Source organism: Lontra canadensis, unplaced genomic scaffold, assembly GCF_010015895.1.
Source record: "Lontra canadensis isolate GAN:19392208 unplaced genomic scaffold, GSC_riverotter_1.0 scaffold2, whole genome shotgun sequence".
Taxonomy (NCBI): Eukaryota; Metazoa; Chordata; class Mammalia; order Carnivora; family Mustelidae; genus Lontra; species Lontra canadensis.
The window spans coordinates 45,632,454-46,209,169 of NW_022630996.1; the positions used below are offsets into that span (position 1 = coordinate 45,632,454).

The 576,716-nt window shown below is 40.5% G+C and overlaps 3 protein-coding genes across 6 annotated transcripts; 1 reads left to right on the forward strand and 2 right to left on the reverse strand.

Moving 5' to 3' along the window:
• Positions 1-3,097: 3,097 nt before the first annotated feature.
• CDCA7L (cell division cycle associated 7 like) lies at positions 3,098-47,857 on the forward strand. 2 transcript variants are annotated; one of them, XM_032873544.1, is made up of 10 exons: positions 3,098-3,255; positions 33,459-33,599; positions 39,099-39,236; positions 42,039-42,413; positions 43,815-43,886; positions 44,004-44,198; positions 45,056-45,181; positions 45,999-46,148; positions 46,981-47,117; positions 47,586-47,857. In XM_032873544.1, the coding sequence occupies exons 1-10, from the start codon at positions 3,232-3,234 to the stop codon at positions 47,614-47,616; spliced, it is 1,389 nt and encodes a 462-aa protein (XP_032729435.1). In that variant the 5' UTR covers positions 3,098-3,231; the 3' UTR covers positions 47,617-47,857. The 2 variants fall into 2 exon arrangements, with proteins under 2 accessions (XP_032729435.1, XP_032729430.1); XM_032873539.1 differs by lacking the exon at positions 3,098-3,255 and having other exon boundaries at positions 44,004-44,174.
• A 244-nt stretch (positions 47,858-48,101) lies between these two features.
• Positions 48,102-365,504, reverse strand: DNAH11 (dynein axonemal heavy chain 11). The gene is made up of 82 exons (XM_032873525.1): positions 364,994-365,504; positions 363,416-363,559; positions 355,430-355,626; positions 354,600-354,798; positions 353,543-353,642; positions 342,995-343,206; positions 334,870-335,103; positions 333,584-333,751; positions 315,037-315,153; positions 309,374-309,511; positions 308,928-309,052; positions 308,178-308,373; positions 305,738-305,842; positions 304,985-305,377; positions 298,952-299,284; positions 298,473-298,727; positions 298,223-298,392; positions 297,752-297,974; positions 293,752-293,868; positions 293,541-293,627; positions 289,969-290,127; positions 288,979-289,062; positions 287,903-288,061; positions 286,268-286,390; positions 285,336-285,458; positions 283,848-284,072; positions 282,733-282,824; positions 281,074-281,200; positions 263,177-263,326; positions 259,695-259,928; positions 242,031-242,162; positions 240,102-240,262; positions 236,162-236,318; positions 235,899-236,044; positions 232,488-232,604; positions 227,641-227,779; positions 223,500-223,592; positions 222,078-222,272; positions 221,077-221,154; positions 219,010-219,142; positions 215,719-215,846; positions 214,500-214,648; positions 206,123-206,273; positions 202,502-202,633; positions 197,634-197,807; positions 193,270-193,474; positions 190,425-190,590; positions 189,681-189,783; positions 188,073-188,312; positions 186,193-186,354; positions 185,735-185,928; positions 182,371-182,533; positions 181,026-181,149; positions 180,439-180,581; positions 161,385-161,546; positions 152,958-153,191; positions 148,880-149,026; positions 143,487-143,600; positions 141,804-141,947; positions 140,993-141,175; positions 138,934-139,035; positions 132,762-132,896; positions 127,704-127,874; positions 116,445-116,680; positions 115,161-115,283; positions 99,405-99,609; positions 90,550-90,714; positions 88,693-88,833; positions 85,078-85,248; positions 81,746-81,868; positions 80,339-80,532; positions 79,006-79,154; positions 78,021-78,148; positions 75,196-75,423; positions 70,178-70,369; positions 67,163-67,282; positions 57,124-57,366; positions 54,114-54,296; positions 53,911-54,026; positions 49,830-49,942; positions 49,331-49,471; positions 48,102-48,682 (listed from the first exon to the last, which is right to left on the reverse strand). Exons 1-82 carry the CDS (start codon positions 365,330-365,332, stop codon positions 48,435-48,437), a joined length of 13,524 nt encoding a protein of 4,507 aa, XP_032729416.1. The 5' UTR covers positions 365,333-365,504; the 3' UTR covers positions 48,102-48,434.
• A 23,645-nt stretch (positions 365,505-389,149) lies between these two features.
• Positions 389,150-473,007, reverse strand: SP4 (Sp4 transcription factor). 3 transcript variants are annotated; one of them, XM_032873569.1, is made up of 6 exons: positions 472,843-473,007; positions 472,300-472,422; positions 470,239-471,793; positions 425,157-425,385; positions 416,720-416,919; positions 389,150-392,329 (listed from the first exon to the last, which is right to left on the reverse strand). In XM_032873569.1, the coding sequence occupies exons 2-6, from the start codon at positions 472,369-472,371 to the stop codon at positions 392,082-392,084; spliced, it is 2,304 nt and encodes a 767-aa protein (XP_032729460.1). In that variant the 5' UTR covers positions 472,372-472,422; positions 472,843-473,007; the 3' UTR covers positions 389,150-392,081. The 3 variants fall into 3 exon arrangements, with proteins under 3 accessions (XP_032729460.1, XP_032729449.1, XP_032729440.1); XM_032873558.1 differs by having other exon boundaries at positions 470,239-471,784; positions 472,300-472,427; XM_032873549.1 differs by having other exon boundaries at positions 472,300-472,427; positions 472,843-473,006.
• Positions 473,008-576,716: the final 103,709 nt, after the last annotated feature.

Here is a 576,716-nt window from a genome sequence, read left to right on the forward strand (position 1 = left end):
CTGTCATTTCATTTATTCACGATCAAATGTAATGCTAAGTGGTATTCAGATATTAATTCATATTGCTTCCAGCCCTCTGCCAAAGGTGAATTCTTTGCTGGGCGTTTAGAATTCCAACCTGACACATTTCTCTGTTATAAAGTGTGCACTGAGGATTTGCCCACAGCTGAGCTCCATGGGGAGGGCAAAGCCACTACTTCAGAGCAGAGGAGAAATATTTGGACTCCTTTTATGGAGGAAAAAGTTGTGGGCCAGGAATGATAAACGATCATCACAACTATTTCATGTCATTTGAGGCATGTGCAGTAGCATTTAATCCCAAATTTCTTATCTTGTTGAAGGTATTACGGACCCCGTTTTAAATCTCAGACACATTTAAAAAGCAACCATAGATTTCTAAACAGAGATTCTTTAAGAAATTTTGCAACACTTGCCATCTCCTTTTCCTCTGTTGCAATATGTGTACTACTGCTCCTGAGAAGGGACACTCATTCTTGCAGTGCCATGCTGAAACCCAACGCTCACAACCATGCTCCCATCAGTAACCATGAGTAGGATGTACAGTAGACCCTTGAACAACATGGGTTTGAACTGCAGGTCTACTTACATGTGGATTTTTCTAGATAAATCGAGTACAGCACTGTAAATGTATTTTCTCTTTGTATGATTTCTTCTTTTTTTAAAAAAATATTTTATTTATTTATTTGACAAAGACACTGAGAGAAGGAACACAAGCAGGGGGAGTCAGAGAGAGAGAAGCAGGCTCCCGGCTGAACAGGGAATCCATGTGGGGCTCCATCCCAGGACTCTGGGATCGTGACCTGAGCAGAAGGCAGATGCTTAACGACTGAGCCACCCAGGTGCCCCTCTTCGTATGATTTTCTTTTCTCTCGCTTACTTTATTGTAAGAATGTGTGTAAACAAATAACAAATATGTGTTAACAGTAGGCTATTAGCAGTTAAGTGTTGGGGGAGTCAAAAGTTCTATAGGGTTTTTGACTGTGCTGGGGCTTGGCCCCCCTCACCCCTAGGTTGTTCAAGGGTCAAATAGCATGGAGCCAAAATCTGACAACAAAAAACAGCACTATAGAATCAATTACTAAGTACTATTCAAGTGCATGGGCTTTTCAGGACAAAGGAAGAAAGTTTCCATGTTGCCATTTGAAGACTTAGGACTAGTTATAGCAAATTTCTAAAGCAAGAAGGCGCAGCTACATACAGGTTTCCAAATAGGAACTAGGTTACTTCAAAATCTGCAAATTTGCACACTCTGACCTATTTCAAATTTATACTCCCTTTTGCAAAAGGGATTTGATGCATCCTACACTGGAAGGAAGTTAAGTGAAAACAACATCAGTGGTTCATGGGAAAGCAAATACACCGAAAAAGAAAAAAATTCCAGTGGAACACATTTCACTCTTGAGTTTCCCAGCAGCCAAAAGGAAAAGATAAATTTTGGATTTGGAGGCATAAGGAGTGTTTTCCAGTTTGGCAGTCTGCAGTTGTCATTTACTAGCAGGGGGACAGGGATCTTTCTCGTAATGCATCATCTTAGATTCCGTCTCCACATTTAAAAAATGTGGGTAGTAAGAATCTGGAAGAATGTTAGGAAGATCCAAAAAGATACTATATATATGAAGGAAAACTCTAAAGCATAATCAGAATGAAAGTGGCTATAATGAAGTTTAAATTACCCAATAAAGAGAAAACTTTAAAAAAATCATATTATGTTTTATTGATCTTTCTTCCCCCACAGTCTGGAACATGGAGAGGACATAACACATGTATCTGCTGAACCAATGAAAGTAGGAAGGAGGGCAGTGTCCAGATGTTCTCTCCTCAAGCTTGAGCAAATGTTTGGCCAACTTCATTCACTGCTTCAACAAAGAAAAGATGAATATCAGATCCCAAGCAGCCAGGAAGGGCTGCAGAAGGTCTCGTGCGTACAGTGGTCCACTCTGAATTCGTGACCACAGTGCTAAAAGGCTTTCGATATTGCTCCGCAAACCTGCTCTGGTTCCAGGACAACTTCCCTACAAGCCTTCCCCAATACCTTCTTCAAGCCTGCTCTGGTTCCAGGACAACTTCCCTACAAGCCTTCCCCAATACCTTCTTCAAGCCTTCCACACTCTCCACCCACTTCTTCACTCTGCTTACCTGAACCTTTAAGAAGTCTTCCCTGACCTGTGCCAAATTAAGTCTCCCTGTTTTAAGCCACCATAGTACCATTTACCTTTGCCCTCATGGCATCGATCATGGCTCCGAATTTACTTTTATTTGCATCATTATAATTGAGCTTACTATCACATTAATGGTATTTGAATCGTTAAATTATGAATGAAATTCGTTGCTACATTATTATTACACTTACTTGTATCATGATTGCACTTATATATCATCTTGCTGGTGGCTGGCTCCCTGACTGTAAGCTCCCAAGAGAGCAGGGACCTGTTTTTTTCTTTTTTGTTCCATCTCGTGTTTCCAGGTCTAACACAGTGCTTGACATATAGTAGTTGTTCAGCCAGTATTTGTTAATCAGTATTTCTAATCTCTGGAACGTTCGAGGGGATTTGAAGCTTCCCAACCCCAGGGCCTCGGTAAGGAAACCCGGGTTGCTTATGGTGCAAAGTGAACACTGTAGCAATATTTGGGGAGGCGGCGGAACCCCGCCCCTTTACAACAAGTAAACAAAATGAGCTCCGAAGTAGCTCTAAAATACTCTCCCGGAGCGGAGACACGGATTGCAGCAGAGGCATGTGCTTCAGGGCAGGAGCTGGAACAAACCCTGCAAATATCTGGCGCGCGTAGCCGGGCGTGCCAGCTGGAGGCTGCGCCGGGACTGCCCCCTCATTTCTCCCGCGCGAAACCCGGCCGGACGGCTCCACTCCCTCCCTCCGCTGCAGGGGGGAGCCCGGCGCCCCCGCACTGGCAGCGCCACGGGCCGCGCCCATCGGCAGCCCCCTCTCACGCCGCGGGCGAAGCCAAGTGTCCCGGTGGCGAAGTTTGGTCCGAGACCCGAGCCCGGCAGCCGGGCGCAGAGGCGCCGAGGAGCGGCGCGGCGCTCTCCCCCCCTGTCCCGGGCGCCGAGTGCGCCCCTCCCCCCGGCCCGCCGCAGCTCTGGGCGCAGCGCGCGGGCTGCGCGGCCGCGGGTGTTCTGCGTGCACCGGACCCGTGGCGAGCCAGGCTCCCAGAGCCGCGTACTACGAAGAGGCCGGAGCCCGGGTAGGAAGAATGGAGTTGGCGTCTCGCTCCCAGGTGAGGGTCCCGGCGCCCGCCCCAGTCCGGACGCCGCCCGGCCGGCCTGCCTTTTGCGTCCGGCCCTCCTCCCTGCTTGGGGCTGGAAACGTGGCCCTTGGCTACCGCGTTGCGGACCTGGCCAGCCTCGCCCCGGGAACGCCGGAGCGGGCGCGCCCTGCAGGTGTGCGCGGTGGGTCAGCGCGGTGGGGGCCGGGATTGGAAGAGTCTGGGTGTTTCCCGCGCGGCGGTGGCCTCCGTCCCCGTGGGAGCCCGGGGGTCGCAGGCCGGGCCGGTGGAGCCGCGAGCCCCTGGAGTGGACGCGTTTCGAGGGGAGCGCAGGCGGGAAGCGGCAGGGGCGTAGCGCCTGCGTTTGTAGCGCTGGGGGATCTGGCGTGGAGGGGTGGACGGTGTGCGGGGAGCTTTTCTGGTGAGCTCCCCCCACTTTCTCCGGGAATTGGCACAGAGATGAGGAAGTTTCAGAAAAGTGTAATTTTTCTTAAAAAATAGCTGGGAGTCCAGTTCAACTTGGATGAGGGAGTGTAATTTACAAGGAATTGCTCTTGTATTTGTTCTAGAACTTTTCTAAGTGTTTGCAAGGAATTTGTAAGCACTTGGAAGGGGAAATGGCAACGTCATGAGGCCAAGTTAAAAAACAAAAAGCCCCGAGATCGCAAGCCATAAACACAGCGGGACCCCAATTACGCTTTATGGTCCACACTGGGTTTTAAAAATCTCATTCACAAACACTTGAGAGTACCCCTCCTCCAAATGTTTCCGGGGGTGGTGGGAATGTGAACGTGACTTCAGTGTTCTATTCTACTTCTTAAAAGAGATTTTCCTTACTTTCTAGTAACGAATATACCTAGTATTTTCAGAGGTAAGCAATACCGACTTTTTTTTTTTTTTTTCAAATGTACTAAATATAAAACTTTTAGAAAGGGAAGGAAATAGCTTGTGGAAGCCCGAGAGAAGTTTGTGACGGTTGGATTTTTTTCTTGCTTTTGTGAGTGCCATTAACTCACCGCTTCCACTTTACCTTGGACTAGTAGTGTTTTCCTCCTTCTCCACCTGGGTGCTGGGAGAAAGGCGGGGCTGCGGGCGTATCCTTGGGAAATGGAAGCAACCCAGCAAGTCAGTCGTGCCTGAGCCCAGACCACTATCACCTGCCTGGGTCCTGGCGCCAATTAAAGACAAAACTACTAATGGTTGGTCGTTTTGGCCATGTAGTGATGTCCCAAAGGCTTCCTGAAAGTAGACATTTGAGAAAAAATTGTTGTGGATGTTGATGAGAAAGAGTACTGTTTTTGAATTTCCCCAATGAGGGGGAGGTATTAAAAGGAAGGAAAAGAAACAAGAGTAAGAACTGAGTCAGCTTTGTGTTTTATTTTCCACTGACCTTTACCGTATAATTAATATTCTCTAGGAATTAACCCTTTCTGCAAGGAGCTTGGAGCCCCCTATGGATTTCATCAGACAATGTATCTGGATGACATAGGACTCAGGAAACCTGTTCTGCTCCAACTGTACTCCCACCATTTAAATATACAGTCTATGTTTAGTTTCAAAATGTCCCCAGAATGTATGGTCGGGAGTGAACCTTTTACCATCAAATAATAAGGCTAATTTTTGGTACTTCTAAAACGTTAAATAAACTATTTACCATGTGGGGGTAATCCACAAATTATATCTGACCCATTATACACCAATTAGGGCAAATTACTATATGTAAGAGGATCAGGTTTGTTTTTTTCCCACCCTTTTCCAAAGACCTAATTTGCAGCACAAATTGAGATGCATGACGATTTTTCCAGTGGAAATGTTCCTGTTCATTATAATTCAAATGTGAGCAGATTATAGTCTCTCTAAATTAGCAGAGAGGTTCTTGGGGTAGGCAGGTGACTGCCAATAGGAACACTAACGAACATTTCAGGCACAGCAAGATGTTAAATTTGTGCGGTCCTACCCTGTCCCCCAGCCTTATGAATAAAGCAGTGTGATGAACCGCCTGGGGTGAACTTAGTGCACAGTGCCTTTTACTCTCACACATACAATCAATAGAATTTCCATCCCTTGGAAAGGACAGAGTGGGAAGGGCTTCCAGCAAAGCAGCCTATGTTATGAGAAGACCGTGATTTAAACCGAAGTCCTTTCTAGCTTCTGCTTTTTTGCAGCCTCAACCATGTGTCGGATTTGCTGTCCACTGATTCAGACCACAGCTTCTATGGGTGTAGTCCTTGTTGGGCTGACCACTATGTCTTTGTGTGTTTCTGTCGAATGACCAGAATGATATTCCCGTGAAGGGGAGGGTATGGTCCCTTTCTGAGAGCAGTTGGCAGTGCAGCTAAGAATTTCTGGAGGATGAGACTGCCTCCACCTCCCAGCAGAGGAACCAGCAAGTCCTGGCTGTCTGTTGTCCTGTGACTCTCTTCTTGCTCTAGGGTGCAGGCTGGACTCTCAGAAGGAATGAAGCAGATGGTCTCAGGAACGGGTCTGGTGCACGCTGCTGGCGTGGTAAAGAGGAATTTCTCTGGTGCTGACCTCATAGCTACAAAGAGTCCTCTTGATTCTCTGTCTTAAAGTTTGTGCCCACAGAAAGGTGCTCACAGAAGGGGATGGTTTGTCACTTCTTGGAAGGACAGCACAGTGATTTGCCATGCACTGAATTCTCAGTAATGAAAAATTTCAGAGATCACATCAATTCTGATCTGGTCGGGCACATGGGACAGAAATCCACGAGAAAATGATGTGACTTAAAACAGTTTATGTATATTACAGTAAATTAATGAAAAAGATCAATAAAGCCATTGAAATCGAACAGGCATATTCATTTTAACTGTCCTTGAGAGTTCTGCTTTACCCGTCAGCACTTTGAGCTACAGTTTGCAAATTTTACCTCCAAGACACGATTTTGTTTCATAGAAGATAGCTTTATCCACCAAAGTAGGATTGATAGAGTAAGACAGCATTAGTAGGACTGTTTTCTTTTCTTTTGGGAAAGCAGTGGTTTCTGAATATTTTATTTTTTGGGTTTTTAATTTGAGTTCCAGTGCAGTCAACACACAGTGTTTGTTAGTTTCAGGTGTGCAATACAGTGAGCCAACAATTGTGTACACTACCCAGGGCTCATCATGAGAGCTGCGCTCTGAACCACGGTTACCTCTTTGACCCGTTCCTCACCCAGCTCCCCTTCGATGGATGAACAAACCATCAGTTTGTTCTCTCTCTGAATGTTTGTAAGTAGGATCACGCAGAGGCATATTTGGTAACTAAAGCTGAAGATAACGTGCAGAAGACTTTGTCTCCCACCGTGGTAAATGCTGCCATTGGTATGCAGTGCAGAAGCACCGTGTGGAGTCTCACAGTTAAAGGCGCCAGAGTTAGTTCACAGAGCTGATGGCTTCCTGCCTGTTCTTAATCATCAGCTCATGACAGAGGGCTCCCTGCTTTGAGCACTTACTGTGTGCTGGGTACTAAGGTCGGTCTGGAACGCCTTGCCTCTTCTGCCTTTGCCAGAACTCAGCTGGCCCCTGCCGTGCTTTGGGGACCTACAAGGCCCTAGGTTTTGGGAATGGGAGAAGACCTGAAGAGCCATACTGTCCCCCGTTCCCCCCCATCCTCTGTCTATGGAAACTCATTTCCTTTTATCAGATTTAGTCCTCACTGTAGTTCCAAAATGGCTTGTATTATCTATATTTTAAAAGATAAGGTGAACTAGAGCCATTTGCTCTGGGCAGCCCAGCCAGGAAGGGCCTGAGCCAGGATTCTGTCCTCAAGAGCCAATGCCTGACTTGGCCAGTAGACTCACGGGATCTTGGCAAGTCACTACTTTATCTGAAATCCTTGCTTAAGTAAGGACATGCTAAGTATAATATATTATTTAAATATAAGAGGCTGTCAGCACATTGGGGTTTTCTCCTAACACCTTTGCTCCTCCCTTTAACTGGAAGAGCTGGGGCATTAATAGCAGCTGGTCTGGTTCTTTTTTAGAGACTGGACAGGTGAGGCTTTGGACAGGATTCCTTGATACTGACTGTAACAGTCGGCATTGGAATATGAATCAGATCCAGAAGGCTTTTTACATAGGAACAATATTTAGATGAATTTTGTATTGTACAAGTAATATCGGGTTCGCAGAAGCTGAAATAAAAACGAAGTTGGAACTACTGTTCTACCTCCCCAACTCCCTGGGTGTCATTTTCTAGATCTTTCCCATCCAGTGTTTGCCTGTGTTTAGTCACCATTTTTGCCTAATTTTACGGTATGATGGCACTTTGAATTCTGCTGTCTTTAGCCCTGCCAGTGCTATTTCTGAGTAGTTCGGAGGTCTTCACGGTTTTCATTTTTAATGACTGTGGCCTTTCACCGTGGTGTGTATTTTATGTACTTCTCTGTTGAAATTTTTTTTCTTTATTAGAAGGAACTTTTCAATAAATGTCTTGAGCTGGTACATGCCTTGTGCCCTGTGTTGGAGTCCACGCTGTTTTTATTTTTTTTTCTTATTTTTTTTAAGATTTTATTTATTTGAGTGAGAGAGCGCATGAGAGGGGGAAGGTCAGAGGGAGAAGCAGACTCCCTGTGGAGCTGGGAGCCAGATGCGGGACTCGATCCCAGGACCCTGGGATCATGACCTGAGCTGAAGGCAGCAGCTTAACCCACTGAGCCACCCAGGCGTCCCCACGCTGTTTTTAATTATGATTTCTTTTTTTTTTTTTTAATATTTTATTTATTTGACAGAGAGCTAGAGAGAGCACAAGTAAGCAGAGCGGCAGGGAGAGGGGGAGAGAGAGAAGCAGGCTCTCCGCTGAGCAGGGAGCCCAATGCAGGGCTTGATCCCAGGACCCTGGAATCATGACCTGAGCCGAAGGCAGCCACTTAACCAACTGAGCCACCCGGGTGCCCCAATTATTATTTCTTTATTGAGTCCTTACTGTTTCCCAAAAGGAGTGTGCCTGCTTTGCAGTGGATGGGAGTCTCTGACACAATGTTTTTTCCCCTTTATAGTGCTGTGCTAGCTAAGAGAAAGCAGTGTTTACTCAGGTTAGAACCAGGGCTCATGATAACTAGACTGAAACATTGTTTTCTTCCTGAACATGGAGCACCTAGCATGTGTTTTTAGTTTGGGGAAATGTGTGTTCTTTACCACCTGGGGTACGGTGAAGTTGGGCGCATACTGGCAGTGCCTTTGGATTGGGCTGGCCTGGAATTTTGCAAGTTGGTCACGTGGATGTGGGGGTTGGGGGGAGATACCCTGCTCTGCGCTCCTCCCCTGTGTGGCACTGAATCACTTTGCCTTCTTTTGTATTGCTTATTTCAACTATAAATCATTTCCTAGATGTCTAAAAGTAAGTGTTCATCGACAGTTGAATGTCTAGAGGTAAAACCATAGGCTCCTAATGAGTTTCTGAGAGCTGAGAAGAATGTATTTCTGGATCTGGGTGCTGGTTGTCATGGTTTGGTGCAGTTCGTAAAACTTGACCAGGCTGTGCGCGGAAGCGATAGGCGCTTTCTGTTGCACTTAAAATGTTTAAAAAAATAGTGTGTACAATTCCTATGAGTGAGTCCTAAAGTCTTTGCTTTCAGACTGCCCAACCTACACAGGCACATGGGTGACAACTTCCCAGGCGTCTTGTGCCCATCCAGTTTTTCAGGTATCCTCCGCACCAGGTGTAGTCCAGGGATCCCTTCCCACAGACCCCCTCTGCTGTTCCCTCAAGCCCTCCAGAGCAGCAGCACAGCTGTTGGGAAGCCCCCCCCCCCCCCCCCCCCCGGCTTAAACCTCTGCTGTGGGAGGGTAGTATATACCTGGAGAGTCCCTTGTGCTTGTGACTGAGCTCTGGCATCTGGGTCTTTTGGCACAGAGCCTGGAGTGGCCCCCCTCGGCTGCCTGCTGGCATACCTCACTCTCTGTTAGAAGGGCCCAAGGGTTTACCCCAAGGTAGTGTGTGGTGACCCTAAATCACATGACAGGCCAAATGATAATTATCCTGAGGGTGCAGGGCCTGGCATATTAACAGGTATTAAATATTTGTTGAATTGTTTAAAAAAAAAAAAGAAAGATGGCTTTTCTGGCTGTCACTGTGTAGTGAGAGGAAGTAGGAGTTATGACGGCCTACAGCATCCTTCTGTGGGGCTTATCAGATTCTGCTGTTGGACTGATGGCAGAGGCCAGTTCCAGCCTGCCCCAGAGGCCCAGAGGGGCAGCAGCCCCACCGTCTGTGCAGGGGATTTTTTTCATCCATCTGCAGTTTTATCTTCAAAAGTGAGGCACATTTGCACTTATTTTGCATTCTATTCCACAATACATTTTTATTTATTTTAACACAAAAAGGATTTTTATAAAATTACCCTCCTGGGAGGAAAATTCCCCTCCCCTGTCCCACCCGTGGTCTTGAAAACCTTGGGGCTGTCACCGAGCTCCTCATTTTGAGAAGTGTGGAACTGCTTGCTGAGTGTAACATTCAGAGAGCATACCTGTAATAAATCCTGAAATAGAAAAGATACCTCCCTGCCTCCTCCTCCACCCCATAATATCTTTGTATGGAAAGCTCCACGACTCTGAGTGTAGTTAAATGGAAAAAAAAAAAAAACCACCACAACAAAATATTTTAGCTGGCATATTTTTTTTTAATATGGCGCTTTTATTTTGTTCACTATTAACACTGGTTTAAAATGGGAAGTTAAGAAAAATAAAAGTACATTTAAAATGACTGGTTATTCTTAATTTTTTTTTTTTTCCTGACACTTGGTTCCAGGCATTTTTTTTTATTGGGGGAGTTTTTTTTTTAATTAAAATAACTGAAGACAGTGGGGCCGCATCTAGCCATCCCCTCACTCACACGGGCCTCCTACATCAGGCTGTCCCCACTGACATCAGACAAACCAAGCCCTCCTCATTCTGTCTGACCACACTGCTGGCTTCAGCATGTCACTGAGAGCACCTGGTCTCTGTGACCTTCATTGCACGAAGTGTATCGTCTTCCCTGGCTGCAGTGGGGACCCGAGAAAGGTCGCACTAGGGGAGCGGGACGTCCACTGTGGCACAATGCCCGGAGCTCAGTGCTGTCAGCAGCCTGTGCGGTCCTCATTTCAGGGACTGTTCGGGACTGTTGGTCCCCGCCGCCTGCCCCAGCAGGGCTGTTCTGTGTCCAGAGAATCCCTGTCTCAAGGCTCTCGGGGCCGGCTGCGGGATGAAGATCCCTCCCCCACACTCCTGTCCCTGTGAGGGTCTGTTCGGCACTTGCTGGGAGCGAGCACAGGGACACATGTCTCCTCTGAAAGACAGGCACCCCCTGCCTGCCTGTTCTCTATGACCTTTTAAAAAAAAAAATTTTTTTTTTTTAAAGATTTTATTTATTTGACAGAGCAGGCATGCTTGCTCAGGCAGGGGGAATGGCGGAGGAAGAGGCAGAAGCAAGCAGGGAGCCCAACAGGACACAGGGCTCTATCCCAGGAGCCTGAGATGATGATGACCTGAGCTGAAGGAAGGCAGATGCTGACCCACTTCTCCCACCCAGATGCCCCTGTTCTCCACTTTGTGGCTTTCACCCGCCTGTCTGCTGCAAGCCCTCCTTCACGCTGACCCCGCCCTGCGGCTACGGACACGGGGCTACCTGGAGGCTGCGAGCAGGCTCTGGGACCAGTACCCCTCCCTGCGGGGTTAGTTGTCCTCCTGCATTTACTGCCCTGATGATCCTGTGTCCCACCCCGCACTGACAGTTTGTAACAATTGTTCCCTCCTCCAGCCCCTGGCTCATCCCTCCTGGGACTCCTTAGCCTAGTGCCGGGGTCGCACCCTCTTAGGAACCACAAGAAGCGGTCACGTGCTCTTTTGTAACTTTCAGTCATGGACAGGGACAGAGCGTCCTCGCAGAATGCTCTTAAGTCACAGGCGGGAAGCTGTCAGGGCTCAGAACAAGTGATCTCTGGTTCTTTTCCTTCAGGGTACATGGGAGGAATGCAATTTCCTAGTCCTCGTAATAAGCAAGACTGTTGGATCTGCTTTGGCCAGTGAAATGTAAGAAGTGGTGTGTGTCACTTCTAGGTGGAATTTTTATTTTTATTTTAGAAGAAAGCCTTTTTTTTTTTTTTTTTTTTTTAAAGAAAGGGAGAGAGAGACTGGTTGGCGGAGAGGGAGAAAGAGAGAGAATCTCAAGCAGCCTCCATGCCCAGTGCAGAGCCCAGCACAGGACTCCCATCTCACGACCCTGAGATCGTGACCTGAGCCGAAATCAAGAGTCGGACGCTTCCCTGACTGAGCCCGCCAGGCACCTTCCTAGGTGGAATTTTTAATTGCCACTAGGTCATTTGCTGTGTGTCCTTCCCTCTTCTGCTGCTTCTGCCAGCGTTCCAGGTATTGGTCTCTGTGGCGGCCCGGTCCTGTGTGAGGACAGTGGGGAGGACAGTGGGGAGGAGTGTGGAATGTTTCACCTGGCTGGCCCCGGATGAAAGGTCACAAACGAGAGAAACCTCGTTTTGTTTCAGCCCTTTAAGACTTGGAATTGCTTGTTCCTGCTTTATAACCGGACATGTCCTAACCCACTAAATGTTCTCACATTTCAGTTGTTGGATTCACTCTGGCGTTCTTGTCAGTGAGCTGGGGTTGCGGTGGGTTGTCGTGGTTGTGAAAGGGTTCAGAGTTAGGGATGGTAAGTGCCTTGTGGCGAGCAGGAGAGTCCCACCGGAAGCAGTAGTCATTCTTGTCCAGAATGCCAATAGCACCTTGTTGAAAAACATGGAGAGCAATCAGTTTGATAATCAGTCTGTTAGGGACCAGTGAAATCTTGACACTGGCTTCATATTTCCTGTCTGCTGACCTTTCTGGAAAAGGAAATCACCCAGCGTATCCCAAGTGGTTTGGCTCACTTCCCTCCTAGAACCTCTGCCAAAACTCCAGTTTCTTCTGTGACTCACCTGGATAGCTCTTCTAAGCCCTCTGCACATACCTGTCTGTAAGGTTCTCCTCATTTACATGATCTCTTTTAAAAATAGCACTGATCGTTTGTTTTGCCTTTTCTTTTATTGTGGTAAAATATGCATAGCATAAAATCTACTGGCATTAGGTGTAATCACATTGTTGTGTGGCCATCACCTCTGACCATCTCCAGAACTTCTTCACGATCCTGAACGGAAACTCTGTACCCATTTGTCACTGTTTCCCCCTTCCCACTCTCCCTGTCATCCCACCACCAGTGGTAATCACCACCATTCTCCTTTCCTGTTACCACACAGAAGTGGAATCATAGACTATTTATCCTGTTGGGTCTTATTTCACTCAGCTAATGTTTTCAAGGTTCATCCATGTTTATCTAGATCAGAATTTCCTTCCTTTCTAAGGCTGAATAATGATGCATTGCATGTATATACCGCATTTTCTTTATCCATTCGTCCATCCATGCCATTTGGGCTGTTTCCACCTTTTGGATATGGTGAGCAATGCTACTGTGAACATTGGTATAAAATAACTATTTGAATCTTGGATTATAGTGTTTTTGGCCATATACCTAAAGTGGAATTCTGAATTATGTGGTAATTCTGTGTGTGTGTTTTTGAGTAGCTACCATATTGTTTTGCCATAGCAGTTGCCTTGTTTCACCTCCCCACCAACACTGCCCAGAGCCTCCAGTTTCTCCACATATTCAACACCACGTTTTTGTGGTGGTGGTGGTGGTGGTGGTGGTTTTTTTTTTTTTAAATAATAGTTCCCCCCCCCTCCGTGGTTGTGGAGTGGTATCTCATTGTGGTTTTGACTTGCATTTTCCTCATGTTTAGCGTTGAACATCTTTCCACACAATTACTGGCCATCCTTTTATTCTTGGAGAAATGTCTTTAAGTCTTTTGCTCTTTTAAATTGGGTTTTGCTGTTGGTGTTGAGCTCTAAGAGTTCTCTATTCTGGATATTAAATCCTTATCAGAGGTATGATATGCAGATATTTTGTCAATCTCTTGATCATGTGATTTGATGTCTTAACTGGTCCTGATTTTGCTGAAGTCCAATTTGTCTGTCTTTTTCTATTGTTGCCTGCACCTTTGATACCCTATAAAAGAAATCATTACCAAGTCTAATGTCATGAACTTTTTCCTTTATGTTTTCTTCTAAGAGTTAGTAGTTTTAGCTTCTAGTCGTAGGTCTTGGTTACATTTTGGGGGTTTTTTGGTAGGTGTTTGTGTTAAGGATCCAGCTTCATTCTTTTCAGTGTGGATATCCAGTTTTCCCAGCATCATTTCTTGAAAAGGCCGTCCTTTCCCCCCTTGAATAGTCTTGGCATTTGGTCAAAAATCATTTGACCCACATGTGTGTGAAGGTTGGTCTTCAAGCTCGTCATTCTGTTGCACTAGTCTGTATGTCTTTTATTTTTTTTTTAAAGATTTTATTTATTTAAGAGCAAGAATGAAGGAGAGAGGGAGAGCATGGGGGAGAGGGAGAAGGAGAAGCAAGCTCCCCGCTGAGCAGGGAGCCCAACATGGGGCTCCATCCCAGGACCCTGAGATCATGATGTGAGCCAAGGGCAGATGCTGAACTGAGCCACCCAAGTGCCCCTATGTGGCTGTCCTTGTACTAGGACATCTCTGGATTACTGTAGCTTTGTAATAAGCATTGAAATTAGTAAGTGTGAGCCTTCCATCATGGTTCTTTTTATTTATTTATTTGCTTGTTTATTTATCTTTGAAAGATTTTATTTTTAAATAATCTCTACAACCAACATGGGGCTTGAACTCACAACCCCTGGGGTCAAGGGTTGCGTGCTCCACTGACAGAGCTTGCTGGGTGCCCCTGGTTCTTCTTTTTACAGATATTTGTTTGTTTGTTTATTTATTTATTTTTGGGGGGCTTATTCTGAGTCCCTTTAGATTCCACACAAGTTTTAAGAAGGGCCTTTCTCTTTCTGCAAAAAAAATGTTGCTGGGATTTTGATAGAATTGCACTGGATCCGTAGATAGCTTGGGGGGTAGTATTGTCGTGTTCACGATACCGGTGTTCTGATCCATGAATGTGTGGTGTTTTTTCATCTCTTTCTGTCGTCTTGAATTTTTTTTTTTTAAAGATTTTATTTATTTATTTGACAGAAATCACAAGTAGGCGGAGAGGCAGGCAGAGAGAGGAGGAAACAGGCTCCCCGCTGAGCAGAGAGCCCCATGCAGGGCTTAATCCCAGGACCCTGGGATCATGACCTGAGCTGAAGGCAGAGGCTTTAACCCACTGAGCCACTCTGGCGCCCTTCTTGAATTTCTCTCAGTGATGTTTTGTAGTTTTCAGTGTAGTTTTTCTGCTTATTGCCTCAGTTAATTTCTAAGTGTTTTATTCTTTTTGATGCTATGGTAAATGGAATTGTTTTCTTAATTAGCAGATTGTTCGTTGTTAGCGTGTAGAAATGCAACTGATTTTTCTGTGTTGATTTTGTACCTTGCAACATTATTGACTTGGCTAATTACTGCTCACAGGTTCTGTGGAATCTTTAGGCTTTTCTATATATATGAACATGTCACTTGCAAACATAATTTTACTGCTTCCTTTCCAATTTGGATGCTTTATTTCTTGTGTAGTAGTTCTGGCTAGATCCTCAAATACTGTGTTGAATAGAAGTAGTGAAAGTGGGATCCATGTATTGTTGCTGATCTTAAGCGAAAGCTTTTAATCTTTCACTGTGGAGTATGGGGTTGCCTGTTTTTCATATGTGACCTTTATTATGTTGAAGTTTCCTTCCATTCTTTGTTGATTGTTTTTTGGTTTGGTTTGGTTTGGTTTGATCGTGAAAAGGTGTTGAAGTTTGTCACATGCTTTTTCTGCATCTGTGGAGAAGATCACGTGTTTTGTTTTCTATGTTGAACCATCTTCCGTACCAAAAATAAATCTCACTCAGACATCTTGTGTAATCCTTTTACTATGCTACTGAATTTGGCTTGCTAGCATTTTGTTGAGGATTTTTTTCGTTGACAATTAAAAGGGATATTGCTCTGTGCTTTCCTTGTCTTTGTGTTCAGCAACATGGGGGCCTACTGGCCACATGGGATGAGGTAAATAAAGTGCTCTCTTCATTTGTTGGAAGAGTTTGAGAAGGGTTGATGTTAATTCTTCTTTAAAAGTCAAATAGAATTCACTAGTGAAGCCATCTGGGTGTCCTTAGTTAGACGTCTATTCAGGTTTTCTATTCACGAGTCAGTATTGGAAGGTTATGTGTTTCTAGGAGTCTCTCCATTTCATCTAGCTAACCCTAATTTGTTGGCATTCAAATGCTCATAGCACTCTTTGATTGATTATCCTTTTTATTTCTGTAAATTTGGTAGTGATGAGTCCTCTTTATTTCAGTAGTTTGTACCTCTTTTTCATAGTTGGTCTAGCTAAAAGTTGGTCAATATTGATATTTTGAGGGAACCAACTTTTGGTTTTGTTGATATTTCTCTGTTAGTTTTGTGTTCTCTATTTATATCTACTATGATCTTTATAATTTCCGCCTTCTGTTATCTTTGGGTTTAGTTTGCTATACTTTTCCTATTTCCTTTTATGGTGTTAAAATTAGCTTGTTGGTTCGAGATCTTTTTTAAAGTAAGTGTTTATAGCTTTAAATGTCCCTTTTAGCATTGCTTTCCTCTGCATAGTGTAAGTTTTGGTACATTCTGTTTTCATTTTCACTTGTTTGGAAGTATTTTCTAATTTCTGTTGCTCCTTTGGAGCAACCCCTTGGTTATTTGACAGTGGTGTTTCATTTTCACATATTTTTGAATTTGCTAGTCTTCTTCTGTTACTGATTTCTAGTTCCATTTCATTCTGATCAGAAAAGATAGTTTGTATGATTTTAACTGTTTAAAAATTTTTTTAGAAGATTTATTTATTGGGGTGCCTGGGTGGCTCAGCGGGTTAAAGCTTCTGCCGTCAGCCCCGGTCATGATCCCAGGGTCCTGGGATTGAGCCCCACGTCGGGATCTCTGCTCAGCGGGGAGCCTGCGTCCCCCCGCCCCCGCCCCGCCACCTGCCTCTCTGCCTACTTGTGATCTCTGTCAAATAAATAAATAAATAAAATCTTAAAAAAAAAAAGATTTATTTATTTATTTGACAGAGATCACAAGTAGGCAGAGAGAGAGAGGAAGGGAAGCAGGCTCCCTGCTGAGCTGAGAGCCCCATGTGGGGCTCAATCCAGGACCCTGGGATCATGACCTGAGCCCAAGGCAGAGGTTTTAACCCACTGAGCCACCCATGCGCCCCTTAACTGTTTTAAATTTATTCTGACTTATTTTGTGGCCTACATAAGGTCTGTCCTGGGGAGTTTTTCATGCAACCTTAAGGAAAATGTATCCTACTGTGTTGGTTGAAGTGTTCTATATATGTCTGTTAGTTTGAATTGGTTTATAGTATTGTTCAGTTCCTGTTTCCTTGTTGATCTTCTGTCTTATTCTTTCCATTATTGAAAGTGGGATATTGAAGTCTTCAACTATTATTGTAGAACTATTTCTTTCATTTCTGTCAGCACTTGGTTCATATGTTTTGGAGCTCTGAAGTTTTGTGCATGCATATTTTTAATTGTTATGGCTTCTTGGTGAATTGACCCTTTTATCCATATGCAGTGTCCTTATAATTTTTTTTTTTACATAATGTCTGCTCTGATATCACTATAGTCATTACATCTCTCTTTGGATTACTGTTTACATTTGCATATCTTTTCTGTCCTTTCACTTTTCAGCCTCACTGTCTTTTTTAGGTATGAAGTGAGTTTTCTGTAGACAGGATATAGTTGGGTCTTTTTTTTTTTTTTTTTTTTTTTTTCTGCCAATCTGTGTCTTTTAATTGCAGAGTCTAATCCATTTGCATTTAAAGTGGTTACTGGTAGGGAAGGACTTTTGACATTTTTGTTTAGTTTTATTTTCTGTATTCTTAGCATTTTTGATCCTTATTTCCTCCATTACTGCCTACCTTGGTGTTGTTGATTAACGGCATGTTTTGATACCCTCATATTCTTTTCTGTGGAATCTATAGATTTTTTTTCCTCTGTGGTTAGCATGGGGATTACATAGAATACTTTGCAATTGAAATAATCTGATTTGAATGATACCGGTTTGTCAGTGTCATACAAAAACTCTACTGGTATACAGCTCCTCCCCTCTTGTTATCAATATCAGCAATTCTATCTTTATGCATCTTGTAGTGCAAAATGTGGAATTATAGGTGCATTTTTTAATTGGAGAAAACAAAAATGTATTTATATTACTACCAGTATTTGTATTTTACTTCAAAACTTTATATTTCATATGGCTTTGAGTTACTCTCTAGTGACCTTTCATTTCCTCTTGAAGAACTCCCTGTAGAATTTCTTGTTCGGCAGATCTGGTGCTAATGAACTCTCAGCTTTTTATCTGGTAATGTCTAAGGACAGTTTTGCCAGATAAGAGTTCTCGGTTGACCGTTTTTTCTTTAGTGCTTTAAATATATCATTCCATTGCTTTCTGGCCTCCAAGGTTTCTTCTGAGCAATCAGCTGATAATCCTTTAGCATTCTTATGTGTGATGAGTTGCTTTTTGGGGGGCTGCTTTCAGTATTCTCTTTTTCTTTGTCTTTCATGGGTTTGATTTAAATAGGTCTCAGTGTAGCTCTCTTGGGTTTATACTACTTGGGGTTTATTGAGCTTCAAGTCGTCCATCAAACTTGGGAAGTTTTTGGTCGTTACTTTGTCAAATAGCCTCTCTGATTCTTTATTCTGCCTCCTCAGTTTGATTTTGAACTTGTCTCATGATATTTTCAATTTGGCTGTTGTATTTTTTCACTTCTAGAATTCTTTTTCTCTTGTTCCTTTTTATAATTTCTCCTTGTTTACATCATTTTGCTTATACAGTCTACCCTGAATAACACAGATTGGAACTGCGTGGGTCCAGTATACATGCATTATTTTTTATAGTCTAGTACTATACATGTAGTGTCTTTACGATTTTCTTAATATTTTCCTTTCTCTAGCTCACTTTGTTGTAAGAATACAACGTATAAAACTTACAATATATCAAACTGTTAATGGACTGTTTGTGTTATTGGTAAGGCTTCTAGTCAACAGTAGGCTAATTAGTTAAGTTTTGGGGAGTCAAAAGTTACATGTGGGTTTTCAGTTATATGGAAGGGTGGTCAGTGCCCCCAACCCATGGTGTTAAGGATTAACTGTGTATCCTTTTCCCAATTTACTTTAGTTTTCTTGTGTTTTCCTTTTGTTCTCTGAGCATATTGAAGGCAGTTGGCCTCTGTCTAGTAAGTCCACAGTCTGTGCCACCTCACGTACGTTCTCTGTCAGTTTGTTTTGTTCCTTTGAGTGGGCCAGTTTTTTCTATTTTTTTGTATGTCTTTGATCTTCTGTGGAAGAGTGGGTGTTGGAGGAAATAGCCACCTCTTCTAGTCTTCACAGACTGGCTCTGTGCCAGGGAAGTCATTCATTGATTAGCTGGGCATGCCCTGAGCCTGGAAGCTTAAAGTCTTGTCAGATCTTTGCTGAGCATGTGTCTGGCCTGGCCTGGCCTGGCCTGGTGTGAGGTTGCCCAGTTCCCTGATGGGACACAGCTGCTTTGGAATGCCTTGGTTTCCCACAGAGTGTTACCCAAGCTTCTCCTTGGGGCTTTGGGTGGTCTCCTGTATTTCTCCATGCATAAACTCTTCATCTCACTGTTTGCAGGTCTGTAGTCACCTGCAGCTTTCATGAGCAATGGCTGGAGCTTTTCCTGGCAGGAAACTGAGTTAGGTGAGAGAGGGACCAGTCCCTTCAGGCAGTCCCCGATTGGGTACAATGTTGTGGTGAGTGTTGTAAGGAGCTGCATTCTGCCTACGATTTGCAGTGTTTGGTAAGTTACTTGCCTACTTTTACATAATTATAGGCCAATTTGAATAGTAGGATAGCAAGTCTTTTAATTGTTATAATGAGTTTAGGTGTTTTTTTTTAATTTAGGTGAAATTCACATAACATAAAATTAAACCTTGTATTTATTATTTATTTATTTTTAAAGATTTTATCTATTCATTTGACAGAGATCACAAGTAGGCAGAGAGGCAGGCAGAGGAAGAGGGGGAGAAGCAGGCTCCCCACTGAGCAGAGAGCCCGATGAGGGATTCAGTCCCAGGACTCTGGGATCATGACCTGAGCCGAAGGCAGTGGCCTAACCCACTGAGCCACCCAGGCGCCCCTTATTTATTTTTTAAAAAGATTATTTATTTGGCAGAGAATGAGAGAGTGAGAGAGAGTACAAGCAGGGGAAGTGGCAGAGGGAGAAGCAGGCTCCCCATTGGCAGGGAGCCCGATGTGGAGCTCGAGCCCAGGACCCCAGGATCATGACCTGAGCCAAAAGCAGGTGCTCAACCGACTGAGCCACCCAGGCTCCCCAAATTAATCATTTTAAAGTGAACAATTCATGGGACTTTTGGGTCTGGCTCTGCTTGCTTATTAGTATAATATTTTGCAGGTTGAGCTACATCATAGCATGGATCAGTACTTCATCCTTTTAATAGCTGAATAACAGCCCGCTGTATATTGTATATACTACAATTTCTTATCCACTTATTTGTGATGTACCTTTTGGCTGTTATAAGTAGTCCTGCTGTTAACATGCATGTACATGTATCTGAAACACCTGTTTTTGCAGTTCTTTTAGTTATATACCTAAGAATGAAAGTGCTGGGTCAGATAGGAATTCTGTGTTTGACTTGTTGAAGAATCATCAAAATGTTTCCAACCGTGGCTGAACCATTACATTCCCACTACCTATGTATGAGTGTTCTGGCTTCTCTACATTTTCTCCAACATTTCTTCCCTATGATTTTTGGACTCTAGAGGATGTGAAGTGGTATTTTGTATTTTTGGTTTGCACTTCCCTAATGACTGATGATGTTGAACATTTTTTCTTGTATTGCTGTTCATTTGTATATATAGTTTTTGGTGGGGGGAGAAACATGTGTCAAGTTCTTCATGCATTTTTTGATTGGATGGTGTCTGTTGTTGCATCACAGGTGATCTTCATATATTCGGAGTGCTGAGTCCTTATCACTTAGGTGTCCTGCAGCTCTTTTCTCCCATTCTATAGGTTGCCTTTCACTTTTTTTTTTTTTTATAAACATATAATACATTTTTATCCCCAGGGGTACAGGTCTGTGAGTCGCCAGGTTTACACACTTCACAGCACGCACCATAGCACATACCCTCCCCAATGTCCATAACCCCACCCCACTTCTCCCAACCCCCCTCCCCCCAGCATCCCTCAGTTTGTTTTGTGAGATTAAGAGTCACTTATGGTTTGTCTCCCTCCCAATCCCATCTTGTTTCATTTATTCTTCTCCTACCCCCTTAATCCCCCATGTTGCATCTCTACTTCCTCATATGCCTTTCACTTTCTTGATAATGTCCTTTGATGAAGAGATGTTTTCAGTTTTGATGAGGTCCAGTTTAATCAGTTTTTTGTTGCTCATGCTTCTTGGCCAAAAAGTTTAAGCTTTTTGATTGAGTTTAAACACAAATGCTAATTAGTGGGTAGTTATTTTATTGAAAAATAGTATTTCCCTGAATGTCATTTGTAGGAGTATGAACAAGCTGCGTGCCCTTGAGTAAGTAGGCTCAGGTTTGCTCCCTTTTGAGAGGAGGTGCTCCAGCTGATGGAGGAGATCTTGTCATACTCTGGTCCTCCTGGACCCTGGATCCTCTTGGCTATAAATAAAAGCTCATATGTTCCATCACTCTGAGTTGAACTGTATTTTCTGGAGGTTTTCAAATCTCACTGCATATACTTCTAAAAAAGTAACTCCCCTGCTTTAGATGTACATGACCACATTGGTGTTTTGAGTCTTCAGGCCCACTTGTTTGCTCCCCCGTTCTGTATCAGGGTGCTTGTCACATGCCGCCATTGCTGATCGCTTCTGTAATGGACAGCCCAGCTGCTAGCCGAGAAGCAACCTTGTCTTAACTTATCTGGCTTTCATTACTTAGGCAGACTGAAGACTTAAAATATGTTTTAAGCCTTTTCTGTGTTCCCTTTTTAGTGACTTTTCTTTGTTTTACCTATTTTATCTGTGTGACTTGGAATACTTCATTTTGCAAGAGCTTTTCAGTACCAATAATTTGCCTATTTGTGGCAGATCTTTTTTCCCAAGGTTTTTTGTTGTTGTTGTTGTTTTTTCCCTAAATTTGTCTTCTTTTAAGGTGTTTAGAACTGGTAAGCGGTCCGTGATACTACTGTTTTCCATTCTGATCTCCTTTATGTTGGTGCTTAAAGTCTTCCTCATGCCGGGACCAGCTGTATATTCACATCAATTATAATCTCTCCTGTGGTTTGTTTACCTTTGAACTCTTTCATCTTCTGATTCTCTTCTGATTCATAGATAGTATCAGGTGAGAAGAAAAATGGACTCTTGAATTCACCTCAAATAGGCAGTTTTGCCGGCATCCTTTATTGACTTACCGACATCTCTTTCCCATTGATTTGTGGTGTTTGTCCTATCAGATTTTCATGATATGTGCTAGGATCCATTTCTAGGCAATCTGTATGTTCCACCGTTTCTATATCATTTTCTTCTTTTTGACTAAGGCTTAATTTACATATGGTAGAAGTCATCCTTTTTAGTGTTCAGTCCTATGAGCTTTTTGTGTAATCACTATCACAGTTGATTTTATCACTGCTCCAAAATTCCCTCTGACCTCTCGTGTCAGGCAACCATTGACATGTGTTCTGTCTCTCTAGTTTTGCCTTTTCCAACCGCGTCCCGAAAGTGGAATCAGACAACATGTAGCCTTTTTTCACTAGGCCTCATGCATTTGCGATGTATCCATGTAAGTGTGTCTTGTCAGTAATTTAGTCTTTTTTATTGCCGGCAGGAGTCAGTGCTGTGGAAGAACCATGTTTTGTTTATGCATTCCCTAGCTGATTTGGAGCGTTTCTGGGTTTGGGAATAAAATTGCTAATGACAGTGTTTTTTGGTGAACCTAAGTTTTCATTTCATCCTGGATCATGTGGTAAGAGTATGTTTAACCTGATGAGAAGCTCCCAAATTGTTTTCTAGTGCGGTCCTACCATTTTGCGTTTCCACCAGCCGTTTAGGAGAGTGTCAGTTGCTCCAGATCCTTGCTGGCAGTACTCAGTACTGTCCCGTGTTCTTAAGCCGTTCTGGTAGGTAGATAATTGCGTATCATTGTAGTTTAAATTTGCATTTCCCTAAGGGCTGTGGATGTCAGAGCTCTGTTCATGTGCATGAGGTCTTTGGCAAATTGTCTGCCTGCGTCTTTTGCCCATGTTTAAACTGTGTTCTTCTCTTAAGGAGTTTTGAGGTTCTTTATATATTTTGGGTATAGGTTCTTTATCAGGTGTCTGGTTTGTGGGTGTTTTCTCCCAGTCTGTTGTTTTTTCTTGTCATTCTATTTGAAGTGTTTTTTGAAGGGCAGAATTTTTAAATTTTGATTGTCTAATTTATAAATTTTTAAAATCTGTATTCTGCTTCTGGTGGTGTGAACCTAAGGTCACAAAGATTTTCTCCTAGAAGTTTTCGAGTTTTAGGTTTTCTATTTAGGTCTGCTCTCTTCTGAGTTAGTTTTTGTAAATGGTGTAAGGTATGGGTGTGTCCTGTGGATCTACCAGTTTAACCGTAAGAGATTTAAAGAAATTTAAAGAAAGGACAGTGTTTGTGATAGAAAATGATTCAAAACAGCGGTGTTTGTGGAGGGTTGAAGGAATGCTTTCCTGTGTGTAAAAGGTTCTTTTGCAGATGCAAGATAGTACACCCTGCAAATTCCACTTTCCTTGCTATCAAAATTGCTTTCAAAACACAAAGGAAAATGCAGTAGTGTGCACAGATTGCTTTTGGGCAGTTCCTTAGGGCTACAAATGGAACTTGTTTCCAGGTGAAACATACACAGTGTTGCTGGAATAAGAAACCTTTCCTGAAGCTTTATCAAAATCAGCTCTGGAATCAATTGGCCTTTAAGAAGAATCTGTCGCTTTCCTTCAGAAACTAGTAGCTGATAAATATGTGCCTTCCAGCTGGGAGGTGGTATTTCTCAGTCTAGGAAGAATACATTTGTAGATCATTGATATACAGAAAAGCCTTAATTAAAAAAATATACTTAATTTTAAAAATACAAAGTTTTAGATTAACGATACGCTCATTTGTTTTCAAGAGTGCATACTTGATTGAAAAGCAGCTGGCGGTTTGAGGCTTTTTATGGCTTATTAGTTTTTTTTTTTAATTGAATTTCAATTAGGGTTAGGCTGAGGTCGTTAAAGTGATACAGAGAGCTCCAGAGCCTGGCTTAGTGTTCCTCAAGAAATGCTAGAAGGGCACCGACTAACTACAAAGCAAGCAGCAGTTGGGCAGGATTGATTTTTATTAGTGGAGCTTAGTTGGGAGAGAACAGAGCTGGATTTTAAACCAAGTAAGGTTATGCAGACAGCTCTGTCGCCCAGACTTGCAGTTAATTTCTGGGCTTCGGAGCCCAGGTTCCTGGGTTCAGGGTGCGGTGCTGCCAGGCGTGAAGGCTGAAGCCTGGACTTGGGGCGGGGGGTGATGTTTCTGAACCTGCCTTAGGGTGAAGCGTTGGGTTCTTAAACCACATGCCCCTCAGGTAGAAGTGGATGGAGGTCTAGACGCGCTCTTGGAGTTTGAGAAAAGATTGCATGCCCCTCAGGTAGAAGTAGATGGAGGTCTAGACGTGCTCTTGGAGTTTGAGAAAAGATTGCATTCATTTAAGGAGGGAAGATTTTCTTTGCTAGTGTGTACAAATGCAACAGACTTCTGTGCATTGACTTCTTAGCCTGCCACTTTGCTGAATTCCTGTGTGTGTTCTAACAATTTTGGAGTGGAGTCTTTTGGGTTTTCCACAAAGAGTATCATATCATCTGTGAAGAGTGAAAGTTTGACTTCTTTTTTGCCAGTTTGGATGCCTTTTATTTCTTTTCGTTGTGTGATTGCTGAGGCTAGGACTTGTAGAACTGTGTTGAACAGCAGTGGTGAGAGTGGACAGCCCTGCCATGTTCCTGACCTTAGGGGAAGAGCTCTCAGTTTTTCCCCCTGTTGAGAATGATATTTTGTATATGGCCGTTATGATGTTGAGGTATGTTCCCTCTATCCCTACACTGTGGAGCGTTTTTATCAAGAAAGGATGCTGTATTTTGTCAAATGCATTTTTGGGATCTATTAAGAGGATCATATGGTTCTTGTGCTTTCTTTTATTAATGTGCTGAATCACATTGATTGATTTGTGGATGTTGAACCACCTTGGCAGCCCAGGAGTAAATCCCACTTGTTTATAGCAGCAGGGTCCACAGTAGCCAAAATATGTTAAGAGTCCAGATGTTCATTGACAGGTGGATGGATAAGGAAGAGGGGATGTGTGTGTGTGTGTGTATACACACACACACACACACACACACTACATTGGAATATTATTCAACATATATATGTATTCACATATTATATTCTCTTTCTCTCTGTACAGACACACACACACACACACACACACAAACAGTGGACTGTTACTCAACCATCAAAAAGAATGAAATCTTATTGTTGGCATTGCTGTGGTGGAACTAGAGGGTATTTTGCTAAGCATGGAGTAAGTCAGAGAAAACAAATACCCTATGATTTCAATCATATGTGGAATTTAAGAAACAGAACAGATGAACATAGGGGAAGGGAAGAAAAAATAAGACAAAAACAGAGAGGGAGGCAAACCATAAGAGATGCTTAACTATAGGGCACAAATCAAGGGCTGCTGGGGGTGGGGCATGGGGTATTTGGGCATTAAGGAGGGCCCTGATGTCATGAGCACTGAGTGAGATATATAACTGATGAATCACTGAATTCTACCCCTAAAACTTAATAATACACCGTATAACTTGAATTTAAATAAAAATTTTTTAAAAAAGGAAGGTTTTCTCTGCGCTTTTAGATTGTCTTCCAAAGTTGGTCTTTTATTGCTGAGTTTAAAAAAAATGTGGTAAGGTACACATAACATGAAATTTATTCTTTTAATAATTTTTAAGTAGCGTTAAACACATTTAAATTGTTGTTGGGCAAGTAATCTCCAGAAGGTTTTCATTTTGTAAAACTGAAACCCTGTACCCATGAAACAACCGCTCCCCTCCCCCACCCTGGCAGCCTCCCCTTTACTTCCTGTATTTGTGACTTGGACTGGTCTCATGAGGTTTCTCCTGTGAGTGGAATCAAAATATTTGTCTTTTTGTGACTGGCTTACTTTACTAGCATAACGCCCTCAAGTTTCATTCATGTTATAGCGTGTGACGGGATTTCCTTCCTTCTCATTTTGAGTTAGTTAACACTGCTCATCAATTAATCAGATGTTGATTAAGCACCTCTAAGTACATAAGACTCTTCTTGGTGCTTGAGGGCCTAGTATGGGCGGGGAAGATTCCAGAGAGCTGAGAGTCTGCTCTGAGAGTTAAGTGTCCATTTAGGAGGTTCAGATAAGCCCTTGAAGAGCTGGCATCAATCAGGAAAAAGGTCACACCATGCCGGACAGGAGCAGAAAGTGGGCCTACACCCCTATTCTGGGTGAGTGTATGTTCTGCAGACGAGTGTCAGCGTCTCACCGGGGAGCTTGCTACAGCTGTAGAACCTCAGGCTCTCCCCCACGACAGACTGTTTCACACCGGTTCTTTTGTTTATCTCTTTGTTTTAATCTTGTGGCGGTGTAATTGACCTCTGACATATTAGTTGCAGGATTCGATATTTTTAGAATTTGTTTCCTGAGACTGAATAATACTTCATCATACGTGTCTATGAATTTTGTCCGTCCGTTCTTCCATGGATGGACACTTGGGTTGCTTCCCCTTTGTGGCTGTTGAATATAGTGCTTCTGTGAACAACAGAAGGGCCATTTTTTAATTAATGAATTGATTTTTCTGTTCCAGTCTGTGGAAGGGAAACTTGATTGAGGTGCCAGGGCCGTGGGGCAAAGGCAGAGCCTGGGGCATGGCCTTATGTGACCTTCTTGGGGCGCAGTTGTTGGGGTTGTGCACTTCCTGCAGCTGCTGGCTGTGCAGGGGTGCAGGTGAGCAGGTTACTTGGCGGCGGACCTTCACCACCCTGCAAGCACAGTGCCAAGTGTGTGTGTGGGGGGTCTCTCTCTGGACATTGTGGACACCTTCCAGCTGTTCGCCTACAGAAATCAGACGCTGCTGGTCAGGCAGAAGGCCCTCCTTGACCTTGGTCTTGGCTTTGACATTCTCCCTGGTGTCCCTGGGCTCAGCCTCAAGGTGAGGGTCTTGTCCATCAGGGTCTCCACCAGGTTCTGCCTCTGTTTGTCCGTGGGGTCTACAGCATCGCCAAACTGCTCAGCCGCCTTGTTATAGAGAAATACAGGGTGGCCGCGCTCCTTTTAATGTGAAGTTTTTCTTTTTACTTAGTTTTCTTAGCACTCCACTGTCTACTGCTGTTCGTACCAGACACTAGCAGATCGACTGTTGGTCATATTTGAAATCTGGCATTTAAAACGTCCTCTGGGTTCTGTGTGGCCTCAGGACTGCTGCTGTGCACTGTCGCTGGATGAGTGTGAGGTCCAGCGGGGGGTGAAGCCGACGTTCTACGACTAGAAGATGTCCCAGCAAGAGGTCTGGCTTCTCGGGGGAGGAGGGGGCTGAAGGGGGGAGCCCACAGGACCCCCATTTCTGCATAGTCATGATCTACTGTCCTGGAGAGTGGCTGCCACTTTTGGACCTGTGTCTTGAGCTCACCAGTGCGCCCCGGCTCATGGTGGCTTACCCTGAGCTGCTGCCTTTCTGTCTTCCTGTTTAGCCCTCAGAACTGCTGACCTTCCATCTCTGCTCCCAAGATGAGCTCTGAGGTCGTGTTTAGGGCCTGCAGGTGATCTGTGGTCCTTTTCGAAGGAGGAGCTTTTTGGGACTGCTTTGTTCATGGATGTTCTGATATGGGCCATCCCTCCTGTACAGGGATGGTATAACGTGCCCCTCTTCCCGCCGCACACCTTCCCTAGGAAACGGATGACAAGGGCAGATGCATGTCGATACCTTCAGCCTGGGTTATTGAGAACCTGCTTTAGACCAGGCCCCGTGTTAGATGCTGGGGACTCCATCCTTGTTCCTGTGTCCTTGGAGGAGATTTGGCTCCTGGTCCCCCCTTGACTCTTGGTGAGTGGACAAGGATAGAGTGGACAGATGTAGCAAGTGTATGTGAAAGAATAAATGTGCGTACTTGAAAAAATTATGACTCATTAAACAGTCTTTGCACTTTCAGAAGGGAGTTGCCCAGTGGATCCCCAGTGATCTGCACAGGGAAATGCCATACTCCTGGGGCCTAATGTATTGTCAATGTTCTGAACTGCTCATGCATTAGGAGGGTGCCCCCATGAATCTTTTAGCAGATGCGTTGTGTAGAAATCTTGATTTGTCAGCTCTGTTGAACAGTGTCTTGCATTGAAGGCCCTTGAATATCTTATGGAGATTTTTCTGAATCTTGGGGCTTGTGTCTGAAACTCTTCTCTTAATGCCTTGTGAAGGAAGTTAGACAGCAAGAAACAGAGCCCTGTGTGCCCCGAGAATGCATACTGGTTTTTGTTTTTTTCCAGAGTGTGTTCCTTCCTTTTGTTCCTCATTGGTAATCACAGCTGACTCCCCTGCCCCCCCGCCCCCGGCTTTGGTACCTGTGGCGCAGACTCTGGAGCAGACGCAGAAGTCCTGGATGACTTGTGGGAGGGTACGGGGGTGAGGACAGGCCTGCTGCAGCTGTACCCATGCTGATGTATTTGCCACTGGACACAGTTTCTTCATGGTGCCAATCTCTCCGTCCTTCTAGGTGCTTCATTAAAAGATGACAGGGTGTGCTCATCCTCCTTTAACCTTTTTAGGTTGAAGCAAGCTTCTGGGCCAGTGGAGCTTTCTGATTCATAGAATGGTGGTAAGTCGAGAAGAAGATGACAGAAACCAATCTGGGCCCGTGTCTCTCGCTGCCACTGCAGGGACGGGACTCCAGCGCTGTCACGTACACTGGAACACACCCTTAGACAAGGACTATCTATGTTTCTCTTGTTACCAGTACTATTTTGGTGTGTTGGTTTCATGATGAAACAACTAGAAAGTATCTTTGAAAAGATAAGGGATGTGAAATACTGTAAATTGACTTCCTTATGAAAAGTTTAAACCATTTAAGGCTTCATTAGGAGCCTCTCAGCATAAATGGGGCAGGGTTTTGTTTTGTTTTGTTTGTTTGTTTTTCCTTACTGTTACTGGAACTCTACTTCTGTGTCTGACCCTTTGTCCCACGACAAAGGTGACTTCATTAGATGGTGGGAAAGCATGTGTGTTAATCCTCTGACACCATTGTAATTTGGCATATTCAACTTCTGGATTTGTGTTCTCTGTATACCAGATGTGAAACTTCCTTCAATTAAGCCATTGACCCCCTCATCATTTTTTGAACAAGAAGATTAAAATCACGACAAAAATAAGATTAGAGAATAGTGATTTCTTCAGTGAACCTAACTGTAAAATTAATTCAGTGCACAGAAAAAAATTCAAGGACTTGAAGTAACTTCCGAATGTACCGCTCTGTGTGCTAGTGCAACACGGCGTGGTCTAGGGACCCCCGAGGTTCCACGAGGACAGAATTATTGTTGTAATAATTCTAGGTGGCAGTTTCACATAAAAATGTCTTACTGCAGTCGAGGCATCTGGGAGGCTCAGTCAGCTCCGCGTCCAACTCTTCATCTTGGCTCAGGTCATGCATGATCTCAGGGTCGTGAGACTGAGCCTGCTTACAGCCTGCTTACAGTTCTCTCTCTCCCTCTTCCCCTGCCCCTCGTCTTCCTCTCTCTTAAAAAAAAATGTCTCGTAGCAGTAAAAATTATTATATTAAAATCTCAGCCCTTGAGGGCACCTCTTTAATATTCACATGATGAAATGGGAAGTATAGATAGAGTCCCTTTACATCCCCGAGAAAGTGATTGTCAGGTTATCTCAGGGCAAAGATTTAGGAAATAATGGGACTATATCCCAAGGATAGAAAGAACTACGAAAGAATCCCCTCCCACCCCCACTGAGTCCTCTTTAATTCCTTTTGTGGAAGTGATTTCTGTCAACAGTTGGGCACAGACATCTTTTGTCCCTTTATGTGCGTGAATGTACAAGGAAAAATGTGCATTCATGGGTTTTGGTGCTTTCTGCCACTGTTTGTTTTTTAATTAACATATATTATTTGCCCCAGGGGTACAGGTCTGTGAATCATCAGGGTCACACAATTCACAGCACTCACCATAGCACATACCCTACCCAGTGTCCATAACTCAGCCACCCTATCCCAACCCCCCACACCCCAGCAACCCTGTTTGTTTCGTGAGAGTAAGAGTCTCTTACCAACACCTAGGTTCTTTCCATAGTTTGGCTGCTGTGGGCATGGCTTCTATAAACATTGGGGTGCACGTGCCCCTTCAGATCACTACGTTTGTATCTTTAGGGTTAATACCTCGTAGTGCAATTGCTGGGTTGTAGGGTAGCTCTATTTTCAACTTTTTGAGGAACCTCCATGCTGTTTTCCAGAGTGGCTGCACCAGCTTGCATTCCCACCAACAGTGTAGGAGGGTTCCCCTTTCTCCGCATCCTCGCCAACATCTGTCGTTTCCTGATGGGTTAATTTTAGTCATTCTGACTGGTGTGAGGTGGTATTTCATTGTGGTTTTGATTTGTTTTTCCCCTGATGCTGAGTGATGTGGAGCCCTTTTTCACGTGTCTCTTGGCCACTTGCATGTCTTCTTTGCTGAAATGTCTGTTGGTGTCTTCTGCCCATTTCTTGATTGGATTATTTGTTCTTTGGGTGTTGAATTTGATAAGAACTATGAAAGAGGGGCGCCTGGGTGGCTCAGTGGGTTAAAGCCTCTGCCTTCAGCTCAGGTCATGATCTCAGGGTCCTGGGATAGAGCCCCGCATTGGGCTCTCTGCTCAGCAGGGAGCCTGCTTCCTCCTCTCTCTCTCTCTCTCTCTCTCTCTCTCTGCCTGCTTCTCTGCCTACTTTTGATCTCTCTGTCAAATAAATAAATAAAATCTTAAAAAAAAATAAAGAACTATGAAAGAATCTTAAACTTGATTGTCATTGATGGTTATTGGTAGTGGTGTTGATGGTAAAGTTTGAAACTGTTTTGTGTGTCTTATAGGTAAAGCAAATGGGTAAGTGGGGTAAGTGTATGCAAAATACTGAGAGTTGGAGCTTTCATTGTGAGAAAAGGGAAATAATCTGGGATTGAGGGAGGTGAGGAAGAATCCTGATTTTGGATTTGAATTCAAGGTGTTATTGTGAATGTGTGATTTAAGACATTTAAAATATCATTACCCTGTCCAGTCAGAACTTAGAAGCAATGATACTTAACTAGCAAGGAGTGTACCAAGTCCTCACCTCTGATTTCTCAATGCCCGTGCATTTTGGGAAAATGGCTGATCCAGGGTCTGGGGCAGGGGAAGTTTAAGGCTAGCTTGGTACACTTGTGCCAGAAAGCAAAGAGTTATGCAAAGACAATTAGGATTATGTCAAAAGGACATAGCAGTTGGCTTGAAGGAGCTACCATTGGCCAAATTTAGGATAATTTAAGCATCAGAAAGAATGGTGACAGTAATTAATTATATAGCACATTGAATTAAAAAAAAATACCATGAATCTATATGGGAGCAAGAGAAGCAGAGAGAGGGAGGGGGATAGCAAGAGAGAGTGTGTATTGTATTATAGAAGAATGCCAGCTAATACATGAAGAACGAATAGAATGTGAAAATGACCATTTTGGAACCTCTCATGTGTAGTAATTGATTCAGGTAAGAGCTGTCAATGGATGCTGAAACCACTGAGTGAATTGTTATCAGGGGGAAGGATAGTCATAGAATGTCAAACATCACCCTACTTACTTCATGCTAAATACAGAGAGGAAAAGGTATTTTTGCTAAGGAGAAATAGGACACATCCCACCTTAACATGTTGATCAGAGAGCATCACCACTAAAAACCAGAGAGAGCCAGACATTATGTGCTTTTTTTCTTTTCTTTTTTTTAAGATTTGTTTATTTACTTGACAGAGATCACAAGTAGGCAGAGGGAGGGAGGGAAGCAGGCTCCCCGCTGAGCAGAGAGCCTGATGGCTGGGCTTAATCTCAGGGCCCTGAGATCATGACTTAAGCCGCAGGCAGAGGCTTAACCCACTGAGCCACCCCAGGCACCCCATTATGTGCTCTCTAAGTGAAGAATGTGGTACTACCTATGAAGTAGTCCTCACTTTGTCAGAAAGAAGAACTTGAATCTGACTGAGCCTGTAACTTCAACTACCAAATCATAGGAAATCTGTGGGGACATAGGAGTTTATTAAATACCATCTTGCAGCTGCAACAAACAGACACAAACCCCAAACACAAACTTCCAGACTTTTGCAAACTCCACAGAAGACCCAGTTTCTTCAAAAATAAGTTGCCAAAGGGAAAAAAAAAGGGACACATGAGAAAAGACTTAATAGAGCTATTGACCGGTGTACGGAGCTTATTCAGATCATGATACAAATGAGTTAAAAAATATAAGTTAACAGAACTGTGAACACAGACTCTGTATTTGCTGGTGATACAGGGTGAAATGATACTGTATCTTCATTTGCTTCAAAATAATTTGGAAGGAGGGCAGTTGGGTAGGGCTACAGATGGGGGAAGATTAGCCATGGGCACAGAACTGCTTCGGGGTCCACGTGTGTGTTCATTGTACTGTCCTGCCTACGTAGGGTTTGGTTTGAAAATTACATAATTACATTAACACTAATTAATAGGAGATCATCTAATATTTTGTGTCTCTTTATGCATTGCATTGAGAACTGCATGTCAATTGTATAGAATTGTTGCCAGAAATAGTTTACTTAAATGTATCTGGAATCAATCAGATAAGCTCAGAATGTATGATATTTGATAAGGCTGTTGTCTTGGGCTATTCAAATGATGTCAGTGTCATGAAAAGCAACAAAAAATACTGTCATAAAAAATACAATGCATGATCTTGACATCTTGGGGACAGTTGCAGACATTTAAATATAAACTTGTAGTAAATGATATTATTGAATTAATGTTAATTCTTTTAGGTAAGATTATAGTTTTGTGGCTCTATAGGGGAATGTTTTTATTCTCAGGAGAAGGGTGCTAAAGTATTTTAGGGTGAATTAGTATGATGTCTGCACTTTACTTTAAATATACACAGGTTGTGCCTGGATGGCTCAGTTGGTTAAGCGGCTGCCTTCAGCTCAGGTCGTAATCTCAGGGTTCTGGGATTGAGCCCCACGTGGGGCTCCCTGCTCCATGGGGAGTTGGCTTCTCCCTCTCCCGTTTGCCCTTTCCCCTTGCTTGTGTGCATTCATTCTCTCAAATAAATAAAACATTTAAAAAAAATAGATATACGTGGATTAAGTTGGCTCATACTAACTGGCTGTTTCTCTAGGTCACAAACTGAAATACTAGCAAATGCCTATGGTTCCACTTAATGTTTGTTGAAAGAAAACAAACGTGGTGACATGGGGACTCCTGTGAAGAACATAGAGATGTGTGTACCATTCCTTCACCTTACTCTGGGTTCGAACTTTTTCAAAATAAAGAGTTGGGAACAAGTGGGTAGTCAGCATATGAAAATGAACTCTGAACAGATACACAGTTGTTAGATGATGTGTGCTGACAACATTCTTGGAATATTTGCCTATAATAGCGTTTATATTCTCTTGGAATTCTGAAACTACTGATTGAGAATATAGACAAGGAGCAAAAAGGTACTTATTTCGCTGTATGGATTTCCATGTCTGAATCAGCAGATGATGAAGAGCAGAAAAATGAAAGAGCTGCAGGTGGAAATGAAAAAAACCTTAGTAATATCTTATGTTGACATAGATAACAATTTAAAGACATCCACTGTAGGGGAAAAATAGATTGTTGGTTTCTCAAAACCCAATGATTGTTTATTTTTTGTGAAGAGATGACACATGGCTTGTGTTAGGTCTGGCCTTGACATTCTCTCTGGGTCTGGCCTTGACATTGTCTGTAAGATGGGATACGTCTCTGGGGTTTGAAAACACTCTTGTCCTTCCCTACCCCACCTTCTTTTGTTGCCATGAGGAATCCACTGAAACGCATTCTGCTCCGGGGTTACTGGGCAGATCGATAGAGCTAGAAGATGCTAATCCCTCCTGCTCTCTAGAAAATTTAAGTGATGATAACAGCCCCTGGTTTCATCCTTCTTCTTTTTTGAATCCGAAACAGGTCCCTAAAGAAGTGGCTGACATCTTTAACGCCCCCAGTGATGATGAAGAGTTTGTTGGTTTCCGAGATGATGTTCCCATGGAAACCCTCTCATCAGAGGAGAGCTGTGATAGTTTTGACTCACTGGAGTCAGGGAAACAGGTACGGATGGTTCCTTTCATGGAAGGCCTGGTCCGAGGGAAGCCTGGATCTTGGTTCTGATACTCTTTTATTTGAATTTGGTCTGAGATTGGTGATCGTGGTTAACTGTCGAGCATTTGTTTTATAAGTGTTTTGCCTTCATGTTTCAAGAGCCAGGGAGAGTACCTAGATCATTTTACTGTTCAAGCCCTTTCTGTGTATGACATACATATATATATTTTAAAGGGGCCTCACATGATCAGATGCATTTTCTTTGCAACCTCAGGGTTGCAGCCTGTGTGGAGCCTGCACTCAAAGAGTTCCGGGCTGGCCGGCAGGAGAGGCTGGGCCCGCACACCACCAGTCCATACCGCAGTCCGGAGCGGGACCTCGCAGTTACCCTGAGCCAGTCCCTAGGCTCCTGGAGCGTGATTCTCTCAGCACCTCACGCTTGGAATTGCCAGGGAGGGCGTTACTCTGGCGTTACTCTTCCTTGGATTACTTGGCTCTCTGGCAAACACAAGAGACATTTCTCTGAGAGTTAGTTTCCTAGAGGGTTTTCTTGTGCCTCAGCGGGAGCATGGCCAGTCAGAATCACCAGCCTTTGGTGGCCTTTTCTTTAATATCATTGTGGCTGTCAAAATTCTTCATTCTCCCTTGACCTCGGCTTCTCTTACAAGGCTGTAAATTAAGCCCACCTGGCTTTGACTGGGCAGGTGCAGGAGGAGAAGCAATTGATTGTATAGGGAGGTGCCTGCTTGCTGGCTGGGCTGCCTGTGCGTGTTCTGGCCTCTGTGGGAGTTGGTCTTGACCGTGTTGAGGGGCCTCCCCCGTCTCTGTCCTCTGCACTTGACGTGCTGTCTCATTTGACCCACTCACCACCTGCTGCTTCTCTGCTTGGTCTCTTCCCCTTTCTTACGTGTTTCATACTTCATCCTCTCTTTTCTCTCCCATCCCCATTTGTGGATGTGGTTCAAGATTTTGTCTTCAGACCTTTTCTCTTAGTGATCTAGGGACTGGCCTGCTTTCAGCCATTATCTGCATGTTCTTGATGGCTTGACTTCCCTCTCAGGCCCCACACATACGGATATAGTCTGACTGCCAGTCGGACCAGTCTTGATCAGGGGAGATCTCAAACTCACCGTTTTCCTTCCTTGGTTGTCCGTTTGTCTTCCTCATTTTTATCTCCATCTTTGGTATTCGTGACCCCTCCCCTTCCTCTCCCATCTGCCAACTCCCTTGCAGGCACCTGTGACCCTTCTGCCATGTTGCTCGTCTCCGTCCCTTCCCCTCCCTCCCTTCCTCTGTTCCCCTGGTCCTCCTAACCCTTACCTCAGTGTCGAAACTGAGCTCTGGTCATGCTCCTTGCCTTATTGAGAAGCTGTTTGAGCATGGTGAGGCAGTGAGGGAGAGTGGCGCCCTGGGGTCCACCATGAGGGCCATTCTGAGCAGCGCAGGATGGGCACGAAGACATCATGAAACAACGCAATGTCCCTACCTTGGCTATTGTAAATAATGTAAATAATGCTGCAATAAACACAGGGCTGTTAAAGTAGTGTTTTGGGGTTTTTTTTTTTGGGAGGGGGGTGTATACCCAGTAGTGAAATTACTGGATCATAGGGTAGCTCTATTTTTAATTTTTTGAGGAATCTCCGTACTGTTTTCCATAGTGGCTACACCAACTGACATTCCCGCCAGTGCTGCACGAGTAAATCCTTTTTCTCCACGTCCTCAACACTTACTTCTTGTCTCTTTGATTTTAACCATTCTGACAGGCGTGGGGTGATACCTCAGTGTGGTTTTGATGAGCGTTTTCCTGATGATTACATAGGGGAGCAACCTAAGTGTCTATCAGTGGAAGAATGGATAAGGAAGATGCTGAGTATGTGTACAATAGAATATTATACAGCCATAAAAAGGATGAGGTTTTTGCCATTTGCGGCAACATGGATGGGTTTAGAGGGTATTATGCTATGTGAACTAAGTCACACTGAGGAGGACAAATACCATATAGTTTCACTCTTGTGGAATCTGAAAAATAAAAAGCAGAATAAGACCTATAAATTCAGAGAACAAACTGTTGGTTGCCAGCAGGGAGGGGGGGTAGGGAGATGGGCAAGATGGGAAAGGGGAGTGGGAGGTACAGGCCTCCAGTGACATAGCGAATAAGTCATGGGGCGGAAAAGGCACAAAGGCACAACACAAGGACTCTAGTCAATGATACTGTAACAGAGGTGTATGGTGACATATGGGAGCTACACTAGCGAGCACAGCGTAAGGTACAAAGAAGGTGGAACACTGTGTTGTACACTGGAAACTAATTAACACTCTGGGTCAACTAGATTCAAATATGGAAATTTAAAACAAGCCAAAGCAGCTGCTTTTGCTGCTCTGGGCACTGTTCCTTCTGTGCAGTCAGACCTGCCTTTCCTGCTCCCCCTGCCGGGGTTGGGGGGCTGTGGACGGGGACTCCAGTGTGCCTGAGATGGCCCGTGACCGTGTGCTTTTGTATAGCTTGCCCTGAACGCACGCGCCTCCCGGGGACAGTGGAGGTGTTGTCATCATCCTTGTTTCACAGGGGATGAAACTGAAGCTCAGGGCAGTGAGGTGACGTGTCTAAGCCCCCATGTCTGAGAAGTGTCCAGGTCAGGATGTTGGAGATCTGGAAGCATAACTTGGCAGCCTCATCCCTCTCACTGCTCCCCTTTGCTGCAGGGGACCCGAAGCCGCACAGGGACCCGAAGCCGCACGGGCACCCTCCGCATACATCAGTCCACCTGCCGTAGGCACTGGGCTGTGCTGTTCATTCTGCTTGTGTGTCTCCTCATTTTTCTGGAGTCTGCCCCCGTTCGCATGCAGTTCAAATGCTGCTGCTGCTGCTTGAAGTTTTACTAGATTTTCTTCCTTTTTTTCTTTTCTTTTTTCATTCTTTTCTCTTCTCTTCTTTTTTTCTTTTCTTTACTTTCTGTGCCATATTGCTCGTGTCTCCTTTGTCACACTGATCCTCACCTCTGTCCCACTGCCCCACTAAACCGTTAATCTCCGCGGTGGGAGGCGCCCCATACGTGACCGATGCCTCCCAGCTTTCTTGGTTTGGACAGCTTCCGCATGCTGTCCCTTTCCTCATGTTCCATGCGTTCAGTGCCCATTGGTGAATGAGCCCCCTCGGGGTGGAATTGAGGTGGGAGGCCGGTCTGACGGGCTCAGCTCACCATCATTTTCCAGTCGGTTTCGTCCCGTCCCATGAGCTTCAAAATAAAAAGTGTACGTGCTCTGTCAGCAGCTCTTCTCATCTGTTACTTGCTTTACGTTCTTGATCGTGGGAGATGGATACAGGGGAACCTGGCCAGAGCATACTGCCTACTACTGACTTGAAAGGGTCACAAATTCTGGAGAGCAAAGAGCTGTGTGAGCGTTGTAACCAAGACCGCAGTGAGACCGACCATGGAGTGGATATTTTGCTTTATACACACTCACGTTAAGAACCATTTTTTTTGTTTTTTGTTTGTTTTGTCTTTTAAGTTGGCTCCATGCATAGCGTGGAGCCCAGAGCGGGGCTTGAACTCAAAACCCTGAGATTAAGACCGAGATGAGAGGCAGACGGTTAACTGACTGTGCCACTCAGGTGCCCCCAGAACAGTTTTCACAGCTTGTGGAATGAGGAGGAGAAAAGCAGGGGCCTTGGTTTAGGACTGTGGCTGAGTTCTTTCTGGGTTTGAGCTGGTCACCAGGGATACCAGTTGCTCCCAGGCTGACCGCCCCCTGTGAGGCCAGCTCAGTGAGTGAAGCGAGCCAGAGGACGGAAGGCTGGAGCTTGCTGCTCTGCGATGTGACTTGTTCTCTCTGGGCCCGAGGCAGGGACAGTGGGTCTATGACAGAATGGACACAGAGACCCCATTGCCCTAGAGCCGCCTGCAGAAGCCAGCTCCGGGCTCCGTGAGCCGGATGTTTCCTGCCCTGGCACGTAGCAGGCTCCTGGTGGCTTTCTGTGGCAGCCAGCCGTGTCCTGGTCTTCCTTAAAAATCAGCCTGGCCCCTGTTGCTTCTCCTCCCTGACCCCATACGTGCATGATGCATGTTAAGCAGCCAAGAGAAGCCGCACGGACTTGCACACAGCATGCAGCAGGGTTGACTTTGGTCTTTCATAAACACCATTTGAATTTCACTTTAAAGAAACTTCCCTTTTGTGTTTGTTTGTTGTTGTTTTTTTTTTTCCCCAAGCAGCTGCACCACAGCTATCAACAAAGAAACAAAATAATTTAGCTCCAAGCACACTCATTCCAATTACCCATAATAATTCATAGGAGACATTTAAGCTCAAAAAAATGCTAGATACAGACATTTCTTTCTCCATCCCCCTGTAAATTTTCCCACTCATCTATTAGATCTATTTTTCTCCAGAGATGATGTGAGCTTGAAGTAGTATATAATTAAAGTCAGGGAGAGGCAGTGGGGGAGATACAGATTCTCCATCCAAATGTGGTGCGAGGAGGGGTCATTGCTATATCGGGTGCGGGAGGAAGAGACGTTAGAGGCAACTGGGGACAATGACTCCAGCCTTGGTTGCCAGCTTGGAGGAGGCCGGTCTGGGGGTCTCCTTTCCGCAGTGCAGGTCTGTTGGTTCCCTCCTTTCTGTCAAGAAATCCATTTAGAGAGCCTGGTTCCTTGCCTTTTACTGGTTCAAAAGACAGAAAAAGTCATTTGAAAATGTCTTTCTTTTTTAAGCATCCTAGAGCATCTTTCTTTCTGCTCACTTGCTACCTGTCTGTGGTTGCTGGCCTCCCACCTCCTGCAGGACAGGCTCTCCTGGGGGCTGGGAGGGTTGACGCTCCCATCCTCCCCTGCCCTGGGCAGTCAGGGTGCAGAGGCGGCTTTCTCAGCAGGGGGCATGGAGGGGTGTGAAGGGCTCTGGCCCTTTACTGCACAAAAACTTGCTGTCTCTGGAAGCGAGGCAGGCTGTGCTCACTGACTTGGGGGAGCCGGCTCTGGACAGCTGCTGGGAGGGAGAGTCGGCCTATGGCCGGGAGCCAGGGCTGCTCCCCGTGGCTCCTTCCCATGTGTGTTCGGTTCTGTGTGAGAGCACATCTTCCTGAGGGCCAGCCCCGGCAGGAGGAGCCGAAGTCCATTGCTACTCACCAGCCACAGAAGCAGCTGGCTGAGCCCGTGGCCATGCTGATTCTTCGAAAGGGTGTAGTTGTTTCACATTGTTCAGTTCTGTTTCTCTAATCTATAGAAAGATGTGTGTGTCTACGGGTGTGTGTTCGGTTATTGCAGTAGAATATACATAGCATAAAATTTCCCATTTCACCATTTTTTAAGTGTGGGCGAGTGTCCAGGTTCATACCAGGGAGATGCTCCGTGGCGTCAAGGACATGCACGGGGTTGCACAGCTGTCCCCATGACCCAGAACGTTTTCATCCCCTCGAACAGAAACTCCCCGTTAAACAACTCTTCACTTCCCCTTCGCCCCCTGGTCACCTCTGTTCTTCTTTCTTTATGACATTTGTGTTTTTTAATTTAGCAAGATGTACGTTTCCATTCCAAATACTTCTCGGAAGAGCTAAGAAGAATTTTTATAGAGGACACTGACTCAGAGACGGAAGAATTTGAAGGATTTACGCAGAATGACCTGAATGAAAGTAGTAACCCAGAGGTCATGGTAAGAATTATCAACGCGGGAGAGTGTGGGTTTTCATATTTTCTGTCCTGTTTCTGAATTGTATTTTCTTGTAAGAAGTCACTTCGTAAATGAATGACTTTTTCTTACATGTTTATCTTCTAAGCCGGTTAACAAAATATAGAATTGGCTATTCTAATTCCTGGCCCACCAGTCCCTTATTCTCCTACAGGAAATCCACTTGTCTTTCCCTGGTACCTTAGGGGTTTGGGGGGACATATCTCAGGTGTCCCTTACTGTCCTTCTGAAAGAATTTATTTTAGACTTTTGGGAACATCTTTTATCTGGAAAGAGGACCGTCTATCTAGGAGTAGCAAGTTCCTTAAAGTCATTTCTTGTGTGTCAAGTCATGCTCTTGGGTTTGGAGTTAATTTGGCCAAAATGTAGCTATGGTACAAACTTAGAGTTTTCCCTGTGTATTCTTGGTTTGGATGTGGAAATGCTCTTTCAGTGATAAAAAGGACCTTGTCTGACTGCTGAGGGAGGTCTGCTCTCAGCACTTGACCTTCAGGAGACTTGATGATTTCTTCCTTCACTCCCCATGTTGAGGCCAGTGTACTGCCAAGTTAGTATTGGACTCTCCGGGTACCTTTAAAGAACAACCTTTGGGTTTTTTCCAGGCATCAAAGTGTCTTCTGCTAACTGAAAAATAGCATCCATGTACCCACCCAAATCAGCCCACTGTTTCCTTCTTTGGTATCAAGATAAAGGATGGAGGTTAAACCTCTTCCCATTCAGAAGCTCCTAAGGAACCACGGCTGGCGAGCTGGCATGGAACTTGGGTAGAAGTTTAAATATGCTGTGCCAAGTAGGTTTGTACCAAACCTACTTTGGAGGTCTGGCTGGCCAGCCTCCGGTTTTTTGCCGGCAAGACACTTAACTAAAATCCTTCCAGACCCTAATGGGTATTGTCTACTTTTAGTGACTGACTTGTCTTCTGATTTTTGGCTAAGTGAGGTCAGGTGATTCAGAGAATCTGTGTTCCTAGCACTGGGAAGACTACTCCAAAGGTTTCTTTCCCCCTTTATTCATGGTCTATACATTTGGGGTACGAATTGTGACCTGCTGATTGATAGAACTCATAGCTTAGGGCAGGTCCACCTATAAATTTGGTTTTCCCAGGCAGCGAGCCAACACGTGTTACTGTCTCCCTCCCCCACCTCCCGCCCACCGTAGTGAGGACTGGAGAGACCACATTCTCTGACAGTAGGATGTTATCCCCTGGTGTCTGATGGACCTCCAGCTGTATGTGAAGCCGCCACATACAGGTTGGAGGATGATACAGATAAATCCAATCTGAGAGAGATTTCCTCTGAAGCTCTCCAACACTGTCTTCCTAATATTGGATTTCTCCAGTCCCACCATTTGGATTCTAAAGTTACTGATGTAGAAAGTTCAGGATACCCCCCCAAAAAAAAAAAAATCAGTACACTGTGGTCTTATTTCTCTCCTTGGCATGTTGTGGATTGATACATATCCCAAGATTTGGAAGCTATCTGCACGTTGCCCCCCACTTTCCTTATTTATTTTTTAAGTAGGCTCCAGCCCAGTGTGCTTGAACTTATGACATGGAGATCAAGTCCTGAGCTGAGATCGAGTTGGACACTTAACCGACTGAGCCGCCCAGGTGCCCCAATACATTTTTTAGGTTTTTTTTTTTTTCTTCTTTAAAGTAGGCTCCATGCCCAGTGTGGGGCTTTAAGTCACGACCCTGAGATTATGAGTCACATGCTCTGCCAACTGAGCCAGCCAGGTGCCCGTCCTCTGCCTTATTTTTAACTTGAGTCCAGCTAGAATTTGGGGCGTGGGGGAGTCACCGAGGAGGAAGCTGTCATTTACCTCAGTAAATGGTTTTACCTGGGGCCGTTGTGGTGCTGCTCCCTGTTCTCCTCACAGCGGCCCTGTTGTCCAGAGTCCCTGAGAGAGGGTCTTTGCATGTAAAGGAAAGATGCCCCGGATGGGGCCTTGATCTCCATAGTCAAGCCTGTGTCTGTCATTGTTAAGAGTCCCCTGGCATCTGAGATGTCATCGGTCGCACCTGGGTAACGTTACCCTGCCATTGCCTTCTGTGTTCTCATGTGTAAGACTGAGTTCCATTTTAATGCCAGAAACCCGTATCAAGCAGAATCAGATAATTGGGGGTGAGAGTTTCTTGAGCTGATAGAACAGGCCTCACAACAACCCAAGAGCTGTCTGCCTTGATGTCCCCCTGCGGCTCCATGGATTGCAGAACAGGGAGAGGACGACCCTGGCAGGGAGGACCTGTCATGTCCTGGGGATAAGGCTCCCCCACTGACCCCACTGGCCCATCATCTGCTTGCTCCTCTGTCATTGGCTGAGGTGAGGTCAGCTCTCCTGTCCCCTCTAGAAGCCCTGTTCCTCCCGTTCAGGGCAGAAGAGTATTTGTCTTCCCCGAGCGCTCCATTGTTACCTGACGCTAACGCTTACACCACGCACAGCCTTTTCTTTGGCCAGTTCTCCTAATACTCCGCCGTTGCGCAGTGGAGGAGCCCTCCTTTGTGAGCGCCCCGCTTCCAGCCCATGCTCCAAAGGCGGCAGTCCGCCGGGGGCCGGGGCCGGGCCAGAGGGCAGCAGGAGAATGCCTGCTCTCCACCAGATGCCTCAGCAGAGCACCTCACTGAGAGTTCAGCAGGAGCTCACAATAGGAAGGGGGAGCTTGCTTCTCGTCTTTTCTCTGCAGTAATGACGGAGTGCTTTTAAATGACATGTTCTGGGAGGTCTGTCACAAAACACGGTCTCTGCTCTTCTCTTTGGTTTTGTTAGCTTGTGGAGTCAGATCTGAGTGATGCGGGTAAGACGTCTTCAGTGAGTGAGGAAGAGGAGGAGGACGAAGGAGCAAAGGCTACACCTAGAAGAAGGAGGCCCAGGAGGAGCAGTATCGGTCTTCGAGTAGCCTTTCAGTTCCCCACCAAGAAACTGGCAAAAAAGTCAGACGACAATTCTTCGGAGCCGCCGTTTTCTAGCACACGCTTACAGGACAGTAAAAAAGCCATTCTTGGAAGAAAGAGAAGCTGCAGACAGGGGAAGCAAAGAGAGGATTCGGTCTCGGAGTCCGAGGACGAGTCCAGGGATGAGGGCCAGGAGGGCTCGGATGCTCTGCTGAAGAGGACCATGAACATCAGGGAGAACAAAGCCATGGTAAGGCCCTGCAGTGGGCTGTCCGGGGCTCCGGGGCTCTGGGGCTCTGGGGCTGCCAGGGCTCCAGGCAGCCCTGGCTGCCTTCAGGAAGTGTCCCTGGGTATTGGGTGTCCTTCCTCTCTTCCTGAACCCCCAGCCAGTTGACACTGGATGAGCTGTGGCTTGGAAACAGAAAGCCAGCCTTCGGGACGATTTTCAGCTCCTTGTCCTAGTGCGGTGACCTCTTGCTACTTCCTGTCTATTAGAAAGTTAAGTTTCCACGAGGTGGTGGTATTGGAGAGGGGAGGGCTGAACAGCTGGCAGTCCCCCAGCAGAGAGGAGCCGATGTGGATTGGGTGTGGAGGAGCCCACGTAAGGGCTGTGGTGAGCAACTTGCAGCGAGAAGTCCCTTGATGACCCCCTGGGGCTTCAGGACCTCAGATGAGGGAATGCAGGAGGCCTCAGTATTACACTGAGCAGGTGTGAATCACGTGAACAAGTCTTCCCAGGAATGAATGGTGACGCAAGGGGAAATCGTTGTTTTGTGTGTTTGGTTTTTCTATATTTGGTCACTAACTTGTTGACTTCGTAATTCTGCATATACAGAATTAGAATTCTGCCATTCAGTTACTTTTAGCATTTTGGAATATTTCTAATATTTTCTTTTTAAAAAGCATAATATGATACCATATATACGCAGACTTAGATGTCTAGTAAGAAAATAAAAAGCCTCCTTTTGAGTGTAGCTTATCCTAAGACATATTTGTGATTAGCTAAGGGAAATTTTTAGCACTGTATCTGCATTTTTAAAATAACTATATTCGTGAATTTTTAATGACACCTGTACATTTGTTTAAATCTAAAATTAAAAATCTGAATTGATTGGAATAGAATATTAATGCCTGTTATTCGGTGTTCTTAGGTTCTTATGAAAATGGGATTATTTTCACAAGTTATTTTTCTAATGAAAAATAAATCAATCTAAACAGGTTTTTTTGAGCTCTAAGTAACTGTCCGAACAGTCAAGTTGAACCTCTTGTTTTGAACCTGACAAAACATGACTTAGCTGTGCACGATGATCTGTTCCAGGGGTCACGCTGCTCGTCAGGGGCGCCGTCAGGAGTCCCACCTCCTGCAGCCAGCCACCTCATTCCAGGGGCCCGTTCATCATGTGCTGTGACGACCTTTATATATAAAGAATGGGTATAGATTTTATTCCTATGAATGATGATCCCTGCGTCTTCCCTCTGGAGGTAGAAATCTTTACATACGAGGTCAAAAACACAGCAACTGTTGAGACTGTACTTGAACTACTTGGGTCACGTTTCTCATGTTGACAAAACTGAGGACATGGGGATAGGTGTTAATGAACGAGGCGTGGCAGTACTGATGTGAGGTCCTCTGTTTTGTTCCGACCCTCAGCTCGCTCAGCTACTGGCGGAACTGAACTCTATGCCAGATCTCTTCCCAGTACGAACCCCGAACTCCGCTTCTGTAAGTAGAACTCCTTTGTAATTCCTGATGCCAGCACTGACAGACGGGATCTGTTGCCAGACGGCTTTTATTCAAGGCAGCTCCCCTTGCAGTGGTCTGTGCTCTTCTTGCTTGCAGAAGAAGAGGGCCTCGAGGCGGGCGTTCTCTGAGGGACAGGTCACCCGGCGCACCAACCCGGCCCGGAGCGCACGGCCTCCCGAGAAGTTTGCCCTGGAGAACTTCACCGTCTCAGCAGCCAAATTTGCGGAAGAGTTCTACAGTTTCAGGAGAAGGAAGACGATGAGTGGGGTATTTTCTGAGCACCACAAACAGGTTATTCTTGGTCTAAGCCAGTGCTGTGGTCTTGACCCGGCAGGCGTGCTGCTGCGTGGGCATCTTTATCACGTTCCCAGGCAGCGCTGGTGTTCCCGCGGCCACGCTCAGGGACGAACCCCCCCACTCCGACCTGAGCTGTAGGCTGGAGAGCGCCCTCCACCTCGGCCGAGCAGAGGAGCTGCTCAGGGTTAAGACCCTCAGCGTAATCAGCCAGGGAGGCAACAAAGGCCCATCGAGTCTGCCTTGTGGTTTTGCTGGTGGGAAAGGACAGTAATTCCTCCTCGCCTTTCAGTTTTAGGACAGGGTGTTTTAAGTGCTTTCAGAGTCTGGAGCGAGAAACTAGGTCTTTCCCATTAGCAGGTGTGGCCGTTCACTGTGGTTCACTCCCGTCCTCACAGAGTTTATAGCTGCTGCTGACGATTTCTTGGCCAGGGAAAACCTGGGCTGCTCATTTACTGTTGTATCACCGTGCCGTGAAGGCAGCTGGTCCCATGCCTGTGGCAGGAGCTCTGTAATGAGTGATGCCAGGGGAGTAGAAGGGGGGACATGGTTAACATTATGGTCTAGAGCTTTGTGAGTGAGAAATGATTTTTTTTTTTTTTAAGGTTTTATTTGAGAGAGAGAGAGCATGAGCTGGGGGGGGTGCAGGGTGGCACAGAGAGGGAGAAGCAGACTCCCCACTGAGCAGGGAGCCTCACGTAGGACTTGATCCCAGGTCCCTGAGATGAGGACCTGAGCTGAAGGCAGAGGCTTAACCGCCTGAGCCACTTAGGTGCCCTCATAGTGTGAAATTTTTGTGTTTTTTAACCAGTCAAAACAGCTTATGCCAGGTTCTGCTTTGGTTCGTTTTATAGGGGAAATGCCAGGGGTACAGACGGCGTCACCGAATATCTTCTTTTCGGCCAGTGGAAGATATCACTGAAGAGGACTTAGAAAATGTTGCCATAACTGTTCGAGATAAAATCTATGATAAAGTTCTGGTAAATTATGTATAACAAATAATTCGCATGCTTGTGATTCTAATGGGGAGTCTGAGTCAGTGGTATTTGAAATCTTGCATTGTCTTTAACTCATACCCCCAGGCCTTCTCCCCTCTGACAGGGAGGGTCAGCTGTGACTGGGAAGGGGAAGCCGCTTGGTGTAGGAATTCTCGGAAAAGGTCTCTGGGGGATGCATATGATCCTTGGGAAGGCAGGCATATAGTTTGGAAAAGCACATTTAGAATAGTCACATTTTAAGTACTCTTTAGGGTGTTCATGTTTTAAACATTGGAAAAGCATACTGTGGGGGTTTTTTGTGTGCTTTTTGATTCATATAGCCATGGAACTAGTTTGACAGAGTATCTTCAGTCAGTAGGAAATGGATTAAATATTTTTTTATGAAACAGTGATTCAGAGGGAGGCTTTGTGGTGGTATGCATCGTTTTTTTTTAGATGAGGCAGTGTCCTATTACTTAAGGTCAGTGTCCTATTAATTAAGGTAGTAAGAGGTTTTTACATGTCAGCATTTTAACACCAAGAAATTGTATTCTGAAAAGACCCAGATTCCCGGAAGCAAGGCCGGAGCCCCGTGCTGCTGCCTGGGACTCATGGCCACTGGGCCCCTGTCACCGTCTGTGGGCTCTTCCTCCCCTGCCTCACGGCTTTCTGCTGGTCTGATCATGTCCTTCCTTCCGGGCTTCTAGACAGGGCTGTGGTTTGTGCCAAAGAGGCCGTGCTGCTTCGTGCGCCGACGAGCGTACATGGCCGCATGTGGCCTTTTGGGTACCACCCTCTAAATCCTGTCTTCCTCCCTCAGGGCAACACCTGCCACCAGTGTAGGCAGAAGACCATCGACACCAAGACCGTGTGTCGGAACCAGAGCTGCGGCGGGGTGCGAGGACAGTTCTGCGGGCCGTGCCTGAGGAATCGCTACGGGGAGGATGTGAGATCGGCGCTGCTGGACCCGGTAGGCGTTGTGTTCGCTTGTGATGAACTGTACTGGCAGAGAGAAGCAGGTGGAATGAGGGTGCCTATCGGTGACCTGTAGCTGCAGTGCGCTATGCCCCTGACCCAGCACGCTGGAGGAAATGAAAAGTACAGCTTCCTTCTGGAATGAGCACGTTGACCGCTATGACAGAGGAGATGTCTGCAGGGATCAGAGCCACGCTTTTTTACAGTTCTGATTTCGAAGGTGGACCTATGCACTCTCCTCCAGCAGCGGGGTTAGCTCGGGCAAGGCTGGGGGGCAGGGAGGTCACTGTGGAGAGTGCTTCTGGCATGCTGGGCCCTGGTCTAAGGTTTTTTTCTCTGTTAATGTGGTTGGCTAGTTGGTTTAACCTAGCTAGGTAGGTATATACCCTCCCTGTTCCTCAGGTCCTTCTGTAAAATGAGATAATAGTATGGTTAGGATCCATACACTTGAACCTGGGCAGTCTGGCTCTGGAGCCTCTGCCCTCAGTTTGCCCCTGGCCTATGGATGTGGGGTAAACAGGTACTGTCCCCAGTGGGCAGATGAATCTAAACAACTCCGGTGAAGAAGTGGTTTAGGAAGTAGAAGAGCTCGAATTCACACCTCGGTCTCACTGCTCTTTTGTACTCCTCAGATTCTGCACAATTGTTGGTCAGGTTTCTGCCCATGCGGCACCCTGGGTGGTCAGCCTGTCTGGCCTTGAAACAGGTGGAAGAGGGAGACCCATGGAGTCACCGTGTGCTCTTTCCTAGAAGGCACATGGGACTCTAGGCTGGAGGGGCGGGGGCCGGGCCCGAGCGCAGAGGTCATGGGGACACTGTTCTTTCAGGACTGGGTGTGCCCTCCCTGCCGCGGGATCTGCAACTGCAGCTACTGTCGGAAGCGGGACGGCCGCTGTGCCACGGGGATCCTCATCCACCTGGCCAAGTTCTACGGCTACAATAACGTTAAGGAATACCTGGAGAGGTGAGTGTCCCAGACCACGACCACGGCAGAGATCCCAGCACCGGCAGAGTCTTGAGTGCCATCCATCCCGTGTCTGCTCGGGTGGCGGCAGCTCAGGACTGTTGTTTGCCTTGTTAGGACGTTCCCTCCTTTGCTAGAATTTTCATCTGGGCACTGCCTGTTTCCCCCTCGTTGTGTAAAATGGGGAGCGGCAGAGAGGGTGCAGGCCGAGCAGAGCGCGGTGGGTGGTGTGCTCTGGGGAGGCTGTGCTCACCTTCTGGGGCTGAGGAAACAGCCCCGCAGTCCCGAGCGCTGTTCTGGAGTGAGACCCGGGGCTCCTGTGGCCTGGCTGCAGGGTCTCCTCTCACGGAAGCAGGACGAGGCAGGACCGACCTTGCCTTGAAGATCCGGGCTTGGGCTCCCCACTCTCCGTGAGGGCTTGAGCCTAGGATGCACCTTGTGTATGCCTCCGTCCCCTCTGTCTTTCAGCTTACAGAAGCAGCTGGTGGAAGACAATTAAGAGAAGAGCCAGCCCGCTCACCGTAGAGCACGCCGGCCGGCCCTGCCATGCCACTTGTGCCTAAGATTTCTTACCATTGCGTTTTTATACAGAAATTCTTTGTAGACCTAAATGCTATTTTTTTTTAAGATTGTCTAAAAAGATTTCTCAGGAAGACGGCACAGCAGAGGAAACTCTATACATGTATCTGCAGGCCCCTACATATATTGAATTGTTTAAAAGCACCTGTTTACGATGGAAAAAAAAGTTTAAATGGGGTGGTGTTAAAGTCCAGGTAAGTTCCAGAGAAAACATTGTAAAAGCAGCTCTTGCCTTTGACACTGTTTATCTGTGTGGCCTCGATCTTCACCTCTAGTCCAGGACCACATAGTTAACCCTTCTCTGGGTCATTGGAATTTGTGAAAGAATGTTCCCCTAAATTACAAAGTGCAATTATTCGTAGATCTTGTGAGTACTAGTTTTTTATTTTTATGGAAACTTGAATGAACAGAAAGTAGACTGTCACCTTTGCAACACTGGAGGCCATGGGGCCCTGCTGGCCGGCGGGAACGGCTGCCCCTTCATTCAGGAGTCACCTGCTTGCCAGACTGTAAGAATGTCAGGGCTCATTTTTAATTTAAAAAGATTTTGTTTAATGTCTGCAAGAGCTAAAATTCCCCTTCACTGATGGGGAGACTTTATTAAGGATGGTGTTTAAACAAAATTAAGGCACATGTATGTTACTTCAAAGTTATCTAAGTGGGAGGAGGTTTGGTAGCTCTCAGTAAAGTAAATTAACGTGTATGGACCCCAGTGACCATCCTGGCTGTGGCCCCTTTTCATGCTTCGAGCAGCAGAGCCACACCCGCCAGGACCCACTTGGTGGTCTTATCTTGGCTTTTCAGCCGGAAGGTCCACACATAGTTAGAGCCCCTCATTTTGGTTTTATACACGGGACATTCATACGTGTGTTTGGTTTCCTGTCTGTCCGCGGGGATGGCTTTGGCAAAGATGACGGGCATCACCGATGTGACCTCCTGGAGGCAGGCTTCTGCAATGGTTCCTGACTGTGTGTCCCATCGGGCACCTACGGAGAAGACACAAGAGTTGCAAGAATGTGGCATGTGGGTACCGCTCCTCTCCTGTTGGCGGCAATAAATGTTTGGTTTTGGCACAGTTACTTCTTGTCAGGAGCTTTCTTGCCACTGGGGATGGGGAGTGGTGGTAAGCAGGGCTCCACACCTCAGCTTTCCTTTGAAAAAACTACACTGAAATTCAAAAGGTCTAAAATTTGCATGAAAACAGATTCTATAGGAATCCAGGTACAGTATAGCTAATGAATTTGTCCTCAAAATAATGTGACTCTAATTTAGCACATTCCCTCTTAACCCCCGTTAGAGATTCTAAGGGCTTAAAGAAGTCTTGTAGTAAAAAAGCAGTGAAGTTGGTTTTACTTAAGATTTTGAATTAAATCTGCATCTTCATCTCGTGTTAACACCACAGAGTAAGTTAAGGCCTGCACTGAATTGACAGCCATCAACTCAAATGCCTTAAGATTGGGCTGACCTTGAACACAGAACCTGGTATAAAATTTTGTGAAACTAGGAAATGAGGTAAGCAAGTATTAGAGAAAAGTAACTGCTGAGGAGTAGAGTAAACAAGGGCAAATGCCAAGCCAAATTTAAGAACGGGCCTTCAGGTACTACCCCTACATGGGCTCCTCGGGGTAGCTTACCTTCCAGGACGAGCCCGTGGAGATAGGCACCTTCCCGTGGAGGATGGCCATAATCTTCCTTTGTTTTCTTGGTGACCTCAACAGTCAAGCTCATTTTATCCAGTGGCCACCCATTTTTTCGGGCCATGGTCTGCATGATTGCTGTGGGAGGACAAGGAGGAGGTTGTGTGAAGGTTCACAGGAGCCGCTGGTAAGCCGGCCATGGCCGCCACCCTGCGACACGCTCCCGGCCCTCAGGGGGGCATCGGGCTGCGCTAGACCAGTGCTGGCAAATGCCTGCAGGACACCTGCCCTGCTCTTGTGGAAGAACTTTACTGGGACAGCCATGCGCCATGGTTACCTATCATCTGGTTTGGCGCTGGCGGAAAATGTTTACCAGAGTGAACTACATCCCATTTCACGTGGCCCTTCCACTTGGAGTTTTCCTCCCTCTCTGTGCCCCTTTGCTGGCCCCTGCGTGAGCCCTGGGGAGCAGGGCAAGGGGGCCAGCAGCCCTTACCAGTTAGGAAGGACTCGGGGTTGAAGAAGCCGGAAAGCCACACCACAGCTGGGAGGGCAAGATCGTGGGTCCAGGTTTCGAGTTCCCGGCACCGTGAAAGGAGGTCATTAAACCTGGTAAACACAAGGCAGGGAGACACAAACGTGCTTTTTAGTACGAGTTTTCCAATCAGCTGAGGTAGATTCAAGGGAAGATAGGACAGACACACCACTGATAACCAAAAACATCCTTAGATTTGCAAAACACTGTCCCTATAAAAAGCTTGATTTTGTTTCCTGTTGAAATTTTCTAACTATTACCATTAGGGACAGGAATCGGGAATGTGGAAAATTCATGTCCACCTACTGAGTGACTTTAGGGATGGGTGGTGATCACCATAGGTAGAGTGTGGACAGGATGCGAGAAGGCAGGGGAAGGCTGCTGGGAAGGGCGGGGACAGTACAGCTGTGGCTGGGGTCTTACCACTAACAGTTGTCTCCTGAAGAGGGGAAGACCGGTAATGAAGAGAAACAGCACCTCCCTCCCAGCCTCTACCTGCCTGTGGTTTGAGAAAGTGCTGTTTTTACCCAGGTTCCGAACTCATCAGCACAACAATTACGCAAGGGAGGCTACAGGAAAATGACACTCCGATAAAATCAAACACATCAAGCTTTGAAACGTAGAATTGAGGGCTGCCCGAAAGAAAGGGAAGATGGAGCAGGGGTATGAGATGGAAGACTGTGCCAAGATCAAAGCCAGCAGGCAGTTCCCCAAGGGCGGGACACCTAGGCTAGCTCCCAAGTTTTCTGGGATCTGGTTGGGTTAAGGGTCGCAAAAGCAGCAGGGATGATGTTCAAGGAGAAACCTGGGTCACAGCCAGGAAAATCCCTGCTCTTAGAACATGGCCCTTGTCCTGCCCAATTTAAATTCTTTCAAATAGCTGCTTTACGGAAAACCTACTTGAAGACAGGAAGGTGAAGAACAGGAAGAGATAGGAAAAGAAAAGACTTTTCATCTAACAATGTTGCCACAAGGGGATAGGCATTGTAGCCAATTTCCAGTAGGTTTTTAAACAAAAATGATTGCTTGTTCAAGTAGGATTAAGGTTTGGAAGGTAAGAAAAAGGACATTAAGTAGAAAGAGTTCAGAGTAAGCATTTTAAAATGAAATGGGAAAAAGGTTGAAAACAGTTTTAGGAAATTTGAGTTTTTCTCAATTACAAATTTGACTCTTAAATTGGACATGCCGTGTTTCAGGAAAATTGGGCAATGAATAATCAATACTAAGATACAGCTTAATACAGACTGAAGACGGAATCCTCCCAGGGAAACAGCCTTTTTTTCCCTTCTCTGAGTCCGCTGCAGACACCCCCACAGCAGCATTTGATAAGAGAATACTGTGCTGCCTACAAAGCCACCCAGCAATAATAAGGTTAATTTTTTTTTTTTTAATAACCAGCCAGCCTGTCATTTGAATATAAAGACAACGGAATATATGGCATAAAAAACTTGCACCAAATCTAACAAACAAGAAGGTTGATAACCTAGCAAATAAACATAAGAGGAATCTAGGGGGAAAAAAGACTCTTTGATAGGTTTAAACTCCTAAGAAACTAGAGTAATAGTCACAAAAACAGGAATTTATGGAACCAAGCCTGATACCTCCCCAGCCCCCCATATAAAGAACATGGAATTGCGAAAATTGGTTTTGGACAATGAAATGTTAAAGGGCAGGGGGAAACACAGTAAATTGGAAAAAATAGAGTCCTCCCCCGCCCCCCAAACCCCGGACCAATGAAATCAACCAGGGTACAGCAGAACAAGACAAAAGATTGAAAATACAAGATTTCAGGTAGGTAAATACAATGAAGACAACAGGGGAAGGCAGTACTGGGAGAGAGCTAAGAATTTTTCAGAGTGGAGGCAACAGGCAGACAAACCTACACATTTACAACCACACGGTACTAATGGGGATAGGTTTTAAAAAGTCCACACCTAAGTAAAGGAGTAAAGTTGTATAACATCAAAGATGAAGAGAAAAATGTTAAAAATGTCCCAGAGAAAAGAGTTAGCTGTGAAGTGATGACAGGTACATTTACAGTCTCGTTGGCTATAATAAATGCCAGCAAACAATGGAGTTACCAAATCACAGGGCTGAGAAAAAATCATGGTATCCTAGAATTGTACATGTAGGTAAACTATGGAGCAAGAGTGAAGAAAATTCAGACACACAAAGAGCCCTGTTTACTCCCCACCACATAAGCTGAAAGCCCGGTTGTATATCTTATCCTTTAGCAGGTAAGAGGACCCAGAACAAAAGAGCCCAGAATGAGCTATAAAAAGCAACAATGAACAAAGAAATCAACGTATGTTGTTAAAGTGAAAATAATTGACTAAAAACAAAACAAAAATACTATGGTTTAAAGTAAGGTTGAATTACAGTTGCAGACCAGAAGAGGCTGATGTTCCGAGGGAGGTTAAAAGTGTTTGACTTTACATTGTGTTAGAAAAATCAAGTGTGTAGGTTACAATGTAGTGTCTCTGCTAAAATAACAGGAACTGTACAGGGATAAATATGGAATAAAGAAAACTATTAGGGGGTGCCTGGGTGACTCAGTTGGACATCTGACTCTCGATACCTGCTCTGGTCTTGATCTCAGGGTCCTGAGTTCAAGACCCACGTTGGGCTCCACACTGGGCATGGAGCCTACTTTAATAAAGGAAAAGTCAGGGGAGGGGAGAGGAACCCAGACAAACTGACAGAAGCTGGAAAAAAATTGGAATAAATGAAAAATACAGAAATCAGAAAGCATAAAATAAGATGGAAGTGACTCCAAAAATTACCATTATTATAAAATATAAGTGTAATATAAATATTTTTAATTGGAAATATAAAATCTGATTTTGGACATCCATAGCGTTCACAGAAATCCAGTGAATAGCTCTGTTCACTCTTCCCCACCATGGTTATTTGCTGTCATCTGTGTCCCTTCCACATTGCCCCATCCATTATGTTTGCACATGTCCCACACAGCCAACACCTGGCTGCCTGGATGGCGGTTCCAAGCTGCCGTCATTTGAAAATTTTTCTAAAGATTGTTTTTTTAAGTAATCTCTATGCCCAACATGGGGCTTGAACTCACAATCCAAGAGTTGCATGCTCTATCAACCGAGCCAGCCAGGTGCCCCTCATATGGAATCCTGATGGAACTTTCCAGTTTAAGGCTCAGAGTAGCATTCTGGTTCATGGAAAAATGACGGGAAAGGAAGAAAAAAAATTCTGGTGCCAGAGAATACAGGAATATAGAGAATCTTTGAAACTTCCTATGTTGACGACAAAAGCCAAGGAGCAGTTGGAGAGAGCACTGGCCATCAGGGAACTGAATTTCGGTCCTGGAATCTGGAACAGCTCTGCACTCACAACCATACACCCAAGCAGTCAGCTTTCCTGTATACTCAACTAGAATCTTTTTTGTTGTTGTTGTTTTAAAAGATTTCATTCATTTATATGCCAGAGAGAGAGAGAGCATAAGCAGGGAGAGCAGCAGGCAGAACAGGTGGAGAAGCAAGAAGCCCGATGTGGGACTGGATCCCACGACGCTGGTATCTTGACCTGAGCCAAAGGCAGCCGCTGCACCTACTGAGCCACCCAGGCGCCCCTATACTACAATCTTTTCAAAGTTAGCTAGGAGATGGCATTGGTAATCACTAGCTTTGAAAATAAGCATATGAAATAACAGGAAAACAAACTCAAGTTGCCTCCCATGGCCATTTAAACAATAATGAAGGAATGGTTACCTGCATTTTCCTGATGATAAACTGAGACACTAGGAAGACCAAGGTATTTTGTCCAAGATCAAACAACTCCTAAGGAAGGGGCAGCATGTGACTCTTGCTTTGACCCTAACTTTTCACTGATCTTCGCCTTCAAAGCAACACATGGAAAAGACTCCAGTGAAAGTGGTGGTGCTCTGTTCGCACGACCACAGGCCAGTAAACTCACTAAGTACACTCTTCACAGCTGCTCCGACACAACAGGAAGGGACAACACCGAGCCAGCAGCCAGGCAGATACTGGCCGGGGGCCTGCGAGGGGCAACTCACCACTGCGCCAGGCCGTACGTGGACGGATAAGCCAGTCTGCTCCAAGTGTCTGGGACGGTGTCGTAACTCAGCTGGGACTGCTGGGCTTCCATCTCGGGAGAGAATGGCAGCTCCCCCTGGCACGGAGAAGAGAGGCCACACAGTCAGTGTCCTTGGATGTGGGGAAACTTTTAAACTTACCACTTTTAAACGTGTAAGCTTACCTTGCAACCAAGGTCTAACTGTTGAAGCGACACACGGATTTCCTGCAGGAGAATATTCATCCTTTCACACTCTTGGAAGCAAACAAGAACATAGGGGCTTCTGTTGGAGCTTTTTTGCATTATCTCTGCCATGTTGAACTCTTCTGGAAGTTTCTCCAAAATGTCATCCAAGATATTCCTAACCTTAAATCATTAACACACAAGATTTAGCTCCTCTGTGTTTCATTTTTAGTCACAGGAACCATGCCCTTGACTCTTCAAAGAAGTCCCAGAATATATTCCACCACTTCCAAAGATGCCTGCTAATGCATTTAAGAGAGACCCACTACTCCCTGGATATGGGTGGACATGCACTGTGGACTCAACTACCTCTGCGTCAAGGCAGCCCCTCCCCTTCTGTAGATCCCACTGGAAAGGAGCTACTCTTTGTCTGCAGTTTATTCACTGTCAGCATTTAGGGAATCGAAGAACTGTCATCATCTACATTTCACTTGTATACAAAGACGGAATCAGAGGAAGTAGAATCCCAACATTTAGGCACTATATTTGATAATCTGCTAATTAAAAAAGAAAAATAAAAACATTTGAAAAGTCACATGAACCAAAAATGCCCTTTAGGCTTGAGCTAATTCTGGTGAGTCTATGATGTGGCCCTCCCAGCTGACATGGCCTAAAATTTTAGGAGCAATTTGGATCCACATTTCTAATACCAAGGGAGCCTCTCTGTCTTCTTTAATTACTGCCTTGAAGAAATAAAAGATTTATAAATTAAAGATGTGAAAATGTATGTAGTACTTCAATGTACATATTTTTTCTCATCTTTTACTGAACTGGGGAAAACCAATGAATACCTAAAATGGACAAGATTTACGAGTACTGCCTGTCTTCAGCCTCAGGCAGCTTTCACTCTTTCCTTGCTTTCTTGCACTACTGACTGGTTCTGACAGCCTAATCCCAAATTGCTTTAGCACCCTGGCAGGTTATTTTTCAGGTCCTGAAATCTTATACTCACCTGCAGCATCTGTAGAAAGAATGGAACAGTATAGTAGGCAGGTTAGGTAAAAGAATGGCTTTTGGAATTAGCTAGAGTTTGGTTTCCTTCATTGTCCCTTTCTAGCAGTCTGACAAGTCCCCTAAACTTAATTCCGGAATAGGGATCCTGATACTGCTTGGAGCTATTGAGGATTAAGTGGCTTATTTGTAAAGCACATCCTTTACTGCCTAGCATATAGTAAGCGTCCAAAAGAGTCATTGCCACAATCTGTTTGCATGTTCACTGTGTTGAGGCATCTACAGATCATTTGCTTCACAGTTTCTGGTTTAATGGACGGCTTCTTTGTTGGAAAGATCAAAACCCCAAAACTAAATGAAGACTTCATCCATCTCTCTGCTTCTATTAATAGAAAAAATAGAAAGCTTTTTCCAAATGGATGAACGTTTCCTTTTTTACCTTAAAAAACAAAACGGCACAAAACAACAGGGGCGCCTGGGTGGCTCAGTGGGTTAAAGCCTCTGCCTTCAGCTCCGGTCATGATCCCAGGGTCCTGATATTGAGCCCTGCATCAGGCTCTCTGCTCAGCAGGGAGCCTGCTTCCCCCTCTCCCTCTCCCCCACCACCCCCACTGCCTGCCTGCCTCTCTGCCTGTGATCTCTATCAAATAAATAAACAAAATCTTAAAACAAACAAAGAAGTCTAACAGTCATACAAGGAAAATGTTAGTATATAGAATAAAACACCCCACAACAAATTCTAAAGCCTCTAAATGACAACCAAGGGCCTCAGCAAATGGCCCTATTTCAAGAAATAATATGAAAATTCCTCAGATCTCACTATAATTAAATCTGATGGTTAGTGTGTTCCAACAACCTGAATCCTTGTCAGTCGAATCCTGATTAAATTGTGAGGGAAATGAGGGCTAATTTATCTGCGGGGAAAATAAACTAAATGTAAAACCAAGTAAGACTTGATGTCTGTTTCTCATCCCTGTCATTCTAGGACAATACATACCTTCAAAAGAATAATGCTAAAAGAAAAAAGAAATAATGCCAATCTCCCAAAATAATGTAAAAAAGACACCATAACAAAATGACAGAGCCAAAAACACAGCGTGAAAGGCAAGTCACAGATTTGGAGATGTTTGCAATACAGCCATCTGACAAAGGATGTACAATGAGAATAGAGTCCTTACAAATCTGTATGATAAACACTGACAACTAAGAAATGGGCAAGCAGCTGGAACAGGCACTTCATATAAAATTACATCTAGATGGCCAAGGTCATACGAAAAGATATTCAGCCTTAGTCCTTGACTAGGAATGCAGAGTTAAAACCAGAATGAATTAGTACTGCTAACACAATCCCAAGGACGGAGAGCAAATAAAATGTGCATACTGCTGGCAGGAGTGTAAGTGGTACAAACACTTCTCAAAACTGTTTGGGAATATCTACTGAAGCTACACATTATACCCCACAATCCAGCCATTCCACTTCTGAGGAAAGGGGGTGAGGAATATTGGGGAACACCTCTGGGAGTTGCGTGTACCGGTTGACAAAAGACTCCAAGAATGTTCATGGCTGTGGTAAGTCAAAACAGTGAAAGACTAGAAATAACCCAAACATCCATCTACTATAGAACGAATTAAAGCATGAACTATATACTCATACAATAGAATACTAGACAAAAGTGAGTCACTGGTCCACGCAACAATACGGACAAATCTCATAAATGTAACATGGATTGAGAGGGGCTGCATGTGCATCAGGACGTACTGAAGGAATGCATCCGTTTGACACAGACACAGAGGCAAAGCTCGTCTATGCTGATAGAGGTCAGGTTTGGGCACAGGCAGAGGGATAGACTGAACCCAAGTGTTGGAAATGTTAAGTATTTTCACCTGGGTGGTGATTATATGGGTCTATGGAAAGGGAAAAAGCCATCGAGTGGTCCACTTAGATCAGTACACTCACTGTGCATATGTTACAGCGCAACAGAAAACGGAGACCGCCTACCTTCTCTTCCGCGGACTGCCCCAGCTCCTCACTGATGAGCGCATTCCTGGGCTGCAGCTCCAGCAACGTTCTGAAGAGCGTGTTGGACATCACCGTCAGGAGTTCTAGCTCAGCGTTTGCGTGGAGGCCGTACAGTGCTGGGCTTTCTGGAGGCAGCTTCTCCTCTATGTACTGATGGTAGCCTGAGTAATCTAGGTTAGGTGGGGCTGCAAATCCTGGTGCCAGCATGAACTCCTCTTCAATCTTCAACCACAAAGGGAAAAAGTCCATTATGACAAGTCTAAAAGGAAATCACTCTTAGCATCCTAAGACACTTTGAGAACATGCTGGGTAGCAATGTCCAGCGCAATGCTCGATGGGGAGCAGGCTCTCTAAAATGTTTCATGATGTTTTTGTAACCCATCTTTTTGCCCCGTGGAGGGCACCAGACTGACCTCTGGTGGGGGAGGGGGGTGGGGAGTCTAAGGAACACACGTGAATCCTTGCCCCGAGAAGACGGGAGTCTGCAGTTTGCTTGGGGCAACAGGATCCATGCACACGAAGGGCCGACTGGGTTCTGACCCATCTACTGCGTGATCACCCCATCACGTGCTCCCTGTCAGTGACTGTCCCAAACCTCTGCAAACATTCTGCAGAGAGAAACTGAGACTCAGAGTAATCCGCCCCCCACCGCCCCCCAGGCAAGAGGTCTGATTTACATCTTCATTCTGCACGCACTTTCTATGACTCTCTAGGCTTTGCTTTCCAAATGTACATACTTTTCCACAATACGGCTTCGAATTATTTGATATGTGATGTTATAAACGCATGTTATAAACACAGTTACATGTACATATACTGAAAAACAGGACTGTGCGTATGTAACATTGTACAGGGCAGAATATACAGAGAATCCTATCATTGCTGCCTCCTTCCCTTTGAACTACTCGGGACAGAGCCAGTGTTGCTCATCTCAAGATCCACAGACCCTGGGACCACTGCTGGCACATACTGGTGCTCACTCACTGAATGAGGCACAGGTGCCTAACGAACGGAAGGCTGGCATGATGAGGCATTGATCATGCCCATCTACTTCATTAAGGCTGGGGCAGTGGGTAAGACATTCCATGTAGAGGAAGGTTCTTAACAAAGGCAATGAGGAACAGGACCAAACCTGGACATGTGAACGCGGTTCCTCAAAACATAGCAAAACAATTTATGCACCTGGTTCTCTCACCAACCATAAACTCAGTCAAGTGCTTAGAATTTTCTAGATCCCTCAGCATTATCTCAAATCTTTTCTCAATTGTTTTAGTTCCCAGGGGCCATATCACCCCTGTTTTCATTTTCCCAATCTCTCTTGCTATAAATTCTGTCTCGATATGCTTAAATGGACAGTGGGATACTTTAAAAATCGCTCACCGAATGTAACTCCTTTATGCCTGGATTTTCTAAATCATTTTCTGAAATTGGGGTTCCTCTAATTGTGTATGTTATACCATCTGGTCCCCTCTCTCTCACCCAGAGACAAAGTAGATATTCTCAGATTGTTACTAGATACTACGTACTCACCACCTAGTGTAGCCTAACAAGCCTCTGGAGTGTAAAAGTTTTATCTATCCTAGTTCTTAAGAAACTCCAAGTCTGATGGGGAAAAGGAAGTGATTTTCTACACAACCAAGTCAGCTGTGAGTACTGACAGTTTGTTCCTTCTCAGACCTGCCATCGCTGGTTTCCCAGAGGGCCTGTGTCCTTACTGACGATGCTTACTGGTGGCTGTGAACTCCAAAAGGCGTTTTAAATATTTGAGTTGGCACTTGTTCTGCACTAGGAAGAGTTCCAAGTTAAGCTACTCTTTCATTTTGTGAGAAACAGGAGCAACTTGGACCATCTCCCCGCCAGTATCTGTTAGCATGGTTTATTTCACTCATTTATCTGCACTTTCTAGCACTTCATTTTTAGAAATCAGACTAATCCATTTCTTTTTTCTTTACAGATTTCATGTATTTATTTGAGAGGCAGTGCACACACGCACAAGCAGAGGGAAGGGCAGAGGGAGAGAGAGGGAGAAACAGGCTCCCTGCTGAGCAGAGTGCCCGATGCGGGGTGACCGAAACAAAACTGTGGGGGAGATTTTAACTTGTATTATTAGCCTATGAGATAATTTATTCAAAACAGAGATATGGGCACAAAATACAAATAATGAAGCCAGAATTAAAATACATATATACAAACCAGACTTTGGCCCCTGCAAACAAGGACTTGATCTTCCCTGTAAGGGCTCACTAGACTGTTGAAAGAAATCTTAAAAGCCAGTTAAATTGTCCTTCCATTAAATACAAAGTTAACAACAGAGTTTCAAGCAAAGAAACCAAAAAGTGGAACCACTTAGAAATGTTAAAATGTCATGGGGACTAGAAGGAGCAAGGAGGGCCTGCTCCTATAGTGCTGGTGGGAACGCAAATGGTCTATACTTTCTGTAGAGACAGTTAAGCAGTCTTTTTACAAACAAGGAAAGAGTGCTTTTATATGTTCGTTAATGAGCAAAACACAAGAAAACCACAACGGAAAGGCAAGGGCTTGAGGTTTCTGGTCAGCCAGACATGGTGCAGTTCCCATCCCTGAGTGGGTTGGTGGCTGGAGGCCTTAAAATATGGCAATTTATCTGAGTTTCAGTCTCATCAGTGAAATATCACTCTTACTAGCGACCTAATGATCATGACTGGGAATTTAATTACCATATATGCAAACAGCTAAACATGTAAGTAGGCTTTGATGTTAGTTTGGGTCTTTTCTGTGTCCTGGGAATAGACATGATTATTTCAAGTATATTCTGATTTTCTGGGAGGAAACACAACCTGAGGAATGTTCCATTGTACATTCCTACTATGATGTCCAACAGGCAAAGTTCGAAAAATGAGTCTTTGTTCATGTAGGTGTTTATGTGTTCTCTTTCTCCTTTAAGAAAACTGTATAGGGACGTAGTGAAAAGAAGGGCCATCTGTACCCAAATATTCATAGCAGCAATGGCCACAGTTGCCAATCTGGAGAGAGCCAAGATGCCCTTCAACAGACAAATGGCTAAGGAAGATGTGGTCCATATATACAATGGAGTATTATGCCTCCATCAGAAAGGATGAATACCCAACTTTTGTATCAACATGGATGGGACTGGAGGAGATGATGCTGAGTGAAATAAGTCAAGCAGAGACAGTCAATTATCATATGGTATCATTCACTTGTGGAGGATAAGGAATAACATGGAGGACATTAGGAGAAGGAAAGGAAAAGTGAGTTGGGGGAAATTGGAGGGGGAGACAAACCATGAGAGACTGTGGACTCTGAGAAACAAACTGAGGGTTTTGGAGGGGAGGGGTGAGGGTTGGAGGTTAGGGTGAGCCCGGTGGTAGGTATTAAGGAGGACATGTATTGCATGGAGCACTGGGTGTGGTGCATAAACAATGAATCTTGGAACACTGAGAAAAATTAAATTAAAAAAAAAAAAAAAAGAAAACTGTAAAGGTTTCCGTGTGCTCAAGGAGCTCTGTGAATCCTGATTCTGAATCCCTTCCCAACCAAGGCTTTTATGAAAATCTGCTGCTTGGTGATGAGGCCAGAAGAGTAGAGCTCTCTGCATATGGACCTTTGGGGGAGGTTATTTGAGGAGGTTATCGTTATTCCTCAAAGAGTCAATAATTCTAAAGAGACATTTCTCCAAAGAAGAATTGCCAATAAGCACATGAAAAGATGCTCAGCATTGTTAGTGTCTAGAGGAATGCCAACCAAAACCACAACGAGGTACCCCTTCACACCTACCAGGATGGCGTAAGGTAAAAAAAAAAAAAAAAAAAAGGATAACAAGAGTGTCAGCAGAGATGTGGAGAGTGTAGAACCTGATACGCTGCTGGTGGGGATATAAAATGGGGCATCCACTTTGGAAAAATCATATGGCAGTTCCTTAAAATGTTAAACAGAGTTACCTTATGATCCAACAATTTCATTCCTAGGTATACACCCAAAGGAAATGCAAATGTATGTCCACACAAACGCCTGTTCATAAATGTTCATTAGCAGCATTACTGCTAATAGCCAAAAAACAGAAACAACCCAAATGTCCATCAGCTGATGAATGCATAAAGAAAATGGTGCATACAATGGAATATGATTTGGCCATAAAAAGGAAACAATGACATATACTATAGCATAGATGAACCTTGAAAACATTATATTAAGTGAAAGGTAGCAAATACAGAAGGCTGTGTATCATTCTATTTACGTAAAATATCCAGAACAGGCGAACCTAGAGACAAAAAGTAGAAGAGTAAGTAGTTGCCTGGGGCCGGGGAGTGGGGGAGAGGATGGCGAGTGACTCCTAATGGGTACAGGGTTTTCTGTGGGGGGTGACGAGGTGTCTAAAACAGACTGTGGTGACGGCACAGCTGTGAATATGCCTAAAGCCTTTGGATTGCCCAAGTGGAATTGGTAAACTTCTGTTTGAATTTGACTCAATAAAGTTATTTGAAAAAATTAATGGCATTGTGCTCAAAGAGAATGTGACTCCGCATCATTTCCCCCCCCAAAATAATCAAGGATTTGAAGTCATTTTTACAGAAATCAGTGTCAGGCGCAATTATTAGGCACTGGGAAAGCCAGCATCCTGCCTGACTCTGGAGGACTATGGTCCTTCTTACATTTTGCTTTCTGGCATTTAATAAAAGCCCCACCTCTTCTGCTGCCTCTCCAAGCAGTCTTGCTTAGTTCAGCCCCCAGCTCAGTTGGAGTCTAAACATGTGCATTTGCCCTTCGCCTTTTGAGTAAAAAAAATGCCATGGCCCCAAAGTGCTGTAAGGGATTTTCAGAAATTACTCAAGGTTAAATTCTATCATCATGAGGTCTTCAGAGCTGACAGGTACCGGAGTGATTTTCTAGACAGTACCCTCATTTTGTAAATCAATAAACTGAGGCACAAGCTGGACAGCAAGTTAGTGGCAGAACCAGAACCTAGAGCTCCCGGATTGCCCGGTTTTGTTCACGGGAGCCCCCTGGGCACCCACCGCGCAAAGCACAGACATGAGTCAGTGGATTGGTGCCCCGAGCTCCGGATACTGCACACAGATCAGCATTCCAACCGATGCGGCGTGGGGCAGACAGCCTGCAGTCCATGCAGTCTGACTGCGAGCTCGTATCCTGGTTTAGCTACTTACCAACTGTCTGACCTCTGGGAATCTGGGTTTCTTCTCTGATTACGTGGGATATTAATACCTATTTGGCAGGATGATGGTGCAGCCCGGAAATAACACACATGAGGTGTGGAGTGCTGACCCCGGCACAGAGCAAGTGTTTAATAAATTGTTTCCATTTTATAATCACAGATTAAATCTAGCCAAGTATGCAAGAGATAGCATGAAAACTTACACTTAATAATAAAAGACCTTACAATTATTAAGCATGTTGTTCTAACACTATACCAATGTTTAAACCTAACAACAAACCTATGAAATGGGCCATTCTTGTTCAGTAGACGAAACTGAGGCTCAGGGGAGGGGCCTACAATAAAAGCAAATACAGGGAGAATTGAGTGCGAACCCTAGTATTTTTTTTTAAGATTTTATTTATTTATTTGACAGAGAGAGAGAGAGATCACATGCAGGCAGAGAGGCAGGCAGAGAGAGAGGGAGAAGTAGGCTCCCTGAAGAGCAGAGAGCCCGATGCAGGACTCGATCCCAGGACCCTGAGATCATGACCTGAGCTGAAGGCAGGGGCTTAACCCACCGAGCCACCCAGGTGCCCCCTAGTATTGTTTTTTATCTCAAAGCCCAGCCTCCTACTGGTTACTTTGTATTACCAGAAGAGTTTTTAATATATGACGACCTTCATGTGACCTGACACCTTATTTTCCAAAAGTAATTTTCTGTGTTACTCATTTAGCATTGCCAAGTGCATGCTTTAGGTGAGAGAATAATATTTTTTTAAAATATTTATTTATTTGACAGACAGAGATCACAAGTAGGCAGAGAGGCAGACAGAGAGAGAGAGAGAGAGGAGAGAGCAGGCTCCCTGCCAAGCAGAGAGCCCGATGCGGGACTCGATCCCAGGACCCTGAGATCATGACCTGAGCCGAAGGCAGAGGCTTATTAACCCACTGAGCCACCCAGGCGCCCTAGGTGAGAGAATAATACTAATAAATAATTCCCTACCTCTTGCCAGAGACCTGGGAGGCACACTGCCATCAGGGAACCCTCTCCCAGGGTCGCTGTCACTTATCCAGCAAGAAACCCACCCATCCCCCCTCACAGGACAACACCGTGAAGGCATTCTGGGCGGAGCTTTAAATTCCACACCATTAATGAGTTGCTTTTCTGATTATGGTTCAGTGCAACCAGAGGTACTAATTTCTAAATAAGTTAACCAACATGAGGGTCGCCTGGGTGGCTCTATCGTTAAGCATCTGCCTTTGGCTCAGGTCATGATCCCAGGGTCCTCGGGTCAAGCCCAGCATCGGGCTCCCTGCTCAGCGGGAAGCCTGCTTCTCCCTCTCTTGTGTTCTCTCTCTCCTCACTGTGTCTCTGTCAAATAAATAAATAATATCTTAAAAAACAAAACAAAACAAAACCAAACCAAACCCAACATGAGAAGTGGTGAAAAGGCATCCTGCAGGTGCACAGGTGTTAGATCAAGTTCCTGAAATAAACAGCAAGAGTGAGACACATCTGCAAGGGAACAGAGTAACTGGGATGTTGCAGTGTTTTTCTGACACCAAGTAGCAAGGGTTTGAACTTCCTCTATTGAGCTGAGAAGTGGCACTGTCCGGGGAGGAAGCCAGACAGCAAAGGAAGCATTCTGAGCCTGAAAACATCAGCAGATCTGCACGGGAGGGTGGATACCTACGTTTCTAAAGGGCTCACCCACGCTCCGCTGCTGCCGCTCTGTGTTCACTGTACCGCTGTTTGAACGGTAGTTCAGACTTGGGAAGGTTAATGGACTGTCTAGTTTGGCAACAGTCATTCACTCCCTGTCCTCAGGCCTGAGCCAGAGAGGGAACACCAGCATGAGCTTCTCACTCTGCCCTGTGACCTCCACCACCGCTTGGAGAAATCAACCTCTGTAAAGGTCGCGCGCCTGAAACTGTTTAGCTTTCCCATCTCCATGGTAACCTGCTCCCAGACCTCTTCTGAGGAGGGACTTTTGAATTGTAGTAAATTGACAGTGTCTCTCTGACCTGTGAAATCCTGCTCATTAGAACTAAGGAAAGACTGGGAGACTTACGGCAAAGGAAACAAATAATGATCATGTGGCAGGAAAGGTGGTTGGTTTTGGTTTTTTTGGGTTTTTTTGGGCATTGTCCCCAAATTGTTTAACATTATTAAAAGTAGTAAAAAAACAAAATCTGTCCTCAGTTTTCTATATTAGACAACAGATAATACACATTTTCTATTACATGATTATTTACTTCTCAAAATGGACTCGAGGAAGGTGATCAAAAACTACATAATAGGGGCGCCTGAGTGGCTCAGTGGGTTAAGCCTCTGCCTTCGGCTCAGGTCATGATCTCAGGGTCCTGGGATCGAGTCCCGAGTAGGGCTCTCTGCTCAGCAGGGAGCCTGCTTCCTCCCCTCTCTCTGCCTGCCTCTGCCTATTTGTGATCTCCCTCTCTCTGTCAAATAAATAAAAAAATAAAATCTTTAAAAAAAAAAACAAAAAACCTACATAATACTTTTATGAGGTGAAGTTCTCAGAGAAATTATCAATAGGAGGTGGCTCAAACAATAAAAAAAATATGCACTACTTTGTTATTTTTTATAGTCCTTAGCATTATTTGCTTTTTAAAGCTTATATTTAGGGGCACTTGGGTGGCTCAGTGGGTTAAAGCCTCTGCCTTTGGCTCAGGTCATGATCTCAGGGTCCTGGGATTGAGCCCCACATCAGGCTCTCTGCTCAGTGGGGAGCCCGCTTCCCCCACCCCCTCTCTCCCTACTTGTGATCTCTGTCAAATCAATAAATAAAATCTTTAAAAAAATAAAGCTTATATTTAAATTCCGGTTAGTTAACGTATCATGTAGTATTAGTTTTAAGTGTACAATACAGATTCAACACTTCCATACATCCGCCATGCTCATCCCAAGTGCGCCCCCAATCCCCATCACCTATTTCACCCATCCCCCATCCACCTAAACCATCAGTTTGTTCTCTGTAGTGAAGAGGCTGTTTCTTAGTTTGCTTCTTTTCTTCCTTTGCGCCTTTTGTTAAATTCCACATGCGTGAAATCACGTGGAATCATTTGTCTTTCTCTGACTGACTTCGTTTGGCTTTATACCCTCTAGCTCCATCCATGTCCTTTGCACATGGCAAGATCCCTTCATTTTTATGGCTCACAGCCCACTGTCATATAGACACCACTGCTTCTTTATCCACTGGACGGACACTTGGACTGTTTCCACAATGTGGAAATTGTAGATAATGCTGCTATAAACATCGGGGTGCATGTGTTCCTCTGAATTAGTGTTTCTGTATTTTCTGGGTAGATTCCTAGTAGTGCAATTGCTTGATCATAGGGTAGTTCTTCCCCCGCCGCCCCAACATTTTATTTATTTGAGAGAGAGTACATGAGCAGGGGAGAGGGAGAGAGGGAGAAGGAGAGGGACAAGAAGACTCCCTCCTAAGCAGGGAGCCTGATATGGGGCTCAATCCCAAGACCTCGAGATCACAACTAGAGCTGAAGTCGGGCCACCCAGGTGCCCCCCATGGGGTAGTTCTATTTTTAACTTTTTGGGAAAACTTCCTACTGTTTTCCAGAGTGGCTGTACCAGCTTGCATTCCCACCAACCATACTGGAGGGTTCCCCTTGCTCCCCATCCTCACCAACATCTGTTGTTTCTTCTGTTGCTGATGTTAGCCATTCTGATCGGTGTGAGGTGGTAGCTCATTGTAGTTTTGATTTGTGTCTCCCTGATGAGGAATAATGTTGAGCATCTTTCCATATGTCTGTTGGCCATTGGTAAGGTCTTCTTTGGAAAAATGTCAATTCATGTCTTCTGCCCAATTTTCAGTTGGATTATTTGTTTTTTGAGTGTTGAGTTTTAGAAATTCTTTATTTATTCTGGTAACTACTAACCCTTAATCAGACACGTCACTTGCAAATATCTTCTCCCTTTCTATAGGCTTTTAGTTTTACTGAATGTTTTCTTCCTGTGCAGGAGCTTTTTGTTTTGATAAAGTCTCAATAGTTTATCTTTGCTTTTGTTTCCCTTGCCTCAGGATGCCTATTAGAAAGATGGTGCTCTGGCTGATGTCAAAGAAGTTACACGGCACACCTTTAAACATAGTTGGTATCCTGTTCAAGTGCGAAAAGAGATGGAGGGCTCCCTGTGTTTCCATGAAATAAGCAATGGCCATGACCTCCAAGGGTTACTCCTAAGATTCAGTCAGTTTCTATGTGGGTCCTTCGCCTGGGCGTGGAACATGAGGACACACACAGAAATCAGCGAGGAGGTCTTACTGAAACAGATTTGGATTTCACAGATCTGAGATGGGGCCCCACACTCTGCATTTCTGGGGCATGTGGGTGGCTTATTGGGTTACGCCTTTGACTCTCGGTTTCGGCTCAGGACATGATCTCATGGGTCCAGAGATGGAGCTCCGTATCGGGATTCGTGCTTAGCGGAGAGTCTGCCTAAAGGTTCTCACTCTCTGCCCCTCCCCTGACTCACATGCCTGCATGCTCTCTTTCTCTCAAATAAATAATAAATCTTAAAAAAAAAAAAAAAGACTCTTCATTTCTAACAAACTTCCAAACTCTGTAACAGTGGCAAGTATATACTTGCAAAAGGTCAAGATTCCTCAGTAATATTTAAGAAGCATTTATACAATGAAATTATTTTTAAAAATTCTTAATCGAGGAGCCCCTGGCTGGCTCAGCTGGTGAAGCATGTGATTCTGGATCTTGGAGTTGTGAGTTCAAGCCCCATGCTGGGTGCAGAGATTAAATAAATAAAACTTAAAAAAATTTTAAAATCCTTACTAGGATTTTCTCTTCTGTAAAATGACATATAAAGTGTCTTACCAGAGATGGATTCATGAATTCTTCCAAGTACGCCTGACACAGTTTGCGATCCCAATCATCTGTGATGTGGCCTCCATACATGATCTCACCAAAGAGGTAACGGAGGTCTTCCCATGGGACCTGTGAAGGACAGCACATAGACGTTCATTGCCAGACCCCCAGCATCTGCCTCAGAGAGGCCAATCAGCAGTACACGCCTCTCTCCAAGCACCTCTAATACCATGTTTCCCCAAATCCCCACCAACAGGAGCATTTAAAAGAGGTTCAGAAATTGTCTGGGTTTCTCCACAGAATTTCTTGACAGAATTACATTCGGGGTGTTTAAATACATTCGGTGAAAATTCACGAACACTGAATGCAGATTTTAAAGCAATTATTCCTAGAACATGCCACGCAGGGAAACTTGATAAATTCAAAATCTCATCCAAAAATTAGGAAAAGGTATTAGTTCACAGGGTCTTTGTGGTACGTCACATTTTTAGGATGTGATAGCAGGTTTTTAGGATGTGATAGCAGGTTTTAGGATCCATTTAGGCAAATGAAGAAAACTTTATACAATCTGCATTTGGGGGATGTTTAGGATGCCCTCTCCTTGTAAAAATCCCAGCAAACCAAACCCCCTGCTGCAGACTGATTTGAGGGTTTGGTTCACGGCACGACTGGCCTACTCCATGACTGTTCTAACGGTTCTAATGACTGGACCATGTGGTCTTCAGGAAATACCAGTATCTCCTCTCTATTTGGCTTAGCAGGATTTGAAGCCTCTCTCTGCTACCCTTTAGCTTCCTCAGGGTTTGCAAAACATGCCAGTCTGTGATGAAGCCTTTCCTGCCGGGAACCTTTATACCCTCAGGGGCACTCGATTGCCTCCCAACAGTTCAAGTAAAAACTTAATTATAGGCTTCGTGGGTTGCATGATGTGACAGAACAAGTAAAATTGCTTCAACTATTCCAAAGGTACTGGGTACAAGTTTATTTGAATTTGAATAAATGAACCTCAAAGAGGTCTTTCTTTAAAGCTGCTCTGAGGTGGGTGAGGAATACGGTAGAAGCGAGCAGACTGAAGCAGGCTCCCGGAACCACCCCGGGGGAACCTTCCACGTCACCCTCGTGAAGTGGATGGGCGACAGAGACCTCTCCGTTTCATTTCCCTGAGGGCGGTCCGTTAGTACAGGCTGTACGTTCTACCAGCGGATATGCTCCTCCCTCAAGATTTTCATCAGCTAGGGCTCTATTCTTTTCAATAACTGACACTCTTCCCCCAAATCCTGATCGTTGTTTTGATCATATGCCTTCTTGAAAAGGGCATTTTGTATCACCAAACTCTGTGAACATATCCTTACTCCCAAATCTTGGTCACTGGCTTGGCCAGGTGCAGTGAATGCCTTGGGTGTAGACATCCGAGAGAGGACAGAGCATTCAGAACTGCAAGCTGTGCTGTTCCTGGGATGCCAGTGGGGGCAGCAGCACAACGGGGGTCACTAGGGCCACCGCAGGGCTGCCAGGTCTCGGGATATGAGAGCCAGGGACAAACAGGAGTCTGCTGCTCTCTTTCTCCCCATCATTTCTACCTCAGCTCTGTACAGGAGTCAGCTGAAATGGACAACAGTCCTTGTTTCGGCGTCAGGGGACAGTTATGAAGGACTTGTATAAGAGGATCAAGTGATCTGTTTCACTTTCTCCAAAACTATTGTAATAGTCAATTTTACCTGCAACACTTTACACAAAATGTGTTAAGAGCAACTCAAAATATTATCCATTACGAGGATTAAATATGCTCGAATTTTGTCTATTTAAAAAGTGATAGCTCTGCGGGCACCTGGATGGCTCAGCCAACCGGTTAAGCACCCGCCTTCGGGACTCCGGGATCAAGTCCCGCATCAGGCTCCCTGCTCAGTGGGGAGTGCGCTTCTCCCTCTGCCCCTCATCCTGTTCATGCTCTCTCTAATAAATAAAAATTAAGGAAAAAATTTAGAACATGATAGATATGGAATGCTGATCATCACATACCGTATTAAAGCCATTTATTTTAGATACAACTTGTTCAAAATATGTTCCTTGGGAGAACACACCCACGTTATACACTGAGCGTACCTATTCTGACAGCAGTCACCTCACCTTTGAAGCTTGAGAAGACTTATTTGGTAACAAAAATTGTAACAATGGTTACCAAAAGAACACACAGCAACTCTCTACCCACAGAAATACAGATGAGTCGTTTTAAAGGCCCTTTACAGAAAGTGTGGCCCAGGGCATAACAGCTGGTTGGACAAATGTATCTCAATTTTAACAGATTTAACGGAAGGGAAAAAGTTTCCTTTATGAAGACTAAGCCAGAAAATTCCTACAAATGGTTCTTCCTTTTTGCAATCCAATCACGGGGTTTTTAAGAGTTTACACAAATGTTCTTGATGAAGCATTCCCGTGCCCATCTGTAAAACGCATTTTAGCCATGAAATAAAATCATTCATCTACCTTTAACTTCCAATCAAGGGGAACATTACTGAGAAAGTCACAACAAGGTGGCATCCTTAATACATAATAATGACATATGCAGGAAATGCACCATTATTTATACATGTGACGCGCTGTAAATTGCTTCCATCATAAGAACTAATTGTAGTGATTATTAATGCAGTGTTATGAACTGTCAGAATTGCTGTATGTAATTACATTTGTGCAAATGCTTCATTACCTGCCTAATGAATCTGGCATATATGCACATGTAAACCACTGTTTTTGTTAACATAATGAAGGACATTTTTTTTTTTTTTTTTTTTTTTGGCACTAAGCTGCTGATGTAGAACTGGTTTGACCTATCTTATGAAGTTCGAGCCTCCACTGCTGGAAAACCTTTGATCTGGTGTATTTTCACACTTGGCAGAAGATGCATATACAGTGTCAGCTATTTCAATAATAGCTTCAAAAGAGAAATTATGGCCCATTTGATAGTGGCCAAAGACTGACAGATTCAATACACTCTTTGGAAGAGGTTATCTGACCACTAGCACTTACATGAGGGTTTGCCTCTAAGTAGTTGTAGAGGACGTTGGCGCAAATGGTGAGGTCTCCAGGACTGAAGGGATAGCTGCGGCTCCAGCCCCGGGGGCCAAACCTCAGTCTCCCAGCCACACAAGCGTGGAAGTAGCACAGAGAAAAGAGGACGCTTTTAAACTCCTGCTCCTTGGAGCACGCCTCAAGTGTATCCTGGGAGGAAAGGACAATATTTGATTACCCTTCTGCACCCCTTCCAAGGGCAAGGGATTGCAAGTTCAATGACCTTGTAGATAACTTTGAGGGAGATCTAGGACAAGGGGTACCATGCAATTCTAAGCCCGGCTGTCTATTCTATCAGCGCATAATAGGAGACTGACTATTTGACACTTGCCAGTCTGTTAATTTCAGAGGAATGTTTTCACTTCGCTTCAGTTATTTTACCGAATGCTTCTAAGTTCGCTAGAAAATGACACAATTCATTCTGAGCAGTGATGATATTGCTTGAGATCTGAGCAGTGATGATACTGCTTGAGATCATTTTCCCCTGCAAAATTCTCCTTGAGAAATCTAGCTGACCAAAGGACCCCACCTTTGTATCATAAGCGTAGCAGAATACTAGTTAACCCCCAGCCCTTCATTTCCTCTGGTTTCCCAGTCATACAGTTACCTGGGCATGTGGCCACCCATCAAAAAACCATTTCCATCTTCCCTTGAAGCCAGATATGCCATATGACCAAGTTCTTGCCAAAAGAATGTGAGTAGAAGTGATGTGTACAATTTTCATGTCATTTAGTTAAAAGAAAGTTGCTTGCCCTGGTAGTCACTCTTTTCCTTTCTCTGTGGGCTAGACATGAGGTTGACCAGACAACCAGGGAAGCCGTCAGTGAGTTCCAGGGGAGACACCTACTAGCCTGGGTGTGTGGCTGAGCTCATGAAACACAGCTGCCAGTTATATGTGCAAGAAGTCATCTTGTTGGGAGCACTCTAATTCTGTAGTGTCCCTGAGCTCATATAATCATCCTGACAAATGGTTTCCTTCCAATGAACTTAGGGTAGAATTCATTGCTGGGTGGAGAGAATGGCATATGGAAGACAGGAAAACACACCCTGTAGACTAGATCTGTAACATTTTTTTGAAATCGCAGAGGGAAAATTAAATCCTAGCATATTGTATGGTTATGGCTCCCACAGCCATAAAATTAAAAGGTGAACCACCACCATCCAATCTCTGTCTTAAAGGTGGTAGTACTTTATTCTCAGATTCGGCAGATCTGTGAGGCCAACAAGGACTACTACAACTGATGTTGGGCACTAGAGGATGATAAGGCCAAAGCTGTACTTTCTTCCCTTATTCTTTAAAATGGCCAATTATAGCCAGTCTACATTTAAAATGAATCTGACAACTTGGGCCATCTACAAAGTGCATTTAGCACCTTTCAGGTGGGAGTTCAGATCTGGTCTCCCAGGCAACTTCTAGTAAAAGTCTAAACCAAACCAAGACTAGACTTGTTCCCTTGTTCTAGGAGTAGAAGAAGCTTTTCAGTTTCTTTAGGACTTACTCTAATAAGAATCCAATGTTACTAACAAATGTAGTTCTAGAACTGGCCAGGCCATCCGCAGTGCCACCCCAACCAAATCACTAGGTCATTCTAAAGCACTAGGCCATTTCTAGGTAATTTATAGGGCTTGAAGATACATAATCATTAAATGTAACATTTCTACAAACATGAAATGAAAGACAAATTCATGAAGGAAGAAAATAAAAAAACATATTAATTGGAATTAATCTTGAATATAAAAAATGTATTAGTTTTAAATGTAAGAAGTTTCTAGGAGACAAAATAGAAATATCAAACTTTTACTTAGGAATTATGATCTACCAAGTCACCTACCATCTTCCTGAATAACATAGTCCACAGAAAACCAACATACTACAATAACTAAGTACATTAATTCCATAAATATTTCATATAATAGATTTAGTTTTATCCTCAGCGCTAAAAAAAAAAAAAAAAAAAAGATTACAATGTGGGCACCTTGGTGGCTCAGTTGGTTAAGTGTCTCTTAATTTCAGCTCAGGTCATGATCTCAGGGTTGTGAGATCTAGCCCCACCACTGGGCTCTGTACTGGGTGTGAGAGCCTGCGTAAGCTGGGAACCCATTTAAGATTCTTTCTCCCTCTCTCTCTTTCTGCCCCTCCTCCACCCCACCACCCCTCCTCAAAAAAATTACAACTTAATGCCATTTCATTATGCCCTGATAATATAAATGCCAAATATGAATTCCAAATGAAAAAATATGAATCAAGTTTTTCAAATTAGGAGAAAGTATGAGTCTACCTAACATTCTACATTTCAGGTCAGTTGTATTTTTACAAACCAAAAAATGAGCAATTTACCATCAGAAAATACACAAACAGCTCAGAGACCAGAGGACAGGCATCCACACTCACATAATAGCAGGGGGTATGCACACAGATGCCAGTTTTACGTGTGCGATTACCAGTTATTTGTTTCTGCTGCAGATCTTACAGAAAAAGAAATCTAAGGGCACCTGTGAGGCTCAGTTGGTTAAACGTTCAACTTTTGATTTTGGCTGGGGTCATGATCTCAGGGTCTTGGAATTGGGCCCTGTGCTTGGGCTCCACACTGAGCATAGGGCCAGCTTGAGATCCTCTCTCTCCCTCTGCTCCCCCCTCCCTCCCCTGGGACGTTCTCTCTCTCTCTCTCTCTCTCAAAAAAAAAAAAAAAAAACAACACAAAAAAACTGTATCTTATTTTAAAAATGTGGTTATTATGTTTATATGAAAGGAGCCTAAATAGTTTTCCCTTATGACTCCTTCCTTCCTTCTTCATTTTTAAAAAATTTTTTAAATTTAAATTCAATTAATCAATATATACTGCATTGGCTTCAGAGATACAAGTCTTTTTTTCATCAGTCTTCATCAGTCTTTTTTTTTTTTTTCTCCTATTAACACATAATGCATTATTTGTTTCAGGGGTACAGGTCTGTGAATCATCAGGTTTACACCTTTCACAGCACTCACCATAGCACATACCCTCCCCAGTGTCCATAACCCAGCCACCCTATCCCTGCCCCCACCCCCAGCAACCCTCAGTTTGTTTCCTGAGATTGAGTTTCTTATGGTTTGTCTCCCTCCCAATCCCATCTTGTTTCATTTTTTCCCTCCCTACCCCCAATGACCTCCTGCCCCTTTAAGTACTTAAGAGTCTTTCCAATAGTTGTCATCTTTAGTTAGTCTAAGTGGCTTTCTAGATAAGTCAAAAGAATGAATACTTTCATAAATAAACTGGAACGGGGGGGGGGTGGGATAGGGACTCATGTATAAACTTTGGGGCATCTGTTCATCCCTTCCATGATATGCAACATATTTTTCAATGGGCATTTCCCTGGGGAAAGTGTCCGTGGTTTTATCAGATGATCAGAGAGGTCCTTACCAAACAACAACAACAATAACAACAAAAGAAAAAACACTGATGGACAATTGGGCTGAGGCATATTTGATCATGACATGCTCACTTTCCCCAAATACAGATAATTGTCCTATGGGGGCTGGATAAATCCTATTTAAGTATATTAAATTCCTATTTTGTATTTACTTTGGGAAAGAGGTTGAGAATGTCCTAAGTGGTCAGAAATTATCAACCAAGGAATAAAAAAAAAAACTCATGTCTGCCATGGTTCCCAAAAGAAAAAGTACTGCAACTATATAATACATTCAACAAGGTTTCCTGAGTGCCTCTTTCTACATTCTACAGTGTTTATATAGCCTATAAATTAATTAGACAATTAACTGTATTCTTTGAAACTATAATTTAGATGGCCAATTATTATAATTCCTTCATAATGTTGACTTGAGTATTGGTCCAGAAGATACTAGTGAGAAATGATAATATTTCTAATAGGAGTCTTAATATTTATACCAAACCATGTGCATTTCCTCTTTAGGTTTCATCCTACTTCTCCTAATAAGAATACTGTTTCCCAGGGTACCTGGGTGTCTCAGTTGGTGAAGCATACCACTGTGGATTTCGGCTGGGCTCATGATCTCAGGGACGCGAGGTGGAGCCCTGTGCTGGGATCTGTGCCGGGCATGGAGCCTGCTTAAGATTCTCTCCCTCTCCCCTACCCCAAACCCCTTGCTTGCACTCTCTTTCTCCGAAACAAATAAAATACTGTTTCCCAAGGATGTGTAAAAAATCAGAGGAAATGGCAACTCAGAGAAACAACAACAAAGGAAACTTGTTTGAAACACTTGATTACTATACAGATAGTTGTGATAATTTGTCCAAGGAGAATCATAGGAGCATTTGTGCTTGTGTTAAGGCATTTGTTTTATTTTGGAAGGAAATCAAAGTGTAAATAAAGTGGCAACATGGATATACAGGGAGAAGATGATTTAAGTCTGCTAACATCAAAAGCGGATCTGACACACTGAATTTTATACTGGAATTCTTCCCATGTCTTTACTGTTGCTGCCATCCTCAGTAACAGCAAGCAGAATAATAGTGGCTTCTCTTCCTGTGCGAAGAGATACTGGTCTACCATGTTTGTCTTCAATAAGTGGGTTCTTCAGAAAAGGAATGTAATTTATTCTCCTTAAACACGTGGTTGCAGTATTTTTTTTTTTTAAGATTTTATCATTTGAGAGAGAAAGAGCTCGTGTGCGAGCCTGAGTGAAGGTGAGGGAAGGGGAGAGAGAAAAGCTTAAGCCAGCCCCACGCCCAGTGCAGAGCCTGACATGGGGCTCCATCTCATGACCCTAAGACCATGACCTGAGCTGAAACCAAGAGTAGGATGCTTAACCAACTGAGCGTGTGGCTCTAGTTTTAAGGCAAAACATGATTTTCTAGTCATTGGAACAGGGAACGATGGGGGGATCCTTTCAAGACATTGAACTACACACTGGGATTTCACTTCATCCCTCTGCATGAGACACATGTGTAGCTAATGGCTCGCCCGGTTTTGTGAGAAAACTCTGACTTTGCCATCAGACCAGGCTTCTGCTTTCTTACCTGATCAAAGTTGTAGAGGGCGGCATGCAAATTGGCCAGCATTCCTGTGGGGGGTTCATTAGTAATTTTAATGGAATTCTCCAGCAGTCCTTGAGGGATGATGTGTTCACGAGATGTAGGTGCAGGTTCAGCACTCATGAAAACCCGGTAATCTCTGTGGCTTCCTTGGCTGAATCTTTCAAGGAGTTTCTCCAAGGTGCCTAGCCACCTGGCTACCAAATGGACATTCTGAAAACACAGTATGGCTTATAATTCTGGTGAAACTGAAGTATGTTGCTTAAATGATGGGATCACAACATTTTCCTATATATCAATGGGTAGAAAACCAGAGAACCAGAAAAACTCAGAGAACCAATTTTTCCTGTATTATCACGTTAGGGAACAAAACTAAGCACCAAAACGCGACTGCACAGTGAACACGTGGCAGGTTCCAAATCACCACAGCTTAGCGGTGCAAACCCCGATCTCCTTCCAACACACCTAGCCACTTCCAACACCCACCCATCACCTTGGAGGTGGAGTTTCCGACACTTTTTCGTTACAGTTCAAACTCAGTTATGAAGACTTACCTGGGTAGTTTAATCAAGTATAAAAATTAAAAGCCAGAAATGTACCTCACCCATTTCATTGTTTCTGATACCAACTGCCTCTACTCAGCGTCTACTCATTAGTAGACGAACTCCAAAGGAAGAGATGGGTAAAGGGGTAGCTGAAAAAGAAATCTTTGTTCAGATGCTCTGCAGGTCCCTGACAGGTTAATTTCTTTAAATCCTAGAACTTTCAAAAATCATGAGAGAAACCAATGTCACCACCATCACTTCATGATTTGCAGTTTTATGATTCACAATCCTCCAACCCTCCCACCCATGGAGTACATGGTAGTTGGTCTTGTGAGAACAGCATGAACAGGCTCCCTCCCTCTGGCGATGTCCTTAATGTAGTGACTGCAACATCACACCTAGGAATATGTAGTTATTTCCAGCAAAGAAAAACATTTGATATTATAAAAGCTACAAAAAACCCAAAGAATAAAGGCAAATAGGGATGGAATAGTAATATAGATATCTATCTTTGCAACAGTTCTGTTGTAAGAAGATCTAATGCCAATTTAGTTGTTCACATTCTGAGGCTTTTTCTTCCTTTGGCTAATACTGAACATATATATTGGCAGGTATCATGGCTGACCTGTGTCCCCACAAACTCAAATGTTGGAAGTCCTAACCCTCAGTACATCAGTGCTGAGTGAGTGTATTTGGAATAGGTCTTTAAAAAGGTAATTAAGAGTAAACACGACAATTAGAGTGGGTCTCAATCCAATATGGCTTGTATCCTTATAAGAAGAGGTGATCAGGACACACATACACACAGAGGGGAGACCATGTGAAGACACTGGGAGGAGACAACCATTGACACACCAAGGAGGGAGCCTTTCAGAAGAAACCAAGCCTACTGACAACTTGATCTCAGACTTTTGGCCTCCAGAACTGTAAGAAATTGCATCTCTGCTGATTAAGCCACCCCATCCAGGACACTTTGGATTGACAACCCTAGCAACCTTCTACAGTAAGTAAGGGCTCTGATTTTCCTGCCCTCCATGCTCACTGTTAGATTATGGCCAAAGTACTTCTCACACCTGACTGTGAACCTCACACAAGCAAGCAGAAACAACAACAACAATAAAACCTGTTTTGCAAGCTCAAATATGACTCCTCTATCTTATGGCCTACAAGACCTTCCTTGAGAAGTTCACTTGAAAAAAATACAAGGATACTCTAGGCAGTGACTTTGGAGTCAAGGAACAGAAAAATCTCCAAGTGAGCCATCCCCAGACACAGGCACATTCTCGACTCCAGCCTGGGCGTTCTTGATCTTTGAGGATCTTCTTGAGGGTCTTGGCTTTGACGCTGGCTAGATTCTTATGCCCATTGCCCGGGGCAGCAATGCCTGGGCAACATTTGTAGCAAATCCATGTATCTTTGACCCATTTTGCCCGTGAAAATAGATTTTTAAAATCCAGTATGTCAATTCACAAGCCATCTGGTGTACATCTGAGACAAAGATAGATGCCATCCTGCTACCTGTGCACAGGTTTTCTCTGGTGTGTGGGCTTCTGATAAAATGCTAGTCGAACATCCCTTGAAGGGCTCTATCTGACCACAGGAACTGACCACTGTAGGGTCTGGTTAAGAGCTCATTCGCATAAGCATACTTATCATATGCCTACGTGGATATAATTTAACGTACATTGCAAACAACATAACAAGTTCCCATTATGCTGGTCTCCCCTTTATTCAAAGTCCTGCTTCTCTTTTATATGGCAACGAGGTACTAGAAACCTCCAGAAACTGAGATAGCCACAGGACTGCAGTCAAGTCCCGCCTCAGGCTCCATCTCCCTCCACCTGCTGCCCCCCTGCTCATGCTCTCTGTCAAATAAATAAATGAAATCTTAAAAAAAAAAAAAAGCAAGTTGCAAATGTGAGATATTATGATAATGGCTTTGGCAATCTATATACAAGCCTGTTTATCTTTTAGCGCTCTTAGAATGTTCCAGATATCTCTAAGTCAGGAGAATGAGGGGGTTTCCTCTAATATTTTTAAATTTCAAAGCACGATGGCTTGAAAATCTCTCAAAAGATGATTGCTATCCTTGTCAGCTGAGTCCCTCAATACCTTTGGAGGGGTCACTAGTACTAAGAGAACCCCAAGGACCCTGCAAATTACCGTCTGTCAGGAGGACGGATCATTCCCATGGACCTGGACAACTCTGCAATGTCCATCCCTCGTGATCATTCCCAGTGTTGTCCAAGAAAGTGCCATACTCACCTGGAGGATGACCCAGTGTCCTCCTTTGGAGGCTTTCTCCAGGGCCTTTTCTGCCACCGTCTCCTGACCTTGTCCTAAAGACACATTGTGGAGTTTTCCCGAGTCGATTGTAAACCCCAGTCGTTTGCCTGTGGGAGCGCACAACAGGATAAGAGGAAGAGTGACTCAGGAGAGGTAAGAGGAGTCTGGAACTTTCTGTCTCGTGTCCACCTGTGATTACAGCTGCCACCTTCTAGGTCGCCCGCCTCAAGAATCCAATCCCAACTCCTGTCATTTCAGCAAGCAGCATTTTGAGCTTTCTCAACGGCTGCCTCCTCGGGCGCATTAGTGGAGCCTGTGGAAATCAGTTCCTCTGGTTTTATGGTAATGAAGCTTTTGACATTTTGATAGATGGCAAGTATTGTTATTGAGCTTTATTAACTCTTGCCGGAGTAGCAAAGCATTTCCTTCATAAAAAAGGAGCAACGTGTGGTAGCTATCACATCATTTTTTGAATAAATTGGCTCATTGGGTAAATGCAGGAGCCTCTCACCTTGTGGCCATGCTTGAATCGAGCACAGTCAGGTCACTGCTCTATTAACCTGGTGTTCTCGGTGTGGGCTGTGGGGAATAGTAATCCACGGCACAAAGCGACAGTGCCTTGCACAATCGAATAGGCTTGCTCTAATGACCACTATTTAGTCACAGGGGGCACAAGATTACACTAGAATGGAGAAAATTGCCCTCTGGCCCTTACATAGTCAAAAGGTGGAAAACAGTACAAAAGAAACTTGCATTATGCCAACCAGAAGAATGTTCCATTTGAACAGTTCTTCAGGCCACAGTGTTATTAGCCTTACGTGTTCCATATACTCCATCTCCCACAAATGAAAAAGAAAGAAGGAAAGAGAGAGAGAATGAAAGTAACTGGCTGTGAACCAAGAGGCAGGCCGGGCGTGCGCTGGGTGAGAGGGAGGGCGGGAAGGCAAGGCTCCAGGCGCCTCACCGAGGATCTCGAGGTCTTTAAGGGCGTCCACCCCTGGAGACAGGATGAAGAAGATGGGCGTGTCCGGGCTGCTATCTTCAAATGCTTTAACTAAATCCACTCTGGTCCTCCCCACATACTTGGCACCCAGCTTTTCCTCCACGAAATTCCTAATAGAAAAGGAGAAGGCAAAAGACAGCATCAGTGCTCATGACCTTGAAAAGTGCCACAACTTGGATCAGCTTAAATCACAGGCACAGGAAGGAAGCAAACTACATTCCTTACATGGGATATTTTCGCGGAACAATACGAATCCAGCTAGATTTATGCATCAGTGTCAGTGAAGTCCCTCCCTGCTTCAGAAGCTCTGAAAATCAGAAGCCTATATTCCGTTTTGGGGGCTACTGAGAACCCTCCCCGCACCGAGTCCCACCAGCTGCCTGTGGATGGCTTTGTATCCCCCCCAAATCTCCTGCCAGATCCCCCATTACTTATTAACAGTTCATTAGATTTGCCACAGTGCAATTTTCCAGCCTGCTGGGTTTCTCATGAATATACAAATGCTTTTTGGGGTGTTTCTAATATAGGGAAGCTCAATTAAGCAGGATTATTTTCCCGCAGTATCAGATTTAGCAGAAAGTAAGTACTACTAAGCAGAATTAACTTGTAAAGTAGGGCACGCAGAGGCATCTGCAAAGGGGAAATTAGTTGGCCAGAGCAGAGGAAAAGACTGGAGGTGTGTCATGGCTGTTGAACGAGCAGAAAAGGAAGGAACTTGAGAACTCTTTGGTTGGTGAATTCAAATGAGAACACGACTTGTGTGAATTAGGCAGCATATTACCATTGAGGAGGCGAAAGGGCAAAGAAAAATGACACACGGACCAAGATGCAGACAGGGGTTCCTGCTTTAAATTGCATTGGTTGTAAAGTTATAGGACTATCAGTGTCTCCATGAAAGGAATTCATTTTCGTTTGATGTGTAAAATCTTCAGAGCCCAAATGTTACGGCTAAATAAAGACAGTGGAAATTGCCCTGGGAAAATGCATGCTCCTAGCCTCTGAACTCTGCTGACACCCATCTCCCCAGCTAGAATATTTCCAGTGGTTCCCCGTCTCCCCTCCTGGTGTCAGAAGCAAGGTTTTCAGGAAGGGCAGTCTCAGCCTGATGACAGACCAGCACACTGGTTAGCGTTCAGCGAATTTCAATATCAAAAGTAATGATGAAAGTATCAGATTTTCCAGCAGCATCATGGCTCATCAACAGGGACCACAAATGCCTCCCCCAGAAGCTCCTTGTCCCTAAGACTAAGTCTCTTCTAGGTCACTGTATTTCCAAAAATGCTAACGACCCCACCTGAGAGCGTATGTCATTCTGTCAGGGCGTACTGCTCTCAAAATAATCAGCTTCTGTATCAAACTTTTCTTCTTCCATTCTTGTGGCAACTTCTCTTTCTCTGGGCACTCGGACTCAGCCCATTTCCTCCACTGTTTGGCCGATCCTTCCACATCTCGGTCTATGCCTCGAAATTCTTCCAGGAGGGCTACTGCCTGTCATACAAGGGGAAGACATAAGGGGGGGGGTAAATAGTTTAGAGTCTGAGACAGGGACCAATGAAGTACTGAATCCTCTGTCAACATGTTGGGGTGGGCAGTCTTCTTTTCTTGCCAGATGTGCTCTACACCCTTTCCTCCCCAGCTATGAGGGTTACTGGATTATTGGTGCTAAACTCCCTGGTTCTCTGGCTGGGTTGGGTTTGGCCAAGAGGGGGCACTGGCCAGAGACTGGAGGGCTACAGGAGAGGGTCGCAGGGGTATTTCTTCCGCAGCTGTGGTGACATAGGCTGGCAGTGACTATGTTCATCTACAGAAGGTCACAGCTCCTATAGGTTGGCTCTCTCCCCTTACTTCATTTCTCCACAGTTTCAGTAATTACTCCTTTCTTCCATTTTCCATCCCCATTCCTGGCTGATTCCCTTAGTCTTCTTCCCATAGGATGCAAATACACTCTTTGTTAAATAATTTTTTTTATCACCTCTTTGAATGAGCCATCTGTTTTCTGCTGAGACCCTGACTGATCAACAAATAGACTTGAATTTATAATTCTACATAACCTAGTTAAAAATTCTACTACAAACAAATCTAAACATACTATAAAACTAAGGGATAATGGTTATTTTCAATAGACAGAAATTTTCCTTCTTAGAAAAAGAATGAAGCAAATACCATGTGTATGTTAGCATACAAGCCTCTTTAAGGATTCCAAAGTCTAAGGGAATAAACTTAACAGTAGGATCTTCTGACTGAAAAATGAGGTAAGAATCGACACCTGAGGTTGATGAATAACTTTTTTCTCCACAATATTCTGTTCTGCTTCAACACTTTAAAATGAGAATAAACTACTGTGTTGTTATATAATTAACGCACAAATTCGGAAAAAGTGGAGAAGTATTATAAAAAAAAAAACAAGCCTGATTTAGGTAAATTGACAAAAATGGTTCTTGACTTTTACCAAAGGTCCTGCAGAATATACATATTTATTAACTTTTCCACCCATAAGTAGGTCAAAGTTTCTTTACTTTCAAATAAGAAATTAATCACTGCATACTTTAGTAATAAAAAGACAATTTGCAATTACACAGCGTATTTCTACAAATGAAATGGGATATAATACATCATTTATATTTTTAAAACATTTCTACATTTGGCAGAACTGATACTTGAAATAAGTTTTAGAAAGTGAAAAGCCACCTTCCTCATATACCTTGAGAGCACTCCATGACTGAGTAGTTAGGAAGTCAACAGGACTCAGGTAAGTGTGTTCAACTGTGAACCGAAGCAGGAAATCCAATTCAAGAGGGTCTATCTCTTTCTTTCGCAACAAAATCTTGAGGGTACATGAAATTGAAAAGGGTCATTTAGTTTATATCAAAATCAGGACATAAGAGGTAGTCACCATTTCAAGACAGGACTGAAAAGGTAGAACCAAGTCTACCGACCTTCTTATTGATACCGAGCTGTTCTAAAGCTGAAATAATAAATCTCAGATTATGCTCATGATCTCAAAACCCTGGCTGAAAATCTAGTAACAAATAATTATGAAGACTATTTTTTCCCCAATTTTAACACATGACTATTAGCAAATTATTTGAAATATACATTCATATTTAGTCTTCTGCTCTTAGATCAAACTTGTCTTAAAACTGGTTGCATAAATTGAGAAAGCCTTAGGTGGTAATGGGTCAAATTACTAAACAAAAGGTAGAACCAGTATTATAATTTAGTCCTAAAACAGAAGTTACACCAAATAAACTATGAGATATAAGAAAGATTTTTTTTTTAAGATTTTATTTATTTGACAGAGAGAGAGAGATCACAAGTAGGCAGAGAGGCAGGCAGAGAGAGAGAGGGGAGGAAGCAGGCTCCCTGCGGAGCAGAGAGCCCGACGTGGGGCTTGATCCCAGGACCCTGGGATCATGACCTGAGCTGAAGGCAGAGGCTTTAACCCACTGAGCCACCCAGGCGCCCCAAGAAAGATTTTTTTAAAAGAGAGGTGGGGGAGGGGCAGAGGGAGAGGGAGAGAGAGAATCTCCCAGTTTAAAGCCTGATGAGGAGCTTGGGCTTGATCTAACAACCCTGAGATCATGATCCGAGCTGAAATCAAGAGGCGGATGCCTGAGAGACTGTGGACTCTGAGAAACAAACTGAGGGTGTCAGAAGGGAGGGGGGTAGGGGAATGGGTGAGCCTGGTGGTGGGTATTAAGGAGGGTACATATTACATGGAGCACTGGGTGTGGTGCCTAAACAATGACTCTTGGAACACTGAAAAAATAAAAAAAGAAAAAAGAAAAGAGGTGGACGCTTAACTGACCTAGTCACCCAGGCACCCTGAAAAATTTTTCTTAAATGTGAGATTAAGAAAAATAAGAGATTATTGTTTTATAGATACAACTAAACAAACAGTGTAAACTGAAATAAACTTTAGAAAACTGCATTAAAAACCTGTTAAGTGCGACAGAACTTTTTTGGGGGGTGGAAAAGGAGGATGAAATATTAACTTTCACATAAAAATTATAATACCATATAAAGTTAAACAGGTAAAGTGTTTGAGCTTTATGCTATTTTAAAACTCTTAGGTATTGGGCTCCTGGGTGGCTCAGTTGGTTAAGCGACTGCCTTCAGCTCAGGTTGTGATCCTGGAGTCCCAGGATCGAGTCCCACTTTGGGCTCCCTGCTCTGCAGGGAGTCTGCTTCTCCTGCTGACTTTTTTCCACTCCTGTTCTCTCTCTCTCATTCTCTCTCTCTCTCAAATAAATAAATAAAATCTTTAAAAACAAAACTCTTAGGTATCTTCAAAATGCATTAGGAGTAGTAACACATTAAAAATATTTTATTAAAAAAAGAATACTTTATTGCTTTTTTCATAATTCGATTTATTTCAACAAATAATTGCCCTATGTATATACACACACGAAGTTTTGATTTACAAAAATCGCCAGGATTTGCGATAAGCTCTAATTTATTTCTGGCTTCCAAGGAGGAATTTTTTTTTTTTTTAGACAGAGAGTGTGAGTGGTGGGGGGAGTGGTTGGGGAGGGAGAGCAGAGGGAAGGGGAAAGTGAGAGAGAGAGAGAGAGAGAGAGAGAGAGAGAGAAACTCAAGCAGACTCTCTGCTGAGCACAGAGTCCTGTTTGGGGCTCCATCTCACCACCCTGAGTTGATGACCAGAGCCGAAATCTAGAGTTGGATGCCTAATGAACTGCGTCACCCACGTGGCTCAGGGAAATAGTTTTAAATAGACAATGTGCATACATGTGGGTGCATGTCATTTATTCTCAATCCTGGCTTTTTACCGTTAATGAATAATATGTGTAAGAACAAAAATTTCATTTTGTAGTGCCTTGCTCCTAGGCCTCACTTACATTATGAAGCACCTATACCTATATTCTTAAATAACCCAATGAAATCTACAAGCACGGAAAATATTGAATGTAATAGTCTGTCCCTGCTAATAGCAGGGGCTTATAAAATGCCTTCTTTGGGGGCGCCTGGGTGGCTCAGTGGGTTAAAGCCTCTGTCTTCGGCTCAAGTCATGGTCCCAGGGTCCTGGGATCGAGCCCCACGTCGGGCTGTCTGCTCCGCAGGGAGCCTGCTTCCTCTTCTCTCTCTCTCTGCCTGCCTCTCTGCCTACTTGTGATCTCTGTCTGTCAAATAAATAAATAAAATCTTTAAAAAAAATGCCTTCTTTGGGCAAGGCACTTTGGAGGGCACAGCACAGATGAGGCACTGACCTTCTGTCAAGATGTAGGCTGATAAGAAAATGTTAGACAGCAATAGCACTAATGAAAGGACACATGCTTATTCTACCTAGGCTTCAGTCCTCAATGTTTTCTTCCTATCATGGGCATCTTTATTTAAAAGCAATCTTTGCTGGGGCACCTGGAGGGCTCAGTCGGTTAAGCATCTGTCTCTTGATTTTGACTTGGGGGATGATCTCAGGGCAGTGAGATGGAGCCCTGCGTCAGTCTCCCTGCTCAGTGGGGGTCTGCTTGAGACTCTCTCTCCCTCTGCCCCTCCCCCAGCTTGCTCTCTCTCAAATACATACATCACATCTTCTGCTGAAGTCCATATCAAGAAAAGGAAAAGGAATAAAAGGATAGTAGATCTCACTAAAGGTGGCAGTGTGAAACCTGGAGCTCTTTTACGCATTCACTGGTTTCTAAAGGGACAGAGAGACTCCTAGGACCATCTGGATCTAGACACATAATTCTGATCTCAAGTCATCTCCCTGGTAGTACCTGGCAGGCTCTGCACAGGACCTGAGAAGCGAGGGGGAGGTCTCACTGATCTGTTTTTCAGGGTGACAGCTAATGTGGGTCACTTAAAGTGCGTACTCCTCCCCAAAACCAACACCTCGGAACCTACTCAAAAGCTGGGACATGTCCAAGTTTACCCTGGGAAATTCAAACTTACTTCATGCCACCAAAGGCTTCCAAGAAAGGTGTCATGTCTTCCTTCAGTGGAAGTAAAGCATGTAATAAACAGGTAGGGGACTGTGTGGCTCTGGGGATGCTTTCAAGTGACTGAATTCCTTACCTGAAAAGCCATCTGGGATAGGAAGGTGAGTTTGTCCCTCTCAAACAGCGCCTGGCTGGTATAGAGGAAGACGGCATGCGTGACGTTTTCCATTAGGATCGAGATGCGCCCCTGCACGTCCTCCACCTTGTCAGCCTGTTCGATTGCCCTGAGGAACAGCATGTTGAAAGCCTGGGGAATTCAAAGTGACTGGTAAGACTGATGTCTAGCTACCCCCAGACACACAGTAGAAATGTGGAATCACTTTGTAAGTTTATGTTGAACTGTACACAAAACTGCCAAACTGTTTTCCACAAATGGTTTTACCACTTTGCCTTTTCATCAGCAACATGAAGGAGTTGCAGTCCGGCAACTGTGCTGATACTTGTTACCGCCGGGCTTGTACAAATGCGGCTATTCTTTTTGGTATACAATAATACTTCATTCTGCTTTTCCTTTTTCCTCATATTTTTCTGAGGAATATTGAGCATTTAAATATGTGCTCAGGAGCAGTACCCATAACTTAGCATAATAGGACATGTGTGTTCAAATCTTTCATTGAGTTGTCTTATTGAGTTGTACGAGTTCTTTACATATTTTGGTTTAAGTTCATTATTAGATACATGTATTGGAAGATTTTTATAGTATGTGGCTTGCCTTTTCATTTTCTTAATGTCTTTTGAAGACCATATATTTTTAGTTTGATAAGATTTCACTTATGGGGCGCCTGAGTGGCTCAGTGGGTTAAAACCTCTGCCTTCGGCTTAGGTCATGATCCCAGGGTCCTGGGATCAAGCCCCACATTGAGCTCTCTGCTCAGCGGGGAGCCTGCTTCCCTTCCTTTCTCTCTGCCTGCCTCTCTGCCTGTTTGTGATCTCTGTCAAATAAATAAATAAAATCTTTTAAAAAAAGATTATTTTATTTCTCTTGTATGCTAAGAAATCTTTGTCTAACCTAAAGATTCTCTCCCATTTTTTCCTAGAGATTTTATAGTTTTCCTTAATTATTTTGAGCTAATTTTGTATAAAGTGTGATGTAATGGTTCAAGTTCATTTTATTCTTTGTGGATATCCTGTTTTCTCAGCACCATTTGTTGTAAAACTATCCCTTCTTCACTGACTTGGTATCAGTGCCAAAAATCAACTGATCAAACATCTGTGGGACTATCTCTGGATTCTATGTTATCTACATATTTTTCTTTAGGCCAATTAGTATAGGTTTATAATAAGTCCTGAAATCATGTACTGTAAATTCCCTAAATTTCTTGTTCTTCTTCAAAATTGTTCCGTCATTTTAAATGCTTTGAATTTCTACACAAATTTTAGAATCACCTTGCCGATTTCTATTACAAAAGCCTTTAGAGATTTGACTGAGATATCGAACCTACATATCAATTTGGAAAGAACTGGCATCATAGTAATATTGAATGTTCTAATCCATAAACACAGTATACCTCCTCCATGGTCTATCTCAACAATGTTTTGTAGCTTATAGCACATGGGTCTTGTTTTGTTAAAATTATCCCTAAGAGTTTTGTGATTTTGAAAGCTATTATAAATAGTACTGAGTTATTAATTTTATTTTCCAATTGTTTGTACTTCATATATAAAAACAATTGACTTTGTATATTGATTTTATATTCTGCCATCTTGCTAAAAACTCACTTCTTAGTCCTAGTAGTTTTTTTTGGTAGATTTCTTAAGATTTTCTACATACACGATTAGGTGATTTGTGGGGGAAAAAAAGAGACACATTTTCTTCTTTTTTTTAAATGTCTGTGCCTTTTGTTTTATTATTGCACTGGCAATAACCTTCAGGAAGGTTGTGAATAGAAGTGTTGCAAGAAGACATTGTTCCTGATCTTAGGGGAAAGCATTCAATTTTCCAACATTAAGTATAATATTAGCTATAGATTTTTGTAGATGGCCATTTTCATTTTGAGAAGTTACCATTTATTCTTAGTTGGCTCAGGTTTTCTTTTTCTTTTTTTGACTAGATGTTGAAATTTGTCAGATTCTTTGTCTGCATCCAATGAACTGATCATGTGGCTTTTCTCTTTTGTTTTATTCATATGAAGACTCGTGTTATTTTTTTTAAAATATTTAACCAGCTTGTATTCCTGTCATAAATTCCACTTGGATATAATATACTGTTGTTTTTTTTTAATATGTGGCTGGATCAATTTGCCAGTCTTTCCTTGAGTAGACTGGCAACAGTGTTCATGAAGAGGTCTGCTTTGTGGTTTTTTCCCTTGCGATGTCTTAGTCTGGTTTTCGTATTTGGATAACGCTGGATTGACATTACTGATTTAATTTTATTACTCTTTATACACTGTGGTTGTTCCAAAATCCAACCACTCTGTGCTTCTCAGAACTTCTGTACACTAGCTCCAAACTACTAGGAACCTGCTAGTTACTCCTGACGCTTTTCGTTATTGTCCATACCCAATCCATTTCCAAGGGCTGATTATTTTAGCTTCAAACCACAGGTCAAGTTTTTTTTTAGTCTTTTGTCATCTGTCATCTGCTTCAAACTGTTCAATGGCTACTTTTTGTAGACAAACTATAACCCATAATCCCCCATCTGGCAATGAAGTCTCCCATGATCTCCATTTTCCCACCTCTCTAGACTCCTGTCTTGTCTTCTTTCCCCTCACTCATTAATTACCCTCCAGCCACACAGATTCATTCACTACCTGAATCCCAAACTCTTTCATGCCCTCACACATCCTTGTTTTCTCCAAACACTCCAGAGGTGGCTAAACTCTATATAAATCAACTATGTTAATTCCTCTGAGAGGCATTCCCTGAGCTAAGAGCGAAAGAATCCTTCCCACACTTATTATTCTCTCTCATTGTACTTATCACTTTTACACATACACACACACAAATACACACACACCTATGTATCTCCACTCATACCTTTTTTTTTTTTTAAGTTGGATACTCAGCACAACATCTGGCATGATGATTGATGTCAACAGCAATTTGTTTAAAAACTGAGTGACAGAATGAATAAATAATGCCTAGAGGCACAATGTGGCAAAGTAAAAAGCATGGCCTTTGGGATCACAACCACGAGTTCAAATCCTGCCTTTAGCATTATAATGTGAATTTTTGGGCAACTGCTTTAAAATGTGAAAATGTTAGATTTCTTTCTTTTCTTTTCTTTTTTTTTTAAAAATAGGGATATAATAATATATTGAGATGTTTCAGGTATAAGAATGAAGCAAAGTATGAAAATGCCTGGTATGGAATAGAGTGACTTAATGAATAGTTGTTCTCAATCTTTCTCCTGCTCTACCAAAATAACATGAGAAATCTTTAATAAGACACCTACATTTTCACAGAGTAAAGGAATCACAAGGTAAATTCCCTTATATATAATAAACTCAAGACTCAGTTCAAGAACAAAAACAAATGTATTATGATGCCACATAATTTAATTATCTTAAAGCCTTAATGAAAACCTTAAATAAAAGTTCCTGAGAAAATGAGGTTTTTTTTCCCTCACTAGATCCTCAGGACTCCTTACTGAGTCCTGATATACTGAGATTGCTTAAAAATAAATTCTAAACTTCCAGAAACAAGTTGAATGCACGAAATTAAAAATTTTTCTTAGCCTATTCAGTATTACCTTCAAAGAGAATTGATAGATGGGGTTAATTTTTCTGAGGTCATTAATAACAAAATAAAGAAGAGATGCTCTGGCCGCCACTGGTCTGTAACATTCTCGGGCCTCATTGATTTTTCTTTCATTTTCTTTAGCTTCAGTCACCTATGGTGAGATCAAACAACATAAGTAACTAGTAACTTACTCTTCATGTTCTTTATACCTACCCAACTGATGGAAGGGATGTATCTGAAATGAAAAAGTATTTGCATTAAAATAGATAACATGTGTGGCATCTATGTGCTTAAATTTTTCTAAAATTATTAGATTCATATTTTCAATGACTTTTTTTTCATAAACCGAGTTTTCAGTGAGAATGGACATAATGTTAGCTGTTTTACGGTTACAGAATAAACAAACCTGATTGGTTTTGGTTTTATAGAATTTGTTCTGAGTAATGTCACCTTCCCCTGCCTCCTCTCTCTTTTTCAGGTTTAATAACCCAGCTCTATCACCTCTCAGGGATAGCTCTTAAAAGTCTGCTGGGTCAATTCAATGCCCATAACTTTATTAGTCAACAAGGTATACAAAAGCAGTCAAGGTCAATAATATATCCAATAGCCAGGCTTACTAAAAAGCCTTTATATGAAGACTCTCATGACTGTCTGACTTTGTACCAGATGATCCATATGCTCATATTTTTCCATTTAGTTTATCTTTATGTATTAGCCCCTGGGCATAGTCAGAGAGATAATTAAAACAACAATAACAGCACCATCACCTACAACCAACACACTCATTTTTACTCAAGGCTCAAATATCTTTTTTAAAAAATATCTAGGACTACTTCTGGTCCTACAGCTTTTTAAGATAGTCTTTTTTTTTTTTTTAAACAAAGTTGATCCCTCATACTTGTGTATAAATGGAAATAAAATGTAGAGCGGGGTGGTGGGGGGGATCCCTACATAGCAATATACTAAGAAGATAGGAAGAGACATTTTAAGAGACAATTAGAGGCTAATGTCAAAGCTAAGACCTAATTTACTTAATTGCCCCAATCTTTACCATCTTAGGAGCTACCTAGAATTCACTTACTTAAAAGGAGAGACTAATTTGGGATTCCCTTTCTTAGCTAAAATTAAGACAAACATATAGGATGTGTGGTGACACAGCCTCAACTGGGTAATTAATAGATTACTTAGTAATGAGGATATTCCAGAAAGGAAATGAGGTTCCTCTCCTTCTGAAACAATATAATTTTAAAGTTCGTGGCCAGTTGTATGAGTCCAAAGTGCACATCATGTGCAAGGCAGATTGAGACATAGGCTGGACATTCAGCAGGAAATCTACTCAATGAAAGTTTTTACTGGCATTCAGGAAATGTCATTGTTTCCCAGGGTGAATAATGCATCTGAGTACAGCAGGACACCGTCCCTTGCTCCGTCTCCCACCACTGAAGGCCTGCAAACAAAACATCAGCTCTAAATATTTCCCTGAAAGGCACAACAGACTGGGAAGCCTGTGGTGGGACTGTAGGGTGTCAGTCTGCCAGAGCTGGACGCTGAGCCTTTTCCGATTTTAGACCATATAAGCCAGCAGGCTCCAATTTTCTTCCGATTTGGCCACTCAGGAAAAATAATAGCCTGACAGAGTCTCCTGTGAGTGACTGGATCTATGCTGAATTAGGATAAGCACAAGTCCAACCACCTCCTTCTCCACACAGAGCCCCACACATTTTTAAGGGCGGTTTATTAAGTGAACCGAAATCCACAACAAGTCAGTGCTCTTAGAGAAGTTTTAAGGCTGGATCACATTTTTACGCCAACCACTTGATTCAAAAGGAGCACTGTGACCCTCTGGGGGCCCTTCGCGTCTTCTTACCTTGCTCTCTATCTCTGCGGCGGTTGCTTTCGTCATCTCTAGTCTCTCCACCAGCTCGGTGTCATCCAGAAAGCTCCCCTCTGCTGCAGAAAGGCGCAGAAGGAGGTCGTCCTCCAGGTACTTCAGCTCGATCTTAAAGTCATTTTGGTGCTTTGTCAAAACCAACTAACACAAACCAGGAAAAGGCGTGAGACATGGTGGTTCAATTCAGGTTTGAAAGCGGATCCTTTAATCACCAATTTCACAGAATCATATATAGTAAATTGCACTTACAATTAAAAACATACTAATCCTCTTTAAAAAGTTACTTTAAAGCAAGTCGGAAAATGTGGTAAGAACTGCTTGCACCCCAGGGTCCAGAGAATGCATATTTGTCCTAATCATTTAACATCAGGAACCTACAGGAAGAATCTACTCTATAGGAAGAAACTTCTGGATCTGCTTCCTATCTAAAGAGATGGAAGTCATTTCCAACCTCACAACAGGAAGAAAACGAATCCTCAAGTCTTTTTACATCCATCAAAGAACTGAGGTCACAGGGCCAACGGCTACTCTCAAAATCAGAGAAGTGGGTGAATATAGACCATCACAGCTGCTGGCAAATTCACAACAGTCATTGGCTAATTGTTGAAGGCAGAGCTTGAGGGTTCAAAACCTCAGGGGCGGGGTGGGGGGGGGGCGGTGGTCTTGGGAAGCCCTTTATACTTTTGTGAATTTGCCTCTAGGAGACTTACCAGGTTCTTACAGTGAAGATCAGGGGGAAAAAAGAAAAATCTATTCCTGCTTTGGGCAGTGAAAGGGGGAAAAACAACCATTTTGAAATATGTCCGGAGGAAAGCAACTATTTAAAACATGCAGGAGCTTTCTGTTCTCTTCACAAATGCCTGCCCTCAAGGGAAATTTTATTGTCAGAGCCTTATCTGACCTTAGGCAGGAGGATGATTGGACAACTCTGTTTCTTCTGGATGTCCTTTCTTGCATAGAGAATATAAAAATAAATGATAAACTCGTCTGAAGTTCAAACTCCAGTGACTCAGGCCTATTAGAAAACCCTTGGATTTAATGATGGGATTATAGAATACTTCCCATCCAAAATACCAAAATACTTCCCATCCAAAATCCCATCATATCACATCAAGAGACTCCAGTATGATAACACTGGATTACAACAGAGTGCGAGGTACTGACTCCATTTAAGAAGGAGCTTCTAGAATCGTCCAAGGACACAGCAAGACAATAACAGGGATCTGAGGGGAAAGTGAAGCCTATAACACTGACAGTTCCAGCAAATGTGCCATGCAGCCTAACTCCTAACCACATAAATATAAAACCTAACATTAAAGCTCTACTTACCTCACTTCAAATTATCTAATATATCATATCTAGTTTTTAACAAAAAAGTACAAGGCACACTGAAAGGCAACATAGTCTGAAGAGATAAAGCAAACCCCAGAACAAGAGTCAGAAATGGCAGAGATTTTGAAATTATCAAACTGGGAATTAAAAATAACTAAGCTTAATGTGCTAAGGGGCTCTAATGGGTAAAGTGGAAAACATGCAAGGTTATATGGACACTTCAAGTAGAGAGAGAGAGCCTCTAAGAAAGGAAATGCTAGAAATAAACTCTATGACAGAAAGAAGGATGTCTTTGATGGACTCCTCAGTAGGCTGGAATCATCAGCCAACTCAAAGGAATCATCAGCCAACTCAGAGGTAAGTCAACAGAAACTTTTCAAAGTGAAAAGGAAAGAGAAAAGGAATGGAAAAAAGGGAAAAGAATATTCAGTAAATGTAGGAAAATTACAAAAAGTTTAACACGCACATCATGGGAAATCCTGAAGGAGAAAAAGGAGAAGAAATATTGGAGGTAATAATGGCAAAGAATTTTCCAAAATTAATGACATTCACCAAACCACAGATCCAGGGAGTTCACAGCATACTAAGCAGAGTAAGAAACAAACAAATATATCAGACCATAATCAAACAAAGAAAAAATTTTAGAAAAAGCTACAAGGAAAACAAACAAACCAACCCACCTCACCCACAGAAGAAAGAGAAAAAGAATTTCCCAGAACTTTTGAGAAACCATGCAAGTAAAAAGAGTAAATATTTAAAATACTGAAGAAGCAAACCATCAGTCTAGAAATTCCTATCTTGCCAAATCACTCCTCAAAAATGGAGGAAAAATAAAAACCTTTCAGACACACAAAAACTGAAAGAATCTGTCATGAAGAGACATGTCTTACAAGAAGTGTTAAAATTTTTTTGTCATAGAGAAAAAAATGTTATAGGTCAGAACTCAGAACTCCATAAAGAAAGGAAGAATGTCAGAGAAAGAATAAATGGAGGTAAAAAATTTTTTTCTTATTTTCTTTTAAAGATTTTATTTATTTATTTGAGAGAGAGAGTGAGAGAGAGCATGAGAGGGGAGAAGGTCAGAGGGAGAAGCAGACTCCCTGCGGAGCTGGGAGCTCAATGTGGGACTCAATCCCGGGACTCGGGATCATGACCTGAGTTGAAGGCAGCCGCTTAACCGACTGAGCCACCCAGGCATCCCCTGTAGGAAATTTTAATTAGATTTTTTTTTCTTATTCTGGACAGAACTGTTCAAAATAATACAGACAACAATGTATTTGGTGATTATAACTTATGATAAATGAAATGAATGACAACAATGTTATAAGAGACTGGAGGGAGGAAACGGGAAAGCTTTTAAAAGATAACCTACATGTCCCAGTAGGAAGTATAACAATGTGACTTGAAAGTGGACTTAGGTTACTTGTAAATGTATATACTAAATGCTAAAGACAGGACTATATGCATTTTATTTATTTATTTTTTAAGATTTTATTTATTTATTTGACAGAAAGATCACAAGCAGGCAGAGAAGCAGGCAGAGAGGGAGGGAGGGAAGCAGGGTCCCTGCTGAGCAGTTAGCCCAACGCGGGGCTCAATCCCAGGACCCTGAGATCATGACCTGACCTGAAGGCAGAGGCTCAACCCACTGAGTCACCCAGGTGCCCCAAGAAAGAGCTATATGTTTTTAAAAAGATGTATACCTTACATGTTGAGATAGAACAGGCAATAGAATCCTATAAAATGCTCATTTAAAATCAGAGAAGGCAGAAAGAAAGAAAAGAAAAAAAAAGGATAAGGAAGAGTGCAGTAAATAAAAAAAAAAACAGTGACAAATATGGTAGATTTTAATTCAACTGCATCAATAACAATCACTTTGTGAATTTTCTAAATATATCAATTAAAAGACAGACACTGACACTGTGTATACAAAAAAAACCCAACAAAAACAAAAAAACAAAAGCAAAACAAGACCCAACTGTCCGTTGTCTACAAGAAATCTGCTTTGCTCAAAGGCAAAGGAATGGAGAAAGATATACCATGTAACACTAGACAAAAGAAAGCTGAAACAACTATATTAATTTCAGGTAAAGCAGACACAAAAACAAGGAAAAGTAACAAAAGCTAAAAGGGAAAATACATAATGATAAAGAGGTCAATTCTCTAAGAAAACATAAGAATCCATATTGAGCAGGTCTCTGACAAAAGAGTGTCAAAATATATGAGACAAACTGATAAAACTTCAAGACGCAGACAAAGCCACATGCTGGAGCATTCAAAACTCTAGCTAATATATCTAGTGGGCAGAGATTCAGTAACAGTATAATTGAACCAAATAGGAAAAATCACAGGATGTAATTAACATTTATGGGATACTTTCTCAACAAATAGGAGAGTATGCAATTTTTTCAAGCTCATATAGGTCATTCAAAAGATAAACCAAACTCTGGGCCAGAAAACACATCTGAAAGAGTTTAAAAAACCCCAGAAATACAAAGTAAGCTCTCAATCCACAATGAAATTAAATAAGTAATCAGTAATGGAAAGACAGCTGAAAAAAATCCCAAAATATTTGGAGATTAAACACTATACTTCTATGTAACAGACAGATGAAAAAAAGAAATGTCAAGAGAAATGAAAAATATATTGAAATAAACAAAAATAAAAACAACTTAATGAAATGTGTGAGATGTAGCAAAAGCAGTGCTTGGAGGAAAATTTATAGCATAGAACACATTTATTAGAAATGGAGGAAGATTCTAAAATTAATTACCTAAGCTTTTATCCTAAGAAACTATGGAAAGAAGAGCAATATAAACAAAGAGCAAGGAAATGAAAATAAACAATAACAATTAGAGGAGAAATCAATAAAATATAAAACAGGAAACCAATGGGAAAAAAAATCATCAACCAAACATTGTTTCTATACACAAATCAATAAAATTTATAACCCTGTAGCCTGGCCAATCAAGAAAAAAAAAAAAGGAGAAAGCACAGATTATAATGTTAGTAATTAAGGAAGGACCATCACTATTGATTCTATAGGTTAAAGGACAATAAAAGACTATAATGAACAATGGTATGCCCATAAATTTGATAATTTAGATGCAGTAGGCCAATTTCTTGAAAGACACATCTACCAAAAACTCTTACAATGGAAACCATATAATCTGAATAGGCCTACATCTAATTAAAAAACTGAATTGACAATAATCTTCCAAAATAGAAAGCACCTGGGTCCAGGTGATTTTGCTGATGAGTTTGCCAAGGATGTAAAGAAGTAATGTTATCAATTCTCTACAATTTCTTCCAGAAAATAGAAGCAAAGGGATTACTTCCTTACCAGTTTTAAGAGGGCAGCATTATAGTCTAATATCAAAACCAGATAAAGCCATTACAGAAAAACCCCAAAATGATATAACAATATCTTTCATGAGCATAGATATGAAAATCCTCAACAAAATATGAGCAAACCAAACACGTGTAAAAATAATTATATACCATACTAAGTAGGATTTATTCCAAGTATGCAAGTCCAAGTCAACATCAAAAAGTAACATAATTCATCTCATCAAAAGGCTGAAGAAAAAGTATATGATATAAAATAGATGAAGGGGCGCCTGGGTGGCTCAGTGGGTTAAAGCCTCTGTCTTCAGTTCAGGTCATGATCCCAGGGTCCAGGAATGGAGCCCCGCATTGGGCTCTTTGCTCAGCAGGGAGCCTGTTCCCCCCCCACCTCTGCCTGCCTCTCTGCCTACTTGTGATCTCTGTCTGTTAAATAAATAAATAAATACTTAAAAAAATAATTAAATAAAAGATGAAGAAAAAACGTATGAAAAATCTAACATTCATTTATGATAAAAATTCTCAGCAAACTAGAAATATAGAACTTCAACTTGATAGAGAACATCTAAAAATGAAACATCTAGCTAATACCTCACTTAATGGTGAGAAGCTATTTGCTTTTTTCCCAAAACTGGAAACACGATACAAATATCTCCTTTCACCTCTTCTATTCAACATTGTACTGAAAGTCTTAACAAATGCAGAAAGACAAGAAAAATAAAGAAAAGGTATACAGAATGGGAAGGCTGAATTAAACAATCTATGTTCACATATGACAAGGTTGTCTTTGTAGAAATTCCTAAAGAATCAACAAAAGGACTCCTAACAAATATGAGATTATAACAAAGCTACAAGATACAAGGTTAAGATACGAAAGACAATTGCTTTTCTATACACTAACAATGAACAAATGAAATTTGAAGTTTATAATACAACACATTTACATTACATTAGCACCAAAAAACTGAAGTGCTTAGGTAACAATCAAAGAAAATTATATATGAAGAATATATGAAGAATTCTACCATTTTCTGATAAAAGGAACCAAAGATTTTAAAATGTAGAGAGAATCCATATTCATGATAGGAAAACTCAACATTGTTAAGGTATCGTGTCTTCCTTTCTGTGATTCAACATACTATCAATCAAAATTCCAGCACATTATTTTGCAAATATTGACAATCTGATCTTAGAGTTTACATGGAAAGGCTTAAGATCCAGAAGAGCCAACAGTCAATGTATGGAAGAAGTTGAAAGGCTGACAAAACCCAGCTTAAAGACTTGCTATAAAGCTACCACTCATAAGAAAGTTATAGTTTTCACATTAGACAATAGATCCATAGAAATATGGTCAATTCATCTTGGACAAGTAGCAAAGGCAAGGGAGAAAGGACAGTCTTTTCAACAAATGGTGCGGGACAATGGGGTACCCACATGCAACAGAATGGAGCTGGATCCCTACCTCACACTAAAAACAAAATCTAACTCAAAGTGGATCATAGACCTGAATGTAAGAGCTAAAACTCTAAAACTCCTAGAAGAAAACACAGAAAAAAGCAAATAGCTTCTCACCACTTGTGTGAGGCAATGGTTTCTTAGATACAACATTAAAAGCACAAGCAACAAAGAAAAAAGATGTAAACTGGATTTCATCAACATTGAAAACTTGTGTGCTTCAGAAGACACCATCACGAAAGTGAAGACAATCAGAATGGGAGAAAATATTTATATATTATATGCCCAGTAAGAGTATAATACCCAATGTATATGAAGAGCTCATACAACAATAAAAATAACCCAATTTTTTAAATGGGCAAAGGATTTGAAACAGATGCTCCTCTAAAGAAGACATACAAAAGGCCAATAAATATATGAGAAGATGCTTAACCTCATTAGTCCATAGGGAAAAGAAAGTCCAAACCACAGTGAGATACCACTTCACACCCACTACTACGACTATTATCAAAAAGAGAGACAAAGATAGGACAGGATGTGAAGAAACTGTGTCCTTTCTACATAGCTGGTAGAAATGTAAAATGGTGCAGTTGCTTTGAAAACAGTCTGGCTGTTCCTCAAATATTAAACACAGACTTACTATATGACCCAGAAGTTCTGCTCTGAGGTACATATCGAGGAGAAATGAAAAATATAAGTCCACACAACTTACAGTGAACATTGTGAGAAGCATTGAACATCACAGCCAAGAAGAAGGGAACCACCTGAATGTCCATCAACTGATGAGGGCATAAATAAAATATGGTCTATAGTATCTATAATAGAATATCATTCAGCCATAAAAAAGGAAGAATTGGTAGATGCTATCATATGGATGCACTTGAAAAATATTAGGCTAAGTGAGAGAAGCCAGGTACAAAGGCCAGGTGTTTTAAGATTCCATTTACATGACATGTCCAGAACAGGCAAATCTATAGGGATAGAAAGGAGATTAATGATTGCTAGGAGCTAGGTGAGTGGGGACGCGGGCGGGGGAGTAACAGCCGTAAGCATGGATTTTCTTTCTGAGGTGCTGAAAGTGTAGTAAAATCAATACTTTGTGAATGACCTAAAAACCACCGAATTATACAATTAAAAAGGATATGTGAATGATATCCCAAACTTATAAAAAACAGGGAGAAAGATTACTATGCCTTACTGAACAACAATGAATGACATGTTTTACTGAAGCAGAATAGTATTTTAAATACATTTTATTTTTTTGTATTGCAAAAAGGAAGGATAACATTAGGAGAAACTGAAGTTGGGCTAGTGATGTAGAGGAACTCTGTAGTATCCTGTAACTTTTGTGTAAATAAATCTAAAACTATTCCAGAGTAAGTTAACATTTATTTTAAAAGCTTGTTTCTGATTAAAAAAAAAAAAAGAGGGGGAGAGGCAAAATGTTGCTCATGACTGAAGCTAAATGATGATCACATGGAAACTTAGAACTATTTTCTTTACATTTCTATGTTTGAAAAATTTCGCTGTCAAAAATAAAAGCAAATAAATGAACTGTCAAAGCTTTTGCAAAAAAGAAAAACGTGTACATGAATGACCACGACAAGACGATTTTCTTATACGGTCATATGGTGTTTCAAATATGGACATGTTCCATGTCCAACTTGGCAGTGATACACCAAACAGCCTGTGGTCCTCTAAACCCTGGCCTTGGATCACTCATTACTGGCAGGTTGTGATGTCACCGCATGGGAGCACGCTCATGAGGAGACCCGAGGGAACCGAGCCCACTCACTCTCCGCCTCTATCCCAGGGCTGCCTCTGCTCCAGTTGGTGACTGGTGCAGAAGTAAATCCAATGGAAAGCTGCCTCCAATGGACTCTGAAAATGACTGAGAATCCCTTGCAGAGCCTCCGCTAAAACAGACTGCTGGGCCTGCCCCGGAAGGTCACATTCAGCAGGATCTGGTCTGGGGCCTGAGATTCTTCATTTAAGGTTCCCAGCTGATGCTGATATTCTAGAACACCATCTGAGAAGCACTGATTTATACCTGGAGTGACGAACGATGCCATAAAAGCGCGATGGCCAGTATCTTTGGTTTGGCAGGACATACAATCTCTGCTGCAACGACTCACCTCAGCTACTGACTTCCTTCTACATTTTCAGGCTTCATTTGTTGTTTGGGGGCTTTTTCGTGTTTTTGTTTGTTTGTTTGTTTGTTTTTGTTTTTTAATTCAATGCTCATTTTTATTATTTTTTTCTTAATCACTGTACTTAAAGCCATACATTTTCCTTTAAGTGCTAGTCATCTTCAGCTATGAGCCCCTCAATTTTTCCAGCTTTATTCCATTACTCCTCTTTTTTGTTCTTTTGCCCTGGCTGATTTGGACTATCATCACTGAACCTATCGGGACATGTTCCTGCTTCTCTCCTTCTGTTTCCCATGACTCTTACATCTCCTTGTCACCTGCATCAAACTACAGCAAGCCCATCTCCTACTGGGGGCAGGCTGCTAACTACCTGCTTTAACAGGAGAGCCCTTGAAGTGTTAACTGTTCACATACATCCTCATTTTTCTCAGTTAGAGTGTAAACCCCAGGTGGGCAAGTATCCTATCTTACACTCCCGGGGCTAAGCACTCTAACTTGAGCAAAGCAGATACCAGGTTAAGTATTGATGGATGGTTTTGTAATTTTTACCTTAAGTTTCTCCAGATCTGGCCTTTCCATACTGACCACCTCTGCCAGGAGCTGGGCTTCTAGACCATCTTCTGTGACCGTGAAATTGAGGAGCGTTGTTTGAGCCTGCAATTCCGGCTTATAGTGAGGATTTGCCAGCTTTGTGTGAAGGATAAGGCGAAAGTTCTTGTTAAATTCACATTCTTTGTCTCCAATCCTGATGTATCTAAAGGGGCACAACACAAACATTCAGGAGATTCCCATGAACCATAACTGATATGTAGGGGGCATTCCAATTCCTCTATTCCGATAATGTATCCAGGCTGTACGACCAGGTAATTCAGGATTTTTCAGCTACCATGTCTCCCTAAAAGTACAGAAGAAATAGGAATTATCCACCAAACTTCTATAGGACTGTTTACATGCAAAATGGTGTTAACAGTACTCGTCTCGTAATGTCACTGTAACAAGAAAATGCAGTACTTCATACGAAGGTTGTATAAAAACAAACATTAGCTTCTATTATACTTCTGTGATTAAGCTTCTATTAAACATTTCTATTCTTTTTTTTTTTTAAAGATTTTATTTTTTTGTCAGAGAGAGAGAGACCAAGTACAAGCAGGGGGAGTGGCAGGCAGAGGGAGAAGCAGGCTCCCCGTTGAGCAAGGAGCCTGATGTGGGTCTTGATCCCAGAACCCTGGCTTTGCACCCTGAGCTGAAGGCAGATGCTTAACCGACTGAGCCACCCTAGACATCCCTAAACACTGCTATTCTGAAAGGATGAATATGTGTTTGCATGTATCTGTGTGTGTGTATTAAGTGTATATACCTTAAAATTTATATACATATTAGAAATACACCTACACTTTAAATTACTATTTCAGGATTTTTGGTACCGGCTCAAAAGCAAAGTTTAAGCAGCCTCCTGTATGGAAAGCACATGGGCGGGATCTTGACAACCATACTTCTATCCTACATTCCAGTTACCTTGGTCATAGGGACCAGAAGCGGGCACTTCAAAACACCCCAGAGTGAGCTCTCCTGGGACTTGGGATTGGAACAAAGAGAAGGGAGAATTGGAAATGGAACCTTTAGGCTCATGCTGATGTCACCCTTTCCTTCTGGTAAACCACACAACAGAGAAAGACATTCCTGGTTTCCCCAGGGAAGAGTCAACCAATATTCAGGTTGCAGAGTCATACAAAGGGAGCAGGTTCTGGATTCTACAGGCTTCCAGGTCCCATGTTCCTTGAAACCTGACTGCCTTTTAAACACAGTTGCCATGACACCCTGCAGCCTTGTGACGTTCGGGTTCAGTCTTTGGCTTCAGCTAGATGGAGGTGGTTTCTGGAATTGCAAGCAAAGCTCTGCAAGGACACAGCCTCACCCTCGGGGGAGGGTCTCATTTTTTTCTACCTCAGATACTGAGGTCTAACTTGTAAGGACCTCATCACCCAGGCTCTGGTGTCCTCTGGGTTCTGGAAGGGCGTTGGCCAATGGAAGCACTAGCAAGACATGGCAGTACAGGAGGGGGAGTTTGAGGCAGATCTTCCCTGCCTCGGTGCTGTGGTCTGGGGGAGGCTGTGTCCTGCCATGACCGTATTCCGGGTTTGGGATGGGCCTCTTTCCACAGCTCCACTCACAGGACCAAATAACACCTTCGGGCCTAGAGGTGGTAATGGCTTCCTGATGTTGTAGATCCCTGGTTGCCTGGACTCCTGGTCTCCTTTAAGCTTCCCTCTGAACATTCTTTCTGTCAACAGTCACTCTGTTAATTCTATTAAAATTTCCAGCCTACTTTGTGGTCTTGTTTTTCTGCCAGGAACCTGCTACAAGGATTCTGTAGAAGGGTTTTAAAATTCATTCAACAAACAAATGACAAATACTGAAATTTTTCAGACTCTTCCACCAAAGAGGTCTGAACTGCATAGGAGGAAAATTACATGTAAGAAGCCTACAAGTGAGCCTGAAACAGAGTATCTTCTCAGTCTCCTATTTTATATTAAATACAAAACTTCTGCATTCTTCCATAGTCAGTGTATATAGTATTTTAATTGTAGAGGTATTCTATTGTGACAGAAAGTTATCCAAAGGCCATATTATTTTTATGTAAATACAGTAGTTTTTTAAACTACTACTTAACTCACTGACTTACAGACAAAATGTTATTTCACGAAACTTAGCAATTTTGGAGAACTGGATGAATTCAAAAGAAGGACATTGAAAAACAAGTTCAGCATTCAGGCAACATTCCTTTTTATTAAAATGCCACAATACTTGCAACGACTTTTTTTAAACTTGAGGAGAGATGCCCCAAATTTGTGATGTAGCAATATTTTAGGATGCTGCTGGTGGATATTTCATAATTTTATCTTACTCTGAGGTTAGTCTCTTGGGCCTCTTAGTGAAGAAAGAAAGGCCTTCTGAACCACTGGCCATTTTATCTGACAAGAAAGAATTCTGTAAAATAATGGTAGTGTGTAATGATTATTTTAAAAGTCAGTTTTCTTAAATCACTAAAGGTTTTAGCACAGAATCCCTCTTAATCACTAAAGCTTTAGTCACTATAGCTAAGAATCTCGGAAGACAGATAAGACTCATTACCTCCTCATCCAGCTCTCAAATTTTGTTTGCATTGTAATGATCTTATATTTTCAGCAAAAACTTTTACAGGATTCTAAGCTTGAAAAAGATCTGCCAAACAAACCATTGGAAGCATTCTTTATCAAGCTGAATGGTCAATCCATTCATGTGATCTAGTTTTGGGTTGTTTTTACTGTGTTTCTACGCTTTAATATTTTTTTCCTAGAAGGATGAAGAACAATTTAGGTAGCAACTTTCTTCTAAGCTGATATAGTATTTGTATAATATGCTTCCCTTTAAAAAAAAAATGAAAAATAGGGACCCCTGGGTGGCTCAGTGGGTTAAAGCCTCTGCCTTCGGCTCAGGTCATGATCTCAGGGTCCTGGGATCAAGCCCCGCATCGGGCTCTCTGCTCAGCAGGGATCCTGTTTCCTCCTCTCTCTCTGCCTGCGTCTCTGCCTACTTGTGATCTCTGTCAAATAAATAAATAAAATCTTTAAAAAAAAAATAGGGGCATCTCGGTGGCTCAGTCAGTTAAGCATCTGCCTTCAGCTCAGGTCCTGGGATCGAGCCCCGCATCAGGCTCCCTGCTCAGTGGGGAGTCTACTTTTCCTTGCCCTCTGCCCCTCCCTTTGCTTGTGCTCTCTCTCAAGTAAATAAATAAAGTCTTAAAAAATAAAAAAAAAATGAGTATTCACATCATCGTTAAAGAGAAACACTGAGGGGAAAAAAAAAGAGAGATGAATGAACCACAGGCCAAATGTTATGAATGAACCAGAGAGCAGCTGTTGGTGTATCCAATGAGCACAGTGGCCCTAAGCCCTTGTTTCACAGGTCATGGAAATAATACCATCTGTTTACAGGTTTGCAAATATCTTCCAGCTGATATTATGCTCATTAAAATCATCACATACCTTATTGATAATTTCTTTAGTTCTTTGTTTTTATAGAAAAACATGTTACAACCAAACATTCATTCACTCAAAAGGCAGTGACTGAACACCTACACCACGCCAGGCTGTCGGAGAGTCCTGTAGGCACGGGGCATCTAATAGGCACAGTCTCTGCTCTCACAAACATTATTACTTAACTCCCCCCTAACAGGCATTATGACCATAACATCTTACATACTGATGCAGCCATTCTTCTGTTTAGTCTGTTCAATAAATGAAAACACATTAATTGCCTACAACATGACAGTCCTCTCAAGATCAAAGATATGCCTCTGACATATCTTGATATAACATGACAGTCATATCAAGATCAAAGAGAGGTGAAGAATGTGAAACGACATCTCTCCAAAGAATATATACAAATGGCCAATAAGCATCTGAAAAGATATTTAACACTATGAGTCATCAGGGAAATCCAAATAAAAGGTGCCACTTCACATTCACTAGATGACAACCAAACCAACCCCCAAAGACAGTAGTAACAAGTGCTGACAAGGAGAGAGAGAGAGATCATAACTCCTGTACATTGCTGGTGGGAATAGAAAATGGTAAAACCACTTTAGAAGGCAACTTGAGTTTCTCAAAATCTTATACACACAGCTACCATTTAATCCAAATATTCTGCTCCTGGGTATATACCCCAAAGAAAGATAATCTCGTCACATAAGACCATACTATGTCATGTCTCTGTTGGTTAGCCCAATTCTTTTTGATGAAGACATATTCCATCACACCTTCACTTGAAGCATGATCAAAATTTCTCCCATTGCTTGAGCTTCTCTTTCAAGGGTTTCCAAACTTAATCTCAAAGGTAGCTTTGAGAAAGATCTTTCTTTGCTAGCACTATTCACTGACTGGCTTCTAAAGGAACTTTCAAGAGTGAAGCTTTCATTACTGTGCTTGGGGTTCCCAAACATAAGTGCTACCAAAGCTGATACTCATTTCTATCACCACAGTGATAAAAATTCAAACTTAAAATAAAACCTCTGGTATGTCTTGTGATCTTGTGATTAACTGCTCCATCTTGGTTTGAATTCTTTCCTCCTCAGGGCAGTTTCTTGGATATGCTATCTGTCACCACCTTTCATGACCTCAGATTCAATATTCCCTAATTTGCTTATGAATTTTTACTGGATTTGAGTTCACACCTCATAAACTTTCTGTTTTAATCACTAACCTATATCCCCAGATGAGAAGAAAATGTAAATATTTTATCACTTAAAAATGTGCACTTTAATGAAGAATACCAAATGAACCAACTTCACAGTTTTCCTCATTGTTATCCACTGGGCCAGGTCCATGTGGCGGGCTGAGGAATTGAAGTAAGAAGTTTAATTTTGATGTTTGCATGCGAAGGGTGTGTGTGTGTGTGTACGTACACATATAAGAATTAGAACAAGCCGCACAAGATGACTACCTTATTTCTGGAAGTCCTAGCTGTTCAGGCCTCAGGGAGAAATTTCTCTAGAGAGGGGTTGGAGAACTATTTCCATAAGGGGCCAGAGAATCCATAATTCAGATTTTGTAGGCTGCATACATCTTTCCCAAATATTCTTCTTTGTTGACAAAGAAGGGTTGCATTGAGACCGGTTGTTTGCCTATCTCCACTCCAGAGGACCCCATGGTTACTGGTATGAATGTCATCTCCTTGCAAGTAAACAGCAGCTAATCATACTCCATTTCCTAGTACCACCAAGCTATAATTTTTCCAATCAGCTACTACACCTAACATTGCTCCCCTCCCTGGGCTTTCAAGAAAAAGAAAAAGTGTGAGACTGGCCAATACGAAGCATGAGGTTTGAACAACTTTGCTTCTGGGTATAGGTGGCAAATGTTTTCAACTGGGTAAATACTCAGCAGATACCTGAGTTAGTGTGATGCTCCATGAGAGAGCTCAGAGATGACTCTGTGGCTCCCTATTTCCCTTGCACACCCCCGTTCTACACCTACATGTGACCTGGAGTGTTCACATACCCCAGTTTGAGAATGCGGAATTGGTTGGCTTGAGAGACAGGTCAGATTTTCTCACCGAAGAGACAGAGGAAAATAGAAGGATGTCTACCTATAAAACTGGGTTTTACATTTTGCTTGGAAACATTATTTCATTATTTCATAGGTTCAAATTTCCCAGTGATAGTAAATTATCCTCAGTTGGGGTGTTTATGATCTATGAAAGGCAAAAACTGCATAATGACTCAGTGGGTTTTATCATTGCTGCTAGGTTAATTTTTGGTTAATCTCCTATCTGGGAAAATTAAACACACAGCTAGTGCTCTCTTATGATTTGAAGGATCCAAAAAACAACCGAGTTAACCAGAGGGGTGGAAAAGCAAACAATCACTTTGTTGTTTCTGTGAAAGACACGAGCCCAGAGGTTATGACTTCTAGAATATAGCAACCAGCAAAAGCTCTTGAACTTGAACTCCAATGAGAAGCTACAACAGGTGTGAAGAACAACATAACACTTGCAAGTATGGCTATTATCTTAAAGCAGTCATTCACAACCCATTTTCCAACCCCATGCCCCCCACAAGCAGGACTTGCCCCTGACACTGGATCCCACGGAGAATCATGTGAGCCAGGAATATCTCTGAAGCTGGATGGGGTTGCTCTCATATGTTTTTTTCCCATCTCTCCAAGGGAGTGACCAATTCCTGCCCCTTTTTCTCAGAATGCCTCATGTGGAGGTTAGAGACCAATTATACCTCAGATCAGATATAAAATTATCTTCCCCAGTACAAACAGTATGGTTTTACCAGATAGGACAGAGGGTGAATCAAAAACATTGTTTCACCTGGTAGACTTGTACTTTTAGAGCAGGATTTAGAGCAGGAAGTTCCCCTAGAGACCATTCAACTGATTCCCTTTTATGGACCCAAAGAGTTTATGACTTGCCCAAGGTCACAGAGCTTAGTGGCAGAAATGGGACTAGAACCTGGGTCTCTAGACTCCTAGTATAAAGTTCATTTCACTGCACCCTACTGCAAGTTAATTTGCTCTGTATGATGGGGACAGCTGGTGACCCCAGCCTCCATCGACCTGTCTCACTATCGATCACAAGAGGCTACTGAGAGCTTATGACCGACTCAGTACAATCTGTGGCCACCAGAGAAAAGAAGATAGAGATGAAGCCCAGAGAACAACCCCTGCTGATCTTTGCTTTGACATTCTGTCCTTGCTTATGAAGGAGAATAGCACTGATTGTTGAGGTGTCCAGGTCTAACCAAAGAGCTGAATTTCTGGTAGCTGAATTCATCAAATGAATTAATTTATAAAATTTAAAAATAAATCACTCAACATACAGAAAAATTTTCTATCTTCTGGCTTTAAGGGAAAAAAGTAGTCTTTTAAATATGCCAAATGCTCACTAGTCAGTTGCATAAATTATTGTATAAAAGACTATCATCTACAAAGTAACTATTAATTCAGTTTTTTTCATAGGTCAGGTTTACATAAAAATCAGGTACAATGGGAACTTCAAAATTCTTTCAGAGTTTATATTCAAAATCCAGCCGAAAGGGGCTTTGGGATGAAAAGATTCCTACTTTCTTCAAGTCATAGGTCATTTCTACTCTAGAGGACCGATAATAAATACATGTGAAATGAATTCATGGCTAATAGTCACAGCACATCTGTGACAGACATGGGGAAACATTTCTCCCAGAAATGTGTCTGTGAGATTCTGAAAACCAGAATCTCTGTGAGTTGAGGCACCATTATCTCAACATAATCAAGATGAGACTCTCAAGGTGGAGATCTTATATTCAAGATATCTACCCGGAGATGGAGGAAGTATCTTCTCCTTTTGTTGGAACTGTTCTCAAGATTTAGTGTAGCTGCTGCTGAAAATGCCATCAGTCCTGGATCATAAAAACCGAAATGACTTTCTCTAGTGATTAGATATTCTGAGTACATGAACAAACACCATCATTATTTTTTATTGCCATCTAAAACAAAACTTGGAAAAGCAGCATATTCAATTTAGAAAAAGGACCCGCTGCAGGAGGACTGTTTTAAGAAAGATTTGCAAAACCTTTCTCACGATGCCGTGGAGAGAGAAATTTCCTGCGACACTGTATTAGCACCCTGAAGGGCCTTCCTCTATGATGGGCAATTCAGAGAGCTCACAAGTTCCCTGGACTGGAGGAATTCTCCAGGCCTCTCACCAGGCCCTGCTTGTCAAGGTAGAAAGATGGCGGGTGGGTTTTGAGATAAGAAAATAATATAGTCGTTGCAGAAAAAACACACTTAGGAAAAGAAAAGGAAAAAAACCCAAACTTTTCAATGGACATCTAAAAGCTTTACTACATGTCCTGCTGCTTCAAATTAAATGCTTCTCAATGAGGCTTGGGAGCCCCGATGGCTCCGGCCGGGAGCACGGTGGCGGGCGGCCCTCGCCATGCGGCTGTGTTACTTAGCAACCCCATGAGGGGGGCCGCATGGAGTTGGTCAACCCCTGCTCCTGGGGAAAGGTTTGGGCTGAAAGCTGCACAGCTGGCAAGACGGCCCAGGAAAACGAGGAAAGAAGTGCTGAATAGAAATGAGTTAATTGTCTTGCTGCTTCATATAGTTAATATAACCAACACGTCCTTCTCAGATAAAAGCAAACTTCAATTAAAAAAAAAAAAAAAAGACTGCTGGTGCAGGTACTCCAGGTACTCTCATGCAGAAAGAAATAAGGAAGCTAAAAAAGAAAATCCTAGCTGATTATTTCCCTTCTGGGAAACAGAATATGTACACATTTTACATATATTGTGTTCAATATGATGACATATGTATATGTTTATCTCTATTTTATATTTCAATATAGCCATATTTAAATATTATAATGTATCATGAAAAAGAAATTCTGGTTCTGTTTGCATTTTTTTAAAAGGAAATTTGCTTTTTTCTAAAGATTTTATTTATTTATTTATTTATTTGTCAGGGAGAGAGAGCGCGCGCAGGCAGAGGCGGAGAGAGAAGCAGGCTCTTTTCCGAGTAAGGAGCCCAATGCGGGACTCAATCCCAGGACCCTGGGATCAAGACCTGAGCCAAAGGCAGCAGCTTAACCAACTGAGCCATGCAGGCGTCCCAGAAATTTGCTTTTTTCAAGAAAGTAAAGATTCTTTATCAGTGACCTATTTGGAACTTGCCTTCACATCAAGTCAAACAACTACTACCCAAGATGACTATGAGTGTGTGTGGATTATCTATAGACAGTGAATGTTTTGTTTTGTTTTTAATTATTTTGATTTATTTGAAAGAGAGAGAGAGAGATTGCAAGCATGAGTGAGAGAGGGAGAGCAGACTCCCGGCCAAGCAGGGAGGCAGATGCAGGGCTTGATCCCAGGACCCTGAGATCATGACCAGGCCAAAGGCAGATGCTTAACCCACTGAGCCACCCAGGTACCCCTGAATGTTATTCTTAAAACAACAACAACAACAACAAAAAACAACTTGACCAAATTTAACAGAAAGGTCTTTCCTGTAATTAAACCTTATGTTGCATTTAGAAATTGGGGGGACTAGAATGCTTAATTCTACTATATCAGGGCATGAATTAACTTGAAAATTAAGCAATTCATATCCACAAGTGTTATAATGATAAGACTACATACGTCCTGAGTTTATTTAAAAAGAAGCTCCTAGTTCAAGAGAGCACATTTTGCCACAGTGTGGGATTTAATTCAACATGGTTCTCTATCTTAAGTCCAACCCAAGCCCTCATCTATTTAAACGGATCTAATATCAACTGTTGTACAATCATGTAGCATCAACCCCATGGGTTGATAATTTTACCGAATAATATTACCAAATAAACTGAAACCTTGCTAACTGTAAGCAATTCTCCCAATTAATCTTAGCAGCACTTTTAGGAAACACAGTCATGATAAATATCTGTAAAGTATCTTTCATTATAATAGTTCTATAAAATAAATTTATAATCATATAGTTAATATTTGTTAGTTATAAGTTTCTTTATATGACATGCTACTTAAGGATTCATTAAAAGGACAATTACATGAAAAATATGGGGAAAGTATAAAGTGTTTTTTAAAAAATATTTATATGCTCAGAAGCCATCTGAAATACATCTCACAGTAAGGTTGCTCCAGCTAAGATTAAAGTTAAAAAACGACTTCAGTAATATTTGGGGGGATTTGAAAGATTGAAGAGATACAATTTTATGAAGATGCTTCACAGATCAGCAACTTCCCTAACATGTAAGCCAGTAAATTTGCTTTGCAAAAAGTACACGTTGATAAATCTTCTCCGATATGTTTTCTGTCGATTGATATGATAAGATGTATTTTAGTTAAAATTAGGATTGTCTGGAGTTTGGTGGATTTAATTATTTGTAATTACCCAGCTGTTGTCAGCCTGTGGCCATTTTATGACAGTGGTATCTACTATGTGGGTCAGGTTCAACTGTATATCTTCTCAAACGCAGATTTAATGTGCTATTGATGAAACCATTACTAGAACCAAATTAAAGTCTGGGCTGATGTATTGGTCCACAGGGACCTGTCAGACATGAAAGGAGTAATTAGTATTCATTACTTCATACTCCGCAACATTCCAATTATTAATGAACTTCAACTTTTGGACTCTGCTGTATCTATCACAAGTGTCTTCTCAGACATTCATTATTAGGAAGAATCAACTAATATTGGTTTAAAAAAGGCCCCTAACACAAACAGAACTAAAATAAACAAAAGCACTATTAATATCAGAAAACTCTGTGAAGGATGTGACTTGCAAAAAAATGCAAATGATATCCCACCTGCGTGGGAGGACTGAGAGACAGTGAGGACATGCTGGGTGAACACAGGGGCGCTGCAATCCTTGTGGGTTGTGTCCCCCCACCCCCTTTCCTGGGTTTCAATGCTACCTTGCCTTTACAATGCGAAGGGAAACATCTACAGCCACAAGGTAATGGCATAGAGAGAACAACATAGACATGTAAAGATGGAAGGGAGCAGGAAAAATAATTAAGTAAAATGTTCATTGCTGGACATGAGATTGGGATGTCTGTTGGAAAATTTACAACCACGCAGAAACCTCAAGAAGAAAATCAGCTTTGGTGTTCCTTGTCTATCCAATTCCCACTTTTTGGTTGCACTTTGTCAACCAAGTGCCAGAAGGTGTGACTATTTTAACATATTTTGTTGTTTTTCAGCATTCACACATCTAATCTGCCATAATGTCCAAAATAAGTCTATGTTTTGATTATTTTTACTTTGGTTAACCATCTTTCTAAAGACATAGATGTTTCTTATCCATGGAGAACTTGCAATTTAATACAGATACAGCACTGGAAAAAAAAAAAAAAATCCTAAGAGGGACAGATAAAGGCAGGATGTCACAGTGGCCCAGTACAGAATGGACTGTGAGTGGGAAGCAATGAAAGTGGAAACTTAAAATTCCCATTTAATTAATTAAATAGCAGTTGAACTCTGAATTAAGTGAATTTGGGATTTGTAGAAAGACAAGGTAAGTAAAATAGCATATCATAGGAGGGGGCAATTAATCTGTGTGAATGAAGGGAATAAGAAGTATCAAACAGGTAAAACATTTCAAGGCCTCAGAGAAGAGCTTCATTTCAATTTAATGTAATAGGCAACAGAGAGTTCTTAACGGATTCTTCAACAGACCAGCAATAGACACAATATTAGGGAAAGATCATTTTAACCACTCTCTGGGTTGGAGAGGAATGAGCAGAGTGATAATGTAAAGACATTACTTCATTCAGCATAAAGAAATGAAAGATCTGAACTATACTGTAAGATGTAGATTAAAAAAAAAAAGAAGAAGAAACATGAATTCCAAAACACTGATGAGAAAATAAACAAGGTTTAGGGAAAAAAAAGAGCAGGGAGAGGTACGATGGCCAAGTGGCACTCATAGGAATTCTACTGAAAGAAGGTAGTGCCTATTTATTTGGAAAAACTTAAGAAAAGATGTTTCCACCTATGTATTAAACTTTATATGATCATCGGGCATTCAAGAGGACATTTAGCTTTTCTCATCTGTGAAGTGAGTGTGACCTCTGATCTTCTGACTGCAGAAGATACGCTTAAATAAATCACACCTACAGGGGCTCCTGGGTGGCTCAAGGTTAAGTGTCTGACTCTTGGTTTCAGCTCAGGTCATGATTTCATGGGTCTTGGGACTGAGCCCGTATCAGCCTCCCCGCTCAGTGTGGAGTCGGCTTCAAGATTCTTTCCCTCTGCCCCTCCCCCTGCTCACATACACATGGGCGCGCTCTCAAAAATAAATACATCTTCAAAAAAAAAAAAAAATCACATCTACTAAGCTGGTTTAACTACCTCTCCATGTAGATATTCCCCAAGAGCTCCTTATCAGGCTCCATACTCACATGCCCACTGGCTTCTTAGACTTCCTTTCTGAGAATCTTAAAGTAGGACCCTCATCTTTGAAAGTCTAATAAATGGAATCATTACCTCTTTCCCTACACTTACTCCCATTGCTGTACCACAACTCCCCATAAGTCGCACCATCATTTAACCTGGCAGAAGACTGGAAATCACACTTGAACCTTCTGTTTTTTCCCTAACAACAAAATCCCATTAACAACCACAAACTGATAAAATTAACTCCTTGAGGGATGCCTGGGTGGCTCAGTCGGTTGAGCATCTGACTTCAGCTCAGGTCATGATCCCAGGGTCCTAGGATCAAGGCCTGCACTGGGATCCCTGATCAGTGGGGAGTCCGCTTCTCCTTTTGCCTGCCACTCTCCCTGATTGTGCACTCGCTTACTCTTGCTCTCTTTCTGGCAAGTAAATAAATAGAATCTTAAAAAAGAAAAAAGAAATTAACTCCTTGAGAATTCTTTCATTTGTCCTCTCCTGCTTTTCGAGTATCACTGCCTTATTTAGGGTCATATCATGCCTCAACAGGATGACTGCCATTGTTTGTTAATTAGATCCTGGCCCCATGGGTTCTGGTCCATTTCCCTTCAATCAATAACTTTACAACGCTGGGGTGCATGGGTAGCTGTGTTAAGCCTCTGCCTTCAGCTCAGGTCATGATCCAAGAGTCCTGGAATCGAGCCCCGCAGCAGGTTCCTTGCTCAGTGGGGAGCCTGCTTCTCCCTCTCCCACTCCCCCTGCTTGTTCTCCCTCTCTTGCTGTCAAATAAATAAATAGAATCTTTAAAAAAAAAATACAATGCCAGCAGCATGCCCTTTCAGAAATAAATCTGATTCTATTCCTCCCTGCATGCTTAAGAGTCTTCACTAGCTTCCCCACTGACCTACTCATGATTTTCAAGTGAAAATATGGAGACTCCAGATTTGTTATCCCAGGAAGACAAGGTCCTTTGGATAAGAACCACTGCTCTTGTCAGCTAATGTTACTGATAAGAATGGGCCCTTTTAGTGTGTTTGGGGAAAAGAAAAAAATTATCAACCTATAGAAAAAGGGCCAACTTAGAAGTGATCTGTGGGTACCCAGGACCTCCACACTCTGGAGGTCCTGCCCATCTCTCAGGCTTTCCTTCACCCAGGCCTTGCTGTCCTTTATTCCTTCCGACCCAAGACTCTCCACTGATGTGGATCCCATTTGCAGTCTGCCCCAAGCTGTGAGGCTGTTCTATGTTCTGCTATTTGGTTTTAGTTCTCTCATTCCAAAATTCCCCTCTCCCACTTATCTGTCTGACAAATGCCCACTCATCTTCCTAGACTCATATTAAATGTCAATGTAATCCCATGTCATTTTTTCCACAAAGTCTTTCCAAGTCTCCACTCTGGCAATGATGAACCCCTGCCATGAGTACTTCTATCGTCACACCAACAGCACAGTATTTCTTCTGTTTACAGGTCTGCCTTTCCCCTATGGAAATGGAGCTTCCTTAAAAGCTGGCTCTCTCCCCTATCATACTTTGGATCTGCAGGGCCCAGTACAGCGCCTGGTCAACAGTGCTCAGAGAAGTTTTATTAGTGACTGATACAGTATGTAAGGAGTCCACCAGCACTCAGATTCTCTGGAAAAAGATACTAAAAATATCTGCAAGGAAAGAGGGAAGGGGGAAAAACTGGAGATACAGATAAGAATTTACACTCATGTAAGTCATTGTCCCCACATGTGAGGGTTTAGGAACTAGGATTATTAACGTAATAACTACATGTGGTAAACACCATTTGTTATATATCATTTTAAATTCTCTTGGTCTTTAAAAAAATGCTGGAATGATAAGATCAGTTCCATAAAACCCAATAAAGAGTACATATTCAGGAAATAACATAATTTGGAATAAGGTGTTCTAGACTGTTTGTGATAAAGCCTTGATGCTCTACATAATTTGTTTCTGAAATATAAGACTTCTGGGATTCACAATAATATGAAACTATAGCCATCCTGAAGAAAAACTGTGACTCAAATTTATTAGTCCCTGGAAATTTTAAATTTTTATATATATAATACATCTGTGTATACACATGTATAATATATAATATACATATAAAAATTTCAAATTTACATATAAAATATATTGTATATTTTATTTATATTCATTATATACTACTTATATATTTAAATATGTAATACATAAAATTATATATTTATATTTATTATATTTATATTATGTATTACTTATATATTAAAATACATATATAATATAAAATATAATGAAAATATGAAATTATAATCATTATTTTATGTATTACATATTATATATTTGTTTTATGTATATTTTATGTATATTTATTATATATTACTTATATATTTAAATACATCTATAATATATAAAAATAAAAATATAAAATCATATTATATATTTATAATATATTTAATAATATAATTAGAGAGAGAGAGAGAGAGAATGAGAGGGAGAGAGAGAAAATCGCTAAATTTCTTATACCTAAATTGTGTTATTAAAGATCCAAGTTTAAAAAAAAAAAAAGGTCCAAGTTAAAGCTAGAGAATGTGTATTTCACAAACAAAAAATTTTCGGTCTTTACTAATACAGCCAAAATCTTAATAACGAAGATTTCACTTCAGTGACATTCAAGATTCTACACTATATTTTTAACACATCAGACGCAGCTACAATTATATTTATGTCAGAGTTGCAGCTTGTCAAGTAGCTTATTAAATTTTTCTAAATGCTTGGCTGGGTAAATTTTGGCTTATTAAACAATTATAAGTTGTCAGTCACTGTAAATGGATTTACTTGTATAATAAATACTCGACTAATCCGTTAGGGACTATTTAAAAAACAGAAGTTAGTTATCCTTAAGTAGACCTATTTTCACTTAAAACTGACAGGAATAAACTGGTGATAGAAAGGAGACTGTTAACTTTGAGGCAGAGACTGGGTGTCAAAGAAGGGTGGGGGAGAAATTTTGAAATCATAGCTCTTTGAAGGAAAAAATAAAAACAAATAAGAAGAGAAGGAAGCCCAGCGAATTGTCTAGGGAGTGTCGGTTTCCTGCGTGAAGGGGCACAGAGAGCATATGGAACCACCACTCCCATGAGCCCGCAAAGACTCGGTCAGAGACATGCTGGCTACATGTGACTTTTCACACATTTATAGACCGTGCTATGATGACTCCTTGCAGATGGCTTCCCTGCCTCTGGGACAATGTCCTGGACAGTCAGGTGTCCAGGGGAATGGCAGCTATCCGTAACATCACACAGAGCTCATAGGGCGTGTTCTCAAGTTGTTGGTGGCACCTCTGCCGGTATGCGAATGATTTTAAGGGCCCACTAATGAATTTTTTCAAATTATTTCTTTTCCACATATTGTGAGTGTATTAGAAAAAAGAGAACTAGCACAGTAAACCCCTCATTTTGTGGATGTCATTACTTTGGATGAAGCTGAGTTAAACCAAAAACAGTGAGTGGACTTAGAAGTGTCCTAAAGAAAAACATTAAGTAAATAAGGATACAGAAGACAGGCAGTTTAGGTAAATAAACACACTAAAGGTGTTTTGCAAAGTCTTAAGCTTCTTTGGTATGAACTGATCAAGGAGCAACTACTCACAGATTTGTGACAATGCATTTTTTTGGTTTATAAATCAGGGACTGGATAATTTGAGGCTAAATCTACCAAAGACATAGTCTACAAATCTGGATCGTGTTGAGGTTGCTTCTTAGAATGGAGGTGCCACGGAATAGAAACAGAAACATCACCAACAAGATTCCAATGGACTGTGCGGATTTTGAGGCTAACAGAAGCTGCTGAGTGCATTCATATGTAGTGCAAAATTAGAGGTCAAAAATTCAAGAAAACTTACTTTCCTTTTCTAATGGTGTTTCTACCAAGCAGGGGACCAAGGACTGGATCTAGTGTTTCCTCCAGATTTTCAACTAGGATGACATCTCCAAAGGCCAAAGCAGTTTCAATGGCATTCAAAAACCTGAAAATTCAATCAGAATTGAGATAATAGCATGTAAATAAGCACAGGAAAAATGTCCAAAATTATTTATATTAAATTATATTTGATTTAATGTAGATTTTTAAAAATGAGACAGACTAACTTAGAGAAAACTGTTTCATAAAGTATTCAACTAGATTACATAGAAATTCATGATTAGATTTTGAGATGAATTACACAGTGATATCTTCCAAGTGAAATTCAACAGTATGAATAAGTCCATGTGTAAATTAGTTCTTTCGACAATAACCATGGTTGAGACAAATGTAACTTACCCAAACACCATAAATTTAAATTCATTTAATAGGTCCCTTTTTTGAGAAAAAAAAATCCAAAATATATTAAATACCTTGTGGTTTAGTCAAGCATTGATTTTTTTTTTTTAAACGTTTAAGTTCTGTCTTGGCAAGTGGTAAATTATCACTATATTTCATCCTCCCTCTCCAAACATAGGCTTTCCCCCTCAAAAATAATTTCTTCAAGTTTTCAGATAAGCAAGGAGTACATTTATCTGCACAACGGCAGAAATTCCTTATTTCATTTTCTATGTGAAAAGATGATGAAAGGGTCAAATCAAATACCAGTAAGTCTAAAATTATTCAATATTAACTGAAGACCAACTTCGTCCAAGACAAATTTATCAAACAGTAATGTCATGAGGCACCAATGACAGAAAGTCTCAGAATAGATTCAGTCCTCCAAGGCGATATACAAAACTTGACCAGGAAATTCTCTTCAGGCAGTGTTGGGGTTGTAGGCACGCTAAAATCCTACAACAGGCCAGGTGTGTGTTTGGGAATAGATTTCTCACCCACTGACCATTGCTGTGTTGCCCCATGCCAAATGTCCTCAGGGAAAACGGTCCATCCTGTTCCATTCTTGGCCTTAGGAAACCCACTTATCTTTTCACTCAGGTGCAGGGTTTGTTCTCACCTTCAGCTTAATTTCATCTTCAGGTAAGTGGATGCCACCTAACAGAGAGGCCCTCTCTACAAAGATACTTTATGTGAAGCGTGAGCAAGCAGATAAACAATACTGCCCCATTTCACAGTAGCAGAGAGGGCAGGCAACACCGGACTTGGCAAAAATCAGACCCATTTCATGGCCGTTCAACAGAAAGCCAATCCCGCCGATCTCACGTACCCTTTCTGGCCCAAATGTGTGACCTTCAGGTCCGCTCCGTACTTATTCTTGATCCACTTAATTCCCTGCTGCTGGGGATCGATCATCAGGGGCCAGCGCTCACAGTGTGTCAGGATAGTGGCATTTTCGGTCGACATTCTGTCACTGGGCAGCCCCTCATTATTCCAGGTGGCAATGGTAGCATCGTCTGTCAACATGGCAACTAAGTCCAGGCCTTCGGTTATAGGGATGGAAACCTTGAGAATCAGAGATGAATGCAGTCAACTGCCAGGGTGGGAGAGAAAAGACTCCATGCGACGGACAAGAAAACGAGAGATAAAAGCCAAGACAACACCTGCCAGTTCTCTCTGGGCTCTCGGAAGCCAAATGCAGCTGTTGCCGTGGAACACAATTTGACCCTATAAACACGGTACTGACAGCTCTGAAATCTGTCAAATTCAGTATTCAACATGTGGTTTATTATTGCGTCTGACTTCAAGAGAAAGAAACGTGGCCCTAGGCAGACATCCTTGGCTGTTCCCCCAAGGGGAGGGGGGCTTAGACACCAGAAAGAACCGCAGGAGAACAGAAATGTACTTGCTCCGGGGGTCATCGTCCCACAAGACCAAGGCTCAAACGCAGTATCTTGCTCAGGCAATTCATCCTGTAGCACAGGCCAACATTACCAAGAGATGACTTCTCTTCTGTGGGCAGGTTGACAGGATGAATTCTCTGCCCAGGGACTGAGATGACAGCCTCATGTATCTAGCATGAGGGAGGTTGGGAGGGGAGGGGCAGAGGGCAGAGGAAGAGAAGCAAACTCCCTTCTGAGTGCAGAGTCCTGCAGGGGGCGGTGGGGGGTGGGGGGGGAGGTGTTGATCTCACAACCCTGAGATCATGACCTGAGCTGAAATTACAAGTTAGATGCTCAGAACTGACTGAGCCACCCAGGTGTCCCCAACATCTGTTTAAAGAATAAGGATCATTCTTTACAAAAGTGGACTTTACAAAAAATACACAAGACTATAGAAGGGAATTTATTAAAGAATTTCTTCATTCGGTCATCCACCACCAAATATTTATGGAGCACCTCCTATGTACTAAACCCCATGTGGTGGCTGGGTGAGAGGCTAACATGGAAACATGACTTCATTAGAGAGGGCAGTAAGAGCCCTACCTAGAGTGGGCCAGGGCCCGGGGGCCGGGGGCTGGGGTGTAGCAGCAGCTGGAATCAAGACTTACTGGTTGGCCAGGGATCTGCAGCAAAGAAAATGGCAGCAGGATTCTTACAGTAGAGCTGCGATGCAATTCATGTCACTATCTCTAGAGAAGGTAGCACAATAGTCCTACTAATTCTGACTACAATGTTATCTTAGCAATAAACTCCATCTCCTACCAACAAGCCTTGGGACTGACACACAGTTTTCTCAAAGACACGAGAAAAGAGAAAATCGCTATCTTTTTAGAACAAGCATCCTCCTATTAGCAAGGAGTCTGCAGCTTTAACTTCTTAACTTTGACTTAAGGGAAACAACTTATAACAACTGGAGGCTTTAAATAACTTGAATTTCTGATGCTACAAGGAATAGGAGACAGTACACATTTAGATCTTGTGTCCAAATTCCACAGTTTGAATTGTTTGAGCACCTACTGGGTGCACAGTTGAGTGCAGGGGATCAAAGAGAACCTTCCCTCTCCCTTTTTAAATAATCATTTTCATCTACTAGGGGAAAGAGAGCAGGTAGCTCACACCAAAGAGGATCCTGACTGCTGTGTGAGACTTTGACACTGAAATTTTTAGACACAAATTTCAGGATATTTTCTTGAGAGCACTGTGTGCAAATAGTTGCAGGAGTACATCAAGAAATTTTTTCACTGGAATTTGTTTTAGATATTTAAATCATGGGAATCGTTCTCACAATCAACTTTAACCTAGGCTTAGGCAGGGGAAAATAAACCTCAATTCATAGGGGTAGACAGTGTATTGCTGAGTGAAAGAAGTCAGTCAGAGAAGGATAAATACCATATGATTTCACTCCTACGTGGAATTTAAGAAATAAAACAAACGAACAAAGAAAAAAAAGCAAGCCAAAAAAAAGAAGAAACTCTTCAATACAGAGAACCAACTGATGGTTACTGGAGGGGAAGTGGGGGGATGGGTAAAATTGGTGAGGGGGTTAAAGAGCACAGTCATTGTGATGAGCACTGGGTACGTATAGAACGGTTGAATCACTACCCGGACACCGGAAACTAATCACACTGTACACCAATTACACTGGGATTACAGTAAAACAACTGTGAGGCTGCTGAATTAAAACAATGAAACAAAACACATTTCTTCAAAAAAGACAGTGACAAAACTACTAATATTTATAAGGCTTTAAGTGTTTACAAAAGTTATCACATACGTTCACTCTTTTTAATGTCTCATTTAACTTAGAGGAGTTCTGGCAAGTAGACCTCTTTGGTTGTCTCTTTTTGCTCAGGACACTGAGGCGTAAAGAGGCTAAGAGCACTAATGACTCCTCGTTTTGTTCTATTAACTGCTAGGTCAGACTGATGAGCAGATTGTAAATGCCTCCATAAACATGTCCAGGTCTCTGTCGCGTGTGCCAGAGGATAACAGCTCCGGGTGGAAACAATTCTGGGTAACATTTTTCTTAGACCCACAGGCCATGTATGACTACTACCCCTGTCTTGTTGGGTCACCGCTCTCTGAGCTACTCTTTGGAAGAAAGCAATTTTGAGTAACAGTTTAATTTGGATCCTCCAGGCCACATTTGCCACTGTCCCTGTCCTTTCAGTCCCTGCTATGCTGCTCTTGTTCTTCCCCATCCATCCTCCAGACTCATGCCCCTGACGCTGCACATTCTGACAACCCTTCCCACAGGCCCTTTAGTAGCCTGATCCCATTTGGACCAAATTACCTTGCTCCCACTTCCCACTCATTTTTACCAAAATACCAGCTCTCACCTAAGGCAGTGGTTCTCAACCCCACGCTGCATTTTAGAATGTGCCAGAGCTTTCAAATTCTGCCAACGTGTAGTCTCCCATCACTAATGACTCAACTTTAACCAACATCACTATATTTTAAAAGTTCACACCCACATAATTTCAGCATGAGGCTGGGAGGCAAGAATGGCTTCCCTTAGGTCTTACTTCACTTCAGGGCTTTCTCAAGTAGACTGTTTTCTTAATACTCTCAGACTCAACACATGTGTAGGAAAATAGTTGTCATTCTTCTTACTTCCCTACAGGTCATTTCAAGACCACTGCTCCCATTCTTTAATAAAAAATGCCACCTCTGAGGCTCATGGAGTCCAGTTATACAATCCTCTATGTGTCTCCTCATATTAATTATCAAGGACGTAGCCACTAGTCTTTCTTGCCTTTCTAAGTTTTGCTATCAATCTGTGACAACATCAATTCCCATATAGATGATGAATCTAATCTCTGGCCTTGACATCCTTCAGGCCAAAACTCTGCACTCTCTTTCCCCTCCAGCACTCTGGACGAAAAGGCAGAAGGAGAGGAAAGTAACAGGACCACCGAGGAGGATGACACAATATCCCCATCCCTGGATTCCCCACACGCTCTACCTCCAATGAGCGTGACATGTTTCTGATCAGGCGTTACACTATCTCCTTCCTTAGATGACAACCGCTGTCCCAGACCACCTAATAATCTGAAATCATTTCACTGAAATCTACATGTCTAATCCCCACTTGATTAAACATGACTGTCTATCTCTCACCTTTAAACACAATACTTACTCTAACCAATGGTACTAAGATACTTAGTCTCTTACCTACCATATATTTTTTTATTACAGTAAAATATTTATAACACAAAATTTGCCATTTTAACCATTTTTCTGTGTCCAGTTCAATGGCAGTAAGTACATTCACACTGGTCCTGCGACCATCCCAACCATTCCTCTCCACAAATTTTTCATCTTCCCAAACTGAAACTCCATGCCCATTAACTGGTAACAACTCCAGCCCCCTCTTCCCACAGCTCCAGGTAACTACCATTGTCCTTTCTGTCTCTATGAATCTGACTACTTTAGATACTTCATGTAAGTAGAATCATACAATCCTTGTCCTTTCATGACTGGCTTATTTCACTCAGCATAATGTCTACAAGGTTCATCCATGTTGTAGCATGTGACAGAAGTTCCTTCCTCACACTGAATAATAATCCATTATCTGTATACACCTCCTTTTGTTTATCCACTCATCTACTGAGGGATACAGGGATTGCTTCTACCTTTTGGCTACTGTGAATCACGCTGCTATGAACAAATACACAAGTATTTGAGTCCCTGCTTTAACTTCTTTTGGGCATATACCCATAAGCGGAATTGTTGAATCATGTGGTAATTCTGTATTTAATTTTTTGAAAAACTCTATCATATTTTTAACCACACATTTCTGGCTCCACTCACATCTCCTCCAGCCTAATTAGCACCTTCCATTCCTTAACTGTTCCTCTGCCTGCCCCCATGACCTTCTCTGCCTTCGTTTCCTTCTGGCTTATCTGTCCTGGCTGGATTCAACATCTTTTGTCCTTTCTTTTTCCTCTTACACTTATTGATGATGAAAGCTTTATTACTGTGACTATGCATTTATCTTTTCCAAATTCATCTTTGGTTTCTTTAAGCTGCTTGGCAACAATTAATATCTACCCTCCTGTTGCCCTCAACAGGCATTTTTGATGTTTTCACTCCACCTACACATGTCCTCCTGGTGCCAGCTTGCTCATCTTTGGCCAGGGGGTACTTCATTTCCCTGGCTTCCTGAGAGGAGAGAGATCAGTATGTGTGGATGTGTCAACTTTCTCTCCAGATCTCTACCACTAGCCACTTTTGTCTGCTTCCCTCCCACCTAAGTTCAAAGAGTCTTGCTTCTCCAATCTGAAGGTCATTCTACTCCCTCTATTCTGGAGCCTGTCCCTCCCCACTTTCGGGGCCTCATCCCTCCTCACCCTTTTATCCTTCACAATTCCTTCTCCCTTTCTTCTCCTGAAGCAAGAAAACATGCTCCCGTCTCATTCACACTGAAAAACCAACCCTACCCATACTCTATGTCTCTAACTAGGCACTCTGCTTACCTCCTTCCCATCACAGGCAAATTCCTCCAAGAATAATGTCTTTTCCTTCTACTCCTTCACCTCCCATTTTCTGTGTAACTCGGTGCAATCTGGCTTCTGGCTTGTCAGACCTTCGTGATCACAGAAGACCTTCACGGTCACAGAAGACCTTCACATTTCCATATGTGAGGATACCTTCAGTTCTTAGCTCTCCTCCCACGTGTCTCTGTGGCTCCAGCATTACTGACCATCCCCATGTTTATACTCTTGCCTCCCAGGCACCACGATGGCCAGAGGTGTTCTCCAGTCTCTGCTCCTTCTTCAGCTTTCTCTACTTCCCAGCACTGAGGCAGTTCCCTTTACTCTAAAGCTCCTCTGACGTGATCTCACCCAAGTGCAGTTCCAACAACTCCCTACACATCGATGGCTCTCAAATCTGACTCTCCACCCAATAAGGCTCTTATCTAGCTCCTACTGGTCACTGACACTTGAATGCTTCAGAGATACCATGCAGTCATCTTTCTGTTACCTCCGTCTTTTCTCCCAAACCAATTTTAATCTCTGGCAATGGCACTGCGCCTACTGCCTATCTCGCCACCGTGCCCATCGGCAATCCAGGGCTTTGTTTTACTAGTGCTTCCTCCTTGTCTCGTCTGGCATCACCCCCCCTGCTGGCCATGCCTGCTGTCAGCACTTTGTTCAGCTCACAGTCTTCCAGACGGCCACTGTAACATATGGCCTCAGGAACAAGGGTCTCTTCCCCTTCCAAGTCACTGTTCTTTCTGTGCCCACTGTGAGCTTTCAAATGTGTAATTCTGACCAAAGACCTACTTAAAATCCTTCAATGACTCCTGATGCTTATGATAAAATTCAAATTCTGTTTCTTCGTTTATAACATGGGGGTTATAATATGGCTCCTTACTAATTTGTCTTGTTCAGCTGTACTTTCCCATCTTTAATGACATACCAGTGTATTTACATTATTTGAAGCTTACTTAACATTCTAAGTCTTGGAACTCTTTCTGTTTGCCTTGAAGCTATGAAGGAAAGTGCTAACTGTCATTGTGCCCAAAAGGTTGGTCAGTTGTTCAATCACCATTCACTGAAAACTCCATTACTCCCCCCACTGATATGCAATGTACATGTAAGCATACATTCCTTTATTTTAAAAATACATACTGATCGTCTGGTAGGTCCCCAAAGGATCAAACAAAGAGCTACCATGCAGCCTATTAAACAAACAAACAAACAAACAAAAAACCAACCTCACTCCTGCCTATGTACCAAAGAGAAATAAACATGTCTATGCAAAAAACCTCACACAAATAACCCTCATGTTCACAGCAGTATTCTTCATAATAATCAAAAAACAGAAACAACCCAAATGCCCACTAACTGATGAGTGTGTAAGTAAAATGTGGTACATTCATATAATAGGATATAATTCAGGCTTAACAAGCAATGAATGCCCTGATACAGGCTACATATATCATGGATGAACCTGGAGAACATGCGAAGTAAAAGAAGTTAGGCAACAAATACCACACGTTCTGTGAGTTCATCCTTAGGAAGTGTTCCGAACAGGCAAATCTGTGGAGACCTAAATTAGGCTGGTGACTGTCTAAGCCTGGAGAGGAAGGGGTGACTGGAGCTAACGGCTATGGGGTTTATTCTGAGGGTGACGAAAATGTCTTAGAATGGACTGTGATGACGGTTGTACAACTCTGTGAAGACCCTAATGCTACTGAAGTGTAGACTTAAATGGGTGAACTGTATGGCATGTAACTCACATCTCAATGAAGAGATATGCCGAGCATTTATGATGTTCCGGGTGCCATTTCGGCAGAAAGTAGTTAAAAAAACCATACAAAATCCTTGCTTCTGTGGATCTGACACCACAGCTGAGGGAGAGGAAAGCTATTAACCACATCAAATGAATAAATGAAACAACATATTAGAAAGTGACAAATGTTATGGTGAAAAAAATGGAGTGGGAGGAGGCATGCTGAGGGACAGAGGTGATCATCCTATCCAGGGATCCAAAGATGTTATTTGAACAAAGCCCTGATGGATGGGAAAGAGATACTTGTATGTCCTGAGAGAAGACTTTAAGCAGAGTTGACAGCTGGTGCAAAGGGCCTGCAGTTGTTGGAACCCACCTGTGTATTTAAGAAAGGTGGCCCGCGTGACTGCAGCAGGGCAGTGAGGAAAAGAATAATAGAAAGCGAGATAACGAGAGTAAGGGGCAAAATCCTAGAGGGTTTTATAACACTTTCTAGGATTTCTAGCTTTTGCTGGAAGTGCAGTGGTGGGGTGGGGTCATCAGAGGGATTTTCAAAGAAAATTCACTTTCTCTGACTTGCCCTGGTAACTGATCACACTGGCTGATACACTGAGATCAGATTTGGAGGAGAGCAACACATGCAGCAACAGGAGGAGCAGTTTAGGAGATTAGGAGATTTCTGCAGTTACTCAAGAGAGGGATGGTCGTTTGGCCCAGGATGGGAGCAGAGTAGGTGGGGAAAACTGGTCAGATTCTGGACAGACACTGAAGGCGTAGCCTACAGAATTTCCTAGATGGACTGGATACGAGTGCTACAGGAAGGTGATCATGTGGGGCTCGAGCTGCTGTTCAACCAGTTGGGAGTATTTGGGTAGAAGGGGTTGTCGGGGGAAGGTGGGATTTCAGTTGGGATGCGCTGTACGTGGACATCTTTCAGGCACAGGAGTGAAGATGCCAGGTCTGAGCCACAGATACACTTTTGCGAATTACTGACGTACCAGGGACATTTAAAGCCAGGAACCTGGTGAAAAGCAGCTCAAAGAGTAAAGTCCAGGAATTTCACCGTTAAAGGTGGGGAGAAGAGGAAAATGTAACGAAGCCCAAGAAGGATTGGTCAGTGAGGTAGGAATAAGACGGGGAAAGGGGAGGTCTTGGAATCAAGTAGAGAAGGTACTGATGGAAGGATGGGGGGATCGATTACATCAGGTGCAGCCAAGAGGCAAGTATGATGACAATGGAAAACAAACCACTGGACTTAGCAACGTGGAAGCAAAACTACCCCAGAGGAGGCTTGGTGGAGTGGTAGGGACAAAAGCCTGTCCAGAGTGATTCAGAAAATGGAGGGAGGACTTGGAGACAGTGACTGCAGATGACTCTTCTGAAGTGACTACTGTAAATGAGAATAGAGAAATGGAAGAGTAGCTGGAAGGGCCGGGAGGGGTCAAGAGAAACGTGTTGGGTGTATCTTGTTTGATGGGAGAAATAACTACGTATGTTCACGCCGGTGGCAATGATCTAGTCATGAATTAGCAGGGAGGGAAGAACTGAGGAGAGTGGAAAACTGCTCTGGCATTATTCTTGGGGAAGGGAAAGGAGACGGAAACTAGTAGAAACCCAGAGGATCACTCTTAGATACAAGTGTCAGCTGTTCCTCTTACAGCATCAGGAGCAAAGACATGGTATGAGCATTGGTATCACAGGGGACATATGTTTGTAGGATGTCTCTTGACATCCTAGATCAGTTCTGAACTCGATTCTACTTTTCCAGTTCCCTTGCAGAACCACCTTGTTGTAATTATTGTCGTTTTAGAACATATTTTACTATCTCGAAGGACAAGTGCTTTCTTACTGTTCTATTCCAAAATTACCTTGGTGATTTCAAAAACATATTCTTTCAACAAACTTTGGAACCACTGGGTCAAGTAAAAATATAATTCCCCCCACCTCCGGAGTTTTGACTCAAATGGAATTAAATTTATTTATGAAATTGGGGAGAATCAATCATTTAGAACATGAAGTCTTCATTTCTAGGAAGGATTAAGGATGGCTGACATGTTTTATAAAAGGGTTCCTTCCAAGGTCACCTTACCTATGTCAACGGGTCATTAATAAATGCCATGATTGGTTTGCAGGTTTTAAAAATCACAACCATAGTCACTTGCTGACGGGTTAACTTATGAACCCTCTGAATCCCCAGGATAGCCGAACCAAACTGACAAGACAGAGACACTTAGGGGACAGTTACCTACAGGCACGTGGAACTCCAGAAGCCACCCTAATGTAATGAGAAGAAATAACAACATTGGCTTCTTGAGAGGAGAGGATGAAGAAATACTTTTGGAGGAAAAGTAATTTAAAAAATGCACATTCTTAAGCGATTTTAGCTCCTCTTGGCCCCAGCACAGGTTTTGCACGGATGTGATGATCTTCCCACCTTGCTGTGACTAGATCTAGAAGAAGGCTGGGTTAACTAGCTCGGAAACTGGAACCCTCTTTCCAGACGGACAGACCTTTATTAGGTTTTCTGGGGCACTTTGTGCCAGCTGTCTTAGCGACAGAGAGGACTCTTCCAAAGGAACGTCATTCATATAATTTGGAAGCATCTTCTTCCTTTAGCATAGTTGTGCCCGGAGATAAGTGCAAGAGTGAGCTGGTCACATCTCAGGGCCCGCTTCTCTGTCTGCACGGTGCCTGTGCACTCAGGAGGGTGAGAGAGAGCATGGAGAGGACGGGAAACAGGCGTGAGGCTTCCTGAGGAGGCTTGTGGGGCCACGGGCATCACAGGCCCATGGTTAAAATGAGTATGTGTACAGCATACAGCATCAGAAAACTGCTGTTCTGCTTTGGGGCTAGGTTTAGAATGTTTGAGACATTTTGGGTAAGTCAATCAATTCTCTTGTTTTATTTGTATGACTTCTTCAAAACAAGACTTTATGTAACATTTGGGCTTTTAACTAAGTGCGAAAATACACATGGGTTGACAGGAAACTTCCTAGAAACACACACACTAAATGATGCTCTACCAGCGACTTAAGACCGATTATAAAGTTAAACTTGAGAAGGGACATTTCCAACTTAAACACTGTAAAATGACTGGGAGCTTAAGTTCCAACTGCCAGGACTATGACATGCCCCCAAAGCGAAGAGGAATTGCGACAATAAGAAGACAAGGTGAAGTTGAAGAGTTCGGACAGCTCGAGATGAAGGTGAATTTCCCTACAGCTTTGGAAAGAATGAGAAAATTCTGTGCATGAGGGAGAATGTAGAGAGGACCATGTAAGAGGACAACTGTCACTCTGAATTAGTCACGGGATGATGCAGGCCAAGACACCTGTACAGAGGATCGAAGTCTGGTGAAGACGAAACCAAGAAAAAGGGCACGAGCAGAGTCAGGCAGCTGATACTCTGAAGCCCACAACATGGTCAGGGTTGGACGGTCTCAGCAGGAGGCTCTGTGTTCTTATGTAAAAGCCTGTGTCAGGGCAGAAATACTTAAAGAGAAGCCTTGCACTTTTGGGGAGTAGTAGAGACAAACTCCTTCTAAAAATCTTTGACATTACAGCTGTTTGATACCACAGGTATATTAAATCATTACAAAAGGAATATTCCTCTAAAATTATCAATTACGGAATGCCTTTAATAGTGAACTTTCCCTCCATCATTTCATTTCATCTACGCAAATGCCACTGACATGTCTTTATGTCATGGAAACAACTACTGTGAAAAATGAGGCAGAATTATTATTATTATTACCAATGCAGAATGTTAATATTCAGAGAGATATAAGGATATCTTAAGGGCTTTTGTCAACTGAGCTGACACAGTGTTGCAGAGCGAACAGGGGCGTTGATTCAGGAGGACTAACCTCCTCTTCTACACGACCTTAGTCACTTACACTTCTGTGACTCACTTCCTCTTTTGTACAAGGACAATCATGAACTAGATGATTTCATACCTTCCAAATCTGTGATTTCACTTCACTTGTGGTTTTGGATTTTTAGATTTAGGAGGCGTTATTTTTATACGTGCATACAAAATGCTCACTTTTTATCTGAAGGTAGGTGTGAAAAAAGAGTCTTTAACAAATAACCCATCATGTTAGGAAGAAGAAAGAAAAACTTCCTGTTATTCCATCAGAATAACCCCAATCTGATTTCCGTTATCAGTTTTGTTAAAAGCAGTTTTGCAACTGTATCGCTAGAGTTTATAAAAAGTAATTTACTCTTTTTCATCTCTCTGTTGAAACCATCATTTAAACAAGAAACACTGCGACACACAAGGAATGTCTCTCTCTACCGGAATTTCCCGTCAGTCAGAGGGTCATGATAGAGATACAAAAGAGCCTGGTATGCATACTGATTTGTCTGCTGCTTCCAAATGCTTCCAAGGTAAGGAAGTGAGCTTACCTTGTGCTGGAGAAAGGGAACCCACTTGAAGTCTACCAGTTCCTGGCGATACGGTTTTGTAAAGGGTCCGACATAAGACACAAAGGCTGCCGTCAGGAGAACGTCTCCACAGAGGGTCTTCTCCTGAGCTTCAAATGATTTAACAGACTGACCCCAGCGAATCTTCTCAGACTGAAAGGTAAAATTACTCAGATGTAATTGCAGAGAGAACACCAACTCAACAAATGTTTACCGTGACCACCTTACAGCTCTGTTTTAGTCTACATCCTTCTGCAAAGCCTTGAGAAGGAACAGAACTGGATTTCATGACTATCATCATCTTCCTCATGTCTGAAAGCCATCATTAGGAGGAAGGGGACTCTCATACTCCCTTTTAGTGCAGTTTCCTGTAATATGGCATTAGATCTTTCCCATCTCCTGTCAGATGCTCTCTTTCTTCAAAGCTGACAGTCACTTCCCTATCCCTCTGAGCGTGGAGGACCAAGAGCTTTGGCCAATCCCGAGTGACATTAGAATTTTTGATGGCTGCTTAGCGGCTCTGCCTTCCTTCTGCTTTGCGCCAATGGTACTCCACTGCCCTGAGCAAACATCGTTTTAAACATACTGGCTGTCAGCTGATTAGAGACAAATGAAAAATGACCAACACCACTTGCATTCACTAATTCAAATGCAAAGCTTTAAGAGCCACCTATCCTAGATGCTATTAACTAAAGAATAATGCTGGTAGTTACTAAACTCGGGTTATTTCTCTAATATAATCACTCTCTTCGTGGAAGAGCCTATAGAGCCTATAGAGTCCATGTAAAAAAAAAAACAACATATACATATATATATATATGAATGAAATCAGGAGGGTTTCACCAGTCTTGAAGACAATACACTCAAAGAATGCTGTTGAAGTCCTTTTATCTAGTTGGATGGTCATTTAATCAGATTTCTAAGTTAAATATGAAGCTGCCTTAATATTGGATTTAAATAAAACTGCAGTAAATGTCTATGGATTGACTGTAGGAGAGCTCACTAACTCACCGTTTCAGTGCATACTAAAACGAACATCACATCCTGAGAACATGCAAATTAATAGGTACTGAAAAAAGTAAGCAATCTGATAGTCCAAGCAAAGAAGAACTCTATGGAATTTAGCTCTGATTGTGAAAGAGGAGAGACAGCACCCAGAGAGCAAAAACGATCTATGTCAGAAGAGACTGGAATGCCAGCTCCCGGCAAGCCACCATAATACGCGCAACACGGAGGTTGTTAAATTAGCAAGTGAGAATGGTTATCAAAGTTATTTTAAGATTGTCTCTTTGCTGTGCTTGATAAAGATCGCCCCAAGTTAGCCATACAAACACTAAGGAACTTCAACTCTTTAGCCCTCATTAGAGAATTCATTACTTTCCCTCCTCAGCTACCGAATTAATTTTGAAGAAAAATTTCTCATTTGCCTTTCCTCCATCATTGTTGTCTTTGGATAGTAAATGATAAACAATAAAGTGCACCCACCTCATTCTCCAAAACAGCTTTGAAATTTGAAGATTTACTAAACACAGACTTATTGGCTATTGAAATCGTCAATAATTTCACTATACCACCCACGCAACATAAATCATTACTGACATTGGCTAACAAGGGTTTAAGAGTTGGAACATGTCCTGTAATAAATTTCTAGACAGTTAAAAATCACTATAATTTTATTCTAATGCATTATAGATTGCCTGTAATGTCATCCTGGCTGGGGTGACCCATTTCTAATTTTGAACAGCTGTTCAGCTCAGGAGTTAGTTAATGATTAAATATAAATTGCCTGATTTATTAGTCTGAATGGTTGAGACTATAGCTTCCAGGTCAATGCTATATAGACAAAATCATCAGTCTTGATGTTTTTCAGAAGTTAACTGTCTCCTGTTCTAGTCAGAAAGAATTTATCCTCAAAGGAAAAGGTCTGACATCTTCAATTAATCCTTAAAAGAAGGTGTGTGTGTGTATACAAATATATATGTGATTTGTTTTTTGGCTGATTAACATGATTTCACCTTCTTTCCTCTCCTCGTCTAAATCATCATGCATAAGCCAAGCCTTTGGAAAACACTGCCGTGTGTCAGAGACCATTCTTTCCTTCAGAGAAGTTTTGGACATCTTAAACCTACTACAAGCAAACAGTCTAATCAAATGGCACTTTTTCGTTTTCTTAGGTACCTCACAAATGGCAAACACTTCAAACTACCTAAATCACATTGCTTTCAATGGGAACAGGTGTAAACTCCATTAGGAGCAGTGGAATTTCTCAAGTGATCTAAGAAGAGTAAGTCTTCAGGGGCTACAGAATTTTTTGGTTTCTGAACACAGGAGGCTCCCCAGACTCAGCCACTCACTCATTCAACAAGTATCTATTGGTGCCTATGATGTGCCAAGGATTATTCTCTCTACTTGGGATCAAGCGGGGCAGAAAACAGATGGAGTTCCTGTTCCTGTGGAGCTTATATTCTAGTCAGGGGAAAAAAGACCTCCTCGCAAGAATATGTACTCATATACGTTCATCCGTAAGTGTGTCATGTCATGAGAGATGCTGTGAAGAAAATAAAGCCGACCTAGCATAAAGAGAGCTATGGGGTGTGTGTGTGTGTGTGTGTGTGTGTGTATGCGCGTGCGTGCGTGCATGGACAGAGCAAAACCATGTAATAAGGAGAACTTTCAGCAGCCACTGGACGGAAGTGAGGGAGCTACTAATGTCATTATTTGGAAATGTGTAAGCCATGTGAAGGAAAAAGGCAAAAGTCACAAGTATAGGAGTGACTAAGAGTATGAGGACAAGCAAGAAGACCAGTGAAAGAGAAGCTAGAGGGAAGGTGACAGATGTAGGGACAGAGAAGCATCTGGGAGCTGGATCATGCTGACCAGTGAAAGCCTTTGGACTATAACTTGATTTAGGAAATGAATTATTGGAGACTTCCCTGAATTATTGGAGGGAAGACATGGATGAACTTAATTTTTTTAATTACTCAGCTGTGATAAGGGGCGTGGACTTTGGGGGGCAATTCTCCAGAGCTAAGGAGTGGGTGGCCTGGACCAGTGTGGGGGACAAGGCTGGGATGTGGAATGGACTTCGGAGGTACAGCCCTTATGCTGATGGAATGGGTGTGGGTCGTGAGAAAGAGAACAAAACCTCAAGAGTGAGTCTACAGCTTTGTGCTGTGACTCCTGGAAGAACAGACTTGTAAGTACTGAGATGGAACGCAAAGAGCGGATTTTGCAGGACGGACCCTGAACTGATGTACCATCAACCATGAGCGTCAGAGAGGTGTTGAGTTCAAGTTTGTAGGAAATTTTAATTAGATTTTTTTTGAAGTCGACTTTAAAAGTTAGGTTATCGCCCACCCAACTCGTCCTGATACAAATCCTCCTTCCTTTGTGGATAAGAGAAACCTGAATTTCAAGAGTGGTGATGGGTCCAGCCCCACGAGATGAACTGCGACTGGCTAAGCCAAGGATGATAACCCCATTTCCCATCTTCCTGGGCTTCTCTGAAGCGGATGTGGTTAATCCAGTTCTGGCTAAAGAGGCGTAAATGGCTGTCTGCTGGACAAGTCTCAGGAAAACTTCAGTTTTTCATGGAAAACGAGAAGAAGCCAGCCGCTACAGATTATTTTCTCTCCCCCTTGAATCTGGAGGTATAGCAGCCCTTGGGATGTAGGGACATCTGTAAGGCTGCAGAATGCAAGAGAGCGAAGGACTGCGTGCTAAGCACAGAGAAGCAGAAGGGTAAAAAGAGATTCATTGTATGACCATCAACTCCCCGAATCAACAATGGTAACGGTCTACCCATGCATTTTTTTTTTTTTTTGCAGTATGTGAAAAATAAATTCCCATTTGTTCAAGCCACTATTAATCTTAACTTTTCTATCACTTTCAGTTCAATGCATTTCTAATAGTTTAGTTATATACTCTTAGGTAGCACTCAAATAAAAACAGCAGCTTTATTGAGACTTAATTCACATATTGTGATATTCACCCTGTAAAGTACATCACTGAGTGGTTTTTCATGTATTCACAGACTTGTTCGATAATTCTCACTAATTTGAGCATGTTTCTCTCACACAATGGATGACCTCTATACCTGCTGGCAGTTACTCCAGCCCCCAGCAACAGCTCATCTGCTGTCTCAGTAGCTTTGTCCCTTCTGGACATTTCCTATACATGGAATCATGCAACCTGTGGCATTTTGTCTCTTCTTTCGCCTATTTCCACTTTTTTTATATTTTCAAGATTCATCCATGATGTAATACGTACCAAGACCTCAATCCCTTCTATGGTCAAATAATAATCTATTATATGAAGATACTATACATTGGAGAGTCAATAAAATCTGGACTTCCTGAGGACAAAGGCTGTATGTTCTACCACTTGTGTTCAAACAGGAGAAATTTAATAAGAATTGTTTCAAAAACCTTTATTGAATAGTGGCCCCTGGGTGGCTCAGTTGAGCATCCAACTCTGATTTCAGCTTAGGTCACAATCTCAGGGTTGTGAGATCAAGCTCCACGTCGGGCCCATGCACAGCCTGTTGGTCTTTCACCTTCTCCCTCTGTTCCCCCCGCTATACCCTCTATCTAAAATAATAAAAATCTTTTTAAAAATCTTTATTTAATAGGATAACTATTAACATTAATATGTCAGTCACTTGTCAAAGCATGTCACAGGAGGAAAAAGCCAAACAACAAAGCAGACTCGGTTTTAAAAAACATTTTGATGGTACCACTCGGTTGCAAATGTCTATTAAAAGGATCAGACAACAGTTCGGTCCCACAGCTACCCAACACCTGTCCTCGGTTTCTAACATATCTCAGAAAACCACTGAGTTCCTGGCTCCCCACTAAAAATGCAGAGAACCCATCACTTCTCCCTTTCGGTCAGCTGTAACTACGGTACGACGGCTGATTATTTTCTTTCACTATTGATTCCGGGTCTATTTACTTATTATTGACAGCAAGTAAAGATAAAAAAAAAAAAAGGGTGATCTCAAAATTTTAGCTGGAATTTTGGAAGAAAAGGTCAACTTGCCTCAAGTTCCTTCACAAGTCTATTGGCTAGTTCAATAGTTTTGTGAGTTTGGTTCACCTCTTCTTGACATTGGACTTTCTTGGCAATTGCTTTTTCAAATGAAGCTGTAAGTCTGCTCAGATGTCGATCCAAATCCTGGTAAGAGTGAAAATTAGCTTGTGAGCCACTGTTAGGTAAAATGGAAATAATATAATCATTGTGAAGCATCTACTACCTTCAGGTCAATGAAACCAGCCTCCCTGCCTCCTTGACCTTTGCCCCTGTAAGCATACATATCTTGCCTGCCTTCTGCACTAAGCAGAGTGCACAGAGCCACTGGTGGGGGTTGTCGGGGGGAGTGCGGGGTGGTGGACAAGCCCTCCAGACTCACACACACCCTGGGTGCATGTCTCCTCTCCCTTGTACCGAAGCCTCATCCTCTGGTAACACCTTTATTCATAATAATGGTCACTTTTTGGTTCTCCACCTCCTGACTCTTTTCTTATTTTTCAATGATCCATAACTCAGGCAATAAAGAGGGGTGTTAATGACTGAGCCCCTCCAGACCTCAGCAACCTGGCCCAGCCTGGGCCATGAATCAGATTGTATCTGGAAACAGGCCACTGAAACTCAGAGGTATGTCATTGCCTTTAGCATCAAAAGACCAGGAAAGAGGTGCACATTTTGGATGGTTTCATTTGAAGAGGGACCTTGTTCCACTAGGGACACAAGAAAGCAGGGGACAACCAAGCTGTAGAAAGAGAAAGAAAGGGCAGCAATAGAAGTCACAAGGCTCTGGAGAGACACTAACAGACATTCACAGCAGCCTCCCGTTTCCTGGATCTCCCTGCTCCCGAGACCAGCTCACACTTCTTTCCCTCAGAGTCTGTGACTCATCCTCAGCTCCTTTTTTGGCTTAAGGTTTTCTAAGTAGGTTTCTGTTACTGATAGCCAAAAAACCTTGACTAAGAGTACAGTCCTACGGGGACTCCTTACTACAGCCTCTTGCTATCTGCCAAATTCTAACAATCCCAGAGAATTATAACACGGCTTTTGTGAGTGCCAAAATCTCAGAGATTTTAGTAAGCAAACCTGTCAAACGTACACTATTCATAATGAAGAGATGGCTTATATATGTCAATGGTCCAATTATCGTATCAGTATTTAGTTTAGGCCATTAAAGCAGCCCCTCTGAAAGAAAAAGATGTACGGGTCTGACTTAAGATTAAGGTGCAAAATAAGGTCAGATATATGAGAACAGGTGAACCAGTTAGAAATCAGACTAAAACAGGGGCACCTGGGTGGCTCAGTGGGTTAGGCCTCTGCCTTTGGTCTCAGGGTCCTAGGATCGAGCCCTGCATCAGGCTTTCTGCTCAGCAGGGAGCCTGCTTTCCCCCCCTTTCTCTGCCTGCCTCTCTGCCTACTTGTGATCTGTCAAATAAAAAAAAAAAAAAGAAATTGGACTAAAACAAGTAATATTTAAGTGTCCATTTTAGGTTATTCAAAGTGCTCGTGGTTTTATAAAATACGGGAGCATGTGGGAGCTGTGGCATCCGACACCAGTGCTCACACAGACTCCGCTAGCAGCGAAGGCCCGTCAACACGGACTGCTTGCACGACCTCTCTGCACCTCGGTCTCACCGTCTGCAGAACGGAAGTCATGTTACCCAGCTCATAGGGCTGACCCAAATATACACACAACTATGACATAAAATGGTTATATCCATGCCCGCCTAAAGTTGGGGAGGGGAGCAGGATGTCGAGAGACCACAGTCTCTTACAGTGGTTTCTAGGTCTCTTGTGAGGAAGCTCTGACTGCTTTTGTTCTCTTTCCTAAGACACCTGCATAGCGAATAGGCGTGGGAGACAGAGACAGTGTTCCTCCCTGGGCATAAGACAGAACTGTCTTGCGGGAAGAAGAATGATGATGGGTTTCTTTCCGGGGGAAAGCCTGAGCCAGTTTAGTCACTGTGCTCTTTAGACCGGGACTCCTGTGCCTGCCATGTCTCTCAGCTGTGACCCTAACATGGTGAACGGCATCAGCTCCCACGGGGACTGGGGGCCCAGAGAACCAACGCACGACATCCGTGCTGCTGGCTGCCCTGTCCTTCACGGGGTCCTCCGCTCTCTCACCCCCATGGGTCAGGTCTCCCACCCACCTCCATAAAACTGTGGCAGGCTAACTTGTTAGCTTGCAAGTAGGGTCAAATGTCAGCTCCTTCACAGTTCTTGACAGGCCCTGGCCTCTCAGCTTCCAGAAGTAAATGGAGTGAGCAAAAAAAGGGATGTAGCCTATCAGCTATCCTAAATCAGGGCTTGGCACACTTGAGCGTGTATCAGGACCACCTGGGGGGCTTGATAAACCCAGATCCAGGGGTCCCCCACCACAGTGTCTCATTCAGTCAGTCTGGGGTGGGGTCTGAGAATCCATCCTTCTAAGGAGTTCACAGGGGACCCTGCTGCTGCTGCTGCTGGTGGTTTAGGGAACACACCCGGAGAACCAGGGCCCTGAGAAGAACGACTTCAGATGTTCTTTATGGCTCCCCTTAGCTCCTGGATGTTTGAGGGACGCGCCACTTTTCTTCCACTCCAACTCAGCCAGTTCTTTTCTGCTCAACCTTCCCTAAAAGGTCACCTTTTAGTCTTAAACTAGAGATCGGAGTAAAAGGAACAAAAACATGCAGAACGACTCTGGTTTGAATGAGTTGCCACACAGATGCCAGTATCAGACATGTCCCTCCTGTGCGAGGGAGGAAAGCAACAGGAGATGGCAAATCAGGAGGAGAGGCCAGGAGGGAGGCAAAATCAGAGGCTGCGGGAAACAAAGGCAATGCTAACAGAAACTGTAATTTCACTGGGCTCCCGCATCCGTCTAACCTGTGCCAACAGATAGCAGCTATGCTGAGGTTCTCTGTCCTTGGTGGGAACGGCATTAGTAACTTCTCTTTGGAAATCCATTTGTGGTACAGGGATAGAGGGGACCCATTCTTCATCAAGACATTTCAATTACTACTCTGTCTTCTTTTCTCTGCGTCCGCAAGCTTAGCTCTGAGGCTTACGGAGACGTGAACCTCTGCTCTGCTGTGGGTTTCTGAAAACAACTGACATGAACAATTCATTCAGCGAGTTGCAGGCTGTGCCCAAAGGATTACTAATTCTACAACCCAAGAGAGTCTTACGTGTAGGATCACATGTGGCTGGCACCCTCAGCCCTTTTTCTATGGACATTAAATTGCTTACAATCGGCATGAAGCCATTCACAGCAGACGGCAACTTTTTTTAAAGGCTTTGGTCAAGTTGACAAAGTTTTGACCAATGAAGGTGGTTTTTCTAAAATGAGTACGCTTGCTCTAAGTTTATCAACAGTTTGCCTGTTTTTATCTCAGTAGTCACCGGGTATTTACTGAATAGCACGGACGGCACAGTAACAGGAAATACGTGTGGATGGCATGGAGAGGAGAGGATGGGCGAGTCACGTGGGCAGGGGCGGGGAGTGACAGTCGGAGAGACAGCCGGTCCGGAAGTGTAGGAGGGGCAGCATGCTGGGCAGGGACGAGGTGTGGATGACTGGGAGACGTGCTGAAATGTTCCACACCTTAGGAACACTTTTGGGGCTATTAGCCATCATATCAAAATAGCGACCAGAAAGAAGACATCTTTTAATGATTGAATAGTAAAACTGAGGGCCCAATTTAATCCCTTTCTGTTATTTTCAAAAAGTCAATACCTCCAGCTCTGCTCTGGAAAGATGATCTCCCTTGTCTTTGGAGAACCTGCCCTTATATCTGGGAGGTGCTCTCTGTTAGCAAGTGCACCCCCCACACACTGCACAGACTCCCCCCCCCCTCCAAAGTGACAAATAGTGGCCTCAGACACAAGCAGGTCTAATTTTGGCCTCATTCTGTAAGAAGCTGGGCTTACGTGCTGCCCGGCTACTGAGAGCCCCAGACTCTAGGACTACCATGACCACTGAGTTCACCCATGGCAGGATTCACTCTGCAACGGAAACATCCTCCCCGAGGTCTAGCCTCGGCTCCCACTCCTTATGCTTTACCCTCCCACTGGACCAACAACTCCCTACATCTGTAACCTTCACAGCCACGTTCTCAACTCTACATTCCTGAGCCAGGCCTGCCTCAAACTCCAGCTGTGACAGCTCAACACCTAACACACAGGTTTTCTCCAGGACGAGCGGAAACTAACATGTATGCGGCACTGACTGTGTACTGTACACTGAGCAGTATCTCAGTGCAGCACGAGTCATAGACAGAGTGGGGGTGGGTGACAGGAACCATGCCCAGCTAATTTAAGCTGCAGGGAATTTATGGGAAGGAAATGGAGACTGAGGAGGCTATTAGGGAGGAAAAAGGCACAGAACCACATAATAGGCTCCCGGGAGCTCCTGAGGGTCTTAGGAACAGGAATTCCTCCTAAGTCTCACCTGGACCCTGTCTCTAGAATGCATGACCTCTGTCAGCTGTCTTTATTCTTGTGCTCATGGTTCAAATTCTAAAGACTGAGGTGAAAAATGGCAAAGCTTGGATCGTAGATCCAGCCTTTAGCTGGAAAACGGAAGGACACCTCTGGGAAAAGCCCCACCTGAGTGTATCCAATGAGGAGGGATCATTTCCCCAAGATACTTCAGGCTGTTATCACCCCCAGAAGGGAGACTGGATCCTAGGTCTCCACAGATCACAAACGCCCACCTTGAAAGGCAGCTGTTACAATCACCATGTCACAGAAACAGAACTGAAGCTCCAGGCGTTCCTCAGGTTGCCAGAGTTGGACAGTCTCATCATCTCCGTGCAGGGCACCGTGGGCTCAGTAGCCCTCTTCAGGTCCCTGCCTCTTCTCCACCTGCCATCAGCCAGCCAGCCAGCCACCTCGCTCTCTCCCTCGCCATTGCTTCTGCCTTAGCGGAGACCCTACAGGGACCCACTGTGGGTCTCAGACTTGTCTTCCTGCCTCCAGGCACTTCCCACCCTCCTGCCCTACTCAGTTGTTTAAAAGGTAGTTTGATCACATCACCAGCTTATTAAAGTCTTTCAAAATGAAATGAAACAAGATGGGATTGGGAGGGAGACAAACCATAAGTGACTCTTAATCTCACAAAACAAACTGAGGGTTGATGGGGGGAGGGGGGTTGGGGGGTGGGGTTATGCACATTGGGGAGGGTATGTGCTATGGTGAGTGCTGTGAAGTGTGTAAACCTGGCGATTCACAGACCTGTACCCCTGGGGATAAAAATATATGTTTATAAAAAATAAAAATAAATAAAATTTCAAAATGTCCAATTTCACTTGTCTGGTAACATTTAAATTCTGTAGCAGAGAAGTCTAAGAAGGCCTTTGCTCCCCTGTGCACGTTCATTCCTGGTCACTCCGTGCGATTCCCAACCTTCCCCCGAATGCTCGTCTTCCTTCGGGTTCTGGCCTATTGAGTTTCCTCAAGTACACCAACTCCATTTCCTTCTTTTTCTTTATTCTTTCCCAGGAATACCTTTCTCAGCCTAGTTATCCCCAGGATTCCTAGGAAACTTTTGAAGTCCGTGCCAAGTACAGCTTCCTTATGAAATTTTCTCTAATTTCTCCAGAAACGATCTTCTTTTGGTGCCCCCTCACAGAGACACACAGTCACAAATGTACTTAAAACACTGGGCTGGAATGACCGGGTGCATAGTTGTAGAAGAGTAACAATGACCATATTTATAGCTGATGTTCTCTAAGCACTTACCATGTGCCCAGTTCCACGCTAAATTCTGAATATGAATTGCTCTCATTTAATCCTTATAGTCCTACCTAAAAAGTATATGCCATTATAATGCTGATACACAGATGAGCCAACAGAAGCTCGGAGAGGGGAGCTAAGTCTCGAGGGGTGAAATCGTACATCCTGGAGCTGGGATATCCGCCTAGGCAGTCTGGCTCCAGGGTCCTTGCCTTGAATCACCTTGTGCTACGCTGTTCCTTCTGCTCCCAGGCCAGGAAGGATTTTTAATGGGCAGAAACCATCCACGTTTCTACTTTTTCAGGTCAGGGTCTAGCACGTAGCAGACAAGGAGTATCTGCTGAACGAGTAGGTAAATGAGTGTATGGAGGAAAGCTCAGGCTCCTTTATGCTTGCGTGGACTCAGACGTGACCCTGTCTGGGGGTGGGGTACCATTTCTTCTTCAGTGATGCGTTTTGCACTCACCTCAAGCTTTTTCCTGATAGCCTCGAGTTTTTCAGTAGCTGCAGCCAATTCGAAGTTGGCTTGGGCTAACGCTTGCCGTTTGGGCTCCACGTCACAGTAGACCTGAAAATCCATATGGGGTTTAACTCATGGGGTAGGGAGAGGCAAAGAGGACACATAATCATTCAACCCTACATCTCAGCGAAACTTTATCATTAAAACTCCCATCTCACCTGGCTACTTGGGTTTTATTTCTTAGTCATGGCCCTACTCAATGGCAGAGCCAAAAGTGATACGGCCTTCCTAGTTCTATCTGGTTGTTCATGACTGAGTCATTGCTTCCAGACAGGAGAGTCACACATCCTTGCCTAAAGTGCTATAGACAATAAACAACATTCGGATGGTACCATAAGTATGTCCTAAAATTTGGAGACAATCTTCCTATCATTAGAAATTGCTGTAGGCAGGAACTATAGTTCAAGCGGGGACCAAGTTTTGATTTTAAGGCAGAAAACATGTGTGGAGAAATTCTCTGAATTCAGGAAGGACCGTGGGAGATAGCCTCCCAGTGTTAACCGCACTTCCACTCTCCAAGTCCCTGCCAACTTCAGGGTCTGTTACTTGAACAGGTGGTTTGAGAACGTGGGGTACCCACTTTCTTCCCTGTTAGCAAGAGAGGAAGGAAGTGACATTTTCTTTTCTCTTCTAAAGTAAAACCACACAGAACACAGCCACAGTCTAGCTCCGTGCTCATTTTTCTACCAATGGTGCAAAGAGAGCACAGGGGTCAGACATTTTCTCAGGGAGAGAGGCAATATGTCAACTACCATCTGTCCAAATGCTTGCTCGATAGAGGCTTCTCCTGAAGAGACAGACCAATGGGGTCCTATTCCTGTGAGTCCCCTTCATAGGGCCCCGACATAAAGGCTATATAACCTGGTTTTACAAAAATCATTTTGGGACTGCCGTTGATTACACTTGGTATCTCCTCTGTAATTCTATTTTTGAATATAACATATAACCTTCCAAGAAAAAAAAAATGAGATGGTTCTTCTGAGTCAAGGGCCATGCACTGTTCCCTTTTTACATCCAGCCTTCTGCAAAGTGCTGGCAAGACAAGTGGCAGGTGCTAAGTACCTGATAATTGAAATGATCATTGCTCTCTATGCTGTCTGAAGATACAAACTTTTGGATTAGACCGTAATATGGTCACAAGTGTATCTGTCGTTAAAATACTAAAGCAAAAAAAATTGGGGGGATCTATTTCCTCATCTCATTAAGTCTACAATAGATGGTGTCTATTTCTGCATTGAGCATAGGCACCAAGTTGAAACATGAATTAAGACCTGCGGTTGTGTCGAGTCAATGTAAAATTAGTATCTATTTTATTTTTAAAATTTTTAGGAGCGCCTGGTTGGCTCAGCGGGTTAAAGCCTCTGCTTTCAGCTCAGGTCATGATCCCAGGGTCCTGGGATTGAGCCCCACATCCGGCTCTCTGCTCAGCAGGGAACCTGCTTCCTCCTCTCTCTCTGCCTGCCTCTCTGCCTACTTGTGATCTCTATCCGTTAAATAAATATATAAAATCTTTAAAAAGATTTTTTTTAAAAAGATTTATTTGAGAGAGAGCGAGAGAGCACACAGAGGTAGAGTGAGAGAGAGAAAGAGACTCCCTGCTGAGTGCAGAGCCTGACGTGGGGCTTAATCCCAGGACCCAGAGATCATGACCTGAGCTGAAGGCAGATGCTTAACTGATGAGCCACTCAGGCACCCCACAAAATTAATATTTTAACATTAAGAAATCTACCAGCAAGTTTTTAATCTAATCAAATCAAATTAACTGCTATTTGATCTATAATAGCTGATCACTCTATCCTAAAAGAAAGATAGTTTCAAACATTTCAAATATCTTCCTGTGTAGACCTCTTGTTTAGTCTGATATTTTCAGATCTCACTCTGAGAACTTCATCTTATCCAGGTAATTAAACTTCACACTATTTTCCTTTTTTTTGCCACCATAAAAATTAGTGTCCTGATGGTTTTTGTGAGTAACGGCTGCAGCCCAGCGGAGTAAGACTGATACCTCGTAGAACTTCACGATGTTGATGACCCAAGCACATAGACCAGCTGCTGCAAAGGATTTGGTTCGAATCAGGCTTGGATTGAACTCTGGGTCTTTCAAATACTGCTCTTTTACTACTTTTAGACAGTTCTCTGGAATGTGCTCTTTGTCATAGTTAATTAACGCTTGCAAAAAATCATCAACCTGTAAAGCAAAAAGACTGATTGCAATGAACCTATTTTGGCTGCAGAGAAAATTCCAAGATCAAAAGTTAAAACCAGCTTTTAGGACTCACATCACACAAAGGCAAAATTGGCAAGCTGCATTTATCCTACTGTTTGACTTGTTCAGTCTTTATGGTATGAAGTGAGAATTAGCAATGGACACTTTCAAAATCTCTTCTATCCCAGGGTAAAATATTCAGTCCCCGCACAGGAGGCATTCACATTTTGAAGAAAAGACAGAAAAGAAAAGGAAAAACACCTACCAAAAGCCCCTCCGCCTCACCTTCTTGTGCATTAGTACCATTTTTCCAGCATAAGAAATCCATGTAATTTTCTCCCTCCCACACTTAACCGCTTTCATAATTTTGCAAATAATTAGCAACCTTCCGAGTGCTGCTAGTGTTGACTTAGGTATGCTGTGAGCCCAAGCTAACCTCCAACCTGGCAAACAAAAACTGTAAGTCTAGAGCAGACGTGGTCGATGGTCGATTACACGGACGAATGCAATGATGATCTCCTTCGGTTTGAACATCGTTTGCTGTCAAGTGGAACCATGGGACTAAGAAGAGAAACTGCAGGGATGTTCCTCTTGCCAGTCTATCTGATACCTTTCCCATGAAGACTTTAGCTGCTTTCCAACTCCGGTCTTTAGGCACTCTGCCCCAGGGAGCCAGGAGGACCATCACGGCTGCGGTAACGTTGGTAACAGCATTCGGTGGGTTGGGAAAGGCTTTCAGCTCAGTGAGATTGACCTGAAGAAAAGCAGAGCCACACTGAAGAGTGGGGCAGGGCTGGGGAAGAGCCGTGAAGTTAGCAAGCTGGTCATCAGGGCCTCCTCCCTCTCCTTGTCCCACCAGTCTCGGTTTGGCAGTCTTTGCGGCCCAGTGACGCCATCTTGGGACCCCAGGAGGTTAGGTTCTCACCAGACACTTTTCTGATACTCTGGAAATTGCACTGGTCTTTTTTCGCTTCAAAAAATTCTCCATCTGATACACCATTCCATCTGAAGAGCCTGGCTCGCCCAGACCAGGGAATTTTATACACAAAGTCTTTAATGTGTTTATGGGTTCTATCCTACCTATGTAATATATCTGCATTTTAACCAGGCCGCTCCCAGAAACATCATCCCTTGGTTGAGTCTCTTAGTTTTGTTTTCCTGCACAAAAAACCTCTTTGATTACACTATGTTGACTCTCAACTGAGAATGTGCCCATATAAGCTGAACCTACTCTCTGCACGACTCCCTAAACTCCTCTGGTTAAAATCTTGATTTACCCCATATTGGTATTAATGTTGGTATGAACTACTGGTGTTAAGGCAAATACTTTGAGGTGGGAATTACTATCTACGAGCAGTAGATGTAAGTTCATAAGACAGGATTTACAAAACTAGATACTTCCTGTAACATGTCATGAGCTACCTAATATACTCTTGCTTATAAAACCTACCAAATGTTCAACCCGGTGCTTCTCCCTTTGTCCCTCCCCCTCTGAGCATGCTCTGTTTCTCGCTTTCTCTTTCTCAAATAAAATCTAAAAAAAAAAGGGAAAGAAAAAGAAAAAGGACTTGAATGATTTCTGTGAAGGGCAGCTGCAGTCTGGATCCTTTACTCTTTGAGATTGAATCTTAAGAACCTCAGGCCTGATAATTCCCCAGGGTTCTCCCCAGAGGCCTAGTGGAACCCGAGTACAAAACGAGCTGCAGATTCCTGAAATAACAGTGCCCACAATTCCATTTTTCCTTACAATATCCTTCTGACTACTACACATTATTTTCTCTTAGGGGAATTCGAATGCTCAATTAGGTTTTGCTAACAAGCTGAAGCCAGGAAAAATGATGTGGGCCAAACCTAGGTATCTCCATCTCTAGCGCATTGTTCTTTTCATGAGGATCTCTCATTAATGCCCCCTTCTTATATCCACAGGAAATAAAGAGTACACACTCAGTTCTTAATACACAATGTGAACAACCGGATTTGGTATGAATCCAGCTGCTAACAATAGAGCTGCCTCTCATGAAAGCAGAAATCCCATGGGATTGGAAGTATTCAGAAGGAGACTGCTTGTCGGGGTGCAGAAGGACAGAGTCCTGGATGGGAAAGGAAGCCACACTATTAAGGATGACCTCAAATGCTTGTTCCCACTTTAATATTTTATGGGACTCACGTTCCTTTAAAAAAAAAAAAAGAAAACCTTGGTTGCACAGAATCCACTCTGAGTTCAGTTATTCAGACCCTGAGAACCTTTAAATACTGTGTGGCGGAATCCCATGAGCCAGGTAACGGTCTTTACCCTGTTGAGCGTGTCGAGTGCAGCTGTCGCCGCCACGAGCGCAGGCTCAGCCTTGAGCACGTCAGCCTCACACTCTCTCTGTTTCTGGGACACTTCCGTCTGAATGGTTGTCACCTAAACAGAGAGGAAAAAGCACACAAACCCACAAACACACATTGTCACCTTGGATCTCGCTACTGAACACCACAGGCCAACTCAGAGGCGCTGACTCAGTAATCCTTTCGTCTCTATTTTCAACAGGTGAGGAGTTTGTCCTAAGGACCAGTTTCTCTCAGGCACCGTGTACACACAAAGCTTTGTATATGCGCTGAATACAGTCACACACCCCAACTCAAATGAACTCAAACACTGAAGTGCCCCAAGAAGGGTTCCAACTTTAAGGTGCTAATAATTTCAAGATGGAGCGATTCCTATGCTCTTCCATTTTCTTTTTGGGAGTGTCCTGGACAAGGGGAAATCCAAGTTGGCTCAGTAACATAGGCAGAAAATATTATTGCTAGAAATCTCTATCTGATTTTTGTTTACATTTGCCCGAAAGCCACACTGGCTATTCTTTAGGCAAAGAGGGAAGGATTTTTTGGTTCAACTGACTAGAAGGTACTGTTCTTTCTGTGTGTTCTTTTTTTTTTTTTTTTTAAGATTATTTATTTATTTGACAGAGTTCACAAGAAGGCAGAGAGGCAGGCAGAGAGAGAAGAGGAAGCAGGCTCCCTGCCGGGCAGAGAGCCCAACATGGCGCTTGATCCCAGGATCCTGGGATCATGACCTGAGCCGAAGGCAGAGGCTTTAACCCACTGAGCCACTCAGGCGTCCTTTTCTGTGTGTTCTTAACCACAGATCTAATCTTTGTAAAGACTAAGTACTGGTGTCTATGAGGACCTGGCAAGAAATGAAAGCTAGGAGAGCCCAGTTCTGTCTTTGGCAAGGCAACAACCACACTGACGTGCACCCTACTGGTGAGGGCCCAGCGGCTCCCTTCACTCCAGAGAGGGGACAGCTTCAGCCTCCTGAGGTGAGCACCAATGGTTTGCCCAGAGGGAAGCCATGCTGGTAAACCTGAACCAGGACCAAATGAGAAGCTCTGGAGTTTTTACCCTCCTCTTCCCCGTAAGACATGTATACAAATCAAATGCCCAGGAAGAGTCAATTTTGATCCTTGGCAGAAACTGGAGTTTCAAAGCTGTGGCACCAGGCACCGGGGTCCAGTCTCCAGGGGGCCCGGCTTTCAGGGGCAGTGACCAGGGCAGGTAACATGTGAACAAAAGGGCATTTCCTCAGCTGTGTTTGGAATGAACAGGTTTAACTCTACCATAAATTTAACAGTGCTTACAACAAATTACATTGTCTAGTACGGCTTTATTAGCGGTAATTGCCATTCTTCTGATTAACCATTATTTTGCTGTATACTGTGTACTGTAGCTTTTATGAACATAATTGGTTCAGGGTAGAGATGTGATCTCCTGCCAATCTGTGCACAGCTACCGTTAAGTAAATAAGAAAACTCTGCATGCTTAATGAGAATCACTCCAAACCCCTCAGAACTGCCAAGAATGGACCACAAAAACTGTAAGACCAGGACACTGTTGGTATGCTAGAGGCCACCACCGCAAATAAAAGGAAGCGGAGAGGAGAGTGAGTGAGTTCATACCTCAGGGTTACTTACCTTCCATAAGAATGCATTCAGTCTATAAATGCTATTTGCTACTAGTTATAATAGCATCATTTTAAGTTGTTCTCAAGATCACAGAGTATTAGTACTAGGACAGTATCTCTTTTGAGGGCTGTTTCGATGAGACTGAGTGTTGCTGTTCTCCATCTGACTCCCTTACTGTACATGGAGTATTATTCTTTTGGCCAATCTTTTTAACCAGAGTGATCTTGAACATTAACAAAACCCCACAAATGAAAATGAAAACAAAAAAAAAACAAAAAAAAAACAAACCCTAGGTCGGTCAACTTATTTCTTATTCCCAATCCCCTCTGCACACTTTTGTTCACAGATCCTGTACCACAGTCACCATGGGGACTGCACCCAGGACCAAAGTTAGGACACTCGGAGTTCTACAGAGGACTAACATTTAACTCCTCCTACCTATTCAAATTCTAAGGTACGATCATTTATATATTTCAGGGGCAATGATAGTGGAGTGGGGAAAATGCTGTGTATCTTAGTGACCTGGTAAGTCTCTGTGCAATTTCCTCTGCCCCATAGCTCCTGGGTAGTGAGTGGTCAGCAAGGTTCAACTTGGGGCAGTAGGGAAGAATGACACAGGTCACTTGGAATGTCGTCTTTTCTTGACTGCTGTCTGTTAAAGCAGAGTATTGGAGATACTCCCATTCTTGGTTACTTGATATTTGTCAAAAGCTCCCTGCAAATGGTTCGTGAAATTTAGCGATGCTCACAGACAGAGAATTAAGTACCAATAATGACTTAATTATGAGCTGAAGGATGTTCATCTAAAAACGCAAATAGTAAAGCCCTCACCCCAGCACCTCAGAATATGACTGTATTTAGAGACAGGCCCTTTAAAGTGGTGATTAAGTTAAAATGAGCCTATGAGAATGGGCCCCAGTCCAGTCTAGTGGGTGTCCTTTTAAGAGGAGGCACTCTGGACAGGTAGGAGGGTCACCGTGCTGTGTGCACAGAGGAAAGACCATGTGAAGACAGTGAGAAGGTGGCCATCTACAAGCCAAGAGAGGGGCCTGTCCTTGAGAGGTTTCTCCGAGGGGAGAGGGAGAAACAAACCTGCCTCCTAACCTTGGACTTCCAGCCTCCAGAATTGTGAGAAAATAAACTCCTGCGGTTGAAGCCATGCAGTCTGTGGCATTTTGTTGCGGAAGCCCGAGCAAGCTAACACACTGCTCTTATCTGCCTTCAGACCCTAGGAAATCCCAGACGAGCCTTCAAAATCCAGCCATTCCCACATTTCAAAAAGACAAAACAACAGAAGACCTCTCCAAATCAAGGAGGATGTGCAGCTTTTGAGGAGATTATATTAGCCTTGCAACGTGGAAGGTACTTTAACTCATGAGGCTTACACTCAACTCAACAAAGAAAGCAGCGTGAAAGGGATCCGAGGACCTGTAGAATTTGGAACTGGTAAGTCAAACGAAGCTGCAAGAACTAGTTTTCATAGGCTTCATGGTGCTCATGTTGCTTGGTCCCTGCTGGTCATGTCAGTGGTTTGAATGGCTCTTGACTGTTTCATGAATCCGAAGGAACATAGAGCTGCCGCTCTATAGGGGATGGCAAGAGGCAGTCGCTATCTGCTTCATCGTGTTAAATATGGCAATGTACTTCTTAATAACTGCTCGTGCATTAAGTCTTGAGATCCCAACTTCATTGGGTCACAGTGCTCACATACACCCATTTAATAATTGCATACAATCTGGTACATTGCTGAACATAAGAAAAATGTGAAACCATAGCACATATTCAATATTAATTAGTTCCTTGACTCGATACGCTCAATATACTCCTTCCATGACCAATCAATTTTAAAAATTCATTCCACCATTGCTTCAATTTGATTTTTATCTTACCCCTTATCACTAACCCAAATTATCTTGTCACTTTGTCTCCTGCCAGTCTTTTCCATTATAATGGAAGCTACATGAGGGTGCCTTGTTTGTCATACACACTCAAGGGCCTAGAAGACTGCCAGGCAAAAAAAGCTGCTTAGTATTTGTTATTGATAATTAAATTGGGCATGATGGGTAAAGTGAAAGTATTTTTATTTCTTGGTATAGATTAGATATAAAAATAGTATGTGTTGGGGCAACTGGGTGGCTCAGTTAGTTAAGCATCTGCCATGAGCTCAGGTCATGATTCCGGGGTCTTGGAATCAAGCCCCACATGAGGCTCCCCACTCAGCAGGGAACCTGCTTCTCCTTCTCCCTCTGCTTTCCATTCCCTATGCTTATGCTCTCTCTCTGTCAAATAAATTAAATCTTTAAAAAAACAGTACGTGTCTTTTCATGTTTGAAGAACTTCGTAAAACAACCAGTCAGATGAGTATGCCAAAACATTTGCTAAAACATTTTTTTTCCTTCTTTGCAAGGATGATTTTGCCTTAGAAATTCACATGCAAGATGTGAAAATACCTCTGGAGCATTTTAAGATCTCTAAAAGGTATTTGTAGAGATAGGTTGTAATAGAACAATTACTAGATCATCATATATGTAATGCTTGAAAAATATCCCTTGGGTGGAAATGGCTCATGATAATCATATCATAATGTGATACATAATCGCTTAACATAATACACTTTTAAGGACATCCTCTGCTTATCTGAAACTCAATGGAAACAGTTATTGCCAGAATTAGGAATTATAGGCCCATCAGCCATGTTAAATGTAGCTTATCTTCAACTTAAAAACAAGGTTTAAAAAAAAAACCACCCCAAAAAACAATCGTTCAGCATTCTGACTTTCGGTGTACATTTCAACCCTTTAGTTGTGGAAGCAAGACATCAACATGCTTAATACCTATTTAAAAAAGAGGGAAGAACAACTAAAGAATGAATGGCAACCCTACTGGAAAGCTCAAGTCTTTCTGGCATCATAAAAACAGAAGAATAATGATATAAAACCTACTGATTTAATGGCTCTAAGTGTGGTCATAATTTATATTTTTTCATCAACTAAGCCCCGGCTATAATCTTTTGTCTAAAATGAAAGAATATGTCTCAAACAAACGTATTCAATTTTCAAACAAATAAGACACCTAAAAATGAAATACCTCCCTTTTGTGGCCAAAGTCCTGGTAAAAGAAGAGGACAAAGAAGTTATATTTATTTCAGAATTGCCAGTAACCCAGGCAGAATTGCCAGTAACCCAGGCATAAAGCAGAACCTATATCATCTTAGAAGTCATTGTTTTCAACAGTAAAATGAAATACAAAACACCAGGGCCTCAATCGAATCAAAAAGAACAAATTTGGCTTAGGATTTCATAATAAACTCAAGTTATATTATTAAAATGAAAAAATTTGAAAAACCATCCTGCAAAGTGATGGAATGGGCTTTGTTAACAATTGAGTTGTTCAATTTGCCTAAAAACCGGAAACCTTTAGAAACCTCAGAGGTGACTTCATGACCTTTACTGTATTACAAATAGGCCTGATGTTCAAGATCCACATCCATTATATGCTTGAATGAGCTCAGTATTTATTGTTCTTTCGTATCATTAAAAGAGCTAAAAGGGTGGGAAAATGCATAATGTAAAGAAAGGTCAAGTGGTAATCATGGTGTGAGATGCTGTTACATGTGTAACTATAATAATTCCTCAGATTTTATGCTCCCTGGAGAGGAAGTTGTTCAAAATTGTTCACCTACAAAGGTTTATTTTGTGCTAAATATAGCTCAGCACTCTAATGGTGGCATTAGCCTGACCTTTCGCTCCTCCGCGTCGGCAATGGCCTTTTCCCGGCTCACTTTCTCCGTCTGGAGCCCCATCTTTGTGATCAGAGCTTCGGCATCCTGACTCCTCAGTCGCAGCTCGGCTTCCTGGGAGGCCAGGCGGGCTTTCAGATCTGCCACCTGAAGGCAAAGTCAGCATGTGGGAGCAGTTCCCCTCAGTAACAGCAAACAGCAGACACGGCTTACTTTCTGTGAAAGGAGCGCACGGATCCCTACCAGTCTGCCTCTTTTCCCTCTTTCTTTCCCTCCTCTGACTTAAGTTCTGTGTGCAAAAATACAGACCTATTTCCCTCCCGTATAGGAACACCAAGAATCATGCTTTCCAGGGGTTTTTCTGAAAAAATGTCATTTTTGTCAGCACCAACTAGGCATTTATCCTCTCCACCCAGTCTCTATAGTCAGGAAAGCGCCAACAGCCATCCCCATTGGAGCACATGTCCCCTGAGCACATGTCACTCACACCCCCGGGGTTTTCCGGTCCTGGGAAGCCCAGGCTCAAGGCAGCAGAGGCCACAGGGAGACCTGACGGTAAGACAAGCTGGAGGAGCTCCCAGCTGCTCTCCCCCAGAACGTCACTAAAGGCTCAGACAAGGCGAAGGCATCAGTACGGCCTGGCGGTTAGTTTACTTTCCGTTTATTTAACGTTACTTTGATGGAAATGCCCACAGACAGGTCTCATCTCTTCCCACAAAATAAGATACTGTCCTCTTAACTTCTTCCACCTCATACAACATTCAACTTAGTACCTACTACTGAAAAGCGAACCACGGGCGGCCCATGGGGACAGGGAGGGGTGTGCAAAGCCCAGCGAGCATCCTCAATGGGCATTCCTCCTCTCGGCTCCCCAACTCAACAGCCTCCCTCAGCTCCTGAGGAATTCAGATCTTTCTGAGGCACCAACAAACTAATCTGCTCTAAAGAATGATTTTGCCCTTTCAGTTGGGTGTTCACGAGGTTCAGAAGGTACCACAAGGTTCCTAAGTGGATGGATCGTGTAAAGAAAAGCAGAAGTGCTGGAAAACAAACGTGATGCGGCTCTCAGAGACACACGAGAGCAGCTTTATATACCGTGATAACCAACTCTTTATTCTACTTATTTTCCATAAGTAGGTTGCTATGTTTAAAAACTCATAGAAGCCAAGAATAACCATCATCACTTATGTTGACGCAATGGCTCAAGGCCCGTCAGTGGCTTCCTCTTGGGGAACAATATCTCACTACCACAGCCCAGAACTCTTGTGACCCCCACCTCAACACAGCCCACTTGCCCTCTGCCTAAATGACATGATCACTACTATTACTGTTACCTGTATGATGTACTGCAGGTTAACCTAAGAATGATGTTTTTTAAGCCTCTCTGAGAACTCAGGGTGATCATGTATAGTGACATTTGCTTGTCTGTTCTTTTTATCCATGTGAAACACACCCTATATTAGACTAAAATCAAGAGTCATCCAAGACACTAGGAGGAAATGGTGATTTCAAGCCCTGATTTCAGTTTCTAAGGAAGCTGTTCGGTTTGAAATATCCAATGACTCAAGTTCTGGAAGCGAAGCCTTATCTATGAAGAAATGCCGTGAGGCTATCATCTATGATGACCTAAGCGACATCCGGAGAGGGGAGATGGGGCTCTGACAGGAATTTATGGCTTTACTTCAGTGAATAAACAGGGCTCAGGTTTAGACGCGTATTTCAAATGGCATGGATATTCCCCTCTGGGGAATGACTTAAGGCAGGTCTGTAAAGGACACATGCTCCAGTATGAAGGCATTTTGTTCCCCATATAACCTGATCTCACACCGTAAGTCTTCCCAATTGTCTACATAAGAAACTATGCTTTTTTTCCATGATCAGTATAATTTTTAAAAAAGATTTTATGTATTTATTGACATGCAGAGAGAGACAGCAAGAGAGGGAACACAAGCAGGGGGAGTGGGATGGGGAGAGAAGCAGGCTTCCTGCAAACAGGGAGCCTGATGTAGGGCTCAATCCCAGGACCCTGGGATCATGACCTGAGCCAAAGGCCGTCGCTTAACCAACAGAGCCACCATAATCAGGCGCCTCCATAATCAGTAGAAATTTTTAAAAGTCTTAGGGAGATACTCAATCTTCTAATCACTCTGCTGATGTTAAGAGCATTCTCTGCACAAATACTTAATGAAAAGAAATCACCAGCAGTCCTCCAATTAAAACTTTACATTTCTTCTTAGACTTTCTGCCTTCTAGCCAAGGGGAACTAAGGAGACCCAAGCAGCCCTGGGCCTGCCAGATACCATGGAGAGTCTATTTCTTTCTTTGTTCCTCTCCATCACCTCTTTGTCTCCCCCAGCGGCTGAGACGCCGCCACCATGGGTGTCACTCTGTTTTCATACTCTCAGCTCTGGTGTTCAGGAAGGGAACTTGAAGTGCGGCACAGGCCATTTTCCCCTTGCCAAGGCCTGCCCCACCAGTATGACAGTTCAGTTTAGTCAACGCTATCATTTCCTGGGGCAAAGTCAACAGGTCCATCAGGGGAAATTATTCAAAGGGACATTAATGCTCTGGGACAAGGATCTCCTGCACACAATGTCTTCTAGCTCAGTTGGACTCCTAGGCAAGTCTTCACTAGGAAAAAGAGTCTTGACTTAAGTGAAATGGAAGTGGAAGGATCAGTAGAGAGAAGAAAAAGGAAAGTGATAGATGGCAGAGAGTCAAAGAGTAAGGTAACATGCACACACACAGAGTAAAAATACCCCCTCTTTTTTCTTTTGAAAGAAAAGGGAAAGATCCACAAATACAGATATATTCTTTGGGGGCTTCCCAACAACTATTCTTTGCATCACTTGATTCTAGGAACTGTTCTGGAAACCTCCTTACTCTGGGTCCTCTTCCCCAGTCGTGGTCCCCCTATCCACCATTGAGCATAGGTGAGTGGTTCCCCAAGAGCCATTCCCGGCTTCCGAAATGAAGGGCACAGGATGCAGGAGGTGCTTTGGCCACAGAATGGTGGAAGACGTGGCCAGGCAGGCCTTCCGAGTGAAAGGCACCACCGTGTGCTTATTTCTAGCCTGGGCACAGACAGGCCACGTGACACACCTGGGAAGGAAACCGGCCCAATCTCTTCAAATGGGGAGGACTATGACCAAGTGACAATCTTTTGAAGAAGCCCGCTGGAATTCCTGGCCTGGAAGGGACCACCAGGGAGAATTTTTCCTTCTCCATCCCTAGAGCCCGGATGCCTCAGGGCAAGCCGAGCCAGTCTCCAAAGTCTCCATGTTTTCTTTTTCTCATTTTTTTCTCCCCTGGTCACAGAGGCAGCACGGGGCTATGGACAACAGCTTTAGAATAATACAAATCTGGGTTCAAACTCCAATCTCACAGGTTCCGTGGCCTTTAACTCCCTAAATGTCATCTATAAAAGTGTAGTAGCAACACTAACTTCATAAAAATGTTTATAGTTTCTACAATGAAATGACAGATATAGATACCCACACATGGTTTGTGGATTCTCTTCTGACTTCCTCCCGGAGGTTCAGAGTACTGTCCTTCAAGGTAGCAGGGGCCTTATGATCGAGGACAAAGGCCACACTGGACACTTTGTTCGAAGAGAAATGATGACCGAAGGAGATGAGACACCAAGGTGGGACAAAATGGCTACACTTAGGAACCTCAAGCAGAGCAACCGTGTTGTGTCACCAGACAGGAAATAACTCTCTCACTGGGGGGTTGAGAATCTGAGGCCAAAAGGGATCGTCCTTCCACTGCTGTGTGACAGAATTCCTAACAGTGAGTGCAGGGCACCAAAGCAGGAGGACAGAAGATGGGAGTGAGCTACGCACTGAGTCAGGCCAATGAGTGAAGTGTTCTCTCCAAACCAGCATGAGAGAGGAACTGGCCAATCCCTTTCTGGATTATGAAAGCATGAGGAGTGTTGTTTTGGTGTCACTGAACTGCGCATTTTAGTATGGAGCGTCTTATACAAATGGGTTGAAATGCTGCTTTCCAAGTAACTACCTATTTTTTCACTTTAAGAGCATACATTTTACTCAGTAATAACACATCCTGATCGTACCTGAGAGGCTGTGGTTTTTAGCTTTTGGATGCCATTCATCAAGTGCTCTTTCTTCTGGGATACCTCTTTTCGTTTCTTCTTCAACAGATTCTTAAACAGTGATATTTGTTCTAGAAAACTCTTTGGGGTGGTATAGTTGTGTCTTCTCTCATTCTGGTAATACCTGGTACTCATTTCATTCACGCTGGTGTGAACGTGGGCCATGAAGAGGCTAATAGAATCTCTGTCCAGTGGCTGAAAATATAAACACTGTAATTCATAAGTAATTCTCCCAAATTAAGACAAGAATGCAATTTAAAAAAAGAATAATTAGCAAAATTATGTAGTTGTTTTTTTTTTTTTTTAAAAGCAGAACAAATTACAGGAGGATCTGGGAAGACTTGTTAATCTTTAAGAGATAGCCACAGGATTAGAGAGATAACAATAAAGCATTCAGCTTTGCCAAGTAGGGCAAAGGATTTTTATGCGCTCGACATACCAAACCCAAAAGGCAACATATAACACAAACACAGCTTTCACAACGTGATTTTTATCTATCAAGTGTGTGAAAGAAAAAAATGGAGAAATTGAGATACAGTATTCTAACAAGGATTTTTGGTGTTGCTTTCAAACTAAACTGTAGCAGACAGACAGACAGACACACACACAGCTGAAACTGAAGAATACAGTTTTATAAGAACCCCTATAGAAACAAACAGGATGGTAAGGCATAAGAGAAAAATACCATTTCTATTCTCATTTGGAAAACAAAACAAAACAGAAATCAAACAAAAAAACCCAAGTAACTTCCCTTAGAAGGTTTACTAGAGAACCCCCTACTATACCATTCTTTCTGTTTTGTCCTCTATGACTTCTGAAGTAGTTAACTTTTTAATTTGTGGAGTCACATCTCCCTCATTTTAATGATTATTTATTGCATTCTGTACAAGATGAACCGGGCTCAATTAATCAAGGGAAGCCTAAAAATCAATTAATATGAATTAAATGAGCTACACCAACTCTTAGGAAAGTCACACATAATTTACCAAAGTGGTGTCAATAACACTCAGACGTCTTTGGGAAAATTGCACACAAGCGGCTGGGGATGCAGCGTTTCCGACCTGCACCATTAATATTACAAACAGGGTTCGAGAGGAGACAGGCCAGTTCTTGTTGGTGAAAAGCAACCGCTCCAGAGCAATGTCTAAACACTTAGCTTTCCCACCTCATGAAAAATCTGGGAGAGGGTTTCCAGTACATATATATAGGATCATCCTGTGTCCCAGATATCCACCTCGCCAGTAACTGAAATAATGTTTTTAAAGCCAAAGGTATATACAGAACGATGCAAATCCTGAGTAGTCTTTGTTCTCTAGATCTGAGACGTGTGTATGTTACCTAATAGGGAATTCAGAATGTAAACTTCTAAGAAGTTCTAGAACTCCATAGAAATGAGATCCCCTGCGGGATTTTTTAAAAGACCTTCCCTGTGACATAAACACGGATAGAAATGCATTCCTGTCCTAGCTTGTTTTAATGAACCAAAAGCGAGCACATGTCTTTCTACATATAAATACTTCCCTGGCCAAGAACGACCTTCCTCGAGTGGGGCAGGGGTTGGTTGGGGAGGACCTGGCCTCTACCCAACCATGATCCTTATGAGGAGGCTCCTAGGCTGCCCTGAAAAGCTCTCTCCAACAACAGTTTCATTTGTAAATCTGGGATGGAAGAAGTGGTTTCCGGGAGAGCTGGAAGTGGCCCGAGACAACTTGTCTCAATGGGGCAAAATAACTATTGTTATCGGGCTTAACAAAATGGCACAGCATGGGAGACTTGCAGAGCCAGGGAGCAGCTGGTTGTAATTCACACTGTTTTTCAGAAAACTCTAATCGTTCCAGAACAGACCTCTTTGATGACTGGTCTTCCCTGCATTCTCAATTTGTCACTTTCTCTTATGATAAGGTCAGTAGTGACAGCACTTCCTGACATTAACAGCTGTGGCTTTTAAAAGGGTCATTGTAGAACTACTAATTGCAGTAATTTCATTAGCATAAATTATTTATTCTGCCATTCATTTATCTCCAGTTTTCTTTTTTTGGGGGGGGGGCATTGTGCAGGGAGGATATGGCTGCTGGTGCTGCTGCAGAGAAGGGAAGGCAAGGCTGTATTTTTTGTTTTTAGAGATGCAGGCGGAGACCGTCCCTCCCGCTACATTGGGTCCCCTGAGGAAAACCAGGGGGTCTGATTCTGTCGTCATTCAGCAGCCAATCATGGTGAGAGCAAAAATATAAATAAGCAAAGTGCCAGTATCACACGGTTATAAATCCAAGATTTCTCCACTGAGATGCCCCAGAAAACAATGTTGCAGCCGATGCGTCAATGGATACAAGCGTGATGTGGCTTGTTGAGGTTGATGAATGAGGTTTCATTTTGACTCTCTCGCTGGGCTCCCTGTAAACGCAGAGACAAGTCTGCTATTTGGGGTGATGGTTCTCAAGCAGTGGCAGTTGTCGCCTCAGCAAGCCCCCCCTCCCCCGCTCAGCCACCTGACTCCTAAAGCAAGTGCCCAGTGTGGCCCTGGTGTTGAAAATGACGGACCGCAAAATTCAAACGAAAACCAATACCGGAGGCCGATACCAAATCAAATCAAACACCCTGGGTTCTGCGGGATCCCACACCTGCCTTCGGGCGGCTGGTCTCAAGACTATATTCGTCCGTACTTTTAAATTTGGACTTTCAGGAGTTCTGTATTCCAGGAAAGGGAGGAGGGACCAGAGAGGATGGAGATGAAAGGAAAACTCTTTTTTTTAAGTTTAACTTGGGATCGTGTTGTAACATAGGATGTCCCATACCCCTTCCTTGAAAGTTGTTCTCAGAAATTATTTCTATGTTTGTTTTCTACAGCTCTATCGAAGCCTAAGTGATATACAAAAACCCACACACATTTAATATCTGTTATTTTATAGTAATTCTAAACTGCTGGGTTTAAGAATCCATTATTTGTACTTTTTAGCTCCTTTGGGGGTGCTCAATAATGGAGACTAATTAGATACTGTGGTTGTAAAATTGGTTTATTAAAGAAAATGTAATGATACGTGAAATGAGCAGTGCTGCATTTGAGCACTTCTCCTAAGTTCCTCATAATGCTGATTCCTTCCGAGAAAAAAAAGATTCTGGAGGCCACTGGGGATCCTGGGTTTGAATCCTGGGACGTGGGGTACCTTCCCAGTTCTGTGTAGTTGGGCAAAGGACAGCACTCCCTGCACTTGTGTCCCGCCCTCAGAATCCAAGATTAGATTTTTGGTGCTCCTTTGAGTCTTGTCTCTTTTCTTCTTTTCCTTGTATTCCTTTTTCCAGAACAGTCCAACTACTCTTCACCAGTACCGAACAGGATTTAAGACTGTGGGTTCTGGCATCCAAGGGCTGAGGGGGCCCTTACCTGCTCAGTGATCCCGTGCCATGATATCAGTCCCCCATCCCCTCACCTGGGAAGCCCAGGATCCCTCCTTAGAAGGGTGGTGAGTAGAGTCAATGAGCCCCTCTGCACTGGTGCTGGTCCCAGGAAGATGACTTCCGCTAGACAGGAAGTGCTAAATGCCATGAGTGTTAAATGCAGCAACCAGCAGTTTCCTGAACCACACAACGGTGTCTCCATTTTGTTTTGTTTGTTTGTTTTTTACTTTGCCTGGCGAGTGCATTTTGTTAGGTTGCTTATGTTTTTAAATTTTTGTCTCTAATTGGAGAGGCTACTCTCCAAGGCGAAAGGCAATATCAGATCCAGCCTAAGCCAGCCATCTTCAAGAAGAGTTTCCAGTCACTGAAAAGGTAGCCTCCCTGGTGTCTGACACAACATCCAGAGAAAGGAGCAACTGAGGAAGGCGGGGGCGAAGAGGAGAAAGGCAACCCAGCTACGCCTCCCAGAGCCAGTGGGATAAGGCAGATGTTATAGCTGGTTCTGGCGAGGCCAGAAAAGCCACAGAGCTGTGATTCGGAGGGAGTGATGCCTCCGTTTGCCTGACTTCGACTTTGGGCTTAACACCAAGTCCAGGTTTACAGGCAGCTACAGTAACTGGAACCTCCTTTCAAGGTGAAGGGGATTCCTAAAGCTTACCTAACCGCAAAAACTCTGGAAAGTGGCATTCTACTGCTTTTTGCAATTCTGCTCTTCATCTGATTAATCTACACAGGGAAAGAAATGCATGATGAACGGTGTATTAGTGTGCATGCACAGGAAAGGCGGGCTGAAGAACAGGGGAGGATGTTAACAGCCACGGGGGTCTTTCCTCGTCTGTCGGAATAGAGGCTTAAGCCGATTAGAGGTGTAGGCAGTTTCAGGATAAATTTGATTGGATTTGCTTCTGTCCTGACTTTTAAAATGACTACGGTACTTCTCAGGAGGAGGAGATTTCCCCCAAATGTGCAGAATTTCTAATGCACAAGGCTTTCTACTTTTAAAATTCATATTGAGCAATCCTCATTTGTATTTCAAAGACAAAACAGTGCTCAAAGTCAGTAGGAAAAACACTGCCAACATACCTATCCCTAGCAAAGGGTCGCTTACTACTGTTCGCACTGTCCCCACCATTTCAAAAAACCAGGGAATCACCGAAGGGATCAGTCTTCACGTACAGCCATAAAGTAACCTTCCCCTTTGAGGGGGCATTTTTCCTGATCGGATTGGCAAATGCTAGTAAAATATGCATTCATATTGCCACAAGCTCTGAATTGAAGAAGGGGAGGCATCGGGAAGTTAATGAATTTCACTGAAAAAAGGTGATGCTATTCAACTTACGGAATTATTCAGTTGTGCCGTATCCAAAGGAGAGAGAACTTTAGCTTGTCAGGCAGCCGATATGCTCAGAAAGAACGGGTCCTCCGCCTTGCTTGGCTCCCAGTGCAAATCTCACTCCGCAGTCAGAGTCTCACCTTTCACGTCCCTTCGGTGATTTCTGCTTTCCTCAGCCCCAGCTCTCCCGGGTGTCTGTTACTCACCTTGAGCTAAGAACCAACACCACCACCTATCTTCGAACGCCCGTCTCTCCCACCTTTTCCGGGGATACCCAGGGCGCCTTTCCTTCTCCTCCTCCTCACCCCACATGCCCCCATCTGCACTCCCAAACCTGAGGCGTGAGGAGTGTATGCTGACACCAAGGTGATACTTAAGGGTCGAACGAGTGTGGTCACCTGCCAGCTGTCATTTAGTTCAACACCAGGTAGCAGGAAAGTAGTGCAAAGCTTTCCTCACACACAGGCAGCGCGCACCGCTGGGGGCCAGTTGCGTCCTGCTGGAAGAGCATATGTCCACACATACAACACTGCTTGCCTTTCACGAATCCTTTCCTCGGGGGCTAAAGGGGGTCACCTTGGAAAACTACCTCACCTTCAGCAAATAAGGTCGAGAACTGAGAAGGGCCTAAATGATGCAGCTACCATTCAGTCTTGATGTTGAAAATTCTAACTCAGGAAACGATCGAATTAGTGCCCATTCAAAAAATCGAAAAGCTTTTTCTGACCTCTGCAGACGAGGCACCACACATTTTTAGAAGAAGACAGACACATTGCACTCTGAATGATAATTCCTGCTCCTGAGCAACCCACCGGGAAGGTGGGAAAGTTAAATAAGCACACGGCACTGAGACGAAATCATCTGGCTGAGCTGTTCCCAGGCACCATTCAGCTCAACAGACAGGGGGCTTAAGCACTTTTAAAATTCCTCTTTGACAATCAGCATCCTATAGGAGGCGTCATGACACCGTGAGATAGAGCCTAGCACCTGCCAGGACGGCTCTGGACCTAAAAGGATGCAAGTCCTGCCTCATCCAGCAGATGTCAATGGTCACTGGCAGATCAAAGCTCCCTCGGCTTCACTAGCTGTTCGTCAAGTGGCACCTGACTTGGCAGGACAAAGTCTGCACCAGGGAAGCAAAGGCAAGAAACTTAAAGAAGCACCATGCCAAAGACACTAAGTGAAACCATGCTACTTCCTACCTTTGGGTTCCTCCCCTTTGAGACATTAATATTAAGCTGCGAAGCACACTGGTCTTCAGCAAACCCCTCGTGGGATCAAATGAACTGTTTAAAACATAATTATGAAGGGAACATACTGATTCTGTAATAAATTGGTATTTTGCACCCTTCTCACAACGAGGAGGAGAAGAAAACAAGATCCTATATAATTCCAGTAGCGCAGTGACCCTGGCGAGAGCTTGAGAAATGTGTGGTTTAATAACTGTCACTATTAATTGTCATATTTAATGTGTTTTCAGATTTTGAAGTACAAAGTATTTCTGGCAGACTTTATCTGATGCCAGTGGTAAGCCTCCATTTAAGTGGGGCTCCTTTGGCTCTTCAGGAAAACGCAGTGAAGGGGGAAAGCAGGGGCTCACACAGAAATTAACCACTTCTGGGAGTGTCTATGATTCCACTTACCTACTCATGAGGACAAATTTATATCCCTTTCCCCCAATTTAAGAAGCGTTATGCAGTGCCTCCTAACCAGCGGGAAAATGTGAAAATCACTTAAAAAAAAATCCAGTAATACATTCCTATTTTTCACTCTTTAGCCAGAAAGCTAGTTGCCATTGTTTTAAAGGTCCAGGGAAGTGCATCCAATGTTGAGTATTGAGACGGGCAAAAGAAAAACTTTCTGGATGTGGAAAAAACATCCAGAAACAGAAGCAATCTTTTTTTTTTTTTTTTTTTTTTCATTTTTAAAAAAGATTGTACTTATCTGACAGAAAGAGAGAGCAAGCACAGCAAGGGGAGTGACAGGCTGAGGGAGAGGGAGAAGCAGGCTCCCCACTGAGCAGGTAGATGAGCTGTGGGGCTCAATCCCAGGACCCTGGGATCCCGACCCAGGCTGAAGGCAGATGCTCAGCTTCCTGAGCCACCCAGACGCCCCTTTTTTTTTCATTTCTTTACAGAAATGTTTTAGATGTGTGAAAAAAGGAGACAGGAAGTAGAAGTATTTGAACGTCATAAAGGCTTTATGATATATACAGGTTTAGGTGCCGCATATCAGTTCGGCATCTAAGTAGATTAATGGACATTTCAGAAAAGACAATAAACCTCATTACAATACAGCTATCCATAAAAATAATAAGCAATAACACTAGTTGCCCACAAATAATTAGGTAAGTGTGCAAACATGCCCAGATTTTTTTTTTTTTTTTAAGATTTTATTTGTTTATTTGACAGGGGCACCTGGGTGGCTCAGTGGGTTAAAGGACCCTGGGATCGAGCCCCACAGCGGGCTCTCTGCTCAGCAGGGAGCCTGCTTCCTCCTCTCTCTCTCTGCCTGCCTCTCTGCCTACTTGTGATCTCTGTCTGTCAAATAAATAAAAATCTTTAAAGAATTGCAAGTATATCCCAGGACCCTGGGATCATGACCTGAGCCTAAAGCAAAGGCTTTAACTCACTGAGCCACCCAGGCACCCCCATGCCCAGATTTCAACTATCCAGCCATCAACAGATACAATATTCAACAAAATGTGAAAGGATTCTTTGGAGAAGTGACAGTTATGCTCTTGGGATGAAGGGAGGCCAAAGGGGGTTGTCTCTGCTAACAAGACACTTTCAACGGGAAGCAGTCCTCATTCCTTACATAGCCCTGATTCTATTTTTGGCTCCGAGAATCACTTTCCATGTCTGACCCATGCTAGCTATACCGCTTAGTGCACTCAGAAGACAAACTGCCCTGGGCAATGTCCACAACCACCACCTTTCCAAGCTATCTAGTCATGAAGGCGCGAGATACCAATAAATTTTCATTTCCAGGAAGCCTCAATGATACCTTTATGTTTGCATTCCTTTCCCCTCTGAGTTGGGAAGTGCACTGGAAGTGCTTTTTTAAACCTCAGGCAACCATTTTAAAATGTAATTGGATGTGCAAATTTCATTACAGACAAATGACAAACCTAATTTATAGAACATAAACCCATAAAACAAAGAAGCAGATGCATTATTTGACTTAGTGACTGCTGAATTCATGGGGCTAATTTTTCACCCATCCATACCATAATGAGAAAAAATATCACAATTCATTGCCTTGCTTTGTTAAGATCAAGCCCAGCATGACTATGGGTCGCTGCTTTTTTGTTTGTAGATTTGAAGGATTCGTATTCAGCAAACCCTATTATGATTCAAGGAAGTAATGATCCTGGCTTTCAGATGATTCAGTCTAAGGGACGTTGGTGTGCTGCGTGTGCTGCCTGTGAGCAAAGACATCTCAACCTGGTACAAAAAGGTCAACCTCCACATTCCATAGAATGGAAACCAAAATGATCTTATCTCTAATAAAAGGGATAGGAGATGTATTGTGGAAGTTACTTCTTTCTTGAGGACCTTTGGTCCAAGTAAGTGAGTATGCGTGTGTGTGTGTGTGTGTGCGCGCGCGCGCGCGTGTGTGGGAGACAGAGACAGAGAGATTCAGAGGCTGACTCGGCATACCTCAATTCCCTTGGTTTTCTCAATGAACCTCCTGCTGACTGAGACCAGAGCCTCCTGCGGCCACGCATGAAACCAGTCAATAGCCGTGCAGTTAACTATGGCTGGGAACTTCCGAGCTCTCCCTCTCAGCGTGTGACCAACCGGAGAGAAACACAGAATGATCTGTGGAGACACGGGGGCAGGGCAGAAAGGGGAGGGTGAGGCGTGAGCCAAGAATTACATCGCAGTCCTAGACAATGAAAGCAAGAAGCGTAGCTAAGCATGACATGGAGCTATCCTAAAGCCCTAGAGAGGGGGAAGCGACGATGACCTCCTTGCTAACCAAAGGATAAATCTGCCACAGGTGGCTGCCCCTCTCGAACACTCAGAAACACAGCCGAGTACTTTCCTTCCAGCTGGTCCCTTTCCTTTTAAAAAACATTTTGGATCATCATTAAGAGTGAGAAATGTATTCTTTTCTATTACCCAAGGAACAGAATAGCGATAGACAACAAATATCCAAACCAATATCCAAACCAAATCACCATGATACAGTAATACCAATACTTTCACTTTCTGTCTCCTTCCATTCTGTAATTTATCAGGTCCAGTAAAACTTTGTCGTTTACTTAAAAACAATTTGTATCATCCTGAAGGTTTACTTTGTTTTTATTTAAAATAAATCCACTTGCATTCTTCGCCTTTTCAAGGGAATGAGAGATGCAGTTTATACATGCTTCTGGAGAGAAAATTTTAAGTTTCTGGTTTAAAAGTGAAGTTCAGTGCATTTGATGATTTAAGAGTTAATTTATATCTGATTATGTTTCCATACTCTCTGTCGTGATGCAAGGGTTCTATCTGGCAGGAGTGCCTGAGCTGGGCTGTGGCGGTGTCCACAAGCTGAGTGTGGAGCGATGAAGGGCTGTGGGGGTCTGAGGGTCCTGTCTGGGCATCTCTGAGGGTCACACGGCTCTCAGATGAGACGCCCTATGTGAAGTGGCGCACAAGGAGGTGCTCAGGAAGCACTCCTTTCCTCCTCTCCCTTCTCTCCTAGGTTCCCATGGACTCGACAACACTGGGGGTAATAGTGACACCAGCTGGGCTAAGGTGTGAAAGTGCCAACCATCCTGCTTGCTTTCCTCTTCTTTAGAAATGGCACAGACTTGAGAGAAAACAAAGCTTGGAAGTCTCTCAACCCTTTGAGATGGGGCAAACAATGAAATGATTTTTCAAAAGTCATGGTATTTTTTTCTTAGAACATTTAAAAAATTCACATCCTAAAAATCTCCAGCATATAGAAAGCCATATTATCTTATGTAATATGTGTTTTCACTATGTTTATTTTATATACTATGGCTCTTGAAAAACTTGACAGCTAAATCCTAATATTTAAAATGTTTAACAATACATAAGCTGACCGATCATGTGTTCATTATACGCCAGTCTAGTTACAAACTGCATAATTGCTCTAAGAGTGCATGTACTGGGTTAATGAACTTCAGTTACAACGTAGACTTTTCACTTCCATCACACTTCTTAGGTTTGTCCCACCAGCTTTCCTTTCTCCCTGTACTTGAATATTTCTTTCTGTCCTAGAAGTTTGGTTTCCACACCTAATTTCTCTCTCATTCCTGGCAATTTTAGAAGCTTCATTTATAGATAATTACAGCCAAGGCAAAGGGGGAAAAAAAAGCATCCTTTGAGATCTTAAATATTTCCATCTCTTCTAAACTTACTGCATTTCCCTTCTTGTTACTGGCACACTATCAGGTCTGTGGAAATTGTTAGAAAACAAAGTATTTGAACCATGTGTGTTTAAGCCTCAAGGAAAAATACTTTGAGTTAATATAGTGACATAACTTCATTACTGAAAGATAATAGAGATTCCTCATTGAAAGAATTATTTTTCTTCCCTACAATTTTACAGCTGAAGACATCTTTCCCTGTGTTATTTATTATGGCTTAAATAAGGATCCTCGTAATGTCAGCTACATTTTACGCAGAGGGCGGTTGGCAGGACATCAATGATTCTCAAAGGATTACGAGGCGCCGGTTAGAAAAGCAAATTCTTGGACCCAATCTAGACCTAAGGAATCAGAAACTCTGGAAGGGGCTTGGCAGTCTGTTTTCAACAAGACCTCCAAGTGACTCAGACACCCGCCATTACAACCTTCTAGTTCAAAATTTTCTATGGGAATATTTAAATGAAACACTTACCATTTTCAGTGCTTCTGTAGTGGGTGAAATACCATAGAATTTTAGTCTCTTTCTACACAGAGAGTGAAAATGAAAAACTGAGAGGATTTTAAATAAATTAGATAATCATGGATAACCTAAATTCTATCCTTTAAAACAGGCCTTGGGAACTAATTTACAGGAAATGATCAGTTATTAGTACTTCCTAAGAAGGGAAAGGCCAAAACCACACCAAACTTGAGTTGTGCAAGTACTGACCCAATGCATTACTCAGTAATTTCTAGTTTTGCTAGAAATCTAGCACAGAATTTCTCCTGCCATCCAGCTTCCTTGATAGTAGTCCTATGTGAGATTTTTCTGAGAGCCCATCCTAATGTCTGGAAATTGGTGGTTATTCTGTTCTTTTCTAAAATGGTCTCCACGTTTATTGTGATCATGGGATGGAATGCCAACCCTGCAACCTGTTCACAGATGATGTAAGAACAGGCACATTTCTTAATTATACTGAACTACCCACATCTCCAAAAAAGATCACAGTTACCTCCCTGTGTCACCAGGAAAACATACTGATATATATGAAAGCCCTCCTCACACCTGCTGAAGCATGAATAGAGCTCCATCAACTCCATGCTGTGTTACTTAAAAAAAAAAAAAAAAGTTTCCACAATTACAGGTAAATAAACTTGAGTCGTTACCTCAAGGAACGTTACAATGGGGAAAAATCATCCTGGATAATTTTGCTATTGTATTTCTCTTAATTTCAGGAGATTAAAATAGCAGAGGATTTTTAAGAAATAAAAACAGAGATTTTAAAAAAGGGTGTTTGGTTATCTCTTATTCACTTTTTCAGGTTTACTGTGGTATAATTGACAAAATTCTAAGGTAGTTCAAGTGTACAACGTGATGATTTTATATACCTAGACAGTGTAAAAGAACTCTCCCATCACGTCAATTTACACATCCATCAACCCATATGTTTATTCTCTGTTATCACTGTTGTTGAGGACATTTAAGCTCTACTTTCCTAATACATTTCAATTACACAATACAGTGCTTTCAACTGTAGTCATCACATTACGCGGTAGATCCCTAGATCTTACTCATCTTGTAACTGAAAATTTATGCCCTTTTACCAACTGGTGCTTATTTCCCCTACTCCCGGGGCAATATCCCACATGGAGGGGATGCCATATAGTTTTTCACTTTTCCTGCCTGGCTTATTTCGCTTTGTGTAATGCCTCGAGATTTACCCATGCTGTTCCAAATGACAAGATATCCTTCTTTTTTTTTTTTTTTTAAGATTTTACTTATTTATTTGACAGAGATCACAAGTGGGGGGGTGGGGACCAGGCTCCCCGCTGAGTAGAGAGCTTGATGTGGGGCTTGATCCCAGGACCCTGAGATCATTACCTGAGCCGAAGACAGAGGCTTAACCCACCAAGCCACCCAAGGGCCCCAAGATATCCTTCTTTTTTAAGGTTGAAAATACTCCTTTCTATTTGTGTCCAGGTGTGTGCGTGCACGTGTGCGTATCTCTCATCTTCTTATTCCCCTTGTCCACTGACCGACACTTAGGCTGTTTTGGTGCCTTGGCTACTGTGAATAATGGTGTTGTGAATACAGGAGGGCAGGTACCTCTATGAGATAATGGTTTTGTTTCTTTCAGTTCGCTCACCTGAAGTGGGATTACCGGATCACAGCGTACTGCGATCGTCAGTTTCTGACGGACCCCCCTACTGTTCTCCAGAGTGGCTGTACTAGCTGACATTCCTGCCAACACTGTACCAGGGCTCCCTTTTCTCTACATCCTCACCAGCATTTGTTACTTCTCATTTTTGGTGATAGCCATTCTAAAATGTGTGAGGTGAAAACTACCGAAAGCATCTTTCACAGAGCTAGAACAAACAATCCTAAAGTTGGTACGGAACCACAGGAGACCTTGAATAGCCAAAGCAATCTTTAAAAGGAAAAGCACAAAGCTGGAGGCATCACAGTTCTGGACTTCAAGTTATATTACAAAGCTGTGATGATCAAAACTGTATGTAACTGGTATAAAAATAGACTGAGATCAGGAGAACAGAAGATCCAGAAATGATTCCACAATGATATGGTCAATTATTCTTTGACAAAACAGGGAAGAAGATGCAATAGGAAAAAAGCAGGCTCTTCAACAAATGGTGCTGGGAAAACTGGCCAGCAGCGTGCAAACAAGTGAAACTGGACCACTTTCTCACCCCATACAAAAAGTAAGCTCAAAACGGATTAAAAACCTAAATGTGAGACCTGAAACCGTAAAAATTCTATAAGCAAACACAGGTAGCAACTTCTTTCTAGATATGACTCCTGAGGCAAGGGGAAGAGAAGCAAAAATAAACTACTGGGACTTCATCAAAATAAAAAGCTTCTGTACAGAGAAGGAAACAACCAACAAAACTTTAAAAAAAAAAAAGGAAGGTAAGCTATGAAATGGGAGAATGTATCTTCAAAAGATTTATCCAATAAAGGGTTAGTATCCAAAATATATCAAGAACTGATCAACTCAGCACCCAAAAAACCCAAATAATCCAATTAAAAAATGGGCAGAAAACATGAATGGACATTTCCCAACGATACCCAAATGGCCAACAGACACGTGAAAAGATGCTCAATGTCATCATCAGGGAAATACATATCAAAATTAAAATGAGATAGCACCTGAAGCCTGTCAGAATGGCTACAATCAACTACACAAGAAACAACAGGTGTTGGGGGTGCCTGGGTGACTCAGTTGGTTAAGCCACTGCCTTCGGCTCAGGTTGTGATCTCGGGGTCCTGGGTTAGAGCCCCGCAGGGATCTCAGCTCAGCAGGAAGCCTGCTTCCTCCTCTCTCTGCCTACTTGTGATCTCTCTCTCTGTCAAAAAAAAAAAAAAAAAAAAAAAAAGAAACAACAGGTGTTCACCAGGATGTGGAGAGGGCAATCTTTCACACTGCTGGTGGGAATGAAAACGGGTACAGACACTCTGGAAAGAGTATGGAGATTCCTTAGAAAGTTAAAAATAGAACTACCCTATGACCCAATAATCACACTACTGGTATTTACCCAAAGGATACAAAAAAAAAAGATTTGAAGGGATACATACACCCTCATGTTTACAGCAGCATTATCTACAACATCCAAATAGAAATAGCCCAAGTGTCCATTAGCTACTGAATGGGTAAAGAAAATGTGATATACACACGTGTGCACGCGCACGCACACACACACACACACACACACAAACACACACCCTGGAATATTACTCAGCCATAAAAAAGAATGAAATCTTGCCATTTGCAATGACACAGATGGAGCTAGAGCATATAACGCTAAGTGAAATAAGTCCAACAGAGAAAGACAAATATATGATTTCACTCAAAGGTGGAATTTAAGAAACAAAACAAATGAGTGAAGGAGAAAAAAAATAGAGCAAAGCAAGAAACAGACTCTTAACTAGAGAAGTGATGGTTACCCAAGGGAAGGTAGTGGGGGGATGGGTTAAATAGGTGATGGGGGTTAAGGAGGGCACTTATTATCATGAGCACCAGGTGTTGATGTATGGAAGCACTGAATCATTATACTGTACGCTGGAAACTAATACTACACTACTGTATGTTAACTAGAATTTAAATAAAAAAACTTTAAAAAACAAACAGAAAACAACAAAAGGTTTGAGGTGTTATCTCATTGTGGTTTTGATTTGCATCTCTTGATTATGACTGATGTTGAGTGCCTTTTCACACATGTGTTGGCCATCTGTGTACCTTCTTTGAAATAAGGAGTATTCAGGTTCTTTGCCCACTTTTCAGTTGGGCTATTTGGTTTCTTGCTATTGAGTTTTATGAGGTCCTTGTATACTTTGGATATTAACCTCCTACTGAATGTGTAGTTGGCAAATATCTTCTTCCATTCATTAGGTTGCCTTTTCATTTTGCTGATGGTTTCCTCTGCTGAAGAGAAGCTTTTTAATTCGGGGGAATGGAATGGCTCAGTTGGAAAAGCCTCTGCCTTCAGCTCAGGTAACGATCCCAAGGTCCTGTGATTGAGGTCAACATGGGACTCCACACTCAGTGTGGAGTCTGCTTCCCCTGCTCCCTCTGCTTCTCCCCCTGCTCAAGCTTTCTCTCTCTCAGATAAATAAAATCTTTTTTTTTTTTTTTTTTAAGAAACTTTTTAGTTTGATACAGTTCTACTTGCTTATTTTTGTTGCCTTTGCTTTTGGTGTCAAATCTAAAAAATCACCACCAAGACCTCCTGCGAAGGAGACTGCCCCCTATGTTTTCTTCTAGGAGTTATAGATTGTCTTACATTCAGGTCTTCTTTCCATTTGGGTAGATTTTTGTTATGTTTAAGATAGGGGCCCAGCATGTCGCTGCCCAATTTCCCAACACCATTTACTCAAAAGACTATTCTTTTCTCACTGTATAGTTTTGGCTTCTTTGTCAAATATTAATTAGCCATAGAAGTATGGGCTTATTTCTGGGCTCTCTATTCTGCCCCACTGATACATATGTCTGTTTTTATGCCCATACCATACTGTTTTGATTATCATGGCTTTATAATGTAGCTTGAAATCAGGCAGTATGATGCCTTCAGCTTTGCTCTTTCTCAAGACTGCTTTAGCTAGTTGAGATCTTTTTTTGTTCCACACAAATTTTAGGATTTTCATTTCTATTTCTGCAAATAATACACTGGAATCATGGTAAAGATGCAATGAATCTGTAGATCATTTTGGATAATATTGATACTTTAACAATATTAATTGTTCCAATCCACAAGCATAGAATATTTTTCAGTTTCTGTCTTCAATTTCTTGCTATATCATCTTAGTTTTTAGTGCAGAGATCTTTCATCCCCTTAAATTTGCCCCTGCTTTTTAAATTCCACTGTAAATAACATTGCCTTAAATTTCTCTGATAGTTCATTATTAGTGTACCAAAAAGCAAATTTTTTTGTGTTGATTTAGTATCCTGAACATTGCTGGTTTCATTTATTAGTTCTAACAGTTTTTTTGGTCTTTAGAGTTTTCTATAAATCATGTCATCTACAAGTAGAGACATATTTTTTTCTTTTCTGATTTGGATGCCTTTCATTTCTTTTTCTTACCTAACCATTCTGATTGAGACTTCTAGTACTGTGATGAATAAAAGTGGTGAGAGTAGGTAGGTAACCTTGCCTTGTTCCAGATCTTAGAGGAACTGTCAGTTTTCCACTGTTCACTGTGGTGTTGGCTGTGTGCTTGTCTTATACAGCCTTTATTACATTGAGGTATGTTCTGAGTTTGAGTTTGTTGTCTGAGGTGTATTCTTGGTTTGTTGAGTTTTCATCATAAATGAATGTTCTGTTTTCTCAAATGCTTTTTCTATGTCTATTGAGATGATAAGATTTTTATCCTTCGTTTTGTTAATATGGTGCATCATGTGGATTGGTTTGTCAATGTTGAGCCATCCTCGAATCCCTGGAATAAATCCCACTTCATAATGGGGTAGGGTTGCTTTAATATACTATTAAATTCAGTTTGCCCCTAGTTTGTTGAGGATTTTCTTATCTTTCTATCAAGGATATTGGCCTTGGTAATTTCTTTTCTGGTGACATCCTTGTCTGCTTTGGTAGGAGGGTAATGTTGGCCTTGTAAAATGTTTCTACCTCTTCAATTGTTTGGAAGAATTTGAGGAGGATTAATATTCATTCTAATTTAAGTATTTGATAGACTTCACCAGTGAGAGCCATCTGGTCCCGTATAACCTACTTTTGAAATAACTTCACTCTTGTATGATAGGCATGTAAATTCTCATTTTATATTTTAGGAGGCCACTGGTTAGAATCTAAAGTACCAAGAGAAACCGCAGAGGCCAGGGAGGCTTAACCAGCATTTCCCATTTCTAATGGAAACCCACACATGCAGAGTCAGCTATCTGAGCTCTTAGCTAACCTCTTTCATCAACATAAATGATTGATTTAGTTGGCATCATGAACACTGGATCTGATTTTTTTGTTGATGAAAGGAAGAGTGCTCCAGATATCTGAGGAAAATGGAAATATTATACTTCCACCTCCACCGCTGTATGAACCAAAGAGGAAAAGTCTAGATATCGAAGTATCCTAACAATTACACCCTTGGCTTTTTAGACTTGGATTTTGACCAGTCCTGTGGAAAACAGCTTACAGAAAAATTGTTTTTATGTGATTCCAGTGAGAAAATCAGCTGGATCCTACCATGAGAATATTGCCATCACTGCCCCAAAGGATCCTTCCAGTAAGAGCTATTCAGTTTCCTACAAGAACAGGGCTAAGACTGCAGTAAGCTCACAGAGCTGGTTTTGAACCTTTAAGAACCATTTTAAGTTAGGTGCTACACACAAACTCTGTGTGCCTGAGTTCGGTCTGAGACTTTTTCTCCTTGAGACACTCCTGAGTTGGGATACTAGGGCACAAGAGCTCCCCGACTCTGGAACAGGTGCTATCTACCTGTAAGTACTGAAGACCATAGAAACATACGCCTCCTTCCAAATAGTCCCCGACAACTGCAGATAACTAAATTGGCTTAAGTTAGCTCCTAGCAGTGGACTCAGAGAAAAGTCTGCTAAGAAAATAACGTTAAAGATGCCTCAGACAGCTGTGCTCTCTTCTAAAAGCAAATTCTCACAAGTAAGAAGCAAACCCTGAAATCACCATCTATGTACTTCTACGGCTCTAATATTTGGATGTCAGCATCTTGCTTTCGGAATCCACACCATAGAATTTTCTACCCCTTTCCCCCCCTAACACAGGGATTAGGACTCATTTGCAATAAACCATTTTTCATTGTGCTTTGTAATACATTTCAATTTCTTTTGGGCAAGATTCCATTGTAAGTACATATTTATCTGTATATCACTAACAGGACTCAGTCCATTTCCTCTTGTAATGGAAATTTGAATTGCTACTGTCACTCTGTATTTTTTTCCAGTTGATATATTCCCGGATAGAAGTAACCCTCCCACATGTTTACTTCAGAAGCTTCTGTCCATAACTTAGGTTTGCATTTATCCTCTAAAGTCTAAGTATTTTTCAAGAGTGATAAGATCTGAGTCTTCCAGAGAGAACCCTCTTAGGAAGTTTAGCAGAAAAACTCTTCCCTTGTTTGACTGTTTTAGTATCATTTTATCAGCCTTATAATTTCCCTTATCAACCACCATCCAATAACCTTTTAATTTCAGTTATTTTCATGGACTCCAATAGCACCTTCAACATATACACATTCAATACATTTTTATATTTTATTTTCATGTTAGGTAACACACAAAGACGTAATTCACACAACCTTTTACTTATGTCTATTGATCAGTACCAATTTTTCTAAGAGATAGTATTTTACATTGGTAGTTTTTGTTTGTTTCTTAGAAGGGAGGAAGAGGCAGAAGCAGGGAGAGAATCTTAAGCAGGCTCCATGCCCAGTTGTGGACTCGATCTCATGACTCTGAGACTGTGACCTGAGCCGAAATCAAGAACCGGATGCTCAATCGACTGAGCCACCCAGGCACCCCTACGTCAGGGAGTTTTATTTTTTTTTTTTTTTTTTAAACAAAACTCTTCAATTCATAAAGAAACTGTATGTGGAATCCTAAAAGCGAGCCAGAAGCAAGTCCATTCCTGGGGAGTAAAGACAGTAGGAGTTCTGTTCCCCACGAGGTACTCCCTACTATAGGTTCCTGTCTACAGGGGGAATGTATTCCCTGGTCTCAGCTGCCCTGCTTGATGCCAGTGACTCAAGTGCCCCCATACTACGTTCCAGGCCGGTCTGCAGCTCCGTACACTTGTATAACAGTGTTCTGTTTTAATTTTCTCAAACAGCTATTTGATGCCTAACGATCTACCCAATAGGCCCAGAGCTGAACCACGGGATGCAAAGTTTTTGGCCTGTGATCTGCGCTGCTCTGCTAGCAGTCAGCATTTCTGCTGGCATGAGGGGGTAAGGCCACACACATGTGCATGTGCAAGCACAAGCCCTATACCGTGCTGGAAAACCCCACACCCAAATGGAAGCAGAATGTGAAAAACACGGACCATGCTCCTTGGAATGCAAAGTTTATTCAATTGAAATGGATAAATCCTTTAGTCTTGGATTAAGCCCTTCACTTTTAGTGTTAAAAATTTCTTTTATAATATAAAATATGGGAGATGATATCTATGAGAACAGACATCTTAGAGATTCTTCCCAATCCTTTTTCCACCTCAGTGAAACCTTTCTCGTCCTGTCTTTTGTTATCCCATATACCCCTTCCTTCTCATACAGAGAGGCATGAATGTATACTCAGTTTGTGTGATTTGAAGGTTCAGGCTGGTCTTTCCAACAATGCAGTGGGCAGGGGCTGGCTCCTGCTTACTATCCTATGCCCAGGGACCAGCACACCACAGGTAATCAGCAAATACTTGCTGAGGCCCGGCGGACAGATCAAGGAGTTAACAGACGGCAATGTGAAATATTCTTCAGAGCAAGACGAAATTTTGACATCTGCATCCTAATTTGTTCTGAACCAGCCCTTGGACCTCTTCTCTTCTCACAGGTCACAACTTCCTCATCTAAGCCATGGGTGGTGGTCAAAGATGGCTTTAAACTCCATCTCTGGTCCCACCCTCTTCTCCAGACTCCAATGGCTATGTTCAACTAAATCCTGTTTGTCTCTATTTGAATGCATAATGGGCATCTTAAGTTAACTTTAGGCAGAACTTTTATTTATCCTCATCCACCAAACAAGTATAAGGCACACATCCCCTCAGGTTTCCTATCTCAATAAATGATATGTCCTTTATCCTGTTTATTCAGGCCAAAGTCCCTGAAATCATCCCTGACTCTTTTCTTTGACCCTACTTCCAAAAAACAAAAATGTTTTGCTGTTTTATGAAATTTCAAGAACAGTGAATCTCAGATACAAAATACAAGGTCACGCCTTTCATTTCTGATGTTCTTTTCATTCCTCTTATGTAAATAATATCAAAAAATGCAAGGGGAGGAGCTAGGGTACTATGTTCAGAGAGGTGTGGTCCTGAAGAGCAAAACACTGTTAGCATGGCAAAACCTGACAGGGCCTGGGATGGGGACTGGACAGCTTATCCACGAGAGTGGGTGCTATCTTCCAGCAACTCGATTATCAGGATAGAGGGCAGGAGGGATAGAAGACAGCACTCCTCCATGATAAAGCCATCCTAGGTGGTCATCCACATGAAGGAAAGGAAGCTGGGGGCTTTGCCTGTTAACCCATGAAGATCTAGGACTTTAGATTTGACCACCATGCAAAAGTAAGAGGGTTTTGCAACATCTGATTTTCTACTGGACAGGTTAAGTATTTGAGCTTTTTATACAAGATCATAGACATAGCATGAAAAGTCCTTCTGTGAGTGCTAAGTCTTGTGGTTTATGGTATGTGTTTCTGTGTTAATCTGTTGCCTCGATGGGAGTGTTGCCCAACATCTCCACCCAGACTCTTAGGCTCCCTAGATGAGCTGCAGTGTGAGCCAGGAGCACATCACCTACACTGACTATTGTCAAACCCCACACAGAAATTGCTCTCTGTTCTATCTGAGAAGAAGGAAGAGGGAGAAAGAAGAACAAAAGCCAGAAGAGTAAGGAAAGCTCAACTGGGGCCTGAGGAAAAATATGAAAACAAGAAAAATTTTAAAAAGCATCCAGCAGATTTAAAGGAAGGTAATTCCACTGAGGTATCTAAGAACCTAAAAGAGAAAACTTGCTTCACACTCTCAAATGGCTAGAAGGAATGTTATAAAAACTCCATAATAAGGAAACAGTCCAAGACTTCAAAAAAAAAAAAAAAAAGATAAAACAAGGGGATTTATGAAAGGACATATATGATAAAATACAACAGTTCTTCCTAAAAATATTAAAAATATCTTAGGCCTATATTTAATCCAATATAATGATAGCTTAATGATGGAAAGCTACAGGCATTCCTATAAAAATCAAAAATAAAACAGAGATGTTACTATCATCACTTAAAAGTACTAAATGGTATGCAAAAATTATGGCTATTTTAATACACAGAAAAGAGGTAATTTTTAGAAAGGAGGAGTAAAAATTCAAAGATTATGTAACTACCTACTCAGCAAACTCTAAAGTATAAAATGCAAAACCTACTGGAGCATTCAGTGGACTGGCAGGTAAAACAAAGAGGCATCTATCCATCCCTCTCCCCCTCCATCCAATGGCACTCTTATTGTCCACCATGACCTGTCAGAAAATTTGGCAAGATCAAAAAAATAATGTAAAATATTGAGAAAGAACTTCAGAATTGTGTAAAACTTAGGCAGGGAAGACATTCTGACCAAATGACAAGAGGTGCCACATTCCTGGAGAAGATCATCTGTTATAAAGGTATTTATTCCTCTCATATTCATTAACAAATCATGGGCAATTCTCATAAATTCCTAACAAGATGAGTGGAGCTTCACAAAATGATTCTAAAGTTCAGATGGAGTAAAAAAGGCTAAGGACACTCGTAAAAAGAGAATATTCATAAATTTACACTGTCGAGGAACAAAACTTAAGTTTTAAGTTATTAATAAAGCCGTATGGAAACATTTGATATTGTAGATACATGCATCACCTTCAATTTAGTCTATATATTCTCATAGGATTTAAAAAAAATTGTTTTAATGTGAGAGAGTGGGAGACAGCCCGTGTGCTAGCGTGGGCAGAGGGTTTGGGCTGAAGGAGAGAGAAAATTTCAAGCGGGCTGCACACTCAGCTTGGAGCCCAACATGGGGCTCGATCTCATGACCCTGACAGCATGACCTGACCCCAAATCAAGACATTTAACCTACTGAGCCACCCAGGCTCCCCTCATAGGAATTTTTTTTTAATGTTAAGCTGATTCCATAGTTCATCTAGTAAAGGTAGTAGCTAAATAACTGCGGACAAGGAGGAAGATATTATTCTACTAGTTTCCAGAATATACTACAAAGGTACAATAAGAAAAGCGGTATGGTATTCATGCAGGCTGAGATGAACAAATTTATAAACACTAAGAGTCAAAAAATAGAATACCATATATTTAGACATTTAGTTTGTAATTATGAGACAGGGAGCATTTCAAATCAGTGGTGAAATATTATATAATAAATGGTGTTTGGAGAATCCAGGGGGTGGGGAGAATAGAAAGTCACCTTGTACTACACACTACAATCCAGAGCTAACCATTCAAAGTATTTTAAGTTAATTTAAGTTAATTTAAATAGAATTCAGAATAATATTTTTATAACCATGAAGTATAGAAATGTTTCCTTAAAAAAAGCCTTAAGACATAAAATCCATGTAAGAAAAATTAGATATTGTTTGGTAATATAAATATAAAAAAGAAGTCATTGTAAACAAAGTTAGGATTGTGATGAACTTTGACAAACTCTGGCAACATGTAAAGTAGACAAGAACATTATGGACACAGGAATATTATCTAGATATACAGAGTTCCTATAAATCAACAAAAACTGTAATGAACCAGTAGGAAATTTGGTAAAGGGTATACATGAATAAAGGTGTTCTACAAGTAGGTAACTAGAATAAAGTACATGGGAGTGAAATATTTTACTCCATACACCAAATTCTTGGAATCGTTTTGTTTTTTTGGCCCCCCACCCTCACCCCGGGGGAGGCTTCTAATAAAAAGGCCAAGAGGACTATGAAGAAAACTGTGAGAGATGTGGAAATACACTTCAGTTGGGAATATATACTTTGCATGCATTTATATACATACAGAAAACTGGAAGGAGATATACTAATACGCTTTTTGTAGTTACCTCCAGACAATATAATTAAAGCCTAATTTCTTTTCTTCATATGGTTCTATATTTTTAAATTCTCTACAATGAACACATATATCTTACATCATCAGAAAGCATGCTTTCATTCTCTAAAATTACAAAATCACAGGAGTATGTATGTGTACAACCACACACACACACACGCTCCCTCAATAGACATAGACGTAACAAGACAGATGGGTATCTGTCTCCAGCAATCACAGGCTGCTACATATATTAAGTGTTCCTTTCCCCATGGCATCAGATGGCCAAGAAAGGAAGTCAAGAAAGAAAAGTTCTTGGGTTAACTAAAATCAACAGGAGAGAAGATGGAAGTCTGCGCTCTAGTTGCAAAGTACGTATTACATAGGAAAAGGTGCATGTATACAAACGTGAAGGAGAGAAGGCATTTGGCATTTATTCATTGGTTTATTTCAGGCAATCCAAGGGCTCACATCTGATCATTAATGGGAACTGCTCTGTGGGATTCAGAGGTCACATTTTCATGCCAACAGGTTCTTACTGGCCTTGCATTCCAAATGGGAAGTGGCTTTGGGTGGTGAGCATGGGTAATGGGGTGGCAATTTCACATCATTGAGCTCGACCTGCCAGGTGTGCTCACCAACCCCGTAATGCATTTAGCTTCCCATGTTGCCCAGCTAGGAACATATGCAAGGGAAGGATCCACTCATCAGGAATTTGGAGTCCTTAGTACACACTGCTGAGTATCATAGTATATGAAAAGAACACAGAGCAAGCCAGAATTCTTTGAAAACCCAGAGATGTGAGGGTAATATTTATGTATTGAAGAGAAAGATGTCGCCATTTTCTAGCAAAGAGATGACCCACTTTTATGCCCTGGTGTTTCTCCCTCAGGGTAAGATGCTGACTACCACCCCTTCTCATGATGCAGCAATCTGAATGACAAGGCCAAGAAGGATGGGGAGTGTTTGAGGGAGATGTCCTACTCCTCCTTAGCAGGAAACAAACACAAACAATACAACCCCCCCCAAAACCCTCCTACTCATTTTAGTAGAAAAGAGATTATTCAATCAGTAATCCTGTGACAAGGTGGGGAAAACGATCCATATTGAACTCTAAAATAAAGTCTAGCCTGTATGGACGTAAATACTGAAAAGGGGCCTCAGAAATGAGATGAACTTAAAACTGGTCCCAGCTTTGGGAAGGCTTCCTGGACTGGAGTCAAAGGAAATGGGTGAGGGGAAAGACTGACAGATTTACTCATTTTTTAAAGACTTATTTATTTGAGAGATAGAGAAAGAGAGAGAGAGAGCACACAAGTAGGGGGTGGGGCAGAGGGAGAGAATGTCAAACAGACTCCCTGCTGAGTTCAGAGCTCCATCCTAGGACCCTGAGATCATGACCTGAACAGAAACCAAGAGTCAGACGCTTAACCGACTGAGACACCCAGGCATCCCAAGACTGATGGGCTTCAAACAGTACAAAAATGTAAAATTTCTGTACATCCATCTGTACTGCATGAATATTAGTGAGTTCAGGGAGCAAAACCATATAATTATCTCAACAGATGCTGAAAAGGAATTTAACAGATACTTTCCTTGACAAGATACACCCAATGTAAGACCTAATATCAAAATATCAGAAACATCCTTATTAATGTAAAAATGAAGACAAAATTTCCGTGATCATAATTATTTAATGTTCAGTAGATTTACCAATGCAATGAGGGAGGAAAGTAGATAAATAGAATATTAAAAAAGACAATATATTACCTGCAGGCTATGTGATAGCAACCAACTAACAGAAACTACCAGAGAGGCTGGTTATAAACGTAGTGGGTTTAAAATTAAAAATCAATAGCTCTCCTATATATAAAAAATACACCATCAAAAAACCTTATGAAAGAAACTTTCCTTCTAGAGAAAACTTTATATAATAAAGATTAAGTTCTCCCAAATATAAAATAAGCCATCAGCATAATTTCAATCAAAATTAAAATGGAATGTATTCGGAATTGGAAAAAATGACCCTGATATTTTTCTAGATGTGTAGACATGTGAGAACAAAGAAAAACTAGGCAAGAACAGTGGGATATTTGATATAAAAATGTGTAATAAGACCTTAATAATTTACACAGTACAAGGCTGGGACTGGTAGTACAGAGACTTAACAAGAAAACAGAGGATCTAGAAATAGACCAGGTAGGACGTATAATAAGTTTATTACTCTAAATCAGTACATAAGAAAACATGGTGTTAAGATGAAAAGTCACTGTTTTGGAAAAAAATAACCTGAAACCTCTCTACTCCCTCTATACCATATATGATAATAAATATATTCTAGATGTAGTCAAGTTTTAAATGTAAAGCATAGAGGTACTGGCATGATGGATTCTGTGGCTATCTCAAAATACATTTCTAATTTTATTCATAAAGGTCATGTGATGAGATAAGCAAAGCCACTTCCTCTGACTCCCTGGTAGGCAGAGGTGGCAGGTGATACACATGGCCACTATAAGATCAGCTTAGGGTCTTTGGGGGAAACCTTGGTTTCCTACCAGAGTGCCCCAAAGTTGCCCACCCCCTCCTTCCTGCGAATACAGACCCCACTGCATGCGTGTGGTGCTCACGAGGCAGGCAGCACTGGGAAGAGCACTGGCAGAAGGGGAAGACCTGAAAGCATGGGTCTTTCAATTTTTGATATTTTATCTGCTGCCCAGTTGAGTTCTAAATGCTGCTAGTGACGAGTTTTATCATCCTGGAGAGGAAGACTCTGCTATGAATTCACAAGCCCCTCTAAATCCGTAAAGGAAAACACTGATTCAACTAATAAAAAACTTCAAGTTATCAACAAATTCGAACCATATATACACTTAAAAGATAAATGATGATAGGCAAAATATATGTAGCACATATGTTAAGATGAACTGCTTGGTATACAGTGAACTCTGTTAAACGAAACCACGTGTAAGTCAATGCAAAAGTGGCCCTTTGGAGCTGAGCCTCCCAAGTTCCTCAGTGTCCTGTCTGTAGTCCCACACTCACAAGCCCACTCTGATTCAACAAGAGAGGACTGAGACCCTACCTGTGAGTAAGAAGCATGTTGAAGAACTGTCAGACGCATTTTAAAACCACTACTGGCTACATCTATTGAAACTAGCAATACCCTTCCTAGGAATTTATCCCACAAGAAGCAAGCAAAGGTGTGTATAAAAGACATTTGCAAAGGACTCTTACTTTAGTTTTTTGTTTTTTTTTTCCCCCAAAGTGACAGAGAGTGTGAGATTGAGCAGGTGGGTAGGAGCAGAGGGAGAGAGAGAATCCCAAAGCAGGCTCCACACCCAGCTGGGAGCCTGACACGGGGCTTGACCTCATGACCCTGAGGTCATGACCTGAGCTGAAATCAAGAGTCAATGCTTAACTGACTGAGCCACCCAGGCAGCCTTGCATTATTTCAAACAACAGCTCTCAAAATTTCAGCAGGCCTCAGCATTGCCTGGAGGGCTCACTACAACGTACTTTGTGCATGCCGTGCAGAGTTTCTGATTCCACAGGTCAGGGGTGGGACTGCAGGACCTGCATTTTTAATACATTTTTTTTAAAGATTTTATTTATTTATTTGACAGAGAGCTCACAAGTAGGCAGAGCAGCAGGCAGAGAGAGAGGGAGAAGCAGGCTCCCTGCTGAGCAGAGAGCCCGATGCAGGACTCGATCCCAGGACCCTAAGACCATGACCTGACCTGAAGGCAGAGGCTTAACCCACTGAGCCACCCAGGTGCCCCAAGACCTGCATTTTAAAAACAGTTTCTAGGTGATGCTGATTCTGTTGCGCTGAGGAACAGACCTCGATGCTCAGTGATGTATAACATCTCATGTTCTCTTATTGTACTTGTTTTTGCATTTCATAAAGACAATGTGATCTAAATGTACCACCACGGAATAGGGAGAAAACTCTGGCCTTGTTATGACCTGGCGAAAGTATTCTTAGTAACATTTTGATGGGGATAAAACTCTTTGGGTAACTGAACCATAAATTCTGATCTCACATCGGCCCAGAACTGCTCAGGAAGATTAATGTGGAATTTAAGAGTAAAGCGGTGGAGCAGCTTACCAACACTCCTACCTCCAGGGAGAGGTGTATTCCCGGCTAACACGCTGCCCCACCCATCCTCTTTCCCTGGGGGCTCCAGGCTCTCCTGCGGCCTGGGCTTGACAGACCCAGAATACTAGAAGTAGCAGCGAAGGGGAAACTTGTCTAGTTTACTCCCCATTCTATACCAGGAAGCCGGATTTTGCCTTCAGTTGGCTTCCTGCCAAGAGCTGAGAGGCGCTTCTAGTATTTGGTTACATTATAGCCCTGGGCGCTCCACTGAGGCACCAAGTCATCGGGAGGGAAGGACTTCCAGCCTCCGGCATCTGGGTAATACACCTACATGGCTTGCCTTAAAGTTCTGACATAACTCAGGTCTCTAATTTAAACCTCTTCCGCCACACCCTTCATGATTTTCAGCACCCTGCTCATCCTAATTTACTTTCCAGCCTGATTCACCTCCTTCTCCCTGTGTTCCAGTCATTCAGAGCCATCTTGGGTTTCTCTGAAGGCGTCCTGTCCGGTCCAACCTTCCTCTTACCTAAAGGTTCTTTTACCTCTTACCTCTCCCTGAAGGTTCCTCCCCACCCATTGCTTCTCCGTGGATTCTAGCCCATCCCTGACCTCCTCCAGCAGAGCCCGGTGCAGAGAGGGACGCTGCCTTCCTCTGTAACCTGAGTCCCTACCTCAACGGTCCTGCATGATCACTGCTTGTGAGGCCTTCCCTCCGTGAGCAGCGTCAGCTCCTCTGGGACAGAGACCACGTTCAGCTCAAGCGAGCACTGCTCTGTCTGCTGGCACCCATGTTTTGCAGGTGCCCAGCATCATGGGAAACTTCGGGAAGGTCTACTCCAGATGTGGGCACACGTAAAAATGCAAATGTCCTTTTAAAACGAAAGGCTGCAATTCGGACCCCTAGTGTGGATCTGGAAATAGAACTGTGCCATGATTCCAAGAGCAGGTTTTGAATACTATGCAAGTAAGCAAGGGTTTCTTACTTTGAGTTGTCGCTGCACCCTGGCCAGAAAGAATTTCCAGCAGCTTTCTCCGGAGTCCGCCATGCCTAGACCACGAACTTCATTACGAATCCCAGAAATTATGTTGTCTGCATCTTCATCACTGAACAGATCAGGGATTTCTCCTGCCCCCAAAGGAATGAGGAAAATTACTGAGAGACATTCACAATTCGAATTTTAGATAGGACTTTTCGCTGGTTGGAATGTTTCATCATACAAAGTTCAGTTTAAAAGATAAAGAATTTGGAACCAGAAAGGTTTCTTGGTTTTTTTTTTTTTGCATTTACGAGACACACCCCTCACTGAGGACAAGCTCTCATGGACACGCCCACCAAGCTTGTCCATGTAGAAATAACATTTACTTCACTGAAGGCTCCTCTACGGCACCTCACATCCATAAGCAAACTAAGAAAGCGATACACCTCAAATTAGTTAGGTTTATAGGTTTCTCCCCAAAGACTGCCCCAGCAAACATCTCAAAGACAAATTATCTCTCTTTAAAGTTCACTGCAACTACAGATAATTTGTCATTGGGGAAGATCTTTCAAGGAATGTGTTGGTTTAATCACCTGATGCCAGCAAGTCATTAATCAGCACAAGAAAGCTCTCATCTAGAACCTGGGCATCTGTCAGCAGGAACACAGTGGGCATGTTCTTGGCTCCAGTTCTGATGTACAAATTGGCAAGATCTACCTGTAAGGAAAGGAGGCCATCATTCATGCGCTGTTAAAATGCTGATGCGACGTGGGGAGGATGTGTGTGAGGGCTGGGAAGAGCTCAGTAACTATAATGCAGGAGCTTTCCCTGTTCACACATCCTTCCCTCTCCATGATCCCGCATGGGGGCAAACAGCATGACCTCACCTCCTTTTCTGGCATTTAGTGATGAGCGCCATGTTTGTGGCTTAATGAAGCATAGGGATGACAATGGGCGGCTGATGGACAGCTCCCTCCTAAGAGACTGAAAATGAATTTGGTAACGTCCTTGCCAAGCAACGCAGTAAAAAGAAGACTCTGCTCATTTCCACAACTATTTCATTGAAAACGGTTTTATTATTTAGCTTTGTTTTATAATACTGAAAGCGCGAGATTTGTTTTCTTTTTGGGTTGAAAAGTGGTCTCATTTCACCTACATTTCCCTTGCCACAAACTCTGAATACTATTTTATAAGTACTGTTGTGATGAAAAAGCCAACTTTTAAGAGCCCATGAGTGTTTCCTGAATGGATTCTCATCACGTTTTATTTTCATGATTCATCCAAAGTGGACCTGTAAAGGTGGTATCTTTCTCTCCCCCTCCAATGTAGGGGAGTACTTACAGTGCTGAACAGTAGGTGTGGTCTATACAAAGGAAAAACTACATCTGTTGTAAGCAAGTGTTTAAACTACTTTTTAAAAAAGATTTATTCATTTATTTGAGAGAGAGAGAGAGCACACAGGGAGGTGGGGAAGAGGGAGAGGCAGAGAGAAACCCAAGCCGACTTCACACGAAGAGCGGAGCCCAAGGTGGGGCTCAATCCTACCACCCTGAGATCACAACCTGAGCTGAAACCAAGAATCGGACTCCCAACTCCCTGCACCACCCAGGTGCCCCCTGTTGTAAACAAGTATGCAATAAAACATTTTCCGAGTTGGGTCAATATTTAACATGCTTCTGATAACTCATAGCGGGGAGGTCTCCCGACTTTTTCTTTGCTTACAGGTTTATATACTTACAAACATTTACGAATTTCATGATTACTTGATTTACCATGAAGGAGAAACAGAAATATGTTAACTAAATTCCCAAAAAGTTTTCCCTCTTGGTTGGGGAAGCCTTGGCCCAATCTGGGAGTCTGAGCTGATGTGGGAACACTACCAGCTCCAGCTTTATCCACCAGGCAGGAGGAGGGAAGGGTTGCTCCCATGCTACTCACCCGAAGTTCTTGGATTCCAAAGCCTTCCGTTAGAGTGATCTGGAAGACGTCGAGGCCGCAAATGTAAGCCGCCAGCCGGGACAGGCTCTGCTTGCCACTGCCACCCACGCCAATCAAGAGCGCGTGACCCTCAGGGGTCCGAAGGATTCGGCTGATGCGACACCTGCTCAGAGACAGCACACCCGTGGGAGCAGAAGACTGAAGGGCCCGGGGACTGCATCTAGTTTTTGTTTGTTTGTTTACAAATTTTGGACACGAAATCTGAGTATTTATTTTATATCTTTAGTCCTCGTTCATCTGCTTCCCCATGAAGCAAAGAGGCCCCTCACACCGGATGCCTAAGCAGCTGTCCCTGTGGAAATCACATCTGGGACTCTCACTGCTTCCTACTTTCTGTAGACAAGGCCCTTCTGCAAGGCTTCGAGTGTGACTAGCAAGAGAGACCCGAACTTTACACATGCAGCCTGTGCAGCAAACATCAAAGGGAGAATGTCTTCATGCCAGAAACTTCGGCTGCAGAATTACTTTGGAAAGACTGGATTTTTTTAGGCCAATGAACATCTTACATGTGATTTACTTGATGCAGTTTTAGCACTTGCCTGTAGGATTCTTCCTCCCTTTGCACCAAAGCTTTGTCCTCGAGCCCTCTAGAAAATTTACTGAAACCTTCAGAATCCAGCAAGGCCCACTAATCCCTTGTTCTGTTATTGAAGAGATTCTGAATGACTGAGCTACTGATATTATTGCTACATTTTATAGTTAGGAGTAAGCTGATCTTATCATTTCGGTTGAAGAAACAGGTCATAATTATGTTATAAATAATGAGAAAAGAAAACAACTGAAATATAAGCATACAGATACTCAAACGCAACAAATGAGACACCAGGCTATTAGGTCCAGGTTGCTTTCCTCAAGTGAATGTAAACTTCCAGCCTTGACTGATACACCCAGATGACTCTTCACAAAAGTGCTTTGTGAAAAAGCAAGGTTGGGGTCACTTATACCAGGACCCACACATCTCAGCTGCAAACTGTCAATAACTAGAGGTGGGCCATCATGAGAGGCTGAGCCGGTCCATGAGGGGGACTTCCCATGACCATACAAGGAAACCACCTCAGGAAAGCCATAAAATACTCTGAGGCAAATGAACCCCAAAGTTACCAGGCAGAGTTTTCCTTTGGTTTTAATGGATGCTTTGAGGTTTGGGTCTCACCAGCTTCTCGAAGCAGCAAAGTTCCTTCCTACGAGACTTCAAGGGCACGTTCTGAGAGCACATCTCTAACCCTGAGTCAATCAGCTGAGAGCTCACGATCCCTGATCAAGGCAACGGCCTTCTGCTCGAAAGCCCCTGAGAAGCCCATGAGGAAAGATCAGTGGGAAGACTCTCGCCCTTGGGGCCAACTCTTTCTCCCACCCCATGACTTGCGTTCACAGTGTCCTAACCCAAGCAGGAGCAGGGTCACTAATACTCAATTAGCACCACAGTCATAGATTCTAACTACAAGCTGCATGTGTGCCGTTGGTGGACTGCCGCTGGAAAGGGATCGATGAAGCAATCAATACTTAACATGCTTCCGATAACTCATAGTGGGGAGGCCTCCCAACTTTTTCTTTGCCACTCATGAAAATGGAACTTTCTGCCTTTCTGGTGTGTCTCTTCGAATTTCCTTCTTCCCATACTTCCTCCTTTCTTGACTCATTTTTAACCATGATTTCATTATTTTAATCTTTGCCCAAATACCACTTGTGGGCAAGGCCAGCGCTGCTTTCTGAATATGGCATCCCCCCAAATTCACATATTAAAGTCTTAACCTCTAATACCTCTGAATATAAGGGTATCTGGAAATAGGGTCACTGAGGAAGTACTTGGTGAAGACAAGACAGTATTATTCTGGAGTATGGTGGGCCCCTTATCCACTACAACCCGTGTCCTGATAAACAGGAGAAATGTGGACACAGGCATACACAGTGGGGGCAGGCCATGTGAGGGCAGGAGTTACGCTGCCCCACGCAGGCAGAGAATTCTGGAACAGATTCTTCCCAGCACCTGCAGAGGGGGCATGGCTCTCGGTCATCTCCTTTTCAGACTTCTTGCCTCCACTGTGCGACAATAAATAGCTGTTTTTCTAAACCACCTATACGTGGTAGTATGGTACGGCAACTCCAGCAAACTAATACAGCCAGTGACGAATCATGGTGACGAGGAGAGCGGTGCTGGACACGAGGACGCACCCAACTGCCCACACAGCGGCAGCAACAACGACCAGCTGCTGAGACTCTTCCACAAATGAGGTCATTCCCATGCTAACATCTGTTGAAAAACTTCTCACTGCACTTAGAATAAAATGGAAGCTCCTTCCTCTGGTTACAGGGAAATACCCTGTGTCAGTAAGACCTGTTCTGGCATTTCCATGCTTGTCGAATATTGCTCTCTACTTTTTCTCCATTCTCCAGCCATGATGACCCCCTTTTCTGTTTTTGAACATTCAGCCTTGGGGCCACATGAAATATGCCCCTGCCTAGAATGTTCTTCCTCCAGATCTTTCCAGGCTTAGCTCCTGCTTACCATTTGATATTACCTCAAATGTCACCTCTTCATTGAGATACCCAGACCTTTTATGGGAATACCCATGTTTATTTCTCAGAATCAATCTATTTCTCAGCGAGACACATCACTTTCTGCCATCCTGCTTGCTTAGGTCTTTATAAATGTTCATCGGCATCACTAAAATCTAAGCTCAGCTAGAGTAAGGACTAGACTGTCTTGTTTGCTGTTGTATCATCAGTACATAGAACAATGTCTGACAGCAAGGGAGCTGTGGATGGTTGCAAGATCTGTGCACTGCATAAAGCACCCAGTCTAGGAGGTGAGACTGAGCCCTGTCAGCCAAGCTCTACATCAGGATAGTGGCAGCTGTCTAATTATCTGCCAAGAAAACATGTCCCCTTCCTTTTTAAATTTGTACCAGAGTAGCGAACTGGCTGGCACTCAGTAGGCACTCAATAAACATGCTTCCTCAATGACCAACAGTTTCAGTTCATCCTGTTTCTGTCGGGTAAGAAACTTATGGCTTTGAGGGAGTCACATGCCTTTCTCTTTCTCAATATTCTTACCTATCAGGGCTACAGTGAAATAGAATACATTTATGGCTGTGATGATGTTTCAGAAAATAATGCACTGGCCTCAGACATGGTTAAGATGAGAACGTAACTGAGGGAGACACTTGTGGTTTCATACTGTATGGCAAACAAGAGACAGGCGACGACCAGCTTCGAGTACTGAGTACGATCTGCAGAAGCACGATGACTGTGGAGACCTCGCCATTTTTACTCTGTGAAAAAGCATCATGACTTGTCAACTCACACATGCTGCATGGCGTCTTCAAAGAACACCAGGGGCATGACAGCATTCAGCTCATTGTAGCTGTCTAAGGCCTCCGTGAGCACGGTCTTCAGCACCTCCCAGTCTCTCACTGGCAGGTAGCACGGATCGGAGCTGCTGTGAGCAAAGTGGCAATAGACGAGGGGCTGCTGAAGCAGCACGGGACTGTCTACACCCTGCAGGAGAAGGGAGACAAAGATCGGGTCACGTCAGCCATCCAGAGCGGTTCATCTGAAAGCACAGCGGCCCATCAGAGGAAGAACCTGCAGGTCAGTCTGAGTCACTGGGCCAAACGTTCCCAAGTACAGACCGGGTACATTCTGGAATCCTGCCTGCTCTGGCAGGGTCAGCACGTGCACAGTTCCTTCACATCCTTAGCTGACTCTGCCCCAACACCAGAGTGCCCGGCCAGAGTGACCGCTTACAACCCACACACTTACTTCAAAATATTTACAAGCAGTTTCCAGCATTTTTTTCTGAAACAAATCACAGTCCTTTGGGTCTACCAGTTTGTCTCCATACACGCGAGAAGATTCGTGCAGCCACAGGCGGATTAAATCATTCGGACATTTTAAACACTCAGGGGAAGCAAATAAAATCCCCTACAAGACAAGAATGGGAAGAATTAAAAATTCGGAAACTGATGACATTCCACAATATTCTTTTCCTTTAACACCTTAACTGTCTACTAAATTCAGCAACTTAAGTTAGAAGAAGTACTCTAAGTAGAATTATTATAATAGTAGTATTACTCTCTGATAAGTAACATCTTAAAAATTGACTACAATTAGACCCAGGTTCAGAAAGTAGGTAAGACTGTATCTCACAAGACACCAAGGAAATAAGTAGCTCATCGGAGGACTTGCATCTATCAAGTCTCCCAGCCGATGAAGTTTCCCAAACCGAAGTACAAAGAGCTAACACGAATGTTAGAGGATCAACATTTTTTAATCCTAAAACCCTTTGGTATCTGTCAATCTAACCCTTCCATTGAGCAGATGAAGAATATGAGACCAAAAGTAAACTGCCTGAAATCACATTTTGTGGGTAGATCCAGAACTAGCCCCCAAACCATTCTCACTCCCCACCCCCCGTCAACACTGAGGGTCAGTATCTCAGATTCATAGGGACCCCCTCCTTCCGGATAGAGTCAGCTGGCTCTGGACTCAGAGGAGAGCACAGCAAGGTGCAGGCAAGTAGTTACAAAGTTTCAGCAGCTGCTGGTGTGAGGAATAGCTGCCAGATTGGACATAAGCCAGGAGCAAGCCTCTGATCCCTTGCCACTTATTGCTTTCCTTCCCAAAATCAGCTTCGGTGTGTCTGGGGGGCTCAGTCAGTTAAGCATCAGACTCTTTCAGCTCAGGTCACGATCTCGGGGCCAGGAGATGGAGCCCCATGTTGGCCTCCGTGCTCAGCCCAGCATCTACTTGAGATGGTCTCTCACCCTCTTCCTCTGCCCCTCCTCCTGCCTGCTCTCTCATGCTCTCTGATAAATAAATCATTTTTTTTTTTTTAAATCGGCTTTTAAACAACACTGTAATGAGCAGAGTTGTTCCAGGGGTGCTAGAAACACAGCAATGAGAATGAGTGAGTGGTCCATGTTCTCAGGAACCTGCTGTCTGACACAGTGTTACGGTTTTAAGGCATTTGCAGTGATTTAGAAAAGAGGCTTACAAATATATAAAGAAGCAAAAATCACCAAATCTAAAGAAGTCTCCTGAAATTCTCCACTACCTCTCTCACAAAGAACCTCAGGCCATAAATAGCCCTCCAACTGCTTTCACTGTAGAGGGTAAATCACACCAGTTCACATTTTATTTTTTTAAAATTCTGGTTTCAATTCCCTCTTCGGAATTTCCTTTCTAAACCAAATACAGAAACACCGGTCCTTTTACCAGCTAAGTCCATTAAGAATCAAGGTCAAGTCAAAACAACCTAATGGTGTAAGAAATGGTGACGTTGCTCTTGATGTATGTTTAAAAATGATATTGTATAAATAAGAAAAAATAACAAATGATCCCCCTCCCTTGGCCCAAAAGGAGGCACTCTGATATTTACACAGAACAGGGAGTCAGACTCCTACCCTTGCTTCTGCAGCTAAGTCTCTGCACAACCCGAGAGAACCCACTAGTCCCATCGGTAAAATGGGAATAAACCTGCCATACAGACTTCTCAGAGGAGTTTACGGTGCGACATCCAAGAATACGGGCCACAGTACACAGCATCACCTTGAACTAAGTTCCATAACTGAACAACATTAATATTACCAGAATCATTCCTCCACCCAAGATGCCACCAAGAATCCAGAGCCACCAGGTACCTGAAAGACGTTTGATAGGTCTCTCAGATTAAAGAGGTAGTGGAATTTAACAGCTGTGGGTAAAAAGTTATGCGTCATCATCTGATGGAACCTGATTGTTGCCTGTATCAAAGCGGGCCCACTCCTGAGAACTGATGGGCCAAAGGCTTGCTGCTGAAAATGGAAGTTAAGAATTTGGCTATAGATGGTTTGCAGCGCCTCCAAAGATGGAAAGTTGAATGCAAACACAGTGAAATGTCTCTGAAAAACAAAAAAAATCTAAGAGTTACTTATAATAGGGATTATAACGGTACTATTAGATTGCAAACAAACAAACAAAAAAAGCCTCTCCCCTCTCCCTTTTTTTTTGTAATCCCTTCCCATATTCCATGCTCCCTGCCGTGTCACAGTGGTACCTTCCTCTCTGACTCAGGGCCTGGCTATAGGATTGAGCCAACAGAGTGGGGCAGAACTGACACTGTGCCAGTCACTGTCCGAAGCCTGTGTGTTTCCACTCGCTCCCTTAAGGCCCTACCTTCGCCATGAATTGTGCAAGCCTATTAATGGGTGAGAGACCCACGAAGCTGAGCCACCCTATCCTTACCACTTTAGTCAAAGCCATCACAGCTTCGCTGATGGAGAGTCACCCAGCCGACCCCCAGCTGGTTCCAGATGAGGGAGTAAGCAACACTTACTGTTGTATACTGTTGTTTTATGTATGTTACAGGTGGTGGGGGGGGGTGTTGTTATTAAAAGGTTATATGCACATACAAAACATGCACGTTAATATTTTTATCAGCTTTATTCCTTATTCCAAGATGTGAAAACAAGCGAGGCATCCTTCAACAGGTGAATGGGTCAACAAACTGATACACAAATATGATGGATATTATACATAGTGGTTAAAAAAAAATGACCTATGAAGCAAAGAAAAGATATGGAGAGAGCTTAAATGTCTATTTAAGCCAAGTGAAAGAAGCTAATCTGAAAGGACCTCATCCTGTGGGATTTCAACTATGTGACATTCTGGAAAAGGCTAAACTATGGAGACAATGAAAGGACCAACTGGTGGACAGGGATTCCGGAGGGAGGGAGGGATGATCAGGAGGAGTCCAGGGGAGTTTCGGCACAGTGAAACTATTCAGTCTGCTATTTTCATGGCGATACCTGGCATTCTGCATTTGCCAAAACCCGTAGGATTTACAACACAAAGAATGAACTCTCGCGTAAACTTTGGCCTTTGGTCAATAATAATGGATTGAAATTAGTTCATCAACTGTAATAAAGGCAGGACACTCATGCAAGATGCTCGTAATAGGGTAGAGTGAGGTAGGAGGAGGGGGAGAGGGTATTATGGGAACTCTCTGCAGTCCTTTCAACTAAAACTGCTCAAACAGTCTGTAAACCTGTACCTGCTCTTAAAAAATGGTCTATTGGAAAAGGCAAAAGCGACTGAACATAATTAAAAGAAACAAAAACATAAATAAAATTAAATTGAAAAAAGCTTACGCACTTCACCAAAATTCTGGTAGGAGCCCTAGTCTGTAGGAAAAGCATCAGGAATCACAGTCTACAATGTGTGAGGTTTTCCTTTGGGCCAGTTAGGAGCCGGCAGGACTCCACCCCTACCTGGAGTCGAGGATTGATCGTGGAGCTGCCCACCATCAGATTCATGCAGGCAACATACTGACAGCTGTGGACTTCTCGAAGCATCACCTTCTGTCTGTCATACCTGAAAGACAGCCAACAGGACCGTAAGCCCAAAACCAGAAGATGACAACACAACAAATCCCCCCGTTTATGCAGGACTTCCTCATACATGGTCTCCTTCGATCCTTATAATCACTCTGTGACATTGGGCATGTTAGCCTCAACTCAGAGACACAGACACCAAAGCTGAGGAAACGGAAGTCTTCACAGCTCCTCTGACGCCAGAATCAACACAGGGAGCTCAATCAATCCCTGCATAGGGATTCCCATGGGACCCTGTTTCCGGCGAGGCTGGGGGCTCTCCCTCTACGTAATGGAAGGAATGGACACACGGCAACACCCAGACATTACCTAACAGTGACATCTCGCAGAGTAAGGTCAGGTGTTTAAGTACCTTAGTGCCAGTTAACAAATCTGTGAGTTCAATGCTTCAACTAGACAGTCATGTTTCTAAGACACTTTTCAATCCAATTCATCCCAAGATACAAAGGGAACCTACTGCCTTTACGATGATGAAAAGGTGATCTAAAGTGAAATGCAAAAGTTATCCCAGAAAATGCTCCTCAAAAGAGGAAGAGATTGGGGTAATTTTCTTCTTCAGCACTCACCCATAAAAACAATGATTCAATTTCAGAAGAGAGTAGGACACAGAGAACTGCTTACCAGTGTCCATAATCGATGTGCTGCCGGATCAGAGCGTGGGGCTGCACTGTGCCATAGGGGTCCACTTCCGGCATATTCATATCGTCAATGAAATAAACTAATTTTTTATTTCCTCCTGGACCATAGATACGACCAGCTTTTTTCTCTAGAGGTTTCTCAAGAATTCCTGGAACAAATGCATCATTTTGCCCACCCATCAGATAAAATGTCACTTTCTGTCCTTTGTCCTTTTTTTCCCCTCATTTTTCATCTTCTGTCCATTTCACCCACTCCTAAGTCTTCAAGTATTAACTGCACAGGCTGGTATTGGTGATGACCCTCTGGTCACTGCCTCTGTGTCATGCTTTCCTGCCAACCTCCCTCCTACCAGCAGAGCTCACCTTGCCTCTCCTTTCCCGGATAGTCAACATATGACATAGGACATCACACTGGCCAGCAATCTGAGGACATGTCACTGTTGGTCTGTACACTTTGCTCCCTGAACGCACTCTAACCCATGCCCCGCTCTCTCAGTCCTTCCCTATCCCCTCTACAGGACTGTCTATGCACAAAGAGAGTCCCCAAACCTCTCTCTTCTTGGGTCATCCAATGGCACAAGTGTAACGAAGGCTGTATGTAGACTCTATCCTGTGCACACATTAACTTACATTTCTTCATGTGCCGCAGTGACTTGTATGGACTTGAGAGAAAACCATGGGGGTAGAAAATCCTGAACCGAGTGTGTAAGATACAGTGTCTCATAGCTGCTGACTCTCCAAATAGACTATGAATAGCTTGAGGACAAGGACGTGTTCATGACTATATTCCTGATGACAACCACAACAAGCCATTTATTAAGTGAATCAAAGAACAAATAAGTGTATCATGAATAAGTTAACAAAGCCATCTTCCAAGAAGCGGACTTGGCATTTCCAAGTGTGTACTTCCTGGTAGCCACTGGTGGCTGGACGTTTGGCCCACACGAAACAAGCCTCTTCCCCACCCACAACCCATATCTTCCTTTTTCCCTCCTAAGCTCCTCTGTGGGATTAACAGTGTCTTAGTCAAGAGCCAAGCTTTAGTATCTTCTTTCTCTCCTGCTCCCAGATCTGCCTGACCACAGCCTGTAAATGGTACCTCATGTCTCTCCCCTTTCACCATTCCTTCTACCATTTTAGTCAGAGCAACGTTACATTCAGCTGCTGTACTACGCAGGGGGACTGGTCTCCCCACCTCAGACATCTCCCAAAGGACAGCCTATGTCCTTGCTCTCCATAAATGGCTCACCATTTCCTACCAAATGAAGTACAGTCCCTTCAGCTTGCATCTTGGTTCTTCCTACAGTGACAGGGACCAACCATTCCACATTGCCTGGGACTATCCTGGTTTGTTTTCTGAGAGCGAGTGAGCATGTATGTGTGCTGGGGCAGGGGTGGATGTGCCGGTGGGAAGGGCAGAGGGGAGAGGAGAGAATGTCCAACAGGCTCCACACCCCGTGCAGAGCCCAACTAGGGGCTCAATCTCATGACCATAAGATCATGATCTGAGCCAAAACAAAGAGTTGGACACTTAACCAAGTTACCCAGGTGCCCCAAACTATCCTGATTTTAACAGTAAAAATCTCATGTCCCAGAAATCCCCTTAATCCGTGGCAAAACTAACAGCTGGGCCTTCTAACTACAGTCTAGCTCCAATGCACCACTGCAGCCTTTCCCTGTCTTCTACTCCATCCCTGTGCACTGATTTTTCTTTCCCAAATCCCATCTTTGCCCGCATACTACCCCACTGTGATGATCTGAAACCCAAACCTTCTTTCAAATACACTGGTCTCTTTTCCGTGCTAATAGGCCATGTCTAAACCTTACACCAATGCCTTCACCCTTTCAGCTATTATCAAGATGAACTCATCACACAGTCAAGTACTTTGTTCAGTTATAGGTTTGTAGCCCTCAATCCCATAACTGAACAAAGTACTTGACAAGTGATCCCTCCTTTTGCATCTGTGAATGAAAAACATGCACAGGACACACACCTTGGGAAAAATAGATAAATAATATAGATTTGCTAAAGAATTAAATTAAATTAAAGAATTAAATGAAATATCTTATTCTTACAATTTTCCTAAGATTTAATTAACAGCACATGGACTGGCATTTCATCAACATGGTTTTAAGAAGTTCTCCTAAATCAATCCCTTACTTGAAAAGGTAACCAGGGCACTCTCCCTTGTGGACAGCCTTATGTTGCTAGGGCTCCAGAAAACTGATTAAAGGTGACCAAAGTGTATAGAGGCAAAGTGGTGAACACCGTTGATGCCAATTCTTGCTGTTCTTAAAAGTAATAACCCTTTATCCGATAGGATCTCACTGATACGTGGACTTTGAGAAACAAGACAGAGGATCATAGGGAAAGAGGGGAAAAATATGAAACAAGATGAAACCAGAGAGGAAGACAAACCATAAGAGGCTCTTAATCTTAGGAAACAAACTGAGGGTTGCAGGAGGGGAAGGATGAGATGGGTGGGTGATGGACACTGGGGAGGGTATGTGTTGTGGTGAGCACTGTGTGTTGTGTAAGACTGATGAATCATAGGCCTGTACCCCTGAAACAAGTAACACCCCATAGGTTAATAAAGAAAAAAGAGTAGTAACCCACATAAAGCCATTTGTGATATAAATCTGTGCCAAAATCACAATATTGAAACAAAGTATATTTTAGCCCAATTGGTGGTTAGAAAAAATTCATCTGAGGCCAAAGCAAAACATCTAAAGCCTAAAGAAAAGCAGGCTTCCCTTCCGGCTACATGCCCCAGCCTTGACCATTTCAGATGCCTTGTTTCAAAAATATAAGCAGGAAGAAAACTCACTTTGCAGAGCTGCAGACGTTGTGTAGTAGTTGAAAGGCACACGGGACACGATGTAATCCTCAGAGAGACTTGCCAGTGTGTCGCTTACAAAGGCTGTCTTTCCCACCCCAGCATTTCCTACTAGCATTAGCGGTTGTCCTTTCTCAAGCAGCAACTCTACGAAATATCGGAGACGAGTTGTTTCTGATGTGGGAACCACAACTCTCTGGGGTAGGGTGGAGGGAACAGAATGAGAGAAGTCAGAAAGAGAGGCATTCTGAAATTTTCTATCTTAACCGACACAGTCACTGGAGAATTGAGACCCAAAGAATTCTTAAGTCAAGTTCACACTCAGTAGGGGAGATCTTACCTGATACTCAGTTTTGAATTATCAGAGTTCAGACATCATAGCTTGAGGAGAACAACTGGGTAGTGCCATCAAAATTCAGCAGTATAAGCAACAGATCTATCTTTTCCAACTTAAGTGTTAGCCAAAGCCCCCAATCACAGACCTCGTGTTAGGCGTACAAGGGAATCCAATAAAGGTTTAGGAAACTGTCCACCACTCTCTAGGAGCTGAGAGAATATTCGAGAAGTTAAGTTGCACATAAATCAAAGTTGGGAGCAATGCCTTGGCCAGGTAAGATTAAGTGGCCCAATGATCAGGGCAGAACTTACACTAAAGGAGTTCAGCATGGGGAGAGACCCAGTGGTGGGAAACGGTGATGTTAAGTGAAATATTCCTAAGTCCAAAGTACATGTTGAACACATTATGCATTGTTTTGTTAAAAAAATCTTCATAGCAATCCTTCTGTTTGAAAATTGGTGACTTATTTATACTCTTCATTGTTTCACAACAAATGTGAGGTGGCTTAGGCGAATACAAGAAAATGAAGAATGGAAATAAACACCAGGTTCAGGGAATACAGACTAATACATAACGCCAGGGAGAGAGGTAGCAGGCATAGACATGCAAGAAATAGAATCCCGCACAGTGATTAAAACAGAGTTGACATTTCTCGCATTTTTGGAGGCCAAATTAAAAGGGAGGTAAAAAACCACTTGCAAGATTCAGACTGTTCTTAAAAAACAATGAATACCTAAATTCTACACTATATTCTCCCCTGTTTGGTTAGCATATACTGAATACAATTGAATATTTTATAGATCAGTCAGGATCATTTTCGTGATTATGAATATTTACACTAGAATTCTGTTTTATTTTATTTTTATTTTAAGATTTTTATTTATTTATTTGACAGACAGAGATCACAAGTAGGCAGAGAGGCAGGCAGAGAGAGAGAGGAGGAAGCAGGCTCCCTGCTGAGCGGAGAGCCTGATGTGGGACTGGATCCCAGGACCCTGAGATCATGACCTGAGCCGAAGGCAAAGGCTTTAACCCACTGAGCCACCCAGGCGCCCCTAGAATTCTGTTTTAATTTGGTGGTACTCTTGGGGCCTACTGAAAGGCACAGACTGTTCTATGATACGCCAAACAGAACCAGATGACTGCTTTTCATCAGAGTTACATTTTACATTTTTTTTTCTTCTTTTTGGCTCTTGTCTTCAGGTGCCTCTTAATTTGGCTATTAGATCTGCTCTCTATACATTAATACCAATAATTCACACTTCCTAACAGCTGAGTACGTGACAGGTATGATGTTAAGCATTTCATACACTAGGTCATCTGATACTCATAACTCATCTACGACGGGAGTTGTGTCATGATTTTCATTTCAGAGATGATGAAACTGAAGCTTAGAGAACACCAATAACTTGATGAAGGTCACAGCAAAGTAGTAAGTGGTGGTACTTGGATGAAAGCCCAAGCCTGTCCAGAGCCAGCAAGAAGGCACGTCAGGACATGGGTTGGGCACACGTTACTCCATCCCTTGGCACTCCCATTTTCCATATGTAAAAGGGTTATCCATAGCCTATGCCTTCGAAAGTTGTTTTAAGGGGCGCCTGGGTGGCTCAGTGGGTTAAAGCCTCTGCCTTTGGCTCAGGTCATGATCCCAGTGTCCTGGGATCGAGCCCCGCATCAAGCCCCGCATCAGGCTCTCTGCTCAGCGGGGAGCCTGCTTACTCCTCTCTCTCTGCCTGCCTCTCTACCTACTTGTGATCTCTGTCAAATAAATAAATAAAATCTTTTAAAAAAATTAAAAAAAAGAAAGTTGTTTTAAGGATTAGTTAATATATGTAGAGCAATTAGAAAAAGGTCTGAGATAGACTTCTGTAATATTAGCATTGACTATTACTACTGACTCAGTATGGTTCCTTTCCAATATGTTAAGAAGCGGTTAGTAGACTAACCACACTTGGTACCACTGTGTGTAGAGTAAGACTATAAAGTAGTCCTAATAGGTTCCCCATGGAATAAAAGGCATCGCTGATCAGATGCATCAACCTGGCCATACCAGTTCTTGGTCTTTGGTTAACAAATTCTCAGCTTTCAACCAGCTAGATAATACTGCCAGGTAGGTGAAGTGCAGGTCGGTTGAGCAAAAGCAGATTTCACAATTCTTCAAGCAGTTGGAACAGACATGGTTGGCTGCCTCCTAGCACCCATTTCTCCATCATCCCTTCCTGTCAGAGCTCCCACTTTGTTCAAGTCTCCATGCTTCCTCCACACACACGTGGTCCAGGGGAAGCTCAACCTGGCTCCCACGGTACTGTGATGATTCATCAAGGCCAATCAGGGTAGCCCAGTAGTCTGGCCTGAGACAGGTTAGGGGTAGCATGTGAGCCCTGGAGTATTAGATGCTCAAGGGGTGGTCTGCTTTGGTGCTTCTGAGAAGTTTCCTCACTCTTAATGAAAACTATATGACAACATGGCTTTTCTCTCTGAAGGAAACTCCTAGGGCAACTGGAGCCCACTTCAGACCAGGAAGGATACTAGTCTTAAAAATGATGCCAGTGTTAAGAGAGCAGAGCAGAGAGCTGGAAAGATCCAAATTCTTGGTGATATCACCAAGTCACAGAATTAATCAGTCTTGGGGCCATCCTACATCTGATTTCTTGTTCATGAAGTCTCCTTGGGGTTAGGTTTAATGGGTTGAACTGTGTCTTCCCAAAATCCGCATGATAAAGCCCAAAACCGTAGTGCCTCAGAAAGTGACTGTATTTGAAAACAGGCTCTTTAAAGAGATGATTAAGTTAAAATGAGGCCGTTAGGGTGGGCCCTACCCCTATCTGACTGGTGTCCTTCCTGAGAGGAGGAAATTTGGACAGACTTGGAGACCGTGCTCAGGGAAGCACACACAAAGGTCATGTGAGGACACAGCAAGAAGGCGGCCATCCTCAAACCAGGGAGAGAGCTCTCAGGAGTAACCAAGCCTTCCAACACCTTAATCCTGGATTTCTTGCCTCCAGAAAGAACTGTGGAAATGAATTTCTGGTGTTTAAGCCATCCAGTGTGCAGTATCATGTTAGGGCAGCCCCAGCACACTAAGATAAGCAGAGTAGGCTCCCAGAGTGAAGACTGGTATCCTCATACAAAGGGGAATTTGCACACACAGAGACACATTCGGGGAAAATGCCATGTTAGGATAGGAGCTAGGCTGCCACAAGCCAAGGGACCCCAAGATCATGAGCGAACTCCAGACGGAGGCCTGGAACGGAGTCTCCTGGAGACCCTCAGGAGGAACGATTCTTGCTAACACTTAGTCTTTTATTGTCTAGCCTCCAGCTCCAGGAAGTGAATACACTGGGTCTTGTTTCACACTAGCTGCTTAGTTCATACCATAGAAACCCTGTATATTCTATTCACACAGTGCTACCGGAAGCACTAAGCTCCCAAGTGAATCAGAATGTCACGATTTTAATGAAAAGGAAAAGAGATTGGGGCAGAAAAAGATGACCGAAGAATAAGTCAACATCAGAGAAATGTAAAACAAAGATTTATGAAGAGAAATTAAAAAAAATAAAAGATTCACTTAGATTTGTCAGCTGCCATGAGATTTCAAACCTCTGAGTTGAGGAGCTTAAACACAACTACTTTATGGCTTGGTGGGGGTTAAAGAAGTTCCACATGAAAAGTGCTAATGAATTCATAATATGGTCAGATATAAGAATCATTGGAACTAACAGAATAGGTCTTTGATTTTTAATAAGACACAAAATTCCTTTTGTGTCTTATTAAAACAGTTATAATAGACTTAGGTAGAAATTTTTTTTAAAAGTTTTCATAAACTTAAGAGCCATCTCAGTAGTTGTTCCTAGAACTTCGACTCTTCTCTCCCAGGCAATATGCTATATGCTTGACCATATCAACAAAAATTTCTCATCAGGCAGGACTGATGAGCAGAAGGACTGCTCAAACATGAAACAAAAAGGCTCAAAGCAGCACAGTGTGGCTTGAAAATTTCTAGGTTCCAACCACCGACCTTCAGAGCGACCTCTGGATCCATAGTAAATGTGGGGACCTTCTCAGCCCAAGGCAAGAATTTCTTAGTTCTGTGGTCCAGATAATAATCGAAGATCGTCCCCTGGGATGGAAACTTCACTGCTTTCATCTCTTTATGCCACCACCGACTGAATTCAGCTTGAGAGTCAGAAAGCTAAGAGCAACAAGAGGAATCCTTATGCAGACCTAGAGGTAATTCTGAACACATACGAAACCCCTCCAAATCCCGCTGAACACAGTTATTTGCAGTTATAACACAGTTATAATTACAAACGGGCTAGAGTAACTGACCCAAGAAAAATAAATAACTAGAAGTAACTTATAATGAGTGATAATATCAGAGAGGCAGAAAGCTATAATTGCCATACATCCAAAAGGTACAAATTTTCTGGAACAATTATTAACTTAAAAAGCAAAGTAAGGTTAGGTGAACCTTCAACTACCCCGGGGTTATTTAATTTAACAATGAGCTCTCAGGCAAATTACCATCTAGCTCCAGTGAGACAGTGTTTCTCAAACACTGGTGTTGATTTCTACCAATAGTCACACCAATTCTCGATAAAGTAGGAAAGATAAGAACAAAGGAACACTTTTTAAAAAAACTGGTAACATTATTTGATTTAAATACTGCCCTCTATTTGAGCTTACAGGCTTTTTGGACCTTTTGCTGTTGAAATAGCTTTTCTTTTATAAAATTATGGTATTCCTTATGGTCATTATTTATAAATGTCCTTATTTCGAAAAGTAAACATTGGGTAACCCTATTTCATCCCTTCAAGTCACAGAACAACCTGCCAGAGGGACTTCTTTACTTGCAGGATCCGTGACCACCCTGAGCTTTGGGGAACTCTAAGAACAGTGCGTGGGAGTGGCCACGGCACTCAGCAGTCTCAGACTTTCCAAGACCTTAACTCCCGTTTTTCTCCTGTCACATTCCTAAAACTGCTTTTTCTTTGGTATCCTATGTCTTTGGACTATGGCTCACTTCTTGCACTGGGCTGGTTGCACACATGAGCAGAGACAGAGGGCTGGAGAGCAGGGGTGTGTGCCTAGGGCAGAGAAGGCTGAGGAGTCTTCACAGACAGAGCTTGCCTCCATCTGCCAAACACGCTGAGCCTACGCTCCTGCTCACCACCACTCACGTGTTCATGAGTCCAGGCTCGTGTGAGTTGTTTTCAAGTTGGTGGCATGGCTACTTTATCTCTCTACAAAAGTTCATCTTAAATCAAATCAGTTCCAAAGACAAAACACTTGGCATGATTCCCTGTAGGCAGAAGACCTAGGACATGGACTTGACATCAAAATTTCTAACCACTACATCAGCAAGATCATTTTGGTAACACATCTTTGACTCATTAGTGCACTCAACTACAGTGCATTTGTTCTAGACTGGGGAGGAAAGCCAACAGAGTGTCTGCCATCACAGAACTTATGAGGAGATAGAAGCAGAGACCCGAGGAAGCAGAGGCTAAGCTGATAAACACAGAAATAAACAGGTGCTGTGAAAGCAGAATTTGCTCTAATGGAGAGTAACAGGGGTGAACCTATTGTTATTTCAGTTCTAGTTTGTTAATGTACAGGGCAATACTGGTTTGAGGAGTAGAATTCAGTGTTTCGTCACTTACATAGGATGCCCAGTGCTCATCAGAACGAGTGCCCTCCCAAAACCCACCACCCATCCAGCCCATCCCCCACCCGCCTCCCTCCATGAACCCTCAGGGTGTTCTCTCTAAGAGTCTCCATGGGGGCGCCTGGGTGGCTCAGTGGGTTAAGCCTTTTCTCTGCTTCCTCACCAAAAATGGGTGAACCTATTTTAACTGAATGTTCAGGTGAACTATCTTTGAGAACTGGCACAGATTAGGGAGAAGACAATTCCAAGAAGAAGGAAGAGGTCACCACGGGTGAAGATCCTGTGGTATGAAAGACCTCGGGTTCCAGAAATGGGCACTGAAGCTGGCGGAAGCATGTGGGAGGTCGGGGGTGGCGGGGAGAAGGGGTGACTGAAGAAGCAGGAAAAGACTGGAAGGACCAAAGATCCAGGGGCCTTGTAAATAGTATTAAATTTTTCACTTCATCCTAAAAGCAAATGGAATCCATTAAAGTGTTTTAAACTCTCAAGTGTATCCTATAATTCAATTTACATTTTAAAAAATCGCTCTGGCTGCTGAGAGGATAATGGATTATGGGGGAGGTACAGAAGCAGACCAGTGAGGCTGTTACCTTAGAAGCCAAGTGAGAAGTGATAATAGCAGTTGATGGGAGCTCGGGGAGAGCTGATCAAGACTTATTTTGGAAGCTGCCTGCAATGGCCTGGCTTAAGAACACAGGAGCCGAGCCAGCATGCTGCAGTCCGAGCGTGGCTCAGACATCACCTGGGCGTCCTCAAGCAGGCTATCTAAGTTTTGGCTCTTTTGTAAAAGGGGAGGAGGATAGTTGTACTTATACACAGAGGTTTTATTTTTTTGAAAATTCAGGAAAGTAGCAGACTCAGAGGCATAAGCGCATTCTCGGACATCCAGCAGGCACTCAGATTTGTTCAACTAATAAAAGGCAATCTTAAGAGTATTTCTTCCAGCTTTCCTTCATGTTTACAACTTAATAACCTCTGCTTTGAATGTTTTGTAGTTAGAGCCCTTCTGAAGATGTGAAGGTGGTGGTGATGATGAGGAGGAGGAGAATGAAGGAGATGAAACTCATTTAGGGAGAAGAGTGTCTGGAGGAGTGAGGGGGCCACTGTGGTGGCCCAGGGCCTGGCCTGATGGACTGTTGGGAAGGCAGCCATGTTTGAAAACCGGAAAGACAAGAAGGCAATCAGCTGGGAGGGACGAAGTAGTCAGGAATAGAGAGATTTCTATTGTCCACATCCTACTCACACAATTTTACCTGGTTTATATCCTAGTGAAGGAAAAACCTCGGGGAGAACTCTAGAAAAAACATAAAAAAACATGGGGGGTAGGGTAAGTTGGGGAGAGGGGGAGATTCTGCCCACAGCCTCCATGAAGGAGAAGCTCACACATGCTGTAAATTGTGCCTGAGAAAAACCACACGAAGTCACCCAACGCCAACTCTTGACTCTTACTCAAAGCAACATAGGCAGCTTTGCTTTAGAAAGCCCTTGGATATTACAGAAGGAAATGTGGGATCAACATCAGATCGAGCAGGCCAAGTGAATTCCACGCCTGTTTACAGACATGATTTACGGTGACCTAGTGACAAGAAGCATAACTGGCCCACAGGTTTAAGCAACCATGTATCTGAGGGCCTATAACAAGTCAACCAGTGGAAATATGGGGCCCTTTTGGCTGTGATGCCTTCCAGTCTAAATGGGAATATCTGGCAAAGTCTGGAAGAGGGGTGCCATCTATTTTTAAGGCAAAGATTCAGGGCTACATGTGGGATCAGTTATGACGGTGAGAGATCCTGAGGTACCCTCAAACGGGTGGCCTTTGGAGATATACACGGGCGTGAATCCTGGTGCAGTCATTTCCTATCAGCATAACCTTGGTCAAGTCCCTTTGCCCCTCTGAGCTTTACGCGCACCATGAAGATAGCTTACACAGTTACTGGAAATGTTACATGGCAAAATCTACATACAGGGGAGCATGGTGGAGATGAGATGTGCCATCTTCTAGCACTGAAAGACTCCCACTTTGCACCTGAGTAAGTCTCATGTGTGAATATGCACATATGCACACACTCGAGCAAGCTTGTTAAGTGTTTGTCCAAAAGAAATGAGCAGCCATAGATGAGCTCCTCTAGGAGTGCTGGGCAGGCATGGGAGCCTCACGCTCGGCTGAAGGCAAGACCCATGGAAAGGATCTCGCCTGAGTTGAGCCTGGTTTGCAAATAACTACCCCAGGGATCATGTAAGAGACTGATTAGAGGCAAGAGACAAGACACAGGGAAACTGATTTCAAGGTTCTTATAGGCTGTATACAGAATGTGTCCACCCCCACCCCCCACCCCACATTCCTATTTTGAAGCTCTATCCCCCAATGCGATATTTGGGGATGGGGCCTTGGGAGGTAATTCGGTTTAGATGAGGTCATGAGGCTTGGGCCTTTGTGATGGGATTAGTGTCTTTATAAAAAAGACATTGGAAAGCTTTTTATTGTTTTCTGTCATGTGAGGACACAGCAAAAAAGCAGCTCTCTGTAAGCCAGGAAGAGAGCCCTTGCCAGAACTTGACCATGCTGGCACCCTGACCTTGGACTTGAGCTTCCAGAAACGAAAGTGAACTTCGTTAAGCCATCCAAGGTACGGCATTTCGTTATGGCAGCCTGAGCTAAGACACCGTGACAGCCCAGGACAACCTAAAGATGATACATTCATGAATGAAGGCTGTAGGGACGGGGAGGTGAGGATAGACCTGACAGCTGTTGTGTGACTGAAAGGATCTGCTGACCACTGGATGTAAAAGCAAAGAAGAATGGGGTGTCCTGGGTTTTTAACCCGAGCAACTGGAAGGAATAAGAGTATCCCCGAGGATAAGAAAGGGTGAAGACGAAGAGCCAGTTTGGGGGTGGGGCAGAGGCAGAGCTCTGTCTCTGGCTCAGGGAGCGGGACTGGCCTCTGGAAGAGCACACTGTTGGCGCTGCTCCCCAGGCAGGTGGAATCACCGACCCTTGATCTCCCAAGAAGATGTGGGGCAGCGTTAGCCCAAGTTAGAGCTACCAGCCTGGATGAGCTTGCCTAAACATACTGGCTTATAAGAGAACAGGGCCAACGGCAGAGATTTATGATGATATTAAAAAAACAAAAACCAAACCAACAGGGATCACATTACAACCTGCCCCCCAAGTAAAACTGGTTCTATAAATTATTTCTGTGAACCATCTCAAAACATACCTGATCTTGCAACAGAGTGCCTCCAAACGCCCAGATACAAGCAAAGACAAAGTAGACTTCATAAACCTCTTTTGGGCTGTCCAAAGGTACATTGTCAGGAGTCAACAAGCATTCCAGAAGGGTACAAATTGTCTGAAGAAAAAGAAATAGCTATTCACTCAGGGCAATAGCTCCTTAATAGCAGAGTCAGGTCACAGGACATACTAACCAATCCACTTGCTCCTTAAGAGATTATTTCCCCCAATCTGTGACGTTGAGACAGACAAAAATCACTGCCTTGGTTTTCTAAGTCAATAGTGGAAAATCTCTGCCACTTCTTCTTTTTTTATTTTTTATTTTTTAAAGATTTTATTTATTTGACAGAGATCACAAGTAGGCAGAGAGGCAGAGAGAGAGGGGGAAGCAGGCTCCCCACTGAGCGGAGAGCCCTATGCGGGGCTCGATCCCGGGACCCTGGGATCATGACCTGAGCCGAAGGCAGAGGCTTTAACCCACTGAGCCACCCAGGCACTGCCATCTCTGCCACTTTTAATGAAACCGATCTTCTAAGTAATCAACTATTTTTTTAAAAAGGACTATTTTATCCAATTTGTAATCACTATAACAAACACGGGTACATACAGGCACAAAGTAAAGATAATGGGGAACATATCTAAGCTCTTTTTTATTAACAGGGAATCACAGCACACAGAGTTGTCTAGAGCTCACATTTTCACTCAGTAACAAACTCCAGATACCCTGCCTTCCCAGTAAGTGTTGCCCTAACGTACCAGTGGGAATGGGAAAGGACTCCACTTGACAGAGACGCATTTATTCATTTCCCTCCTGCCGGACATTTAGATAACCCACTTTCCCTTAGTGCTTTGGCAGTGGGTTTTTCCCACCTGTTGTATAAACTTAGAAAGACAGACTGGCAGCCTTCGCCTGTGACTTTTTATTTTTGAACACCGAACTAAATTTAACCTTGGAAGAAACACTATTCAGGAACTTGTCCTTTACTCCCTCCATGTGAGATGGCAACGTGCTGTTGGTCAGAAACACAGCCTGAGTTCAGGACAATTAGGTCGGTGAGGAGGGGAACATGGCTGCTTGCAAAGGCCTTTCCCAAAGGGAACAATAACCCGTCGTGAACATGTTTTCAAGCTACTTCTCTGAAGCACAGGTATAGGGGTCACAAAGCAGCGGCGTCCCAGACTCTCAGAACTCCTGGAACCTTTCCCCTGGCTTCTGGAGGCAGCCTGAGATCTGATCACTATCACACAGACAGCAATGCAAGCCGCTACACAGCAAGTCAGGACTGCATGTGTGTCTTTCTTTCCCAGCACTGGAAGCAGGGGAAAAGCTGTGGTAACACAGGAAAAAGCTCCTGGAAGTAATTTACAAAGGTTTTCAATCTGAAAAGTTGATCGCCCGTTGTATTTTTCAATCTTCTTTCTTGATTTTTATTATGTTATATAGTTCCATATCTGCCAATTAAAAAAAAATCCCCCAAAAGATATAAAAATCACCCATTTGGTATCGAGAAAAATAATGTAAGACTGTGAGGCTTTGCTACTTCTGAGTAGAAGCCTTAGTGCTGTAAGGGACTATTAAAACCAAAACCAAAACAGGGACTGGAAGATTTCAGGGTGTCCTCATCTGCTGATCTGGGGACTTGACTAACTCGTCACTTCTCTGTTTTCTCCCCAGTGCAGTACTTGGAAAACACTTGGAGCTCTGTGTCAGCAATTAGTAACGTCAGACTCTGGTGTATATTATGAAGGAATTAATATGACTAACCAAACTTAAAGCAAATACATGTCGGGCGCCTGGGTGGCTCAGTGGGTTAAGCCTCTGCTTTCGGCTCAGGACATGATCTCAGGGTCCTGGGATCAAGTCCCGCATTGGGCTCTCTGCTCCGCAGGGAGCCTGCTTCCTCCTCTCTCTCTGCCTGCCTCTCTGCCTACTTGTGATCTCTGTCAAATAAGTATTAAAAAAAAAAAGCAAACACATGTCATTTATTGGAAAACAGAGCACATTAATTTCTTAAAGTAGGCATTTGAAGGTGTTCCCCTTTGTACTCATGTTCATCTCAAATTTTGTCCTTGCAAGTAAGTAATCACAGAAAGGAGACTCTATAAACAACTGCTGGAAAGGAGCTGAGGACAGAATGCCATTTCTGAATACTACAAAAGGAGGAAGTGAAAGGGAAAGTCATATTAATTCCTACTGACCTATTTTCACACTACTCTTGAATGAAAAAATTCACACTACAGAGAATCACACAAATACATAAGTCAACTCGAGAAAGAACACAGTCATGCTTTTGCAAGTACTACACCAGAGGAAGTCTAATTAGGCTAACCACATAATTAATTCATTATGAATAAATTCAGACCTGCTTTCAGAAATAAATTATACCTCGGATAATTACTGTTGAAGACTATCGTTTACTTAATTGGTGTGTGAATTATCCAAAAACCTGAACTTTCTCTTCTTATTATGCTTGTGACTCTTTCTAATTTAGCTTCAAACAAATCTGGTAACAGGAACTTAAAGGTAACAAAGTACTCTCACACCAATTTTGTTCCTAGAGAAAAAAAAAAAAAGGATTTCTAATTGTAAATCTTTTGTGAAGTTTTCTACTTGTAAAGGCTGGGCACTGTTTTTCTTCATGCTGAGATTAAGATCACAACCTTCATTTCTGTGTGCTGCGAATTATTTTCACTTGCTTCCATGACAACCTATCATACATATACCCTTCAGTCTTACCAGGGGTCTCAGACCAAGGGTCAGAATAGACCTGTTTCTGGAGTATTACGAACTCCCCATGGAGACTGACCTGACTTCAGGAGTATCTGGGGGAGGGGGTGCCCAGAAAAGAGCATGGGAGGGCCGGGGATGGTCAGCTCAGAAGCTTTCTCCTACCGCCCAGCTTAGATGCTGGATTTACTGTAGTTGAAAACCTACTGAGCCCCTTCTCTGGCCCAGTTACTTAGGAGACAGAAAAATAAATATGCCTATTACTACCTTGTTCTTCTTATTCTATTCCAATATACTTGGAGGAACACAACGATTAAGTAAACACATACTTGGCCCCTGCTCTGTGCGAGGGAACTATGTACATTTCTGGGGACATAAAAATAAATACAAGGGGCTTCTGGCCTCTAGATCACTGTCTCATGAAAACAACCGGTCTACAAGCCCGAGTGATAACAGAAGGTGACAGGGGTGTCACAGAGGTTTGCAGAAAGCCCCCGGGAACAAGGAGCTGGGGAAAGAGAGGTGGAGCAACCTGATGACCCCCGCAATCTTTGCCTCACTTTTTATTTTTCATACTTTGTATTTTTCATTTTTCAGCAGAGCAGCTATAGAATGACTGCTGTATCTTTTTTTTTTTTTAAATTTTCATTCTTTCAAGTAGGCTCCACACCCAACATGGAGCCCAACACAGGGCCTGAACTCATGACCCTGAGACCAAGACCAGAGCTGAGATCAAGAGTCGGACACCCAACCAACTGAGTCACCCAGGCACCCCTCTTTGAGTCTCCTTCCTCAAGTAAACAAAACTTCCTGCTGCCTCCGTCAGGTCACACCACTGCATCAGAACCAGAGCATACGATGGTGAAACCAGAGCCAGACCTGCACCAGGCTGTTCTCCGGAATTGAAGTGATGGTTTTCAAGCTTGTTCTCAGCTTATCCAAGCAGGCAGGAATGTATTTATCAAATAGAATAGTTAAATTGGCCTTTTCTGATTGATGCTGCCTTCTATCTATCCAACTGGCCACATACCTGAAAAAGAACACAGAAAAGCTCTTATTGAACACGAGGCTTGAAAAGCTGAATTTCATCAACTCTGAACTCCCCCCTCGCCACCCCTCCACCCAACACAGCTTGATGCCACCCTTCAAGGACATGTGTAGTGAGTTCATTCTATTTCTCAAACTGCAAATATTTTTAAATGACCCCTTAAAAACTTATTTTAATGGCCATTTTTACCCTAATGAAAAAACTGTAGAAGAAACTCCTACTAGCACTTAGAAGGCAAACATAATGGAGTCTAAGTAGGCCATTACTGAGCCTTTATAAGGAGGTGTAGCATGTCATTTCCTAAGGGACTGAAACTAGTTTCATAGGGTAGGCTTTATTTATGAAAACAGCTTGGGATTTTTCTTGATTAATCTTGGCATCAATTACTTAGTAATGACAAATCAGTTACATATAAAAAGGTGAAAATTCCACAGGGGCTATTTCAGAATCTCTCCTTTTCCACTGGCTTGGAGGGAACGCCAACCTGAGAAGCAGATAATGTGTTTCCGATAAGTCGCTCTGAAATGGTATCTCATGCTTGGGTACATGTGTATTAATCTGGAGCTTACAGAAGGTTATCAATTTTGATATATTAATAACCCTAACATATTAATAAAGTCATACTTATCAATAAAATGAAACATAGCCTAGCAGCTCCACACAGTTGTCTCTGGGGAGACACTCTGTGATGCTAAATGAAAAATAATTGCTCAAAAAGTTCTCATCAAACGGGACACAGCGATAAATACATACAGGCACGAGCGGTGCAGCTACCAGCTACCGCTGTACCTTGCTATAAGCAAATCAGATTTCACATTTCCACTATTGGAAGAAATTAAGGCAAGATAATTATCCTATAAAAGGCTCCCTTTGATTTTTACAAAGCACCACAATAGGGCTCTATTAACTATTCAATCACACTTTCACTACAGTGAGATTTATAGGATATCAACTGTCAAAACTTCTCCAGGACCAAGAGAAATGGTTTTCGGTGAAGTCCAGGTATAGGATGGGAACTTGAGAGAGTATCTCTGGGCGGTGGGTACAGCGGGCACCAGGGAATGATGGCAAACAATGTGAGTTACTGGAATTGAAGGCACGAGGGCCTCACCTACCTCTGAGCTGCTTGTTCAACCACACAGCAGCTGCCAGAAGCAGAATCTTAGCGTCCGGAGCTCACTGGGGCAGGGGGGTGGTGAGGGGTGGTGAGGGGAGAGACCAATCTCTCAAGGCCGACCGCCCGGATCTGTAGCCCAGCCACACCATTTTTTTTTTTTTAATTTTTAAATTTTTTTATAAACATATAATGTATTATTAGCCCCAGGGGTACAGGTCTGTGAATCACCAGGTTTACAGACTTCACAGCTCTCACCATAGCACATACCCTCCCCAATGTCCATAACCCCACCCCCCTCTCCTGACCCCCTCCCCCCAGCCACCCTCAGTTTGTTTTGTGACATTAAGAGTCTCTTATGGTTTGTCTCCCTCCCGATCCCATCTTGTTTCATTTATTCTTTTCGTACCCCGCAAACCCCCCACGTTGCCTCTCCACTTCCTCATAACAGGGAGATCATATGATAGTTGTCTTTCTCCGATTGACTTATTTTGCTAAGCATAATACCCTCTAGTTCTATCCACGTCGTCGCAAATGGCAAGATTTCATTTCTTTTGATGGCTGCATAGTATTCCATTGTATATATACCACAACTTCTTTAAGATTTTATTTATTTATTTGACAGAGAGAGAGATCACAAGTAGGCAGAGAGGCAGGCAGAGAGAGAGAGAGAGGAGGAAGGAGGCTCCCTGCTGAGCAGAGAGCCCAATACAGGGCTTGATCCCAGGACCCTGAGATCGTGACCTGAGCTGAAGGCAGAGGCTTAACCCACTGAGCCACCCAGGTGCCCCCTACCACCTCTTCATTATCCATTCATCTGGTTATGGACATCTAGGTTCTTTCCAAAGTTTGGCTCTCTAGCCACACCATTTTCTAACTGCTGCCTAGGGTGAGTTGCTTCACCTCTCTGTGCTTTAAATTTCTCACAAACCTCCTAGGATTGCTGAGGATGAGATGATTTCTCATGCAGAAAGTGTTTGGATTATTATCTGACCTACAACAACTTCTCAATAAATGCTAGCCAGCACAGAGTTGGTTGAAGCCCGAGAACTGGGGTCAAATCCTGGCTCCGCTGATCTGTGCATCTCCTCAAGGCAGTAGAGTCCTGCAGGGCCCAAGGGCTGGTGGCCAGTGCTCTGCTGGGTACAACAAATTCTGCTTCCACCCCTGGCCTTTGGTGTCAGTGGAGCAGAGGCCTATGCAGGGATGACCAGAGGCTAAAGCCTCCAGAGAGCCAGAGAAAGGGAAAAGGGCTCTGCCCGAGGGGGCAGGTGAGAGCTGCTTCATGGACCCACAGAGGCAGGAGCCCAAGTCTCAGAGAGAACGCCCACCTGGTCCACGAGCAAATGCTGCCCTTGTACAAACTAGCTCCACGGGGCAGGACTTGAGTACAACCAAACCAGGAGATAGGATCCTGCAGCCCCCGCCCTCCAAAAGCCCCCAACAATTTCTGCATCTAGCCTCTCTTGTCATTCACAGGTGACCCGGAAAAACGGCCCAAGTTACAACGTGCTGACTGGCAACGAACGTGGATGGTTTCTGAATCTGTATGTTTGCAAATATATACAAGCTGCCAAGATGCAAGGATGGGATTGCAGGGGTGGAAGACAACAAGCTCGGGGCACATGGGTGGCTCAGTGCATTAAGCTTCTACCTTCGGCTCGGGTCATGGTCCTGGGATCCAGCCGCGCATTGGGCTCCCTGCCCGGCGGGGATCCCACTTCTCCTTCTGACTCTGCCTTCCCCCCGGAGACTTATGCTCTCTCTCAAATAAATAAAACCTTAAAAAAAAAAAAAAAAGACAACAAGCTCATCCAATGCAAGTGAGAGGATGAGAGAGAGAAAATCGAAAGGATTTTATCCATTAAAGTGATAAAGGAATAAGTATGATCTAAAGGTGGGGTTGTCAAAAGTTACCTTCCAGTAATCTCTTGGAATCAGACTAAATTCCGGAGATAGTCCCACATTTTCCTATCATTTTGTAGAAGTTGAGTAATATACCGTTTGATAGATCTCATTTTCAATAATGTTCACTTCAAATAATTTTAAGTTAAGCGACTTAAGTAATTTTAAGTTAAGTGATTTAAATAATTTAATTCTGAATGAATTTAATTCATTGCCTGTTTGCTTTTCCTTTTCTATGCACTTCATTCCTTTTTATGCATTTCATCCCTTTCTAATAGGGAAAAAGTCTTGATTATTTTTTAGAAATTTTCTTCTACTTCCCATTCTTTCTTTGTTTCTCAAGATCTCAAGAGGCACATGTAAACTGTCCAGCATTCATCTAGTAAATTTACTTAAGACTGAGAAGTAGAATAGTATTTGATTTTGACAGCCAGTCCCATGTTCATGTGATTTTAAGGATGTTTATTTGACTTGGTATGTTCTGTGTCTGTTAAGTGTGGATATAAAAATTTTTTTTAGAGTAGCTCAGTGAATTTCAACAAAAATATCTACGAAGCTTACATGATAATGACACTACCTTTAGTTCTTAAACGAATCATGCAGAGACACTATAAACAAAATATTTCATCATCTCTTCTATCCACAATAACTTAGGGTTTCCCACAATATGAATTAAGAAAACGGATTTCCTAATTCTGGTCACTGAAAGAGCCTAAAAGCAATGACCTATCAGTAGCAATGAGCACACCTAGCATCACTGTCTTGGATTCTAAATACCATTCCTTACACGAAAAGTTATTCCTTTTGGCTCTTTGGAGAAATGACTGAATTGGGTGAAGGAAAGAAAGAATGAAAGGGGCCTGAATCATGCTGGTTAGCCTGAAAGTCAAGCGCTACAAGACTGACTGAGGATGAAAAGTGAAAAAGAACAAGTAAGGGGCTACCTGGAAAGGGCTCTTGTTGGCAAATTTGGGACAAAGCCAGCGTTCAATATGATCATGTTGCTAATGAATTATAACCCACTAAACTAAAAGAAAAGAAACCATGAACAGAAAATGATGTCCATTAAGAAAGAAAGGGGGAGTGGGACTGAGAAAGCAAGAGAGAAAAAGAAAGGGAGGAGGGGAGGTGAGGGAGGGGATTAGGAGGAAAGAGGAGGAGGCATTCTTTATAGGAAAATATCACCTCATCTATGTAAATAGAAAGGAATGAATTAGGGAGTCACCACTTGCAACCACCATTGGGTCACTCTTCTAGGCATCTGACTGATTACCCTCAAAACTGTCAATGTCATGAAAGAAAAATGTGGGAGGATATTCTGCATTAAAGGAGAAAATATAGACAAGTAGATGCAATGCATGTTCTTTGTTGTGACAGTGGATTAAAAAAGAAAAGAAAAGAAAAAGAAAAGAAAAGAAAAGAAAAAGCCTACCAAGGAAATTTCTCAGTTAACTGAGAAAATTTGAAAAATTATTGTTTATTAGATACTACTGTATCCAGAACAAATATCTTAGGTATGTTAATTGTACTGGCTTCACACAGGACAATTTCTTAGTTCTTAGGGAAAAGATACTCAAGTACTCAGTGGTGAAGAGGGTTAATGTCTTCAGATAATTTTGCAAAAGTAAGTAAAAGGAGAAAATGTGCCTCTACAGCCATGAGAGAGAGAGAGTGTGCACACTCAGAGAGAAAGTACATGTAGTAAGATGCTAACAAGTGGTACCGCAGGGAAAAAGTGTATAGTGTACTAGTACCATTTTAAATTTTCTATAATTTTCAACACTTTCAAATTAAAAAGTTGGGGGAAACTGAGACCGAAGATACTGGTTTGGAAAACTGGGTTGATAATTTTACCTCAGAAGGTGATTAAGGATTCAATGAGTCAATACATGCAAAGCTATCCCATAATTAAAATTATGACATTAAAGTAAGGTAGCAATGTATCCAATAAATATGGAGTGAAAACATATCCCCTAATCCAAAAAATCCAGTTTTTTTGTAGTTCGTTTAAAGATTCTGGGGGCACCTGGGTGGCTTAGTTTGTTGGGTATCTGCCTTAAGCTTGGGTTGTGATCCTCGGGCTCTGCGATCGAGCCCCACATCCAGCTCCCTGCTCAGCCTGCTTCTCACTCCACTCCCCGCTCATGGTCTCTTCTCACTATCTCTGTTTCTTTCAAATAAATAAATAATTTTTAAAAAAAGATTCTGGTGGTAGGAGGTATAAGTATAAAAATATCCTTTAGAGGGGCACCTGGGTGGCTCAGTGGGTTAAAGCCTCTGCCTTCGGCTCGGGTCATGATCTCGGGGTCCTGGGATCGAGCCCCGCATGGGGCTCTCTGCTCAGCAGGGAGCCTGCTTCTTCCCTCTCTCTCTGCCTGCCTCTCTACCTACTTGTGATCTCTATCAAATAAATAAATAAAATATTAAAAAAATATATCCTTTAGAGAAGATTTCCACTGTTTTGGTTAATGTTTCTGTGGTCACACACATGAAAATTAAAACTTAACCACTGACCTTAGATCAAGCAAAAACCCTCCATAAAAATAAAGTGTAATGGTGAAGACAGAGTTGTATAACTTTCATAAGAATGCAAACTGCTTTTTTCTAATCGAGTTAGACTCTGACTTACTAGATAAAAGTCCTTCTTGAAATAGGGATTTAGATAGCTTTTATTAGCACGAATTTCCATGTGATGTTGCTGAGACCATGGGAATTGTGAGGTTCATGACTGAAGTCAGAGCACACCCAGAGAGGTGAGGGGTGCCTTGAAGGAAACGGGTTGTGGGGATGCCTCTGCTCTCTTTATGGTAGGGGATCAATGGGTACTAGAGATTCTCTGTTAGCCAGCCCCAAACCCATAGAAACATCCTAGAGAACAGTCCAAATCCTAGCTGGGGAAAGGACCTATTAGCTCAACAAGAACTCTCCATTTTAGGCTTTTGAAAATGACGCCCTCCCCAGAGAGATCCAATAAAACGCTGTTAAACACAGAAGCCTGGGCATGGCTCTACTTTGCTGTGGACTCAAGGAATGAGACCTGTAGTGAACAAATCAGGAAACAGAGAAAGCAGCCTAGAGAAGTGCATCAGCCGAGCACTTGGCAGGGAACAGCAGTTATCCTTAAATCAGGGTAACAGGGAAGAATCTAGAAGGATATTGGCAAAGGTGGGTATGGAGTGGGGAACCGAAGGGAGAAAGCTATGCCACAGATATTAACTGAGGAATGGTTAGTGGACCTGTGCCTGCAGGGACAAGGGAATAAAGGACTGTCAAAATGTGGAAGGGACTGATCTTACAGAGACATTTTAGAGGAGACTGACCTACCATTGAAGGACATAGTTATCCTGATGTGACACTGCGGGGAGGGAGCCAGGGAAATCAATAGCCTGACCTCACTCTCCTCTCTCTCCCTCTCATTTCCTGCCAGGGCTCCTCATGGGCCAAACCAACCAGAAGCTAGAGGGCAAGGAGCCCAGTGAAGTGGCTCTGGGGTTAGCCTGGACAGCCTAGACAGCCTCCAGGTCATAGAGTGGGTCACAGAGTGGGGTGGAGGGTCAACAGAAGATTCTGACTCCAATAGCACACCAGGCAAAACCATGTGTCACTTGCGGAGGTCAAACATCATTTCCACAGCTCACAGTGGGAAAGCAAGAGGCGCCAACACATGACCTTCAGGATGAATTCTGGAAAGTGCAAGCATCTGAAGAGTAAGCAGGTGGGCACAGTCAACCTGCTCTGAATCAAAGCATTACCACTATTCATGTATGGCTATTCTACGGGTATGTACAAACATACATGCATTTATATGACATATTAATATACTTATAGAAATGATTTATTTATATCTCAGTGCTCCATATGAACTAGTATTGTTTTTCACTTATTCAACAAACACTGAGTTCTTAACATGTGCAAGGTGTGAATAGGGTAATGTTCCTGTGAAACTGACAAAGGCATACAGGTGCTACTTTCATTATATTAGCCTACTCAATTAGCTTTCAATTTATTTACTAATATTGTATCTTCAAGTGATCACATAAAATTTCAGTTTTTATTTATTTATTTTTTAAAAGATTTTATTTGTTTATTTGACAGAGGTCACAAGTAGGCAGAGAGGAGGGCAGAGGGGGGCGGGGAAGCAGGCTCTCTGCAGAGCAGAGAGCCTGATGCGGGGCTTGATCCCAGGACCCTGAGATCGTGACCCAAGCTGAAGGCAGAGGCTTAACCCACTGAGCCACCCAGGTGTCCCAAAATTTCAGTTTTTAAAACTAAGACTGAAAAAAGAAATACAACAAAATAAAAACAAAACTGAAATAGATCTAAAACATAGGCAAAAGACTGAAATAAGCATTTCTCCAGAGAAAATATGCAAATGGCCAATAAGCACATGAAAAGATGCTTGATATAACTAATTATTAGGGAAATGTAAATCAAAACCAGAGTGACATACCATTTCACACCCATTAGGATGGCTGTCATAAAAAAATAGAGAAAATTACAGGCATTGGTGAGAATGTACAGAAATTAGAATCTTGTACACAGTTGGAGGGAATGCAAAATGGTGCAGCCACTATGGAAAACAGTATGGTGGATCCAGTGAAAATTAAAAATAGAATTACCATATGATCTTGAAAGTCCACTTGTGGCTATATATCCAAAATAACTGGAAGGACTCAAAGATATACCTGTATGCCCATGTCCACAAAAGCATTATTTGCAACCATCAAAAGGTAGAAGGAGCCCAAGTATCTACCAATGGATGAACGGATAAGCAAGATGTGCTGCATACATACAATGGAGCATCATTCAGCCTTAAAAAGGAAGGAAATTCTGGAACATGCTAGAACATGGATGAAGTCTAAAGGCATTATGCTAAGTGAAATAAGGCCACCACAAAAGACAATTACCATATGATTCCAGTTATAAGAGGTATGTAGCAGGATCAGATTCAGAGAGGGAGAAAGGAGAAAGGGACAGAGGGCAGGGCGTATTGGGTGCTTACTGTTTAATGGGTATGGGGCTTCCACTGGGGAGGATGGAGAAAGTTACAGAGACAGTTGGGAGTGATGGTTGTTTCACAACGTGAATGTACTTACTGCCACTGAACTGTTCACTTAAACATGGTTAAAATGTTTTCTGTTATGTATATTTTACCACAATTAAAAAAAAAAAAAAAAAGCAGTACTCACGGGTTCCAGCCCAAATCCTGTGGGTTCACATACAGAATCCCTGCTCTGGAAACAGTAGCTGGGGTTGCAGTCCGCAAGTGGTGAATCTCAAAGAGGAGTCTCATGGAGGGGGTGAGGGCTATGCGCTCATTGCTGGCCAAGGTCAGCACCTGGACAGAGCAGCACTGCGTGAAAGTGGTGCTGCCACTGGGGGGCAAAGGCTATACAGCTAACTCAGAACACCAAGTACTCCCTCTCCCTGGCCACCCGCCTCGGTACAAGTGCCAAAAGTGATGAGCTCGCTCTCCTGAGTTGGAAGAGTGGTGTGAATAAAGATCTCAGTTAATCCCAGACGGGAGTTCACTGACCCCTGAGGAACAAACTCACTAACACGGACTCATTCATGCCAAACACTAAGTGTCTGCAGTAATTACTCCTGAACAGAAGATACTTGTTCTAAGAGCTGATTACATGAAAAGGCCTGAATACCACAAAAAAACAAACTTTCTTTAGAATCTGAAATACCACAATTATCAATTGTGCTAGAGAAACTCATGCAAGTATAAAGATCTCAGACCCACATTTTATGATGAACAGTGTCTTAAAGTGGAAAGCGGTAATTACCGCTAATTTAAGGGGGTTCGTAATTCTGTTCTGTAGCAAGGATGATTGCCTATTTCTTTCTCCTAACCCTAACTATAGACCTTGTGTTGCTTTAAGTGGTGTCTCACGGGCCTGGACTATCAGGTTTTGTCTTTGCTGGGAATGCTGGATTAGCCACAGCAAAAATGCTTAGAAATGCATCTCTACTCATTCTATAGCCATAGGAATTGCTTAATTCTAATAGCTAAATTCCATCAATTTACAGGGGCACAAACTCACCCTTTTATTATCCAAGTACTGCATACATAACCAAAGATAATAATTTGTCTGCTCAGACAAATTAGAGTTCTAATGGTTAGACACCATTAGAAAATGGTGAGGCGTGTATGAACTAAATTCTCAGGTATCCATCCTTCTTTAAAGGTGGTTAAATTTATGCAGACAAGAAAAACGTTATTTCCCTTCAACTCTTTAACAACGAAATTAAGAGCATTATCAGGATAGTGCCACTTATCAAAATAGCAATTACATGAAGAACATTGGCCTAATGATTAAAAACTGGTATTCCAATGAACAAGTGAACAGATCTTCCTGCACTCCGGGTGTGGTATTTGTTTAGCACTAAGGTATTATTCACCTTGTTGTCATCCATGACGGTATTTAGTGACTCAATCCACATGGGATCAATATCTCCATCCAGGATGATCCATTTTGGTCCATCATGCTTAAGATTTGCTTGTTCTCGCAGAATGGATGAGAAGAGACCTACACAGTCAGAATAAATGATCCACAAGAAAAAATGTTCCACACCATTCCCCACCAGGGAACTACAAATCAAAACCACAATGAGATACTACTTTAAGCCAGTTAGAAAGGCTAAAATTAACAAGTCATGGAAAAACAAATGTTGGCGAGGATACGGTGAAAGGGGAATCCTCCTACACTTTTGGTGGGAATGCAAGCTGGTGCAGCCACTCTGGAAAACAGTATGGAGGTTTTTCAAGAAGTCAAAAATAGAGCTACCTACAACCCAGCAATTGCATTACTGGGTACTTACCCCAAAGATACAGATGTAGTGAAACGAAGGGGCACCTGCACCCTAATGTTCAAAGCACCCATGTCCACAGTCACCAAACTGTGGAAGGAGCCGAGATGGCCTTCAACAGATGAGTGGATAAAGAAGATGTGGTCCATATACACAATGGAATATTACTCAGCCATCAGAAAGGATAAATACCGACCATTTGCGTTGACATGGATGGAATAGGAGGGGATTATGCTAAGTGAAATAAGTCAGTTAGAGAAAGACAATTATCATATCGCTTCGCTCCTATTCAGAATATAAGGAATAGTACAGAGGATCATAGGGGAAGGGAGGGAAGACTGAATGGGAAGAAATCAGAGGAGACAAAGCATCAGAGACTCCTCTCTCTGGGAAACAAAGTGAGAGTTGCAGAAGGGGTAGTGGGAGGGGGATGCGATAATAGGGTGATAGGCATTAAGGAGGGCACGTGATGTGATGAGCACTGGGCCTTATACTCAACAAATGCATCGCTAAACACTACATCAAAAACTGATGTACTATACGTTGGCTAATTGAATTTTTAAAAAGCTAATATAGTATGGAGTTACATACTCTTTATTTCTAAAATAAACCATTATTTCTATAGGAAACTCTTTTATTAAGTAAATAAATTTGCTGGGGCGCCTGGGTGGCTCAGTCAGTTAAATGTCTGCCTTCGGCTCAGGTCACCATCCCAGGGTCTGGGATCGAGCCCTGTGTGGGGCTCCCTGCTCAGCAGAGAGCCTACTTCTCCCTCTCCCTCTGCCTGCCACTCTGCCTGATTACGCTCTCTCTCTCAAATAAATAAATAAATAAAGTCTTAAAAAAGGGTAAATAAATTTGCTGTACATTTGCTTCCTCTTTCTGATGGGCAACGTGGGATGCCTTTTGAGCTATGCCTGGACTGCAGACCAATGAACAAGTTTCACTTCCGTGAGGATGTGCCTGACCTTCTCTGAGGCTTTCCCACATGTCAAATAAAGATAGTAGCTTCCTTGAAGAACAGGTGTGGGGATTTATAGGGGCTAACATACATGTATGTTACACCAAACAAAGACATTATCCTTTTCCTTGTACATACATTATCTATTTTAGGCCAAATACTAGTCTATTTTACCTTTCTCTGTTTTCTACAACAATATTCATGGGATAGAATTCTGAAGCGAATTCAGAGGTATTTTACATTTCTTTGAGAAATTTGGTCATTGGCTTAGTAGTTTATAAGATGAGAAGATAAAAACTTTTTTTTTTTAAGATTTATTTATCTTAGAGTCGGGGGAAGGGGCAGAGAGAGAGAGAATCCTTAAGCAGACTCCCCAAAGAGCATGGAGCCGGACATAGGGCTCGATCCCAGGACCCTGAGATCATGACCTGAACTGAAACTAAGAGTTGGATGGTCAACCGACTAAGCCACCCAGGCACCCCGATAAAAATATTTTAAACCCACAGTCCTTTTTGCTGTCCCTGCTTTTTCAGGTATTGCGTACATTACATGATGTATGTAATAATCATTGCTTTTTCAAAACTCAAGTATATAATATTGTAAGAAAAACTGTTTTGATGCACATATGTGGAAGGTTTCGTTTCCTGTGAAGTATTTTGTGCAAAAATAAATGACAGTATGCAAAACCTACTACTACGACTCATTTTTAAAAAAAGAAAAAAAAAGCCAGCCACCTTTCCTAATGATCATGGATCTGAATGGCTTACACAGGTTTTCAGCATAAATTGGTATTAGTCCTTTCATGCCACCATCCTTTAAGAAAAAATGACAGAAAGGCCAAGAACCAGTTTTGATTGTCCCCAAATTATGAAAATAGGCACACACATGGTAAGAAAACCAAGAAGGGTGAGGCGTGTTCCTATAGACAGGATCCTCAGTGAAGCCTTCTCTGAGGTGGCACCAGGACCAGACACTTCCTTACCTTAAGACACTCACATTACCTGTAGCGCTGCCAACAGTGGGACCATCAAGTGCGGGGGGGCCCTGCAATGGGAAGATGCTTGGCATGTTCAGGGAGGAGCAAGGAGGCCAGAGTGCATGGATGATGGTAGGTGAGGAGCAGAACATAGGAAACGAGACCAGAGCTGGGGGATGAGGGCTCTAATCACACAGAACCTGGGATTAAGGTTGGATTCTAAAGGAGATGGAACCCACCGGAAACTGCAAGCAAATTTGTATTTTCAGGAGCGCCCTCTGTTGTTTGGGAAATGAACTGCAAGGAGACAAGAGTGGGGACGACCGCACAAATACAGACAAGAGGCTACAGTCCAGGCTGACGGGAGCGGCAGAGAAGGCAAATGGTACTGGAAGACAACAGATTAAAGGTAAAGCTGATAGGATTTGCTGTGAGGCTGAATGCACAGCATGAAAGGGAGAAAGGACTCAAAGATGGTGTCCAGGTTAGTGCATTTACTGAAACGGGAAGTAAGATTTTAACAAGAAGATCTGTTTGTCTGCAAACACTTAAGGACAAGGACCATGTCCCATTAACTTCTGTCTCTGGTGCCTACAATAGTGTCTGTCTGAAACTCAGTCTGTGTCTTGCATCCCATACTTCACAGATTCTCCTGAGGCATTCAAGTTCACTTCTTGCCTGCTTTACAAGGGAGCCCCGACGTAACTGACATGGGATAAAATACACAGCTGTGTGCAAACTTGCCGAATACAAATTAACCACTTATTCAAATCTGGTTTTAATTTATTGGTTATAAATGCTGCTGTGAGCTGCTCCATTTCCGATAACGCTGACACATAAACAATAAATCTAAGTCATAAATATATGACTGAAATTGGCCTGAACTGAGAAATGGTTTTCTGGGTAAGAAAAATGTTAGCACTTGTAAAGGGGAACTACTACTTGCCATCTTTCCATTCTCGAGTAGCGTGATGTATGAAACCAAAGAGTTCATCTGTTGTCACAGCTTTGGGGTTTAAGTCAGTCCAAGTAGGTTTCTGTTTTGTGTTAACATATGTTCGGTTCAATGTTCTCAAAATCTGAAGGGAAGAAGGAAAAAGCTAAGAAAATTAATACTCCCGTAAGGCAAATGGAAAGCAAATCATTTCTAAAGGATTTTTCTTCTTCATGTGACGTTCCTAGACATCCTGAGTATAATCAGGATGGGGAAAAACAGACATGTGCACATTTTCGTTACCATCTTGAAAAATGTAATCCTTCCATCTCTAAGGATCTCTTCACGGGATTCTTGGAACCATGTAGACTAAAGGAACTCACTCTATCATTTAATATTTTTAACCACATGTGCAAATAAGTCAACGAGTGTTCCCATTCATGTGGGGGAATCCACGCTGCTTGTACGTAGGTGCATGAGAATGGCTTAGAGGATGTTAAGACAGAGACGGCTGGGCCTAATCCCGGAGAGTCTAAGGCAGCAGGTCTAGGATGGGACTGAGGATTTGGATGGCTAATAACATCCCAGGTGATGCCCGTGATGCTAGCGGGGACGTGTTCCAACACCCAGTGACCTAGAGCCGCGGTTCTCAGACGGAGATGGTCTGCACTTGAGGAAGAGGGCGTGCTATTCAACAGAGGCCACGGGAGCCGCTCAAGAGCCTGCGGTGAATGTACGGGGCAGCCTCCACGACCAAGAGTAATCTGAGCCAGCACGGCAACCGTGAGCACAGCTGAGAAACTCTGATCGAGATGCTTGAGAAGAAGGCGGCTTGTGTGAGATTCACCGGGTAGACGCTTTTTCTACGTCTGTTTAAGTAACTGACACCCTAGCTCCGTCATCTCCCCCCAAATATCCTTTTTGCCTTCTCTGAAAAGCCACGGCTTCTATTTTAGAGCTGCATCATCCTAATCAACCCACAGGCCTCCAGAGGACTGATCAACAACCATCAAGTACTTTGGAAGAGGAAGTGGCTACGTAACCCGGCCCTGAGCCCCAGTGTTCTAGTTCTATCAGCTTAAGTAAAGGTTGGCTGGGACACAATCAGTGCAGACTAGATGAAAGAAATTGAATGCTTTAGGAATATTAAGCTTGTATTTTTAGAAACCATTAATCTACTGGAAATTATAGAATTTAATTTTATCCTTCCCTGAACCATGGCCCACATCTGAAACTTCCTCTAACAAAATAATTACAGGTCTATCAGTTATCCACTTCAATATTTCAATTATTACATTTTTCACTAGAAAATTCTGATACCAGGCCTCCCTTTGCAATTGTTTCCACTTTGGGTTCGGATCTAAATCCTGGCAAGTTCTATACACACTCATGCTCTAAAGTCTCATATGCCCAGTCTGATTATTTTTAGTCCTTGGCTACTCAGTATGTTTATACCCAAGCACCCTGAATTAAAATGCAGGCAGTTCTGCATAGACTGTCTGCCAACCAAGAAAATAAGTATGTTGCCAGGATTATCGGTAAGATCAAACAAAATCAAGCAGTGAGGTAAAAATGGAGATAATAATACCCAGAGCATACCATCGCCGTGCACAGTAAAACACACGTGAGGCATCCAGCACAGCACATAATAGGTACCCCCAAAATGTGGGTTTTGCTGTCTCCCTTGCTTTTCAATGTTTCTTTCTGCCCTATAGAGGGCTCTGTTTCTGAGAAAGTACTGAAGGAAAATATTTGGGTTTTTCATACTGATATGGGAAGGAGAATCTAAAATAACTTGGGAGAGAGAAAAAAGTAGTTTTGATGAATATGGAAAGCCCAATCTTCTCTCAGCTTACTCTTCTTATTTCAGCACAAGGTTCTATGTGTTGCACTCTCCCTGCCACTAATATGGAAAAAAAAATAGCATCCATTGATTAAAAAAAGCTGTATTAGAGACTCAGATTCTAACTCAAAATTATGGGGCACTTTGGCAAAGGGAACTCTTAAATAGAAATGAAAATATGCCTGACCAAAACGTGTTCCTTCCAGGGGTGAAAACAAACAGGCAATTTACCATACCTTACTCTTGCCCGTGCCTGCATTTCCAACCACAAAGACCGAGTGCCGCACAGCCAACAGCTCCTCAAGCTGGACGACCTGTGACCAAACAGTCACCAGTTCCTTCAATGAGTTGGTCATTTCAAAACAAAGCAAAAAAACACAACCAAGAACCTCACCCCCCAGCCCTGAAAACAAAAACAAAAACAAAAACAAAACCCTACCCGTTTTCTGGCTTAATTCTTGGCTGACAACTCAAACCAGCTCCCACCGACAAAATGACGTTCCAGTAAAGTTCGAAGAGATGACCCGTGCCAACCACAGTTTCTCCTGAATCTCCCCAAGTACAACATGGGGGGACGGATGGAGAGAAACCATTCCTTGGCAAGTCACTGCTGTAGGCAGGGCGAGGTACACTAGTCCTCGATACATGGCAGGCATGACTTACAAAACCACTGCCTCTTCACAAAGTGTTGAACCAAAACAATACAAGGCTAATGACCTACACCTGAGTAACGACTTAGCTCCTTCGTGATATCTAAAGTAGATACTCTCTAAGTGTATTTTAACATCTGTGTATTCACTACGCCCAAATTGAACACGCGTGGGCACAAGCCCTGAAGTCAGATGTCATAAGTGTCGACATTTCTTTCCCCACTAAAAGCAAATACTAAGGATTTACTTGTAAGTTTCTTGAAGGAGGAGAGAAAAAAGGAGCAAAAGTAATTTCTGGTGCATGTCAACCAGGAACAACAAAGAAATTTTTGTGGCCTGAAGAAAAGTATGTTCACACTTAGAACCATGACTGAATTGTATGCCTACTCACAGAATGGAACTCTAAAATAATTATTCCTATTTACTGGCGTAAAGCCGGTCAATTTAGAATGCTTCAGAGAAAATAATAAGATTGCATAAAGGTCCGCGGAATACGTAAGTTCATGTTTTGCTTAAAGACCACTGAAATGCAGTCGTTCTCAAGGCAAATCCCCAGAGCTGCCATGAGAAGCACACGCTGCTTTTACCTTAAGAACGAAGCTCTCCTCGGGCTGCAGGTGGAGCTCCAAGGTGGCCTGCCTGACCGTCTGTTCCAAGTGTGGCGTCCTCCTCCGGGCCACGTCCAGGGCAGGAAAGAGGTCACCAACCAGGCCAAGAAACACGGGAAGGTCATCTGTCACTATTTTAGGCAAATTGAAGTCCCTCAGTGCTCTCATGAGTACCTAGAAAGAAAACACTTTCTTGAGGAAGCCAATACAGGGTGTACCAGACACGTTATTTTCAAACCTTGTACCCAAAGCACGGGCAATTGATACTGGTCCTCCCTTAGGAGGGCGCCCTATCTACAGGAAGGGTAAATGCTACCAAGCTCCCGTATCAGAACACCAGAAGGCTCTGCTGGTGCCCCAAACCTCGGACTCGAGTCAGGGAGCAGGCTCTGTTCCGGCAACGATCTGGTTTGATCTTGACAAAGAGTCTAAGGCTCTTCCCTCTTTAATCCTCAAACTCCAGGATATAATTAACCAGGCCCATCAGCTCATCTTCTTCAAAGAGAATCTCTGCGAATCTCAGAACGCTAAACCGAACCCTTTTTAGTGTGGGTGTTTGTTCCGTATTGGCTGAAAACCAAAGAGGGCTTTAGATTTTAAAAGCAGTAACTTGAACATCAGCATGACTTTTACAGAAAGAGATAAGCGATCCAACAACACTGATAACATAGCAAAGAAAGGCAAGAAAATCCCTACCTAGCGGTGAATTATGACTGAGAGGAAGAGAAAAGTATTATGGAAGTAGAAATTATGTAAGTGTCCTTTAACACGAAAAGAAACTCACAGGAATAGATTGTTTTCAACTTCTGAAGCCGTACAGAATATATACAGTGCTGCAGAGCCACTGTTCTCACTCTTTAATAAAGGAAAAACGCTTCCAAAAAAATTAGAGAAGGTGGCAGTTATTGTTCTATCCCCCGGCTGGGATCGAATACCGCCCCAGCCGCTGTGACTAACCACCTGAGCGTTTCACCGGTGTCAGGCGACCATTCTTCCCGTTCCATTCCTCACGTTCATCTTACGCCCATGAAAGGGACGCACTTCGCCCCATGAGATTATGTTTTCACTGACTTTTCAGGATTAATTTCCCAAATCAATTAATCAGATTTTCTAAATGTTCCTCAGAGGAAATCAACCAGTGATTGCTGAATTATGTGATTATGATAGCCAAAATATTTTCTGTAGCTGCTACCTCAAAGGCGCCTAGAAAGCCCCCTTTTCCTTCCTGTAGTCATATCCTTAATAACGTAAGAAATGCCCGTTCTCGGGATGTTCTACAGAAACAGAGATTCTGTTTGTTCAAAGTTGCGCTAGGCACAGCGCCCCATCCGGGTATATACTCTCATTTCTGTGAAGCTGTTGAGTCACTCACGCCCCAGAACCAAGTCAGCACTGCGGTACCTGATCTTCGGGTCTATTTTTATCTCCTCGTTTCAGAGAGCCAGCTACAACCAACACAGATTTAATAGCGCGAAGTCCCCAGTCATAATGATCCTAAAAATCAAAACATAGGTTATATTTTCTCAAAAATTTTATGAGGGAGTAAGATTCTCATTCCAGAGGTAGAAGCCAAAAGCTCTAAGAAAAGAGTTCAGATAAATACATGCTTTAAGGGTGTAGAGTAGTGTTTTCCTCTCCTCTTTGCAACTGTGAAAACCATGTCCCTTCAGCTTCCTCCTACCTCTTCCCCCTGGCTCTCTGCCTCTGTCAGCAGATCTCTGCCCCCAGCACTGAGCTTTAGCATGTGCCCCAGGCTCCAGTCGCCTTCCCGGCTCTTCTCCCCAGAAACCTAACTCAGGAGTTGAACTACCTGTGCGTTTTCACCTCCAAACACGGCCCCCTTCTTCAGTTCAGTGGACAGTCCTGTGACTCTGCCCCTCCCAGGCCCAGATCTCTACTTGGCCTAAGTACTCTACCTTTTTTTTTTTTTTTTAAGATTTTATTTATTTATTTGACAGAGATCACAAGTAGGCAGAGAGGCAGGCAGAGGGAGAAGAGGAGAGGGAGAAGCAGGCTCCCTGCTGAGCAGAGAGCCCAATGTGGGGCTCGATCCCAGGACCCTGAGATCGTGACCTGAGCCTAAGGCAAAGGCTCAACCCACTGAGCCACCCAGGCACCCCTACTCTACCTCTTCATCACTTGGACGCTCCAGCACCGATGTTGGTGTTGAACACAGTCCAAGCTATAGTATTTGAAACTTGGTGATAAAATAGTATCTCTCCTTTGAGACTTTTACATAATCCCAATGGAAGATGCCTTTCACAGGCTCAGAGCTCCTGGAGAACACAACCCAGATCTATTCCCTTTTGTCTTCTAGGTCCCAGCATTGGGCACTGCCCAGGGCACGTGCTCAGGAAGGGGACAATGAGTTAAGGGGCTGATCACATATAAAAGGCCTACTGTCTTTTGCCTTTCATCTACAACCCACAGAGTGACACCCTTATCTCAGGTATCTTCCAACAACGCCTGTGGGAAAATCACTGCCCTCTCCAAGTATCATCGTCTATAAAAAGGCACATAAAAGAATCTAACCACTTCATAGGGCTGTTGTAGGAATGAAACGAGTTAATGCTTTGTGGGCAGTGAAACAATATATCCATGTATAAATATGTCCTTCAATCCATTAGTGCATTAGTAAATTCAATTTAGTAGGTCTTGACCATCATTTCTGCTGGTAATAAAACAGAACAGAATAGAATGAAAAATACCAGAATGCACTACAAATAGGAAAGGTAAGGAGTGTTGGGTGAAAATTCTTGTTTCACAGCTATGCATATAACACACATGGCTGCGTTCCTGAGCTCAACAGAATAAGCAGTTTTTACTATGGGTCATGGTAAAAATAATCAGTGGAGAGCCACTGGTACAGAAGGAGACTAGGGCTTGTGGTGAGGAGGGAAGGGGGAAAGCCGGGAGTGTGGAGGCCAGAGGGGTGCTTAGTCAGTGCAGTAAGAACATTAAAGGAGAGGAGGTAGAAGAAATTCCGGACCCAGGTTTAAGAGGATCTGGGGACTCTCCTAAGCATGTGAATGCAACGAGTGCTACAATAATCTTCACCATCTTCATTGCATCACTCCATCGGCCAAAAATGTCCACTGGACACTACAGGAAACAAACGGAGGGCTGCTGGAGGGGCGGGGGGGTCAGGGATGCAGTAACTGGGTGATAGGCATTAAGCGGGGCACGTGATGCAATGAGCACTGGGTGTTACACGCAACTGATGAATCACTGAACTCTACATTGGAAACTAGTAACGTACAGCATGTTGACTAATTTAAATAAAAATTAAGTTGAATTTTAAAAATGTCCACGAGTGGGGCCCCGGGTGGCTCAGGAGTTAAGCATCCAACTCTTGATTTCAGCTCATGGCTTGACCTCAGGGTCATGAGACAAAGCCCCACATCAGGCTCTGCACTCAGTGGGGCGTCTGCCTGAGATTCTCTCTCTCCCCGTCCCTCTGCCCCGTCCCCCTCAACATGGGCATGCTCTCTTAAATAAATAATTTTTTAAAAGACATCCACTGGTTCTTCTTAAATCCATCCCTCCAGCTTAGAAAATTACCAGCGAGTGTTCCTAGTTCGGCCCTTCTGTCCTGGTCTGCCTTCCCTCATCTCATCCATGACACTTGTCCAGTCGGAGAGCACTTCTCGCAACTGTTCTTTTACTCCCAACACCTCCCTCTTCTACCTATGATCAACTTCTCGTGATTTTATTTCACATAAACTGAATCTCCCGAGTCCTCCGAACTCAGGAATCTGAGTGCTTTGCTTCATTTGCTCTTGTTTACCTTCTTCATCATCACTGGCAACAAACATATTACTTGGATATAGGAAATGCTCACTAAATGTTTAAACAGGACCACAGGGAATGGATGTGGTTGCAAACTCTGTGTTGTTTGGGTTCAATGACATCCCATTCTTCTGACTCGTGCCCATTACAAAATTAAAACGAACTCCTTGCAAAAATAAAAAGGAAATTACAAACAGGGAGAAAAATAAAAAATACTTAGTCTTAGTACCCAGAGACAAAAATTAAAAAGCACACACATATGTATATGTATATACATACATATATATGTGTGTGTGTGTGTGTGTGTGTGTGTGTGTGTAAGCATGTATACAATGCACAGAGTCTAAAATAGAAAACACATGTAAATTGTATATCACATCTAATTTGGTATGCTGTTTTCTGCATGCAACACTGTCATAAACATTTTTCTGTATTATTAAATTCACTATGATTTCCCCCACCATGTAAATCTAAAATGACAACGTGAATTTCTCTCTCACATCCCAAATTCCGCCTCAGCAACAGGTAATTTAGAATGAATACCTCTGTCAGTACAGGTAACTATGTGGCTCTAACTGTGGCATTTTAATACTTTCATGCTGGAAGAGCTGCAAAATAATGTCACCAGGAATTAATGAAAGGTCATCAAAAGACTGAAGTCAAAGGTGGCCACGAAGCTGAATTTAAAAATAACAAGGCTGATACTGATGTCATTTCTGTAGCACATCAGCAGCTTCGGTGAAAGATCAAAAAGCTAGGGACCGCACAGGAATAAAGGCACAGAGCAGGGAATACAGTCAGTGGTACTGGCAGAGCCTTGTAGGGTGACAGACGCAGGCACACTTGTGGTGACCATGACATAACGTATAGAGATACCACATCATTGTGCTGCAGACCTAAAATGAATGTAGCATCATTTTCAACTGTACTAAAAAAAAAAAAAAAAAAAAAAAAAGAAAGAAAAGAAAAAAAATCCAAGCTAGTGAGGAGAGTAAAGAGTAAGTTTGACCCACTTCAGAGACTAGAGACTTACAGAGCCAAAGTAAAAACAAAAAACAAAGAAGCCAACCCCACCTGCAAATAAAACATGACCACCAAAACGAGAGACTTTTTCATTTAAAATTTCTTGAGGGGTTCTTCGGAAAATCAGCTTTTACTTCTTTTGACTCTTATGGACAGTCCTGCCATCCTTTACTAGAAAATAATGTTCTCACCAAGAAAAGGACACATCATAAAATTCCATGTATAATTACAGCACTGCTGAAGGTTAAAGAAAATCACAGAGCCCATCGATTAAAAACTGTACGAAGTACCAATAAAACAGTCAACTTAAGGGGTACCTGGGTGGCTCAGCTAGGTAAGCGTCTGCCTGCAGCTCAGGTCACAATCCTGGGTTCCAGCTCGGGTCATGATTCTGGGGTCCTGGGATCGAGCTCATCCCAAATTGGGCTACCTGCTCAGTAGGGAGTCTGCTTCTCCCCACGCCCCTCGCCAACCCCCCTCCACCTCCTGTACTGTCTCTCAAATAAATAAAATATTTAAAAAAAAATGGTCAACTTAAAATGTCTCAAATTTAATTTTAGAAAAAAAATTTAGAACTGTACAATAAAGATTTTCAAAATGTTACAGAAAATAAAAAAAAATTACTCCAAAACATCTAACCGTCCTGTGAGTGATAGATTACCCAGCATCTATATTTCCAAAGCGGTTTTAATGGGACGTAAAAACCAAGCCAAAGGGAAAAACCACTCACCTGCTTGGAGAGGAGCCCCCTGCAGAGCGTGTACAACGTGACGAACTTGTGGGCTAATGAACGAGCGTCTGCAAACCCTTCAGCAACTAACATGATTTCACAGATTAGCTCAATGTCAGGGGCCACCATGGCACAGGGCCTAAAAAGTGAGTAAGAGAGTCAGCTTTCTAATGTTATAAGGTAGTAAGTACAAATTGCTGAAATCAAGTGATTAATTTGTATGCATATTCTCACGGTTCCCAAGCAACTCACAATTACCTCTGTCCGTCACAGTTAACGAGACCCTTCATTTCAACTAAAAAAATGTCCCATTTGTTACTAGATAATGTAGGCAACTATGGAATGTGTGAAAAAAGCAGAAGAATGGGTGTTCCAGGAGTTTAAAGGAAATCTCTAAGTATATCCAGTCCACTCCTACAAGTTGCAGTCCCTGCAGAAAGGGACGTGGTATCCGGTGGTAGAGGCCACCTTTACCCGTGGCCAGTGCTAGGCTTGTCAATGTTTAATGACCAGCTCTCTAAAATAGAACATCTGCTGGTTTCCATGCAATAAATACCTCCAGCATGGCTAACCTCCATCTAGCAACACATCGCTAAACATGGGCTTGGGAAGAGAGGCCCAATAGCACACCACCATGCAGACAAAATAGATAGAAAGGACCTGAGAGCATCAACACTAAACACAGAAATTCAATTAGGCAGTGATGCGTTTTGAGTACTCATCACCTCTGTTTTAAGTACAATCATATGTCCATATAATTTAGTTTCTGTCAGCGGCCGTGCTTAACCACAAACTCCAAAATTTAAGTTACAATGAAAATTTAACCATCGGCTCTTTCAAGGTGGTACAGGCCAGTTCTGGTATGCTGCCTCCTGAGGCCAGCACGGTTAGACATTTTTTTTTTTTTTAAAGATTTTATTTATTTATTTGACACAGAGAGAGAGATCACAACTAGGCAGAGAGGCAGGCGGTGGAGGCGGGAAGCAGGCTCCCTGCTGAGCAGGGAGCCCGCCGCCGTGTGGCTTGATCCCAGGACCCTGAGCCTGTGACCTGAGCCGAAGGCAGAGGCTTAACCCTTTGAGCCACCCAGGTGCCCCATGTTTAGACTTTTAAGATAAAAATTTACTGAAATGTCACATTTAAATCCCCTTTTTGGAGGGGGACTTCCAGAAAGTCTTCCCCAAAGACCATTGCCATTTAAAGCAACATCTGAAAAAATTCCATTCAACTGAAGTGCAAAGGAGGAACCAAGTAAGTAAGCAAGCCTGTGATTTTAGACATCGTGAAGTACACAGCCCAGTAATATTCATCCACCTGCTCTTGTAGATAAAATTACAGTCGGCTTCATGCATATCTAATTTTCACACTGAACATGCCTAAGTTTCTTGGCATCTGCGCCGAGTCCTTCTATTTAAACTAAGCCCACATTTCCTCCACGTTTTGTACTCCATCATACAATAGAAGCCATAAAGATCAACAGGAAATAGGGGACAGAAAAGGTAGTAAGTTGTCTGGCACAGTACGTACATTACTATTGTAACTTGAATTTACTGAGCACTTTCTTCCCGCTGGACAGGTTCTACAGGCTTTTCACGCACTCTCTCCCTTAATTCACACGACTCTAGGAAGTGGCTACTCTTCTCACCTGTATTTTGCCAAGGTGCAGGCCAAGGCTCTGAGCCGGGTGAGCACACGCCCCAGGCCCCATGGCAGGTCAGGGGTGGAATCATGGGGCTCTTAAGGCTCAGGCATACTGCCTGCACTCACAAACGCTACCTGAGTCATCCAACTTGTCCTTCAACCTTTGCGGATGCAAGTACTAGCATCCCAACATCGATGATGCGTCCTTAGTTAGACCAAGTTTAGGAAAATGTCGTCAAACAATTTCAAGCTTAAGCTTAAAGACCCAAGTGAAAACGGGCAGGAGATGAACTGGGAGGCAAATGTAAAAACACTGCATAGAGGTTTAAGTTTCAAATCAAAGTATTCTATAATCATGATATTGCTAGGATATTATTTTCTGAAATCATTTTTCAAGAAAAACAGACATCACAGAGCTGCCATGCTTGACAAAGCGTCTAGGAGGAAAGGAAAACATTCAGTAAAGCACGCTAGAGTAGGTGACTGGGAAAAGAATTCAGTTTAAATACTCCTATTATCTGCCAAAAGAAGTTCTTAATAAATAAAGCACATTTAAAAAGCATAAAAATGAGAAGAAAATACAAATGAAACATGGTTAAACAGATGGATGGACAAGCAAATTTTAAACTCAAAAGAAATCACACTAAAAACTAGAGGTTCTTACATTATAGGTTAGGCAGTATATCCTTTTTAAGGCAGACAGTGAAGAACAATATATACTGTGAACAGCAGAGAGCTCTTTAAAAATGTAACAGACAAGTCTCTAGCTCAACAAGGCAAGGGAAGGAGAGAAGACACAAATGACCCACGACACACATGGACCACAGGACCTCACTACCGATAACAAGGGAATATCATAAATGAATGCCAATGCATTCAATAATCCAGATCACGTGGAGAGATTTCTTAAAAGATGCAAATTATCAAAACTAATTCAAGAAGGAAAAAAAATCTGAATGACTCCATATCTACTAAAGAAATTGAGTTTAGCACTGAAAAAAACTGCCACAAAGGAAAATCTAGGCCCAGATGGCTTTATTTACTAATTCGATCGGGTATTTAAAGGGTAAATAATACCAACCCTACACAAACTGAAGAAAATAGACAAGAAAATGGCCAACTCATTACACAAGTTCAGTGTCACCCTAAAGCCAAAACCAGATAAAGATAATACATAAAGTATACACTACAGACCAATATCCCTCCTGGCATAAATCCTTAACAAAGTAGTAGCATATGGAACCCAGCAACAAATATAAAAATAGCATCTCCTGACCAAGTGGCGTTTATCTCAGGAATATAACATTAAAGAATTGTTTAGCGTTTGAAAAATCAGTCAGTATCATCCAGCACATCAACAGAAAAAAGGAGAAAACACATGAAAACTATAAAACAACACTTCTGGAAGAACACATACTGGAAAAATTTTGCAACATGGGATTAGTCAAACTTTCTTCACTAGCCTATTTTAAAGAGCAAACGGATAAATTGCACTTCATCTAATTTAAAACTGCTACCTTTGATGGACACCATTAAGAAAATTAAGACAAGCCACAAGTTAAGAGAAAAAATACTTGTGACACATGAATTTAAGGAAGCCCACAGACAGCGCTTCAAAGAAGTGAAGTGTGGGAATGGCCGGTACATTACACGAGAAAATGTTCAACATCATTAGCCATCATGGAAATGCAGCAGACGACACCCACAATGACACACCACTACTTATCTATTAGGTTGGCTAAAACCGACAAGACTGCATGTACTAAGTTTTGATGAGAACGTAGAGCAAGTGGAATTCTTATACAATGATGGTGAAACTGTGTGTAACACAGTACAACCACCTTAGAAACCAGATCGGCAGACTCTGATGACGTCAAACACACATTTACCATGAGACTGTCATTCATATTTACCCAAAAGAAAATGTCTGTTCACACAAAGATCATAGATGAATGTTCATAGCAGCTTGATTCCTAAGAGCCCCAAACTGCAAACAACCCAAGCATCCACCAACTGGTGAAAAGATACAGATGGTAGTGTGTCTCCACGACAGAGTGTTAACCACCTACCAAAAGAACTCCTGCAACACTCAACTGGGATGAATTCCCCAACTTTGGTGTTCCAGGAAAGAGGCTAATAACACAAACAAGTCGACACTGGATGGTTCCACTTGACATGAGCTCTAGGAAAGACACCCTCAACCTCAAGGCCCAGAAAACACATCCCATGGTGTGGGGGGATTCACTTCAGAGGGGCACAAGACAACTTCGGCTGTGCCGGAAATATTCCGCACTGTGACTGCGGTGATGTTTTCACAAACTGTAACCGGAGATGCATGTGTCTTCTTACAGAAAAGTATACCTGAGCAACGCTGATTTACAATCGGAGTTAAACATAACTGGTTCAGACACAGCACAGCTTCTCTGACGGGCTGTTAAAAAGTGTGTCTGTTGGTGAAATATTTTTGGAAAGCAGGTCATCAGTAGATATTTTAATCTTTCACCAGGTAGTTCCAGAGGTAGGAATCTGTTCTGGGTAATAATCTGAAAAAAGTAACTCTTCAGGAGAAGAGATGCTTATAGCCTGCTCTTTTATGATCATAAAAAAACCGAAAAGAAAAACACAAACCCTTCATGCCAGAAAACAGGGAACAGTTTAGAAAATTATGGACAAACCATGAAAGAGACTATTTTGAAGCTACATAAAGGAGCATTTCTAAGGAACTTCTGATAAGACGATAAACTACTTATATCAAAATATTAAACCAGAAATAAATAAAAATTGTACCTAACCTCGTATCTTAATTCCATAAAATCTACATTGTAAAGAGACCAGAAAAAAAAATACAACAATCATCATTTCTGGGTGGTAAAGCTATCACCTTTTCTTTATTCTTTCCTATATTTTCTAAATATTCCATAATTGCTAAAAACTTTAATAATATTATGTATAATATAACACAGAGCTGGTATTAAGTGTTCAAATGTACCCTGTAACTTTTAAGTAATGATTTTAAGTTCTGGCTTCATATTTCAAAAGAGTTCATTCATCATGATCAAAGTTCTTGCTATCAGGGAATCCCAAAGATATAATAAGAGGTTCTCCATAGGGATTCTCAAGGAAAAACAAATCATTTAACAGTGCGAACCAGCAACGTTAGGTGGCATGAGTGTTCCAGATGCTAAACCACCCAGCTTAACACTTGCCTGAAAAGAGCTTTGAGATTTTCCGGTAATTCGGTTCGACCAGCATATCCTGGGTTCATAGTAATAAATATTCCAACGGATGGCTTCAGCGTGACGGCTTCCCCGAGAAATACAAATCTACCGTAAGAAGAATGTTGATGGAATTAAACGAGCTCCTTGAATGTGACTACACATTGACAAATGCAGACCGCGGCAAAATGCAAATTATTATTGGGGAGCTGTTGATTCCTGGGGATTTTCTTTGAAACTCCTGTGCACACATATTCCGAAGGTGTTTTGAAGCATGTTTATTAAAAATGCACTCCCTTCCCCACCAAGAGTTACAAATACGGCAAGAACTCTTTTCTATTTGAGCATAACCATATAGGCCGGAATAGAGAAAGGAGGACTTCACTATTTTGACAGTTACTGAAAGGTGATGTCATTTCTGCCTTCAACGTGGGCTGCGACCCCTTGAATGGGATACTGCAAAGACAGAAAATACCCGTGGTGAGAGGTGAGAGCGGCTTCTTTGTTAAGTCTGCTCACCCTCCCCCCTCACTCCCTCCCACCTTTCCTCCCGCTTATTCAGCAAGTCCCTGCTGACTACCAGCCTGTGAGTGTTCAGAAACCAGCTCTATCACTTTAGACACATGCTAATTCCCTGGTGAGAAGGAAAGCGGGGTGTGTGTGTGTGTGTGTGTGTGTGTGTGTGTGTGTTGGATAAGAATATTACCCACCTTGTTAAATTAAATGAGGATTAAAAGTTTATACGGGGCACCTGGGTGGCTCAGTGGGTTAAGCCTCTGCCTTCCGCTCAGATCATAATCTCAGGTCATAATCCCTGGGATTGAGGCCTGTATCAGGCTCTCTGCTCAGCAGGGAGCCTGCTTCCCTCTCTCTCTGCCTGCCTCTCTGCCTCCTTGTGCTCTCTCTCTCTGTTAAATAAATAAATAATTTTATAAAAGAGTTTATACATATAAATGGCTAAGAGGACAACGCCTAGAATATGGTAAATACTCAAGAGATGTTAGCTATGACTATTACTATTCTCATCACTTAAAGGCACTGGGGAAGCAGGGAAAGATTTGTAGGAACATCTGCAAGGGCCCAGTTAGACTGCCGATGGCTCAGGCAATGGAATGGGCAATGGGTGGAGGAGCCAAAGTGAAGGACAAATAGAAGGAAACTTTCAAATGATGGTTAAGGACAAAGTAGAAGATCTTCTCTTAGAGAGAGAGAAAAGGGCTAAAGACAAGGGCTGAAGTGGTCAAGGAGATGGGCTGATGTCATAGCGTAAAGAGTGAAAAGAGATAAGCACAATTTTTAGGACAAAGAGTTAAGGGAAGATGGATTTTATGTAGCCAAGGTAGGAGTGGAGAAACCTTCATTCCCAGCCAATCCGGCCAGGGAAGGCAGACAGGCCTGGCAGAGCTGCTCACAGAGAGGAAACTAGTCCAACAGGGTCCCTGACGGCTCTCCAGTGAGACACAGTAGGAACAGCCACAGTCCAGAGTATGGACCTTGAGGGGGCAGAGCCAGCAAGATGCCCGTGGGCTTCACTGAGGCACGGCCCTACCGATTCAGTCCTTGGATATAAAGAGCATATAATGAAATGCATGAAACCACGAAGAAGCCCGGGCCTCTGCCCATGGGCTAGCATGCAATCAACAGGTACAACTCATACACACAGACACGAACAGACAGCAAACGACTTGTAAGTGGGGTTGGGAGTGTCCAGAAACCCTTGTATGGGTCGGCTACATAAGTCTCCATTAGAAAGGATGGTCTCAAATGACATCTGAGTTACAGTAAATGCTAAGATTTTGACTAAAAACTAAAAATATGCAGGCAGGGGCAGTCAAAGAGGAAAAAATCTACCTTCTCTCACATGGCTTTAGAGTGGGGGCAGGTAAGGGAGCAGACACGTGGTCACAGGAAACTGGTATCCCAGAGCCATGTCGCAGAAGGACTGAGAGTTTTCTACAAAGAGGAAATATCCAGATGTGATCAACAAAACCTGGAAACCTCTGTAACAGAGTCACAGTTTCAAGGGGCTAGCTAAGCCGTCCCTCACTGGGAGACTGAAGTGTTCCTGTGGACAGGACAGCTAGCTCAGCAAAATACCCTAAGAAGTGGGGGGTAAGTGGGTAGGCCAGAAAAATGAGATTGCCTTGTATACAAAAAATGTTACAAGGAAAACCACAATTGAATGCTATAATACTTTTTTCTTTAAGATTAATTTTTTTTTTTTTTTTTTTTTTTTTTTTTACAGAGATGGAGCCAGCGCAGGGAGGAAGAAAGGGGGAGGGAAAGGGACAAACATGCCCTACTGAGCATGGAGCCTGACACAGAGCTCAACCTCAGGACCCTGAGATCATGACCTGAGCCAAACCAAGAGACAGCTGCTTAACCAACAGAGCCACCCAGGCATCCCTATAATACTTATTTCTCAAATTAAGCCATCAGACCCCGAGTGCCAGTCATGTTTTATCTTTTAGAGTATGGCATCCCATTAGAAGTTCTTAGGGTCTGGAGATATTTGGGAAGTTTCTGAAGTAATGGAGGAACCAGCAGAGTGCGTGGGTGGAATGGTCAAGCAGGAACAATGAGCGCAGGTGCTGCTGGAGAGACCAGCATTCTGATTTCAGATCTATTAAATCCAACAGGCCCACATGACATCAGGTGGTCTCGAGATGCCCCTACAGGCACAGTCTTTAGAGGTCTAGGTATCAGAGAAACAAAGTCTGGGCATCTGGCAGCCAGCAGCAAACAGATGCTTCTCAAAGCCATGTGACAGGGTGAAATCATGAAGGGAACGAGACCCGAAGATTGAGGCCCGTGGCATCCACTATTAATAAGGTCGGGAAATACTACCAAGGAAAAATAAGAGCAAACACTGACGCAGTGCTTACTGGGTGTCAGACACTTGTCCAAGTGCTCTGTATTTAGCTATCATCGTCATCCATATGGTAGCCCCTGTTTTCCAATTTTGAAAAGGAGAAGAAATCAGTCTGGGAACATTCCTGAGGGTGGGAGAAAACCAAGAGGAGGGTGGGAGAAAACCAAGAGGACGGTGGTGGCCCGGAACCTATGAGAAGTGTGCCCTGCAGAAGGGAAGGATCAGGTGTGTCCAATGCCACCAGAAGGTCAAGTCCAATCATGACTGAGAACCGGTAAGTGGATTCAGCACTGTTGAGTGTGTTTTTTCCGTTGTTAATGTATACACTTTTGTTGTAGTCAACAATTAAAAAAACACTAAAAAATGGGAGGTTATTCAAACTCATCCTTCAAAATAAGCCAGTCTCTCTTCTTTAATGCATTTCCTGAGATGGGGAGAGGCAGCAAGAAAAGGGCAAGATGAGGCTGACTGTCTTCCTTCATGTTCCCCTTCCTCTCCGTAACAACAGAAGGAAGCCAGGCACTACTCACCTCTTTCTCCTGTTTCTGATGGCATCGTGTATCAGTTTCACCTGGACGGCCACCACGGACAGGACTTCCACAGAAATTCGATTGAACTCATCAAAGCAGCCCCAGGCCCCTGTCTGCACCAATCCCTTATAGATATTTCCTATGGACTAAATCACAGAGCAAGGCATTAAGAATTTCACAGATGAGGGTTCTGAGCTCTTAGTTTCCATCATTCCAAATCCGGGATAATATTGTTAGAATGTAGCATTTTCTAACTCACTCACTTTGTAGTCCATTTGCTCTGAGCAGTTGAATACATAAACCATCATGCCAAGGGCACGTCCAAGATCTTTGGTGGTTTCTGTTTTCCCTGTACCGGCTGGGCCAGCTGGAGCTCCACTCATGGTTAAATGAAGTGACTGAGTTAAAGTGATGTAACACCTTTAAATCATTGACAGCACAAATATTACAGTCTGATGTGAGATTCTTAGAGAACATGAGGGACAATCTAACTTTTTCTTTAAGAAGTCAGGGTCTAGAATGTGGTACTAACACACAATACTGACATACCCATGATTTGTTCATAGCAATAATAAGAGTCAGAATAATGTTTTATACAGAATTTTAGGCTACTTAAAAATAATAAAGCATGTACTGCTTTGTCTCATTTCCTAAGAACTATGCATTGATACAAGTAACACTTGATTCCCAATGCTACTGAATTTCTGATGCGTCCAGGTAAAGACATTATTAATATGGCAGACAACATCCTCAACCATTGTTTATAAAAGAAAAACAGAAATCTTCAATGTTGAATGAATTAAACATTGACTTCATTAAACTGCTATTTAATGAATACATTAAGAGATATGTAAATACATATCCATGCAGAGTATGCAAATATATACATATTTCAATGTATAAAGCAAATACACAAAAGGCAATTTGCTACATTAAAATGTATGTCAGGAATTCATTCTGCATGTGTTGCCACATGCATTTAGATTATGAAAATATACCTATTTTTGCAGGAAAGATTCAGAGGTTCTCAGACTGAGGAGAACTATGCAAAGACATAATTTGATATGTGTAAAAGAAAAAAAAACGAACACATGGCAAGGATCCACTACGAGGTTTCCATCAATTAATTCTGTCTCAGTATGGATAGTGGACCTAATAAGAAGACATTTGCATGGAGGTCTGAAGACTGGGGACCAGGTTCTACTTTGCCAATCATCAGATGTTAATCTTTTTTTTTTTTTTTTTTTTTTAAAGATTTTCATTTACTCATTTGGCAGAGATCACAAGTAGGCAGAGAGGCAGGCCGAGAAAGAGGAGAAAGCAGGCTCCCCGCGGAGCAGACAGCCTGATGCGGGGCTCAATCCCAGGACCCTGAGACCATGACCTGAGCCGAAGGCAGAGGCTTTAACCCACTGAGCCACCCAGGCGCCCCCATCAGATGTTAATTTTAAACAAGTCTTTCGACATCAACATACCTCCGATTTCTCCTCTGTAATATGAGGTATATTGTAGGGCTCTATTAAGAATGCCCAAGGCAAATGCCTGAAGAAAGTCAGAGTACAATGCAAACAGAAGCAGTTCCTTAGGAAAATGTAAAGTGTTTCTAGATTTTACAGCTGGCACACGTTTGATTGCATCTTTCAATGCATATGGAATGGAAAGACCAACCCCTAAAGTAGGAATTATAGTTATTTTTTTTATAGGGTGGACTATCCCCCCATCATCTTTTCTCATGGTTCAACTTTTGGCTGGACATGTGGACACAGACAACCTTTCCCACCACCTTCCAGGCAGGAACTGCTCAGTGGCCAAGCTCCAACCAACATACTATGCATTGAAATGCCATGTACAAATCCCACAGCACCCCCTTCTAGATGCTTTACCCTTGTTCCCTGGCTGACACAAAGGTGGAAGTCACATCTGGCATGCCAGCCACGTGCTAGGCTATACGGCGGAACTGCTTGCCTCTAGACTGTGACACCAGGGACACACCAGCGTCTGTGTAACGGCAGCCATTCTATTTTGGGTCTCTGGGTGACAGCTTAGCCTTCCACTCCTAACCCGTCCCTGCCGGCGCTCCCGCAGGTAACTCTCTCAGTTACACGCTGCTGACCTGTGTCTCTCAACCTGTCCACACAGGGAAGCAGCCCGCCTACCACACAAAGGGAGGGTCAACACCAAATGAGATGTAATGAGCGTGTCTAAAAGGCATTGCTGTGTTAAGGTAAACAACTAGTAAACAACCCAAAAAAGTGAAACGGAAAAGAAATGCATGCAAAGTGAATGTCCCCTGCAGTGCTGCTCACTCCATCTAAAGCAATATTCAGCTTCCTTTCAACTTGCAAATAAAGCACATGGTGATTTGTTTGTTTGTTTGTTTAGATTAAAAAGCCAATAAGCTATTGGTCCCACATACTGGCCCACTTTCAAGTGTCTCCTCCCTTTTCCTCCTACACCCTGGACCTTCCTTCTTCTTGGCTTTACTGATCATGGCGCATCTGCAGCAGACTCTTACTATTTGCAGTCTGGACGATTCTCAAGTGATTTTGTCAAGGTCCAAGTTTTAATTTCTTACACTGAAAAACGTGCATAAATTAACCAATTAAGATAGGGAACATGGAATTTCAGTTAGGGACAAGTTAAAGAGAACTGAATTGGAGAAACAGAATTACAGGGGTGCCTGGGTGGCTCAGTTGGTTAAGCGCCCGACTCTTGGTTTCCACTCAGGTCACGATCCCATGGTCATGGGATGGAGCCTCGCATCTCGTTCTGCCCTCTGCAGGGAATACGCTAAGGATTCTCTTTCTCCCTCTCCCTAACCCTCCCCTTGTGCTCCTGTTCTCGCACACACACATGCTCTCTCTCAAATCTTAAAAAAAAAAAAATAAATAAATATATATATATATATATATATATATATATATATATAATTGCAATTTATTGGTGATGAACTCACGAGATTAATACAAGCAAGAACAATCACAAAGGTAGTGGGAGAATTTCACAGATGCCCCAAGATCATCAATACAAGCCAGGTTTACAACTTATCTAAAGTTACACTTTCTATAGTGTCTATGAAAGTCTACACTTTCACTCCCAGATAAATTGTATGGTATGATGATACCACATAATTGGGAACACTCCTGTGATTTTGAGATGTTCTTTCTTTCAGGAATGCCAACAAATTAATGCACTTCCCTTACACACACACACACCAAGTAATCCAGCAGAGGCTGGAACACTGATAGGGAATTCCTTACTAATGTGACATATCCTTGCTTCTACAGCATTCTGACCATGTGTATATAGAGTCAAGTGGCAATGAACGTCTAATAATGGTAACCCCCGTCCCTTGACATACTTGAATCACACTGGCTCTATATCTACCTCTTGAATTGGCCAAACCCCTCCCTGTTTTAGCAACTCTGCACTTGTCTCTGCCTGTCACTTTCTGCCCCAGGATGTCTGCATAGCTTCCTCGGTATCATTTGGGTCTTAACTTGCACAATCTACAGCAGACTCGCCATCCAAGATACTTTGTAACATATCACCCTGTTTTATTTTTGTCAAAGCATATACTACTAAAATAACTTTGTTAACTTACTTATTATTCCTCTTCATTCCCAGCCACTCACATGCCACAGTCAACTAGAACGTGCTTTGTGTGAGACCAGGAACCCTGCGTGTTTAAGTCTGGAGGAGTACTCAGCACCATGCTTCCTAAGTGTTTGTTAAATCATTTAACGGATCTACATTCCCAGTCTTTTCTTCCTTTCACTGTAGGTATCCCTTCAAAAATGAATCTGCACGTAGGCAATTCCTATGTTTACACTTTTGATAAAGGGACACGGGGGTGGGGGATGGCTACAGACCCTGGTCTGAAGATGTTAGCCATAGACAATCGGAAAGAATGGACGCAGAGATCAAGAGCCCTGTCTTCCACCATATTAATCTACTCGTGATTTCATGATTTGCCTATTGTCATGATTGCATATTGCCTATACTTCTGCTTCTCTCATCTCTAACTGAAGTCAACATCTACTATGTCTCTTCATTAGTCCACTTACACACGGCTTTCACACCTTCCAAGTTCATTCAGCATCTTCTCTTACTCCGTTCTGCTGCATGTCACACAGCTTTACCCACACTCAGGGACTTTTCTGGCTCACTTTCTCCCATCTGACTCCAACTTGTCACACTTACCTGTCAGTTAGAGGAGTGATCACTAGCCGAGGACCATTTCCTAAATATTCATAGAAGTACTGGAACTGGGCATCACAAATATGAACAAAGCAGTGCTTCTGGACGTCCTCCCACTGATGACGAAGTTGAGACAGCCAAGCAAAGGCTTGGGGACTGACCACCTGAAAACATCACATGATTGTTACACACAACACACTGATAATTTTGAGGCAACAAACTTTATTAATCTAATCAATCCTGCTGTTTCACATTTCTAAAACTCTCACAAAAGGGCCATCTCTTCTTTGCTCCTACAAGTTGCAATTACAAAGAGATGGTTCAGTACTTAATCAGAAATACGTGTCATAAAAGTCTCCATTTTAAGAAGGCTTTTCCTGTAAAACAACATCAGTTTATTCAAGTAAGTTTTTTCCCCCTTTTATGAATCAGCCTAGGGGATCTGATCACTTTTCTAACTTTATACTCACATCACTGAAATCAGATGGAAAAACACACTCCGTAGTCAAACACATAACCTGTAATTTCCATGTGTCAGAGATGCAAACTATACTTTCAACAGTCCATTCTAAAACCAGTTTTACTTTCAGGACAGCGATTTCCCACTTCATTTTTCATTCAATCAAATTATAAACAGGGTTTTATTTTTTCTTTGCTATTCTTTATCTTACTCAAGCCTATCCACTCTTTTTCCATTTTGAAAAATTATTCCAGTCTTGTACATTTGTGATCCTATGATTTCTCGGGGACCATTTAAGTTACCAAAGTTATTATCTACTAACATTCTGACAGCTACATAAATGTCAACACCGCACACTTGTGCATATTAAATTATCAGAAGTTAGGCAAAGTCGTAATTTACCTCTTTGAGTACAAAGGACATGTTTTAAATCATAACTTACCCTACTTCAAGTAATCACCACTGATAAAACATGATATGTAAGAAGGTACAAGATCATACATATTCAAACAGTAGTTATCAATGGTTCATTATCAAAATGAGAATACACAGTAAGGGGCATTTTGCAAGGATCAGTTTAGGATTAGCCATTAAACAACATCATTCACTAAAGGTCCAGAATTTGGACATGCTTTTTCCATTTATGGCTTACAGCATAAAGCACTGCTTGCACCTTCTGGAGAGAATGAAAATTTATTTGTTTTTAATAAATTGAAAAAGAACTACCAAAACAACAAGAAGCATCTCAAGACACATACATGCATTCAAATTAAGAAAGGACCGGTCTTGCTTTAGAGCCCCGCCCCCCTGAGATAACAAAAGGGGTGTGGAGAAAATAGCTGATAAGCATGATAACCAGCGTTGTTTAGGAGACAAGCACACTTGTGACATTTCTAAGTTAGGAATGTATTTTAGAAAAAAGCTGAGGAAATTCTCCTTTCCCATTAAATATCGCCAGTATTTAAGAGATACAAAGTTTCGTAAAGAGATAAGAAGGATATTAATGCCCTGAAAAGATTAGAATATGACTTCTCTAAACTCTGTCATTTAGCCTTAAAAAGAAAAGACAAGGATGGCCAGTATTTCTCTTTCTTCAAAACAAAGGCACATAGAGATGGTAAATGACAATCACACAGGTGATAACCCCAGGCCAAAGGACCAAGAGCATGCAGAAAAGCCTGAAGATGGGGAAATGAACATGTTCTCCTATCCTGTGTTAATTATTTGGATGATAAGTATTAGAAGTTTCTGACTTGGAGAAACTTTGTGGGATACCACTTGGGCTAACTCTCATGAAGATAAGCAGCTAACTGAAATCAAAGTCACTCTTAGTAACCATAACTAACTTCACAGGACTAATTAAAAATACACAACATTAAAAAAAAAAAGACTTCCTCAGAAGTACTCTAGATAATAAAAACCACTTTCAGGAAACAACAAAAAAAGACATAGGATTTCTAAGAAGAACTTGCCTTCTGAGAAATAAGTTTGGCCACCACATCTCGGGCATGGACGTCGATGGTACAAATTGTCATGATCTTCTGCCTGTCTCCAGGTAGGAGTTCTCCCAGCAAAAGTGCAATGAGGGTATTCAACTGAGAAATCTAGAAGAAATTGTGTAAAAAGATAAAGATTACAAATATTGAGTCTTACAGACCAACAGTCTTCTTATTTGTGAAGAGCCCTCTAGCTTACAAAACCATTTCAAATATGTATTTCAGCTAGCCCTCGAACAACCTGGGGGTTGGAGAGAAAGGAAGGGATGATATTAAATTAATTACATTTCATTAATTAATTGACAATAAATATTATAGCTTCCACCCACACCCCCTTGAGCTGAGTTTCAGGAAGGCAGGCAAGTGCCCGAGTAATGACAAAGCTGGCGACTACCAGCAAGGTTTGTTGGCTGCAGTGAACAGACTCTCCATCCTCAAGACAATGAGTCCACAACTTTGCTGGCATGGAAGAAAATGATAAATTTTAAAAGGTCAGATTGAGCTAACCTCCATAAAAGTACCTTAGGAACTAAGTATCAAGTCATCTTTTTGTTTGGTTTTTGTTATTTGGTGTTCTTTTTTGTTTTGTTTTTTAGGATTTACTTATTCATTTGAGAGAGAGAGAAAGAGAGAGAGAAACCGAGATAGGCAGAGAGAGGGAGTGAGAGAATCCTTATGCAGACTCTCGCTGGGCTTGGACCCTGATGTGGGGCTGGAGCAGAGCTGAAACCAAGCATTGGATGTTTAACCAACTGAGCCAACCAGGTGCCCCATTATTTAGGGTTTTTTTGTTTTGTTTTGTTTTGTTTTTGTAGAGCAGCCAGGTTAGCAGGAAAATATTTACAATGTATAGTTATAAACTATTGCACTAATTTTTCTTAGTCATATCCCTATTCTTAGGTCCATTGATTTCTTATATCAGTATTTTTCCAAACTACCAGTCTCTTTTCACAGAATGCAAGGGAACTAAATAGAATGACAGGGAATAGAAAATGTTGCATACAGAAGAATATGTATTGTTTTGTGAAGCTTTCGGTCTCAGACTGTTGAGTATGTATACATATATGTATGTGTAAACTAAATCTGATACAAAATATTTCTTACTATTAATAGCCAGAAAGCTTTTAAGATGCTCCCATAGATGGTCATTTTGTTAGCAGGGATATTTATTGAAAGTATGCCTGCTTTATTCAAGGCTTTGTAGCTACCCCATGCCCTCCCCCTCCCACCCCCCACAATTCTGCCATTTCAGGGTAACATGGAGTAAAACAATACTGCCTTTTCTCCTTTTTACTCTGCAAAGGACAGTCCTTTGCAAACTGTCAGCTCCTGAGAGAATTGGTAATGAGTGAATATGACACATTAGCAGAGACTCTCAAAACCTTTGTGGCCTATTGTCAAAACTATGCTCCCCACAGCACTATTATCGCATCCCAGAGAACGGCCAGCACTGCAGACTCCCCTGAGCCTTCGGGGCAGGTGACCCAGAGAAGCTGCTGTAACTCCAGTAAGGAGGCGGAAGGCAGGCAGAAAGATAGTAACCATAACACGCACGGCTCACATTACACTAGAATATGCAAGGTGCCAGTCACTAACCAGGTTGTCTGTGTCTCTCCATTCAATCTGCACGAACCCAATCACTATCCTAACTTTGCAGATGAGGAAACTGAGTCACAAGCGTATTAACAGGAAAGGGGCCATTCAAAGGCAGATGGTCTGCCTTCCGAGCCCGAGCTCTTACTGGTCCCATCACCTTTGAGGTGGAGAAACCCACTGTCCAAGAGGCATTCCATACAGACTTACATGCAATGGAAGGTTAGTTCAGAGGAACAAAAAGCATGGACTTTAGACCTTCAGAATATACAACACCCTTATCTGCTTTTAAAACTTTACGTCCATAAAATTAAGCCACATGATACAGCAACAGAGGTGATCACTGTTTCACATATGCCCCATTCGGTGTTCCTGAGGTTTTAGGTTCCATGAAGGCACATCTGTGTCTATCTAGGACACTACTTCATCCCCAGAGCCTCCTAAGGAGCTAGCTGTCAAACAGCAAGTCCTCAGTGTTTGCTGCATACACTAATGAATGTACATTATGAGCTTATGCACATCCAAGTTTAGCACCAAAGTTCATACACATGTTGGTTAGAAAAGAGGTGTTTTCACATTGGCGTTTTCTCATCTGGGTCAAGATATACAGGCTTTCCAGTCTCAAATCTTTCACCAGTTCTGGCATTTGCTTAACAAGAGTGGGTTATAGCGGCAGTAATAGTATCTTACGCCTTGTAAGAACATTTATAATTCCAAGTGCTTTCGCACGCATTGTCTTGTCTGAGGCTCCTTCACCCTGTGATTTCTCCATTATTGATTCACTTGTCACCGACCTATAGTCAAGAGGAAGAGAATTAAAAATATAACTCATCAACATCATCTGCTCAGCTTCCTATGCTGGGGATCTGATGTTGTGTCACAGGATTCCACATTCCTGGCAATGCTCTCCTGTAGGCAATAAAATTCCATACTCACAACAAGACAGTTATAAAATGTCTATCACTGGGGCAGCAGCATTAGGCATGATCACTGTTTGGTCATACTACCAATGCATACACGTTCGTGGCCTGTGACATATGAAACACAGCTGAGCAGCTTTAAAAAACAAATACCCTCTCATGCAGTTGGCACTCATTCTTACCCTTGATCAAAGCAGTGTTACGTGATGTTCTGAGAGGATCATGGATGTCTGCCTCAAGTCAACAGCCTCGCCCCACCTTGAAACCCAAGGGACTGTTTTCCTTGTACACCTCGCCTTTGGCACAGCATAGATCCTAAGACGGAAAGAAGCCTACCTTCGAATACAATCCAAACTCCTCTTCATGAGCACAAAGCCCTCCAAGACCTCCGATGCCTGCTTCCTACCTCCCATCACTCCACCTGTACTGGCCTTGATGTTCTTCCATCATGGCTATTTCAGGGCCAGAGAAATGGTTTCATCTTCCTGGAGGCATTTCCTCTCTGTTCTTTACATGGCTGGCTTGCCCTCATCATTCATGTCTTAGTTCAAAATTACATCCTCAGATTGGCTTCCTCTAGCCAACCCATTTTGTATTACCCCCACCCAATTATTCTACAGGCTCCTATTTTATTTTCCTCGTGGTACTTCCTAGTAGCCTATCATTCACTTACTTATTTCCTTGTTTACAACTTGCCTCCTCCACCTGACTCTAAGCTCTAAAGGAACAAGGCCCTTACCTGTCTTAGGTATGATCTCATTACACACACATCATAGGAAGGGAGGAAGGAAGGAAGGAAGGGAGGAAGGGTGGGCAGCAACAAACCACACCGCATCAGTATTTTATTCTCTCAGTCATAGGGTAACACAAATGTGATGACTGTTTCCAGAGATTACAGGTCAAGGCAGAATGCAGAATCCTTCTGCTAGAGTAAGAAGAAAGTGCCATGATCACACACAGAAAAAGGGCCTGGCCTCATCGAGGGCTTGGAAAGACATTTTGAGAAAGGGGTATTTATGCTAAGACATACAGGATGAGTATCATTTAGGTCGTAAAAAAACTCAGAGGCTGGCCCCTTACGGAGGTGGGGTGGAAGCCACCCGAGGCGGCCGGTGCACACAGCCAGGAGACAGCCGGGTGACCCTGTCAGGGAGCTGACACAAGTCTTGCCTGGAAGAGGGGCGGGGCCAGGTGGACCACATGCTCGAAGACACTGGAGACCGGAGACCGAAGGGCGCAACCAGGTAGGGCTTGGCCAGCTTACTGAGGACTCTGAACTTCAACAGCAATGAGATGTTGCTGAAGAGTTTTTAAAAGTGTGAGTAATTAGATGTGTTTTTAAAAGATTTCTCTGCCTGTGTGATGATGAATTGGAGGGGAAACCAGACTAGAGAAGAAAGACCTGACAGCAGAATGCTCTCATGGTCCAGGTAAGGAAGAAGGGTGCCTGGGACCAGGTTATTAACAAAGCAGTGGAGGAAACCATGAGAACAGGTATATTTAGGGTAACTGAAGAGATGTGGTGGCTGACTGGACAGCGGGTAAAAGAGCAGTCAAACAGGCTATTAGGTGAGCAACGAGTGAAGGACATTGGGTGTTTCTTTCTGACCGTGGGAACACTGGAGAAGCAGGTTTGAGAAGAGTGATCAGATTTCCCACATTCTAGGTTGGAGGTGCCTGTCAGATGTCCAGTGGAAAAGCCCAGGACACATGTTTCAGGAGAGAGGTCTGAGCTGGAGGTCATCATCGTGAGCATCTTACAAAAGGAAGGAAAGAGCCATAAAAGCAGACGCGATTAGCAGGGATGTCGGTATGGTAAGAGGACAAAGGCACTGAAGTCAGAGCCAGAACAGACGAGGAGGAGGAAGAGGAGCAAGGAAAGGCAAGTGAAGAGCCAAAGACGCTGATGATAAAGAAGATTTCAAACAGACATGACATAAGGGAAGAGAGTATGAAAGGAGGAGGAAGTGTTTCTAACAACACAGAGAGAGACTCAGTCAAGTGGTGGAACTGGGTTGTGGAGAGGAATGAGAAAGAGAAGATAAAAGTCAAGTGTCGATGTTTAGCTCAAACAGTTTCATTATAATAAAAGTTACAGGGTGAGAGCAGGAAATGGGAGATGTGACATCTGCCGGTTGTTTTGTTTGTAAGCAATGAGAAACTTGGGAATGTTTAAATGAGCACAGCGAGGAGCGAAAATGAGACTCGGAAGACACAGGAGAAAAGGCAGCCAGGGAATCCTGAGAGTCCCTTTCAGAAGAGACCTGAGTACAGGTGGAGAAAGGGCTCGCAACAGTCAGAGGCTCTGTTTGTGTTCAAACAATACAGTAGGTAGTGCGAAGGGATGAACACTAGCTTGTCGTGGCTGATCTAGTTCTCTCTGATGGCATCAACAGATAATGAGAGCTGCTATTTAATGAACTCTTACTATCTAATAAGCATTGTGTGTGTGTCCATATGTATGTGCATTCATAAAGAATATATGTATGTAAGTCTAAGTTAATCATCACAATAACCCTACGGGGAAGGTACCACCATGACTCCAATTTTATATAAGAAAATCTGCTCAAGATCACACAGTTCTAAACAGTGGAACCAGGATTTAGGACCTGAATCTAGGATTTTATTGCATATTTTATAAACATAAAACTTTCCCAAGTAGACAACTTATTATCCACTACCAGGTCATTCTGGCCAGGCAAGAACTGACCTGAATGATTCTGGCAACGAATGGAAATAACTAGGTATCCACTACCCATTAATACTCTTGTTTGGATAAAAATGGAAACACTTTCCAAAAAAGTCACATGACTCATGACCACCACTGAGGTTTATATGTTAGAGACGTCTAAGACATGTCTTAAACAAATAATATGTTTATATGTTACAGATGTCTAAGGTCCAAAAAGAGGGCCATTTGCTTGGTGGGATGATGGTGAGCTCACCACGAAGTAAGGTATCAAGCATAGGGCATCACAGATTCAAGGTCAGAGAAAAGGGCTGGTTCTTGATCCACGGTGATGGCTGATTCTCAGTTCTGTCCTGACCCACTTAGGGGTCAGCTACCAGAACCCTCTATCCCTTCCCAACTGGACATGACAAGGAAGTCATGTTCCTTTTGTTTTAGGACAATACCAACAAGGATCTCGAATCCTGAAAACCACCCATGTTTCTGCTTCAGCAGTATCAGGATCAATGGATTTTCTTTTCAGCTGGAACAAAGCAAAGTAGCAAAGAAACCAGGTCCCACCTTCTCTTGACACCATCAGGGCACATGCTATGGCCTTCCTTTCTGCTGTGCATTTCCTACTTCTCCATTAATCATACTCCTAAACCCAGCACAGTACTGAGCAACCAATGTCAGCAACAGTGCACCTAATTACCTCATTCTTGACACTAATGGAAAGGATTCCAAAGTTTCACCATTAAGCATGATTTTCTCTGCAGGTTTCTAGTGGATATTGCTCAAGTTATAACATTTCCTTTAAATGCTTGTATTAGAAAAGAAAAAGGTATAAAATCAGTATGCTGCCACCTTAAGAAACCTGAAAAAGAGGAGGAAATTGGGGGCGCCTGGGTGGCTCAGTCGGTTGAGCCGCTGCCTTCAGCTCAGGTCATGATCCCAGGGTCCTGGGATCGAGCCCCGCATCAGGCTCTCTGCTCAGCAGGGAGCCTGCTTGCTCCTCTCTCTCTCTGCCTGCCTCTCTGCCTACTTGTGATCTCTGTCTGTCAAATAAATAAATAAAATCTTTACAAAAAAAAAAAAAAGAGGAGGAAATTGAAGTAGTCGGAAGTAATCAAGATAAAGCGGAAATCCGTGAAATATCAAACAAGAGACAGAAATCAGCAAAGATCAGTTCTATGAAAATGTAAGTAAAAAGGATAAACACAGAGAAAGCCTGATTTCAAAGAGAGAGAGAGAGAGTGAGAGAGCAAGAACACAAACCACCCACACTAGGTATGAGATCCTCCAGGTGTGCTAAGGATAATGTTAAGGACCAAAGACCAATTCACGTCAATACATTTAAAAACAGATCAAGGCTGAAAGTCAAGGTCCTGTAAAGGTCCAGATGGTCAACATCTGAGGCACTGAGGTCTACAAAGTCCCCACTGAAATGACTCCATGTAGCTATGGCAGTGTTGAAGCAAAAGACATAGGCACTGGGCCAGATGTGGCCAGAGGGCTGTAATGTGCCAGGCCCTGACTTCGATGAAATGGGTAAGTACCTTGAAAAACACACATTTTCATAAGTGATACAAGAAAAAAAAAGAAAAAGAAAAAGCTACAGAACATCATATATACATATAAAAGAAATTGATTTATAATTAACAAAATGATCCAAAAGAAAACTCCAGGCCCAGATGGTATCTCCAGTGATTTCTATCGTAAACGCTTCCACAAAATACATGAGAATACAATACTTTCCAATTCCTTTTAAAGAGCATAATGCTGATGCCCAAACTGGCGGGGATATTATAAGGAAACTACAGATAAAAGTTCCTTGTGAACATATATAGAGAATTCCTGGACAGAATATTTGCAAATGAAACCCAGCAAAAATACATATATACATATATAAATGATAATACATCATTAACCAAGTGGCATTTATTTCAGGAATGCAAAGTTGGCTTAGCATTCAAAAATTCACCACAGTAACAGAATAAAAGAGGCAGACACATGAAAAATCTTAACAGATTTGAGGAAGTTCAATGTCTCCTCAAGATTAAAAACTCAGTATATAGCAATGGAAGGGTTCTCCCTCAAATTCAGAAAGGGCATCTCCAAAAATCTGAAGCAACAATCATACTTAATGGTGAAAATTTAAATTATTCTTCCCTGAGACTAGAAATAAGCGGGCATGTCTGCTCTAACTCCTTCCATTCAACATGGCGCTGGAGGTTCTAGCTGAGTGAGAAATTCAGGAAGAGGGAATAAAGGGCAAAGAAGAATGGGAGACCAGAAGTAAAACTGTCATTATTGACAGAAGGACATGTTCATGGACACAGCAAGCCTTTGAAACTATAAAAACGCTTACTAAAACTATTAAGCAAAGTTTGGCAAAGTCCTAAGACAAATTTGGCAAAGTCCCAAGATTAAAAAATCTATTTTATATGCCAGCCACAAAAATCAGGAAACAAATTTGCAAGCAACAAAATATATTAACTATTTAAAATTATGTCTAACAAGAAATGTGTAAGACCCTGACATTGAAAACAACAGGAAAATATTTTGAGAGAAATTAAACACAACCTATGTCAAGATATACACCATGTTCTTAGATAAGATGCATCATGGTTAAGATATCCACCCTCCCAACATTCTTATTAATATTTGATGTCATCCTAGTTAAAATTAATTAGGCTAAAAAGATTAGGCTTCTAAAAATAAACAGTATGATAACTTATGTAGATATGAACAGAACCTAGAATGGCCCAAACAATTGTGGAAAAAAATTTAAAAATAGAACTAAGTTGGAGGCTATATTTAACCTGATTTCAAAGCTTACTATAAAACTATCATAATTAATACAGTGTGGATTTTGCATGAAAATATATAAAGAGATGAATACAACAGGAGAGTCTGGCAATAGGTCTCTCTCTATATGACTTTGATCAAGGTGCCAAGTTAATACATGGAAAAGCAAAAAAAAAAAAATATGTATGAATAACAGATCTAAATGAAAAACCCAGAATATAAAGCTCCTAGAAGGAAATAGGAGAATCTTTTCATGACATTGAGACAGTAAGAATTTCTTATGCCTGACACAATAATTATCAATCAAAGAAGAAAAATTTGATACACTACACATCAAAATGAAAACATTTCACTCACAAAACATACGATTAATAAAATGAGCAGTCTGTTCATTTCCTTCAAAGGAACTGCTACCAAATAAAGAAATCCTCTAACCAACAATAAAAAGACAAACATCCCAATTAAAAACAAACAAAAAAACTGGGCAAGTTTTTTGAACAGATTCTTCACAATAAAAGATACACGAATGCCAATAAACGTGAAAAGTTACTCAACATCTCTAGACATTAGAGATAAGCCAATTAAAACCACAACGAGCTACTACTATGTCACACCCACTAGAATGTCTGCAATTGTACAGACTGATGACACTCAATACTGGCCAGCATATGAAGCAACTAGAATTGTGTCACCTTGTTAATGGGAATGTAACAATGGAGATCTGTCTGGCAGTTTTTTTAAGTGAGTAAACATATACCTTCCCTATGATTCGGCAATTTCACTTTTAGATATTTTATGCAGGAGAAAGGAAAATCTACGTCTATCAAAAGACTTGGACAAGAAATGTTTCAAGCAGCTTTAGAAACAGTAGCCTCAAATTGGAAACCCCAATATCAGTCAACAGAATGGATACACAAAGTGTGCTATGGTTACACAATGGAATGCTAAGCAACAAAAAAGAATGAACTTCTAACACATGCAATAACACACTTGTTAAGAAATGAGAACAGTATGAGATTTTACTCTCCTTGTATGCTCAAGTCAGCCTGGCTCAGATTAAGGGATCCTGGCAGAAGACACAGAGCCTCTGGGTCACAGATAAAGGACAGGTCGTTAGTCACACCAATAGCACTGAGTAGTATGTACATATCAGCATTTGCACCCATCCCCAATTCCCGACTTTTAAGGGATAACCCCAAAAGAGCTACATAATGCTTGTACATGTAGTGAGGTGTGTTATAGGACAAGAATCTTGAATTTAGGGAACCCAAATCTTTTCTAAAGCAAAACCATGTCTGAACTTAGCCCTGGAAGGAGATTTTTTCTTTATTATACTGGACAGTAAGCCAATCTACCCTTTGCCCTGGAGAGAAACGTGAGAGAGACTATCTTCCAAAGATGTTTATATAATAAACATTATTATATATCATATATATTTTATATATATATAATATATATTATATATCATATATATTTTATATGTATATATATATCATATATATTTCATATATATGATATATAATATTATATAATAAACATGTTTATATAATAAACATTTTTGGAAGATAGTCTAGAACAAAGGCATTAAGTTCCTCTGCTCAAAAAATGTACAAAACTTGAGACCCACAGAAGATGGTCACCCAACAGTGTGAAGTGAAAAATCCTGACCAAAAAAGAGGAAAATTCATGAGATTGGCCAACTCAACTGCCTTGATTACCATTTCAATTATTTTTGTGGTTATGGGTCTATTCAAATTTCTATCTCATTTTGAATCTACCTCAGAAACAATGTTCATGGAAAATCATTCATTTATTTTAAACTTTATTTTAAATTTTTATGCTAAACATTAATTCACACATAGTATTACATGATCTTTTTAAAATCTCTTCTCATAGGAAGTTACAGTTCCTTTTGTGATCTTTTTCCTTCTCTCCCCAAACTCGACTTTCTTTTTCTTTCTCCTCTTAACTACAAAAATTTGTTGTTATGTGGATCCCTGGGTGGCTCAGTCAGTCAAGCATCTGCCTTGGGCTCAGGCCATGATCCCTGGATCCTGGGCTCCCTACTCAGCAGAGAGTCAGCTTCTCCCCCTGCCTCCTCCTCCCCCTGCTTAGGCGCTTTCTCTCTGACGAATAAATAAAATCTTTTAAAAATTTTGCTGTTATGGTCTGTTTAAGGAAACAGTTCTTGGATTTATGGCTCAGACTGGACCCACATGGCATATATGGGCAATAAATCTTCTCTTACATCTGTCACTGTGGAGTTCTTGAGTTACCTCAGGATCTGTTCTGCTGCTTTCTCTAGAACAGGGCAAACCACAGGCCACCAGATCAACTCTGGATCCCTCCTCGTTTTTATAAATAAAGTTTTATTGGAACCTTGCCATGGCTCTTTATTTAAAAATTGCCTATGGCTTCTTCCCTACTGCAACAGCAGAAATGAGCAGATGTGAAAGAAACTATACAGCCCAAAGAAACTAAAGTATTTCTATCCCATCCTTCAAAGAAAAAGTTGCCCAACTAGAAATCTAGGGTCAAGATGTAGTCACAGCAAAAGTCCTCAACAGACATCTCACAGTATTTATGAAGCACTTCTCAGGATTTCATCCTGGGAGCAAACACACCCACTGACAATCTCTTGGAATATACAGAAGGCAGAAGTGGTTCCAACTGATCGTCTCTTCCACACTTACTCCTTAACGCTGCCCTGGACCCCACTTATCTTTTAGTTATTGAATCTGAGTTTGTCATTTCCAATGACAAGTTCCAGCTTCATTGGATCAAACAGGCTTCCTGTTATAATAGTCTCTTGTTTCACCTCAGGTTTTCTCCACTCGCAATAACTAATCTCATCTGCTGTCCACTTCTAGGCATTCCTCAAAGTAACTGGTTTAGTGTATCCAGATACGATACGATTTTTTTTTTTTTTTATGGCTTGCTGGTTATTCAGTAGAATTCTGGCTGCGTGAAAGTAACCAGACGAAACCCAAGATGAAGTCACTCAGGCCTCGTCCTGGGTCAGCAAACCAGAGCTTAATTTCTAGGCTCAGCTTCCCCAGAAAGGCAGGCCTAGGGCAAGCAGCCAGCACCTGCCTGCTCCATACAAGAGACCTGCCGCAGCTCCAAGATATCCCTTTCTCCATTTGAGGAAGGGAAACCTGATTTAACCAATCAGCAGATGCCCAGTATAATTTCCTTGTGCCTGCTCACTTGGACTATAAAAATCCCTTGCTTTATCAGCATTTTGGTGCCTCTGTTAGACTAGATGATGCCTGATTCATGAATCACTCAGTAAAAACCTGCTAAATTGGTAAATTATGAAAATTTTTCTTTTAATAGATGAGAGGGGAGGTAAAGAGTATGTGCTCCACTCATATGGGTTCCTGCTACATTACAAAAAAAGAGGTTATCAGATCATGCTTTTCTAGAGAGGCAAGAAGAATAACTTGTGTGTTCAGTATACACTGGGTAGCTTCAGGCTTCATAGGCTCTCCTACTCATGCAATAAAGTTGGGATAAGGAACACTATCAACATTGGATCCAACTGGTTTTGAAAGAATCTCTCAATGACTAAAAGTGAGGCCAAACACTGGCCCTAAGAAGCAAAATTAGAGTCTCTTTCTTATATGTATTTCTTCATCCTGGGGAGGGGTGATAAATGATTTTATATTGCTTATCTTGAGTTACTGAGAGTGCTCTGGATCATGTCCCAGCACAGTAGCAACTAAGCTTTTCAAGTCCAAAATGTTCCCATCTCTTTTTTGATGATTTTCACACAGATTAAAAGTAAAGGAAGAGTAGAAAATCCTTCTTACCAGATCCCAAGCCTCCAGAACAAAGTACTTTTGCCAAAGATCCCTCAAATCTGAATGACTGAATTTATTAGATTGGTAGTAGGAATATACATCCAAAATGCAGTATCTTTGCCTTTAATCCCAACATTACCTCACATAAAAGGAAACAAAGAATTTAAAATAATTACTTAGGCAGGTAGATCATCAATTATAGCCAACTCTGATCTCAGTTTAAAATGGAGCGATTTTAAAGGACTAACATTTCACTTTAAAAACTGCTCACAGTATTAGGGTGAGTAATTTTAATTAAAAACAAATTCCAGCAGATGGTTATATCCATTTTTGAAGAGAGCAGACTAAAGGGGTTTCAACTTAGATGCACACACTTCTCATGAACCACACTGAGGCTTCAACAGTATTCAAATGTTAGATTCTCTAATATGCATATTAGTATCAGTTACAAAATTGAAACACTGTACTGAAGGCATCTGTTGGGTGGTCTGTCAAACATTTCAATTTGTGCTAAAAGTGTTTCATAATTAAGCAGATAAATGCCTTCTTCATAAACCTTCCTCGTTGTCTGCTTCTCATCCAACATGAAAAGGAAGCATTACATAACTCTTGAACAGAATGGAAAACTTTATTTTAAGGGAGAAAAAAAAAACCCTAAATTCTGTTAATCAGTGGAATATGTGGAAGCTCTTGGGATATGAAGAACTTTAGCTGTAAGAATAAAAACAATCCATTGTTGCCAACAGGGGAGAGAGTAGATACATCTCATATACCGAGAATGGGAAGATAAATTTCCACAATGTTCCACAAGTCTTAAAAAAAGAGGTACACTCGTTGACCTAGGAATCTTACTTCTGAAGTTTAGCCTGAAAAAATAAAGAAAAATATGCACAATCTGTATGTATGTATATACACGGCTGTTTGCTGCAGTACTATTAATGATAGCCAAAAATAAAAAACCAACCTAATCACCAATATTAAGCAGTAGTAATAAACGACATTCTGCAATGTACTAGATTAAGCCAAATGGGCAACTCCTTCATTAAAACACACACAAAGCAAAAATATACCCATGTGCAAAGTCCATAGCAAAAACGAGAGAGGTGGAAGGAGGGGATAGGAGGAGGAGGAGGAGGAGGTGGGAGGGAGTGTGTGATAGTCCCTGATGCCGGCAGTGTACCTCCAAGCCAGAACAGTAGCAAATGTCATGACAACCTAACATAGGATTTGGGGACAGATTCAAACATCTGGAGACTGAGATTCAAACTGCCACACGGAAACACAACATTTTTGTCTCCTGCCTCTCGCACTCCCTGAGCAAGCCCGTGAGTTGGAACTGAGATGCTGATATGTAGCTGAGATTCTCTGAGTCTTACACAGCCTAATACAGAGCTCTAGAAAAATTCTACCCACCTGCTCAGAGAGGCAAGATGAAAGCCCTTGGAGAGGGAAAAAAAAAGTCCCTTCAGAGATAACAAAACCTTAAGCCCATGCCACGTGATCTGGAAATCCTCAACTGAGTTATCAACCACAAAATTAATCCAGCATCCACAAAACCTGTGGAGACCTAGAAGAAGCAAAGAAGAGAAACACACTATAGGCATGCACGCTTTCTCCAGGGCACACAGAATGCCTACAGAGAACACACACCTAGTTCAAATTTAAAAACGAACACACAAAAAAAACAGATTCAGTTTAACAGAAGAACCAGCCTTAAAAGAACTAGCATTAGAACAGTCTAGATGAGATTATTAAAAATGTCTCTTTCAGGGCACCTGGGTGGCTCAGTGGGTTAAGCCTCTGCCTTGGGCTCAGGTCACGATCTCAGGGTCCTGGGATCGAGCTCCGCATCAGGCTCTCTGCTCAGCGGGGAGCCTGCTTCTCCCTCTCTCTCTGCCTGCCTCTCTGCCTACTTGTGATCTCTGTCAAATAAATAAAATCTTTAAAGAAAAAAATATCTCTTTCAAAGAATTGAGATAAAAAATAAAAACCGTAATGAAGAGATGAGTCATCATAAAGAGAGATAGGTAAGTCAACATAAACTGATTTTTCAAGAACCAAAAAGAACTTTGGGAAATTAGAGATACAATAATCAAAACTGATGAAATTAGTATTTATACTGAAATATTTACAGGTAAAGATTACTGGCATCTGCAACTACAACTCATCTGCAATGCATTGTAAATATAAGGTGGACTGAGGGAACTACAGAGGCGGGGATAAAGCACAGATAATGTGATAAAGAAAATAAAACGTTAATCGTAGAATCCTGGTGTTAGGTTTGCACATCATTGTACAATTCGATTTCGTTGTCTGTATTAAAATTTTACGATAAATTATGGGGGGTAATAAATTAATTATGCATCAGATTAGACACCAATGTTATGTCATTTTGGTGACAGCAACAATGACTAACACAAAATCAAGAGTTGGCCACTTAACCAACTGAGTCACCCAGGCATCCCTGGGTCAAGCACTCTAAAATCATGTTTTAAATATATTAACTAATTTAGCCCTAACAATACTATAATACAGGTACTATTAATATTACTGCTTTACAGATTTTAACACCAAAGCACAAAATTATTAAATAAGTTGCCCAAGGCAGCACAGCTAATAAACCAATGGTAGAGTTGACATCTGAACCTATATAATGTGGATCTCGAAACTTCTTTCTTAATCACTATCCTCTATGAAAAACAAGTTAGTGACGTGGAAAACGTATTCAACAAGTCAAGTAAGGGGCACCTGGCTGGCTCAGTCAGTAGAACATGCAAATCTAGATCTTAGGGTTGTGCGTTCGAGCCCCATGTTGGGTGTAGAGATTATTCAATAATAAATAAACTATTCAAAAACTACCTAAATTACAACACCAAAAAATGGAGAGTTTGAAAATATGAGATAGAGGTTGAAAGACAGAGAGCATGAGAAGGTTCAACATATAGCAGATAAAATTCTAAATGAAGAAATTAGAGCAAATGGAAGAAAGCCATCAATTAAAGAAAAAATGGAGGGGAATTTTCCAAAATTGAAGACAGACATGTAACCAAAGATTCAAGAAGTTCTCAGAGTCCTAAGCAGGTTAAATTTTAATAGCAGGAGAAAAAAAATGTACAGGTAGATACATTAGAAGAAAACATCACCACCACAGAAACAAAATATCATAAAAGCAGCCAAAGACCAAAGACCAAATGTTCCTGCAATTAACATGAAGGAAAAATAATATGACCCAAAAGTTTATAGCAACAATGAGGGCCATAAGGTAACAGAATATTTTTTAAAGTTCTGAAAGAAAATTATTCTCAACTTAGAATTTTAGGCCTTAACTGTCAAGAAGGAAGTCAAAAGACAAGGGATAAGAAAATGTCCTCCATAAGTAGGACATTATCGTCACTGCACAAATCACTAAAAGATACACTACAGGAAGAAGGGAATTGGATTTTAAAATAAGAAATGGAGTAAAAAAAAAAAATAAGCAAAGTCATAGCTTAATATGTTGGTACATCGAAGATTTAAATAACCCAATTAATGGTTGATTTAAAAACAATTAAATTAGGGATGCCTGGGTGGCTCAGTCAGTTAAGTGTTTCACTCTTGGTTTCACTCAGGTCCTGATCTCAGGGTGGTGAGATCGAGCCCCAGATTGAGCTCCACGCTCAGCACAGAGTCAGCTTGAGATTCTCTGCCTCCACCCCTCCCCCTGTAGACACTTTCTCTCTAAAAGTAAATACACAAAATCTTAAAAAAAAAAAAAAAAAAAGAACATTAAACAGCAGCATGTAAAATAGGAAGCGGAGATCAGAATAAGAATTTCCACAGTCCTTGTGAGGAAGAGGTAAGATCTAGTAACAGTTGACCAGAACATAAGCACCGTGAAATCAAGAACTTCGCTGCTGGACCTACAGAACCTACAAAAGGGCTGGACGAGCCCTCAGATGATCAGAGCAAACCTAGAGAAGGGAGGAAATAAATTCTGGCATACCCATATTCGATCACTCCATTTGTCAACTTGATATATATTTATAGCAAGAAAAATGGTAGATAACATTGAGTGAAAAAAAGTAACAAAATGTATTAAATATAAAGAAATATTTTTTCTATATATGTTTAGATACATTGACAGATAACAGCACAAGTACACGTTTATGTCAATAGCTACACACTGACATATATTTAGAGACAGACTGATGTGTCTACACATTTACAAAAAAAGAGGAAAAATTTTTGACATCTATATGCCAAAATGTCATCAATGGTCACCTGTGGGAAGAAAAGCTATAGGGCTATGGGTGTTTTCTAAAAATTATTTTCCCTTTTTTCTTTCTCAATCTGTACTTTCTTTTTCTAAATCTTTCATAACACACGTTAATAAAGAAATCATGACACTGAAAATAAAATTGATAGAAGAAATATCCACAACATATAATTTACTGTTTTAAGCAATTAAGTATTTAATTATTACACAAAATGGTATCTTGTAAGCAAAGAGATAATTGATTGAAGCCAGGGAAAAATAAAGTAGGTATACGTAGGCTGAAAAATTTAAGTTTCAGCACTGATTGATAATACCTGAAATTTAAGAAAGGATGTTAAAACTTTTTTTTTAAAGAATCCTTTCTTCAATAGATAATGAAAGTACTTTTAATAAAGGCAGAGATATCAATAAATTAACTAACCAGAAACTTATTTTATAAAACTGTAATATAATTGCAATTTAATTAACTGTTAATGTCCATGAAAAAAAAAATCACCTACTTAGCTTCCTCACCCAAGTGGCGCTGACTAGAATTGTAGAGCTATTGTCCTAGGAGGAAACCAGTCACTTTTGAAAATCCAATCCAGTAACCTAAAGCCTACTCAATATAAACCAACGTCCCCTTTTCCTAAAGACGCGCATCAAGAATCTATTTCTCTCCGAAAGTAAGTAATATAAAGACTTCTTTAGTAACATCAGGAAGTCAGGTGATCTCCACTCAAGATTCAAGTAAAATTAAAAGAAATAATCAAAACACTCTAAAACATCAAATTGCTGAATACGTTAATGATCCAAATATCCTTCACCCTCTGCACCTATTTGATTTTTCGGGGACTGAATTTAAAGTAGTGCTAAGAGGACAGGCAATAGAAAGCAGTGGAGAGCATTCTGAATTCTGCTAGTCCTGCCAGTGCTACTTACAAATTGTACAACATTGGGAAAACTGCTTAATGTCTCTGGATTCACACTTCAGCCACTGAAAACAAAAAAAGTAAACACTAATATTTAAATATCTTTCCAGCCTAATATCCTCTTAATCTAAAAGCCAATAAAAAGGCCGAATTTCTAAACAATTCCACAACCAGGAGCACACCTTAAGACGGGAGGCTCACGGAGCAGTCCCAGAGGAAGCAGGGTGAATAAAATGGAATTCGAAATAGACCATTTTCCAAAACTGCTCATCTGTGATCTGTAATTAACCAAAACCCAAAATACATGAAAACATCTGTCTTTGCCGAAGAGCCCTCCATCTCTCTGAGTCATGCAAATCATGTACATATTTTGTAATAAATACTCCATTAGCCTAGATGGAGAGTCTTACACAGAAGGACAGAAATAGGCACGGTATCTGAGTACATGTGATACATTAGAGACTTGGGAGATGAGTGACGTGATTTTTTTTTTTTAACCCGTGTAGCCAACCAGAAGGATGACACAAAGCTAGAAAAAGAAAAATCAAACCACTGATTGCTGAAATAATTCTAGCATAGTGCCTGGCACACAGACAACACTCCCCAAATGATGGAGGAATGAACGCTTACCTCTTCAAGTGCCCTCAAGCCTCAAAAGCCCGCACCTATAAAATACCTGTTTTTTATGGAAATCCTTGAGGGCCGTTTCATAGCCTTCCTCCAGTCTACTGAAGGCTATTACAACATCCGTCGTCCACCAGATCTGTGAGCCTGTTAGAGCAACTTGTGCCGGGAAATCCAAGATCCACAACTCCCTAGGCTTTTCCTCGTAGGCTGCTATGGCTTCTGTGATGGAATGTCGCACTGTTCCTTGCATGGTCTCTTCAAGTCGCAGGAGCCATGTTTCCACCTTTTGAAGCAAATTAAAATGATTTAGCACAGGCTTAACTATGGGAGAGAGAGAACTCCATCCCTCCACAGGCTTAAAAGCCATGCAGAGAGAGAGGCCTTACATGGATTTCTTTTCCAGATTTATTTATTTATTTTGAGATGGAGAGAGCACACGTGAGCATGAATGGGGGGAGGGGAAGAGGAAGAGACTCTCAAGCTGGATGCAGGGCTCGATCTCACCACCCTGAAATCATGACCTGAGCCAAAATCAAGAGTCAGACGCTTAACCAACTGAGCCACCCAGGGGCCCCGGATTTATTTTAAATCCAGGTAGAAAACTAGAGGAAGTTTAACTCAGAGGATAAGGTGAACAACAGTGGATGAAGCCCATTGAACGTGTCTTCTCCCAGGATAGCGCTCAAGTTACTCCACCTACAGGATGGCTAATAAATTTTTGCAGCCTCAACAGAGGAGATATTCTCAATTACTGATTTTTTACATTCGAAGACAAGAGGGTGCTGGACTAAGATCCCCTGTGGTAATGCACAGTGTTCTGAGAAACCAACCATCACAGCCATCTACTAGATAGAGGCATATGCTAGAATAATATCTACCAATAATGGTAAATTGTTTTAAAAATGTGTTTTTGATAATTTTTAAATATACTGAAAACTCTTCTCTGAAATCTTCCTCGTTCTTAGTCTTAAGACAAAGTGTTTCCAGCAAGTGTCTTAATTATATTCCCTACTGGTTCTCATCTTCACACTTGTCAAAAATTAGACAGCAGGAGAGTATAAGAGATAGGACAACTGCTGACTTGTGGAAGTTAATCTTTTTTTTTTAAATGCAAGTTTATTTTGCCCCCACAAATTTATCTTAACCCATTTTCTAACCTATTCAAATATGCTTTATTGTATTTACCCATATATCTGTTGCCATGGAATGATACTATCTAACAAAAAGAATACGTACAATATTCACAAGTAGTTGACTTCAGCAATAAAAAATGACCATAATAAATCAATTCCAAGGACCATAAAAGATCATGAAGATGTTGAAACTGTTTAGTTGGGGGGTGCCTGGGTGGCTCAGTCATTTGAGTGTCCAACTCTTGGTTTCAGCTCAGGTCATGGTCTCAGGGGTCATGAGATCGAGTCCCTCATCCAGTTCTGCTCTCAGCATGGGCTCTGCTTGAAATTCTTTCCCCCACTTTCCCTCCCCCTCTGCTCCTCACCCCCGCTCACATTCGTTCTCATTCTCTCTCTGTCAAATAAATACATAAAATCTTTTTTTAAAAAAAGCAAAATACTTTTTTCCTCCTCCGTCTGTGAAAATGGCAAAAACATTCATTCCTAGGATCTTTCTCTGGAGGACTGGGAAGGAGTACTGTGTAGTTAATGAGCTGACAGTCTTCCCTACCGGATGAAAAAGGTGGCACTGCCCTAGCAATGGGCTCCATCTTCCCCAAAGCCTTCACCTCTGACTCTGTAACTGGGTTTTGTTTGCATGTCTAAGTTCAAGGTCTATGATCCCATCACTACCTTAGTCCCATCACTACTTTAAGTCACTAAGTCACAACCCTTGGTGTCACCCAGCAACTAGTTCCTTCAGGAAATCATACATCATTTGAGTATTTCCCAAATACTCTGGGATTCCCACCCTCAATATAGACGCCTTCTCTCCAGAACCTTCCAGTCCATCTGGGAAGACCAAACACACACATAGACTCATGGATCATCTCATGTTCAAATGACTGTGCCAACAAGGGCTACTTAGCTCAGAGTGATCTGAGAACTAAGCTCTGATGAGATGTCATTTGATCCCTTCCCGTGCTGGTGTTTCTTCAGCTTCTGCCCAACCCTCTTTAACAATGATTACCACTTCCCATTTTTGCCAACTATCCATTTCTTCAGGGAGCCCACAAGCTCCTCAAAGACAGGGACCATGTCTTACTCATCTCTGGATCCCCAGAAGATTAACCCAGCATCTGGCACATGGTGGGTATTCAATCAACACTCTTCAAACAAAATAGTCTACATTGGGAGAAACCAATCATCAAAGTGCAGGGGGAGAAAAGACCTTAGGGAAAAGCATCTTTTATCAAACAAAGGCAATTAGAGGATCAGCATAGTGTATGCCTGAGTCTCTGGCCGAAACTGCTTACAGAGAACTAATGAGAGCTCTGTGAAAACACTCTGTACCAAGGGTTCCCGCGAGTGACAACCACATCCGTCAAGTGGACTGTCCTCCTTCTGGGCACTATGCCAATCGGCTCACAGCCTGCCGGGCAGGGAGCAGGCAGCAACACACTTTTGTCAAGATAGTTTATGGTGACTTTTTCTAATCACTGTAATAATATCCTAAAGAGCCCAAGAGATCAAAAAATATATTTTAATCAAAGTATTCCGCCATCTGCTTTCCCTTCATTTGGCAGGATTTCTTGGTATAATATTAAAAAGCAGCAGAGAGAAATGAAGAAAACCCCTGTTTAAAAAAAAAAAAAAAAAGAAGAAGCAGCTTGGCTTTGCATTTCTGCAAGGGACATTTTAAGGAACCCCGCCACAACCCAAACAGCTCTGGAACGGAGGCCACTGTCTCAGTGACTCGATGGATTAACTCAAGCTGCACAAGCATCATCATAAAAAGATGCGATTCCTCTACATCATCTGGGAACACCAAGAGCTCTTTCATAAATCATCATGAGCCATTCTCGCCGGTGACCGTTAAGCATATTTTTGAGGTATCTGGCTATGTGAGGAGCAAATATGCTAACCTAACTGTTGGAGCATGTGGTAGTTAGGGAACAGGACATCAGTGTGGGAGACTCCATCCACTTATTTATGAGCAGCCATTATGAATATTCACATCACATTCCTTAACCACATGACTCTTTAAAACATGCGCGTTCCTGCAAGGCACTACTTCACCCCAACTCTCAGTGGTGGAACCAGCAAGCTTTGTGCGAGACCCTGTCACGGGGCTTGCACCTGCTTCTCCTTCCAGGGTCCACTCACTCAACCCATGATGATCCTTCCTAACATGCTCGGCCACTAGCCTTTCTGACGGCCTGTGGGGCGCTGAAGCCATGTGAGCAGGAACCGGGAAGCAGAGAGGTCACACCGGTAGTGGCCAAACAGGAAGCTCTGATCTCCAAACCAACCAGGGCCTGATGTGACAGCAGCTGATTTTTTTCTTGTTCAATTCATCCTTTAAAAATTACCCTGAAAATACTCTCACGGCACAGAAAACCTCATCATCAAATCTTACGTGGCCTGTGCATTCGCACTTGGCTTGGAACGGGACGTATTCCTTTTCTTTGCTGTACATTCCGATCGCTCTGTGGGTGGACACATCGTGACCCTCTTCAAACTGCAGATCTGTAATGCTGTCGAAGAGTTTGGCAAGGTGACGTGTCACCTATGATCATTTGGAAAGATAAGAGCATTTTTTTACTGGAGATCTATTCGGGTAACCTAGTAAGGATGCCACGGGAGTTCATGCAATTTTCTTTATGTAATCAGAGTTGTCTTAAAATGTTTTTCTTCAAAATAGCCATCACTTCTTAAGTTCCAGAGTTTAAAATGACCTTGATGGGGGCACCTGGGTGGCTCAGTCGGTTGGGTAACCGACTCTTCATTTCAGCTCAGGTCACCATCTCAGGGCTCAGAGATGAAGCCTCATGTGGGATTTCATGCTCAGCTCCGAGTCTGCTTGAGATTCTCTCCCTCTGCCCCTTGCTCCCCCCTGGGTCATGCACACACTAAATAAGTAAATATTTAAAAATGGATGAATGAATGAATGGGCCTTGATGGAGAAGTGGCCAGGCACTCTGGCTGGATTATCAGATGTTAGGTGGTCAATGCTTACCATAAAGTTACCTTTTACTTGGAGATTAGACACTTACCAACTTCCCTGTCTGCACCATATACCTGTAGCAATCACCCTGCTGGGAATTTTATGTTTGAGTTTCTAAAGTTCAGATATATTCTTAAGCTATAGAAATCATTTACTACAGGAAAGCTGTGTTCAAATATTTGAAAGGGAAATTTACGTTACATACAACCTTAGTCTCGTGTTGGGTCTTATGTTGGTGCGCGCTTGCCTTGATACTTAAGTGTACTCTATGACATACCTATTACAAAAAGAAAGATTCCCCCATCTTTATTGACAAGGAAACTGAAGCTAAAATGCTAGATGACTTTGTCAGGCTGACAATGCTCAAACTAAGTGGCTTTTAGATGTTAGGTCTCCAAATCCAGGCCCTATCTATGAAGTTCAAATTCTTCTGCCATCATTAACTTTGATACCTTAGATCGTGGTTATCTCCAAAGGAATCCCCAATAACATACTGAACTCTACTATAGGTGCCAGACTATTTGAAAAATAAAACCAAATTAAAAGACACAGATCAGCATTTGTTCAGCCAGAGGCCAATTTGGAGACTAAAGCCTAACTGGAATTCGGAGTACCAGAAGAACCACACTTGTCCATGTAGGCCTATCAGCACACACCAGAACAGGGCTCCCCACCTAGAGGTGCTGTCAGGAGGAAAGGGGAGGAAAGCGTGCATTCTGAAGGCAGACTCACAAGGACAACAGTCGGGAGCCACTTGACCTCTTCTGGGGTACAGTGAGTGGCAGAGAGTACACCTGAGGCAGTATCAAGAATGGGAAGAAGAGGTCCCGCCTTACAAAAGGTACAAATAAACACTGTGAGTGGAAAACACTTGGGTGTTCCTCAAAAAGTTAAACATACAATTAAGACCCAGCAATTCCCCTCCTAGGTATATACTCAAAATATTTTAAAACAGGTACCTGTACACAAGTGTTCACATCCTTGTACACAAGCGTTTACGGCAGTCTTATTCCCAAGAACCAAAAGGTGGAACCAACCCTAATGTCCAATGATGTATATAACTGGACACAATGAGGCACATACAGACAATGGGATGTTGTCCAGACACAAAAATGAAGTACTGATACATGGGACACGGATGAACCTGGGAAACATGATGCTAAATGAAAGACCAAATATTGTATGACTCCATTTAGATGAAATGTCCAGAACAGGGAAATCCCTAGAGACAGAAAGCACATTGGTGGTTGCTGGGGGCTAGAGGGAGGAGGGAATGCCAAGTGACTGCCTGATGGGTGTGGGGTTTTATTTTGGGGTGACGGAAATATTTTGGAACTAGATAGAGATGATGTTTGCACAACACCATGAGTGCACAAAATGCCACTGAATTGTATACTAAATTTTTTTTTTAGCAATTTCATCTCCAATTAACTTATAAATGAATGGCATACAATGATTTTTTTTTCTGTCAACAAATACTGAAATACCTAGATGAGCAATCAAACCTAATCAATAAATGGGCAGAGCACATGAACAGACACCCCTCCAAAGGCGGCAAAAAATGGCCAACAGACACATGAAAAAATGTTCAACATCAGTACCCATCAGGGAAATACAAATCAAAAACCATAGTGAGATACCACCTTACACCAGTCAGAATGGCTAAAATTAACAAGACAGGAAACAACAAGTGTTGGAAAGGATTTAGAGAAAGGGAAACCCTCCTACACTGTTGGTGGGAATGCAAGTTGGTGCAGCCATTTTGGAAAACAGTACGGGGTTCCTCAGGACATTAAAAATAGAGCTACCCTATGGCCCAGCAATCGCAATACCAGGTATTTACCCCAAAGATACAGAAAAGGGAACCTGCACCCCAATGTTCATAGCAGCAATGTCCACAATGGCCAAACTGTGGAAGGAGCCGAGATGCCCTTCAACAGAGGAATGGATAAAGACGATGTGGTCCATACATACAATGAACTTTGTCCCTTACAATGCCTGATTCTAGGTTATGTAAACTGCGCACCTCAACAGAAAAGAAAGGTGCTGAGAGCCAGAAGATGATTGAAAGCTACACAGCATTTACTAGCAGCATATAGATGCCAGCCCCATAATGAGTTTTTCTTGAAATACAGTTTAACCGGACTTCAGAACTATCCCAATAGCAGCTTCTAGGAACAATACCAACCTGCCTCAATTTCCCGCATGACAAGGCCTAAACTAATATTGGTAAGGAACTCCTTAAGGTTGATTTAATCTTTGAAGCTTTGGGCCTCACCATTTGTGCCGTATTTGCAGTTTTAGTATTAAAGAAAATCGCAGCTAGAAATCAGAGTTGAAAATAGATGAGTTTTTGAGACTCTCACTTACTTTGAAGGTAGACAGAGCAAGAGCTGATGACCACAGCTTCGGTGATCATATTCTCCTCCATCCCTGTACATTACCCAGTGGACATTTACACACAGAAAGTATCTCCAATAATCTAACAATTCACGGTCACAGCTGAAGTGGCCAGGAAGTGCACAGATGTTTAATGGCTTCTACTGTATAATGGGCCTAAATAATATTCAGGTGAAAGCTGCAGGATAAATGAGACCTCAACTATTAGACACTCTCAGACATTATTGCTTTGGGGAGAAAACAGTTTCCAAACAACTTCTACTCTCAGAGTCTTTCAGTCAGTGACCAGGAAATGCAAACCCCATGGGCTGTAGTGATGTCACCCCTGGCATGTTTGAAGTTGGGCGTTTTCATATCCAGTCTTCCACCTAAAGCTTCTGAGACAACAGAACTGGGTTTTTTCTTATTTTGTTTCTCTTTGTTTTTTAACGAATGTGGACCCGGGTGTCCTCAAATCTGTTCTATTTCTATGAAGATCTCTGTGTTTCTTAACACTAAAATAAAATTCCTTATTAGTGTGATCTTCAGAATGCCTTTGTATGATTAAAAAGAAAAATGAGTGCCTTAGAGGCCCCTGTTTTTTATCTCACTAAAGAAATAGAAAGGATTTGAACACTTTGGGGTGCCTGGGTGGCTCAGTGGGTTAAAGCCTCTGCCTTCGGCTCAGGTCATGATCTCAGGGTCCTGGGATCGAGTCCCGCAATGGGTTCTCTGCTCGGCGGGGCGCCTGCTTCCCCCTCTCTCTCTCTCTGCCTGCCTCTCTGCCTACTTGTGACCTCTGTCTGTCAAATAAATAAATAAAATCTTAAAAAAAAAAAAAAGAAAGGATTTGAACACTTTAAATCACAAACAAATCAGTAACATCATCATATCTCAGATGGGTTTCTAAAAGTTCAGCAGCAGAAAAAAAAAAAAGGTTATTCTCTCAGTTTACGGTTTATAGCAATTAGGTACATCCACCCATTAGTGAGTAGATACACAGGCAGTCCTTGCTTCACACAGTAGTGTGGGATCATAACAACGACTGCACAATCTGAATAACTGATGGGAAACTTATGATTGTCCTCGGACTTCTAAAAGTCTTTATTAAAACATTAAAATCCCTCTCACTCTTGGTTACAGAAGTACAAGGAAATAAAATAAAAACTACAAATATTTAGGACAGTATAATTTAAAATATTAAAAATATTGATGATTTTTATTTCTTCATAGAAAACTTATCAGGGGTAGTTTGATTAGTGTTTTTCTTCTTATCTTAGAACTTAAGACACAGAGTGAGCATCTTTCCTATGCCTTCAAGAATTGCCACACTCCTTTCAAAATCTGGATCATCTGCCAGCATTTTATCCTTGGAGTTTTCAATGTCATCAAATTTCTTTTAGAGTTTCTTTAATGCGAAGCTCTCTTTGGGGGGGTTGGTATTTCCCTCATTGCCCATGGGACATTTTCTTCCATTTTGGCACAATAACTGTTTTCATTTGTATCAGCAAGTTCATTTTCACCCAAATCCTCTGGCTGCAAATTTAGAATTTTTAAAATGGTACAGAGCCATCATTCCCAGTGAGCATTCTATAACTACATCTAAGTTTGAATCAAATTTAACAATTAGCATGATCAATGTTCATTTCTTCGCTAGGTTTCCAATTTTACCACAAATTCCCTCCTTCAGTTATGTTTATCTGCAAAATGTTACATGGTTCATTGCTGGGGATAAGGAGGTAACACACTACATGCTTTGCTGTCTTTGTGTGAAGAGTAACAGCTGCATGATGGCCAATCGTGGACAGACTTCAAATGGTCTAAACTGTCCACAAGGCATGATGCTCCTTTGTTATTCACCTGGTGATTTTCATGAAGTCTGTCTTTTGCTCTTACTCACATTGAATGTATTACAGTATCTTAACTTTGGACCGTGTTGCTGGGTTTGGTTTTTTTAACTAAGGATTGGCACTTAACCAATCCTTAGTAACTGAATTCCTATACGTGGCAACTGTGGCCAGGAAGAGCTCCCTATTTAACAGCGTTTATTTACCTATGTGTAAATAAAGTAAAAAATATTAACTCATTTACGTAATATTATAACATAACATGCAAACCAATCCAGCCACCAATCACATCAACTGGTCTACCCTATGTTCACTTAGAAAACAAAGGCAAAGGAAAATAAAATCACTAGAGCTTCTTATTATATTCTCAAAGCTTACCACTTGCCTTTTGCCCATATCTAATTTCATATTTGATCCATCTATGAAAGATGCCTCTGCTGATTAACAGAGATAAAAAGAAAAGCCTAGTACACTTCTGGCATGGAGATGACCCCAAGCTGTATTCCTCTGTAGTCATTAACTCATTAATTCATAATGATGGTAACAGCCATGATGATTATGTATGGGTGTAAGTAATGTCCAAAAGGTAGTCCTGTCTATTTTGGATATTATCCTCCAGAATAAGATAAAAATGCATTTGTTACTTCTACATGAGCAAAAATTTAAGCCAATCTGCCAAAATGTTCCTTTTCTTTTTAATAATATTACTCAGTATTGGTGACAGTGCAGGGAAATGAACATTCAACTTTGTTGAAAATCTAGATCTGCAAAAACTTTCTAAACATTGTTTAAATCGATTATGGCATATTCTTATAATGAAACATTTTACAGATTCTAAACATATTGTAGAAGAACATTCCAATTTTGAATAAGTATATATGACACATTAAAAACTATAATCACTCAAAAACAGTATCTAGCAGTATATTATTCCGATCTTTTATCTGTTTATTTCCATATTTTTCACATTTTCAATAATGAAGATGCAATTACTTATATAACCCCAAAAAGACTAAATTAGCTTGTTACAGATTTTATAAATCATTATAGCCAATACTAGGTAACAGGTAATGCTTAATCTATTTTTTTTAAGATTTTATTTATTTATTTGTTAGAGAGAGAGAGAGCGAGCATGAGCACAGGCAGACAGAGTGGTAGGCAGAGGCAGAGGGAGAAGCAGGCTCCCCGCTGAGCAAGGAGCCCGATGTGGGACTCGATCCCAGGACGCTGGGATCATGACCTGAGCCGAAGGCAGCCGCTTAACCAACTGAGCCACCCAGGCGTCCCTGCTTAATCTATTTTTACTAAAAATAAAATATATATACTTTGCAATTTGACTTTCTACTTATAAATATAACTTGGATATATAGACCAGGGCTGATTCTGTTTCTTAACATCTTTAGCATGTACACATAAACTTACATAAATATAGTCATAACACAAATGATATTTGTAATAACCTTTTGAAAATTGAGAGAAGTAAAAAATCATGTGTGTACATCTTAATAAATTTTAATAAAGTGAACATGACTCTTGTAATCACCAAGAATTAAGAAACAGAATATACCTGCACCCAGAAAACCCCTAATATCCCATGGCAGCCACTAGTCCCTCCTCTCAAAAATGGACACTATCTGTACATAATGTAGCTTCATACAATAAGTACTCTTTTGTGTTTGCCTTCTCTAATTCAACATTATGTTCATGAGGCTTATTTATGGTATTAGGTACAGCACTAGTTTGGTTTTTTCCATTGCTAAGTGGTATTCCATTGCAGCAACATAACACAGCATTTTTATCCATTCTACTGTTAAGGGACATTTGGATGTTTGCAGTTGGACCTATGATAAATAATAATGAAGTAGCTAGGAAAATTCTTGCATACTTTTTTTGGTCCACATATGTATACACTTCTTCTGAGCACACAAGGAGAAAAGAAAATGCTGGAAAATTACGTATTCTGACTTTCATACTTATAAGACACAGTTAAATAGATTTCCTGAGAGGTCATTCTCAATTTATGATCTCATTGGCTAGAGTAGAATGTGTCCCTGGGTCCACATTCTTACCATTACTTCATCTTGTCTCTTTAATGTTAGTCTTTTGGTAGGGTTGATCTTGGCATCTCTTTCTAATCCCAAGTCAGGTCAAAGCCTGAGGAACTCCATGGACAAACAGACAAGAGGGAGGAATACGCCAATTCATGATATTCTCACCAGTCCTCCCATCCTCAGTGATGTCAAAACGATGCCACAGCTCTTATCAAAGTGTCTTCAGCCAGAAAAAGCAACAAAACAAAGGAAAACAAAACAAAACAAAATGGAGAGAAGCCAGACAAACCTAGTTCCGTGGCTTAGTATTCGATATTTTGTTTTGTTTCTCAATTTCAAGTAAAATCTTTTTTTTTTTTTTTTTAAGATTTTACTTATTTATTTGACAGACAGAGATCGTAAGTAGGCAGAGAGGAAGGCAGGGAAGCAGGCTCCCTGCTGAGCAGAGAGCCTGATGCGGGGCTTGATCCCAGGATCCTGGGATCATGACCTGAGCCAAAGACAGAGGCTTTAACCCACTGAGCCACCCAGGCGCCCCTCAAGTAAAATCTCTTACATCAGAAATCAGTAGCACGTACAAGTCCTTGAGGCTGGTGAATGCCTATTCAAGTACTTAGGCCCGTAAATGTAAATACCTCACTAATGTGCTTGAATTGGCTTCTGCAGTGTGACTAACTACCCCCAAAGTCCAGGGGATTAAAACAGCAACACTTTCTTTCCTTCTAACTCTGCGTGTGAGCCTTTGGGTTGCCTCACCCGGTGCCCTCTGTGTCTGTGGTCGGCTGGTCATCAGCAGCTTTGCTCACGGAGGGGCTGGTTCCCCAGCTCCTAGCGTGCGACGGCGTGTGCTGTTCCTCGAGCAGGCTGGCCGGGGCTCCCTCGCGATGCGGTAGTCCGAGGTTTCCAAGAAGGGGCAAGAGGGTACGCCCTGGCGGGCGTGAGCTTGTCAAACCTCTTGCTAATGATCCGCTGGGCCAAAACGAGTCCCGTCACAGTCCAGACGGAGATACAAGCTCTAGCCTGGATGAAAAGGCACCATCACACTACTACGAGGGCACAGATGCATGGAGGGCAAGAATTTGGGGCTGTTCTTATTTTTACATTATTATAAGTCCTTTTTGTGTTTCTTTACCTACTTTGTTTCATTTCTTGCCCAGAAACCAAAGAGATAGTACCTACGGTTTTCTCCGCTTGGTATACAAAGAAACTGATGTTCAGAAAAGTAAAGCAGTAACCTAGTCACTCATCTACAGAATCAGGGCTTGAGCGCAGGTAGCATTTCAAAGACTCTGTTCTTTCTTATCCTTCTGCCTTCTGATGGATGGCTGATGTGCCTGTCTTGTCTTGTGCCACACAGTTAACATTTCAATGCTGACAATTTTTTGTGTAGATCCAGGTTTCCATCTGGTACCATCTTCCTTCTGCCTGAAGCACTTCCTTTAACATTTCTCGTATTGCCAGTCTGCTGGTGAGGAAATCTTTCAGCTTTTGAATGTCTGGAAACCTCTTTATTTTGACTTTACTTTTAAAAGATATTTTCCCTGCATAGCGAATTATAGGTGGATTTTTTTTCTTTCCATTTCTTAGAGCTATTGGTTCCCTATTTCCTCATTTACCTTACAAAGCCTTTCATCATGCTTATATTTACTCCTTTGTACATAATGTGACTTTATGGAAGATCTCTGGATCTCTTTATCGCTGGTTATGACCAAAAAGAGTGATCTGATCTAGGTTTCTTTGTAGCTTGTGCTTCGGTTCACTGAGCTGAAATCTACGGATGTCTACTTTTCATCAAATGAGAAATCTTTTGGCTGTTATCCACAAGTATTTTTTCTGGCTCCCTTCCTCCACTTAAGGATATCTGATATACACACATATGGAACTTTCTTATCTTTTCCATATTTCCACTTCATTTTCTGAACGTACAAATAAACCCACAACTTTTAATATTTTGGTCTGTTAATCCTAACATTTGTATCCATTTTGATTGGCATGTTTCCTCTTTATAAGAGTTGAACATCCCCCCCCCTTTCTTTTTTCTGAGAGTTGCACATTCCTCTTCAGATGCTCCGTATCTTTAATGGTATGTCACACATCACAGAGTTACCCTGCTTGGAGCTAAATATATTTTTATTCCTATCTTCTTGAGCTTTGTTCTGGGATACAGTTAAATTACTTGGAAACAATGTGATCCTTTCAGATCTTACTTTTAATATTAGTTTGGCAGAAATGGAATAGTGTGTAACCCAGAGCTAATTCTTCTCCCTGCTGAAGACTCTAAGAATCCCCTCTAGAAGTTTCTGCAGTTCTCTCTCTACAGTTCTCTCCTCTGGTACTCAGCTCTGCCAAACCTTGCTCGCTTCTCCTCCTCAGACTCTCAGTTCTGAGCCCTCAACTCCAGGAGCCCGCCAAATCCTGCTTAGTTCTCCCTCCCTGTACGATGCCTGGAAACTCGCTTGAGGAAACAACGGGGACCAGCACAGAGCTCACCTCTTTTGTCCCAAGTCTCTCATGAACTGCTGTCCTTTGGTGTCCCAGGTCCCGTGTCTAAAAAGGTCCCGCTTCACATATTTTGTCAAAGTGTTGGGTTCTTTCAAGCAGGTGGGTAAACCCAGCCCCTCCTACTCCATCTTGTCCAGAAGCACTCATGTAGATTTCTTTGTGGCTTTAATTTGCATTTCTCTGATGACTTACGGAGTTACACAACTTTTCCTGTTTATTGGCCATTACAAAGACTTCTTTTGTGAACAGCCTCCCTATGTATTCCGCCTACTTTCACACCCAATAATCGATCTGTCCATTCTTCTTTGAATGTAGGAGTTCGCTGTATATTCTGCATATGAGCCTTTTGCTTGTTCGAGGCACTGCCAACATCTTTCCCTACTTTGTGGCTTACACCGTTAGTACCTTAACAGTATCCTTTAATAAGGCAATGTTTTCAACTTAAATACAGTCAAATCCATCAACCTTTCCCCTACACTCAATACTTTCATGTCCAACTTGAGAAATTTTTGCTCAAATATCATTCTTTCTCCTATGTTATGTATTTTATTGTTGTACCTTCCAAATTTCTAACTACATCCACCAGAATTGATTTTTTAGACAGTATGTGGTAGATGCCCCTTGCCCCCCAACCCTGCACATTTATACCCAATTCACCTCAGAACCATTTATTACATTGTTTGATTCTCTGGAGAACATCTTCTTTGGTGGTGCCTGATTCCAGTTCTTTCTTTCTCTTCCTTTTAAGGTCCATGATACTGATCAAAGTTCTGATCAGCTTTTTAGGCTCTTTGTCATATCTTATAAATAGTCAAATGTTGCCAAGGAAACATCAATAGCAAACATCAGGCAAATCTATGGTGTCTTTCTGCTCATATCTTAGGCCCTGAGCTGTAGACTTTTCTTCAATGTTCTTTAAGAACTCTGTGATGCACTTAAGCAGATTTAGTTAACCATTTTACCCAGCTTTTCTAGTGGTTCCCAGAATGCACAGTACTTTGTGAAAAGCTCATCTCTTTCGGCCAGAAGCCCTGCCCCCTGATGTTAAACTGAAGCCAAACGACCTCTGTGAGGACCAGGAGTTCTAGATGCCACAGCAAGGCCGACAACTCCTTGGTGGCAGGATCCAGAATTTATAAGGCTTAATTTTTGGATCTCATAACATTAAGGTGATATTTTGTTTTAATCCCACATTGTAATACCCCTCATTTTGTTGTGTAAGTTATAACTTGGTTGTGGAGAGGATTTCTATAACAGAATGGGAACAAAAATCTTATCAGTGGCAATACACTTGCAAAATGAACCCCAAAAAAGTGGATCTACTGTTACAAAATTTGTGGTTAACCATCTATTAGGTATTTTGTGAGGATAATCAAGGATAATCCCCAGGAGATATATAATTTATGACATATGTAAAGTGAGATGGTCTATTTTCTTGTCACACACGTGAATACCTCAGTCCTTTGAGTATGAGGCTGCCTTTGCAGGAAGGCAGCCATGTCCAACATGACATATTCGCCACCTACGTCATGTGATTCTGCTCTCACGCGGCCACTTCTAGGACAAACGACACTTAAGTGAGCAGCTTCTATGACTCCCTGCTGACTGGAAGGTCGGTGGAGATGAAAGCAAGATGGGTGAAACCACGAGCATCTTCTGTGCTTGTTTCCTTCTGCTGCCTCTTCCTCATTCCATCCTCCAGTCCAGCCCAAACTCAAGGGCAACCCCTTCCTCCACTTTATGTACCTAACAGCCCTTCAGCCTTCTACTTCCTCTAAGAAGCTGCAGTTGTTCACTGATTGTGTTTCAAATAAAACACATTCACTCTTGCATGCTCTCAACTAACCACTTGAATTCTCAGCCTTTTCACCAGTCGTTGAAGGAAGACTAATCTCTGTGAGAAAAGAAATTGTGTCTCCCCACAGTGTGGAGACAACCGAATGCTAGCACCCTACAGAAACACACCGTGCTTGTGGAAACGTGGGGTCTTTCTTACCTATGTACCCCAAAGATCCAGCAGGGCTTTTTGTCACCAAATACGAAGCCCATTCCTGACATGCACTTTTCCAGATGCCTATATTTACAGCCCAGTAAGGCTACCAGTTTAGTGCCATTTGTGCCATCACCACAAATTGGGGGATTTTTTAATAGACAAGTAGGCAGATTTCCTCTCAGGTAGGTTTGGGTTGACATCGCTGAAGGACATTTCTTGATGGAAACTTTTAACATTTCTGAGTATATATGTATTTCTGACCACCTCTTTTCATTTTTTAAAAAACTTCATTTTTAAGTAATTTCTACACCCAACATGGGGCTTGAACTCACAACCCCAAAATATAGAGTCACATGCTCTACAAACTGAGCCAGTCAGGCACCCCCGATCTTCTCATTTTAGAGACTGCCTGGTGACCTCAATTTCTAAACAGTGGATTCCTAGTGGCCACGCTGAAATAAGTCAAGAGACAGGCAAAACTAACTTTAATGTATCTTATTTGACCTAGCATATCTGAAATGCTTCCGACATATAATAAAAAAATATTAGACATTTTACATTTTTTTCTTCATAGTTAATCTTTCAAGTCAGGAGTATATATTTACAGCATATCTCAATTTGGATTCCTCATCAGAGATACTTGATCTGTATTTCAATTTCATAAAATATACTGTGGTACAAGTAGATTTACATGCTCAAGTTGATTCAAACACTTCTGTTTTCCAATAACGAAATCAAATATCAGCATTTACATTTAAATCCATTAAAATTTATTAAAGTTAAAAACTCACTTACTCAGGGGCACCTGGGTGGCTCAGTTGGTTAAGTGTCCAACTCTTGATTTTGACTTAGGTCGTGATCTCAGGGTTGTGAGATCGAGCCCCTGCTTAAGATTTTCTCCCTCCCCTTCTTCTGCCCCTCTACCCCCATGCTCTCACAATGCTCTCTCTCTCCCTAAAAACAAACAAACAAACAAATATTAAAATAAAAAATAAGAATTTCAGTTCCTCGATTCTGCCTTTCAAATGCTCCCTGGTCGCGGTCGGCTCAGGGCTACCCTGCATTATGCGATATAAATGCTGCTCCTCCCATCGCAAGCTTATCTCTCTTTAGCTCAGCTCCATCATGGAGAAGCTGTCACTCATCAGGCCGTGGACAAGGGAGGAAAAAATGTGCAAACTCTTCTACGACAAAAGGATCTTTCAACTTATTAGGAATCAGGGGCTAAACACATCTTGACTACATGAAATTGTCTGCTATGTGAAGGCGCTGCATAACAAAGGACCGTTATTCTGTCTGCCTGTAACCACTACACCAGACACTTGGAAAAAAAAAAAAAAAACACAAAAGGATATTTTTCTAAAGGGCGGAATCAGAGAATGTTAATAATGAATGTGTAACTTCAAACCAGTTGCCCATAACTACGGCACCATTTCAGTGGATCCTGCAAGTGCCCCTCTAGGTGTGTATTTCCATAACCAGCTCCCAGAGATTCTGATTCTGCAGGTAGCAGGGCCCACAGAGGGCCCTTTTAGAGTGGTCAGGCCTCTGGGAGAGCAGGGTGAATTCTGAAGGAGGACATCTTTACAGCTTGATCTTAACCAACTTCCCAGCAGCTAATCCTCACTGAAGGCACAACGGACACACTGATTTCATCCCTCTAGCATTCCAACTCACTAGGGAATTTCTGCTTATGGGACGGAGGTCGTAGTGCTATCAGACCTCCCCGGCTAAGGGGTTCAGGCTCATAGAATTCCATAATGAACTGCAGAAACTCCCACTTTGGCTAACGCTGTCAAATCGAGTGTGGCGGGTGGAGGGGAGGGGTGTTAAAGAATTCAAGTCATTCACAAGATGTCAACATGAGTTATCTCCCCACAAAGGGTTTCTTTCCTGGCCAAACTGCATTGTTACTCCGCAGGCCATGGTGGCCTTGTTATTTTGGTCACACTATGGGGAGCACATTTAGGATTCTAAGGACAAAAGGCAAAGACGGAAAGGCTGTGTCTGGTGGTCCAAAACAGATTCTGATATTGAAAAGCAGGTAAGAGTGTAGCAAGGCCAGGCTCTTCGGTGTAATTGCCAAAACCATCAAGTAACTATTCCTTAGTAAGTGACCAAGAACTCCGAAAGCACCTTCACTCTGCAGAACTGCTTGAGGGAAAGACGCTGACCGTGGCGCTAGCCGTCTCAGACTGCCCTTACCTCCTCCTTGCTTCCCTGCCCACCTTAGTCACTCCCGAGCAGTTAACTGCACCACAGAGTACGTGAAACACCTTTTCTAATAATGCACCTTTACTAACAGTAGGATACCATTTTATGTGAATGTGAATTGTCAGAAGTTTCATTAATGTAACTATAAAAACTCAGTGGGATCACATTTTGAGTACGATTTAAAATACCAATTTCAAAAATAGCAAAAATCTAATCCTTTCAAAATGTTCAACATCACTGGGATCAGGGAAGTAAAGATCAAAACCATGATGAGACACCACCTCACACCAGTCAGAATGGCTACAATGAACAAGTCCGGGAATGACAGATGCTGGCGAGGATGCGGAGGAAGGGGAACCCTCCTACACTGTTGGTGGGAATGCAAGCTGGTGCAGCCACTCTGGAAAACAGCATGGAGGTTCCACAGAAAGTTGAAAATAGAACTACCCTATGACCCAGCAAACACACTACTGGGTATTTACCCTAAAGATACAAATGTAGTGATCCGAAGGGGCACGTGCACCCCAATGTTTATAGCAGCAATGTCCACAACAGCCAAACTATGGAAAGAGCCCAGATGTCCATCAACAGATGAACAGATAAAGAAAATGTGTTGTATATACACAATGGAATAATACTCAGCCATCAAAAAGAATGAAATCTTGCCATTTGCAACAATGTAAATGGAACTAGAGGGTATCATACAAAGTAAAATAAGTCAATCAAGGAAAGACTATTATATAATCTCACTCACATGTAGAATTTAAGCAACAAAACAGATGAACATGGGGGAGGGAAAAATAGAAGAAGATGAAATCACAGAGACAAACTGCAAGAGACTTTTAATCCTAGGAAACAAAGAGGGCTGCTGGGGAGATAGGGTAACGGGGTGATGGACATTAAGGAGGACATGCGATGCAATGAGCACTGGGTGTTATGCAAAACTGGTGAATCAATGAACTCTACTTCTGAAACTAATAATACACTATCTGTGAATTAATTGAATTTAAATTATAAAAGTACTACAGAATTATTTTTTTACCACAGGGTAAAAAAAATAATCGAACGCTTCCAAAAGCTGGCAGGTCAGGACATCTATAAACCATGTTTACATTGTAGCCACATGGCTGGACCGCCCCCCTCCTTTTTTTTTAAGATTCGTTTACTTGGCGGGAGCAGGGCAGGGTACAGTAAAAGGCAGAGAGAGACAGAGTCTCCCAAGCAGACTCCATGCCGAGCGTGCGGCTGGACACAGGGCTCTGATCTAAGTCAAAACCAAGAGCTGGACGCTTAACTCACTGAGCCACCCAGGCGCCGTTCATTGGACCCTTCTGCTGGCAAGCAGGAGCACGGGGTAGACAATGCTGCCAGTGGCACTCATCAGCCTGGCTGTGAGCAGTTCTGGAGACTTCTGGGATCTAAAGATCTCAAATCTTTTTACTGTCTTACACTATCTAGTCATTCACTAACAAGTGGTAGCAGTACTAGGACCGAGCCATGATCCTGAACTGGAGATGTCCAACTTCTGACTACGGAGCTTGGAAGGAAGGGTGAGAGGGCTTCCATGGTGAGTCCCAGTGATGTCAGAGGACACTCTAGTATTAAAGGGACACTGAAAACATACGAAGAATGATCTCAAAGGTATACCTTTGAAGTTTATATACATAAAAAACAACTCATCCTATGACTTAGAAAGGATAGTGGAAAAAAACAAAGTTGGCATGGGGGACGCATGTACCGGCGACCCAACATGTCATCTGGCTAAGGCGCAAAGCACTGCTTGATTCTTTGGAAGTAAAGTGAGAAATACGGTAGTGAGCTGTGCCCCCAGCAGCAGCCTAGGGCTTCCAGTAAAGACAGAGGGGCACCGCGTATGCAAATCTTCTGAGGACAGCAAACGGGTCAGGACAGCTTAGTCCCTCCAGGGCCTGTAAGCCACAGCTCAGCCACTTACCATCTTCTACTGCCATCTGCCCTTTCTATAGCCAGGACCACAGGGTGGAGGGGACAAGAGGTGGCCCTCTCACGCCTGTGAGTTATCAGCCCATGAGGGGATGCTGTGGCTTCTCCTCACTCCTTATGGGGCAGGTGAAGGACTGCTTTGCCCAGCCCCCATCCTTGAGTCATCAAGTGAGGTATAGGAGAATCCCTCATAGAAGCTACAGATGACTGCCAGAAGTCCATCTGTGAGATGTCCCTTGCTGGCCGCCTGCTGAGGTGGAAAAGGAAAGAGAAGATGTAAGCCAATGGCGGATTTCACTGCCCAGAGCAAGAACTGGAAGTGCCAAGACAGAGTTGACTGTGTAGTATACATCCCCTAGGAGGTTCCCCTCTGTCCCCTGAGGCCTGACACCCATTTTCCACAAGAGACCCAACACGTAGATGCTTGCTGTTGAGGGCAGAGAAAAGTCCGTCACTGCTGGTGAAGGAATCAAGAACGAGTACTAAGAAACGCAAATGACTGACAGATGGCAGCTCCACTTCCTCTCCATGATAAATGGGTGGGAAGGGGATATTTAATAAAATGATCGGTATCTCCTTGCCATCTCCAAATTTATTACATGAAATCCTGGCCTCCATACAGAGGTAAGACTGGATCTGTAACTAGACCTTGCTGAGCTGTTCTGTTGCTGCTGCTGTTTTTGTTTTATTTTTTAAATAAGGAAAAGAGACTGGGATGTAGGATACCTACCCCAAGTGTTCTTAAGTGGTTTGCTACTCAGTTCAAGGAGATTCGGCAGGGTACGTTTGCAATTAATAGTCATAGAAAATAAAACTTCATGTCTGTACTCTCTGTAATTAACGCTGTTCAATAGACCAATCATACAAACACTTATTATGTTTAAAGAATGTAATTAAAGGAAAAACAATGTTATTCCAGTTATGGATTTATCCATCCCTTCTAATTTTCATACTGAGAATTCAGAATTATAAGTATTTTGGATTTCCAAGTCTTCAGGAAAATAGACCTGTGATGGAATATGATACCTTCTACCTCACTATCACGCTCGAGGGTCCAGCTGCTGGTCACGCGAATGTTATGACAGCTCTGAGACTAATTCAAGGAAAAAAACACCCCAAACAACCAGTTGTGTGATACATAATGAGAGATGGATATACCAGGTTGTTAGTCAATGAAATCAGAGGGATTTTATTCACAAGGCCATCTGGAAGTTAGCATGGATATAGGAAACCATGACTGAGGGCTGACCCAAGAAATGTTGCCCAAGTTCGATGAACAAGTCTGTCATCAAAAGCATGATTGCACTTGGACAGCAGAGCCATCCCACCAAAGTTAGGTTCCAAGAGATATGATGAATGAGAGAGAAAGAATCAAGATAAATATTGTGTCCAAAGAACAACAGAATTCACAAAACTACTGGGTCCCAAGACTATGCATAAAAACATCTCAAGAAAGAACATGAAGAGAAATCCTCAACAATAAAGCACAGCTTCGGGGGTTACCATCCTCTTCTATACGGTCTGTTCTAGAAGGAAGAGCCCTTGTCAGCTGTCACCCCAGAACTATCTCAGTGGAGGTCAGCAACTGAAGAGACACAAGTCAAAGGCGACACCCTCTCAAAGTTTGCAGGAAGGAGGGCTTTGGGATTGGCACCACGTCTGTTCTGTGATCTGAGCCCTCAGATGACTACAGATGGCAACTGCTTTTGCTTGCTTTAAATACTGTCATGGGTGGTCTGTTGTTCCTGCACAGGTAGGGTTACATGAGAGGGTTAGGTTCACGAGGAGCACGACTGGGTGCCTGTCCACCTCTGGCACCACTGAGGACCAGTCTGACATCATCATTGTGACATCCCTTGTTCCAAGGGAGATATTCTGTGCTAGGAAAGCCACTAACCAGGCAACAGATGCTCCAGCCCTTATCTCGGAATTCTGGGGATTTAGACCCAATGTTTCTTCTACTAACTTCCTGCAGGTCACTAAGCCTTGCACATTTGATATCCTTTCCCTTTACTGAGGATCTAGTTTTGTTTTGGTTTTGGTTTTGGTTTTTAAGTATGTTCCACAACTAGCACGGAGCCCAGTGTGGGATTTGAACTCATGACCCTGAGATCAAAACATGAGCAGATATCAACAGTTGGACGATTAACCGAACGAGCCACCCAGATGCCCCATGGACTTGGTTTCTTTAGCACCAGCTCTGACATCCGTCTGTTGCTGCATTATGAATTTTTATTGCCGATTTTCTAGTTCCCGATGCATGTGACAAGCTATGTAGGTGGCATCTGACAATGACAGAGAAACTGTAGCATTCCTTAGCTGATATAGTAAAATATGAGACTTCAAAAAAATATACATTACCTGCTTAGGCTGAGCTCCCTTTGAGAGAATGTCAAGTAAGTCTGCAGAAGAGATGAAATAGAACCGCGGGAAAGCCACACGCTTGGTCTCCAGGTACTCAGTGAGAGCTTTTTCACAGAGAGAAAGCCTATGGGAATGGAAATGCTTCTTAAGCCTCTCTTTCACATTCAGTTGTTAAAATACCAACAAAACTAAAACCAGCTCCTTTCATCTGTCCACTCACCATAATAAGCTCACTGTCTAACACGTAGCCTCACTCCTCTTTGATCATCATCTTGCTTGTGACTAATCTACAAATATTGTCAAGTAGGAGACAGGTGCACACATACACCACACCATGGGCTGAGGCTAAACAGAGGTTAGACTTAGGTTGATATCACTCCCTTTTTTTTTTTTTTTTTAAGATTTATTTTGAGAGAGAGTGAGCAGGAAAGCATAGGAGGAGGGGCAGAGGAAGAGAGAGAGAATCTCAAGCAGACTCTCAGCAGAGCACAGAGCCTCATGTGGGGCTCGATCTCCCAACCCTGACACCACAAACTGAAGGGAAATCAAGAGCCAGATGCCTAACCAACTGAGCCACCCAGGTGCCCCACTCGTCACTTTTCTTAATAACATTCTTACTCAGCAAGGTCAACTAGGTTCGGCATCACTCCTCTTGAACACTAAGCGCATTATTTAAAATGTCTTTGGTTCAAGGTCTTCCTTTACCCACTGAATGCCTATAAAACACACATGGCTTCAGCCCTCTCTGGTATTCAGAGGCATCCTAGAACTCATTTCTGCTTTATTGTTCTTGGCAGAGATGATCCAGAGGCAGAACCCCCAAGCCCCCAAGATCACTAAGAAATAATTAACTTCTGGGGCTCCTGGCTGGCTCAGTCTGAAGAGTGTGTGAATTTTGATCTCAGGGCCATGAGTTCAAGCCCTGCACTGGGTATAAAGATAACTTAAATAAACTTCTAAAAAAAAAAAGAAAAAAGAAAAAAGAAATAATTAACTTCTATAGAAATACCCTTTAAAACTTACGGGTAACTTTATATCTAGAGAGCCTACAGATTATGAAATAATTTTGCTTATGTAATATTTTTTATCTAGAGCTCTTTTCTACCTTGCAATAAAAAGTGATCAGAATTCTGCATAAACCTCTTCTTTCAGTAGCTGACTGCCTCTTTTTAATCAAAAGCCAGAATATCCTAACCACCATTAGCTGTGTAGACTTCTGTGTTAGAAATTACAAATGGCCCTTAAGGATTTCCTAAGTACTAACAGGCTTTCTAAGGGCAATTTCTAGTATAAACTATATACAAAATAAACGATTCGAAATCACTAAGTGCAAACCAAGTTCTTGGAATAGAGTAGATGCTTAATAAATATTTGTAGGATACTTCAATAAAAAGTAATCAATCAATCATATCAGTTCTCTTGATAATATTCCAGTTTTACTACTATGGTAGTCCTTTCGGCCAAGAGGAATGTATTTGGTTTACATTATATACACACTATCTATTATGTCCAAGGCAACTAGACAGCTCTAAGCAAAACTGTAAAGTGATTTAATACAGGTCTACCTACAATAACACGATGTTAGATACCGTAAGATACTTGAAAGCAATCTCATAAAATTACAACAAATTGATCACTTTATAGTTTTATTCTTACCTGTACTGTAAATCTTTAAGTTTTTCATAGAGATTAGGTCTGCATGTTGCTTCTAGAACATTCTTTATTTTAGCTGTCTTCAACATTAACTCCTGTATGAAAGTATAAGATGGAACCATTGGTATTAGAAATTACTTTTCTCAATTTTTCATCCTTTGGGACATTTAAAAATGAAGAACAAGCTCTAAGAAAGTATGGTTAAAGAGACTTCTAACACTAGGCCTAGTCACTTCTCCTTTTAAGCTTTTAAATGAAGATCCAAAACAAAGTATAATCACACAGTTTTTATCAAAATAAATTCGATGGGAATTCCCACCATTCTGGGTCCAAACGAACAAAAAGAGAAAGGAGAGAGAGAACCCAGAATCTTAAACAGGACATTGACATATGAAAAGGGGATGAATGCTGAACGGTCTATTTTTTCTTCCTTTAAAGTTAAAATAGTATTCCTCTGGGTGTTCTTCTTTAGAAAAGAAAAAAAAAGTTATTCCTCATTTCTATATGAAAAAGTATAGCCATTATTCTTTGCTGAAAGGATTTCAAATCATTCATCATGATCACACATGCATCTCTGGGTGTTTTCTTTGGCCCTTATAAAATCAACAAACAAGTAACAAATAGTTTCATTACTGGCATCCCCTCCACAGTATTTACTTCATGAAGATTAATGTTATTGCACCTTACTGTAGGGCTTAAGGGAAGTATTGGGCCTGCTGCTGCTTTTTGTGTGGCCAGAAACTAAAAATGGTTCTTACATTTTTAATTGGTAGGAAAAAGTTAAAAGCAGCTTAATATTCTCTCACATGAAAATTCTAAGAGATCAAGTTTCAGTATTGATAAAGTTTTATTGGCACATAGCCACACCCATTTGTTTACATAGTGTCTGTTTTCATTCACACTACAATGGCAGCACTGAGTAGTTGTGACAGAAACCATATACAACTGCAAAGCCTAGAACACTTACTAAGCTTTCACAAGAGCGAGCTTCCTGCTCCACCTTCCTAAAATGCAACCATGTTTTTTTTATAAATATGATATCCCAAATCATGGTTCTTTACAAGATTTTCAGATGATTTGGAAAACTGCTAGGATACATAACAGTATCTTCTATGAACCTTAAATTCAGCATCTACTCCATCGAATCTTCTAGCATCTTTCACGAGCTGGATTCGAATATCTTCTGAACAAACAAAGATGCTTTCCAGGTGAGACCAAGTTCGCTGGACTTCCATCCAAGTGAAGATGACCAAGTCTGCTATGTTTAATTTATTTTGCCAGCTTAACACTTGCTCAATAAAATACTCCACATACTTGCTCTGAAGTAGACTCTGCAACTGAACCTAAGAAAAAGACAAAGAACTTGAAGTACTAGGTCAGTTGGTAGACTGCAAGTACCATGAGGGAGGGACCATACCTCTTCTGTTGACTCCTGGATTCCTATGATCTACCGTGCAATACCTGGAACAGGCATTCAGTATTGGCTACAGAGATCAACTGAGGGCATTAAATACTCATATTGACATGTTTAAAAAAAAAAAAAAGATAAATACAAGCAACTGCATTTCCTGCATTTCCTGTGTCTTCTATAAGAAGACCCTGTATCTCTTTACAGGCAGAAAAAAACCCTATGCTCCAGGGTATAGCTTTAAGAATTAAACTTTTTTCCTTTTCCTTCTCTCATTCTCTCCTTGGGGCCCTTGCCTATTAACCATTGCAAGGTTATAAATACCTTTTCCCAGTACTGAAAATATAAAAGCAACTTCTCCGCAGCTTCCTAAGCCCTTGGCTTCCATTTTCCTTCCCTCTCTGTCAACTACCAAGCATGGATGCCAAGCAGTCTGGCGAACACTTCTCTGACGTTGAAATCTCAGAAAGCCACTGAGTAGAAAGGACGCTTTTCATTCTTTTTCACCTCTAACTACTTAGTACATTTGACTCTTCTCCCCCAGAATCGATTTTATTAAGCTATTATCGACATGTTACATGAAGTTTAAAGTGTACCATGTGATACTGAATACATATATATATTGTAAAATGGTAACCACAATAGGTTCCTTAACACTTCATTCCTCATGGAATAACTTTTGGGGATGTGGTAATAAGATCTAGTCTCCTAATAACTTTCCAGTAGACAATACAGTAGTGTTAACTGTAGTCACCACATTATACTTTAGATCCCCAGGACTTACTCATCTTAACCCTGGAAATGCGTGCCCTTTGACCAACATCTCCACATTTCCTCACTCCCCAACCCCTGACAACCACTGCTGTCCCCAGTGCCCCAAACACCTGACTCTGATTGTCATTCTTTACTAACTTACCAGCCCAACTCACAACGTTCTCCTTGAATCTCTTACCCTCCCCAACACAAAACCTCTCTGTCACTTCTTAGATCCCTTGGAGCCCTACCATCTGTCTCCCTGCTCAAGTCCAAGTTCCTTGAGAATAAGTGCTCATACCTTTTGATCCCAAATGGTACCATGCCCAGAGTCTGGGACAAGTAAATACCCGATGAATGAATAAATACTGAGTACTGGAACTTGGAAAAAGCCTAAAATTGCCACTTAAAAGAAAAAAATCTATAATCAAAACAACCATCTTACTTGGTTGTGCTCCAGAGTCTCAAAAAGTTGTTCATCAGATTTTAGTAATGGAATGCCAGTCCGATAGTGAATTTCGTAAGAGAACTCCATGGAAGTCCAGGTCTGACTGATTTCAGTAACAGCCTAGACATAAACAGCATTAAGTTATGTGCACAGAAGTTTAATTTGTGATGAACATCTAGGCTATCAACTGAAATTTTAAAAAAACCTTCTTAAATTCTTAAAAAAAAAAACCATTATCCAATATTATTGGCCTCATTATTTTCAAATAATTCATGGTGATGAGGTTCAGAGAATGAATTCCAATGGACAAAAACAAGCATCACTCTATTATCAAACTTCTGCTGGATCTGAGTTTTACATCCTTCACTGACACAGAATGCCAGAGAAGAAAGGGACTCCAAAACTCATCTAAAGGGTTAACAGAGATCATGTACGCATCAGCCCGCAGGAGCCTGGTTGTGCTGGGAGACGTGATGTGAACTGGGATGAGTCAGTTACCACACTGCACCCCAGTCTCCTCATCTGTAAGACAGGGCCGAGAGTATTACCAACCTCAGAATCAAATGAAATCATATAAAGCACTCAGAGCAGTGCTTGCAACAAACTGACAGGTCGTGTTCTCTGCTATCACCAGCACCCACCACCACCAGCACCCGCTATCACCACCGACTGGGCCCACCCTCCTGTTTAGGAGGATTCAGTTTCCCCGCCAGAGTCTGTCTGTCTGTCTCCCTCTCTCTCTCTCTCTCACACACACACACACACACACACACACACACACACACGAGCGCGCGCGTGCGCGCGCGCGCGCAGCAGAGAAAAAAACGGGCCTCAGGTGTCCATACACCCATGGCACGGGGACTTTGGAGTCTCAGGAGCTACTGCACAGAACTAGTTCAGTGTAACTGGGAAAGGCCCCAAGACACCACCTTTTCTGTCCCCAGCTCCTTCACGGCTTGGTCCACGATGCTTCGGACGGCATCTTCCACTTGGTGTAACCGCAATGCTAACAAATCTGCCAAAGTTGTGGCTTCGTTGATAGAAAATCTGACCTAATTAGGAAGAGAAAAGGGCAGAATTTACATTAAACGTGTAGTAATGGTTCTTGTGCCTGATGGCCAGAAGGCTGAATCACAGCTAAATATATTCAAGTCAGGTGCTGAGCAACCTCTGGTTCTAGAAGGTGGGGACGATTAAAGACATCGTTTTTTACCTCAGAGTTACTGAGGCATCACCCACCAGAAGCTAAGGCTTAGGCCATGTTCATACTCCACTACTTTCTTTTGTCTCATATCCTTCCCTTGTCAGCTCATTTCTTACCTCTTTGCTCACAAAACCCATTTTTAAAGAGAATCACAGTGTTCATTTATTTTAATTTGGTTGAAATCCCAGGAATCAGGGAGTAGCTCATTTGTCTTTTCTTCCTCAAGTACTCTATTCACTGGACATAATTCCCAGTTGCTTCCGTGACTTAACTTAGTTTTCTCACTAATTTAATCTGAGTTTCTTGGCAAAAAATATACCCTTACTCATAGCATCATTATTCATATTACCATGTGACAAAATAATTCACATTTATTTCCTCATCATCTTGTTGACTGTTGCCCCTCACCACCCCCACAACCCCAGTATTTGCTAAGAAGCTCTCTACTCTTCCTAAGTGCTCAAATCCAACCACAACCCTCACCCCTGAGGAGCCGACTCTGCCTTGGTGGTTACAGGAAAGCCCTTTCCTGTCCCACAGCTGCTAATACCCAGTCCCTGCTTCTTGGTCGCTGCAGCCCCTCTGGCTCTCCACAGCCTGTGACTACTCTTGTTTGTGGCCACACTGTGCTCTATACAAGGCTTTCACATCATCTCACTTGATGCTTACGAGATTCCTCTGATGTATGAGGGCACACAGCATCCTCTCACTGTAGTAATAAAAAACAAAACGCAAAGTAGGGAGAGGTTAAGAGTGTTTTTGAGGTCACAGAGTCTGTAAAAGACCAAAGGAGGGTGTCTTGGCTCAGGCTGCTCTAAGAGAATGCCATCCATGGGGTGGTTTAAACAATGAACATTTATTTACTTGCTCACTGTTCAAGAGGCTGGAAGTCCAGCACCAGGGTGCCAGCGTGGATAGGTTCCTGGGGAAGGTTCTCTTGGTTTATCGATATCTGTCTTCTTCCTGTAGCCTCACATGGCTGAGGGTAGAAATTTCCAGTCTTTCCATCTGGTTCTAATGGCACTAATCCCATTCATGAGAGCTCTACCCTCCTGAGCTAATTATCTCCCCAAAGCCCCACCTCCAAATGCCATCATGTTAGAGACTTGGGCTTCAAGCTATGAACTGGGGTGGGGAGTGGGCTGGGATGGGTTGGGGGATGACATTTAGTCCACAGTGGGGGATGAAGGAGGATCTTTGCGTGATCAGTCTGTTGGTTCTATCTTGAGGAGCTTGACCTCCCCCATTTGACTTAAAGTCTTTTCACAAATCCCACATCATCCTAGATGAATAATGTAAACCAAGGAATAATACTTCACAGTCACAAAAATACTCAATTAACAAGACCCGGAAAACTGACCCCAGTGGCCTTCATCAGCTGGTTCCAATGCCTCTCTCTGAGTGCAGGGCTCTGTAACTCCATGACCACTCTCAGGGAGGCCGCCAATTCCTTCACCGTGCTTTCCAGGCCAGCATAAGCATCCCACACACGGACTTTCTTGTCTAATGACCAGATTTCCTAAAGTCAAAAAAAAAAAAAAAAAATCCCCAGAATAATTAGTACATTTCATAATTTGTTTTCCAGGAAAGAATAAATCTACCTTTCCCTAGATTATGAAAGAGTAGAAGAATTTAAGCCCACTGGTTAAAGGCTAAGGCCAGAGAAATAGAAAAGGATCCACTCATCTATCACAAGTCCTCTGCGTACAATGTCACTGGGAGACACTGGTTTCTTACTCATAAGCTCTCACTGGTGTCCCATGAGGAAACCTCATGAGTTGAGGCAAACATGTTCCGAGAAAAAAGCAAAGGTCCCTGCCAGTTTTTAGCTGTCTTTCACTTCTGTGCATTTTGGCTTTATCCGAAGAGGTTCCACCCTCTTTAGAGGGCATGTGACTAGACATCAAAGCACTATATTCAAATCAGCTCTGTTCTGTATATGTTGAATCCCTTTGGGATAGCAGAATAGTCAACAAGAACAAAGATCACAGTATTCCATATATATTCCCAAGCAGCATGCTTCAATTATTGACCCAAATCCCAGAATTGAAAGTTATATTTGAATATAAAATGAGGTTTGCCAAGGAAAGAACTCAAAAGTTTTCATATTCCTAACCTCTTAGCCCCAGTACTTTAAATCTTAACATCCACCATTCTAGATAGCCAGAGGAAGTTCAACATTATAGCTGCTACTCATGAATCCATTTGCCCTAATATGCTTTCATCCACTCATTCACAAAAAGGCAGGCTTGATTAGAAATGCAACTGGCTCAGGGTTTAAAAAAAAAAAAAAAAAAAAAAAGTACCGTCTCCTATCATCCTGTTTGAAGTAAATAAGGACACGCAGCCCAACATACCAGATCCTCGGTTAGGCAGGATGGAAGGAGGTGGGGCTGAGAAAGAGAAATGGTTGTAATCGACAGTTATGGAACTTGCCTTGGCAAACCTTCTGAGTTCTACATCCATCTGTTCCACATTAATCTGTCTCCACTGGGTTTTAGTCCAATTATCAATGCTTCTCTGAAAACGCACAAGCAGATAAAAGTGTCAACAACATTTGGTGAAAGCAAGTCTCCACAGCAAAATATATAAACTGATGATACACAGTGATTCCATCATCCAGTGAAAAGTCAATTATTTAAATATTAACTGCACTTGTCAAAACTTCCCTATCAGCAAAACAAAAAAGTTGTCAGGACATGTCAAACTTAAGGTGAAAACATTATGATATATTAATTTCCAGCAACAGTGACAAATTCCATTTACATACTATCATTATCATTTAATCCTGAGTACTCTGAATTGATAAGTGTATTACCATTAAATACCAGATTTTGAAATTCTTCATGTAACACGAAATCAGCTTTCATAAGACAGTGTTCATCCATTATTGACAAAATGCTCGTTAACTTCTTGACCATATTCTATGTCCCTGAACACATTTCTATATGGCTTTCGACTAACTTCAAAGCAAATTATGTAGAATACGTGTTGCAATATACCTGGTTCCCCTGAACTCACTTTTACACTTAAGTTTGGGACTTAATTAACAACATGCAAATTAACTTCAGTCAGGTCTGTTGCGTACACATGTAGGTAGGAGTGTATACATGAATTTGCACGCACAGGTCACCATATACATGTAGTATATAGTTACGTGTTATTTTCATTTATACCTTACATAATCCCTGAAAAGAATCTGAAGCAGTCAACTCTTTATACAGTTTCATTCAGATCCAAAAAGAAAACAAATGATAATTCGGAGAAGAATCTTCTCATAGGGACAGACAAATTCTATTTGGTGGGGGAGGGGACTACAATGCCCACAGATTTCACAGTATAAAGCCCCCAAAGACTGAGATAGATACTAAAACTTACCTATTTATACAAAAGAACTATTAAAAAAAAAAAAAGGCAGTGTCTTACTGTAACATAAGTAATGACGTCCCAAAGACCCTTGAGCAATTTTATTTCTTTGCGACACTGCTTCATCTGTTTGTACTCAGGAAGAGCCACTTCAAAAAGGTGGGTCGATTCTTGCATCTGTAACATTTCTTCTTCCAATGCCTCAAGCTCTTGATTTGCCTAAGGAGAAAACACACACACACACATACCTCAACACCCATCACGCTCAGTGAACGGCCATAGAGAGAGAAGCCACAGTTCTGTGAACCTCTGGCTAGGTCCACATTTGCAACCTCTACTTTAAAATGAAAATTAAAAGAAGCTGGCAGTGTAATTATTGGTAAACTGTAGGGTTCTGATGAGGAAACTCACGGCTACTCAGAAAGTGAGAGGAGACTAGTCAGCAACCCAATCATGTCAGCAATCATGCCCCCACGCCTACTTCAGCAAAATTTGCTCAGGTAACAGACGTCTGTGACAACCGTCTTCCCGATTCTCATTGTACAGCTGGAGACTCGGCTCTAGAGAGCCAACGGTGAGGCTCTAGAGCTTCCACTGAAAAAGCAACCACTTCTTTAAAAAAGTTTCGGATCTAAAAATATCCTAGAGATCATCAACAGCACAAACTGTACTGAAGAGAATTCATGAAATAAAACCCTGGAGCTAAAGACAACAGATGAGGAGAAGCTTCACTGTATGACGATCTTTCCCACAACTGGTCTACCATCCCAGCGATGGAGGATAGTCTGTTGTGCCAAATGTAAGTGGAGTCTTTTTTTCTTTCTCGATAAGCCAACTCTTAATTTTAGTTTTTATGAACATAGCAGTGTATTCACACGGTCCACGTTAGAGGAGGATGGAGGAGGCTGTGGGGCAGAGGCAGCTCGTTCTCTCTCCAGTTCTTCTGGGTGCCATTTCTCTAACTCTCGATTCTGTGCACAGGCCACTCCTTCTTCATTTATCAACTTAGGTTACCGGCTTTGCCAAAAAAAATAAAAGACTTGACTTCATTTTTCCACTTTATATTTTCTCCCATCCTCCTCTCAATACCCAACTATTACTTTAGTTCTTCTGATTTTTTTTAATTTAAATACTCATACTTAATCCTTTTTGCTTCATCAGTTTTTAACTCTCTTGATTTTCTACTATGCCAAGAGGAGTATCAGCACTTTCATCTTCTTTCATTATAGGAGTTACAGACTTCATTTTTATAAATCACACCTTTATAAATAAGAACCACAATTCTCTAGTTTTACCCATTTTCTGTGAGGAAAATTCCATGCACATCAAAGGGTGTGTGTGCACACCATCCAGTTTAGGACTATGTTATCACTCACTTTTAATGGACTCCTCAGTTTTACTCCCCTCCTTCCCACTATAGAATTAACCACCTAATTTTTATTTAATATTCCTGTTTTTTTTTTTTTTTACAACCTATGCATGCACTGCTAAATGCTAAAATGTTAAAGTTTGTTTCTGAAGTTTATGTGAATAATTTTATACTCTGTATTAAGATATTCCAATTCATCTTTATTTTTGAGGCACATTTATATATATTCGTGAGGCTGTGGGAAATTCATTGATTCCTACTACTGTGTAAGCACTACCCTGCATAAATACTACATTTAATTTGTTACCTTGTATAGATAACGCAGTTACTGTTATCTGCTTCTGATGGTCAGTTAGGCCCCCCAGGTAACCAGTACTCATGCTCCCAAGAATCTCCCTGTCCCTGTGGTGTGAAATGTTCCATCTGCCCCCACAGCAGCGCAGGCTTCTATGCTTGCCGCTGCTTTCCACCCTCCATTCAGCTCCTCCATTTCTTTCCCTGCCCTTTAGGAGCTTCCTCTTCTATTCTGGAGAGCTCAGCAATGCATTTCAGGTTGCACAAACGTGCATGTGTTTTGGCATCTGTTTTAATGAAGGATTCTTCGAATCGTCTAGAGTACCATGCTCCCCAAAGTCAACCGCCCTTCCAGTCAGCATTTTTTCCATTTCTTATACTAACTTATTCCTAAATAAACACACCTAGTTATGTTAATTCAAGTGTGTCCTATGTCTTTGGCTTTGAGGAAACAAAAGTACATAATCTAAGTTTACCACAGACCGACTTATAAAGGAGAGATTCACCATACCATTCCCTTTGATTCTGGAGGGTCAAAGGTTTCTGCCTGGTGGAGTGAGGTGCCTTGAGTACAAGGGTCTACCACAACCTCCCAGAACAAGCAGATACGTGCCTCTGGATGAATCTGCTTCAGTAAGTATTAGACGTAAGATTAGATTAGAGCGTGCCCGCGCGTGCACACACACAGACCACCCCCACACACACAAACAACTTCAAAATAAAGGTAACCCAGTCCTACTATATTCAGAACATCCCTTGACACTTTCTGTAGGTACCAAGATAAATATCTCTTGACTTTTAAATACTTAACTCTATACTGTTACATTACAGCATGAAAAAAGGTAGCATTCAATAAATATCTGTAGTAAATGTTTACATACAGCACATTGGTTACTCAAGTAAAAATGCCTCCCCTTCCATAATCTGCTCGGACCACTTGCAATTTAGACAGAATTTTTAAAAACCCCACAACTCTATTAGCATATTCTAACCCACAATGCATATATTAACCAGTTTTCTACAGCCAAGTGCAGGAGGAGATCTGCTCCAGTACGGTGCTTTCTGAAAGGGCATAAAGCAGATAAAACTAAACTCAACCCAGAACATGGGACAGGGAGGTACAAGCTGTGTCCGCTCGAGTTTTCTACCAGTCTAAGGAGTCAAGCCTCTCTCTGGAGTAAAAACAGGATGGCAGCCTCCGTGAAGATCTCAGAAAGTTTCACCACTCCTGAATCTAAACTTCACGGTCATTGCTCTTTTTGGCTGCTAGGTTAAGAATTCCTAAAGAAACTAAAGTGTTATTTTTCTAATAATCTTTTAATACATTTTTTTCAAGCTTCACGAGAACTACTCACCATTTTGGGTTGTATGCCCATTACGTTCCTTCTTACAGGCAACGATAATAAAGCAGTTCATTAGAAACTAGGGTTGGATGACTCCATAATATTTGTATCCCAAGTTAAGAGTTAAGTTATGGGCTTTCTTCACTATGGTTAAAAGTCGCTAGGAAAGTATCACAGAGCCAACAATAATAGAGGGTAAAATTCCTGATTAAAAAAAAATTTGGACAGCTAGCATTTTAATACTATTCTGCCACCATGTAATCTCCAATGTTACTCAACTACACATGATGATTTATCTGAAAGGAAGAGAAGCTACATCATAGGAATATTATAAAAACCATATTTAACCAATACATCTAAAGTTCTTGGCACATTTACATAGTAAGTGCTTAAAAAATAGTTGTTACTTTCGCTATCATGATCACTTTGATAATGATGGTCATTTTGAGAGACATGATTTAAAATACTACTGGGGTGAACGAATGGTTCATAACCCGGTTTCCAACAGTTAATTCTCAACTGCCTAACTAAGTGCCAAACTAAGGCAAAATATCCCAGTAAGTCAGTATCTAATCTGACTTTCTACAAGGGCTATTGTAGCAAAAAACAACTGAGATCAGCATTACCTTATCAAGCACTGTGTACGGATTTTCTGCATTAAAACTGAGAGGCGCGTAGAGTCTGAATCTCTCTCTGAACTCGGCCTGCTTCCGCTGATGAGGGCAGAAAACACTGAAGGTGAATTACCAACAGCAGCTTCAGTTACCCTTGTAAAAACTCTCTCTAAAACAAAGAGAAAACGAACCTAACACCCCTAAAACTTGGTAGCTTGCTTACATCGAAGGAAGTACACTTTTTCCTTATGAGGGTGACTTCTGCATTTTGGAGAGGCGAGACAGCATGTCTAACAGTCACTGCAATCTTTTTGGTAGTTTCCCATCTTTCAGGTAATTCCTACGGAAACAAAGGTACAGATGGGAAAATACTTCCGTGACTGAATTAAATGAAGTCCACAGGATTTAATTATTCCCACCTCTATACATTAACCCATGACATCTCCACATTCTTCTGGGACAGAAGGACTTTATCCCCAGAAAGATGCAAGTGGCTAAAGGCTCCGGCCAGGCTGACCCACTGGCACCACAGGATTCATCTGTTCCAAGCATAAGCCAGATTTGTCCTCTGGTGTAAGATTTATGGCAGAATACAGGAAGTCTTTTCCAAATACACATCAATTTCCAAACTGTTTTGCTGTTAAGGGAATGAAATTCAGGGGCTCTAGAAAGGACTTCCCAGCTGTCTAACAAGTGGAAATGGGAGCCAGGTTTAGCAATTTAGCAAGTGAAGAAAGATGCTTTGAATCTCGTGGGGCACAGAGGAAAGCGTAAAGTTAATCTCCTGCCTTTTCCTCTAGCTTCCAAAGCTCTGTGTGTACTCTGTCTTGACAAAGAGTTCGAGCATTTAGGTCAGGTTCATTGCAAGTAACCAGGATTTCCGAAGTGAAGAGAGGCCAAGGGAAGGGAAGGTTAATTTCTACTTGATGTAGGACAAAAGCAGCAATAAATAGTTCAGGTAGCAACTCAGCTCTGCACTGCCTGACTACAATGCAAACAAGAAAACAGCAAATTATTTTCTTTGAAGAGCCGTTGTGCGTACATGCTGTTGAAAAGCATTCCTTGTGCCCAGACTAACAAAGCATTGTTTCTCTGGGTGATCTCCTAGGACACTGAAATTGTTCTGTCATACAAAACCACCCATAGTGAGGGGACTCTACTTGTGCAGCTCAAATGCAAAAACAAAGGTTCTAGAGACTATTTTGTGAGCCTCAATAAATATTTGATGAATGATTGAGTAGCTGTCAATTATGAAGAGCGCACTGTGCTACATGTCAACTGTATCTGTGCGGGGGAGGGGTAATGGAAAGATAAGACACGTTCTTCCACTTAAATTGTTTTACAATTTGTCAGAGTCAATGAGAAGCACCCAAGAACTATTCTATGGGACAGAATGCTTGGAAGGCGACGTTCCTGATGGAATTACCCAAACGGACCAGAGACCAAGAGACCTGGGCTTTAAACCTCCTTGTCCTTCATCTCCTTTTTCTACCCTTCTCATCCAAACTCTACACCCTCATCTCTGCACTCTCACTTTGCATTTCCAATTGATCCCAGGAACCTAACCATCACCTGGAGTCCCTTGGGAGTAACGGGTATAAAGGTCACATCCCTGGGTCACGCCCCTTAACCCTGACTGACACCGTAAACCTGCTATTACCGGCTTCTTGTTTAGGGATTCTAAGTAAGCTTCCACTTGATACAAACAGATGTTCCTTGAAAACCAAAAGATCAGACAATCTCTGAAGTTTAAATGATAGGATTCCCCCAAAGAGGTAGCACAGAACTTGTGGCTCAAAGACAAGACTGGGTTCCAGTAGGCAGAAACTAGGGCGAGATCCTTGAGATCCTGCAAGGTAAGATGACCAGTGCAGGCTGGGGGTAAAAGAGTGCTCGGAGGGCAACTAGTTGGTGCTCATAGGCTAGAGGCCGTCAGTGAAGGCTTCCTAACAAGAAGGGACTTGATACGAATCTATACACTAAAGTTTAATCCTGCTTCCAGACTGTATCGTAGAGAGGGAGTGAGGACACAGCCACACAGAGGGGCTTCTTAGCACAGAACCCAACACAGGCAAGTATTAGGGAAATGTAACTGCTAACTGCTAATGATTATGAAGAAGAAACAATAACTATCACAAACTGCTTTAATAAAAATAAAATTGGGGCACTGTTAGCCTCCAACTGAAATGTGCATTGCCTTTGAGTCTTATTTTTTCTCTTGACTAGCCTGAATTACTGACGGAGGCACACACACAGCTAGAAGTGTGGCCCACTTTTGAAATATTAAAAACCCTAACGCTTTCAATAATTCATTAACCTCAAGTAAGGAGCCAAACTCTTATGGTACAAATTCTAGCTGTACTAAAATCCCTGGTATCCATGACCTGTGTTCCGACTGGTTTTTCTATTTTAAGGTCCAAGACCTGGCTCAAAGAATATCCAAAGCTTTCTAAAAACAAATATTTATATTGTTTCCTATACCATTTCATCTCTTGTTATATAGCTATGTATCTACAACTCATCTCTGTGTCTAAGTGGATTTCAGATCTAAGGACAGTTTCATAAAGAGAATTGAGTAATTCTCTTTATGAATTCTTTATAGTCCCCAGAGTCAAAAGACTCCACCTGTAAATACACTGTTGCATTTCATCCTCACAAAAAAAACAAAAACAAAAACAAACAAACAAACAAAAAACGGAGATATAAAAGGCAGCAGCAGCTGTGAAAAGTCTGGCAACTTAGAATCACTCCAAGACCCTGCATTTCACTACTGTGAATACAGAAGAAATTGAAAACTGATACAAAAGTAAGCAAGCAAGCATGCAAGCAAGCAAGAAAGAAAAAGAAACAAGTACCCAAATAAATACTTGCGGACCCATGCTCACAGCAGCATTATTCAAGATCACCGAAAGATGGTAACCACTCAGATGTCCAAATGTCCATCAACCAATGAAAAGCTTAACAAGCTGTGGTCGATGCAAACACAATGAGCCGGTGTTCAGACACGAGATGAATGTGGCATTCACATGCCACAAGACCAATGAACCTCTAATATACCGGGCCAAGTGAAAGAAGCCAGACACAAAATACCCCAGACTGGATAATTCCATTTATGTGCAGTGTCCAGAGTAAGTAAATGCATAGATACAGGGAAAGATTGGCAGCAGCAAGGACCAGTGGCAGGGCAAGAGTGGGGAGGAATGTGGAAGGATGGCTAGTGGGTGCAGAGGTTCTTGTCAGAGCAATGAACATGTTTTGAGATCAGAGGTGGTAGTTACACGATATTATGTCCATACTAAAAGCCACACACTTTCAAAGGATTACTTTCATGGCATGTGAACTGTGAATTTCACCCAACAAAGAAGTGAGAACCTGGAGACCATACCCATTTTAGAAGCGAGGAGTTTGGAGAGAGAGTTTACACAAGAGGAAGCATGCTCGGAGGCAAGCAGATGGCATGGCCTCACACAGTACTTGGGTTCCAGGCTCGAATCACTGAACTAGGATTTAATACAAGTTTTTCTAAGTGAATGTGTCCACTGCTCACACTTGCCAAGTTAAATGTAAGCCCATGCTGGAAGCTGATGGAGAATGGAAATATATGATCTATACATCTTCCACACAGGCGTGTGGAGAGAAGCTTGACTGTGAGATTTTGATTCATGGTTTCAGTTCAAAATAAAAAGACTTCACTTGTCACTGGGCACAGAGCAGCCACCAACTTTCTAGAGCATAGAAACAGGAGGACGACACAGAACTCCTATGTAGAAAACAGTGATTTCTCCGTCACTTGGGCTTTCTTTATTCTTTATTAAAATGTCCATGATATGTTTCTGAAGACTAGGACACTTCTCAATTGAGAAGCAGCTTTCAATGAAAGAGAACAGGGGGGTATGTTTCATGTCTGGGAGGAAGGGTTGGGAAACCCCAAGGAGCATCCCTGAGGCCGTTCGCTAAATACCTCCTAGCAAGAAGGCAACGGGCACAGCAGTTGAGATGGAATATCTTGGCATAAAACACATTTAGGTTCATGCAGGCTGGAATGACTTGTGTGACCTTGAAAAACGTATTATATCTAAGTTTCAGATTCCTAACCTGCAGAATGCCAACAGTTGTCTCCAGTACAGGTTGTTCTAGGATGTTCTCAGAGAGGTCACGTGAAGAACTTGGCCAAAGGAGGTGCCCAATGTATGTTAATTTGGGTACTTAACCATGACACATACCTCCAGCTGAATATAGACTTGCTCAGGCATATTCTGGCCGTAGTTTTCCAAGAGTATGATGGTTTGCTTTAGTGGTTCAAAGAGTTCATCCGTAGTTCTCTGTCGGCTTCTTACTGCCAGAAGATGCCCCATGATATCAACTAAACCATCGTGATCACCCTCACTTAAATCTCTCTGAAGTCCAGCATCTGTCTCCTTTATAAATTCTTGGAGCTCATTCAGACTAGTACGTACATATATAGATACACACAAACATATACGTACATGAACACACACAAACCCAAAGTAAACACATTAAAACCTTCAGAAGACTTCTGATAGTCAACAATGAAAATAAGATTCTTTCTAAACATCACTCTTTATCTCTAAGAAACTGGTAGTTTTAATGTTCTTAAAATTTATGTCTTAGCTTCAGAAAGCAGTCAGGTGTTAAGAGTTGTAATTCCAAATCCCAAAAGCATAGAAGGTTACCTGTCTACGACAAATCTCAAAAGATGCTCCTGAAACATCCAGCTCCATTTCTTAATAATGTTCAGCAAGCTCACTTTGAAAGGCTTCATGTCCACCTTGAACCAACTATCAAACACTCTGAAGTCATCAAACTTGCTCATCTGAACATACAAAGCTTCGTAAATGTCAATCTATAATTAGAAAAAAAAAAAGTCCTTGGACAGTCAGTCAGACAGGAGAAACTACAGGGAACACTGAGGGTTTTCCTTGCCTGTTCTTTGAACTGCTCCAGACTTGGTGGTTGTTCAAGGACTTCTTCAGGTGTGTGAGTGTCCATTTCCTCAGACGACCCCGCCTGGCCATACAGGAGAAAATGCTTCATAAACTCAGCTCGGTCATCAACCCAGAGGTAAGCGTACGTGTCCAGGGTGTTTCTGAAGTCCAAGACTTTGCTGATGACATCTGCCACTCTCTTCATGATCTCCTGCCTGACCTCTACCAGGCCCAACATATTCTCCATGTCATTCTAAATGAAAGGAAAATCAAGCATTCGTTAGAACGCACCTCGCTCTGTCAATCACAAGCAAGGTAACATCACCCAAGGCCCTCCGTCAAAGGGAGAGTACTTGGTGAACTCAGAAACTGTGTTGTTGTTTTTTTTCCACTTCTCCTTTCCATGCAATCCCCATTATCTCCGGTTATGTTTCAATCATTAATATCAAAGGTCACATGCTTTTTTGGGGACAATACCTGATAAGTTGCTATTTCCAGATGTGCAGCCACTCGCTCCATCTGGGCAGACATCCTACAACTGCTGCCCAGCATTTCTTCTACAAGATCGTAGAAGCCATCCCCTGCCTCTCTTTCTAGAGAAGGTTTGAAGAGAATCTCAGGGGGCATTAAGATCATCTGCACTTGAAAAAATGGCACAGCTTTCAGTTGTTTCTCCGTATTCATCAGAAAGAAGTCTAAGTCATGCATGATGGCTTGAAAAAAGCCTTCTACCACCATGTCATCAATGAACTCCACATAAATCTTCCAGGTATCCAGAGAAGGATTGGCTTTGAAGAGCTTCCTATTTTCCTAAAACATAAATAGTAACAGAGGGGTACCAACTATAGTAGGTACAAAAATGAGAGCTTTCCACTGAAATGTTTTGTTAAAGAAGTGACTGCCTTTCTGTACATGAGACAGGAACATTTAAATGCCAGGTCATAGTGCCTGAAGCCGAATAGTAACTATCTCAGCAGGATTTTGTAACACCTAGATCAACTATAACATACATTCAAAAGTCATCCTTTAAAGGAAAAATCATAATGAAAAATGCTGTCTTCAAGTATGTACTAGAGATAGAGGGTTTTTTTTTTTTAACGCATACTCTATGTCCTGGACGTAGGCTCCAGTTCTTGCTCTATGTGAACTCTATGTGGCCCTGGGCTTTGTCTTCCATGGCCTCATGTGTAAAGGAGGTTTCCCAAACTGGTCTTTCAGAGAACACTGTTCTGGAATATCCAAGATCATGTAGTCTGCAAAGTGCTATGTAGTCTAGGCCTTTCTGAGAGATTCACTGTGCTACTACTGAATGTCAACTTAACTTGGTTGAACCAAAACAAGCAACCAAATGACAAACACTTTGTGCAAACCACCTATAAGCAGCCTATAGAATAGTAACTCAGCTTGAGAAAAACCAGCCTCGTGAAGGCAAAGTTCCCTTTGTGCTTCAACAGTATTAAGTTCTTCTACCTTGACATCTCCCAAGAGTATGGGTAATGAACAGGTCGATAGAGCATGACAAGGTCAGACATGAATACTGTTTAGGACTGCTAGAGGCTGAGCATATGGTGTAGCAGGACTAGGGACACAGATTTGAAAAGGTCAGGTGGGCAGCAAGGGTAGATTCCAGAGATACCTTTCCGAGTAGTAAAGGTTACATAGTCCCTCCAGTCCAGGGGGCAGATGCCCAAGGCAGAAACTAGATCACAGAGAAATCTGGACTGGAATGAGAGCTGATGATAAGGTAGATGATACTCTGCCTTTTCTTTGATCATTTGCTACTATGGATGTATGATCCACAATTCAAAAGATATGTGTTACAGGCAAGAACCACAACTACAGAGGTGATAAAATGGGACCTAGACTGGAAAGTTCTTAGAGGGATATCTTGCCCTCAACAAATTTAAGGACCTCTCCTTTCAAGGATGCTGTCTTGCCTATCTAGCTGGAACCATACATATCTGTATATATCTGTAGTATATGTGGCCCACACCCCTGGAGCGTGTTGTGCAGTAGATATCCTAGGCATCTGTACATAGCAGACCTGGATCCTTTGTAGTCACTAGAAAGAAGAAGTATAGATCTTACACCTAGGGAAAAAAAAAATCCTTAAATACCATTCAAATGAAAAGTTTATTCATTTGAAAGTTATAAAAATAAAGACCTAAAACACACCAAGCGTCACACTGGTAGGAAGTTAGCACCCAAGCTAGGACTACAAATAGGACCTTTTGACGCCCCCTCCACCAGGGTAGGGCTCTTCCAAACATATCACAGTATAGTACCTGTGACTGCCTCACTGTTTATACTTATTTTTTTTAAGATTTTATTTATTTGACAGAGAGATCACATGTAGGCAGAGAGGCAGTCAGAGAGAGAGGAGTAAGCAGGCTCCCTGCTGAGCAGAGAGCCCGATGTGGGGTTTCATCCCAGGACCGTGGGGCCATGACCTGAGGCGAAGGCAGAGGCTTTAACCCACTGAGTCACCCAGGCACCCTGCTTATACTTTTTCATCCCAAGATATCCAGGTTATATACTGCAGTGTGCATATATATATATATATATATATATATATATATATATATATAGTGTTTGTTTTACTTTCAACAATTTAATGTAAAGAGGAAAAGGAAAGAAGAGCTTTGGGTCACTTAGGCATGGCTCAGGTCCCTTCCAAACCGAATCTTTCATTGTTCCATTCTTCTCTCTTCATCTTAGACTCTGCCTGCAAACTATCCCTTAGAATATCCCCAGCCACACAGGGTGCAGCCTTAAAAGGCAGAAATGACCTACCCTCTGCAGTATTTCCACAGCTTTCCCCCAAATGACACTCCTCAGAGGTAGTCTGAGAGCCAGGCTCAAAATCATGGACTGATCCGAGGGTCAGGGACAGGGGGAAATCACAAAAATACAACTTCTAGAAACAATCATTCCAACCCTATTTTGAAGTTGACGTCTTTCAAGTTGGAACCTCTCCTCTGTTCTCATACTGAGAACAAGGACTCCAGAGGTGCTTAGTTTCTGGCTTGAGGCAAAAAGAATTGAGTCCATTTATTAGCAGAAAAACTCCAACCTTATTCTCTGAGGGGACCAAATTCTTAGAATAATCTTCAAAGCCTCCTTTTATGAAGCTCCACATCCAGCCTGTTAGGACATTCTGTTTGTTATACTCAACTTAAAATATATCCAGAATCTAACCATTCCTAATCACCTCCATCGTCACGACCCCAGTCCAGACACCAGGGATCTGTCACCTAGGTTACAGCCAGATGCCACGCCTCTGTCACCTAGGTTACGGCCATGGTAACCCTTCCAGGCCCCCGCCTCCCCTGTGCTTGAGTTTCAACACGACAGCTGGACTCTCTTCCAAATCAAAGTTAGATCATGTTTACTCTCTTCTCTTCCAAGTCCTGCAACGAGCTCTCCAAGGAGCCCGGAGTAAAAGCCGAAGTCTGTACAAAGGCCCATGCGGACTTCCCTGAAGTGCTGGGCCACTTGACCCCTCCTCACGGCCCACAAGCATCTGAGCATCTGACTTGAGCTCCTTGTCCCCTGCACCCCCCTACTCCCAGAGCGGGGGCCGCATTCGCCTTCGGGCTTCGCATCAAACACCCAGCACCTTCCTCCCTGATGACCATTTCCTCTGTCTGGAACACTCCTTTCCCACCGGCCCGCTGTGTTGACTCTGTAACTTGGCTCTCATCTTACCTTCTCCTTTAGGCTCATCCCGATCATCCTGTTTAAACCCCCACCCCCCAACCCTGAGCCCAGCGTCTGCTCTCTGCGCTCTGCTCTCTTTTCCTCTTTGTTCTGCAGCACTCAACCAGTTCTTTCACCTGTGCCTCACATGCACCGTTTCTGACATCTCTCTCCTCACTAGGATGGGAGCACCACAGAAGCAAGGGTCCCTATTCTGTCCACTCAAGTATCTCAAGAAGCTAAATCGGTACTGGGCCCATAAGAGGCTCACCTGAAGTATTTCTTGAGGAAGTGAATGATACTGGAACATTAAACTACATAATTGGTTATAGTCTATTTCAGCAGAAAAACCATAAGTCCATTGCTCATTCTCTTACTGAAAGTTAGCCTAGAGAAAAGTGTCTTTACTTTACACATGAGGAAATTCAGGCGTGGTTTCTGGAAGACACAAGACCAAAAACCCTTGTTTTTTACCTCCACCATGGGCAAGCCCCTGACTATGGTGCTTTGTGATGGTGGGGTGGGTGGGTGGGGGTATGGGGGTGGGTAGGGGTTATGGAGGTGTGGGGGGAGGGGGGAGGGGTGTTGGTGCTCTGCCCAAAGGAGAGTGTCATGGTTGAGGACTGCATCAATCTAGAAATAATTCCATATAATAAACATGCTCAGAAAGAAATACAAACTGTGTTCTTTTGTTCCCCATCCTTTTTTCCTTAGGAAGAATGAAAAATGAACTTCCCCACATCACCTTAATTGGAGCTTCCCCCCTGTGAGCACCACATTTCTGTCCTTGGCCCCCCTCCCTCCTGTTACTACAGATGAGCTCTCCAAGTTCCTATCTACAGCCAACTTCCACATGTATTTACAAAATCCCTTTCCTTCCAGGACTTTCCTCCAACAATTATTTCCCCTCTACTAGATCGTTCCGGTCAACATACCATCACTCGGAAAGACCAACCAACATTAAAAATAAAATCCTCCCCCTCCCCGACACGCCCCAGGCACCACGGAGTTTTCAGTTTCTGCCAGCTCGGAACTCCTCAGGAGCTGAGTAGCTTTTGGATCCCATCTCTCCCCTTCTTGTCAGCCACTCCATTCTGGCTTCCATTGTACCAGGTTAGCTCTGTCACAGTCACCAACAGCTTCCATGGTGCAACATCTGACTGCCAACCTTGGCCCTCATTTTCAGGTCCTGGATCAGGATGGGACAAAGTCAAATGCTTCCTCCTCCTTCGAATGTCTTCTTGGGTTGCTTTCCAAGACAGCATCTCTCTGAATTTTCCTTCTGCTTCACTGGCCTCCTTATCAGCATCCTGTGCTGGACCCTCCCATTCTCCCTGGCTTCAGAGAGAACTTCAAGGTCAGTCCTTGGACCTCTACCTATAATTAATCCCTACGTGAATTCATCGAGGTCCGTGGCTTCACATATGACATACATACTCCTGACTCAGAAGTTTAGGTCCCTGGCCTGGATTTCTACCCCAAACTCCAGCCTCAGCTGCAGTGCCAGCCTACCCCAAATATTCCCTTGGGCGTGTATCTCTAACCAACATGGCCTAACCACCCAAAGCCTCTCTTTTTCATACAAAATCTGCCTAGCACAGTTCTCCCCATATCAGTAAAGGCAAACTCCAATTTTCCAGTTGCTCAGACCAAAAAACTGGAACTCATCCTTGACCTTCCTCTCTCTCCTGATTCATCACAGCAAATCCTGTTTGCTCTACAGAATATTTGCCTTCAGAATATATCCAGCATGACGGCATCTATCCCCACCATTCTGACCCAAGCCATTATCACCTAAATTATTAAAACTATGTCCCAAAGGTCTCTGGACCTCCTACCACCTCCTTGCCCACCTCTGATTTACACTCAATAGGGCTGGCCTTTGAGCAGAGTGTGTCTGGCTTCCACTTCACCTCATGGTAAAAAACCAAGTTCACAGAATGTCAATCCCACATATGTGTCCTCAGTCCCTTCCAAGCTTCCTCAACTACAATTCCCCTTGCAAATTCTGTTTCTGGAAGGTAGGCTCTCTAACAGATACCAATGGTACTCTTTCCTCAAACTTCTGTACTTTTTGCTGCCTAGAGCATCCTTCTCCTGATATCCATGTGGTTCATTCTCTTTCCCTTCCAGTACTCTGCAGAACTGCTACCTTAGTATGGAAATGTTTCAAACCATCTCATATAAAATACACCTATACCAATGATTCCTTATCCTACCTGCTGTATTTTCCACTATTTCTCCTATTCAGTGTATGTTATTTTCTCTACCTTTTCCACCTAGAATGTAAGATCTAAGAAATAAGGGACTTTTTGTTTGGTTCTGTTTTCATTTTCTATCTTGTTTCCTTTGTTTTATTTTGTCTACTCTGCAATTGAGAACTTTGGAATAGTGCTTGTTACTGTTTTAAAAACTCAAATATTTGTTAAAAGGAGAGTGATTACTGTGCACCCTCAGGAGAAGGTTGGGAGGGTTGCAGGAGGTGATGCGGACAAGTCAGCTGGTACCTACAAGCATTCCACAAACCCTGCGAGCTATGAACAGCATGCAGGAGAGCACAGAGCTAGGACAAAGACAAGGATCCCATCTCTAGGATCCAATCTCTTCCCTCAGGAATGAAAACAAGAAGGGCTGCAAAAGTTAGAGGCAAGTCATGCAAATTCCTCCATTTTAAAATGCTTAATAAAACCATACACAAAGCTCTCTCAGCATCAATAAAAGAATCCTACATCATTAGCTTGGGTATGCCTGCTCTTTTCTCAACTAATTGAAAAGACCCTCTGTCAATTTCTAAACCTTAAAAGCCATTACCTCCACCAAGTTATGTATCCTGCAGCCATCTTCTTGAATTTGCTTGTATTTTTTAGCAAACAGATGGCCCTTGTCGTCCAAAGTCAAGGCAGCCTCCCTTCTGGGCTCCCTCCTGGGAAGGAGCGTACACTCGGCCCAAGCCTTCATGGTCTGCTGGATCACCTTCACGTTACTCTGCGTGCGCTCCACTCTGCGCGCCAACTCCAACGTGGCTGCCTTCACGCTCTCAATGTAGGCCCAGCAGTCGTGCTGCCAGGTCAGCGATGTCGCGGCGGCCTGCAGCTGCTCCTCCGCGGCCCTCAGCTCACCCTCCACCAGGGGGTATTCCACTTCCAGGAGAGTCTGCTTCAGTGTGTTGTATCCTTGCACAAGAAGTTCAAGATTCCCAACGTACTGAGCGGAAGGAAATTCCAAAACAGAAAGTTCCAAACGCGTTAAAGCTATCTGTCTTAGAGGCACTAAAGCATTATAGGTCTATGTGTTTCTAATTATGAATCAAAATACTTCTGTTCCCAAAATGCCCTCATACCTACAAAGACTCACCTTCATTTTTTAAAAGATTTTATTTATTTATTTGACACAGAGAGAGATCACAAGGAGGCAGAGAGGCAGGCAGGGATGGGGCGGGGGCGGGCAGGCTCCCTGCTGAGCAGAGAGCCCGATGCAGGGCTGGATCCCAGGACCCTGAGACCATGACCTGAGCCGAAGGCAGAGGCTTAGCCCACTGAGCCACCCAGGCGCCCCAACACTCACCTTTAAAATAGTGTTTCTCTTTTTGAAGATGGAGAACGCTGAATCTGGTATGTCGGATTTCTTCAACATCAAAAGGTACCTCACCTCTCTCAAAACGGCCATGAGCTATTAAAAGAAAATCAAGGGTTATTTGTATTTTAAGAATGATATTTTCTTTTAACACATGTTAAACCCAAACACTTAAAATTTCAGTCAATGATTGCAATATTTCCAAATTGTCAAGGTGAAGAGACTGTTGCTTCATACGGCTTTTAAAAGCAGTCATCATACATTCTTAGGATATAGAAGTATGAATAACAATGTAACTTACGGCTATGGCCCACCCTCAGAGAAAGAATTCAGGCAAAAGACAGAGACACGTGCACACCGAGCTGTGAGATGGAAGGTTGTACATGGACCTCAACCCTTTCCCAGGACTGTTTCTTTCTGTCACAATGTTTGTTTTGAAAAGATAAATTTGTTCCAATACAACTAATAGACTAGCCATGTGGGCGTACCATAAATTTTGTCTGTACTGATCAGCACTTTCATTAGCAAGCAACACTAAAAAACTGCACCCAACTCCATTGAAAGGCTTAGAAATAAGCAAAATGCTCACATGCCAGCAGCCACCAAGACTGCAGTTCCCTCAAGTACAACGAGCCACACGCATTCACGTGGAGGGGTAGAGCTTCCTGCCTGGTATCAGATAACCCTGGTTCCAGCACTTGACACTAGCGCACAGTCATCACCTGTCCAACACCCACTTCCATGAGGGAACTTCCGGTCTGTGTCAGGGCAAAGCGTCATATTTACTGCAGTATTTATGTATTATTTAGCCATTTGAATGAAATGTGTAAAATGCTGTTTTTCCTAGGTTCCTATTTTCCTAATATACCGCTGACAGCTTTTAAGTATGAGAGCCCAAATCCCTGTTTTCTCCCTAAGTGCTGTACTTTTTATGGTGAATTCTTTCACAGCACAGTGATTTTTAGGAATGCATGTCATGTTGTAGCAGAAGGGACTATATCTCTAAATCACAGGTTCTGAGGAAAAGACTGCGTAACATGTTTAGAAGGTAAACCAGTTCACCTCCTTAGGCTGTCACACCACTGGTGAGCTGGTACCATACTTTTGGTGCTGTTAGAATTCCTTCAGGAACAATCACAGGAATTAGCCCTGAAACACCTCAGGAATTTAGTTTCCTTAAGTTGGTTCTATGAAATCAGAGGTGGGAGGAAAACGAAGTTCTCTCGGTCGTGTACTCATAAACGTGTGCTAAGGTTTGTAAACATTATTAAATGATGCTATTCTTTGTACTATTTTAGGATAATATATGAGAATTTGGGGGCAGATTATGACAAACAGATCCAGGAGGCTAACTTTCTCACTTCCTACCTAGACATACATTCGAACTGACATGAGAGGGCAATTGCTAAAAAAACAGCATATAATCTTCACTATCTAAAAAAGTAGCCAAATGTTTACTAATTTTTTTGTAATAGCAACTTACAAATAGATATTTTCATATGTTTGCTTTCCTGTAAAGCATATTCTTTTATGTAAATAGAGAAGAAAGTTTATTTTGTGCTTCCTACCAAACTCTCAGAGCCGGAGACAGGTTAAAATATACACATACCTGCATATATATCATTTATCAGGTACATGCACATATAGTACATTATCTATAAATACACACACAGACACATATATAATTGCTATTAAAGTTCCTCCACTTTCATTATTACATAACATGTAATGACACTTTAAAAAATAAACTTAAGAGAATCTATGAAATTCCTCTGTTAGGTGGTTTATCATAGGATAAAAAAGGGATCTTCAATAAAGGTAATTTTCATTCTAGATATATTTAACTGTTCCTATTATTTGGGGGCATTTATATGTTGTTTTATGTTTTTCAGAAAACTGTTTTATAAAAATTACCAATTTAATGAACATGTTACAGTTTATTGCCCCTCTGAAGATTATTCTCATTCCATACATTTTGTGGACTCCCCAAATATCACATGATAAAATTTTAATTAACAAAAACCACTGGTATATATGCTACAAATATAATTCAAGCCAGGAAACTCTTATAAAAGATTAATGATTACATTCAAGTGAGCTAATGTTTATTAAGTATTACCGAGTGCCCAATACTATGCTAGAAACACAGAACACAAAGATAAGATAAAATGAACCCTACTCTCAGCTCATTATCTAGTAAAGGTACAAGTGGTAAATAATTACAAGGCAAAAAAAAAAAAAAAAAAAGAGTAATTGGCATAGCATTTGGGAAACAAATCTTTCAAACAAAGGGCTATTAGAAGTTGTTTTCAGTTATAATCCTCATAGGACTGACATTCTCCCAAAATTAAATATAAATGACTATAAATACAGGAATATACTTGTAATAAAAATAGCATCTTTAAAACAACTTAAAAACATCACACCCTACCTTTGGGTCAAAGTTGACACTGAGAAGCCCATTTATAGCACTAAATTTAATCAAGGGTTGATTCAAATTGAATTCACAGATTTCATCCACATTACTTTTCCATTCATTATAGATACGATTTTCAAATTGGTCTAGCAGAGCAGTCATTTCAATGTACTTCTGATAAACTAGGGCATCATCAGCACTTTCCAAGAATCTGTAGGAATAGAATTTTTCTACTTTCCTACATATTAGATTTCAGCTTATCTACTTTACAAGGAAATATACACTAGAAAGTATAATAAAATGCTCTATAAAAAACAGAAATAGAAACAAGAAAGGCCAAATAATGCTTATGAATGGTCTTTGTCTTAAGGGACAGAGTTATGAAATGAATGGAACTCCAGAGATGGTAACTTTCTGCTACTGATGTTGAGTTACAATTCCTACAGAGACAAATCTGGAAAATAAAAGGAGAGCTAGTTACTGAAGAAAAGGAACCAAAAATTACCAACATACTGTAGGTGCCAAGGAAAAGTGAGAAGAAAACATCTAAGGACCTGTGACAGGGAAACATATGGAAGTTTTAAGAGTTCCAGTGCATGAATTCTAAAACCACGGGGATGAAACCTTCTCAATGAACACAGCCCAGGAAAAGTGTTAAATAGGGCAATGACTCCTCAAACGTTGAAATGAACAGTTCACCGCCCTCTATAATAATTGCCTGTCTCATGAGGATAATTTTGCCATGAAATAGGCCTAATAACTTACAAATACCGGAGAGATGCGAAGTGGGACCAGAATGTCTGAAGTCGTTCGAAGACCTCTTTAGCCCATTTGATGTTGCCTGCGGTAAATGGCATATTCCTGTGAAGAACTACATTTCCATGTTCGATCTGAAAAATCATGTTTTGGTGAAGGGGAAGGAAGGGAACGCTTCATCAGAATGCATTCCAAACCCTTGAAAGCAGTTTTTCAGTTTGGTGGTTTCACAGTACAAAGACTTAAAATGTATGTGTTAAGTAACCTGATTAGTAGAGTTAGGGACCTAACGCAGGTTCTTCAGCTGCATAAGGAAACCAGTTAAATAAAGGCATGAAAGGTTTACTGTCCTTATCTCATCTTCAATCTTCAGGTACCATTCAATAAAGTTCTAGCCAATGGCCATTACCCACAAAAATGATGCTGGGATGTGCTCAGCGTCAACCCCTGCTTACCTGTTTCACGTGTTCATTATACAATTGCTTGCACATATCCAACTCTGCATTCAACATGTGCAGTAGCATGCTGTAATGTGGGCTGAAAATTTCCATGACAACTGGTTTCTCTAGAAAATTCCCAAATATGGTCAAAAGCTGTAAAAATCAAAGTTAAAAGGTTAAGGACCGTGGATTTTTATGTGCCTAGAATTTAAACAAAAATCTAGAACCCTGCAGGAATCCTGAAATAGCTCCAAATCTAAGACATGTTTCCAATAAAACAAATACTAAATGTAATTTCCCTTCCTCAGCAGAAAATGAGAGGAGTCAGAAATTAACTACTATCTGTCAGCAATCCCTGCTCACAGATAACACCACTTCTTCCTGCCCGGTGCCAGGGAAAGTTTGCGAAGATGCTCTGCAGATAGAAAATCAGAAGCATAAACAATGTATTTTGGAACACTGAAAAAAAATAAAATAAAATTCAAGAAAATTTTTAAAAAATATGCAGAACATTAAAAAAAAGAAAAAGAAAATCAGAAGCAAAACGTACATCTTCTTTCTTTGTTCTGCCCTCCTTCACAGGTGCTCTTTCAATGTAGAACATCCACGTCAAGGACCTTCAAGTCACACCATTAATAATTACATCGAATGGGGGTGCCTAGGTGGCTCAGGTCATGATCCCAGCTTCCTGGGATCGAGCCCCGCATCAGGCTTCCTGCTCAGGAGGAAGCCTGCTTCTCCCTCTCCCACCCCACCCCCCACTTGTGTTCCCTCTCTTGCTGTCTCTGTCAAATAAATAAATAAAATCTTTAAAAAAAATTATACCAAATGGATCAGTTACTGGGATCGTCCTGTCCCTGGCAGCCCACATCCCATGCCACACCAACTAGCCACCCCAACACCATGGCCTGGGGCAGTAGCGGTGACCTGTTGCAAGGACAACCACTTCTCGGGCAGACAGCTCCTTTGATAGGAATGTCCTACCTCAAACTAACGTATAGAACTAATCACATTCTCTCCTCCTCAGGAAGAGAACCAGGGCATGGCAGGCTGAACCTAAGATAGCAAGTTAGGAGTGAGCAACAACTATTAGCAAGCAGAGGAAGCCAATGAGTAGGGAGACCGGTGGCGGGGGTGGGGGGTGTGACACACTACCAGCAAGCAGGAAAGTAAAAGTCCTGAAGCTCTCCTCACTCAGTCCATGCCCCACCCCCACACCCAGATCCAAACTCACCTTCACCACCAGCTTCCACAAAGCTCAGCTACCTGTGGAGCCCAACTTTGGATTTTCATTAGCCTCCTGTCTTATTCTCTGCCCTATGTGGCTCCTTCTGTGTGCCAGTGTGAGACAACTTTCTTTGCAAGCACAATGATGTAATTAAAATGCTTGTTTCTCAAATAAATAAAATCTTAAAAAAAATAACAAAAAATGATACCTCCTTCAAAGTAAAATGTAATCAAGATGGCAGAAAACCATATACCAAGCTCTGTGCCTTGTTAGCAACATGGCCAAAAAGAAAGTTTTGTTACTCCTCTTAAGGAAATAATAGGTGTTCCTCAATTGGTTTTCTTTAACAATTTGTTTTCTTTAAATACCAACTGTTGCCAAGGATGCGGAGAGAAAAGGAACCTTCATGCACTATTGGAAGGAATGCAAGCTGACATGGTCACTGTGGAAAATAGTATAGAGGTTCATCACAAAATTAAGAAGAGAACTACTGCATGATCCAGTAATTGCACTCGTGGGTATTTACCCAAAGAATATGAAAACACTAATCTGAAAATATATGCACCGCTATGTTTATTGTAGTACTATTTACAATAGCCAAATACGGAAGGAGCCCATCAAGAGATGAATGGTAATGAAGTGGTGTATGTATATTCAATGGAATATTATTCAGCCCTAAAAAAGAATGCAATCTTGCCATTTTTAGCATGGATGGATCTAGAGTGTATAATGCTGAGAGAAACAAATCATGCAGAGAAAGACAAATACTATATAATTTCATTTATATGTGGAATTTAAGAAATAAAGCAAAGGAAAAATAGAAACAAAAAACCAAACTCTTAATTGTAGAGAACTGAGGACTACCAGAGGAGAGGTGGGTTGGGGGAGCAGTGAAACAGGTGATGGGGGATTAGAGACGTACACTAATACAATGAGTACTGAGTAATGTACACAACTGCTGATTCATTATTGTACCCCTGAAACTAACCTAACACTGTATATTAATTATAATGGAATTTAAGTAAAATAAAGGGGAAAAAACCTGTTTCTTTAAAAACAGCTTCATTATTAACATTCTCTAACTACTTATATCAACTAAGTTCACTAAAAAAAAAAACAGTGAAAAAATTGTACAAAGTAAAATGTAAATCAAACCATATCTCAGAGATCAGTTTAGATATATTTGGCTTCTTACCCCAGTAATATTATAACCAGTAGAGAAACTGCTAAATATTTTAAAACCTGCTTAGTTAGCTGCTCCCTAGCAAAAAGCTTATTAACTTTCTTCTTTCAACCACTCTTTTGTTGACTCTGTGTTTCATGTTAACAGTCAAAAGCAAACACTGACTCACAGATTTAACAAAGAACAGGCCACCAACACCAGGGAAATGTATTTACTTCACAATTTGTTCTTTTCAAACACTTAATGTACTGACCACGACTGAAATACCCGAAGCTTCCCGGCTGCATCTCATCTTGCCTACCTGATGTGCTTAGTGGGACTGAACTCCAAGTAGAAGAGAAAAAAGACACAGAAAAAATATTCTTTGGGGAGGCTGTAAAGCCAGCTAATAGTAGTAAGGATAGCCTTTAACCTTTCAGGTAGTACACGTTGTAATTTTTCAGCATCATAGATACAGAAAAAGCACTCTCTGGGAAGAGAACAAGGGTCAATTGGACCTCTTGCTTCCTTGTCCTCAGGAAACCGAGAGCTATTTTGGGAAGAGTATAGATGTTTTCCTTCATCTCGACCTCCAAAGATTAAAAGTGGACCCCTACCACATGCTTCTTTCCCTAACTGTCCCATTTGAGATCTGTGTGGTCTACCTTTTCTTCTACTCCTCATGGTTTGGGATAACGCCCTTGCCACTATTATACCTATATTTTTTTTTCCATTTTATTTTATTTCTTTTTCAGTGTTACAAAATTCATTGTTCATCACCTATTTATATTTTTTCTGGGTTTGCCTCTTTTGAAGATGTTTTAAATCTATTGCCGCCTGAAACCTTGTGCACTTTACAATTTTATAGCTTTCAGTTTTACCACCTGAAGACTTCTCTGGATGCTTTATCTGAGACACTTCAGTCTACCTTCATGGAGACATACTGTTTAAGTTTTAGAGGAACATCCATTAGTGTCTTGCTTCATTTTGTTTTTTATTGAGTGCCAACACTATGGGCTCTGAACTACAGTTTCATGTTTGAGTAGAACAGCGCTTGGTCCCAGTGCCCTTCCTGGTCATGTCTTGGCCGAGGGCAGGCATGAACCATGGTCTCCAGAGAACGGTCTACAAATATTTATTCCCCAGGACCCAATGGCACATGGTCAGAGCTCATCACCTTGTATCTAGGGTAGAAATAATTTTTCCCCTAACCTGCCATCCTGTGATTTTTTTTTCTTCTACCATGACTTTTGCTGCAGTTTACCCTCGTCTGTGAGTCATTCAGGACTTTGACTACCAGTCCATCACCCCAACCTCAGTTATTAGATGTCTGCTCTAGAAGACACTGAAGAAGGGGATCTAACTAGAACACAAACTGTAAAATGATGTCCCAGCCCTGCAGAGCTCCTGGGCAGGGGCTCGTGCTGCACGTTTCCATAGACAAGATACAGACAGTTACAAAGTTAAAGACAAAATACATGACAAAAAGATAAGGTCGTTTAGAAAAAAGTAAGTGGCATGGACTCGAACAGAATCCCTACCAACAGTTGTGCTACAGGAAGAGAGACTTGAATTAGACACAGTAGGAGCTTCTGTGAAGGGAACAATCTACACGCTTTCCTTCTGTTATTTATGAAGGCATTAAAGCCAAGCAGCTCCAGCAACAGAGAGTGTGATACATTATGGAGCCATTATAAAAATCGTGATTTCTGCTGTGAAACCAAGAAAATGTTTAGGATTCATTCCTAAGTGGAAAATGTTACCAAAGAGGGTCAGCCTGTGATGTCACTCTTGTCAAAGGGATACACGTACACATACGTAGCTAACGAACGTTAATTTCTGAGAGATGGGAATCACAGGCAGCTTAATTTTACAATAATAAGCCAGATATTTTGGCCAACAGCACCTAAAAGTTTCATCTACCAGCTCTTACAAAACAAAGAACTATTTAATCCTTATGAGGTTTTGTTTTTTTTTTTTTTTTTGTAGGGTCCCTGCCCGGTGCTGAACCCAGCATGGGGCTTGAAATCTCAACCCTGAGATCGAGCCCTGACCTGAGATCAAGAATCGGATGTGTCACCCACTGAACCACCCAGACCACGATCGTTGCGAATTCTCCATGTGAAAATGCTCGCCTAAAGCCAGAAAATACTTGCACCTTCACCACCCCCTAACCCACCATGTGAATTTGGAGATCAAAATCAAACAGTATCCTACATCAAGTCTGGGTCCGTTTCCTTGTTTTGCACTGCCATTTTATTTTCTTTCTTTTTCTTTTTTTTTTTTTTTAAAGATTTTATTTATTTATTTGACAGAGATCACAAGTAGGCAGAGAGGCAGGCAGAGAGAGAGGGGGAAGCAGGCTCTCTGCTGAGCAGAGAACCTGATGTGGGGCTTGATCCCAGGACCCTGGGATCATGACCTGAGCCGAAAGCAGAGGCTTTTAACCCACTGAGCCACCCAGGCGCCCCTGCACTGCCATTTCCAATGAGTTGGGCTCATGATCCCCTAGGTGTGTTTCTTCAGAAACAAAAGTCGCCAATCCTCTTTTGGGACATCATTTGGTTCTACACCTTACTTACAGTTCTTTGCTTTGATAAGCAAGTTTCACATGGTGTCCCTCTTCCCCACATCCTAAGCTATCCATGTGGGACGTCTAAGAAGATGCATTCCTTTTATGCAACTCAGAATACAGAAATACCATACTACATTTCTTTAATTCTCTGTCCAACATTTCTTTGTGTCTTAATATCCGAAAGTGGACTATGTTATATAATAATGGAATCATCATTTGGGGGGCATTTTATTTATATACAAAATAATGGTGTGTCTGATCACCAAGGGTGTCTTATGCCTGATGGAAAAGTTTTATACAAATTATTATTTGTTTCAGTTGTAGTAATGAAGTGGGCATGTAAACCCAACACATGTAAACAATGCTATAGAGAAAATCTTGCATTAACAGGTATTTTTCTCTTTTCACCGTGGCTTAATTTTGAATTAGGATTTCACAGGCCATGCCAAACTCACTCTAAAGGTAACGAGAGCTAAACTACTGAATCTGAAAAAATAGCAATAGACAAAAGTCCTAAAATTGACCTTGTCCCTAAGTAAACATCATTCATTAGAGCAGTGTGTAAAATTTAGTTCAGTGAGGTGAATACAAACAGAATGTGACCAGTTAATAGTTTACCTGGGTCAGAAAGGAATGTATCCACTTCTTTCATCTAACAGTTGAAATTATTCATTAGTAAAGTATTTTTTAATGATAGCTTCTTCAGAACTAACCTTAAATGCAGCTTCTAAACCATTGCAGTTAAAGAAAGCTTCACAGAGAATCATCCCAAGCCTTCTGTCAAAATCCACAATTTTGGACTTAAACACAACATAATCACTTTCAAATTCCTGTAAGATTCAAAGTGAAAGAGTTTACAGCAAAGTATCCAACACTGAAAATAGCCATCACAGAGCCACGTGGCTCCTCTCTCCCAGCCCCCTCCTTGTCTCACTCTTCCCCGCACCCCTTCACTCCCTCCCCCATCTCTCCCAATGCATATTTCATCGCAGGATTCTGGGGAAGATCGAGAGCTCTGACTAACCATTCAAAACGGCAACCTTGGAGGAGCACGGAGCCTTGAGCCCTGCGAGTCCATTTCTCCCCAGGTGTTTTCACTGGCTCAGACCCCATCATCAGCACTCTGCCCTCTCCCAATCCATTCTGATTATAAATGATAAAGCAAACCTTTTCCAAACAAAACAAAACAAACAAACAAAAAACACCACACTCTCTTCACAACGTCAGTGTCAGTTTAAATAGGAACATGTTTTGTTTTGTTTTTCATGGAGCAGAAAACCTGGCAAGTGGCGCTCTTTCTTCAGGTGAGAAGTAGCATCACAGGTCTATAAGAAGGCGTCCGCCAGTGAAGCAGATGAGACATCACGCTCTTCCTTTCCCCCATGTGTTAGTTTGCAGCTCTCATCAACACAAAGAACAAAACCATGAGAGAGTAACTACCATCTCCACAGCAGGGCAGGTCACGGTGAAGAAGTCCCAGAAACGCACACACACTTTGGGCTTTCCAGTCAAACGGCCCGGACAGCGCCCGCCACACATTTAGCGGAATGAAGTCCTCTCCTTGGTCAAGTAAGCCTTGTCTGTTAGTAACAGCCATAATGATGACAGCGAACATGCAGTTTTCTGTTCTAAATGCTTTACATTGTTAACTCGATGTGCACAACCACACGGGATGTAGGTCATACGGCTTCCATTTTACAGGTGACAAGGTGAACGCAGAGCAGGTTAGTCACCTGCCCACAGCCACAACATTGCTAACTGACAGAACCGGAATTTAAATGCCCGGCAACCGTTTCAATGTTTTGATGTTGCTACGGAGGACTGCCCCCTTGTGTGGACTCGAACACGCCCTGAGAATGGCGTGTAATGGCAACGTCCCAGGGCACAGTGTCTCACACACCACAATGTTATATTTAGCATCAAGAGGAAGTCTTCAGGTCTTAATGAGAGACAGTCTCTTCATTCAAGCATCAAAAAGTAAACACAACCTCCCAACAAGTCGTAACAAGCCCAACTTATCCCTCCTCTCAGTAAGGCAACAAGAAACTTACAACTGAAGATGCTCAAATATTACTTAAACAGTTAGTGCTTAACACCTCAGCAAGGGGGAAATACAAATCTTTATCCCAACCATCTCTTCCTCTCTCCCAAACGGTTTTACTCATCCAACCCAAATTCAGAACGGCCAAAGGCACCTCTCCCCCATCCTTCCCCACAGAGAAGTCAAGCTCATCTTGCACAAACCTCAATTCGTCATCTACCCTACAAAGTAGTTCTTTTAAGACATGCAAACAAAAATCTCAGCCATCTCCTCTGCTCCCTCCTCTCCTGGTCAAGAGTCATCCATCTCTTACCTCCTCATGAACACACCCACTATGCTTCCTGTCTCCAGGTGTCACTCCATCCAGATCACCAACACCACTCACCTGGATTTCTGCTAACTACTTTCTTTGTCTTTATTATTATCTCTCTGAATAATTCCTCAAAGTACCATTGAAATAAGCTTTCTTTTTTTTTTTTTTAAAGATTTTATTTATTTATTTGACAGATAGAGATCACAAGTAGGGCAGAGAAGCAGGCAGAGAGAGAGGAGGAGGCAGGCTCCCTGCTGAGCAGAGAGCCCGATGCAGGGCTCGATCCCAGGACCCTGGGATCATGACCTGAGCTGAAGGCAGAGGCTTTAACCCACTGAGCCACCCAGGCGCCCCTGAAATAAGCTTTCTAAAATATAAATCTTTTGTCACTCTAATTTTTTTTAATTTTATTTATTTTATTTATTAAGATAGAGAGAAAGAGAATGAGAGATCAGCATGAGAGGGGAGAAAGGGAGAAGCAGGCTCCCCACTGAGCAGGGAGTCCAACATGAGGCTCAATCCCACATGACCTGAGCCAAAGGCAGATGCTTAACCAACAGAGCCACCCAGGCAGTCCGGCACCCTAGTTTTTAATTCTCCAATTCATAATTCCTATTTTTTAAGATGAAGTCTCAAACTCTTAACATACTCTAAAAAATCCTATGTGATCTGGGCCGTATGGACACCCTGAACTATTCCAGTACCTTCCCCCCTTTCCACACTAGGATCTTGTCACACCTGCCTTGTCATATACTCTCTCTCTTGGCAGGATACAATTTCCCACTCATCCCTTTCTACCTACTTTTCACCTGCTTAATTTCTATTTATTTTTTACTTCTATGTATCTTTCAGTTACTTTCTGAATTTCCTTGCACCTCCTTTGGCAAGGGGCCCTTCACAAATACTCTCCCAGCACCTTGTACTTCAGATACCCTGGCACCGAGTGCCCTGTGTAACTGCCTACCTGTATTGTCCCCTGGACTCCCAGCTCTGGGAGTACAACAAACAGGTTTGGTTTCCAGAGTTACAGGACCAGTATTTAATGGGGTTCTTAGGGCACATAGCTGCTTCTCAATAAATACTAATTAAAGCATCAACGATATGCTGGTATTACTCAAAGATCATTATAAACATCTTTTTCTTCTTCATCCTGACAACTCTAAAATTGTCCTTTTTAGTGACGTGGGAAATTACTGAAGAGTCTTAGCTAGAGAAATGCACTGGCTTGAGTTAGCTTCAAAATGGCACTCGTGCTGCTGTGGGAAGAACAGAGCCTGATGGAGCCAAGAAAGGGGCTGAGGAGGCAGTTTCAGGGCAAATGCAGTCATTCGGGTCAGAGAGGAGATCTGGATATATTTTCAGGGTTTATCTGACAGAACCTGATGTTTATCATGAGAAAAAGAACAAGATCATGAATGACTCCAAGGTTGTGCACCATGTAGCCCACTAGGTGTGCCATTTTAGGAGATGGAGAGAAGACAGGGAAGGGGGTTGAGTACAGGCAGAGTTTCAGTTTTGCAAGTTCGAGATGTCTTATCAAATATTTAAGCACAGACGTTGAGTGGGCAGCTGACTATATGCTATGGGTTTGGGATTTAGGAAGACCCTTCACCATTACGTATCGTGTTATAGGCATTCGGTATATGTTCTTTACACAACTTGAGGAGGTTACTCTCTGTTTCTTTTTCCCAAGAGTTCTTACCAGAAATGGGCACTGAATTTAGTAAAATGTTTCTCATGCATCGGTTAACACAATCATGTTTCTCTTCTTTAACCTGTTAATATTCAGGTTTTCAAATATTAAACCAGTCTCACATCCCTAGAATAAACCTCAGTTACATATAAAATGTGCCCTTGTTCCATATTGCTGAATTCTGTTTACTAATACTTTAAGTTCTGTTTACTAATACTTTGAGAATTCTTATGTCTATATTTAGGAAGGAAAATTAGGGAGGGATTTTTTTTTTTTTTTTTTTGCATTAACTTCTCTGGTTTGGGTATTGGGGCAGTAACTACTAGCTTCACAAGACAAATTAGCAAGTGTTCCCTCCTCTGGCATTTCTGGAAGACACTGTGTAGAAATGATGTTAATACTTAAATACTTGGAGAAATTCTCAAGTGAAATAGTCTGGGCCTTGACATTTCCTTTCAGAGAGTATTTTTTTTAAATGATAAGTCCAATTTCCTTAATAGTTATAGTATTGTTCAAATTTTCTACTTCATTTATCACAGAAAAAAAATCACTATGTGTGGTGGTGGGTATTAAAATTGTGATAATCATTTCTCCATATATGCCCATGTCAACTCACTACTGGTACACAACCAAACTAATACAATATTATCTCACAATTTAAAAAGTTATCTATTTCTTATTGAATGAGTTATGATAGTTCTGGTTTTTGAGGAATTGCTCCATTTCTTCTAGGTGTCAAATTACGTGTTTAGAGGTTATTTCTTGTTTTGATATTCCCGTTATTCTTTTAATGTCTGCAGAGGATGTAGTGGTAGCCCATTTTATTCCTGATATGGTAACTTGCCTTCTCACTTTTTTATTTTTCAAAGAATTAACTCTTAGTTTCATTGAATTTTCTCCACGTTTTAAATTTCATAGATTTTGCTCTTTACTTTTTCTTTCTAGTTGCTTTGTGCCATTTTTCCTCTACTTTTCTCTAGGTTCTTAGAGTGGAAACTCAGATTACCAATTTGAGACTTTCCTTTTTTTAATATATGCTTATTTAGTGCTATCAATTTCCCTCTCAGAACTACTTTGGCTGTTCCCACAAATTTTGTATGTTATATTTTCATTTTTTTTAAGTTCTCTACATTTTATTTCCCTTGAAACTACTTTTTTGACTCATGGAAAAGAAAAAAAAATGACAAAAAAGTCAAGTCACTACTTAAAGATGTCATTTCAGTTTCTAAGTAGTTTAAATTTTCCTATTAGATTTCCATTACTGATTTTTTATTCCACTGTCGACAAACAAATATACTCTGTACCATTTCACATCTTTATATTTGTTAAGGTTGTCTATGGCCCAGGATATAACATATCATGGTCTATGTTTCATGAGCATTTGAAAACAATGTGAATTCTGCCATTGTTGCATGGAATGTTCTATAAATGTTGATTAGATCCTCCTGATTGATGGTACTAAACCCTTCCATATCCTTGCTAATTTCCTATCTGCTTATTCTTTCAGTTCCTCAAAGGGAGCAATGAAATCTCCAATTTGAACTGTAAATTTGTCTATTTTTCTTTTTGGTTCTGTCAGTTTTGAATCACATATTTTATTGCTATCTTATTTGGTGCATACCCATTTAGGATTGCTAGATCTCTTTGGTGGACTGACCCTTTTATCATTATATAATGTCTCTCTCTGTTAATTTTTTCTTGCTATGAAATCTACTTTATCTGATATTTATATAGCCATTACAGCTTTCTTTCAATTCACATTTCCATGACATACCTTTTCCTGTCCTTTCACTTTTAATCTACATATATGGTTATATTTGGAGTTTTTGATAAAAAAGCACACAGTAGGGTCTTATATTTTAATCCACTCTGGCAAGCTCTTTGTATTGGCGTATTTTGACCATTTACTTTTAAGGTAATTATTGCTACATTAAGGCTTAATTCTGCCCCCCCCCCCCCTTTTTTTTCTTTTCAGTTGTTTTACTTCATTTCTTGCCTTCTTCTGCAGCTCTCTGGGAATTTTTTTAGACTTACATTTGATGTATCTATAGTGTTTTAAATATCTCTTTGTAATGCTCGAGGTATTACATATCTAGATACATAGATATATTTTTTCATTATATGAACATCAGTTATCTAATGTCTAATGTCATCATCTTTCACCAGTTCAAGTAAAATCTTACCTCCCATAACCAATGGTTCAAGGAAGATATCAAAAAGGAAATGAAAACTATGTTGACACAAGAGTTCTAGGAAGACAGCAGAGTAGAAGGATCCTGAGCTCACCTTTTCCCATGACACACAGAGGCAACAGGTACATATGAGGCAAGTCATTCTGAAAATGACCTGAAGATTAACAGAACAGATCACCCATGGCCATAGGCAAAAAAGGAGCCACACTGAGAAGGGAAGAAGGGGGGCAGAGATGGACTTTAGGAACCAAACCCCTGGTATAGGAACCAACAAGTAAGAAGGATATCACAGGTGTGAAGGTCCTCCCCTAGGAAGGAAGAGCTCAAGCCACACATTAAGCACCCAGGTCTTGGGAACCTGTACCTAAAGACCAGTTACCATAACACAAGGCTCTAACAGGGCTTAACTTCAGGAGAGCCAGGGTATTACAGGAAACTGAGACTTTTCTTAAAGGTCCAGCATGCTATACCACCCTGTCCAAGGCCCAGCACAGAGGAGCAGTTTGTGAGTACTTAAGTGAAGGATATTTACTGAGTTGCTTTAGGATATGTGAAATGACAGGGATCTACAAGGGCTTTTTCAGAGAATGGATGGCAAGTGGGTAACTTTTTCCTTGCCCTCCTGCAGTCTAGCTGGCTGGCTGCTTGCTAGAGCCAGTTCTGACACTCTCACTCTGCACTGCTAGCTTTGTCCACTTCACCCCAGCATTCCCCTGCAGACCCACCTGCCCAGGCATGCATCCCTCCAAAGCAGCTCCTGCCCCTGACACACCTGGCAGGCAGTTCTGGCCAGGACTGGCACCCCCTACAAGAAGCTCCTGGAGTGGGGAGAAGGGGGTGTTGGAGGGGGCAACACACCCACAGCAGCTATAGTCCAGCCTCTCTGCCAGCTGTGCCAGGAGCTAATCCTACCCAGCAGTAAGTCTACAGTAGCTAGAGCCAGGCCTCACAGCCAGCCATGTCTGGGGCCAGCCCTGCCCACCAGCTCACAGGCAGGGCAGGCATGTCATGACATACCATGACAGGCATGGCCAGTCACTGCAGACAGTGGGGCTGGGGGCCAGCAGCAACCACCAGCACAACTGCAGCAGCTGCAGCCCAGCTACAACAGAAGGGTGCATACAGCCCACACAGGGGATATCCCCGGACTACCTGGGACAGGATGCCTTCTAAATAGCACCACTACCTTCAAGACCAGGAAACATAACTGACCTACTAATACATAGAAATGAAGAGACTGAGAAAAAACCAGGAAAAGGAGACAAAGGGATCTTAAAAGCAGAAAGAGGAAACAAATTACAATGTATGAGAGAAATCTATAAAGCTATCAACTAATTTTTCAGCAGAGACTTTGTACCAGAAGAAAGTGGCAAGATATATTCAAGGTGAAAGGCAAAAACCTACAACCAGGAATATTCAATCCAACAAGGTTATCATTCAACACTGAAGGAGAGTGTTTCCCAGAGAAACAAAGGCAGTTTTCATCACCACAAAATCAGCCTTAAAAAATTATTAACAGGACTTATTTAATTAGGAAAGACAAAACCAGAAATAGAAGAAAATTATGAAAAGAAAAAATTTCACCAGTAAAAACAACACTAGTAAAAGTAGTAGATCAATCATTTAAAAAGCTAGCATGAAGATTAAAAGTAAAATCAATTATAGCTACAAAATTTAGTTAAGGGATACAAAGAATAAAAGACAAAAAATAAAACATCATATACATAAAACATTTGGTAGGGAATAAAAATCCAAATTTAACTGACCATGAACTTAATAAAAACTGTTCAATATACAAGATATAAAATATGAATCTCATGGCAACCACAAACCAAATAAGTATGATACACAAAAAACTTACAGAAAGGAACCAAAGCATAACATTAAAGAAAGTCATTAAATAACCAGGGAAGAGAGCAAAAGAATAAAGAAGTACAAAAACAAGCAAAGAACAATTAAAATGGCACAAATTACATACCTATCAATAACTACTCTAAATGTAAATGGTCTAAATACTCCCATCAAAAGACATAGGATGACTGAATGGAAAATAAAATGGGACTAATCTGCTTACAAGAGACTCACTTCAGACCTAAAGACACATAAAACTGCAAGTGAAGGGCTAGAAAGATATTCCATGCAAATGGAAGTAAAAAAAAAAAAAAAAGCTGGGGTAGCAATACTTATAGCAGACAAAACAGCATTTATAGCAATGACTGACTGTTAATAAGAGATAAAGGCATTACATAATGGTAAAGGAAATCAATCCAGCAAGAGGATATAACAATTGTAAATATCTACATACCTAAATATGTTTCATATATAAATAGAAATACATAAAGCCAATATTGACATAAATGGAGAAACTGACAGTAATATATTTGAAGATTTTAACACCCTGCTCACATCAATGGATAGAGCATCCAGACAAAATCAGTGAACAGTGGCTTTAAACAACACAGTAAGCCAGATGGACCTAACAGATATGTACAGAACATTCCATCCAAATACAGCCAAATACACATTCTTTTCAAGTGCACACAGAACATTCTCCAGGATAGATTACATATTAGGCCACAAAACAAGTCTTGATAAATTTAAGAGGACTGAAATCCTATCAAGCATCTTTACTGACCACAACAGTATGAAACTAGAAATTACAAGAAAACTGCAAATTACAAACACATGGAGACTAAAGGTGCTATTCAACAACCAATGGGTCAATAAGTAAATCAAAGAGGAAACAGAAAAAATACCTGAAGACAAATTCAATGGAAACACATGGTTCAAGATCTTTGAGACAATGCAAACAAAAGTAGTTCTAAAAAGGAAATTTATAGTAATACAGGCTTACCTCAAGAAACCAGAGAAATCTCAAACAATCTACCCTTCCACCTAAAGAAAGCAGGAAAAAAAGAACAAAGCCCAAAGTTCGTAGCAGGAAATAAAGAACAGAGAGGAAAGAAACAAAGACTAAAAAAAAAAAAAAAAAAAAAAAGATCAGATCAATGAATCTAAGAGGTAGTTCTTTGAAACAATGAACAAAAATGATAAACCTCTAGCCAGGCTCACCAAGGAAAAAAGAAAACTCAAATAAAATCAGAAGTGAAAGAGGAAAAGTAACCAAAAGCACAGAAATACAAAGGATTAGAAGAGACTACTATGAAAAACAATACACCAACAAAGTGGACAACCTGGAAGAAATGGAAAGATTCCTAGAAACCTGCTATCTGCAAAGACTAAATATGGAAGAAACACAAAATCTGAACAGACCAATTACTAGTAACAAAAATCCATCACTAACTAAAATACCTTAAAAAACCCCAAACAAAAATCCAGGAGCAGGCACCTTCACAGGTGAATTCTACCAAACACTTTTTTTTTTTTTCTACCAAACATTTAAAGGAGAGTTAATACTTATTCTTTTCTTACCATTCCAAAAAAATCTAAGAGGAAGAAATGCTTCCCAATTCTTTCTACGAGGTCAGCACACTGATACCAAAACCAGACAAAGACACTACAAAGAAAGAAAATAACAGACCAGTAACCTTGATGAACATAGATGCAAAAATTAGCAAACCAAATTCAACAACACATTGAAAGAATGACTCACCATGATCAAGGATACATTAACAAAATGAAGGATAAAAATCACTTTATCATCATCTCAATAGATATAGGAAAAGCATCTGACAAAATCCAACATCCATTCATGATAAAACTGTTAACAAAGTAGGTTTAGAGGGAACATAACTCACTCTTTTAGAGGGAACACACCTCACATTACCAAAGGGTATATAGGACAAACCTGCAGATAACATCATTCTCAAAGGTAAAATGCTGAAAGCTTTTCTTCTAAGACTAGGAACAAAACAAATAAGTCCACTCTCACCACTATTATCCAACATAGTACTGGAAGTCCTCACCACAGCAATCAGATATGAAAAAGAAATAAAAGGCATCCAAACTGGTAAGGAAGAAGTGAAACTGTCAGTACTTGCAGATGACATGATACTTATATCGAAAACTCTTAGGATGCCACCAAAAACAAAACAAAACAAAAAACTATTGGAATAAATGAATTCAGTGAAATTCCAGGATACCAAATTAATATTCAGAAATCTGTTACACTTCTATATTATAATAACAAACCAGCAGTAAGAAAAATTAAGAAAACAATCCTTCTTAAAATCTTCCAAAAACTGTAGAAGAGGAAATACTCCTAACTCATTCTGTGAGGCAAACATCTCCCTGATAGCAAAGCCAAACAAAAATACTACAAGAAGATGAAACTCTAGACTGGTATTCCTCATAAGTAATGATGCAAACACACTCACCAAAAAATGAGCAAACAGAATCCATCAGCATATTAAAGGAATTACACACAATGACCAAGTATATTTATTCCTGGAATTCAAGGATGGCAAATGAAAATCAATGTAGTTCACCACATTAATCAAATGTAAGAAAAAAACCCCAATCATCTCAATTGATGCATAAAAAACATGACAAAATTCAACACCCTTTTATGATAAAACCACTCAACAAAGTTAAGAATGGAAGGAAACTTTATCTACATGATAAAGGCCATCTATCAAAAATGCAGAGGTAATATCATACTCAATGTTTAAACCTTAAAATCTTTTCCCTTAAGATCAGCAACAGAATAGGATGCCCACTTTTACCAGTTCTACTCAACATAACAAGTGCTAGCTAGAAATATTAGGTAAGAAAAAAAATTATCAAAGGTGGAAATTGAGAAGTGAAATGATCTCTTAACAGATTAAAGGATTTTATATGCAGAAAACCCTAAAGATTCTGCAACCCTACTCCAAAAAAAAACTTTCAGCAGTAATATATTCATCAAAGTCATAGAATACAAAATCAACATGCAAAAATCAGTTGCATTTCCATACATTACTGACAAACAATAAAGGTGATCCTTACAAGATATTAAAAAAAATTTTTTTTAAGATTTTACTTGAGAGAGAGTGAGCATAAGTAGGGAAGAGAAAAGGCTTCCTGCAAGCAGGAAGCCCGATGTGGGACTTGATCCAGGACCCTGAGATCACGACCTGAACCAAAGGCAGAAATTAAATTGACTGAGCCACCTAGGTGCCCCAAGATATACAAAAATAAACTTAAAGTAGATCAAGACCTAAATGTAAGAGTTAAAAATATGAAACTCTTATAAGAAAATACTGGAGAAAATCTTCACGACATTGGATTTGGCCATCATTTCTTGGATATGGCATCAAAAGTAAAAGACAACAAAAGAAAAAATGGATAAATGTGACTTCAAAGTTAACTTTTTTGCATCAAAAAACACTATCAGGAAAGTGTAAAGACAATGCACAGAATGGGAGAAACTACTTGCAAATCTTATATCTAAGAAGGGATTAATGTCCAAAATATAGGGGAAACTACAACAAAGACTCCAATTTAAAAAAAAAAAAGAGCAAAATACTCGAACAGACCTGTCTTCACAGATATAAAAATGGCCAATAGGTACTTAAAAAAAAAAAAAAAGACCAACATTACTTGTTATTAGGGAAATGCAAATCAAACCACAATGAGTTATCACTTCAGAGGCATTAGGATGGCGAAGAAAAAGAAGAAAAGAAAGAGAAAATCAGTAAGTGTTAGTGAGGACATGGTAGTCTTGGAATCTTTCTGCACTGCTGGTGGAAAAGCAAAAATGTTCGACCACTATGGAAAAAGTTTAGAAATTCCTCAAAAAGTTAAACATAGGGGCACCTAGGTGGCTCAGTTGGTTAAGCTCCTGCCTTTGGCTCAGGTCCTGATTCCAGGGTCCCAGGATTGAGCCGAGCATTGGGATCCCTGCTCACTGGGGAGGTCTGCTCCTCCCTCTACCTCTACTCCTGCCCCTCCCTATCTGTGCTCACACTCCCACTCTCTCAAATAAAATCTTTAGGAAAAAAAAGTTAAATATAAAATTACCACATGATTGAGCATTTTTTTTTTTAACGAATTACTTGAGAGACAGAGAGTGTGTAAGAGTGCATGGGGGAAGTGAAGGGGGAGTGATAGAGGGAGAGGGAGAAAGAGAATCTCACCAGACTCCCCACTAAGCACCCAAGTCAGGGCTCAGGCTAAGGACCTTGAGATCATGACCTGAGCCAAAAGTGAGAGTCGGACACTTAACCAACTGAGCCACCCTGGAGCCCCACAACCAATCATCTCTAATCCTAGATATATACCCCAAAGAAGAGAAAGGACTAACAAATACTTATATATTATTGTGTATAGCACCATTATTCACAAGAGCCAAAAGATAGAAACAACCCAGGTGTTCATCAATAAATGAATCTCAGCATTTACACATATTATCTAGCCTTGAAAAAATGAAACTTCAACGCATGCTGTAACTGGATGAACCTGGAAGACATTATGCTAAGTGAAATAAGCCAAACACAAAAGACATCGTATCAGTCCACTAACATGAGATATATAAAATAAATATGTCCAGAGACAAAAAGCAGTCTAAAGATCACCAGAGACTAAGGGGAGGGGGCAAGGAAGAGTGGTCATTTAATGGGTAGAGTTTTCATGTGAGATGATAAAAAGTTCTAGAAGTGGATAATACTGATGATTGTACAACACTGTGAATATACTTAATGCCATTTAACTGGAGAGTTAAAAATGGACACAAAAGTAAAATGTAAAACATGTCTTACCACAATTTTTAAATAGGCAAAAACAGAAAAAACCTTACCTCCATTTCGATTCCTTCATGCTCTTTTAAAATATAATTGTCTTAAATACTTTCAGCACATACACTTAAAACTAGTGTTCTAATTTTTGCTTTCACTGTCAAACAATTTAGAAAATTCAAGAGGACAAGGATAGTCTCTTATTTTTACACATATTTTTCCTTACCATGTTTTCCCTGGTGTCCCTAGGCTCCCTGTTTTATCATTTCCTGTCAGGAGAACTTCTCTCAGCTGTTCTCTTAGGTTCAGTCTACTCATGACAAATTCTCATAGTTTTTTGTTCTTCTGAGAATTTGATTTGTCCTTAATTCCTGAAGGGTATTTTTCACTGGATAGAGAACTCTGAGTTAATGGATTTTTTCTTTCAGGACTTGAAAAACATTTTGCCATTTCCTTCTGGCCCCCATGATTTCTGATTAGAAATTCCCTGTCATTCAAATCATCTTTCCCCTTAGGCAAGACTTTCCTTGTTGCTTTGAAGATTTTTTTGTCTTCAGTTTTCTAAAGTTTAATTAAGTCTCTTGGCATAGAATTCTCTGGGTTGTTCCTTGGATTTACCTTTGAGTTCTTATTTCCTCTTGAATCTGTAGTTTTCTACCTTGCCAAACTCAGCAAGTTCTCAGCCATTATCTCTTTGAGACCTTCAGCTTCATGGTCTTTCTCCATGTCCAGTGACACAAATGCTAGGTCTGGTACACTCCCACAAGCCCCAGAGGCTCTGCTCTTTCTCTTTGTCTAGCCCTCCCTAGTGTTCAGACTGAGGGGTCTCTATTGCTCTACTTTCCAGTGCATGTTTGGTTTTCTAAGATTTTATTTATTTGACAGAGAGAGAGAGAGATCATAAGTAGACAGAGAGACAGGCAGAGAGAGAGGGAGAAACAGGCTCCCTGCCGAGCAGAGAGCCTGATGCAGGGCTTGATCCCAGGACCCTGAGATCATGACCTGGGCTGAAGGCAGAGGCTTAATCCACTGAGCCACCCAGGCACCCTCCAGTGCGTGAATTCTTTATTCCTCCATTCTGCCACAGAATTCCATATCCCAGTGCTTCATATTTTGTTCTATTTTCAGCTCTAAAATTCATTCATTCTATCATCTATTTGCTGAAACTTTGTATTTCTTTACTGAGGCTGCTTTTTCATTTGTTTCAAGTATGTTCATAATTACTTATTGAAGCATTTTTAGCCTGGCTCTTTAAAATCCGTGAATCCGTGAGAGAATTCTAACATCTCTGTCATTTCCATGTTGCTATCTATTAGTGGTCTTTCTCATTCAGAGGAGACCTTCTTGGCTCTTGGTATAACAAGTCATTTTCAATTGACCCTGGACATTTTTATATTATGAGACACTGGATCTTGAAACTTGTTTTCGCTGATTTTCTCCAATACTGCTCCAGCCTCATCACTGTAGGTAGAGATAGACATCCATGTTCTCCCTTGGCATTGGTTGATACCGAAGTGTGAGGAGCTCTTTACCATAACTGGGTATTCAAGTTCCCCATGTGGTCTCCACAGATGCCAGTGCAGGTGACTTGGTTACCACTTGGCCATGGTCAAAGTCCTGACTCTCCAGCAGGATTCCTCTGACACTACCCCAGTGGGCTAAGTATGTTACTGGATTAGGAAGAAAGTCGAGGATTCTCATGGGGTCTCCACTGACACAACAAAGTGGGAGCTCTTTAGTGTCCAGGCAGGATGACAATCACAGCTCTCTAATTACCCAATCTCTGGCACCATCCCGGTGGGGGGTGGGGGGAGGGTGCTGAGGCACCTGTTACAGACTTCTTTAAGATTTTATTTATTTGCCAGAGAGAGACAGACAGAGAGAAGGAAAGAGAGAGGGGGAGAAAGAGAACAAGCAGGGGGAGGGGCAGGCAAGAAGGGACAGGGAGCCCAATGTGGGACTTGATCCCAGGACCCCAGGATCAGGACCTAAGCCAAAGGAAGATGCTTAACTGACTGAGCCACCTAGGCTTCCCCAGACTGATTTTAAGTCTAGGCTCCCCACTCGGTCTTTGCTGGCATGAATGGGAGTAGGACACAGTTTCTTCTGTAGGGTTTGGCTGAACTAGAGAGATTAGGTCTACAAGTTTTCTTACTATGCTGCTCCCTTCTTAAGAGAGATCAGGCTTTTACTGGGGCAAGTTATGTCTGTGCTCATTGGTGTTTCCAGGTTGCCAGTGTATCCAGTCCCATGTCTAGGTAAATTTCAGGTAACAATTTTATATAAAAATGCTTTAGCCCTACTTACTAAAAGGTATATGGAAAAGTATATCTATTTCATCTTCCCAGAAGAAGTTCCTAAACATCTATTTCATCTTCCCAGAAGCAGAAGTTCCTAAATGTATCTTTAAAGAATGTTATCTACTACTTTAACATTTAAAAATAAATAGTCATAAATACAATGGAATAAGATGCAATTCTTTAAAAAGTAGGCAATGCCTTTGTAGTGATACAAAATGACTGCCAAACTACATTAAGTGACGAAAGCAAGGTGTAAGTGGTGTGCAGAGAAGGCTATCTGTGCAAAAGCAGAATGCAAGAGAACCCACCCATGGACTTGCTAGTGCATGAACCAAGTATTGCTGGAATATTATACAAGAAACTCCTAATGGTAGATGCCTTTGGGGAGAAAAAAGTGGAAAATTAAGGAATAAGACAGCAGGATAAGAAGTAGGAGACTACCTTTTTGCAGGATATGTTTTCAAAAAAGTGTCATGCTTTTAAAGAATAAATTTTATCTAAAAAAATAAGCAGGTAGGACATAGGAAAATCCTGTAGATGGCTAACAAGTTTTTATCACTAAAATTAGAAAATGCTACATACAGTAACAGAAGAACTAATCATTCGGTAGGCTAGAACAGAGCAGAGGACAAACTGTAGGAACTGGAATACAACCTAGTATGGGTTAACTAAAGAACAACTTGGAAAATGTATTTTAGATTCTGGTATAATGACAGACTGGAAGCAAAAGATACTGTATCTTGGGATCAGCTCAGCTTGGGGCACAGGCGCTCAGGTTGATTCCTCCGACCACAGCACCAGCCCCCCTGCCCAGATGAACTTATTCCCTTCATTTCAATGAGGAGACAACAAGGCAAATACTGAAGAGTCAGAGTGGCACAGGGGAGAGTGCTGGCATGGGCTTCAGAGTTTGGGGCTGGAACCGGGTCCCCTCCCAGGGGACCACGGCGGCGGCGTCTCAGGTAATTTGCTTGTTATCCGCCTGGACATCACTCTCAGGATTACAGTGAGAATGAAACAGGAATGTGTGAAGATTCGGCATAACTCCTGGTACCTAGCAATTACTCAGTAAATATTAACGGACTCTGATTAACAGAGACTAAGTGGAGCCAGGACATTCCTTTCACAAATAGCCACTACCCCTGATTAAAGAAAATTCTCCAGATAACTACGCAAGTAACACCTCAAAATGTCAGCAAAGGAAAGCTGCCGGGCCTGAAGTGATCTGGCTAGCTATTAAATACAACTAATAAAGCAAATCTCTTAGCAAGTTATTTTAATACAATACTGTTGTGTCTATATTCATTTAATATCAAACTTGCTAAGTGACTAGAACATAATGATTCCAACCACTAAAAAGAAAATATAATTACGTGGTGTGAGAGAGGTGGTAGTTTTCACTACAATGACAGTATCACAATATATGAATGTCTGAAATTAACAAGTTGTATACCTTAAATCTACACGATGTTAAATGTCAAATCAATTTCAACAATAAATAAATAATCCAAGTCTCTCCCCTTTATTGTCTAAATCTCAAAATTCCATAGGAAGAAGCCCAAGAAATGCCTGAAGTGATCTTTCTATTCAAAAATAATTGAGAAACCTAGAAATATTTTTAAGGATATGCCTGAGAAAATCCCTATGTTCTATAAATGGACCACAGTGGCACACCTCTTTTGCCTGATTATAGGCTTGAGAGTGATTGAAAGAAACAAATACTAGTACATCCAAATGCAAATCAGCAATTATTTCTTTAATTTACTGAAACATATTTGAACCATTATTATACTAAAGTCATGATACAATCAACTACTATTTTAGCGCTCGTGTATATTAACTGGGGACCAGGGAACATGCAAAAGTATATGCAGTGGGAAGAGAAGGGCACGTGGTGGGCATGTGGATATGACTGTATGAATATACTAGGCTGGAAATAATTTCAGAAAATGTCTCCTAAAAATTACCAATTCATCATAAAAATCAATACAAGGAATTCAGCTAAAAAGCCCCAGATAAAGCTTATTAAGCTAAAAATACATAATCATTGCAACATTCTGAGGCAACACTGATAACCAGGGCAAAGCTTGGGGCACCTGGGTGGCTCAGTAGGTTAAGGGTTTGCCTTCAGCTCAGGTCATGATTCCAAGGTCCTGGGATTGAGCCCCGCATCGGGCTCCCTGCTCAGCGGAGAGCCTACTTCTCCCTCTGCCTTCCACTGCCCCTGCTTTTGCACTTTCTCTCTGTCTCTCTGACAAATAAATAAAATCTTCAAAAGAAACCAAAGGCAAAACTCTTCAACATAAGAAAAGCAATTAAATGAACTTTTAGTTAAATAGTATTTTAATTTTAAGGAAGGCCCAAAGTCAAGGAGCGTCTAGGTTCTCTTCTAAAGAGAAACACCCAGAGAGGAGGATGAAGAACTTCGAGGCCAGGTTATTAATGTCTCACCCCAGACACGGACATCAGAAGTGAGCCCTGGGGCACCTGGGGGGTGCAGTCGGCTGGGGGTCTCACTCTTCATTTAGGGCTTGGGGCATGATCTTGCAGTGAGACCAAGGGGCCAGTGTGGGCTCTGTACTCAGCAGGGAGTCTACTTGAGATCTCCCTCTGGCCCTCCCCCTGCTTGTGCATGCACTCTCTCTAAAATAGATAAATCTTAAAAAAAAAAAAAAAAAAAAGGAGTAAGCCTTGCCCATTTTACTCACAAAATAAATGGGACTTCAAAATACTCAATACCAAAATACAAATACTAAGCAAATACGTATGTTAGGAGCAAATGAATATTGTATTCCTCCTTGTTTGCGACTCTGCCAGGCTTTGGGAAGAGAGGGATAAACTCAGGACCTCTGGCATGGCCAAGGTAGTGACATCAGCTGAACCTCACCTCCTTCTCCAACCCCTGCACTCTGAAAACCTGCCAGGTGTTCCCACCATGGGGCAATCCAGACTTAGCTACTCAGGTGCATCCGAGGAGTCCCTGCGCAGTGGGTCTCACACTTCTCTGCCAAGTTGCTCAGGAGAGCTAAGCCAAGGCACTGCAAGAGTTATATTCCCTCCAGATTCCTGGAATGCCCACCACGTGGGAGAGACATCTTACAGGCTCTGGAGATGAGCTCAGGCTCTTACTCACCAGGGTCCTAGGTTCCTCCTACTTTTGCACAAAATAGCAGGACACATAACGGCCACATCCTCTTGCCGTTACTTCCACAAGCGGACTAGAGTTCAAAATGATTAAGTCTGCTGACCTTGTCTTTAATAAGGCTAACTCACTGCACTTGTGCATTACACATAACCCATTATTTGACCAAATATAAGCACAACAGTGAAGAAATTCACATTCTGTATAAAAAAAAAAAAAAGAAGACAAGAGCGAAATCCTTTTTTTCTTTTCTTTTTTTCATACCCAGACTTTACCGCTCTTGGCCGACAACTGAAATGACGCTATTCTTATCCTAGAGCTTCAGGGAGCCTCCCAGGCAACTCCCTGGCCACTAACGGGCTGGGAATGGCAGAAAACAGAAGCACCTACGTCTGAAAGCTTCCCCTTATTTCCTTGAGCCTGAAATTATGAAACTACAAAGAACACTAAAGAAGAACAGCAAAAATATGTGAGAGACAATATACATCTTCATAATATATGTAGTGAATAGGCTAAAACGAAATGTTCAAATAGACCAAAAAATTATCCAGTGATTCAGGAAAAGGACAAAATAAAACACACAAATTACAGAGACATCAGTCATACAGAAATGAGTTAATCTGAAAACTTCCTTTTCAGTACCCATAAGCCAGAAACAAATCTAGACTGAGTCCACTGCTACATTAGAAACAGCTGTCAATGTTCTCCACTTCTAAACGCAAAGGCCTAAGTTCCAGTCCCTGATCTACCACTAAGTAGATGAGAGACTTCGGGCAAGTCATTTAACCTCTTTCATCCTAGAGAGATTCTACCGGGCAGTACCTATTACCACTCTGACCTTCCATCCTTTCTAGCTTTAAAATTATAAGGTTCTATGCAATGAAAATGCGAAGGTATAATATTACCGTATTATTGTAATCAGATGGGTCATAAGTGCTCTGTTTAAAAACTTCACATAGTCCCATAAATTCCTCCATCATCTCGTGGATTTGTCCATTTAAAATCGCTCCTTTGGTACCACCAAATTCAAGTCTTTCCAGTTTTTCAAATTCCAATATGGCGACAAATATATCCTTGGTAAAAACACAGTACAATAAAGATCTTTCCACCACCTTGAACAGGACGGGAGCAGTTTAAAGTTGCAAAGATGAAACACTTTCAAGCATTCAAAAAAAAATCAGCAATTTAATGTACACTTACATGACAGAAAATTATAAATGATTTAAATGAACAAAGTTACTGGTTTTAAAATCATATTCCCATTTTCACATTTCCTGAGAATTTTCCAGCAGTCCAGGCAACACCTACTTTACCAGAGCTAAACATATGATTCTGTACTTTTACATCCTTCTAACCCTACCTCAGATCCCCTCAGATAGATCTAAAATCCTATCTTCAGCCTCCACTTTGCAGTGAATTACCTCCCTTACTGAGAGGGGGCATAAGACTGTTAAGGAAAGACACCCCTAGTTAGGCATTTAGCTCTTAGACTTTGAGAGGCATTCAGGCTGATTAAGGGATGGGAATTTTCAAAACACACAGTTCTAATTTTGGATGAAATACAACAAATTTTATGACAACAAGAAAGTCCAAACTTGAAATAGCTTTACAAAGAGCCGAAAGCACTGCCACTAGATCCCCTGCTTTAAAAAAAAACCCTTAGCCAGTTGGCTCCAACTACGTGTGTGAATGTTTGTACATGCGTGTATTCAATGTTTGTTTTTAAAGTATCTGAAAAACATTGACACACAGCACATATTTCCATGTTCTTTTTTTTATGATGGGCTTTAGTATTTTTATAGTCCATATATTGATATTCTGAAAGATAGTGTGGCATTTAGATAATCAAATGGGTTTTCCAGGGATAGTAGAAATTCTTGATTTACAATGGTCTTCCAAGAGCTTATTAAGTTAGAAGTCAAAGATCACTAATACATAAGAGAGTCTCACATATATTCAGTATACTAAAAGAATAAAAAATGAATTAAAAAAAGAAAAGAAAGAAAGAAATCAAAGTAAAGCTTATAAAAATAACCTTAACAGCATTGGCCTTGTCAGCACTTCATAATAATCCAGAAAGGAGACCTTCCTCTCTCCCACCCAAACAGAATAAACTATCTCCCAAATGATACAGAAAACAAGATTTTTTTAACCCATCCACAATACAAATAAATCACAAGTCAATAAATACCTCTATTTTCATGAAACGGTCCAGAAATTTGTCAAATCTACAAAACACCAGTTGAGACTGGAAATCCCACGGTTTTAGCTCCTTGTTTTCCTTAAAATAGCTTGCCAATTCTTTTCTGTAGTCGAAAAAAGACTTTTTGAAAGTCTTTAAGATGTTAATGGCCACCTGAATCTTTTCCAAAGAGTCTTCAACTTCGCCTTTCAAAAGATCTTCAGGTGAAAGGTAAGCTATTGCCTAGGTTTTAATAAAAGGAAACTCTGATCAAAAATATGTTTTAAAAAAAAAAAGGTTTTTTTAGTGAAAACACCTGTTTCAATGAATTTTTTTTTCAATGAATCTTTTTTTTTTTTTAAGGTTTTGTTTATTTACTCAAGAGAAAGCATGTGGAGAGGCTCAGAGAGAGAGGAGAGGCAGGCTCCCTGCTGAGCAAGGAGCCCAACAAGGGGCTCAATTCCAGGACCCCAGGATCATGACCAGGCAGAAGGCAGACACACTTAACAGACTGAGCTACCCAGGTACCCCTCAATCCTTTTGTTTTGTTTTTGCTTTTTAAGATTTTATTTGAGAGCGTGAGACGCACTGGGGGGAGGTAGAGGGACAGAGGGAGAGGGAAAGGGACAAGAATACTCCACACTGAGCCTGACCTGAGTGGAAACCAAGAGTGAGACACGGAGTGGATTGAGCCACTCAGGCACCCCTCAATGCATGTTTTAAATGAAACATCCTTGAATTGAGCTAGCAATGCTGTGAGACAAAAAATAAATTCTAGAAATTCAGATACTGGGATTTCAATGACATACTTGTATACATTAGAATTATCCACAGGAGACTCTACAATTTCCGAATACACTTTCTAGCAATGACTAAGTTTTTGCTAAGCTTTGCAGGTATGACAACTATATAATGAGAATTTGCATGGGTATTCTCACTATGAATATTCTGCATAATTTTTCCTTCATATAAAGAAATACACAAACCAGAAGGGGAACTCTTGAAGACCATGGGCTTTAAAAAATATGGTCACCTTACCTGGTAGCAGTGGGTCATCTGTAAAGGTGAGAGAGCTCATATCGTTAAGGGTCACACCAGCAATTTTCTTACGGTAGCAAGCATCTCTTCTACTAACATTATGGGACATAAAATCTAGTGGAAATAATGCTATATAAACTAGTTTTAAGTAGAGGAAATGGAAAGGTAAGAGGGTTTTTTAAAAGAAAGACCCATGCAGGGGCATCTGGCTGGCTCTGTCAGTAGAGCACATGACCATTGATCTCAGAGGCAAAAGTTCAAGCCCCATGTTCAGCATGGAGACTTATTTAAAAAAAAAAAAAAAAAAAAGACTCTAGTAGCAGATTCATGTACACTGGTCAATTTCTCATAGGACAGTCACATCTAGGTACCTTCCAGGCCTTCCCTACCCATATTTGTTAGGAATATTCAGAATTTCCCTCTTTAAGGACTTCAAGAAAATATAAATTCTATAGGATCTTTTGTACACTATTTCTTCCCGAAACATCTTCAACTCACATAAAACGTAGGCTTAAATTTTGTTCCTTGAATGTGGTGGTTGCTTAGAAAGTTGTTACCTATCTCAGTGGAGTACATAATGAAAGCCATTGAGTTCACCTACCAGATGGAAGGATTTTTTCCTAAATGTAGACATAGTATTCTTCCCCCACAAATGGTCATAGTTTTACATGTAATATAGACTGTGCCATAATTTGTAAGTAAAAAAACTCATGTTTAGCTTCTAAAACCCCTACAGATTAGAATTCTTTGAGTTTGAGCTGTAGATCACCCATCTGTGCTCTTACTTCCCACTGCAACTGCCTGGAAGAGCGTACATGGCCTGTACGCTGCGAACACTGCACAGAGAACACTGACGAGAACCACCAGTAATCCCTTAGCAATGCATGTTATAAAGGAGTCAACATTTTGGTACAGGCTAGGATTTCCAGAGACCTTTATCTTTATGTACGCTTTATAAAAAATGTGTCCTTTGTCCTTTCAGGAAGCTTAAAAAAAAAAAAAAAATCTGTGGCAATAACTCAATTGCCTTCTCCGTTTCAGGAGCCCCCAGTGACTTAATTACCTGCATCTAACTTCACATCCAGGCAAGCTGTTCTTACTTTCATTCTTACTCCTCCTGATGGACCTTCACACAAATGACACAATCACAGCAATTAATCTCCCAAAGACAAGGGTACGGTACTCATCATACTAAATACCCTAAGAAAATCTAGTCTGTATCATTTCAATGAGCAGCAGGGTGTGTGAGGAACAAACGATCAGCAGGAGGCAGTTATGATCCAGTTAGGGGCTACTAACTGCTTTTGTGATATTAGCTAAATTATCTCAGAGGATCTCAGTTTCCTCATCTCTGAAAGGAGCGAGATGAATTAAGTGAACCTCAAAATTCCTTTTAGCTCTTAAACTCTGAATTCTTTTCTGCTTCCTACAGCAACACTCTGGAGCACACCCGACCATGAGTACTCTATTCTCTCATACTCAAGGGTCTCAGCGCACATCAAAAACCCATGGGATTTAGGATGAACTGGTCCCCACTCAGAGGCCTTATACACTAAAATACTGCTAACCAATTTATCAATAAGCCAATTAATCAATTATTAATTAAGCAATTTATCTGCGAGACTGTGTTAGCTGGATGCCAGTTCTCAGCTGCTTTTTTTAAATGTGCTTTTATGGATTTTTATTTTTGCTCAAACACGACATCTCTTTTCCAAGCTGACCTCTCAGACTTAAAACTTTTCTTCACCTAGGATCTTTTTTGACAAAGGTTTTATTTTTTCTTTATTTGACAGAGAGAGAAAGAGAGAGAGAGAGCAAAAGCAGGGTGGAACATCAGAGGTTAAGAGAGAAGCAGACTCCCAACTGAGCAGGGAGCCTGATGCAGGACTCGATCCCAGGACCCTAGGATCATGACCTGAGCCAAAGGCAGATGCTTAACAGACTGAGCCACCCGGGCACATCTCTTCATCTAGGATCTTTAAGAACAATATCCACAAAAGAGATACTGAGCCATGGAACAGAGTGGTGGGCCTAGAGTGGTAATGAGGTACAACAAATAGGGAATAGAGTCAGGTTACCAGAGAAAAGAAGCAAACCATTAAAAAAAAAAAAAAAAAGACACCATTCTCAAAACTCCAGTATGCCATCAACTGAGGTGGCCAGGTGGCCAATGAAGAGATGATGCCTTTTATAAATCCAGCCTAAATGACTGTTAATGGCCACTGTTAGAAAACAAGGGAAGAGAAACATATTTACTTCTAAAATAAAAAGGATCTGAAATTGGAATGCCTAGAAAGATTGGTCATAGAATGAAAATGAATGGAACCAACCAGGAATAACAGCAAATGGTGGAGACCATGGTTATCTAGACAGCACATGACCTTTCCAAAGGGGTACCCAAAGCTCCTATAACAGACTGTGCCAATGGTCATGATACAGCCAGTGCTGTGAGATCTCTAACTTAGCAGTGGAGGGTGGAACACCGAAATTTAAGTGAGACCTCCTCAATTTAAACAATACTTTTCTAAAATTTTTAAATACCACAGAAATTTAAAATATTACATTGATGTATTAGCCAAATACATATGATAGAATGCCAAATTACCTCTAATGTTTAACACAGCAAGGGTTCAAATGTTTTATAAACACTTAAAGGTCAATAGATTCAAAGTATATACAAAGTATATTCAAAGTATATACAAAGTACATGAAAGCTACATTATGAAATTATAAAAAACACAAAATTGTGCAAGGTACTGGGGCACCTGGGTGGCTCAGTGGGTTAAAGCCTCTGCCTTAGGCTCAGGTCATGATCTCAGGGTCCTGGGATCGAGCCCTGCATCAGGCTCTCTGCTTAGCAGGGAGCCGGCTTCCTCCTCTCTCTCTGCCTGCCTCTCTCCCTACTTGTGATCTCTGTCTGCCAAATAAATAAAATCTTAAAAAATTGTTCAAGGTAAAAATTAAACAAGATGGTACCACCATATACCCAATAAATCGTCCCAATTTTTTAAAAAATTGTAGTTCTCAGGTTGCCTGGGTGGATCAGTTGGTTAAGCGTCTGCCTGCAGCTCAGGTCATGATCTGGGTTCCTGGAATGGAGTCCACATTGGCCTCCCTGCTCAGAGGGGAGTCTGCTTCTCCCTCTGCCCCTCACCCCACTCATGCTCACTCTTTCTTGCTCTCAAATAAATAAAATCTTTAAAAAAAAAAAAAGGTAATGTTCAAAGCTGGTGAATTATAATAAAATGTTTTACATATTGGTAATAGCAATGTAATTGATACAACCTTTTAAAAAAGAATTTGTAAATATCAAAAATTATTCAAGGGTCATGAAAACATTGCACCCTTTGATCATTACCAGGAATTTATATTAAACCGATGACCCAAGTTAAGGAAAAAGGGACTCTCATATAAAATCATTTTCTGCACATTGTGTATAACAGAGGAGACTGGAAGCAGCCTAAATATCCAACAATAAAATAATTTTTCAAGGAGTTAATAAAAAAATAATTATATGTGTGATAAAATGCATAAATACATGTAAGTTTTGAGAATATGAAATATAGGAAGGCTGAATTTTATGGTGATAGATGTGCAGGACTATTTCTATTATTATAAATTGTATGTGATGAAAATATTTTATAATTATCATTAGTATACCACATATTACATTGTAATTAAAAATCAAAACTGTTATTTTAAAATATGGGGCCTAGTGTAATGGCTAAGAAACTGTGCCACTTAAAAACTGGGTGACCTTAGGAAAGCTATTTGTCTTCTCTTGAGTTCAAGGGATTTTTTAAAATTATAAAACGGATTACTAATAGCATCTCTGTCACAGCATTGATAGGGAATTACATTTTTAGTTTCTGTAAAGGCTTAGAAGAGTTCCTCGCAAATAAAAGGCACTATATACTGCTTGTTAACATAAGAAATAAACTAGACAGAAGATCACTGGGGAAGACTTGGGGAGAGCTCAGCTGTTCAGGGGACCCAGGTATGAAAGTTGGCCCATTACTGATTTGTGATTCGTAACATGTTGGGGCACCTTCACTACCAAGTCCACTTGAGAATCAGGGAAATCAGGTCATCAGAACATTTGGACAGGAGCCAGAAATACTAAGCAACAAGGAAAGCTACATTATTTGCTTGGGAGCTTGGCAAACTGGCCATGCCATAGACTAGAGGCCAGGGATCACAGGTCTAAAGCACTTCTTAAAAACCACTTACTGCAACAGATAATCACCTTTGGAGTTGATAAATTAGCAGGGCTTTGTAGTATTAAGTTTTAGTAAATCTCAAAATATGAGGATCCTTTAAAATGGGTATAGCAGAAGTTGTGAGAATACATTGCTGACTTCAATAGGGATCAAGATCTTTAAAATGGAGATGCAAAGCCATTAGGACCTAGCATACTTGCTGACCAACAAAGAAAGAAATAGAACAAAGCCAGAGGAGAGAATATAGCAAGGAACTGACCGGTTGTTGTTGTTATCTCCCATCAATAGCTGCAACTAATTTGAAGGTCAATAGCTTAGAACTAGCTTCGACTGAGCCCCTGTTAAATGTCACACTGGGCACTCAATTTAGGTTACCTCTTGATCCTCAAAACAGCCCATGAACTGGGCATTACCCTCACTTACAGCTATGGAAACTGAGTTGTCAAGAACCAATTTCACTCCGCCTTAAGTATTTCGATAAGAATTGACTTCAGGTTGGTCTGAGGCCAAAGTCCCTCTCCATATTCTCCACCTCTTTAAAACCAGAGAGAAACACACACATGCACATGCACACACTACTAAACTCTATCTCACAAGTTAGGAGACCCATTCTTTAATCTGGATTTCACCCTAAATTCTCAGGGTAATTCAGCAAATAAGGTCATTTTTCAAGTCTCAGGTAATTTGTCTAAAAAAATATCAGAAATTGGATTGAAATACAGTTCCCAAACCACTGCTGTTCATCCTACCACCATGTTCTCTCTACTGCTTGTAACAGCAAGGCTCTGGGGCCTGGGGCAGCAGAGGCTGCAAGCTGTTTGCCTGGTCTACGAGCACACTTCCAGGGTTCCAAATGCTCTCCAACTCACCCAACTGTACAGTAAAGCATTTTTATTTTCCATGTGAGTCACAATGTCAACACCACTGGGAGGCATTAGTCTAGATCCAAGATTTAGGTCAATCACAGTCATCCAACCTCCTCTAAGCAAGTGACCCAGAACTGTCCCAAGTAGCCTATCTCCTCTGCCACAAAGATTGATCTCAGAATGGAATCAGAACCCACTGGACCGGAACTAAGCAAGGAGGACAGTCCCTTTCCAGGGAAGTTACTCTATGAAAAGGGGACATAGCTAGAGTACTAAAAGCCATCTTACTTAACAAGTGATGAGAATAAAGTCCAAAATAAAGCGACCAAAATGGAGGATGACGGCGAGCTTTGAAATTATCATCTGAGACCTCTGAAACAAGCTGTTCCAGAAGCCACTACATTCTTAACTTTCCAGTTCACATGAATTTATACTTTTTTTTTCTCCTTCAGATTGTCCATTGCAGCTGGAGGCAATCCACTTCTCATGGAAAGCAACGTTAACAACTCACAGTCCAAGCCATACAGACACAGATCCTGCTTCTCTGGCATTTGTTTTACAAGAACTCCTTAGTGGTTCAGACATACTTCCTGCTTACGGAGTTTGCTACCTAGAGAATGGTCGGTCTCTCTTTCCAAGCTCATATGCTGAAGCCCTATTCACCAATGTAACTGTCTAGAAATGGGTCTTTCAGGAGATGATTATGGTTACATGGAGTCCTAAGAGCAGGACCCTCATGTCATAGGACTGTGACTTTATAAGAAGAGAAAAAGAGCTCTCCCACCCCCACTCCATGTGAGGACACAGAGAAAAACACAGCGACTGCAAGCCAGGAAAAAAGAAAACTCAACAGAACATGGCCATACTGGCACTTTGATCTGAGTCCCCAACTCCGAAACTGTGAGAAAACTATTTCTGAAAATAAAGCCACCCCGGTCTATGGTATTTCATTACAGCAGCTCAAGCAGACTCAGACACAGCCCCAACTGAGAACCACAGGGTTATGTGCCCTCCAACTATCTTTTAGCTCTCGAATTATACAATATTCTCTGATTTTATGGATGCATGAAGAATTAAAGTTCATAAAGAATATTTAAGGATGCAGTCCAATTTTTTAAAACATTTTCTAAGTGAAGAATAGAGAAACAAATATAAACTGGAGATTTTTAAAGGTCAACTATGAATCAACTTTTTAAAAAAGATTTTATTTATTTATTTAACAGAGAGATAGATCACAAGTAGGCAGAGAGGCAGACAGAGAAAGAGGGGGAAGCAGGCTCCCTGCTGAGCAGAGAGCCTGATGCGGGGCTCGATCCCAGGACCCTGAGATCATGACCTGAGCAGAAGGCAGAGGCCCAACCCAGCTGACCAATCCAGGTGCCCCTGAATCCATTTTTTAATAAATTGCATTACTACTTTTCAGCATTCTTTCTCAGCCAGGTTCTCTTTATTTTCCAAAAGTCTCCCATCATTTAGTGTTCCTGTGGAAACCAAAGAGAAAGCTTCGAAGAAAGGACCATGTCTATCTGCCTTTTCTTATTTAATATTTTGAGAAGGGGGAGTGGGAGAGGGGCTGATGGAGAGGGAGAATCTCAAGCAGGCTCCAGGCCCAGTGCTGGAGCCCGAAATAGGGCTCAATCCCACAACACTGAGATCATGACCAGAGCCAAAATCAGCAGTCAGATGTTTAGCCAACTGAGCCACCAAGGTGCCCAACTATCTGCCTTTTATTAGAAGCTGCCTTCAATCTCTTTGAAGAAAGGTAGAGTATTCAATCCAGTAACAAACTGTCATTTGAATGCACTGGACAGATTTCCAGAGCTTTTCTGCCATTTAGAATAAAAAGTCACCTGGTCTTTGTTACCATAAAGGTCCTTTCTGAAAAAAAAAAAAACAAAGGAAAATGGTATTCTTACTAAAGACTACATTTATTTGCTTGTCATTGGTTTATTAAAACCTACCACATGGCAATGATGGTTCTTCCTTTTTTTTTTTTTTAATACCACATACCTGGTTAATAAAGAGGTTACAAAACTCTTGCAATAGGACTATAATCCGAGCAGGAGTATTATAAAACTTGGAATGACTCCAGATGAGGCAGGTGGTATGAAATAACGGGGCGATGAGCGCACGGATCTGAGGGAATTCTGTCTCCTGGAGACACCGAACATGTCTTCTCAGGGGTCTCAGGTAAAGCTCCACATCTTGGGCTTCCAGGAGCGCTAAGAGGAACGAAAACCACCATCAATAGGCTGTAGTCTCCTTTTTTAAATACACTTTACAAGTTCAAGCAAACAATGCTAAAGAACATGGCTATACTTAAATAGGGACACCACAACTGAGCCACTATGGATTTGGAAGACTTACACACAGTCTGCATGTAGCAGCCATCCAAGCAAGCCCTGGTGTCGTTACCTACAGAGCCCAAGGAAAGCATGACGCAACACTCACTGGGAAAATACACCTTTAAGATCTAAGGATATTTACCCAACTGCACGAAACTACAGAAATAAAACAGGTCTGCAAACTTGTCATCACTTTATGGTTGGGGTTACAGGCTCATCACTGGAATGTTAATTCCTCTTAGGTACTTGGTATCAAGACAATTTCAGTGTCTCATCTCAGTGTCCTATGAGAGTAACTCAGGCAATGACTGTGGAATTTTATATTATTCAAAATGTAACTACTAAAATTGTCCCATACAGGTGATAAAAAAATAATTTGGAACTAGAGAGAGGTGAGAGCTGTAGGACATTGTGAATGTAGTAAGTGTCATTCAACACTACACTCAAAATGGTTATTTTTATGTGAGATGAATTTTATCTCCATCTTAAAAATCATTAAGCAGGATGAATAAGGAATATTTCCCAAAAATGCGATATACATGAAGAAAATAATTAATGCTTAATGTAATCCAAATTTTCTCTTGATTAAAATTAGTAATTTCAGGGATTCCTGGCTGGCTCCATCGGTAAAGCACGCAACTCAATCTCAGGATGACCAGTGCAAACCCCACACTAGCTGCAGAGCTTACTTCAAAAAAACAGACATCTCATGGGGTGCCTGGGTGGCTCAGTGGTTTAAGCCTCTGCTTTCAGCTCAGGTCATGATCTCAGGGTCCTGGGATCGAGCCCCGCATTGGGCTCTCTGCTCAGCGGGGAGCCTGCTTCCCTTCTCTCTCTGCCTGCCACTCTGCTTACTTGTGATCTCTCTCTCTCTGTGTCAAAAAAAAAAAAAAAAAAAAACCAAAAAAAAAAAAAAAACAAAACTTAAAAAACAAAAACAAAAATGGGCATCTCGGTACCTCAGTTGGTTAAGCACCTAATATGATTTCTGCTCAGGTCATGATTTCAGGGTTGTGAGATCGAGCCCCAAGTCAGACTCTGTGCTAGGCAGCAAGCCTGCTGGAGAATCTCTCCCTCCCTCCCTCTGCCCCTCCCCTCCACCCCTCACCCAAACTGCTCACACACACACAGACAAAAAGTCATTTTAATGTACCCTGAATGGATCTCCAACCAACTGGATTTTGCTCCTGAGACTACAAATACCTTTGATTAACTGAAAGGAGGCTTTATTTATGAAGGTAGGGAATTAAGTAGATTCTTATTTTCTGGAGTTATCCCAAAAGATTCCTGTCAGGGGCAAAAAACAAAGCAACACAAACCTGCCAACTTTTTTGAGCTGTCAGGGTCAGGAATGCACCACTCCTATTACTCCACTTATCAATAACCCATTTTTCTGTCCACCTAAACAATAAAGACCTTGGAAGAAAGAGAGCATCCAAGAATTGTTTTCTTCCCCAGTTATACTCATGCTTTCAAATTAGTGTTTTTATCAATGTTAATTTCAAAATTAAATAATCACATCTGATAAGTGCCTTTCAAGTACAATAAGCACATCTGGTGATTTCACAAGGCCTCAAGGACGTCCTTGAGAAGGGGTCTTGCATGTCTAACTGACAATGGCTTCGGGCCACTTGTTCTACTGAAAGAGTTTATGTCTGAATCTCGAAATCCATGTGCTCCTAAGGCCCTGAGTACCCCTGGGATTTGTTCCTGCAGAAACTTTATCCATAGAAAATTTTCCTCTTATACCAAGACAGAAAAAAATTTGAGCACTTTTTGCTCACTGAAGATAAGTCACTGTGTGCCTAGTACTATGTACCCAGTATAATTTATCTTCAATCCAAAGGTTTTGCCCCCCAGGGCTCATTTGGAGATGTCTGGTGACATTTTTGATGTTCACAGCTGCAATGGGGTGGGGGTGGGGGGTGGGAGGGGGTGGAGGCCATGGATGCCACTCAACATCCAGCAATGCACAGGGCAGCTCCCCACAACCAACAATCATCCTGTCCAAAATGTCAATGGTGATAAACCGTGAAAAGAATGAAAAAAAAAAAATGACAAGGTTGAGAAATATTGCTCTAATCCTCAGAACAATTCTGCAAGGAAGGTGTTAATATGCCAGTTTGGCTGATGAAAATCGGAGGCTCAGCAAATTTATTATGTACTAAGTGGAGCTGGGATAGAAATTCTGATCTGACAGATCTTCAAACCCAAATATTCCCCTCATGATCCTCTTCCCAGGAGAGCTTCTGGGGAAAACCCTGAAGAGATAATCTAACTCTGAAATGTATTTTAAGTATTTCCTAACTTACATATGCTATATAGGAAGAAATTAAAGAGCCTCTAGGAGAAGCAAGATGGCGGAGGAGTAGCAGCCTGAAATGACATCAGGTCCCAGGAGTCCAGATAGATAGTTATCAAACCATTCTGAACACCTACAAACTAAACAGGAGATAGAAGAGAAGAGCAGCAATTCTAGGAACAGAAAATCGACCACTTTCTGAAAGGTAGGACGGGTGGAGAAGTGAATCCAAAATGACAGGAATATAGACCGAGGCGGGAGGGGCCATTTTCCAGCAAGTGGTGGAGCAGCAGAGCACAAAATCAGAACTTTTAGAAGTCTTCTCCACTGAGGGACATCACTCCAGAGGCTAAGCAGGGGTGGAGACCTCACGGGGACAGTGCAGTCTCAGGTACCATGGGGTCACAGAAAGACCAGGGTGTCTGAGTGTGGCAGAGCTCCCAGGTATCCAAGAAAGGAAGCCGGCTGCAGAGATGGGACTGAGGGGTGGGCTATCTGCTCAGGTTTACATTAAACAGTGATCCAAGGCACAGTTGGGCCAGTGCTCTTTGAGCAGGGACTCCCTAAGTGGCAGATCTGGAGAGACTCACCTTCCTCCTCCAGAAGGAGTGGCATGGGAGCACATGGCAGGAATCTGCTGGGTTTGGGGACTCCAAGTGGGCCATGCACCAGAGAGAGAAATGCTCAGTCACAGGCCGGGTGAGCATGGAGCACAGCCGGAGACCAGGGAGATGGGAGGTATGAACTGTTTTGCTCTGAGGGCACACTGAAGAGTAGGGCCCTGAGCTCTCAGCTCCTACAGGCTGGAGATTGGGAGGCCACCATCTTCATTCCCATCCTCTAAAGCTGTATGGAAAGCTCCCAAGAGCAAACCTGAGCAGATTACTTAGCCTGGCCCCAGGCAAGGGTGGTGCAATTCCATCTCAGGCAAAGACATTTGATACTCACTGCAAAAGACCCCTCCCCCAAGAGATCAGCAAACACATCCAGCCAATATCAAGCTCACCAATCAAGGACAAGAGCGGAACTCCAGAGCTAGGGGAAAGCAATGCACAGAATTCATGGATTTTAGTCATGATCCTTTAGTCTTGGATAAATTTTTTTTCTAATTTTATTTTTTTCCTTATTCTATTTTTTTAACTTTTCCTCTTTCCTCTTTTAATGTTTTTAAACTAGTTTATCATAACAATAACTTTCTAATAAAATCCTTTTAAACCTTCATTGTTATAGTCATATTTTATCCCTTCATTGGTATTTAACCTTATTTTTTGTATATACTTTTTTCTCTAAAAATTTGGAATACAATTTCTTCTACTAGGTCAAAATATACCCTAAATCTAGCACATGCCTTTGTTCTAGTCTCCAGCCTGAGAACATTTTCTCCTCTTATTTTTTATTTTTCCAACCAACTTATCCTATCAATTCCTTTTTTAGAATTTTTTCTTAATTTTCTTAATTTTCATCTTTACAGTCATATTCCATCCCTTCATCATGTTTACCCTTATTTTTGTATGTATACCCATGTATACCCTTATATATACCCATATTTATTTATTTATTTATTTATTTATTTTTAAACTTTTTTATATCTATTTCCTTTTTTCCCCTATCTTCTCCCCCCGGTTTTGGGTCTCTTCTGATTTGGTTAGCATACATTTTTTGGGTCTTTGCCTCCCTTTCAGTATTTTATTCTCTTGTTCATATATTCTTACCTGGATAAAATGACAAGGCAGAAAAACTCACCACAAAAAAAGAACAAGATGCAGTACTGACGGCTAGGGACCTAATCAATATGGACATTGGTAATATGTCAGAACTAGAGTTCAGAATGATGATTCTCAAGGTGCTAGCTGGGCTTGAGAAATGCATGGAAGATATTAGAGGAACCCTTTCTGGAGAAATAAAATAATTAAAATCTAACCAAGTTGAAATCCAAAAAACCTATTAATGAGGTGCAATAAAAAATGGAGGCTCTTACTGCTAGGATAAATGAGGCAGAGGAGAGAATTAGTGATATAGAAGACCAAATGACAGAGAATAAAGAAACTGACAAAAAGAGAGACAAACAACTACTGGACATCAAGGGGAGAATTCGAGAGGTAAGTGATACCATAAGATGAAACAATATTAGAATAATTGGGCTTCCAGAAGAAGAAGAAATAGAGAGGGGGGCAGAAGGTGTATTGGAGCAAATTATAGTAGAGAATTTCCCTAATACAGCAAAGGGAACAAGCATCAAAATCCAGGAGGTTCAGAGAACCCCCCTCAAAATCAATAAAAATAGGTCCACACCCCATCATCTAATAGTAAAACTTACAAGTCTTAGTGACAAAGAGAAAATCCTGAAGGCAGCCTGGGACAAGAAGTCTGCAACATACAATGGTAAAAATATTAGATTGGCAGCGGACTTATCCACAGAGACCTGACAGGCCAGAAAGAACTGGCGTGATATATTCAGAGCACTAAATGAGGAAAATATGCAGCCAAGAATACTATATCCAGCTAGGCTATCATTGAAAATAGAAGGAGAGATAAAAAGCTTCCAGGACAAACAAAAATTAAAAGAATTTGCAAACACCAAACCAGCCCTAGAGGAACTATGAAAGGGGTCCTCTAAGCAAAGAGAGAGCCTAAAAGTAGTAGACCAGAAAGGAACAGAGACAATATACAGTAGCAATCACCTTACAGGCAATACTATGGCACTAAATTCATATCTTTCAACAATTACCCTGAAAATAAATGGGCTAAATGCCCCAATCAAAAGACACAGGCTATCAGAATGGATAAAAAAATAAGACTCATCAATATATTGTCTATAAGAAACTAATTTAGACCCAAAGACACCTCCAGACACCTCATTTAAAGTGAGGGGGTGCAAAACAATTTACCATGCTAATGGACATCAAAAGAAAGATAGGGTGGCAATCCTTATATCAGATAAATTAGATTTTAAGCCAAAGACTATAATAAGAGATGAGGAAGGACACTATATCCTATTTAATGGGTCTGTCCAACAAAAGTATCTAACAATTTTAAATATCTATGCCCCTAACGTGGGAGCAGCCAACTATATAAACCAATTAATGACAAAATCAAAGAAACACATCAACAATAATACAATATTAGTAGGGGACTTCAACAACCCCCTCACTGAAATGGACAGATCATCCAAGCAAAAGATCAACAAGGAAATAAAGGCCTTAAATGACACACTGGACCAGATGGACATCACAGATATATTCAGAACATTCCATCCCAAAGGAACAGAGTACACATTCTTCTCTAGTGCACATGGAACATTCTCCAGAATAGATCACATCCTTGGTCATAAATCAGGTCTCAACTGGTACCAAAAGACTGCAATCATTCCCTGCATATTTTCAGCCCACAATGCTTTGAAGCTAGAACTCAATCACAAGAGGAAAGTTGGAAAGAGGTCAAATACATGGAGGCTAAAGAGCATCCTACTGAAGAATGAATAGGTTAACCAGGTAATTAAAGAAGAATTGAAAAAACAATCATGGAAACAAATGAAAATGAAAACACAACTGTTCAAAATCTGTGGGACATAACAAAGGCAGTCCTCAAAGGAAAGTATATAGCAGTACAAGCCTTTCTCAAGAAACAAGAAAGGTCTCAAGTACACAACCTAACCCTACGCCTAAAGGAGCTAGAGAAAGAACAGCAAAGAAAGCCTAAACCCAGCAGGAGAAGAGAAATTACAAAGATCAGAACAGAAATCAGTGAAACAGAAACCAAAAGAACAGTAGAATAGATCAATGAAACTGGGAGCTGGTTTGTTGAAAGAATTAGTAAGATTGATAAAACCCCTTTTCTTCAAAAAGAAAACAGAAAGGACCCAAATAAAATCATGAATGAAAGAGGAGAGCACAACCAATGCCAAAGAAATACAAGCAATTATAAGAACATATGAGCAACTATATGCCAGCAAATTTGACAATCGGAAGAAATGGATGTATTCCTAGAGATGTATAAAATACCAAAAGTGAAACAGGAAGAAATAAACAACCTGAACAGAGCCATAACCAGTAAGGAGATTAAAGCAGTCATCAAAAATCTCCCACCAAACAAGAGCCCAGGGCCAGACGGCTTCCCAGAGGAATTCTACCAAACATTTCAAGAAGAATTAGTACCTATTCTCTTGAAACTGTTACAAAAAATAGAAATGGAAGGAAAACTTCCAAACTCATTTTATGAGGCCAGCATCACCTTGATCCCAAAACCAGACAAGGATCCCATCAAAAAAGAACTACAGACCAATATCCTTGATGAACACAGATGCAAAAATTCTCACCAAATACTAGCCAATAGGATTCAACAGTACATTAAAAGGATTATTCACCATGACCAAGTGGGATTTATTCCAGGGCTGCAAAGTTGGTTCAACATCCGCAAATCAATCAATGTGATACAACACATTAATAAAAGAAAGAACAAGAACCATATGATACTCTCCATAGATGCTGAAAAAGCATTTAACAAAGTACAGCATCCCTTCCTGATCAAAACTCTTCAAAGTGTAGGGATAGAGGGCACATACCTCAATATTATCAAAGCCATCTATGAAAAACCCACCGCAAATATCATTCCCAATGGAGAAAAACTGAAAGCTTTTCTGCTAAGGTCAGGAACACGGCAGGGATGTCCATTGTCACCACTGCTATTCAACAGAGTACTAGAAGTCCTAGCCTCAGCAATCAGACAACAAAAGGAAATTAAAGGCATCCTAATCAGCAAAGAAGAAGTCAAACTATCACTCTTCGCAGATGATATGATACTATATGTGGAAAACCCAAAAGACTCCATTCCAAAACTGCTAGAACTTGTACAGGAATTCAGTAAAGTGTCAGGATATAAAATCAATGCACAGAAATCAGTTGCATTTCTCTACACCAACAACAAGACAAAAGAAAGAGAAATTAAGGAGTCAATCCCATTTACAATTGCACCCAAAACTATAAGATACCTAGGAATAAACCTAACCAAAGAGACTAAGAATCTATACACAGAAAACTATAAAGTACTCATGAAAGAAATTGAGGAAGACACAAAGAAATGGAAAAATGTTCCATGCTCCTGGATTGGAAGAATAAATATTGTGAAAATGTCTATGCTACCTAAAGCAATCTACACATTTAATGCAATTCCTATCAAAGTACCATCCATTTTTTTCAAAGAAATGGAACAAATAATCCTAAAATTTACATGGAACCAGAAAAGACTTCGAATAGCCAAAGGAATATTGAAAAAGAAAGCCAAAGTTGGTGGCATCACAATTCCGGACTTCAAGCTCGATTACAAAGCTGTAATCATCAAGACAGCATGGTACTGGCACAAAAACAGACACATAGATCAATGGAACAGAATAGAGAGCCCAGAAATAGACTTTCAACTCTATGGTCAGCTAATCTTCGACAAAGCAAGAAAGAATGTCCAATGGAAAAAAAGACAGCCTCTTCAATAAATGGTGTTGGGAAAATTGGACAGCCACATGCAGAAAAATGAAATTGGACCATTTCCTTACACAACACACGAAAATAGACTCAAAATGGATGAAGGACCTCAATGTGAGAAAGGAATCCATCAACATCCTTGAGGAGAACATAGGCGGCAAACTCTTCGACCTCAGCCGCAGCAACATCATCCTAGGAACATCGCCAAAGGCAAGAGAAGCAAGGGCAAAAATGAACTATTGGGATTTTATCAAGATCAAAAGCTTTTGCACAGCAAAGGAAAGAGTTAACAAAACTAAAAGACAACTGACAGAATGGGAGAAGATATTTACAAACGACATATCAGATAAAAGGCTAGTTTCCAAAATCTATAAAGAACTTAGCAAACTCAACACCCAAAGAACAAATAATCCAATCAAGAAATGGGCAGAAGACATGAACAGACATTTCTGCAAAGAAGACATCCAGATGGCCAACAGACACATGAAAAAGTGCTCCACATCACTCGGCATCAGGGAAATACAAATCAAAACCACAATGAAATAACACCTCACACAAGTCAGAATGGCTAAAATTAACAAGTCAGGAAATGATGGATGCTGGCGAAGATGTGGAGAAAGGGGAACCCTCCTACACTGTTGGTGGGAATGCAAGCTGGTGCAGCCACTCTGGAAAACAGCATGGAGGTTCCTCAAAATGTTGAAAATAGAACTACCCTATGACCCAGCAATTGCACTACTGGGTATTTACCCTAAAGATACAAACGTAGTGATCCGAAGGGGCACGTGCACCTGAATATTTATAGCAGCAATGTCTACAATAGCCAAACTATGGAAAGAACCTAGATGTCCATCAACAGATGAATGGATAAAGAAGATGTGGTATATATACACAATGGAATACTATGCAGTCATCAAAAGAAATGAAATCTTGCCATTTTCAACGACAGGGATGGAACTAGAGGGTATCATGCTTAGCGAAATAAGTCAATCGGAGAAAGACAACTATCATATGATCTCCCTGATATGAGGAAGAGGAGATGCAACATGGGGGGTTAAGGGGGTAGGAGAAGAGTAAATGAAACAAGATCGGATTAGGAGGGAGACAAACCATAAGTGACTGTTAATCTCACAAAACAAACTGAGGGTTGCTGGGGGGAGGGGGGTTGGGGGGGTGGGGTTATGGACACTGGGGAGGGTATGTGCTATGGTCAGTGCTGTGAAGTGTGTAAACCTGGAGATACACAGACCTGTACCCCTGGGGATAAAAATATATTATATGTTTATAAAAAAGAAAAGAAAAGAAAAGAAAAGAAAAAAAAGGAAAGAAAAGAAAAGAAAAGAAAAGAAAGAAATGAAAGTTTGCCATTTGCAACAACATGGATGGAACTAGAGGGTATTATGCTGAGTGAAATAAGTCAATCAGAGAAAGACAATTATCATATGATCTCCCTGATATGAGGAATTTGAGAGGCAGGGTGGGGGCTTTGGGGGGAAGGGAAGGAAAAAATAAAATAAGATAGGAGGGAGACAAACCATAAGACACTCTTAATTCTCACAAAACAAACTGAGGTTTGCTTGGGGGGTGGGGGAGTAGGTATAGGGTGGTTGGGTTATGGACATTGGGGAGGGTATGTGCTATGGTAAGTGCTGTGAAATGTGTAAGCCTGACGATTCACAAACCTGTACCCCTGGGGCAAATAATACATTATATGTTAATAAAAATAATTAATAAATTTAAAAAAATTAAGCAGTCATTTTCTAATGTTAGAAACCAAAAAAGCTATTATCTTCCAATTATCTTCCATTTGCAACATTAAAAACTTCAGTCATGTGTTTTCCTTTTTGCTTAAATATGCCTCAAGAAACATGAAGAGAAATCAAGAAACAAGATGGCTGTCACCCCTGGGTGGAGCTGACACTGGACAGTGAGGGGACAAGGAGACTTGTCATTGAAACTTCCAGTTTTTCACCATGTGCATGCACTTGTTCAAAATTCGGCAAACAGACTGTCCTCTTTGTTTAATCCTCACAGAAATTTCGATGAAGAATTTGAGCTCTTTTGAATTAAGTGCATGGTGGATGCCAAGTATCAGAGACTCTATCAGAGAGTTACTGGACTAAGTGTAGCCCCACAGTGACTAAGAAACCCCCATGTTGGGCTTCCATGCACCCCCTGCAAAGGCCTTGCTCCCACACATTCTGATTAGAACTTCCATCTGGAGCCCATCTGCTAGGTCCCTACAATCTATCCTAAAAGTAGTTTAATATTACTGGAGAAGGAAGTACTGATGAAGATGAATTTATCCTTAGAAGAGCCAAGGGCCATCACACCTCATGCACATGCTAATGGCAAAGGGTAGATGAGGCTGGGTGGGTGGCAGGTGGGGTAAGATAAGGTGGGACACCAACACCAGACCAAAAAACAAGAGTCTTACCATTTTTCACAGCCGTGAAAATGTCCCTCAAAGTTGGAAAATAGCTGCTCTGTTTAATTTTCAGGATCCTAACCATGTTGAGGACAACAGGAGCTTGAAGCTAATAGAAAAAAAAAAAAAAATGAAGCAGAAGCTGGAATAATGTCTAAATAGATCCGTCTGGTAATGAAATACTTAAGTTCGATTCCAATCATGCACGATACACACAGCATTTCATACACAAAGACGTATCTGGTTTCAGGTTGAAATAATTTTTAACAGCATTTTTTACTTAAGCTTGAATTTTATTTTACATTTATAGCTCTTGAGTTTTCAAAAAGTGTGTCAATTTACACTTCATGTGTAAAATGTTAAATTTTCCATATAAAATCTCTTGCTATGTTTCAGAAAAACTGAGAGACATGTGAACATGAAAATGAATGTCTTAGTTTTCCGAACATTAAATTAAGTACTACATCAGGCGAACACCAGAGGAAGCAAAGTTAGCTCTTCCAAAGCTGCATCTCTCCACCAAGCAACACTCCACTCCTTCTTAAATCAATTCAATCGACTAGATTAATTAAATTTTACCATCTTCAACATTTCCCAGGGGGACCACTCTCTATGCCAGTGTTTCCAATTATCAAAAGCTGTCAAAATAGTCTCAAAAAGGCAAAATTACTTTTAATCCCCATTCATTTTTACTTTTTTTCTTTTTTAACAGAGAGAGAAAACACACACACAAGTTGGGGGTAAGGCGCAGAGAGAGAGGAGAGAGGAAATCCCCAGCAGCCTCCATGCCCAACTTCAAGCCTGAGGTGGGGCTCCATCTCACAGCCCTGAGGTCATGACTTGAGCAGAAATCAGGAGTCGGACGACTTAACCAACTAAGCCACCCAAGAGCCCCCATCCCATTCATTTTTAAATAATACAGAACTTCAGAATGAGAACGGACTATTGGTCAAAGACAGTATGTTAAACTGTTAAAGTGATTAGAAATTACTGTTCCAGAAACCAGATTCTACAACGGACTTGGCTAAATTAGTTGACAAGCCATGTGGGGGAACTGTCTACTTACTTGATCATAAATGCATGACAGATTCTCTCTCCTCATCATCCAGAAATCCAGTTCAGTTTGAGGATTCGAGTGAAGACCACTCAGCAAAGGCTGCACTAAATCTTTTTCTACAATCTCTTGGATTTGATGTGACCATTTAATAACCACAGTCTCAATCGCATGGAGTAGCATCCTTTCATTTACGTCTAGCGTGCCAACACTGAAATGATCAACAGAATAATTCAAAAACCAATTACCTCACCCAAAGGAAGAGAGGACTTGGATGGTAAGCAGTACTTTTAACATGAACTAGTTTTCCAAATTTAAGTATTTCAGAATCATATCTTTTATTTTTATAGCTTCAATTTTAATTGTGGCATCAACACTGTATAACAAATGATCATATGCTCACACCATTATTGCCCAAAGAACTTGGCTGATATCTTGTAATTGTTACAGCTTGCTTTTTGGGCTTGTAAGAAGGATACTTCGTGGGTTGTTTTTTTGTTTTGTTTTTTAAGATTTTATTCATCCATTTGAGAGATAGAGAGAGAGTATGAAATGGGAGAAGGTCAGAGGGAGAAGCAGACTCCCCGTGGAGCTGGGAGCCCGATGTAGGACTCGATCTCAGAACTCTAGGATCATGACCTGAGCCGAAGGCAGTCACTTAACCGACTGAGCCACCCAAGCGCCCAAGAAGGATACTTTGTAAGTAATAGGTGCTCTGCACAACTTTAAAAAAATGATATAGTTCTAAAATTATCTTACTAATAGTTTTCTGGGGAAATGATATTAATCAGGTATGTGGGCTCTCCATTTTAACAACCTATGTATATCATATCATTACATACTTGGTCTCAGAGTATTTCCGATCCAGGTCCATTTTCCTTGCTATCGTGGGAATTGGCAGAAGAGTTCTTCTCAGCATTTTGCCCCGAAAAACATGCATTTTACTTTTCATGACTTCTACATGGCGTTCCACGTCTTGTGAAATGAAACAGGACCAGGATTTATGGTTGTTCCTATTAGAAAGAATGGGCACTAAAATCTACAGAAAGAGAAACATTTTTAAAAAGAGGTTAATTTACAGACAACATACTCCTTTCAAAGATTTTCTTATGACACAAAATTGGCCACAAAACCATTCTATTTGTTCAATACCTTCCTAGGATATCAAATTTACAAAGACAGGACACCATCAGTATCCCATTGAGACTTCATCAATTAGATAAAATTTTTCAAAGTGGAAATACAACGAGACCTGTTGGTTCATTAACCCATTCATCAAGCATTCAAGGAGGTTCCCAATAACTCAAACACTGCATAAACCAAGCACAGTCATGTCAGGCAGGCAAACAGCTTTCTTCAGGCAAACCAAGCACATTGGCAGGTACATAAATGAAAAAAAAATCTTTTTGAATCACATCGAGGCAAAAGTGAATAAATCTTCTCAACCCCTGGGGGCACACCAGTGCATACAAGTTTCACAGTCAAAAACATGTTTATGTGGCGCCTGGGTGGCTCAGTGGGTTAAAACCTCTGCCTTCTGCTCAGGTCATGATCTCAGGGTTCTGGGATCAAGTCCCACATCGGCCTCTCTGCTCGGCAGGGAGCCGGCTTCCCCCGCCACCCTGCCTGCCTCTCTGCCTACTTGTGATCTGTCTGTCAAATAAATAAATAAAATCTTTAAAAAAAATGTTAATCATATGGCCCTTTTTTGGAATTCCCTCTACCACTGAAATGGGAGCATCACATATGGGATACCAAGCATGTGAAAGCCTTCAACAATCGTGTTTGTGTTCCCAGTGCCCAGCATATGTTAATAAGAATCTTGTTGAGTGAATGAAGTTTCTAGCCTCTTTCTGCTTTCCCACCCCTTTCTAGTATCGACTAATTTCCAACACTTCATTTTTCTGATAATCCGCCAGGTATACCAGCATTATACCATAAAATTTCCATTAGCTAAAATGCTCAGAATATAATTACTCCCCATTTTCAAAGTCTATTTTGACAATACAATCACTTTTGTTTTCTAACGGTGTTGAAACAAGTCTTTGCAAAGCCCATTATTACGTTTTCCTGCTTAGCGCCTGCTACGTGTCAAGCTAGAAGAGCAGAGTAAGAAACAGTCTCAGTGGGTTAGGTCCTTTGCTCCAAGAACTGCCATGATTTGAGGCATATTCAGGATGCGAAGTGGAGACACAGGATAAACACACTGATCTGTAAAAATCATTCAGGACTCCAGAAGTAGAATGCTTCTGGAAAACTGCCAGTCTGGCCTGCCCAGAATTAGCTTCGGGAAAGGCAGAGCTGTTCATGAAGAGCTTTGGAAATCACACTGAAGGGTTAAAGCTTGTTGGGTGGAACATGCACCAACCTATTGGAAAACTTCTTTCTCGACTAAATCCCAGATTTCAACAACTATTTCTGAACATCAAGCGTGAGGAAAATTCTGGTTATTCGACATAGCTAATTTACTGGGTACAGTTTTAAACTTTCACTCTGCTTATGATTCTATGACAAAGCCAGCTTCTTTTAAAGTATTTCTGTCACACGCTGTAGATAAAACTGAAATTCTGAGCCATGTGCTTTGCAGAGCGATTAGTCAAAGAGCTAGAGCATCACTATAAACCTCGTTTAAAACAAATAGACCTGGGATGTGCTATTTAATTACAGTACGTCTTATTAAACTATATACAGAGTAATTCAATTAGTTGGGGGTTTTATTTTGTTTCCATTGGGAAGGTTTTTTGCCTACTTTTTGGGGTGTAGAGGAAAAATTCCAAGCTTTTCCTGAAAACTAAAATAATTTGATTGTTTATTCAATAGATGTACAATGTGTAACTACAAATTAAAGAACTATGGGGCCTAGTGATGGTTTGCTCTACTTACCTTCTTTGATCTTTTTTTAAGATTTTATTTTATTCATTTGAGAGAGAGAAAACACAAGTGGAGGGAGAAGCAGAGCTAGTGGGATAAGCAGATTCCATGTTGTCTGCAGAGCCCAACCCAGGGCTCAACCCAACAATTCGGAAACCACCACCTGAGCTGAAATCCAGAGTCAAGAACCCAACTGACTGAGCCACCCAGGTGCCTCCCTTCTTTAATCCTTTTTTAACTGGGGATTTTCTTTTCATTTTCATTTCTTTTCAGGTTCTTAAGTCAACAGAGACTGTCACCTGGGCAGTACTTTCAGGAGACAGGGCTTCTCCCAGATTTTTTTTTCCCCTCTTTACTTTTTTTTTTTTTTATTATTAACATATAATGTATTCTTTGCCCCAGGGGTACAGGTCTGTGAATCATCAGGCTTACACATTTCACAGCACTCACCATAGTCTCCCAGACTTCTTAAATTGGAATGCCCAAGGATGGGACCTAGACACTAACCTCAAAAACCAAATCATATTTCCATTTGGGCTTGAAGCCAAATGAGTAATGAGGATAATTCACAATTATTATTTCTTTAAGGATTTGGGTCAATATAATAAAGAGCTACATGACATTTTAAATAGTTTTGCTAAATATAATACAGCTACAAACCACACTGTATGGCAACACATAATAATGTTGAGCAGATTGGGAGTTCAACTTGGGACAGGTTAGATCTGAGACATTACACACTAAGTGGCCACATCCGCAATGAAGGTGGACATCTGAGCTTGGAGTTTAGGAGAGAGCCAGGCTGGAGACAGAAGTCTGGGAGGCCCCGAGAACCTCAGCATCAATTCCCATTACTCTGTGGAGTGGAGTCAAACTCCAAAAACTGCTCACCATTGACTATAAGTGAGAGTATCATTTAAAAGAGGAAAAAACAAATACGAAGGCACAAATGACTTTCCCTACCTACAGTTCAAACACTTGGTCCATTCCTTCCTTATTCTATCCCATTAAAGAAGTCAAACACCAGAAATCTCCCTCAGTACCTTCCAAAGCAATCACTCTATCAGTCTCTCCTTCATTCAACAGAATCACCAGTTCCCTAGTCCTTGCATGTAGTGTGGTTATCGTTAATGTACAAATCAGAAAGAAGTTGGTTAGCTTGGAATGAAAGGCATGAAGGACCACTGACATTCCATTTGACTCCACAACTTCCTAATTAAGGCTGCTCTGATAAAAACCTTCCCAGAATGTGCATTACCACAACCATCTTCCAATCAACACATGAGTTTGGGCTTGGCCATTGCCTTTGCTGGCAACCACCTGAAATACACGGCTGTTTTTGTCTCTTTGTCCGTTTGTTTTTTCTAATCAGCCTCTCCAGCCTTGTTTCTCACCACCTTCTGGCTCTGGTTCCCGCGTCCAGCTACAATAATCCATTCCTTTTTAAAAAATCAACCTTTGGGTGCTTGGGTGGCTCAGTGGGTTAAGCCTCTGCCTTGGGCTCAGGTTATGATCTCAGGGTCCTGGGATCGAGTCCCGAGTCGGGCTTTCTGCTAAGCGGGGAGCCTGCTTCCCTCTCTCTGCCTGCCTCTCTGCCTACTTGTGATCTTTCTGTGTGTGTCAAATAAATAAAATCTTAAAAAAAATAAAAATAAAAAATCATCCTTCATTTCCTCACCTCTGTGCCTTTACACTGTTTCTCCCTCCGCTCAGAATGCCCTTCCTCCTCCACCTAGCTCTCTCCTCCTTGTCCTTCCACACTGTGGGGACCAAGTAATTCACCATACAGCTGTGGTATGTTGAGAGGAAAATTATTAGCAGACATTAACTGATCTGTAACAGGTGGAAACCCAAAGCATCCCAGGTGAAGTGAGATCTATGATCATCCTGTTCCAGAGTCCCCACACCCCTGCCAGCCCTCCGGGTGCGGCAAGCGCCCCTATGCTCCCACAATATGACCACTGTGGCTCCCACGGCAGACCCAGCAGTCCACCTCCCTGAACAGACTGCATACTTCCTGAGGGTGCAAACTACATCACTAGTTGCCACGTCTGTCCTGTCACCAGCACCAAGTAGGTCTTCAGTAAATACAGGTTATTAACTGAGATTAGCATGAAATTCCCCAAGTGTCCTTTTCACACTTCCAGAAAGATTAAAATGGACTATCAGAGATCATACACCAAGTGCTTCTTCTCTAAAGGAATACCTTGATGCCTCAGTGTTTTTGTCTCTTACGGGAACAGCGTGTCAAGTAGCCCTTACCTGACTTTGATTCGCTGAACAAACACTGAGCTCCTACCATGCGTCAGGCAAGGTCTTTAGGTGTCTGGGCCACAACTGGGAGCCAAACAAAGACTCAGGGCAGGGGCTAGGGCAAGTGAGGTTTTCATGGAGCTGAATATCTATTGGATATTATTATCTATTGGATATTATTGGAGCTGAATATCTAAGGGCACCAAAAAACTCAGGAATGGAGATGAGTAATATTTTAAGTTTGTTTTGTTTTTTTAGGCTTTGAGAGAGAGAGCCAGTGAGTGTACACTCTCACACGTGAGTGTAGAGGCGGGGTGGGGGGAGACAGAGCGAGAGGATCTCAAGCCCACTCCCCTTTGACTATGGAGACCAACACTAGGCTCAATCTTATGACCCCTAAGATTATAACTTGAGATAAAACCAAGAGTCAACTCTTAACTGACTGAGCCAAAAGGGTACCCCTTAAGGCATTTTTAAATCAAAATTAATGCAACGAAAGTCATGAGGAACAAATTATCAACATTTTAAAATAAAGACAGCAACCGATACTACTGACTTATTTTTGCCCCAGGCTCCAATATGATCTAGTACGCCACTTTGAACTATCCAGTTTTTACTTGAAGTACCGATTTTTAATTTTTTTAACATACTGCACTAAACACCTTGATTACTGGGTTCTTGTTTTTCCTCCTTGCCCACCTGTAAATTTCACTCATGAACTGAGTGCCTCATTTGCTACCTCTAATCTCCACCCTGCAAAGGTTCCTGCCCTCCGAAGGGTGGCTTTACTGAAAGGAGTATTTGAGCAGAAAGAGGTGAAGGACATGAAGGTGCTCACTGTGTGAATTCTGGGGAAGATAAAGAAACAGCAGGAACGACAAAGTACCTAAGACAATAGCAAAAAAGTCATGGAGAGGTCAGATCACAGATTCTGGACTAGGGTTTTCATTCCATAGTCAGGCTAAGAATGACCTGATGATCCTGATTCAGGAGCTCTGAAGAAGGCCCTGAGATTCTAGAGTGGTTAACAACTTTCTAGCTAATACTGAGAGCTCTGATCCACAGAGAACATGCCAGGGAGCCAAAGGGGACCCAGGGCAGGGTCTGAGCAGAAAAGTAACGTGTTCTGACTCATGCTTCAACAGAATCCCTCCGGCAGCTTTGTTGGGAATAAGTTCTAGACGGGAATCATGCAAAAGGAGAGACCTCCATTATGAGACTATTGAGAGACCAAGGTGAACCAGCCCAGAATCACAGAGGTATTTTGAAGGTAGAACTTACATGATTTCGTGGCTGAATGAATACAAAGAAAGGAGTCAGGGTTGACTCCGAGGTCTTCTGGCTTGAGGAACTGCAAGGATGGAGTTCACATCCACTGTTCTGGAGGTAACCACAAGTAATGCAGGTTGGGGAAGAGGAGTTCAACGTTGGATAGTAGGTTTGGGATGTTTATTATCCAACAAGCATGAATTTCAGGAAAACAAGTGGATCTCCAAGTTTGAAATTTGGGAGAGAGCTCTCAGCTAGAAAGAGAAGTTTGGGAGTACCTTGCCCAGCATAAACCACTGTCAATCAACCAGTTTTGTGAGCTATACTGGATACCAAGCAAAGACAATCCTCACAAAATCCTTTTAAAAACTATTTTAAAGAGAGTGAGCGTGCCCAGGGAGGGGCAGAGGTAGAGAGAGCATCTCAAGCAGACTCCCCGCTGAGCACAGAGCCTGACACAGGGCTCCATCCCTCGACCCTGACACCACAACCCAAGCTGAAATCCGTTGAAATCAAGAGTCAGATGCTCAGCCTACTGAGCCACCAGGGGCCCTCCTTGTAAATGCTTTTAACCTAACATACTGTCATGCCTTACTGCTTTGTTCATACCGAATTTAAATCTTATTCATAAACAAACCCAAGTGACTTCCTAAGTGCGTTCTCACTTTTTTTTCCCCTAATACTCAGATTCTCAAGCATAATTACATCAATCTTCTAAACCACTTAAACTCTGAGGTTCTGAATGCTTTATAACTACAATAAACATACTTGTTGATGGCATATGCTCTTCCATTTAATGTTTTACAGAGCAGAATGTAGACCCTGGTACTGATACAAATCCAGAAAAAGGTAAGAAAGAGGAAATTGAGAGAGCGGTGTATCTTCTGTTGAGAGACACTGATGGTAGTGAAAAATTCCAACGAAGAGCGCAACCTTGCCCTTCCAAGCCCCAGTGGATGGCAATTTGGGTTCAAATGACCAAAATCCATTCACATGTCATGTGAAATTCTTTCATCAGGTTCAGTTCAATAAAAATTTCTTGAGCTCCTGCTACAGACCAAAAGTACCCCAGAAGCTTGGGGGATTAAAAACTCTCTTAGCATCTCCCTGAAATCATCTAAAACCAAGTCAATTCAACAGGAGGAGAGGGAAACTGAGGCAGGAAACCGAGGCAGGATACCAAAGTTGGGAGTGAGACCTTGGATGGTCCCAAGAGAGCAACGACTCGGGAAGCAGAAGAGGCATGCAACAGGGAGACTGGCAAATCCTGAGTAATAAATATGCTAGTAATTATTCCTACCTTAAGCATTGGCCTTGGCAGGTCTGAACTGATCATGGAGCTCTGATATATAATCTAGTGCTTCCCGAAGTTTGGGCACATTAGAATCACCTGGGGATCTTCAATTCCCACCGGGTTCCGACTCCATTCTCATTTATTGGTATTAGGAGTGACAGGGCAAGGGTAGATTAGAAAGTTCCCCAGGTGATTCTAATGTTCAGCAAAGTTTAAGAACCACTACTCTAGTTCTAGAGAACCTGGTCATTTGGTACATCTTTCCTCAAAGCTGGTCTTTGAACAACCACCAAAAGTATAAGGTTAGACAGGAAGAATATCAGTCCCACCCCAGACCTCCTAAAGTAGCCTGCCTTTAATAAAATCCCCCAGGGGGCACCTGGGTGGCTCAGTGGTTTAAGCCTCTGCCTTCAGCTCAGGTCATGGTCTCAGAGTCCTGGGATTGAGCCTCACATCCGCTTGGCGGGGAACCTGCTTCCCCTCTCTCTCTGCCTGCCTCTCTGCCTACTTATGACCTCTCTCTCTCTCTCTCTCTCTGTCAAATAAATAATCTTTAAAAAAAATAATAAAATAAAATCCCCCAGATCCCACATTAAACCCCACTTTAAAAACCTTGAAAAATCTTAAAAAAAAAAAAACCTTTAAAAACCCTACATTAAAACATCCTACCTTAAAAGTTTAAGTAACCTGGGTTTAGAGAGCTCTTCTCTAAGGGGAGAAAAAGAAGAATTTTAAAGCAATCATTTCAAAAACTTTGTTTCCATTACCTTTTCCCCTTTATCTAACCTGACACAGAAACTAAGGGAAATCTGAAAAACTTGTAATACTCATTTACAAAGTGTCAGTTTGTCTCCACTCAATGTGGAATTTAAAACTAGAGCTAATTACAAAAGGCTATTCAATTTAAGCTGCTTTTTACTTCCATTATTTAGAAACGAAAAGGATAATCCTACAAATTACTGTCCGTTGAGTATTAGCACCAGTATCATCTCATTTCAGAAAGAGTCTGTTATCACATTCCATCTATCTCGCTAAAAAGATTACTGGCTTCTACATTTTTTTAATAGCCAGAGTTTTCCTGAATAATTCCAAGCATCATAGAGATAAATTAAAGATTCAGATATTAAAGATAGCCTAGTACCTCATCTAGGAAAGCAGTTACATGTCCAAATGGTGAGGCAGTTAACTCTCCAAATAAAACCGTTTGAGAAAAATCATGTATTCCAATATTTTTGGTAATCTTCTTGGCAATATAAACAAGTTTATGTTTTGCATTTCTTGGAATCTGAAACAAGAGCAAGATGATTAGTTTAAGTTCACAGTACAGTTTCCACGTTAACAAACAGGATTTGCTGTATCTAACTTGTAGCTGGATTGCTAGAAAAAGAAAAAACCTGGCATCTAGCCTATCTTTATACATAAGGTAGTTCTGCTGCTCTTCCCCCTTTCTACAAAATGTATACACTTTTGTTCTTTTATAATGCTAATTTTATGGCATTATTGGTGTGGAAATATCACCTTTAAAGGGCATGCCAATTAGCCAAGATTATTACATCCCATAACATCTCCTAATTAAAAACAAATATAATGAGAATTTAGAAGTTTTCTATCTCAGCAAAGGTTTATTCCTTTTTATAATCTTTTTGCTGTTGTTTGGAAATAAGCCAAACTGAAATGAAGACCAGGCACAGGAAGTTAATATTTACTTCTATTCTCAAAATAAAATGTTTAATGAAGATATTCTATCATTTCCCCAACTATTGAGTTATTTCTTCAGATATTGTCATTTAACTTGGGTAATACTGGAGTTAAGTGTCCTACCTCCTTGTCTGACAAATTTTTAATTATTTATAACTGTGAAAGTAGAACAAAAAATTTCAACACTCAAAATCCTAAGGCAAACTCCTGTTAGTCTCTTTATTCTCTGGGATTCCATTTCCCAACTATTAAAGTGACTTCCTTTACTGATGGTAACAAGAACAAAACAAAAAAAAAAAACAGAACAACAACAAAAAACACTTCTACAACATTCCACTGAGGCACTGTACAACACTGAAGACTGTACATCTTGTTCCAAACTTTTCCCACTTAAAAAAAAAATACACGCTGTGATACCTTAATCTTCAAGCTCTTCAAGTGGAGCAGTAATTTTTTTTTTAATTTTAAAAAGGAAAGAAAAAGAGAAAAGAAAAAGGGGAAAAGTTGTAAGAAAGAAGGGATTGTCCCCCTCCACGGTTGGTAAATACCATGTGAGCGCTGATTGCGCGGCACTCCTTTTTTAAGGGCGAAGTATTTTACTTGAGATGAAACGTGACAAGCAGTCAGACTGAGCTAAGGACAAATCATTCAGGCTCTGCGAAACATTTTTTAAAGACAGGTCCCCAGACCCAAGAGCGACTGAAACGGTAGCTATGCGGAACCAAGAAACCACCTTTCGCCTAAGGCCCAGACAGCTAAAGAAAGCGCAGCTTTTCTCGGTGGGTCGAACAAGCCGACCTTCCAGAAAACTAAACTACAGCGGCTTAATGCTTAACTGCAGAGTGGGTGCACGTGGGGGCGGAGGGAGGGATTTTGCAGAATCCATAGCAAGAGCTCGAAAGAAAGTTTTTTTAAAGCGCCCGAGTGCGTGCTCCACGGGAACCCAAGGAGGCGCGACTGGCCCGTCCCCGCTATGCAGAGCAGCCGGCGAGACCGGGTCCCTCTGCCCGTCGTCCCTTACCTCCTGGGAGACCGCGAGCGGCCCCGCGGCGGCGACGCTGAACACAAGGCCGGCGGGACGCGGGCTCTCCAGAAACTCCCCCAGCACCTGCCGGTGGTCCTCGCTCTCCAAATACTGGCACCACTTCTCCGCCGGGAGCCCCAGCATCAGCTCCAGGCAGCCGCCGAGAAAGCGCACCCGCGAGTCTCGGACGAAACTCAGCGCTCTTCTGGCGGCGGCCGCCTCCTCATCCTCCTCTTCCTCCTCCAGGTCTATCAGGCCCGCCACCTCCAGGTCAGCGCCCGGGGTTAGGCGAAGGGCCGGGCCTTCTGGGAAGCCGCGCGCCTCCCGGGCTGCCATCCCGCGCGTCCGAGAGGATGCGGGACCGGTCGGCTCCCCGCGCTCGCCCCTGCCCAGCCTGGGGTGGGCGAGGACTCCTCTCTCCTCCCACACGCGTCGCGAGAGGCGCCCACCTCCTCGGGAGATTGCAAGCTGCGTGGCCCTCGCCCCCACCTGGGGCTACTTGGCTGGAGGGTGTGACTCGCAGGGCGAGTTCTGCCTGCGGAGGCACTGGCTGGAGAGGAGTTGCGCGTCCCGTTGCCCGGGAGACGGCATCCCCGCCCCAGCCGCTGGGGGCGGAGTCAGCGCCGGGGGTGGGGCCTTCGGGCTCTGGGCTCCGAACTCCGCCGCTGCAAGGGCGGCGGTTCCGAGCCGCTGGGTGGGCCTCCGCTTCTGCCCTCTCACTGCTGGGCCTACAGGATGTTTGGTGTAGCTCCTAGCCAGCGAAAGTAAAAGCCCAGCACTGATTGATCATGGTTTAAGCAATGCCGTCTGGTGCCGACCTCCATACTAAATCCTTCACCTTGATTATTTCATATAATCCTTAAAAAGTCAGGGCTCCGACTGGTCAGTTTGTTCTGTGGGCAAGGAAACTGAGTCACACAGTAGCTGCTTAACGAGGGGGAAAGTGGAACAGAAATTCAGGCCCCGCGCTGCAGGCTTTTATTCACCTTGCTGGAGGTTGTCCCAATATTACCAGGAAAGAGCTAACCCGGCAATCAACTTTCCTAGTTATGGAAATACAAGAGCTAGGTATTCTAAGTCTTGAATCTGATCTTCACCGGCCACTTATTAGAATGTTAATAACGCCCAATAAGAAAATGCATAGCGCGGGCGCCTGGGTGGCTCAGTGGGTTAAAGCCTCTGCCTTCAGCTCAGGTCATGATCCCAGGGTCCTGGGATGGCAGGGAGTCCGCTTCCCCCACCCCCCACCGCCTGCCTCTCTGCCTACTTGTGATCTCTGTCAAATAAATAAATAAAATCTTTAAAAAAAAAAAAAAAAGAAAATGCATAGCGCTCTTTGTACACTGCAAAGCAGTATTTAGAGTTATTACGCAACCCCAGAGTAAAAGGTCTGGGGAGAAAAGTTCCAGATTAAAGAGAGTCCCCACGATATTGCAATGGGATTTCAGTATGGTCTACTAATGACATCTATTGAGACTATTAAGGAAACTCTGATGACTGAAGAAGCCAGAATTTTGAGGACGGTTCCTCAAACTAAACTTTTTTAATGGGTCCCCTTTACTTGTTCACGTCAAAATAAAGACTTCAAACCCCAATTCTGTCATAGTAGCTCTGAAGGAGTGTTGCCCTCAATGATCCATTATAATAAGTGATTGTTAATAAATAGTTGTTTCTAGCAATGTCTGGAGCTTCAATAATTTCTCTTTTGGGGGATTTGAGTCTGATGACAATCTGTAAGCTTTTCTAGTGACATGATCAGATTCTTGAATTAATATAGGCTCCTGGAAAGCCTTTATAACAACTTCAGACAGTCAAGCGCTCTGGGTATGGGCCACAGCAATCCTCCAGTGGCTACGGTGCAAGTCTGGGAATCCCGGGAAACACTTTATGGCTTCTTCATTTCTCCTCTCACCCCTACATTCCAGCTTTGCATCCCTTACCCTAGAGAAATAGAAATTCTGTAAATAAGAGTTGACTTAAAAGTGAAAACCTGGGGTGCCTGGGTGGCTAGGATGTCAAGCCTCTGCCTTCCACTCAGGTCATGATCCCAGAGTCTTGGGATGGAGCCCCGCACAGAGCTCCCTGCTCAGCGGGGAGCCTGTTTTTCCCTCTCCCACTCCCCCTGGTTGTGTTCCCTCTCTCCCTGTCTCTCTCTGTCAAATAAATAAATAAATAATAAAAAAATAGTGAGCACCCACTTTCAGATTCAGGGAAAAAAACAAAACTAGATAATGCTAATATTAAAGTACAATTTTCAAAAAGTTAAATATGTAATACAAAATATAGAATGAAGACATTGCAATATATTCAACTCATTATTAAGGAAAGAAAATGGTGAAGTTGTTCCACAGGGAATAAGAGAAAAAGATTTCTTGTCTGTGGAGGAAGACTGTTAGAATAGATCACTAGGATAGATACAATACTCCTTAATGTCCTTCAGAACACTGTAACATTAACTTTTGTTTGGGAGCTTTTCTTAAAAATAATTTGATTTTAGAAATAATTTAAATTTGTAATGAACAAAAATCTATAAATAAAAATATAACTTCATAGAGTTCAGATCAGTAGTAAATAATGAGTATATGATATCAGGGTCCTGAGAGCAAGCCCCACTGGATTCCACAGAGTCTGCTTAAGATTCTCTCTCTTTCTCCCTCTGTCCCCACCCCTCAATAAACAAATAAATCTTAAGAAAAAATTAATCAAAAGAGGTACATTTTCCTAGATAATTAAGTAATCTCTTGGTTAAATGATGTTCCAATGTGACATGGAAAAGATAGGCTGCTTTTCCTTGACCTTTTTCTCAAGTTTTTAATAATTTTTCTTAATAATAGCATTTATCAAGTACCAACCAATCAAGGGCTATGTACTGTGCTGAATTCATTTATTTGCTCCACAAGTATTTACTGAATGCCTTCTAAGTGCTAAACACTGTTCTAGGTGCTGAGAATACAACAGACTAAGTTCTTGCTCTCATATCACTGGTATAAACTAGAGTAATATTGGCAAGAGGAGAACTATACCAACTGGGCATGCCTTCACTTCTACCAGTACTGAGTATGTGACCTTGACAGCTACATACCTTCTAGGGGTCTCAGTTTCAACATCTAAAGTAGGAATAATAAAATGGCAGATTTTATTATTTTTTCAGTAAGTATTCCCTTCCCCTGCCTTCATGAGTGAGTATACTTTCCTGTTCCTTTCAAGTTGTATTTGGCCATATGACTTTCTTTGGTCAATGGGATGTTAGCCGACATGACACAAAGGCTTGAAATGTGTTTGTATGGTGGGACCTGGCCTTTTATGCCCCTGCCATTGTCATGAGCAGTACATCCTCAGCTAGTTCTCTGGTGCAAGGAACCAACCTGGACCCAACTTGAGCTCAGAGGCATGTCCCACTAAACCTGCTCTAAATCAATCTACCCTTAGTCAACCTACAGATACAGGAACAATAATAAATGATAATTGTTTTATGCCTTATAATTGTGGTAGATTTGTTATGTAGCAATAGCATGGCAATAGTCAATGAGAGGGTTGTCCTGAGAACTAACTCAGTTTAAGTATATAGAAATCACGAACACTTAGGCCAGTACCTGATACACTTGAGCTTTACAAAGAGTTTATCATTGGTTGAGGAGTACAAAACTTGAGAAACTGAACAAGCAAAAGTGAAATATGTTTATTATGTCAGATAATGACAGGTTCTAAGAAGAAAAGCAAAGGAGGATGAAGAGTTGGGAAGGACAATGCTAATCAGTATCAATGCTCAAGAAAGCCTCATTTTGAGTGAAATTTAAGTGAAGAAGTGAGCCATGGATTCTGGGAGAAGACTATTGCTGGTAGACGGAAAAGCAAATAGACCCATAGAGATGATATGTGGTTTTTAGAGAAACAGCAAGACCAGTAAGAAGGAAAATAATAGGAGATGAGGATAAAGAAGAAACATGTTGGGGCACCTGAGTGGCTCAATTAGTTGTGTCTGACTCTTGATTTCAGCTCAGGTCATGATCTCAGGGTTATGAGATTGAGCCCCATGGCATTTCCACATGCTCCACATCGGGCATGGAGCCTGCTTAAGGTTCTCTCTCTTCCTCTGCCCTTCTACCCCACCACTTTTCCCTCTCTAAAAAAAAAAAAAAAATTAAAACAAAATAAAGAAGAAGAAAAAACATATGACCAAATCATGTACAGCAATGGTGATGGCTGTTTTTTTCTTAAACTGAGATGGTGTGGTAGAAACTGCTAACTGTCCCCAACCCTGTCCACTCACCCTTTATTCCTTCAGGTAATAGAACACTTACCGCATTCCAGGATTTAATGGAACTCATGGTCACCCAACTGGAAATTTCATTCCCTAGTTTCTCTTGTGACTAACGGGAAGTGAAAGTTATGAGGTACGACTCATATGTCATGTTCTTAAAAAGAATCTGCAACCCTCCATTTCTTTTGTCTTTCCAGCTTGCTTGCTAGTATATAAACATGGTATGCTGAATCACATTCATTCACACAAATGATACTTAAGCATATGAAAAGATAGTCAGCCTCCCTCGCAAAAGAAAAATACAAATTCAAACCATAGTACAATACTATTTTTTTTAATTACTAGCTTTAAGGTTGACATACTCTTGGTATGAGTAGGGAAACAGGCACTCACATCACTGCTGGGAATTCAAAATGATACAATCCCAGTGAATTAGTCAATTTCTAGAAAAATTACCTATGCATTTGTTCTTTGACTCAGCAGTCTTTCCTCTAGGAATCTATACAGAAGGCTGGGTCATCACAGCACTACATTTTTAAGTAGAAAAGACTAGAAACTCCCTAAATGCCCAGGAATAGTTGAGTGGTTAAATAAAGTACAGAACACCCAAATAATGGAGTAATATGCAGCTACAAAAAGAAGGAGGATACTTCTATAAGCTTCTGTAGAATGGTCCCCAAGACATATTTTCTTTCTTTCTTTCTTTTAAAGATTTATTTGAGAGAGAAAGAACATGAGTGGGAAGGACAAAGGGACAGGGAGAGAGAGAATCTCAAGCAGACTCTCCGCTGAGCATGGAGCCCAACACAGGGCTTGGTCTCACAATCCTGAGATCATAACATGAGCTAAAACCAAGAGTGAGAGGCTTCACCAACTATACTAACCAGGTGCCCCTCCAAGATTCATTTTCAAGTGAAAAATGAAAGGGAAAGAAAAATGTGTATATTTTGCTGCCATTCATCTATGAAGTGGAGATGGTGTAGCCATGCCCTCCCCACAGTATCCATTTATGTGAAAATATAATTATCACAATGGAAGAATAAGCCAAAAACATTAAATATTTACACATGAGAAAGTGTGGGAAAAAAGGAGAGAAGTTTGATTCCTGAAAATATACATCATTTTCTATAGTTGATAGGAACCAAGTAACTATTTTACATAATTAAAAAACAAGTTTAAATTTAAACCTATAAAAGTAAAAAACATAATGAACCAAAAGAACTCACCTGTATATTGAGTTATTGGCATAACCACACAGAGAAGAACTATTTCAAGTGATTTCAAAAAGGTAATTAGTGAATTCCTGAAAAGATAAAATCTAAGAACAAAAGAAGTGCACAAAATAAAATAAAAATGATATAAATAATTTTAAGTTTTTTTCTGTAAGTATTGTTGCTAATAATATTGTGGGTAATATTATTGTAAAAATGACTATGCAGGGGCGCCTGGGTGGCTCAGTGGGTTAAAGCCTCTGCCTTCAGCTCAGGTCATGATCCCAGGGTCCTGGGATCAAGCCCCGCATCGGGCTCTCTGCTCAGCGGGGAGCCTGCTTCCTCCCTTCTCTCTCTCTGCCTGCCTCTCTGCCTACTTGTGATCTGTCAAATAAATAAATAAAATCTTTAAAAAAAAATGACTATGCATTGTGAGTACAAAGCTATCACAGATTTGATTCTTAGGTAAAAAGATTCTAAGACTCTAGAATTTGCACGCAGATTATTTATTAGGAAGCGTGCTCAGGGAAAAAAAAATACCTTTGAAGGACAGGGCAGAAGGCGCAGTTGAACTGTCAGACAGTTGCAAGAGAAGCTTCAGTTGATCCCATGGGGAGCTCTTTTTTTTTTTTTTTTTTTAAGATTTACTTATTTATTTGAAAGAGAGAGAGCAGGGGGTGGGGGATTAGAGAGAGGGAGTGAAGCAAACTCCCTGATGAATGCAGAACACAATGTGCAGCTCATTCCCATGAGTCTAAGATCATGACCTAAGCCAAAACTGAGTTGGACACTTAAACAACTGAGCCACCCAGTCACCCCCTATAGGGAGACTTTTTTTTTTTTTTAAGAGATTTTATTTATTTGTGTGTGTGAGAGAGAGCACATGAGTGGTGGCAGGGAGTGGCAGAGGGAGATGCAGACTCCCCACTGAGCAGGGAGCCCAATGCAGGGCTCGATCCCAGGACCCCGAGATCATGACTTAAGCTGAAGGCAGACACTTAACCAACAGAGCCACACAGGGCCTACCACCTTGGGGGACTCTTAAACTGTGATGGCCCTTTAAATATGTTCCAAATTGAGGCAAGAGAACCACACCATTGTAGCCCCATATTGCACTGGTAGAGGATATATAATCTTGGCCAAGTCATCATCCTCTGGCTGAGGACAATTCCTGGGGAAAGCCTCAGCATGATGCCTCAACAGGAAATATTTCCAGCAGAGGGGGCAATGGGTTCCTTATTCTTGAGGAGAAAGATCTAGGCAGCATGCACTTTAAGCAAATGAATGATTGTGCTAGTGTCCTTGGAAACCAGTGAAAAAGAGAAAGACATAAGATAGATGAGATTAAGTAAAAATCCTTTACACCTGATTTTGAAATTAAAGTTTCAATTATAGTTATGATCTCTTTTGTCTTTAATAAATATTTGCTCGCTGAAGAGTCTGAAACAAGAAGTAACCCTTTGCAATGAGCACCCCTAGTGCTTAGATGTTGGTTTCTAAACACCATTTTCCATTTGTACAAACAGAGAAACTTTGAGAAATGGCTGATTCCAGCTGTGAGGCAGAAAAAGTACAAGTTGGTCTTGGAACATGCAAAAAGCAGAAAAGCTATCAAATACTTATGAGACCATGAAAAAAACATTTAGGAGCCACCTTGAAGAGGCTTCCACCACCTTAAATTTGAGCCCTAATAAAAATAAAAGCTACAATATCTTGAAATACTTCAAGTATATGGCAGTCTATGAATGTGTGATGGAAGTATGTTTCCAGCTTCTGCTTATGATATAGAAATTTGAGAAGAGCTTTGCACCCCCCATTATTACAATAACAAAATATGTTGAGAAATCTGCAAAATCACAATTTCACTTGCATTCATCAGAGATCTGAGACTGCAGATTGCAAAGCAATGAAGGACTCTGAAGACTCTGAAGAGATGGGTCATGAGCCCTTGATTATTTAGAGGTGATACCTCTAGACATTGGTAAGAAAACACTTAGCTGAGGGGCCTGGATGGCTCAGTCAGTTGACCATCCAACTTGTAATTTTGGCTCAGATCATGATCTCATGGGTCATGAGATAGAGCCCCACATTGGGCTCCATGCTCAGCAGGGAGTCTTCTTGAGATTCTCTCCCTCTGCCCCTCCCTCCAGTCACACACATGTGTATGCACTCTCTCTTCTCTAAAATAAATAAATCTTTAAAAAAAGAGAAACCGTTTATTTCACAAATTACTATTAATAATATGTGTGGTCTGTTTAGAGAATATAGAGACAGCTGGGGCCACAAATACAAGGGGAACGTGTACCCACCCACTCATAGGCTTTTTTCCATGGACATAGCAGAATTCTTACTAAAGAAATTTGGTGAGAGCCCCGAGAGAAGTTCCTTTGCAGATCAGGCCTGGGGAAGAGGAGTAATACCCCACCTGAACCCTTCTCTTCTGTCTCTTCTATGGTAGTTTCCACCAGACTCCTCCCCCAAGAGAAAATCATATTATAATATACAAATATATAATTATATATAAATATATAAATCATCATACACTTAAAACTTACCCAGTGTTATACATGAATTACATTTTGATTTTTATAAATGGAATAAATAAGTAAATAAATAAGTGCTCTCTGTGGACCCCACAATTAATTAACTAATTAACTGATCAATTAACACCCCTTCTGTCCAAAAGATGTAGCCTAATTCCCCTCTCCTTGAAGGTAAAACTAGATTTAGTGACTCTTCTATTGAACAGAATGTGGTAGAAAGACCTAAAGGTGACCAAGACACTAAAAAATACTTTCTGGCAAATCAGCTCCACTCTAAACACAAACTAATGTTTTAAGAATTTGAAACTTGGGATGCCCTAAGCATAACCATAGCAACAATAAATCTCAAACTAGGTCAATCACACATACCATAACAGAGATGAAGAAGGCTTGTAAGTCCATCAGAAGACTTAATACATCTGAGCAAAGCATTGGTGAACCTGAATCAGTGAACCTGAAGTGAACCAGGTTAATATAAATTACCCAAAATGAGATACAAAGAGAAAGGAGTATAGAAAGAAGCACTGGGCCCCTGGGTGTCTTAGCCGATTAAGCGCCCAGCTCTTGATTTCGGTGCAGGTCATGATCTCAGGATCCTGCAATCGAACCCCACATTAGGCCTCACACTCAGCTGGAGTCTGCTTAAGGATTTTCTCCCTCTGCCCCTCTTACTCTCATGCATGTGCATGCTGTCTCTATCTCAAATAAATAAATCTTAACTCCCACAAAAACAGGACAGATCATCCAAAAGCTGTGGGCCATTACCAAACAGTCTCAAACATGTGGTTGGAATCTCAGAGAGAATGAGGTCAAATAAATACATTTTAAATCATGGCTGAGACTTATTTTTCAAAACTAATGAATACCACCAACCATAGTGGTAGGAAACTCAGAGAACACCAAGCAGGATAGATACCAAACAAGCAAAATGAAACAAACAATACATATACATATAGACATATTCTATTCAAACTGTTTTAAACAAAAGATAAAAAGAGAAATCTTAGAGGCAACCAGAAGGGGAAAAAACAAAAGTGGTGTAAAGGAAAGAAGAACAACAGATTTATTTTCAGGCCATAAGATAGTGGAGTGACAGCTTTAAAGGACAAGGGAGAAAAAAGAGTTCAATCAGAATTCTATAGCTGGTAACAGTATCTTTCTAAAATGAAGAAGAAATTTAAAAAAACGTTCTCTGATAAAAACCAAGAGAACTCATTGTCAGCAGACGTGCACTACAGGAAGGTGGCAGAACAAGACACACAAAACGTGGCTTTCAGGACCAACTGATAGAGCAACACTGCACATCCTGCGGGACTTCCCTCATGACTTTGAACTTCTACATAAAAGAGAAAGGGCAGTCTTTTTTTTTTTTTTTTTTTTTAACTGTATTTTGGGTCTCTGTTAAAACATTTTAGCCTATATTCTAATTTGTGCAGATGAGAGTCAGGGCTCTTTAAGCAAAAGAGTAACACGATCCAAAGTTATAAAAGGATGATCTTAGGGTGCCTGGGTGACTCAATCAGTTAACCATCTGCCTTGGTCTCAGGTCATGATGCTGGGATTCTGGGATCAAGTCCTGCATCAGGCTCCTTGCTCAATGGGGAGTCTGCTTCTCCCTCTGCCTCTGCCTCCCTCTCTCTCTGTCTCTGATGAATAAATAAAATCTTTAAAAAAATAAAAGGATGATTCTAGCTGTTTGCTGTGACCATGCAATAAGAAATCAAGGATTATAGCAATAATCCAGATGAGGGATATTGTAAAGAATCAAAGATTATAGGGGCACCTGGGTGGCTCATTTGGTTAAGGGACTGCCTTCAGCTCAGGTCACGATCTTGGAGTCCCCTCATCGAGTCCCGCATCAGGCTCCCTGCTCAGCAGGGAGTCTGCTTCTCCCTCGGACCCTCCCCCTTCTCAAGCTTCTCTCTCTCTCTCAAATAAATAAATAAACTCTTTTAAAAAAATCAAGGATTATAGCAATAATCCAGATGAAGGATATTGATGGTGATATTTAGTAGTGGAAGTGGTAAGAAGTTCTGAGAAGTGGTTAGATTTTGAATATTTTTCAAGGTAAAGCCAACAGGATTTGTTGAAAGTTTGGATGTGGAAAATACGAAAAAAATAATTATTAAAAAATTATAAAAAATAATTATGGATTAATAGAATTTTCTTTCTTCCTGATAAGATGAGAGGTGGATTTGAGATGTGCTGAAATAAAGGAGCGTGGAGATAAAAATATTTGAGGAAGGAAACCAAAAGACTGGCTTTGGACATGTTAAATGTGAGATATCTAATAAATGTCCAGCTTGAGATACTGAAATGTCAGTTGGATATACAGTCTAGGTTCAGGGAAGAGGTGAAGCTAGAGAAATAAACTTTAGAATCATCAGCATAGAGGTAATATTTAAAGTTATGAGACTAGAGGAACCTGGGTGGCTCAGTCGGTTTAGTGTCCAACTCTTGGTTACGGCTTATGTCATGATCTCAGGGTCATGGGATTGAGTCCCAGGGTAGGGCTCCAAGCTCAGCAGGGAATCTGCTTCAGATTCTCTTCCTCTGTCCCTCCCCCATTCACTCTCCTGCTCTCTTTCTCTCTAAGATAAATAAATAAATCATTGAAAAAGAAATAAAGTTATGAGACTAGAAGAGCTCACCTGGGGTTATCTGAGGACCAAACCCTGGGACTAAGGAGGAATCAGCAAAGGAGAATCTAATGATGTAGGAGGAAAATCAAGGGGAAGCAGAGTTCTAGGAGCCAAGACAGAAAAGAATATGTTTCCAGAAAAGGAGTGTAGCCAACTGTACAAAATGCTTCTGAGAGGTTGAAGTGAAGATTGAAAATCAGCAGTAGGACTTAGTCACACAAAAGGTCATTAACGACATCGAAAAGAGGCTTGTCAAAGAGTGGTGAAGTCCAAAACCTGGTTGGAATGAGTTTAAAAGAGAATGGAAGAAGAACATTTGGACAGTGGGTATGGAAAACTCCGTTTTAGGAGGAGCAGAGAAATGGAGTAGGAAGTAGGTGTGGGAAGAGTTTTCTTTTTCTAGATATTTTCTTATTTTCTAAATATATCAATGCATTTTTTTTTCTGATGGGAATAGTTTAATAGAAAGGGAAAAGCTGCTGACACTGGAGAGAAAGGGGAGGGATTGCCATCTTTGTGCAGGTAGGAAGAGGAAGGAATCTAGCTTTAAATAGGGGTTTGCCTTAAATAGGAACACAGAGATTTCATCAACAGCAGAAGAAAAGGCAGAAGAAGCTTAATACATATAGGGATGGAAATTTATAGATGGACATTGATTGTGCCTATCTTCTGATGAAGTAGGAGCAAAGATGTCATTAGAGAATGCCAAATAGGGAGGAGAGGGTTCAAGGTTTGAGACCAGTGAATGTGTGAAAGAGTGGCTTGGGAGACTGCAAAAGTGAATAAACTATCGAAGTATAGTAGGTTTGGAGAGCAGCACTAAAGGCCTACTTGAGTTTAACTGGTATGAATTTGGGTGCTGTTCTTCAGCCGTTTTCAGCTACATGATTTTTAAGCTAAATTGGCTGGATTTAATCTTAATCGGTTGTTTTTTGCCAGGATAGTTTGACGAAGGGAGATTGGGCAGGGGAGTTGAGGGTATACAGAAATTAGCCATTACTATTTTACTACAAATGCAATATCACCTTACACCTGTTAAAAAGTTTCTTGTAAAGAAAAAAAAAGGAAGAAGATAACAAGTATTGGGGAGAAGGTGCAGGAAAGAGAATCCTTGGGCACTGCTGGTGGGAATGTAAATTGATGTAGCCACTATTGAAAAAGTATGGAAGTTCCTCAGAAAATTAAAAATAGAACCAGCATATGATCCTGAAATCCTACTTCTGGGTATGTATCTGAAGGAAATGTAAGCACTGTCTCACTATCTTGAAGAGATATCTGCACCCCCATGAGCAGTGAGGCATTATTCACGGTAGCCAAGACATGGAGACAATCTAAATGTCCATCTGTGGATAGAAAAAAATCTGAGATTTATCTGTATATTTATATACCCACGCATATAGGGAAGGAAATCCTGACTTCTGAGACATGAATAGACCTTGAGGGCATTATGCTGAGTGAAAGTCAGTCAGTCAGAGAAAGAAACATACGGTATAATACCACTTGAATGTAGAATCCAAAAAATGCTGAACCCATAGAATCGAAGAGGAGAATAGTGATTACCAGGGCTGGGGGTTGGGAGAAATGATGAGATGTGATCAAAGGGTGTAAATTCCCACTCTTACAGGATGAATGAGTTCTGAAGAGTGGCGGGAGGAGCATGGTTAACAATACTGTATTGTAATCCCGGAAGTGGCTAAGAGAGGAGATCTTACATGTTCTCACCACACCTAAAACAACAAAAAAAGGTAATTATGTGAGATGATGGAGGTGTTAACTAATCTTGTTGTGGTAATCATTTCACAATATATACGTGTATCATATCATGACATTGTACGTCTTAAAACTACTCAATGTTACCTGTCAACAAAGCTGGAAAAAATACTTTACTGTGGTACCTAAGCCGAGTAAGGAGAGAAATGAGGGGTGAAGGGGCAGTAAAAACATAATAGAACCAATGGATTCTGACAGGGAGAAGGGTGGGTAACTTGCCTAGAGTGTGTAAATACTCAGTTTCTCCTCTGGGAAAGTGCGATTTCTGCTAAATACCACCAAGGATGAATTCAAACTTAGCCTTCAGGACCAGCCTCATAAGTAATAGTATATGACTGTTTTCAGTGTCCTAAAAAGCTCTACTGTTTGCAAATGTCCGAAATCCCTTCAACCCATTTGCTCCAGTCACAATTATTCTGTGAGGGTAAGTGATCCAATTTCACAACTTTTTTCAAGTGTAATGAATAGAGTATTTAAAACAGCAGTAGGATACCCAAAAAATGAAGGAGGAAGGAGTGCCTTGAGGAGAAGAGTGGAGGAGAACAACAGTGGAAATGAAAAATAACGATCCCATCACAAGGGACATCGGAAGGATGCTTCACTTCTAACTGCAGCTCACCAAAACCCCAACTGATAGTGGCATCGAAGGAGGACATTTATAACCTCATAGAAGTCTCACTGTAGTGAAGTCATTGGTTCATTAGTTCAGTGACTCTGGGATGAGACTGTTCATCTCTCTTTTCTGTGGTCTCTAGTAGGTCAGTGATTCTTTGTATCACGGCTGCTCGGTGGAAACTGTGCTCTTAAGTGCTGCATGTAGGTGACAATGTCCAAAGGGAAGAAAAGAGAACATCCTCATTTCTCTTTTTTTTTTTTTAAGATCTTATTTATTTGATAGAGATCACAAGTAGGCAGAGAGGCAGGCAGAGAGGCAGGCAGAGAGAGAGGGAAGCAGGCTCCCCGCTGAGCAGAGAGCCCAATGTCAGGTCCCAGGACCCTGAGATCATGACCTGAGCCGAAGGCAGAGGCTTAACCCACTGAGCTACCCAGGCGCCCGGGAATATCCTCATTTCTGAGTGGAGAAAACTTTACTTCCCCTTACATCATATCAGCTAGAATTACATCTCATCATGCCCATGTCTAAACCTTGTACTTGTCAAAGGACATGAGAACTCCTCTGTTAGTTTAGCTCATTAACATCCACCTCCAGCCTCCTCTTAAAGACATGACCACTAGGAGGAGCCTGAGCAAAATCTGGGTTCTGCTGGTGAGGAAAATGGGAAAAGTAAGTGTCCATTTGGTAGTTAGCCAAGAGACATATTGAAGGTGTTTTTTCTTCAGAAGCCACTGATAACCTAAAACATCATCGAAAATACCACCCTACGCTAACACAGTTTCCCATGAATCACAAAGATGTTGTCACCTTATTCTTTCTTTAAGTGTAGCTACACATTTAAGGAAATTTAGAATCCCTTGACTGAGGCCATCTTAAGATTTTGGAAGAGAAGAAAAACAGGGTAAAACTTAGAAAACCATGCAATTTGAGGAAATTTATTATCTGGATTTTCAGAGATATCATGACATTAAAACAAGTTGGTAAAAGACAACTGTAACAGGGAGCTGCTGTCTCAGCCCTAATATGTGTAACATAGCGGTCGAGAAGGGTGGAAATGCCAGTGAAGAGACATATGCAAATCAGACAGGAATGGAAACCCCTAAGGTCAAATCATTCAAAGCAGATCTAAAGCAATAGTTTAGTTCCGTTTTCTTAACCACTGTTGGGTTTGATTTAAAACAACAACAGCAACTTAAGTCAGCTTTCCAGAATATAAGCCTGAATGTAAGAGCTAACGGTGTAAAGACAGTAGAAAACGAAAGGATTTACAGAATGAATAATTTCATAATACTTAGAAAATACTGAGTTGTACTGGAAATGACTGACAAAAGCAAGCGAGGAAACAAACAACCACAAGACTCAGGTGAGGAAATCCTCACCCCGTACTTGGTATAATCTCTTCCTGTTCCAGTGGTCATGTACTCCACTCGACATTACAGTTATTGGTGGAGCTTTCTTATTTTTTTCTTATTGGCAGCTAAGCCCTTTGAGGACAGAAACTATCAGGGATGGGGCCATTTATTAATTTATTTATCCCCTACAGCATCTAGGATAGACCTTCTAGCATTACTATTGTTCAAATATTTGTTGACTTGAAACAGGCCCTTCAAAAAAATGTCAGCAAAGGAAGGACTTCTGTTTTCTAAGAAATTTTAGCCAGAAAAAAGTCAGAGTCTTTGAAGAAGAAAAAAATAAACCTGTAAAAAGAGATTAATTAAATTACAGGTGATCAGAACAAGAAAGCAGCTTCAAGTTAGGAGCACAAGTTCCAGAGGAGGAAGATTTAGAGATTAAATAAATTCATCAAAAGAATATGAAAGGTAGTCAAGTTGTAGGGGGTATAAACATAATTATTTCAGAATATCTTCTAAATCACCTTAAACATTATTATTTCTATTCCTTTCCTTGAGATCCGAAATAAGGAGAAAGCCTTGAGAAAGTGCTCAGCTCAGGGTGCAGGCGGGAATTAAATGAAGATTAGTGATCCCTCCCAGTGTGGAGGCAGCAGACACGTATGTAATTAAGCCTTATGCTCAAGTTTAGCGCTCAACAGTTTACAAAGCCCTCTCATATAAGATATCCTATTTAGTGCAGAGAGATTTAAGGAGGAGAGCAATATGCTTAGGTCAGATAAATCTCCTTTTTCCTTTCATATTTACATTGCTGATGTGCCTACTATAATGTTGCTAAGGTTTTCTTCTGAACCAGTAAGCAATTATTTGCTTTTCTTCCTAAATATACATTTATATTCCTAATGGGGTGGTAGTGAATTGTTCCAGGAGATAGAAATCCTCATAAAACTAGAATATCCCTGAATCTCCAAGAATGGTCATTGTTCTCTTTTTATGCCCAAACTTTGCCAGCACCAAAAAGCCCCTACCACTTTCCCAGCGATTCCTGCCTCCTACAAAAAGAACATCCTCTGTGGCTCTCCAAGGGTTGCTTGGGCTGGGACAGGATAGAGTTCACAAAGCATTTCTTTCAGTTCACACCAGCAGCCCCTTTCTCAGCCACCCAAGCCTCTCATTTCCCATGTAAACAACAGTGCAAATACAGCAATCCCCCCCACCGTGAAGCTCAGTACTTTTCTCCTGAAATGGTCAATAGAACTGCCACTGGCAAGATCAAGGGCTTTGAGAAGAAAGGGGGTGGACGAGAGCAGAAGGGAAATCACAAACATAGTTTAAAGTGTATTTCATCAATTGTGTGGTGCACATGTTTTCACGTCTCTGAAATTGAGGTATGTCTTACATTTGAGGACTGACAAGAACTGTGTCTGTTATCAGTGTCCCCACCACACATCTACAGCAAAGCTTGCAGAGAAATTCCTGGAGAATAAAAGTGAAGCATTCTTTTATAAATGCTGCATCGTTAATGCTGTTAATGTCACAGAAAGTGATATTGATTGAAAATTCATGACTCCTGGTGTCTTAGTTATCTATTGCTGCAAAACAACTCCCCAAATGTAGCAGCCTGAAAAAAGAGACATTTTGTTGGCTCACACAGTTCCTGTTGGTCAAGAATCTGAAAGTCATTTAGCTGGGTGCTGTGGCTCAGAGTCCCTCATGAGGTTGCGGTCACGGTGGCGTTGGGGGCCGTAGTCATCTGAATGCTTGACTGGGCTGGAAGATCCACTTCAAGCTCATGTATGTGGCAGCTGTCCAGAGGTCTCAGTTCCTTACTGTGTGGGCCCCTCCCTAGGGCTGCTTACAACATGGCAGCTGGTTTCCTCTGAAGTGAATAGAATAATCCAAGAGAAGAACTAAGAAGGAAGCCACAGTGACTTTCTGTATCCCAGGCTTGAGTCCCACACCATGACATCCACTTTATTCTGTTCATTGTCAAGCCCACACTCAAGGGAGGGAATTAGGCTTCACTTATTGAAGGAAGGAATATCAAAGAATTTATAGTTTTAAAAAAAACTACTACTCTTGGGCACAAACATGATTGAAAAGTGAGTCACTGCATATGAAGAAACTTCTCTTTAGATTCTTTATTTTTTTTTTAAGATCTTCTTTTTTTAAGTAATTTCTATACCCAACGTGAGGCTCAAACTCAAAACCCCAAGAACAAGAGTCACATGCTCCACAGACAGAGCCAGCCAGGAGCCCCTCACTGGGATTCTTAAAGTATGCACGGGAGTGATATATGAGAAAATATCTGTCTAAATAGTCTATTAGAGCTCTTTCATAAGTGTAAAATAAAACTTCTAAGTAACATTAAAGCATTGTATTGTAGTGTTACTGGAAGAATTTTTTTGTAATATATAAATTAATATATGTAAAATAACCAATTGTGTCTCAGATTCAATAAATATAGTTAACAGGCTTTTAAAAACCAGTGAAAATAAAGTTTAGGAAGCAATCACCTTTGTTGCTGTAACAAGCCCTTTCTCTGACTTGCCTTTTAAATTATTTAAGTCATCATAACCCCTGAAACTGGACTTACACAAATATTCCAGCAAGTTTTTAAATCAGTCTCATCTTTAAGTGAAATGGCTTTTCTACTTGCATTTTTCTTTGATTTTTGTGTGTCTTAGTAAAATGCTTATGTAACTGCCTGAGCTTTTTCTTGAATTCAGCAATTAAAAGGATAACTTTGGGACGGGGTTTTCTATCCATATATTTATAGCTCAGAGTATCACCGCACTGTCCCTCGCTCATATTCAGCAGTATAGCATAATGGTTATTAAGATATTGAGATGATTCCATACCAAGAAGTATATGGGCACTGTGGTTCCTGATCCCTCTCTTACCATCCCATGACCTCCCCAGGACCCAGCAACTGAAGAGTACTGACTGGCACAAGGGGTTGGGTAGGGGTGTGTGGGGATGGAGGGATAGGAGGGACTCTGGGACCTTCCTCCATTACTATGTCTAGTATCTTTTCTGACTGAGGCATGCTGTGCCATGACTGTTATTAATACTTTGACTATCAAACCTGTATCTACGGCAATGAGAACGAATAATTACTTTTATATTTTTGCCTAAGAGGAATGCACTGAACTTGGAACATGGTAACTCTTAGTTTGACATCTAAATATGTCTGAATTTTGATTGGATGTTGTAGATTCCTGAAAACAAAGCCCTGTCCTCAGGATTCATGAGCTGGATGTCCTTTAGGTCGTTATAGCTCAGCTACAAAAAATTAAAGCAGGAGGGTTACTTGATGTTTTTACAGATCATAATTATTTTGGAAGTATTCTGAACAAAGCCAGAGTTAAAAAACATCTTATATTTTTCTAAGTAAGAGACTTAAGTACTTAAATCATAAATCTGACCAGTGTTTCCCTTAGAATGTGAAGCATAAACTGAAGACAAATAATTTCTTTAAATATATGCTTTGGTGATTCTCTGCTCTTTTCTCATATCAGTAATTCCTTCGAGAATTTTTCAAGATCATGGATTTTATTAAATAATGATAATACTTAAAGGAAAATAAATATTTTCTACACATTTTATAAATAAGGTAACATTTCCCCCCAAAATACAGAAAATATATTTTGTATCTGCAAAATGACAAATTTAATAAAAAATCTTTAGGTAGGTTTGCCCTCCCTGCCCTTTTTTTAAATGGATTTTATCCCTAAGTAATCTCTATATTCAATGCAGGGCTTGAACCCACAATGGTAAGATTAAGAGTTGCACACTCCACTGAATGAGTTGGCCAGATGCTCCCTTCTCCTTTTTTTATGTCGAAGTCTACTTTTACAATTTGATGCAAGAATAAAAGTAAAATAAAAGGACTTAGTGGACATACTTACGAAGACTTTTAATACAAACCGGCATCCCAGGTGTTCTGAAAAACAAAACAAACAAGAAAACATATCAAGAACTGAGGCTCTTTCCATAGGTCCCCAAACCCCTTTCTAGTCATAATCTATTCCACAAAAATGAGCATTAAAATAAGGTTAGATATTATCATCAGAATAGGGCTTATTTTTCTCACAATCTTTTTGTCCACATAATTATAGAAAGTGAGAGGAAGCAATTATAATACAAAACCACAGTAACTAGTAAATTTACTTCTGACTTCTGACTGTATTTGGAAAAGGACATGATGCTTCACGAAACACGCACATACACACATTTCATATATACATAACTATATTTGACAAAGAAGCAGCTGACATAGAGAGAGCTTCAAAGATGTCAAACAGTTAAGTTAAAGTTGTAACCATTCACAATATTCCTGAACTGAGCTGGAATCTTTTTTCCAGTTAGCTTATTGTTTGCCTTTAAATTACTTTCCTCAACAGTGTTTCCCAAACTTGTTAGGGTGACCAAATTCTTGGAAGCCATGATACCCTCGCCATAGCACAATAAATTACTGATGTATTTAATTCTAGCATAAAATTTAATTCTAGCATAAACTTCAAGCTAGAAATGATTTTACCAGAAGATATAATCTTTATTATGGCTCCCACATCTCAAAAATAATACTACTATCAATAAAATATTTATTATACCACATTTCAGAGCAAGATAATAAATAACACAATTTGACCAAGCCAACCATCTAGAAATGCATGATTCAAAGATGGATGGGTGATTGAGACAACTGTTTACATTTAATTTCCTCCTCTTCCCTGTAATTTGCTGTTTTTCTGATCTTTGCTTCCAGGGTTTGATTTCTTGGCTGACTCTGACATGAAACCTGTTCATCTTAACTTAGCCTAACATGATCTAAGCCTTGGCTCCTCTCTGCAGACGCAGACTATTTTAATATACTCCCATCTCTGCAACTGCTGGCCAGCAGGTCCCTAGGATTGTGGCAAGAAGATCTTGAGATGCTCTAGAAATCTAGCTGAGGTACAGATCCAAGGAATCAGGGTTAGTGCAGAAAAGAGGAATAGCACCCCTTGTGCCTGAACCTGGCATACAAGAGGTGCTCAATAAAGTATTGGCTGATGGGAAAAAGCATCTCCAAAAGTCAGCTTGAGAATGGAAGGGGCAAGTCAGAATTAAGAAGAGGATCCGAAGTCAAGGTAAGAGAGTAAAAGGACAAGGCAGGGGAAGTGGAGAGCAGGAACTAGCCCAAGGTGCCCTTGAGCCTGGCAGGACACTAAGCCAGTTTGGACAATTTATTTACTTATATCCTATCTTATTCCACAAATAATCTGGACACCTAGGTGAAAGTAGCTTGGAGCTCATAAATGTAAAGCATCCTATTATTCTTTTTCTGAATCGAGTCTGAAAAGTAGTCATCTAGGGTAAGAAAACCTTTGGACACAAAATTGCACATTTTCTTTTTGTGGCTGGAATTTGCAGCTGAAAACACATGAGTACTTTTGCTCTCTAAGTTCGGATTCATTTAATCTATTTAATATATGTAGGGAATGATTTCAAATATAGAACATTTTCCGAACATGTCCAAAAAAAAGGTTATTGAATATATGGGCAGCTGTTTCTGTTTTTCACTAATTGGTCTGCTTCTGTTCACTTGTCTGGTTGTCTGCTATTACTTTGGAGGTAGGCAAATTGTAGTGGGAATTAACATTTTAAAATTAGGGAAAAAATAAGGGTGTCTAACTCTTATTCGGCTTAGGTCACAGTCTCAGGGTCACGGGATGGAGCCTCACGTCAGGCTCTGTGCTCAGCTGGGAGTCTGCGTGTCTCTCTCTCTGCCCCTCCCACCCCCCAGCTCTTTTTATCTCAAATAAATAAATAAATCTTAAAATTACAGGAAAAAAATGACTTGAAACTTCAATTTTGTTTACACTGAGGAAACATGACTATCCTCTAATTTTGAGATACAGCATCCCAAACTAGCTCATAAGCAGGTAGTTTGAGAAAAATATACGATTGAATCCCGATTGAATTCCCACTGAGTTTTTTCCCTCTCTTTCCTTTATGGGATTCTGAGAATTAACTTTTCAATGTATTATTATCCATTTCCAAAGCTTTCAGCATTGGTCCACCTGAGAAATATTCCATGTCCCTTCCCTCACCTTTTGGATTAATTTATAATTAATGATAACTTCTACTGAACACTATGGTCTTAGGAGCTCGGTAGTTATCTTATTTGATCCTTTAACAGATCTGTGAGGTATTATTCCCATTGTGCAAAGGAGGAAGAGGGGGTGTAGAAAGGTTAGTTTGCCCAAGGTGGTGTGGCTATAAAGCGGCCAAACCAGGAACAAAGCCCACGCTCCTCTGGCTCCCAGTTTGTGATCTCTGGGTCACAGGGGCTTTGCTAGGACCAGGGAGATCAACTCACTTGATGGTCAACAGGTCTTCACACTCCGGTGTGTAGGACACTGCTGTACTGTTGTGTCTTATCTCCTGCTGCCTTCTGGCTCCTCTGGATATCATGATTTAGCCACAATCCAATCTTAGGGCTCATCCCTCCTGCTGGAGTCCTCTTCCTCCCATTTCTCAGATGCTCCTGGGCAAGGCTCGCTTCCTCACTCCATTTTGCTCCGACATCACTTCAGGAAGGCTTTCCTGATTACCCTAATTACAACTGCAGCCTTAGCTCTCCTCACCTTTATTCTGCTTGCCCTCCCTCGCCCTTACCACTCTGGAATATGTGTGATCTCTAGGAGGTCAGCGATAGGGCTTCTGGTCTTTCTTGGTCTCTCTCTGCCACCGGCATTAGTGCCTGGCACAAAGTAGGTAATAGGTGTTCGATGAGTGGAGACTCAAAACTCAACCTATTAGCCTTTGCTATTGTTAAGTCCTACAGCAAATTAATGTTCAGAAATAAAAAAGGTAGTTTCATGGAAACTATTGGTACAAATCTTCATATAGTGTTCATTTTAGGCCATGTGTGTACATTTAAGCCTAACTATATTCTCTTATGGTTTTTCCTAAAGGATCTTTAAAAACAAAAGTTGTATTTTGAAGTTTTAACACTTTTTTTCCCTCAAAGATTTTATTATTTATTTGTCAGAGAGTGAGCGAGCATGTGTGCAGAGCAGGGGGAGCAGCAGGCAGAGGGAGAATCAGGCTTGCTGCTAAGCAGGGAGCCGGATGCCAGACTCGATCCCAGGACCTTGGGATCATGACTTGAGCCGAAGGCAGACACATAACAGACTAAGCCACACAGACATTCCTTAAGTTTTAACTTCTTAATCCAATCTAAATGTTATGATATATATCTATATAAATGTATTTTTTATTAAAATATAGGGAACATCGGGGCACCTGGGTGGAGCAGTTGGCTCAGGTCATTCCCTCAAGGTTGTGGGACTAAACCCCAGGTTGGGCTCCATGTTCAGTGTGGAGTCTGCTTAAGTTTTTCTCTCCCTCTGCCCCCACTCTCAAATAAATAATCTTTTAAAATAGATATAGGGAACAAAAAACCCTATGAATTATGTTTACATTGAACAAAAATTTTAAACAGTGCCAGCTATGCAAAGGGAGTATTGTTAATTGCAGGTAATGCAGCTATTGTTTCCCTGAATAAATTTTTTACTATATTTTTTTATAGAATATTTCATATATAAGGTTATGTGAAAATTTTGTTGACGGTTACCCAATTTTCCTGGTTGACTTCGCTAGGCAAGGTACAATATACTTAAGGCTTCAGTATCTGCACTTGATTGTGGGCAGAATCATAAAACGGCTTTTCTGTTTAAAGAGAACAGATTTTTATGCCCGTATGGTCTAATACACGTACTGCTAATTCAAAACCTTATTGTAAATAGTTGACTATATGTGCATGCATACACAAATTGCTTTTCTGGGCCAGAGTATTACAAGCAGCATATACACATATTTTTTAAATATATGAAAACTTGGGAGTATTATTAAAATTCTGAAATCTAGTAACCTGATAAATTGGAATACTTTTTCTTTCAGGAAAAATTATCCAAGCATTATCCAGACTATTACCTTAGACAAAAATAGAGGTTTACAAGATCTATCTTCTCTCCTCTCTTCCCCTCTCCTTTTATGTGTACTTGAGATTACTTGCAGGTATCCAAAAATAATTACTTCATTGCCACCTGCTACTAGGAGAACATGGCCGAAGATGCTAATTAGCAAATCTGAAAAGAATGAAAATACATACCTTAAAAACCCTCCTACACAATTACAAGTTGGTTGTATGTATATTAAACAGATACTGTTGCTTGGGCAATTAAGACAGTTACCACGATTCATGTACTCAGGAATAAACTCCTTTGTGTTTCTTGCACACACCTTAAGTCTCTGCACCCCTTAAGCATCTGAACTTTTAAATAAATACTAAACAAATGATACTATCTTTTCCCTGCCTTGAGGTTATCCTCACCAACAGCCCTGTGAACCATACCATATTATAGTACAGTCTTGTTCTTAGCACTGCTTCCACTTTCCCAGCTTATTATACCAATGGTTTCATGTCCACAATCTAGGAAAGTAAAAAGCATTACTTCGTGGTCTTTTCTTCTGTTCAGTCTTGTTCATAGTTATGTGGTTGATGTTCCTAGAAGGCCCAAGAATCAAACCAGTAATATATTAATAATTAAAAAAAAAAAAACAGTAAAATTTTAACTCTCTCCATTATCACCTCTTTTATGTAGTATTATCCCAGCTTCCAAATGTGAACTTTTCTGGTAATTCTATCATCTTTCATTTTGATACAAATTTTTTGAAAAATTTCTTACTGGTATTGTTTGGCAGAATAGCATACATTTAAGTTGATTCAGTCATTATTATGAGTACATACTACACTACACAAAGTAAACATACCATTACCTCAGGACTTTCCTGTACAAGGCAATCTCCCCATACACTATTTAGCTCTCGATTACTAGAGATGTAAAAAGACTATTTGTGGGGTCTTCTGTGAGTCGGAGTACTTCCCCTGCTACCTAACATCCCCCGCCCCTCGTGGGGCTGTATCATCTAATCTGGCCTGGGCTTGGAAATCTGATAAATGAACTTGTTACAGTAATGTATTCACTATGTTAGCAAGGTTCTTCATGAGATTTGCTGGGCTCTCCCCTGAGGAAAAGACAACAGCTTTTGCTTACAGATTTTTGTGGCATTTATGTGGTACACTCTGCTTCTTAGTGTTTCTGTGAGCCTAAATAATATTTTAATTATCTTTTCATTTTTAGCTCTTCCTACAATTTCCTAACATTTATTGCTTAAAAATATTTAAGTAAAAAATGTCCCTAAATCAAATTTTAATTTCCATAAATGTCTAGAGCAATGGCTACAAATTAACATGAAATCGCATTGGTGTTCTTTGGCAGTATGTTCAGAGAAATGGTGACCAGATCTTAATACCAGGAATTATGAAGAGTTGCCAATACGTTTTCTAGTGAGAAGCATTTACTTCCTAGTGTTCATCGTGATAAGAAGATTGATACTTCAAATAATTTATTGCTGCTTTATAGTATACATAATTAAATGAAGAAACATGTTAAACTCAAGGGAATTTTTAATAGTTACTTGCAATTGTTATTGCAGGCAACAACTTGTACATGATTTTATTTCCAAATCCACAAAAAACAAATTTTATACAAATCAGCACTGTAAAAATGTCAATTACAGCCCCAGAGGCTTTGCTGGCAGAATAATTGTCTAAATTCTAGGATATGGGAAACAGGTTTTTTCTGGATTCATCTTTTTTCCTTTTCTTTTTTTTTTCTTTTTTTTTTTTTTACAAAAAAAATTTACAAGTGAAATGTTACTACAAAACTTTTTATAAGGAATTTTTGTAAAACATTTACATTTTACCATCAACTATTTCTGTTTTAAAATCATTATGTAGATTTAATACCCTATGCTGCACATCAATTTATGTGGGATGACAACTTAGTGACATGCATAAAAAAACACCACAAGGCATTAAAATGAAGACTTAAATACAAATATTGTTGCAATAAAACAGTTATAAAATTGAAAAATAGGACCTAAACATCATGCTTATCTAAGTTTGACAAATTAACTTTTTCTCCTAGATTACACACTTTTATTACTGCTCTCATGAGAGTGTGATAAATAATGACTTAACATCAAGTTCTAATGTAATCAGCAACACATACACAAACCTAACCAAAGAAAGTATACTGTAAGAAAAAACTATTCTAACACTGGAGTTCTACCATGATAAATACATAGCTTTGCACTGATAATTACAATAAAGAAAAGTTTTATAATGGTGGCAAAGGGAATGAACAGTGAAATGCCATTAAATATGACTCTACTGCACATCTGTGCCCTATTACTTATAACAGCTATATCCCACTGAGTCAAATAAAGGACACTGAAATTTACGATTCTTATAAGACAGAAAAGTGGATTCAGAATGGTATGCAGAACAGACTGTCAAAATATTTCTAATTTCAGTGGTGAAATGTGCACCTGCTAACACAAATTAATATATTTTATATGCTATAAAGCTATCCAGATTCAGTTTGTTAAATTTATAATAGGCCTCATTGTTGATTAAAAAATAACTTCTATTTTTGATGAGCATACACAGGTATGCATTAAAACTGGTTCTTGGAATAATGGTGCAGAGAGCTCATACTTGGTATTAACAACAACAGAAAGTGTCACTTTGAGGAAACATGATTCAAACATTAGGAAAGTTTCTTTGCATAAAAAAATTTATAGCACTGATTGTGTAGCATAATGATAGATAAAATATATATTTGATGTTTCAGCTCCTATATAATAAAATTAAAATTAACACTACCAAATGCTCCTCTGTACCAAACAAAACAACAAACTGATTCTGATGTTTTAAAGCCAGATACATCAGTTGTTAAGAGTACATTAAATAAAATATACAAAACAATTTACAAAATCCAACTAAAATTTAAAGACTTTGTTACAAGTCTACAAAAGCTTTAAGAAACTTGAAATTTATAACCACAGTGTAAAAATTTTTTTTCCTTTAATCTCAAAGCTTTTTATACAAACTGAAAGCACAAAAGACCTTCAGTTTTATATAACGCTACAAAGGGCTGGCCTAAAGTGTACATAGTGTAAACAGTGATCATTACAGTATTTCTCCTTCATCAAAAATACAAGAAACATCACAATTTTGGAAGAGAATTCGCATGAGTAGTACTTTTCCTGAAATAATAGAGAATGCACAAGAAAACACGTACCTTTATTCAAACGGTCCCCAAACTAATAATGTTAATAAACCAGGCAGTTAAAAATTTGTTTTCAAATGGTCAATTCCAATTCCATTATGCTTCCACGTAAATACATTTTTAAAGTCAGAGATATCTTACTAATACTTAAGCTGTTGGTATAATCCAAATTTTTTTCACAAGACTTTTGGCCATCTTTCCTATAAAACCCTTGCATAAACAATACATTTTTTTCCTTTAGTCACTTATTAGAACATTATTCTGATTTTTAAAAAATAACTTGCTTCATATTATCACATTGTTATGTATTTGTTAGGCTGTCTTTTTAGGGAGAACTCAGTTATCGGCATAACATAAATACATTTCTATGTTATAAATTAGTAACCAGCCTTCTAATACAGTTCTAGAAATAAATGAGGTTGGCTAAATTTTAGTAGAGAGGAAAACGGAAATTGTAATGTAGTTAAAAGATAATTTTCTGCTGGCCTTAAAAAAAGGTGTGATAATTCCTTCTTTGGCTACCAAGTCAAAGCATAAAGAATTCTGCACATTGTCAACATAACTCATATTTACAGAATATGAAACTACAGAATGATTTATACTCTATGCAAATATTTCCAATATAAACATTTAAAATGAATTTTGTAGTTCAACCTAGGGTTAGGAATATAATCAATCCTAACTTCAAAACCTTACATGTTAAGTTGCCTCATTTTATTTTTCTGAAGCTATTATGAGTTTTGTTTTAACCACCCTCCCACCCCAGTATTTTCCTAAGGTTTCAATCTAAAATTTAACCTAAAGTTTAGCTCTATGTTCTTCTTGTGTCTCCAAATGGAGAAAGTACTTGGACTTCACTGATTGTCTGCATACACACTACTATAATGTAGTGGTAATAAAGATCTGAGCTGCATCTCAGATTACTTTTTTGGAACTTACCTAATTCAACTGTTGAAGAATTTCTAACATTTAGAAAAGACGGCCAAAACTATTTTCAGTTAATTTTCCAAAAACAAGCTAAGGAAATAAAGAATTATCCCTATCATCAGTTAGCTATCTGTTTTCTGTGCTATAGGGAAAAAAAAATACATAAAATTATTACTGACCGAATTTGTAACAAAGTACTTCCAAAGAAAACAAGTCCAATTAAGGTCCAGCCTGCAAACTACTGAGGTCTGTCTTTTTTAAACATGTTAACACATGATTTTAAAAGAGGGGGAAGATTCAGTTTAAGGATTATGTGATCTATTTCCAAGTAACTACAACTTATAGTATGGAGGAAATACTTTTCTATCTGTTTCCAGTACATCAGTTTGCTTTTTCTATTTTTAAAAATTCAACACTTCACATGTTGACCCAGAATCTTGGAATACTTAAAGAAGCCAAGAATGAAAACATGATTTCCTACTCTGTAATCCACTTGACCAGCCCATTTCCAGATTTTCAAAGGTGTGTAAACTTAAGTGCAGCACTAGAGGTCTCTGCTATAAATAACTTTTTAGAATTCTTCCATGTTGGTTGAAACATTGGGAGTTGCTGGGTTTGAATCTTGAGAAATGGCTGCAACTGTGACAATTCTTGGGGAGCCAAGCACCTCTGTAACAGATGAGTCCAGTTCTCCCGAGGTAACAATGGCAAGAGCTGTCCCACCACCTTTCTTATTCTGGTGCGTTTTGACATGTTTGGAGAGATGATCACTCCGCATAAACCTTTTGGAACATTCTGGGCATTCAAATCTCTTTTCACCTAAGCAACAACAAAAAAATAGTAAATGAAGTCATACACATTTTACTTAAATGAAAAATTTTTAAATAATTTCTCTTCAGAGCATACTATACTTTTAACTTTTGACTATTGCAAAATACCTTCTTTCTGTTTTTATTTTAAAATGCCATCAAACAAAGGGCGCTTGGGTGGCACAGTCAGTTAAGCATCCACTCTTGGTATTGGTTCAGGTTTTGAGATCAAGCACCTGATCTGGTTCTGAGCTCAGCGTAGAGTCTGTTTAAGTTTCTCTCTCCCTCTTCCCACCCTGCTCCCTGCTCGCTCTCTCTCTAACAAATAAGTCTTCAAAAAAATAAATAAATAAAATGCTATCAAACAAGCAGTGTGGTACAGGAGAACGAGCATGCGATTGGGAATAAATGACCAGTTAAAGTCCTGATTCTGCTAAGGCCTACAAGTAAAAGCTGGAGCAAGTTAAGTAACCACTCAGTTTCCCCATCTATGAAATAAGAGGATTTCTAATAGACGATCCCCGCTGTAACAATATATAATGTTCAAGGCTTAAGTCCACTTTTCCTTAAAAACTAGTCTTCGTTTTAATTATAATGCCTAGAGGCAAAAACTACCTTAGAACTACTTAAAATAAAATCAGTTAATAATTTAATAGTGTACTGAGTTTCTTTAGAAGGCAAATACTCTATTTCAGATTTAAGAGTTTTGAGGTCTCTCAGAACAAGGCTGTTAGGTTCTTGTATATAAGGTGATCCTTAAATATGCTCTCCTTAAGATTTAAGATAGTTCCACTGGAACTACTTCTCTATTCTGGAATAAAAACTAAATGTTAACTATAAAAAAAATGCATTTCATTTCTGTGTTTAATGGGTCGAGTGCACAAAAATTTGGTTAAGTGGTATACCATCATGTGCACAACAGATCGACTATTAGTTTTAGTCCTTCCCTCTAAAACTTGTTATTTAAGGGAAAGAAATGTTTTCCAAGTCTGACACTAGAATTGCAATCATAAGAAAATTCAGTTTGGCTGACTTCTTTACTTTGCCCTGCTTTCGACTTATCAGTAGAAAATCTGTAGGCTCAACTCTGTCCATATCAGATAACGCACCATCTTCTTTGTTTGCTTTTATTTTTTAAAAAATTACACTGACATTATTTGATTAAACTTCTCTCTTTCAGTCTTGAAAAATTAAATGAAAGGATAAATACATGGTTTAGGCAAAATTCTTTAAAATGTTTGCATTTTCTGAATGCTGATACTTAGACAAGGGCAAAAAACGATTAAATGTTGGTCTAAGGTTAAGACTGATCTTGAAGTCCTCTGACCTTCCAAGTCTCCCATTTTATTTCCAAAGAAAAATTCACAGCTTACAAATTTTAAAGCTAAAAGAAATCTTAAAGATCTTATTTTACATTTTTTATTTTATAAATGAGTAAGCTGAGGCTTCGAAATCAATCTTCTTGGGAATCATACAACTATTAATGTCACAGCAGGATTCAAGGCACTGTACTTTTGGTTTAGGCTTTTTATGCTAATCATCAAAGTGCAATTAGAGACCTCTTTTCTTTTACAACAGCAACAGCCAAGAATAATCAGAAAAAACTCAGATGGCGATGGCTGGAAGACACCAGATCATTTAGTAAGCACTGAATCAACTGGGTGATCAACCTGTACATAGCAGCTGCTTAGTAAGTCTTCATTAGCTGTAATGTTCACGAGCTCAATCATTTTGAACAAATACTTCTGCAACATCTACAATGTACCAGTCACTAGTGATACAAAAATGAACAAGTGAGAGTCGGACACTTTAAGAAGATTCTATTATCTTGAGATAGTCATTGGCAATCATGTGGAGCTACCAGTACCAATTAAAAAACTCAAGTCCATGAGACACTATGGACTCTGAGAGACAAACTGAAGGTTTTGGGGGAGGAATTAGGGGGGCTGGCACATATTGCATGGAGCACTGGGTGTGGTGCATAAACAATGAATTCTGGAACACACACACACACACACACACACACACAATTAAATTAAAAAAAAAAATTCAAGTCCCAGCCAATCTAATGACAAACTGTATGGGATACCATTGTGACATGGTTTGTATGTGGACCTTTAATCTGCCTACTCCTAACTGCTATGGGTGTCAATTAATTTTAAGCAATAAAAGTTGGCTAGAATCTTAAATTAAGTAAAGTACATTGCACAATTAAACTAACATTAGGGAAATGACATTTCAGTTTGCTGCCCTTTTCCACACTGAAGTGTGTTTTCTGTAGTGTCAGACAATTTCTAAATTTCTTACTGTTAGCAAACTGGTCAGAATTCTTACGCTAATAGACTACAGTATCTTCCTTGTATAATTATCTTAATTATTTTATAATTATTCTCAGGAGGTTAATACTTCTGTAATTAGTATAACTAATTATTGAAACTTGGTATTAGTTACTTATGATAAGCAGGAATGGCCCCCAAAGATGTTTATGCCCTAATCCTTGGAATTTATGAATATGTTTTATTACATGGCAAAAGGGATGTAATGAAGATTACAGATGTTAACACAGAGATTACTCTGATTTATCTGAGTGGGCCCAATCTAATCACAGGAGCTCCGAACAGCTGAGTTTTCTTCAGCTGTAGTCAGAGTTGCAGCAGGAAAAATCAGAGAGATTAGAATCAGAAGGGACTTTATCTGCTACTGCTGGGAGAGGTGTCCATGGAGAATATGACAAAAAATACGGACAGTTTCCAGGAACAAACAGTAGCCCCAGAAGAAAGCCAGCACAGAAATAGGGACCTGTGTCCTACAAAAGCAAAAACAATTTGGTTGACAGAGTCGATGAGTTTGGAAGCAGATCCTCCCCTAAAGCCTTTGATAAGGAATAGCCAGCTGACACCTTGATTTTGACTTTGTGAGATGCTAAGTGGAGGACGCAGGGCTAGCCTACTCAGACTTCTGACTTAAAGAAACTGTGATATAATAAATGTGTGCTCTTTTAGGTTGCTAAATCTGAGACAGTTCATTCCGGCAGCAATAGAAAACTAAGAGTTATATAAGCTATAATCCTGAAAAAATTAAGGCCTAATAAGATAAGTGATAACTGATTTTATTACATGATCCAAAATATATGAAGTACCTTCATTACAAGTATCCAAAGCAAAATACCAAATTTTACTTCTATTAGAAAATATCCAGAACATAACCCAAACTCTGGTTTAACAAAATGAGTATAGAAAAAAGAACTGCTTGGGGTGCCTGGGTAGCACAGTCGGTTAAACATCTGACTCTTGGTTTCAGCTCAAGTTGTGATCTCAGGGTTGTGGGACTGAGTCCCAAGTCAGGCTCCAGGCTCAGCGTGGAGTCCGCTTGAGATTCTCTATCTCCCTCTCCCTCCACCCTTCCCACTCATGTGCTCGCTCTCAATCTCTCTCTCAAATAAATAAATAACTAAACAAACAAATAAATCTATCTTTTAAAAAAAGAAAGAAAAAAGAATTGCTACTTTGACCTAGGTTATTAAGAGAATGCCTTGTTATATTAATGACTGTTAAAATATAGTGGTCTTTTAAAAGGACCCAAGTAGAAGATTCATATTTAGAAATTATATTCAATTATTTCCTAGAATAAGAGTAATTTCTCTCAGAAAGAGCTGCTGAGCTTTTCAGTGGAATCTTAGATCTGAGTAAATACAATAAATTAGATCTTTTAAGCTTTATTTTTTGAAGTACCATCAAGAGCCAACTATCTTGCTGTCACAATCTGTTTTCAACATGTCGCCTTCAAATCAAGCTAATAAAATGCGTAAAACATACTTTATGAATTAATGTTATTTCTGTCATGATAACATATTTATAAATTAAAACTCACAAATTAAAATTGATTTCAGGAGCAGACTAAGTGACTATGTTAGTTCCCTGGGATTTTGTATGAAAGTAACACAAACTGGGTGGCTTCAAACGATAGATATTTATTCTCTCACAGTTCTGGATGCTAGATGTCCAAAATGAAGGTGTCAGTAGGACGATGCTCCCACCAAAGACTCTATAGAGAAGAGTCTTTCCATGCCTCGTCCTAGTTTTGGTGACTTTTGGCAATCCTTGGCATTCAGTGGCTTGCAGCTGCATCTCCCGAATCTCTGCCTGTGTCTTCACATGGCCTTTCACCCTATGTTTCTGTGTATTCTTTCCTTCTCACAAAAGATATCAGTCACTGGATTTAGAACCCAGTAGGTCCTAAATCTTAAGTGGGTTCTAAATCTTTGGCAGTAGGCATGGTATGACATCATCTTTAATTTAATCTGCAAAAAACCTATTTCCAAATAAAGTCATATTCACCAGTGATTAGCATTTGAACATCTCTTTTTAAGAGAGACAATTCAACTCACTACAGGGACACTGTTAAATGTCTAGCATTTGATATAGCTAAGTAAAAAACATACCCCGTGGCTTACGAATAACTTTTACCATATATCCATATGTAGCATATACAGCAGACCTTGGAACAACAAGGTGTTAGAAGCACGGACCCTCGTATCTGCACAGTTGAAAATCTGTGTGTAACTTTTCACTGCCCCCAAACTTAACTACTAATAGCCTATTGCTGAGTGGAATCCTTACCGATAGCACAGTCAACTAACAAATATTTGTGTTACATATATTATATACAGTATTCTAAAAATAAAGTAAATTAGAGAAAAGAAAGCATCACTAAGAAAAAAAGGAAGAGAAAATCCATTTGCAGAACTTTAAGTATTTAAAAAAAAATCCATGTATTAATGGACCCGCACAGTTCAAACCTGTGCTGTTCAAGGGTCACCTATTTACAACTTTTTAGTAACAATAACAACTTTCATAACCCACATTAAAGGAGTAAATTTTTAATTTGTTCTGAGACGCCTAGTTATTCAAACTGGGAGACTTGCTGGGTCCCTCAAACCATCTCCTCCAACACTTTCAACTTATTAGTCCATCCTGGACACCTGTTTTAACATACACAGCCTAGAATATCTAAATGAATCTTTTCATGAGTACCCTCAATTCTATCTTTACCTGTGGATAAAAGTAAATTAAAAGGGGGAGCAATGACAATTTCCAAGAAGTCACATGGCTTAAATTTTCTTGAAGTGGAAGAACTGGGAGTAAAGGGAGGCTGAGTGGGAAGGGCAATGGAATTAAGAGTTGAATATTTTTAAGTAATCTCCACCCAAAACAAGGCTCAAACTTACAACCCCAAGATCAAGAGTCACATATTCCACCAACAGAGCTAGCCAGGTGTCCCAACAAGATTTAGATAATTATTAAAGTAATGAGGAATTTGACCAAAAAAATAGGAATACAATGCTATTCTGATTGACGGGCTGAGATTTGAGACTATGACTTTATAGGGACATCAATTTGCATAATGACTAATTTTTCATTTCCTTCTTCAGTAACTATCTAGTTGAATATAGAAATCATTTGATCAATTTTATCATGAAGGCTTTTTAAAAGGCAATCTCACCTACTCTAATAGTTTTAACTATGATCTATAAATGGATAATGGCATCAAGATCCAGATTCCTAAATTCAACTGTGAATTCCACACTCCTTAGGTGTGCCATACACTTCATCCAACATGTTACAAACAAATTCATCACTGTTTATTAAAGGAAAAAGGCTGAATCTTGATTAGAACAGCAAATTTTATGGTATTTTAACTTTCCTAATTCCATTTTTAAATTCTCCAGAAGCCTAGCAGCTACCAAACAGAACAGAATGGAGCTGGAATGCTTTCAAAACCTCATGTCCAAGGAATTATCATTATGTGATCTGTCTTGTGGTTCTTCAGAAGACCTCACGTAAAAGACTAGTTTACTAAATCTGACTTGGAGGCAGCCCAATGTGAAAAGTCTTTTTCCAGGGACAGAAAGGAATATGTGTTTGTCTAAGACAACTGTAGTAAGTGTTTTAACTTCATGGATGCCCAGGGCAGTGGATAATATTTGGGACAAACAATAAAAAGACTAAACAAAAAACTTAAAAGGAAAAACTGGGAGATAAAATATCCATAGTGGCTTTAAAAAGTTCTGGCATACTCCCTGGAATCTGGATGACCACATACATGCTTAATAAAGCTATGAACATGCCCAGGAAAGATTTGAGAAGCCTCAAACTCTCATGTGTGCTTAACGGTTGAGAGTCTGCATATGCAGGAAGTGGAGGCTAAAGCAGAGGTGACAATTGTCCAAGTGCTGCCAGGCATTCCAACATACACACAAAACCTCTCAGCAAGAGGGAGAGATTTACGGATTCAAGATAGTTAAGACTATCTGCAGAATATTTAAGAATATTTGCAGACAGGATAGCTGAATACCTCCCAAACTGATGAAAAACAATGTACACATCTAAGAAGCTCAGTAAACTCCAAGTAGGTAAAATGCAATGAGATTAACACTGAGACATATAAACTGCTTAAAGTCAAAACCAAAGAGAATCTACAAACAGCAAGAGAGTGATACATCACCTACAAGGGACTGTCAGATAATAACAGCTGATTTTTTACTGGAGCTTATAGAGGCCAGAAGCAGTGGGATGATACACGATGAAAGGAAAACCTTGTCAACCAAGAATTCTACATACAGCAAAACTATCTTTCAAAAATGAATAGGGGGTACCTCAGTGGTTCAGTCAGTTGTGTGTTTGACTCTTGATTGGCTCAGGTTGTGATCTCAGAGTCATGGGATTGAGCCTTTATTGGGCTTCTCCCTTGGCAGGGAGTCTGCTGGAGATTCTCTCTCTCCTTCTGCCCCTACACCCAGTGCCTGCTCGCTCTCTCTCTCTCTCTCTCATAAATAAATAATCTTTTAAAAAGATGAGAAATTCAGACATTCCCAGATTAATAAAAATGGAAAGAATTTATTGCTAGCAGATTTGCACCTAGATTATTTTAAGATGTGAACTGTAATCCCCAAAGCAGGCAACTAGTAAGAAAATATTATATTAATATTATAGAAAAATAACAAGGGGATTAAAATAACACACAAGGAATATTTAACACCAAATGCTAGTAACAGAGGAATACAGGAATAAAAAGAAGACACCTAGAAAACAAATATGAAAATAGTCTAAGTCCTCATCAGTAATTGCATTAAATGTGAATGTACTGAATGTTCCAATTAAAAGGCAGAGGTTACCAGAATGAATTATAGAAAAATATGATCCAATTATACATTGTCTAAAAGAAGCTCACTTTAAACTCATCAAGAATAGGCATAACAGGATGGAAAAAAAAACACCATGCAAAAAAGAGCTGAAATAGTTATATTAATAACAGACCAATATGATAAAAAGTTACTATAGACAAAGACACTTTACAATGATAAAGACTCACTCCATCATGAAAACATAGCAATTATAAACATATATGCACCTAACAAAAGAGCCCCCCAAAAAACCACCACAAGAAACAAAACTGAGAGAACTGAAGGAAGGCAGACAATTCTACAATATACTTATCCTTTTCCTATAGTCTCCATTTCAACTGATAGTAGTTATCACTGGTACCTACTATTTCTTTTCTCACGTTTAAAAAATCACCAATCCTGTCAATTTTATTAACATCATCATTTCTTGATCTGGTTGCACATATTCTTACAACTTTTGTTCTAGTTAGGATCTTGACAACAATCACTGTTGTCCTTACTAAACAGTCTCAAAACTATTCCTTATAAATCTATTCTCCCTACAAATACCAAATGGTCTAAAATAAAAAGATGACCAATTTGATTAACTGCTGAAAACTGTCAGTGGTTCCCCATTTCTTAAGGCTGTGGAAAAAAACAAAATTAAATAGTTTATAACATACAATGGTAACTGACTCCCACCTACTTTTTTTTTTTTTTTTAAATCTATTGTCACAAATACTATGGTTCCAAACACTGAACTGTTTGCATGTCCTGACATATGATACCTTCTTCTTTTTGTAGGAACTGGATTCCAGCTCAGAATAAAAGTTTTGACTCTGGTCTACCTCCCAGCCATGTAACTTTGGGCAACTTCTCTCTCCAATTCTCAGTTTCTTCATTTTTAACTAGGAATAACAGAGATACTTATTTTGTGTTACTCTTCAAAGGATTAAATGAGAAAATGAAAAAAAAAAAAAAGCATTTAGAAAAATGCCTACACAATGAAAGGACTCAGAAATGTTAGCTGTGACTGTTATTGCCTGTCTGAATCTGTTCACTCTACTGCTCCCATGGCTCATTCTTATTCATCACTAATAACTCAACTTGTCTCAAGGAACTAAGTCTGGGCCTTAGTAAAAAAATCAATCAGCCTCCTAAGACTTCAGTGTAGGCTTTATTTATAAAATGACGGTGTTGCACAAAATCATTTTTAGGAATTCCTCTGGCTCTAAATACCCTTGGGAGAGTTAAGAGAAGTGCTGTATGATACTGAGGCATATGTAGAAGGTTGGAAAGAAACTGGTTTTGGATTCTCAAAACAAAAACAAAAACAAAAACAAACAAACAAAAAAACCCCTTTCTCCCTTTTCACATTACAATGTCTCAAAAATGAGTTTATCTCTCACTTTAAAACAGGTTTTAATACTTAAAATAACAACTTATACAAAGTAAAATTATTATTTTGGGGACATGGCTCTATGAATTTTAACAAATGTATTAAATCATTTAGTCATCACCAAAATAAAAATATGGAAGTTGCTATCACTTCCAAAAATTCCTTCATGATATCTCTTCATGGCTGAATTCTTTTTCCCTTATGCCTTAGAAAATAATTATTCTCTGTCTCTATGGTTTTTATTTTTCCATAAACTGTCATACATGAATGGAATCATACAATATGTAACGTTGTGATGCTGGGATTATTCACCAACACACCTGAATTTCATCATTGTGGCTGTATATACTAATAATTAATTCCTCTATGTTGGAGAGCAGTACTCTGTCGTATATGTTGGTTCACCAACTGGCCCTGTACACAAAGGGAAAGGAGAAAACAAAAGAGGCAGACCATGTCTCTTTTGGTAGGTGGAAATTTTAACTTATAAGAAAGGAAATTTTAACTTAAAAGAAAGGAAACTTACTTACTTATGAGGCTTGTTTTGAATAGCCACCAGATGAATATATCTCTACATCTACCTGCCAAATCTAAAAGTTTACACAGAGGTCTTAACTGGGTTCAGTCACATATACTGTCTAGATGGTTTCAACATCTTTCTCTCTCAAGGTTTCATCCTTCCCATTAGGGGAACAGTGGGCAGAAATCCAGGGACAGAGGAAGGGGTGAAAAGCCTCTGATTATCCAGGTCCAACTTGCAGATCAACCAGCAGTCAAGTCTGCTGGATTACCTCTTTCAGCAATATACCACAGTTCTTAACCATTCAACCAGTTGAAGAATATTTGGGTTGTTTCCAATTTGGGGTGATTGTAAGTAAAATCTGCTATATATATTCATTGCTTTTTGTGTGAACATAGTTTTTGTTTCTTTGGAGTGAATACTCAGGAGTGGATTGCTAGGTCATAAACTGAGTATATGTTCAACTTTTATAAGAAAATTCCAAAATGTTTTCCAAAAATGTTGTGCTACTTTGCATTCCCACCAGCTTGGCATTCTTGGCCGTACTACTTCTTCTTCTTCTTTTTTTCCCCCCTAAAGATTTTATTTATTTGACAGAGGAGAGAGAGAGATCACAAGCAGGCAGAGAGAGGGGAAACAGGCTCCCTGCTGAGCAGAGAGCCCTATGTGGGGCTTGATTCCAGGACCCTGAGATCATGACCTGACCAAAGGCAGAGGCTTAACCCACTGAACCACCCAGGTGCCCCTTGCCAGTACTTCTAATTGTCAGGATTTTGGTGTTGTTTTTAATTTCAGCCCTTTTAATAGATGTGTACTGATATTTTATTGCAATTTTAATTTGCATTCCTCAAATAAGGTGATACAAAATACCTTTTCTCATGCTAGTCAGATATATGTCCTCTTCAGTGAAATGTCCATATCTTCTGCCAATTTTAAAAAATTGGGTTGTTTACAAATTGCGGAGTTTGAGAGTTCTTTATATATTCTGGATGAAAGTACATTGTCAGATATATTTTTTCATTCTCAGTCTGTGTCTTATGTTTTCATTTTTCTTAACAGATGTTTAACAGATCAAATATTTGTACTTTTTATCGAGTCCAATTTATCAGTTTTTCTTTTCTGGACTGCGCTTTTGGCCTTGTATTAAAAATTCTAGCATACCCAAGGTCACAAAGATTTTTATATTTTATTCAAAAAGTTTTATACTTTCAAGTTTTAGTCTGAGTAATTTTGAGTCAGCCTTTGTAAAAGATACAAGGTATGTAGCTCAAAGTTCTTTTCCTGCATGTGGCAATTCTTCCAAGCCATTTATTGAAGAGACTACTGTTTCTCCATAGAATTACTTTTGCATGATATGTATGTGGGTCAATTTCTGAATTCTCTATCTGGTCTTACCTATGTGTCCTTTTTTTCACCCAAACCTCACAGCATTCTAATACTGTAGCTTTATAGGAAATCTTAAAATCATTGAGGGTCAATCAGCTAACTTTTTGTATTTCTTCAAAACTGTTTTGACACCCTGTTTTGCCCTTCATATAAATTTTACTACCAGCTTGCCAATTCTGTAAAATACTGCTATAATTGTGAGAAGGACTACTATACTGGATCTGTATATATATATCTGGGAGAAGAGATACCAAAACAATACTGGGCCATGGAATCCACTAACACGGTATATGTCTACATGAATGTAAGTCATCCTTAATTCTCTCACCAATATTTAGTTTTCAGCATACATCTTACATATATTTTGTTAGAGTCCTAGCAAAGTGTTTTATTCTTTTCATCCTATTAAAAATGACACTATTAAGCTACTCGTATCCAGTTGTTCATTGCTAGTATATAGTAAAACAATTCATTGTGTACAATAACCTTGTATTTTGCATTCTTGCAATCTTGCAAATACTGATTAGTATGAACAGCTTTCTTGTAGATGCCAGGGTGTTTCTAAATAGACAACCAAGGTGTCTGCAAATAAAGACACTTATTTCTTTCATTATAATCTGGGTTGTGTCTTTTTTCTGCTTTATTGTACTAGGTAGGACTTCCAGTACCAGGGTGAAGAGAGTGATAATAATCCATCATCTTGGGGCACCTGGGTGGCTCAGCCAGTTAAGTGTCCAACTCTTGATCTCAATTCAGGTCTTGATCTTATGGTTGTGAGTTCAAGCCCTGTATTGGGCTCCATGCCAAATTAAAAAAAAAAAAAATCAGACATCTTTGCTTTGTTCCTGATCCTATGGATAAGTATTAGGTCCTTCATCAGTAAGTATGCTAACTGTAGTATTTTAACAAATACCCTTTACTTGGTTATAAAGTTATTATCTTTGATTCTTAGTATGTGAGAATTTTTATCAAACTAAATGCAGATTTTCTCAAATACATTTTGTGTATATATATTTAAGTAATCATGTGATTTTTTTCCTTCTCTTGTTCATATGATAAATCACATCAACTGATTGATTTTAGAATCTTCAATCAACCTTTCATTATTGGAATAAACATAACTGAGTCATGATACATTATTCTTTTACTATTATTTTTTTTTACTATTATTTTACTTTTACTATTTTGTTTTTACTATTTTTTTTTTTTTTTACTATTTACTTTTTACTATTATTACTGGACCTGGTTTGCTATTTTGTTGAGGATTTTGACATTTGTATTTATGAGAATACTGATCTGTTTTTTCTTTTTCCCTAATAATGTCTTTGTCTGGCTTTGGTATCATGGTAATGAGGCCTCATAAAATAGTTAACAGGTATTCCTTCATTTACTCTCTAAAAAAGATTGTGCAAATGAGTATCATTTATTACTTAATAAAGAATTTTTCAATAAAACCATTCTGAGCCTATGGTTTTCTTTGTCCAAAGTTTTTCACTAAAATTCAATTTCTTTAATACATATAGTACTATTGGCTAATTTGGTCTTTCCATTTCACCTAAGTTCCCTAATTCAGAGTGTAGAGTTATTCAAAGCATTCTTATATTATTATATTGTCTAAAGACCCTAGTGATATCCCCCTCTTCCATTCCTGGCAGTGATTGATAAATTTTCTTGGACAGTCTAGTTAAAGACTAATTCTCTTTTCTAAGAAAAATAGATTTTGGTTTGATTTTCTCTATTAGATTTTTCTATTTTCAATTTCATTTATTTGTTTTATTTATTGCTGCCTAACTTCCTATTTGGCGTTTGTTTGTTTTCTAGTATTTAAGACAGAAACTTATTCTTAAGTAGAATGATACTTAAACTTAAGTAGAACAAGTTTCTGCTGACTAAGGGATGCCTGGGTGGCTCAGCTGGTTAAGTGTCTGCCTTTGGCTCAGGTCATGATCCTGAGTCTTGCACTGGGCTCCTTGCTCAGTGGGGAGCCTGCTTCTCCCTCTGCTTGTGCACTCTCTCTCTCCCCTTCCCTGGCAAATAAATAAATAAATAAAATCTTAAAAAAAATTATTGACTAAAACCTTTTTTACTAATAAAAACACTGCCATAAACTCCCTCCAAGCACTGTTATACCTATAGCCCACAAATTTTGACAAATATTTTCATTTAGTTGAAAATATTTTCTAATTTCCCTTAAGATATTCTCTTCTGACCCACAGGGTAAATCAGAAATGTGGTGGTTAATTTCCAAAATTTGGAACTCTCAGTTATTTTTGTCACTGACTTCTAGTTTAATTCTATTATGATCAGAGAATATACTTTGTATGATTTCTTTTGTTAAGATGTAACATATGGCATAAACATGGTTTATCTTTGAGAATGTTCCATGTACTTGTAAAAAAAAAAGTGGAGTACTCTGTTGCAATTGGCTTGAGTACTCTATGAATGTCAATTAGGGCAAACAGATAAAATGTTCTATACCCTTTCTACTTTTCTGTCTACTTGTCATATCAATTACTAAGAAAAGAGTGTCAAACTCTGCAAGAGTAACTGTGGATTGCTTTATTTTACCTTTTAGTTCTGTCAGTTCTTGCTTTATATATTTTAGGGCTCTGTTGTTAGGTACCTATTATAATTAGAATTGTTATAGCTTCATATAAAGTGAGCCATTCCATCATTATAGAATGACTTGTCATAGCTAGTACTTTTCATTGTTTTATGAAGTCTATTTTGCCTGTTATAGTAATATAGTAACTTCAGTTTTCTTTCAATTAGCCTTTGTATGTCATGTATTTTTTTCCTACCTTTTTAAATTTATCCATATGATAATATTTAAAGTGTTTTTTTTTGGGCACACAATATATAATTTGGTCTTTCAAATGCAATCCAACAACTGCTATCTTCTAATTGTTAGGTTTAGACCACTAACATTATATATAATTACTGATTTGATTAGATTTAAGTCTGTTATTTTGTTTTCCATTCCTGTCCCGTTTTTCATTTTTGTTTTTTCCTTCTCTCCTTTCTTTTGGATTATTTGAATATTGTTTAGCATTCTATTTTAATTTATTCCCCCTTACCCCCTGAATCTCTGTATTTTTGGTACTTGATAAAGGAATTACAATATACATAGTTAACTTTTCCCAGTACATATACACCGTGTTCTGTATTTTTACACTAAAACAAAGAAGCTTTTCAACCATACAGGGTTCATTACTCTTCCTCCTTTACTTTATATTTACCAAATATATTTGCATAACACTGAAAAATCTACTGCTACTTTAAATATATTTTTTAAAAATTTAAGCACAGCAATAACAGCCTGCTGTATTTACACAGGTAGTTGCCATTTATTTTGTTCTTCCATATTAAATTCCCAATTTCCCTCTGGTATCATTTCCCTTCAGCCTAAAAAACCTTTTTTTAGCATTTTTTTTTTTAAAGATGTTATTTATTTATTTGACAGAGAGAGAGAGAGAGAGAGAGAGAGCCCAAGTAGGCGGAGCAGCAGGCAGAGGGAGAGGGAGAAGCAGGCTCTCTGCTGATTGGGGAGCCCGATGCGGGGCTGGAGCCCAATGCGGGGCTTGATCCCAGGATCCTGGGATCATGACCTGAGCTGAAGGTAGCCACTTAACTGACGCCCCCTTTTTAATCATTTCTTTTGGAGTAGATCTGATGACAAGAAATTCTGTTTCTCTTCATCTGAAAACCCTTTGTTTTGCCTTTCTTACTGAGGACACTTGCACTACATATAAAATGCTGAGCTGGCAATCCTTTTCCTTTTCTGTCCTCCACAGTTTCTGAGGAGAAATGATTCATCATTCAAATTTGTATTCCTCTATACATAATGTGTCATTATCCTTAGGCTACTTCCCAGATTTTTTCTTCTTTAATTTTCAGCAGACTGATTTCATGTATCTGGGCATAACTTCCTGTCAATTCCTGTTTGGGATTCAGTAAGCTTCTTAAATCCGTATTTTACACCTAATATAGCCATTATTTTGTCAAATATTTTTCTACATCAATCTTTTCCTCTTTTTCTTCTGGGACTCAAATGTCACTAATTTTGTAAGTTCCATAGTTGCCTGAAACCCAATTAACGTTTTCCCCCTGATCTTTTTCTTCTTTGGTCTTCAGACTGTATAACTTCTAGTGATCTGTCTCCAACTTCAGTGACCCTTCTATTACCTCTATTTACTACTGAACACATATAAGGAATTTTTAACTTTGTATAATGCATTTTTTTCAGTTCCAAAATTACCATTTAGTTCATTTTTAGAGTTTCAATTTTGCTTCTGAAAATTTCTGTCTTTTTTATTTCAAATATGTTTACCTTTACTCCATGGCTGATGGTTTTAACAGTTGCTTTATAGTCACTGTCTGATAATTTCAACATGTGGATCATCTTGACACTGTCAGATTTACTTGGGTTCATATTATGTTGAAAATTTTGGGTTGTATCCTAGACATTCTGGATATTATGGTAACTCTGGTCCTGTTAAAGAATCCTCTGGGAAATGTTAAGTTTTTGTTTTAGCAGGTAATTGACCCATTCAGTTTCAGATCAGGTCTATCTTGCCTTCTTTGGGCATGAGTTCCAATATTAATTCATTTTCAAGGACTCTGTTATGCTTTGGTCTGCTCAGCACATGCTAGCAATTAGGTGATGGTTTATAAGAGGGCTGAGTTCTTGAAGCCTTTGCTATGGTTGTTTGGGTCTGTTCTATTACAAGCAGCATGGGGGTGAGCCCTGAATTTGTTTCATTAATGAAATTTGGGATCACCTTTTACAGATCTCTGCAAAATCTCCCTCATGCTTTCTCAACCCCGAAGTGTCCCTTCTTTTTGGTTCCTATGGCCAGAAAGAATTCTTGAGGCTTCCTATGCCATTCTACACATATACATATGACTGCCACAACCTTCAGAGTAAAATGGCAAGAGAAAAGTAATAGTGATTCCCTCACATTCAATGGAAAAGAAGGTTCTGGATTCTTTTGGTCAGAGATATGGGTATTTTCTTGGGTTTTTAGGTGTCCCTGCTGCCACTACTACAGTGGAACGTACAAAGACAGCTGGCCTTAGAGCACAGGAGCCTGTTTTTCAGTCCTCTGTCTGGATATATATGGTGTTTACACTTACTATTCAGGGCCCACAGGGTCAACGCTGGGAGACAAAGGAGGAAAAAAATCCTGTGAAACTCACTCATGTTATGCAATGTTTTACAAGTTTTAACTGTACCAAATTTCTGCAGACTAGAGTAGAGATTATTAAGAAAGAGGATATATCTAGAAGAGAGCCAATCTGTCTTCTGTAGAATTATGCAGAAGTCTCAGACTCAAAATGGTGAGGGGGAGATGTACAACATATAATAGTAAATTAAAGTCCGTGCATGGATTATTTATCCTACTTTAAAAAATTTGGTCAGAATATTTGATGATTTGTATCCAGAGAAATGTGGTCCCACAGTTTATTACTGTATTTTGGTAATTAGGTATCTTGCAGTATAACTCACAGTATTCCTGCCCAGTTGCCTTAAATGAAAGTCACCAGTTCATGAAGCTTTTTCCTTTACTTAAACATAGTTATCACTCATCATCATCAACTTGAATAAAAGCCAAGGACCACTGGATAATTCAGGAAAGCCTACAACATTGGGAAAAAAGCAAGGTACAGAGAAAAAAAAAAAAAAAATCTAACTGGAAAACTCAAGAGATTTTTCAGAGAGCTCCTGGATCTCTACAATGAGAAGAGTATGCTATAAAAAAGAAAACAACAGGGGCACCTGGGTGGCTCAGTGGGTTAAGCCGCTGCCTTCGGCTCAGGTCATGATCTCAGGGTCCTGGGATCGAGCCCCGCATCAGGCTCTCTGCTCCGCAAGGAGCCTACTTCCCTCTCTCTCTCTCTCTGCCTGCCTCTCCATCTACTTGTGATCTCTCTGTCAAATAAATAAATAAAATCTTAAAAAAAAAAAAAAAAAAAGAAAACAACAAAAAGCACTCTTGGAAATCAAGAGAAAATTCAAAAGAAATATATGAATATGTAAAGTTAAGAAATCTCACAGAAAATAAAAAAGTAGAAAGACAAAAAAAAAGAGCTGTCAAATATAAAAGATCAATATAGGGAGTTCAATTTACACAAAGTAAGACTGCAAAAAAGAATAGAGAATAAAAAGGGGAAAATGGGGGTGGGTAGACATAATATGGGGGAGAACTCAGAGTTGAAGAGTCCAACCAGTTTGCACAAAAAATGAAAAACTATGCAACATACATAATTATGAAACTAACAAAACATAAAGATTAATAGAAGCTCTTCACTGAAAACAAACAAAAAAAAAACCAGAATAGGAGTATGTCATAAGGACAGAGGAGGCAATCTAAAACAACTTCCGGGGCCCCTGGGGGGCTCAGCAGGTTAAGAGTCTGCCTTTGGCTCCGGTCATGATCCCCGGGTCCTGGGATGGAGTCTGACATCAGGCTCCTTGCTTGGTGGGTAGCCTGCTTCTCCCTCTGCATGATATTCTCCCTGCTTGTGCACTCTCTAATAAATAAATAAAATCTTTAAAAAAAAATAAAACTTCCAAATGGCCAAAGATGGAACAATTTGAGCAAGAAAATAATGACAATATTGAATTATAACCCCCCCCCAAAATAAAATACTCATGGGTCTTTACTAGATTATAAATAAATGATTACATAAACAAATAACTGGGGAAAAAGGTATAAATCTTCCTTGTACAAGGATCAAAACTAAAACTGTACAAGCAAAGAGGGAAACAGAAGATGACCTTTAAAACAACAAAGTAATTGCTATAGGCAAGAAACAATGCGGAATGCTAAAAGGAAAACGTTAGAATTTTCTTTTCAGAGAAACAGGATATTTGCATAGACTCAAAGAATTTGCCCTCCGCACCCCGCCCCACACATTTACTAATTACAGCTGTTGTTTTACAGTACATCCATAAATTCTCTGCCACTCCTCCCTCCAGGAGGTAAGCTTCTCCCTCCAGGAGGTAAGCTTCTCCCTCCAGGAGTGGAGCTTACTTCACCGCCCAGTAAGTGTAGACTGGACCTTAGTGACTTGCTTCTACAACAGTGTATGGAAAGAAAAAAACAACTTCACAGTAGAGACACGTGGCACACACTATCTTAACCAATTCACCAGCAATAAGACACACTGACATACTTGCTGATATGATGAAGGAAGAAGGGCAATGATATCTGTGATATTCTTCCGACCAACAATTCATAATTCATAATCTCAATCTAATCATAAGAAAATAAACCTAAACTGGGGGATATTCTACAAAGTACCTAACTTTCAAAACAGCCAAGGGTAAGAAAAAACAAACAAAAACAATAACAACAACAAAAAGAATAAGTAAAAAAAGAGTAAGGAAATTTTAGATTTACAGGAGACTAAACAGCCATGATAAATAAATGCAATGTGGTATTTTGGACTGAATCCTTGAACAGAAAAAGTATTATTTGTGGAAAAGTCAATAATTTAATTACTAGTATTATACCAAAGTTAGCTTCTTAGTTTTCATAAATTATGTGGATTATGCAAGAGATGTAGTATTAGAGGAAACTGCATGAAGGGAATATATGAACTCCCTATACTACCTTCACAATTTCTGTAAATACAAAATTATTTCAAAGTAAAAATATAAATAAGTAAATAAGCTCTTAAAAGTTGACAAGGAAAAATTTAAGTCACCTACAAAGAAGGAAGAACTGTACTTCATGTTAGTAAAACAGATGCAAGAAAATGATAGTGCACTGCCACTAATATCTGAGCATCATTTTCAACCTAAAATTCTGTATTAGCCATCTATTAAGTTAAGTTGGAAAGCAATATAAAGACACTTTTAGACCAATTTATTTCCTAGAACTTTATTGCAGGAAGCATTTCAGAATGTTTTCCAGCAACCAAATAAACCAAGAAAAATGAAGGCCAATCTTGAGAACAGTGGATCAAAACCAATACAGCAGGGAACAGAAGTCTCAAGATTATATCTATGTAGCAGCCTTAGAGAAGAATCAGGCTGATTAAAAAGCTGAACTTCCAAAGAAAAGGAAAAATTGGATGGAGCTGATATTATTCTTGAAAACATGAAACAGTAAAAGGGAGTAATAAAATTAGCCAACGCAAGGGGGGAACAAGCAATTAGAAAGTTCAAGAAAAACGACCAAAGGATACGTATTCACACTCATCACATCAGAGTCATAACGTAATTATTGTTTACTGGTTTTCTACTTTAAGAACAAAGCTACTGGGGTGCCTGGGTGGCAAGTCAGTTAAGGGTCTGCCTTTGGCTCAGGTCATAATCTCTGGGGGGATCTGGGATCCAGCCCCCGCCCTGAAGCAAGGCAGGGCTCCCTGCTCAGCAAGCAAAATCTGCTTCTCTCTCTCCCTCTGCCCCTCCTCTCCTCCTACCCCACCTCCCAACCCCGCTCATGCTCTCTCTCAAATAAATAGTCTTAAAAAAAAAAAAAAAAACCTAAAAAAAGGAACAGTGTTTATTGGAGAGAAAGTAAATGTTTTAACATCAAGAGAAAGAGAAGAGCGATAATAAAATTTATGTAAGAGAAGTTAAGAGGTGAAACAATGAGGAATGAAGGACATATATGCTAATATCTGTACCACAGAGTGCTGAGTCAAGAGACAGTGTTAGGCTGCAGTTAAAAAATCCGAATGCCATCAGATGGTGTAAAGTGAGGTACATTATTTTTTTAAAATTAATTATTTTTATTAACATAAAATGTATTATTTGCCCCAGAGGTAATATCTGTGAATCGTCAGGCTAACACATTTCACAGCACTCACCAGATCCATACCGTCCCCAATGTCCATAACCCCACCATCCTCTCCCCACCGCACTACCCCCAGCAACCCTTAGTTTGTTTTGTGAGATTAAGAATCTCTTATGGTTTGTGTCCCTCCCAATCCCATCTTGTTTCATTTTTTCCTTCCTTACCTCCCAAACCCCCCACCCTGCCTCTTCGTATCAGAGAGATCATATAATAATTGTCTTTAAAGTGAAGTAAATTCTTAACTCTCAATGCAAGAAGTCAAGAGATAGTGTCTACTATTGATAGATCAGTAACAATATAAGCATATTTAGATATATAACAATCATCACAGGAAGAACACAAATGCAAAAACAGTTACAAAATTAAGTATGGTTCTCTTGCTGATTAAACAAGGGATGGGGCAAAGCATCCCCTTAAATATCTGTAAATGACATATTCAAAATATATAAAGAATTCATACAATTTAATACCAAAAAAACCCCCAAACAATCTGATTAAAAAATGGGCAGAGGACAAGAATAGACATTTTTCCAAAGACAACATACAAATGGCCAACAGATATATGAAAAAATGCTCAACAACACCCATCATCAAAGAAATGCAAATCAAAACTCCAATGAGCTACCACCTCACAAATGTCAGAATGACTGGTATCAAAAAAATAAATAAATAAAAATTGTTGGTGAGGATGTAGAAAAAAAAGAATACTTGTGCACTGCTAGCAGAAATGTAAATTGTCATAGCCACAGTGGAATATAATATGGAGGTTCCTTAATAAACAAAAATAGAAATATCATACAATTCAGTAATTCCTCTTCAGGGAAGAAAAGAAACACTAACTTGAAAAGACATATGCTCCCTTACATTTACTACAGCATTATTTACAATAGCCAAGATCTGGAAGCAACCCAAGTGTTCACTGACAGATAAATGAATAAAGAAAAGGTGGTATAGATTGACAATGGAATATTACTCAACCCAAAAAAGAGTGAAATCTTGCCTTCTGCAAAAGATGGATGAAACCAGAGAACACTATTTGAAGAGAAATGTCCTAAGTTAGACAGAAGATGAATACCATAGGATTTCACCTGCAGGTACAGTCTAAAGACCAAAACAGAAGAACAAACAAAAAAGGGGCACCTGGGTGGCTCAGTGGGTTAAGCCTCTGCCTTTGGCTCAGGTCATGATCTCAGGGTCCTGGGATCAAACCTGCATCGGGCTCTCTGTTCAGCAGGGAGCCTGCTTCCCCCTCTCTCTCTGCCTGCTGCCCTGCCTACTTGTGATCTCTCTCTCTCTCGCAAATAAATAAATAAAAATCTTAAAAAAAAAAAAAAAAAGGGACGCCTGGGTGGCTCAGTTGGTTAAGCAGCTGCCTTCGGCTCAGGTCATGATCCCAGCGTCCTGGGATCGAGTCCCGCATCGGGCTCCTTGCTCGGCAGGGAGCCTGCTTCTCCCTCTGCCTCTGCCTGCCATTCTGTCTGCCTGTGCTTGCTCTCTCTCCCTCTCTCTCTCTCTGACAAATAAATAAAATCTTTAAAAAAAAGAAAAAAAAAAAGAACAAAACAAAACAGAAACAGACTCATAAATCCAGAGAACATACTGGTATTTGCAAGAAGGAAGTAGGGTAGAAACGGGCAAAATAGGTGAAGGGGATTAAAAGGCATAAACTCAAGTTATAAAATAAGTTAAGTCACAGGGATGTAAAGTACAGCACAGAGAATATAGTCATAACCTGTACAGTGACAGACAATAACTACTTATTGTGGTGAGTATTTCATAATGTACACAAATGTCAAATCACTATGTTGTACACCCAAAACTAACATATAATGTCCACTATACTTCAAATAAAAATTAATTTTAAAAAGACCCTTAACACTATAACCTCTTTATGATTTAATTTTTTTTGTACTTTTTTTTTGAAGTAAGCTAAATGTAGGGCTTGAATTCACGACCCTGAGATTAAGAGTCATGTGCTCTACTAAGTGAGCCACCCAGGTGTCCCTATGATTTGAATTTTTAAGTGCCATATACATGTATCATTTGGAAATTTAAAAACTTATTTCTAAAAAGCAAAAAATTGGCATTATTTTCAGCAGTGAATAAAAATAACTCATATATACTTTCACAGTATGTACTGAGTTTCTACTTAGTGTAGTGGTTGGCCTTTAAGTAAAGCATTGTTCTTGCAATGAACGACCAAGGCTTTCAACTAACGGACTACACGCTTAATCAGTACTTATTTGTTTCAAAAGATACTGTTTCATATTCTCTTCAAAAACTTTAATAAATACTTAGAAGTTACTGTATTCTAGTCACTAAAAGTAATTTAAGTATACTGATATTAAGCTTAACTGTTTTCAATGTAACATGTTTACTTACACAATTTTGTGTATAATGTATTCAAAATGTTTGATACACTGAAAGTAAGCTTAAAATACATTCAATTCTGAATTGTTTAGGCTTGCAGAAGATTATAATGGTGTGAATCATTAAAAAAAGAAAATATCCCTTCAAATCATTAATAATTTGGTTTTTAAGTATATGTGTATATAAATCCTTGGATAAATTTGTTTTGTGTATCTCTATGAGTGTGCATAGGCGATAAGAGAGACTTTAGAGACACTTATTTCTCAAATAAAATGATGAAATCACAATGTGAGGTTCTAAATCAAAGAAAGTGGCAATTTTTCTTGTCTTCCCTAACTTGACCCACTGCTAATCTGGAGTGGAAATACTGCATCCTATCATATAGACATAAACAGCAGAGCATTTTTTTAAAAAAAAGACATCAACACTGTTATGGGATTAATCACACCATATCTGCCAATATCAATGGTGAGGTGGCATTATTAGAAGGCCCAATGCAATGCCTTAAGAAACCTATTAAAACTTTTTTTTTTTTTTAACTAAAATTCTTAGTTTTAGTATTATGCAAACTCGGGGATTCAGCCAGTATACTAAGACTCATCTGCCTCTAATCTATGTACATATCAAACTAAACTTTTAATGAATTTAACAACTATTTTTTGTTCTCTGAGACCATTTTCTAATCTGTAAAATGGAGCTAATATCTATCTCAGTGTTACTGTTAAAATCAAAGGAGATAATTTATTTGAAACATGTGATACCCAGTAGCTGATCAATACATAACAAATCTGTTTCCTCTTCTATCCCACATGTATGCTGGTATTAGTTAAAGGTTAAGGTCTAATTAGAAAATTTATCCAAAGCATTAATTTATTCAACAATTAAATACTGAACAGACCCGTTCTAAGTAGAGAGGGTAGTTGCTCTATGTAAGACTTAGAAAAAGAGACAAATTTTGCATCTTGCGTGCACTTGAACGCTCCCTCTCTCTCTCGAATACATAAATAAAATACTTAAAAAAAAACTTTATGATCTTGGGATAAGAGAAGATTTCACTAAAAATAAGGAAAACAAAGGAAAAAAGAAAACATATATTTGACTAAACAAAAATGTAAAGCTTCCATGTAACAAAAAATAGCAAAAAGATAAAAGACTAGCAATACAGGGGGAAATGACAACATATAAATCAGAAAGAAAAATGAAAAAACCCCCCCAAAGTGAGCAAGAAATAATCAACAAAAACATATATGTAAATGACCAACAAACATGAAAAGATGCTTAATCTCATAGATAACCAAGAAAGCTGCTACTTAAAAAAATGAGAAATAATTTTATTTATTTTTTATTTATTTTTTTAAAGATTTTATTTATTTGCCAGAGAGAGAGAGAGCAAGCGAGTACACACAAGCAGGCAGAGAAGCAGGCAGAGAGGCAGGCAGAGAGGCAGGCAGAGGCAGCGAGAGAAGCAGGTTCCTGCTGAGCAAGGAGCCCGATGCGGGACTCGATCCCAGAACCCTGGGATCATGACCTGAGCTGAAGAAAGCTCTCTAACCCACTGAGCCACCCAGGCATCCCAGAAATCATTTTAGATATACAAAAACTTTCTTTTCTTCTTCTCCTTCTTTTTTTAAGCATGTTTTATTTATTTTTTAAAGAAGGTTCCACACCCATCGTGAGGCTTCAACTCACTACCCCAAGAGTTGCATATTCTACCAAGTGAGCCAGCCTGGTGCCCCAGACTGACAATTTTCAAAGGCTAACACTACTGAGTATTGATGAACACATGGCAAAGGGGAAACTCTCAGTCACTGCTAGTGAGGCAGAGGTGTTAACAGCCATTTCAGAGATTCTTTAGCAGTTACGTAGCAAAACACATAAATTCTCCGTGATTCAGTAATTCTACTTCACATACATGTTCACTGTATGTTCACATAAAAAAGTGGTAGCAAAAAGCCTAATGACAATTTAAGCAGTAGAGGGAATGGATTAATACAGTATGGTACAGTTACGTAACAGCATACTATATAGCAGTTAGAAAGTACTATAAACATGTATACATACATTTATATGTACACATATTATGAACTCAGATCTTAAAACATAATGATAAATGAAATTATGATACTGTAACACTTATGTAAACTTTCTTAACACATAAAATAATATTTTACATATATATCCATCAATAATATATGTAAGAGTATTAAAACTGTATTAAAAACTTATACTTTAAATTCATAGTAGCTATTGTCTTTGAGGGGACAAAGAAAATGTCAACTTTGTATAATCTGTCTTATTAAAAAATAATATATTAACAGCTGTCAGTTCTAAGTGAGAGGTATATATTTGTTGTTATATTATCCTTGACACTTCATTTTTCTAAATTGTAAAAAAAAAGCAAAAAACAAACCCAAAACTAATAAAAGTCACCAATAATATCATAATTCTCTTCACTTATTTAAATACTCATAAAAACTAATATATGTGAATTCAACCTGCTAATACAACAAGATAAGCAAATGGAAATGAATATACTTCATGTTATGTCATTATGTTGATAAATCTAAAAATGCAGGATAAAATATATCTCAGAAATGAGGTAAAAAATTTGATTTTAGACATCTTTCATAAAATCACTAAAGTGAATTCTTTAATTTGTGTATTTCCAAACTGACAGCTAAACTATCCTACAATTTGCATCTAAACACTAAAAAATAAGTAAAATGTACATGCCCTAAAATAAACCAACTAACCTGTATGGGTTCTTCTATGTCTCTGAAGCTCATCGCTCCTTGTGAATCTTTTGCCACAAAACATCCAATTGCATACAAAAGGTCTTTCTCCAGTATGCCAGCGAAGATGTGCTCGTAGGTGAGATGTTTTGCCATAAACTTTTCCACATCCTTCAATGTGACAGATATGCTGTTTCTTTTTTCCTGGTTCATTACTGCCTCTAACAAAAACAAAACCCAAACATTAATTACACTCCCAAACACCAAGCTTGTAATTATGGAAAAATAAAAGGGAATCAAGGTTTTTAAATGATGCATATCTGAATGTGTTTTTAAAATCATGATGCTGCAACTGTAGTTAAAAATCAGAAAATTTTCAATTAAAAAAAGAGTTATGTACTAAACCCAAAACTGTTGTGAAAACATGTTTATCCCACAGAGTTCATGTTCACCATGGACTTCATGTTCCTTCCCTAATAGGCTCTTCCCTTGTGGGGGAAAAAATTTGTAAGCTTTTCAAGACACTTGAAAATTCTTGTCTAAATACCAAAAAGAATGGTAATCCCCATTTTAAAAAGTAAGGTTCAGAGTTTCACTTCCTGCAAGAGAGCATGAAGAGCTCCATGGGCTTACTTCCCAGTGAAAATTATAAAAAACAAAACAAATACCATGTACAGTCTCTGGAAATGGTTCCATGAGCATACAGCACATAAACAAATAAATATTCAAGAAAAAAAGAGTAAGAACAGTGATGGTCTGTGGTATTTGAACCAAAACCCAACCCTTTCTCCCTCTGCCCTGTCACCTCCTTTGACATAAAACACTCTAGACTGGTACAACCAAGAGCAGGGTTTCTTCTTCTCACCTCCCACTTGGAGGGTTATCTCCCCAGGAAGGGGGAGGATGTCAGAATTTCTCATTCTACTCCCAGTTATCTGTTGCTGAGGCTAAGTTCTGGGCAAGTATGGCTGACAGGTAGGGAACAGGGAACTCTCCTCTCCCGCCCAAACCCAACTCCTGAGACCTTGGCTCTGCCTTGGATAGGGCACAATGAGAGTAGTGCAGTACAGATCATCCTTGACCGAGGTCACTTTTAGTGTATACATTAGAACTGTGAAGTCAACAGAAGCAAGCCAAGAAAACCTGAAGCTACTGCTTCTCCCTTGCCACCAAACACTCAGCTCCTAAAGCAGGGACTCCACTCAAGATAGAAATGTGCCACTATCCCAACCCCAAGTTCAGGAGCCTTAACAAAGAGATCCTAGCCAGAGAGAGAACACAGCATAAAACAGAACTCCAAATTTCTTCCCAAGGAATTGAATTAATTTGCAAACAAAGTGTGAAAAAGTTTGAGCCTAAGGGCACTCTTAAAAATAGTGCAGACTGTTCCAAATCACAAACGGGAGGAGACGAATTGACACACTGGAGAAACAGGCAAAACTATAGGCTGGCTAGGTTGTCAGAAAGGAGAAAAAAGACAGCTGGGAGTAGTCCTCTAGAGTCAGAATAAATCTCAAACACAGACCTGTTGATCAGTATGGAGGTTCCTCATAAAGTTGAAAATAGAGCTACCCTATGACCCAACAATCATACTACTGGGTATTTACCCTAAAGATACAAATGTAGGGATCTGAAGGGGCACATATACCCGAATGTTTACAGCAGCAATGTTCACAATAGCCAAACTATGCAAAGAACCTAGATGTCCATCAACAGATGAATGGATAAAGATGATGTGGTGTACATACAAACACACACACACACACACACACACAATGGAATATGAGGCAGCCATCAAAAAAATGAAATCTTGCCTTACGCAATTAAGTAGATGGAACTAGAGGGTATTATGCTAAGTGAAATAAATCAATCAGAGAAAGACAATTACTATGATCTCTCTGATAGGAGGAATTTGAGAGACAGGGCAGGAGGTCATGGGGGGTAGGGAGGGAACAAATGAAACAAGATGGGACTAGGGAGGGAGACAAACCATAAGAGACTTAACCATGGGAGTGAAACCATAAGAGACTCTTAATCTCAGGAAACAAACTGAGGGTTCCTGGGGGGTGGGGAGAGAAGGAGTGAGGGGGTAACTGTGTTATGGACACTGGGAAGGGTATGTGCTATGGTGAGTGCTGTGAATTGTGTGAGACTGATGATTCACAGACCTGTACTCCAGAACAAATAATATATTATATGTAATTATGTTAATAAATTAAAAAAAAAAGAATCTGAACAGATCAGTCTGTAGAGTAATATATGTTACAGGGCACTGTTGAAAACAATAGAGCAATCAGTTGACAGTTAGCGGAATTTAATAGCTGGGTGTGGTCAGGGACAGGACTGTCAAAGATTCTTGCCCAAACCACTGTCAACAAGGGTCCTAAGCAAACCTGATTCTGCATCCACTGAGGAGCAACATGCTTCATGGGGGGGCGAAGGGGTCTTCACCAGAATAACCCAGCCAGTCACTAAATAAGCAAGCGAACAATAATAAGCCAGAGATGGGGAAAGGCAGGGGAGGCAGTACTAAGTCGCTATAATGAACTAAAGGACACCATGATTAAAGAAGCAAAGAATAATAACAATGTCACATGAGGGGCACCTGGGTGGCTCAGTGGGTTAGGGCCTCTGCCTTCAGCTCAGGTCATGATCTCAGGGTCCTGGGATCGAGCCCCACATCGGGCTCTCTGTTTAGCAGGGAGCCTGCTTCCCCCTCTCTCTCTGCCTGCCTCTCTGCCTACTTGTGATCTCTCTGTCAAATAAATGGATAAAATCTTTAAAAAAAAAAAAACAAAACAATGTCACATCAAATGGGGACCATCAATGAAGAGTTACAAATGATTAAAAAAATGGGAAACTGTGGAGATGAGAAGTACAAGTGAAATGAAAAATTTACTAGAGGGACGCAGAAGAAAAAATAACAAAAATCAACATAGATCAATAGAGATTATGCAATCCAAAAACAGACGAGAAAAAGAACAAAAGAACAAAGGAAAATGAACAGGGTACCTAAGAAATGTGGGACACCAAAGTAATGAGTGAGGGAAGCAGAGAAGAGAGGAGGGAGCGGGGAGAGCGGGGGAGAGAGAATGCAGCAAAAAAATTATTCAAAGAAATAATGGCTGAAAACTTAATAAACTTAACTGAAAACATGGATGTACACATGCAGGAAGCTCAACAAACTCCAAGTAGTGTAACTGCACAGATCCACAAATAGATACTTTATATGTTAAAAACCCTGAAACCCAAAGATAAAATCTTGAGAGCAGCAAGGGAAAAATAACTCCTCACTTACAAGGGAACCGCTGTAAAAGAAAGAACTGACTTCTCAGCAGAACAATGGAGGTCAAAAAGCAGGGTGAAAACATGTGCAAAGTACTCAAGAGAAAAAAAAAAACGGAAACAAGAAGACTCTATCTAGCAAAAACTACCTTTAAAAAATGAAGCTGAAATAAAGATATTCCCAGATAAACAGAGTTTGAGCAGACCTGCTTTGCAGGAAACTGAAGTTCTTCAGGTTGTAGCAACTGAACCCAGAGAGTAATTCAAATGTACACAAAGAAACAAAAGAGCACCAGCAAGGGTAATTATGTTATTACAGAGGACAGCATAAGTGCATTATTTCTTGTTTTAGCAGATTTAAAAAGTAATTTTATAAAATAATATGTGTAAAATGTATTGTCAAACCCATAACATTATAGAAATGTATATATTAAATATTTTTCCAGTAACAGCACAAGGCAGGGAGCAAAGATGCAGGGGGCTAAGAAAATGATGCCAGAAAGGAACTCAAGTATCAGGAAAAAATAAAAAGTGATAAAATTTTAGTGATAAAATTAACATAGCAAAAGTTATATATAGTTGCTCATCTTCTCTCAACTTCTTGCCCCCCAACCCAAATATCAGAGTTCTTGGTCAGATGTGAAAACACTTGAAAAAAAGTCCTTAGCAACCTACAAATTATTCTTGGTGATCCTGATAACCCTCTGGCCTCTCAACTTCTTTTTTTCTTTTTTTTTAAGATTTTATTTATTTATTTGAGAGAGAGACAGTGAGAGAGAGCATGAGCGAGGAGAAGGTCAGAGAGAGAAGCAGACTCCCCGTGGAGCCGGGAGCCCGATGAGGGACTCGATCCCGGGACTCCAGGATCATGACCTGAGCTGAAGGCAGTCGTCCAACCAACCGAGCCACCCAGGCGTCCCGTCTCTCAACTTCTTTTAAAGACATAACATTATATAAAGTAAAAATTTATAACAATGTATTATTGAATTGGTAACACTTATAGACCTAATGTATACTGTAACAATATACATAATAGTAAATATATAAAAATAACACCACAAGAAGAAGCAAAAGGGAATAGACCTATAAAGAAATAACTTCTATAATTCACTGGAAGTAAATTACTATTAACCTTAAGTTGATTCTGACAAGACATATATGGTGAGGTCAAGAGCAATTACTGTGGAAATAACTAAAATAATACAGTGAAAAAATTATTAACAAAATTAAAATACTACTTTACAAATTAAAGTGCTATATTATATTCACTTAATGCAAAAGAGAGCGGTAAAGGAGGAAGAGATAAAAAGACACGAGACACAAAAAACAAAAAGCAAAATGAAAGACATAAATTCAACCATATCAACAACATCTAATGGATTATACAATCCAATCAAAAAACACATTTGGTCAGATTGGATTAACAAAAAAAAACCAAAAAACCAACAGGGCATCTGAGTGGCTCAGTCATTTAAGAGCCCATCGGATTCTTGGTTTTGGCTCAGGTCATGGTCTCATGGGCCACTGGATTTAGCCTACATCCAGCTCCACACTCAGCTAGGAGTCTGCTTGAAGAGTCTCTCCCTCTACACCTTCCCTCACTCTTGCTCGCTTGCTCTCTAATAAATCAATCTTAAAACAAAACAACAACAACAAAAAAAAACCAAGATCCAACTACATGCTGTCTACAGGTGACACAGTTCACATTTAAAGACAGAAAGATACAGGTAGATTAAAGTAAATCAATTAGGCAGAAAAGCAGTAAGGAAACAGAAGACTTGATAAATTTGACCTAACAGACATGCACAAAGCACTCCACCAAACAGCAGCAAAATACATTCTTTTCAAGTGCACATAAAATGTTCTCCCAAGATAAATCATATACTAGGCTATGAAACCTCAATAAAAGACAGAAATAACGCAAAGTATGACCACTTTGCCATGAGACTAGAAATCAACTATTGGGGGAAACTGGAAAATTCCCAGATATCTAGAAATTAAACAATACACTCCTAAATAACCAATGGTCAAAAAAGAAATCCACAGTGAAAGCAGGAAATACTTGGAGATGAATGAAGACACATCATACCAAAATTCAAGGGATACATGTAAAGCAATACCTAGAGAGAAATTTTTAGCTATAAATGCCTACATTAAAAAAGATCTTAAATCCCTAACCTTCCATCTTAAGACAATGGAAAAAAGCAAATTAAATCCAAAATAAAGCAAACGGAAGGAAGGAAATAATAAAGAATAGAGCAGGAACTAATGAAACTGAGAATGCAGAAACAACAGAGAAAAATCAATGAAACCAAAAGCCAATGTGACTTTTTGAAAAGGTCAAAACTTAACAACCCTTCAGGTAGACTGGCCAAGAAAAAAAAAGACACAATCAGAATCTAAAATCAAAGAAGACTCATCATCAACTTTATGGATTATACAATCCATAAAGAGTTATAACAGAATACCAAGAATAACCAATAACCGTATAGCAATTACTTAAATAACTTAGATGAGATAGATTAAATTCCCAAAAAGACACCAAGTACCAAGACTGACTCAAGAAAAATCAGTCAATCAGGAAAAAACCCTTAAGAGTGAAGAGACTGAATTAGTAGTCAAATAAATACCCATAAGAAAAGCCCAGGACCTAGACAGTTTCACTGGTGAATTCTGCAAAATATTTAAAGAATTATTACTAGTTCTTCCCAAAATTAAAAAAAAAAAAAAAAATGGAGGGAACACTTCCCAACTCATTCTATGAAGCCCGTATTACCCTTACCAAAAGCAAACAAAGACATTTCAAGAAAACAACAAACCAATTATCTCTCATGAACACATGAACACAAAAACTCTTAACAAAATACTAGCACACTGAAAATAGCAATATATAAATTATGTACCACGACTAAGTTGGATTTATTTCACAAATGCAAAAGTACTTTAATATCTGACAACCAATATAACACACCATACTGACAGAATAAAACACAGAAACTACACAATCATCTCAACTGATGCAGAAAATCATCTGGCAAAATCCAACAACCTTTCATGACAAAAACACAATGAAATAAGAATAGAAGGGAACTTTCTTAATTAAAGGCATATATGAAAAGCTCAGAGTTAACATCATACTTAATGGTGAAAGACTGGACCCTTTCCCCCTAAGATTAGGAACAAAACAAAGATGTCCATTTCGCCACTTCTTTTCAACATTATACTATAGGTCTGGACAGAACAATTAGGTAAGAAAAAGAAATAAATATCATCCAAAGTGGAAAGGATAAGGTAAAACTATCTCTATTTGCAGATGACATGATCTTACATACAGAAAAACCCTAATGAGTCCACTAAAAAACTATCAGAACTAATAAAAAGAGTTCAGTAAGGTCGTAAGATACAAATCAGTAAACAAAAATTAACTGTATTTCTATACACTTGCAATGAACAATAAAGAAAAAAGTTCCATTTACAATAGCCTCAAAAAGAATAAAATACTTAGGAATGAATTTAACAAAACAAGTACAGAACTTATACTCTGAAAACTACAAAACAGTGTCAAAGGAAATCAGAGATCTAAATAAACAGAAAAACACATACTATGGAAAGTATCAGAGGACAATACTGCTGAGTTGGCAATATTCCTCAAGTTGATCCAAAAAATCCATACCACCCCCCATCAGAATTCCATCTGCCTTCTTGGTAGAAACTAACAAGCTGATTCTAAAATTCACAGGGAATTACAACTGTCTCTTTGATAGTGATATCAAGAAAGTAAAAAGACAACTCTCAGAACAGGAGAAACTATCAGCAAATCATATAACTGATAAGGGACTTGTATCTAAAATATATAAAGAGCTATTACAATTTAATTTAAAAAATCTAATAAAGATTCATTCATTCATTTTAGTGAGAAAAGAGGTAGCACCCAAGCAGGGGAGGGGGAGTGGGAAAGAAATCCTCAGGCAGACTCCCCACTAAGCGTGGAGCTCCACACTGGGCTCAATCCCAGGACCCTGAAATCATGATCCGAGCTGAAACAGGAGTTGGACACTCAACCAACTGAACCATGCAGGCGTCTCGCTTTTTTTTTCTCAAAATGGGCAAAAGATCTTAAGAGACATTTCTCCAAAGATATGCAAATGGCCAATAAGCAAAGCACATGAAAACATACTTGACTAAAGGACGTCATCAAAAAAATGCAAACTAAAACCATACTGAGATACCATTTCATACACGCTAGGAAAGCTGTAATCAAAAAGCCAAATTAAAACAAGTGTTGGCAACAACTGGAACTCTCCTACACTGCTGGTGGGAATGTAAAAACAGTATACCTACTTTGGAAAACAACCTGGCAGTTCCTCAAATAGTTAGACTTAGAGTTACCATATGGATCATTAATTCCATTCGTAGGTATACACCTAAGAGAAATGAAAGCCTATGTCCACACCAAAATTTGTAGTGTTTACAGCAGCACAGCAGCCAAAAGGTGGAAAAATTCCACGTGTCTACCAACTGATAAATAGATAAGTAAAATACTGTGTATCCATACAATGGGTTGTTATTTGTTCATTTAAAAGAATGAAGTACCAATATCTAATACATGCTATAATATGGATAAACCTTAAAAAATATTATGCTACGTAAATGAAACCAGTCACGAAAAAATCACATACTATATGATTCCATTTATATGCATGTCCAAAATGGCAAATGCATAATGACAGAAATTTGTTCAATGGTTGCCTAGAGCTGGAAGGATTGGAGGATGAGGGGGTGAGGTCTTAGGAATACAGGGGTTTCTTTTTGAGGTAATGAAAATGTTCTAAAATTGTGAGGATGGATGCACAGCCATGTGAACATACTAAAAACTAATGAAATGTAGACTGAGGGAATTGTATGGTATGTGAATTTTATATCAATAAAATTAAAATTTTTACATAATAAATGAAACAAGAAGACCATTTTAAAAAGTACAAGGTGCATGGCAGAAGATGACTAAAACTCCACTCCTAGACTAGCTCAATTTAGTCCCTGTCATAACAACACAACATCTCAACTTCGTGGTACAAAATTAGTGATATTCTAGTGATCAAAGTACCCAGCCAATGGCTTGGTTTTAACTATTTTATGCCTTCCAGAGAGATAAAGTTGGTAATAAAGCATTTACCTTCCTTCTCCTTCCCTACAATTAGGACAGGAACAGGCAACTCTTCGAAGCCTCTTGCCAGGCTGCACCTCTTGATCAGAAGCTTGCTGGCCTTGCTGCAAATGCACTTGTGTGAGTTGGTCAGGACTAACAGCACCTATCGTTGCGTTAGCAATTCCTCCAACTGCTACAGTTACAGGAGCTATGGTGGCTTGTTGGACCTTTACTCCATCTTGTCCTTGCTGCTGACCTAAAAATTGGGGGGGGAGGGGGAAAGAGTATTATAATGTTTTCTATTTCTAAAGAAAGGATTAAAAAAAATTCCATGTGGACATTTTAAAGCTAACATATTTGTTCTAATAGTTAATCTGTGTAAAATACAACAGCAAAGGGGTTGATTTTTACTACGCAAATCCTCCTAAATTATAATATTCTCATTTAAGTAGCTCAGGCTGCCTCTGTATCAGGTTGGTGGGACTATACATAAATCATTTAACCCCCTGGTGGCTTTAATTTCTCCATCTGTAAAATGAAGATAATAATATTTGCCACCTACCTACCTCACCAAAGTGCTCTGGGAATTCATGAGTTATTATTTGAAAAACACTCTGAGATCCTCCGATGAAAGATGCTGTAGCCATTTCCACAGTAAGCAACATACCCATTCACTCCAAGAAAATACAGGAATGAGAAGTAACTAAACAAATGATTAAGTTTTATAGATATTTCTCATTCCTCCATAATTTAAAATTAAGCAAACATCTCTTTATTGAGGAATCTTTTTTATTATGCACAGTGAGTTAAGTAGTTTTTTAAAATGTAAAACCATCCATGATTATTACATACTATCGCTATAATCATAAAACAGGTATTTTGGGTATTACTACTTTATTCACTCATGTAGCTTAGGACTTTACTTCTCAGGTTAGTACATATACCAACTTGGCTTTTTCACTTAAAACAAACTATGATAAATAATATATAATATAACCAAAAAAGCCCCATCTACTTTATGGTTTAAACTGACCATGAAGCGCAAGTGAGTATGTCTTATAATGATCCTTTCTTTCATCATGGTTCTTTCTCTGTATTAGGTTTGGAATAGCAGAAAACACCAATTTGTAAACTAATGCTCCCACCTCTGAGAGCTGATGTAAGAATTGAACAAGTTAATTTTTACAAACCCCTTACCACGGTGCCTGGCACAGAACTGTTCATTTGTTAACCATTACTGCTGAGTTTCCACTGAATTGGGTGGCAACACAAGAATAAAATATGGTAGCAGAAATAAACACATGAGAATTGAGTGTAAAATAAAAGGGCTTATTTCAAAGCTGCATATGTAATACTTGAAACACACAGAGCAACCAGGAAAATAAAAGTTAGCGCATGAGGAAAGAGTACACACTTTCTAAACAAAATTAAACCTCTGACTGTCTCAGCCAAAGTCAGTCTCATTCTCCTGTGTATTCGAAACACTCTGAAACCTTTGGAATAGCACCAATAACTATAATACAAATAAAAAAATATGTCTTTTGTACTGTTTCAGTAAGGATACATTTTTGTTTTTCTACTAAATTTAAATTTCTGATCATTTTTGAATTAACATACCGTGATAGGTAAAGCAATGCAAGTAAAGTCAGATGTCATAAATTCATGTGCCATTCAAAGATCATGCACTTGAATATCCTCAAGCTTCCTCACCTCTTAATAATGCTGACCTCTCTAAAATTTCTGTCTCCTATCTACTTCAGAGAGTTCTTTATGAAGATCAAGTTGATTTCCTAAAGGGTAAAGACTCTGTAAACTTTAAAACAATACACACGTGTAAAGTTTAATTTTTATTCCTCTATGTAACTTCTGAATACTTAATTTTTCCTGCTGTTGTTCATACAACACTAGGTCATTCCTTTCAGGCTGCAGTGGTATTTAAAATGTCCTTCACTACGTCAAAGAAGTGCTAGGAATACCCGATCACTGCCTGGTCATTCTTAGATCCTTCCTTAGATCTTTAGATCCCTTAGATCCCATTCCTTAGACCATTTCCGTGATAGATTTCTCAACCCTTCATATCATGAGCATTTATTTGTTCAACGCCTAAACAACTTGGCAAGTTATTGCAATGAATAGTACCAAGCCAATCATATTTGAATTTATATATTTAAGCCTGACAACTCTCTTGACTTCTTCACCTAGCTGTCCTAGACAGTTCAACATAGCTCAGTGTTAGTTTTCTCTCATTTCCACTGCTACCAGTCAAGTATAAATCACCAAACTCTTTCATTTTATTTTATTATTTTTAAGACTTTATTTATTTGACAGTAGACAGAGCGGCAGAGAGAGGGAGAAGAAGGCCCTTGGCTGAGCAGGAAGCCCAACGTGGGGCTCAATCCCAGAACCCCGAGATCATGACCTGAGCCAAAGGTAGACACTTAACCAACTGAGCCACCTAGGTGATCCTAAATCACCAAATTCTTTACCAAAGCTTCCAGGTTACTCAAGTTTAATGCTACACACCCTCAAACCTCATCACATATTATCAGTCTCTCCCCTGTTCACTCTGCTCCTGACAAACTGGCCTTTTTTTCTAGCCCTCAAACAAATCAAGCCCATTCCCTTCTTGGGGCCTCTGCACATTCTCTCCAGTCTGGGTGGGAATGCCTTGGCACCCAAATCTTTGCACCACTGACTCCTTAGTAATATTCTAAGTTCCTGATCACATCATCTAAAATGGACTACCATTTCTGTATCATCACCAAGTTTCATCTTACTTGGATTAGATTATCTTGTCCTTGTTTAAACTTTTTTGTCTTCACCTCACTTCTGAATGTTAAGTTCCATGAGAACACAGATCTTGCCTGTCATGTTCACTGCTGTCTCCGGCATATGGAACACTACTCAACACACAGTACCCACTCAATAACATAAGCTTACTAAAGGAATGTTTAAAAATTAATTCATCTTCAAAAACTTGCTCCTGGTAATAATTCTGTTTTGGTAAATGTTAACTACCACTCTCCTTATTACCTACACTTGAAACATTAAAACATCAGCTTTTAACTAAAGTTCTCCTTTACCTATTAATTACATCTATATGATAGCCAAGTTAAAAGGCACATAAAAGCATAATAATAGCTCTTACATTCATCTTATCTTTCTGTCCCCAGAACCATCACCCTGGTCCAGGTTGGTATTACTTTACACCTCTACTAGCCTACATGGGACTCACATCTCCTATCTCATCCTTCAAACTGTTCCCAGAAAATCTTAAAATGCCGTTCTGATCATATCACTTCCATGCTCACTAACTTTCAGTCATTCCCCATCAGACAAAGTCTGGCATTCAAAGGACTCCACCACAAAGACCTAACTCCTGGCTCGCAGACTTTCTCCTTAACGGTCAAATCCAATGTGTATTTTCTCACTGCTGCATTTGACACAATCAACCATTCTGTTCTTCTTAAAATTTGACTGAATGAGCTATTAACTCCTTACATTCTGAGAAACCCCTTTCTCTCTGTTAGCCATTATAAGCATTTAAATCTAAGCTTTTACCACATTTTTAATTTTTTTGAAGATTTTAAAGTAATCTCTATACCCAACATGGAACTCAAACTCACAACCTGCAGATCAAGAGTCACATGCTCCACTGACTGAGCTTGCCAGGCACCTGTGTCATATATTTAAAAGATTTATCCACACTTGTTGCCTTTACTCCTCATTTCCCATTCTCTCCTCAAACTACTAAAACTATATGGCCAACCAATCACTCTACTAAAATCATGACAATCAGAATTAACAATTCATAATTTGTAAACCCAGAGATACTCTTTGATCTTGTTTCAGCTCTCTGGAGCACGTGAAGCTGTTTATGCTACACTCTCCTTGAAATGCTCTCCTTGTCCTTCACTGGTAACTACTCACCACCGGTGTTCTTCCTATTTCTCTAACCATCCCCACACTGATGTCTTTCCTAGGCCATTTTCCCAGTTTTCTGAATTTTCTTCTCATTCTCACTCTCTCCTTGGGTTATGTCATGTACTTTCATAAATTTTACTACTATGTGTGAGCTGATGGCTCTCAAATCTGTATCTTCTGCTTAAATCTCTCTCAAGTGTCATACTCTTACTGTCATTTGGCAGGGAATATGTCCAACAGATTTCTCACATGCAATGCGTCTAGGAATCAGACCAATTATCCTACTCTCTTAAACTAGTTCCTTCTCACTGCCCAAACTGAAAACTTGAAGCCATTCTTAACTCTCCTCCATCTCCTTCTACCCCCACAATAGGAGCTATTATTTTATAATTAGTTACTGGATGTCTGACATCTGCTATTTTACCTACTCCTCACATCGCTGTAGATTGAGTACTGCTGTCCCTATTTTAAGTTAAGAAAACTAAAGTTCTGAGGGCACCTGGGTGGCTTAGTTGGTTGGGTATCTGCCTTTGGCTCAGGTCATGATCCCGAAGTCCTGGGATCAAGCCCAACAACAGGCTCCCTGCTTAGTGGGGGAGCCTGCTTCTCCCTTTCCCTCTTCCCCTACTTATACTTTCTCTCTCAAATAAACAAAATTTAAAAAAGAAAAGAAAAAGGAAAACTAAAGTACTGAGAGGTACATAAAACACCCAAGGTCACAAAACAGGTAAGTGACAGAGCTGGGATTTGAATCCAGGTCTAGATAACTCCAAAAGCTATTCTTTCCCCTGCATGTATTACTTAAAATATCAGCAGTCCTTGTTGAGTATACCTCTTCAAGGTATCTCAGATTTGTCCATTTTCTCCATCCTTATTGCCTATATCTTAGAACAGGTTCTTATCACCATTATGCCAGTTCTGTCCTTTCCAATTTCATAATGCAGATGCAAATCTAGTTCCCCAATGAGTCTTCAATACATTCACAGTAAAGTCAACATTTCTTGGCACAGGATGTAAAAAAGCTCTTCATAATCTAGCTTTTGCTTACTTTTATAGCTTCATCTCAGGAATCCTCCACAGTCCCCACTCTCAACACCAGCTACACTGAACTCCTACTTCCTCTAATGTTCCATGCTTAATTGTCTCTGGGCCTTTGACTTATGCAGCCAGTATCCAACATATTTTCCCATGCCAAATTTCCATCTCTGTTGGTCTGACAAAAGCTCAATTCATCTTACAGAACTCAGTTCATGTGTCATTCCCTTTGGGAAGTTTTCCTGACAGGTGTCCTTCTGAATCTAGGTCAGAAACCTCTTCTTTCTTTTTCTAGAACATCCTGTGCATAAATTTCATTATATCAATGGGCAAACTACATGGTGAACATATACTGTAAATGTTTATTTGTTTTGTCTTCCCAAGAGATCATATACTCTTGTTTCTGAGTAGCAAAATACACCTCCTGTTTTTTTCATTCCTAAAAATGGATTGCCCGAGAATGTTAAAACTTAAGAACAAATGACTGGTCCATGTGCTAGTGGATGTTGTCACTGTATTGAGTTGAAATTATGAGTACAGAAACTTCCCCTCAAGTGTCACCTTTTTTATAGGGTAAGTTGGGTACGGGATGACTTATAAATTAGACAATGAAATCTGTATCAATTAAGACCACTATGTTACTTATAATTCAATCTGTAAAGTTAGGACTATAAAAAAAATAAGCACACAAAAAAGCTGTTAGATAGGAAAAGCAGTTAGTTTGTTGCAACGACTTTGTGTTCAATTTGTCAAGGAAAAATTAATAATAATAATAAAGATTTTAAAAATGTAAGAAGCTGTGCCAATGATAGTGCTGGTGAAAATGGGAAAGACAAGTAATTACAGAAACAAACTACAACAGTTATTAAAATGTCTGAAGGAAAAAATTAATGCCCTTTTGAAACTCTAGTCTGTAAAGTTTCTGTTACCACATAATCTTACATATAACTCAAGATTTCTTGGTACTGTAACTATGCATCATGATGGAACGTAGAGTGACCCTTCTTTTCTTTTCCTTACATGCTATCAGAGGTAAAAACAAACAAACAAAAAAAACATCCCAAGGCTGCTTGGAACAACCAGGTCATCTTTCCTATTCCTTTCCTTATTTGTTCTGCTCCTTTTTTTTTTTTTTCCAAGTACAAAAACTGGTCCAAGGGTAACGGGCACCAGTTGTTTGGTAGGTGACATGATATTAGGTCACTAGATACTCAGGTACATCTAGAATGGTTATTTAGGAGAAACTCTGTTTCTTGCACATTTTCCTTGAGCAACAGCAGGAGTGGTCTTTTGCCTCAAAACAGTACTAAGATACTTGAATTTAAGCTTACAGGAAGAAAGGAATGTAGATCTAACTAGTAAAGAAAAACAGCATGTTCCATAAACTGTAACCTAGTTCTCTGAATTTTGAGACAGGGGGCCTACACCTAAGCCATAAATGTACTACTCTAACTTGAGTTTCAGTATATTTAGCTCCCTAAGAGACCTTGGGGATTGAATTAGAATCTGAGTATTCCTGGTTTCTCTTATTAGATACCCTCTCATGCCATCACAATATTAATCACAAGTTATTTCTAACCAAAGCTGCTCAGGACAGAGGGCCTCTGTGTGGTTTTATGTCCTTTGGCTAGCAAACTTCGTGGCACACTGGAAGTACTCGACGAATGTTTCTTAAATAAACTTAATGGCAATCTAAAATCCATATAAACATACCAAGCTTTCTTACTAAAGTAGGCCAGCAGCAGGTCACAAAGCTACTAGATGATTAGCTTGCAAAAGACCCGTTAACATGAGTGGCAAGACAGTAAGAAAAAGAGTTAGGTGGACATATACCACAATTATCTCCTGCTTCATCGATACGGAACTCAGATCATTTAAGTGTACATCCCAAAGTGTAAGTCAGAACCTGCCACTGAAACTACTGTGTTTCTTTTCTCTCACATTCATGCTTTAGCCTGTGACAGGTGTTAGGACATTCAGCAAAACCTGCTGTGTAATAGAATATACTTTAAAAAATAATTATAACCAATCTTGACATTTAATGAAATGGGCCAAGATTTCTTTCTTTCCACATATTTCGAAGAGGGTAAATACAGTTTACTATTACAGATACATACACTTTAAGTTTTTTCTTCTGATGTTAACAATGCATACTTACCAGAGAAAAATATTAAAGAGAAAATAAAATCATGCATATATTTATTACCCAGAGATTATTACTATCACCATTTTGGTGTATCTGTTTCTAATCTATTCTGCATTTTGATAATGATGCAACACTACTACATAAACAATCTGTCATATTCTGTTCTTTTTTACTTATTTAATAGTGTAAATGCTTCCAAGTTATTACAAATCCTTTTAAAATAGTATAATGATTGTATAATAGTCCATTATACACATACACCAGAACTTACAAAACCATTACCCTGGTATTAAACATTAAGGTTATTTTGAAACACACAAGTAACCCAGAGCTATATAAATAATAAACAACTTGAACAAAAATATTCGTTCTTATTACTTCCAAGAGATGGAGGCCTGGAAGTGAGATTACTAGGTCAAAGGATATGGAAACACTCTTAAAAGACTTTACATACCCATTAAAAAAAACACAGGAGCATATATAAAGAGCTGCATTCATTTGACTTCCCACTAGAAGTATACAAGAGTACTTTTGCATCTCATGCACAAGAGAAATTTAGTAAGATGAAAACAAACAAAAAGAAAACCTTTAATAGACAAAAAATTGATATCTCACTATAGTTTTTAACAGAAGTGATTCCTATTCCTGCCTTTAATATTCTATATATCATGAAGGTGCAAGTCAATGCAGTAAGATAAAATAAATAAATGAAGAAGGGAACTCTAGAAAATTGACAAATTATTAGAACACATAAGACATTTCAGCAAGACTGCCAAATACAAGATAAACATAAAAAATCAACAGCTTTCCTCTATAACAGCAATTTTCAATTAAAAAAAAATGCCATTTGTAATAGCAACAATAACCATGAATACCCAAGAATCAATCTAATTAGAAATGTGCAAGTCTCATGCAGAGAAAGGGGAACATTCTTACACTGTTGGTGGGAATGCAAGCCGATGCAGCCACTCTCGAAAACAGAATGGAGGTTCCTCGAAAAGCTAAAAATAGAGCTCCCCTATGACCCAACAATTGTACTACCCAGCAACTGTTCTACTGGGTATTTACCCCAAAGATAAAAACGTAGCAATCCAAAGGGGCACCTGCACCCCAATGTTAACAGCAGCAATGTCCACAACAGCCGAACTATTTATATAGAGCCCAGATGTTCATCGACAGATGAATGAATAAAGAATGTGTGTGTGTGTGTGTGTGTGTGTGTGTGAGAGACGGAATATTACTCAGTCATTAAAATGAATGAATCTTGTCATTTGCAATGACCAGGATGGAACTAGAGGGTATTATGCTAAGTGAAGTAAATCAGAGAAAGACAAATATCATATGACTTCACTCATATGTGGAATTTAAGAAACAAAACAGATGAACACAAGGGAAAGGAAGGAAAAATAAAATAAGATGAAAATAACGGAGGCGAACCGTAAGAGACTCTTAGCCATACGAAACAAAATGAGGGTTGCTGGAGGGGAGGGTTTAGAGGGATGAGGTAACTGGGTGATGGACATTACAGGAGGGCATGGGATGTAATGAGCACTGGGTGTTATATGTGACTAATGAATCACTGAACTCTGTCTCTGAAACTAATAATATACCCTATGTTAATTAATTGAATTTAAATAAATTAAAAAAAAGAAATGTGCAAGTCTTGGGGAAGAAGACATAAGAAACATAAAGTAAGCCCTGAATAAAAGAAATGTATGTTCTTACAGGGAAGATTCCTTATTATAAATGTGTTATTTTTTCTAAAATCAACTCATACGAACACAATAATAAATTAAAATAATAAATTTTCCAAGAAACACTACTAGCTGATTCAACATGTGAAAGATCAGGCGAGACAATTCTCAAAAGTAAAATAGTAGAATAAAAACGTATTACAAAGCTATAGTAATTAAAAACAATGTAATAATGGCTTAGAAAGAGAATTAGCAACTAGAATACAGGTTCTAAAATAGATTCATGTCCATATGAGATTTCAATTTATGATAAAGATGACGTCTTAAATCAGAGGGAAAAGAAGAAAATGATTTATTTTGGCTTGGGACTACTGGCTATCTGGTGTGCTGTGCGGATGGGAGTGGGGTGAGAAAGTTCAGATCTCAATCTGACACCATTCACAAAAGTAAACTGCAAACAGGTATTTAAAAAAAACAACTGAAAGTAGAAGCAAAATAAAACTACAAACAAAAAATATTAGAAGAAAATACAGAAGAACTACAGGGTTTACTTACTTTCTTTTTTTTTTTTAAGATTTTATTTATCTGAGAATAGGAGAGAGAGAGGATGAGAGAGAGAGAGAGAGAGAGAGCGCGTGCGCGCATGAGAAGGGGGAGGTTTAGAGGGAGAAGCAGACTCCCTGTCCAGCAGGGAGCCTGATGTGGGACTCAATTCCAGGACTCTGGGATCATGACCTGAGCCAAAGGCAGTCACTTAACCAACTGAGCCAACCAGGTGCCCCAAACTACAGGGTTTTCTTAAGCAAGATTCCAAAACAAAGGAAAATATTGATAAACTTGATCATTACCAGAATTTTGTAATTTTTAAGACAAGGATACAACTTTACCTATGTATCTTCACCTTTGCTTAGATCAAAACCTGTTGAATAATCCTTATTCTTTTTTTTTTTTTTTAAGATTTTATTTATTTATTTGACAGAGATCACAAGTAGGCAGAGAGGAAGGCAGAGACAGAGGAGGAAGCAGGCTCCCCGCCAAGCAGAGAGCCCCATGCGGGGCTCGATCCCAGGACACTGGAATCATGACCTGAGCTGAAGGCAGAGGTTTTAACCACTGAGCCACCCAGGCGCCCCAAATAATCCTTATTCTTGATTCCTGTCTTTCTCTCATACTTTACTCCCTACCCTGCTGAGTGCTCCTTCAAAACAAATCCAGGATCCGACCACTTCTCCACCCCACTCCACTACTTACACCTTATTCTAAGCTAAAGTTAATCCAAGATTTTCTCCTGCTTGACTACTGTAATTGTTAACTGCCACCACTGTCCTACTCCATAAATTCATTCTTAACATAGTTCCCAGAAAGATAGTGTTGCTTCTCTACCTAAAATCCTACAGCGCATCCTACTGTATTCAGAGCAAATACCAAAGGGGTTTATAATCACCTACAAAGTCCTATACATAAACTGGCCACCCATCACCTCTTCAATCTCATGCTCTGGCTCCTCCTTACCGTTCCTTGAACACACTAGGCATAATCCCAATTTATGGCCCTTGAACTCTGTTCTTTCGGCCTAGAACGGTTTTGCCTCAGCACATGTATGTTCAACCTTCTTACTTCTTTCAAGTCCTTATTCTAGTATCACCTTCTCCATGTGTCCTATACCCAGAGTGCTCTATTTATAAGTTATGGCCTTCCCTCTCCAGCAATCCTGTTCTGCTTAGCTTTACTTTTTCCAAAGACTATGAAAATATGAATACATTGTATCAGTCCTTAGGACAGTAAAAAATCAGAAACTACCTAAATAGTTATGAATTGGGGAATACTTGAGGAACTGTAAAATAGTTAACACTACAGCAATGTTGTGTAGTAGTTAAAAAGAATGTGAAAAATCTTTACATACAAACCTAAGAGATCTCTAAAACATATGACTGAGTTAAACAAAGTTCCTGATGATTACATTATAAGCATTACAGATATCCTACAATGATATTCACATGTAATAAATAAATGGGAAAAGTTCTGAAAGGACGTGTAACAAACTGATTAAGAGTGCTTACTTCAAAAAGGGGATCTGAAGAATGGAATGTAATCAGCAGGAGCTTTTTTGGCTTTACTGACCCTAGGTACATTTTTAAAAAATAAAGACAATGTTTCCATGTATTAGTAACATAATTAAAGATTTATCTTAAAAGAAAAAAAAAGTTGGTAATTCAATATGGCATTTCATTATTGCTTTTATCTGCATTTTAAAAAAATTCCTAATGGAGTTGAAATGTTTACTTGCTATTTGAATACTCTTTCTGAATTAAGTGTTCATGTCCTTTGCCATTTGTCTACTTGGATTCTCCTTTTGAATAGCTCTACTTATTAAGGAAACTTTGTCTTATTTGTTGAAAATATTTTATATAATTTGTAACCACAGACATGAAAACCAAAGGAAATAGGGCTTGGTCAACCCCTATGAAGTAGGCTATACATGACATTTAAAGAAATTATGACCCCATAATAACATTTAAAAGTAACAGAAACATGAGGGGCAAGTAGAAATAACTAAATGAAGGTACAATCTTACTATCCACTTCCTTCAACTATTACTGATTTAATTCTTTTAGCATTTCCTACCAACCCTTTGAGGTAAACAAGGCAGTTATTAATTTTTCCACACTACTGATAAGAAACAGACTCAAAATAATCCAACTGGCCCTTACTTCTTATGAGAAAAAAAAAAAAAAAACATTTTACATATTTTTTCTCAGAGTGAGCACCAGGTAACATTTCTGTGTAGGTAAAATAGACCCACAAATTTGAAAAACAAAAAGATCTACCTTTTTAAAAAATTAAGCCAACTACCAATAATTCAACTAATAATTCTAAATTATTCTGAAAATAATCTACTTAATAATAGTGAAGCAACAGGTTCATGATGCTACTTTAGGTATACGTGTTTCATAGTTGTGTTTTTTACATATAGACTAGAAATCATGTTTATCTACTAGAACTGATCAGAAAAAAACAAAACTGTTTATTTCTATAACATAAAACTTGCCACAGAGGGCCAGGGAGACTTCTTTCTTTTTCTTTTTTTTAATATTTTTTATTTATTTGGCAGAGATCACAAGTAGGCAGAGAGGCAGGCAGAGAGAGAGGGGGAAGCAGGCTCTCTGCTGAGCAGCCGATGTGGGGCTTGATCCCAGGACCCTGAGACCATGACCCAAGCCGAAGGCAGAGGCTTAACCCACTGAGCCACCCAGGTGCCCCAGACTTCTTACTTTTCTGAATAATACTAAAATGATTCTCAACTCAGCCTATTTAGGTTTATTTCCTCTAGAGATTAAATTTGGTGTCTACCTAAACAAATCTAAGGGCCTTTAAAGGTATACACAGGAAAGAACAAAAGTCTCTGTACAGGGGCACCTGGGTGGCTCAGTGGGTTAAAGCCTCTGCCTTCGGCTCAGGTCATATCTCAGAGTCCTGGGATCGAGCCCCGCATTGGGCTCTCTGCTCTCACGCAGGGAGCCTGCTTCCCCCTCTCTCTCCCTGCCTGCCTCTCTGCCCACTTCTGGTCTCTGTCTGTCAAATAAATAAATAAAATCTTTAAAAAAAAAAAAAAAAGAAGAAGCTGGTTTGCTTTATAAGACAAGGAGAGTGTATATTCCTAAATATATAAAGAAAATCAGGTATGTCTAGGGGTAGAGGGAGAAATGGGGGAGAAATGGGAAGTGGCTGATTATGACGGGAGATATGGGAAGTGACTGCTAATATGACTGGGGTTTCTTTTTGAGGCTAGGAAAATGTCCTAAAATTAGTCTGTGGTGATGGTTGCACAACTCTGTAAATATACTAAAAACCAGTGAATGTAATCTTTAACTGGCTGTCCTCTATAAGAATCGTACCTCAATAAAATTGTTCTAAACAGGGGTAGCTAGAAAAAAAAAAGTAATTTTTTTGGTTCTAAATCTTTTCAAAATAATGGTTTTCAACAGGAGATAATTTTGTCTTCTAGGGGATATTTGGGAATGTCTGGAGACATATTTGGTTGTTGCAACTTGGTGGATCATTACTGGTATTTAGTGAGTAGAGGCCAGGGATGCTGCTAAACATTTTACCATATACAGGACAAACTCCCAAATCAAAGAATATCTGGCCTAAAATGTCAACAGTGCTGAGATTAAAAAACTCTAATTAAACTAAGCTCCCAAAGAGCTAACGTTTGTGGCTCTCATATATTCATATCTTTATAAACAACTATAACCAAAATTGAAATTACAAAAAATTAAAATATGGCACATTTGTACGATACCCATAAAAACTATAAAAAACTATATGAGTGTCCACTAAAAAAAACCCAGAAACTACATGACTGAATTAAAGCCTTTACAAAGAGAGTAATATAAATTTGGGAATGGGCTTTGACAGCTTTGACAAATGACTTGGATAGATTCCATATTACAGTAGCAATACAAAAAATAATATCCGAAGTTTGGAAATTATGCTCATTAGTTACAAAATACTTCTTTATTCAAAAAGCTGTAACAAGTGTTTCCTACAGAAGAACTATAACTTGAGAATATTAAGAAGTAACTTAGTGCTGTCCGCATTCTTTAAATGAAAATGAACCATATCACCCAATGAATTCCGAGACTATTTACACATCATGGAACATGTACAATTTTTTTTTAAGATTGTATTTATTTTATTTGACAGACAGAGATTAGAAGTAGGCAGAGAGGCAGGCAGAGAGAGAGAGGAGGAAGCAGGCTCCCTGCTGAGCAGAGAGCCCGGTGCAGGGCTCGATGCGGGTTCGATCCCAGGACCCTGGGATCATGACCTGAGCCTAAGGCAAAGGCTTTAACCCAACGAGCCACCCAGGCGCCCTGGAACATGTACAATTTTTAAACCAATATTGAGTTTCTGAGTAGGCACAACAGATAGTTTAGCAAAGCATATAAATTTAACAAAGCTTTGGAGCCAGGCAGGCCTGTCTTTGAGTTCTAATTCTTTCTACAGTTTCTTTTTTTGAGGACCTCAGAGTAGTGGGAATTAACTGAGATAATGTATGTAACACACTTAGCGTGATACCTGCAATAAGATGAACACTCAAGAGAAATGTTAACTCCAATACATTTGAAATTACATAATTTATTAAGTACAAAAACTATAAGAGCCATTCAGATTTTTTAAGTCTTAGATCTTTGAAAGAACTTAGGGCACAAGTAAGATTGATTCATTCAACAAACATTTCCTGAGTACCTGCTGTGTGCTTAACACTGCTGGGTAAATAAGATGTGACCTGAAACTCTCATCTGTAAGGGAGACAAGCAAGTAATTATGATACGTACAACAACAAAAACCGTAAGATGCTTAATTAAGTAGTACAGAAGAAAGCAATTCACTGTCAAGAAGAAACATGAAGGCTTCATGGGAGAGAAGAAACCACTAACTGAGGGAGAGTAAAAGCAAGCAGGAAAGGCCACAGGAAGAGTATATTTAAAGGCCTAATTCTGAGACAACATGCCCACAGAGTTAAAGTTCAAAGAAGTGAGGAGCTAAAGACAGAACTGGAGGAACAGATCAAGAAGGATCCTATTCAATTTCTTAAAGCAGTGACTTTTGCGGGCAGTTGAGGAGTGGGTTCTTGTTAAGGTATCATGCCCATCCCTCCCATTTCAGACTATTCAGACAATACTTTCCATATAATAATCACTTGTGTTTACTGAATTTACTAAGTGGCCAGAACTGTACTCAACTAGTTTACACTTAACTTTGTTATCTAGTGCTCTCTCCTGAAGCTTTGAGAGATTATATAAACTTCACTGACACATAGCAAAGCCAAGCCCTCTACTCATCTATTAGCTATACCATTCTTCCTAGGAACCACAGATATTATTTGGGCTTTAGAGGCAACCGGGTTATAAATGGTTTTAAGTAGGAAATTAATGGATTCAAATCCACATTATAGATACAACACTGCCAACTGCTCTGAATGGAACGGAATATGAAGTTCTATTCATCATTTTTAAATAAGACCAGTAGAAGATCTACTGTAACCTCTACATTACATTATAGACATGATTAAATCAGTGTGCTAATACGATCTTGGATTAGATAGTAAAGTTGCTTTGACCAAAAATATGCATAAATTCAAGATGTGGGGTTTTCATTATCTTTTATTTAAATAGTGACTAGGTCAAGCTTGATTTACAGGCCAAACATCTCTTAAAATTAAGGATCAGAAATTCAACAATGCCTAATACACAGTAGGCTGCATTTCTAAGCAAGTATCTCAGAGGTATACATAGGCAAAACCTGCTTATCAATTCTGACTCGTGAAGACACTGCTCTGTTGAGCCTCAAACCAGGAAGGAAAGGCAATTCCAGTCACTTAGAATCTGCTCCTGATGAGGGGTGGTAGGTGGTACTTAAGCTTTTTTCTTCCCATTTCAAGTCCCAGAGAAGTTGCCATTATTGAAGAGCAGATGTGGTCCATGAAGAGCAGATGTGGACATTTTTGAAAATGTAGCCTAAACTTCATGAGTGATTTGATACCTATCAAATTCAAGAAAGTTTAAAGAAGAACTAACATATTCCTAACAGAATGGATACACTTATGAGGGACATCTAAGCAGAATTAAGAAGCAAGCACACAGAATGCTGATTTTAAGAAAACAGACACCAGTGGACTCCAAACTTTCTTTACTATATAACCCCAACAGTAAAAATACATTAACTTTACAATCTATTAATTACATGCATACAGTAAGTGCGTATCTATGCAAATATTATACTATAACACAAGAAGCGGACATTTGCAGTTACTTGATTAGAAAAATAAACTTTAATATTTTCTTTCTACTTCCTGTTTTGGAGATAAATGTCTTTCCAAACAACATGAATAAGATATAAACAGAAAAGTATTAAAAAACAAACAAAACCCAACTAGACACACACTGGCAAAAGTTCACCCAGGAACACTGCTAAAATCTCACAGCTAAGGCTGCTCAAAACCCTCTGTATTGATATGGTTTGAGATGGTTATGATTTGATTTTGAGATCTATCTAAAATGCTAAGGAAAAAAAACCAGTGTATCCATGAATATGGAGAACAAACTGATGGCTGCCAGAAGGGAGGGGGATGAAGAGACTGGCAAAGTGGGTGAAGGAGAGTGGGAGGTACAGGCTTCCAGTTATAGAATAAGTCACGGGGATGAAAGGTAGAAGATAGGGAATATGGTCAATGGCAGTGTAATAGCGTCGTATGGTGACAGATGGTAGCTATAGCTGTGGTGAGCATAGCATAATGTATAGAGTTATCTAGAGAGCTGCAGGAATCACCTTGTTGTATACCTGAAACTAATATAACACATGTGTCAACTACACCTGAATAAATACATAAGTAATAAAAGCAACCCAGTCATCACAGGAGACTGTTTATTTCACAGAGATGTCACACCAAAATTTGAGGACACTGCTAAAAAAAAAATCAGCATGTAAAATAGCTTATGACAAAAAGAAACATTAAAATAGTCAATGAGAAAATAATTTTTCCTACAGAATTCCATATGCAGCATTATAACTGAAGTTTAATTTTTTTTTTAAGATTTTTATTTATTTGACAGAGATCACAAGTAGGCAGAGAGGCAGGCAGAGAGAGAGGGGGAAGCAGGCTCCCTGCCAAGCAGAGCCTGATGCAGGGCTCCATCCTAGGACCCTGAGATCATGACCCAAGCCAAAAGCAGAGGCTTTAACCCACTGAGCCACCCAGGCGCCCCTACTAAAAAGTTTAATTTTAAGATGTTCTTCTTGAGGGAATCTAATGACATTTTTAATGTCTGGTTTAGAATATGGGAAAACCCAGAAAGAAGAATTTATCACTATTTATTGTGAACAATCATATTAAGGAAAAACACTAACTGGAAGGAAACAATACCCTAGTTACTAGATGCAGAAAGATGGATACAGCCTCAATTCCAAGGAAAATCATAACCACATCAGGCACTGTGTTAAGCACTTCCACTATTTCACACATAACCTGCTGAGACAGGTTATTACTCCAAAAGACTATCTACCCCCTAATGCTCTGATTCCATGCTCACCAATTAATTCTGATTATTACTTGGTCTCTCAGGTGCCTTGACACCAGGACTAGATTAACAGCATTCCGGTAATTGGAGAGATTTATCTCTTAGCTTGTATTAGAAAGAAAAAACAGTATTCTACTTTATAAGTCGGCCTCTTGTCAATCTTGATTTTATAAAATGATTTCTCTAGGATCTAAACCTGAAAACCAGTCTTGAAATTTCAAATTTGATATTTTTAGTTTTAGCAAAAACTAAATCATAGATTATTTTGACTCTATCACAGAACACTTTAGGAAGCCATACTCTAAAAGAGGAAAAGTACCTAATCATCTTAACTACCAACAATTACATGTGTATGCACACACACACATACATACACTTTTCAGTAATGCAATAATAATAAAGTAGTTTAAAAGCAGGTTGACAACTTTAAAAGTTTATATGACCAAGTATAAATAGTTTTCAAATTACGCAGGGACATACAAAATATGTTTTGAGTCATAAGGATTCAATGCACCTATATAAGAACTCTGGGAAAACAATTGTAGGGACCCCCTAATTAATGCCACAGCAACTACCAATACCCTAGTGTCATGAGAAAGTTAACAGGCCTCCCTAAATGCCTAATTTAAAAAATATGACACCGATTTTTAAATAAATTTAAGTGTGTCCCACTCATTTCCTAAAGCCCATGTTCCACAGAACACCTTGTGTATTTTCTTATATTTAACTTGTAGCAGTACTGTTCCTACAATCTACCACTGATAATGATTTTTTAATGATAAAAATATCTGATGTGGGGCACCTGGGTGGCTCAGTGGGTTAAAGCCTCTGCCTTCAGCTCAGGTCATGATCCCAGGGTCCTGGGATAAGCCTTGCATTGGACTCTCTGCTGGGCAGGGAGCCTGCTCACCCCCTCGTCCCACACCCCGCCCTCTCTCTCTGCCTACTTGTGATCTCTGTCAAATAAATAAATAAAATCTTAAAAAAAAATGCTTCCTTTAAAAAAAAATCTGATGTACTTTGTAATAAAAATTCACGTTTTCAAATAAAACAGTTTCCTCTAAAACTACTTGATTATAGAATAGTAGGCAGTTCTTAGGGTTACAAATTAATAACTGGCACACAAACAAAAGGACTCAATTTGTATTTTCCCTCTTCATAATTTAGAAGGTTGACACACAAATAATCCAACATAAAAAGCAGCTCCACTCCATGTATTCAGTTCAATTTACTATAGTAAGTGTTTACTGAGTGCCTCCCATAGGTGAGGAATACACAGATGAGTAACACAAGAGTTGGGGAGAAAAGCTCAGTCAAAACAAAGACACTTGTCTTCAACTCCTACTTATTTCTATTTATTCTGGTCTTAATCCAAATTAAAGGTCAACTCTTCTCAACTCTTTGTCTACACAGGGAAAAGTTTAGTTACAGAAACCCTTCCCAAGAGGCAAACGATTAACCCAGAAGGATCTGAAGATTTCCTTTAAAACTGCAAAATTAAGGAAAAAAATCCAACTTCCTAGCATCCCATTCATTCTTTATTGAACCATACCCACTTAAGAAAGTGAAAGAAAAAAAAAATCAAAGGAAAATCTGAGTACTTCTACATGGAACTTTCATACTTTCTAAAGATCTGAAGCTTTTTTCAGTTCTTCAGCGGTAAACTGAGTTACCACAGATCATCCTGAACTGATATAATAGCCTCTGTCACAAACTCTATTCCACATTAGCTCTTCCACTTCTTGAAAATGAAATGTATAAAAGTTTAATACCTTGTAAAGTCTACAACTGGAAACCTAGGAAGGTTCTGAGGAAGGGAAAAGGAGTACATGATCGTATCTGGGTTTTAGGAAAACTTTGGGACGTCAAGTAAGTGACAGAAAAGCTAGAGGCCCAGAAGCCAGTTAAGAAGCTATTCTACCTTCTAGATAATGGGGCCCTGAAAAAGAACACTGACAAGAGAAAGACCTAGATAAAATAATAATAATAATAAATAGCTGCTAACACTCAGTGAAAACTTTTCTCTGTTCTAAGCACTATGTTTACATACATTATCCCACTAAAGCAACACTGATTATTGCCATTTTACAGATGACACTCATACCTAGAGAAAACACTTGATCAAGATTTAAGTGGCAAAACCAAGACTTGAATCAAGGTCTAACTCTAACTGCAGGATTCAGACCTAAAACTAAAAATTTCATTTAAAATCACTGTTATGAAGATCAAATCGCTCTGTAAGAATTCTGATCTGGATCACAAGAAAGAAGATGAGAACTTCCACTGAGAAAAAGAACTAAGGAGCAAAAGCAGGTTGGGAAGGAAAATCAGTTCTATGCTCAAGATGTCTCCCAACAAGCAGAACCCCTAGTCGTCACCAGTTAGACTCCACTTCCAAGAACTCAAGTTCAGCACTGCCTCTTCTCTGACCATTATCATTTAACCTTCTGCCATCTTCTCTTCCAATACTCTTGAACTTCATCCTCACTCCGTTCCACTGTCACTTGACTGGACACACACTCAATCCAGCAACCCTCCTGACTTCATTTGACATCCTTTGCTAATCCCTTGCCTCTCTGAACTTTTGTCGTATCAAGTAGCCATTCTCCTCAGAAATGCCTTAGGAAACAATACAATTTCATCTCCTATTGCTCACTGCCTCAGAAAACATACTCAGTTGTTCTCTGAGTCTCCACTCTCTCTCTAGTCCTTCCCTCTCTTCTGTGTTCCTACTGAACCAATCAACCTCCTTGAAACTAGATTAGCCTCCTCTCACCCATGTCCAAACTGTGCAATCCAAAATGTAGATCTGACCATGATATTCTACTACTTAAGGCCCTTTGAAGGTTTCCCATTGCTTTCAGAATACCATCTGAATTCCTCATCATGGCAAGGGAAGAATCTCCTACCATGTGGTGCTTACCACCATGACTACCGCACATGAAGTCTTGGTCTGAACACATAAAACTGTGTTCCCTTCCCTGATCACATCTTGCTATTACATGACTCTGACCTTTTGTCTGGAATATCCTTTCTCTGCCAACCAGGCTAATTTCTCGTCATTCTACCTAAGCTATCCTGTATCAATCACCTCCTCGAGGAAACCTTCCTCACCAGTTCCATCTGATTAAACAGAACACTTGATTTTCACAGAAGATGGGTCCTGCATTTAAACCATTATCACAGTATATCATAACTCATCTGATTACTAACCCCCCAAATTCCTCTCCAATTATATGAGCATATACTCCTTAGTAACTTAAGCTTGTGATATCTATACCTAACAAAGTAGTTGGTAAATAATAGGCCCTCAATAAATACTTATTATATGAATAAACATAAATCATAGTCTTAAAAAGCTTTTATTTGCTCCCAAGATGATAGTTATCCTTTTCCTGTTTTCATCAATCTTTTCCAAATGTATCCTATACTTGCTAGGCCAGTATTTTCACCATTCACATAAATGCTTTCAGTTTTGCTTAGTATTCCCTAAATTTTATAAAGTAGTTCTAACCTATAAAACTTTCTACAAGAATGAAAATATTCTGCATCAGGACTGTCCAATATTGTGGCCGCTAGCCACATGTGGCTATTAGCTATTGAAATGTGGTCTGTGCTGGGAAACACTCTCACACTTTTGGTGGGAATGCAAACTGGTGAAGCCACTCTGGGAAACAGTATGAAGGTTCCTCAAAAAGTTAAATACAGAACTACCCTATGAACCAGCAGTAATTATGCTACTAGGTATTTATCCAAAGGATACAAAAACAGTGGGCACATGCACCCGGATGTTTGTAGCAGCATTATCCACTATAGCCAAAATATGGAGAGAGCACAAATGTGCACTGACTGAAGAATATATCAAGATGTGTTATACGTAAGTCAGTCAGAGAAAGACAAATACCATATGATCTCACTCATACGTGGAATTTTTTTTAAAAAGATTTTATCATTTGAGAGGCAGAGAGAGAGAAAGAGAGCATGAGTGGAGGAAAGGGAGAAGCAGGTAGAGGGAGAAGCAGGCTCCCTACTGAGCAAGGAGCCTGGTAACAGGACTCAATCGCAGGATCCTGGGATCAGGACCTGAGCCAAAGGCGGATTCCTAACCAACCAAGCCCTTCAGGCATCCCTCATATGTGGAATTTAAGAAACAAAACAGATGAATATAGGGGAAGGGAAGGAAAAATAAAATAAGATAAAAAAAAAAAAAAAAACCAGTGAGGGAGGTAAACTGTAAGAGACCCTTAACCATAAGAAACAAACTAAATGTTGCTGGAGGGGCCGGGGGTGGGTGATGGGGTAAATGGGTGATGGGCATTAATAAGGACACCTGCTGTAATGACCACTGCAAGTGGTCACATGCAAGTGATGAAACACTAAATTCTACTCCTGAAATGAATACTCACTCTTTGTTAACTAACTTAAAGTTAAGCAAAATGTTTAAAGAATAGAAAGAAATAAAGAAAGATGCTCAGTGCCACTGAGGAAATGAATTTTTAATTATGATTAATTTTACCTTAGTCACATGTGGCTGATCGCTTTCATAATGAACAGCACTGTTCTCGGGTCTCATCAAATGATCAAAAAAAAAATCCATGAACTTTTCCCAATGCTCACTCTCCAAGTAATTTTTCCAGCATTCAACACTCTCGGAGACTCCTGTTAGCTGTTGACATACCATCCTGTACTCTTCCTATCTCTATTTTCACTTTTCTTGGCTCAACATTTTCCTTTTGTCCCTAAATGACTTAGTGTAACCCTAAGGCTAGGTCGCATCCTTCTGCACTTCAAACCCAAAACTAACTCCCTCATCAATTTCATATACTGCCATAATTTCTAACACCACCCGTATGTACAAGACTTGCAAATCCAGATGCTGAGTCTGGGTCCTCTTCTCAGATTCACACTCCAAACACAAACTGGACATCTCTAATGGATGTCAAACTTAACAAACAAAAATTCAGGTTTATTACCTTCTTTTTCTCAATGTCATTTCTCTTAATGGTGGAATCACGCTCACGGCTCAAACTCTTAAGAATTACCTTTAAGTTGTTTTTCCTCTCTATATTCACGAATTAAATGTTGTCGACTGTTTTCGTAAAGTCTTCAGTCACATGCTTTACAGCCAAGTTCAAATTTCCTATCGCTCATATCTGAAGTAACTCTATGGCCCCAAAACTAGCTTTCCTGTATCTCCTATGTCTGCTAAGTAATAAAACGAAACACCACTTTATACATGAAACTTCCCTTCCCCTAACCCTCCACAAATACACAGTCACACACACCTTCAATGCTTTGTCACCTGTCTTTGGTCTGACACTGTCATTCTAAAATCAGACTTTTACCAACCTTGCCAACTTCATTTTCTATCATTTTCCTCAAAGTCTCCACTAACTCAAATGGCTTACCAACTCTTTCATAAATACATAAAGCATATTCCAGCTTCCTCTTTTGTACCTGTTGTTTCTTAAGCCTATAATACCTTCCTCTTTTATTCATGTTTTTTTGGGGGGTGGGGTGGTTTCCTTTTCCTCAAGAATCAGTTCATGCCTCCTAAGCATCACAAAGTCTTTCATTTCTGCCCTGGCTCTCATTTTTCCTGCTCCTAATTTCAACACTGCTACCTTTTACCATTCAGTCTGCTTTTAGCATATACCACTGCATATTACTTCTATGCACTATCTTTAATTTTTTTAAAATTTAAAAAAATTTTTTTATAAACATATAATGTATTTTTATCCCCAGGGGTACAGGCCTGTGAATCGCGACTATCTTTAATTTTAATGAATATTCTCTCCTCAATTAGAACAGAAGCTTTTAGGAAGCAAATACTGTGTCTTATACCACCTTTCTGTTCTAGGAACTTAACCTTGTGCCTACACTTAGTAGGAATTAAGGAATAATCAGAAAAAACAGATATGATGTTGAAAGGTTGTAAAGTAATAAGACAAAAAGAAAATTAGCAACCAAGGACACTAACTACTAAATGGCTAAAATGGGATAAAAGAGGGAAAATAAGTAACCTAACACAAGAGCCGAGAACACGGGCAAAGACAATCAGAGAATGAGGCAACAGTTGCAATAACCACCTAAAAATAGCAAAATCTTATAATGGTCATCATCTAATGACTCAGGTTTTCCTGTTTTATAGGCAGTTCACTCAAACAAGCAATGCTCAAAATAAATAGGTAAAACACTGGATTTGTGTTTTATTTTTTCTTCCTACAATGGTATTTATTTTAATGAAATCATATAAATCAAGGCAGGCTAGCAGTTTGTATATATAGGTGGGTATGAGAATTCCCAAAATATTAGAATGATAGTCTTAATTGTATAGAAATTTATAGCTGATCTGTCCAGCCCTGGAAATACAGAACTGGCACTCAGCGCTATGAGGGTATAGTATGCCCTGTCAGTTCTTAAGGTCACAGCTTAAAATAGTTATGCAATTCAGGGCCAACAGAGACTGGGCCAATACTGTTAGACTGTCACGGATCAGTCTAACCCCACAGATGTCTATTTTAAGCTACATCTCTAAACAGCAAACTGAGCAACCAGGAAATACTAGTTTTCTACTGTCAAATGCAGATGAACAAGCCAAAGATCTCTAAAAACGTGGACAGATCATTCCAACCATGTAAGAACCATACATTGTCTGCCGTGCAATCCAGACCCATCTAAGGTTGTGGGGAATTCAGTTCTAGTCCTCTCTTTTCACTTTCCACGTAGATGAGAAAAGTGTAAGTTCATCTTTGTAGGGAAAAGATTTTTTAAAATTACACTGACTTTCTTGGGTATAAATTTTGGCACATTTGGGGGGAGGGTAGAACACAAAGAAAAAGTTTTATTTACTTACATAAATTCACAATCTGATTTAAAAGAAACCTCATTTATAGAAATAAACCTTAAGACAACTGTGCATTTGATAGAAGACACTAACTTAAATAAAGATGTATGACAAGGAAAAAATACACTTCACTGTAAAATTATAGTCAAAGCCTAATACTTGTAATAAATATTCTTTATATTTTCTCTTCAAAAGGTATAAGAACTCTTATACACAGGGGTGCCTGGGTGGCTCAGTCAGTTAAGGGCCTGATTCTTGGTTTTGACTCAGGTCATGGTCTCAGAGGCCTGAGACTGAGCCTCACATAGGCTCTGCTTGTCCCTCTCCTTCTCCCTCTGCTCTTCACCCCACCCCCACAATGTCACTCTTATAATAAATAAATAAATCTTTAAAAGTTATAAGAACTCTTCAGTTTAACTACTTTGTCCTTTCAGTTTCTTCATCACAATAAAGCTCAGAAGACAAATGAGTGGTTTATTTCAGTAATTGCTCATAGTTAAGATTATTAGATCTCAAGATTATATCCACATACATGCTTACTTAACCATGCTATACGGCAACAGACAAACTATATAAAGTAAAAGAACTACTGAAAAGAAGAAACATTGCATCACATTTGTATCCTTTTCCCCTTTATCACATTAGGGAGTTTATTATTTTATATTTCTATTTGGCTGTCCCGGAAGAATTCAGTGTGCTCTATCACAGCCTGGGCAGGTAATAATCTAGTCATTATCAAACAATACTCTGCCATTATTAAAGAATACTCTTGATGGGGTGCCTGGGTGGCTCACTCATAATCATCTGCCTTTGGCTCAGGTCATGATCCCAGGGTCCTGGGATCGAGCCCTGCTTTGCAGGAAACCTGCTTCTCCCTCCCCCATTCCCCCTGCTTGTATCCCTCTTGCTATCTCTCTATCAAGTAAATAAAATCTTAAAAAAAAAAAAAAAAAGAATATCCTTGATGATTCTGAAAAGGAAAGGAACACATACATTTCTAGACCTAGTAAATATCATATAAACTAAGAGAACAGCTTGGGAAAAAAAACTACATTTAATTATTTCTTAGCCTAAAAAGTTCTTAAGTTAGGTTCTTCCGAAGGCTACCAGAATTGTACCATATTAAAATTTTTTATTTCAATTAATATACAAAAAATTGTGAATGATTTTAAAATCCTCAATAAGAAAATGTAAATTTTGACTAGATTTCAATATCTGGAGTATAGCTGTCCAGCTGAGGATCTAATGCCTTAGTACAAAAAGGAACTATAATACTAAAACACAAGAAAAAACTTATTTAACATTAACTTTTATTAGCAGTTATAAAACACAAGGTCAATTTAAAAGTGATACATATTATATAAATTCAGAAGATTTTACAGTAACAGAATATTGATATTTTTTAATACTATCAAAGGATTAATAAAATAATTATTTTTTAAAAGATTTTATTTATTTATTTGACAGAGAGAGAGAGACACAGCAAGAGAGGGAACACAAGCAGGGGGAGTAGGAGAGGGAGAAGCAGGCTTCCCACTGAGGAGGGAGCCTGATACGGGGCTAGATCCCAGGACCCTGGGACCATGACCCAAACTGAAGGCAGACGCTTAACAACTAAGCCACCCAGGCGTCCCCAAATAATTATTTTTTATTCAACTAACAAAAAAGGCAAAGCATTCCAAATGGTGAAATTCAAAGTTTCTGTACACTACAAGTGAAATAAAAATAAATATCAGTCCTTGAAATAACTGACAAAATTTTAAAGAATGCCCATATACTTAGGGAAAATGAAATCAAATCACTAAAGCAATTTTTTAAAAGAATTATAAATATTTACCAAGTACCAACTAGATACAAGGCATTATCCATGCACACTGGAGGAAGCCAAGATGATCACAGTACTATCAGAAGTAGCATAGTAGACCATAACTTAGTTACCTTCCATCCCAAACTGTTTGCCATTACAAAAACTGAAAGCTATGGCAATGAGAGCATCTCAGGGCCTCTAGATCAGGTACAAGGACTGGCAAGAAAAGGGTAGATAGGAAATCTGACAAGAAATGGAACATTTTTTTGAAAATCCAAATGAACCAGATTATTCTAGATCACTCCTCCACGATTTAAGGTCATACTATAAAAAGTTGCTAAGTGCTTTACTCTAGGATAAAAAGTAGAATTTCTCTTATTCAGAAAATTAGAAGATCCCTGTGGAGCAGGTGACATCCAATTCTAGAACAAGCTAGAAGGCAGTAAGAATATGAGATTTCCATGGGCAGATTCAACAACCTTCCTCAGTAAGTTATAGCTTATTCAATTATTTAATATACTTCCTTAATTTAACCTCAATTTCACCTTCCAATATAATTACGTTTTGTTCAGTTTTCTAAGAATATGGAGAACTATCACTAGTATCTGTATGGAGAACCAATTTAAAGCCACCTTTCACGCTTTCCTTCCTTTGTTTCTTTGATGTGGAAACCCAAAGTTGATACAGTATTTATATAAAGATCCAGCAAAACGAACACAGCAGAAAACTATTTCATCCCAAATCTTGTTGATTTATCTCTTAATATTATGTTTACCAAAAAGCAAAAAAGAAACAAACAAACAAAAAAAACCCTGCTAAGAGAAAAACCCATGAAAAGTCCTAACCCATTCTTTGTTAACTGTAAGTCACCACTCTCAACAATTCTTCCCCATATTATCTCATTCACAGTATGATCATTTGACCCAATCAAATGTATCATAAAAGTACAAATTACTGGAAAATGGGAAAATGTTTACAGAAAAGTAGCTACTAGGGACGCCTGGATGGCTCAGTTGGTTAAGCCACTGTCTTCGGCTCAGGTCATGATCCCAAGGTCTTAGAATCAAGTACCGCATCGGGCTCCTTGCTCGGCAAAGAGCCTGCTTCTCTCTCCGCCTCTGCCGCTCTGCCTGCTTGTGCACTCACTCGTGCGCGCTCTCTCTCTCTCTCTCTCTCTCTGACAAATAAATAAATAAATAAATAAAATCTTTAAAAAAAAAAAAGAAAGAAAGAAAGTAGCTACTAGTGTAAAGGCCATTACAATTTCTAAGTTTGTGTCTCTAATACCAAAAGTAAAATTAAGGGGGGGAGAAAAGAGAAAAGAGCAGAGATACAAAAATGGGTGAATTTTGGACATAAAACGTCTGGATCTGGACATAAAATATCTATTAAAATAGTTAATGAAGTAAAATTTAAATAAATATATTAAGTTTTACTTTTGCTAGATTAAAAAAATTGTATCAATAGGAACAATTACTTAGCAACCAAACCTTTGCCACTTGGGACAGGAGAAAACAAAATTAACTTTAAGGCGTTATTCCTCTGAGAAAGGGAAGAAAAATTTGCCTAGAATTTTCTTTCTAATAAAAAAAACTTGCATGTCTATTTAAGCCTTAAAGAGTTAGATCTAAGTTACCTGGGGTTTGCCAACAACTAAAGGTATGATTTGGGTAAATTATGTATCTGTTTTGGACCTTGGTTTTTTTTCACTTACAAATAAGAACTGAACCAAAGATGATCTGTAAAGGTAGCTTGCAAATGACAATTTGTCACCATCCAATGAGGTTAAAAATAGTTGTATACACATACATACATATTTGTATATGTATACAGGCACACATTCCCTACACGCACATACATAGTTCAGTATCATCCTGAATATTCAAGTTACTTCTAAAGAAAACTTCCCATTTTAATACTATTTACTTCTTTTTCTTTTTAAGCGGGGGAGAAGGGGAGAGGGAATCTTAAGCAGGCTCCACACTGAGCAAGAAGTCTGACAGAGGGCTAGATTTCATGATCCTGAGATTGTGACTTGAGCTGAAGAGTCGGATGCTTAACTCACTGAGCCACCCAGGAACCCCAATACTATTTTCTTAATAAGATTCTTTGCTATAAGCATTATAAAAGAAATGAGCAGCTCATGGTTTTAAAATATAATGTGTTAATAGAAAATGTGGGTATAGTAAGGCTGATAGATGAGAAGGCGGCCTTGAAAAGTTGGTTGTTCAATTCTCAAGAGGAGGGGGCAAGCCATGCCACAGGGGGCCACATAGGGAAACACCAGAATTAGTTAGAAGGCAGGGTGGGGGGGACCAACTATGGACAAGAGCCTTAACTGTGATTCCCACAGGAAGAACAAGATAAGACAGGGGAAAACAGTTTAGAATTGGCTAGTTTGAATAATTTCAGAGGGCCCTGGGGCACTGAGGCTGTCCCTGGTGGTCTGGGCAGGTAGGGGGTAGCCTGAAATGTGAGAGCTGAAAAAGGATAAATCAGGGATTGGTTGGTTTGTATTTGAAAAGCACATACAAGGGGCAGCTGTTTACTATCTCTATGAAATGATTAATCCTGGAAGGGGCAGTCCTTTCCAGAGGCAGCAAGGCCCCAGATGTCAAAACATGAGAATACAGAAAATAAAACCACAGTTAACATATCCAATTAAGCTGGGTAACAGAGAACTCTCATTTCTTCTGGGTATTTATTGAACACCCGTATGTACTAGCACTGTACTATATGCTACAGATATAAAAATGACCTTGTAATAGAAAATGAGACTGCAAAATGCTAAATACACACACTATTAATTTAGAAGAAAAGAATAAGGGTAAATTTATAATAATACTTTACATCTATTTCGTGCCTTGGTATTTATAAAAACATTTTCACATATTATTCCATTTAATCCTCAGAAAAACCCTGTGGAATAGGCACAGTCTTCATTTTACAGGTGTTTACTAATTGCTCAGAGAGCTAAAGGACATCACCATCTCACAGACAGTAACTGGCAGACCAGGGGACTGGAGCCGGGACTTGATTCTTGTCCACTGCTATTCTCACCAGCACTCACAACATCTCCTTAATTTTAAGTTAAAGCTACCGTATTATCATGTAGAAAAAAATGCTAACCTAACCACTGAGAACTGACTGCTCAATGGCCTCTAACACACAGAAAAGCATGCAGGATTCTTAATAACTAAAGAAACATAAATAACTTATTGGGGTACTTTTAACAGTATTTGAGGGTACAGTGTGTGTGTGTTTTAAACTTCTGTACGATAGTAGAGTGCTCAACCCCACATAACCTAAGACATAATTTCCAAAGTATCTTTTATTTCTTGGTAATCAGGAGTAACTAAATACTTTTGAGTATTTCCATAAAATTTAAACGAACTTAACAAATGAAATCAAGCATATATTATAAGTGCCTTTGAAACTAATTTTAAGAAAAATCCATCTTGTCACTATTTAATTAAAAAAAAAAAGCATTGGGTAGCTCACTCAGTTAACTGTCTGACTCGTGATTTCACCTCAGGTCATGGTCTCAGAGTCAATAGACAGAGCCCCACATCAGCCTCTGAGCTCAGCAGAGAGTATGCTTGAGATTCTCTCTCCTTCTGCCTCTGCCCCTCCACCCTTAAAAAACAAAAAACAAAAAACAAAAAACCTCCACAGGAGACATCCTATAAATACGTTTTGACATTAGCATGATCCAGCATTTAAAGTACTTTCCTCAGAAGGTAACAACTGGAATCTGTTATTAAATGCCAACTGCGCTGAAAATGAGGCTGAGAATGGTGTTCTTCCTACTCTAATACTTTTAAGCTTAAAATTCTAATGTTCCAGCAGATGAAGATAATTCTGCTCTTATGAGACATCTTTGAACTAGAAATCCGCTGTCATATCCTTCACCTTCCAGAACAGGCAGTAAAAAGTTTTCTCCTTTGAAACTAAGATATAAAGATCCACCTAACTATTCTACTTCTATATTTCTAGATTGGACTCTATTATCCCAGGGGCAGGCTGACTAAAAGTCTAAGTCATGAGGTGACAAGGACTGCAGTAAAATCATTGGTGTGAAGATAAGGATCTAGCTTTTGGAAAAGTTAGGAGGTAATACTGGGCAAGGGAGCTCTCTGTGAAGTTAACTGTGGCTACAACATTTATTCTCACAGGGCTATCTATGCTGCTTGTTGGCCAGAAGAGCTCAGTCCTAAGCAAGCATACTCCTTGGCTTAAAGGGCAGCTGGTCTCTGACCAGGCATCTTTAATGTCTATATCCACTGGCAAGGGCATTTTGAGGAGTCAGATGAGCTCCCAGATGCTAATCTGAATGCCCAAGGGTATAGAGCCCTGGCCCTCATTTTTGCTGCTGCTGAAGGCTAGGCATGTGCTTAGTTTAAAAGGATGGTAGCTTACCATTTTCTAAAAATTCTGCAAATCCTTAATAATGACTCAAACTTAAATGACTGACTTTTTTTTAAAGGACAACAACATTGGACTCAATATTAGATTTGGCTTCAAAAATCTGCCAAAACAAAAACAAAACCTTACATATTTAGAAATATAGACATATCTCATTCACAGTTTTACTCCCAAAACTAATCACTTGACTTAAAAACTAGAAACACAGTAAAATGATATTTTTCCTGTTTTCCTCTTGGCTCACAGAAATAAAATAAAATCTAAGTTCAATTTGGTTTTCACATCCTTGTGCTTAAAATTTTTAAATTTTAACACTAAAAAATATCTCAAATATCTTATTTTACAAAAACATAAACAAATATCTCATTGTAACAAAACAAAAAAACTAAGACCTCCATTACCAAAGGTGACACAACTATATAGCGGCAGAGTTAATCTGCTACCTAGCAACAGAACTCTTTTCTTAAATATATCATGGTTACCTCTGCTCATCAAACTGCTTATGGAATGAAACATGTTTGTCTTCCAGTTTGAAAATTATACATAGTTATCACTACCTGTTCAGAGAACTACCAGAGAATCTTTTTAAAAGCACATGAAAGCTGTGAATAATTTGATCTCAACAATCAAGTTTTCTTTGTGATTTGGGGTAGGGGTGGGAGCGTGAAGAAGTACACATTAATTTTTTAGAACTACCCCAAAATGAGTTGGTATCTTTAATTAAAAGACAGTGTTGGGAGAACAAGGAAGGTGATGAATAGGCCCACAAATATAGAATATAATCTCCTGAAGTTTTTACTCAATGTTTACGAGTAAATGTATATATGTAAATGTGTACACACACGCAAACTTAGAGATAGGCAAAATGAACTCAATCATATCTTTTCAAAATAAAGAGACTAAACTAAATTTACTCCATTCTCACTGACTATAAGTTCACTCAAATCTATCCATCTCTTGTAAAACGCAAACTGGTCTTCAATTTTCATTGCCAGTTACTTTTAGTTTTTTTTTTTTTAAGATTTTATTTAAGAGCGACACAGTGAGAGAGGGAATGCAAGCAGGGGGAGTAAGAGAGGAAGAAGCAGCCTTCCCGCCAAGCAGGGAGCCCGATGCGGGGCTCAATCCCAGGACCCTGGGATCATGACTTGAGCTGAAGGCAGACGCTTAACAACTGAGGCACCCAGGTGCTCCTTCATTTTAGTTTTTAAAAAAGATTTTGTTTATTTGCAAGAGAGACAGACAGAGCAGCACGAGTGGGAGGTGGGGGGAGCAGATGGAAAGGGACAAGCAAGACTCCCCACTGAGCAGGGGCCCAGAGTGGGGCTTGATCCCAGGATCATGGGATCATGACCCGAGCTGAAAGCAGAAGCTTAACCAACTAAGCCATCCAGGTAGTTACTTCAAAAAAGAGAAAAAAAAATTTTTTTAAACTTTTCCTAAAAACTAATTTTCCTAGCTGCAAAGATTTAGGATTAAACTGGAGTAAGAGTTTTGAAGCCAGATGGAATCTGGGTTCTTTTCCCAATATGCAAATGCACTAATTCTCTAACACTGGGCAAATAATTTAACCTTTCTGAGCTGTGATTTCCTCATCTATTAAAAAACAGTAATAATCTAACACTGAGATAAAACAAAATTCACCTAAAATAAAGAACAGGACCCATGATTACAGAACATGTCTGTTTTGCTTCCCCAGCAGCATTTTGTTTTGTTTTACCAGCATGTCTGGTATACAATAGGTATACAATGGCAGATAATCAACGATTTATTATTATTTATCCACTAGACAACAATAATAAAGTTAAAGCACCTGTCAATTGAACTAATGGTACACAAAAATGACAAAAGAATTATGTGAAGAACATAAATTCAACACATAAAATTTTTATTGTCTTTTGGTCTCCTAAAGTCATTTCTTAATATTACCTTCAGAAATTAAATTCCTATCTACTTACATGTCACATGCTGATCAGGAAGCAAGTCATAAAATACAGGCCTCATAAAGCATACACTTTTTTACATACCTGATAATTTTATTAAATTGTCTATCAGTATAATAACATAAAATATATATAATTACTCTATATTAATTGTATTTAGTAAGGCTTAATATAGTGATGTTACATATTAAATATTGTTAATACACTACAGTGAATATTAGTATTACTGTATCATAAGTATTAGTGAAAACAAAATATAAGACTCCTCTATGGTTTATATTCTTAGAATGCTTTTAAAAAAAAACTCATTCAAAATTGATTTATGGTACATATATAGTTAATAACGGAAATGTTCTTGCTAACCTCAAATTCCCAATCAACATAGGATACACAGAGTGATAAAATCTTTTTTTTCCCCCTAATCCTCTGTGTGGCATTTATGCCCTGTGCCCCTAAAGAGAGATAAAGAGTAGAGTGCTCAGCTAAAGATATAGGAATCAATGCCTTACTGAAAATACTACACGAATTACAGTAAATTACTTAAAACAGTATTGCTTCGCTGTAAAGGTAGGTGATGGTGCTGTTCACCCAGACCAGCCTTATCAAAAGTACTTTCACTTAGTAGCCATCTAACATACGGGGTGCATAACCTTGGCCAAGGTATTAACCTCTGATAGCCTTGGTTTCCTGTTACATAAACTGAAGTCACCATCATTACCTTCTTCATAGAATTGCAAAAATTAAACGGGTTAATATACATAAAATGTTTAAGCACAGTGTTTGACACATAAGAAACAATGAATTAATTCCACAAATGATCACAAGAAACACACACTGTGGAACATGGGGAGTGTATAGTGAGAGACAATTTAAGCAGTAATGGACAAAGTACATTGTGCATAAAGAGACAAAAAGTGTTTAGATTATGTGACCTAGTTATTTACCATTCTAGGCCTTAGTTTTTGGATATGACCAAAATTCTTAACTTTATACAGTGTTCTGAAGAGTAAATGAGTTATTAAATCAAGTGCTGCATACAGTATCTGGCACACTACAAATATGCAGTAAATGTGAGCCAAATGTAAAAGTTAAAGAACCCTTTTACTTGTTTCATTCATAAAAGAAAAATGAACTAATTTCTTTCCCCATTAGAACATTATGGAAAAGGGAGTTCAGTCCCATGTTATTTGATCATTTAAGGAACACATCAAGCCTCACGATACAGATGCTGAGAACCCAGTTACTGAATTTATGAATGTAGTCTCCTAGATGAGAGTTCATGAAATGGATAAAAGTTTATCAAGATATTACAAAAACCATATATCTGCCCTACCATAAGAATCAATTTAGGTACTGATATCCTGCCAATGAGAACAAAGGATGAGAGAAATTCTAGAAATAAAAATACAATGTGTTTTAATTTTATAAAACTGTACTAATAAAATCACAACTGTGATAAAATTAAAATAATCAAATTACTGCTTCAACAAGCATATTATCATAATTTGTGGCACTTCTGAAAAATATCCGTCAAATGTTAACATCTCAAATAGGTTCACATGCAGATTTAAATGTATGGGAAATTGTATAGGACTTACAAACCACTTTAAGTATAATCATGTCTCCTATATAAATTCAGTTAGTACTTGTCACCATATGCACCTACTCTTTTCTTCTTCCCTCTTCTTTCTCAGCTCCCTGGCCTAGGCACCCTCAACTACAACCAAACAAGGATGTTCCAACCCCCTCTCCCACCCCCACACCAGTGACAGGTACCCACTTACCACAGCACAGATCACTATCTGGTTCCTATACTTCTGTGCAAAAGCAGCTCCGCTTCTGTGAACAAAAAGCTATGGTGACTTGACTCATTATTTACAGAACTATTCTAAAACTTCTCTGGCTACATTTTGAGGCACCTACATAATAAATTCGGAGGGACAGAAACAACCTGTAAATTTTAAATACCTTTGGATTCTCCTCAAAACTCCCTTCACTGCTAAGATTCTCACCTGTAACTATCTACCACAACATATGGAACAGTCAGCTATAAGTTCCTTCTATTTCATTTTACTAATCAATTTTCCTTTTACGAATATAAACCCTCTCATTCCTTTTTTAAATATGTATCTTGAATCTATTCCAAGGACCTATTGATCTCATTCTCATAGGAAATCAAAGTGCTCTACCTGTGTCCTTTCCCCTAGTTCAATTATCAGGATTATAAGGTACCAAGCAATATTCATCAATGTGCGAGTTGAAAAATACTGTTAAAAGACACAGCCCCTGCCATCGGTTTACAATTCACCTTTAATGTGCATTAATATTTCTTGATCCCAGTCTGAATTTTGTAACATTTGTAGAAAACTTCTTAAACGGACCTCCAAACTTCATGTAAAATCCAACATAACCATTTAAAATGGCCTTCCTCATCCTGACCTGGCCAAACTTCAATAACCCATTAAGGCCCTGCTCAGTTAAAACCCTCTCCATGAAAACATTTCTGGAACCCTAGAAGCAGAACCCTTTTTTTTTTCCTGTGGGCTTCTAGAACACCTCACTCATGGCCTTTATAAACCAAATGCCATGTTGTAATTAACTATATATTCATCACATCCCACTGAGTCCAAGATGCAAGTGACTGTAAAGGACAAAAAAAAATTCTGCTAATTAAATTATGACATGTCTTTGACTATAAGATGCATTTCAATTTCAAAGATGTTAAAATGTTAAAAAAAAATGTACGTCTTAAAAGCAAAGAAATAAAATACAGTATGTCTCTGCAACAGATAATATATTCTGTGAGAGCAGCAAACATGTCTCACTTCATCTTCAATTCCTGAATGGCTGTTACTATACTTGGTATGGAGTAGAGGAAAAGAACCAGCAAACCTGATGTTTTTACCTAATCCCTTACCACTTCTTTCAGATCAACATTCTCGGTACTAAAGGGAAGTTTGACAACCTGTTTTCTGTATTAAGCAAGTTCACTGCCAGTGATTCTAAAGGCCATTGTGAATTCAACAACTAAATTACTCCAAAAACGTGTTTTTTTTACTGACCTCCTGATTTTAACTGTTCCACACTTTTATCTATAGAGAAACACCTTAATAGTATCATTTGCTTTGCCAATCTTTCCATTCAAACCCTTCCATCCACTAGACTATTTTTCAAACTTATTTTTATTTCTTCAAACAAAACGTTAGGAAACAGTCCAATAAACACACAACTTCTCTGAAGCAGAGGTGGCAGGCTCCTCACTTGGGGTACTCTGAGCTACTCTGTGAGACCTACACTAGGAGCACAGATGAGAGAACACCACTTGCTGTATTAGCTACCTGCTTCCACCTGAGGACTTCATGCTTTTTATTTCAAGTTCAGGTGCTTGGCTCAAGACATCCTCTCTCTTCACCTATCAGTCGTCAGTCTCAAATGTCTACTTTCCACAACAATTTTCAAGGCATGTTTCAAGTCTTCACCACAGAAAACCTTCCTTGTTTACTCCAATCCACTGATCTCAGATGTCTCAGAATTCTCGTAACTTGTTTTCCCTATCTCAAAGCCCAGTATTTAAGTGTAAACTTTCACATGCAATTGTAACTGCTCTGTAATTGTTTCACACATGTAACCCTCACCTCCCCACAAGCACCTTTTTAAGACAAGTGAGTACTTTCAGAGTCTAACACAGAGCATGCAGCAGACACTTAGCTCTTCTACAATGAATCACATTTTTTCACCTGTAGATACACTTCTCTCCATCCTTAGCTGAACTTCAAAGGTTTCTGATAGTCCATTTATACAACCTTCTCTTTTGTATCTGATATTTAACTCAAGCTAATATCCACATCTAAAACTACTCATTCTCCCATTGTATTTTCTCTTCCTTATGATTTTTAAGAAATTTCTTTACTTTTTTTTTTACTTTAAGAATACAGTATACATAATACATACAACATAAAAAACAGTGTTAAGTGACTCTGTATGTTATAGCTAAGGCTTCCAGGCAACAATAGGCTATTAGTAGTTAAGTTTGGGGGGAGTCAAAAGTTACATGCTGATTTTCAACTATGTGATGGTCATCACCCTTAATCTCCACGCTGCTCAAGGGTCAACTGTACAATTTTCTTTAGAATATTCAAACCTTTTTTGTACATACTATGTCAAATGATCTTTGCAACTCTATGAGGTAAAAAGGGAATTAGTACCACTAATTTACAAATGAGAAAAGGGCAAAACTCCAATTTTAACATGTTTGCCCAGGATGCATAAGCTTACGGGGAGCAGCACCTGAGTAAAAATTTAGGAGTTCTAAGTCCTAGTCCTATTGTACTATAAATTTTAAAGTGTTTTACTGCAGCATTTACATCTTCTCAAGGAAGCTACAAGCACCCAGCCCAGGCAATCACGTGCACCAGCATAGGAAGGGGGCCTCCTGCGGCAAGGTTTCCCTTCTTACCTTCCCCTGACTGTGACCTTGTAACATTTAAATGAAATCCCCTCATGCCTTTTCTTGTGTACTCCATCCTGACTTCCCCTCCCCCAAAAAAGCATATGCCCAGGGGTCCTCCCTCGCTGCTCCCCACCTGCTTAGCTGAGCCAGCTCCCTTGGCACTCCCTCTGATGCGATCCCCTCTCAGTGTACAGTGACAGTCTCTCTAGCACATGTGAGTATAATAAACTTTCTTTTTCCTCTGCCTCTCCGGTTTCCTCTTTCAGCCACACCTATCACAAAATACCCGTCCTCTAGGAAGCCTCTCAGTACAGATGCCTGCAGTAGGAATAAACCTACTACTTGAACCACACCTCTCAGATAAAACAGATAATCCCTATTCCTAACTTTATTACCATACCTAAGGAAAAGAGAACCTCCATACATCTCAGGTAAATACGTTTTCTATTTAAACAGGTCTCAAGTCTCAAATGACTATTTTTAAGCCTTTCTCCTTTTTATTTTAGCAATGGATTGTAGAATGCTGTGATTTTATTTTGATATGAAAATACTTCAACACACAGTGATCTTGCCTGATGGGTTTAGTATTTTCTGCATAATTTTTTAAGAAACACCTACGTAGTCTACGGCCGTACCACCCTGAACGCGCCCGATCTCGTCTGATCTTGGAAGCTAAGCAGAGTCAGGCCTGGTTAGTACTTGGATGGAAGAAACACCTACGTCCTGGATATTCTGGGCCAAAAAGTAAGAGATATTGGATCTGTTCACTTCATAGGGTAAATTAACAAATTCGAAGCTGTGAGTGCTTCCAGAGTTTGAACGCTGTTAAGGATCCTAGATTTTCCAAATGCTCTCCAATTTCACTAAAGAAAAAGTAATCACATCGTTCATACTAAACTGACAGTATCAGAAACATAACACGGTTACAAGACCTACTGAGATAAAATATCTTAATTACAAATCAATGTTGGACAATGAAATGTATGTTTAAAAATACTAATACTCTGGCATCACCAAATAAAAGTGCAAGTAACATAGAAAAATAGCATCTAAGAATGCAATTAAGTCTAACAAACAGTGAAGAACAGAAATCTACTCTTATGAATTAAATTAAACATATTATTTAATAGGATTCACCTTAATTATACTCCCTCTAAGAAAAACTGTAAATGTGCCCCTTAACACCATCCCCAATCCCTAAATATTTGGGCAGTCATGTAAGTTTAACTAAGACAGAGACCTCTCACCATATGCTGGATGGAAATACCCAGAATAGGACCATATAATCAAATATTCACAGAATCTTCAATTTTAGATTAGGAGACTTACAGTTTACCTAATCAAACTTTCTATAGAAGAAATTCTTCTATATTCTGCAGTGTCTGATAGATGGACATCCAGCCTCTAAAACAGGAAAAGCACTACTCTCTGAAACAAACCCTCTCATTATTTTACAGCACTAGTCCCTGTGTGTAATATATTCTATTGGTTTCCCAGGCCAAGCAAAACAGATTTTAAAAAAAAGGCAGACAGTGGTCACACTTTCTCTTGTTTTAACAATTAAACCCCTCACTCTTAAGTTATTGCTAATGAAATGTTTTCCACACTCTGCATTCCAGGAATCCCTCTTGATATGTTTGCCAGTGTCTCACTTAAAATGTGCCACACCTAGCAATGAACACAATATTGCAGAAATGGTCTCACAAACACAAAGCAAAGGAGGAGCTTTACTCTACTTAGTTCATATTAAGCCAATAAATCCTAAATCACCTTCACATGTCCTGCGGCCAACCGAGGTTTTTCATCTTGTGGATATACAATTTTCCCTACCCCTTTAAACAGAGGATCTATTATATTTATCTTGCTAATTCTGACCCAGCATTCCAGAGTATTAGGATCACTTCAAATCTCAAGTCTATCCCCATCATAATTATTAGCAAAGTCTCCCAGCTTTGCCTCATCTTTAAATTCATTAAATAGGCCGTTTTCACTATAGTATTTGTAAAAAATATTCAACAGGACTGTATCAAGGATAGAACCTTATGCAATACCAATGACTTCTACTAAAGTAGACCGTCATTTTTCACATAATTGAGCAACCAGGTATGAATGAGCCTTTAAGGAAATCATAACTATCAATGCTGGAATCAAAATACATTGTGGCGCCATTTTTTCTTTTCTATACACCTCTGGACACCCTAGAGGAAGAATACATAAACATACTTTCTTAGTGAACCCATAAGGGTTCCCAGTGATCCCTGAAATCTTTTTTAAATGCTCAGAAGCCAACTACTGGATAATCCACTCAGGGACTTTTTTAAAGATGTTATCAAATTCATCTGCCGGCAATACAGATTGTTTTCAAAAAGTGAGGTATTTAATTCATGCTCATTTTTTCCATGCTGCATAACTTTTAAGTTATGTATACCAGCCTGAAACTGAATTTGAAAGTTCCTTCTGACCCAAGGATGTCATCTATCTGGATCATTCTGACATCCAAAAAGCAACTAATGTCCCTTATCTCCTTACTTACCTTGGGCAAATAATCTCAGTGAGTTACAAGTCTAGTCATTTCAGCTGGAAGTGCATTTTCCTTACTGGTTAACAGAAGCACAGTGGAGCATCTCCATCTTTTCTTCATATTGCACCATTTTGCTGAAGCAGTGTCTTTTGCTGTGATCTGAAACCTTACTTATTTTAAAAACCTACTTTATTATAGTTTCTGCTTTCCTGACATTATTCTTAAAATGTCAAGCTGCTCTCTGTTTTCATTCTTAATCCTATGTCCTTCCTTCTACCTTCCACGTATAGTATTTTAAAATGTGAGTCTAACACAGAGCTCTCCATGCAGCCACAACAGTTTCTATTCACCATTTAACTACTTTTAGTCATAATTGTCTGTCAGTGCCACAGAATGTTAGGACTAGAACAAACTTTAACTACATAGTCAACATTCCTATTTCCAACCTTTATGGGATATAAGGACATATCAGACACAAAAGGATAAAAAATAGCCTTTACCTGTGAACTCATCCTTCTACCTTATGTCTCCTGAACAAAAACCTCAGGATCACAGATGACTTTAAATCATGGTTCTACCACTTACTGGAGGGCACATTTTCTCAAAGAAATTAAAGCTCATGAGGCTATCTGTAAAATAGGCACAGTAAGACCATCTTGCAAAGATATTGTGGGTTTTAATGAGATAATATAAAATACCTATCTTAGCACCTAACACACTCTAAGGTAAATAATAAATGTTTGTTTTCTTCCTCCACAAGTCTCGTTTAAAAAAAAAAAAGCCATTTCCAAATATAGTTTGGGACAAGATTCAGTATCTGGAGAGCCTGAGGATGTGCTTACCTACATATAGAATTTACTAATCTCATTAGTTCTGAATTTGCGCTTTCAAAGAAAGGATGAAATAATACCACTAAGATTCCACCATTAAGCTCAGTAACAAGGAGACCTAGGGAATTGTGCCTTTACCAATACTATATTCAAATTACTAAAGCTGAATATCCAGTGACAACAGACACAGTCCATCTGGAAAAGACAAAGTCAAGATACTCTCTGGTCCCTAAACTTCAACTACATTTACTCGTTTACTAGCAAAAGACTGGTTAACAAAGCCAGCAATATAGCAGAAAGATAACTGGAGCAGCAGTCAAGATTCTAGTCCTCACTGTGCTAAAAAGTACAAGAAATTGAACTTTTCTGGGCTTCAGTTTCTTCATTTCTAAAATACCATTAAAGGAATGAGGGAGGGGAAGAGACACTCAATTATCTTTAAATTACATTAGTTAACTACAATTTCATTAAGTTCTTATCTCACCACATACATACATAAACAATCTGTGGTTCAACAGGTTTCCCTTTGCCGCAATCTGCTCATTCATTAGGTAGCAAACTGACAGGCATTATGAACAGCCAATCTTAAAACTAAGAGTACAGAAGAGCCCATCCATCCCCCCTCAATTATTACTATGTCATCCCCAAGTACTTCATGTAGTGCTGTAGAACCTCTGATCCGTATTTCTGCTCTCACTTAATAAGAGAAAAATAAAATACAAAATTCCTTTATAAAGAGACTTTAGCAGCGATACCAAAAGGCTACAACTGGTGAGCAGTAACCTCAAAGATCCTTTCAAACTAAATTCTATCATCCTGTAAATCTATGTTATTTAAGAATGTACATAAGAATGTACAGCACTTTCCCCCATCTTCCTTTTTTCTCCCCATCTTCCTTCTTAATAAGCTTCCTTCTTTTTCCTCTTCAACTTGCTTTTATGTCCGCTCCAATATCCTTAAGTATTACTTATTATATTGTTCCCTGATTCAGATTCAAAAAACATAATTAAAACTCTTATTTCCCTTTGCACCTCTCTCTATCCTGAAATCCTTCTCAAAGATGCCCTTCTAAAAATTAATGTGGCTTTACAATGGATATGTTTTCATCTTCTGTGAAAAATTTAAAAATTGGTAATGATACTGTTATGTCATCATCAACAAATATTAAAGGTTGTGCCATACATCATCTAATGGGTAAAACCAACTTGTTAATTCAGAATCTAAATTACTTAGAGAGGGTACAAGATATAAGTTTTCCATAACAAATTCCATATATAACACTATAAGATTTTAAAGAAATAAAATTACAAGAGCACATCTGACTTTTTTTAAAACAGAAATAACAACCAAACACAGGAGGTATTTGTATCGTTACAAACACAAACACACGTATACGTTTATGTACCTGTATATATGACAACACATGTATGTTATTTAAAGATGCCTACTAAGAAAACCCAAATTAACATATATAGCTAAGAAAAATCATATTAGTACTAAAATTCTAGCCAACTTCTACTTTTAGTAGCTCTGTAAAAAAGTCTGGTGTAAGAAGTTGATTCTACTAAATTGTTAGGTTTCTAAATTAAAAACAAATGTCAATTATTTTCTTTGGCCCCCATTTTCTTTTGTTTGGCCCCCATTTTCCCTAATTATGAAGAATTGGCTTTCCTTTCCTGATTGTGCTACATCCCAGGTTTCATACTTTAAATCCCCCCAAAATGAAGGTTAGTCAAGTTCGTGAAGGGCCAGCAAAATATTTGAGTTTGAACTTCCTCTGCGTAGGAATTAGCCTAAAAATGTGAATTGCCACTGAAATGGAAAAAAAAAAAAAAAAAAAAAAGAAAGAAAGAAAGACAGACAGACCCATCCATCAACCAAAAACATGATCTGTTATGACAGATGACAATTAAAGCCAAAACCAAATCAAATCCTCAGTCAATGCAAGTTAATTACAGATTTAGGTATCAATGGTCCCTACATGTTCTAATTCTTTAACTAAGGAGATATATCTCCTTAAATTCATTTTATTTAGGGCTTGTTAGCTACCTGAGTACACTGTGCAAACAGGTAGTTCTTTTAGAGCAATTAAAACAAAGGATGTTCTTAATTAAACATCAATTAAAACAAAGGATGTTCTTAAACCAGCAGTACGATGTTACCTTTGTCCTTAAAAAGGGAATTCTGCTTTTCCTTCAGTCATTGTCAAACTCAATCCCAGTAAGGAATAAACCCTAAGTAGGTAGGGAGAACATGTACTTAGTTCCTACTACAATTCCAACTAATTAAATGCTTGATACTCAGCCTGGAAGTCAGAATTCTGAGAGGAGACCAAATCACAGAAACCCATTATGTGGAATTCAGTATCAAGGAAAGAGACTCCCCCTAGGCTGTCACTAACATTCTCATTTCATAAAATCAAGTATGAAGCTCCTTAGCTTCAAGAACTGGTTTCATTTGATTATCATATAAATTTTTTTTTCCTGTCCATATCATCCAGACCCTTCCCGCATCTCTTGAAGAGTGACATGAGGATGCATGATAACTTACAGCCCACTGTTATTGAGCTAGTCATTACATTCTCTCAAAGTCAGCTATTAATAATTTTCTTTTCAAGTCTGGTTAATGGTTGTCATAACTATTTAAAGCAAAAATCTTCCATTAAACAAAACTAAATAATATCATTTAGGGGAAAGGAATAGACACAAAAAGTACCAAAAGGTGGGGACATAAAGTAAAAGATCAGAACTTCCAGGTCTCATTTATAAAAGAGATATATGGACATTTATTGCTCATTCTCCCTCTTCTAGAGAGAGTAAAGTACCTGGTATCCCACTCTTAATGTCTGAAAAACTCGAAGCCAAAAGATATTAATGAAAATAGAGCCATTTCATCAGCTTCATTAAAACCACTCCAAGGGCACTGCTCCCAATTCCAAACTGCTCTCTTCTCCATCACCTTCTACACCTTATTCAGCAAACATTTGTCAAACACCTACTATACTAAACAGTAAGGTAAAAATCTATGAGCAACTAGGACCAGATTAATTGCACTGACTTGTAGAAGTTAGTACAATTCTGGTCTTTATAACATGGCTATCTTAAAATGACTGAGCATACCTATTAGAACATAAACTCTTTAACATCAACGAAATTTAAAATCTTTGGTTTCAGGAGAAAAAAAATCCAACTAGGTAAAGTTTAAATCTCCTGATATACCTCAGTAACACCCAAATAACTTAACCTCCTTAAATTAAAAAATATATATATGTATTAGCTCTGAAAATTAAGACTAAACATACCTATTGGGAGTGCGCAGCATGTTGCTAGTCAATATATGCTTGTGAAATAATAACTCTTAAGTTCTCTTTGCCATCAAAAATCCATTCTATGAGGCACACATGAACTAGCTCCAACACACATCTGCTGCCATATTTTGCTTTATGGTTCAGATGTCCAGATGTCCAGATCCTTGGTTCTCAAATTTCAGTGAGATTTAGAATGACCTGGAAATTTTGTCTGAAAAGCAAATTCCTTGACCACACCCCCAAAAGTTACAGGTCCAGAAAGTGGATCCTGCCTCCCTAACAATGCATCATTCAAGTAAATCTGAGTTAGGTAGTCAGAAAACCACATTCCTATCAATGACTTACCCTCACAATGGTTAAGGGGGAAAACTCTGGGTTGTAACTGATACCAACTACAGCACAGAAAAATTAACTATTCCTAACCTAAATTACAAATTATTCAATTCTCTTAATCATAATTCACAAATGCTTAAAGGGCAAATCAAAATATAAGTGAAATAACTTTTGGTAATGCAAACTGTCATCCAACCAAAACCAGACATTTTTCATTAATACTTAATATATTGTCAATTTTTAGGAAAAGAGAATGAACAAAGCAAGCTATGGATTGTAATCCAGAGAAATACTTATAAAATTGTGCTGCAATAGCTTTAGGGGGCAAAGTACCACACACAAAATACTCTGATTAGGTTACTGTTTTATCAATACAGAAGCCACTAATCACATGTGGCTATTTAAATTAAAATTAAATAAATTTAAAGGTCAGTTCCTCAGTTCCAGGAGCCACATTTTAAATGCTCAGTAGCTGCATGTGGCTAGTGGCTAACACACTGGATAAGATATACAACACTTCAACATCACAGAAAAGTCTACTGGATAGATCTAGTTTAGAGGCAATGAGCATCTAAATAAAACACATAATCTCTGCTCTTCATTATCAGAGAACTCTATCTGGCAACATCCAATTATAAATATATACATCTACTTTAGGTATTAACTACAAAACAAAAGCCCTTGCATAATTTTTCTGAAACTTCAAGAAAGGTCATTAAAAGTGATGTGCTTATTCATTTCAGATTATCAAAATAAAAATATTTGATTAAACATATCTGACAGTATCAAAGGCGCTAAAACCACAGCTAGGTTTTCACCAAATCAAAATCAGTAAAAAAATGTTTAATTACTGAAAACAAAAGGTATTATTAGGTAAAATAAGACAAATCAAGAAAATTTAAAATACTTAGTAAGACTACTTTTCCAAATACTTCAGAAATGGCTTCATATGCATAACAAATAACTCCTTTATAATTGGTTTTTAAAATGACCTTACTACAATTAATTCGAATTAGCCACATTCTATTTTCATTTTTAATTGCTTTCAACAGCTTCACACTAAAAATACCAATAAATAATATAGCAACCATAAGATTTAAGTATAATTTTATAAGTGAATAATTATTTATTAAAAAATCCTGGGAAAATCTGGTTTTAGCAGAAAAGCAGACATAAAAATTAATCAATTTGTAACTTAACAATTGTATCTCAAAACTGCATCAACATCTACTTTTAAACAACACTGTATAATAAAACCCAAAAGCATGAGCAACAAGATACTGAAGCAGAACTTCCAATTTAAGAAAAAGTTAGCCTTTTTACCAAGTAGAATTAAAACTTCAACAGATTTACAACTGTGTACTAATTCAGCTTTAAACCTACTTTCCTTTGAAGAAGATATAAACGTCATTCTTATTAGAGTTCTTTCTGAAGAGTTCAAGTGTATTCAAATACGATCTCTAAATTATACAAGACAATTAGGACTCTAATTAGGAAGTTTTGACCCATGGAAGAATAAATTTATAAAAAAGTGTCTAGCCAGTTTCACACATAAAACCTAGTATTAAAACGTACAGATGTGACTGGGTCACACTGATGGCAAAAGTTATGGCAATTAACATTCCAGTGATTTTCGATTTCTTACAATGTTTACTTCAGAGGTCTCTATCAAACCTAAGAGTTAGCAAAGAAAACCAGTTTAACTAATTGTTATTAAAAACTGCACGAAAGAACGTTATAGAGAAAAGACAGCAGTCGCTTACCTGCAACACTAGTGATTGTAACTGGAACTCCTTGCACTTGAACACCTGCAGCACCCAGGTTGGCAACACTCACTGTCTGAAGGTTAGGCACTGATGCAAGCTGGGCAGTATTCAGAGTTATTGGGGCACCAGCAACAGCCACAGGAGCAATCTGAGCAAGAGTTGTGCCACCACTTGAAGACACTGGGGTGATGGTTAATTGTTGGGATAACCCAGCATTCTGAACTTGCAAATTTGAAAGACTCTGAATATTCTGAACCTGTACAGTTTGCCAACTGATTTGCCCTGAAGGTGTTAAAGTTGGAGCCCTGATAAGCACCTGAGTCGGATTTACTGCTTGCAGTTGAACATTCTGCAAAGGCTGCTGCTGGATGGTCTGAATTGTCTGCCCTGACTGAAGTTGAAATGACTGCGGCGGAAGAGCCTGAATGATCTGCTGCTGAGGCTGTTGGATCTGGATCTGCTGTAAGATAGGCTGGCCTACAATTTGCACCTGCTGAAGAGAATTCGATTGATCCTGTGTATTCTGTATTCCATTAGACTGAAGCTGACTGGAGCTCTGCGCTTCAGACTCAGTAGCAGCAGGTGTTTGAGATTCCTCAATGGTGCGTTCAGAACTACTGGCTGATGTGCTTGCATACTGGCCCGTGTCTGCTGAGCTTACTAACGTGTCACTGCTCGTCAGAGATGTTGAAGCAGTGGTTGTGCAGGTAGTGGAAGAGGAGGGAGATTCCGGCATAGTACTGGCAGAAGCAGTGGTGGTGGTGGGTGTGGAAACTAACTGACTCCCATTGGAAGCCCCACTATCAGTAGTAGTAGCAGGCTGGCCAACCTGTCCAGTCCCTCCTCCAGCAGTCACGTTGTTTATCACTGGCAAAGCTAACGTCACGCCTCCAATGTTAATTGGTAGGGTTGTTACAACTTGAGCCTGAGTACCAGGAAGGGTCTGTAATTGCAGTGGTATTGAAACACCAGGTCTAATTTGGACTGGAACGGTCTGATTTGCCAGGTTTTGAGCAAGAATATTCCCAGAAGCTGTCCTGTTAGCAGCTGTGAGTATAGCTTGATTATTACCTGCAGAAATGAGCTGAATTTGACCCTGCAAATCCTGTAGAGATGAACTACTAGTTGGATTGATTTGAATTTGCTGGCCTTCCACAGTCTGAAGTTGTGGAATCACTTGGTACTGCACACTACCGCTTGGATTTTGTACTTGTATGACTTGAAATTGACCAGGGGTGGAAGAATTACCTGATTTAGTTTTTGTAGGAGATGCACTCCCGTTATTACTGCTGGAAGAACTAGATGAACTAGAAGCTGGTTGAGAAACGTTATTTTCCTTTGAAGCAGGAGGAGTGGAGGCAACAAGTTGCCAAGTGTTTCCAGCAAGTTGTGTTGTTACCAGTTCTAGCTGTTGTGGTTGATTTTGAAGTTGCACCAATCCTTGGCTTGGATCTATAATTATTTGTTGTTGTCCAGTTGCTTGATTTTCACCAGGAGTCCCTATTTTGCTGCAAGTAGCTGCCAGTAAAGCCAGAGGAGAGGGCTGAGAGTCCTACCCAAAAATGAGATGGTAAAGGAGAGGGGGGGAAAAAAAAGTGGGCGGATTTAGTGGAACTAGTAGTTGGAAGGGGATTTATTTATTTATTTATTTTGACAGCTCTATGTTTCAGAACTTAGGAAGTGACAGAAATCAAAAAGAAATAGTAACAAAAGCAGTAAGACAAGAATAAGGACGCAGATACTGTAATATATAAAGTTCAAATAAAAGGAAATTTCTAACAAACTTTCTTCAAGTATATTCTCATAAATTCAAAATGCCCTTGGGAAAATACACACCGTTTTCTACTAGTCTGAGTTCCTGATGTAATTTTAATCAACGTTATCCCTCAAACATGTGAAATCTTTATGAATTTACAATTTAACTTCCTCACTCTCAGAAAGATGCTTTGAGTGGATGAACATTTGTATTCTGTTCTTCAGTTCTGGGCAATTAAAGGACATAACTCCCTCTCTCCCCTAACGTTTCGTGATGAATTTTTTTTATATGTCTGCTTTTACCTGGGAGCCTGAGGTTTTGGGTTTTTTATTGTTATTCTCTGGCTCAGAGGTTTTCCCTCCTTCTGTAGCCATCGCCGCTGCTGCTGCCGCTGCCGCCGCCGCCTCCTCCTCCTCCTCCTTCTTCTGATCTGCAACAAACCCCCCCCCCCGCGGCCAACGACAACAGGTTATTAGGATTATTATTATTCGTCTACCCCCCTCCTCCTCTCCCCCTCCCCCTAAACATTAATCTCCATAAACCCGCGATCCACGCACACCGGCAGGGGGTGGGGGAGAAGGAGGGAAGGGAGGAGGGGGATATCACAAAACGTGGTTTGAAACCCGACCCATCCGCTCCAGAGCAACACCCAGAAGGTTGTTCTCTCTCAGACATTAAGACAAAACACAACCCTCCTTCCCACCCCCTGATACCCTCCCTTCCTCTCCTCCTCCCCTTAAAGCATCTCAGCGGCCCCGGGGGAGGGGGGAGAACCGAGCAGGGTCTGGGGAAGGAGGGAGGGAGGGAGGCGGTGAAGGAGACCGAGGGGGGTGGAGAATACGTACCGCTCATCCCGCATTAACAGGACAAACCCTCAGACGGAGACACAGGGATAGAGGTGGGTGGGGGTGGGGGCGAGGCGGGAGGAGAGGCCGGTCCCGCCCGCCCGCGGTGGCTCGGAGGAGGCTGTAGCTGGCACAGGCTCTGCCTCTTTTTCCGCGAATGGCCGCCGCTGGGCTGTGGCGTAGCAGCTCCTCTCTCCGCCCGAGCCCGGCTGACTCGCCCTTGATTGACAGCGGCGGCGCGCGGCGCGGGCGGCGGCGCGGGCCGGGGGCGGGGCCAGGGCGGTGCGAGCCCGGCCGACTCCCCACCCCCCTCGGCCTCTCTCCGCCGGAGCCGCCGACTCTCCACCCCTTCCCCCAGCGGATTGGCCGCCGACCTGCCGGGGGCCGGGGCGCTGGGGCCGCCTCCTCTCCACCCCCTTTCTCGGGGTTATCCTTTCAGCCGCTTTTCTTTTCCTCCCTTGGATTCTCCGGTGCTCCTTCTCTCGGCGTTCTAGCTCCGGCTTGCTGCCGGTAGGCCCTCCATACAGCCAAACTTGTTGTCTCAGGATATCCCGCCCCCTACTCATTTCCCAGCGCCCTCCCCTCAAAAACCTGCTCCAGCATCCCTCGGAATTGCCACTAAAGAAATAAAGGAGGGCTGTCGCTCAAGGGAAGCGAGTGGGTCGGATGAGGGGGCGTGCGGACCACCGACGACTCGCCGCGCCGGGTGAACTGCCTGCTGCCCCTGCGCAGGGAGCATGGCTTTCCTGAGGCGCATCCGGACCCGGGCGCCCTTTTTCCCTGGCTTGGTCCCCATTGGCTGAGCCCCTGGTGACGCGCGCTGAGTGGTGGGAGAAAGGGGGCGGCTCGCTGCCGCAAAGCCTCTCGGCCCTTGTAGTTTCCGCCGGCCGCGGCGGCCCCTTCGTGGCACCGCCTTCTCTCCCGCCCCCGACCGAGGCCTGGCTGCGGAGCGGAAAGCTGCCCGAGGGGGCGGTGGCGGCAGGGCGTGGCCGGGGCCGAGTGGGAGTTGAACTAAGCGAGGAGGAGGGGGAATGGGTGTTGTTTGTCTGGGCCTATCCGCCGCGCGGGGCTGCCCAAACCACCTCTGCCACCGCCTCTTCGGCTCCAAGCCGCTCCCCGCGGGGCGAGCTCACACCCGGAGCGCTTGGCGATTGAGCGGGCGGCGGCGTGGGGAGGCGGGGTTTGCTGTCCTCCGGGTTTGAATGAACCCGGTTTCCAGTAGCAGTGCCTTTGCCTTTCCTTTCTTTGCTCACCTCCCTCCTTCGGGCCTTCCGTTTCAAATAAGAGGCCTGCTTTGCCACAGAGAAGGATCTTCCATTTTATTTGTTGTCTCTGGCCTCGCTGCTGGAACAGAGCAATGACCCACCTTCTAAGGTTCACCGTATTTTGCCCAACAGCCCCTGTGGTTGGCGGACCTCTGGCTCTTACCGGTCGGTCTCACAAGGTTCTGGAGGCGAAGTAAAACCCAGCTCCGTCTGCGTCAGCCCCGGTCACAGTTCAGCATAAGCTTCTGGACAGGTGGAATTGACATCTGGCTGCACAAAGCATTTTCATGTCAAATGCACTTGAGTCTTCAAAGCTGTCCTTCAAAGTCCTGAAGTCAGGATAACACCATGGAATACAATAAGCGCCTGATTAAGTGTACCAAAGGTGCAAGTGAATTGCTAATATAAACATTGGCCCTGGGGACAAGGAGCTCTTACACACCCAGGCTCACAGTCACCCACTCCCTTTTTCACCTGGGCTCCTCCACGCACAGCCTTGAGTGGTTTCTGTCTCCTGCGTGAGGCTTAATATGTTGCAAGGGTGAGGAGGTCCCAGGTGCTGCACTTGACTGGCATTTCCTTTGCTTGTTAAAGTAATTGCAACATTGGCTGATGACAAAGCCAGCAGTGCAGAAAGACAAAGCATTTCAAATAAAGAATTACATAGTATTGTCTACCCCCTTCTTTAAAAAATGAGACTAAGATCCTTAAATAACCTGCCCCCCCAACACTATGTGCAATATAGAAGCTCAAAAGTGCTTCTTGGGTTTACAGATAAACCGTCTATTCTTGAGTCTTTTTTTTTTTTTTTTCTATTCACTATGATAAATGAAGGAAGACATTTTGCAGTCTTATGAATTGGGGCATTCCTTGGCAGTTTTCTTACCTTACAAAACCTGCTTCAGAGGGACAGTGTCACTGGCTCTGAACCACCGATTTAAAAAAGAATGCTTATCCATTTAGTATAGATCTACAAAGTGTTTTAAATATTCTGTACCCTATGGATTAGTGGTATTGCTGGTATTCATGAAACACACCATAGAGGAGGAAAACCCCTCTGGTTTCTTAGTAGAGACTTATGTAACAACTGACAGCAACAACAACAACAACAACACCAACAACAACAAAACCAGAATTTTATTAACATGTATACCTCATGTATGCATGGGAGAAACCCAGGAAAAAAATGATTAACTCCCCAAAATGGCTTAAAATTCAAGGTTAAATCTTTTTTTTTTTTTTTTTTTCAGTGTTAAATATCTCACTAGGGAAAGGGGATGTAGGCCTTTTAGGGGAAAGGCAAATAACTTTTAGGGAAGACAAACTGGCCAGTAGCCAGTTAGCTGGAAGGCATGATAATTTGTGAAAAAGTTTTCTGGGTATGCTTTAACTTGTAGTCTCCTCTCCTATGAGTCAGTCTTCCATGGTTGATGAAATTCCCTGGGAGATTTATGATAACTGAGTTCCTTTTGGGAGATCTTTCTTTAGGCAGATAAGGTGGGTTGAGAGAACCTCTCTCTGCTTTTGCTGTTTTTCAAGTGCGTACAGCTCAAAATAATCAATATGTCATATTCTGCTACCCTTCAATAGTTAACCCAAAGCTTCTCATCCATGGCTGAGCCATAAGACCATGGCTGAGCCATTAGGGCAGGGAGTGGAATTTATTACTTCTCAGGTACCATCATTTTATCTAATTGAAGGTTTAGCTAGATGTACAGTTTATTCTTATACCACCTTTCTATTTTAAGCTATGAAACACCTATACAATGATATACTTAAATTTTCTTTTAAATCATTTTACTTTTAGTCTTAATGTAATTAAAGAAGTTGATATCAACGTGGTAGATGGAAAGCCAGTATCATTCTCTATGTAGGTAAGATAAATATAAATTCAACAAAAATCTCCACCTTCGGCCGGTCAGAGTAGTCTTTTCTTTGGAGGAAGTAGTTGGTTTAAAAAGGTTCCTTCCTACATTCATATTGCCTATAGAACAGTGGCTTTCACACGTTTTTTTTTTGTTTTTTATCATGACCCAATGTGTACACACACACACATACACACACATACACAGAGAAAAATGAACATTTTTATTAAAAGTGTTTAACAACACTGAGCACTGACTACTGAGATAAAACACTGCCTCCATGATCTAACCAGTATCTTCAAGGCCCCCTGCCAGGTCTTACCCCTATAGTTGCTGGGTAGAGTGCTCCAGAGAGTGTAGAAACAAGGTTGGGCATGGGGAGGTGACTTCGACACCTTAGACACTTTTCATTTGTCCAGGGGCAACAGCTTTTAGAGCCATATTAATATGTATTAGTTGAATATCAATTAATTACAGTAACTGAAACAGCTTCAAGAAAGAAAAATACTTAGTTCTTCCTACTCTGGCCCCTTAAAAAAAATTCTAGTAACATTTCAGAATTTGAAAGAACAGTGTCCTTTGGACTTTCTTTTCCCCCTCCCTATCACCTTTGTGGAGCAGAAAGTTCATATTTCCAATTATACTGCAGAACAAGTCTAGAATCTAGGTAACTATCCTGTGCATTGCTCTGCGTTCCTAAATCAACTCTTGGTCTATATATGGAAGAATATACAAAGAAGATACAAAAAGAAGATACAAAATATCTCCTGGTCCTCACTTTCTAGGACTAGCTTCTCAACTGACCATTCAATCAATAATCCTTGAATGCTCATACCATCACAATGAAACCACCACCCTCTTCTGTGCCCCCTCGCTCACTGCCCCCAGTGTGGCCCTTAGCTCGTTGAGGGCAAAGGCCAAGGCTTTAATCCCCTACAACGCAGAGGATACATTTAGTAAAATTTCAATAAATATACTTATAGATGAATGCGATAGAAGCAGCTCCAGAGGATACTTACCAGAAAAGAAACCAAGGGCCAGACATAAGAGGTGACTTGAATAAAAGAGACCAATTCCAAATGTCCTGCTTCTTACTGAAATAATTGTTAAACTTCATTTTTGAAGCAGAAAGCAGAAGTCTGGAGAGGCCCCAAATCAGAGAAAGGTCAAAGTTTAACATGCACCTCTGCTTCAAAGTGTATTAACTGAGAGTGTAGCCAATTATGAAACAGACATAGAAGAAATGAGCATATTTTGTAGAGAACAAGTAGCTTCATTAGTACATCTAGGAGACCATGATAAAACCCTGGTAGTGTACAAAAAAACCTTTATATTGGTATCTTAAGTACCAATAATAATTGTTTTCAGGAAGCAGAGAAAGTTTTGGAAATTTTAATTGTAGTGTAACTGGGACCTGGATATAGAACATTTATAGGGGAATGGGTAGAAGAGATGACTATACATGTGTAGGCCTTTTAAAGCCATGAAGAGTGTTTGTAACTAACATTGTCAAATAGTGAATAAAGATAGATCTTCAGACTGATTGTGTTTTCTCTAGCAAGAGTTGATGGCATTGCTGTTCCTCATATACACTTATAGCTGTTTCATGGATTGCTCATGTGGTATTTGTGATTTTAACCCAGTTACAATTATTGTTAATTTATATGAGAACATAATTAATTCCCCTATAGCTATTAGTAGTTAATGGGTATAGTATAATTCCCCTATAGCTATAACATAATTCCCTTATAGCTATTAGTAGTTAATGGATATAGTATAAACATGTATCTAATTTTTATATTAATTTGTATGTGTAAAGGAGTATAATGAGGCTCATTGTTGCCACAACATGAAAGATATTTGGTAAGTGTGGTAGTTAAGACATAGATAATTTTCCTCAGACTGTGTATAAACTTAGTGATTAAACATCATGGAAACACAGATGCCCAGTGTGTTTGCAAGTATAACTTTCCAAAGCATGCCAATTTCATATATTCAACTTATATTTTTATTGTTATTTATTTATTTACTTTAAGTAGGTTCCACATCCAACATAGGGCTTGAACTCACAACCCCAAGATCAAGAGTCACATGGTCCACCAACTGAGCCAGCCAGGTGCTCCTTATATTTTTTATTAATAAAAAAATCTTTCGTTGGATTTTGGCTTAAGGAGATAAGCACTGGGAAAAAACGACTTGGATTTAAATTCTGGTCTGCCTGTTCCTAAAAGTGCAGCCTTGGACAAGTGACCAACCCCTCAGAGCCTCATTCCTTTGTCTAGAAAATGGTGAAGATGGTAATATTACCATCTTAAGAGATTAAAAGCTCTTAGGACAGTCTCTGCCACATCTTAAACTCTCATTAAATGTTTGCTATATTTTTATAATCATTATTAATATCATTCCTAAGAGATATTATTTGCAGTAAGCCAAACACAGAGTAAAACCCTCTTTCCATTTACTTCCATTCCAAACACTAAGCAGTAATAACAAATTGGCAAATGCTTCCTCACTTTTATCTGGCTTACACGAGTTTTCTATATTAAACACATATATTATACATATATATAATGTGTGTTTTTTAATGTAAAATTTCATGTATGGATGTGACATATAGATACATATATATATGCAAACTTGCTTTTTTTAACCTTAATATATAATGATCATATCTTCAGTTCAAAATACAGAAATCAAAATCACTATTTTCATAGAACTTACTGCTCTATGGTAGGAGTATATTATATCCAATAAAAATATCCCTACTGATAACTTCTCAGGTTGTTTCCTATTTTCACCCCACCATAAAACAATTTGCAATAAACTTACTTGTACTGATACTTGCAAAGATTGTCTTTTAGTTTAGTATTTTCATTTTAGCAGAAAGATTTCCAGCAGTGGGAATGCTATTGCTAGGTGTATGCATATTTAAAACACATACAGTAAGATCATTGTACAGAAAGTTATTTCATTTCACAAATGCCCCTGGTAAGTGTGAGTACTCATTTCCCTATAATTTCGTCAGCACTGATTATTCCCGGCCTTGTAAATTACTACACCTCTAATGGGTGAAGAGTGGATTTACCTGACTGCTAGAGAGGTTGAGCCTCTTTGCATTTGCTTAGTGCCCATGTGCATTTCCCAGTACAGCAAATATTCTATTCCTACCCTTGCCTCTTTAATTTCTTATGGTATTGTTTTTCTGTTATCAATTTTTAGGAACTGAATATATATGATAATTTTAAGCCTTTGCTTATCATTTATATTGCTAATATTTGTCTTTGGTTCTTTGCCATATAGTCTGTATAACCTATTTTATAACCTTTCAGAAAGGATAATACTAACCTAAATCATTGCTTTTCCTAGTTCATTAAAATATTCTTTATACATGGTTAAGATACCTTATGTACTATTTAGGTAGAGCTGTTTTCTCTTCTAGAGTAGGACTGGATTATTATCTCCCCACCCACCGTCTACATCTCCACAACCCACCCCTTTCCTGTCCAGTACACATAAGCCTAAATGTGCAGAATAATGCCTGGATCGTCGTAAGTATCCAATACAAATTTATTCAGTCAGTGAACTTTAAAGTTTCAGTACATGGTTTGTAAAAATAAAGTAACCCTGTCACAGCAAAATGACTGGAATTGTTTTATACCAAATTTGGAAGCTACCTGGAATGGTTTGAATTAAAACAGGCTATCAAATTCACCAGGAGTAGGGTTAGAGATATGTACATCTCTGAGGGCACACCAAATATTATAAGCATTTACTCTCCCTGGTAGCTGCAAGCATTGATTTTTAATGATGGTTATGGATTCTCTCAACTATCCCAAGAAAAGCTAGTAATAATAATATTCAGCTCTATTTCCTTATTTATTTTCATTGATAACATTTTTCTTTTCACAAAGACCTGAGTCATATGTAATAAAATAGTGAAATATAAGTTGAAATAAAAACCAGGGTCAATAAAAAAGAGAAAACAAATATGATAACCAGCAGTGTCAACAAGTATCTCTTATCGGAGCTTTAATTTTAATGTTGAGCTTCCTGGCAGCTCGAGCATGTAGAGAAACATGATTAGTTGTATAATTCTCATCAGAAAAGAGAAAAATGCCAGGTTCTAAGAGAAACTGAAGCCCTTCTTAGCTCCAAAGATTGATAGCTGTTTTATAAATGTCACTTGCATGTTAGGGCTGTGAATTTGCCAATTTCGAGTATTTAAAATGCTTGGAAGGGGGTGCCTAGCTGCCCAGTTGGTGGAGCATATAACTCTTGATCATGGGGTTCTGGGTTCAAGCCCCATGTTGTGTGTAGAGATAAGTTAAAAATAAAATCTTGGCGTATCTGCACAGTTCAGTTGGTTAAGTATCCAACTCTTGATCTCAGCTCAGGACTTGATCTCAGAGTCTTGAGTTTAAGCCCTGTGTTGGGCTCCCTGCTGGGCCTGAAGCCTTTAAAAACAAACAAAAAACAAATAAATAAGTAAAATCTGAAAAAGAAATTAAAATAAAATAAAATCCTTGTGAGAATTAATTATAGTAAATTTAAGAATATGGTTTGAAATATTAATGAATTTAATTTCCTATATGAGATTATTTAGACAAATTTTATGTGTTTATAATTAATAGAGCATTAATCAGAGATCAAGTAAAAGTACTCTTATCTTATTCAAATACTTCTAGATTTAAAAATTGACCAAGAAGTTCTGAAAATTGGACTTGAATCTTGAGAAAAAAATTGTGACTTTAATAAATTGAATGTTAATTTGAAACCCATGAATCTATAAATTTATTGTTCCAAGCTATCCAAAAAGCTCCCTTGGACATTCAAAAAAAAAAACAAAACCTCACACCTTTTAAGATCACTAAATGAATCAGCTCAAAACCAGATATCTAAGAAATTGTGTCAATGCCAAAGATTTTAATTTTTAGATTTTAGTTTTGGTTCTTCTTTCTACAATATCAGGAGCAGTTACTTACTGAGGCTACTTTGTTTTGTGGTAACACCAAATCCTTTGTCTAAGCATATTAGCCAAATAGGGCTCAGGGGAACAAATAGCCAGGTAACCTAAGAGTGAATTCAAAGTTTAAAGGTATGGTGTAAGGAAGAGGTGAGGAATGTGAAACCCTGCATTTGTTTTAAATTGCTCAGGGTTGGGGCCCCTGGGTGGCTCAGTCAGTGAAGTCAGTGACGCATCCGACTCTTGATTTCAGCTCAGGTCATGACCTCGGTTGTGAGATCAAGCCCCTGGTCAGGCTCCTCATTCAGTGGGGTGTCTGCTTAAGATTCTCTCTCCTTCCCCTTGCTGCTTGCACACATGCGCGCTCTCTTTCTCTCTCAAATAAATAAATAAATAAATCTAAAAAAAAATTGCTCAAGATTGTTTTCTAGTTTGTCAAGCTGCTACTCTGCCTGACTACCCAGATTCTTTTGGAGTTATGAAAATGCAGGTTTCTTAAGAACATTAATAATGGACTTCCTGTAGCTTGGCTAATAGCCATTCCAGAGTAAGGCAGGCCAGGTAGGATAAGCACTGCCCGCTTTGGAACCTGGAGAGAAGTGCTTCCATCTTGGCTCTCACGTTGGTTACTTAACTGCTTTAGGTTTCCTCATCTATATGTAAAGTCTTCATAATCATTCCTACTATACAGGTTATTAACAAGATTATATGAGGTAATCTCCATGGCTGGCACTTAATAATTAATTCAGATTTCGTTCCTTTCTGGTTCACAGTATTTTTATTATCTTCCACAAAAATTAATTCTTTATTTTGCTATTCTTCTAGTTCTAAAATATAGTAAGCAATCTAAATGAGTAAAAAAGTGTTTTCCATGAGCAAATAGTAGCTTGTAGGGTCATCAGTGACCTTTTCAGGTGTCAGCATCTGTATGTATTTAAATTTTTTAAGAAGATTTACTTATTCTAGGGAGCAAAAAAGAGAGGGAGAAAGAGAAGTGAGGGGAGAGGGGCAGAGGAAGAGGGAGAGAGAGAATCTCAAGCAGCCTCCCTGCTGAGCACAGAGCCCCATGTTGCTGGGCTGGATCTCCCGATCTTGAGATCATGACCTGAGCCGAAATCAAGAGTTGGGTATTTAACTGCTTACTCGCTTAACCGACAGAGCCACCCAGGCGCCCCTTATTTCATTTTTTAAAACAATCTGCTATAAAACTTATAGAGAGCAAATTAATTAAAATTTAATAGGGAAAAAAACACCTCTACTTGTGTCCAAAAGACCCTGACCTCTGAATTTCTAACTTCTCTACCTAAAAGACACAGTGAGGAGTTTGACAAAAATAAAAGGAATGAGAGAGATAGGAAGGAATCTTTGGTAGATACCGAACAATGTGGGAGAAAATAGGGGAAAGGGCAACAAGAGTGCCAGAGCTGAAACCCTGCAGGGAATACACTGTTTGGCTTCTCTCCGAAAGGGCGTATCAGTGGAGTGTGATGTGCTCACTCAGTGTAGGAGACACATGGGATTGGGACTTGATCCCAATCAATGACTGATAGGCCATGATAAACATCTTTGTCCTCCTTACCTCCTCTTCACTCCTTCAAAATTTGGGATCGAAGTGAAGGACTGGGACATTTCTTGTCACTACATCCCCAAGAAGCAGGTTGGCCAAGTTCAATTGTACACAGATGGTCCACATTATCTAGAGGGTAGTAACTTAGCAGGAGTTTCTATGCATCACACAACTCTAAGTCACCATTTGTCCAGAAGACTCTTGCTACTCAAAGAGAGGTCCTCAACCAGTAGCAATAGCATCACCTGGGAGCTTGGTAGAAATGAAGAATCTCAGGCCTACCCAAGATCCCCAGGTCATCTGACGCACAGCAAATTTGAGAAGTGCTCATCCAGACTCCAATGCAACTGGCTTTCCCCCATTGCTGTAAGGTTGAGGTCCTCTCCTTTGGGCTCTCGAATACATCTCTTCTTTTGAGGTCTGAGAGGTGAGAAAGAGCAGAGAGAGAGAAGCATCTCCTAGGGAGACAGCCCACTCCACCTATTTCTCGTTGACCTTTTATTCTTTGGATTCTCTTCCTTTCCTGTAAATTATGAGATCAAAATAGTTCAAACTTGAAATGGTAAATTATTCTTGACAGAAGGCCCAGCCATTTCTCTCTGGCTACAGCATTTCTTTCTAAGAAGTGTAACAGAAAGGATGGGACAAAGGGTTGGCTCCTATACCAGAGAGTCTCTAAACCGCTTCTCCCCCTCTCCCTTCTCATCCTTCTCCTTCCTACCATCTACTCCCCACCTCTCCTCTACCAGCTGGGCAAAATAAGCCAGGGAACAAATTCTTTGGGAATGACTCCACCAGCCCAGGGAAGATCCAAGTGGCAGACCCAAGCAGCACTCAGACTCACTGTCTCTATCTTTATCAAGTTGGCGAATTCTGGGTCTAACCTTTCTTAGCCTTGGCTATGGCCTTAGAGAAAAGGGGAAAGAGAGGAGTAACCAATTAGGCCTATATTACTTATAAACCTCTGGCCTAGACAAAATGAGTCCTCCATCTGTCCCAGAGTCCTCCATCTGTCCCAGAGTCCTCCATCTGTCCCAGGGGTACACTGCTATCTGGGGAGGCTTATCTAGTACCAAAGGACATGCCTTTGCTGGCAATGACTGTGTGCATGTATTACCAGTAAATACTGGGGCATCTGGGTGGCTCAGGGGGTTAAGTTCCCAACTCCTGGTTTCGGCTCAGGTCATGGTCTCCCAGTAATGGTCTCCAGCTCCATGGGATAGAATCCCACTTGGGGCTCCAGGCTCCGCTCTCAGTGCAGAGTCTGCTTTAGGTTCTTTCTCCCTCCCCCTCTTTTCTTCCCCACTCATGCTTTCTCTCAAATAAACAAATAAAACCTTAAAAAGTAGTTGATACTTATTTAGCACTCACTTGTATTATATATATAAGCATTTTACATATATTTATCCACAGTAACCCTATAAGATATGTACTATAGTTTCCATTTTATGGATGTGAAATCAGGTTCTCAGAGGTTAAGCCATTTGCAAGGTCACTCAGAAAATAGTAGAGCTGGGATTCAAATCCAGGCAACACGAGCCAGACACCTTGCTCTTAACCTGCCTCTGACACACATCTCTTAGAAACCCTGGAGGGAGGGCTGCCTGGTTTGGGTGTTCTTACTGCCCCAGCCAGTTACTGTTCTAATCGCATTACCATTCCCTACAGAGCTCCTTTGTCAAAGTCCCCCAACAGATTTTAAACCACAAAGATATGTATGACTGCAATTATTTGTTTAGTATTCCAACCAGATTTGCAAAAGGGAAAAGGAAGGGTATCACCAGCACAAAAAAACCTTCCACAGCACTAGTAGTTTAAAAAAAAAAAAAAAATGAAGGCCACATCCGATAATCAGGATAATCCAATCAAAGTGAGACAAAGAGTTACTCTTTTCCTGAAGCAAATTTTCTAAGGGTAAGATTTTCAAAACAGAACCAATTAAATTTGTTTCCTGTTCTCAACCAAGGTTCCTTGCTTTGGGTAAAGCAAGCTGCTTAAAAAGGGCTTTCACAGATGTTTACTCCTCGATCTTTACGATACCCCAAAGAGGTTGAGTGCTTAAAATAATACACAAACTAAACGGCAGAGTTTAGACCATGGCCTGGGCTCCTGAGGTAGACACCAGAACTTTCACCCTACTGTCCTGGGATCATGACCCGAGCCGAAGGCAGAGGCTTTAACCCACTGAGCCACCCAGGCGCCCCAAAAACAAAAATTAAGAAAAAAAAAAAAAAAGGCAACCCAGAAGGTATAAATAAGAGTTCAATGCAATCATTGAAGAGATGTCACAGGGCGGTAGGTAATTAAATGTTCGATGAAGTCTGTCAATAAGCACTACAGGAGTTCAAAGCAAGGAGCAATTTTCCAGGCTTGGGTTATAAAGGAAAACAGTCCTGGAGATAGGGTTTGAGTTAGGTCTTAAAGGATGCCAAAAATGTGAGTAGTTCTAGGGGAGAAGAAGGACATTCTAGACAGAGAGGGCAGTGTGACCATAATTGTGGAGGCAAGAAAATGCTGGAGGTGCACCTCTGAGGAGAGGACCGGAAACACAGAGCCAGACAGTACTCGACATGATTTAACTGCCAACTCCTCCCACCTCAGGGCTGCTTCTGTGGAGAACTCTTGGTAGAGTGCCCGGAACTAACCAATTCACCTGCTCTCTGCCAGGGAGCCCTTGGTAACACATCCGTGGATAGGAAGGGCAACTTCTTCCAACAAATCTCCCTCCCACATCCCAGTGACTGCAGTTGTCTTTCTCATGGATTTCTTCAGAAGTACAAATCAATCCAGACGTAAAATCCAAGGGCTGCTGGTTCTAAGTCTTTCAGGAACTCTAAAGCCAGCAAACGTCACCACACCACCCATTCCTATCATTGTCTTTGGAGACTTCCCGGAAGGCACGTCCCTCCAATCATCTACCCTTGCTGTCTTTGTGTTTCCAAACTGCTCCAGGCTTCCTCTCAACGACCTGTACCTACGACCACCCCCCCCAACACTTTCCAGAGTTCCCACTGGAAAGCCATTGCATGGCAACAACTGCTTACCCCTGACATGCTCGCATGCTTCCCTCTGCACCTTTTCCTGCAATTCTCTCACATACTTTCTTCTCACCACCCTCTGCCACTGCTTTCATTCAAAAAAATATTAATTTATACCTCCTACAGCATATAGCAGTGAAAAGAACGATCCCAAATCCTGCCTTCAAGTAGCTTCTATTCTTGGGAGAGTGTTGTTAGGGGGGAAAAAAAAAGTAAGAGTATTTATCATCGGATAGTGATGAGTGCTCTGTAGGAAAATGAAGTAGAGGTATAGAATGGACCCTTCCCGTCAGAGTGGGCACAGGAGGAGAGCTGGAAGGCCTAGTTGAGCAAATGACAGTCAAGCAGAGAGGGGATGAGCAGGCCTCTGGGGAAGAACTTTCCAAGCAATACCATGAGCAAGTGCAAAGACTCTGAGGTGGGGACAAGTTTTGTCCTGTTTGGAGAAGCAAAGAAGCTGGTGGGGCTGGAGCAGGATGGGCAAGTAGAAAAGTGGTACGAGATGAAGTCAGAGAGGAAAGAGAGACAGGCTAGCTAGTGAGGGCCAAGGTGGAGATACTGGAGTTACTCAGAGGGAGGTGGGAAGTCATGAGTAGAAGACCATCATGATCAGAAGTGCATCAAAAAAATTCAACCCAACTGCTGTGTCAGGAATAGACCAAAGCAGGGAGATAGTTCCTGAATCATTCTTCCATCCTTTTGTAGAAATTCTGCATCTTTAGGGGTCATGTGATCCACTGGTAGAATCCTCTCCACTGGAGCATTACCTTCATAACTCTTCTTCCTCCCCGTCATTCCTGAGGCCTTTAGCCTTTCTTTCCCAGTCTTCTTCTCTCTAAGACTTGCCATCAACCAGGGGAATTTACCACACACTTGGATGCTTCATTCGACTCACTGGCTTCTCAGTTCATTGACTTCCTTGATCCCAATGACGTTCACATGGTTATCCCTATTAGCCACTCAGTCCCATGGCTAGGTCAAGATCTTAGCATCACCCGGGTTTGATCTGCTCCTGAAGGTATAAAACAGCACATTCCACTCTCAAATGCCAATCTCTCATCTTTGCAGTTTTCTTACTTATTTACTCCTAGGTTAGCTGGTCTCCAACTTCATGGAAAACACCAGTTTGTTTGCTATTCACTCAGTCATTCCTACTCAGTCCTTCTACAGTCATTACAACTACTTCAAACATTCTCCACACTCCACAAACCATCTACCCGATTTGCCCCCATCACTGACTTTACAAACGAAATCTATCAAATCCCTGTGGTTCTATTCGCCACATCCCTCTTTGCCCTTCCTTCAAACCCCACAGAATGTGTCTGAAGGCTTCATCTTCTCAGTCTCTCTCACAGTAGACATCTTGCCCCAGAGCTCCTCCACCCAGCCTCTCCTAACTCTCTCTTCTTCCCTTCGGCATTGTAACTTGCTAGCATCTCTCTTATCTTAGAAACACATGCAGGAAAAGACCCCAAACACTCCCCCGAACACACACCCTCTTTTGCCTCTTGCCTTACTTATCTTTCTCTCCCTTTCACAGCCAAGCATATTGGAAAAATGCTAAATCCCCTTTCATGTCCACTTGTCAGTTCTCATTGACACTGACATTATTCACTGGAACTTCTTCTACTTTAACCAGATTCTCTCTCCAAGCCTCAGCTCTCTGGGCTCAGTCTTACTGAAGGGGCCCCCGGGCAGGTGAGACTGAGACTCATGCCTGGAATATTCTTCCTTCTACTACACTTTTACTCTTGATGTTGGTTTCAGAAACTATTCCAGCCTCAGAAAAGCCTTTTCAGACACCTTCTACCCTCTACCTCCTATCCCAAATTACTGGCTAAGATGCCCTATGTGTTGCCATAGCATCTTATGCTTGGTCTTTATTCACATTCATCACATTGTATGGAAATTTCTTATTTACCTGTGGGCTTCCCTTGCTAGACCATAAACTAGTTGAAGTCAAGGTCTCTACCTATATCACAATTTCTCATATAGTGAATACATGCTCTTTTGAATTAAATTTACAGAGAAACTTGAATTATGAGTAACAACATATAGAATTTGGGTTTTCATCTCTTCACATTAAAGAATAATTGAGAGTTGTCCTCCAAAGGTGTGACTTGATCAAAGGGATAATTTATTGAATCTCTTTTTCATTTCCCTGTTCTCTTTTGGTCTATAAACCTAAAAACCCCATTTTGGGGGACCCTATGAAACCAGTACTCTACTGTGTGCAAAACTGAGCTGACTCTCAAAGTCTTTCCCATTTTAGGGGGCTCCTGGGTGGCTCATTCGTTTAAGTAACTCCCTTTGGCCCAGGTCACGATCCCAGAGCGTTGGGATTGAGCCCCACATCAGGGTCCTTGCTCAGTGGGAGACTGCCTCTCCCTCCCTCTGCCTGCTGCTCCCCCTGCTTGTACTCTCTCCCTCCCTCTCTCTGTCAAATAAAATAAAAAAAAAAAGAAAGTCTTTCCCATTTTTCAAGATACGGAGTAGAGGCTGATAAGCTGGATGGAGAAGAAGCAATGTGGGACATTTGATTTTGGGACATGTGTGGGACAATCAGGTGGAAATGTCTAGTGGGCAGGTGAATAACCGGGGTTATGCTCAGGGAGGGTCTGAGCTAGGGACATATACTTTGGACCCAGCAAAACATACATAGCAGTTGAAACATGAGAGAGTCTGTGCTCACCAAAAGAGCAAGAAGACTGGAGGGCAGCCCGTGTGTGTCCCAAAGGACACAGACATTTGAAGGATGGCAAGAGAAAGGAGACCATGCTCGGAAAAAAAGAAAGAACCCCAGGAAGGACATATGCTAACCAAGGTCTGCACCCTGAACTTTGGCCCCTTTGAACAAAATCTCTCAGTGTGTTCTCTCTTCCTGTCCTCCAGTCTCTGGGTTAAAGAATTCTGACTTCGCATGCTTGGTATTCCTGGACAGGCACACAATCTAGTTTTAATCAGTTTCTCACCAATGGACAGAAATAGTTTATCTTTGGCTAATTCTTAACTACACTTACCCCAACAGCTATCTTAAACCCTCACTTTCCCAAGGACACTAATCATTCTCTACTCTCACTCTTTTTTTCAGTAATAGCTTTGTTGAGATATAACCACTGAAGGCACTCAAAATGTATAATTCAACTTTTAAAAAGTATACTCACAAAGCTGTGTGACTATCACCAGAATCAGAGCATTTTCTCACTCCAAAAAGAAATCCCATACCCTTTTGCAATCACCTCACAAACCCTATCCTCCATCCCTCCAGCCCTAAGCAACCGTCAGTCTATTTTCTGTCTCCATAGACTTGCCTGTTCTGGAAATTTTATATAAATGGAATCATGTGGCCTTTTGTAAGTGCATGCTTTCACTTAGCTTGATGTTTTCAAGGTTCATCCATGTTGTAGCATAAATCAAAACATGAGTCCTTTTTAGGAGCACAAACACCTGAATAAGATTCCAATGTGTGAATATACTACATTTTCTTTATCCATTCATCAGTCCACAGGTATTTGGGGGTTTCTACCTTTGGCTATTGTGAATAATGCTGCTATAAACATTTGTGTACAAATTTTTGTGTGGACACGTTTTATTTCTCCTGGGTATATACTTAAGAGTGGAACTGCTAGGTTATATGGTAACTCTATGTTTAATCATTTGAGCAACTGTCAGACTATTTTCCGAAGTGACTTGCCCATCTTAAATTCCCACCAACAGTGTAGTGCTATGAAGGTCCCAATTTCTCTATATCTTTGCCAAACTTTTTCTTTTCTTAAAGTCATTAAATGGCCATTAAGCCATTTTTTTCTTAAAGCCATTAAAGCCACATGTAAAGTGATGTCTTATTATGGGTCTGATATCTCTCATCACTAGAGACACTGAACAAATTTTCATGTTTATTGGCCATTTGTATATCTTCCTCCGAGAAACGTTTATTCAGATCCTTTGCTCATCGTTAATTGGATTTTTTTTTCTATTATTGAGTTGTGTATTAATCTGCTTGGGATGTCCTAACAAAATACCACAGATTGAACCAATAGGATGTGTGGCTTAAACAACATAAATGTCTTTTCTCACAGTTATGGAGCCTGAAAAATACAAGATCAAGTTCTGACAGGTTTTGGGTTCTGGTAAGAGCTCCCTTCCAGCCTTGCAAATGAATACTTTCTAGTCACATGGCCTTTTCTCTGAGGAAAAAGAGAGAGTGAGGGAGTTTTCTGCTGTCTCTTCTTATAAGGATGCTAATCCTATTGGTCCAGGGCCCCACCCCTTATGATCTCATTTAACCTTACTTACATTCCTAAATGTTCCTTCTCCAAATATAGCCACACCAGGCATTAGGCCTTCAATACAGGAATTTTGCAGGGTCAGAAACTTTCAGCTTATAATAAATTATAAGAGTTCTTTATATATTCTAGATACAGCCCTTATCAGATAAGATTTTTTTTTCTTTTTTTAGGTAGGCTCCATGCTCATTGCAGACCCCAATGTGGGGCTTAAACTCATGACCAAGACCTGAGCTGAGATCAAGAGTCAGATACTTAACTGACTGAGCCACCCAGGTGCCCCCATCAGATGCCATTTTTAATATTGGGTTGTTTTTTTTCACTTTCTTGATGTTCCTTGAAGCCCAAAAGTTCTTAATTTTTATGAAGTCCCATTTATTTTATTTCTTTTGTTGCTTGTACTTTTGGTGTCATATTTAAGACATCATTACCTAATTCAAGGTCCTAAAGTTTACTCTTTTTTGTTCTGTGATGTGTTGTTTTACTCTAATATTTTGGTAGTTAGGAGCACCTACTTCAAAGGAAGGAAAGACTGGGTTTGAGCTGTGCCTCCCCCTTTATCAGCTCCTTCACCTAAGGCAAAGCATACTGAACTTTTCTAAGCCTTGTTTCAAACCTCTTCTCTGAAGCAGAGTGAATGAAGGCAAGCGACGTACTTCCTGGGAAAGTTTTCAGGCTTCACCGAGTCCTTATTTGTTAGAGCTCCTAACACAGTGTCTCGTGCATGTGAGCGCTCTGTGTCAGCCGTTAATGACCACCAACTGTAGCTTCTCAGTATTTGCTCACCTGCCTCATAAACGTCTCTGTTTTCCTTTCACTTTCATATCAGAACCAGTCTGCAATCGACTTTCAAGTTATTTATTGCTAAAACTATATAATCACAGTCGTACTGTTTAATGTGCATTCTATTATCTAAAACTATGATTAATACTTTCCAAGATCTAACTTTTGGGTGCATTCCTGTGTTTGTGTTATGCAGGATGTCACATTATATTGATCATTTTAGCATTGCCATACAAGCTGTGTTTTTCATGAAATGTAATTATGGCAATTTTATATTGTATTATATAAATCTGAATGTAATACAGCTATTAATTTGGATAATAACAACAGCCTATTTATACAGAATGAAAAAGAAAAAACCCACCAAAACATTTGGTTTCCACATAATTATACAGTACACTTATTTATGGAATAAATGACCAGCTAACAGTATAATCTACACTGAAGACATGATAATTCTTCATGAACTTGGTGGGGAGTTATTCAGAGTTACAACTCCATTTTCTTCGGACAGATCAATAATGTGAACCACAACAAAGTGTGTTTTAAGAGTCCAGCCAGTAATAAATAAAGGAGGTGCCTAGGTGGCTCAGTCAGTTAAGCGTATAACTCTTATTTTTGGCTCAGGTCATGATGTTAGGGTCCTGGGATCCCCACATTGTACTCTTCATTCAGTGTGGAGTCTACTTGTACCTCTCTTCCCCTCCACCCCTGGTCTTGTGTGCTCTCTCTCTCTGGAACCAAAAGAAAAAAAAATCTTAAAAAATGTCCAGCTAATAAAGTTCATTTCCAGTCTGGTCTGGATCAGTGGTTCTCAAACTTCAGTTGCATTAGAATCAGCTGGATGAGGGGCACCTGCGCAGCTCAGTTGGTTAAGTGTCCAACTCATGATTTCTGTTCAGGTCAGGATCTCAGGGTCCTGGGATAGAGCCCCAAGTCAGGCTCCCCACTCAACATGGAGTCTGCTTCAGGATTCTGTCCCTCTTGCTTTGCCCCTCCCCTGCTTGTGGTCTCTCTAAAATGAGTAAATAAATCATTTTTTTTAAATTGAAATTCTGTTAAAACACAAATGCCAGGCCTCCTCCCCAGAGTTTTTGCTTCAATAATCCCAGGTAAGGGTCTGAGAATCTGCATTTCTAACAAGTCCCAGATGTTCCTGATCCCTGCTTATCAGAGCCCAGACTTTGGAAACCACTACCCTAGCACATAGTTGACACACATTAGGAATATCTGGTCTACTACATTTCTAATTTGGCCAGCATCCATAGAATTCCATGGGTCTTCTTGACACCAACCAATCTATTAGAGCTCCCGAGAGGATCCATGGAATCCCAGACATCTCATAAATTCTTTGGGACTTCTAGATTAAGTTAGGAACATTTTTAAAATTTGAGGAATAGCACATTTTAAATTTCTAGGAAAGCATCAGGCCTTGGAGACTCTGCTGACTCCTGAGTCCAGACCATAGAGTTAGTCTTCAGCCTCACTAATAATGTGCTTGGTCCAGTTGAATTTGTTTTGACTTGTTCTCCATTGCAGAGGAGATCCTACAGCTGGCTTTTAGCTTCCTACCCCTGTGAAATTATCCCCTTGTGATATTACAGGTCTGTTATATACATTCCTAAATTTACAGCCATTTTCAGTGGGTTTTATGATGATTATAATTTGCTTCCTGATCCCACTCATATTACATTTTTTGGCTAACAAGTTTTTATTCCTTTCCTCTTCTTCACTAGGCGTTCTGTTTTTTTCTGCCCACAGAGGTTGGTATATAACGAATACTTGGGCAATTTCCTTGGACATGTTTGGAGTTGGAGTACAACCACCCCAAGCAAAAATTAGCAGGGCAAGTTTGTCTTATGGACTCCTAATGTGGAAAGGTATAACTCTGGGGCCTTCATTAACCATTATCTGTGTACCATGGAAGTGGCCAATATACAAAGAAAAGCAGACCCAAGAGAACTTGATGATATTATTTGAACCTGGATTAAGTCATGCCTGGAAACAGAAATCATTTCTGGGAACAGAAGTACCCTTGTCGTTATGGATTATTTGAGCCAATATATTTCTATTTTAAGTAAGCTAGTTTAAGCTGGGTTTCTGACATTGTTAAGAATTCCTGACTACATAGATCCTGAAATTAATTACCGTAGAGGGGGAAAAAACTCCTGTGTTTCTCCTCTAGTCTTGATACTACACTCTACTCACAGAATACTTCATCTCTGACCCTTCTAGTCACCAAATGTGTGGGGATATTTCCCCACACCAAGCAAGTCTCTGATTCTCCAAACACCAGCTCAGTGTCCTACAATTTAACTCAATTCTGACACTACACTATACTACCCTGAGTTAGCATCACATACCACACATTATGAGTTCAGTCCCACAAGACTGCTCCTTACCTCCCTTCAGATGCCAAACACAAGTCCAGATTGTCATCTGGGCTTCTGACCTATCAACTGCCTATGAACATGACCCCCTCCTCGGGTTAATTTATTTACTAGAATGGCTCACAGAACTCAGTAGAACATGTAACTTACTATTAGTGATTTACTACAGATGTTAAAAAGAGAGAGAGAAAGAAAAGAAAAGAGAAAAGAAAAGAAAAGAAAAGAAAAGAAAAGAAAAGAAAAGAAAAGAAAAGAAAAGATCAGGCCCCCAGTGGCATCACTTGCTCCAAGACAGTAAACTAAGACTTAATTGAACGAATGTGACCTTTAACCGGTCAATGTGGAATTTCCTGATCAGCACTAGTGAGGTCATCTGCTCTTCCTCCAAAGGAAGGTGACCTTGCCTGAACTGATCCTTTCCCTTCTTTTACTAAAAACTTTCTTGTCCCACCCTGTTTCTGCCCCCATTTTGTATGGTTCCTAGGAGCAACTTTCCACTTTCCACATGGGATGATGCATGATTTATGAATAATTGAATGGTCAATTAAATCATCAAATTTACACAGTTGAATTTTTGTTTTTTAACATAAAGGATATTTGAAAGGATACCAATAAATATCCCAATGGAAGAGATGTGTAGGGCACAGTATGGAAGAACGGCATGAAAAAGATTCTTTTCTCGACCAAATTTTAGGCTCCCCTGAACCTACTCTCCCACAAGTCCCATCCCTTGCTGTAGTTCCTTGTAGAATCCAGTTTCAGCAAGAATCCTGTTAAATCATTTTAGTGAAAATTCCCCACCCTTGATATCCCCCACTATTCTGAATCCCTCTAGAACCCCCCAGCCAACATACACACACACACATTATCTGGTCACTCTGGCCTGCCTTCAGCAAGAATCCCATTAGGTCAGTTCAGTCAGAATGCCCCAGAATTAATGTCTGCCCTTAGTAATTTCCATCCACCAAGGCTCCTCCCCTCAACTAATTTCTTGGTTATAATTCTCCACTTGTTCTGGTTGTATTTGGAATAGAGCTGAGTTCTCTTCTGAGGAATGTCTCTTCCTCGATTGCAATTTCTTTCTTTCTTTCTTTCTTTCTTTCTTTTTAATAAAATTTATCTCTACCACTTAACTTCTATTCTCAGCTCAGGACAGAGAACTCTCATGGCCTCTCCAAGCACCCTACCCTCTCAGCACCTCTGTTATCAACAATCCAGAAGTTCTCTGAATCCCATTCTTTTGCATTCCTATGGAGGCTTCATTACAGAGACATAACTGATTAAATCTTGACGATTAATTCATTGATGATTAATTCAAATTTCAATCCCTTCCTCCTACCCAGAGGTTAGAGGGTGAGGCTGAAAGTTGCAATCCTATAATCACCGGTTGGTTCCCCAGGCAACCAGATCTCATCTTTAGGGAATTTCCAAAAATCATCTCATTAACATAAACTCAGGTGTAGTTGAAAGGGTCTTGTTATGAATAACAAAAGACACTTTCACCCTTATCACTGGAGCTATTTGAAGAGGAAAGACCAAAACAAAAGATGCTCCGGTTGCTCTTAATCATTGAAGAAACCCTAAAGGTTTTAAGAGGTTGGTGCCAGGAATGGGGAGTGTAGATCAAATATATATTTCTTATTAAAGATCACAATATCACAGCTACTAATCACAGATCATTTTTCATGAGAAAAGGTTGAATTACGTACGTATAATACAATCAGTTTACATTCAGTCTTCAAATGAAATACTGACAACCATATTTTGAGCCTTACTTAGTTTCTACTATTACTAAAAATTTTTAAAGAAATCTAAGTTGTGGGGCACCTAGGTGACTCAAGTCATTTTTAAGCATCAGCCTTCAGCTCAGGTCATGATCCTGAGTCCTGAGTCCCGTGATTGAGCCCCACATCTGGCTCTCTGCTTAGTGGAGAGCCTGCTTCTCCTTCTGCCCCTCACCCCACTTTCATGGTCATGTGGGCTCTCTCTCTCTCTCTCTCTTCTCAGATAAATAAAACATCTTTATTTAAAAAAAAGAAATTTAATTTTTTTACCATAGTGGCAAAAGTCATGAAGAAGAAGCAAAAGATGTCAAGAGGGTCACCAATTTATTGTTATAACTGTTAGGATAAATATTAGTATGATTTGCCTAATATACAATTGAAAATTAATAATCCCAAATGGTGTTTGTAATACGGAATTTCTCATAATTTGAAAACACTGTTTATCTCTACAAAGCTACCAAATTTACATACCATTTTTTTTTAAAGATTTTATTTATTATTTATTTGACAGAGAGAGATCACAAGTAGGCAGAGAGGCAGGCAGAGAGAGAGGAAGGGAAGCAGGCTCCCTGCCGAGCAGAGAGCCCGATGCGGGACTCGATCCCAGGACCCTGAGATCATGACCTGAGCCAAAGGGAGCGGCTTAACCCACTGAGCCACCCAGGCGCCCCAACATACCATTTTTTAACTGACATAAATTCATACTACTCAAAGAAGTGTCATTGGAATATTTATATTTATCTTCCTAATAGCAAGATGCTCAACTTTATTCTGAAGAAATCAGAGTTAAGCTACTTGAAATACTTGCAACAACCAAATGGCAGCTACGGATGGTTCACTGAAAACTGATGATGACATTTTCCTTTGAATTTGGCTTTTCAACTGCTTTCATGAACTACCAATTTTATATTTTGCGTACATAAAGAAAAAAATCAAGGCAACTGTTTGTAGAAAATTTAGGCCTTAAGCTGGTTTTTTTTTTTTTTAAGATTTTATTTATTTATTTGAGAGTGAGAGAGAGCGAGAGAGTGTGGGAGGGGAGAAAGTCAGAGGGAGAAGAAGACTCCCCATGGAGCTGGGACCTCGACGACGTGGGACTCAATCCCAGGACACCAGGATCATGACCTGAGCCAAAGGCAGCTGCCCAACCAACTGAGCCACCCAGGAGCCCAGGCCTTAAGCTGTTTTGTTGTATGAATGAATACTTCCCATTTTGATTTACAGGTCCTCTCATGATACCCTGTCCTGACCTGAACTTAGTCTCACAGCCAGCCGCAGACGGAGCAGAGTACTTCTCATGCTCCCCATGTGGTGAGGCTGCCATTACTCTATCACATGCCATCCACCCAGCAGTCCTCATCAATCTGTAGAAAAACTCTGCCCTGGTTCCTGCCTCCATGGAGCTTCTGCTATTCAATTACCTTGATCTAGTGGGTGTAGGGTATGACTGCTGAAACTCAGCCGTGATGGGTTTATAGCTACTTGCTGGAGGAGGAACTGGTTAACTCAATTGAGGAAAGGTTATTTGAACCTTAAAAATTCAATCATATGCCTGCATTAAAGTAATTAAACAAGGAGGCCATTAGACTGAGATGGTCAAATCAAAACTTAAGCTAGCAAATGCCTCAAGATTAAGAAACAAAAAACTAAGGACAACCAATCACAAACAGCCAACTAAGCTTTTCCAAATAAGGCAAATTCTTAAGCTATAGCCAATTAAACTAAAGTTTCCATGTTTTGTTTCTGCCTTTTCTTTATAAAATTCTTTCCTCTGGCTCCTGGCTGGTAGAGTGCTCTTAGCAGCTTCCGATCTGGCCCTGCCCAATTCAAATTAGTTTTTGCTCAACTAAACTCTTAGATATTTAACACACCTCAATTTATCTTTTAACACGTGATCAGGCCTTTTTTTTTTTTTCCCAGTAACGAGTTTTTGTTTCTTAAGAACACAAAAATGTAAGAATAGGAAACAGACCAACATCTTAAACTTCTCAATCATTAATAAGAATTTATACCATGAAGGGCAAAACTACAAAATATCAAATAAGTTTTGTTCATTCTTTAGCCCTAATATCTATAATTATATCCTGGTCTAGTTCATCAGGAGTGGCAGAATATTTTGAAATAAGCTTCCATTAAACTACCTAAGATGTTTCTTTAGCAATTCGGGGTCTCTTCTGGTTCCATACAAATTTTAGGATTGTTTGCTCCAGCTCTGTGAAAAATGCCAGTGGAATTTTGATCGGAATGGCACTGAAAGTATAGATTGCTCTAGGCAGTATAGACATTTTAACAATGTTTATTCTTCTGATCGATGAGCATGGAATGGTCTGCCATCTTTTTGTGTCTTCTTCAATTACTTTCATGAATGTTCTGTAGTTCCTCGAGTACATATCCTTTACCTCTTTGGTTAGGTTTATTCCCAGGTATCTTACGGTTCTTGGTGCTATAGTAAATGGAATCGATTCTCTAATTTCCCTTTCTGTATTTTCATTGTTAGTGTATAAGAAAGCAACTGATTTCTGTGCATTGATTTTGTATCCTGCCACATTATTGAATTGCTGAATGAGTTCTAGTAGTTTGGGGGTGGAGAAAGGACAAAGAGAAGAAGGGAATTTTGGAGTATAAAATTTTAGTATAAAAACACTACACCAGCAAACGATGAGTAAAGTAAGGCACATCTTTGCTACAGTAGAGACATGGATTATATGCTTAGATTATAGGAGAAAGACTTAAAAGAATTACGACTCCAAAATAAGGCACGGGAACCTCCTTTTAATTTACATTTTTTTGAAAGATTTTATTTATTTATTTGAAAGAGAGAGAGGGAGAGAGAGCATAAGAGGGGAGACGGTCAGAGGGAGAAGCAGACTCCCTGCTGAGCAGGAAGCCTGATAAGGGACTCCATCCTGGGAACCTGAGGAAGGCTGATGCTTAATGACTGAGGCACCCAGGCACCTGGTACTTTTAATTTACATTTTAAATTATCTTTGCAAAGGAATAAGGATAGCATGAAAATTTTCATGACGGATTATTTGTCAGGGTCAAAAGAGCAAATAAAATACCTACACCCTTGAAGAGGAACCACCTCAAGAGCATTGTGTGATTCCTGGAGAGAGACATTCACTACAGCAGTCACAAATGCTTTGAGCTGCCTAAAATAGCTTATATACTGTACGGAGAATTACGTAAGATAAAATGGAATCTTCTAGAAGAAAATTTAAGATTTTCAACCTACTCTTGACGAGTGTACACAAGAGTGTACACTGATGGTACACAAGAGCGGCTAAAGTGGTGTTTTGTTATCATTTTTGTTATTGTTGTGGTTTTAAAGAACCAGAAAGACTTTATGAAGTTTTCAAGTAAACTAAAAGTGAGGGCTGTACTTTCTAGGTGGAATCATCACTGGAGAGACACAGGTCTAACCCCTCAACGGATGTCCTTCCTTTATCAAACTTTCCAATAGAGTCCATGAGTGGATTCTTTTTCTCTTACAAATACATATTTAAATGAACAACTTAAATAAAGGGAATCGGTTCATTATAATATTACCTTACAGAAGGGTTATCACAAATGCATTCATTTCTTAAACTGAAAGTCTCTGTAATGTTTTATAACTATAAAATTGACTGTATTTAATTATTTTAAGTAGCCTGCAAAATATTTTAGAATTTAATCCCATTTAGTGTTTTATAATATACTTAACTTCCTGGTGATTTCTTTTTTGCATTTACTAACACTGGGCTGCTAACTATAATTTTGGCTTATAGTAATACTCATTATTATTACAATTTTTTTAAGATCCATAATAGGGCTACTGTTTCCTTTTTGATTACGTCTAGCATGTTCCAATGAGCCCTAGTTCTAATTCCTAAATTTTGGTCAAAAAATAATAATAATTTTGGATTATCAGTCAGAAAAAGAAAATGTAATAATTTCTGTTATTTAAGTTTCTATTTATTTCTAAAAGATTTATTTATTTATTGTTTAGAGAAAGGTTGAGAGAGAGCGAGCATGCCCGTGCAAATGGGCAGCCGAGTGCGGAGCCCAGTGGAGGGCTCAATCTCAGGACCCATGAGATCCTAAGCTGAATTCAAGAGTCGACACTTAACTGACTGAGTCACCCAGGCACCCCTTACTTTCTGACTATTTAATAAATACATGGCTAATTTAGAGCTTTTATAATTGTATCTAATCAATAATACCATCATCTAACTTGAATATTTTTATTCTTTCTCTCAGGTTCATGATTTGCTTAATTCAACTGAATTTATCCAAGCTAGTTTGTGTATTATTTAACACGTGGGTGAGTTAAAGGTCAAAGAAAGAAAGCAATCCACCCACTCATAGAAACAGTAAAACCATAAAATCATTAAGATAAGTAAAGTAGGTCCAATGCAAGTAACAAATGAGGTGGCCAAGGTATAATTAATTAGGTGCTAGGGAACCTAGCCTAAGGGAAACTATTTAAATTCAGCTAAACTTGACTGCATTTTGGGGACAGCCAATTGCGAGTGAAATTGTGACATGTTATAGATTCTCCATACCTGTGTATCAAGACGAACAAACCTCCCTATTTTGTACTTCAGGAAGTATATATCCTATAGGGATCCTGATTGGCATAATAAAAGGTATTCGGGAGTTTTTTAAAGTGACGAATAATTTTATCCCTCTAAAATTTCAACACCACTAATGAAGAACATAAAATGTTAACTCACGGTTCTGTGAAATTTCTATGGGCAACTACCATCATCCATGCTGATAGACTACAGATGAATTGCCTTGTACAGGCAAAGAGCTTAGACAATTTAGTGCATTGATCTTTAGACATTTTTGTTCATATACATCCTAAAATAATTTCAAAAAGTCACATGTCGGGGCGCCTGGGTGGCTCAGTGGGTTAAAGTCTCTGCCTTCCACTCAGTTCATGATCTCAGGGTCGTGGGATCGAGCCCTGCATTGGGAATCTCTGCTCAGCGGGAAGCCTGCTTCTTCCTCTCTCTGCCTGCCTCTTTGCCTACTTGTGATCTCTATCTGTCAAATAAATAAACAAAATCTTAAAAAAAAGAAAAGCTACTATTATCTTTAAAAAAAAGTCACATGTCTTCTTGAACGTTTTAAAATTAATATCTAAAAGTTTCCATGATGAAACTTTTCATATGCTTTAACTATGGCATTTTAAAATCAAACTTATACAGCATATTTTTAAAACTTTAAAAGACTGGGATACCTGGGTGCCTCAGTGGTTAAGCGTCTGCCTTCACTCAGGTCATGATCCCAGGGTCTTGGGATTGAGTCCTGCAGCTGGCTCCATGCTCAGCAGGGAGTCTGCTTCTCTCTCTGCCTGCTGCTCCCCCTGCTCATGCTCTTTCTCTCTCTCTGACAAATATATAAATAAAATCTTTAAAAAAGGGGCGCCTGGGTGGCTCAGTGGGTTAAAGCCTCTGCTTTCAGTTCAGGTCATGATCCCAGGACCCACATGGACTCTCTGCTCAGCAGGGAGCCTGCTTCCTTCTCCCCTTCTCTCTGCCTGCCTCTCTGCCTACTTGTGATCTCTGTCAAATAAATAAATAAATAATATTTTTAAAAAAATCTTTAAAAAAATATGATCTTTAAGAAAAAGTTTAAAAGACAACTAAAATACCACATAGATTTAATACCATCATTATCCATTTAAAATACATGAAAAAGATTTTCTTCAGTAGTTAGAAATTTTACATTGTTCCTTATAAAACTTAAGCTCATATTTCCATTCTGCTTCCACCATCGGTTTGTCTCTGGGGATGAATCACTGAAATAAGTTGGCATTAAAAACAAGTGTTCAAAACAATCCGATTATATACATTTTGAGAAATTATTTTAATTATAATTGGTAAATATGGCTGTCTCCATTCAGACTTTCCTCCTCTCACAATTCCCAATGTGTGGGGTATTTTTGGAGTGGTTGTGGTCACTTTTGGGGAATCAGCTAAAAGCAAGTCAAGGTGGACACAAGTTTGGTGTGTATTTAGTGGGTTATTTATGCGGTTGACGATCCCTTCCCCACCGGTAAGTAATAATTAGCCACCTCAGAGTATGAGGAACATGTATACAATTAAGGCAGTTCACCTGGAGTCTTGACACAAAGGTGCAGGGCCGGAGGTAGAATGATGATATGAACGTAACAGCATTAGCACCAGAAGCCTGCAGATAGTAGAAAAGAAACAAAGCTTGAAATTAATGGAGACAAAAGCTAGGGCTATGGAAAAGGATTTGGTTTTCAAAAGCACCTGGTCAAAGTAGAAATATAATTGAAAACGCAGCAGACATCATTGCAGTTTTTATCCCTCTTTCTGATCAAAATCACAAAAACTAGAATTTTGTCAGTCACGCATCTGTAGCAGTATTCCAAACAGCATTTGTGCCTGTGAGTAAGGTCATGTGTTTTATGCATCTAAATGTCAATAGTAATTTTTAAAATTGATCAATCACATTGGGGAAATCCTGAATCATATTCCTGTTCTTTCCATAATAATAGCATATTGAAATTATCATTATACAAGACACTATCAAATGGTATTCAGGTTGGAAAAATGAAAGAAAAAAAAAGAGATGTATCAGCACTGATATGGTCTGAATATCTGTGTCTCCTTAAATTCATATGTTGAAATCATAATGTCTGATTGATGGTATTGAGAAGAAGGGCCTTTGGGAGGTGGTTAGGTTATGAAGGTGGAGCCCTCATGAATGGATTAGTGTTCTTCTAAAAGAGACCCCACAGAGCTCCCCAGTCCCTTCTACCACATGAGGACACAGCCAGAAGGTACTGGCTATGAACCAGCAAGAGTCCCAGCACGACGTGAGCATGCTGGCATCTTGATCTTGAACTTCTCAGCTTCTAGAACCATGAGAAATAAATTGCTGTTGCGAATAAGCTACCCAGCCTCTGTTATTTTGTTACAGGGCAATCTCGGTGGACTAAGACCAGCATTTAATTAAAATATAATATTTCTAGATTTAGAAATATTTGTGTTGTTTCTTAGCATTACAAAACATTTGTAATGTTTTATAATTTTTCATTCTAAATAAATTTTCGCATTCAAACATAAATTTGTATTCCTTTTCTTAAAGAACACTTCCCCTCTCCCCAAATTACTCAAACCTCTAGCCTCATAAAAGCTGCCTATACTTTGGTTTACAGGCTTCTGCCCCAGTGGTGATCAACTGCTTTTTCTTATGTGTTTTCAATTGTTTTTTTAACTTCTAAAATTCACATACTACAATAGCATCAAAGATCTTAATGAGACAATAGAGTCCTATAGCCACCCAAATTCCTTCTCTAGAGGCAACATCATCACCAGCTTCTTTTTAATCTTCCAAGGTATTCTATATATAAATGTATGTGATTGAAGGCACATTCGGTTGGCTTTTATTTATACAATAAAGTTACGTGCATTTATTTTGGACTTGCTCATATTTGGTCTAACTGTGTGCATTATACTTGAAATCTTTTGGTTTTCTGTAAAAAGGGCAAAAATAATCTATAATTTTGTATCGACAAGAGCACAATTGGAATTTTCTGTTAAAATCTGTATCCACTCTTAAAATATAGTCAGGCTGTAGTAAAAGAGGCTTCTGCCCCAATCTACAGCATATTTCAATTTAGAATATCCCCAAATGTACCAAAATAGCCTGTTCTAATGTACAATCTTACCTTAATGGAAATAAGATTAATCAAAGAATAAAGCACCTGAGAGCCTTGACTAGGAATGTTTGACAGATACCAATTATTTTGGGCTCATGAGTTTTTCCTCCCAATATATATATATTTTTAAAGATTTTATTTATAAAGAGAGAGAAAGGGAGAGAGAGCACAAGCAGAAGGAGCAGCAGACGGAGAGGGAGAAGTAGGCTCCCCAGTGAGCAAGGAGCCCGATGCAGGACTCAATGCCAGGACTCTGGGATCATGACTTGAGCTGAAGGATGATACTTAATCCACTGAGCCACCCAGGCGCCCCTTTCCTCCCGATTTTTTTTTTTTTAAAGATTTTATTTATTTGACAGAGATCACAAGTAGGCAGAGAGGCAGGCAGAGAGAGAGAAGGAAGCAGATTCCCTGCTGAGCAGAGAGTCTGATGCGGGGCTTGATCCTGGGACCCTATCCTGGGATCCTGAGATCATGACCTGAGCTGAAGGCAGAGGCTTAACCCACTGAGTTACCCAGGTGCCTCTCCTCCCAATTTTTTAATTTGAAAATGTTCAAATGTGCAAATGTGAAAGTTGCAAGTAGAGTACAATGAATATCTATTCAGTCTTCCTAGATTTACCAATTGTTAACATTTTACATCTGCTTTCTCTGTTTTAATGAATAATTATTATTATAATAGTAAGTGTACATTATTGCTGAACTATTTTAGAGTAAGTTGCAAAGATACACCACTTGACAAACCTTTAAATCAAAGACATGAGCTTTACTGGCTTTGCCAGTTCACGAGGAAATGTTCTTATCTCCTATTTCCTCTCAAAAGCCATTGTACTTATATGTGAAAAAGCAGAACTTTGAACTTGCTATCCACCTCTTCGTTTGGCATGCTGAGAAGAGGCTAAACAGTGATCTCATTTACAATTTTCACTACTTAACTTAATTCTGAATTAAGATCTAGAGACATATTTTCCCCTGCTTGCTGTTCTTGGCTGAGAAAGCAGACTGGAGGTTGACACTTGGAGAAAACCCACATTTATTCATGTACCAATGTCCTTTCTTGCGGTACGTGTCCCGGGTGCCTATCACACACTCTCTGTTCCAGATCATGGTTTTCAAAGAGATCATCAAAACAAAACAAAACAAAACAAAACAAAACAAAAAATCTCTTCTCTAATAGCACAGTGAGTGGATCTTTGGATAATTCTGTCTAGCAATGACCATTTGCCATTGAATGACCCTTCTTTCATTTGGGAAAACGTGATTTTTGACAAACCACACCAGGAAAAAGTAGAACTCTAACACTTGGGTCACTTCCTTGCGGAGAGGCAATTTGTGCATACCACAACAAACGGAAATGGAAGACCCATGTGAGGTGTTCTTCAGACTTTGTATCTTTCTCCATGTCACAACAAATTTTGCATACTAACAGCTTGGTAATATTTCTCCTAAAGAACATAGGGAAACTGTAGATCGGCACCCCGAATGAGAAAGAAAAAGCTGTAACTGATTGTCATCTATGTCAATCACCTCAGATATGAACGACGGAGGCAGGTCACTACATTTGGGGGAAGAAGATCTAATTAGGGCCATGAGACTTGACACAAACTGCTTTCTGTCTTTTCTTCCTATGAAAGGGCAACTCTACTGCCAGAAGCATGAGCAATTCAAATCCAGGATCCTACAGCAGACTGCAAAATAAGTTAGTTTCCTTGAGGGAGGTTATATATTATATATTTAAATGGAGCAAAAGCATGGGAAACTTCATGTTATTATTTCACGAAGCTTCATTACAGGGGGTGGGGTAAATGAACTGTCTGTCCAGATATTCATAACGGCATTTCCTATCTGTGCTTTTCTTTTTCAGTCCTTGTATAAAACCACTCCCCTCCATATGCATTCTTCCCCAGAAAGAGTCACCCAGGCATCCCTCTGGACATCTCCTTTTAGATGCTGATGTGTGCAGTAATCTCAAAATTGCATCCAAAATTTCAGTATGCCCTAAACATGGTCACCCCATTTGTTCTTTGACAACTATTCAGAAATCGAGAATTGCTTAGAAATTCTTCCCTTGCCTTCATTCTTCACTTACAATCAGCCACCAAACCTTGTCAGTTCTACTTTCTAAATATATTGAACCTGACCTCTTCTCTCCACCCCACTGATAGTGCTTTTCTTCAGGACTGTGTAATTTCCTGCCTGTTTTACTGCAGTCTCTTCTACATTGGTCTAGCCCTCTTGTTCTTCTCCAATTTATATTCCATTTTGACTCCAGGGCTACCTTTTAAAAAGTGCAAAATTATCATGTCTTAGCTCTACTTAAGTTTCTGCAAAAGCTCTGCATTGTATTCAGGCAACAACAACAACAACAACAACAACAATAAAAACCCTAAGTCCTTTAGTATTACACGAAAATTTCATCATGATTTGGCTTTGGTCCACTTCTCTGTCACTTTCTCAACATTAACATTCTGAACTTTTGACGGGTATGTATTTTGCTATTCCAGGCCTTCACTGTTTTTTGCACACTGTTCCCTTTAGGAGCATCTGCCTTTTTCTCCCAAGTCAGCTTTTATTTGGCTTACTCCATTCTATAAGATACAGTTCAACATTGATACCGCATCCAAAGAGCCTCCCCTGAGATGCCCTCACTCCCACAATATCTGAAGTAAATGTCCTTCTCTCCAGTCAGTTGTTCCCTATATAACTTGAGGAGTACCTGGGCGGCTGCCTTAGTTAAGTGTCCGACTCTTGATCTCAGCTCAAGGCTTGATCTCAGGATTGTAAATTCAAGCCCACGTTGGGCTCCACATTGGGCATGGAGCTTACCTAAAAAAAAAAAAAAAGAATAAAAAGAATTCTCTACATACCTTGATCATGACATTTTAATTGGTATTTCTAATGTCTAAGCAGTTCTTATTCATCTCATTTTTTAAAAGATTTATTTATTTATTTGAGAGAGAGAGCACGCATGTGTGCAAGGGGGCAGAGGGACAGAGGGAGAACATCGTCAAGCAGGCTCCATGCTGACCATGGAACCTGACTTGGGGCTCCATCTCACGACAAAGGGATCCTGACCTGAACCAAAACCAAGAGTTAGACGCTTAATTGACTGCACCATTCAGGCACCCCCATCTCATTTTCTCTCACTTCTTGATTTTATAACTTCAAAATATAACTTTAGTTATGTTTTAAGATTATGAAGAGGCAGAAATCTGCTGGTTTATATTTGTGCTTTTTAAAAATTTTATTTTATTATTTTTAAATTTTTTTTAAAGATTTATTTATTTATTTGACAGAGAGACAGACAGCGAGAGAGGGAACACAAGCGCAGATCCATGTCACCGGCTGGCCTCATAATCTTTTTTCCTGAAGAACTTTAACTAAATTCCTGTAATTTAGGTCTGCTGGTATTGAATACTCTTAAAAAATTATTTATTTATCCTTCATTCTTGGAAGATACTTTTTTTCTCTGTATGGAAACTTGGTTGACAGGTTTTTCTTCTTTCAATACTTTAAAGATGTCACTCCACTGTTCTTTGGCTTGCATCAAATCCAAAGACGATGATGGTAAGTCTACCATAATTCTTACCTTTTTTCCTCTGTATGTGAATGTTTGTGTCCCCCCCAAAGCTTATATTTTGAATTATTAATGTTCCCCCCATCCCCATAATGGTGTTAGGAGGTTGGGGGCTTTGAGAGATAATTAAGTTACGAGGGAGGAGCTCTCATGAGTAGGAATACCGAAGGAGAGATACAAGAGCTTGCCCTTGTTTTTTTTTGCTCTCTGCCACATGAGGAAGCAATGTGAAGATAGTTACCTGCAAACTAGGGAGCAGGATCTCACCAGACACCAGATTTGTCTCCAGAACTTTGAGAAATCAATGTCCTTTAAGCTACTCAGTCCATGGTATTCAGTTAGAGCAGTCCAAACTGATAAGACAACATGTCATGTGTCTTCTTTCTGGCTGCCTTTAAGACCTCCCTTTCCTTTTTTTTTTTTTAATTATTTTTTTTATTTACTTGAGAGAGAAAGCATGAGTGGGGGGAGGAGCAGAGGGAGAGGGACAAGCAGACTCTGTGCTGAGTGCAGAGCCCAATGCAGGGCTAAATCTCGAGACCCTGAGATCATGACCTGAGCCAAAACCAAGGCTGGATGCTTAACCAACTGCCACCCACATATTCCCCCTTCGATTTTCAGAAGTTTGAAAGGCATGTGTGTTTTTGTTTTTATTTATTGATGTATTATTTTTATGCCTTGGGGTTTCCTGATCCCTTTAGCATAAGGTTCTTGTCCACAGGAGTAAAGAGCCTTAGTAGGGCTTCCTGTCCTTCCTGCAGTGGTGACGACTTCCCTCCTCTCCACCTGCATCATGAGTGAGGCTTTCACTGTGTTTCCTGCCATGTCTTTAATCTCTCACATGAGCATCAAAGATCTGGGAGGAAGAGCCCATGAGTGGATTGCCCCATATCTGCACTTTCCGTGAGTTTTATAGTATCATACTCGTTAATGCTCAGACTTGAGCATTTTGTTAAAAAATGTACATAAACTCTTCTTACCCACCTATATGGAAGTCACATATTTTCATCTGTGCCCTGTCCCAAGTAAGTAAATGATTGCATTCTGTCTCTTCTTGGATTTTCTTGTCTCTCCTCTGAGCTCAGACTAAGTGGTTGTCCTGAGATCTCAGCTTCAGAAAAGTTATGATTTTGAGAATTTTCCACCTTTTTTGTTGTTGTTTAGATAAGAGTGATACTCCACCCATCTTTCAAAATTCATAGCAGAAATTTTAAGTCCAATAATACAGATATTTTGGATGGACAAATTATGTATTTCAAACAGAAAAGGATTTCATAATATAATATTCACTGAAGAGAGGAAATAAGGGATCTACCTCAAAATGCTGACTTTACAAAAGTGCTATAAATTTAATTTTTAATGTTTCTCTAAAGAAAAATCTAAAAATTGATTAATTATAATTATTTTTTAAGATTTCTATGAAGGACTATTACAATTAACCCTTTTAGAAGCAGATATCAAGTTCTGTTGTCCATCATCTTATTGATCTAATCATAGTATTTATATATGCATTAGTGTTAGGTTTTCAAATAAACATCTGTGAATCATATACTAATAGTGATTGTCAAAATAAATTGTGAGGGAAAACATAAAAAAAAGCCTCACAACAATAAGAATAAAACTTTCTAGCATTACTTAAAACTACCTTATTAAACTTCTTTCTCCATTAGAGGCCATTGCAATACTGAATATCTGTCTTAAGTATGTTTTTATTAATAAACAAATTAGGTAAATGAATGTCCTATGACATTAGTACATAATTTCAGAGCCTATTCTATTGGGCATTTGCTCTATGATGCTCATCAATGATTATTCTATGGTTAAATGTTGTCTACTTTTGGGTTAAAGAAAGCTAAACAGGATTTGTGTTTATCTTTTTTAAATAACCAGACCAAATGAACATGCATTGTAAATTTCATAAATTAGACTAATTTTCAGTGTTTCCAAAATGTATTTAATTGCTGAACACTTTAGGAAAGGCTGTATATTTTTAACCAGAAAAAAATGGATGGGTATCTCCTGCATACCAAGCTATGTGTTAGATTGTGGAGATTCTTACAAATAAACTAGGTCCTTGCCTTCATGGAGCAAACATACATTTTTCTTTTATTTATTTTATTATTATTTTTTAAGATTTTATTTATTTATTCGACAGACAGAGATCACAAGTAGGCAGAGAGGCAGGCAGAGAGAGAGAGAGGGGGAAGCAGGCTCCCTGCTGAGCAGAGACCACCCCCCTACCCCCCCAACACCCCCCACCCTCCGCTGCTGCACTGATGCGGGGATCAATCCCAGAACCCTGGGATCGTGACCTGAGCTGAAGGCAGAGGTTTTAACGCACTGAGTCACCCCAGCACCCCACAAACATATATTTTTAAATAGAATCTATTTCTTAAAATAGAGCTAGATAATCATTTAAAGATTGTTAGATTGATTGCCATAGAAATTAAAAGAAATCCTTTTAAGTATAAAATTTAATAGAAAAAGAGATTGTATAAAATATGAGTACTGATAGGTTCATGTAATAATATATAAAGAATTAACATGAATTAAAGATAAATGTTAAGCCCTAGTAGCAAATGAACAAAGACTATATGGAGATAAACCACATAAACAAAAATGCAAATAGCAAATATTATTTTTTTTTGCAAATAAATATTATTAAAAAATCTACTGTCCCTAGGAATCAAAGCCAAATTTTAGTATCATTTAACATCAATAAATTTGTTCAAATTAAGGAACACCCAAACAAAACAAATAAATACAATATTGACACAACTGTAGTCAAACAAGCTTTTTGGAAAAGCATTAAAGGCAATTCCTATCAATATCCAAAACTAAGTCCATCTGCTCACTGAGTAATATTACTGTTGGGAATTTTTTCCAAGGACATAATCCAACATAATAAAACTATATTCACGATCCAATACATGTTCGCTCTGATTTTATTTATAATAATAAAATTGGAAACAACCTCAATTATCATAATAAGCAATGGTAAATTAAATATTGTTATGCTAATTTGGCAGATGATTATAATTTCTATTATGCTTCTAACTTAGCTTAGACTTTCTGGGAACAATGATAAAAATGAGGTTAATTAGGTGTGCTGTAGTGGGTTTACAAAATCCTACATTTATGATGAGTAATACTTCATGCTTATGTGGAAAAGATTGTTATTGGATGATTAATTTGGATGGTCTATGGCTGGCCTTAGGGGTTGGTGGCTAAGGGAACTAGCTGCCCCTAAACTGTGACCTAATTGTAAATATTTTTTAAAGGTAGATTTATTTATTTATTTATTTATTTGATAGAGAGATAGAGAGCACAAGTAGGCAGAGCGGCAGGCAGAGGGAGAGGGAGAAGCAAGCTCTCCGCTGAGCAGGGAGCCTGATGTGGTGCTTCATTCCAGGATCCTGGGATCATGACCTGAGCTGAAGGCAGACAGTTAACTGACAGAGCCGCCCAGGCACCTCAACCTAAACGTAATTTTGATAAATTAACATGGACAATATTTTCCTGTGATGGAGGACTGAACTAAAGCAATTTATAAGCATGTTGCCTACATCTATGTAATCTGTAAGTAAACTATCATACTGCTAATAGAATGGCCATCAAATAGTGGTCAAAGAAATAGATAATGAGTAACATAAAAAAAGATGAAATAACTATGAAGGGGGTACAAAATTCAATTAACTCTAATAATTAGAAGGAAATTAGCTGAATTCCATGTGGGTGGTATAGAATTTCATCTATCTGAATCAGTCAATAAAAAGTTGAAAATATTTATATAAAGGGGAAATTTGAAATATACCCAGAAAATACATTTTAGGAGGGCATAAAACTATATGGCAGATAAAAACTAACTTTTTGTGGTCCCCCAATTAATGTGGTAAGCAGCATTGGTTTGGAAAAAGAAGCACTAATCTGCTCCTACATTCTCGTCCCCAAATTCAGGCTATTTACCCAGAACTGTAGCTGTATCTTAGATTTGAATCTTTACCCAAGGAACCTGGTCCTGCTGGAGATAGTAATTTTCACTCTGTAGCTGAATAAATGACTTCGCAAACCCAGAAAACTGTAAATATAAATATGGAGATGATAAAATAAATCTATAGAAAATATTAATACTGCGGAAGTCTATTTATGTGGAATATATTTAAAGTCACAATAATAATGTATTTTTCTATATATAGTTTTGAAATGTCCAAGAGATGTCATGTTAGAGACTGTCTGACATGTTAGAGGATCTAATTTTTTGCCTTGGTCCTTTAATTAGGAATGCCTGACTGCCAGTTGTGACTTAAATTTGACATGCATTTGGGAATGTAATTAATTAAGCTTAAAAACAGCGTCTGAATGCTTACTAAAGTTATAAATTCAATTTGTTATATTTTTAAAAGCCATTTAAGAACTTATAAAGATTGCTTTAGTTTATAACCTGGCCTTATTAGGAATATGATGTACTTGAGGGAAAAAAAATTAAATTTTCATATGTAAGTTAAAATATTTAAGGAAATTTAGTGAAATAAGACTTCTTGCATGTGCTTTGATAATGACATGAGATCATTTAATATAATAAGATTATTAAAAATTAATAAAAGTATAAGTAAAAGTGATTATGCTTATTTTTAATAAAAGTGATTTAATTCATAAATCAAGTAGCAAAAATTCTAAGTTGAATTTAGAGGTTTAAGTAAAATTTAGTCTTTTAATTAACTACAGTTACAAATTGCATATTTAGACAGCTCTAAGTGGTTCGCTTTGCATATAAAAGCCCTCCCTTGGACATTAAAATATTCACTGACATGCTAAGCCCAATGATAACTGTCAATTGAACATGACAACATGACAAATGCATGAGTCACTCTGGAAAACCCATTCCATTATACCATTTGCATATACACAGTAACATTGCTTGCATTCTAAATAAATATTAAATATTAAATTTAAAAAGATCATATTTGTTACAGAAAATTTTCAAGCTAAAAAAACATAAGAAACAAATATAACATTACCAGTAATCTGCCCAAAGATAGTTACTGTTAATATGCCAGTGTATCTGCTCTCAGTCTTTTCCTATATTTTACGCATTTATGAAAGTAAATTAGCAGCCTACAGTATCTACTGTATATGCGGCTTTTTGTAGGTTGCTTTTAAAATTTTAACTTTTTACAATGGCAAGGTTTACAGATTTTCCACATCCAAAAGAGGGAAACGGGAAGCTTGGGTGACATTTGGTGCTGTGTGATGGAGGGGGCGTAGGATTTGGTGTTAGCAACTTAAATCCCGATTTCAATGTTAACAAGGCAGGAAGACTTTGGACAAGTTCCTTAACCTCCCTTAGCCTCAGTTTCCACGCTTGTGAAGTAAAGATAATGATGGCTGCCTAGTTTGCTCATGGGGGAACCGAAGCACGTATATCTACAGGGCACAGGGCAGCAACCAAAACTCACTGGTAACAGTTATCTTGATGCTTAGAATCCTAGAGCTTGGTGTCGGTAGTGATTTTTGGCGAAATCTGTGATTAGAGCTGCCTCTGCCGCTAAGGAATTTCAGAGACAGGGAAGGATCCTTTGTTCTCTCGGTCTCACGTACAGCTAGCCAGAGCTGTTCAGTGTGACTGCCTGCAGTTGGGAGTGTGTTTTAATAGCTATGCAAAGACAGCACAGGCTGACTCATGGCAAGAAATTCAAAATCAAGAAACAAACCAAAGAAAAAAATGGTTTAGGGTCACAACACCTGGATTTATAGGAAAGTATTTGTTCCAACTCCTTTTATGGATAGTGAGAGAGAAACGATATAGAAGGAGAAAAACAGGTGCTTTGGAAACTCGGCAAGCATATGGAACCCTAGAGAGCAATAGTTAGGCTGGAGAATTACTAACAGTGTGGCCCTCAACTTTCAATAGGAAAATTGGAAGCTGTTTTTGCATGAGCCCAATTAGTGTAGCTAGTCAAGTCCTGTCAAAATGCAGAATTGTAAGCACTTTTTAGAAAGAAAATATTTATGTAATCCTGACAATTGTCCATGTCCTGTTGTGGTTGGAAACAAGGTTTTCTGCGAATATTTCTTCTCAGAAACATTATGTCCCAGACATTCTGTCTTCTTAAAAGAGAAATGAGCCTCACAGAAAGGCATCCAAGAAATGACCAGAAAACCAAGTTATTTTCCACATATACACTCTGATTTCCAAGTATTCCCATCCACCTTTGCTTAGCAACCCTCCTGCCCTTCACCTTAGGCTCCCGTCACAGCCAAAATTCTCTGACAAGCTTCTTGCTCTTGCTTACCGTTGTGCTGATATCCAGTGTCAGAACATTGTGAATTGTACGGGGAACACCGTGGAATTACATGGGCTTTGTGTGCTCCAACTTACTTCCCTGATCTCATCATGATACTTTTCTACAGGGGAAAAGAAACCCAAGATATAAGACATCAGTGGGAAACTGGCACCACGGATATTGGAGAACCAATGACAGTATATTAAACTTCAAAATGAAAGAAGGATACTGATGGCAAAATTCACTTGCTTCCACTTTCAAAGGTCAACAGGTAACATCCCGGAAACTGGAGTGATTTTTCAAGTGATGTGTAAATACTTCATGTGCTTAGAAATGAATGTTGTAACCTAATCATTGTGGTGACTATAAATTTTCGGACATCATTGCTCTCTGTCTTCCTCCTTATATCTGAGGACCTGCACAACACGTAGATTACAATAGGTTTCCCGCTTAAGTAGATTATCAAAGTCATGCTTCAGCATTTTTAACTTATTAAATATTTTAACACAATTTTTACTACATTCAGATTAAAAGGACTGAAAGAAAATGGAGTTCTGAATATAAATACATTCTGCTTTGTGCTTTGAAAACAATAGTTATCCTCACGAAGTCCGATAAGTTGTTTTCAATCAATTAGCATCTTATTGGTAGCAGGGCCAAGTGTTGAAAGAAAAAAATGGGAACAGCATTAAAAATTTAAACCAATCTATTTTGGTATCAAATGACATTATTGAGGTTATGTGATGTCTGCACTTTTGAAACTTTTAAATTCAATGTCTTTTCTACATTGACATGCAAAGATTTATTATAGAAATTAGAGGGAAAAGAAAAACACTAAGAATTATTGAAGTGTACAAGTCATACGGTTTTAGTCTTTAAAGCAGGTACAAATGGTGCTTTAAAAACGTTGCATAATAAGTAATATAGTAAAAGTAATGTTTTTTTGTTTGTGTAGAAATGCTTTGGGAATCAAGAGCTTTGTCTTAGACCAGTAAAAAAAAAAATTCACTTCATGAAAAGATGGAGAATTTATTATTCTTACTATGGTGGCTTTGTCAAAGGTAGTTTACCCTGGTCAACTCTTGGGTCATCAATTTTGATGGACTAGCCTCTGAAGTTAATTAGGGATTTTAAACTTTTTTTTTTTTTTAACAATTTTGTTTATTTATTTGAGAAAGAGGAAGAGAGAGAGAGCACAAGTATGGGAGTAGGGGAGAGGAGGCAGAGGAAGAGGGAGAAGCAGGCTCCCCATTGGGCAGGGAGCCAGACGTGGGGCTTCATCCCAAGACCCTGAGATCAGGGTATCTTCCAATAATAATATGTGTATTTTCAAATATTCATTTCTAAATAGGTCCCCTTTAAAAATCCAAACATTTTTGTTTGCCTAGGTTTCTGCTTTGAAGAATCAGGTTTGTCCTCAGAGGTCAACACTCCTCATTGTCTTCAGGAAATGATTAACTGAAGGTGAGTTGACCTAATTGGTTAGATCAGAGTGATGACTCAGGGCCAAGGGTTCAGCCTGTGTGCTACAGCCCATCACCTTCACAAAGAGAAGAGTTCTGACAGCCACAAACCACGTGCTCTAACACTAGCATTCTAATCCATGCTGATGGCCACTGAGAGCCTAGGGAAATCAAAGGCTTTGTAGAGCCACTGGAAAAAGTGGAAACCTGCCCAAGTTCATGTTTTTGGGTCATGATGGTCATTTAAAAATTTTTTTTTAATTTTATTTATTTTTTAATTGAAATTTAGGTAGTTAACACACAGTACAATATTGGTTACAATGGTCATTTTTATATACAAAGAACAGCATACTCATTTATAGCTTTAGATCTGCATCTGCTGGAGCTGTGGCTTCTAGGAGGGACTACATCTAGAAAGAATAGTAGTCCCCGGTGAATGCAAATAGTTCTCTTTCCTTTGTACATAAGGCAACATTCTGACCATATGGCTCAGTAAAGGAATGAATTAAAAAGCAGGTGCAGGGGTGCCTGGGTGGCTCAGTCAGTTAAGCATCCAACTCGATTTTGGCTCAGGTCAGGATCACTGGGCCTTGAGATTGAGCCCCAAGTCAGGCTATGTGCTTGGTGCAGAGTCTACTCGAGATTCTCTCTCTCCCTCTCCCTCTGCCACCATTCTCACCTCCCCCCTGCTCCTCTCAAACACACACTCCTTCTCATTTGAAAACAAATACATGAAAATCTTAAAAAAAAAAAAAAAAAAAAAAAAAGAGCCAAGGCAGCAGCAGAGATAATAGCAGAGATGTATGAAGCAAAGAAAGGAACACAGTCAGCAAGACAAAGGGTAGTTTGCAACAGGGAGTTGGAAACTGCCTGGAGAGCCAGCTGCCTATTTTTGTAAAATAAAGTTTTCTTTTCTTTTTAAATTAAATTCAATTAATTAACATATAATGTATTATTTGTTTCAGGGGTTAAAGTTTTCTTTGTAATTGTGGTAAAATATACATTACATAAAATTTACCATTTTAACCATTTTTAAGTGTACAATTCAGTGGCATTAAATATATGTGCAATGTTGTACAATCACTACCACTATCTATTTCCAGAACTTTTTCATCATCCCCAGCTGAAACTCTGTACCCATTAAGCACCAACTTCCCATTTCTTCCTCTCTGGAACTCCTAATAACCACCATTCTACTTTCTGTCTCTATTCTGGATACCTCATATGAGTGGAATCACATATTTGTTCTGTGTCCAGCATACTTACCATGCTTTCAAGTTTCATCCATGTTGTTGCCTGAGTAAATAAAGTTTTATTGGAACCCAGCCAGGCCCATTCATTTGCACATTGTCTATGGCCACTTTTACATCACCATTACAGAGCTGAGTAGTTGTGACAGAGACTTCAGGGCCTGCAAAGCCTAAGAGGTCTACTCTGGACACTTTACACAGGTTCATTTAAAGCTCTGGTTTAGATGAAAAGAAGCACAAACACCTCCTTGTTTTTTAAAAAGTCTGTTTCTACTGTTACTTGCCTATGGTGATTTTGGCTTATTTCACAATCTGATAAATAGGACTAATGAACTGCTTATCACACTGTTGTCATTAGTAAACAGGCTCACATGTTAAGACTTGAATTTTCATTTCCTGGGTCCTGGTTACAGTGAAGAGGGCTCCTTTTTGCATTTTACTGATACATGTTTTATGTGAGGATGTGTGAGCCATAGCCAATTAGTGGATCCTGGGGCAGGAAGTCCTAAAACACGACGGACAGTTGCAGAAGGAAAATGAGCAATGTTTCATTGCCTTTGTCCTTGTTCACTATGTGTTTGTAGGAAAGATCTCAATGTTTACACAACATGTAATGACAAAAAGCATAGGTTTTTGCTGGAAAGTCTGAAAAACCATTTTCTACCTGAACTATTTGGTATAGTTCATTATTTTATTTTATTATATTAAACATTTATTAGGAGTCTCCTAATTAGTGCCACTAAATTATATGTTGACAAGTATAGACTAACCTGAGAAGAACATTTCTTTCTTGGTTATCAAAGTAACCAGGAAGGAAATTTATATTGTAGTTGTAAAAAAACATATGAAATAGTAGATAACACTATTTCCCATGAGGTCAGGTTTCAGTGATCAGTCCCAGGTTAGCAAAATGTAGTGTGCATGGGGAACATTTCAGATAAGACAGCGCCCAGTTTTATCCTATGTAATGAACATGAAAAGATCTCAAGCTCACTTTATAGAAATGATCAAGGTAATAATAACAAATCAAGAGTAGACTCTGCCAGGCACGATAGCCAAGGACTTGACATATATCATCTCATTTGGTCCTTAGGCAAATCTATGAAATAGGAACTATCATTGCTATCCTCATTCTACAGAAGAGGTATCTGAAGTGCAGAAGTGAGCATTTCTAATTTTATTGTGTAGGTAGAAGTGGCAGATGGCTACAGAGCAGCTGCTATGTCTATTCTGTTTTGGAGGTCACATTCTCAACCCAGAAACCCCGAAGACACGGTCCATATAGGGAGGGGCCTGTCACTGGGTCCCAGGGGAAGATCCTGATGGAAGTGATGGGTTGATGACCCTTCTCTCCTCCAGAGGGGCCCCATGCCTGTGTCTCTGTCTCTAGGCTTGTCTCTGCCAACCTTGCAAGGTATCTTCACCCTGGGGACTCTGATCCCTCCTCCTGCCTCATCCTTTGCCCTTCCTTTGCTCTTTGACACTCACAACTCACTGCAGTCACATCAGACAATTTGGAACTCCTGCGATGTCTTCCTTACCTGATTTCAAAAGCAGCTTTTCCTTGATGTGTTGTCTGTATGGCCCTGAGCAACTTACTCAACTTTTCTTTTTTTTTTTTTTACCATCTTTTTTCCCTTTTAAAATATTTTGGTAAAATATAAGTAACATAAGATCTCCCATTAGTAACATTTAGCACCTTCATAATGTGATACAACCATCACTACTGGCTGGTCCCACACATGTTCATCACCACAAAAAGGAAATGTTGACTCATTAAGCGAGAATTTCTCATTCCCCCTCCCTGCAGTCCTCGGCGACCACTCATCTGCTTTCTGTCTCTATAGATTTACCAACTTTGGGTATTTCATATAAATGGAATCATACGATATGTCACCTTTCGTGACTGGCTCCTTTTACCTGGCACTCTGTTTTCAGGATTCACCCACCTTGTAGCATGTATCAGTATGTCATTCCTTTTTCCGGCTGAACAATGTTCCATTGTATGGATATACCACATTTTGTTTATCCATTCCTTAGTGGACAGACATTTGTGTTGTTTCCACCCCTTAGCTCTTGTGGATAGTGCTGCTATTAATGTTCATGTGTAATATTTTGTTTGAACACCCGTACTGAGTTCTTTTGGGTGCACACCTAAGAGTGAAATGGCAGGGTCATAGGGTGATTCTGTGCTTAACTTACTGAGGAACCACCGAACTGTTTCCCACAGTGGCTGCAGCATTTTATATTCCCAAAAACAATGTACAAGGGTTCTAATTTCCTGACATCCTTATCAACACTTGGAACTTTCTGTTTGTTTGTTTGTTTGTTTGTTTTTATAGCCATTCTGCTGGGTATAGAGTAGTCTCTCATTGTGGTCACTCAACCTTTTTAAGCTTTTGAATCTATGTCTGTAACAACAAGGCAAATAACACTTAATTCATAGCATAATATGTGGGATAACATGCTTGGGACTTGACAAAATGCTCAGCAAATGTAGGCTCTATTCTTACTGCTGCCCTTGGGGCTGTGTTATCTCTGCTGGAAAAGATACTATAGTCAGGGCTCAGATGCTTCGACTTGAACTCAAAACTCTGCATTTACCAGCTGTGTGACCTCAAGTATAATTTAACCTTGGTGTTCTGCAGCTTCCTTGTCTCTGTATTCTCAAAGTAGCTGCATTGCCCACTTATTTGGAACATTCAGTGAGTTGTTATCTGTACAGAACAGTATAGGGCCCAGATGAGGCACTGTCAGTGTTAACTATTATTACCTCCTTTCTCCATTTCCCAGGATAATTCCTGCTTAATCTCCAGATTTCAGCGTGGGTCTTTTTCCTCTAAGAAAATGTTCTCTTAACCAACACACTACTCTTCCCTCTCCCCAGCTGGCTCCCACACAAGGTTAAGTTAGATGTCCCTCCTTTTTACCTCCCAAGTTTCGTATTCTTGTGGCACTTTACAGATTGCTGCCTGTCTCTTTTGTACCTCGGTGTGCTCAATATCTAGCACAGTACATAGTCCATAGGAGATGATCAATAACTAGTAGTTGACTAAATAAATGGGATGAACATTCATCAATTAGTATGATGATAGAATAGATTCATTCACCCATTAGAAACTAATATTTTCAGGGTATAATATTGGGATTACATACGCTGGGAGAAATTTGCTTAATACCGTGAGCTCAAGATATTAAAGAATTTTAAATGAAGGCTTATTGGAATTTAAGAAATGAAATTACACACATTAAATTAATGCACTAAAAGAGGCTAAATACAATGTGCTTTAAGTGCTGATTGCAAGGTCCATTTGCGTGGAAAAAGTCAGGAAAAACTGTTAATTGGACACTTGATGTAAATTATGTACATCCAGAAAATAAGCCCATAGCATACTTATTTTAAAGAAGCTCTTGAGACGTTAAATATAGAAAACTTCCAAGAAGAGGAAAACTGCAAAGATATTTCCCATGTTATTATAATTAACCTTGACAGGAGGGGAGAAAGGACATTTTCTGTTATTGAAAACAATTATTTTAAGGCTAAAGAGCAATACCTTCCATTAGGTGGGTGGGAACATACAGTGCATGGTACAAAGTATGGAAATTTACAACATTGATTCTTAATTACAGAGGATGGGGCAGCTAATGAAATTAAAAGTTATTAAAGGGGACACATTCAAAATTTTTTAAAAAACTAAACACAACCCAAAATCTAGCTAATTTTATAGACTTTTTTAGCTAACTTGAAATTATAACACTGAGGTACCTGACTTATTTGGTGAACAGACAGAAGTTTGGTCATGATAGGTTAAAATGACAACAGAGTCTTTTGGGGCTGCTCTAACAAACTGTCACAGACTGCGTGGCTTATAAGGAACAGAAATTTATTTCCATTTCTGGAGGCTAGAAGTTCATGATCAAGGAGCCAGCGTGGTCAGTGAGGATCCTCTTCATTGTTGCAGACTTCTAGGATCTCCACGTAGTAGAAGGGGTCTGGGAGCTTTCTAGGGTCTCTTTTATACAAACACTAATCCCACTTCTGAGGGCTCCATCCTTGTGACCTAGTCACCTCTCAAAGCCCCACCTTCTAACATCACATTGGGTAGAAGGATTCTAACACGTGAATTTTAGGGAGACACAAACATTAGGACCAAAGCCCTTAATACATGTGTTTTTTTTTAATTAAAAAATTTTTTAAACAATTTTATTATTATTATTATTTTATGTTTTTGAGAGAGAGAGTGCTTGAGCATGGGGAGGGGGCAGAGGGAGAGAATCTTACGCAGACTCCCTGCTGAGCATGAAGCCTGATGGGGGGCTTGATCCCACAGCCCTGATATCATGACCTGGGCTGAAACCAAGAGTCAGATGCTTAACTGACTGTACCACCCAAGTACCCCAAAAGCCCTTAATATTTGTTAAATGTATTGTATGTACATAAAATGTGCATTTTATGATCACTTTAGTGTTTATATAGTTTTAGTTCCACATGATCTTTGTTTTCTAAGATGTGACAATGACAGTTTTCAACTGTAGTGACTATTGCTTGGGAAACTAATTAGGAAAATGACACGTAAATATTGTCTGTTCTGCTTGATCCTACAAGGGAAGTAACATTTTTGATAAGAGAGTCAGAGTAATTGGAACCCACATGAACTAAAGAGTTTCAGAAACTAAATATTAGCGTGGTGGTGCCAATATTGGGGCCAAGAGATGAAGTTTAAATGCCATTTCTCCTCAGCCAAAGTTTCCAGACATATCTTTGTTTTTCTTTTCCTTAAAATAAATTCCTTTTTATGAAAAAAGGCTTTAGGTTGGGCAGAGTCTCTTCCTCTTTAAATTATCAAAAGTACCTAATAATGCTATATATAATTCAGGAGTATCTGGGGAGCAAATTAAAATTAAAGAACAGTTTTTGAGAATCTATTGCTTATTGTGCTAGATACTGTTGGAGGCATACAGATTATAGGATGAGCATTCTGCTTTGCAAGAGTCTTCTATCTGGTTGGCACATAAAACTTACACATAAAAAGGGACACATAACACAATGGGGTAAATAGTAGATATTTTACGGATCACACAGATTGTGTATAAAGCGAGGGCAGGAGGGAGGAGGAAAGAATGGTAAAGGAAAGAGGAAGATTGTTATTCTTACCTAGTGCCCTTTATTGAAACAAGCCAACCTGGTTATGGGCTGTTGGAAGATGATTTAGTTGACAGGTATACAATATGCTGCCCAGTCAGGAAGCCAAAGTGTTGGTCACTGGGGGCCTGATCTATGATCAGATTCAACATCAGGGATTCTTCCAGAAAAGGCTCTGGGCAACACCAAAGTCTATGGATTAAAAAAAGAAAAAAATGGTTATAGATTTTTCACCTATTAGAGAAATTCTTTGTGGCATAGTGATATTGATATGGCAAAAAATTGTTCTGTCCAGATCACATGAAGCTATGAATGTACTTCTGTTTGGCAGAAGTAGGATCACATATGGGCAAACAGATAATGGGACAGTTTGAAAGACAGTCTATGTGAGAGAGAAAGCCAAGATGGTGGAGGGAGATAAGAAATAGGAAATTTCAAGATGAAGAAACCAGAATGAATTGCAGTATGAGTAAGGGTTAATGGAGACAAGATGTGGCCAAAAACATATTCACCTGTTAATAAAGGGCAAGTCAGAATAGAGAACATGGTCAAGTCTATGGCTATACCACCCTGAACACGCCTGATCTCGTCTGATCTTGGAAGCTAAGCAGCGTCGGGCCTGGTTAGTACTTGGATGGGAGAACATGGTCAAAAAAAGTGATTAATCCAGGAAGACAAAAGACTCCAAACATGGGGCCTCTACATTTTAGAAGAAAACCAATTTTCTTCTAAATGATGACAGAATGGATCCAGAGACACGTGAGAAATTCCCAATGATGCTCGAGTTTCAGGGTTGATAGAGTCACCAGTGGCCAAGAGGAAGAGAAAAAGAAATACACTGGGCAACCCTCTTGGGTCCCCTCCCTTCTTGAGAGCTTTGTACTATCACTTTGCTGTTGCTTAATAACCGTGCTTTGCTGCCCACCAAAAACAAAACAAAATAACACAAAACAAAAACTGTAAAAGAATGAGAGGTGTGCAAAGCTGCAGAAAGAGGAATAGGAAAATGAGGTTGTACCTTTTTGAGTGGAGTACATACAATTTATGCCCCATACAACTAGACACCAGCAACAAGAGAAGGTGAGACATGCAGAGAACCAAGAGATCAGTGCTGAGACAGAGAAACAAAGGATAGCCTGAAAAGGAAAAGTGTGTATTTCCTTGAGGGTAGGATAACGGTAGGAAATCTTCTGATAACACCTGCCTATTTGTTAATTTAATTTGTATATAAGTCAAGTACATACAGTCTTTCATTTGCTCATATCAGCATGGTTCTTAAATTCCAAATCTCATACAAAACTGGAGACCATGTTTAGAAATGTTCTTCTATAACACATAGCTCTGCAGAGTATTGCTAAGATACACTCTAGACTGTTTCTCTGATGCTGGGCCCAGAATGTTGGGAATCATTATAATACGAGGGAGAGAATACAGGTTTTACTCTCATGGATCTGGATTTGAAGCCAGCACCACCAATTGCTAGCTGTAACGCTTTGGATATATTTCTGATCTTTACACAACAATAGTTTCCTCTTCTGTAAAGTGAAAATAGCAGTATAGTAATACTTATTACCAATTGGTGGTTATTATGAGTGACAATTTACAGAAAGTATCTAGGGTAGTGTCTGATACATACATAATACTCAATAAGCAATGTTGTTTTTAGAAATCTCTAAAGACTTCCAGTATTACTACAAATGCATTATTGTTTTATTGTTTGAATATACTATTTTCTCTCCTCCTCGGATTTGGTGGGGAAAAAAACTGGCACTTTTTGCATGTCTTTCTTCATTGACTACCAGGTAATATTTCCAAGACAGGTTATCATGAGTACAATGTACTGTTTTTATGGTATTTTTCTTTTTCTTTCCTCTCATGGCACTGAAAAACTGGGTTTTTTCCTTTTTATTTTTACTTTTTTTCTATTGGGCAGGTAGAAGCCAATTTGATTCCCTCTACCTAGGATAGAACAATAGACAACCGGAACTGTCTCCCTAAGGAGTATTTTAAGTTGTACTTTAGGTTCATCTTGGATATAAAGAATAAAGGCAGTGACAAAAAGTATCTAAGAATGACAAGTGAACATTTTCAGTTCTCTGTTCAAAGAGACCTCCTGACTATAAGAAATCTCAACCATCTAATCCTATTAAAATCTGTCAGTCCTACTGGTCAAAATAATACATGCCCATGACTTCCATTTATCTGTGTCCCTTCTTTGATCAAGTTTTTCACTTTTAATATAGTGACTTGTCGCAGAATTTAGTGATTTTATGAATCTTTTCTTGACTTCAAGAAAAGGACTGCCATTTGACACAGGTCATATTTTCCTGTCCTCTTCTTCAATGATTGAATCATGGTCAGTGTTTACAGAGAATTGTTATTTTGAGTCCCTCATGCAGATTGCAATAATTCACTTGTGAAGTGTTTAAACAAGGCAGCAGATAAATCGCAAAATTCTTCCCCTGTCCCCCAGGGATTACCTCTTGAACCTCATGAGGGAACAGAGGAGATTACTTTCTGATATCACTTGGAATTATGTGGCATCTTAAGGTGCTTCTCCTCCGGGGAGAAAAACAAACAAAGCTCAACATCTTTTGTGGGGAGAAGAGCAGATCCGTGAGCAGACTTCAATCTAGCTAAGAATGCACCTTGATTTACAACCATATACACATATATATTTTAAAAATTTCATAGCACACATATCCCGTCGCCTGACATTGAAGGAGTTTCTCCTAGGAGTCAATTTACTGTATCTCGAGGGCCCCAATAACTTCACTTTGCTTCCAGCAGTCCCCCAGAAGGGCACAAAATGAATGTGACACCAAGGAACCCAGATAGCCCAGCCTCCCGCCGAAGAGCTGCTGATGTGTTTCCATGTCGAGGCTAAGTCTCCTGCTGATGATGGTTAACAACTCTATCCTCTAACTAGATGTGGCCCCGGTTACTGCTGCTCTGAGAAAGACAAGGAAACCATAGTTCATCTGATGTGGTGTTTTTTTTTGTTTTTTTTTTTTTTTTTTGCCGAGAAGCAGGTTAGCATTGACAAACAGCAAACGATTGTGCAAAATCCTGTGTAAGTTGTGTGTAACTAGAGAGCCATCATTTCCTCTGACACAGATCCCTACTGCGCTGTTAGATGCAGAGCATGGCAAAACACTGAAAGTCAGGATCAGGGATTGATTTCTTTACGAACAGAGAGATGTTACAGTACACATTCTAGAAAAATATTTTGAAGCTACAGTTCAATAGGGTCAGTTTGATCGCCTACATTTGAATTATGAGCACCATAACTCTTTCCTCTAAATCTTCCTGATTCGTTCATACACAGGGGCACGCACACAGCTAATATGTATTAAATCCCTGCTGTGTGCGGATCATTGGACAGGGAACTCTGCAGGATATGCAGATGAATCAGATATAGTCCCTGACCCTGAGAGCTTGGGAAGAAGTCGAAGCAAGAGCTAAAAAACCATATATATCAAAAAGAGTAACATAAGAGAACATGTGAAAATGCTGTAATAGAGATCTTGAGGCTGTTAGAAATGCGGAGATTACTCCTGGTTAGGGTTGGTGGTCCAGGAAAGCTTACAGACAAGACTGGTGATAGGAGTGCGGACCTCGTGGAAAAAATAGAACTGTGAGGGTCAGAGATAATTTCAACAGAGAAAGCAGCATAAACAAACATACAGAGGTGGGTAATTGCCATGCAACTGGGGGGGGGGAGAAGCAAGAGTTCAGGTTCACCACAAAATATAAAATTTATATAAAATGGAAAGCTAGCTTGGTCCCAGAATAGGGAGGACCCCAAATGTTAGAAATTCATTATTTTTTAAATGAGAGAACTGCTTGGGTTTCAGAACTGGAGAGTGACAAGAGTAAAGAAATGTGTTAGGGAGACAATTTTGGTGGTGGCATGTAGAGTGGATTATGTAATCTTCGCCTTTGAGATTGAACACACTTGAGGAAGGCTCTGAGGTAATTATCTGCTATCGTTTTTAGTTTCCCCAATCTACTAATGCTCTTCCTTTGAGCTTGATAAATCAGAGTTGACTCTACTACTCATAAATACCAATTCCTATTTCTCATCCAGACTTTTCATTCTTAGAGACTTTGTAAGGTTTCCTTTCAGTTTTACTGTCTGTCCTCTCTCCTCTCCTATTCTTTAATGCCAGTGATTGTCAAATTAAAAAAAAAAAACTTCAAAAAAAAGAGTCATGACATTTTTTTAACGAGGTAATTATTTTTGAAGCATTGAGATGACCTTCTTTGATGTGGCCTCTTCTCTCCCGTCAGTCGTGGAGTTTGTTCTGCCAGTTCTCAGATCGATTTCTGGGGTAGGTAGGGTGATTTGATAGTTACTGAGTTGTATTTGTGGGACGAGGTGAGCCTAGGGTCCCCCTACTCTGCCACCATCTTCCCCTCACCTATTCCAACATTTTTTAAGTTTATCTTATTATTCTTTGCTTGTGAATACTGCCTCCTGACACTCAAAGGAGACCTAGAATTAAATATCAAGTAATTTAAAAACTTCTGCAATAACCTCCAGACATTTGATAATCAGTGCTGGTGAAATTGTTCTCTATCTAACCCCAAAGGATGGTGGGTAGAATGACATTACTGTCAAAGTCCTTCAGATCGGTGGCTATGCAAAGCTCAGAAGACCTGGTCTACCCTTTCACTCTGTCACTCTGGAGGAAGCATGGAGAGTGCTTCCACTCACCACCGCAGAGAGTAGCACTCCTACCACACACTGTGGTTGTGTAACAGGAATTCTTTCCCGGTAGGTCAGTTTCCAGGAGTTGATATGTATGGCAACCTCTGGAGAATGGCATTTTCAATACTCTTTCAGATCCCCTTCCACCTGCCCTCCTGTACTATAAATACTACAGGGCTAAAAACTCGATTTCCCAGGCTCCCGTGCAACTAGGTTTTGGCTTGTGAGCTAGGTGCTGTTGAGAAACAAACTTGATAGCAGAAGAAGAGAAATGTGAAGCAGAAGAAGAAATGTGATAGCAGAAGAGAGAAATGTCATAGCTATCTATGAGGGAACTGGCTCTTCAGACAAGCACCATAGCAGTGAAGTTCTGTTCTTCTGGGACAACTGCCATGAAGAGTTTTCCCACCAGTTGCCCACATCATAGATGCTAAGCATATGTGGGTTTTGCTACAACCTCATGGAATGTTTCATCATATCTCCTGGGTGTATCCGACCATGGCTTTCCTCCTGCCAGTCTTGTTCGTTATCAATACCCTGTAATAAATATTTTTCTGCTTAACGTAGCTAGAATGGATTCCCCTGTCTGCAACGAACCCTGAATGATACAGCATGAGCTCTACTTGACCAAAGAGCTTGTCCATGGGAGCAGAATGGCCCAGCAAAGCAAGGAATGGGCCTCTGAGTCAGAGTTCCGTGGTGTTCTTGCTATAGATCTTCCACGAGTTAATTTGCTTTCTTTCTCTCTGATATGCAGATGATAATACATATGAGATGGATGTTCTTGTGACAGCCTTTGGATCACAAGAAATAACTACTCAAATGATCACAGGTGTTAAGTGTATGATAAATACAGACGGCTGGTAGGTGGGGTAGGGGTTGGATACTGTAAGCTGGGAGGTGGGGTAGGGGTTGGATACTGTAAGCACATGTGTGTAACAATGGCAGCTGGGATGGCAGGGGATTCCAGAAACAGGAAATGTAGTGGAGTCTTAGAGGACCTGACACCTGATCCATACCTACTGTAAGGGCTCTAGCAGAAAGCTTTTGAGGGGTTTCACTTCGATGTTCTTCTATTAACATCACCTAGCTACTTTTGGATGTCCAATAGTTACTTACCCTCTTTCTGTTAAGTGGAATATTCATTGAAGTTCCTGATTATTCTTCCCAGTAACTTGGGTTTCTCAGAGTTGTTCATGGCCATGACACCATCTATAGCTATGAGTCTATCCTTTCAGCTTTAGCTCCTCTTCTAAGGGCTGGATTCTCTCTGAGGTTCCAAAACAAAATTCCTAAGTATTAAAAGCTGATGAATCAAGCTCATGGCTTTAGGCCCAGTATGAGGTCACTGCTCAGAATGGCCACATCAGCTGAGGTTGGGAGGACAACACAGCAGGGATGGCAAACTATCCTCCAAATGTGTGTTCCCTTCCCACAAGATACAATTGTCCTTCAGAAGCACCTGCGTTGACTCTTTTATCTACTGGAGCCATGTAACCATTCTTGCCAACAGAATGCATGCAGAAATTTGTGTTCCTTTAGGCAACTAAAAAATAGGTATGCGATCTACATTCTCGCTTTCTTTTTCCACAGACAACAGTGCAGACACGAGATAAAAGGAATCTGGATCACCAAACCACCATGTGGAGGACAGCCACCAATTTCCTGAAACATCTCCAGTACCCTGTCACTAGGGAGTCTCAAACTTCTATTAGTAAGTTCTATTAAGAAGTCTATTTTCCACTGAAAATTTGAGGTTTCTTTGTTAGAGCACCTGACATTATCCCAACCCTAGTTTCCTAAGAGTGTTGTGACAAAGTCCCAGAAACAATGGTTTCAGACATTATCCTGTTCATAGCTGTGGAATCTCGAGGTCTGAAATCAGTGTCTGCGGGTCCATTCTGCTTCGGAAGGCTAGTCTAGGGAGGAATGTTTCCTGGCCCCTTCCTAGCTTCTGGGGTGGCTGGGTGTCATTGGTGTTGTTTGGCTTGCAGCCGCATCCTTCCCATCTCTGCTGCCTCTGCCACAGGCCCTCTTTCCTATGTCCACTCTGTCCCTGTGTCTGTAACTCTCCCTCCTTTCTCCAGGAAAGACACCAGTCATTGAATTTTGGGGCCTATAACTTAATCCTGTATGACCTTGACTTAAGGAGTGATACCTACAAAGACCCTATTCCCAAATAAGGTCACATTCTCAAGTGCCAGGTGGACATGAATTTTGAGGGTACGCTGTTCAGTCCCATGGTCACGTGGTACAAAAGGTGGCTCTGTAGAGTGCCCTTTGGGCAGGAGATATAGTCATGTTTTAAGGCATATTATGATCAACATATTTAGTCAAGTTGCAAAGAATGTTACTCTAACATGGTATGGACAAAAATGAATAATCCCAAATTAGGGTTTAGAGAGCTGGTATGTGATTCTTTGAGCTCTGCATCCTTCTGTATTTTCAACAAAGAAACCAGTAAGTTACAATTGAAAGAGCTTTGCTTTGAACTCACATAAATCATTCATTTGTTCAAGATTCAAGGCAGACGAGAGTCTTCCCTTGATTGAACTTACAGTTTAATAGGGAAGTCAGATCTCAAACACTAACAGGAAAATAATGATGTAAGTAGACTGGTAATAGATGGCTTTTGGAGGAGAATATAGGTGCAATATGAGTGGAGATATACAGCAGCCATCCTCCCCCCCAAGGAAGTAATGTTTAAGCCAAAACCTTAAGAGAAGTTGGCCAAGTATGTCTGTTTGGGTTGGGCACTGTACAAACCCCAGGGGCATCTTTTCCATTGAAATCTAGGTGAACAGAGCTCCTGGGTCTTTTTTTTTTTTTTAAGATTTTATTCATTTATTTGACAGACACAGATCTACAAGTAGGCAGAGAGGCAGAGAGAGAGAGAGAGAGGAGGAAGCAGGCTCCCCGCTGAGCAGAGAGCCCGATGTGGGGCTCGATCCCAAGACTCCGGGACCATGACCCAAGCCGAAGGCAGAGGCTTTAACCCACTGAGCCACCCAGGCGCCCCAGAGCTCCTGGGTCTTAGGCAGGGCAGAATCTATGAAGCTGAACATGGCAGTTCTGCTTCACAATGAGTAGGAATTAGATGCAGAAAGTTAAAGTTAGATGCATGTGGGGGGGGAGCGGGGTGGTGGTGATAGTTTTGAGAAAGAAGATACTTGAGATAGAGGGAACAACATACTACAGACCCTGCTGTGGGAAGGGGCTTTGCCTTCCTAGCTACCAGACATGGAAAAAATTATCTAAACTCTCAGAATCTCCATTATATGCTTGGTAAAACTGGGGACAATAGCATCCAACTGCAGAGATCTCATAAGGCTCGGTAATCCAGGAGTAGTTTCTAGCACTGAGTAGTTTCAGTTCCTATGCCTCCTCCTGTCTTGGATTTCCTAGACACCAGGTGAACTTGGGGTCACCAGCGTGACACGTAACAAACATCATCTACTCAAATACACCTCTACCACCAACGCTCAAAGTTCTAGGACTGCCAGTGGTTGGTAAATGAAGCTTGCTTTCCAGGCAGCCTGGAGGAGGAAGTCAGGCCTTTCTCATATCTGGCCAAAAGGAACAAATAACTCTAGGCTTGAGATGACCAAAAAGAGAACTGAAATTACGCCACCACCCATCCCCACCACAAGGCCCACACCCTCCTCCGTGCCCACACTCTGATCTTATCTCCTGCCCCATCTGACACTTTGATCTTCCAAAAGGCAGCCTATGCTGTTCTTTTCTTATGCTCCTGCTCTCATTTCTTCAACATTTTAATTTCTTTGATTGTGGTAGAACAGGCATAACGTGATGCTTACCGTTTAAACCATGTTTCGTTACTACAATTCCAGGCTAGTAAGTCCATCATTAACAATGCCGTGCCGGGGTGCCTGGGTGGCTCAGTGGGTTGAGCCTCTGCCTTCAGCTCGGGTCTTGATCTCGGGGTCCTGGGATTGAGCCCCACATCGGGCTCTCTGCTCAGCGGGGAGCCTGCTTCCTCCTCTCTCTCTCTCTCTCTCTCTGCCTGCCTCTCTGCCTACTTGTAATCTTTTTAAAAAAAACAAAACAAAACAATGCTGTGCAGTCATTGCCAATATGTGTTTCCAGAGCGTTTTCATCATCTGAAACAGAAACTCTGTTCTCATTAAACAAGAACTCCTCCTTTTCCCCCTTCCCTGGCAACCTCTATTCTACCTTCTATCTCTGAATTTGTGTATTCTCAGTGTCTCATATAAGTAGAATCCTAAGATCTCTGTCCTTTTGTGTCTGGCTTGTTTCACTTACCTAATGCTTTCAAGGTTCAACCATGTTGTAACATGTATCACATTTTCCTTCCTTTCTACAACTGAGTAATGTCCTATGGTATGTACCAAGCACATCTCATTGTAATGCTATTTGTGTGTCTTCACTAGATCGTGAGCACCGCGATGGCAGGTGTAGTATGGAGAATGTCTGCAAGGGACCCCATAAATGTCTTGCCCAAGACCCTGGGATCTGGGAGTATCTGTGAATCAGGAGCCATCGCTCCTGAGATTATGTTTTTATATAGGAAAATTGATCTGTATTATTTGAAGAGGCTCAGTATAATCCCATAAACCCTTAAAAGCAGAGAGTTTTCTCTGCTGGTGGCTGAAGGCAGAGAGAGAGAAGGCATGGACGCATGGTCGCTGGCTTGTGGAAGGAAAGGGCCATGCAAACAGGCAGGCAGGTGGCATTAAGAAGTGAGAGAGGCCCCAGATGACAGGCAGCAGAAACCTGGACTCTGTCCCAATACTTCAAGAGACGGAATCCTGCCAACCACACGAATGCACGTGGAAACGGGTTTGTCCTCAGAACCTCCACCTGAGACTCCCCCCAGCCTGGCTGAAGCCTTGATTTTGGCCATGTCAGACCCTGAACAGAGATTCCAGCCAGGCCCAGCTGATGGATGGGTTTTGGTTTAACTCCTACATTTGTGGCCATTTGTTACTGAGCAATAGAAAACTGCTATCACAGGCTATTTTCCATTCCTTTAATCCCTAGTGTTCAGCTCAGGGCCTGGAATCGATTAGCTTCCCAGCAAACACTACCCAAATAATTAATTGAAGGAGATGGGAAGCTGGGATGATAGAAGGAAAAGTGAAAAATGAACAGAGAATGGAGGGGATGAAGAACAAAAGAGAGATCAAGCAGAGGGGAAAGTATTTGGAAGGGGGGGGGTGTCTCCACTGAAAAGTGCCTGATCAAAATACATCCAAAGATTATCTGGATTCTTCTTCACCTTCCCCAGAAATCCTCTCTTTCCAATGTTCTTTTTCTTTGCAGATGTTTTGATTATTCAGTTGTGTAAATCAGCCGTTTGCGTAGTGTCCTGCTGGTGTGACTTGTGACTTGCATGAACAGAAATCATAAACATGATTTTGTTTTAATTAAGAACAGTTCAGATTTAAGGCTTGAACATTTGTTTTCTCATCTCGTATGCATCCAGAGAGTAAGGAACGGTCTGCTGGTGAAAGTCTCAGGGTAGTAAGTCAAGGGGAATTGGGACATTAATGTGTCTGGATTTTGAAGGAACTTGGCAGAAATAATTGTAAGTTATTTTTGTGAAATTATATGGCTTGTTCTACCCTAGGAAACAAAGAAGGAGTTGATCCCTTGGATGACCACATATCTGGATTTTCAATAATGTAAAGAGATGCTCAAGCTTCTAATATCTAAAATGTCATTTTTATAGCTCCTTATGTAAATAGGAGGATAATTTCTTTGACTCAAAGTGTCGTTCTCCTCCACATGCTACAGTCCTTGTAATTTCACTATTAGACAACCATGTCTTCAGATTACAAATTGATGTTAACCCTTATGAAATATAGCTATATAACTAGGAAGATTAAATGTAAGTTCAATAACCTTTACACATTAATAAAACTTATCAGCTTACTTTTCTCTCCCTTGCATGTGAGTAGGGAGAAACTGTTTTTATCTGGGCGGGGCAGGGAGGACACTGAGGAGAAACTAGCACCTAGCATCAAAGTCACTTCACTTTGGAACTCAGTGTAACACAAGTCCTAGAGAGAAAGATTGTAACTGAGTTCCAATTTTTTAAAAAAGATTTTATTGATTTATTTATTTGAGAGAGAACATGGAGGAAAGGCAGAGGGAGAGAGAGAATTTCGAAAGACTTCCTGCTGAGCATGGATTCCCCACGCAGGACTCAATCCCATGACCCTGAGATCAGGACCCAAGTTGGAACCAACAGTTGGACGCTTAACCAACTGAGCCACCCAGGCACCCCAAGTTCCAATTTTGATTTTGCAAGCCCATCTTCTGCACTGGCAAAGTCAAGTTCAGATGTCAAGGCACAGAAGGCTGTTACAGAGCTTAGCTGCTTCTTTTATCTGATTAGACACATAAAGTGATGATGCTCATCAAGATGTTTATTTAAAGTAGATAGGGATGCCTGGGTGGCTCAGTCAGTTAAGCATATGACTTTGGCTCAGGGCATGATCTCAAGGTCTTCGGATTGAGTCCCATGTGGGGCTCCCTGCTCAGCAGGGAGTCTGCTTGTCCCCCTCCCCCTGCTCATGCTCTCTCTCTCAAATAAATAAAATCTTCTGATTATATATATTTAGCATGAATGCCAGTTTTAATTTTCTTACTAAAAATTGTAAACCATATCCCCCCCACCGCCCAGCTCCCAGTATTATTAAGATATAACTGACAAATACAAGGATTATTTCTCACAGTGGCAGAATGATGACTTCATGGAGCTAAAGAAAAACAGGACCGCCTACGCCTGTTAACTGAAGAGCCCAGAAGAGTGCAGATTACAGAGACGGACAGCCCTGGTGTCAATGTCCACAGAAACTGTGCCCAGCTCTCGTTCTTCCTCACCATCTCTAACTTTCTCTCATCTTTCATTCTTCCTTCATCCCTCACCACCCCCAATCTCCTCTTTCTTTCCATGTCTCAATTCTGCTTCACCCTGTGCTATCTTTAATTTCTGAAATTTGTCTTCTCCTGGTAAAAGAGATGGTGTTCTACACGGCTCCAGGGAGACATTCTGCTTTCAAGATTCAATAACCTCACAGAGAAAAAGTGAAGCTCAAGTACTGGGAATGACCCTAACTGGCCAAGGTTTGATGACTGACCTCCTCGTCCCTGAACAGGGCCATTGGTTTCCTGTTCACCATAGGAGAGGGAGGTTCTCTTTATCAGAAGAGGGAAAAGAAAACTGTTTTATGCAGATGAATTGCAGTTTCTGCCACTTAATTTCAGGGCTCTACCTGGACTGGTGGGATGAATCAATGCTTGGCTTCATTTCTTTATAGCAGAGAACAAAGTTTTTATTGCATATCAATGTCATGGTCTTTCAAGACTTCTCTAGCAGAGATGGAAGAGAAGGAGGCAGGGGGAAGCAAAGCTGAAATTTGATTATCTCTCCTAAGAATACAATGGCTGAATCACTGCCCTTCAAATTATGAAAAAAAATTTCAAAAATAGAAGCAGGTGCTATTTTGATGAAGTGGGAGTTTCAAATTCCAATTTGACTCCCATATTTTCAGAGTTAAAAGGTAGTGACATCTTGTCAGAGAGAAGTTCTGAAATAAGATTTTTAAAGCAATGTAGAGTGGTAGGTTTGGCTCTGATGTCAATTTTTTAAAATATCTAATTAATTTATTTCAGAGGGAGAGAGAGAGAGAGCGAGCATGCATGAGGAGGGGGGAGGGGCAGAAGGAAAGGGACAAGCAGACTCTCCCGCTGAGCAGGGAGTCCAACGCACGGGCTCAATTTGAGGACCCTGGGATCATGACCTGAGAGGAAGGCAGACACTTAACCGACTGAGCTACCCAGACACCCCCTGACTCCAAGTATTTAAGAGATCTTTCTTCAAATAAAAATACACAAATTCTAGTGACCATTTATAGGATTAATGAAGATCAAAGACCTCTACATCAATAAGACTAGCATTACAATGTTTCTAATGCAGAAAAAAAATGGATTTGAATCTTATCTTTTTTCCATCTCAAAGTGCTTCTTAAGGACTTGCTGAGGGACATGTTTGGTACATTCTTAGTGCTAAGTACAAATATGTAAGTAGAGAAAGGGCAGGGCTGTTCCTGGGAAAGTTGAAATAAAGTTAAATCCTCCCAGAGAAGATATCACTTCCCACCCTTCCAGAGTTGTCCTTTTCAAAAAGAAGCCCCAACTAGAAAAAAAAAAAAATTAAATCCAATAGACCTAACATTACTGCTGAAAGAGTTACTATATGTTGACTCTCATGTACTTGGAGTCACGTTGACAAAGAGCATTGCCCTCTTTAAAGACATTTTTATTTTAAAAGAATTTTAGCTCCCTAGAGTTGCAAAAATAGTATGGATTTTCCATATAATTTTTTCCTAGCTTCCTCTTATGTTAACATCCTATATAACCATAATACAGTGATCAAAACTAAGAAAGTAACATTGGGATAATACTATTAAGTAAATTACAGACTTTATTTGGATTTTCTGTTTTTTCATCTAATGTCTTTTGTCTGTCCTCAATTGAACTGAAGATACCATGTTGCATTTTACTGTCATGTCCCCTTGATCTCCTCTGATCTGTCATAGTTTCTCAGTCTTTCCTTGTCATTCATGATCTGGATACTTTTGAAGAGTTGGTGATTTTCTAGGAAGCACCACAACTGGGCTTTGTCTGATGTTTTCTCATGATTAAACTGGGGTTGTGTAGTTTGAGGAAGGATATAACAGAAGGTTTGCCTTCTTAGAGCACATCAGATGGCACAGGATGTCCATATGTCTTAATTCTAGTGATGTTCTCCTTACTTACTTGGCTAAGGTAATGCATGGTGGTTTCTTCACTATGAAGCTACTATTTTTTATTTTTAAAAAATTTTATTTCTTTATTTGACAGTGAGAAAGCACAAGTAGGTGGAGTAGCAGGCAGAGGGAGAAGGAGAAGCAGGCTCCCTGCTGAGCAAAGAGCCTGACATGTGTTTGGATCCCAGGACCCTGGAATCATGACCTGAGCTGAAGGCAGACACTTAAGTGACTGAGCCACCCAGGCACCACTAAAGCTATTATTTTTTATTTTATAATTAATACAATCATTTAGTGTAAGGCCACAAGAATATCCTGTTTTTCCTCCAATTTGCCTACTAAATTCACCATCCATTGGAGGATCTCGTCTGAACCATTGTTACATATTATTAATTTGAATGCTTCTGTAAAGAAGAGCTGCCCATCTTTATTTACACATTCAATCATTAATTTGTGTTGGTATGGACTTATGGATATTTGTTTCATTCTGTTGGTTATGATCCAACACCCTAGCTACTTATTTTGTCCTTCAAAGTGTTCCAGTTTTGGTCATTGGCCATCCTTTCTGGTTGTCCTAGTCTACACTTCCTGTGACCAGGAAGGAAGGGAGGAAAGGGGACAGAAAGCCATCTGTGAGCACCTTACGTGAGTTTCTCATGTAATTTTCACAACAGCCTCATCAAGTAAGCAACAGCATACCTAGTCCACATGGATTATAGATCTAACACTCAGGCTAAGCCCCTTGCCTAAAACCACAAAGCAAATTTGGGGTACAAATAGGATTTACACCTGGATTTTACTTCAGAGCCTCTTTCTGATACACAACACTGCCTTACTGTAAGATTCAGGCTTTGCCTTGGGGCAAAACACATTCTGATAACTGAATGCTTAGTATATGCGCACTGTCTGTATGAGTGTCCTCAATTCTGGACTTCTGTCTTCCTTTTCCTGAGCCTCTTTTTCTTCTTCCAGAGGGACTGAAGTCAGAATCACAAACAATGAGGCTCTAGGGGACCTCAGAGAAATTCTGTTCCAAATCTCTTACAATGCAAGTAAGAAAAACAAGACTCAAAATGGGGGACATAGGTAGGTAAGTAGTGAACAAGTCTGGACCCCAGGACCCTGACCTGCAGTCCTGTGTTCTCTCCCTCATGAAATCAGAGCCCAGCTCTCCACAGACAGAATCAGTTCTCTACTTCTGAGCTTAGAGAAATGTATTCTGGAAGCTGAAGGCTTTCTAAGGCACATCAGAACTATGGAGAAACATCTATCTGTTCGTTCATGTCACTATACCAGTATCTCTGTAAGAATAGAGCCCGTAGAAGAACTTTTTAACAGTACATTTTTTTGAAATAAAAAGTGTCCCAGTTTTGGTCCATGGGGTATCAAATGGACCCTTCTGTCCGTCTCGGAGAATTGACTCCTTGGCATCTTGGAATCTTCCTGCCCCATTTGAGTCTGGGAAGTCCCAGCTGAATCAGATGTAGCAACACAACACAAAGAAAGAGGAAACCAGACAGGTGGGGGGGGGGGTGAGGGTGGGGGGACGGAAGGAGAGAAGACGTCTGTCAGTTAAAACTTAAGACTGCTAATGTTTACGTCCCGTACATTAAAGCTGTCGAGTATTTCATTCGGGCTTCTTTACTCCTCCCCCACCAACCAAAACCAAAACCAAAACCCAAAACCCGAGAACATTTTTTAAAAAAATGCTAATGTTATATTTAGAGAACAGAAACCGGTCTCAACAATTACTGCCTATTATATCTCAGGCTTTCAGAACCTGAAGGAGGCTTTTTCCTAGTAGCAGAGAATAAACACAATCAAGGAAAAGTCTGGAGGCTGGCAAGATCCCCAGTAAGTGATGGCTGGGAGACAAGCCCATTGAACTTGAGTAGAGCTGCTAACTGCACTGGCAAAAATGAGGACGGTACTCACTGTCTGAGCCTCTAGGTACCTAGGTGCCAGGCAGGGCCTTCACAGACACGTCCTCCGTCATCTGCATGACAGAAGTGCACGGATCAGTACCATAACATTCATTTGCAAAAGAGTCTGAGTTACTCAGCTAAGGTCACACGGTTTAAATGCCTTCACCGCCCAGGGCACCTCAAGCCACTCAGCAGGGAGACCAGTGGCTCCTGGAAGAGCTTGCAGTCTCCACCGGGCAGGCAGATCTTGATCCTGGGGGTAGGGGGACCAGCAGTGCTCTCAAGTCTTTCAGGCTGTTATCAGAGAAGTCTGTCTTCAGTTTGTATGGGCTGAGATTTGGGGGAAGGCTTAGAGCCCTCAAGGAGAGGGACAAAGACGGGAACTTACAGCCTGGTAGGTAAAAGCTAGGGTTTCTGAGTGAGCCACATCTGGGTTAGAGATGAACATGACAGTGATCTGTGTCCCCCGGGCAGAGTATCTGAATTCTTTACATGGCAGCATTCTCATCTGTCAAATGGGAATACTCATATCTTCTCATAGGGTTTTGTGAAAATTAAGCGATAATAATGAATGTAAAAACCTAAGAATGCCTCACAATAATGCAGATTTCAGAGGCAATGCAATTAGTAATTTTCTCCCGGGCCCAGGAACTCCATATGCTTGGCTCAAAGGTGGGCTGACTCTGATTGGCTTATCAGTCTTACAATAAAGGAACTCCCGTTCTATGTGGCTGAATTTTTGGAATCCCCACTTATAATCTTAAAATGGGGATTTACTCAATAGTACCTTTAATAAGCCTACAACGGTCGTGATAGTAACAACACAAGGAAAGAGGAAAAGAAAAAATTTCTCAGGAGTCCAGACCTGTGTTCATATATATATGGGCCCAAATTTAGAGAAAAGCCCCCTCCTATCTCCCCGAAGCAAGAATTTTAATTTAGGAATGCCGCAGGGGCCCAGAATTCACTATTGGGATGAAAGCCTGTTTAAATCCTCTTTGCCTTGTGTCAAGAATGACAGAGGAGATGGGACTAGTGACCCTCCAGGAAGCGGAGTTAGCGTTGCTGAGGGGAGTCAGAAAACAGACCTAAGAGAAGCGAGATGAAGATTGATAAGTCCATCAGTGCTAAAGACATTCGAAACCAGGGGGATGTTGACAGGGATAAAACTACTCCATGCTTCACAAAATTCTCCCAACAACAGTCGTGAGGTTCCCTGACAATTGTTCAAATAGAATTGTTACTTGATTATACATAATCTGTCTAACAAAATCTATTTAAACTGACATGTTAAAAATTACCTATCGTACCTCAAGGAGCTGAAAAGGAGAGTTTTCTTTGGTACAGCTAAATCACAATAATTGGTTTTAAACTGAATGGAAATGCACTGATTATCAATTAAGCAATGGGGTTGATAAAAATGCAGCACTTGGCTATTTGTTTTCAAGCTTTTTCTTTCTTCCTTGTACTCCACACTTACTTCTATCAATCTAGTGATTAGAAAAACAAAGTTCTGGTAAACGATGAAAATGCTATACAAACAAGAGCTATGGAGCAAAAACCGTATTGTGCCAAGGAATGACGCTCTGTTCATCTCAATGTGTTTGTCAGAAGTGCACATAGCAATTTTCATTATGAGCTTTTACTAGAAATAAATATGGACCCAAATTTAGGGAAAAGCCATTGCTTATTTCCTCTTCCCGGGAACCCCATTTGGCTGCATCTTCAAATATGTGACTTCCACATTCTGTTGATACTGTTAGAGCCAGAAACCTACAGAGTAATTAGCTTAGGTTTTGTCTACACAGCACCAACATAAGCAATTGGAAAGTGAAAAATTCAGCCAAATAATTGGGCTTTGTGTGCGGAGGTTCCTACATGACTTTAAATAGCCAGTTAGCTCTGTTTTGTTCACTAACAGAACACGCCTTTGGACTAATTGGTTCTCTCTGCACCACATGGACCACAATATGGGTAATGGGTCTGGGAGAGTGCAATCCATTTGAGCAGGCTTGGGGGATGGGGTGGGGAGGGGAAGGAGGATGGGTAACACTGCTGAGAAACAATGGAGATGGGGAACAGGGGGCCTGAGGGAGGCAGGAGGAGTGGGTAAAGGTGTAGGGGTGATGGGAAGAGTCTATGAGAGCCACCATGTGCTGTGCTAGCAGCACTGTCCTTTGTTCTTCATGCTTCTATATCTTTTTTTTTTTTTAAGATTTTATTCATTTATTTGAGAGAAAGAGAGCTAAGCAGACTCCTCAGTGAGCATAGAGCCTGACATGGGGCTCGATCCGACGACCCTAAGATTATGACCTGCGCTGAAGGCAGACGCTCAACTGACTGAGCCACCCCGGCGTCCCACTAAAGCATTTTAGGTCATTTTAAAGAGGAACAGGTGGATGAGAGGCTAACTCGTCGGGGTCCACACCTGTCCTGAGTAGGGAGCAGAGCTAAGATTAAAACTCAAATCTCTGGCACTTGGAGGGCTCAGTCAGGTGTGGCTGGGGTCATGAACCCAGAGTCCTGGAATCTAGTCCCGCATGGGGTTCCCCGCTCAGCAGGAAGCCTGCTTTTCCCTCTGCCTGCTGTTCTCTCTCTTTGACAAATAAATAAATTAAATCTTAAAAAAAAAAAAAAAAAGAAAAAGAGAAAGAAACTCAAATCTCTCTGATTCCATACTCCTGCAGTCCCCCTAGATACAAAGTGTGGTAGGGTCCTGATAAGTTAAGCCAACGGGTATTTAAAAATCTTGTCTTACTTTATTCCTTGTTCCTAAAAATATTAACACTTGGGTGTTCTAGGAGTCCATTCTCTTCATTTCTACATCTTCTCTTTTAAATGCTGATGTCTCTCAGGCCTCCATCCTTGGCCTTGTTCTCCTAATAAGATATTATTTTGGTATATGAACAGATGTCACTTTTCTGGTATTTGGTGAGTGATCACGCCTGCTGAGAGCTATACTTGAGGTATTGTTTCATGGTGAGCTGGCATAGAGAACCAGAGAAAAAAGTCATCAAATCCTTATTGAATTTCAAAAGCCAAGGTTAAAGTGTGTGTGGCGGGGGTGGTTTGAAAATCTACATGACAGGTAGAGTGCTTATTTTATGGTCTCTGCTACATCAAGACACCATACATTTGTCAGACAGTAGAAGTGGGGAGGAGACAGGAGTGACAAGATGGAGCCAGAATCTGGAAGGACCACTTAGACTGAGTTAAGTCAATACCCAGAGACTGTTCTGCCTCTACTCCAGCAGGCCCCATTGAGAGCTAGTGCTAGAAGTCAAAGGGATGAATTCAGTTGATGTGAATGACCATTCAGTTGACAGGCCTGAGAAAGCTCCTTTGATGACCTCCCTGCTGGTTAGCAGAAAGAGGACCTCTCATTGACAGGATCTGCATACATGTCATTGGCCTCCCATGATGGATATTTGGTCCCTGACCTTACTTAATCCCTATTTTACCACTTAATGGGGCCACTCCTTTCATGCCTAGGACAGTTTTAAAACATGGTGAAGATATGGTTTTGGGCTCTCAGTAGTGGATGCTGCTGGACAGAAAGTTCTTGACATGTGCTAACTAAGCCAAGATGCCACACTAAGGTTGAAGTTTGAAGAGTTGGGAAAGGCTCTAACAGTTTGATTGGTTGGCTGAAATATGGACCAAAAGATGGCCCAGCACACACAAGTTAGAAATGCCAGGCCTACTTTAGTTTAGTGTAAAGATTGGAAGGTAAGAGTGAATCTGTCATTTAAGACCTACTCACCCACAATGGGAAGATCCAGAAAGCATACCTTCCATGACTGTGAGAAATAAATTCTTGAGGGTGGTTCTGTGATTGCTCTTCTCTGTAAGGAAGATCTTAGAGTGGAAAGTGTGGTCAGTGAATTGGGAAACCTCAATGCAATGGGGTGACAGAGGAGCAGGGGCCACGTGGCAACACTCCGCTGCCAAAGGTAAGATGGGAGTGGTTACCATAATGAGCAGCAGAGTCTAAGCAGCCCTCAGGAGAATCTGACTCCCATAGACCTCTGGGTTATCTGGGGTAGCTAGTTGATCATACTGTTCCTAGAAGTTAAGAGAAGGAAGCCTATTGCATTTTTACTTGATTTGTATAAACAAAAGAGTTGTACATCAAGCAAACAAAAATCTATAGAGTCACAGCCCCTCAATCGATTCCCAGACCTGAGCCAGTTTACATATCCAGAATCCCTTGAATGAGAGGCCAGTCCCCATGAGGAAGGACCTTGGTACACTGCCAAAAATTTATACTGTTACTCTTTAGCATTCCACAGAGGAAATCTTTGAAGCAGGGCGGGGGGAACTTGAGGAAGTGCACCTGGTTGTTCCCTTTCTGGAAGGAGAAATGACCAGACATGTAATTATATACACATTTATGGCTTGTGGTCAGTGATTTGGATGGATGGTCAGGGACTTAAAAGGAACATGATTGGATAATTGGTGACAAGGAAATTTGGAGGAGAGGTCTGTGGATAGGGCTTTTTGCATGGATTTAAAAAAGGAGATATCTGTGTTCTATATGAATGCTCACCAAAGGTGATCTCAGCAGAAGAGGATATTAATAATCAAGTGGATAGGATGACCCATTCTGTGGATACTAGTAGGTCTCTTTTCCCAGTCACCCATGTCACTGTCCAATGGGTTCATAAAAAAAGCGTAGCAGAGATGAGGTTATGCATGGGCTTAGCGAAATGGACTTCTCGTTAAGGCTGATCTGGCAATGGCCACCGCTGACTGAACAATCTGCCAGTAGCAGAGACCAACACTGAGTTCCCAAGATGGCACCATTCCCTGGGGTGATCAGCCAGCTCCCCGGTGGCAGGTTGATTACATTGGACCACTTCCATCTTGAAAGAGGCAGTGTTTTGTCTTTGCTGGAATAAACACTCTGGATACAGATTTGCCTTCCCTGCACACATGCTGTGTCATTTCCCTTTAGCTTGAAAATTTGCTTTTGGGTTTTTTAGTGCAGATCTGCTGGTGATGAATTCAGGTTTTTGCTTATCTGACAATATCTTTATTTTATCTTCATTGTGGAATAATATTTTTGCTGAATGTATAATTCTTAGTAGGAAGTATTTTCCTTCAACACATTGAATATATCATTTCACGGCCTTCAGGCTTCAAATGATATGTCAGCCATTAATCTATCCTTGTTTCTCTAATGGAATGGACTCTTTTTACCCAGACCTCAAGATTTTCTTTATTACTTGGCTTTCAGAAGTTTGACTTACAATGTTTTTAGGAGTGGTTCTGTGTTTATTATGTTTTCGTTGAGTTTCTCTTTGGCTGATAAGTTAGTATTTCCTATGGAAGTCTTCAGCCATTATTTCTTCAAGTATTTCCCCCCTCCCCGCCATGGGATTCCAGTTGTTTTCCCGTTTCATCACTTCCCATTGTCACATGGGTTCTACAGCTCTGTTCACTTTTCTTCAATCTCTTTTCTCTCTCTTCTTCAAACTTTCTATCAATTTCAAATAATGGATTCTTTCTTCTGTTAATCTGTTTTTAATTTTTTTAAGTTTTTTAATTTTTACTCTACTATTGGTAACAGAGAATCAATGTGTAAAAACTTTGTTTTAATTTTCAGCTACAGAATTTCTATTTTCTGCTGAGATTCCTGTGTTGTTTTTTTTTAATTGATATTATGTTGTTAATTCTTTGAATATATTTTACTTTAATACTTTGGATATCCACACATATGCAGATGCTGCTTAGAAGTCTTTAACTGCTAATTCCAACATCTGGACCCACTTGAGGTCGCTTTCTACTGACTGCTTTTCTTCTATTTTTTTGGACTTTTTTTAAAATTTTTATTTAAATTCCAGTTAGTTAACATGCTGTGTAATATTTGTTTTCAGATGTACAATGTAGTGATTCAACACTTCCATATAACACCTGGTGCACTTCACAGCAAGTGCCCTCCTTAATCCCCATCACTTATTTCACCCATCCCCACATCCAATTCTCCTCTGGCAACCATCAGTTTGTTCTCTATAGTTAGGAGTCTGTTTCTGGTTTACTACTCTCTTCTCCCCTCTTTGTTCATTTGTTTTTTAAATTCTGCATATGAATGAAATCATATGGTATTTGTCTTCCTATGACTGACTTATTTGGCTTAACATAATACTCTCTAGCTCCATCCACGCTGTTACAAATGGCAAGATGTCATTCTTTTTTATGGCTGAGTAATATTCCACTGTTTATATATTTACCACTTCTTTACCCACCATGAGTTGATGGGCACTTGGGCTGTTTCCATAATGTGGCTACTGTAGATAATGCTGCTATAAACATAGGGGTGCATTTATCTGTTTGAGTTATTATTTTTGTATTCTTCTGATAAATAGCTAGTAGTGTGGTTGCTGGATCATAGGGTAGTTCTATTTTTAACTCTTTGAGGAAACTCCATACTGTTTTCCAGAATGGTTGGACCAGTTTGCATTCTCCACAGTTCAAGAAGGTTCCCCTGTCTCCACATCCTCACCAACACCTGTTGTTTCTCGTGTTGTTGATTTTTTTAATTTTAATTTTGTAATAAACATATAATGTATTAGCCCCAGGGGTACAGGTCTGTGAATCGTGAGGTTTACACACTTCACAGCACTCCCCACCACCCTCTCTCTACCCCTCTCCCCCCAGCCACCCTCAGTTTGTTTTGTGACATTAAGAGTCTCTTATGGTTTGTCTCCCTCCCGATCCCATCTTTCGTGTTGTTGATTTTAACCATTCTGATGGATGTGAGTGATATTTCATTGTAGTTTTGATTGGGATTTTCCTGAGGATGAGTGATGTCTAGCATCTTTTCATGTTTCTATTGGCCATCTGGATGTCTTCTTTGGAAAAAATATCTATTCATGTCTTCTCATTTTTTAAAATATTCATTTTTGGGGGTGTTGAGTTTTTTAAGTTCTTTATATATTTTGGATACTAACCCTTTATCAGATATGTCATTTGCAAATATCTTCTCCCACACCAGAGGTTGCTTTTTAGTTTTGTTGTTTGTTTCCTTTGCTGTAAGGAAGTTTTAATTTGATGTAGTCTCAAAAATTAATTTTTACTCATTTCCCTTGCCTTGAGCCCTGTGTAGAAAGGAGTTGCTACAGTTAATGTCGAAGAAGTTACTGCCTGTGTTGTAGGATCTTTATGGTTTCAGGTCTCCCATTTAGGTCCTTAATCCATTTTGAATTTACTTTTGTGTATAGAGTAAGAAAGGGGTCTATTTTCATTCTTTTTCATGTTGCTGTCCAGTTTTCTGAACAACTCCTGTTGAAGAGATGTCTTTTTCCCACTGGATATTCTTTCCTGCTTTGTCAAAGATTAATTGTCCATATACTTGTGGGTTCATTTCTTGGTTTTCTATTCTGCTTTATTGATATATATATCTATTTTTGTGTCAGCACCACATTGTTTTGATCACTATAGCTATGTAATGTAACTTGAAGTCCAGAGTTGTGATGCTTCCAATTTTGCTTTTCTTTTTCAAGATGGCTTTGGCTATTTGGGGTCTTTTGTGGTTCTGTACAAATTTTACACTGTTTGTTCTAGCTCTGTGAAAAATGCTATTGGTATTTTGATAAGGATTGCATTAAATGTGCAGATTGCTTTGGGTAGTATAACCATTTTAACAATATTTAGTTTTCTGATTCATAAGCATGGAATGTTTTTCCACTTCTCTGTGTTATCTTCAATTTCTTTTCATCAGTTTTTTATAGTTTTCAGAGTATAAGACTTCCACATCTTTGATTAGGCACATTTCTAGGTATATTATTATTTTTGGTACAATTGTAATTGGGATTGATTCCTTAATTTCTCTTTCTGCTGCTTCATTATTGGTGTGTAGAAATGCAACAGATTTCTGTACATTGATTTTGTATCCTATGACTTACTTAAATTCATATAATAGTTCTAGTAATTTTTGGTGGAGTCTTACCATGTCGTCTGCAAATAGTGAAAATTTGACTTCTTTCTCGGCATTTGGATGCCTTTTACTTCTTTTTGTTGTTTGACTGCTGTGACTAGGATTTCCAGGACTGTGTTGAATAAAAGTGGTGAGAGTGGACTGCTTTTCTCTTAACTATGGGTGTCATATTGCTGTTTGTGTGACTAGTGTTTTTTTTGGTTGAAAACTGGATATATTAGATGATCTGTTGTAGCAACTCTTAATTCTTTTGTATTCTGCTGAAGATAGTTGATTTGGTTTTTTTTTTTGTTTGTTTTTTTGTTTTTTTTTGGTCTAGTAAGCAGTTTACTTGCCTAGATACAAAATGCAAACTCTGTCTCCCCTATGGTTTATAGTAAGTGATGTCTCTGCCCTGTCCTTTTGGTTTCCCACCACTGCTTTTTCAATCTGACTTCACAGAATCTCCCCTGTGTTTACATAATTTGCTAGTCAGTTAAGGGTGGGGCAGAGACCTGGCTCATCCTGGCTGTATTTTCTTTGCTTCTAGGGAAGGAATTTCACTACTGGTCTTCTGCTTTGTCTTCTGATACTTCAAGTCTAGGGCTACCTTCAGGTTTCTACTGCCTGAGTCATGCTCTCAGTTAAAAAAGAAAAACAACAACAACCAACCAAACAAAAAACAATACCAAAAGAGGTAGCAAACTCCCAGATAAGCCTTGTATGGATTCATTTTGCAAGAGGCAATTCCTCTCTGGTCTCTGGTTTTTGTTTTTGTTTTTCCTGGGCTGTGTGAAACACTCTCATGATGCATAATTAAGCTGTCAGCCAGGATTTGGGCAGAATTTGAGTCTTACTTCCTTTTCTAGTTCTCTTGATGCTTGGATTTCTCCTTTAAAATTCCACCTGTTTTTCCAGCCCTGAACTTTGATCTCTGACACCTCGAGCTGCTATGGGCTGTAATTTCCACCGCTTCTGTTTTCCACAATGATAGCTTTGGGGACTGGCAAGTGCCCACAGTCCAGAAAGCACAAACTGAGAACTGTTATCGTTCCCAATTGTAGTTTTTTTAAAAAAATAAGCCATCCAATAGCTTCTATGTGCTTTAGGATGTTTTTTAGCATCTGAATTTTTTAAAAAAAATTCAGTTAAAATTTTTTTTTAATGTGGCATAGTTTCTACAATCACCATTACCAGAACTCTAGTGAATTGGTTAATTTTTAGAGAAGGTCTACCAGGGTGCTCTAAATTAATTTTTTTGCATGGGAAATAGGCCATCTCTTATTACAAATAAACCAACAAATTATGGCATCATGCAAGAGGATTTCTGGATGAAGAATTTTCTAAGCTTTTTAGAGAGATCTTGGAATTAACACTGGCCTTCATGGGTACATTGGACTCAGACACTATAGGCCTTATAGAAATGCCTACTACACAATAATTTTAATGTGGAATTTATCAGGAAACTTTACTACTGGTTACATTCTGCACCATCTCCATTATAGATATTTAGTTTTTAGGTCATTAGAATTTGAAATAAAAAAAAAATGTCTTCCTTCATAGGGGGTATCTTTCCTTTTCTAGAGTTAGATGCTTTGACTATCACAACAAGAGTAGAAGGTATACCATTCTTCTTGAGATCTCTTAGTTTCTTGAGGTTGTATTTTCTTTTTATATAGAAATTGGCTGAGCCTTAGCAAACAGCCTTAAATAGCCTGATAGGACTAGTCATTCATGGCCGAATGCTCTGAATGAACCGGCCAAGAAGTCAGATTACAATAGTCAAGAGTGAATGCTTCCCCAATGAGGAAAGTTCTTCTGCATCATTTGATCATTCGCCAACGTGCCAATCAACAACCATCTTAAACCACAGAAGTCCAACATTGCTATTGCTTTAGGGGTTTCCCATTTGCAGATTTTAAAGCTAGTATTGTAGAGAACTATTTCATTTTTAACTTACTGTTCTAAACATCTGGGTATCACCTCTTTGAAGTACCTTTGAAACCTATGGGAAAAATGCTAACTCCATGACCTGGGGATAATGAAATCAGTTCTGGAAGGTATCATAACTGGGTGCAGGGTAAGATGTATCTAGAGCCAGGTGAGTTATGTGGGTGTTAACAATGACCAAGCACTTGTGTTAAGTGCAGTGTATGCCTCTTGGACTGTTTTTAAAATTGAAACCTCAAGTGTCTTCAAATTTTCTAGACTTTAGAGGTCACCCTTCCCTTTAAGATTTAAATATTAACAATCAGAGGTCCTATTCTGTAGGTTATCAAGAAGTATAGATAGGTGTTCCCCCAAGTGTTTACGAGGATCCCTGGGAGGGCACAGAAACACAACTTACCACACCGTCTTGGAATATAGCTGTGCTAGAGATGCATTAAAAATGCATTTAATCACAGGTGCCTGGGTGGCTTAGTCGGTTAAGCATCTGCCTTCAGCTCGGGTCACAATCCTGGAGTTCCAGGATCTATTCCTATGTCAGGCTTCCTGCTCTGCGGGGAATCTGCTTCTCCCTCTGCCCCTCACCCCAGTCTCATGTTTTCTCTCTCTCAAATAAATAAATAAAATCTTTTTAAAAAATGGTTTTATCAACTATAGGATAGTCTGCACAAAGCTGTTACCATCTTAGGGACAAAACCAATACATGTTAGCTCCCAAAGTATGTAGACTCAAATACTGAGGTTTATCTTACATTTATGAAAATGTAGAGAAATAGTAGTAAATAAAAGATACTTACTCAGGATGTCTGGGTGGCTCAGTGGGTTAAGCCGCTGCCTTCGGCTCAGGTCATGATCCCAGAGTCCTGGGATCGTGTCCCATATGGGCTCCTTGCTCGGCAGGGAGCCTGCTTCTCTCTCAGCCTCTGCCTGCCTCTCTGCCTGCTTGTGTGCTCTCTCTCTCTTTCTGACAAATAAATAAATAAAATCTTAAAAAAAAAAGAGATACTTAATGAAATGATTGACAACAACAAAACCAAGGCACTATTATGGTAGACAGAGAAATAACCCTTAGTAGAGATGCAATCTGGCTTAATGAATGTCCAAGGAATCCAAAGGACTCCACTTCACAACTCTGGGGAGAAAGATGACTTAAACACAGCAAGGTAAACCTGAAGTCACCATTTCCCCTACCAAAAAGCCTGTTTCAGCCTTATATTCTTAATTTTAATGAATGCTTCTGTGAAGAAATGCAATAGTACAGCATTGTGATTCCAATCCTCATGGCCTCACACAACACTGGGATTTGGAACTGAGCTCTGTGGGGGAAGCTCCGCAAAAGCTCCCTTTTGCTAGCATGGCCTGTGGCAGCAACAGGACTCTGGAGCTGGTACCTGTGGCAGCTTATCATTGGGATTCAGTGGTTTCCCAAGTGTGGCAAGCCTAGCAACACTCAGGGGCAGGGGGGCGCTCGTTGCCCAAAGTGGTTCTGTGTACCCCTGCTAGAACACGAGTCTCTAGTTTCTTCCTAGAGCTCCTCCAGTGATTGTACAGGCTACCTATATTCCACAATAGGTCCCTGTATTGAACCTAGAAAGGAAGAGATTCTGTTATCTACAGCAGAGAATCAAGGTCATTATACTTGCCAATTCTCAGTATGTCAGCCGGATCTAAATTGGTATTCATTTATAACCTTGACAAATATTATTAGAAATCACATAACCAAGCTCATCAAGACAATAAACTTAATACAGATCTGGAAATCAAGTTTGGTGAAGTGTATTTCTCTATTTTGGAGTAAAGTGCAAAATAGTTTTTGATATTATTTTTGTGTTTTACTGTGACATAGATTATTGGGGCCATAGTTCAGGGAAGTGATGCTCAAAGATGTCTGGAGAAGCAGAAATTACTTTAATACAGATTGGAGATAGAAGAGTGAAATGTCTACACTAAAACCCTTCAACTCGAAAGGGTAAGGAAGTGCTTATATGAAAAGAAAAATTCAAAATGCCTAAATATATTCTACAATTTTCTACAAGACTTTCAAATATTTTCCCATAAAATATATTTTCTTTTAAATAGCATTATTTATAATGTTTATCACAAATCTTCTTCTGTGACACTGTCCATAAGTTAAGGCAAATGTAAATTGGGATGTACACTATGGGGTTAATATTGAGATTTACTAGTCTGAAGATCCTAAATCCCAAATATACCAGAATCAGTAGCTCATTATAAAATTAGAGCTGTCTAGGTTTCTACTTTCTGACTGAATCTGAAAAGCAAAGTAAATATGGAAACACAATATGTGGTCAACATTTAATAATTGACTTAAAAAGGCAAAATTTCAATATGTGGCCTTAGACAAGGTCACAAGGTCGTTGAGGGAGAGGCAGATCCCAGAGTCCAAGTAATAGCCAGAGACATGTGTGCCCCTTAAAATAGATGTCTGAGCAGCAGGAGAGACCAAAGAAATAAAGATGTAAGAAATGAAGGCCTATGTCGAAAGTCAGCTTACTGGTATTCTTGCAGCCTCATAAAAGAGTTAGCTGAACTAAAATATTTTTGGGTGCTTCCTCTGGAAGTATCAGTATAGTATGACAGACAGTTGGGAAGGTTGAAAGACAAAGTCCCAGCCCTATCTTTTAGTCAGGTGTCTATATGTGGTAGATAGCACCAAAGGTCACATTCTTTGTGTCTCTATGTACCTGCTCCTTTTCGACATGCTTTTGCAGCTCCTTCCATTAGAGATAAAGCCTATTTTTCCAACACCTGAATTAGTGCTTTGTCACATGACTTGCTTTGGCCAATGGGTCCTTAACAAACAAATATGGGCTATGGGAATCATTGTATATTTTTAAGCAGAACAGGGATGTTTGGACTGTGATTTTTATTTTTAATTTTTTTTTAAAGATTTTATTTGTGGGGTTCCTGGGTGGCTCAGTGGGTTAAGCCTCTGGCCTTTGGCTCAGGTCATGATCTCAGGGTCCTGGGATCGAGCCTCACATTGGGCTTTCTGCTCAGTGGGGAGCCTGCTTCCCCCCCTCTCTGCCTACCTGTGATCTCTTTCTGTCTGTCAAATAAACAAATAAAATCTTAAAAAAAAAAAAAGATTTTATTTGTTTATCTGATACACACACACAAAGAGAGATAGCAAGAGAGAGAGCATAAGCAGGGGGAGCAGTAGAATCAGGCTCCTTGCTCAGCAGGGAGGGCTCGATCCCAGAGGCCCCATAAACTGTGATTTTTAAAGAAACTCTGATAGTGGTATGAAAAAGGGATCATGGAGGGGAGAGATTGGAGGCACAGAGGCCCATCAGGAGGGTGTAGGTAAAAAACAAGGGGGGCGGTACATGGGTGGCTCAGGAGGTTAAGCATTTGCCTTTGGCCCAGGTCATGATCCTGGAGTCCAGGGATCAAGCCCCACCTCAGGCTCCCTGCTCAGGAGAGAGTCTGCTTGTCCCTCTGCCCTTCATGCTACTCATGCTCTCTCTCTCAAATAAATAAAATCTTTTTTTAAAAAAAGACAAGAAGGATGTACAAACAGTACAAATGGCATAACTACTGCGGGGAGTTATGAGTTATTCTGGAGGAAACACTGACAGGGGCTTAGAAAGTGATTAGATATGTGGGGTTCGGGAGAAAACTGAGTGATAAACAACAGAAGTTTCTAAATGTTGGTCCTGGGAAGACAGTGTTGCAGGACCCAAACACTGGCAGGTCATTCTTCTGGAGATCATCAGGAGGCACTGAAGACAGTGCCATGCACACTTTATAGCCCCAAGTCAGTTTCTCATTTTTCAGCTGGCTTGCTTGCTTTTGTTATGTGGCTGCTCTATTCTGGGACTCAAAAGGCTCAAAGGACATTTATGGGAAAAGAAGGCATCATTATAACTCCAGCTTATATTTCAGAAGTATAATTTGTTCTATGGTTCTTATATTATGGCTAATGAATTTTCCTCATTACTATGGAACACTCATCATCAACATATTACCTGTTCTAATAGTTATACGGTACGAAAAAATAAAATTGTAGGTATGCTTTAGAATTTCTCTTCTTACATTGTATTATTCACTGAGTAGATACAGAAAGGGAAAGACAGTAATGAGTGAAGACCAAGGTTAGGGCTGCCACATCGAGCAAATGAAAATACAGGATGCCAGTTAAATTGGAATTTCAGATTAAAACAAATAAACAAACAATTGTTCTGTTTAGATATATCCCAGAACCATATCTGGGGTAAACTTAAGCTATTACTTTTTTTTTTTAATCTGAAATTCATACTTAACAGGATAACCTGTATTTCATCTGGCAGTCTATCTGAGGTATATTTTACTGAACATGCCTCTCGGACATGCTGATACATGTTAAGTGGAAAAATTTTACTGGGGACTAAAAAATTAGAGAAGGCCTGGAAAAAGCAAGTTGAAACAGAATTCCTTTCTGTGAGGACTTCTCAGAACCTTTAATCAGCTACTACATAGTAAGTCTCCTAAAAGAAGATAGTATGAAGCATTTCCCACCTTTCATTTGATCAGATGTTTCCTTGATGCTTTGTAGATACTGTGTGGAGGATGGTGGTTAATCTACTTGTCTCTGCTTGTGTAAGTAACAGGTACTGTGATGCAGTCAACATGGTGTAAAATATAAATTCAAAAATTTGAGTTCAAGTCCCTGGCCCATCAATCACTGGGTGTTTACAAGTTGGAAACTTGACTGGGCTTCAATTTTTTCTCTAGGGATAACATATACCTAACTCACAGGATTCTTCGGAGCCTTAGAAGCTACTACCCGCCAGAGCACTTTGCACACCAAGAAGTATAATACAGATGCCCCAAACAATGTAATAAGAGGAGAGAAACAAAATGAAGGATTAGATCTAAGGAGGAATTTCCCAGCAGGTAATGGAGTCACACACTTTGCAGCACACCTGTCTCTGGGGTCCTGGCCATACAATTTGAATTTGCAGTGTCTGATTTACTGCCTTTTAGGCACACCCCAAGCCTCCTCATTGTCTGATGCTGCTGGGTATTTGCGGATTGTACTGTCTGAGGGGAGTTTCCATCTCACGGTTGTGACTGAAAGTCGCTATCCGGTACAGATTTCCCCCAGTCCTGTCCCTGAACAGAGCTGCATCCTATGAGAATTGATAACAACACACAGGATGCAGTCTGTCTAATTCTCTGAAAGCTAATTTAGCTAATTTACTTGTTTCCATTAATTATTTAGTTTCAGTTGACTGCTTTTCATTGTCATAACAACTGTGGTTGTTTTTGTACAAAAATCATAATAGAATTTTGAGGGATGTTAGGTTTGTCTTGCCCCAGCTTCTTCCTGTAGCTGGAAAACAAGGGGGACTGAAAAGAGAAATAGGCCAGAGAGGGGAGATATGAGGGCTTCCATGAATATAATGGATCCTTACGACACTATTAAATTACTAATAAATTATTATTTGTAAAGATTCTTCAGACCTAATATTGATAAATGAGTCATTTGTTAATGGATTTTAAGAAATTCATCCAGAACCACACAGAAATATTAACAAAGATTTTTGGGGGTTCCTGTTCTCTCTTGTTGCAAAGCCGTTGAGCCTTCCATTTTGGTTACTGAAGCTTGAATAAATCCAGGGCCCCAAGATACAGTGAGCTATAGCAATTCATATGCATGTACATTCTTAGCCTTTTATGTCATTAACACAAAAACGGGAAAGTGACCCGGGAACACTGATTCTCAGGTACATTTCTAAAGAGAAACGAGGGGCTTTCAAGCTTCTTGTGATTGTTAACATTTCCACTGTTTATTTCTTAACATTTCTCACCTGCTCATTATTTCATGTTGACTCACAGATGATTTTGGTCTCTGGTTCCATTGTCTGTGAAATGGTGAAACTCAGAGCGGCTTCTTTCCTTTGAGTGTTATTAGAGACTTAACAGAAGAGGGCGTGATTTAACTTGCCAGCTAAATGCATAACCGTAGCTGCATAGAACAAATGAGGGGAGTGTGTGCTACAAGCTGGTACTCACGTGACCTTTAACATTTTAGTGATTTATGGCTGCTGTGAACATAACTGAACTATAACCGAGAGAAAAGAATTTATTTTTTTCTCTTTGGAGTATCATACTCCTAAAAGCATTATCTCACCCAATTTGTTAACAGTAAGAGCTTACAACAGTAAGAACTTGCAAAAGGACGACAGAATGAAAGAATTTTAATGCGTTTTGCCAAAGGGAAATTTACCATCTGCCTGTCTTCATGAATCACATATGCTGAGAATAATATTTTAGAAGATTCTGACAACAAGATGCAGTAATTTGTAAATGAATATTACTGATGCTGCCCTTTTTAAAGCAATCCGTAGAATAAATCAGTACAGCAATCTATAGGATTACAAGTCAAAGACTTGAAATAGGAGAATAATAAACTATATTATTGACTTTTTGTAATTGTAATAAAGATCCCAAATCTTTAAAATGTAATTACTTTGATTCAAATTTCACTGTTCCCATATGCATTCTTTCAATGTGTTTCCACGTTAGGTAGGATAGGGAAATACATTATTAGGCCAAGACTACAATAAAGTCTTATTGGCAGACATTGTCAGACCTGTAATTAAAGAATACAGATATATGTCACTGACTGGACTGATTTCTCAGAAAACATTCCCTACAGCACAAATCTTGAAGGTGTTATCAATGAAGACTTCATTTTTTCAACATGTAGAGCTAACTCAAAAGACATGATTTTAACTCTCAGAAAAAGCAAAATATAGTTTAAAATTATGGAACTTCAGTTTGGAACTTGGGAATAACCAAATATTTTCAAGCAATGGTCTAATGATGTTCTTGGTTTATCTATTATACATTTAGAATGAACACTGTAGATGATCAAAGTTAGGAATTAGGTATTGTCTCTTAAAAATTGGTTTGGGGAGTACCTGAGTCTGCTTTCGGCTTAGGTCATCTCAGGGTCCTGGGATCCAGCACCACATCCCCCTCCCCATACTGGTGTGCTCTCTCTCAAATAAATAAATAATTGGTTTGGAAGAGGGGCACCTGGGTGACTCAGTAGGCTAAGCGTCTGACTTTTACTCAGGTCATGATACTGGGGTCCTGGGATCCAGCCCCACGTTGAGCCATGCACTGGGCTCCCTCGCACCACTTATGCTCTCTCTCTCTCTCAAATATAAATAAATAAATAAATAAATAATAACTTTAAATAATTGGTTTGGAAGAATATAAAGAAAAAAGAAGAAAAGAAGTGTTGTATAATCAGTGACAATTGTGCTATCATAAATCAGGTGATTTGAGTCTGATTGTCTATGACCTGAGAAAACAAAATTTGTACCATTTTCTCTTCTCCCACTATGTCATTGGTGGTACTGACACTACCACATTTTCTTGTTGGCTACTAAAGTATCTTAAACACAATTTTTTATTGATAGAGGCCTTACAAGAAAGGCAAGTCTATGGCCAATAAGGAGGAGAGGGATTATGACAATTGCTGTTTTCCAAAACAACAAATAATTTTTTTCTTCTCTGGAAACCAAGTAAGAGGAAAGCTTGTGCAAATGAAAACATGCATTCTGGCAATATTTACTCATGTTTCTACCATTATTTCATTCTTCCATAAGGCTAACTTTTTTTCAAAGAATAAAAGCATGATAGTTAGGTATACTTATCTCTTGGATCTGGCAAAGGAAAGTCCAGCAGTTTCATAATTATCACTATCATATGTAGTAAACTATATGGTATATACTTATCATATATTGTAAATAATATAGTCATAATTTCTTCTGAAAAGAACCATTTTCATGACAATTAAGTGGCACTTTGGGAGCTATTTTCTGTTTTCTTAGTCTCGAGTGTAGAGTCAAGTGATTATAAAAAGTATATTTTCATTTTACCTTCATTTCTCCCTCCCTCCCGCCCCCACACAATTTTGAAGGAGGAAAGATACTTAATAGTGTCTGGATGTGAAAGTGAATGAGTATGAATTCCAAGCTGTTAGACATTCCAAAGGAATCAAAGTGCCTGTGGAAGCATTTTGCTTTTTCCTGAGATCTAAGAAGAACTAGTTAATATTTTGGAAGCTTACAGAAAGAAAATGAGGGAAAACACTGTTCTCAGAGAAGAGTGTGATTCTCAGATTACTGTCTCAGATGATAATTTTTTAAAAAAATTGTAGGAACAGAGCTATAGGCAGAAAAAATTTGAATATTTTACTCATCATTTTCATTTTGCTTATTTCTAGTGAATGTGGAAATATGGTCACAAAATTTACTTAGGAACAGGCTTCCCAAGCATATGTGGGTTGTAGACTAAATCCTCAGCCTGGCAAATTATTTGTACTCACCTAAAATGGCAATAATACGGAGTAAAGATTAAATACCGACAAACACTATTTCTAGGCTCATCTGGCATATGATAAATATATGAAGAAAAGGTGAAGAAAGAGCAATGCAGAAAAATTGTGGCCCAACGTATGATGGTAAATTATAAGCTATTTATGATTTTGACATTAGAAGGCATGACAAATTGTTCTATTTTAAGGTTTAAGAATATGCATAACTGTTTCAGGGTAGTAGGAATGGATTCTTATTTCAGTCCATGTAACAATAAACTGTGCTTTAACCAATAGTACCATGGAACACAATATTTAAGTCAAGCAAAAAGTAATATTTTGATGAAGGCATAATAAAACTTAAAGGAAAATTAAGTGCATATTTGAATATTTTACGACCTTGAGGATGGAGAAGTCTATATATATACATAAATGCAAGAGAAGAAACCCCAAAGGAAAATACTAATGATTTGGCAACATAGAATCTTACACATCTTACACATGTCAACAGATACCATAAATAAAGACAAATGATTAACTTCAGTGGTGGGGGGATGGGGAGTAAGAATATATAAGCATGAGCCCATGATGACTTCACTGATGCAACCTGGTCAATTTGTTTATAAACTCCCCTTCATAAAAAAAGGATGGCTAGGGTAAGAAGCTGGCATCATAGGGTGAGTCACTGTATTTACCTGATGATTTGATTAATGACCACGCTCCTTATAGCTACAGTCACATGTGACATAAATATTCTTACATTGTGCCCATCCTTCCTGTAACTAATTTTCCCACTGAACTTGTTCAGATCTCTGACTATCCATCTGGACCATTAGCCCTACCAATACTGTGTCCCATAAATTTTGATATTTTTTGTTCTGATTTTCATCTAGCTTAAGGTATTTTCTATTTTTCCTTGTGATTTCTTCTTTGATCCATGAGTTATTTAGAAATAGATTGTTTAATTTTCAATTATTTGGGGATTTCTGTTGCTGCTTTCTAACTGAATTTCATTGTGGCTGGAGAACATACTTTGTATGATTTCAGTTGCTTTAAAGTTATTGACTTTTTTGTTTCAGCATAGCACATGGTCTATGCCAGAGAATGTTCTATGTGAGCTTGAAAAGAAAGTGTATGTTATTGTGCATGGCTTGTCCTATACTTATCAGTATGATCCAGTAGTCTGAATGATGTTTAAGACGTTTACATCCTTACTGATTTTACTTGTAGTTGTTCTCTGAACTGGAGATGAGCACTGAAATCTCCAATTACAGTTGTTGAATTATCTTTTTCTCCTTTTAATTCTTAAGTTTTTGCTTCACATATTTTAAGTATTTTCTAGGTACATAGACATTTATAATTTTTCTCTCTCTCTGAGACATTCTTTATCATTGTGAAATGACCCTCCTTTTCTCTAGTCATATTCCTCGTTCTAAAGTCTGTTTTTAATGACATTATAGTTAACTTCTGTTTTTATGGTTATTATTTGCATAGTATAACTTTTTTCACCCTCTTACTTTTAACCTATTTGCATTTATCAATTTTTGTGAGATATAACTGACCTATAACATTATTTTCATTTCATATAATGATTTGATATTTCTATATATTGGGAACTGATCAGCACAATAGGTCTGGTTAATCTCAACACCATACATAGTAACACATTTTTTTCCCTTATGATGAGAACTTTTAAGATTCTCTTAGCGACTTCCAGATATGCAATATAGTTTTTTTAAAGTATAGCCACAATGCTGTATATTACATCTCTGACTTTTTTTTAAGCTGGAAGTTTGTACCTTCACCCATTTTGCCTACCCGCATCCTCTATCTCTGGCAACCACCAACATGTTCTCTGTACCTACGAGCTTGGTCTTTTTTGTTTGTTTGCTTTGTTTTGTTTTAGATTCCACACATATGTGAGGTCCCTTTGTCTTTCCCTGACTTACTTCACTTAGCATAATGTCCTTAAGATCCAACCAATTTGTCACAAGCTGCAAGATTTCCTTCCTTTTTATGGCTGAATAGTAACCCATTATACATTTTATATATATCAAATCTTCTTTATTCATACATCTTTTGCTAGACACTTAGGTTGCTTCCATGTCTTGATATTTTAAATAATGCGGCAATGAACATGGGGATGCATATATTTTGAATGAATGTCTTCATTTTCTTCAGATAAACACCCAGAAATAGAATTCTTGGGTCATATGGTGGTTCTATTTCCAATGATTTCTCAGCAGTTATTTCTTCAAATATGTCTTCCATAGCAGCTGTAGCAATTTATACTCTCATCAGCAGTGCACAAGGGTTTCCTTTTTCTCCATATTTTCACCTAAACTCGTTATTGCTTGTCTTTTTGACACTAACCATTCTAACAGTTGTGTGGTGGTTTCTCATTGTGATTTTGACGTGCATTTCCCTATCGATATCTTTAAATCTACTAAAGTTTGTCTCTTGTAAACAGCATATAGTTGGATCTCTCTTTTTAATCCAATCTGACAATCTATTCTTGATTAGAGTGGTGAGCCCATCCAAATTTAATCTAATTATTTGACATTACTGAATTTATACCTGTAATTTTCCTATTGTTTTCTCTACGTATCACACCTTTTGTTCTTCTGTTCCTTCTCAACTGCCTTTCGTATATTAAGAAAATATTTTTAATTAGGCCATTTTACTTCCTTTGTGAATTTTTTAGCTATAATTTTTGTGGTGTGTGTGTGTATGTGTGTGTGTCTATTTTATGCATTAACGTATGTGCTTTTATCCTATCATGATCTATTTTAGGTTTGTTCCAATAAATATACTTAAGAAATATACTCTCTGTAAATCGAGCAAATTTATTCCAATATAGTTCCACAAAATTTTCTCACTTTTGTGCTATTTTGTTACATATATGTTACATGTGCACATGCCAAAAACTGAACAATACAGTCTTACAGTTATTACGTTATGTAATCTTATGGTTTTAAAAAAATATTAGGGTGAGAAGAGTCTGTATGTAGACAGCTTTTTAAAAAAATATATTCATCCATGAATTACTACATTGTAGACCTGAAATTAATATAGCACTCTATGTTAACTGGAATTAAAAGAAAAACTTTAAAAATCTATTAATTCCCATATTAACCATTTCTGATGCTTTCCTGAGGTACCATCTGATCTCATTTCCCTTCAGCCTGAAGGTCTTCTGTTAGTATTTCTTGTAGAAAACATCAATTGTCAATAAATTCTCATAGATTTTTGTCTGCAGGTAATTTCATTTGATACAGAATTATTGGTTGGCACGGTTTTCTTTCAGCACTTTGAATATGCCCTGCAGCTGTCTTCTGACTTCCATTGTTTCTGATAAGTCACTTGTTAGTTGTATTGTTTTCAGTATGTGATGCATCATCTTCCCCTTGCTGTTTTCAACATTTTGTCTTTCAGCAGTTTGACATGATGTATCTGTGTTTAGGTTTCTTATGTTTATCCTTCTTGAGACTCATTTGGCTCCTGGGATCTGTAGGCTGATGTGTTTCAGCCAAATGGGGAATTCTCAGCAGTTATTTCTTCAAATGTATTTCAGCCCTTTTTTCAGTCTCTTTTTTTTCCTGACTCTTGTTACATGTATGTTGGAATGGTTGATAATGTCCCAAAGATCCCTGAGACTCTGTTTATTTTTTCTTACTTCTTTAGGCTGGGTGATTCCTATTGATTTCTCTTAAAGGTCACTTATTCTTTCTTCTACCATCTCAAATCTGCTATTGAACTCATTGAGTGCATTTTAAAATTTCAGTTATTGTATTTTTCAACTCTTGAGTTTTTATATGGTTCTTCTTAATTTTTAATTTTTTTAGGGGTATTTTTTTTCTTTTGCCCAACGGCAAGTAGAAGTTGCTGAAGGACTTTATTATTTTTTTTAAAGATTTTATTTATTTATTTGACAGACAGAGATCACAAGCAGGCGGAGGCAGGCAGAGATAGGAAAGGAAGCAGGCTCACTGCCGAGCAGAGAGCCCTATGTGGGGCTCGATCCCAGGACCCTGGGATCATGACCTGAGCCAAAGGCAGAGGCTTTAACCCACTGAGCCAGCCGGGCACCCCTGCTGAAGGACTTTAAGCAGGATAGTGACATGATCTAATTCACAGATTCCATCACTTCCTCCTCTTCGTTTTTGTTTTGTTTTGTCTTTTGTTTTTTGTTTTGTTTTGTTTTTTCTTACTGGGCTGTGACTGCACTACCAGGTCCTATAGTAGGTGTCATGCTGTAGAGTGTCTTTGGTTCTTTTCTTAGTTTCTACTTTTTGAGATTCCCTATTCATTGGTTTATTGCCATTATATTTTCCTTTAATTTTTAAAATGTATTTATAATATCTGCACTGAAGTATATACTATATGTCTGATAATTCCAAAATCTGGGCCCACTCAGGGTCAGTTTTTATTGATTTCCCCTTTCTCTCCACCCCAGAGCTCCTGAGTATAAGTTACATCTTCCTTTTTCTTTTCATGTTTAGTAATTTTTAGTTGAAAAGTGGACTTTTTAGATAGCATATTATAGATACTCTTCAGTTTTTTTCCCTGGGGTGTTATTAGTTATATTTAGTAATGTGCCTGAACTTAAACTTCAGAATGTGTGTATCCCATACTGCTCATCTGCTTATGTCTTTTTAGTGTTTCTATTTTTTCCTAACCTAACTTCCTAGAAGTCTCCACTGTGTCTACATAATTTAGAGTTCAAATACTAATTTGGGCAGAGTTATTCTCTATCTCTAGCCTATAGTGTTTCCAGTCTGTATTGAAGTTATCTTCGTGTGCACTGAAGAATGCTTTCAAATTTTCAGACATTTCTCAGTTCCCCCTTTGCTTATACTTTTTGCTAACCTCCCTCAAATTGCTTTTAGGCATGAATAGTATCCCAGTGAACCAGGGATGTGTGAGGAGCTGAACTCAGACTACTTATTGCTCTCTTATATCTAGAATCTCCCTGTTAAGTTTTCTGGCTGGTTTACCACTCACCCCAACCAGGGATGCAAACTTGGTCCAGTGAAACTGGGTTTTTCTCTGTCCATTTCCATTCTACACCACCATCTTCAGCTAGAAAAACAACCATCATTTTGTTTTCTACTCTAAATGAAGTCTAGGTATCTCTGACAGCAAACCTGTGTTTCATGGTCTGCTCCTGGCTGATAATGTTGCATTCCTATCAACCAAGCCAATTAGAAAAGATGACACATTATATGATTCCATTCATACGAAAGTCCAGAATGGGGAAACCAATAGAGACACAAAGTAGATTAGTAGTTGCTTAGGACTAGGAAGGGACTGGGGAATGGAGATGTGGAGTGGTGGAGGAGATAGCTAAAAGGTACAGGTTTTCTTTTTGACGTAATGAAGATATTCTAGAATCGAGCTGGTGGTGGCTGCACATATCTATGAATATAGCAAAAATTACTGAATTGTTCATTTTTTCCTGAATTATTCACTTTAATGTGTGAATTATATGGCATATAAATTATGTCTCAATAAAGATGTTAAAAATAAAAAGGATACACAGAGTTGTGGCCAAGAGCTATATAAGACAAAAATAGCAAGATCAGAATACAGACTTCAATCGGGCAGAGAAGAAATTTGCAGAATCCAAATAAAGGCTGTAGGAAATTATCTGCAAACTGAAGGGAAGTACATATTCTATTAAAAGATGTCAGGTGCTAAAATTAAAAGAGATTATGAATGAATTATGAAAGGTATAAAAACTCAAGAAGTATAAGTTATTAAACTGAATTCCAGCTCTATGGTACAGACTTGGAGTCTTCTGCTGACACAATGCCCTTTAAAAATAGTTCACTGTATTCCTGTAATTCAGATAAAAGCATTCTAGACTAACACAATCCTTGATCCCATGTCTCAATCTTGAATGTCTCACTAATGAGTAACCGTATCTTGGTTCCAAGTTCTATGGCAAATCTGTTCCACTAATTAAATGACATTTCATACAGAGAACATAAAGAAATTACTACAAAGAGAACACAGTGTGACACTATTATATTAAAGTCAAAAGAGTTGGGCGCCTGGGTGGCTCAGTGGGTTAAAGCCTCTGCCTTCAGCTCAGGTCATGATCCCAGGGTCCTGGGATTGAGCCCCACATCAGACTCTCTGCTCAGTGGAGAGCCTGCTTCTTCCTCTCTCTGCCTGCCTCTCCGCCTACTTCTGACCTCTGTCTGTCAAATAAATAAATAAAATCTTAAAAAAAAAAAAAGTCAAAAGAGTTGTGCCTGGGTGGCTCAGTTGGTTGAACGAACTGCCTTCGTTTTAGGTCATGATCCCGGGTTCCTAGGATCAAGCCCTGATTCTTAGGATCAAGCCCTGTATGGTGCTCCCTGCTCAGCGGGGAGTCTGCTTCTCCCTCTCCCTCTGCCCTTCCCCCTACTCATGCTCTCTCTCAAAGTAATAAATAAAATCTTAAAAAAAATAAAGTCAAAAGAATCTGGTTATAATTTGAAGATGTTTTAAATTCCTAGTCCATTTGAAGGAGAAAGGTGTGAGAAAATTTTATTAATCTATAATAGTATCAGAATCTTTGAGACAACTTATAATTTTTATTTGTAAGTTTAGCCTATTATATTTAAAAGAGGAGTATTTGCTCATTAAGTTTTTTTTAAGATTTTATTTTTAAGTAATCCCTATATCCAACGTGGGGCTCTAGCTTATAATCCTGAGATCAAGAGTCATACACTCCACTGACTGAGCCAGCCAGGCACCCCTTTGCTCATTAAGTTTTAAGTTTATCTTGTCAGATATTTGCAGTACTTAAAAAGAATATGTTCAAACTAAATATAGTCTAAATACTCAACTGATTGATTATGTTTATAAAAGGGACTGATTATATAATGAGATTTTGTTTTGTTCAGCTTGAATTAACCAGTGATCAAAACACCAGCAAAAGTAATTTAACACAAATTTTTGTAGAGTTTTTATATTTCATTACATATAAACTGATGAGAATTGGCAGACCAAGACATTTAGATAAGTAGAATTTGTCTAAGGTGGCTGTGTGGCCAAATTAGAGTTTTCTTCCTTTAATGGCAGCAACCACAAGGACAGAGTATGCTTGGAGCATATTCCAATGCACAGAAGAGGAAAATGCAGAGCATCAATGCATTTACAACAGCGTCAGTGATACATGTAGGTAAGAAAGATCACTAGCTGTATGTGAGTTCATAATTGAGGCAGAATATACACACATTCCACATCAAATTCCACAACAAATTCCACATCCTCAAATTCTCAAGTGGAATTTGAGAAGCTGCAGAAAGGATAAAAATGTGTCACAGTTAGTATTTTAATACTGATAAAAAAGAAAATTATCAATTAGAGCATCAGAAGGAGGCTATATTGTGGTACAGAGGAAGACAGCTCAATAGGAAAAGGGAGAAGACTTGAGAAAGAATGATGCTGGAGGCATCATACTCCCTGATTTCAAACTATGTAACAAAACTGTAAGTAATCAAAACAATATGGTATTGGCATAAAAACAGACACATAGACTAATGAAACAGAATAGGGAACCCAGAAATGAACCCAAATATATATATATATATATATATATATATGCTCAATTAATCAAATACCTCAATTAATTTATGACAAAGGAGAAAAGAACATACAATGGGGAAAGGACAGTCTCTTCAGTAAGTGTGTTGGGAAAACACACACATTCTTCTGCCACATGCAAAAGAATGAAACTAGACTACTGTCTTACACAAAAATTAACTTAAAATGAACTAATTATTTGAATGTAAGACCTGAAGCCATAAAAATCCTAGAAGAAAATATAAGTGGTAAGCTTCTTTTTAAAAATTTAAAAATTTTAGGGGCACCTGGGTGGCTCAGTGGGTTAGAGCCTCTGCCTTCGGCTCAGGTCATGGTCTCGGGGTCCTGGGATCAAGCCCCACATTGGGCTCTCTGCTCAGCGGGGAGCCTATTTCCCTCTTTCTCTCTGCCTGCCTCTCTTCCTATTTGTGATCTCTGCCAAATAAATAAATACATAAATCTTTAAAAAAATTTTAAATTTTATTTAAATTCAATTTAGTTAACATATAGCATATTACTAGTTTCAGGGGTACTGGTAACCTTCTTGATGTTGGTCTTGGTGATGATTTCTTAAAATCTAACTCCAAAACCAAATACAACAAAAGGAAAATAAACAAGGGGGACTGTGTTAAACTTAAAAGCTTCTACACAGCAAAAGAAATCATCAACAAAATGAAAAGGTAACCTACTAAATGGGAGAAAATATTTGCAAATCGTGTATCTAATAATGCATTAGTACCTAAAATCTATAAAAAATTCATACACCTCAATAGCAAAACAACAGTCCAATTTAAAGATGGGCAGATATATTCCCCCAAAAGACATACAAATGGCCTACAAGTACACAGAAAGATGCTCAACATCTCTATTATAAGGGAAATGCAAATCAAAACCATTATGAGATATCACCTCACACCTGTTATAGAATGGCTATAATCAAAAATATATAACAAGTGTTGGTGAGGATGTGGAGAGAAGGGAAAGTAACCCTTGTACACTGTTGTGTACAATTGGTATAGCGCCTACGGAAAACAAAATTTAAAGAGAACTGCCACATGGCCCAGCAATTCCATTTCTGGGTATTTATCTGAAGAAATGAAAATATTAATTTGAAAAGACAGATGTACCCTCATGTTAATTATAGCATTATTTTACAATAGCCAAGATTTGGAAACCACATAGGTGCCCATCAATGAATGAATGGGCAAAAAAAGACGTATCTACCCAATGGAATCTATTCAGCCAGAAAAATGGAAATCTTACCAATCTGATAACATGGCTGGACCTTGAGGGCATTATCCTAAGTGAAATAAATCAGACAGAGAAAGACAAAGAATTTAGAATCTCACTTATACATGGAATTAAACAAACCAATCCCCAACTCAAGGATACAGAGAATGGATTGGTGGTTGCCAGAGGCAGGGGGTAGAGTATGGGTGAAATGGGTGAAGGAGGTCAAAGGCACACACTTTCAGTTGTGAAATAAACAAGTCATGGGGATGCGACGTACAACACAGCGACCAGAATTAATAATCCTGTATTGCTAAGACTGTAAATCTTAAGTCACTCATCCCTGTTACTGTATGGTGACATTTGTTACCATACAGTAACTAGACTTGTGATCATTTTACAATATATACAAATAATGAATCATTATGTTCTGTACCTGAAACTAATATAATGTTATGTGTCACTTATACTTCAATTAAAAAAAAAAAAAGAAAGCTATGTGAAAACACAGAGACATAGGAGAATGCTATGTGAAAATGTTGGATGGAAAGGTCCAGGATCAGAGTGACGTACCTGCAAGGTGGAGTTGCCTACAGCCAGGGAGAGACAAGGAAGCATTGCCCTACAGGTTTCAGATAAAGCACAGCTTTGCTGACAGTCTTCCAGCCCCCAGAACCATGGGGCAATAAATTGCTGTTTTAAGCCAGCCCATGTGTGAGACTTTGGTAAACAGTCCTAGGAAACTGATACACTGACCTTCATCAGTTTAGTTTTCTCATTTTTAAAATAGGAATAACAAATTTACCCCCTTACAGGGTTCAAGTAACCCACACAAGCAATCAAATATGTTAGCTCTTTTTCTAATCCTGGGTGTTCAATGGTTATTGGCCTACAAATACTGACATGAAAGTCAGAATACACTTCTGAGCACAAGTTGGATGCCCAAAGGCCTTAGAAGCTGTCAAAACGATATTGAGAAGAATAATAGAGTAAAAATGCTATGATATGTGAATTGGGATATTCTGCAATTGCTGACTGGCTTTCATTCTCTGCCCAGCTTCCATTCTCAACTTGGTATAGACAAAGCAGGCAACTCAACCTTGGTAAATGACAGAAAAAAGAGGAGCCTCCCAACTCCGGTGTTTTTCTTGTACAAGGGGTCTATGCAATCATACAAATGAATTGGGCACCAGCCAATGGCGAGTTTCTTGGAATGATGCCTGAGTCCTCGAAGTCCCAGGAAGCCACAAGAGCCTGATCGTTCTATTGATATTTGAGCTTAGAAGTGGCACAACACTATAAATGGATCCAGAACATTGTTGATTCCTGTAGCCAGACCCCTACAACTTGGGCTATGTGGGTACATTTGCTCTTGAAATAACACAATTCTGAATTTTCTGCAATTTGAACCTTTGGGCTCTTTTTGTCATTTAATGTTTAGCAAAATCTATTGCTTTATGAAAAGCCTTGAATAAATTATTTATAGTATTAATCACTTTATCAAGTGAGTGTTTGGAAATACCTCATGTGAATCATTTGGCTGGTACCTTTCTATTTTGAAACAGAAACCAATTATGCAGCTCAGGGATGTGAATACCTGTATGTGTGTAGCTCTTTTCTTTAAATATCAACAGATATGCATATTGCACTCAAAATAAGAAAGACTGACATAGGACTTTTTTTTCCCCAAGGAAAATGAATTGCAAATAAATGGTCTATTAGCACGCAGATTAGGGCTTCTGATTCATGCAGCCTTTCCACCTGCTTAGATACTGTGGTCTCTGACATCAATCAGCGAGATATTTGGTAGATTTCCTTCTCCTCCCCCAACTTGTCTGGATATTTGGACATAACATGGACCTTCGGCTTAAAGGGAGATGTCTGACTTGCAACTTACTTCTCAAGGAACAAATTAGCCAGATTATACGTTGCTAAAATAAGACAAATTAAGAGTGACTTGGATTTTCACTCAAGTGGCAGAATTAGAGGAGGAATAAATAAGTGACTAGGCTATTCTAGTTTGTCGGAGCAGGAATCATAAATGATTAGACGGAGACTAAACAGTAAAGAGGTCTCTAGTCTCCCTCCCAACGCTCCTGGATTCTTTTTATTTTCTAGAGTCATAGAGATTAAAGGCACTCAGCAAATATTTAGGAGTTCTAATTTTAGCTATGTGACTGGTATTAGAATCCTGAAGACCAAAAGTCTATTCTCAAATGAAAGGATTGAAATTGAAATTGAAAGGATCAGTAAAATAAATCGCTAACAACTGAAAACATCCACGTGTTAGGGCCTGGAATCTCACTGATAGTATTCCTCATAGAAGGCTCAATTCATACTACTGCCTTCTACTAACATATAAAGTGGTGTGCAAATTACATTTCACAGTAATGCCAAGGGCTTGATCCTTCCCTTTGATGTGCTCTGAGCAAAAGCACATTCTCCAAGATTCATTGGGACACAAATGAGAGAGGACAAGGCTGAGCCCTGATGGGGCTGTTGCTTCTAGCCTGTCACATAACAAGCCAGAATGTTTTGAAAAGACACGTGGAAGATTATTTTGTAACTTGATAGTTCACTTGACTTTTCACTTATCCCTGCATTACTGCAATTGGTCATTGCATGAGTGCAAGACAATGGTACATTGTTTTCACAGGAAATACATCTCTACAAGCATAGTTTCAAGAGCACAGGTGGCTCTTGACAAAGCCCAGAGCCTAAAAATTCCAGTTGACATGTTCCTTACCCAAAGGGGACACCTGGTTATCTGCATACAATGTGGGCAGTAGCTCAGATATTCTAAAATTTCTTGATTTGAAAGAAACCAATGTGAAGTTTGAACCATATGAAATTGCTAGTTTCAAGTTTGTCTGACTTAAAAAACAGGCATATGTAAGATTCTACCTAATACTATTCAAAGTTTGGGACAAGGGAGGGAGAGAGGGCAGTTCATTCGCTGATTTTGCTGTTGTTGTTGTTGCTAAGATTTTATTTATCCATTTGAAAGAGAGAGTGGGTGAGCACAAGCAGGGTGAAGGGCAGAGGGAGAAGCAGACTCCCTCCCCACTTAGCAGGGACCCTGATGTGGGCTCAGTTCCAGGACCCCGGGATCATGACCTGAGCAGGAGGCAGCCGCTTAACCAACTGAGCCACCCAGGCAACCCCCCTCCCTTTTTTTCTCTTTGGGAACATCAACAAATTGAATGAAATGTTCAGTTTGGTGCAGAATCACATTACTGATTCTACACATGAAGACGTTTACTCTTCCTACCTCAATTAAAAATTTTAACAAGTGGCGCGCACTTGGCTGGCTCAGGTGGTAGAGCATGAGACTCCTGATCTTGGGGTTGTGAGTTCAAGCCCCAGGCTGGGTGTAGAGATTACTTTAAAAAAATGAAAAAAAAATTTTTTTACAAACTTTATTCTGTTTTGGGTACTTTTCTAATTTCTCCCTAAATAAACAAACCATAAACCTGATTTATAATACATGTGTTTTCAGTCTTAGAATTGGTCATCTCTCCTTATTTTAGAAGACTCTAAATCCATAAAACAAAGGAATACCAATATGTCTGAAAACAAATACTCCACTTTCATTTACATATTAAACTACCTAAACCAATTAAAAAGGAAAAAACCTAGATAATTTATACTTTTCTGTAGTACCTCTATGTATTACCTCTGCCACCACAGAATATAGAAAGTTCTATCTTTCTCATCTCTTCTAACTCAGCAAATGTCCTGTGAGCCAGCTGTGGAAAAGAAGGCAGACTTCCCTTGGTACCACCTTGTTAAAGGAGCCCAGCAAGGAGAAGACATGCTTTGAGGTCCCTCAATACTCACATTAATAATAAAAAATAGTATCTGCTATGTAAAGGACTCTTATTAAGGACACATTTCTGGATTAAAAATTAAAGTTCATCTAATCTTTCAGGTAGATCCATTTTCCCCCAGAGACGATCTCCAATAAAAAGTATTTGATTTGCTAAGGCTATGCAGCATTTCTTGCTGCCACCTAAAATGAGGATTTTCTGAGGGGAGTGAAAGCAACCAAACAAGAAAGAAAAAGGAGATAAGATTTCAGATACCCTTTGGGAATTTGTTCCAAATGGTTGTAATCTACTAGATTTTCTTCTTTTACTTTTTCTTTCTTTAAAAAAAAAAAAAACCAACTGGACTCAAAATTGGCAATTTTTATATATAATTGCTTTAAACCAATTTCCATTTGTCTCTTCTTGCCAAAATGGTGGCCCTATGTATGGGAATACTAACTTTGGAATATTCAGTTGGAGCATATTTGAAAAAACAAAACCAGAATTTTAACTGGGTTTGATACATTTACCATCCACATAATTAAAAAAATATTATTAATTTTCTTATTGCTTACTTCATGAGTTTTTCTTTTCAGCTCGTACCCTATTGACCAGTTTTTGTAGCACGTGATGGTGTTAAGTATGATTTAGTCATGTGAAGGAGAGTAGGTATGAGTCACAGTAATAATTTTATTCTACTTGTACAATATTAACTGAAGGATTTTAAAGCACATTCTAGCTATTTCTGTTTGCAAGTACTGTTGTCTTTATTTTGATGATGACAGAAAACCACAGTGAAGTTAGGCATCTTTCCTAGGGCTTCACATAGAATCACTGATATTCACAGGCATGGAATTTGGAAGGCAAATTATTCTAAAACACTGTCTGTGATCAGGGATGCTCATAGAATAATGGGATGAAAGGCACTTAAGTGTATGGTTAAAAGCCCAGACTGAGTCAGCACTTACTTCTATCTGTAACATCCCCGTCTAGTGTTTGTTTTATCTCTACTGATCCCTGTGCTTCTGCAGCAGCCCATTCTGTACTGGGAACCACCTGATCACAGAAGATCAAAGCCCTGCAGTCACACAGGCGGGAGAGCCTGCACACGTGACTGCAGAACCAGTTTGCAGACGCACAGCTGACAGAGGGCACTAGACTTGCGGTCTCAAATTGGAGGTGGATTCCCACAGATGCATTAAAATAAAAAAAAACAACCTGGCAAACTGTACACATCCTAAAATTTATCACTGTAGCCATTTGTAGGTGTTCGGTTCAGTGGTATACATTATACGCACATTGTCACGCAAGCATAGCCATAACCATCTCCATCCACACTGTTTTCCAGAATGACTGCACCATTTTTACCTTCCCACCAGCAGTGTACAAAGATTCCAATTTCTCCGTATTCTTGCCAACGCTTATTTATTTTGTCTTTGTCTTTTAATAAGCGCTTTTCTATTGTGTGTGAAGTGGCATGTTCTTGTGTCCTTAGATTCATTTTGTTTGGCCATGTTTTATAAAGCCTTCACAGTGCTTTATAAAAGTTTTGATTTAGGGCACCTGGGTGGCTCAGTCGTTAAGCGTCTGCCTTCGGCTCAAGTCATGATCCCAGAGTCCTGGGATCGTGAAGCCATGTTGGGCTCCCTGCTCAGCGAGAAGCCTGCTTCTCTCTCTCCCCCTGCTTGTGTTCCCTCTCTTGCTGCATCTCTCTGTGTCAAATAAATAAATAAAATGTTTTTTAAAAAAACGTTTGATTTACTTGCCAACATCGAAAATCAGCAGCATAGAGATAAAATTTCCAATTTCTGCCTTCTCATAAAAAAATCAGATGACCTGATAGCACTGGGTTCTAATTCTTGCATGCCTATCATCGGCTAGAGTAGAATGCATGGGGCCCCCTCTGGATATAGGGGGAGATGTGCTCTCAAATTTTCCACAGACCCCACAACTCCTTATTGCAACCTTCTTTTAGATCCCACATGCTAATTTATTTAGCTGCCTAAACTTACATAGGCATTTGAGTTTGCAACCAACTATGAACGGAAGAGTATTAATGATAAGCTAGTATCTTGAAATGTGAAATATAGAACATTGAGTAGGAAGATTTTATTCTGGATTACTTCCTCAAGAGTGAAGAATAGAATTTACCTGAAGGAATAGTTAGGAGTTTATAGCAATATGAAAAGATACATGTGCTATATTCAGCATTAAATCAAAAAAAGAACTTACTGAGCACCTATAATATAGCAAGTATTTTAAGCATTTGAAAAATAACAATGAACAAAATAAGCATCACTTCCCTACCCTGTTCTTATAACATTTATATTCTAGTACAAGGGCAGAACATAAATCATAAGTATAATTAAATAAGTGAATAAGTAAATTACAAGTCAAAGAAAGAGCAGGATACAATATTGTGAGATTTAGTTGTATCAGGTAAAAATCATGCCAATTTAAAAAAGGAAGTAAGAGAAAAGTTAATAATCTACTAGGGTTTTAGATTTTATATTTTTTAATGTATTACAAAATTACATTGACACTCTTTTAATTTGGCAATATAAAAATAAATTTAAATTTTTGAAAAGAATAAAGAAAAGTAGTTCATTCAATTGTTGGGCACTAATTTTTTGATGAGAGACTGCAAATAAATACGAAGCTGTTGTCTGACCATCTGGTGCCCTAAATTCAGGGGTAGAAATTATGTTTCTGGGCCTAAATTTGTGGATGTTTATTTTTTCCCCTACTCAAAACAACATAAGAGTCAATATAGAACTTGAGTCTCAGGAAGACCTTATTGTCCAAAGATAAGGGCTCTCAGGGTACAGAGCAAGTTTATTTTTATTTTTCCAGTGACAAGGCACCTGATCTGAAATCTTCATATGTTTGGCTTGAATGTCTTTAGTATTAATAAAAATGCTGAGTCTAGTAGAGCGACTCCTGGCATGTATGCTTTTCCTTATTTTTTTAAAATTTTTTAAATTTTTAATTTTTTTATAAAATTTTTCCTTATTTTTAAATTAACCTTTATCGTGTCTATTTATTATTATTTTTTAAAGATTTTATTTATTTATTTGACAGACAGAGATCACAAGTAGGCAGAGAGGCAGGAAGAGAGAGAGAGAGAGGGAAGCAGGCTCCCTGCTGAGCAGAGAGCCCAATGCAGTTCTTGATCCCAGGACCCTGGGATCATGACCTGAGCCAAAGGCAGAGGCTTAACCCAGTAAGCCACCCATTTGTCCTTTTAAATCTTGCTGAAAAACATTCTCATTGAAGCATAGTATATTTGTAAATGTGTGTGTCTATATGTATACACATGTGTATATATATGCTACACTTCACCGAGTCATATGTATGTACACACACATATATACGTGACTTGATGAATTCTAACGAACTGAATGCTCTTCCCTTTGACATTCTCACTCCTGTTCTTTCTCATCACTTGCTTCCTGAGCTAAATGTCATATCCTCAGAGAGACTTCCTCTAACCTCCCAGTGCGGAGTATCAAGTCCTTTTCCATCAGAGTGGTTCTTGAAGTATGATCTGGGGATTCCAAGAATCCTTGAAATCTTTGCAAGGGATCTATGAGGTCAGGCTGTTTTCATAATAATACTGTCATTCTTTATCTTTTTACCCTCCTTTCCTGATGAGTGCACAGTGGAGTTTTCCAGAGGCTACTTGGTAGGTGATTACATCTCTTTCATGACTATTAATGGAATGGGTGCGTGAGTGTTCTTGTATATTAAGAATTTTTTGGTTTTTATTTCTAGTACACTAAATGTTGATAGATATAATCCATGTTGGGGCCCTCAGTAATTTAAAAAATTGTAAAGGGTTCCTGAGACCAAAAGTTTTAAGAACTATGCTCTATTGTTTTACCACATTACCTCTTTTAAATAAGTGGTTTGCATAGCCCTTTCTGATCAGATTTAAAAAAAAAGTTTTTTTTAACCCATTTACTATATGACTTTTCCTAGTCTGACAGCACCATGAGATCAGAGATCTTGCCTTTCTGCTTACTGCCATTATTTTAAAGTTTCAAATAGGGACTGGTGTATAATAGTTGCCCAATAAATGTTTTTTGAATGAAGAAACAGGTGAATGGATGAGGGACAGGAAAAGAAAAGTAATTTCTTTTAAAGATAAAAATAAACTCAAAGGTATCTTACAATGTTAAATGCTGTTTGTAACCAAAAAATAAAAAATAATAATTAAAAAGATTAAAATTATTAATAAAGCTTTAAAAGTGATAATACACAGTACTGGTGAGTGTATGAGGAGGCAGGAATTCTCATTTCCTGTTGATGACAGTATCTACTATTCCACTGTTTTTCAAAAGTAATATGAGCCCTAAACATTTGTCTATCCTTTTGAAGTAATAATTACACTTCTGGTACTATATTTACAAGAAATAACTTGAAATACCACATATGTTATTTATAGTAGTAGGAAAATGAGAAAAAAAATTCCATGTTCAAAATGTGCGAATGGTTGCATCCATTATAATATACCCATACAATGAAGTATTTTTTAGCCATTGAAAAGAACACTTATAAATCATATTCAAGAGCATGGAGACAGGGTTATATTTATAATTTAAATGAAAAAACATGGTTAAGATGTATAAATACTGATCTGAACTAAAATATATATATATATACACACACATATATATATACTTGTATATATATGTGTGTGTATATATACATATACATATATATACAAGTATATATATGTGTGTGTATATATATATCTATATCTATATATATATATACTGGAAAATCCTAATATGAAATATATCAAAACTATAATACAAGTTATCTCCAAGTGGTAGGATTATGGATTATTTTTATTTTCTTTCTTCTTTTCCAACTTTCTCACAGTAAGACTCCATTACTATAAAAACTAAAAGTTATTTTAAATCACAGTACAAATGCTAACAATTTGATTACATAAAATGTTTAATATCCTATCCCAATTGTTAAAGCATCCTAGAGTTAAAACTAGAAAGACAAAATGATATTCAAATCAGGATTAGAGCATCAAAAGCCAATGTGTCTGAGACTGACTTCCAAGCTGGGTAATTTACTAGCAAGTCACTTCAATCCAAAATCTCAGTGTCTTTACCTATAAGTTAATAACAGTACCTACCTCAGAGAGTTGTTGTCAGGATTAAATTTAACATACATGTCTTAACCCAGCACTTGGTACCTGGTAACACTCTGTAACATCAATCACTATTATTGTTAATACAATGTTTAACTGTGTATTCTTTGTCCACATATATATTGACAAGGTCACAGAGGTCTGTTTCTTTTAGCTCTAGAGTCCCCACGTGCTTTGAGAAAATAAACCAAAGATAAAAGGAATAATCAGAACACAAGCTTATGTGGAAATCGGTAAAGGCTGACAAACACACACTGATGAGGTGTTACTAGTTTTAAACTTTTAGACTTAAAGGTGGCTATCAAAGGCAGGCTCAGTGACAGAAAGCTCTGGGTGTCATAGACTCCAGCCACGCTTGGGGTGGTTAGCAACCAAGAGAGAATTTTCGCACTGCCTTGCCTGGGACGCAGTGACAATTCTCTCTTCGTGTTCTATATGTCTCTCCTGTTTCCTCCAGTGCCAAGTGCTGGGGAAGGCCCAGACAGCAACATGGGTGCCATCTTTGACACTTCTCTCTTCTTCTTCTGGTGTTCAATTTGTCAACAAGTCATGCTGTTTTGACTCCCTAAACGTATCTGTCACTGTTTTCTGCCCTCGCTGTCACTAAAACTACCATCTCCTTGAATTACTGCCTTCTCTCTTGCTGCTCTCCAGTCTATTTTCCCCTTTTTTTCCCTAAGATTTCTAAGATTTATCTAGAGAGAGAGACAGCAAGGGCATGCAAGCAGGGAAGGGAGAGACAGAGGGGGAGAGAGAGAGAGAGAGAGAGAGAATCTCAAGCAGACTCTATGCTGAGTCTGGAGCTCAACTTGAAAATCGATCTCATGGCCCCAAGACCATGATCCAATCAGAAATCAAGAGTTGGACACTTAACCAAATGAGCCACCCAGATGCCCATGACGAGAGTTTTTAAAAAGTTTAGCTCCATTGGGGCACCTTCGGCTCAGGTCATGATCTCAGGGTCCTGGGATTGAGCCCCGCGTCGGGCTCTCTGCTCAGCGGGGAGCCTGCTTCCCCTTCTCTCTCTGCCTGCCTCTCTGCCTGCTTGTGATCTCTGTCAAATAAATAAATAAAATCTTAAAAAAAAAAAAATTAGCTCCATCATGCCCCTTCTGAAGTGAAAGTCTTTCAATGGTTTCTTAATACTATTGCTCTTTGGATGAAGTCTAAACTCCAGCTTACCTTGGTACCCCACCTCTCTCTAATACCTAAACACCTTCACTATTGAATTATGTGCAGATCCTTGGAAGCAACAGCCTCTCAGTTCTACGTTGTCTTCCTGAAATACTTTCCATGCTCAAACCCTATTTTCCCTCCCCCTACTTATGTGTTATGGACTGAATGTTTGCCTTCCAAATTGAAATGTTGAAGCTTCAACTCCCAAGGGTACTGTTTTTGGAGAAAGGACTTAGAGAAGGTACTTAAGACTAACTGAGGTCATAAGAGGGGGGCTCTTCTTTGACACGATTAATATCTTTAAAACAAGAGATACCAGAAGGTGCTCTCTCTTTCTTTCTACTCCCCAATCCATCATGTGAGGACACAACAAGGTGTCAGGTATCTACAAGGAGGAGAGCTCTCAGCTGAAACCACAATATCTGGCACCTTGGTGTTGGACTTCCCAGCCACCAGAACTTGGAGAAATAAATGTCTGTTGCTTACACCACTCACACTGTGGTATTCTGTCAGGTTGTCCCAAGCAGCCCGACACACCATACCCTGAACGCTGTCACTTCTCTCCTCTCATCTTTCAGAAGACCTCAACTGAGGCAATTTTTCTGGGGGAAGCCTTCTATAAATGACCCATTTGGGTGTGGTACCAATCCTTCATGCTCTCAGAGCATCGTGTATTATTACCATCCTATCTCTCGTCACAGTATTATCATGCCATGTTTCATATTTGGATAAAATATAGGCTAGATACCATGCTGCCAAAGAACCCTGTAGCCTGAGGATCTCGCACTGGGTCTGATACAGTGATGCCTCTATGATTATTTTGTTTAATTGATCTGTTTGAAAGGGCAGGTTATTTTCACTCAATCTCCTAGCCATGAAAAGTCTGGATGGAAATTTTTGAAAAATACGCTGAGGAAAGGACCAAGAAATAACAACTCCAGGGCAGTAAAGTGATTTATTTAAAAAAAAAAAAAAAAAAAAGGTCTCTCATATGATTTATATATATCCATGAGACTAAGACCAAATAAAGAAAGAAACTGTCAAAGTCTTTCCCAAGTATTTTATAAATCCTCTGAGCCAAGGGCTTTGAAGTCAGGCTGCCTCGGGTGGGATCCCAGCTTGCCACTTACCACATGTGTGACCTGAAGAAACTTTTATTTCATTACTCTGTCACCCATTTCTAGGTGATCTGTACTGTGGGTATAGTAAATAGTATCTGCTTCTTAGAATTGTTGGGGAAATTATGGGAAAAATCATGGGTAAAAGTTCTCAGACTGATATTCAGCACGTACTAAGGATATGATAAACGTTAGCAATTTGAATTTTCTAAATTAGTAAACCAGGTTCAGGAAAAGGCAAACTGCAGGTTTTGTTGCCCAACAAGCCCCAGATGAAGGGCTGGGACTGAACTGTTGCAGGCACTGGTAAGAATTATTGATTTCTACGGGTTCTCTTTCTGAAGTTGCCATGTCCAACACACAGTATTTTATTTTATTTATACCCCACTGTGTTCCAAAAAAGGATTTCAAGAAGCTTACGGGTGAACATAAAATACAACAACTAACATGAGTTAAAGGCCAAGTGAAAGAAGAGAGAAAAACAAGAGTGAGAACAAAGTTGGGCTCAGAATATATAATATATTACTAGAAATTATGAGCACGTTAAAGCTTAAGATGAAGCACTAAATCAACAGAAGCAAGGGTAGGAAGGTTATTTTAATTTCTCCTTCACTCCCCCCCCCTTTTTCTTCAAGATGATTTAAATGTTATTTTAATTTTTAAAAACCTGAACTATTTAAGTGGCTTTCAGCATCAGATAATTCTGTAGTTATAAAGACTGATGTTCTTCCGTATTTCAGTTCATGAAGGTGTATTTAAACTTATAAAGGAGGTGTATGTGTTAATTCATGGGAATGAAGGGACTTAATATTAATTAGGCACCTATAACCTGCTGGATACCAGTTCAAGTTTTCACCCAGTAGATTTTGATACCACAATCATAGGAAGTAATTAAATACCCATTTTATAAATCAGACACAGAGAAGTAAAGTGATTTGCTTAACTTACAATAGTTCTAAGTATGTAACTCAAACCTACACCCGTCTCCAATACCTGAATTGCTATCATCATTCCAGGGGCAGATCTTCAAGAGATAATACACACATTTGCCTAAACACATCAAGCAAACATTTAGTTTCATTTTCCTATGGAGAGATTTTTCTTGGTAAGTGGTATATATCATTACTTGGCTTTGTTTATATAATTGGCCATACTGGTAGAAGAAGAAAAATTTAAGAATGGTTGGGGAAAAAAGTCTTAGGGGATATGCAGGCCTAAAGGAACCACTTAGAAGTTCCAGATCATCTTGCTCATGTGTAAGGAAAAAAACAAAAAAATCAAAAAACCTTAAGAAACAGGTGTCACAGAGGCTAACAGATGTTGAGTTTCAGGAGTAAATATGGTGGACTTAAAGCCTATGGTGGATCAGAGAAGATCTTCAGAATTGTACTTGAAGTCAAGAGGGAAATGAAGATGTTAAAGTCATTATGTTCATTTTCTTCACATCTGAACACTAGGGAATGACTGTAAATGGAAGTATGAACATTTCTTCCTCCCATAGGTAACTTAGACTCCAAAAGCACAATGGAGGAAAAATTACAATTTTATCTAGAGATAACGCTAGTCATTCCTTCTCATGACCTCCCCCCTCAGTAAGACAGAAGATTATCATTAATTTATTATTACACAGGAGCAGTTTGATTTAGCTTGTGAAATGCCAGGTCTAAGCATATTAACTATGGTTAGTTAAGTTCTCTGAATAGTCCATGAATTGATTGTTTTTCTTGTACATGACTTTCAATCTGTCTTGACTGTAGTGTTCCTCCCTTGACTCACTATCCTGAAAAATATTTTTTCTTTAAGATTTTATTTATTTGACAGACAGAGATCACAAGTAGACAGAGAGGCAGGCAGAGAGAGAGAGAGGAGGAGCAGGCTCCCTGCTGAGCAGAGAGCCCGATGTGGGGCTCAATCCCAGGACCCTGGGATCATGAGCTGAAGGCAGAGGCTTTAACCCACTGAGCCACCCAGGCGCCCCTATCCTGAAAAATTCTAGGCATCTTTTAACTCTCAGCTAAAACAGAAAACTGGACATGCACCACACTTTTTTTTTTCCACTATTTCTTTTTCACCATGAAGAAGTTCCTGTCATTTTAATTAGGTTTGCCATGAAAAGCAATAATCTCAGCTAATCACTCTCCCCTCCTCCTCCACCTAATCCCCATCTCCCTTAATATACGCACAGCACAGGAACCCAAAGGCCCTCTGCCCCACAATCCTCTCCACTGCCATCATAGGGAGAAATGTCGCTAAACAGCCTCAGCCTCCTCCACACAGTATGAAACAAGATGAATAAAAATATCTTGAAGAAGGGTTTTGTTGTGCTATTATCTTAGGGTACAGTCAGGGGCAGAGATAGAGTAAAGGCTGGGTGAGGTCTGGGGATCTCTGAGAGATCAGAATTGGCCTGAGGGGCACACAGCCATCATTCACCCACAACGGTGGCTCCATCTTAGAGGACGGGGGCTAGGATGGGCTAGGCTGTATGTGTGAGGATAAGGACAGTGAAAAATCCATTCTCCTTCCTACCCTCCCCCAACCCTCCCTTTCTCCTGAACAGAGAGAACAGAGGGAACAGAGTCACACTTCTCTCGAGGTTTCATCTGTGGTTCCTAGAAACTTGGGGGTGCGGACCACAGCAGTGTTGGCAGTACGGCCCCTCCCCAGACGGAGACGTGAAGTCTGCTTGCGGAACTCAGTGACGGGCCATCTGAGGGACTTGAGGAGGTGCCTGTGGGGTGAGGGCACACAAGGTGTTGCCTGATTCCGGGTCAGTAACTGGCAGCCTGTGGCTCTTATTTTGAATTAATGAGGA

Bases quoted from the DNA above. Each gene is read 5' to 3' on its own strand.
- CDCA7L (XM_032873544.1), top strand. From the start codon at position 3,232: ATGGAGTTGGCGTCTCGCTCCCAG. The intron at 3,256-33,458 runs GTGAGGGTCCCG...AATCCGAAACAG, and splicing joins AGTTGGCGTCTCGCTCCCAG to GTCCCTAAAGAAGTGGCTGA. The intron at 45,182-45,998 runs GTAAATTATGTA...TTCCTCCCTCAG, and splicing joins AAATCTATGATAAAGTTCTG to GGCAACACCTGCCACCAGTG.
- DNAH11 (XM_032873525.1), bottom strand. From the start codon at position 365,332: ATGGCAGCCCGGGAGGCGCGCGGCTTCCCAGAAGGCCCGGCCCTTCGC. The intron at 127,875-132,761 runs GCAAGTTGACCT...TTTACCTTTCAG, and splicing joins GACTTGTGAAGGAACTTGAG to TCTGAGAAGATTCGCTGGGG. The intron at 48,683-49,330 runs GTAAGCTACCCC...TCTTCTCCGTAG, and splicing joins CCACGGGCTCGTCCTGGAAG to GTGCCCGATGGGACACACAG.
- SP4 (XM_032873549.1), bottom strand. The intron at 416,920-425,156 runs GTAAATGCTTTA...TGTTTTTGTTAG, and splicing joins TGTAGGGAAGGAGAAGGAAG to AGGCAGTAATGAACCAGGAA. The intron at 392,330-416,719 runs GTTAGTTGGTTT...GTTGTTGCTTAG, and splicing joins ACATAGAAGAACCCATACAG to GTGAAAAGAGATTTGAATGC.